Source organism: Anolis sagrei, chromosome 1 (genome assembly GCF_037176765.1).
Source record: "Anolis sagrei isolate rAnoSag1 chromosome 1, rAnoSag1.mat, whole genome shotgun sequence".
NCBI lineage: Eukaryota > Metazoa > Chordata > Lepidosauria > Squamata > Dactyloidae > Anolis > Anolis sagrei.
In genome coordinates, this window is record NC_090021.1 from 189,219,803 (window position 1) to 189,708,231 (window position 488,429).

The 488,429-nt window shown below is 38.6% G+C and overlaps 2 protein-coding genes across 10 annotated transcripts; both read left to right on the forward strand.

The window, feature by feature from the left end:
- Nucleotides 1–408: 408 nt before the first annotated feature.
- On the forward strand, nt 409–143,473 carry CCDC141 (coiled-coil domain containing 141). Of its 9 annotated transcripts, none has more exons than XM_067471245.1 (27): nt 586–713; nt 19,338–19,579; nt 22,292–22,414; nt 52,088–52,279; nt 54,994–55,102; nt 71,355–71,608; nt 84,057–84,176; nt 94,960–95,154; nt 105,723–105,895; nt 108,752–108,893; nt 110,959–111,078; nt 111,502–111,693; nt 113,428–113,595; nt 114,752–114,931; nt 115,565–115,690; nt 117,499–117,687; nt 117,941–118,120; nt 120,190–120,339; nt 127,488–127,628; nt 129,711–129,908; nt 131,759–131,942; nt 133,473–133,585; nt 135,161–135,289; nt 137,713–137,755; nt 138,407–138,602; nt 141,987–142,159; nt 143,333–143,473. In XM_067471245.1, the coding sequence occupies exons 2-27, from the start codon at nt 19,478–19,480 to the stop codon at nt 143,437–143,439; spliced, it is 3,999 nt and encodes a 1,332-aa protein (XP_067327346.1). In that variant the 5' UTR covers nt 586–713; nt 19,338–19,477; the 3' UTR covers nt 143,440–143,473. The 9 variants fall into 9 exon arrangements, with proteins under 9 accessions (XP_060635797.2, XP_060635821.2, XP_067327346.1 ...); XM_060779862.2 differs by having other exon boundaries at nt 587–713; nt 137,713–137,866; XM_060779814.2 differs by lacking the exon at nt 586–713 and adding an exon at nt 409–572 and having other exon boundaries at nt 137,713–138,602.
- A 35,533-nt stretch (nt 143,474–179,006) lies between these two features.
- TTN (titin) lies at nt 179,007–482,387 on the forward strand. The gene is made up of 312 exons (XM_067471246.1): nt 179,007–179,209; nt 181,601–181,704; nt 191,610–191,813; nt 193,336–193,623; nt 195,328–195,419; nt 195,518–195,768; nt 198,254–198,602; nt 198,892–199,035; nt 199,801–199,926; nt 202,656–202,796; nt 204,217–204,366; nt 204,782–204,919; nt 206,520–206,795; nt 206,930–207,055; nt 208,318–208,602; nt 208,913–208,978; nt 210,124–210,382; nt 211,715–211,775; nt 211,868–212,080; nt 212,850–212,992; nt 214,759–214,964; nt 215,101–215,331; nt 215,942–216,186; nt 217,316–217,539; nt 217,646–217,810; nt 217,904–218,072; nt 218,684–220,374; nt 220,486–220,767; nt 221,652–221,918; nt 222,388–222,660; nt 222,967–223,230; nt 223,642–223,902; nt 224,989–225,249; nt 227,659–227,922; nt 228,440–228,700; nt 228,836–229,096; nt 230,221–230,481; nt 231,281–231,422; nt 232,691–232,856; nt 235,858–236,089; nt 236,944–237,228; nt 237,352–237,477; nt 240,046–240,234; nt 241,664–242,035; nt 246,493–246,549; nt 261,217–265,062; nt 265,935–266,213; nt 267,540–268,103; nt 268,587–268,868; nt 268,973–269,251; nt 270,580–270,858; nt 270,955–271,233; nt 271,356–271,643; nt 271,759–272,037; nt 272,153–272,434; nt 272,547–272,825; nt 272,913–273,191; nt 273,299–273,577; nt 273,711–273,998; nt 274,133–274,411; nt 275,792–276,073; nt 276,169–276,447; nt 276,565–276,843; nt 276,939–277,217; nt 277,327–277,614; nt 277,839–278,117; nt 278,325–278,606; nt 279,562–279,840; nt 279,944–280,225; nt 280,882–281,160; nt 281,273–281,560; nt 281,716–281,994; nt 282,084–282,362; nt 282,474–282,752; nt 282,864–283,151; nt 283,297–283,584; nt 285,384–285,665; nt 287,074–287,352; nt 287,473–287,754; nt 287,885–288,163; nt 288,263–288,550; nt 288,686–288,964; nt 289,076–289,354; nt 289,447–289,725; nt 290,167–290,454; nt 290,607–290,894; nt 291,958–292,239; nt 292,474–292,752; nt 292,856–293,137; nt 293,236–293,514; nt 293,996–294,283; nt 294,423–294,701; nt 294,816–295,094; nt 295,192–295,470; nt 296,245–296,532; nt 296,728–297,015; nt 297,819–298,109; nt 300,117–300,404; nt 301,268–301,360; nt 301,479–301,761; nt 302,894–303,077; nt 304,124–304,213; nt 304,325–304,592; nt 304,685–304,945; nt 305,426–305,635; nt 305,735–305,812; nt 305,912–305,938; nt 306,480–306,527; nt 306,632–306,688; nt 306,794–306,868; nt 308,855–309,094; nt 309,706–309,783; nt 311,200–311,277; nt 311,685–311,750; nt 312,271–312,351; nt 313,735–313,785; nt 314,204–314,266; nt 314,493–314,570; nt 314,825–314,902; nt 315,537–315,620; nt 315,948–316,025; nt 316,413–316,490; nt 316,695–316,772; nt 316,960–317,043; nt 317,820–317,924; nt 319,217–319,390; nt 321,132–321,191; nt 321,684–321,767; nt 322,163–322,228; nt 322,517–322,597; nt 322,945–323,019; nt 326,014–326,310; nt 327,669–327,752; nt 327,941–328,018; nt 328,315–328,398; nt 328,659–328,733; nt 328,966–329,049; nt 329,206–329,283; nt 330,365–330,445; nt 330,823–330,897; nt 331,075–331,149; nt 331,354–331,437; nt 331,938–332,276; nt 332,393–332,473; nt 333,994–334,077; nt 334,292–334,366; nt 335,334–335,417; nt 336,191–336,274; nt 336,411–336,491; nt 337,115–337,201; nt 337,396–337,476; nt 337,990–338,082; nt 338,217–340,571; nt 341,624–341,707; nt 342,018–342,092; nt 343,499–343,573; nt 343,815–343,895; nt 344,111–344,185; nt 344,460–344,561; nt 344,730–344,795; nt 345,689–345,760; nt 346,984–347,061; nt 347,576–347,674; nt 348,067–349,587; nt 349,977–350,060; nt 350,327–350,407; nt 350,643–350,729; nt 351,897–351,977; nt 352,347–352,442; nt 354,540–354,614; nt 355,525–355,626; nt 356,094–356,180; nt 356,530–356,577; nt 358,184–358,258; nt 359,052–359,105; nt 360,278–360,673; nt 360,781–361,056; nt 362,148–362,423; nt 363,031–363,170; nt 364,057–364,183; nt 365,409–365,672; nt 365,785–366,051; nt 366,217–366,480; nt 366,583–366,722; nt 366,929–367,055; nt 367,241–367,507; nt 367,614–367,880; nt 369,222–369,488; nt 369,678–369,817; nt 371,544–371,670; nt 372,890–373,032; nt 375,001–375,124; nt 375,370–375,636; nt 375,946–376,043; nt 377,739–377,907; nt 378,004–378,270; nt 378,601–378,867; nt 378,974–379,252; nt 379,357–379,765; nt 379,868–379,992; nt 380,096–380,362; nt 381,209–381,478; nt 381,729–382,031; nt 382,133–382,435; nt 383,144–383,331; nt 383,419–383,533; nt 384,492–384,776; nt 385,457–385,608; nt 385,727–385,874; nt 386,760–386,937; nt 387,036–387,157; nt 387,314–387,601; nt 388,305–388,601; nt 388,981–389,167; nt 390,249–390,364; nt 390,459–390,758; nt 390,936–391,235; nt 391,348–391,453; nt 392,205–392,401; nt 392,490–392,795; nt 393,394–393,672; nt 393,873–394,172; nt 394,299–394,601; nt 394,711–395,085; nt 395,226–395,528; nt 396,992–397,291; nt 397,384–397,680; nt 397,773–398,057; nt 398,138–398,431; nt 399,937–400,236; nt 401,152–401,460; nt 401,547–401,737; nt 402,793–403,222; nt 403,435–403,743; nt 404,107–404,255; nt 404,346–404,375; nt 404,480–404,609; nt 404,704–405,003; nt 405,091–405,408; nt 405,509–405,805; nt 405,894–406,193; nt 406,715–407,029; nt 407,139–407,287; nt 408,181–408,331; nt 408,439–408,720; nt 408,829–409,131; nt 409,247–409,549; nt 409,657–409,938; nt 411,186–411,485; nt 411,608–411,910; nt 412,019–412,327; nt 412,585–412,866; nt 414,004–414,303; nt 414,831–415,124; nt 415,229–418,189; nt 418,278–418,598; nt 418,686–418,970; nt 419,087–419,386; nt 420,632–420,934; nt 422,178–422,453; nt 422,551–422,850; nt 422,944–423,246; nt 424,073–424,372; nt 424,475–424,762; nt 424,860–425,156; nt 425,248–425,550; nt 425,655–425,960; nt 427,043–427,330; nt 427,448–427,738; nt 427,844–428,131; nt 428,354–428,944; nt 429,041–429,145; nt 429,605–429,802; nt 429,888–430,184; nt 430,286–430,873; nt 430,972–431,274; nt 431,392–448,494; nt 450,088–450,384; nt 450,481–451,068; nt 451,164–451,466; nt 452,307–452,603; nt 452,812–453,099; nt 453,199–453,498; nt 453,605–453,907; nt 454,045–454,350; nt 454,453–456,219; nt 456,324–456,620; nt 457,448–457,735; nt 458,903–459,202; nt 459,299–461,365; nt 461,465–461,767; nt 461,858–462,163; nt 462,257–462,547; nt 462,662–462,961; nt 463,081–463,386; nt 465,058–465,363; nt 465,465–465,746; nt 466,153–466,746; nt 466,848–467,135; nt 467,260–467,559; nt 467,780–468,082; nt 468,279–468,581; nt 468,681–469,265; nt 469,858–470,163; nt 470,265–470,564; nt 470,926–471,501; nt 471,593–471,898; nt 471,989–472,582; nt 473,270–479,202; nt 479,291–479,444; nt 480,679–480,966; nt 481,106–482,387. The coding sequence occupies exons 2-312, from the start codon at nt 181,614–181,616 to the stop codon at nt 481,396–481,398; spliced, it is 107,130 nt and encodes a 35,709-aa protein (XP_067327347.1). The 5' UTR covers nt 179,007–179,209; nt 181,601–181,613; the 3' UTR covers nt 481,399–482,387.
- Nucleotides 482,388–488,429: the final 6,042 nt, after the last annotated feature.

A 488,429-nucleotide genomic window follows, 5' to 3' on the forward strand; every position in this document is an offset into this window, starting at 1 on the left:
CTTTCCTTCTCTCTTTCCTTTATTCTTCCCTTCCTTCCTTCCATCTTTCTCTTTTTCCTTTCTTCTTCCCTCCCTCCCTTCCCTTTTTTCTTTCCTTCCTTCCCTCTCTCCCTCTTTCTCCTTCTCCCTTTTCTTCCTTCCTTCCCTCACTGAGTAGCCAGTCCTTTTAGCAGGAAGTGCTAGCATGTGGCCCCCAAATCAGAAAGTTTGTCCATGCCTGATCTAAACCATATGAATAAAAGTTAGAAAATTGCAGTCTAAATTCAAGTTACATATGAGGAAATATAATAGCTTACCTGCAATATCTCATCCTTTACATATATATAGAGAGAGAGAGCACTTGTAGTTCTGAAACCAATCCACATTTCCCTGACGGCACAAATACCAAATGTCATGAGCTCAACTGTCTTAGCTCCTTGGAGTAGAGACTACAGTCTATGGAAATGTGTGTAAAAATAAGTAATGCACAAAAATAAAAGCAAGACACTGCTATCCTTTTCTATTCTTGGACATGCTGGTGGTTGAGATCCCATGATACTGACCAGATCTTCTTCGGACAGAATCCCTTGAAGGTAAGAAAGCGTTCATTCTGTCTGCAGTGACCTGTCCCAAGTCCATGAGTAAGAAGAGACTCTGCAACATGGATGGGGCAAGGTGGGCAGCAAAAATCCTATGCATGTTTACTCAGAAGAACATCACTCTGGAAGCAGTAAGTGAGTACAGCATTCTGGTCTTAAATAGATTTCTGTGGTATTAAAAGAAAAAAATGTGTAGTGTAGTGCAAAGATATATATATCTTAATGTGTAGAAGAATATGCTCAGTGTCAGCAAGGAAGAAAGCTGTAAAAAAGTGCTGGCAGAAAACTGATCACACGCAGTGGAAAATTTAAAAGTTTACAGATTAGGCGTTCTGTCTTCCAAAAGTCTTTGTTGAGTGACATCTAAGCAGTCTGAGCAAGACTTGTTGTTTCAGTATTGCTTTAAATATAAGAATAAAAAAAGTAGGAAAGAAACTTTCAGTACACTGGGAGCAAAAACAATTCAGGCTTCTTATGCTTTGAATGTCACAGGGTCCCCCTCCCCCACTTTTATACATATTCCCTGTTTTATGACTGCTTCTGAAACAAAAATAGAATGCATATCAAAAAAGTCCAAGATTTCAAAGTGTTGTTTTCTTGCTACTTGGAGCTTATTTTGCACTGCCACTAACTTAGTTTGTTGATTTCACATTCTCTCTCTCTCTCATTCTCTCTTGGCATGAGTTATAAATACTGGGCGAGTGACAGCATATCCCCTATTTCATTCCTGACTTCCCAAGCATGCCTGGATTGTACTTGATCCCCATTCCTTTCTGGACAGACTTGAAAACCTATGTACTTGAAATGTGTATTTCAGAAACATTTTGGTCGATCGTGTTTTCTGAACAATGCGTGCACAGAGATTGGCATTTTGTCCTAGAATTTGTCCTCTTCCACTGCTACTCTTGGTAGCAAATAGGAAATGTTTTAAAAAATGCAAGGCATCCTTTCTTGGAGTGGAAAAAGAAGGCTGAAGTCGCATTCCTATTAGATTTTGAGGCCTCCTATTTCTCACGGTGCGTTTAAAGTGCTGCCAGGTGAAATAAGGAGCAGAGTTGTGGTCCCTTTGATACAAGGGTGTCAAACTCATTTTCACAGAGGGCTACATCAACTTTATGGTTGCCTTCAAAAGGTCGCTTGTAATTCTAAGCTTGTCTAAATGGATTTTTTTTGTCCTGGCTTTGAAAGCCTTGTGAGCAACATAAAATGATGTAGAAGGCTGGATTTGGCCAAAATATTAATTTTGTATTGAAATTATTAAAATTGAGTACCACTCACTCATGTAAGTGAGTGGGTGAATGGATGGATAGGCACACAAGTGGGTGGGTGGATAGGTGGGTCTTTGGGTGGGTGGGTAAATGTGAAGTTCCTAACACATAATAATAATAATAATAATAATAATAATAATGATACCATCTGCCTGCGACAAAGAACTGGTGGGATCACAAGCCAGAAAACGTTACAGAGAATGAACATGTCAAGCTACTCTGGGACTTCCGAATTCAGACAGACAGAATTTTGGAACACAATAAAAAATAAAATATGGATTGTCGATGTTGCAATCCCAGGTGACAGCAGGATTGAAGAGAAACAACTGAAAAAGCTGACACAATATGAGGATTTAAAGATTGAACTGCAAAGACTGTGGCACAAACCAGTCAAGGTGGTCCCAGTGGTGATCGGCACACTGGGTGCAGTGCCTAAAGACCTTGGCATGCAATTAAACACAATCAGTGCTGACAATATCACCATCTGCCAGCTGCAGAAGACCACCTTACTGGGATCTTCACGTATTATTCGCCGATACATCACACAGCCCTAGACACTTGGGAAGTGTCCAACGTGTGATCCAATACAACAGCCAGCAGAGTAATCTTAACTGCTGTGGACTCATCTTGTTGTGTTTCAAATAATAATAATAATAACTTTATTTTTATACCCCGCCAACCATCTCCCCAAGGGGATTCAGGGTGACTTACAAGGGACAAGCCCAAAAAATTACAGATAAAAACACAAGCAATTAAAAACATCAGATAAAATATAAAAACAATCAGAATCGTAAACATCAAAACACATGTTGCACTAGCATCACTGCACCTGCACCTCACAATGTATATTTTGCACAGTCCAACCACCTGCCAAAAAGCAGGAAAAATGCATTCAAAGCACCCCTGACAGATGGCTACCCAGCCTCTGTTTAAAAGCCTCCAAAGAAGGAACCTCCACCACACTCCAGGACAAAGAGTTCCACTGCTGAACAGCTCTCACAGTTAAGAAGTTCTTTCTAATGTTCATGTGGAATCTCCTTTCCTGTCGTTGGAAGTCATTGTTCTGTTTTAGTCATCAGGGCTGCAGAAAACAAGCTTGCTCCCTCTTCCCTATGACTTCATCTCACATATTTATACATAGTCATCATGGCTCCTCTCAGCCTTCTCTTCTGCAGCTCTTTAAGCCGCTCCTCATAGGGCTTTTTCTTACACAATAGAAACTTCTGCAGCTCTTTAAGCCGCTCCAGACCCTTGATCACTTTAGTTGCCCTCCTCTGGACACATTACAGTTTGTCAACATTTCCCTTAAATTGTGGTGCCCAGAACTGGAGACAGTGTGATTCCAGGTGTGGTCTGACCAAGGCAGAATAGAGGAATAGCAGGACTTCCCCGGATGTAAGCACTATACTCCTATTTATGCAGGCCAAAATCCCATTGGCTTTTTAAGCTGCCACATGACATTGTTGGCTCTTATGTATAATGACTTCTTCCTGTACGTTGCATTGAGGTGTTTTTCTTACACAATAGAAACTTCCAGATATATTAGTATTGTAGTTCAATCCATTAAGTCTGGTGTAATGGAAGGTTTGGGTGCCATTTCATATAAACATTTGGCAAATCATAATTTTTGAGCAATATCAATTTCTGAGAAAAGGTCAGATTACACTATGTAATTTGTTTTTAAAATGTTCCTGGTTTGAAGGTGTTATTTCTTGTATAATTGTGTGGTACTTACTTGAAAAGTAGTTGTTATACTCCAGAAACTTAGTTTTTGTGGTTGCCACAAATTATGTTGAATTGGTTGAGACTCATATCAGATAGCCATTGAAAAACGTAGCAAAATATGCTGCAGGATGTCTAGCAAAAACAAAAAAAAATAGTTTTTTTCCCCCCGATTTGATGTTTATAACCCAGGAATAAAACTCATGTTACATCATGTTATCTATTTAGGAGTGGCACAGAAAAAACAGATATTTTTATCCATCATAAATTTGACCTTTGATATGAAATTTATTTTCTTGTTTGCAGGTACCACAAATGATAAATGAATTGTTTTTAGTCAAACCAAAATTTGAGAAGTTACTTTTCAAAAAGAATCCAAAAGAAATACTGAGTGCATTACTTTAGTTATTTGGGAAATTGCTTCAGAGACTTAACTATCAGACAAAAGCACAAAAACGATTTTTTAGGAAAGTAGTTCTTTATACGCGCATCCTGGTGGCGCAGCAGGTTAAACCGCTGAGATGCTGAACTTGCTGGCAGAAAGGTTAGAGGTTCGAATCCAGGGAACAGGGTGAGCTCCTGCTGTTAGCCCAGCTTTTGCCAACCTTGCGGTTCGAAAACATGCACATGTGAGTAGATCAAGGAAGGTAACGGTGCTCCATGCAGTCATGCTGGCCACATGACCTAGGATGTGTCTACGGACGACTCTGGCTCTTTGGCTTAGAAATGGAGATGAGTACCACCACCCCGGAGACAGACACGACTAGACTTCATATCAAGGGGAAAACTTTACCCTTTTTAGTTCTTTATACACTTGGAAATGGATTGGGAAACATGTACACTCTATTTTGTTGTGTAAGAACAAGACAAAACTTTTATCAGTTACATTATAGATGGCAACTGTCTCTAGGACATTTGAGAAAAATCCATCCATAGGTTACAGGTTGTTGCTGGGTATGCTGAGTAGTATATACTGACATTTATCACATATTTTGGTTGTGTATATTGGTAAGGAAATGTATGCTTTCTCCTTTGGCAGAAACTGAAAATATGACAGGTAATCATTTGTCACTGCATCCATTTACATAATTAATGTAAAAGAAATAATAGAATCAGAAAATGGGGAATTAGCAATACATTTGCTAATAGCGACAAAAAAATATGGGGAGAAATAATACAATGAAATGTAGAGCTGATGGATTTCATTGTCGGTGTTGTGTGACTTAAAGTAGTTTCTGATTTATGGCAATCCTAACACTGGATTTTCTTTCAAGCTTTGTTCAGATGGGATTTGCATTTGCCTTCCTCTGGGGCCGAAAGAGTGTAACCTGCCCAAGCTCCCCAAGTGGGTTTCCATGGCTGAGCAGAGATTCAAACCCTTGTTGTTATCTGAAACTTAAACCACCCCACAACGCCATACTAGCTTTCAGTTGCATTTAATTGAAATCCACAAATATAGGCAAGAAGAATTTTTTGCATAGCAATATTTACCGTATATACTCGAGTATAAGCCAACGCGAATATAAGCCAAGGCACCTAATTTTACCACAAAAAATTGGGAAAACGTATTGACTTGAGTATAAGCCGAGGGTGAGAAATACAGCAGCTACTGGTAAATTTCAAAATAAAAATAGATACCAATAAATTACATTACTTGAAGCATCAGTAGGTTAAAAGTTTTTGAATCTATATAAATAAACATGTAATGTTCGTTCGTGGGATTAACATAACTCAAAAACCACTAGATGAATTGACACCAAATTTGGACACAATACACATATCAGGCCAATGAGTGACCATCGTTCATAAAAACACAGAAAAACACCGTGGAAGAGACTTAAAAAGCCAAAATATTAAAAAATACATTACAAGAAACGCACAAAACCACATATATACACAAACATATCTATACATATACACAAATATAATAATAATAATAATAATAATAATAATAATAATAATCTTTATTTATACCCTGCCACCATCTCCCCAAAGGGGTCTCGGGGCAGCTAACATGAGATCAAGCCCAAAGTACAATACAGCAAAATAAAATACAGAATGCAGACAACAAAAAATTACATCAGGATGAAATACATACAGTAGCAAAATAAAATAAATAAGGCAAGTTAACACATTATAAAACACACATATACACATATATACACACACAAAACAATATACAGAGACTGGGCCACAGCAAAGCATGGCAGGGGGCGGCTAGTATTTACATAAATTTGTAAATGTGCTTATATATCCTTCCAATAATAATAGGGTAAAAGAATAAATGTAATAATAACTGAGTAAAATAATGTAAATGTAATAATAATAATAAGAGTAAAATAATAAATAAATTTGATTCAAGTATAAACTGAGGGGGGGGGGGGGCTTTTTCAGCCTAAAAAAGGGTTGAAAAACTAGGCTTATACTCATGCTATTTTATATGGTTTTTAATTGTTTGCTATTGAAATTTGTTGTTGTTCATTCGTTCAGTCGTCTCCGACTCTTCGTGACCTCATGGACCAGTCCACGCCAGAGCTCCCTGTCGGCCATCACCACCCCCAGCTCCTTCAAGGTCAGTCCAGTCACCTCAGATATGCAGATGACACCACTCTGATGGCCGAAAGCGAGGAGGAGCTGAGGAGCCTTCTAATCAAGGTGAAAGAAGAAAACGCAAAAGCTGGGTTGCAGCTAAACATCAAAAAAACCAAGATTATGGCAACAAGAATGATTGACAACTGGGAAATAGAGGGAGAAAATGTGGAGGCCGTGACAGACTTTGTATTTCTAGGTGCAAAGATTACTGCAGATGCAGACTGTGGCCAGGAAATCAGAAGACGCTTACTTCTTGGGAGGAGAGCAATGTCCAGTCTCGATAAAATAGTAAAGAGTAGAGACATCAGACTGGCAACAAAGATCCGCCTAGTCAAACCCATGGTATTCCCTGTAGTAACCTACGGATGTGAGAGCTGGACCTTAGGGAAGGCTGAGCGAAGGAAGATCGATGCTTTTGAGCTGTGGTGCTGGAGGAAAGTGCTGAGAGTGCCTTGGACTGCGAGAAGAGCCAACCAGTCCATCCTCCAGGAAATAAAGCCCGACTGCTCACTGGAGGGAAGGATACTAGAGACAAAGTTGAAGTACTTTGGCCACATCATGAGGAGACAGCAAAGCCTGGAGAAGACAATTATGCTGGGGAAAGTGGAAGGCAAAAGGAAGAGGGGTCGACCAAGGGCAAGATGGATGGATGGCATCTTGAAGTGACTGGACTGACCTTGCTATTGAAATAAGAAATCAAAATTGATTCAGTCAATTTAAGTTTGGAAATACTGATTGAGGTTGGTTTATTACATTTGTATAGCAATGATATTATCAATTTTTAAGCAAGCAATTTCAAATATTACTGAATGCGACTTTCACCTGTGTGTGAGCATACAATTTCTTCTTTCTGCACACCTCTGTCAAACATGAAAAAGAGTTCTGGAAGCAGATAATCAACAGTCTGGTGAGAATTGCATTGTATTTTATTGCCAAAAGCTGAAGTGAATATGGGTATCAGAACAGTTTTCTATTGCCAGGACATGTGAACTAATTTACTTGCTATTTACACATTTCTCCATCCTGAAGCATCATACATTTATTTCATTCTTCCATCCCATACCATTATCTAACTTCATTGTCACCCCAATTATCCAAGTTGGAGGGATCTCAACTAAGAGTGGCCAGAATCATTAATAGGCTCGAGTAGTTTAAATTTTGAGTAAGTAAACAAAATATTTCTGGCCTGACTCAGAAGTTAATATATAGCCTGTAGTGGAGAGATAAGGAAGCAAGTATTTCAAGGGTATAAACACTCAATATGGAGAGGAGCCATACAAGAAGGTATAAGAAGCATAAATGTGTACAGTCCACTTGTGAAAGAAGAAATGTAAACTATATTTCTTGAAAAAATATGACCATTGAAAGGTGAGTAGAGGGAAGGGATCTGGAAAGTTACTGTAGGAACTGAAGACTATACTATGAACCAGCATGTTGCAATTGTTTGAGAGTTGGACTCGGATTCCGGGAGACCATGATTCAAATCCCAGCACAGGTTCTAAGATCCAGTGGGGAGGCCCTCCTCTCGCTTCAACCACCATCTCAAGCACGGCTGGTGAGGATGAAGGAAAGGGCCTTCTTGGTAGTGGCCCCCAACTCTGCAACACCCTCCCTAGAGAAATTAGGCAAACCCTCACATTGTCCTCCTTCTGCAGGGATCTGAAAACCTGGATGTTCCAGCAAGCATTTGAGAATGACTAGTCCCTAGTTTATAAATGCCCAGTCCCTAAGTCGCCACACATTACTCTGTTCTCTGCACTTCACCCAGTTCCCTGGCCCTATGGTACACTGTTTTGCACATGCCTGGCCCTTTTACAGCCTGGTCACACCCATTTTAGTAATTCTGGTCATTGGTTTTTGTAAAGCATTGTCTGATGGACTTCAATGCCACTCTTGTTTAATTGTTGTATTTTACAATGCTTTTATTTTAATTGTGGGTTTGTTTGTTTTTTTGGTTTAATGGATTGTTTTGTTTTTATGACTTGTGGACATTCTTTCCCACATGTAAGTTTCCCTGAGTCCCTTTGGGGAGATGGTGGCAGGATATAACAATAAAGTTGTTGTTGTTGTTGTTGTTGTTGTTATTATTATTATTCTAAAACAAAACTATAATATGTCATAGCAAATGAGATCTATATGCTGGATTTCATATCACAAAATCACAAGTTGAACACTTCCCAAGCGTCTAGGACTGTGCGATGTATTTTCGAGTGATGTGCGCAGATCCAAGTAAGGTGGCCTTTTGCAATTGACAGATCATGATTTTGTCGATATTTATTGTTTTCAAATGCCGGTTGAGATCTTTTGGCACAGCACCCAGTGTGCCGATGACCACTGGGACCACCTGTACTGGTTTATGCCAGAGCCCTTGCAGTTGGATTTTGAGGTCTTGATAGCGGCTGAGTTTTTCCTGTTGTTTTTCCTCAAGGCGACTGTCACCTGGTATGGCGACATCAATAAGCCAAACTTTTTTCTTTTCCACAATTGTGATGTCTGGTGTATTGTGTTCCAAAACTTTGTCAGTCTGAATTCAAAAGTCCCACAGTATTTTTGCGTGTTCATTTTCTACTACCTTGGCAGGTTTATGATTCCACCAGTTCTTTACTACTGGTAGGGGGTACTTGTGACATAAGTTCCAATGAATCATTTGGGCCACAGAGTTGTGTCTTTGTTTGTAGATTATTATTATTATTATTATTATTATTATTATTATTATTATTACCTGCTTGGTCATGGAAATGCATTGGATGATCTTGGGCAAATCACATTCTCTCAGCCTCAGAAGAAGGCAAGGGCAAACCAACTTTGAACAAATTGTGCCAGGTGAACCCTGAGTCACCAGAACTCAGGAATGACTTGAAAGCACACACAAAAAAGGACTACCCTACAGAAAGCAATGCATTTGACAAAGGTTTGGCAGAATTGAGAAAGGCTTTGAGTACAAAACGCTTTGTGTTAATTGAATCAAATAACGAGGAACCCACATTTTGCTTTCCACACATACACACATTACAAAGTAATATTTTTGTGACAAGCAGCTGCTAAACAGATTCCATACTATTATATCAGTGCCATGAATTTCATGTGCTTAAAACAACCAAAAGTGTCAAAATCTGTACAAATAGTAATGACTGGAGGGGGGTGGGGAGGAGTAAGTCTTAGTTTGAATAACTCATATGCCTTTTTATTGTTGTTGAAAATCTGACTGATTGTAGCAAGGCTGTTTTATTCAGAATCATTAAGGTATCACACACAAGAATAGGCTTCAGTAGAATGTGTGCCGTTTATTGATGCAAATTGTTGAGAAAAGCATGAAGTGGCAAAAATTGAATGTGTGTTTAATGTTCCCTGTTAATATAATCAAAATAATTACACTGGAAATATTTTTTTTTCAAAATCTAGTAAACATTTTAGGAAATATATTTTTTCTTGGTTTCTCTGAGAGACTGCATTGTGTTTGAGAATATAACGCTGATGTGTTAGGATGTTCATAAACATTTCAACCTCTGGGGTAATGAATGTGAAGAGAAATGTCATTATAAAGTACTTCCATGAGACAAAGAAAATTTGCCAATTGGATACCAAGGTTAGCATTGAAAGAATACCCAGAAAATTGAGTAATAAAGGGGAATGAAGGGGAGAAACAGGGTTGAACTAAGCAAACGATGTAGGCGGCATTTGAGATAGAAGTAAGGGAAGAAAAAAGAGAAGGTGGCTGGAAGAAAAAGTGCCTAAGAGGGAACAAAACTGATGTAAAAATGACCCAGGAAATATGATGCAAGCACTTCACATAGTTGAGATGTCTTATGTTGTTCTGGTAAGTGATTTTAATGTTTGTATGTATTTATGGTTTTATGTCCCGGCATTGAATGTTTGCTGTTGTGTATATATGTTGTACTCCGCCCTGAGACCTGATGGTTTCAACAAATCTTTGAGAGTGACCAGTGCTAGCCCAGCCCAGACATTGTCGGATATGGCCTTGCATCTCCTATCTATTACCCTGGTCATTCTGGAAATTAGCAGCCACAGGCCCGTTCCCGCTATTTTTGTTAGCCTATGACAGTATTGTACCCAAATTCCAGGACCATCTTATTTTGATTTTGTACCAGTCATGGCCCGGCCTTTTTAATTGTTCTGACCCATTCCTTCCCATGCCCTAACAAATAAAAGGTATAGAGAACTGGCAGGATTTCTTTTTTATATGTGTGTTATTGGGATAATTTTATGCTTATGTTGTTTTTACTGTTATTTTTGCTTTTGTTGTGACTCTGTATGTGCAAGAAGCACTGCCTGAACATCAAACAAAAAGTGGGTGCTAGAAACAATATCATATGAAAGCTGACTGGCACAACCTGGGGGTCACAACCAGATACAGTGAAGACATCTGCCCTTACGCTATGCTACTCTGCTGCTGAGTACGCATGCCCAGTGTGGAACACATCTCACCACACTAAAACAGTGGATGTGGCTCTTAATGAGACATGCCGCATTATCACAGGGTGTCTGCACCCTACACCACTGGAGAAATTACACTGCTTAGCTGGTATTGCACCACCTGACATCCGCCGGGAAGTTGAAGCCAATAGTGAAAAGACCAAGGCAGAGACATCTCCAGCTCATCCTTTGTTTGGGTATCAGCCAGCACGTCAATGACTTAAATCAAGAAATAGTTTTCTTAGATCTACAGAGACACTCGCTGGAACACCTCAGCAAGCGAGAGTTCAAAAGTGGCAGGCTCAAACCCAGCACCTCAATCCGTGGGTGATACCAGATGAGAGACTCCCCCCTGGGCACACAGAAGACTGGACGACTTGGAAGGCGCTGAACAGACTGCGCTCTGGCACCACGAGATGCAGAGCCAATCTTAAGAAATGGGGCTACAATGTAATACAATGTTCTGGTTGCGGATGACACGATAAATAAATATGTGCTGGTGTTGATACTTGGAAACCTCCCTGAGTCCCTTCGGAGAGATAGAGCGGTATATAAATCAATTATTTATTATTTATTATTATTATATTTTAGCTAAGTGCCACTTCCTGCTGTCTCCCCAATAGGACATAGCCTTAATAAATAAGACTCATGCAAGCAAAATGACTTATGGGTTTCTTCATACCCCCTCTGCACTCTACAGGAACGATGGCACTACAAAGCTGTCTTGAAACAAAATGTATTTATTATTTATTTACAGTATTTTTATTTCGCCCTTCTCACCCCACAGGGGACTCAGGGCGGATTACAACGTACATAACATGGCAAACATTCAATGCCATAGACACACAACATATATAGACGGACACACAGAGGCCATTTAACATTCCAGCTTCATGAGGGTATTCTGGCCACCAGTGGTGCTGTCACTTCACTGTCTATTAGTGACACTGATGGAGTACTTCCTCATTCTTTGCATGCTTTCTGGAGGTTTTTATGGTATCGTAAATTAGTTAAATTAGCCTCCCCATATAAGCGGTACCTACATTTTCTACTTGACAGATGCAACTGTCTTTCGGGCTGCAAAGGTCGACAGCAAGCTACACAATGATCGGAATCTCACTCCAACCTGGGCTGGCTTTGAATTCATAACCTTTTGGTCAGTAGTGATCTAATGCAGCTGACTCCCAGCCAGCTGTGCCACAAGTATTGTGCATGCAGAAGAAATTCTAAACAATATTCTAAGAAAATTGCCTTTTTCTCCCTAAGATGGAAGCTTCAAAAACAGGGTGTACCTTAAATTACATGGCACCTTAGTTTTGGTGAAATACAGTATATGCAAATATTCCAAAATCCCCACGTCTCAAAATCCAAAATACTGAATACTTCTAGTCCCAAACATTTTGCAAAGGTATACTCAAACAATAGTTGCTTTCTGGAAAGGGTGAACTAGTCTCTCCTAGATATTGGCAAACTTGCTGAATGGGCAAAAGTGCAGAACTTCATGTTCAATATTCACAGAGGTATTTCTCTATGGCATGAACTTTGAATAAGCTGTGCTTAAATACCTCTCTCCAGTCTCCAGCTATAAACAATAAGTATAAACCAAGCCATCTTCTGCACAACCTTGCTTCATACCCAGATTTGCCTATTTCCCCTTCCTCCCCTATTTGACCGCAACTGCACAGTCTGAGTGCTCTCGTGAGACCTTCCTCAGTTTAGCCATAGCTTGACTGCAGAGAAAGGACATTATTGCAAGAAGAAGAGTGATGGAATAACAATGTTATTTAATTCATTGATCGGTTTTTCCTGTCAATGAAAAGGGATGATCTTTGCAAGTACAATGCGACTACACTGTGCAGTAAGCTCCATCCAAAGACACTTTTATCCTGCCATAATTAGTTGTGTGATAAAGTCCTATACAGTGTGAATTTCCTTCTCCTCCTAGTTCACTGATTACTTGAGTCAAAGTGAAATGGAGATCATATTTAATTATAGAAGCATTTCAGGGATCAGATTAGAGGAACAGCACTGGAGCTACAAATAGGCCGTGGGACTTAACCCTTTGCATCAAGCTTCTGAGTCAGAGAAATGAGCATGTTGTTTTGTCTGCCTTGTCATGTAGACTCCGTTTTTGACATCTAGTTGCCTATGATCAATTTTTTTCCCCTCACAGAGGATGTGATAAGCACTACCAAACAGCACCTCAGTGCCCTCCCCAGGAGTTTAGGATTCCTTCTCTAATCGGCTTTTCGACATGGCTTTTTCTACATAGTTCATTTTGGCACAGGCTCATGAGTTCATTTGTTGTGAGTGCGGGGCTTTCACGGGGCAGCAACCACATCAATAATTGGAAAAATGCAAACTGTTGAAGCCAATTCAGTCCACAGTGAGACTCAGCATTGGCACAACTACTAAAATCCCCTTTAGCTCTTTTTTGTTGTTGTAAAAAATTGCATAAATAGCTGTCAAATGCCTCATGTTCCCTTCAGTAATTTTGCTATCACATTTTCCAGCAGCCTGAGCAATTCCTACAAAGGCTGCTTCTTTCAAAGCAGATGTATTTAATTCTGCCATGTTTTTAGCAATTCCACCATCCATTATGCAGCAAACTGTTTATGATTAAAAAGTAGTAGTATTACTTTAACTTTTGTGTACTCTGTGTTCCCCTTTATATCTCAGTTCAAAATATTTCACCAAGCTCCATGGTGATAGATGGAATCATTTTAAACAGAGTTTTCAGTGTTATAAATGTGCGTTTGTTTAAGCCACCTTGGGGCTTGATCCATGAAACAGAGGTGCAGATTTACTTAGTAGTAAATCCCATGAACTCAGTCGAATTTACTTCTAAGTAAATATCCCCAATACGATGTAAGTAAAATAGATAATTATTTTGGGTTGCTGTGAGTTTTTTGGCCCGTATGGCCATGTTCCAGTGGCATTCTCTAACAATTTGCCTGTATCTGTGGCTGGCATCTTCAGAGGTTCTGTTGGCAGTGAGGCGAGTGGAGTGTGGAGTGGATTTTATATACCTGTGGAATGTCCAGGGTGGGAGAAAGAACTCTTGCCTGTTTAATGCAAGTGTGAGTGTTGCAATGGCAAGCTTAAATGAACAACTGAGTAGTCATGAAGCTGCAAAGTCAATCAGTGAGGTGTGATCTGGCACCACGAGATGCAGAGCCAATCTTAAGAAATGGGGCTACAAAGTGGAATCCACGACATGCGAGTGTGGAGAAAAGCAAACCACAGACCACCTGCTGCAATGAACCTGAGCCCCACCACATGCACAATGGAGGACCTTCTTGCAGTAACACCAGAGGCACTCCAAGTGGCCAGATACTGGTCAAAGGACATTTAATCAACTACCAAGCTTGCAAAATTTGTGTTTTGTCTGTCTATTTGTTTGTTTTTTTGTCTGGTTGCTGCTGACACGATAAATAAAATAAATAAGTGGTTTCCTTGATGTAAGAACATGTTTCCCCTAGGCAGATCTTTGTCTTTACTCTCATGGCTTGGTTTTGGTGGTTTAGTTCACCTTGGAGGAGGTGGGGTTCACAGATCCTGTTTACATAGTCTACCGGGGCTTTAATTGAGCTTTTCCTTCATTTTCTTTTTCCATGGTAAATTGGATATTTGGGTGGGTGTTGTTGGTGTGATCCAGGAACTTGTGAAGTTCTTCTTCTCCATGGCTGCAAATGGTGAAAGTGTCATCTACATATTGGAACCATATACTGGGCCTTTTTCGGTGTTGTTTCCAGGGTATGTTTCTCAAAGTGTTCCATGTAAACATTTGCTATGACAGGGCTAAGAGGGCTCCCCATTGTTACTTCATATTTCTGTTCACAGAATTTATTATCTCACTGGAAGTAGCATGTAGTGAGGCAATATTGAAATAGGGCTATGGTGTCTTCTGGGAAAATCCAGTTAATAACAGTGCGATGCTGTCTGCTATGGGGGCCTTGGTGAATTCCTGTGTTGTGCTGTCTCCATGTGAAAATGGGGTAAGCGTTGAGAGAGGGGGCAACAGATTTGCCCTCATTCCTTGCCAGAAGCCAGGCAATACAGGACGCCTTGCCTGGCTTTTCTGATAAAATCGTGATTGTGAACATTGAATGAAAGGTGAACACATCTATCGGTTTCACTTTTCCCCCAAACATAGGCCAAACATATTAGGAATATAAACTACACAAAATCAACCAATCCTCAAAGCGGACAAGAGCACACCAGACAGTGATATCCCAAAGCGAATAAGAGCAGGAGGCATGAAGGCTGTTCCCTTGAAGCCCTAAAGCCCTGCACTCTCACACTAGTGCTCCCTCCTGTGCTCTTAACTCAAAATGCTGCTCTTATGTCAAAGTGAATTCTGGGCTGACCTCAGCTCTTATCTCAAAACATTTTTAAGTTGGGAGGCTCTTAAGTAGAGGTTCCACTGTATATCTAAAGGAAAATCCTGTTTTTTTTAATGCCGTCTTTGTATTACTATGGACATTGACTCAAGGTTATATTATCAGTTGAGGCCTTGGCCTGTGTAAACCGCATCGAGTCCTTCAGGAGATGTTAGTGGGGTACAAATAAAGTTAATAATAATAATAATAATAATCATCATCATCATCATCATCATCATCATCATCTTTGGTCTATAGGCCACATTTACCCATGTCAATGCTGTTTGCACCCCTTGTACCTCTTGCTGCCTCCAATCAATTGTCATCATTAACCTATCTCCTGTCCTGCTATTTCTACTTTGGACCAAAGTATTTGTCTCTTCCATGTGCACGTGTCCTCAACCCCATCTCTAACTGTTGGTCAGTGATGTCGAGCAATGAATTTTGGGTCAATGCTCAGTTGCCTGGCTTGTAACAGCTTTTCTTTCATCCTGTATATCTTGATCCTAAATATAATAGGAAGAACTTCATTATCAAAACTTGCAGAGGTATAAGCAGAATCCCAAAGGGCAAAGCATAATTATTTTAACTCACTCCATATTTCCTTTCCATTGGATGGCTATTCTTGTCTCTTTATGAATCATTTCTCATACTACAGAGAGCCTTCTTAAGAGGATTTGGTCTCCTAATTCATTCTTTGAGTCAGGCCATTTAATTGCGGGACCTTATTTTTGTTTTGTAGTTTGCATATTGCTTTGACACAATAATTAACTATACTTTCCTGAGTCAGTTCATGGTCATTTACTGAGTGGCCAAAATGTTTAGTCAAAAGATTTGACCTGTTCACCTCTTGCTTTCACATGCATTTTAGTCATAGTTTCCCCCTCTCTAAGACTTTTTCTTTTTACTACATCAGAAAACTTGGGCTCGAATCAATTTGGTTTCTATTTCAGGATTTTAATGTTTGCTTGCTTCAAAAAATGCCACCTTCCAAAAGCAGATGGTTTCTCAAGGTAACTTACAGCTGCAGGGATGACATAAAAATATTTAACTTCAGTAGCTAACAATATTTAACTAAAAGACACAGCGTGAAACATTTTCTAATCAGACCACTATCCATGCCACTCATAACAAAGTGAAATTACATCTTAAACACTTCAGTTTCAATTATATCAATTTAAAAATGATTGAATCAGAAAGGACATTTGAGCCTGCTGGAAAGCAAAGAGGGAAGGAGCCAACTGTATGTTTTTTAGTATAGAGTTTCACAAAGGCATAATTAGAATACACTTTTAATATGAGCTCATTTTTTAGTTTTGTGTTTGCGTGAACACATGTATTTCCTCAAATCAGGTCCTATTTTCAGAATAAAGTTACCATAAATCAAAGCCAATATAAAGGTACAAAACATAATAATATGAATCTTAGTTTGGCTTCCTGTACTTTAGGATAGGGAGTTATTTCCCTAGCCCAGAGGAAGGGTCCTAACCCTAATCTTATAGGCTTCTAGTCCAACACTGAAAACATGACATATACAGTTTGAGTGGCTCTTGGGAGTTACAGTATTTCCATTTTCCCCTCCCCCAAATAATTATGAGAGATGCAGGTGTGAAGGCTGAAAAAAAATAGCCTTTGGGGTTGTATGAAACAAGTTGGCCATGAGAGTCCCATTCCTTTTACTTTGTAAGAATGAGAGCTATATCTACCACAAAACCCCTGTATCCACAGGACCGGTGTTGGTGTTTTTCTTTACTCATGCCCAATAAATATATTGGGCATGAGTAAATTTGCAAGGAATTTTCTAGGACTTCCAACATGATTCCAAAGTATTTGTGGGACAGAATTCCTACATTTCAATGGGGTTTGCTGTTATCCATGATTTCATATATGTATGCCAAATCCAAAAACGTATCCCCTGCCAATACAGGAGTCTTACTGTAGATATGAACATTTCTACTAGCTGAAACAGTGGTTCATAGTAGGGCAATGCTATCAAACCAATATTTATGCTGATATCAAAGATGTGAGTGTGTTTAATATCTTAAATAAATAAAAATGCTAGCAACATTGAGCCATACAAAATCTGCTCAGTCTGATTGACAAAACTCTGTTGCCAGGATGACTTAGTGAAATAGCTGCCTCAGGCAGCAAATGCGAGGGCAGTACATTTTCATGAAAGGGCAGTACATTTTTGAGAAACGAAAGACCTTATCGCATAAAGGGAGGGATTCGCCATGCATCGTGGTGAATCCATAGGGTCCCGGTGGGGGGCATGGAGAACCCGTCACTCCACATCACCCAACTTACTGCCGGTCCCATGCCACAGGGGGAAGCATCTGCCACCCCAGCTTCCCCCCATTGTAGCAAAGGCAATACGAGAAGCCTCCCATGTTGCCGCTGTGGTGGCAACATGGCACTTTCTTGCTCCATTTCACCATGGAGCCCAGGCAGAAGTAGATGTGCAAGGAAGTGGCGTACGACGGGCAAATCAGATAATAATAATAATAATAAGAAGAATAAGAATAAGAATAATAATAAGAATACTTTATTTATATACCACTCTATCTCCCCAACAGGACTCAGGGCAGTTTCCAAGCAACAACAATAAAACATACAGAGTCATAGCATGAACAAAAAATAACAGTAACAGCAACATAAGCATGGAATTACCCAACAACACATAAATATTAAAAGGAAAAAAGACAAGAAAAATCCTGCCTACTCTTCATGTCTATTTGTTAGGGCATGGAAAAGGAATGGGTCAGGACAATTAAAAAGGCTGGGTCAAGACTGATACAAATTAAAATAAAATGGGACCGGCATTTGGGTACAGTACTGTAATAGGTAAACGACAAAAGTGGGGACGGGCTATTTCCAGGGGCCTGTTAGGAGAATGACCAGGGTAATATATAGGGGGCTAGGTTGTGTCCGGACAGTGTCTGGGCTGAGATGGTATGATGAGGTCGTAAATAGTGCTGCTACAGCATGGTTTAGTGGTTTGAGTATTCAAGTAGGATGCTAGGAGACATGGAGTTTAATCTTTGCTTATCTATAAAAACCCACTTGGTGACCATGGGCAAGTCACATTCCCTTAGCTTCAGAGGAAGACAACAAGCCTCTTCTGAAAAATTCTGCTGTGTAAATGATTGGTTTGCCTTAGATTTGCTGTGAGTCAGAAATGACTTTACAATAATGTAAAGAAGTTTGTGGGATTTTTTAAAACTTCATGTGACTAAATAATTTGGCTGCTCCTGGGTATCACTACTAGGACCCCAACATGAGTAATGGAGTGCCACTCCTTGCTCTGCCTCAGACAGCACTATGTTTGGGCACAGCCTTGAACATCTCCTCATTCATCATATCAAAATCCAGGTTTTCAAATATAGTTTGTATCTTGATGTGGCAATGAAACCCCCCTGCCTACTTTTCTTTCCCCTTGTCTTCTGATAACTCATTCAAATGCATGACATATTTGAAAGGAACAATGTACTGGGAGAGTCCCTTTGGTTTCTGTGATGAACATGCTGTCATCTGACAAGCGGCCTGCAGCCGAAACGCCAGTCTCGCTTTCTCAGCTGTCCTGTTGCAGGGAATCAGACAGCTGTTGCCTAATACCGCAGGCTGCTTCTGGCACGCTCTGTATTTCTAGCAATAGCCTGAATGCCCTATGGCAGGGTTAAAAACTGTCAGTGAGTTCTCCAACACTGAATTAATGTTCTCCCTTGTACCGCCCTTCAGTCTAAATGAGCCGGACACCATATCATTTTGAAGCGTCGTGATAAAGAGGCATCTCATAAACTCAGTGTCTTCTGGCTTACTCACTACGAGGTTCAAATATTAAAACAATATGCAGAGTTTCAAATGCTAAAACAAAATTCATTGTTGGGAACAGAACTTTAACTGGACGAGGATTTTTTCCCCCATCAAACACCCACCACGTGTGTTTTAGAATATATCCACAATTAAACAACAACAAAAATAAAAAAACCCAGTAATTTAAAAGTTTTTTTAATGATTTAATGCCAGCTGGAGTGCGTTACTTTTCCAGGCTTGAGATCTGGAGATGATGCTTCAGATTTCCTTGAGCTTATGCCTCTAAGACAGTTTGGTTAATGTAAACAACGCTTCACAGATAGCAAGCATGCTCTTGGGGGAAACTACTGTTTTTCTTCCTTTGCTCTCAAGAATGTAACACTTGATTCCTGGCAAACGGAAAGTGCCTAACTTCTCCAGGGCGTTTTGTAAAGAGCAGTTTAACCTAGGGGGTCGAACTACCAAACTCGGGATATGTCATGCTTCTCCTTCATGATAAGCTCAATGGGGTTGTCTATTTTTAACCTCCTGTTCTTTCCTTTTGGCAGAGCGATCAGTGCTAGCTGAGCTCTTTCACGGAATGGAGCCAAGCCACCCCGCTTGTTGCCTTTTGCAATGACCAGCCCATCCACAGAGCTGCAGAGAGGAAGCCTTTTCACACGACGCTTGGTCCTGTGGCTGCAACACCATGTCAAGCAATGACGGACCTGATGGCCCAGCTTCCACAACAACAATCAGCTCTGTTCTTGTTCAGGCTGGAGACTGCAGAGTCATCATAGCTATACTTAAGGTAAGCCAAATGGTTCTTAACACTTGGACATATAGAACGGAGCCATTCAGCGGCTTCGTGTTTTCATCGGTTCTTCTCCCATTTCTCTATCTGATTGATACAGAGCACTGAATTAAATGAGATAACAAACTTAAAGATGGGAGTGAGGAAGTTTGCTAATGATTCCATGCTAAGTAAAATATTTAACAAACTATTACCCAAAAATAATGTATTCCATCTAGAACAGAAAAGAAGTTCAACTTTCCTGGAGGAAATATCCCTTGACATAAAAATAAACAGCAAAATGATGTCTATGGAAACAGATATATTTATTTATTTGTCTCTGATCGTAAGTGTAGTGCTTTAAAATACGTAACTCTCTTTTTCTGTAATTGTTTGAAGTTGCTTCCAGTATGCACAAAGGCCGATCCAGTGTGAGCAAATTATTTGAAGGAATTCTTCTGACATTTCTGCACAGACGAATAATTAATGCAGACATCAATCTTCATTTTAGAAAGGCGAAAGGCCTTACTTGAGCATTTACTGGAATGATTTACCTTTACTTCACAACACCACCTCATTGTCAGCATAAATAATTTACCAATATCAAGGGGAAAGAGAATACTTGGCATGTTTCTTTGCTCAAAACTTAAGCTCAATGTATTGTTGTGCCTAAGAGAGTGCTCTGGACTAATTGGAAATTGTCCGCCAAACACAATAGCATCACTAGGGTTGGTGTCAGCCCAGTGCATTAAGTCATGGCATAATCCCCAGGTATGCAGCCAACCTGCAGCTTTGGTAAGTGGAAGCCAATGGTGGAAGGAAGGACCCTATCTTGGTTGTGTCCCCCTCCCCCCAGCCCCTGGACCAAAGGCAGTGGCAGTAAAGGCCCTGGACTGGGCCTCCAGAGTTCCCCAATAATGTTGCAGAAAGGGAGGAGGATGCTGTCTAACTCCCACCCAGACAGGCAGTGCCAGGTGCTGACTCCTCCCTTCCCATCACATTTGGGTTGTGCAAGTTTTTGGAGCATTTGATCTTCACCACCACCACCACCACCCCGCCCTTCTACCCAACTATTCACACCCTGTGTCTCATCCTAGCTGTCCAACACACACCACTTGCCTTCTTTTCATTATGCTACCCTGCCCTGCCCTTCCCCTCATTGCCACAGTCCTACTTCCCTGGTCTGGCCAGCAGCTGGAAGGGTCACTTGCGAGATGACTGTACCTCACCATCAGCCTCAGTGGACAGGTGGCAGAGGCAACTGGGCCAGAAAAAGAAGTGACTCCTCCACCAGGTGTTCCCCTGCTCTCATGGTACCACCTGGGGCAGTCCACTTCCATACAGTCAAACATAGAGAAGGAGCTCTGAATATGGAGAGGGAGATCCAATTTCAGATTACCCTTTCTGCTCCAATGAATCTCACTTCATCTATCTTCCTCTGACCCAGGATGAAGGGAGATAAAAGTAGATGCATTTGAGGCAGAGCAGGTAGTTTGGTTATTGTAGGTTTTTCGGGCTGTATGGCCATGTTTTAGAAGCATTCTTTCCTGACATTTCGCCTGCATCTGTGGCATGTATCCTCAGAGACCTCACAACCTCTGAGGATGCCTGCCACAGATGCAGGTGAAATTTCAGGAGAGAATGCTTCTAGAACATGGCCATATAGCCCGAAAAACCTACAACAACTCAGTGATTCAGGCCATGAAAGCCTTCGACAATACACAGAACAGGTAGTGCTGTGGATGTTCTGAAAACCATCTATATTATTTTGATTATCATAATCACCACCTGCACTATCTTAATTCTGCTTTTTTCCTAGTTTGTGAGTCAAATACAAAACTTTAAAAAATTAAACCACCTCAAAAATTAACATTAATGAAAGCATAAACTATTAAATGCACAGGAACACAAGCGCACACACAACATACATTTTGGTGCCTCAAATGTCTCTGAGTATATTTGACCTGCTGATTCCAAAAATAGCACCAGTTTTCCCTATCAGCTCTAGTTTTTTGAGATATAGAACATATGCCATGTATCATTCTTCATCTGCTTGCTCATAGAAAATCACGATAACTATATCTAAAACAGTAGAGCAGATGCAGTTTATTCAATGTAATGTTTTGAATCAGTACCCCAAATGACCCCAGGAACCGGCCTAAAATCCCACAATATTAATAATTTCTTTTGGTTGGGCTGTGAAATCAATTGTTTAGGTGAGAAGAGTCTTCGAAAAAGAAGTTTCACTTATTTATGGGGGGGGGGGGGGCAAGAGAAGGGAGAGTACCTGTCTAACTTCTCTGGGAAGGGAATTCTAGAACCTGGGAGCAGCCACTGAGAAGGCCCCCTCCCATATTACCACAAGATACACCTGTGAAAGTGTTAAAGTAGGGGGAAGAGCCTGCCTATCAGATTTTAAAACATGGGCAGGTTCATTAGGAAGAATGCTGTCCTTCAAATAACACAAACCGTTAACGTCCAAATTCCAACAAATCCTTTGCTATGGCACCAAAATGAGGGAGAATTTCAGCTAATGCATGTGACTTTCTTGTTATAGGAGTAAAATAATTTTCTGTATTTCTGTGGGAAGAGACCCAGAGAAACCAGTGAAAACTAATTAGGTAGTTTTCAGCTGATTTACTGTGAAAACTAATGTATGCATACAAAACCAGTGTAGAAAGATGTGAAGAACTGTGCCTAGAACAATATGTACTTATAATTTTATTTCAGTGTGGACAATGGGTGCAGCTCCAGCTAGCAGAATCAGTACCAAATGTATTAGAGATTGGCAGCAACCAAGAAGAGACCAAAAAGTTGTTACAAGATCACGAACTTCTCCTGGCTAAGATTAAGGTAAGACAGACACTACAAATACACTGAAATAGTACAAGTTATATTATGGTGCTGATCTGAATGTTGGATTTCCTCACAGAATACTTTGTGTTTCCATTGGCAAATTACATCATACGACCACTCTTTGTAGGATTGGTTAGAGCATCTAAACATTATTGAAATGAACTTCAAAATAGAGAAATAAGTAATTTGAGCTTAATAAAAAGTAATAAAATCTCTCTTCCAACAGCTATTTTGGCAGTTTTTGTTAGTGCTTTACATATTTGTATTCTGCTTTTATGTGTATTGAGTATGTCGCAATCTCCTAAATTACTATGGATTGTCCATGGCTAGTTGTTGCTTTTAAATAAAGCGTGAAAAATGCAGTTCATTCAATTCAAAGAAAGTGGTAGAGCTAATATCTTCTCCTGATCCATCAAACTCTGTAAGCAATAGAAGAAAAACAATGGGTACATACAACAGTGGCCAAAATAATGCTTTTGCTTCCACTTTGTTTCCTGATGTACAAGTTTTGCTATTTGGTATCCTATTTGCTATCCCAAACAGATGTGGCAACTTCAATGTGAATAAATGAGGAGGCCGTAGTATCTGATTTTGGGAACTGAACTGGTCAGAATGCCTCCCTTTTGTATCTTTTGAGTTTTCTGAACTTTTATAGAGGAAGGTGAATCAGGCCTTTTCAGGAGATGGGAATTGTCACGGAATTGTAGGGTTGCAAGAGACCACAAGGGCCATCCAGTCCAACCATCTGCCATGCACATATAATCAAACACTTCCAACAAATTCGGAGATAGCATTAAGATCTAGTGTGGTGCTCCTGAAGGCTTCCATGATATACAAATCTGCTTATTTTGTCACTGAGTAGTATGATTCTTTCACTGGAAAATTTGGGATAGAGGAGGCTTTGGAGCAGTTGTCAGGGCTTTGGAAACTAGCAAAAGGGTTCTAGATTACATTCAGCCCACAACTCCCCCGTGTATGTCCCAAAGGTCCTGAACTCATTCAACATGGGAACCTCCAAAGACAGAAAAAATTTCAGAATACACTTTGTGTCCCTTATTTTGTGGAAGTTAATCAAGTGAGAAAAGGAAAGAAGGACTTACCACAGAGAAGATCATGTGCTTTATCTAGCTTCAGTATAGTATCTTCTGAAGATCTTTGTGTTGGCCGTGTTTCACTTTTCAGGGAAATGGCAGCGTATGGGTTGGCATGGTTAAATAACCTATCTGTATTACAGCGAAGTGGATTTTGAATTGAATACAAAACTACTTAGATGCAAATTGAGGAATTATGCCTGTAAAGGGATTTTTCTCACCATAGCAGGGAAGACTATGAAGAGGTGGATTTTGTACGTGTTTGCTCAGACCGTTGTCTAGCTCTCTTGCTAAGGTTTTTTATCTTCAAACCAGAATATAAGTTGGTTTATATAAGAGAAATAAATATAAGAGAAATAAAGGAAAGGGTGCAGGCGTGTAGCCAAATCACTCAGCCGTACCCCCTTTCCCTTCCTTTTCCAAGGAGTGGGCTGCTAGCTGATTGAAACCTCCTTTCTAGTTATGGGCAGCTGGCTGAGTGGAGTGCCATAGCTCCAGGGGGTTGTGCAAGCGTGCAAGTATATGAAGGGTGTGACTATTACGTGATGAAAGCAAAAATATCAATGGGGGGAGGGAGGTGGTGTGACTTTTACGTAGCTGCAACTATTATGCAATGAAATACAGTATGCATATGACCAACCATAAAAGCAATCCAATCAAAATGTAAAGTATTTTGCAAAGTAATCCTGTGCCTGTTTTCTCAGAACTAAATTTCACTGTCTAAAAGAGACTGCAAGTACATCTACACTGCTTAATTAATGCAGTTTGACACCACCATAACTGCCATGGCTCAATGCTATGGAATTCTGGGAACTGTAGTTTGGTGAGGCACTAGCACACTTTGGCTGCGAAGGCTGAAGACCCTGTAAAAGTAGAACTCACATAATTCCATAATATTGAGTTAAAGTGATGTCAAATGGCATTTAATTCCACAGTGTAGATGCACCCTTACTCCACAACAAGACTGCAGGAGTCCATGGTATCCATAGAACTCTTTTCCAGGATCAAATGTGTTGATTTCTTTCCAGTTCAGAAACAGGTATGGCATGTGGAGAAACCACAAAGCAGATTTTTGTTCTAGATCTTATTTTATGGAAAAATGATATATTTTTATGCAGTGTTATATTTTATATTTAAAAATGAAATCCAGCTTTGTATTTTCCTAACATATGATTCGTATTCCAGACTTATAATTCCTATTATAGTTAGAAATTAGAATTAACAGTGCTACATCAATCTTTTTACCTGTATGGACACTTGGTGTGTGCATTGATGCAAAGTCTGTGCATTTTGGTATTTAAGGTGTGCCAGCTGTCACAGAGGTGTTCTGCACCTCCTGGTCTGTGATTAATCTGGATCAACCTTTGAATGTGAGTGGGTAGGGGTTATGAGACTCATGTGAAAAGTGTCCATATGTTCTTGATGGCTTACCAAAGCACTGTACTTTGTCATCATAAAGGTCACATTGAGCTACAGTAGAGAACTTGGGACATGGTTCATCCAACCCACTCCACAGAGCAAACCTCCTGTCTTCAGAAGACACACATCATCAATAATTTGGTCCATTTTCTTTGAGATACATTTTGATTGCTCTTAATTACTTTATTTACTCCATTTGCAGAATCCAAATTGCAAAAGAGTAATTTATATGCAAATATTCAGGGGAATAAATTAGGGAGAGAAAGTATTCTTGAAAGCAAAAATTATTAAATTTCTCTTTGGCATTTCTAATCTTTTGCTGCCTTTTAGAAATGTTTAGGTTCTCTCAATACATCAGATGTGTATTGCATTATCTGTTAATCTTGGTGCTTGGTTACTTCCATTTATTAATTACAGAGATGATTCACAGCGTCAGTAGAGCTAAAGCCTTCTGCTTTTCCCATTATAAAACAGTTTTGTTTTGGTTTTTTATGAAGAGCTTTCACAGTTAGAAAAAAAAAACTTATATTATGAGATTAGGTACGTATGTCTCATTCCTCAAACCTTGATACAAAGACAGTCCTAACTAGGTTGGTTCAGGAAGTACAGACTGTACCAGGTGACACCATCGGAGAAGACAGCACTCAAATGATTCTGTATACATTTTGGTGCCATGTTTCAGCAGAAATGCAGTCTTTTTAAAGGAAAAATAATATTTTTATAGTCAGAACAACAACTAAAAACTCCAATATTTTTCTTAAGCTTAGATTACATGTACTTACAAGGACAAAACTTTGTTGACTTTCTGAACCTTTGTGCATGTGCATTAAAAGGTAATCTGCATTTCATGCATGTATGTGCTATTGTTTTTGTTGTTGCTGCTGGTTTTTTAATAGTCACTGATTTTGTCAACCACTTTAGCTGTAATATTGTGGTGTGGTCTTGTATGGGGGAAGGTCCGTAGGGCTAACACTACGAATTACCCCTCTGGGTGACACCCACTTGAGTGAATTTAATTTGTTTTGTGGAAATACCCCCTTCCCCCTATATAATTTTCCTTCCCTTTGTAATTGGGGCTGGCTCTGCCACTTGGCAGATTGAGTTGGCTGCCGATTAGCTGGTCATTGACCGTAATAAAGTGAACTTGAACTTGAGTTGGCTGCCTATGGCAGTAGAGCAACAAAATACGGAGCAGTCCCCAAGTTACGAACAAGATAGGTTCTGTAGGTTTGTTCTGAAGTAGAATTTGTATGTAAATTGGAACAGGCACATTTTAAGTGTAACTCCGTGCATACATATATACATATATATATATATATACACATACACACACACACACACACACACACAGAGAAGCTTTGGATAGCACAGAGAAGGGTTAACACCCCTGTAATGTTTGGCTTGCTGCCTGTGCCCCTGTTCAGAAGATTTCCTCTCACTTTCTGTATTAACTGGTTTTGGAAAAAAAATGGTTTGTTGTGGAAACAAGGATTGGTGAGAAAGCTTCAATTGAGACACTTTTGCCCCATGATAACTCTTCCAGGGGTGAATTTCCCTTCCTGGAAGTAGATTTCTCTCACTTTCCTCTTTTATCACCCATGTTCTTAACTATGATTCATTTGTAAGTTGGATGTAAGCATTTTCTACACATATTTTTTTGCATAGAAAATAATACTTCTACACAAAAGTTGTTTTATGTGCAACAATATCACATGTAAATTTTGAGTAGAATACAAATCCTGTTTATAGTTTGGTGAAGCACCAGCATTCTTGGTAAAGCTACTACTTCCATTATTTATTTATTTATTTATTTACTATATATACCGCCCCCCTCAGCCCAAACTGAGTGGCTCGGAGCGGTTTACAAATGGCAACAATTTGATGCCTTAACAATCATAACAATTAAAAATATAACAATCGTAAAATACCATTAAAAACATCAACATACAATATAAAAATATAAAACTGTACAAGCCTTAAAACATTGTTCTAAGTGTCTCATATCAAGTCATTGTTCAATTGCGTCATCAAGTAATTTGATTATTTCGTATGACTATGCCGTGTTTGGGAAGGCCTGCTCAAAAAGCCAGGTTTTTACCTTTCTTCGAAAAGTCAAGAGGGAGGAAGCCAATCTTATATCTTTAGGCAGGGCTCAATGCTATTCCATAGCATTGAGCCCTGAATGGGAGTGAAAGTGGTATCAAACTACATTAATTCTATCATGTAGAGATACCCTCACTCTGCATTGCCTCTGTAAGTAATAATGCTGCCCTATTTACTATAGACAGAATATTTTTAATCACTCTTAGGAACTTATCAAATGCAGTCTTCTCTGCATCTTCTCTCCATTTTCAAGCGTTGGCAAAATAGAGTCCCACAAAGGCCATCCCATGACACACAGCCACTTCTGGTGGCTGCCCGTGGAAATCCATGTTGCCAGCGCCTGAAAACAGAGAGAATACTCTGGGTGTTACGCAACTCCTAACTGCAGACAACAGGGAACGGGAAAACCACAAGAAAGGATGGAAAACGATTTGGGATGGCCAGAAGACAGGGAAGATGGTAAGCAATGAGATAAGATGGTTACCTCCACTTTCCCCTCATGAGGTCCTTTTTTGGTCATGTCAGGAGTGACTTGAGAAACTGCAAGTTGCTTCTGGTGTAAGAGAATTGGCCGTCTGCAAGGACGTTGCCCAGGGGACACCCAGATGTTTTGATGTTTTATCATCCTTGTGGGGGGCTTCTCTCACATGTCCCCGCATGAGGAGCTGGAGCTGACAGAGGGAGCTCATCCGTGCTCTCCCCGGATTTGAACCTGCAACCTGTTGGTCTTCAGTCCTGCCGGCACAGGGGTTTAACCCACTGCACCTCCGGGGGCTCCATATGAGGTCCCTGATGAGCATTTATTCCATTTTTGCTAAGATGCTTTCAGATAGCATTTCTAGAAAATTATTTCTGAAACCAGTATTTGATTGCTTACAATTACCAGTCGAGAACATCTTTAGGAGCAGCCTATGAATGGCTCTCATTTCAATCTGTCTTTCATGAAGGTTGTGCTCAATGTCATGTGTTACTTTCAGTCATAGAAAATCATCGTGCTTGCGCTCGAAAAGCAGGCAAGGCATTCAGATGTCCACCAGAATATACGCAATGCCTACTCAGTAATAAATCCCATTGATGGGAATAAGCGTGCTTCCAGGTACAGGATCACAGTGTTAATTTCAACTGGGAAGTCATCAGGAGAGACATTTGATACAGGGATGGTATGGGGGGGGGGGGGGGAGGTTGAGTATGTGTGCACTCAGATAGCATGAATGATGCAACAAGCTTGATGTGTCTGGCACATCCTGGACCCACAGCACTCACTGCTACTACTTACCTTTACCCTTTATTGAAACAGATGGATCAGCATGTGATGTTATAGACTCAGAATCAGAAGTGTAAAAAAATGGCAAATTTTATTTCTAATGCTTGAATAGGAAAACTATGTCCCATCCTTAATTGTAGAATGCTATCAGATCTCTATATAGGCAACACAGTGATACTTTGGTACATTATGACACCACCACCCCTTTTCACGGATATTGAATATCCACAGTTTCTGGTGGGAAGTAATTTCCAAAAATGGAAAAAGCATTCAAAATGAAGAATTCAAAAATGATAAAGCAGTAGCTTTCCGTCCCGCCATTGTCACAGGCACGATTGGTGTGGATGAGAGACAGGGCCTTCTTGGTGATTGCTCCCCGGCTATGGAACTCCCTTCCTAGTGAGATCAGGTCGGCCCCCTCTCTCCTGTCCTTTAGAAGGATGGTAAAAACTTAGCTGTGGGACCAAGCTTTTGGGACAGGGCGATAAAGCAGCAATAGGAAAGATTACCAAATTAGATTTGGCGTGGATGACTAGGACAGTTTTAAACGGTGTATTTTAATATTTTGATAAATGTTTTTAATGTTTATGTATGTATATAAGAATTTGTGTCCCGGCACTGAATGTTTGCCGTATATATGTTGTGCTCCGCCCTGAGTCCCCTTTGGGATGAGAAGGGCGGAATATAAATGTTTTAAATAAATAAATCAGACCACAAGATATTAGTACTAGGGTCTGGAGAACAAGCCCTATGAGGAGCGGCTTAAGGAGCTGGGCATGTTTAGCCTGAAGAAGAGAAGTCTGAGAGGAGATATGATAGCCATGTATAAATATGTGAGAGGAAGCCACAGGGAGGAGGGAGCAAGCTTGTTTTCTGCTTCCCTGGAGACTAGGACGCGGAGCAATGGCTTCAAACTACAAGAGAGAAGATTCCATCTGAACATGAGGCAGAACTTCCTGACTGTGAGAGCCGTTCAGCAGTGGAACTCTCTGCCCCGGAGTGTGGTGGAGGCTCCTTCTTTGGAAGCTTTTAAACAGAGGCTGGATGGCCATCTGTCAGGGGTGATTTGAATGCAATATTCCTGCTTCTTGGCAGGGGGTTGGACTGGATGGCCCATGAGGTCTCTTCCAACTCATTGATTCTATGATTCTACTAGCAGTAGAGAGACTGGGCTTAAGCAATACAGTAGCAGAGTCAAGCTTAGAGAGTTATGAAAGGCTTTCCTATATTACCAAACAGGAAAGTAAAACAGGGTTTAGCTAGCTAACAAACTCACAGCAGATATCCTGTCTCTTTCCAGGCTTCCAGGAGAAGAAAATGGAGCACTCAGAACCCCTTACCATGTGCTCAGATACTTTGCATAGAAAGGGGTGTGTCCCTAAAAAGCAAATCTAACAAGCAAGGGATAGGAGGAGAGAAAGGAAGACAGGCATCCAGAGAGGCCAATAGGGAAAGGGCTTTTCCCTGCTAGTTAACTTATCCATGATGAGAACTACAAACTTGTGCCAGGCTGTGGTTGAGTTCCAACACAACTTCTGAGGGTGCCTGCCATAGATGCAGGCAAAACGTCAGAAGGGAATGCTTCTAGAACATGGCCATACATCTCGAAAAACCTACAACAAACCCGAGTTCCAACAGTTTCATCTACCTACACTCAAAAATCCTCCCTGTAACTATTTCTGGACCTCTCTCGATCCACCAGTTGCTTTTCTGGTATGAGTCAAGCCAAGTATAGCCCAAGTATGTATGCCTCTGGCCTGAACATATTCAAAATATAGGGTTCACTATTATGCATGGTTCCAGGTATCCATGGGATGTATCCCAGGTGGATATTGGGGGGTGGGTTGTACTGCATGTAATCTCATTATGTAAAAATGTTTTTGTAGTGTTTTTCAGAAATCACTTTTGAGCTCAACATGTCCTTCTGTACTAAACCCATTTGAAAGGATCAACACATTCATCCACTATGATAATTTTTGGGGGGAAAAACCTGTGTAGTGTTTGTATTAGACTCAATCTGTATTACTGGTAGAAGCCATTTGGGAAATATTCATAATAACAAAATGCTGCTCCACTGAAAAACAATCTCAGAAGGAAAAGAATATGAAATGCTAATGGGATTCAGCTGTTTTAAAATTTGCTTTAAAGAAAAAGCAACACAATTAATATGCAAGGGTTCTTGTGTCTAATTCATACGAATTATAAATCCTTGTTAGCTAATGAATTTGAAATATTGCATAAAGAATAAATAGTGTTGCTAATCACCCCCCATAGCCTGGCCACTATTTAAGATCCATAGTTAAATATTTAACATGCAGACACATAGGCTGGATCTACACTGCTAAATAATCCATATTATCAAAGAAAATAATACAGATTTTCTGCTTTGAACTGGATTATATGTGTCTGTAATCCAGTTCAAAGCAGATAATCTGGATTTTATATGGCAGTGTAGAAGGGGCCTTGGTTTCATTCACATATGCATATGCCCCCCTCTACACTGGCATATAAAATTCCCTATTGCCCTGTATCCCAGAATATCAAGGCAGAAAATCCCCCAAGATCTGCTTTGAACTGGGTTATCTGAGTCCACACGCAGGCAATGTGGGGTTTTCTGCTTTGATATTCTGGGATATAGGGCTGTGTGGAAGAGCCCCCAGATAACCCAGTTCAGAGCAGATATTCTGTCTTGACATTCTGGGTTATATGGCTATGAGGAAGGGGTTTCCATTGTTTTACTTATATAGTAAATGTAACTGCATTATTATTTGTTCCAGTTCTTCTGGCATCCACTGGCTAGTGCCTTGTTTTTTCTATACTTTTTTCCCCTTTGCATTTTCCAAAATTAACCTTTTCTCTTGAGATCAAAAACATCTGATGGTTGCTTGTTTGGGTTCAAAACTTGCACCTTTGGGAGGCTGAGGTGACCACTGGAGCTTACTTGAAACTCTAGAATATCTGTTACTTTAGGAGAGTGTGAAGAGCAGGATTTGGTCCTATTTGGATCAGTCCATTGTGGACACTGTTAGAGAATGCAAGCAATCAGTGAGTGAGTGTGTGTCAACTGCAAAATAAAATGCATGAATGTATTGTTGAAGGCTTTCATTGCTGGAATCACTGGGTTGTTGTAGGTTTTTCGGGCTATATATATGGCCATGTTCTAGAAGCATTCTCTCCTGAGGTTTTGCCTGCATCTATGGCAAGCATCCTCAGAGGTTGGGCAATGCATCGGGTGATGGCTGAGCTTAGAACTTTTGGATACTGTTGCAATTTTGTTCAGACTCAAGCAATGCAGGTGTTCAGAGAGACAGTCGGAAGGGAGAAGCAGAGAGAGACACAGAGTGATTTGCTTTTTGGCTGCTGAAAAGAAGGTCTCTCATATGGACAAAGAAATACCATTTTAAATCTCTGAAAGGACATTTAGTGAATTGATACAACTGATCATATTTTACATATGTTGTTCTGAATTTAGAAGAGTAAGTGACCTGTTCTTTATTGTTCATCTGCCTGTCATATTTTTTTTTATCTGTCAAGAAAGTGTGGGGACTGCTCAAGCGTGAACTACATGTGGTTTATTTTACACTAGCCACGTGTTGCTGTGGCCCAGTGTGTATATGTGCTTTGTGTGTGCATATATTTGTGTATATGTATATATATATGTGTGTGTGTGTGTGTGTGTATATATATATATATATATATATGGTTTTGGGCATGCGTTGTAATGTATTTTTTATTTTTTATTTGGCTTTTCAAGTTTCTTCTGCTGTGTTTTTCAGCATTTTTATGAGTGATGGTCACTCGTTGGCCTGATAGGTGTATTGTGTCCAAATTTGGTGTCAATTCGTCCAGTGGTTTTTGAGTTATGTTAATTTCACAAACAAAAATTACATTTTTATTTATATAGATACTGCCACCATTGCTTTTCCCCCTGTACTCATCAGCACAGGTAAAGAGGGGATGGATTGTACCCATTGCTGTAGCTGGTCCCAGCCACTGCAAAGCTCCATATGAGCTCTTGACCATTGTGGTCACCCCACTGTGACATCAACAGAGGAGCCCACATATTCAGAAAGAAGACCCGTTCCCTCCTTCTTCCTGTTCATGCAGGCCCCTCTGTGGTTGTCAGATCAGGGTGTCCACAATGGCCAGGATTTCACACCGCAAGGTCTAGTGGGGCTGATGTCATCTCAGCCTGGCTGGACCATGTAGATTCCAACATGCCACCACTGTGGTTCAAGAGAGTGCATGTGGCCACCTTTCTGCTCTGAAAGGGCCCTTGTTTACTGGCCAGTGGCCAGTGTAGAAATGGCTCTAGAGATTCCCAGAGATAAGATATCAGTTAAATCCAAGAATGCAGTAATCAAATCCACAAAACGTAGACCTGCAAATGTCTAAGTCCAACAGTATAACCAATATATCCAGTGTTTTGAAGAAGTTGAGGAAGTTAAAAGTCACTAGACTGCTTCTGACATACATTATTAGATTTGGTTAAAAGGCACAAATAATTGTTTTCATAGTTACTGTGATCTTATATCCATGAGTACAGGTTCCAAAGTTACTCTGCTTACAAAAACAGACCACTTGCTCTAGTTTGTATTTGTTGTGGAAATATGCAACGAGACTGAAATTCTGCAATTGCAAGCATGCATAACTTGCCAAACTATTGACTCTTTAGTACCAGCTCTAAATGATGTCCTCTTAGGCCCCTTCCACACTGCCCCAATAGGCCAGGAACTGATCACAGATTATCTTCTTTTCCCATATTATCTGGCAGTGGAGACTCATATTTTAATTTAAATCAGATAATCTGAGATCAAATTCATACTGTAATATGGGCCTTAGACGCATGGGTCAATGCCATGGGTTAAAACTTGGCACAAAAAATGGCCAAATCATTTCATAAGTTCAGCAAAACTATTTCATAAACTTCCGTCATTTAACCAAAATTGTTTTGTAGGATTTAAGTAAGAAACAGTGAGTCCACTTTGTTATTAAGAGCTTTTTCAACTTTTCTATTTTATATAACCAAGTTTTTAAAAAAACAGATGCTAGTTTTTAGAAGAAGGTATACAACATTTATGTGCCTCATATTTTTCCAGAGATTTTATTTTTAACCAACAATTAATAATGCTCAAGACATAGCTCTAAGAAGCAAGAGACACTGAGGATATATGTTTTTATTGCTTTTATTGACTTTATATGAATTTATATTTTATATGCTAAAGTTTTAATTGTTTTTATGTTGTTGGGGGCATCGAATTGTGCCGAATGTAAACCGCCCTGAGTCATCTTCAGGCTAAGAAAGGTGGTATATAAATATGGCAAATAAATAAATAAATCTATTCTGAAATTTTTAATTATTTCTCGCTCCTTCCTATTACAAAGGCAGCATTTTTGCTCACTGAGGATGGCTTTTGTTTCAGTGTTGCTAGAAGTGACAAATTGCCATTAGTTGTGGTTATTTAGGTCAAATTGATTTGACATAACTATACCCTGTGAATGGGAGCCCTCCAAGAGCCCCAGTTATCAACCGTCCTGCTAATATCTTGTGAGCTCTGCCAATGGCTTTCTTTACTGAATCAATTCCCCTGTAAAGCTGTCTTCTCTTTTCCTGCTGCCTTTCAAAGTGTCATTTCCAATGAGTCATGTCAAAGTCTTAAAGAGCTGGGTATGTTTAGCCTGCAGAAGTGAAGGTTGAGAGGAGACATGATAGCCATGTATAAATGTGTGAAAGGATGTCATAAGGAGGAGGGAGCAGACTTGTTTTCGGATGCCTTGGAGACTAGAGACTTCATCATACAGGGCTAAAATCGGCGGCATTCACCAATCTAACCCTGGTCACCCATGGCTCCCATCAGGCAACGTTGTGTCAGTTCTGTGGGTAGAGGAGGGCAGAACCAGCATGCCGGTGGCAACACACGTGCATATAAATTGAACAGCTTGTGCGCCAGCTGTGCCCGTACCTTGGGAAGTCTGATCTTGCTACGGTGGTCCACGCTCCTGAATAGATTACTGCAATGCACTCTAAGTGGGGCTGCCTTGGAAGACTGTTTGGAAATTACCACTAGTCCAATGGGCAGCAGCCAGATTGCTAACTGGAGCAACATACAGGGAGCATACCACCCCCTTGTTGTGCCAGCTCCACTGGCTGTCGGTCCACTTCCGAGCTCAATTCAAAGTGCTGGTTTTGACCTATAAAGCCCTATACGGTTCTGGGCCAGCTTACTTGTCCGAACGCATCTCCCTCTATGTCCCACCTTGCAGTTTAAAATCATTCGGGGAGACCCTGCTCTCGCTCGCACCAGCATCGCATATACGTCTGGCGGGGTCAAGAGACAGGGCCTTCTCGGCTGTGGCCCCCGCCTGTGGAACTCGCTTCCCACTGAGGTAAGATCGGCTTCAATCCTCCTGTTGTCTAGGAAGAAATTGAAGTCATGGTTCTGGGACCAGGCTTTTGAACAAAAGGCATAGATAGCACTTTGGATATGAAATTGACTGGAATGGTGATACGGCTGTTAATACTGTTTTTACTGTTTTAATTAATGTTTTACTTATTGTTTTAATTGTTATTATATTGCTGTGTTATATATAGTGGCATCGAATTGCTGCCAAATGTAAGCCGTCCTGAGTCCCCCTTTGGAGGTTGAGAAGGAACGGGATAGAAATACTGGAAATAAATAAATAAACACAGGAGACTTCCCGTGTTGCCATTGACTTTAATGGGAGAAGCTGTGCACTCCACACATGCACCAGGCTTCCCCCATAGGATCAGCTGCTGGAGAAGGACTCGGAGCAATGGGTTCAAATTACAGGAAAGGAGATTCCAATTGAACATTAGGAAGAACTTCCTGGCTCTAACAGCTGTTCAGCAGTGGAACTGTCTGCCTCGGAGTGTGGTTGAAGCTCTTTCCTTGGAGGCTTTTAAACAGAGACTGGATGGATCTGTCAGGGGTGCTTTGATTGTGCTTTTCCTGCATGGCAGGGTGTTGGACTAGATGGCCCGCGTGGTATCTTCCATTCTAATATTCTATGATTCATGATGTATCCAAAGTACAGCTGTCATTTTGGATTCAAGTTATTGTTCAGCCTCGAATTATTTAGTAATGTGTTTTCTCAGCCAGATTTACCCTCTTCTCTTGTTCTCCCCTTTCTCCCCTCTCCTTTCCCCGATTGTCCCTACTATCAGTGCACACAATGGCCAACCAGTACGACCAAATGTTGCAGCTAGAAACTGCCATGGGAAGGGATGGTAAAGGTTTGGCGCCACTGGGCAGTTGGGATTCTGCCTCTGCAGCAGTTGGAGGGGGGTGCTTGTGTACCCCGTCCTGGGGTTGTTCTGGTGTGTGCCATACCAGATCAGCCCAGGAATAGAGGATCAGTGTTGATCTGACCTTTGTATCTCCTGTTATTAAAGTGCTGTCAGCTACCTCTTTTAATTTGTAGGTGTTTGTTCTTCCAATTTTCACCTGTCTCTCCTCCAAGTCTAATCCTGCTTTCCTTGCATATAAATTAAACAGGGTGATAAAATCTCATCCTATCCTCACCAAAAAACAAATGACAAGAATGACAAATTGTTTACTAAGGAAGTAGCCTAGCTCACTGCTATAATAATTCAGTTGGGATTAGTTATTGAAAGGATTGCTTGTCATAGGACCCACCCAAGACCTTGTGCTGCTTGAGGGAAAACTTGGAACGTCCATCTTTCTTAAACACTGACAATGAGGGAGTAACTTCCATAATACTATGTAAGGAGTCCCCGGTGACGCAGTGGGTTAAACCGCTGAGCTGCTGAACTTTCTGATTGAAAGGTCATAGGTACGAATCCGGGGAGCGGCATGAGCTCCTGCTGTTAGCCCCAGTTTCTGCTAGCCTAGCAGTTTGAAAACATGCAAATGTGAGTAAATCAATAGGTACCGCTCCAGCAGGAAGGTAACAGTGCTCCATGCAGTCTTGCTGGCCACATGACCTTGGAGGAGTCTACGGACAATGCTGACTCTTTGGCTTTGAAATGGAGATGAGCACCAGCCCCTAGAGTCGCACATGATTAGATTTAATGTCAGGGGAAAACCTTTACCTTTACCCAGTATTTCTAAAAATTAGAGTATGACCCCCATATCCATGAGTGGATATGGTCTTGATATTACAGGCAGTCCCCAAGTTATGAATAAGATTCTGTATGTTTGTTCTTAGTCAGAACAGCTCCCCTTCCTCAATCTGTGTGTGTGTGTGTGTGAGCTTTGGATAGCATAGGGAAGGGTTAACACTAGGGCTGGGCGGTTTCGTTTCGTTAATTCGTAATTCGTTAATAATTCGTTAATTTTGTTGATTACGAAGCGATAACGAACCATTCTGGAGCAATTTTTAAAAAAAATGAATTTTTAAAGACGTTTTGTAAATGCTTCGTATTTCGTTATTGTATTCGTTTAGTTATTGTTCTGAGGTCGTTTCGTTATTATTTCCGCATGTCTGGGCCAGTTTTATGGTTTAATTAGTGAAAAAAAAATTATAGTATCACACCAACAGTCAACAACAGAGGGAGAGGGAAGCTTCAGAAGTTTTTGGAGGTTTTTTAGCGTATTTCGCGGTCGCGTCCGCCATTAACGAATCGATTCGTTATTGTTTCGGAAATCGATTCGTTATTTTTTTACCATTTACGAAATTTCGTAAATATCGAACTTTTTAAAAGGAAAATTTTGTAATTATTTTAAATATCGAAACGCAAAAACCCCCAAAAAACGAATCGATTTTAGAAACAAATTTTTCCGTTGTTACCCAGGCCTAGTTAACACCCCTATGGTGTTTCTTTTTCTTTCTGTGCCCCTGTTTAGAAGATTGCCCCTCCCTTTCTGTCCCTGCAAGAATTGGATTTTGAAAAATTGACTTTTTTGTGGAAACAAGGTTTGGTGATAAAGCTTCAGTTGCCTCACCCCGTTTGTAACTATGAGTTGTTTGTATGTCGGATGTTTGTAACCTGGGGCTGCCTGTATAGTAGAAACAGGAACTGTGAATAATAATGAATTTGCTAGGTCCTCTGGGGTAACTCAATAGCTGGATCTACATTGCCATATAGTGCAGTTTTAGAATGCAGATTAACTGCCTTGGGTTATATGAGTCTACAATGCCATATCACACTGGCAACGAAGATCTGCATAGTTAAACCAATGGTATTCTCCATAGTCACCTACAGATGTGAGAGCTGGACCATAGGGAAGGCTGAGCGAAGGAAGATAGATGCTTTTGAACTGTGGTGTTGGAGGAAAGTGTCCATACTTCAAGAAATAAAGTCCATACTTCAAGAAATAAAGCCTGACTGCTCATTGGAGGGAAGTAGAGGCCAAGATGAAGTTCTTTGGCCACATCATGAGAAGAAAGGAAAGCCCAGAGAAGATAATGATGCTGGGGAAAATGGAAGGATAAAGGAAGAGGGGCCAGCCAAGGGCAAGATGGACTGGCTTGAAGTGACTGGCTTGACCTTGAAGGAGCTGGGGGTGGCCACGGCCGACCGGGAGCTCTGGAGTGGGCTGGTCCATGAGGTCACAAAGAGTTGGAAGCAACTGAATGAATAAACAACAAACAATGCCATATACTTCTGCTCAATTAAATTAATCTGTATTCTACACTGAATATACAATACAGTTCCAAGTTGCATTATATGGCCATATAAATGGGACCCTAGCTTTCCAACCCATAAAGGGCATAACTCAGGCCTTCTTGCTTTCTGTCTGTCTCATCCCCTTCCCAACACCTTCCCCATTGCTTTTCCACACACATGCCAGAAAGCCTTGCTGTAGTTGAGTCTACAAGTATCAGTCATCACAGATAGTGTCCGAACTGCAGTTGCTTAAAATATCTTTACAGTACAGAAGGGCATCAGGGGTCACATTATACAAGGATAACATAAGGTCTGTCACAAGGTCACTTGGAAATTATACAGAGAGATTCCTTTCCTAGTTCACGCTTCCAAGTTACAGGCTGTTTTGCGATGGTTCGCACTACAAGAATGCAAATTACAAGCCATTTGAAAACCCCTGAGCAAAGGGGTGGTTTTATGTAAGAATACACTATAAGCATAGACCAGTGTAGACATAAGAGATCTCAAGCCTATTCATTTCAATAAATTTTAAGATTACAGAGAGTACATAGGTAATTCAGAATTCAGTTTGGAGCATTGGGTTGCTCCTACCATTTCTACCAAATTGAATTCAGAAGTACCACTCAGTTTGGTAGAAGTGGTAAGAGCAATCCACTGCTTCCAAACTTTCATTTACCATTTTTGCTCTGTTAAGATAGGGGAAAGGGTTTGGAAAAGTTACTTTTTTGGAGACTACAGTTTCCCAGAATCCCCTAGTCACTGTGAACAGTAATCACAGTGCCCTATAAAAATGTTGGTATTAATTGCTGTCAAATTGTCTTTGACCTACAGCAACCCTATGAATGATGTTGTCCCCGGGCCCAATCCACATAGGGCCCTCACCTGGTAAGACCTGGATCTTATCTAAGATCCAGGTCTTACAAGGTGTTAAATTAATTTGGTTTAACCAGAGGTGTCATTTGGACACATCTGGTAAAACCACAACAGGTCCCAAGATATGAGTCTGTCTGGATGGGCCCTGAGTTTTGCTTTGGGAAAGGACCACTGCCAATGCCCAAGTTGGATCCAACATTTAAAATTTAAAATGCTTTTAAAAATCTCTCTCTTTTTTGCTTTTGTTGAGCTGAGTGGCTTCTGACCATCATTTAGTATTGGTTTCAGTATCTTGGGAGTTGCATAATTTCAGATCAATGTGAATATTGAAGAAATTGAGGCCCTATCTACAGCGCCATATAATGCAATTTCATAATGTAGTTATCAATCTTCAGTCGTAAGTCTAAGGCCCCATCTATTCTGTCATACTGATTGATTTACTCTGTAGCCCTTCTATTCTCTACACAAGGATTTTGTTCTAGTTGAGGCTTCAAGTCTACTTAAAAATGCTACTCGCACAATTGTTATTTGTGTGAATGGTCTTTATCTAATTTGGCCTTTAGAAGATATCCTCACACATGATTTTAAAAAGTATATTTAAGAACATATATTATACAGCTCATCCACCCACATACTAAACTATATTCTTGTTAAGTCTAAAAATATTGAGTTTAAAATTTTTAATTGGCATTTATACAAAATGTGGCGTGTTGGGAAATATGTGGACTAGAAGTGGATCTCAGCAGCAGAGTAATTAAATTGGCAAGGAAGAACCTGAATAAGAAACAGTCTCATTCCCACTCATAAGGTCTAGCAGAGAAATAAATCCAGCCTTCTTTGTAAAAACAAATATAAGTAGCTGTACCTACACATTACTTATATACAGTCGAAACCAGAAAGTTTTGGAGGTGAGAAAGGGAAGAAAGAATACAGAAGAAACATGGTTAATGAGTTTGGAGTTGTGCTTTCACAAGGTTTTTGCTTTCTTTGCCAAAAAGAAGTGCTGCCTCACTGAACTACAACTTCCATAATTCCATAACACTGAGCCATGGCAATTAAAGTGTTGTCAAACTGCATTAATTATACCATGTAGATGCACTTATAGTCAGCATGACATTGAAAGTAATGATCAGTTCCTTTCTATTCTAAACCTTTCCTGTGGGAATTCCTTTTGTTATATGTGCTGGTGTGAGAATTCGTGTGTTAATATATGTAGTGTGCTGCAAAGCCATCATCTTTGTTGATACAGTTACTAATGAAAGTTTCCTTTGAAAGTTCCTCTACAGCTGGTTTTTGAATATAGCCATTTCTAGTTATTGATTTATACCCAGGCTCGTAGCCAGGATTTCGATTTGGGGGGGGGGGGGGGCTGAGTTTGTTTCGGGGGGGGGGCTGAGTCTGAGTGAAAGAGGGTCTACCCTAGCAAACCTTTTGTATCGTTACCCCAATACCCCCATGCATATGGGATATATTGAGTATGGTAATCAGATCATGATATGAATAAACATAACAGTTTAAATAATGCACCAGTAAGGCCTTTTCGCGAACCACCATGAGAATTTGGGGAGGGGGGGGCTGAAGCCCCTCAAGCCCCCCCCCCCCCGGCTACATGCCTGTTTATACCCATTTATCCTTTGGCATGGAGTATTTGTCTGATGAAGTGCAAAGCGGGGCATTCCTGACATGTTGTTGTTGTTGTTGTTGTTGTTGTTGTTGTATACCTTCAAGTTGTTGTGTGATTCTTAGTGATTCTAAGGTGGCCCTAACAAAGGGTTTTCTTCGCAAGATTTGTTCAGAAAGGCTTGTCTTTACCTTCCTCTAAGGCCCTTTCCACACAGCTGAATAAAACCTCACATTTTCTGCTTTGAACTAGAATCTATGGCAGTGTGGACTCAGATAACCCAGCTCAAAGCAGATAGTGTGGGATTTTCTGCCTTGATATTCTGTAGTCGTGCAAAAAAAATCAGATGTTTCGGAAATTGTAAGCAAATTGGAAGTTTTGTAAGTCGGAAGCCATATCTGAAGTATTTGCGTACTCTTTACCAAATATTTTAGAATCAAAATTTACCACATACTTTCTTGTTTTAGTTTTGTAAATATTGTAAGGCTCCCAAAATTAGTTTTATATTCAATGCAAGGCAAGGAAGCAAAGCCAAAGGCTGCCTCAGTGCCCTTCCACACAGCCCTATATCCCAGAATATCAAGGCAGAAAATCCCACATTATCTGAGTGTGGACCCAAATAACCCAGTTCAAGGCAGATATTGTGGGATTTTCTGTCTTGATATTCCAGGATATAGGGCTGTGTGGAAGGGCCCTGAGTGCCTTGTCATTCCTCTGTGAAATTAATGCAGTTAATTTCCAGTATTAGCAGCTGTAAAAAGAGGGAGCAGTGCATTTAGGAACAGCACAGAACTCTGGGAAATGTAGTTTGGGAAGAGAGGAGCCCTAAGCCAGAGAATTCAAAAGGCCCCGCCCTAAACTACATTTCCAGACTGCACCAGCAGCAGAAAATTCCAATCAGTTCTTTATTTGAACTACTACTTTAAAAGTGTTATTTCCTATTTAATTGTGTGGTCTTTACTTTGAAAGTAGTAGTTCAAAGTAAAGACCACACAATTAAATGGGAGATAACTCTCACCCAACCTTTTAAACTTGTATGCAGAACACATCATGCGATGTGCGGGGCTTGATGAATGCAAAGCTGGGGTGAAAATTGCTGGAAGAAACATTAACAACCTCAGATATGCAGATGACACCACTCTGATGGCCGAAAGCGAGGAGGAGCCGAGGAGCCTTCTAATCAAGGTGAAAGAAGAAAGCGCAAAAGCCGGGTTGCAGCTAAACATCAAAAAAACTAAGATTATGGCAACAAGAATGATTGACAACTGGAAAATAGGGGGAGAAAATGTGGAGGTTGTGACAGACATTGTATTTCTAGGTGCAAAGATTACTGCAGATGCAGACTGTGGCCAGGAAATCAGAAGACGCTTACTTCTTGGGAGGAGAGCAATGTCCAGTCTCGATAAAATCGTAAAGAGTAGAGACATCAGACTGGCAACAAAGATCCGCCTAGTCAAAGCCATGGTATTCCCTGTAATCACCTACGGATGTGAGAGCTAGACCTTAGGGAAGGCTGAGCGAAGGAAGATAGATGCTTTTGAGCTGTGGTGCTGGAGGAAACTGCTGAGAGTGCCTTGGACTGCGAGAAGATCCAACCAGTCCATCCTCCAGGAAATAAAGCCCGACTGCTCATTGGAGGGAAGGATACTGGAGACAAAGTTGAAGTACTTTGGCCACATCATGAGGAGACAGCAAAGCCTGGAGAAGACAACTATGCTGGGGAAAGTGGAAGGCAAAAGGAAGAGGGGCCGACCAAGGGCAAGATGGATGGACAGCATCCTTGAAGTGACTGGACTGACCTTGAAGGAGCTGGAGGTGGTGACGGCCGACAGGGAGCTCTGGCGTGGGCTGGTCCATGAGGTCACGAAGAGTCGGAGACGACTGAACGAATGAACAACAACAAACACTTTCAAAATAGGAACATATTTTCTTTATTATTAAAAGTTTTTATAAAAACTGAAAATTCACCAAAAATCAGTGGATAAGTGAAATGTTCTGAATTTGGTGGGCTAACAGTGGTAAATGTGTTCTGCGACTGTATCCAGTTTTGCCTCAATAGCTTTAAAAATGAGGGAGATAGAAGCCCCTGAAATTTCCCCGATTATAGTAATTTTATTATGCACAATTGCTATAACGAATAGCAAGTAAAAATTTTATTACTTTCATTATAGTAATGAAAATTTCCACTAAATATACTTTAGATACACTTTAGAAACAAAGCACTGGCACTCTTCAGTTTTGTAATGACTTTTGAACCATTTTTAATAGATTGCACATTTCTAATATTCTGGATTATATGGCTGTGTGGAAGGGCCCTCAGGCTGAGAGAATGTGACTTACCCAAGTGGGGTTTTGAATCCTTGTGTCCAAAGTTGCAGTCTGACACTCAAACAACTATACTTCGGCTGGCTCTCTATTCCCAATACAGATTTATGTATATCACATTGGAGCATGAGCAAGTAAATTGAATTCACCTCTGATATTTGGGCAATGTTGCTAAATCATTCAGGGCACTTCTATACAGCCATATAATCAGGATTATCAAATCAAATAATCCAGATTATCTGCTTTGAACTGGATTATATGAGTCTACACTGCCATATAATCCAGTTCAAAGCAGATAATCTGGATTTTATATGGCAGTGCAGACAGACAAGATATTGTCAGATTCCTCAACTCATCCTGCTCCTCAATAACAGCTGATAAAATAGCTATGGATGCTTGCATCTGTCATTAGTTCCGGGTGCTTGCAGTTCTGGACAACAATGCTTGTTATTCTGGAGAGAAAATTGTAAAGACACGGGCATTCAAGCAATCACATGTAACAGTATTTACAACACCACTCCATTTCTACTAGTCTGAAATATGTCTCAAGTCTGCCCTTGAGCGTGTATTCATGGTAACAAATGCTTCAGTCTCCTAATGTTATGTTTTCACTGAGATGGCCTTTAAAATTCTCTCGTGAACAAGGTAGCTGTGGTTCCCAGGTACTTTTTTGTGAATCAATACCTAGGTCTATTTTGAAAGTGCATAAATGTCAAGTTCCTGAGTTTTCTCTGTATGCGAAATGTAATGAATAGTAAGGGGAACAGCTGGCATTGGAAACAAATTGGCTGACTTGAAATATATTTATTGAATTCATAGACTGTTCCGCCTAACAAGAGAAGCGCATAATGGCCAAACATGCCCATTTACCTATTGGCAAATAGCTTCCAATTAAAAAATAAATTGCTCATTGAGATTCAGGATGCCAGAAGCTTAGAAACAAATTTATTAGCATAATTAGCAGCATCAGAATGAAATGGCACATTGCAAGTTTAAACACTGATTTTACCAGCAGAATATAACCAATAGCGCAATGTGCAATTAATAGTGCAAACTTGTCTCTAGTGTGGTTAATCAGAATTTTTAATTGTATTATAGGAGATGCCTAAAAAATGAAATAATCATAGGCCATTTTGTTTACTTGGCTGGAGCCTGGTGGAATTGCTGGAGAAGATGGCATCTGCCCACTTCTCACTGTAGTTTCCAAAGTATTTTTAAAGAGACCCATGGTATAGTCCTAAATAGACATGTAAGAGATATGAAAGTCTTGAATCTTCTGTACAAAACCTGAAAACCTGCATGAAAGTGCTGTTATTATTATCTTGGATAGTTTTGGCTCAGGACTTAGAAACAAAGGAGCTGGAGTGGTGGTTTGAGCATCGAAATACCACTATACTGGATTTGATTCCCCACTCGGCTGTGGAAACCCACTCAGTCACTTTGGGTGAATTACACACTCCCAGGCCCAGAAAACCCCGTGACAGGCACAACAACAACTATAGCTACACCTACACCTACAACAGAGTTTTGTCCAAGTACTGAGAAACATACCTCTTGGGAAATCCATAAATCTGATGGTGACCACCATCTTTGATAGCTTTAAAAAGAAATTGGACAAGACCTCAAAGGAGATCCCTATCCATTCATTACTAATTAAATTTTCCAAATTCAAAGCCATCATACCTTTAAATATCACATATGGAAGGCGGCCTATATAGGGAGACAACTGACATGATGCCCTGGTTATAAGCGATTATAAAACCTCTCTCAAGCTGGAACTACACTGCCATATAATCAAGTTTTGGAATGCAGATTAACTACATTGAACTGGAATATATGAGTCTACACTTCCAGGTTCATTGGGATGTTGAGAGGGATAGGGAGGCAGGATATATCTTAAATCAGTGATACTTAAAAGTGGTTAGCTAGGAACTAGTGCCAATCCACACACCGTCAGTTGTCAATCTCTGATGAATGTCCAAGGACTTCATCAGATGGGTGAGGGAAAGTGGAGGGAACTTCCTATCCAGTTCCCTACTGTCTTTTCCCATCTTCTAGAATGGCCATCCATCCCAGGTTCTTTCCCCATCTTTTATCTGCTTTCTCCCACTTTCTCAGGTTTGGAGTTGGGTAACATTTGACTCCTGAAGATGACTTCTAATTCAATTTTCATGTGCTGCAGAAAACGGAACCCATGGAATCCCACCAGAATTGTACTTATGTCATCTGATGGCCTCCATGGGTTTCCCGTGGAGTGCATGGAAAATGGAACCAGAAGTCTATCTGATGAAGTCCCAAGAAAGAAATCAACAATGGTCCTGGTCCTGTTTGAACACACATGATGTTTCTCCAGTTTCGAAGTGAAAACAATACCTTTTTACTTCACATTTTCAAGAAAAAAATGTTCTTTTTACGTGTGTTCTGTGTGCAAATTGGGATTAGGCTGAAGACATGGGGTAAGTTGAGGAGGGGGTTATATGTTGTTACCGGCATTGAATGTTTGCCACTGTGCTTAATTTTGCTGTAAGCAGCCCTGAGTCCTCCTGGGGAGATAGGGCGGGCTATAAATAAAGCCATTATTATTATTATTATTATTATTATTATTATTATTATTATTATTTGAAGGAGGGCAGGTTAGTGGGTGGTTCCTGGAGCATGCTAGCCTAGACTACAACTCCCAGCAATCCTCCAGGTAGGTAGGTAGATTGATCAGGAGGACTGCTGGGAGTTGCAGTCAAAGAATAGATAGAGAAGGAAGAACGGGGAGAAAGGGGAAGGGGAAAAAAAGGGAGGAAAGGAAGGAAGAAAAGAGGGAAGGAAGGAAGGAAGGAGAGAAAAAAAAGAGGAGAGAAAGTGGGAGGGAAGGTTGGCCACAGCAAGACGTGGTGGGTCCATCTAGTAATCAAATAAACAAATAAATAAATGACATCATTAGATATTGCAAAGGAAGCATGTTACAAAGGAACTATGTTAGAAACCGAAAACCTGCTTCTCTTTCTCATGTTTTTGTTAAGCTTCGTGTTAGATAAATTCAAGAACCCCAATAGATAGGCAATTACTAGGAAAATACATCTATGCAAAAGATTTTTTATACCATTGCTTTGCAAGAGTAATTTTAATTTTTTGTAATTTGCAGTGGTGCTTTGTAAACCTAGACAGGTTTTGTGAAGATAGGCTGCTAACCTCATTCAGAGTCCCACCCCCTTGGAATCAGTGAGATTTATCACTGAGTGTATAGGATCACACTGTACATTTTATTTAATCTTATAACCTCATAATAATAAGCAGTAAAAAGTTGTAATGAGCCAATAATTTTCTGTGTTGCCCTTAATATCTGCTGTGCTCAGCATGTAATATGCAATATATCATTTAGAAACATTAGACTATCCCTCTTTCAACAAGACCAAAATGAGGCCATTAAGTACGAGTTTCCAGCATAAAGGTTTTTACTGTAAGAACCTTTGACTCAGGGAAGTGAATGCAGAGGGCCAACTGTGTATTGTGACTTCCTTGGTGCCGTTTGCACAGTTCTGCTCTCTTTCATGTCTTTGCCAGTTCCTATTTTAGGAGGGAGACGATAATAATAATAATAATAATAATAATAATAATAATAACAACAACAACAACAACAGCAACAACAACTTTATTTTTATACCCTGCTACCATCTCCCCAAAGGGTCTCGGGACGGCTTACAGATGTGTGACAAATGTCCTTAAATACATAAAAACAAAACAATCCATAAACTAAAACACATTAAAATAGGAGCATCATAAAATACAACCAAGATAAAAATACACTAAACATAACAAAATAAATCTGATTGCATTGGAGCTCCCATCAGATCACATTCAACATAAACCAATAACCAGATTTCTAAGATGGACCTGGCCAAGCTATATAAGGGCTGAGCAGAGATAATGCAAAGAGCAAAATATAGGGCTGAGGCAGTGAGTGAAGTGCAAAACAGAGTACTATGTGATCTAGGGACTGGGAATATATGGCTAGGGACCACTTGTTCTCAAAAGCTAGGTGGAACCTCCAGATTTTCAAATCTCTCTGGAAGGAGGACAGTGTGGGGGCTTGCCTAATTTCCCTAGGAAGGGCGTTCCAAAGACAAGGGGCCACCACCAAGCAGGTCCTTTCCCTCGAGAGGAAAAAACGAGAGAGAGGCTATAATCTTTGGTTCAAGTATAACAATAAGCCATTATCTAAATAGGTCAGAAATAGTGACTTTTAACTGAGGTTTGCAGCTGGCCTACAAACCATGGTTTGTTTATGGAGCAGGTTCAACATTAGAAAAAAACCAGAATTCAACGAATCATAAAGACACCATTTAATGTAAACTTGGCTTCCATGTCAAGGGAAACGTTTTCGTAGTGGAATTCCAACCCCTCTTTCTTTTTTCTTACTTCACATACCAGGGATGTGTTCCTTTCTCCATATTTTTTCTTTAGCTGACAACAATTAATCTGTTTTTTCAACTAAGGGATAATAGTTGAATTATTTCTGAGAAGTGCTTCTCAGAGTATTCTTTGAAAAAAAAAGATAACAGATTAACAGTCTATTCAGATGCAAACTATCATCAGCATCAATGTGGATGGTGACTTGGGAGGACCTAAGATTGTGATTCTGAGTTTAGCGCAATGATGTATTTGTACTCTATTCTTTTCTCTTCTCAACTCAGCCACTATCAGGAGGATTTCAGATCTTCGTATCGTCAGTTCTTATTACAGCCTGTATCAGGAGAATGAATTATCCTAGACTTTAATTTGCCTATTACAGGTTTCTCTTTTCATTATACATTCTTACTGATAGCACCAAACGGAACAGCAGAAATTGGCACTTCATTCATCCATTGTCATGATAAAGACTCAAGATGAAAACAGCCAAACATAAATCAAGTCTCTGGAAGCCACTCTGAAGATTTCAAAATGAACAGAAAATGCAGCACTTGTTACTCTTTAGAGTGAAGATAGTAAAAGAACAGAAAGTTAAAGGACTTTTCGAAGGCTTCTGTACTACTTTGACTTGAACCATGAATAAATTAGAATTTGTTCTGTAAAACCTTTCTTGTTTTCTGACCTCAAGTTCTGCATGGGCTGGAATAATGAAATGCAAAGGAGAATGGTGCTCCTGTATCTTTAGCAACTGAATGCCCGCATGATGTAGTGACTTGAGCACTGGACAATGGAGATTATTAAGAGAGTTGAGGCACACTTTAATGGTTTGTTAAGAATGAATGGAAATGCTGCTTTCTACACGAGATCATCTCAAACTAGTTTCATACTAATTTCTCCTTCTTTGGCCATACCTTGCAATGCATGGGGGAATCCTGTCAATAGCCTCCTGAAGGTTTACACACTTTGTTACAGTGTGTAAAGTGGTGCAAAAAGTCACTACAGCTGCTGCAGCGAGATTGGGAGAATCCACGTGTTGTGTGTGGCATGGGAATCACCTTTCTCAGTTTCACTTCTCTGTTCCCAAGTTGCAACCTTGAAATTTTGGTGAGCAGTCAGAGGACATCCAGCTGAATAGCTATTATTTCTCATTTTCTTATCCTGTTGGTTTTTTTTAAATCAAGGTAATTGCTCCATTTTCCAGTTTGCCCCGGCAACTGTTATGGATTTTCTTTGTTATATAAGCATTTCCTTATTGCTGGAAGAACTTCCAAGATATTTTTTTGCAAAATTACCTCTTTATGTTCCTAGCCTACATTCATGGACATACTAACATTGATTAGTTAACTTGGGTTGTCCTTTTGTAAGGGAACACGGGTTTAGGGTGCGGGGCCCCTTTTCGAAGAATTCCATGGAGGCCAATAGGTTCAGATAAGACACTGTTTATTCAAGCTGATCAGCATGAGGCAAACAGAAAGCACTTCTGCAAGTGCTTCCACAGTGCTCTCTCTGTTTTTGCAAACTTTTATATATCCTCGGGTAAACAAGAATATTTTTGTCATGGAAAGTACTTTGACCTTTACTCTTCCTGTCCCATCAACCTCTTGATGGAAAGTACCTTCTCACACCTGCAGACTTTGCGCTTAACCACAAACCAACTTCATATGTAAACTCGCTAATATAGCAACTTTTCAAAAAGCCAAAACATTGAACTTTGTATGACCTCTACATGTCACCTCTTGTTTTAAAAACAGTTTCCTCCTTGTTGACGTGCTGGTCCTTTTTTACAGGGAGGGGTAAATTTCTCCTTTATTTCATTGCTAAAGGCTTTAGCTATTGCTAATTTCACTCAAAGCCCTTGCTTAGCTATTGCTAATTTCACTCAAAGCCCTTTTCACTTTGAATGAGGATTCACACCTTTAATTGTCATGTTGCATTCAAATGGACAAAAATTGGCATTTATAGCAATTTCCGCTGACTCCTGTATCCTAAAGCAAGATTTGTTATTGATAACTGCACCACCCTCTGATAGCATAAACTAATGAGAAAAAGAGGTGTGCAAAATGACTGGAATCCAATTAGTAATTTGTTTTGTAGATTTGGCTGACCCCCACTTCAATTTCTAAAGATTTGCAAGTATCCTATTCTGATTTGTAATCCGAATTTCTGAAGCTTAATAATTGGTTCGTTATTTGTTTCATTAGTGGTAATGGTGAAAATTTAGAGGCTTGTTTCTCCATCATTTTATGGTTATCAGGATGAAACCTGACAAACTTGTAGGCAACATTAACGACTTAAAGCTTACCACGTTTCAGTCATCTCCTGAATTTTAGGAATTTTAAATGTTTTTACAATTTTTTTTTAAATCCAAGAGGTATCCCCTTGAATTTCTGCACAATGAGACAACACAATTAGGGCATCAACCCCTCAAAGTTTCAGAAAAATTTGTTCTACTGATTTGTGAGATTTTTAAAATGTTTTTAAATTGATTTTTTTAAAAAAAATAAAACAAAAGAGGTACCCCCTCACACTATGGCACAGTGAGACAACATGAACAGGGCAGCAAGTCTTCCAAGTTTCAGAACAATCAGCCTATCCACTGATTTATAAGATTTTTTTGATTCAAGCACATGGAACTGGAAATCACTTTCATATCAATGAAACTTAAAGCCCCATTCTTCTGGAGCAAGTAGAATTCGGAAAAATATAGTTTAAGACAGGGCCTTTTGAATACTCTGCTACAGAGGTCTTTGTCTTCCCAAACTACATTTCTCAGAATTCTGTTTGCACCAGAAGAACGGGGCTGCCTGTAATTTAAGTTCTGGATCTTTCCAGGTATGTAATTAATCTGGACAAACTGGGAAATCCCAGTTTTCTACAGATTAATTTGGTTTTACCTGAGACATCATATGGATTTAAATACATGGATATCCAGCTGTGCCTGGACAGGAGACCCCAGTTGGGACCCAAAAATCTTGTCCTCAAGCACTTTACAATTGTTATACCCAAATCCTTAATGGTAAATTGCTCTTTACTATATGATATTGCACTTTACCCATTAGCTCTATCCTTTAATGTTGTGGCACCAGTCCGCCCACCCTTGACGAGACATTGAACTTTGCTTCTGGTTGATTGATTTTGATGTTGTTTTATATATGTTTTAATGTTGTTGTTTATTCATTATATTGTTTTTGTTATCATTTTGTTGATATGCATTTTAAGGTATTATGTTTTAACTGTTCTGTTGGGTTGGCCCCATGTAAGCCGCCCCAAGTCCCTTCGGGGAGATGGAGGTGGGGTATAAAAATAAAGTTATTATTATATATTATTCTCAGGTAAAACCGAGACAGGTCCCAGGATATGGGCCTGTCTGGAAGGGCCCTAAATGACGTTTTCCAGGGACTGAATGAGGTGCATTCCATATGTACAGCGTATGCTGTACATAACACGAAACTAGTCTATCAGAAGTTACTTCAAGCAGCACGTTTGGGGTATTATGAAAGGAGAGTAGACCTTGTTATTGTACTTCTTACTGTCAGGTATGTGGAGAGGCACTTGTGTGATATTTTCTGCTTTGTGCCAAGACACCTTGGCTGCGTTAGAGTGACATGAAGAGGGGAACATTTGCTGCTCCCTCCCAGAGGGCAAGGTGGCTGAGTAGCAACCTCTCCACAGATTCAGGTATGTTAGACTAGTCACTTTGGTGAGAAATATGTCATCTTCTGCAATTCCCTCACCTATAGGCTGCTAAAGGGACAGAGAAACTTTCCTCCTTTAAATCTGAACATGATAATGGAATGATTTACATGCACATTGCCTATGTCATATGTATCAGATAATGTGTCAGAAGAGCACAGAAGGGAGATGGTTAATATTGAGTGGCCCTGAAGAAGAAGAATCAACATAAATTCTTCTGACTTCTGCAAAAATCAAATACTTGTTTTCTTATGTAACTACAAATATCAGTGTTTTCTATCTTGAAAACATGAACCACCACCCAGAAAAACATAACCACAGGTAAGTCCTACTGAAAGACATCAAGTAGAACGTAGTGGTAACAAGTCCTGTTTAATTCAACCAGAGCTTACTCATGATTGAGGTTTGTGTAATTGAGGTTTGTGTACGACCATGAGATTGATTATGACCCCAAAACAAGACGAAGCGGATTTTTAGTTTAATGAGTTGTTGTGTTAGTAAGATGTTGTGTAATGGTCTTGATCTATTGTAAATTGTTGTTTTTTCTATGTTTTGTACACCGCCACGAGTCGCCCTTGGGCTGAGAGTGGCGGTTAATAAGTGCAAATAATAAATAAATAAATAATAATAAATAATTGTACCCCAAACGTGGAAATGTTACAATAGAGCAGAGCATGGTATATTCTGTTCCCATGAGCTAAATGTTTCTGTGATGTGATCTGGAGAGCACTTTTTGGAAGAGGTTAACCTATTGCATACTTCAAACGTGAAAATGGGACCTATGTAGCCAAGCCCACCACTTTCCTAATCTCAGTAGACTTACTTCTGTTTGTGGAAACCGATTTCAAACCACAGAAGTATTTTGCACTCATTTATCTCAGGAGATAGAAAGAAGAGTAAAAGAAGTAGAAACATGGCTCTCCTAGTAGATTACACGGTCCCTGTGTGTCTCGTAAACTAGAGAATATAGAGGCACTATGAATACCAAGTTGTTGACAAATGTTTTGATATTCCTCACTGCTGCTTATTGGCTGCTTTTACATTTGTATTGTTCTGTAGTAATGTTTTGCATTTAATTCATAAACTGCCTTGGAAATAATATTACATAAATGAAATAAAATTGATTTGAATAAAAATAGCTTCCAAGGCTTACAGATAATAAATGTCTTTGCTTTTAAAGTCTGAAATGAGAGCTTTTCTCCACTGAAGAAATGGATAAAATGATTTCAGAAATACAAGCACTGAAAATAATTTAATTTTGATGGATTTCTGTTTGTTTTCTTTCCAGCCTTTGGAGGGCCAGATCTGGGACCTGTTACATGAGGCAGACAAAACTGCAGCAGAAAACAAAGGTCAAGAACAGGTGTATGATGCCATGGCGGAGACATTGGGAGATGCTTGGGATTCACTTATTATTGTTCTGGAGAAGCGTAGGTCGCTTTTGAAGCTTGCTGCAGATTTTTTTGAAAATGCTCTAGAGGTTTGTATAAAACTTCTAAACATTCCTTATTCCTTAAGAAAAAAGATGTAAATATATTCCTTCAGGGTCAACCTTATTGTTAGGCAGACTTAAAGCAGTTGCTTCAGCTGGCTGACGCTGAAAGCCATGAAATGGTGGAATATTCTGCCTCGAGGGCCAAAATACTTTCAGCATAATGCATCATGAGACTTGGCATCATGGCCTGGAAAATGAGATAAATTTGGAGGAAATTTGATGGACCAACTCAGGGCCCTTCCACACAGCTATATAACCCAGAATATCAAGACAGAAAAACCCACAATATCTGCTTTGAATTGAGTTATCTGACTCCACACTGCCATATATTCCAGTTCAAAGCAAATAATGTGGGATGTTATTCAACTATGTGGAAGAGGCCTCAGGGAGATGTAAAGTGACCTCAAAATCTGTTGCTTTAATTTCTATGGCATTCTTAGAATTCCACAAACTTTCCTACGCTGTCCCAGCTCTGTATTGCCTTCAAAGACATTATTTATTTATCAGAAGTCATCACAAGCTGAGAAATGTATAGATACTCATCATTCAATTGCCACTTTTGGAATGTGTGGTAAAGATTAGATGTTGAGCATTCCTTTTCCAAAATGCTTGGAACTAGAAGTCTTTTGGGTTTTTTGGGATTTTGGAAAACCTGTATACCTACATAATGAGATTTCTTGGAGGCGGAACCCATGTCTAAATACAACATTCATTTATGTTTCATATACAGTACATCTTACACATAGCCTGAAAGTAATATTCCTAATAATGTTGTACATGAAACAAATGTTATGTATTACGAACTATCAGAAAACAATGGCGCCACTATTTCAGCTATGTATATAGACGGTTTTGGATTTCAGAGTATTTTGGATTTCGGAGTTCTGGATAAGGGCTGCTCCAATTGTGTTTTCTTAGGCAAATAGGCATTTCTTCTCCACTTCTGCCAACCATTAGCATTATTCCACTGTCTGGGGTGATACACAAATTGCAGTTTTATGGACTATATGGACAATGACAATATTTATATTCCTCAGAAGCTCATAATATTTGCAGTAACTGCAATTCTGGAGGAGCAGAACTCTCTCCAAGAAGGATAATTGTCACACTAAAGGGACTGGAAGACAGTTTATTTGATTGTAAGGCAACAGAAGTGGGACCAAGAATCAGGACTTATGATGTCCTGAAATATCTCAGCAAAGGACAAACGGGAAATGTCATATTGACTTAAAATGGAAATAGCTGGAAATTTCTTATTAAAATGTTTTTCTTTAAATGACAGAAAGTGATTACACATAATCTTTGTTTTATTATGATAAAGTGTGAGCCTCATCTCAAGGATATTCTTTAATGAAAATCAGAGGTCAAAGCCCACATGTTGAAAGATAATGGATTTGTTTTATATTATAAAGATCAGAAAAACAGGATGGAACATGTGAAGAAATGCAGGCAGAGCAAAAGACTTATTTTTTATCAGCCTTCTTAATTTAATCTGAACTTTCAACATCTTGAACTTTCTTTCTTCCTTTCTTTCTTCTTTTCTTTCTTCATTGTCATTAATTAGAGAAAGGGCAAAGCAACACAGGTTGACATAAAATGTTACAGTTAATAAAGGAAGAACATTGTTGTAATTTTGGATCTTGGAGACAACAGAAAACGTGTGTGTGTGTATTGAAGTCACTTGGTGATCCCATGAATTTTCCTGGGCAAGGATTTTCTTGGGCAAGGAATACTCAGAGATTTGCCAGTTTCTTCCTCTGAAACTTAGCTAACAAAATCTGTTGTTTATTGGTGGTCTCCCATCCAAACACTAACCATTAGTGACTCTGCTTAGTTTCAAAGATCGGAAAAGATCTGGTGCCTTTAAGGCATTAAGTCCTTGTAAATATTACTAGTTAAACAAATTCAAAAAGACAGCTCCTGGTGGCGCAGTGGGTTAAACCCCTGTTCCGGCAGGACTGAAGGCTGACAGGTCGCCAGGTTCGAATCTGGGGAGAGTGCAGATGAGCTCCCTCTATCAGCTCCAGCTCCTCATGCGGGGACATGTGAGAAGCCTCCCACAAGGATGGTAAAATATCAAAACATCCGGGCATCCCCTGGGCAACGTCCTTGCAGATGGCCAATTCTCTCACAACAGAAGCGACTTAGAGTTTCTCAAGTCGCTCCTGACCCAACCCCCCCCCCCCAAAAAGTTTGGTTTAGTATACCTTCATTACATCAAATATTTTATAAGGGAGGAGAAACCTGTCTGTTAAGGAAAAACACAAAATGAACCCAACAGGCCCGTAGCCAGGATTTTGTTTCCCGGGGGGGGGGGGGGGGGGGCTGAGTCTGAGTGAAAGAGGGTATGCCCTAGCAAACCTTTTGTATCGTTAACCCAATACCCCCATGCATATTGCTGGCTATGGTTTTTATTGTGTTACTGATGTTAATTGTAATGAATTTTTACCTGTGTTAAATGTTTTTAATGTTTAAATTACTTTTGTACTGTTGTGGGCATCGAATTGTGCCGTTTTGTAAAGCACCATGAGTCACCCTCGGGCTGAGAATGGCGGTATAGAAGCATAGTAAATAAATATTGTATTGAATTACACATCAGACACTTCCCAAGTGTCTAGGACTGTATTATTATTATTATTATTATTATTATTATTATTATTCTGTGGTTTTCCTTTCACTGACCCTTTGTTTTTCAATAGTTTGCTATCAAGATCGACCAAGTTGAAGATTTCCTGCAGAATTCCCAAGAGTTTGAGAACCCCGAGTCCCTGAGAGCTCTTCTGAAACAGCATGAACACCATACAAAAGGTACAGAGAGGGTTTTCTTCATTTACCATATTTTCCAGCATATAAGACGACTGGGTGTATAAGATGACCCCCAACTTTTCCAGTTAAAATATAGAGTTTGGGATATACTTGCCGTATAAGATTACCCCCCCTTCCAATGTGCACCAAAATAAAAAAAAATTAAAACATCAGATTTGATTTCAATATGGTAAGTTTCCAATTAACATGCTTCCATCTCTGCCTCTCAAATCTTGCACATGCACACCTGCGCTGCTTCACTGCAGTCCTCAGGAGTGTGATCTGAGAGGCAGTGAAGGAGGTATGGTAATAGGATACAAGGACAGGCTAGACAGGTGAAATAGCATGTTTTTCTGGGCACCGTGCTGCTCTCTTTTTTCCATAACCTGGGCGTCCTGGAGACCCGCAGCTTGCTCCACCCTTCACTTACACCTTCCCGGTGAGGTTCCCCCTCACCTCGTCACCAGGACCATGTCAAGTCATTTCTTTCCACAAATCCTGGTGAGTGGATTTTCTTCTACCGTACTTGTACAGTGCCGTCCTTGCTGCTTTCATACAGTCATCACATACGGTGGGGATGTGGCTGCAGATGCTTTTGAGCTGCCCCCACCATATGCGGTGACCCGGATGCTCCAGTCCAGCTTGAAAGTTTCAGCACCTGCCCTATAAGATGACATCCAGCATATAAGACGACCCCCAACTTTTGAGAAGATTTTCCTGGGTTAAAAAGTAGTCTTATGTGCCAGAAAAAAACAGTATTTTAACACATTTAGCATGCGGTACTTAGATGTAAATATTGTTTTAAAATCTTTTCAAGAATGAAGAACTATTACATCATTTTCTTGTTCACTGTTTTGAACTTTTAAGAACTGAAATTAACATGTAGCTATCCCTGTCTTTCTTTATATTTTCCATTCCTCCCCTACAAAAATGCTTTGTTTTTCTTTTTTAGCACCCCCTTTTCTCCTGGTGTGGCATCCTTACCCTATTCTTCCAAATTGTAGGAATGTTTAAAGAAAGTTTCACTGTAAGAATGATAGAAAACAAGGTACAGATCCTAACTCAAAGCTCATCGTTTTATAGGTCTGTGAACTATAGGCATCACAAGGAAAAGAGATAGCAGTGTCAAAGGTGTATTCTTCTGCTACCTCTACTGTTTCAACTAACTCATTGTTGCAGGACTTAGTGCAACTCCTGAGTGGTTGGTAGACCTCCATGAGTATATCTGAAACACATTGTAGACTGAATGCAGTGTGACCCTGCTTTAACTGTCTGAAATTGTGGGAATTATCGTTTTACCTGGCCTTTTCTGCCAGACAGTCGTGGTGCCTCAGCAAACTGCAAATCCTTGGATCCCACAGCATTGAACCATGGCAGTCAAAGTGGTGTCAAATTGCATTAATTCTAATGTATAGATCTAGCGTCTTTGATAGACGATTTATTTATTTATTTATTTATTTACTATATTTATACCCTGCCCTTCTCACCCCAAAAGGGACTCAAAGCGGCTTGCAAGTAGGTAACAATCCAATCCAATTGAAATACTCTATCTGGTATTTCTATCTGTTACAAAGGCTATTACAAGTGAAAAGTGAGGGTAGTAATAAAATATTCAATTTCCTTCTAATTTCTCCATTTTCTTTTCATGTTGCTTTCTGAAATAAAAGATGAACCGCATATATAAATCTGCAAGGGTACTGAACAATGCATGCAAAGCAGCTACACCACAGAGTCAGCAGGGCTAGAGGTGCAGTGCATTGTGCAAGACCCAGAAATGTGTATACTGCGTCTCTTGTTCTGGTTTGTTCTTCACTCCCCCCCCCCCCCACCTTTTATATTTTTAGTTTTACCCTGTACTTCTGCTTCCCTTTTCCTGCGCACTTCCCCTATTCATTTGCTTGAATAATTTGGGGCATTTGTTCTATAGATAGGAAAACCTCTTCTGGCTGAGGAATACTGGAATGAACATTCCTGCAAAATAATTTTTCTTAACTCTGGTCTGTATTTGTATTATGTGAGGGGCTGGTTTATAGGGAATGCAGGTGTAGGAAGAAGGGTGTACTGGTCTCACACTTTCTCTGTGACTATATTGTCATGACTACAATAGTAAAAAGAATAGGAAATGTAGCATGCTTTCAGGCTTTTTTTCTTTTCCCTTCAAATAAAATACCCCACCCCTACCCCCAACCTCTGTGGCAGCCTTAATAGAACAAATCATATTTCTTTAAGGTTTGATTTCACTTTGCTCCAGTAATATGTTAAATAACTATTTCCACCATGACAGGCCTATAGCCAGGATTTTGATTCGGGGGGGGGGGGGGGGGCTGAGTTTGGTTCGGCGGGGCTGAGTCTGAGTGAAAGAGGGTCTACCCTAGCAAACCTTTTGTATCGTTACCCCAATACCCCCATGCATATGGGATATATTGAGCATGGTGATCAGATCATGATATGAATAAACATAACAGTTTAAATAATGCACCAGTAAGGCCTTCTCGCGGACCACGATGAGAATTTTTTTTGGGGGGGGGGACTGAAGCCCTTCAATTCCCCCCCCCCCCCCCCAGCTACATGCCTGCACCATGACATCAAGAATCCTGATTAATGAACTCACATTTAGAACACCTGTAATGCCTGGAGGGAACATGATAAGTATTGAAATGACCATGATTACCGATCTCCTAGGTACATCGGGAGAAACAAATTTACAACTTTTCATGGATGTTACAGTGGGCCACTGTCCATGAAAGTTTATGCCAATAGTTTTGTCTAGTTCTAAACATAGCATAAAGTGCTTGGTTGTTTTTACCTCACTATATTAACATGGCTACTGCTGAGGGATGAGGACTCAAGCGTTAAATGCTAATTATTTATATCCGAGCTGGCATGAATGCAAGGAAGTCCTGTATTTGGGAACTCTCCGCTCTCATTGCTTTTGTAGACTCAAGCAGCACTTCTCCTGAAACACATTGGTAATAATGTGATGTGGTGGACTTGATTTGCTAGAGCAGTGGTGTCCAATCTTTGGTCACTTACTATTCATGTGGGGTTATTGGCATAGGAAATATCATGTTCTGTGCAGGAAACAGCATTTTCCCCATGGAAAATTTCAATTCAGAAACATTCATGCACAGAAAATGTTGTTTTCTGCATACAAAAATTGTATTTGTGGAAGATTCACACATGATTATTTGCATAGAAAACCAAATTTTCTATATCGAAAATAGTATTTCAGTGCAGACATATTAATTTTTGGGATTTGTTCTATGTAAACTTACACCTGGTTGATTTGCATAGAAAACAGCAGTTTCTGTGCAGGAATTCGTATTTTTGCATGGAAATATTGTTTTGCACAAACAATGCTGCTTTCTGCATAAAAAACCTCATGTGAATTTTGTGTGGAATAAGTTAGGATTTGCAAATAGCCTTTGAAACTGCATGTTTTTCAAAGAATTTCTCACAGTAGGAAGAAAATTGCTGAAATTATTCAAAACTAGCTTTGAGAAGGAACACCAAGATTTCCTTCCCTAGAAGAAATGCATACTGTATTCATGCTATAAAGGTTTCCCCACAACATTAAGTCTAGTCGAGTCCAACTCTATGGGATGGTGCTCATCTCCATTTCTAGGCTGAAGAGCCATCATTGCCTCCAAGGTCATGTGGCCGGCATGACTGCATGGAGGGTCATTATCTTCCTGCTGAAGTGGTACCTATTAATCTACTCACATTTGCATGTTTTTGAACTGTTGGCTGAAGCTGGGACTAACAATGGGAGCTAACCTGTCCTGCTGACCTTCTGGTCAGCAAGTTCTGCAGTTTAGTGATTTAACCCGCTACATCACTGTGGCCCATTTGGATTCATGCCATATGTATATTTAAAAGTATGTACATGAGCAAAAATTCATATGAAAATGTATACAGATTTCAATGCAGGAGGTTATCTCCCCCCCCCCCCACCACCACCACCACTTCAAATAGTCCAATATAAAAAATATGAGATGTTCTAGCCTCTATAGCCTCAGATATCAAACAGGAAGGAAAGTAACTGGAAGAAGCAAAATAACAAGTGGAAACTGGAAAAAAATAATATCTGAAAGCAAAATAACAACAGCGACAGAATGATTGGCATTACAGATTTTTTCAGGTTCACCTACTGCATATATGAGACTGAGCATAGGTTCAAAGGAAATTCCTGTTCAGATTTGCTTTATGAAGCTGATAAAACAACAAAGCTTCATATGCTAAAATATGTTAAATAAAAATTCCAAATGTAGCTTCATTGTGCTAGTCTGAATATTTATGATGACTTTCACATTTGAAAACAAATATGTCCAAATGTCAACCTGTTCTTCATCCAAGGTAAAGGACATAAAACCTGCACATTTTTGAAGGCAGCAGTTGGCAAGAACTCTAGCCAAGCCACCTGTCTCAGGGAAACAATTCAGTGAGACCTATCTGGGCATACTTACTCGGAAAGTCAGCTACCCTGGATTTAGGGTCTTGAAGCCAAGCAGGGTTCAGCAGAAGAACTTAGAAAGAAAGACTAGAAAGGGCGAATGGCCATCAAAGCTGCTCGAAACAAGAGCTATCTCAGGAATAACCACAAAAGTCTTCATTTGATGATAGCACGAAGGTACTTGTGGAATATTGGAAAGGAACTGCATCTTACAGAACTCTACAGCATTAAACCCAGCTACTAGACAGATCAGAAGGGCTGGGTGTGTTCCAGACTGGATATGGACATTTCAGGAGGAAATGTGGATAGGTTCTCTTCCACAAACCTAGCTTTGAAGGCGCATGGAAAGGCAGGACACATTTCCTTGTTTCCCATCACGGGGACTTATCATTTAACTGCTTAGGACATAAATGTTCTTCTTCACCCAGGTAATGCTATCATGTTGTAGAAAGGCTTGATCATTTTTGGCACCATGCAATTCTGTGATGTATCACTTGCCTTCTGAGTGCTCTTCTCCATCTGTGCTGGGAAACTGGATTAGCAGGGCTAAAAAAGAGCTGCAGGCAGCCACTTGGCAACTGGAACCAAAATGTGCAGCACTCACGGGTCTGTTTATGTGGCATCAAGGCATTTGTGATGACTCCATTTTTCCAAATGAATTGTTTGATATGCTCTGCACACTATTTGAAATTGTCTGTTTTGTAAAAGCTGCAGAATAGTGCTTCTGTGCCCTTGGCTTTAAAAAAATATACACAGAAACTGATGGTTATTTCAAAACCTTTTTGAAAACAATGCCAGTTTTATTGTAACGGTGTAAATAAAAAGTTGAAATGAACAAAGTTCAGAGAGAAGAAGCTTAAGAGATAAACTGAACTCAAATCCTTTCCCTCCTTTACTGGCAACTTGGGCAGATAAGGCAATATCTAACCAAACAGGTTAGACCTAAAGTACATGTAGTTTCTGTAAAATAAAAAGACCTTTTCTATACAGCACATTTCTGATGTCCTTTGCACAAACCTCTCAGGTTAAGGGAACAGGAGACACAGAGGCAAGAGGCATACTAATCAAAAACCATCAAAAAGCAACAATTACATTACTGCCAGACATATCTTTCAATCATACTGAATTAAAATACATTTAATTAATATAAAATAATAATAATAGTAATGATACCATCTATCAGCTACAAAAGGCCACCTTACTGGGATCTGCATGCATTATTCGCCGATACATCACACAGTCCTAGACACGTGGGAAGTGTCCGATGTGTGATGCAATACAACAGATAGCAGAGTGATCTTGTTTGCTGTGGACTCATCTTGTTGTGTTCCTAATAATAATAATAATAAATTGCAGCACAGGCAAGATTGCTAACATAGGAAGGTGGTGATACAAAACGCTAGACTGTTTTTGCAGCGACTCTCCCTGTTACCAAATTTTGCCACCACCATTTCTCCTTAAAGCAAGGTGCAAAACAACGGACACATGCCATCTTGTTTACAAAGTGGTTAGTGTTCTATATGTCTTCATTTGTAGTACAGTCCTGGTTTAAAAAGCAAGTGTTGAGGTGGCTTTTCTTCATTTTTGCTTGTATTTGTTTGTATTTGTTTGGTTTTTGTTCTTGGTAATACCATGCTACTCAGGACCATAGCCATATATATATATATATATATATATATATATATATATATATGGGGGGGTGATTTTTTAGGTGAATCATGAAAAGAAGTTCTATAACACAAAATGATGACCATTAGCAGCCGGGCTTTGGAAATTTTTCAAAAAAGAAAACCGTTGCTGCCAATGGGCTTAAATATTAATCCTGTCCTTGGCCTCTTCCACACAGCTGAATAAAATCCCACTATAGAGGGAGAAATCGTGGAGGCCGTGACAGACTTTGTATTTCTAGGTGCAAAGATTACTGCAGATGCAGACTGTAGCCAGGAAATCAGAAGACGCTTACTTCTTGGGAGGAGAGCAATGTCCAGTCTCGATAAAATAGTGAAGAGTAGAGACATCAGACTGGCAACAAAGATCCGCCTAGTCAAAGCCATGGTATTCCCTGTAGTAACCTACGGATGTGAGAGCTGGACCTTAGGGAAGGCTGAGCGAAGGAAGATTGATGCTTTTGAGCTGTGGTGTTGGAGGAAAGTGCTGAGAGTGCCTTGGACTGCGAGAAGATCCAACCAGTCCATCCTCCAGGAAATAAAGCCCGACTGCTCACTGGAGGGAAAGATACTAGAGACAAAGTTGAAGTACTTTGGCCACATCATGAGGAGACAGCAAAGCCTAGAGAAGACAATTATGCTGGGGAAAGTGGAAGGCAAAAGGAAGAGGGGCCGACCAAGGGCAAGATGGATGGATGGCATCCTTGAAGTGACTGGACTGACCTTGAGGGAGCTGGGGGTGGTAACGGCCGACAGGAAGCTCTGGCGTGGGCTGGTCCATGAGGTCACGAAGAGTCGGAGACGACTGAACGAATGAACAACAAAACCAGAATATATGGCAGTGTGGACTCAGATAACCCAGTTCCAAGCAGATATTGAGGGATTTTCTGCCTTGATATTCTGGGTTATATGACTGTGTGGAAGGGCCCTGAATAACACACTGGGGGAAATTGCTGAATCCTCACATTAAATAACTTAAAAAGCACTGCCATAGTTACCTGCTTGCTGTAGGGAAAGCATTGTCCATGCAAGTGCAATTGCACTTACGACAATATGGTCACTACACTGAAAAGCTTGTGGGCATGTTATTTATCCACACGCCTACAACAGCTAGCTTTTCTTACTCAGAGTTTCTTCTACCCACTTTATCTCTCATTCAGAAACCACTTCAGTTTATCTTAAGGGGGGAAAGGTGATTCTAAATAGGGATGCGTATCTGAATCTTCAGGTCTCTGGTGGTTGTCACTGACAAATTCATGGGCAAAACAGGTTAAAGAAAGAACTCAACTGCAAAAGTTTTATTTTCAGAGGTTTTCTTTTATACATTAACAATGCCAGGATAGATTACTGGGCTCATTTCACTCTGCTACGGTTGTATGCTTCCTTGTGTTTCCTTGAACTCTATCACAGTCCCCTTCTATGGTAGTTCTTCTAGCTTGCCAGAACTCAAGCCCTACGTCTCTTTAATTGTGAAATTGTTTCTCAATGCCACTCCTCTCTTGCCCCACTTTGAGCATTCGGAAAGTAGTTGTAGGTTGAATCCAGGGGTCCACTGTGAAATTATACCACTATTTTAGCTGCAGTGGATCAACCAGAGACTTTTCTTATGGTGCTTATAACAAATCTACACACTCCAGGATTCCATAGGATGTAGCCATGATAGTTAAAGTGCTAATAATAGTACAGACAGTCCCCATGTTTTGAACACAAGAAGTTCTGTATGTTGGTTCTTAAGCTGAATTCGTAAGTCAGAAGAGGTACATTTTTAAGTGTAACGCCAGCCTATCAATCAATCTATTTATCTATCTACATATGTATCCTGTGGTGTTTGCTTTGCTGTCTGTGTCCCTGTTCAGAAGATTTCACCTCTCTTTCTGTCCCTGTGATAATTGGATTTTGAAAAAAATGGCTTGTTGTGGAAACAAGGATTGGTGTAAAACTTTAGTGGAGTCCCCTTTCCCCCATGATAACTCTTCCAGGAGTGGATTTCCCCTCCAAGGGGTAGATTTCTCTCACTTCCTATTGTCTCAGCCCCATTCTTAACTAGGAGTTGTTTGTAAGTCAGATGTTTGTAACGTGGAGACTCCCTGTACTATAATTTTGTAACATGAATGGGCTTTTGGAGAGGATAGCTAGTACTCTGTCACAAAGTCCAACATTTAAAAAATGTGAAATCATGTGATCACCTGTCAATTGCAACACAAGAGTTTTTCACATGAAATTGCGGCACAATTTATCTTCATCAACAACCTGATGTGTGTATTTGTTTTAATATGAAAGGCCCCAGTTCCTACAATAGAGGTTGCCCAATTATCTTCAATTTTAAAAAGGTGTACTAAAGCAACCCAAAGTTTTCTGTAAGAGAGAAAATAAGTCTTAATATCTAATTCTTTATGAATCTTTAAAATAAAGTATTCCCACAATCAGTTTCTGTTATTGAAAAGCTTCCCCACAAACAGGGCATTAGAACAATCCATTTTTCGCAGTGTCTTGTGAAGAGAAGCAACTGAAGCCCATTTAAAATGGCAGCCCTGGCTCCTGCCAACCTAGCAATTAAAATATGCAAATGTGAGTAGATAAATCGGTACCACTTCAGCAGGAAAGGCAAAAGACGCTCCAAGCAGTCATGCTGGCCAGGAAGTAACAATGCAGGCTCCTCGGCTTGAAATTGGAGAAGAACACCTCCCCGGAGCCAGAGATGTGCACTGCCTTCAAAGCCAGAAATGAAAGGAGAAGCCTTTCCTTGTCTGTGTTGTGTGTCTCACTGAATGTGATTATAAGCAAGGCATTGAATGTTTGCCTCTGTCTGCTCTGTATATACTGTAATCTGCTCTGAGTCCCTTTGATGAGAAGGGCGGACTATAAACAAAATGTATTATTATTATTATTATTATTATTATTATTATCAGAAACACAACAAGATGAGTCCACAGCAAACAAGATCACTCTGCTGGCTGTTGTATTGGATCACACGTCGGACACTTCCCAAGTGTCAAAGACTGTGTGATGAATTGGCGAATAATGCGTGCAGATCCCAGTAAGGTGGCCTTTCATAGCTGGCAGATGATAATTTTGTCAGCGCTTATTGTGTTTAAGTGCAGGCCAAGGTCTTTAGGCACTGCACCCAGTGTGCCTATCACCACTGGGACCACCTTGACTGGCTTGTGCCAGTCTTTGCAATTCAATCTTTAAATCTTTAAATTTATTATAAATTTATAATTTATTTATTATACATGTATAAATTAATTATAAATTTATAATTTATTTATTATACATTTATAAATTAATTATAAATTTATAATTTATTTATTATAAATTTATTTAAATCTTTAAATTTATTATTATTATTATTATTATTATTATTATTATTATCTGTAATGGATTTATTATATCTCTTTCCTTCCTTTAGTTTTGTGGTGTAGCCATGTGGTTTTCATCAATATATAGGGAAGAAAGGAGAAAAAATCTACTGTTGACTGCTCGGTACACTATTTTATCATATTTTATCCAACTCTAAAAAAAATAATGATTCATACTTATTGGCTTGTTCAAGAAGTTAGACTAGCAAATGGAAGTTTAATAACCGTCTGTCTGGTCTCATTTCAGTCTCCATTGATACTAAAGACTCATCACAAAACAATTTGATTTAGCATACCTGATAGCAATTAATTGCTATTGCAAAAAAGAAGCCCATCACTGAAAACAATAAAATGAAACTGTTTGCCACTGGGAAAATTGTCTAAAAATTTGGCTATTTCCCAGAGAAAAAAGGGTTGACATCCAATATATTTCATTCTTTGTTTTTATGTCTTTTCGGAGAGATAAGGATTCAGGAAGTGGGAAGTCATGTATGTAATTAAAATTGTCTTTTGCATTGTTCATTGTGTGCAGCCAAATCAGATTTTATCAGTAGGTATGTTGAGAAGGAGAAATAGAAATGCCTGGATGGTATTTTTTTTTACCCCAATTTTAATCACAGTCCTGAAATTAGACATGCAAATTAGGCATATTGATTGTTCGTTAGGCCCAAACTCCCAGCAGTCTTTGCAAAAAGTAACAGGAAAAACACAGGTAACAATTCCATCTTGTACAAACACAGATGCATTAACTTTATATTCCTGCACTATTGTTTGCACTGCAAGACAATTCTTGGACCACGTCCTCTTTGCTCTGTTTTCTCCCTCTGACTCTCTATTCCCCAAAGCTACTTCTTAGCTTTAACATTTTTGTTTGTTTTCAACGCTGAGTCCGTCATCTGTACTGTGGTCTTCCTCATTTATCCTGGCTTCTACCTTTGGTAGTGAATTATGTCTTCTCAAGATATGGCCAAGGATCTCATCCTCTTCACTGTCCAGCTTTCCCAATCCTACACAAAAATTGGAAATATGGTGGCACAGTCCATCCCAATTTTATTATTCAAATGATATAACTTTAAGATCCTTTAAATTCCTTCATAGCTGCCCTTCCAAGTTGTAGTTTTCTTCTGATTTCTTGACTACAGTCTCCAGGCATGCAGCCGGGGGGGGGGGGGGGCTTGAGGGGCTTCAGCCCCCCCCCCCCAAATTCTCAGGGTGGTCCGCGAGAAGGCCTTACTGGTACATTATTTAAACTATTATGTTTATTCATATCATTATCTGATCACCATGCTCAATATATCCCATATGCATGGGGGTATTGGGATAATGATACAAAAGGTTTGCTAGCGTAGATCCCCAGCCCCCCCCTGAATCAAACTCCCCCCCCCCAATCAAATTCAGCACCCCCTGAATCAAAATCCTGGCTACGAGCCTTACAGTCTCCATTTTGATTAATGGCTGAGCCAAGGTATGGAAAAACTTAAACTAATTCAATATTTTCATTAACTACTTCAAAGTCATGTAAATCATTTATAGTCATTCTGTTTGCTTTCTTCCTGTTCAACTGTAAATCTTCCTTTGCACTTTTCTCATTGAGTTTCTTTAGTAATCATCCAAATCTTTGTCTTTTCTTCTAGTAGTATGATGTTATTTGCACAACTTAACATTGTTGATATTCCTTCCTCCAATTTTCACACCTCCTTCTTTTGAGTCTAAGTCCGCTTTACATGTTTTTTTTTTTGTGCCAGGAGCAACTTGAGAAACTGCAAGTCGCTTCTGGTGTGAGAGAACTGGCTGTCTGCAAGGACATTGCTCAGGGGACGGCCAAATGTGTTTCCATCCTATGGGAGACTTCTCTCATGTCCCCACATGAGAAGCTGGAGCTGACAGTCAGGAGCTCACCCCGCTCCCTGGATTGGAAACACCGACCTTTTGGTCAGCAGTCATGCCGGCACTAGAGTTTAACCCATTGTGTCATCAGGGGCCTTTACTCTGACTAATACAGATGTGTGATGCCCTTATCAAAGGCCTCCGTTAAGTGCCACCCACACTAACATCCACTCAAGCTACAAGATATATACTCTCCCTTGCACACAGCTGTGTTCCCTATCTATTCCAAATTGTGTGCTGCAAGCACAATACAAGTTAAACAGAAAAAGTGATAAAATGTAGCATTTACTGGTCCCCTTGTGTATTGACAACATCCAATTTCTCTGCATAGCAGTACCTCATGTCCTGAATACAGGTTAAGTATCAGAATGATCAAATGTCTTGGTATCCCCCATTTCTTTAAGGGCTATCCATAGTTTTCCATGTTCTATACAATCAAAGGCTTTAAATAATTTGGCGTGCTCCATCACTCAACTAATGTTGATTCTGTCTCTGTAGCCCGAAGCAGCTCTATAAGCATGCCATCTGCTCCTGATGATTTTTTTACTCCGAAGTGTTTCTACTTCACTTTGTAGAAGTGTAGGTTTACCTTCATGTAGGTCTTCCTTGAATGAACCTGCCATCATATAATCTCTTACATAGTGTGCCTTCGACTAGATAGTTCCCCAAATAATGTCAATTCCCAATTTGATCCATAACTGTTCCCTTTTAGAGACATAGTGCTCTCCTTACACTAACCCCAGGTCATAATTTCATCATCTGCCTTTAGCACAGTGGTTCTCAACCTGGGGTCCCCAGATGTTTTTGGCCTTCAGCTCCCAGAAATCCTAACAGCTGGTAAACTGGCTAGGATTTCTGGGAATTGTAGGCTAAAAACATTTGGGGACCCCAGATTGAGAACAACTGCTTAGTACTTTATCCATCAACCCCATCCTTTGGCAAGTGATTTGTACCAGTCTCTCACACAAACTCAGAATTGGATGGCCATCTGTCAGGGGTGATTTGAATGCAATATTCCTGCTTCTTGGCAGGGGGTTGGACTGGATGGGTCATGAGGTCTCTTCCAACTCTTTTATTCTATGATTCTATGTGTACTACTCAAACCATTGAAGATGTTCACTATGTATTGCATTCTGTGGTCGTTTTATATTATTGAAATGCTTTAATAATTTTGTTGTTATATATTGTTGTGAGCTACCCTGAGTCCCTTCGGGGAGATGGAGGTGGGTAAAAAAATAAAGTTGTTGTTGTTGTTGTTGTTGTTGTTGTTGTTGTTGTTGTTGTTGTTGTTAGAAACACAACAAGATGAGTCCACAGCAAACAAGATCACTCTGCTGGCTATTGTATTGAATCACAGGTTGGACCCTTTCCAAGTGTCTAGGACTGTGTGGTGTATCAGCGAATAATGCGTGCAGATCCCTGTAGGGTGGCCTTCTGTAGCTGGCAGATGGTCATTTGTCAGCGCCGATTGTGTTTAAGTGCAGGCCAAGGTCTTTAGGCACTGCACCCAGTATGCCGATCACCACTGGGACCACTGGTTTGTGCCAGAGTCTTTGTAGTTCGATCTTTAAATCCTCATTGTTGTTGTTGTTGGTGTTATTATTGTTTAGTGTAATGTTTCCATTGTCTTTTTATGTTTACATTTATCATATAATGTGTTCCCCTGCATTTAGCATCCCCACTCCTGGAGGTACTAAATTTTTCTTTTGACTTTTTAATTTTTTTATCTTGTGAAATAGTTCTCTTTTTTCTGTTTATTTTTAACATTGTTTATTAAATAGTCCTCCATGTTGCTGCATGCAAGTTGCCGAACAGATGCATCCAGGTTTCTTTTCTACCTGGTGACTTTTCCCATCACCCACCTGGTGCTACTTCCCATCCCTATCACCTTTTACTTGTGTTTGTCATCTGCTTAAAGAGATTCATTTCTCATCCATTAAGGCTTGTCTTTCTTTTTGGCTGCAGATACTGTCTTTTCGCCTTCCTCCTTGGCAATGTCCCTGGCTTCAGTTTCCAGAACTCTTTGGCTTCCGATCAATTAAACTTAATAGTTAAAATCTATTTTCACATAATCTTTAAATTCTATGAGAATGTTCTTTAGGTTGTATTTTGGCACAATGGTTGGTTTAGTGGTCTTCTTTAGGCATTTCTCTCTCAAGAAGGCAGAGCTCTGGGAATAAGGACAGAAAAGGTAGAAGGGTGTTTTTTTTACCTCCTGCTAGTTATATTATGAAATATTTTGATCATTTACATGATGTCTGATGCCTGTTGAAGAGATGAGATGTTTTTACTGGTGGCAGTAATCACTGTTAGTCAATACTCCGGGAAATGTCAGTTGGTCAGAGCATAGACGTGGTAATGAAGCGATGAACTACTTGAGCAAATTGTGGTGCCAATAAAGAGATAAAGCATTGGCACTTGGATTTTGAACTCTGCCCTTTCATCTCTTTTCCAAAGAAGACAATTTAAACGATGGCACTCAAAGCCTCTATTACCATATTGTGATATTATGTATTATCAGGTAGGAGGTTTTTAAAAAATGAGAAGGTGTTTTGAACGACTCTCACACAGATGATGTGCAAATGTATGTAAATAGCATTGACACAGTATGCAAATTACTTGCTGTATATTCAGGGCTTCAGAAGCGATTGCTTCTACTCAGCAACATGCAGAAGCCTGGATCGCTTGCATCGGAAGTCACCTGGCAGTAAATAGCTGCTATTTTCTGAATGTCACTACTGCCCTCTGATGGTTTCAGTATTCAAGCATCTTTGAATCCTTCTGTTTGTATGCTTCCCTCTCTTTCCCATTGGGAACTGCAGTGTTTCTGGCTTTTAGCAATTACACCCTGAGGCAGGGATTGGAAACAAGCCCGGATCAAGGATAGTAATGATGCTAAACACTGGTGTTCACTGAAACTCAGTGTTGAAGAACAGAAGCTGTTTCACTCTTTTATGTCCTGTTACAATATAAACCAGAATAGGGCTGGGCAGAGACATTTTGATGCCAGAGGCCAATATGGTGCCTCTCTCCTGTTGCACTGAGAAAAGCTGAACAAGTTGATAGTTAATTTGACTTGGATACCTGGCATGGGATGGTGCAGGGCATTCTTCGCCACATCTGTAAGTAGAAAAGAAGTTTAGGGGAGTAAGACGGGTTTTGGAGTACTCATAGTTCTATCTGCCAGTTTAAGGAAATATCCATAGGGCTGAAGTGGAACATCTAGGACAATACTATTGGTATTTTGCTTCTGCCAGCTAAGGCAGTTGCCTCATCCTATTTAATGGTAGTGCCAAGTCTGTGGTCAAACAAACTTCTGTGAAGATTTTTTTCACATATTCAAATAGATTTTATTTATTATTTATTCATTTACTACATTTATGTACTGGTTTTCTCTCCCCCCCCCCTTTTTTTTTGTCGTGTCAGGAGCGACTGCTCCTGTTGTGAAATAATTGGCCGTCTGCAAGGACGTTGCCCAGGGGACGCCTGGATGATTTGATGTCTTATCATCTTTGTGGGAGCTTCTCTCATGTTCTCACATGAGGAGCTGGAGCTGATAGAGGGAGCTCATCCGCCTCTCCCCGGATTTGAACCTGCGACCTGTCGGTCTTCAGTCCTGTTGGCACAGGGCTTTAACCCACTGTGCCACCAGGATTCTCCCCCTAAGGCAGTGTTTCTCAACCTTCCTAATGCTGTGACCCCTTAATAAAGTTTCTCATGTTGTGGTGACCCCCAACCATAACATTATTTTTGTTTCTACTTCATAACTAATTTTGCTATTGATATGAATTGCAATGTAAATATCTGACATGCAGGATGTATTTTCATTCATTGGACCAAATTTGGCACAAATACCTGATACGCTCAAATACTGGTGGGTTTGGGGGGATTGATTTTGTCATTTGGGAGTTGTAGTTGCTGGAATCTATAGTTCACCTACAATCAAAGAGCATTCTGAATTCCACTAACGATGGAATTGAGCCAAACTTGGTACACAGAACTCCCATGACTGTGTTTTCTGATGGTCTTTGGTGACCCCTCTGACACCCCCTCACGACCCCTCCAGGGGTCCTGACCTCCAGGTTGAGAAATGCTGCCCTAAGGGAACTAATACAGTTGTATCCACATAGCAGAATTATAGTTTGATACCACATTCACTGCCAGGCTTAATGATATGGAATTCTGAGATTTGTAGTTTTATGTGATATTTACCCTTTCCTTTTGGCAAAGTAGAATTCACTGAGATAAACATATGACAGTTAAAATGATATCAAACTGTTATAATTCTGCAATTATTTTTATTTATTTATTTACAGCATTTTTACCACGCCCTTCTCAACCTGGGGGGGGGGGGGGGGGGCGAGACTCAGAGCAGCTAACAAAGGCAGCAATTCGATGCCACAAATCAATAACACAATATAAAACCATAAATACACACAGAGTTATAACAATAGCAATTAATTATAGCCAAATTATCATAATAGTCATTAAATTAAAAAGCAATGCAGATCATCTCTCGGTTGCACTTTTGCTGTTGTTAACTGCCATCAAGGCAATTTCATCTTATACTGTTCCCCATAAACTCTATCTATATGCATATATATATATATATATATATATATATATATATATAAAGGTAACGTTTCCCCCTGACATTAAGTCTAGTTGTGTCTGACTCTGGGGGTTGGTGCTCATCTCCATTTCTAGGCCAAAGAGCTGGCATTGTCCATAGACACCTCCAAAGTCATGTGGCCAGCATGACTGCATAGAGCGCAATCATGTGTGTGTGTGTGTGTCCATATCCATGTTCATGTCCATATCTGTGCACTAAATACATTATATTCACTGGCAATGTTTAAATATGCATCCTCCCAATTCTTCTTTTACAGAGCTTTTAGAAAAATCTCTGGTTCTCTTAAACAAAAGCCACGACCTTACGGAATTTATAGAAGAATTTAAGTCTGATGGTCCGAACATAAATCCAGCATTCATTCAAGGAGCCCACAATAGCTGCGTGAAAATTGCTAGTCTCCTTGAAGCTCTCCAAGACAGGAGAAGGCAACTGGACAAATACCTGAAGCTGCAGCGCCAAGGACTGGAGCAGGTTTTGCAAATTTGTCAGTGGCACCATCAGGAAAATCAGGTACAGTCCTGGAAGGAAAAAGACACCCATATAATGTGTATATGAGTGCATTTGTAACAGCACATAGAAATGTATGCAGACAAGTCCTGAGGTTCAATTGCTATATATTGATGGAACCCAATATTTGTTCAAACATTCAGTGTAAATATTAAATCTGATGATACTTTGGATTGCACTGTATTTCTGCTGGTACAGGCATACTGTGAGCATAAAGCAGTTTAACCACTGTAAATGTGCCCCAGAGCAGCTCCAAATTTGGCACATTTGTGCCGAATCCAGGGCTGTTGTTTTCATAGATGATGTCCCATTCTGTGGCCAGCAGAGGTGCTCTCATGGAGCTCCATGGCTGGCTAGGAGTGACAGTGACATGGTGAAAGAATGGAGCACACAGCTTCTAAGAAGTGGCTGTGCTCCCTGGCTATGTAAACAACAATCCGGGATTTGGAAACATTCTGGATTGGGGTCTGCTCTGGAGCCCATTATATTGGGATGAACAGCCTAGTGTAGATGAGCCGTAAGTAACCTGAATGACAGAAACTGTTTCAGATGAGAAAAGTATTTATTTATTTACCGTATTTATATACTGCCTTACTATACTATAGGATGCATAGGTAGTCTGACCTTTTCACAGTTTTGTGATGGACACCTTTGTCTCTAAACTGAGTATCTGATTAGAAAGAGAACTGGAACATTAACACTGGGTAAACACACATTTTGGTGCCTCAAATATTAGACCTATTTATGGGCATATTCGACCTGCTGATTCCAAAAATGGCACCAGTTTTACCCTCCCCCCCCCCCCCCCCCGTCTTCATCTACTTGCCCATAGAAAGTAATGAGAACCATATCTAAGAAACTAGAGCTGATGCAGTCAATCCAATTCAATTTTCTGAATCAGTGCCCCAAATAACCCTAGGAACAGGCCTAAAGACCAAGACACCAAGGACATCTTTTGGTTGGGCTGTTATCTTCAAAAGGTAATGTTCGAAGGTCAGTGCATGGGTTTCTGGATTTATGGATTGTCAATAAATACGGGAACACGTCATGATAGTGTGAGGGACTGTTGTACATTCGTGTATGAAAGAAACATAATGGAAAACCATGTAGAGAAAACAACTATCAAAAATACTTCAACAGGATAAGGGAAAGACAACTGAAGCTTCCATCTAGATAGTACTTGACCCCAATGAAGCTGTACTATAAAAAATGAAAATCTTTCTCAGGCCTGTTGAAGGAGCTGTTCTGTCACAGGAATACTGATTTCTCTGTGTTAGAAATGGTCAAATATTTTGGATGGCCACATAAAAAACTCTTTCAAATATGACTCACCAATCTAAACTGCTGATGCCTTTAATAGCACTTCTGTCTATATAAACATTCTATTCATAGGAATCTCCTATAAATTTGTATTAGTAGACCAGGTAGGAAAAAGATTGCCTGATTCTGGAAAACAACTGCAGGATAATCTATAGGTGGGTGGTTACTAAGAATATGGAGTATGAATACAGTATTGAGGGTGACATATCACAATTGTTTGAACAGAGAGGTAGAACAGCGATTTAATTATGAAAATTTGGTTTCTTTTAATTCTCTAAGGCCCCTTCTACACTGACATATAAAATCCAGATTATTTGATTTGATAATCTAGATTATATGGCAGTTTAAGTGGGCAAGAGACCTTTGTGCATGTCTCCACTAGCAATCCATATTTCTTGCCTGTGACAAATAAAAATGGGGGGGGGGGGGGAGAAGCAAACAATAACATTAGTTACTTTTGACAACGATAATTTACCAGCAACTAAATAAGGATGAACTGTATACTAATGTATACCAAGACAGTCTAACATTCCAATGTATTTGACCTGATAAGACAGGTTTCTTTTTGTTACAATTTCTTTAAAATAATAATAAAATGAAAAGTAAAGCAGTTCTTAATGGTAGATAATTGTTGCTGCTGCTGTGTGCATTCAAGCTATTTTCAACTAAAGTCTAACTTTTCACAACGTTTTCTGCGGTTGAGAATGAGGGCGCTTCCAGATTGCACTTCGAAGTGGGTTAAGTCCCCACACCCCAAAAGAAAACTGGGTTTTGCTCGTTGGCTGTCCCCATGCCATTCTGAAAACTTTTGAGATGGCATTGCCCCTCCCAAAAAGGCCTTAAAAATAAATGAAAACTTACCTGATCTCCATTTGACCTCTCTGCAGGCCTCCTGGGACATATCAATAATGTGCTAGGAGGCTGGGGGGAGGGGGGGTCATGAGCGAACTGGCCCTGTCTCCTGGCACATTATTGGTACATTCCAGGAAGCCTGCAGAGAGGCTTAATATTGACCCAATAAGTTTTCCTTTATTTCTAAGGCTTTGGGAGGGGTGCCTTCCTCAGTTCTCCAGGCTTTTGGGTAGTCCCAGGACTATATGGGAACGAGTCCCCACAGGGCCTATTCCCCATTAGAACCAGACCTTACAGGAAGGCCCGAATCAAATAATTTGGGACAAAGCAGGGTTTACCTACTTTGTCTTGAATTACTTTGCTTTTATCTGAAGCGTCATTTGGATGCCTCAAGTAAAAATTCAACAGGGCCTGGGATATAGGCCCTGTCTGGAAGGGTCCTGAGTGATTTGCACAAGGTCACACAGTGGCTTTCCATGGCTTAGTGGGGATTCAGCTCCGGTCTCTAGTGCACACTAATGGTGCACACTAATGGTCTAATGGTGACCAGGTAAGTTTTCATTTATTTTCAGTGACCAGAGTGCACAAATTGCTGTGCTACACTGGCTGCTAGGTAATTAATTAGCACAACCTAAATTATGTGAAAGATTTCCTTTGGCACATTTCTTCCTTATCTTTACCCAATGTAACTAATACCAGTGCAAAACCTTGCAACAATGCTTCAGCATTTAATTAACTTTGCCAAGGACCTGTAAAGGAACAGAGTGCAAAGCTTGACATTTTGGAGATTGAATGATAGAAATTGGAAATGTTTCTAATATATCTGTATCCTTATGTGGAGTGTGCCAGCACTGTTACATTCTGACTAAAGGCTCTCAAACCGATATTGGTAAAAGAAGGCAGAGCCAGTATGGCATAGTGGTTTGACTGTTAGATATTACAAGATTAAAGTTCGAATCCCCAATCACCCGTAGTAATCCACTGAGTGTTTCTAGGCAAGTCACACTCTCTCAATCTCAGAGGAAAACAAAAGCAAACCACCCTCTGAACAAGTCATTCAAGTAAATCCTCATGGTAGGTTTGTCACAACTCAGAGATGACTTGAAGGCAGATAGCAACAACAGCAAGATTAAGAGAATACACACACACACACACATCTGTAAAAAAATTCCACTAAAATGATGAACTCAGTCTAGGTTGAAGGTTATTCTGTGTCTCTGTATTGCTTTGCACACATGTGAATCTACTCAATGAACTCTGGTATTTTTGATAAAGCCATAGTAACATTTTATGTGATCATATTTTTATAATGATTGGCCACTGTGTGGATTATATAGATCTTTGTTTTGATCCAACATGGTTCTTCTTACATTCTTATACTCACTAGGAAAAGGACATCAAGGTTTTGTTTTTTTTAAAAAAGCCAACCCTCACCCGGTTATATAATTAAATAAAGATTGACAGAGTATCCAGTTACCATGAGATATGTTGAACATTTTGTCTCAGGCAGAAAATTGGAGAGAATGGTACATCATGTGTGGACACACCCATGGCTGCTACTGCTGATCCCACCAACCACCAGTTTCCTACCTACCAAGAGAAATGTATATTTTCTGGCTAAGCCCAGCTATAGTGTAGCCACTGCTTCATTGCAACTTGAAATAGCATTTGCTGGTGCAGCAAACCAGACAATGGCACCTTTATAGCTTTCCAGGGCCATCTCACCCAACATGTTTCCCCAAAAATAAGACATACCCATAAAATAAGCTGTAGCTGGATTTCTAAGCGATTACACAGTATAAGCCATATCCTGAAAAGAAGACATAGTGACAGAAGTGGCTATGCAGTGTACTGGCATGGAGCAGGAAAGAAGATTGAAGAGGTGCAGGCAGCCCTATCAACAAGGTCAGCTCCCCCTGTCAGGTCCTGGTTGTTCTGTGCATGTTGCAAGCTGAGGCATAGAGGGAGATATAGAAAGTCAAAGTAAAACTCTCAGTGAAGTGAGGAGCAGGGATTGTGTTTAGGTATTTGTGTTTAGGTATTGTTTGTCCTCAGGGGGAAGAAGTAAAGCTGTGGCTGCCATTTTGCTCATCACTGTGGGTCTCTCTCACCCAGCACCAACCAGCAACAGTCTGTGGGTCTTTCTCACCCCACACAAACACCAGTAAAGCTGCTGTAGATTGTTGCATCATCTATATAAATAAAAATGTAATGTTCATTTGTGGGATTAACATAACTCAAAAACCACTGGATGAATTGACACCAAATTTGGACACAATACACCTATCAGGCCAACGAGTGACCATCAGTCATAAAAACACTGAAAAACACAACAGAAGAGACTTAAAAAGCCAAAAAACAAAAATTACATTGCATGCGCAAAACCATACACACACACACACACACACACACAAAACACATATACACAGACTGGGCCACAGCAACGCATGGCAGGGGACAGCTAGTTCTTAATAAAAATTAGATATCCCCTGAAAATAAGCTATAATGTGTCTTCTTGAGGAAAAATTAATATAAAACAGTGTCTTATTTTGGGGGAAGCAAAGTAGTGGTTGAGAAAAAAGGGTTCTACGTAGGCAGTAGATAGCAGGGGAGCAGTGAATTGTAGGCATTGTGAATCGCACCATGTTGAAGAAGAAGAAAGACTAGACCGTGAAGGATGTAAAACTGGACTCAGAGCAGGATGTAGTGGGCTGCATTTCTTGGTCAGGTAACACAATATTTTAGGCTGTTCTTATAGTATCCCCACAGGTTAAATAGAATCAACCTGTTAAAGACAGGTTGTAATTCATAGTAAGGGAAGCATATTTAGTTTAAACTGAAAAGTCATATAATATTATATAGAAATCATCTTAATAAACACATAAGAAAGTAGTGTTTTATGCCCTGCCTGAAATGGATGGCAGACAGGGCATATAAATTTAATATGCAAATAGCATGGTATTGTGAATTCATCTCAAAGCTCCTGAAATAGTCCCCTGGAGAGTGGCATATTACCTGTTTTGTAATGCACTATGGGTACATTATAAATCACAAATTGTCCTCTGCATTTTTATATAAAATCCCACAAGTCAAGTGTTATGCCTTTGCCTAGGCTTGCTAGGGATTCTGAAGCATCCATCAGATGGTAAGAATTGCCCACGGGAGGAGTAGATTTACCAGTTTCTTGACTAGATTGATCTCTATCCAGAATGACAAATCCTGCTTTCCTTCAGAAGTGTCATCTTCACAGCCTTTGGCTATAGACTAGTAGCTGAGAACAATCTCAATTTTAAGATACAAGTAATATAATGGGGAAAATACAAAACATGAGGCTACTGCCATTACTATGCAAGTCAGGAAGACATCAGAAATCATAGCTTGTGAGATTCAGTGTGACACCAACTTGGTCATTGTTCTGTTCTCTTTCTTGAGAAATGGCCAGTCAAGGATCTATCTTGGAACTTAATGCTTCCATGTCATTATGCATACTCTCATATGCACTGTTGCAACTAGTTGAAAATAATTTCTTAATCTATTTCCTTTGGTAACATCTGGTATAAGGTTGCCAGCAACAGGAATTTAATTATCTTGTTTGCTATGTCAATTTCAAATAAGAAAGATAGAACAAATCTCTGTTGGCCACATGAAACCATTACTTGATATTTGTGACAGTGTTGCATAGTACATACACATCCTTACTTGTCCCCCAAAGCTCTGCGTCTTGGAAATGAATGGCCCCGGATCTGTGTGTGTATTGGGAGGGGATTACCTAAGCCATTGTGATACTAGACCCATGAAGGTAATTTCCAAAGAAGTAGCCATGTTAGTCTGTTTTAGCATAAAAAGGAAAAAGGAAGTAGATGGAAAAAAGAAATGTAGTACCATCTTTAAGATGAACTGGTTTTTAATTTTAGCGTGAGATGGACTGGATCTACAATGTTTTATAATACAGATTATGAAAGCAGATAATCCACATTATCTGCTTTGAACTGGATTACATGAGATGTTTATATAGCAGTTTAGACACAACTGTAGAGTTACACTGGAGGGACCTAGAGAGGATACTGCAGAATGTACAAGGGGACCACAAACCTAGATGCCATGTATGCCTTATAGCAGTGTTTCTCAACCTGGGGGTCGGGACCCCTTGGGGGTCGTGTTGGGGTGTCGGAGGGGTCACTAAAGACCATCAGGATGCACAGTATTTTCTGCTCGTAATGGGAGTTCTGTGTGGGAAGTCTGGCCCAATTCTATCGTTGGTGGGGTTCAGAATGCTCTCTGATTGTAGGTGAACTATAAATCCCAGCAACTACAACTCCCAAATGTCAAGGTCTGTTTTCCCCAAACTCCCAACAGTGTTCACATTTGGGCATATTGAGTATTCATGCCAAGTTTAGTCCAGATCTATCATTGTTTGAGTCCACAGTGCTTTCTGGAGATAGGTGAACTACAACTCCCAAACTCAAGGCCAATGCTCACCTAACCCTTTCATTATTTTTTGCTGGTCATGGGCGTTCTGTGTGCCAATTTGGGTCAATTCAATCTCTGGTGGAGTTCAGAATGCTCTTTGATTGTAGGTGAACTATAAATCCCAGAAACTACAACTCCCAAGATCCAGAGAATGAAAATACATCCTGCCTATCAGATATACATGACGATTCGTAACAGTAGCAAAATTCCAGTTATGAAGTAGGAAATAATTTTAGGGTTGGGGGTCACCACAACATGAGGAATTGTATTAAGGGGTCGCGGCGTTAGGAAGGTTGAGAACCACTGCCTTATAGGCTATAGGAGCCCACTATGGGGCGTGTGAAGATGAAAAGGCAGAGAAGAGGGAGGAGGCAGAAGAGAATTCACAGTTTAATAAATGTGAATTAGTTATGTGTTTTGAATTATGTAATAGTTTTTCAAGAGTTTTGAAGGTCAGGGCAGAGTTTGAGAATTGCTGATTCAGATTATGGTATTGCATAACTCTAAACAGGTAGATTCATAATTCACAAATAACCTCTATACAGAAGCAAGCTTCTGAATGCAGTAGTGCCCTGTGGCAACCAACAACCCTCGGCTCCCCTTTCCTCCCTCCCTCCCTCCCTCCCTTCCTTCCTACTAGAAAGGGAGAATTGCCATTCCTGAATCCATTCCATAAGAAGCCCTTGTGCCTTGCTTTGACCTCAGTTCTCCTTCCGAAGATTTTTTGTAACTGAACATGAGCTTGTTATTTGCCTGTGATTCTTCTCATTTTTCCAAAGCTAGCTCAATATTTCAACTTTATGGTGAGCTTAAACAGAGAGTCATGTACAAACAAACTGCATTTCCTCCATCTTCCTGCCACAGCCAGTTAGTCCAAATATTTCCTAGAGTGGATAACACATGGCCCTCCAGATATTGTTGAACTGCAAGCCCTATTACCCCTCTAAATTGGCTATACATTGTAGAGGGGCTGGTAAGAACTGCCATCCAATAGCCTTTGAAAGGTCAAAAGTTGCCCACTCTTGCAATAGAGAATTCTTCTGAGTCATATAGAGGAAAGCTGCTGAGCACAACAATAGAGCTGACAATACCAGGAAGTAGGCTTGGGCCCTAATCAGTTTGAATGAAAATGATTTCTAATATTTGGTGGTCCGTTTAATACAATCTCCTAAAATATAACAGGGAGGAGGGAGACAAAAAGCTTAGCAAAATGGATTAAGAGATCCAGTTTTTATTGGCTACAGGAGAAGAAAGAGTTATGTCTGCAATATACCTGAGGCAGGGGCTGCTGCGGGACTTCTGGACAAGATGGGATTATTGCAGCATCTTTTTCTTCATCTCAATGTCCTTTTCTTTTTGGAAAGTTTCCTAGGCTTCGTCTCCAGAGAGGGCTCTGCTGATAACTCGCTTTCCCATCAGCACTTGCATGGAGAAGGCATTGAAAAGTCTGAGTTCCTCATGGAGCATGATGGGAGTTGAAGTTTCTCTCTCTCTTTGTTTCTTAGTCAATAAAAAGTCTGGTAGTGTCCACGCACTGATTGGCTGAGAATGTACACACCCGGCAACTACAATCCCCAGAACCCTATATTGTGGTTTGTCTTATTTTTAAAATGTTATGGTAAAAACTTAAAATAATTCTTAAAAATCAGTAAATTGCTGAATGGTTCTGAAACTTCGCAGGTCTGCATGTGTAAATGGGGTCTAAAACCAAGGTAGATTTCATGTAGATAGGCCTTAAAATGGCTGAGGATTGAGCCTTTAAAGCTTTGTGTTGTAGCCAATGGGCTGAATCTTTGCCAAATGAAAATGGCAACACCCCTCCAGATTCGAGTAACTTCCTAGTAAACAGAATGAGGGGCTAGCCGACAATGGATTCCAAAATGACATGTCTATTGGCCAAATTGCACACCTCTACCAGGAAGCACATTGTTGATACCATATTAATCTATTTCAACTGACAATCATAGACTGCCATGCCTTTCAAAGTGAATCTGATAGCTGGATGACAGACAGATGACAGGCAAGCATAGGCACCTCAGACAGCAAGCTAGAAAGTTGAAAATGTGATGTTTTCACTCACTATAATGAACGAGTTAGAAGAAAAGATAGCATCATTTTGCTGCGTAAAACCATTCACATTATCCTTCAGTTTGGCACCAACACTCATTACTTTCGGATTACGCTCCATTGAAGGTGATATGTGAGAAATTTGCACCACAGAGGGTTTTTTCTTTAAAAAATCATATAAGTCATACAGGCTGGAACCAATAATGACTCTTGCAACAAGTTGTGATCAGAAATACATACATTTATAGGCTTCCATGTAAGAAGGAAATCCCAGTATGTGCACATTTTTTCAAAGAGCGCATTTGAAAAATATGCTCATAATTCATTCATCTGAAGTAGTTCACCATACATCAAAACTACACACATGCAGAACAAGTGACAGATAATGTCATTATTAGGGTATACTACAAAAAAGATAAAAGAAATTGAGCTCTTAAAAACTGTTCACCTTTCTCTCCTTATTGCACCCCATCAACCATGGCTCATTATTAAGTATTGTTATATGTCCTTCCTTCCCAAGTTTCCTTGTACATACCCCTATGACTTCCCTAAAAATGTTTTTATTGGTCTGCTGGAAGCAGACAGAAATAATCATATCCACCTTGTATTGCTCACTATCCTGCCACACAATATGGCAATTCACATCATAACCTATTCTTGACCCTTAAACCGCTTTTTAAAAAATTGCATTTTACCCAAAGTTTTTACATGTGGCCGTCTCAAATGGGTAGATTCACACTGGAGATGGGAAAGAATTAGGGACGGCTAGAACTGGTTGGTTGGAGGTAACAAGGGCCAACAGGTCATGCAACGGTTTCTGCCAGAAAAAGAGCTTGGTTATGGCTCAATTTTTAATTTGCCGCCTATTTATTTGTTTATGTTTTAAAGGAATGTGTGTGTGTGTGGATAGTCACAAATCAGGATGACTAAAGACAGGCTTGTATAAAACCACAGTTTGCTACATTTGAACCAAGTGGCAAATTGGTTTGCTGAAAATTAAAAGATGATTAATCTAATCTCCTTCCTCCTGCCTAAATTCACTTCCAAAGAAGGAAGGTAGAATTTAAAGACATAGCCATGTTAGTATGGATCAGTATGCAAATAGGATCTTGTAGCACCTTTGAAACTAAGGCTGCAGCTACACTGACCACTGGGCAGCGGGTATTCCCTTAGGGAACTCCTTGCATAAACCATATTTGGGGCAGATCCAGCATATGCCATGCCAAATCAGCTTTGGAGAATCAGTCCTTCTAGATCCACCCTAACTGAGACAAGGAAGCTGGTAGCATAGCCATCCATCATCTTAAGTCTACTTTATCAGAAGTTTGGAGTGAAGTGCCTAGGTACAAAACTGTATGGATGTGAATGTTGTTACTTGCATTCATTGAGGAAAATTGTGTTCTGTCTGTATCTGGGCAAGTGTTGTAAAGGGGGTGATAAATTTCTACCCCAGCTGACTGAATTTGGAAACACCATCTTTTAATTTGGTGGTTTTCATGTTTGAAGCATAAGAAGGAAGGTGAGAGGGCATCATTTCAAGAACAATCAAGTGAGCCGCTTGATCACTCTTGTAATGATGAAACATGAGTTTCTCACTATATATGAACTGAACCATTAACCTCTTTGCTGTGAAAGTCTGTGTTGTTACTGAGCATCTTTATCATTCTGGATAAACCCATATATGTATTCAGTTCTCCAGTACCAGGAGTTAAAAATAAAGTTGGTCCTTGAATGTGGAACAACATCAAAATGAATAAATTGGAAGCACTTACAAAACAGCTTTGTGATGTGACATCGAATTAAAATTTAATTACATTAATTATCTCTTTTATATCCCTAGCTATGTTGAACTCCTTGGGTAATTTGCCAAGTGTGTTGTTGCAGAGTTTGTTGGAAGTATTCTTGTTTACTGTCAGAATATTCTTAGAGGAATACTTTGTAGTTTAGTCGGGAACAGAGAAAGCAAGAGTACGACCTCAGTTCAGTGCAGTTATGCATGCTTAAGCTTCTCTGAAATTAATGGGGGTTAAGCATGAATACTCTTTGTTCGACGGTGGCCTAGCTGTGGGTAATTATTTAATACGTGATTAAAATAGGTGACCTGCATTTTAACTTGTATGATAACAAATTCTGTGTATATAAGTGTATTACTCAGACTTTATGTGATTGCTCAGGCATGATATGAGGCTCAGGAAAGAAAAATCACACATGGTCAACCTTTACACATGCATTATCTGGTATAAGCAATAGGAACTGCAGATGGGCCCAATTTACTGATTATCCGGAGAAAGGCTGCCTGTACACTTTATGGCCAAGATCCAATGGTATACTTCTCTATCCAATACCAATGAAGTCAGGACTTTTTTCTCTTCCTCTTCCCATTCTCAATGACTTTCTGTGTTACCAAAACATGCTCAGCAGGTTTATATACTTTCTGGGGAGCAGCAATGGAAGAAGAATGGGATTTCTCATATTGGCAGAAGTAGTCAAATCTGGCATAAGAAGACTCTTGGATCCTGGGTCATGAGTTAGAGCTTTCAGAACTTTAATGAATTTGTGAATATTAGGCATATGAGAGCTTGCTTTCCCTTCTTTCCCATATAGCACAAACGTCCTGCAAAATGCTCTTTAAATCCCCACTCAGGTCCTTATCACATTATACCTACCTTCCAGACTGCCTCTCCTTCTATGAACCAGTGCAGGATCTGAGATCTGCCGAGGAGGCCCTTCTCTCGGTCCTGCCACCGTCTCAGGTGCGGTTGGTGGGGACAAGAGATAGGGCCTTCTCAGTGGTGGCCGTCTGGCTCAGGAATGCCCTTCCTAGAGAGATTACGTTAGCCCCCACTCTCCAAACCTTTTGGTCTAGCCTAAAAACTTGGCTATTTTAATGGACCTTTGACCCTGAGTAGTCCACTATGGCTACATGTGAGGACTAATTGTTACTCTGGCCCTTTAGTTGTTTTGAAGATGCCCAGTTTATTTGCAGGTATTACTGCATTTAAATCTAAAATTTTATCAGTTGATGGCGTTGTCCATTCACTTGTACTTGGTTAAATGTATGCTGTACTGTTTTTATTCTTATGTATTTCTATTTTATGTGTGGCACCCTAGAGTGCCTTTGTGAGCAGACCTGGGTCCCTCCAGGGAGATGGTGGTGGGATATAAATAAAGATGTTGATGATGATTACACAGTTATAGCACTACTATTCTACAATAACTGCTAGGAAATCTCCTATGGAATCTTGGGATTGGCAGTTTCGGGAGGAGCATTTAGGCTTCTCAACCAGAGAGTGATCGGACCTACAAATGCCATAATTTCACGGGATGCAGCTATAACAATTAAATTAGGATAATAGTACTATAAGATAATACTTTGTTATATACACACACAAACACACACAAACAAAGAATAATGAAAACACTAAAATTCATCAAATTAACGTAAAACCCGTTTCAGCCTTGATAGGCTGAAAACTGACTTTATCAATATCACCACTTAAAAGTCTGTAGAAAGGTGGAGTGCTCCATTGTTCTACGAATGAAAAAAAAGTGTATCTGTAAATGAAAATAATGAAAAATTTCATTTTATTCATCTGAAGTCTCTCCAAAGCAAATTCGGGGGGTATGTAATATACTACAGGGGGGAGAGAAAACAAAACAATTCTGCATCACCATCAGAAGTCACTCAGACCATGACTGACATTGTTCATTGCTTATAACTATTAAATGTTTTTGTTTTCAGGTAACTTCTTGGTACAAGAAGAATATAAAAGATTATTTCCATAAACAAGACCGTGGTTCATCTTTAAAAGAAAATGAAGACTTTCTTGAGGAGCACAAGGAAATGGAAAATAAGGTTAAAGTAAGAATTTATTTGAAAATCCACATTCCCATATAACAATCATTTAAGAAAGTGTTCTGCTATTTCAGAATACACTATTTTCCCAGAAATATTTGCCTTGGTCATTAATCAAAATCAAAATCCTTTTCCACGTTGATTTAAATATATTTTACTCGTACCATCTTTCCAACTCCATGCTTTTTCCTTATGGATAAGCCATCTCCTTCCAACTTGATTTCCTTGTAAACAAGCATTTCAATTATACGTGCCACTAAATTCTCAGCTAAATCTATTCCGGACTAAAATCCTTTGGTCTTATTAGGCAGTTGGACTCAGTAACCTAAAGCTGCTTAACTTTCACTGAATTATGGCCATGGTTTTACTGTGACTGGACTTGTGTAGGATTATGACTTTCTTTCTTTTTTCTTAGCCACTTTGTTTTTGAAATACCCTTAATCTCTTTTGAACAAATGGTCCACATTTTGAAAAGAATAATACCAATAGTGTATAATTTCTTCATGCTTTCCCCTCTTAACTGCATTAATTTTTTTCAAAAGCTTCCAGGTCAATCAACAGACCCGTAAGGGGCTCAATTTCCTTGCCACATAGATAATTGAAAGTTGCCGTTTGAAAGGTTACTTACTGTGGAGACAAAAAGTAAAATAGCATGACCTTTCTGTTGAAATCCACTGGAGCACAGTGCTGTATTTCTTTAGAGGTATTCATAAGATTGCAGGGAAAAGCGTGGCCACAGCAGGGCTTTTGTTTGTTCTTGATGGAAATGAATGACAGCAACCCCTCACTGCCAAACAACACACAGTCTGACAAAAATAATACTTACAGCCACTTTCAATAACTCCCAATGTCAGTTAATTGTAGATATGGTAAGCTTGGAGGTTTTTTTAAAAAGGAATATTAATAGTTGTTCTGCTTCCACCATTACTCATTAGAATTGCTTGTCGTATGCCTTTTCGTGTTGTGTTACTCATTCCTTTCTGATTCCTCTTTTTTTTTGGGGGGGGGGGGGTGAACCATATATAGAAAAATGTAAGAAAATGGCCTCCAGAACAAAAAGGAAAGCTGATGACACCTTGCATTTCTTCACAAAAGGTTTTGGAAAAATAATGACATAACCTTTTAGAAAATGGCATTCATTACCATTTGGAAAAACTAGGAATCTCCCTGAGAAGAGTTAAAGACTCACTTTATTCAGCCTTCTCCCTAATGGTAAATATTCACCAGCATTCATGCAAGGTAATTAGGTTTCTCAGCTGTTAAACTGATATACCTAGAACTGTTAGGAACAATGATATGCCATTGCACAGAAGACAGAGAAAGAGAGAGCTCTCAAGAGAACAAAAAAAAAGTAGTCTTCGTTAAAATAACACACTTGGTTTACCCACAAACTTCATGTAGTCAGCATATAGGTACTTCGCATATCAATCCAGTTACACATAGGAAGTGATTTCTCTGAGTTGATAACACAGGGAATCTCTTTGGTCTGCGAGTCTAATGGAGTCTCTGTTTCTAAAGTATTCTGTTTCTACAGTCTTCTAAAAGCATACTGTTTCTACTGGTGTCTAAACTGTACTGTTTCTAAAATGGAGTCCTGAAAATCCCAGATTTGTACACATGGCCTGCAGCCCTTCCCACAACAGTGAGTTAAGGAAAACTGCATACCAATATACATATATACACACATCGTAAGCAATCTAAATTATATACATAACAAATCACTAATATTGGAGACTTGTAGAAGGTTGCTATTTCCAACAAAAGGAACATAGACATACCTTCATTATCCCTAAATGTTATCTGATTGTTACAGGTAATGTTGCTACCCGTAGCCCTTTACTTCTAGGTTCTGAGTAGATCATGACACCTTTTCAATATCCCAGCAGATATCAAAGAAAAAGGAATGTGTAACGTAGGAAATGATCATGCAGCCAAACTGCCCACTATTCAGAAACTAGATAATAAATGCACAGAGACCGCAGCATGCATGAAGGCTGAGAAAATACTATCATTAGTCAGAAGTTGGTAGTATTCATGCACATTTCTTTCTCTTCCTAGATGGAAATTAATGAACATTCCCAGCTGCTTACTGCCTTGACTAGTGTGTATTAACACCTAGGAAGCAGGTGGGATTGCGTAGACCTTAAGATCTTGTTGAATTGCACCATATGTCATCATTGACCCCATCAGCCAGACCTACTGGGAAACGCAGTTCTGGAGCACTGCACAGTTCCCACTCAAGCGCTAGGATAGTGGCCAGCTACTGGTCAAAGGGCATTTAACAGAATGCCAGGTTTTTAAACTTTGTGTTTTCTCAAATACATCACAATTTTACCCTTGGTTCGCTCCTGACACAATAAATAAAATAGTGTATTGGTTTCAGTGTGTAGCTACTGGTCAAAGGGCATTTAACAGAATGCCAGGTTTTTAAACTTTGCAAACGTAATGAGAAGGCTTTCATGGCCAGAATCACTGGGTTGTTGTAGGTTTTTTTGGGCTGTATGATCATGTTCTAGAAGCATTCTCTCTTCTCAACCTCTGAGGATACTTGCCATAGATGTAGGCGAAACATCAGGAGAAAATGCTTCTAGAACATGGCCATACAGCCCGAAAAACCTACACAACCCAATAATGAGATACCTCTCAATCTATACGAAATAAATAATAAATAATATATTTTAAAATATATAAATTAATGATTTTCATGAAATACGTTGAGTTCCCATGGATTTTGTTATCACTACTTATTTATGTGTTTGTATCTCTTATAAGGGGTTGGTTTAACCTCCAGTTGGCTAGTAAAGCTGAATTACTGTGTCACGAATATGAAATGTTTGGAAAGCTCTGCTCTAAAGACACCAAATCTTGTCTAATTTTGGAATCTAAAGGGGTTCAGCCCTGGTTAGTATTTGTATGGAATGCAGCAATAAATTTTAGTTGGGTGTATTTCAGAGTAAAAATTGACAAAACCAATTAATTTTCTAAGGGTGCATCTCGAATGGATAGAAATGGTGATGCTGATTCAGAGTGGAATACTCCAGATTAACATCACCAGAGGCCTTTACTCCATGCCCTTAAGCTAGTTTGAGATCTAGATGGAGGCTAAACTGCATGGTCACAAGCTACATGACAGCTACATGGCTAAGTGGTGCTGGAACCAGTTCTGTACTATTCAACCATGACCGTTACCTTTCCTTCTTCAATCAGGCATTTGCTGTTCCCAGCAGGCATGAAAATTATGCTATTTCTTGCTCAGCACCTTGAGTGACAACATCTAGAGTGATGATGTGACAGAGGAGAGGGGGAAAGAAAGATTCTCTTTCTACTTTTTCCCCTTCCTACTCTGATCAGCTTGTCACCTCATCAATCGTGTGCTGAGTGACAAACAGGTCATTTTTGTGCTTGGCTACGCAAATAATTGAGGGGCAAGATTAAAGTGTCATTTCCTGTTCCCAGGCTGCCTGAGCACGATGGCACAGTTGGTTACACATCAGCTGTGGCTACTTCTCAAATAAGATGTAGCACAATTGATTACAAAGTTGCCCAAAGTCATAGTTTACTCTGTAATTTTTGGAAAAGCTCCAGAGTATCCTGCATCTTTTGTTAATGTGGTTCAAGGCTACGTTAATCTCAGTCAGATCCTTCATTATGCAACCGCCACAGGGCTGATTTGGCCCCCTTTCAGCATAAAGTACCAGTGAAGATGCACCCTTAGAAACCCTTTGAGATTCACGGGGTAGCCATAAGTTGACTAGTTACTTAAAGAGACATGCACATAACCAAGAGTCAGAATGCTGCAGTGGTTTGAGTGTTGGACCAGGACGCCAGTAGATCGGAATTCAAATCCCGATTTGGCCACAAAAGCGAAGTAGATTACCTTGGGCAAATCACTCTTTGAGCTTCAAAGGAAGGCAATTTATCCTCCTGAATAAATACTGCTAAGAAAATACTAGGATAGAATTACCACTAGTCAATGTTTACTGGAAGGCAAGTAACAAAACAAATTAAACTGTTTTTTTCTTGCTAAACGGAGTTCTGTCCAGTGAAAAGGTCTCACTTGAAACTGAGAGTAGTTTGCATATGGTGTCACAAATCAGGAAGAACGGGAGCTGACTGCAAAATTCACATCATGGTAGAAAATGATAACTTATGTGTGCATTTTTGGACTTATTTTTCTTCTTATAATGGAAATTCAGATTTTAGGTAAAAACCCATAAATTACTTCCTTGTTTAAAAGAGGCGATATAACCAAAAATAAATGTGGCTTGTAAGTGAACAGAATGCTGTCTGCAGATAGTCTAAAGAATAATGAGCCCATTTTTGCAAGATTAGGTGAAGGCTATTAAACAAGTTTAAAATATATTCAATATCCTGAAAAAGTGTGCAGTGTTATAATATAAGAATTTTCCCCAAAACTTTAAATCATGGTAATGTGATCTAATTCAAACTCAACTTAAAAGAGTAAATAGTCAACCTTGTTGGATATAAAATAGCCATAATTCTAAAGGCAAATTTTAGTTGTAATTTATCTAAACAGTTGGTTCTGAGGAAATAATAACTGTGACAGATTGATGACAGAGTTATTTCCACAAAAGTCATTTATTTCACTATGAACTTTGTATCTTTTCTTCTAAGCAAACATTTGCCATGAATGAACATTTTACTTAGCATGATGATGCACAATGCAAAAGAATGAGACTAGGCATTTAGTTCACTCCTGGAGATTCCTATAGCTCAGTCCATCAGATGAATATTTGATTTCATTAGTGCCTTATTCCTACTATGTAATCTAAGTAGCTTTGGGACCTTGGTTGGCAACAGGTGTTTAGCACTGACCATGTTTTAAATTGTGCAAGAACTGAAGGATAGAGGATAATAGATGAAAATGAAGATGAAATTTGGCAACCCTTAAGATTTCCAATAAATAATCATATGTGTTTGTGACACCAGATTTTTGTGGCAGATAAAAACAGCCATAGTATATTGTCTTCCTAATACGTTGACTTTCTAGTATGTTTTCTAGTGTGCCTTTTATGTTTGGAATCTGCCCTGAGTCCCTCCGGGGAGATAGGGCGGAATATAAATAAAGTATTATTATTATTATTATTCCTAGCAAATATTAGAAATGAGAATGAAATTTGATTTTTACGACAAGGTCTCAGTTATATATTAGTAAATAAACATGCTCTTTTCAGACTATTTTATTTATTTATTTTATTTGCTCTATTTTTATACCGCATTTTTCAGCCTAAATCGGCGACTCAATGCGGACTTAAGTAGCCGTTTTATCAGGGGTGTAACTATGGGGCAGGATGAAGGTATTGCCCCTCGTAAAATATTTGTTCTGTCCCTAAATTTATAGCAATGATTAAAGTTAATCATTTTAAAATGGAGTTTAGGTATCCAAAGGAAAAGAGCAGACAAAATTAGAAATGGAATGAGAACAACAAATACGAGAATTCTAGGTATGAACAATTTTCAGTGTCCACTGAATGAGAGAAATTTGGAGACTGAATAAAAATGTCACTTGGGAGGAGCATAATTTTTTACTTGAGGGCACTTTTATTGACATGGCTGAGGAATCCCGGACAATATCTTGAATCACCCTTGTCAGGACATTTTACGAACTTTGATTCATAAGAGTGCATTTGACCTCTCTAGTGGAAAATTCTAAGTACCTACTGTGGTGAAGTGTTAATTTTAACCTACAGTCATGTATAATTATAGGTATGTGTTTAAAGGGGTAAGTATTTAAAATAGCATAACTGGGGGGATGGTAGCCGGCTCAGCTCACCCTGAGCTAGGTTGCCATGGTGAAAAAGGGAGGAGCCAACTGCCACTTGGCAGAGGCAGGCATTTTAAATAGGCAGTCTGTGGTCTAAGAACCGCAGAGAAAGCTGGTTCTACTGTGTTGAGAATCAGGAAGGTTTAGGCTTTTAGCCTGTGTGGTTTAGATAGGTCAAGTTGACTTATTTAGATTTGTAGTTAGTGTATGAGTAAAAAGGGGGGAGAGAACCCCAGTAAGAATCTTTACTGCAACAGAGATAACAGAGGGAAACACATTTTGAAGGAAATAAGTTTAAAACCTGTCTAGTGGAAAGGACAGCCCTCTTAAGAGTTGGTTTATGAAAGGTTATAAATTTAACCTTTAAATTTAACTAAAGGAATATACCTCTAAGAGTTAAGAAACATTGAAACCATTAAGCTTCTTCTAGACTTCAATAAACTTATTACAGTTTCTCTTAAATCCAAGCCTCTGTTTCGTATACTTTCAAGTCAAGCTTCACTACACATTGAAAGAAGACAAATAAAATATTACCGGCTAGTGGCAGTGTTATCGATTTTGTAAATCCATTACAAATTGTAGGAGACCCTGAGATATCAGTGACATCCCTACAACTGGTGGCGTCGTTACACCTACTAAATTACAAGATTCTGCAGGATGAAGCTACAGGAGTGAAAGGAGTATCAGTGTGATATAACTGCATCTCAGATATAAAGTGAAGCACAAGGGAGTCAGTAGATAAGTTTAGATTTTTCTACCATAAACAAGTTATTTTTGTTCCTCAAGCCAATGGGCATGTCAGTCTGGAAGATCTTCTAAGGGTTATGGCACTTTACAGATTTATTTCTACTTTCATCTATGTCCCCAAGGGTACTCGCATTTGCAGTGGCAATCTTAGCAATCTGTTATCTGAAGAAGAAGTCCTATGTACCTCTCTCCCCCCATCACATCATTTGATCTATCTCTATGACAGCCATTCTCTGCCTCATTTTGGAGAGCAACACTGACTACGTATAACATCAGGTCTTGCTCTCCATGGAGCTGGCTAGGATGTGTCCTTAGAAGTAAGCACTGCTGGCTAGGTGATGGTCCCCTTTGGAAGCTACATGCCAACTGCTTTGACTGGCGCTTTTCTCTGGAGATGTACAATTCTTTCTACATCTCCAGAGAAATGGGGGAGGGCACAAGAATTACTGGACTGGCTGCTTTATCATCATCATCATCATTGTTGTGATCTGCACAAGTCCTTTAAGAATGAAACAGAGCCCTAGTTGAGCCCAAATTTTGGCTTTGATTCAACAGATTAAATGCCTATGTAAAATCCTCTGTGGTTACCACACTTCTTTGTATACAATGAAGCCCCTTGGAATGCATGCAGATGAATAACTTTCCTTCATAGAAAAGGGCAGACAGTTTTTGTGCTTCTCGGGTTTTTGGCTGCTGCCCATTTTTCAGGCGATAAGAATGACATTATTTAGCTCAGTGGGGTGTTTTAATGCACCGTCTAGCACTTAATTCAATTCATTTTAATAGTTCATAGGTCCATCCTAAAATATGGCAATTCACATAACAAAATGCATGGCACTCTATATTTTTGTTCCTAGGCCGTATAATTGAATGTATATAGCACTGAAGTGTATTAATATTTTATATCAATGTTACCTTGCATTTGTCATTGTCAATCTCTGTTTAGCAGAGTGGACTTTATGCTACTCAGCAAGGCAGAGAAAGCTGTTTCAAACTCAGCACCAGGGACATAGTAAGGAAACATGATGTTTTCAGCCATTTGAAATGTACTACTATGCTCAGAAGAATATTATAGGTTGAGTCTCTCTTCACTGAAATGCTTGGGACCAGAAGAATTCTGAATTTCTATGGTTTTCCTGAGACGTTGGAATTCTTGCATATACATAATCTTGGAGATAAAACTTAAACACAAAACTCATTTCTTTCATATACACCTTATACACATAGCCTGACAGTACTATTATACACAATATTTTTAATAATTTTGTGCATGAAACAAAATTTGTGGACATTGAATCATCAGAAAGCAAAGATGTCACAGTCTCAGCCACCCAAGTGGATGATTTTGTAGTGTTCTGGATTTCAGATTTCCATATAAGAGATACTCAACCTGTATAGGTATTATTATTATTATCTATACCCTGAAGCTCAAGGTGGCTTACAAAGTTATAACAAGTACAGATAAAATTCTACATCATAAAGACATAAAAAAGATAAAATATAATTAAACCATAAATTGTGTGAAAGGCAATTTAGAAACATTATAATTAAAAGTAGCAACAACAAATATGGTCAGTACAGTACTTTACAGAAAGCCCTTTCCCCACCAGCAGTTTGTTCTCAATGACCTGTCATACCTCTGTACTGCATCCAAAGAAATGGCTTTATGTCTGTGAAAGGTCATGCAAAAATTAAAAAAACTAGTTTGTCTTAGTGCTACTACATTTTTTCTTCCTATTCCACTTCCTACTTTTTATACTGGTAGAAAAAAAAGTCTTCATTGGTCTCCGGAACAACAACTTGAAACAAGCTGTCTAACTTCTTTAGGAAGGAAGCTCCAGAACCTGGAGTAGACACCAGGAAGGTCTTCCCAATGACTTCACCAAATGTAACTGAAGGTGGTAGAACAGCCTCTCCTGAAAATCTTAGAGCCTGAAAGACAAATGGACCATAAAATAATCTAGACCCAAAGTTGTATTGGGCTTTGTATACCATACTGACTTTAATTGTGAAGAGAACTGTGAAGCCAACTAAAGATGGAAAGACTTTCTGAAATGTTCAAAAATGGTTGAAAAAATTGTATTTTCTGTCAGAAGAATGCTGGTTTTTTTTTTTTCACACTATGGCAAATTTTGAATAAAAGTGCACAGCACAACATTTCAGTGCAAAAATTGCTTTCCCACCCCCAGCTCTGATAATGCTACTTCTTGCATTAAAAATACTAATGCACATTTCAAACATAATAAATCCCAGACTGCAAATAGTATTTGAAAAGTGTACAATTTGCTCAGACCATCTTCCCTTGAGGGTGAAATCAGTGAATACAGGCAATTAACATCCTTAGTTGCAACACGGGAATTGTATACTCACTGTAGCTGGCCCCAGTTATCAATGTAGTTCTATTTGGATCAAATGATGTTTCTGACTACTTTTTCAAAGGCCATATGGTGTATGTTATGCAGTCCAAAGAGAATGTAACTAAGGTGTGTGTCATTATAGACAGATACGATGTTTCTAGGATTGGGCACAACTGCTTCACAAGGCTTAAATGTGCAAATGCACAACTAGCCACCATATAAACATCAGCTTCCAAGATCAGAGCCAGATCTAGAAGTCTAAGTGGTGAACCTATGTCTTTATCCTTTTACCCAAAGCTGCCTTTTGCCTGACCAGCAGTGGAACTCTAATGGTCACAGCTTTATTATAGCTGAAACTGCTTGAGGCCTTCTGCATGACCCTAGCGTGGGGTAAGGTAAGGATCCAGATGTCACAGGACCAATGGCAACCCTACCTCGCCAACCCTAGTACTGGAGAAAACATAGAGTGACAAATGTGCGATCCAATATGGACAGAAATCAATATGTGGTTCCATTGTTACCTGGGAATGGCCTCAAAAGTCTGGACCTAAGGCTCCCTAAGAGATGATAGACACATTGGCCCATTTTCCCCAAACTGGATTGACCCTTATGCAAAAGCTACCAAAGATGTGAGAAGGAAAGCCAGTGTAAAATAATTTTTATAAAGGCTAAGCTACCAAAAATGTGAGAAAGAAAGCCAAGGTAATACAATTTTTATAAAACAGTGTTTCTTGCAAGCTTGATGCACTAACACTGAAAGTATGACAGAAGGAAGAGTCAGAACAGAATGAAGCTGTGTGAAATAATATTTTTATGCTCCTCAGGCATACTTCCCTGCTGACTTCTGTACAGAAAAGTTTATCCTTTGAGCTGGCCAATTGCCTGCCTGATGGACCAACAATCCCTCGAGGGGCGGCTTGCTCCTGGAAAGAAGGCAGCAATGCAATGCCTTTAGGAGAGGCACATATTGGATCTTTATGTCTCCTCAAGCAGGGCCTAGGTGCCATCTCATAGGTCCCGTCTACACTGCCGTATAAAAATCCAAATAACTTGCTTTGAACTGAATTATATGACAGTGTAGACCCATATAATCCAGTTCAAAGCAGACAATGTGGATTATCTACTTTGATAATCCAGATTATATAGCAGTGTAGAAGGGGCCAAAGAGGAGGAAAAAAATCATGTTACCTATCTTTAAGCAAGAAAACAAGTGAAATCAAGATTTAAATTCCTTTTTGTTGTCATTGTTGTTTTGTGCCTTGAATTCATTTTTTATTTATAGCAGTCCTAAACCAAACCAATCACAGGGTTTTCTGTGGCTAAGAGTATATAACTCATCCAAGTTCACCCAGTGGGTTTCCATAGCTGAGATGATTATTGAACCTTAATAATCAGACTAATAGTTCAATGCTTAAATCACGCCAGCACACTGGCTGGCTATCATATATATATATATATATATATATATATATATATATATATCCCCAGTTACGACTAACAGCAGTTCCACTTATTTCAATGTGCATAAACAAGGCTGAATTAATATATTTATCCAGAGTTTCCTCACTTGAAGAATTAATTCGACTCTGGAATTCTACCCGTATTTTCCTTTTTCAGCTCCTTCTCAATCAGTCTTTAGAAAAAACAGGAAAAATCCTACAATGATTTTTCTCTCTCTCACTCTCTCGGATTTAAGATGGCTAAAATAATTCAGCAAGAAATTGGCATCCTATAGTGTAGGGTTTTACTGTGGGTTTTATTTATATTTTTAATTATCCTGTTGTTTGCCACCTTGAGAGGATTTTCCTTCTGAAAACCTGGTGATAAGATAAATGAACAGTTGTTGCATTTGGATGGCAAATGGCAGCCCGCAATAATGAAGTTGATCTTCTCTTTTTAGGAATGGAACTCTGTTGTGGAAGAATTGAAATCTGATGCACTAAAAATTCTGTTTTCTGAAGAATATGCTGAAAAAGAGCACTTAAAGCTTTCAAATCAGAAAATTAACCTGTTGCAGACCGAAGTGAAGCGTTGCATGGATGACCGGAAGGCTTCATTGCAAGAAACCAATGACTTCTTCACTGCAGCAAGGAAGGTTAGTCAAAGGTTAGATCCATAGTAGTAAATGACTCTTGGGGGTATATTTTACTTACTTAGGCGATCCCTCGTTGGACGAGTATGATAGTCTTCCAGGATCAGTATTCTGGTGGGTCCGTAGGTGACTGCGGAGCCCTATTCTTGACCTGCATCTTGGCTTGATGCGCCTTCCTCTTGGCACGTTTCTCTCTTTCGCCCTCCATTCGTGCCTCTTCAAATTCTGCAGCACTGCTGGTCACAGCTGACCTCCAACTGGAGTGCTCAAGGGCCAGGGCTTCCCAGTTCTCAGTGTCTATGCCAGAGTTTTTGAGGTTGGCTTTGAGCCCATCTTTAAATCTCTTTTCCTGCCCACTAACATTCCGTTTTCCGTTCTTGAGTTCGGAGTAGAGCAACTGCTTTGGGAGACGGTGGTCGGGCATCCGGACAACGTGGCCGGTCCAGCGGAGTTGATGGCGGAGGAACTACCATGATTCCATAGCATTGAGTCATAGTTTTAAAGTGATGTCAAACTGGATTCATTCTATTGTGCAGATAGACTCACTAGAGAATGAATCCACTTTAAATCTGGTTTCCTCCTCCTGCAGAATTCTGGGGTTTGTAGTTTAGTGAGGCTGTTAAAGGCTCCTCCCTAAACTCTAAACCCCAGAATTCTGCAGGAGGCAGAAACCAGATTTAAAGTGGATTCATTCTCTAGTGTGATCAGGCCATTAGACTGAACAAAAATGCTCCGTGCCCCAAATATGGCTTATATTCCAAACACCAGGTGGTGCTGTGTGCATAGACATTCTTGGAAAGGCAATAAAATTACTAAAAATATATCAGAACTGCTTGATGTTTTTTCAAGTCACAGAGACTAAGTTTAGAAATTGGTCTCTTCTTTGTTTGTGCCTTGTTCTTGTGTTAGGATTGGTTCTCAGAATGGATCACTACTACTCTAGCAAAATATCCAGGAGGTGCTTATGGTGTTCCCTTATGGTCCTGGCAGCAGATGATATTGTAGTAATTTCAAACTCTTCTCTCCAGATGGCAAAGGCATGAGTTGTTGGGAGGCATATTCTCCCGCAAGATCATTGGGCAAAGCATAAAGTTATATCAGTTGCACACAAAAGCTGCCCGGCTCAGCTTCTGAAGGCATGCATCTACTTCATCTCTCAGCCCAGCTCCCCTTTCCAATAGGTTTAGTTGGTCTTAAAAATATAAAGCATTACAGATAGCCCTGCGGCTATTCAGCTACAGTTTATGCACCTCTCTCACAATTACTCTTTGTGTATTATTGAGCCTTTTTTGCCAGCATTTTTTTGCTTTCTAAATAATATTACATTTTATGTAGCTTAGAAATATTTAAAAGGCATTTCCTCTCAGATGTTGAGCTTTTATACCATTTACTTCTGTAGGAATATTTTTGCATACAAAATAGAATGTTATTTTTTAAATGTTGCATAAATGTTATTTTCTTAACCACTTGAGTACTTTGAATGGAAATAGAAGGGAGATATAAGTAAGCAAAAGCTGCAAGTCCACATTTTCCCTATTTTGTTTGCCAAAGGAAAAACTGTTTGTATATGTGTGATGGGGGTTATGTGAGACTCTTTCTGCACTGCCAAATAAAATCCAAATTATCTTATTTGAATTGGATTATATAGTAGTGTAGAAGGGGCCTGAGTCACTTGTACTTGAATTATTCCCAATTCCATTTTTTCTGCCCAATCAAACAATTTCTGCTTCACTCATTAAATTTGACTTTCCCCCCACAGTGTATGTCATATCATAAATAGGTACATAGTCAATATAATGCTGATGCTATGTCTGTTATATGCCTACAGGTTGTGGTGACCCCTTCTACACTGCCATATAATCCAGTTCAATAATTCAGACATATGAGTGTACACTGCCATATAATCCAGTTCAAAGCATATAATCTGGATTTTATATGGCAGTGTAAAAGGGGCCTGTGATGAACCAGTTGCAGAGTTTGCTTGGCAAGCTCTGTTCAGAGGAAGTATGCCATTGCCATCATTTCAGGTTGACAGCATGAGACTTGCCAAAGGTCATCCAATGAGTTTCCATGGCCGAGTGGAGATTCACACTCCTGTCTCCCACAATCCTAGCTCAATGCTTAAAACACTAAATCATGCAGGATCTACTTAGCTTATATTTATTTCTGTGACAGTATTGCAGTAATGGACTGAGACCATTGCTTCTGAAAAATTACTGGCAAAACAATGTGAGTCAATAATACTGAAGGTTTTTACAAATTCCCCTCAATTTCCATCATCCTTATTTTGGGATCAAATCTTGGTTAGGCTTTGTATTTTCCCTCTTGTATCGTAACTAAGAACATCTTAGATTTCATACCATTAAACACATATGCATTATAAGAACAACCTTTGCTGTGTTCTGCCCCCTGAAGGCCTTACTACTGTAGCTGTATATGACAGCAGACCCTTCCATCACTTTTTCACTAAGGGCACTTCTAGACAGGATTTAAACCAGCTTAGGAATGGGTTAAAGAAACCCACTCTGAAGCGGTTTAAGTCCCCATGCCCTTCTGAAAGACCTGGGCTTTCCTGGGGGCTGTCCCCATTCCAGCGCAGTAACTACTGTGCTGGAATGTACCCTCCAAAAAGTTTTAAATTTTTAAAAAAACCCTCACTAGGTCACCTTGAGGCTACTCTAGCAGCTCTCCTGGCACGTTAAAATGACGTATGAGGAGCAATCCCCCTCCCCACGCCTCTTCACACATAATTTTTTGTGCCAGAAATGCTGCCAGAGCAACCCAGTAAAAAAAATTAAGGCTTCGGGGGGGGGGGGGGGAGTGCCCTCTTTGCTTCTCTGGTGTATGTATTTCATTCAGGATAAAGCAGGGTTTTCCTGCTTTGTCCTGAATTAATCCTCATTCAGACACCTCAGGAAAAAAATCAGACAAGGCCCGCATTTTGACATTTCACACAGTTCAAACCAAGGGGAAGAAGCAAGTAACCAGGAATATGCAGGTACTGATAATAATGGTCTTTCTGAGTTTGAGGAGCCGGAGATTGAAGCAGAGTGAGTCTTACTCCCCAACGGAAGGCCATAAACATCAAGACACATTGCCATCATTCATCACGCAGCAAAGGGACAAGGAGGGAATGTGCTGCTACCAGCAGTTATTAAGAAAGAGGCACTGACCTAATTCTGCACCTGTGTCTGGAGACAGCTGTCTATAAATACCCCTGGCAGCTTTGTTACATTCAACTAGCAATACTTTTCAGTGATTGTGATTTCTTGACCTTGGACTATCTAAGGTGTACAAGTAGTACTGGTTTTATTTACCTGTACTACTTACTTGCTAAATGAATTCTTACTAACTAATGACCATTCTGTTGTTCCTTCTTTCATTCGGCTGGATACTCTGTGGCCCCATCCACATAGCTGTAAAATCCAAAATTATGTATATTATTGGTGGGGATGGGCAGCAGCAGCTAGAAAACACACACCCCTAAAGCACACTTCAGTGCACATCCACGTGGAAACTATGTGTTTAAAAAAGGAGGAACTGTGAAATTGGTTAAAAAAATACACTGCAGATGATCAGGGTATAGATGCTGCACGGTGAAAATTTAGCAGGAACATGCACAGCACCCATGTAAACAGTGTCACCATTAGAATATCCCAATGGATATTCTGGATATGGAGCTCTCATGAAGGTAAGCACACACACTGCCCCAAGAGGAAAGTGTTTCCCCCTTTTTTGAGGTCGAAGATAAGTCCCATTCTCATCCAACAGGCTGCTGTAGTCCAGCATGGTTCTGTTGGATCTATTCAGCATGAGGAGAGCTTTGTGGACTCCACAGGAGCTTTTTTTTTTTTTTTTTTTTTTTTTTTTTGCAGTTTCCAGGGTGGGTGTGGAAACTCTCCAGGATGGAACTGGATTCCTTTAATCCACATCCAGATTTGGATTATGTAGAAGCAACCTGTTGACTGTCTAGGACTGACTTTTAACTCATTAGAGATTATCACACTATAATATTAAAAAGTTGGTATACCACTTTAACTTCTATGGTTGATTCCCATAGAATCCTGGGATTTGCAGTTTAGGTTTGGCCCTTTAAAATTCTCAGCCAGAGAAGTGCTGTATCTCACTAAACTGCAAATCTCTGAACCCCATGGGAGGCAGCTATAGGATTAAAGATGGGATAACATTGCTTTAAAGTGTAGTGTGATGACATCTTAACAGCACTCCAACCATCTGGCTCCTGTGTCTCTTACTGGCAGGAACATGGCAGGACACTAGAAGACCTGATTGATTCTCTGTTAAACAAAAGCATGTACTCCCCATGTGCCTTATTTTATGTAGAAATGATTTTCTTGGAAGATGAAAGTGGGTTTTCTCATGTACATTTGCTCCTGCTCCACTGAATTTGGCAGCACATACCAGCAGGTTGTAGTGCATACCAGTACTGAGAAGGGCATTTTAATGTTTTAACATCTGGTGAGTTTTGCATGAGAGATTTCTTTTTTAAAAAATTGAAGAGAAGATAACTGGAGAAGATACCACAAGATGTACATTGCAGAAACAGATTTTAAAGTTTTCAGACTACATAATTATTTCTGACTGGTGCGCATCTACACTCTAAGCAGTTGTTTATTTTTATTTAAAGATTTTTATCTCTGTTCTTCAGGCAAAAAGGATCCCAGTGTGGCTTAAACAACACACAAAATCAATAAAAATAACACAAGCCCTACCTGCAGGATTTCAGTTTAAAAGACAATGCAAAAAGAGGTAAAAAGGCTGTGAAGGGAAGAGAAGAAAAGCATACTCATGCACCAGTTCATAAAGTTACACTAAATTAAGTTAGTTATATAAATACCATTTTCTGCCTCATATGTCCTGAAACATATAGATAAAGATTATACATTGGTATCAAGCTAATGTTACTTAATTATAAATAATCTTATTCTTCAAAAAATTCCATGCTTGCTTACAATAGCGTGGCAGCGGCAATGAGCGAATAGTTCCTTTGAAAATTTAATTAGTTTAACTTTAGAGAGATACTAGTTTTGTTTAGTCCTATCTCAGAAGAATGGCTAGATATCACTGTATAGTTATTTTTCCATGGATCTTATACATCAGAAGAGATCTAATGATTCGTTTTGGCTCTTGACAATAACTTATATTAAGAATGGATGCCTGAAAAGTAATTAATCTTAAAATATGCCACTCGAAAAAACCAAAACCAATTAAATTGGGTTTTAAGCACACCTTTTTAACATGTGCTTTTTAGCTGTTAACCCGATTCTGCCGGCACTTTGGCTAAATGTTGTTTAGCTGCCACCCAACCACTCTCCCTTTAACCCAGTTACTTTCAGGTTTTTGGCCAGGTGTAGAAGGGCCCTTGGCATTCTTCTTTGTCAGAGATCAACATTATGAGAGCATGAAACCTCAATATAACTACTTAAGCACCAATAATGCAATGTCCTTTTCAACACATGGAGTCCTTTCAAACTGTACAGTTCAAGCAATTTGATTCCAGTCTAACAGCTGTGGTTTTATCCCATGGAATCTGGGGATTTGTAGTTTAATGAGGGACTACAGCTCTCTAGGTAGGAATTTTAAGCATCCTGAAAAACTGCAAAGCCCAAAATAGTATTATTTGAAGGTCTCTTCGACAGGCAAATACTTCACAGGCCAACTAAACAATTGACAATTTTAATTAATGCATCAAACTGTTCCAAAGTCCATCTGTGAATAGGAACTCCTCTTATATAATATCCTTGAGAACTGCCTCTGTTTCAAACCCCTATAGTAGAAGCAAAACACAAACATTTTATTTATTTGCTTGTTCATTTTACAAACGCACCTATTGCCCTACAGTCGATAATACTTTCCAGGGTGGCTTACAGAATAACACTAACAAAATTGTAAAAATACAATAAAAGTACAAAACCCAATGGCCCTAATTTAAAATTAGTGTCAGCAATGTCTCCACTCCTTGAAACACAATATATCGTTGCAGTGTTTCTGTCAAGTTGTTTACTGACACATTTTGACTGGCTGGAACATTACTGTGGCTTGTTGCTCATGTAGGAATAAATGGGCTGCAAATGTTTTTTAAATGAGCTGTAAATGCGATCAAATCTTAACTGAAGCTGGTATTTTTTAAAAAATAAAAATCTTTACAATGTGTTTTCCAATGTACAGGTTTCATCAACCAACTGTTGCATTAAGACCCGTAAAGGTCTTACCAAAGCAGGATGAAAAGTCCATGTTACCAAGTATCATGTTATGTTGACTTGGCACCATTTGTGAAACTGTAGCATTATAGGAAGAGCTAATCCTGTCAGCCAGAATGGCAGAACAGCTGTCATGGAAAAAACGAGCTCAGTGGACTTCAAACTTCCTTCTCTTTCTTAGTTTCATTGAAATTAATGAGAGTGACTTTGGAACCAAGTCATTTGAGGTTTGTCATAATAAGCTTTCTGGTAGGAAGTCATCTCAAAATCAGTGTGAAATATAATGCTGCCATCTCTTTAAAGAGAAAAAAAAATTAAATGTAAAAAAATAGATAAATAAAATAGCACTAAAAGATGCCCCCTCCATATATCTCCGAAATTAATATATGCCGACGTCTTAAATTAAGAAACAGCTTCCCAAGATCTACTTAGACACTCACAGGAATACCTCTGCAAGTGAAAGTCCAAAAGTGGCAGCCTAAAACCCGGAATCTCAATCAGTGGCTGAGACTGGATGAGAAACTCCCTCCTGGGCACACAGAAGGTGGGCAACATGGAAGGTACTGAACAGTCTGGCACCATGAGATGCAGAGCTAATCTTAAGAAATGGGGCTGCAAAGTGGAGCCTGTGACATGCGAGTGCAGAGAAGAGAAAACTATAGACCACGTACTACAATGCAACCTGAGCCCTGCTACATGCACAATGGAGGACCTACTTATATTGACACCAGAGGCACTCCAAGTGACCAGCTTCTGGTCAAAGGAAATTTAGCATAATGCCAAGTTTTTAAACTTTGTTTTTGGTTTTTAAAAATACATTATAACTGTATTTTCAATTCGCTTCTGACACATTAAATAAATTAATAAATGTACCCTCAGCTTCATGTACGATCTCTTCAAACATGCTACTGGAATTGCTATGGATTGTGGTGATTCCGGCAGTGCCCTTCCAGGGGCCTGAGGAACCTGTCATCCCACGCCCCGCATCACCTGACTCACTGAAGTCCCCATCCCACTTAGCTTTCCCTGTTCATCCAAAGTATGCACCTGTAAGCCTTCTCCTTTATGACGAAGCTGGAAGTTGTAGTGTGTTATAGCATGGGAGCCGGTGGGCTCCATCGTAAAAGGATAGACCAAGCGGTGCATGCAGCTGAATTCACACTAATGTGATGAGGTTATTATTCTATATACTCATGAAGTCTAGAAATTTTAGTTAAAAAATCAACCCAAAAACCTGGGGATCAATATACATCATGTCACCTTCACTCTTATCACAAAAAGAACCCCCTCTTTTCCTGAGTAGAGCGGCAATAGCCTAGACTGTCTTTGGAGAATTTTAAGCACCACTCCTCTCTACTCTCTCTGCCACTTCTAGGCATTTTGAATTCTTGGGCAAAGAAATGGCAGTGGCTTTCACAGGCAGCAGAACCCCCGAGGTGGGAATTGGGGCTCTTTCTGCTCCACAGAACAATCCTCACTTTATCAACAAGTCATATGAACAGCCAACATGTTGGCCCCGAAACCTCCTCTCAACTTCAGAAGACCAGCTTTATGAGTACATACAATTCTAAGTTATTCCCTTAGGGCTTCTTGTACATGTAACAATTGTTTATCCCATTGAAAATAATAAGATTTCACTATTATTCCCAATTTCACATATCCACGCAACGTCCGGGAACCTACTCTCTGTGGATATAGTATTTAAAATAACATTAGAGAATCAAGATTTCAAGGCAACCAAACAATTACAACTATTTTTAATAGTCTCTGTTAGAGTTAGAAACTTGGCAACTGTCAAAGTAATTCAGGGATTATTTTTACTTAAAAATTAATTGTTCTACCAGCAGGAACTTAATTGTATTTCCATGGGTAAGAAGGTAGACATTAGAAGACAGGCATGCTTTTCCATTTCCATCTTGATGATTCCATTGATAAATCATAGAGACCACTCAAATGTTCTATCTAGACAGGACAACAGGGAAATAAGTCCTATAGGCCTTTCAGTATTGTCTTATATAAAATGGTTTAGATTGCCAGATGTCTAAAAATAGTACTCATACATAACATGAAAAGAAAGAAATGAAGCTTATCCTGATAGCACAGGTCAAACGTTCGTCATGTCCAGAGTATTTTTTCAGTTGATACATTTATTTTAATGGCACATTCAGAAGAAAAGCCGGAGAGAATTCCATTCTACAGATTTTCTGGGTAGTTGTTTTTTGACTGAATACTCCAATAGCTGTCCCTTGGAAGCAGAGGTAATGGATCAAATTATAAAGGCATGAATTTGAAGCTATGCTTTTAATGTGGTCAGCCATGCATTAACATCTTATAGGCACTGGCAGGTTTTCAATCAAATCACACACATGCTAGTCTTGCACAGTGAATAAAATTTGATTTGTACTTCCAAAGTATTTCTGCTAAGGATTGATAGGTGTTGAAAAGGCCTTTGGTTCTATTATAACTCCCAATTGGAATAGATGTATTGAACAAATGGGATTTACTTGTGTGTTGATTTATCATTGAAACATTAATTCAACAAGTCGATTCCAATTGGGAATAACCAATAGGATTGCAGCTAATGCCTGATTCCCTTGATTAAAAATAACAAATACCCGCGCCCCCCCCCCCCCCCGCCCCAATCATTTTCTGGACAATTTTAAATTTGTCAGTAGATCAAGGCACAATATAATGAAATGTAGCTTCCAAGTATTTGGTGATAAATATAGTAATACAAACCTTTTATTTCAGACATGCCTTTTCCTTGGAATTTGCCCCCTTTTTGTTATTGAAGTCCAACACTCACAGATATACTTTTACAAATCTATGCAATAATAGCAATATGATCTGGATCCCGATATTTACTGAAGGGGCATTTTTCTGCTTTTATCTGTTATCCTTTTTACCACACATGACATTTTACTTCCTTCTTGGTGGCATTTGGGAGAAAACTGCATAAGAAGAAAATCAGATTATTTATTTATTTATTTATTTATTTATTTATTTATTATTTACTATATTTATATTCTATCCCTCTCAACCCAAAGGTGACTGATAATAAAAGGTGCTGGAATAAAAGGGAGGAGATGATCTTTGTGGCCCTTCTGCTATATTGAGATGTGGCTTTGGAGACTACCTGAGGAGTTTAAAAAACAAAAACAAAAACAAAAACACACACACACATAAAAACCAGTAGAAATCAGAATGTAGAAACTTGCTTTTCCATGTATACCTCTCTTTCTGAATAAGGAGCCGGGCTTTAGCACAGCAGGTTAATCGCCAGCTGCAGTAAATCTTGCCAACTGAAAGGTTGACAGTTGGAAGCCTGGGTCGGGATGAGCTCCCGGCCTTTAGCCCAGCTTCCGCCTACCTACCAGTTTGAAAGCAAAATATGAGTAGGCAAATAGGTACTGCTTAAAGTCAGGAGGTATTTAAGGCATCCATAAGGAAATGCCAGAAAATGCTTGTGATTCGATCAAGGAGGAAATTTATGAACTAAAAACTCTTCGACAGGGAAGGTGGGGTAACAGCACCCCCCCCCCCCGCCAGCCGGAACCGAGCACAAGCCTCCAAGGTGCCAAAGATGGGAAAAGTCTATATATACCTCTATCTATGTACAGTGTTCTGTCTTGTCAGTGTGTAACGGCATTGAATGTTTGCCATATATGTGTTCTATGATGCGCCTGAGTCCCCTTCGGGGTGAGAAGGGTGGAATGTAAATACTCTAAATAAATAAATAAATAAATATGGGTTGTCCGATGTCTATTGAAACATGTGGCTTATTGATTTGTACATTGAAATTGAGAAGAAGTGCTATTCAGAAATTAATAAAAGTAGGTGTGATAGTCATGTAAGAAGTAGTAACCCCTCCACTACTGCATGCATCATTTTGAGTGATGATGTTGTGAGAAGGAAAACTTGCAGCTCTGGAGGTTTTTGATGAGAATCGTCGGGATTCCAAACTGTATGGAGCACATCCATATGAACAGAATAAATATTTGTCTTCAAAATTTTATCCCACATGTTCTCCTTCCTTGTGTGTTTCATCAATCCAAATCTGTAACATCTGAAAAGGACTTTGTTTTTATGTGTCTTCATGTTTCCAACTTATGACAATCCTATAATGGGAATTGTTGTGGCTGAGAGTATATGACTTGCTCAAGGTAGGTTTCCATGGCTGAGCAAGGAATGACACCCTGGTCTCCAGAGTCATAGTCCAATGCTCAAATCACCACACCATATTGGCTGTCTTGAGTTGGAATAATTACTGCTTATTGCATGCTTTCCCCCCCTAAATTGTATTTAAACTGCCTCTTATATTTTAATTTCCAAAACCTGTATTTCTTTTTATAGGCATATGATGTTCTTGAAAAAGTAGAGACTTCTCTTCAAGTGCTTGACTCTGAAGATATAACCTTGTCTGCCTTGGCAATAAAACACCAGGAACTGGAGAAAGAACTACAAGATGGAACAGCTGATGCCTTGCAAAAGGGGCACACATTGCTTAGTAAAGGAAATACCCAAAGGTATGCTAAGGATTTAAATTAACCCCAGAGGCATTTTAAGGGTTCCATAGACAGGAATTACTGTTGGAAGATATTTATCTTGGCACAGTTGTACTACGTCAGATGTCACTTTCTCTATATGGTTATGGCCATAGGGAAGGTCAATCTAGGGAAGTATAGACAGTGATGAACTCTCACTCTGGAAATGCCTACATTGGAATTTAGGGTTCAATTTCTACTAGCTCCTTTGGTGATAGAGTCAGGTCTAGAACGACCTTCAGTGAATCAGTGTTGCATTTTTTCAAAGCAATTTGTTATTTCTCTTTCCAAGATTACTGATGAATGGACTGTTATGGTGATGATTCTAAGCCTTATTAATAGCATTTCATGCATAGTAGTATCATTTCACACTATATCATTATTAGACTATGAACCTCATCACATTTGCTGCTGGAATTGCCCTGTAAGGGATGAGATGAACCCACATCCCACATTGCTTGGCTTCCCCTTATCCCATCCCATGGGGGGAAGCATTCTCCACCCGTCTTCCCACTGTTGATACTAATGCAACACAGGCAGCCTCCCATGTTGCAGGAGCAGAGGCATACATTGGTTTCTCTTCAGTTTTGCCACAGAGCTCCCATTGTGGGATGGGAGCCAACAGGGTCTGTGGCAAAACAGAAGAGGAACTGGCATACACTGTCAAATTTGATCCGTCTGATGAGGTTGTATGATTCCATGGTTTTGTCCTGGATTGGTAGCTTTAAGGAGAGACATTTTGAGTTATCAGTCAGGAAACATCCTATGTTGCCATGACAAAGTGAGACAATAGTTCTATAATTATCGAGTATGAAATGGCCCTTAGGATTAGGCAGTGGATGTCACTATGACCACATGAATCTGTATTTACACCCATTAGGAATCATGCAAAAAGAAATTGCTATGCTACCCTGCATAACTTATGTGCAGCTGCAAAGAAACACAGTATTATTTAGGATACTAAGAAACATGAAAAGGCATGGAAAAAAAATGCAAGACGGTAAGATCCAGCTTTGAGGCCTGAATGCTAATAAGAACATTTGGATTTCTCCCAACTGCCTTCTTTCTCCAGTATGTCCCTTGTTGTCTTCCTGATGCAAGGGAATGTAATGGGATTGACAAAGAATAAGGCTAATTTTAAGTGATCCAAAAGAGCACTGGGGCAGATCTAGAACAGGTTGGGTTGCTGTAAGCTTTTCGGGCTGTATGGCTATGTTCCAGAAGCATTCTCTCTTGACGTTTCACTTGCATCTATGGCAGGCATCCTCAGAAGTTGTGAGGTCTTCGACAACATCTAGAATAGGTTGATTTTCAACCCAATGAAAATAAAAGTATCCAGTGGACACTCCTCTCTACATTTACAGGTTCTAAATGGACCTGTTATGAAATTTAGGGAAGTTCTTCCTATTACACCAATAATTCAGAGCATGTGAACCCCAAAGACCTGTGCTGCTCCCTGTTTGAGTTTTCAGCATAGCTTCCCACATTGCAGAAGAGACAATTTATTTTTTAATTAAATTGTGGATTGCAAAAGTACAATTGTTCCAATTTTGAGTGTAATCCTTTTCCATACACTGAAATAGTTTTCATGGACAATAGTAATATTTTAATGAAATCTGGATTACTATATAATTGTGCAATATTTTGTAGCAGAAAATGCCCAATGTAAATTAACTGAATGTAAGAATGTAATCTCCTCTTTATGTGCACTTTTTGCTATTATTAATTCTGTGTGGTAAACAACTGCAATGAACTGCCTCTAGTCTTTGCATTATTATAAATTGACACCCTGGAGCATAGAATGATTGTCACTTGTTATATTTTTTTGCAAATTGACTTACTGCTTCTTTCAGTTTAAAACAATACCTTTAAACAATGTGACACTGGGGGAATACAAATTATGTTGTTTTTAAGAAAGTAAGAAATTCTTTATGGAAAAAAAATTCCAATAAGAAATATGAAATGCTTTATGATCTACATTTTTATTTTAGATTTATTTTAATTGAATACCAGATTTTGATACATTTATTGAAATGAAGCATGGGCTGAGCATCCCTAATCCAAAAACCCATAATCTGAAATTCTCTAAAATTTGAAAGTGGTTGAGACAGTGAGGCATTTGCTGTCTGATTCTTAGTGTACATGAACTTTATTTCAAACAGAAAGTTATTTAAAATATTGTATAAAAGTAACTTCAGGCTACGTGTGAAATAAATTAATGTCATGGTTTAGACTTGGGTGCAATCTTGAAGATATCTCATTAAGTATATGCAAATATGCACACATACACACCCCAAATCCAAAACCCCAATCCAAGTAGTTTGCGTAAGGGATACTCAACTTGTAGATTATTTGGACATATATAACTCAAATTATTCATGCATACCATTTCAAAGCAGGGGTGGGGAATCTCAAAGGTATCCAGGGCAAATCCTTCCTTTTCAAAAATATCACACATCCTCAGAGAATGAAAACACTTAGATTTGTGGTTGTGTCATTTTTTTTTCACTGTAACATGATGGATTTCGATGAAAACAGAGCAGTTTAGTGTTTTAGGTTTGTGAGGGTTGAGAATGGGTAGATGTTTGTACATTTGGAGTGTTTTCTGACATACAATCAACCAAAAAAGGACCATTTTTTAAATGGGGAGAGCTTGAGGAGATTGCTGAGGCCTTTGAGGGTAAGAAGCTATGTTCCGCTTCAGTTTTAAAGGCTAATAATTGTAAATTCTTCCTTAAATTTTATTTTGTTAGAAAGCATCAAGTATTTTAAAAAATCTGCTTACTAGAATTTCATTAAGCACAAAAAGATTACTGTTGTATTTGTTGACATTTTTAGTTCTTCAGTGACTGGTGTCCAGGAAATGGTAGGTTCCATTCAGAAAAGAAGAGATCAGTTGATGAAAAAGTGTCTTGGTCACAAAGAACATGAGTCAAAAAAGCAACCCGTCACCACCTCTTTAGATGATTACGTCATCAAGGTATGTGGAAACAAGGTTCTTCATTAACAAACTCTTTTGCAACCCATTTTATAGTTCTTAAATTTCACCAGGTAACAAATTACATCCAGTAGTGATGGGGGAGAATTTCATTTCACATTGTGATACAAACATAGCAAATTTATACTGTCTAAAGCAGTGGTTCTCAACCTGTGGGTCCCTAGATGTGTTGGCCTTCAATTCCCAGAAATCCTAACAGCTGGTAAACTGGCTGGGATTTATGGGAATTGTAGGCTGAAATACATGGGGACCCACAGGTTGAGAAGCACTGGTCTAAAGACATAGGTGAAGCACAATGAGTATACACTGACCAGGAATATATGGGGCCAGTCTAGAACAGAGATGTTCTGAATTGGCCCCAGAGGCAGCCAAACATATACCTGAATCTGTGGCAACAGTGGGTCGGAGTCATACAATTCAACCATGTCAAAGCCACATTGGTCTCATTGCGCTGTCACCTTATATTCTGTGTTACTGTTGCTGCTCCCAAACTGCCACAGAGCTCCGTGGACATCTCCCTGTATTGATATTGGCAGAGGCATGACTGCATGGAGCTCCATTACTTTCCCGCTGGAGTGATACCTATTGATCTACTCACATTTGCATGTTTTCGAACTGCTAGGTTGGCAGAAGCTGGGGCTGTCAGCGGAAGCTCATGCCGCTCCCCGGAATCAAACTTGCGACCTTTCGATCAATAAGCTCAGCAGCTCAGCGCTTTAACCAATCATGTAGATTGTATTTCTCTAGGATTTTTCTAAAAACATTTCTGTATGCTAATTGAAACAGTTCACAGAAGGACAAAAATTACATTGATTGCTTTTAAAAAAAGTTTTTGGGAGCCCCTTTGGAAATCTCAATGGCCTTTAAATCAGATGAATCATCTTGCTAACCTGCCACCACTATAAAAGATTGGTTGCTGCTAAAATAAACTCTACCACTTGATAGATATAGCTTAAACATCATTTAGAAACTTCTCAAATTGTCCAGCAGGAATCCATTCTCTCTCCCCCCTCTCTCTCTCTCTATATATAGTGTGTGTGTATATATATATATACAGTATATAGTCACATTCCTTACAGTGACTATACACACACTCACACAAACACACACATACACACATCATGCTGCTGACACTGTAACAACTGCAAATAGAAATCAGTAGCATAGCCTTTTTAGTCTCTTGATCAGTGATTCCAAACCTTTTTTTGACCAGGGACCACTCTCCAACATTAGTACCAAAAGGGTTATGAATCAGTTTTGCTCAACTTTAGATTCAGTTTGGTTATTTGGGGTGCTGATTCAGAAAATTGCATTGGATCAGCTGAAGTTTCTGATAGAGAATATATGCCATCCAGTAGTCACCACCCGCTCGTCCACAGAAAACCATATTTAATCAGCCTCGATACTATAAGAGAGTTTTGCGAGACCAGTCATTCTCGTTGTAGTGGTGAGGTCCCTGGACCATATTTTAGTTCTTTCGGACCACTGGTGGTCCATGGACCACAGGTTGGGAACCACTGCTCCAGATCAATGTGGAAGGGGATGTTGTAGCACCTTTGAGACTATGACATTGGCCAAATATATCTGTTTGTACTACAGTTTTGCTCATAGTAAAAGATATGTCAGAACAGCAAATGGAAGTCTGAGTTTAAACATTCCAGTGTATGTTTTTGTGGTTCTGATGATCCACTTATTATGATTTACAAAATCTCATTCATACAGAATTAAAAGAAAATAGATTTCTATTTTTATTTCAGAATGTTTCCCCTTAGAGCTCAGAATTTAACCTTTCAGATGTTGCTATCTTGTATCCTTTGTGCTCAAAGTCACATCAAACATTTAAGGAAATAAATGGCACACTGTTTTTCACAAGGTTCAATAAACTGGGGGCTGGGAATCTCATAAAAGTATATCCCCACTAAATCTTTATTGTAAAGGCTTCTTACCCAGAAACAGGCCAATATATCCAAAACAGAGCTTTCCCTTCCTTTGCATACAGAGCTGTTGTTACTTTCAAATAATATTAGATGTTTATTTAAACCCAAAGGCCTCTGCAAAGATAAAGAACATTGGTCCAGTTGTCTCCGTCGCAATGAATCCTGGATCGTCTGTGTCTGAATCTGAGAAAGTCTTGAACAAGTATATAGACATGGCAAACCAAACCAAGGTAAAAAAAAGTCTGTTTATCAAGTGCACATTAAGCTGTGCTAAACCATTTTTGTATACAAATAAGCCACATCTCTATATAAAATAAGTTTGCATTATGCTTTGAAATATTTAAAAGATTTCCTTGATGTATATATTGTTTATTATAGTTCCATGTAACTGTGATATTTAGAAAGAAAAATTAACAAGTATATGAAAGATTAAATTTATAATTTGTATGAGAGTATCCTTTATGTACAGTTACAGCAAAACTGTAACATAATACAATCTGATTTGCTGATTTTCAAACAAATGGTGTTTTGCTAGCATAGTGAATGTTTTTAAAAAAATGCAAATCAGGAAATTCTGAAATATGTATCCAAATTTTGGGTGATTGCTGTGAATGTTCACATTATGTATCATATTCTGTGTTTATTCAATGTAGGAGATTTCCAACGAACTGGAATTAGCCGTCAGAATTTTTAAGGAAATGGAAGAATTTGAAACCACAGAAATTGCAGCTTTTTCTAACAAAACTGACCTTCTAAATGAGGAACTGGCAGCACTTAACAGAAATATTAGCTTAAAACTGGACATTTTGAAGCCATATGTAGCATTTTTAAAGTCATCAAGTGAGGTACTTTTACAAAATTTTCTTTCAAAAAATGTCACAAATAAAAAAAAGCCCTGTTTTGATTTCTGTCTTTCCTTTTTCATATGGATCTGTCTCCAGTTAAAGCAGGAAGACTAAATTAGGCTACAGTAACACACTTCCTTACTGCCCTAGTTCTTCATATTCCCCAACTACCCTGATTTGAAGTGTGTGTTACTCCATTTTCTTAATTGCTTTTACAATGTCCCAGGTTCTCTCTTTCTCCTGTATTCCCCATTAGACCTCAGTGTACTTAGGTTTCTACAAAATGAGTTCAAATATAAAAGTAGTTTGCACTCATTTATCTCAACAAGGTGGAAAGGAGAGGAGGGGGTGGAGTCTACCCTTTCCAGTGGGATCCAGCAAAAGTAAACTATTGAAGCCTTTTCTAGCTTTTTTTCTTGTTAATAACTTTTGCCATATTGATGTTGAAATGTTGGATAGCACAGTCCTAGCTTGGAGGATTGGTTCAACCCCATAATAAATCCTTCATGTGCTAAAACACGATGCCTCTGAAGGATAACATTCCCAAGAGCCTACCTCAGTTTGAAGATCCTCAGGAGAGGGATTTCCCTCTATCCTACTACCACCATAGACACATCCAGTGAGGGGCCTATGGTCACTCTCAGATAATGGAACACCCCCCCCCCCCCCAAATAGGGGGCTTGCAACCTCATCAGACGGAGCTGATTTTGGTGGCATACACCAGTTCTTCTCTAGTTTAGTCACAAAGCCCGCTGGCTCCCATCTCATGATGTACATCTACTTCTGGTAGGACTCTGTGGCAAAACTGAAGAGGAAATGCCATACATCATTGTGGTGGCAATATGGGAGGCTTCCTGTGTTGCATTAGGATCAATGGGGGACGCCAGGCAGTAGATGTTCCATCCCTGTGGGATGGGGTTTGGGGTAAGACAGGTGATGTGGGGCAACAGGTTCCCCACACCCCACACTGAACACCTCTGGATTCACCAATGTGATAAGGTTGTAGTTGGACCCCCCTCTGCAGGCAAAGGACTTTAGGTCTAGAGAGTCCTTCACTTGCTAAATGTCTGTTGCAAAAAGATGTTGATGCTTTATCATCATTATGTTTCACTTGTTTTAAATTCTTAAAACATTTCACATAAAATCATGTTAAATGATTAATACATCTTAAATTAGTGTTACAAATGAGATTGCTGATTCAATAGTCATACCACAGATTGGTGTGGTTGTTTTTTTTTTTGCTTGTGTTGTAGGTCTCTTGGGTCCCATTTTGGGAGAAAAGATGGATATAAATTTAGTAAAACAATGAATCTATGCTATTTTATCGTATCTTCGCTTGCAGCATCTGTTTAGGGAAATACCAAATTGTGCTTTGTATAATAGTCTCTCTCGATCAGAGGTAGGGAACATATGTGGGTCTCTGATTCCCATCAGCCCTAACCAGTACTCTCCTGGCTAATGGGCATTGCAATCCAACAGTTAAAGGCATCAGTATCCAAGCTTTGTTTCAGATGGAAACCATTCCCTCATAGGAGATTGAAGGAACTAAGTTCTCAGATGTCTCTTACAAAAAATATATCAAAAATGGAGGAACGTGGCAAGGCAATTTTATTGTAGTGTTCAAACAATATTGGTATTAATGATATGATTCAAGGGCAAAATAAATTATTCTTCCTCCCCCACCCCCTATGCCGAGGTAATATTAATTGTACTCATTCATTTCTTTCCCTTTAGGTCAGTGATGATGCCCAGAGGCTGAAAAATTTCTATACCACTGTTCAAGAAAATGAAGCTAAAATGGAGACCTTGATACAGTCAGCTGACACTCAGTGGCAGATGGTTTTAAAGAAAATTCTTTCCACTCAGGATATGGGGCATGGCTTTTTAAATCTAGTCAACATGGTGAGACTGTTTCTGATGCTTTATTGATTCCAGAACGGACCGTCTTGCACATTAAAAAACTCCTGTGCCCATTTAATAAAGTTTTGAGAGATGGCAGATGAGCTGGCAGATGGACCTGCTGGCACCACTGCTATTCTAGCTGAACCAAACAAACAAACAAAACTGGGGACAGGATGGAGAGAATGTGAAGTTGAGCTATGTCATATCCAAACCACCTTGAGCCCATGGACACAGCCACAATCACAGCACAAATGTAGGCTTAAGGTTAGAATAGTCCTAAGTAATTTTCATAACTCCTATGCTGAAAGGGGTTTGGATTCAACACAGCTTTAGTTAGCCTAATGTTGCTCATCTTGGCAAGCTCAGATTGCACTTTTACAGTATGTCCCCTATATCCACAGGGGATTCAATCCAAGGAAACAATGGATAGTAGCAGATACTATAGATGGCTATACTTAGGCTAGAAGCACACCTTAGAATCACTCTGGAGGATCTAGAGTGGCCCACAAACACTTCAGGGAGGGAGGATGTTTTTTGCACTGTGCCCAAATGAAACTGATATCAAATCCATGGATAAAGGGCTAATAGACATGATAGCCATGTATAAATATGTGAGAGGAAGTCATAGGGAGGAGGGAGCAAACTTGTTTTCTGCTGCCGTGGAGACTAGGATGCGGAACAATGGCTTCAAGCTACAAGAAAGGAGATGAGGAACATGAGGAAGAACTTCCTGATTGTGAGAGCTGTTCAGCAGTGGAACTCTCTGCCCTGGAGTGTGGTGGAGGCGCCTTCTTTGGAGGCTTTTAAAGAGATGCTGGATGGCCATCTGTCAGGGATGCTTTAAATGTGATTTTCCTGCTACTTGGCAGGGGTTTGGACTAGATGGCCCATGAGGTCTCTTCCAACTCTATGATTCTATTAGTCTAGTGTACTTTGAAATATGCCTTATTGAACACAGTAAGGTTTACATGTACACAGTTGTACTGAAACCCATAATGCAATTAATATCAAAATGAGATAGCTGAATGTGAAATCTATGTGTTTATTTTTACTTGGCTCTTAGTCATCATGTAGATATAAAACTCCCAGAACCATTTAGAAATCTCACTTTCAGGAAAATAAGGCTTACTCAATTTTGTTCATTCTAATTGAATAGGTTAATGAAAATCTAATATTGAATGTGGAAAACGTTGTTCGAGTAACTGAAGATACTATGGAGATTCTGAACAAAGAAAAAGAAGAATTGACAAGACTGTGGACAACATGGAAACTTAATATGACTCAAGTGCAATCCATCAAACAACAATGTGGGAAATTTAATGAGCAATTTCAAAATGTACGTGAAATAGACAAGATGATTATTTCTCACTTTATCCTTGTAGTTTTAATGTTGTGTAGTAAAGGTGCCAGTTATCTTTATCTTTGTCAGGGCATATCAGCAAATCAATTTTCAGACTAGGAAATGTCCTTAATTTTTAAATTATATTCATGAAGGCCAAAAAAAGCTGGTCTTTTCAGGAACACTATGGTTGGCATCTTTTTAGTTAGCTACAATAACATGCCATCCACAAGTCTACCTGTTTTTGTAGCATTCCTCTAGTTGAGATTTAATATTCATTTTTGTAAAAAGCCAGTGCTTTCTTGTAACATTAGCAAGGTATAGGAGCTGCAGTGGCACAATGGGCTAAACCTTTGTGCTGGTTGAACAGCTGATCTGAAGGTCAGTGGTTCGAATTGGCGAGACAGGGTGAGCCCCAACTGTCAGCCCCAGCTTCCCATGCAGGGACATGAGAGAAGCCTCCCACAGGATGGTAACACATCCAGGAGCCCCCTGGGCAACGTCCCTGCATACAGCTGATTATTTCATACCAGAAGCAACTTGCAGTTTCCCAAATCACTTTCGACATGATAAAAAAGCAAGGTGTATTTTAGAATATATATTAGCATATTTTTGTATTATTTCTTGTAGACTATCCAAACCTTGAACACTCTTCAGGAGGCACTAAGGTCTACTGCTGAAGTTGATCTTGGAAGCAACATTTCAATACTTGTAGAAATGCAAAATAAATTTAACAAAATGAAACCACAATTTCAGGTGAGGACAGAATGCAAGTGTGTGATATCCTATGCAGAAGAATGAATTTTACTTCAGTTCTATGGAAAGGCTGAATCATTTCAACTGAAGAGAAAACTTTAGAGGGAGCAATACAAATACCTACCGTATGCCTATTAAAACCATTACCTTTTGTATGAAAGAAAGGGTGAATATTTTAAATGTGCATTGTCCACATTGATAGTTCTAGAAGCTGTTTATATAAGTTGTGTTGATCAGTATGTGTGGACCACAAGACAAATGGAAGAACATTGACCTCACTAAGAAAGGTGTCAGGAAACACAACCCTCTGTTATATTTTGTGTCTTTGCAATCCTACCCTCTCCACAAAACAAACTGGTTATGTACCATATATTGTACTAAAGTTCAGGAGAGATTTAAACCTTGTCAGGAACCTTCCTTGTTGTTTTTCCTTCTGCCTAAGTCTAAAATATACAGCAAATTGTCCATCACAGTCTTCCATAAAGGGAATGTGAGGGAAATAGGAAACTAAAGAAATGAAGCGTTTTTCACAAAACCACTTCATCTATGCCTGCAAGTTTTAACTTGAACTTAGTACAGTGAAACCTCTACTTAAGAGCACCCCAACTTAAGAGCATTTGAGTTAAGAGTAATCATTCAGCCCAAGTTTCACTTTGTCATAAGAGCAGTATTTTGAGCTAAGAGCTGGTGCAAAAGGGAGCACTGGTGTGGGAGGGAGTACTAGTGCGAGAGTACAGGGCTTTAGGACTTCAAGGAGCAGCCTCCATGCCTCATACTCGGGTTCACTTTGGGAGCTTGCTGTCCACTTTGTTCTTGTCCGCTTTGAGGAAATTTGGGTTCGGTGATTTTGTGTTGTTTTTATTCCTAGTATGAAGAGAGAGGGGGAGAGAGAGCAAGTGAGGGAGGAAGGCTGGAATGAGTACATTATGAAGAAAATTATGCTTCTGCCTCTTCACTTTGTGCTTTGGGCTCCCTTGCCACAACTTTGTGCTTCTACCATTTTAAAGTTGATCTTTTTAATTGCTCCATGTGAATGTGCATGTATTTGTTATTTATATATTTTTTTAAAATTTAAAAACATGTAACAAAAATGGGTATGGGTGTTTTGGGGAGATGGAATAGATTAATAAGATTTCAATAGGAAATTTGCTTTGAGTTAAGAGCCCGGTCACAGAACAAATTAAACTCTTAAGTCAAGGTATCACAGTATCTGCTTTTGCACTTCTCAAATGCTTTGATGTAATTCTTGCCTTTAAAAACACATTTAAATTTAGTATTTGGAGAGAAGATGAGTCTTGAAATGCATAATTTGAGAAGGAAAAATACCCCTGTAAAATCTGTTTAAATGTGATTTTCATACAGGTTGAAGCTTCACATATATTTAGGAGAGAACAGACTTAAACATAAAGACTTGCACCATAAAAACACTGGTTTCTACTCCTTGCATTTTTGCATGTGTTCATTCATAGTACTGCAGTGAGAGGGAGAAATCTCTCCCTTTGGCTCTGCCTGTCTATTTGATGAATGGGATAAAAATGCAAGTGAGTAAGCAACTCCCTGTTTAACATGAAAGCAATAGGTGGGATTGAATGAAGAAGACACCTTGGCCTTTCTGAGCACCATTATGGCCACCGGGAATAAATAAATGGAATTAGGTGAATTGCTGATAGTTCGACTTCATCATGACATGACTTCACATTCAGAGAAGACTAAATGGCTCATATAAAGTGGAGAGCAGTTTGCTTGGGTGAACTGTAAACATAATTCTGTTTATAATCTGAATATTTTTATTGTATCTGATTTGTTAGCAACTCGGGGCTGAGGTGGAATACACATTAAAGTTATCAGAGCAGCTGAGCTTGAAGGGAGTACCTGACACAGAAAAGTCTGAGAAAGTAAGTGAGCTCATTCATCTCCATAAGGAGATAAAGGACAGAATGGCTGAGTATGATGCAATTTTCAACAAGACAGTCAAGTTCCACCATGTCAAAGAGGAAGTAAGTAGAGTCATCGTTAGCATCATGAAAACTTGGTGTCTCAATTCAATTATATGTCTGTTTGCGTATTCATCATTCTTATTCTGCCATAAATGAATGTGAACTACTATTAATCAATAAGAACCATGGTAAAATGTTATCAGGTCATAACTCTTGATACAAATGTAAATGCCTGTGACCTGAACCTTCTATGATGTATATATCAGAGGAATGGAAGGTTCCTTTTAATGAAAACATTCTTGAATTTTCTCAGCTCGAAAATCTCATAAAATCACAAGGATTGGAGATCTCAGAAATGAAAGATGTGCCCAGTGACTCTCCACATGCTAAGATCCACCTGAATAATGTCCAGGAGAAGCACACACGTATCAGGAACCTGTACAAATTGGCCCTCACACTTGGAATGGATTTAATTTCAACAGTGAAACATCCTGTAAGTCAAAACCAAAGTAGATTGTATACCAGCACAAAGCATAGATAAAACAGAAATTGCATTTTCCCTCCCTGGTTTATTGCTAGATTGATGAATCTCCAATAAATGTATGAACACATAGAGCTGATGAAGATACTTTGCAGTTTCTTTCTTTTTAAAAACACGATTCACTCATGAGAATATTGCTTGTGACTAAGAATAGGGATTTGAATGTGAGTACAAAATAACATCCCATTTTATTCAGGTTGAATCCAGAATTAAATTACCAATTTCAGCCTTGAACTTGCTAAGAAGGCATTGTTAGAGGTACACATGACTTTCTCCAGGTGTAATGATGACAATATTGTGCCAAAGTTGTGTAAGAGCTGTTAACTATTTCTTTTGCCTTTGTTTTCATTTTTATTTTGTTATTGTTATAGATTGTTTGTATTTATTGTTGCTTCCACATTTTACATCTTCGTTGACTTGTATGATATGTTGGCTGACCTCTATGACCCATTAAACAAGGAAACCCCACAAGAGGGACTTTGCACCTTTTTCTGGGTTCTATGGAGCCAATTATAAATGGTTACTACAACCACAATTTCAGTTAAAAAAAGCAAACCACAATACAACATACTGTATGCTAAATCACACAGAAATAAACTGTCCCAAAAATTCCTTCCATTCCTATGGAGGGCTTGATTGTGCGGCTCTTGTACATATACTGCTCACCAGCATTACAGCCTTGGATGTAAATAAAAGAAACAAAATAAGTTCATAGGCATAATAAAAACTTATATTCCCATCTCCTTCTAAATACATAATTAAAAATCCTAGTATTTGATTCAAAGTTAAAAGAGCCTAATACTTATCCCTGACAACTATACTTCCTTTCCTCTCCTTTTCCTTCTGAACTCAGCTATTAAAAACGACCCTCACACATGTGACCAAACCAATTACTCATAGGAGTGGCATTAGATGCGATTTAATCTTGAATAGCTAAAAGACATTATTAAAATAATTTTAATAACGAATAAAAAAGAAAGTTCACATCTTGTTTGTATATAAACAGTATATAAACAGTTTATATACAAACAGTACTGAATCCCTTATCTTTTTATCTTACATAAAATAGTGCATCAAACTAATCTTAATGTAAAATAATTCTGAAAGTTTTCCTACCTTCAAAAATTACTCATTTTGATATATTCCCTATCTAACTAACCCCACAGTTCCAACCTTTGCATCCCTAACACTCACCTTGCTCTTAACACTTACAATCCCTCTCTGGATCTGGTACGCAAGTCTTTAAGTGAGTGTTACACTGGCAAACCGACTGTATGGATCAGTGGTTTCAATGTGAGAAAGCATGATTAGTGATGTTGGTTAGTTCTTATATTTAAATAATCAGAAACAATTAGAGAAAATGATTTTCAGCGCTGAGTCACCTTTGGGCTGAAAAAAGTGGGATAAAAATGCTGTAAATAAATAAATAAACCAGTAAAGGATTATTCTATAATAATTAGGTTAAACATGACCTGTCTTTCTGTATTCCCAAGCCTCCATTCAGATTTTATCAAATTTCTCTCCGAATTGGCCTCCACTCTATGGACCTCATCATACAGATGCCTCCCCCCCTTCCCCGTTTAGTTCCAGCTAAACAGAAGGCATGCATGGCTCCTTGCAGAAACCTTTCCCCCCACCAGACAGGGGGAAAGGGCAATGGAGCTACCCAAAAGACACTTTAACTCCTGTTGTTGGTGATGCTTCCTTGCTACTTTGCTGGGGAACAGCACTCAGCAGGCCTCACCCTTGAAGAGGAACAAAAAGCCCAAAACTCCCAGTGTGATGAAGTGGTATTTCTGAGTGGCCCTTACTAGTTCATCCTGTCTCTAACTCTTTTGTCAGTCTTGCGAGGCTCTAGTTATATCCTTTCTCCTACAGGTCCTCCTTCACTGCATTCCATGATCGGTAACGGGCTGGTTCTACCCAAACTTGACCCACTTTACACTGGCAAATTATGCCACCACTTAGTTTCAAGGTGCAAATGTTCATTGTTTCAGCTTGATTTCTGCATCTCATTCTAGAATTCCTTTAATGTTTCTGTAAAGAACCTCCAGCAGCAGCTAGATGCCCTTGAGTCTGACAGCATTCACTGGGATTCCAAAGCTGAGAAGTATGAGGAAGAGCTGTCACACACCATACGCTTCTGCGCCACAAGAGAGGAGATACACGAGGTCTGGTGAAAAGAACTCATTAAATAATCAAAAGCTATTGTGTCTTTTGACTTCTTGCTGTTCAGTACTCTTCGTGGTTCTCTTTCTGCATTTTTTGATTAAGTTGGATCCTCACCTTTTAAAGATGACCCATGCCCACAAATGTTGCTTATGTTTGTGTTATTTCAGGTTCTTAAAAAAGTCCACTGGAAATTTATCACAGTTTTATTTATCTTAAAACCCACCCACTCATTATATAATATAAAGTAATACACTAAATTAGTAGTGTTCTGGATTGTACTAGATCAGGCAGCTTGCAATGAATTGTATTTTTAAAATATAGTAGATCCTCCACTTTTGCAGAAGTTAGGGATAGGAGACCCACACAAAAATTGAAAAAATATAAATTAAAAATTAAATTAAAAATGGCATAGGTCAGCAATGGAGATGGCAGCAAACAATTCACAAAAGTCCATGAAAGTGAAACCCATGAAAGTGAAGGCCTACTGTGTCACCTTTCCTTTATCAAATCATATTTCCATGTATTAAACTAGTAATAGCAAAACTATTCTAAGCCTTTATTTCTGACCTTTGGTGTACCACATGGAGGAACTTTGAGTCTTGCAATCTTTTGGTCACATACACTTCCTGGGGAGTTGTGGAAGGAAGAATTCAGTACCTCCTTGTAAAACAAAGCTTCCAGGTGCAGCTCCATTCTACCACTCCCATGGCCACTGATCAGTTTCAGGAGTGCACCCAAATGTATCCTACCTGCCCCTGATCAACTGGGAAAGAAGGAGGAGCTATATGCTGAAGGGCAGCCAGACAGCCAGACAGCACCTGATCACATCCCTACAGTCAATCAATTGGTTGAGCTTCATCTAGGGTCCCTCTTCCCAGCAGCTGCACAGCTGGGGAGAAAGTTGGGAAGCTTCTCTGGGATGACTGTTTGTATGCTGATAGACATTTATGCTCTAATTGTGGGCTTGATGGATTTTGGCCTTTATGTGCAAAGAAAAGTTCAGAAATATGAGACATGTACCTCCTGTGGCCTAACAACAATTTGGTATAATAATATAGCTGTTGGATTCTGAGAAACAGTTTGAAAAACAGAAGTCCTCTGGAGCATACAAAATAGGTTATTAGCGTTTAAATATTTTATGACATATAAATAATGGCAAATGACTATTTTAGCTATGTTCATAGGTCAAGATTTTTAACATGGGGGTAAGGAAATAGGTGACCCAAGCACCATGCTGTAAATTGTTTCTCAAAATCTCATCAGTGTCAAAAATTGTTTCCTATGAATCAGACCAGGCTACTGTGAAAGATACACAAATTGAAATTGTCTTTGGGGTTGAGAAATTAATGCAATTCTGATGTAATTTGAATTCCCAAAAATATTTTAGAGTAAGGTAGTTATGTTTAGAGAAAAGCAGATATAAGTATAAATGCATCTGCTCACCTCTATTTTGTATAGCTCTGAATCAAGTCTCATCTTCTCTGTGTGATACCATGAAATGAGTTTCATAATAGAATCCAAAGGATGTGTGACAATAATTAGGTGACCAAATCTTTTCTCAACTAGCACTGATCTTAAATAGCTTATCTTCTTTATGAGGACTTCCAATGGTAATTTCTGCTCATCGGCATATTTTGCACCAATTTTCTATAATCAACAGGAGACCAATAACTTTCTTCCACCTTCTTAGGACATGAAGCGTCTACAAGAGGAAATACATTTATGGGTTGCAGTTCACATTCTGGGGACTATGCAGCTTTAAAAAAATGACATCTGGATATGGATAGTAATCGGGATAAAACTTTCTTATTACAGATCCAACAAGCACATCATGAGGGACAAATCATGCTTCTGTGACATATTACACTATAAACCTTTAAGGGCTAGAGAGCCTTTAAATTGAAGTTACTTTAAATTGGGTTACAATCATTTTGGAGCATGTACTATGACTTTTAATACATGCTCCAAAATGCTGGTAACCTAATTTAAAATATCAGTGTTTGCAATATACTAAATAGAGGTCTGTATTCTGTAGAGCATACTTAACTAAGTAAATAATAATAATAATAATAATAATAATAATAATAATAATAACAACAACAACAACTTTATTTTTATACCCTGCCTCCATCTCAGGGCAGCTTACAGAGGGCCAAGCCCAAGGATTACAAATAAAACAGACACAGTAAAAACAATAACAACAAATAATAAAAACTTCGGGTGGCCCAAACCCTCCCCTGCAAACCTGAAAAGAAATATCATCCACTCATGCTCTGATCACCAACAGAATTGACTTCTTTCTCCCTGATGCTTGGCAAAATAGGTTGGATGTGCAGTTATGTTCATGGCAATGGTCTCAAAATTCACTGCAGGTCTTTATTCTGAACTGGCTGGGGTAGATTGTGAAATGTCTCCTTTGTTCTATTTTGGAGAACCACAGCAACATTAAAACAGTGTCCCTTCTCTCTCTCTCTCTCTCTTTTACTTGCTTTTTTCTTTCTTGTGTGAAAAATCACAGCAGTTGCCATCAAACATCCTTTCCATTATTTCTTACCTATTTTCAAAAAGCTGCACAGAGCAGATGCACAAATTGTATCTGAAAGGCTCTCCTGAGCCAAAACCTAGAAAATCAGTATGAGGTGTGCCGCTTTCTGTTAAAAATTGCAATGGTATTATTTTTTTTTTAATAACTCCACCACGCAATGAGCTACTGTAGCTATCATGCTTGCTGCAAATTTTATTATTCCTGCTTTCTGAACGCATGAAAGCAGGGGTGGCCTTATCTTAACACTAAACACTTGGGAGTCGATTCAAAGCTTGCTTCTTTCCAAGTAACCACTTCTACAATTGAAGTGTTATAAGGTAGGCATTTCTTCTGCCATGTTTCTTAGGAACATGATAGACATTTCAGCCTTCCTTTTCCATGCTTCATCCGCAGTATCCCTTTCCTTACACTGTTAATGTACTTTCTCCTTCTTTGATGAATGAAATGAATGGGAGGGAAAAGAAATGGCCACAGCAGGTCAAGGAATGGCCCTGTATTAGGGCTTGTCTACATGGATATTGGACTCCAACCTTCCACCATAACAGATCTGGGAGGGTCTAAAGCATTTCTGTTCTCAGCTGGCCATTATGGGTCCTTATGGACATGGCTCTGATCTCTTGAATTGAACATTACTGTTTCTACTTGCAAATGGATTTGGTACTGTTTCATTATCCGGGCACACTCCAAAAGGGGGTCTAGACAGAGAAGGATAGTCCATTTTATGTGAGGGGGAAGCTGAAAGAGGAAAACCATTTCCTCATTTTCACTGATTATTCCCTTCCCCCTTTCCCATGTCATAAACAACTGTTGTTTCAATGACGACATAGGTGGGAGGGAAAACAAGGAAATTATTTAACTTTTTAACCCCCCCTCCCCCCATAAAATGGAGTATCCTTCTCTGTCTAGGCTCCCTTTTGTCCTCCACCCAGACAATGAAACAGTACCATGGATTCTCCCTATCAAAAGAACCAGAACTACTCCTTCCTTTGACTGGAAAATATAGTCAAAGCTGTAGGCATAATGTAGAGAGGAATGCATACGGGTCTAAATCTGTGTTGATTTTCCACTGAGAACAAGAAAAGTGACAGCAGCTGCAGATCTTTTTACATACGAAGGATCTCTTATGGAAGAAGGCGATCCTATTTCAACCATTCCCTCAATCAGAAGGGGAGCTTTAAAATCTTTTTACATGAACATGGATAAATTGACATGAGGTAGTAAAGGGAACTCAATTTCTGGCTTATTACTCTTTCCAGGGACCACATCCCTTAGAAAGAATAATGATTTCATATTTTAAAGAGGCATTTAATGTATCTTTATTCTTTTAGGAGGAATAAAGAACTTCAGCTAAGCCAAAATTAGTTTCTTGGATGATCTGATATTCCATTAGGGAAGTTGCAACCACTGCAGGTGGGGTTAAGCTAATAATGGTTATTAGAAAGCCTTTCATGTAAACTGAGCAGCATATTTTGAAGTGGGAAGCTTCAAAGGTATTTATAACGCCTATTAAAGACAGCACTCAAACAGAATGAGCATACAAGCTCCTTTTAGAGTGTATTTATTTTGGGATGGTGTGAGTGTAGATCATGTGTCCAACATTTATTTAGGATGCTTTCTAGTCCAATCAAAGTGCTGATTAGAAGCATGTACTTAATTTGTATCTTCGCAGCAATTCTGTACTAGGCTAGAATGAGCAGCAAATGCTCTGATGGACTCAGATGAATGGGGAAACCTGATTGTAAAGTGCTTCCAAAGGATGTCTTAGAGCTCTGGATTCATTGGCTTCCTACAGCTTGCTAGTGAGATTGAAGTCTCAGCCAGGATATGTGTCTTGGATTCTCACATCCAAATCTAGTCTTCTTCTTGGAATCAGTCGATAGACAATTTTCTTGCTAATAGAAGGTAAAACATCTCATAACAGATACATGTTTCTGGCTAAAGAACAGACCTTTCACAATAGAAGGAAGTTTTAAAAATGGCTCCAAAGGCATCTGTAATAGTATGGATGCTTTTTCAGGTCTTCATAAATTATCTCGTTTTGAGCAGTGAAAGGGCCAGGCATGCTGGCAACTGCATATTATGATGGTTAGAATGAAAATAGATTAATAGAGTGTAAGGAGCTCCAAAGCAATCCCGCCTAGTTGGGGGAGAAAGTAAGTGGTGTTTGTTCCACATTATATGACCGACAGTGTTTAAAAAATCATGATTATATGCATCCCATAATAGGTGCATGAGCTAGGAAGAGCTCTTGGGGCTTCAGATAGTTCAATGAGTCTAAGTATTTTTTAAGCAGCTTTATTTTATGGGCATAATGAAAAAACAGATTAAAAATAAGATTGCCAATATTGTATTAAAATGATTCAAATATTAACATCTGCTGCAAACCTAAAAAAGGAATGTTATACAGCTGGAAAAGAATACAAAAAAGGGCAATCACGATGAACCAAGGTGTAAACAACAGTAACAAACCTCAGGGGTTGCATGGGAGGTTAGTATTTTAAGAAAGATGAAGATAGAAGTGTATAAAATCGTACATAATATAAAGGAAGTAGATAGGTAGACACACACGCAACCCTTTCTATGATCATGTAACACAAGATCATCCATGGAATTGCTATAGTGGAAGATTTGGAATAATAAAAGGGAGTTTTTTTTTTAAATGGCACGTAGTTAAACTGTGCCAAAAGATGCAACAACAACAAGGAAAGACAATGCTTTCAAATGGGGTTGGATAACTACATGGAAATAATGCTATCAATGACTCCCCCAGAACCAGAATGCCTTATTTGTAGTCTAGTTGCTGCTGAACATGAGCAAAAGGATGCTGTTGCACTCATGTCCTGTTGGTGACCTTTCGATAGGCAACTGTCCAAACAGAAAGCTGGACTAGATCAACCTTTGGTCTGATCCCATTGTGACTCTCCTTACATTCTTATTATCTGGAGGGATTTTCAACAGTTACAAAAATGATCATCTTGTATGTTGTGAGGGTGGAACTGACAGCTATTGTTTCGCTCTCAAGTTCCCATAATTCCTTGTGGCCTTGGAAAGAAGAGGATTGACAAGCACCTGTTGTTGTTTGTTGTTCTCTTTCTGGCTTTCACTTCAGAGCACAGCTATAGCGGGTTCAATTTACAATTCCATTCTCCCTTCTTCAATCCTTTATGACACTCATTTATTGTTTTTTCCCCTTTTGTTTTCCAACATATTCCCTTTTCGTTTACCATGAGTAGCTGTAACTTCCTAGGAAAGTTCAGACAGCATTGGCTTTGCTGTGCCCCTTGACTTGGGCATTCTAGTGAAATAGATCTGTATAGCTCCTGGCGCTTTCCAATCCTCCAGAAGGGTTGCGTCTGCCCCCAGAATAGAACTCAGTGTCAGCCCAGAAATGTTCAATAGTCACAACATTTCAAATTGGGAAACAAAAATATTTTTTGGAAATGGGACTCAAATCCACCATGATGATGATAAGAAGCTGTCTATCTTCATGTTTTAAAACCTGGAGAAACATGGAGCTGCTTCTAACAAACCAAGTGCATATAACTTCACAATGTTGTTGCTTTGAGATGGCATTTAGTGCCATGACTTTGTAGCACAATGCTTACTCTGCCAGGGATATCCAAGAAGCTATTAATTCCTTTCTAAATACACTCTTATGAAAGCTCATGTGGATATCAAATTCAATGAGCTAGAGCTTAATCACATTAGTTGTTTCGATTTAAGAAACTAGAGCTCAAATGGCAAGACCAACGAGAAAGCAGCATGTTTAAATCACAAAATCACCCAACACATGGAGAGGAAGATAACCCGGAAAGAATAAATACCAGAAATAAATATGATCTGTAGTCCTGATCACAGATGGAATAGGAAGGTTCCAGTGGGACATTTAGGGCGGATCGACATATTGTTTTTTTCTTAAAATAATGAAGGGGCAGGCTTACAACTCTCTTCTGTGTACATGTTTACTTTTGGATCATAACTTATGGGCTTGATTAATGAGTTTTGCACAAATATGTGTTCTTTATGGCATTGATTATCTGCATTAATTCTTTGTAGTAGTAGTAATTTTTATTGATTAGCCCTTAGGCCATATCACAATAAGAAACAGAATTGCATTAATTCTTTGTGATGTTTTTAAGTAATGGAACTGACTTGCTTTCACAACCCTTATTTATTTAGTTACAACATTTATAGCCCACCTTTCACAACCATACAGAGGGTTACAGAGTGGCACGATTCGATGCCATGCATTCATAAAAGTATGATTAAAAACAATCAACATAACAATATAAAACATATATAAAAACCATTAAAACATGTAGTCACCGGTGTCATCTTGGTTTTTAGCAAATTATGTTTTACATATTTTTCCCATGCAAAGATTATCCCCATCCTTGAAAAAAAAAGTGTGGGTCCATTGAATCAGTTGCTGAATGGTGATTCAGCACCTATGAACCTATAATTTTCAATGGTTTCACTCTGATTGGAACTACCAATGGGATCCAAATCTTACTTTACTCAAATACTTAGATACCTAAGTAGTATAGTTCTTAATTCATGTTATACTGTTGTCATAGTTCTCCACCTTTAATTTTTTTTCAGCTCAGAGAATCATTTAAAGATCTCAAAAAGAAATTCAACAACATGAAATTCAACTATAGCAAGAGAAGCGAAAGAGCAAGAAACCTGAAGACCCTAAGAATTCAGATACAGCAAGTTGAGGCATATTCTGAGAAAATGCAGGTAACCATTATTAGCAGTTGAAGTACTGTATTTGATGCATAAGATTTATCCAAAATATGTAGACATGACAGGCATCATTCATCAAGTATTTTTCCTACAGCAGCTGATGTAACAGAACACCAAAGGTCATGTGCTCTTTTTCTTTTAGTAATTGGCTTAGGGATTTCTGAGTTTTCAAACTGGACCAGTTTTTAAATCTCTGTTTGTCTATCAGCATTATCATAGAATCAAAGAATAATAGAGTTGGAAGAGACCACATGGGCCATCTACTCCAACCCCCTGCCATGCAGGAAAAACCACTGTTGTTATATATATTACAATCATTATATTACAGTCCTGTTGTTTTGATATAAACAAAACTTGTATCCATTTTATTTTGTAAAATATCTGGAGTCCCAATTTAGGGGGGAAATGGGGGCCTTAAGTGGACCAGCAACAATAGCTAAGTTATTTAGATTGACAAAGCCGAACACACTAAACAGATTGCAAAAGCTCAATGTATGAACTACCATGATAATCTGACTGCAATTGTACATTGGCAACTTTGCATACATATGTGAATGTATGGCAGTTACCATCTTTTAAAAATAACCCTGAACATGGACTTTAAAATTTTCTCAAAAACATTGAATGGAAAATCTTGTGGGGCTTTAAAAGTCAAGGGTTACAGATATAGCAGTTCCTGGGGATAATAATAATAATAATAATAATAATAATAATAATAATAATAATACTTTATTTCTAGACCACTCTCTCTCCCTGGAAGGACTCAGGGTGTTTTTTTTTTACTTTTAAAAGGCATAAAATGGGTACAAACATATCAAAATAATACAAAATAATGTTGTAAAAAAACTTAAACAAAGGAATTAAGCATCAAAATAAAATAAAACAAAAACAGGAACAACCCATTAAGACTAAAAACTAAAACATAAATAAACATTATAATGTACCCCCTAAAAGCAAATTATGAGACAGCAAAATTTATACCAAACAACAGGAAAAAATGAGAAATACTGAAACTTAGGCACAGAGATTTAAAACCTCTGGGAAAAGAATACATAGTAGTTCTAGTATACATTTTCCCTCTATTAGACAGTACAGAATGCAGACAAAGTAAGGCAAAAGGGCAATTGGGCCAGTGGTTTCCAGACCAGCAAATGCTCAAGCAGGGCATCAAGTAATGGATGTCTGGTAAGTATCTGGCAAAATCAGCCAATCTATGCAATTTGCCATGTGGTCTATCAGAGGTGAGGCCACCTGCATCTGTCCAATCTTCAGGGTGCCGGCTCTAATGGGGTTGGCACAACACCTTGATTATATGGAAGCCATTTATGAGCTTCACGTGTAAAAGCAACAAGAAAATTAAACCACCAAATGGCCAAGAAAGATTGTGGATGGATAATTAGAAAACATATGATAATAATTATATGTAATAGGTGAAATTAGAAGAAATAGAATTGGCATAGCTGTGTTTTTATAACACTGTGTGAATTAAAGGAGGGGTGAGGAGAATATAGATTTGGGAAAAATTATGTGACAATACAATTGTATTATGTTTTTAATTCATTGCAAGTCTGTGATGCCAAAAGGCATTTCCACATGTTTTCCCAGTCCTTTGGAGTGGGTTATAGCACAGATTAGGGATGTGCAAAATGACAGAAATCCATTCTGTTTTCATTTTGAATTCTGGGTGCCCCCCGTTCTGTTTTCGGGAAGATTCTGAGAGATTGGGGGGGGGGGGCTGTTTGGGTTTGTAATTCAGGATCTGGAGTTCTGTTTCTGTTTCAGAAAGAATATTCTCAAAAAACATAATTGGGGAGGGGGGGGGCAAAATTCAAAATGAAAACAGAACAGATTTCTGCCGTTTCACACCTCTAGCACAGATGCATGGATGGTACAATTACCACTTCAGGAGGGAAGCATTGAAATGCAGAGACAAGTACACCACTGGTTCCCGGTCCAAGTTTTAGATAGTTGTTGAAAGCTGTAAATGTATCTTATTTCTTGGCTGACATTACATATAATACCTGTTGAACATGCTAATAATATTGCTAACATTTATCATTGTTATTTTCTTTGGAGCAGGTACTGAGAAAGAAAGCAGAGAATTTAAAGAAGAAAATTGTAGATTCCCTGCCAGCATTACCTAGTGATAAAGCTGGCATACTCTCTGAATCAATCAATGAACTAGAGAAGCAACTGAGTGAATTTGGCAAAAATATGGAGGATTACAAGCAGAATTTAGACCTCATGGAACACCTGCAGCAGCTGATGGAAGAGGTATAAAAACATACAAATGCATTTTGCGTTTGGAATAAAAGATCAGTTCTGAGATGGGAGAAATGTCTGACAATGTGCAGTTATCATTTTGGATTTTGAAATGGTAACAGAGATGTTACTGAACGAGCCTGGAGTTAGATGAATATAGGTCTTTCCCATTTATCCAACTCTTTATTCAACTGTTTACACCCTGAAGTTTAGGTCTAGTTGCGTTATTTAAATCTCTAAACCATTGTTTCTATTTTATGGAGTTTTGCAAGCTAATTTATTACAAATCAACTTCAAAGTATTGACATTCAAATACTAATTCCCCAGCTATGATTTAATAAAAGGAAGTATTTAAATGTGTATCTAATTGAAAAGCAACACAATGAGAACAAACAACATACATCTTTGGGTATGCAGTTACACATGTATCAGATTTACAATCACAAACAATGCATGATTCAACAAGTGTTAGAGAGGGATATATATATATCTGTCTTGAAACTGAGAAGGCCTGTTTATGTACCCAGGGTGAGGAGGTTAAATGGCATACATGAAACAGCAGCTGTATTATAATATTATTACTCAAAGTAATATCAAGAAGAACTACATAAAATCCACCAACATTTTATAACCATTTTTCAAATCTGCTATGGGATAAGCAAGCCCAGGTGATAATTTGAATGAACAGGTAATTCTTACAGAAAAAAGCATGCTGTAAGACATGCCGTAAAAACTTGATGCATAATCCTGTGGCTAAAGTGGGGAAAGAAATTTAGTAATGCCTTCAAGACTAACATTCATTTCAGCATGTGTTTTTGTGGACTTCATTCCACCTATCCATTATATATATTTATACTAATTTAAACTATGTTTAGTAATTGAACCAAATGTGGAGACTGTGATAAATGCCAAGCCAAATTTGATATCTATTTGGTGTAGGACGCACAATAGTGAGCTAATTTTGGACAAATCTGATATTTCAGTAGTTTGACATACTGAATTTTCTTGTGTAATTAGAAATCAGTTAACAAACATTTATGCCCCCTGCCCAGAATTGATGGATTTGCTTTATAATGCATAGCACCTGATATAAAACAAATCTAGAATACTATAGGTAGGTACTATTACTTAAACTTACATTTGATTCATATCATTAATGGAACAACCTTGCATAAATTCCCAACATATATCTCACCATAAAACAGATTGTTAATATTGGTTTTGTGTTTTCTTTCCTGTCTTAAAGAAATATTGTACAAAATAACACTTTGTCTTTCCCTCAAATCCAGCAGGTATGTCTGAGAACATGCATTTTTCTGATTCATTACTTTCCTATTTAACAATAAAGCCATTCAACTCCCAGTTGTGATTAACTGCATGACCAATATGAATATTGTAAAATACATCAAAAAGCTATATCTCATTTAAAAAAACAAACAAAAACAAAACGGTAATCCTCCCAACCACATTTCAGGGATGATTAGAAGGAATATTTGACACATTTTATATGGTAAAATGAATATACTCTACAGAACATCAATGAATGCTGACAGTCATGTTAAATCAACATCAATCATACAAGTCTGTGTGTATTAATTCACACACATATACATGCAAAAACACATATATGAATTCTGATTTAAGATGACAATAAAATAACACACACACACACACATATCCTAACAATTTGGTGGCATAATACATCTGAGATAGTCAAAATTCATCTTTGAACACTGATATCCACTATATTTTAGGATGGTACTCTCTGTCACATAAGAAAATAATGAGACACGTAATTATGTATTTGCTTGAGCTATATTGTTTTGTACAATGGGATTTCTGTTTCCCTTTTTCCAATGTAGTGCCAGTTTTGGTGTGAAGAAGCTAGTGCTACAGTAGTTAGAGTTGAAAAATATTCAACAGAGTGCAAGACGAAGGAAGCAGTAGAAATACTCCGCAAACAATTCAACAAGTTTGTTGAGCCTATGGTCCCTCAACAGGAGGAAAGAATTCAAACAATCACTAAACTTGCTAAAGACTTATATGGTAAGTGTTAGATGGTTCATTACTTTGAAAACTGCAAGTGTGTTATTGGGTAGGCGGGGGGGGGGGGGGGAGAAGAATTGAGCTTTATTCATTCCAAGATACCCTTTTTTTCAAAATAAATAATGGTTAACCACATTCTTTCAATATTAAATATGCATTCTGTCAACAGAAGATGAGTGAAATAGGGATGAAAAATATAGTTGAAAATTTATGAAAATGGTGAAACAATGTGTTTCTCAAGAGTCAGAAAACCTAATAAGAACCCATAACTGATGAGAATATTCATAGCTTGAACTTACCCTGTGTAAAATTCATACTTTTTCCATAAAAAACCAAAACAAAACCCAGCATTTTCTGCAGAACAAAAAAAAAAAAAGAGATACTGTTCTCTGCAAAGAAAATGTGCTTAATGATACCATACGGAATTTTTGTGCAAAATTAATTCCCCAGCTACAGCATTTTCTGCACTGAAAACAATTTTTGTGCATTTTGACATATTTGTAGTCAATGTCAGATTTTTCAAGACTGCCTGTTCTTGCGTTCTGCTTTTTAAATAATTTAATTCTAATTTGTACAATGAGAGGAGGGATTGTCATTGAAACTTTATGTAAACCTCACACAAGTCATAACAAAGGAAGTACAGAATGATAGCAATCAGGAATCACAGTATGCTGAGCGACAGCAACAGCCCTATTCAAACTACATGTTGGAAATAATTTGCTTAAAAACGCTTTGTGAAAATGGTCTACAATTAGAAGTTTATTATTTGAGTTCTTTAACATCACTGACATTCTTTTTGAATAGTTTAAATGATTGTTATCAATTTTTACTGTACATTTCTAGTTTAGTTTTAACTATCTGAGAGAAAATTGCATCAAAAACTAGGAACTCTTAGTAAATCATATAGAATTGTATTGTAATATGGAAAAGCACTATAATTGTTATAATTGTTATATATTATAATTGTATTGTAATATGGAAAAGGAAAGAAGTCAGAGCCACCAAAGATCCCTAACCAGAGATTCAGGATTTCACTACACAGAGCCTTTCTCTATATGTAAACAAATAAACAAACACATCTGGCCCTAAAGCAGGAGTGCAATTCTCAAGGTGTGTGTGATTCATTCAGAGGCATTTTTATGGGCCCCCCAGGACAATTTTATGGTTTTGCTAAAAAACCATACTATAGGTAGGTTTTAATATACTCAACATGAAGTCTAGGGGGTGTGGATGGCATTATGGAGCCTTATTGGACCATTTGTTTCCTCAAGATACCCCCAAATGACCTCCAAGAGTTCAGCAAGGCCCCAAAGGATGCTCCTGTGATCCTACAGAGCTTTGAGGGGTCTTCAGGAGCATTTTTTGTGGGAGCAAGTACAGTGGGGGATATGTCCGATGTCTTCTGGATGGTTAATGTTCACAATTGCTCATTCCTGCCCTAAACTTAGGCATGTCCTTATACTTCTTCTGGCTAATGCAAAAAAAAAAAAAAGCTTGTTTACAACCTTATTTTCCTCCTCCAAATTGTAGGTATTGAAGAAGGAAAGCGGTATGTTGAGAAGTTAGGAGCAAAGTACAAAGAAGTACTTAATTCTGTCAATGAACTATGCAGTTCCTTAACAGAACTGGAAGACAAGCTGGAGGTAATTCTTCTCTTCCTGTTACAGAAAAAGGTCTTGAATATTTACATCCTATGAATGTTTGTACCAGAAATGAGTGTTTAGAATCCTTGGGAAGTCTGGTTTGGCCACGGTAGTACATGCTCTGGTTACATCCTGTATAGACTACTGCAACGCACTCTATGTGGGGTTGCCTTTGAAGACTGTCTGGAAGCTTCAAGTGGTCCAACAGACAGCAGCCAGATTGCTAACAGGAGTGGTGCTCAGGAAACATACAACTCCTCTGCTGCACCAGCTCCACTGGCTGCCAGTTTGCTACTGGGCACAATTAGAAGTACTGGCTTTAGCCTATAAAGCACTAAACGATTCTGGCCCAATGTACCTGTCCTAATGCATCTCTCCTTATGAACCTTCCAGGACTTTAAGATTGTCTGCGGAGGCCTTGCTCTCGATCCTGCCTTCATCACAAATACATCTGGCGGGGATGAGAAACAGGGCCTTCTCAGTGGTGGCCCCTCAGCTATGGGACGCCCTCTCTAGGGATATCAGATTGGCCCCTTCACTTTTAACATTCTGAAAAAAAGTCAAGACTTGGCTTTTTGAACAAGTGTTTGCAAATGCAGTGTAACAGACATAGGAAAATGGAATGACTGGATGATGTGACGACAATGTTTTTAACAAGGAGATGCCAATGTTATATATTTTTATTGATCTTACTATGGTTTTATATTTATGTTAATGTTTATAATTGTATTTTATGGTTTTGGGGGCATTGAATTGTTGCCGACTGTAAACCGCCCTGAGTCACCTGCTTGCTGAGAAAGGCGGTATATAAATATAGTAAATAAATAAATAAATCTTACTGCTGAGCTACTACTGGCTTATGACCTTTCAGTAGAGATTAATATTATTATAGAACAAATGTGTTGGCCTTAAAGCATCATGAAAAGCCATCACTGATAGATGTAACAGGACAGCATTACACAAAAGCTTTTTGTTGTAACCAGCTAGTAATATGTCAGATATAGACAGGACTTCAGAAGACATGGCAATTTACCTACCATATTAAGGAGAGATGGAGAATGGTTAGGTTCCATCTCCCTGACATAGCCATGGAGATCAAGTAGAGCAATTCAGATAATGGCCGTTCTGCTTCTCACTGGGTTCTGTGCACAACATGACTAAAGAGCAGTGAAGGAGCCACAATTTGGGATTCAGTGGAGTCTAATTATGTTTATGTATTTATTTTTATTTATATGGTGGATCCTGACTATTATAGAAAAGGCAAAATGCTGGGTTTCATCGTCTTTGAGGAGAAGTGCCAATTGTATGATCACGGACAGGATCATACAATTTTTCATCTTGCTTTGGTTTTGATTTATATTCCATTGTATTTTGTAGTTTTGTAAGCAGCTTTGGTTGGAGGGCCTTTTTGGCTGAAAAGTGGCTTATAAATCTTGGTATAAATAGAAGTGTGAAGCGTGGATATTAACAGAGGGCAATTGTGCGCATGTTTAAATATGTATACAACTATTTGACAAGTCAGATACTATTTTTATTGCCTGGCTCAGTGCTGCAGCTCTTCATTTCATTTAACAGGAGGACTCACAAGAGGGAAAACTAGCTAATTCTGATCATTTTGATGGTGATCACAAAGCAGAACATGAAAAACAGAAAGAGATGACTGATAAAGCGTATATGAAAGACAAGTCAAATGAGCTGGAGCAGGTTTGTGAACATGTTTTCTATCTTCACTTTGTGTTGATGAAATCAGAAATTCACACACATATCCATATAGTTTGTTTGCATAGCAAAAAGTGTGGAGATTATTTGAAGAAATAATCCTGTCTACTTAGGTACATAGTTTGCTACACATACTTGACTCTTTAGCTTTCTTAGTTTTAGATGGGGCCAGACACATTACCTGAAAGCCCCTTTATGCTTTGAGTCAGAAAATAACAGTTATTTCTACCATTGCTCTAAAGGTTAAGTTAAGGAATGTTTTTTATTTTAAAGAGATGATTAATCACATTCTAATTTTGCCTGAAAAAAAAGTGTATGGCCCACAGGAAGAATCAGAAAAAGGTTGAACTATGGAATAACATTCAGATTTTGACATTTCAAAACCCAATATATTTCCCGTGATATTAACTCTCTCCTAGAGAAAATTATAATACTAAATAGTAATTACATTGATAACAAATCTATATTAAATTAGATAACAGAAGTATGGTGGTACTTATTGCTAATATACTTTTGTAATCCAATACTGGCTTTCCAGACACTTGAAAAATGAACCCGTAGTCTTTTAAAAGCATCTATAACTCATCTATACTCTACAGAAATGATAAGAGAGCTTGGAGGAACATGCCCGGAGGGCACCAGGTTTGAGAAGGGTGACCTCAAATGATGCTGTAGAAGCCCTTCATGAGATTTGAAGGAATACACTCTGCAAATGCTCCTTGTCACAGTACAAACCATGATTAAAGGCGAATCTACACTGATCCCTTTCCTGGGATCGATCTGGTGTGGCCTCTGACCTCTGACCTCTGAGGAGGCAGAAGGGATTTCTAACTGTCTTGCAGTGCCAAACCCAGTTTGATGCTGTCAGTTCAGGCACCCTTACTATCTCCTCCTGTTCTTCTTGGTATGGCAGTCTCCAGGAGCAATATGGGTCCTGCTGTTCAGTCTTATCTTGGAGTGATGTTGGAGTGGTGCCAAGGATGGGGAAAGGAGGAGAGGAAGAATCGCTTGCCTAATTGCCTGTTTTCCCTGGCCAGCATCACTCCAGGTGACGACTAACCAGCAAGATCCAGATCATACCCAGACACTGTTGTGACAAGGAAGAATGAGATAGAGAATGCCATCCCATGTCTCCAGTCTTTCCGAACTCAGCAAACACTAGATGATGGTATAAACTGTTGTAGCCAGTTCCATCTTGGAAGTGACCTAACTGTTTGCATGGGTCCAAAGTCACATATTGCTTTGAAGTCTATGGGAGAATTCAAAATAATCTGTGACTTTGGTTAATGTGGTCAAGACCACATTAAGCAGCTTTATCCCATCTTAAATAGGATCAGCAGTGCTGATCTGGGCATCCATTTGTGCTGAGTGGTCAGTGTAGATGTGCCCTAAAATGTCATGAGACAGTACAATGATTTTGAATCAGGTAAAATAAGCATGTTTCAGCCTTTACCTGCCCCATTTCCTAGGGTATTTTTCTCTCTCTCTCCTGCCTTCCTTCCTTCTTTCCTTCCTTCCTTCCTAGGTCTAAGAGTACTTACTTATGAGAAATTTGCTCTGTTTTCATGCTATTTCCTGTGCTATTATACGTTTCTATCCACCTTTTGACCACCCTATCCTTTAACCCAGTGGTTCTCAGCCTGGGGTCCCCAGATGTTTTTGGCCTTCAACTCACAGAAATCCTAACAGCTGGTCGACTGGCTGGGATTTCTGGGAGTTGTAGGCCAAAAACATCTGGGGACCCCAGGTTGTGAACCACTGCTTTAACCAGTTTTGCATAGTGTCCCATTCCTCCCTTCCAAAAACGAGTCTGTTGTTGCTTTTGATGCTTGTTTATTATTACTTATGCTGTTTTATGCTATTTTAATTTGTTATTGTTCTGCTTTTCATTGTATTCTGCCTTGGGCTTGGGCCCCATGTAAGCCGCCCCAAGTCCCTTCGGGAAGATGGAGACGGGGTAGAAAAATAAAATTCTTCTTCTCTTCTTCCCTGACTGCTGCCTGCCCTTTGAAAAACACAGCCTGTTTTTCATGGGAAAAGGGCAATCAGGAGAGAAGATACAAAATCATCATTGGAATGGCCTTTATTTGTCCCTCCCTACAGTAAATTGTAACCTACCCACTCCCCAAACCCTTATATGTAACCTACCCACTCCCCAAACCCATATACATTGTATATGCTCAAACTACTAGTATTGTTTATATTTATTGGGCAAAATGAAATGCCTAGAAACAACAAGCTTGGTTTTACAGTGGAGAAACTGTAAACTAATGGTTTCTGCTTGCAACAGATACATCTTGTTATTTGTGCTTTTATTGTTCTTTCAGGAATTAAATTATCATAAGCATACCAAAAATCTGTAAACTGTGCTCAAAGTCTCCCTCCCTTCCTCTTGTTCTGTTTTAAAGGAAGAGAAGGTTTTGGCTGATACTTCAATTATCTGTCCGGCCGGTGAGGATTCTGTTTCAAAGGACATCGAACTCTTGCCTTCTGCCAAAGAGGATAGCTTTCAGGCTGAGTTCCTGGCAGAAGAAATGCCCTCTGGAGACGATGAATATGAGTGTATATCCCCCGATGATATCTCTTTGCCTCCGCTTTCTGAGACACCAGAATCCAATCTTCTGCATTCTGAAACAGATCTAGAAGAGCCACCTTGCTGTAGCTCGCGGGGACTGCATGTCAGCTCTTATACTGTGCAAATGCCGATAAATGCTGGCAGCAAAAGAATGGCTGGTGAATCTGATCCCTTAACCTCCGCTGCTTATGGTGACATGCCTGGTCACAGAAAGGAATGTATGTCAGATGAGCTAGATAGATTTTCCTCCTCGACCATAAGTTACCATTCAGAATGCAAAGTGGAATCCCCCATTGCGCATAGTTCGCCAGAAATGCCTGAAGCCAGCCCTGTTCCCTGCACGCTCAAGACCAAGTCATCCTATTGCATGACGAGTGAAGTGTGCCAGACCCATTTGCAACGCCATGGGGTTCACAAAGGCATGACGGAAGCACAGAGGCAATTGCATGGCATAAATAACTTTACTAAAAACCAGGATAGGCTGCATGCTTCACCCAATACATTCTCAGATCTCCTGTTTCAATCAGACGCCACCAGAAGCTGTCAGAGGCAGATGGTCACCCGAGAAGAGATTAAAAGTGTATCTGAAAAGAACCGCATGGTCAGCCTATCTGGACAGGCGCCTAACTTCTCCAAGCTTCTGTCTAATGTAACTGTCATGGAAGGTTCTCCGGTGACTTTGGAAGTAGAAGTAACAGGATTCCCAGAGCCTACACTGACCTGGTGGGTAGCTTACAATGAGAAAACTTAAATATACATAGAGAAATCCCTACTGAGTCAAATATATCTAGGCACCAGTGTGAAAATCAGAGTGACATCTGCATATCACTTCACATTTCCACAGTTTTTACATTTCCAGCTGAAATCCAAATTGATCAATGTCATGTCTGTACTGTAATGTAAGGCCCATACACTACCATGGTTCTCTGATAAGTTATTCAAACACACCCAACTCAAAATAATATTTTATGAATGCTATAAAATGGGAATTGATTCTTTGACGACAAGACATTCCAGTCACTTAAACTTACTTGTGCAGGAAAATTCATATTCTAACTGCTTATCCATGTGACTAAATTTCCCTACATTTGCAGACCAATGTCTGCCTTGGCCACAAACTGGAGAAGAAAGTGAAGTATTTATTTTTTACTTTGTCCTGGACTTGATGTTTACCCAAGTGTGTCCACTTAGGATTTGCCATGGCTAAAACCCTTTAGCTCACTCCTGGCAAGGCCTAAGTATGAGAAAAGCAGACCTTTTTTGGACCCAGACTTTCTGGGGTGTGTGTGTGTGTGATTTAACATAAAGCAGTTTTCAATTTAAAAAATTGAAACTTAAATTGTTGATAATGCCTATTTCGAAGTGATGCCTTAAAGGCATTTGCTGGTGATAGCAAATGCCTTTAAGGGATTTCCCACTTATAGAAACCCTAAGGCAAGGCTATCATGACAAGATTTCTTCAAAGGAGGTCTGCTTCTCTTAGGTTGAGAGTATGTGACTTTCCTAAGGTCACCTTCTGAGTTTCTTTGGCCAATCAGGGATTGGAAACCTGGCCTTCTGGCTTCCTAATCCTACACTCACACTACTCCACCACACTGACTTTGCAGAAGTAAATTTCCCTGTATTTATGGGGAATATTCTTGTGAGATCCACTAGCAGCCATGTACACACACACACACACACGTTTACAAACAAACATTTGGAACTCTGATATTTGGTAAAAGTCATAGAAAAGGCAATAGTTTACTTCCAATCAAGTGACCAGGGAAGGGGGGAGTAAACTAGGGTCACTAATAATTTTTTTTCCTAAAATAGATGCTTTGGAGTTTGTGGTTGATTTTTTGGGTAGGGTTTAGAGAAGTTTATAAAAGTCTCAAGGGATTATAATCTCATGTCATGGTTCCCTTTCTTCCTTTCATGTCTCGAATAGTTGCCCACTTTTTTACAGCAGTGCATACTATGGATATTTTAGTTTGTTTCTGTAATTTCTAACATTGTACACAGGAAGAAAATTGAACTAGACAGACAGAGAGAATGGAAATAACTTTTTTAAGTCTGCAAAACAGCTCTGAAATCCAAACTAACTCATGCTGAATAAAATCTGATAATTAGAATTTAACTGACAGGCAAATTAAACAATTAAAACCTATCACTGTGTTGGGTTTTGGTCACTAACCCATTCTTAAAATTTCATGGTTTTCCCCCTTCTAAAATGCTGTCATCTTCCCTTTGGAATAATGATTCTACGAGCTTTAGGCAAAGTTTAATACTTAAACAATTTTACTTAATACAAAAAAGTTCTTGTAGGTTTGTCAAAGTATAAATGAAATAAACTTTTTATGACTGAATGATCTTCCTGAAGTCACAGTGTTATGAATGCAGTTTAAAAAGGGATTTTCACAATAAAAACCGAGTCTGGAACCTATTGTGCTATAATGTTGGTGGCAATAAAACCTGCTTTTCGTAGTAAAACTCATCACAAGAATTCTGTATTTAAATGACACTAATAGACCTAAGATAACATTCAAGCAGGCAAATAGTAGCTGAAAGTAATGAGCTTGAATGCTCTTTATTTTCTTACCATAAAAGTGGTTTTAAATAGCAGGTGGTGGGTAGGAGTGAGCGAGAGATCGATACATCTTCCTTCTATCCTGACTTTTATCACTAGCATTTGTTAATCAGCATTTGTTGTGGGTTATCTGCAGACAATTAAAAAAAGAGGTCATTCATGGATGAAATTGCACAGATGTACTATGCACTGTTTAGCAAGACTTTACATTCCTCACTCTATCAGTTGTTTTCATATTGCCCAGCCATTACTGAATGCTGATGATCATTGGCATTCATTTCCCTTTCTCAAAGGCAGAGAATAATTGGGAGAAGGATGCTGACCTTTTGCCTGAGCATAAGAGGCATAGTACCTTTTTATTAATAGGCACAACACTTTGTAAATCTTCATTATGAGAGCAAAGGTCAACCATCAATACAGTACGACCTTCACATCTGCGTGAGAATGGAAACTGGCAGATAATAGTGAACCTTAGTGAAATGAAGGACATTTGGCTCAAGAATACCAGAGGTGGACTGGAGGATGTATAAAATGCCTAGAGGGGATATATTTTGTCAGATACGAATAAATGAAACCACAGATACCGGTTCTGAAGGTTGATTTTCCTCTCTATTTAGCAAGTATAAATCAGAAATAAATGTAATCAATTCAGTATGCAGGAGAAAATTGAATTTCAGCTCCTGGTTTCCTTGTTGTTTTGGGTGGAACTAGATGTAAAATTGAAGTTTTCATATAAATGAAAATTTAGTTCTGCTTTGATCTTTATGGACCCAAGTAAAAATCACTGCAGAAGAGCTTCAAGGGCACATATTTATATTTATGGACATATTTATCTCTTCTTTCATCTGTTTTCACCTCTCTTTAAATATCGCTTATAATAATAATAATAATAATAATAATAATAATAATAATAATACATCACACAGTCCTAGACGCTTGGGAAGTGTTTGACTTGTGATTTTGTTATACGAAATCCAGCATATTTATTTATTTCAAATATTTTTACCCCACTCTTCTCAACTCCCGGGGGGGGGGGGGGGGGGCTGAGGGTGGCTGTATATATCTCATTTGCTGTGGCATATTGTGTTTTTGTGTCAGTAAAATAATGATGATGATGATGATGATGATGATGATGATGATGATAGTAATCCCCATGGTGATTGGCACACTGGGTGCCGTACCAAAAGATCTCAGCTGGCATTTGGATCTGTGTGCATCATTCGAAAATACATCACACAGTCCTAGACGCTTAGGAAGTGTTCGCTTGTGATTTTGTGATACGAAATCCAGCATATATATCTCATTTGCTGTGACGTACTGTGTTTTTGTGTCAGAATAATAATAATAATACTATATTTATATTCTGCCCTATCTTCCCAAGGAGACTTTGATATTGCTACAAAATATCAAAATATAGGGATCCACTGTTAGTGACTGCTGTTTTTTCTGATGTGTAAGCATTTGTTTGACACCTCAAATTGTTTTGTTTCCACCAACATTCATGTTAACCTGATCTGAAAACTGACTCTCTGCTTCAGGTTCCAGAAGGGACAGAAACTGACTGGAGATGAGCACATAGAGCTCTTACACAAGGATACAAAGCATTCTTTGTTCATTCAGAAGGTGTGTGACACAGATGATGGCCTCTATGTGGTTCGGGCAAAAAATTCTAGTGGCACAGTCTCCTCAAGTGCCATCCTCCATGTGAAAGGTAACGGGCCACCAATACAAAGAATAAACTGGATAGTCCTCTGTGCCCTCTTCTTGGTTGTATCACTTGCACACTGGCTGTTCACTTAGTACATCGCACACTGACTTCACTGGACTTTAATTCTCACAACCGGAGACAACAGCAACGGGCCATCTTTCACCACACTTCACATCACCTTTGTCACTTTTGCTTATGCATCACTCTGGATATAGCGGGCTTTTAAAAAAGTAGTAATATCTCAACTATACTAGATGATGTTATTATGTTATATGTTATAGTAACATGACGTGGGAAAAGAGGTTTTGTAAAAATAATCTAATTGGTTTTTGTGCCATAAAGAAAATATGCTTTAGAATCAAAACCAACCAAGAAAAATGTCTTAATGGATTATGATTTGAGCACAAAGCACAACATGATCACTTAAATAAATGTACTACTGAAAATACTAGGGCTGCTTTAATACCACTTAATGAAGATGGCACAAATGGTTAATATAGCTGCTCTTTGTATGTCACTATTCTTTTTATGTGCACTCTCAAGTTATGGTGACTCCATCTCAGGGTTTTCCTAGCAAGATGGGCAGCCATTGCCTTCTCTTTAGTTCAAAAAGTGGAACTTGCTCAAGTTCACTCAGTGGGTTTCCATAGCTAAGCAAGGATTTAAACTCTGGTCTCCCAGGGTCCTAGTCCAATTCCTAAACCATGCTGTCTCACAACTGATATAGCATATAAGAAGTCTTAAAGAAGCTCATTTACATTATCTCAGACACCTGAGCCACTGTGCTACAATTGTTTTCACTGGTTTTATATATTGTCAAGGTATAAATATGCAAAACTGCTTTATGGAGATGTTTTCTTAACATTTTAATTTGCTCTTAAATATTTCCAAAGACAACAAAAACATTTGAGATGATAGCAATCATGATGAGACATGTCTGTTGCAATACAAATAAAATAAGGGCATGATGTATTCTCATATTATGCATATTAATGAGCATGTTCTACTTTTGTTAAAATAAGAAGGAATGGACAGTTATTTCACAACGGGCAATACTCAGAAAGAAATAATTTGCTTGAGAATTGCACAGGTTTTTATTTTCTAAATGTGGATATGGAGCGACACCATATTATTAGAATTTCTTGCTTCACAAAATGTATTATCTTTGATTCACAGAACAGTATAATGCCAATTTTCACAAAGGTCAGAGAAGAGATGCTTTGAGAATGAATCCAAAAACTGCCCTGAGACCCTTTATTGAGGGGAAAGCAAGATATAAATGAAGCAAATAAACAAATAAAAAATATTTGAAGAGACTGTTTTTGCTTAGAATTTTTCACCATATTCAGATAAGAGGTGAATCATCATTAATACCTCCTGTTTTGAAAGGGTACAAGGCATATATTATATCTATCAAGATTTTAAAAAATATTTGATAAATATTTGTGTATTTCTTGAGGAATAACTTTATTTTTCCTATAATGACTGCTTTGTGGGAAAATATATAAGGAGGAAGATTTCTAGCCTCATGAAAGAAATTTACAATGTGGAAATAAATCTTCATGCACACAGCATTATGTGGAAAGAATATCTATTGCGAATGATGAGGGTTAGCCAGTATAAGATAGAAAGTGTTTTTAGCTGCTAAGTGCAAATTTATAATAGGAATGTAAAACTGAAGGAAGATCTGTCTTCCAAGCACCAACATCCATCCTTGCTGTAAGGAAAGTCAATTGATTCAAGAAGACAACCCATCCCCATCCTGTGATCAGAATATATTTTGCATTTGATGGGTAGCATTTCCCTTTTATAAAGGTTCTGCATTGAAAAAAATCACCACAACTCTATAAAGAGTTCTGTTGAGCAAAATGCATCTTTAGAAAGAAAATTAGGAAAATCCCTTTTCTTGATGGATTGTAAGGAAAAAGAAACTCAAATTCCAAATAGTGGTTCTGGTATCAGCGTCATGCTTTCCCCCCAAGGCACTATAGCTGTGTTCGTGTGTAATTGCACACATACAAACTCATCGGTTGGCAATAGCCGTGCTCTTGCATACGTGAATGCACCATTCCAGAAATATCTCAACAGATATATTGTCAATACAGCACCTTCTCAGATTCCAGAGTCCATTTATATATCTAGCTTGGCATATAAAGTTTTAATTAACAATCAAGATGTACAGTGACATGTGTTAATTCATGTAAACTAGAAAATGAAAAAAGAAAGAAGCATTTCCTTTCCTAATAATTACCTATTCAATGCCTCAGTTGGAGGATGGAATTTTTTTAACTGATTGCTCCCAAAGTAATTATTGCTATTGATACCAATAATAATATTATCTTTATTTATACCCTGCCTTTCTCACAAGCACAGAATCTCGACAGATTAAACTAGAGCAAATAAAAACCCAATTAAATATTAGTCTATGTGTATAAAGTTAAAATACGAGTAAAATACAATAATTACAATTAAAATTACATTTAAAACTCACCATCTCCCCTAAATCCCACTCACAACCTCCCCGGCAGTGTGCCCCTCATCCTCCTACAAATGCCTGCTGGAAAGATCTTGACTTGCCTGTGGAAGGCCAGCAGGGAAGGGGCCCTCCTGGTCTCTCTAGAGAGAGAGTTCCAAAGTCTGGGAGCAGCCATCGAAAAGGCCCTCTCCCTTGTTCCCATCAAATGTGCTTGAGCATTTGGTGGGAACCCTCCCCAGATGATCACACCGTTCATAAAGAAAGATATGGTACTTCAGACAACCTGGGCCAAGCCATATATATTGGTCACTACATCACTAACTAGTTTTCTATTTCCTTCTAGTTCTTTTTTCCAACAAAAAAAAACTTTAAAATGCAGGTGCAATGCTTACAAAATGCTTCCATAGCATTTCAATTTCTCCCCTGCCCCAAAGTAGCAAGTACACATTATTTCTTACACTAAAGTTGTTACGATGTTACCATATTTTCTTGAGTCTAATGCTCACCTTATTTGACTAAATTACATCGCCAAAATTGAGGTTAGATTTGATGGTGTGTTAAAATTATGCACATAAACCCACCTGTGTGGAAAGAGATCCAGAGACCAGGCAGGGTTTCAAAGAGGATATTCTCATCAATGGCTTCAGAGCTCTGTGGTGCCCAGAGAAAAACAAGGAGCACCTGCTACTTAGCCGAGGAGGGGCTGCTGATCTTCAGGCCTCTCTGGCCAAAGGAGCAGGAAGCATAATCCTCTCTGCCTCCCTCTAGACCAGAGCTCGTCTGCACTTCCTGCCTCCCAGGCAGCCCACAATGTCTCTTGCTCACCAACCCCTAAGACTCAGTCCTACGCCGTTCCTAGCTGGCTTCATTCATGAGGCCTTCAAAATTGAGGGGGATGTGTTGAAGGCCTCATGAAGGAAACTAGTTGGGAATCACACAAGACTGGCCTGACAAAAGGATGGGGCTTCCCAAATGCCTAATTCATGCTGCCTGCTTCCCTGACACACTATGTCTGCGCCATTGGGCACATTACACTTGATGGCAAATCATTTTTCTTTTACAATGTGCACCTTCAAAAATGAGGTGTGCATTACATTCAATGGCACGTTATACTGGAGTAAATATGGATAGTTCTTTTTTCATTGATACTCCAACAAATAACAGGTCATATGTGATGCCATAATGTTTAATTCTAAAGCATGGCCTCAATCTTGCTAAAATCAATGAGACACAATTGCTTTTGACTGGACAGCTGTGAATGTATTGATTTCTTCCAAAACGTGCTGATGTTGGAACAAAACTACACACTCAACTGCCTTGGTCAAAAAAAGGAAGTCTTGTACTTGATATTTTTAGTCCTGTTGGAATCACACTTGGCCTAAAGGAAACAAGTGGAATAACCCTTGTGTCTGTGGGATATATATTCCATCCTTGCTGAAACCATGCATAATAGTGAAGCTTAGATTTTGCCTATAATTGGGTAGGAAGCATAATATATAATCACACTGGAGACCATAAAGGGCCCCACAAACACTTTGCGGGTGGGGATGTTTTTTGGGGTATATGTGAAATCATGGATATCAAATCTGTAGATAAAGGGGTCATATTGTATTCACCACTCTCTTCACTCTACTCCGCTTGTGTCCAACCCTTTTAATAAGAAAGGAAGAGCATGGATATGTCCATATGTTGACTGTCGCTTGTCTAAATATGTTGTCAACATCTTCAGGCTCTATCAATTGAAAATACCTATTTTTGTTGAATACACATGTGCTAGACTTATATCCACTGGAACGTTATCAACTAAAGCATCCAAGTCAGAACAACATGAGCAATGTGCAAATTGCCATGCAAAGTTTTCACAGCAGGCTCTCAAGTGATCTGTGTTCTCTTCTTACAGGCCACTGATCACTTGAAACAACTCATTGAATGGTTCTCTGAATATGCAATGGTTGCAGAAAGCAATAATGGATTTGCTGACTATACTGCCACTGATTTGGCCTTTGAATGGGCTTTAGCTCATGGTTAGGGACTGTGTTGGCTGGAGGGATTGTAGGTCCACTATAGGCTTTGTGAACTGAACTGACCAATGATTCTCACATCTCTTCAACTTTGGACCAATGTTTTCTTGTCAGAAAGCACACCTGTAGTGAAACAAGCCCTTTCTGAGAATATTTTATTTATTATTATTTATTTATTTCCTATATTTATACACCACTCTTCTCCCCCCAAAGGGGGACTCATTATGGGTTTTTGGAGGTTCTTCACTTCAAGCCAGTCAAGAATTCCAGAGGCCATCCAGAGCTTTTGCAGAATCACATCTGAAACAACAGGAAAAACTCCAAGAACAGTCAGAAAGCCATCTAGATCTATCAGCCTCTTGGGTGGACATTTTTTTATGTATACTGCCCATCTGGTGCCACTGCACCATTCTTTCATTGAATAAGTTTTGGAAGGATTTGCTCTACTACCCAGTTAATTGCTTTCTACATGCAGAGAATTAAGAGTTTATCCATCCATTTTTCTTTTTTCCTTTTTTTAGACATAGAAAACTACCAAAACTATACAACTACATTCACTACTATTGAAGTAAGCAACTATTTAAAAAACAGAATGAATACATATGTACACAAAACTACTGACTTCTCACACTCTCTCTCTTATGGTTGTTCCCGCTTATTAATCTACTCCTTTTAAATGATACCAACTTTAGGCAGCACTCTACAAATTCATCAGTCCCACACTTGATAAATACTCCATCGTTGTGAGAAAAAAATTATGAATAGGAGCCAATCTTTCTTAAAGTGACTCAAAGATTTCTCCTTAATCAGCACAGCTAACTGGTCTATCCCGTTTCACATATTTTCATCAGCCATTCTTTTTCTGTTAGGTAACTGGTTCCTTCCATCCCTGAGCATATATAATTATTGTGGCATTTATTTATCCATTTATTCTGACCGGCATTGCTAGAAATCCAAGCTGGATGTTTTCTTTTTCTGGAAGGGAAGGGACTCTAGTTCCATTCTTCCCTCCCTTATAAGAGTCTGATCGGTGCAATATGAAATGTGCTTCTGTCTGTCTTTTGACATATGCTCTTGCAAGCTTGCATATGGCCATGTGGATCTATTATTAGATTATTTGATGGTGGCAGGTTCATTTCATGGTATATAACAGAAGAACTTTTCCCTGGCTAAGGGACAGAATAGTATTCGCCTATGAGAAAACTTCTTTACCTAAAAGATTAGACTTATTTAATATTTTAAATTCATATACAATATCTGGGAAGGTTAAAACACAAACTTGTAAAGCAAGGCAAAACAACACTGAACAATATAAAAGCAATTTTAAAATAATAAGGAATTGAAGACATTTATGCAGTGAATTTTATACACTATTTGTCTCTTATTGGTTCCTATGTCATGGGAATGTTCATGAAATTAAAAGAAGAACAGGAAAATTGTGACACTAATCTTTGCACTCAAACTTAGGGGGAACTGACTGGTATTTTTAAAAAATAATTTCCCTATATTTAATTTATATCTTTCTTTGAAAGTTTATGACATTTTACTTGGCAACATTCATGGGCAATTACAAGAAAGAAAGAATACAATACGTTATTTCTCAAGTCACTGGAAAGCTGTATCCAATATTTGTCCATCACACTGCAATGAAACCAAGAACTATCTATATAGAAGAAAAGAAACTTAATCCAGACAAGACAGAGGTACTCCTGGTTAGTGGGAAGGCAGACGGGGAATAGGGATTCAGTCTGTGCTGGATGGGGTCACACTTCCCCTGACGACATGAGTCCACAGTTTGGGGGTTCTCCTGGACTCAGCATTAAACTGAATGCCCAGATTTTGGCAGTGGCCAGGAGGGCCTTTGCACAATTAAAACTTGTGCGCCAACTGTGTCTGTTCCTTGAGAAGCCAAATCTTGCCATAGTGGTACACATGCCTTTGTTACATCCTGTCTGGATTACTGTAATGCTCTCTATGTGTACTGTCTCTGAAGGGTGCTCAGAAACTTCAGCTGGTCCAAAGAGCTGCAGTCAAGTTGCTAACTGAGACTGGCTACAGGGAGTGAACCAACACCTATTGCAGCAGCTCCATTGGCTGCCAGTCTATTTCCGGGCACAATTCAAAGTGCTGGTTATGACCTCTAAAGTCCTAGACAGTTCAGGTCCAGGCTATTTGAGATACTGCATCACCTTGTACAAACCTGCTTGGGCCTGAGATCTTCAGGAGAGGCCCTTCTCTCGGTCCCACCTCCATCTCAAGCATGATTGGTGGGAACGAGAGAGCGAGCCTTCCTTCTTGGTGGCTGCCCAGGGAAGCCCCCTTGCAGTCCCTCCGGCAGTAGGCTAAAACCTTTTTATTTAGGCTTTAAACTATGAAGATTCTTAAGATCAGTTCAGGGGGCGCTGTGTTGTTTAACTTTGAGTTGGTTCTAATGATTTTTAACAGGGAATTTTTAAATACTGTTTATATTTAATCCTGTTTTAATGTTTGTATATTTGTATATTTTAAATGGTTATGCTAATGCTTTTATGTTATGCCGCTTTGAGTCCCCTTCGGGGGAGATAAAGCGGGTTATAAATAATAAATATAAATATAAATAATAAATATAAATATAAATATAATACAAAACCAATTTTATTAAATAGAAGTTCAGCACCTAATGCCAGACCGATGCTGACTCTGAGTCGCAGCTCTCACTTATATTCATACATTTGAGATTCCTATCTCTCCCTCTCTTAGGATGCATATACACTATAGAATTAATGTAGTATGAGACCACTTTAATTGCCATGGCTCAATGCTATGGCTCTTGGGATATGTGCTTTTTGAGGTACCACGACTCCTTGGCAGAGAATGCTAAAGACCTTGTAAAATGGCAACTCCCATGATTACATAGTGTTGAAGTATGGCAGTGGATACATCCTCAGACTGTGCCATTCACTTTACCTTCTAGAAATCTTTTCAAACATTCATCCATTTACCAATCATATTCATTTTTTTCCTGACAGATTACTTGCATTATCCATTATAAATTACATACATAACTATCACTGTTGTTGTGTGCTTTCAAGTAATTTCGAATTTATGGCAACCCTAATGCAAATCCATCACAGAATTTTCTGACGCTAAGAATGTGTGACTTCCCTAAGGTTACTTGAGTTTTCATAGAATCATAGAATTATAGAGTTGGAAGAGACCTCATGGGCCATCCAGTCCAACCCCCTGCCAAGAAGCAGGAATATTGCATTCAAATCACCCCTGACAGATGGCCATCCAGCCTCTGTTTAAAAGCTTCCAAAGAAGGCGCCTCCACCACACTCCGGGGCAGATGGAATCTCCTTTCAGATGGAATCTCCTTTCTTGTAGTTTGAAGCCATTGTTCTGTGTCCTAGTCTCCAAGGAAGTAGAAAACAAGCTTGCTCCCGCCTCCCTGTGGCTTCCTCTCACATATTTATACATGGCTATCATATCTCCTTTCATCCTTCTCTTCTTCAGGCTAAACATGCCCAGCTCCTTAAGCCGCTCCTCATAGGGCTTGTTCTCCAGACACTTGATCATTTTAGTCGCCCTCCTCTGGACACATTCATGGCCAAATGGGGATTCAAACCCTGGTCTCAGAGTCCTATGCTCAAACTTCTAGACTATGCTGACCTTTCCTTAATTTCTGCATCATTTTTATGAAAGTCCAGAACATCCAGGAGCTTCCAATATTTTGCTGCAAATATTTTGAGAAATGAGGTTTGATTAGTTAATATTTGGTCTGAAACTCCCAGAATCTTCCAGGCCACTGAAGTTGCAGGATTCTAGAAGTTGTAATCCAAAAAGGAAACTTTCTAAACTCTGTCTGGGAATACTTCTCTTCTAGGACTTTTAAAATTCCTTCCATTCTCCCAAAGAACAGAAGAGCTGCTCCTTCCTTACATGACAGAAGCAAATGCCAGGATTTTCTGGTATGAAGGAATATAAATAACTGGGAGCCCGTGAGGGAGTATAAGAAGCAAACCTGCAACAGATACCAGAGTGAGTCAGAGCAAGTTGGTGAAGTCTTGGGAAATAATTCCGTTTTAGTACATAAAACCCACGCTTTATTAATACTGAAACAATACTATCCCAATAAAACAGAAATCATGGCCCCAGATAAGGACAGCTGACAATGTATTTTTTCCATTTATGCTATTTTCTTCTTCTTCTTCTTACACGTTTCCACTTAGGACTTCTTCACACGGCAATTGCTAACTAAAGGGAAGGCATGTGGGGTGGTCCGTGGTGCCCTGCACCCCCTCCTTCCCCATCATATAGTGGGGATGGGACAGGGTGCGTTGGCACCCTGACCCATCAGATGGGAAAAGGAGTGGCAACTCGCATTGCCCTGCTTCCCTTTCCCCCATCATATGGGGGGAAGGAGAGGAAAGTGTGGAGCTACCCAAAACAGATTTTCCTCCCTGTGGTGGTGGAGGGAGCACTTTTCGGTGCTTCCCCTCCACATTGGGAGGAATGTAGGCATGACCTGCCAAGCATGTCTGATAATGCTCGGCAGTCCACATCCAGGCCCGGAGAAAAGTGGCAAAATTGGCCTGTTTTAGCCTTGTGTGAAGAGGTCCTTAGTGAAGCTATAAATTAATGCAAAAGCACCCAAGTGAAAGAAATGCACACACATTTTCTAACTACTTTTTTGGGGGGTGGGGGGAAATGGTAAGTTATACAGAAGATAAAGGTTTATCAAGTAGTTGTTGTGTACCTTCAAGTCATTTCTGACTCATGATGAACCTAAGACAACTGTATTATAGGATTCTCTTAGCAGAATTTGTTCAGACCCAGACCTCCCAGGCCCCTTCTACTATGCTATATAATCCAGATTATCAAAGCAGATAATCTAGATTATCTGTTTTGAACTAGATTATATAAGTCTTCACTGCCGTATTATCCAGTTCAACGTAGATAATCTGGATTTTATATGGCAGTATAGAAGGGGCCCCAGTGTTTTAGACCTGATATTCCTGTGTCCTAGTACAACATTCACTAACCTGGCTCTCTAGCAGCTTGTCTGAAATGCTGTCTTCTGCAAAAAATATATATATATGGTTCAAGGAGTGCCAAATTATTTTTTCAACTGTCCACACAAATTATGTTGCTCAAATTTATATAGAATTTGATCTCTGTAGTGCTTATACAGGTCGAACATACCTGATTCAGAATTCTGAAATATTTCAAAATTGTCCATACGAGTGGGTGAGATTGTGACACCTTTGTTCTCTGGTAGCTCAACTGACATACGCCACGTTCATGTTTATATCTTGTAGATGAAACATAGATGGATATCATGTTTAGACTTGAGTCCCATCTCCAAGATATCCCATGATATATATACATGCAAATAAAGGTATTCCAAAATCCAAAGAAAAAAAATCTCCCAAACACTTCCTGTCCAAAGCATTTCTGATAAGGGATACTTAACCTGTAGTGGTTTCTCAGTTGGCTATTTACTGGTTACTTCAATTGCAATGGCTTATGCAAGATTTTTACGTAAGCTGCTCTGGGAGCCTTGCGTTGAAAGTGTCATAAACATACCGGTAACTAAAATAAACTAGGGTGAGGCACAAATCCCTTTGGAAAGGGTGAGTCACAAGTGAGGGGCTATAACTTAAATGGGATTGGTAGCATTGGGAGTTTAAAACCCCAGGTTACCACCCCAATGACTCATCTGCGTTTCTGTATCTACACTGACGATTTAATGCAGTGTAGTTTTGTGCAACGAACTCCCACAAAAACGAGCATCAGTGCTCTGTGGTTTGTGTAATCACCATCTGAACTTCAAACTGGTTCCAAGATTTCCTATGCAATTATCTGCACAGTAAACCACGTTCTTCAATACCAGTTTCAAGCTGCATTAAATGGTCAGTGAAGATGTGCAAGCTTTGCCTCAAAATCACAACATCCAGCCCAGGCTATTTTTCCCCCTATCTTCCCAGGGCACCCTAAATTTGCCAGGTCAAAGTCATACATAACGTTCTGTTCATGCGTCCTGGAAAAATATTTTTGCCTTCAGGGAATATGCACATTTTGTTCTCCAACACTGAGCAGATGAAAACCGATACACATTTGGTCAACAGAAATAATTGCAGCGAAGAAGGGTTGTTAATGAATTAAAACACACATTTTAGTAGAGACTGCAGCAATTGGCTTTTGCCTGAGCCTATGGGGAAGGGCAGGATTCTTCTCCTCCCCACGTTTGGGTGCAAACCACTTTTGCATTTTGAACACAATTCGCATCAATTGAGAGTGGATAAAAAGGGAGAGTGGAAGGAGGTGGGGAAGTGGGAAATTCACATGGATAACCACAATGGTTCTCAATCTGTGGGTCCCCAGATGTTTTGGCCTTTAACTCCCTGAAATCCTAACTCCCTGAAATCCTAACAGCTGGTAAACTGGCTGGGATTTCTGGGAGTTGTAGGCCAAAACACCTGGAGACCCACAGGTTGAGAACCACTGGAATACCAGAAAATGGATAAATGGATAAAACTACTATACAATAATACAGCATGTATGGTCTGTTGCCCTGCATGGATTTCTCCACCCTTCAACATCACTGTTGCTGTACATCAGGGATTAGCACTCTCACTAGTACTATTCATACTCTGCATGGACATTGCTACAGAAGATTTGCAGACTATAGATCCCTAGACACTCCTATATGCAGATAACATAGCACTTGGCCACCATAAACGTGCAGCCCTCCAAAAACAGTTGCAGACATGGAGTGATAGATTCAATGAAAATTGACTTCAACTGAAGATACCCAAAACAGAGTATCTGGAATGTGGCCTTCAAACTGGAAAGAACAATTTAAATTAATGGACAACTACCCAATTTAAATACCTAGGGTCACTGGTCTTCATAGATGGTGATGCAATGCCAGACGTACGATCATGAATAAATGCAGCCTGATTGAAATGGCAGCAAACTACTGGCAATCTGTGTGACTAGAAAATGCCTTAGCACTACAGTTGTATGCCCAGTAGCCCTCTGTGGGCCAGAGTGCTGGCCAGCAACAAAGAAACATGAATAAGGCCTTAACACAATGGTGGACGCTCCTTCTATGGAGGCTTTTGAACAGAGGCTGGATGGCCATCTGTTGGGGGTGCTTTGAACGTGATTTTCTTGATTCTTGCCCGGGGTTTGGACTGGACGGACCACGAGGTCTCTTCCAACTCTATGATTCTATGAAATGAAAATGATGAGATAGACTCTTGGTTTGACATTTCTTGACCATGTGCTAAATGATGGCATCCATCAAAGACTAGGAATAAAAGTGATCAGCAAGAAAATACAGGAAGCAAGATTATGGTCATGAGAAGAAAACCAACATTAGTAGCACTACTTTTAGAGATTTCAGGATGACGACAACATGGATGCCCAAAGAAAGGATGGATGGACACCATATACTAAGACGTGTGCTTCCAACCTGAGATGTAAGGATTCCCAAAACTAAGCCCTATGGAAACAACAGTCACAATGCTAACCCCTCCATTGGGAAAATAGCTTAGAAATAAGAAAGTAGGGGAACAAGACGAGAAAGGATTATTTGAGGCTGTCCCTACCTAATCAGGACTGTTGGAGGATATGGAATAGTGAGTAACAAAAAGCTTCCATAACTCCTGCAGAGCCAGGATGGGTAGCCAATAATAGTATCTGTTAAGCAAAATTTGGAAAAGTTACTTTTTGAACCACAACTCCCAGAATGCTTTTTGAAGGGATCCTGGAAGTTGTAGTTCAAAAAGTAACATTCCCAAATTACTAAGCAAAAGACTTCTATCTAGCTGGTTCATGTTTGTTCAGATTCATTGGAGGAACAAAGTTGGAAGAAAGGATTGGTAAAATCCCCAACTTCCTTGTTTCTTTAAAACAACTCTCCAATCTTGAAACAGGAAGATGACTCAATTTTCTTCAAGATGGATTAAAGTATATCACTGCAGTCTCACCATGGAGTACTTAAGGCCTTTTGTTTGTTCTGAGTCATCCATGAAGGTATAGAATGTTTTAGATTTTGTACCTTACACGTTTTGCAAATATTTAGATTGTTTGATTCACCTTTTATAAGTGATTACATAAATATTATTACAGTTACCAAATGCTTGACCGCGTAAACGCATAAAATTGTGAAGGATACGGAAACAACTACTAATTTAAATAAGATTTTGCAGCATTGCGGTCTGGAAGCAGCAGAAATATTGAAAATAAGCCACATCCTGTAACGTCATTTCTTCTTAAAGAAAACAAGTTTTGCACATTTGATTTAACTTTGCATTTTCATACTGGTAAAGGTTGAGTCTCCCTTATCAAATATGCTTGGGATCATAATGTTTATCATTTCCCAACAAAAGAAGTGTAAATCTAGCTGAAAGGATGCCTCATTGGAGAGTGAAAGCTTGTTTTTTCCGCTGCACTAGACTATGGCCCATCTCACTAACCATTTGGAGCCCCCGGTGGCGCAGTGGGTTAAAGCCCTGTGCCGGCAGGACTGAAGACCGACAGGTCACAGGTTCGAATCCAGGGAGAGGCAGATGAGCTCCCTCTATCAGCTCCAACTCCTCATGTGGAGACATGAGAGAAGCCTCCCACAAGGATGATAAAACATCAAAATCATCCGGGCTTCCCCTGGGCAATGTCCTTGCAGACGGCCAATTCTCTCACAACAGGATGCTCCTGACATGACAAAAAAAAAAACAAAACAAAAAACAAAAAAACTAACCATTTAATGCAGCTTCAAAATGGTCCTGAAGAAACTGGTTTCACTGTGCAGGTGATTCCATCAGCGAGTTCACACTCGATGTACTCTTATGACCCATTTATTGGTCTTTTTTAAGCAGCTGTTTTGTTTCTTAATTTTTTATTGTAAATGGGTACGTTTTTGAGGGGAAAATAGGGGCTGGAAGGCACCCCCCCCCCCGAGGAAAATCCCAGGGTTTGGGGTAGGGACAAAATTCTGGAAACAACAATATTTGGAGGATTCTCATCCTTGATTTACTTACTAACTTAGGTGATCCCTCGTACTCCGAGTGGGATTTTCATCCAAGATCAGGGTACTGGTGGTTGGTCCGTAGCTGACTGTGGAGCCCTTTTTTTGATCTGCATGTTCTTCTGCAGTGAGGGCATTAGTTTCCAGGTGGAAGGCGGTCCTGGTCAGGGTTGGCTTGATGCACCTTCCTCTTTCTCTCTTTCGCCCTCCATTTGTGCCTCTTCAAATTCTACAGCACTGCTGGTCACAGCTGACCTCCAGCTGGAACGCTCACAGGCCAGGGCTTCCCAGTTCTCAGTGTCTATGCCAGAGTTTTTAAGGTTGCCTTTGAGCCCATCTTTAAATCTCTTTTCCTGTCCTCCAACATTTCATTTTCCATTCTTGAGTTTGGAGTAGAGCAGCTGCTTTGGGAGACGGTGGTCGGGCATCCAGACAACGTGTCCAGCAGAGTTGATGGCGGAGGACCATCGCTTCAATGCTGGTGGTCTTTGCTTCTTCCAGCATGCTGACATTTGTCCGCCTGTCTTCCCAAGAGATTTGCAGGATTTTTCAGAGGCAGCACTGATGGAATTGTTCCAGGAGTTGCATGTGACGTCTGTAGATATTCCACGTTTTGCAGGCATATAGCAGGGTTGGGAGGACAATAGCTTTATAAAGAAGCACCTTGGTATCCCTATAAATGTTCCAGTCCTCAAACACTCTCTGCTTCATTCGGAAAAATGCTGCACTCGCAGTGATGTATTTCTGTGTCAATGTTGACTTTTCTGGAGAGGTGATCCTTGATTTACTCACTAGGTGCAATCTGATGGCAGGTCCGTTTCAAGATTCTCTCTTCATGTTTCATATAGATCTTCATGTTTATTTGGATTGAACAAATTATTATCCTGGCTTCAAAAAGCAATCTGGTTTCTACTGCAGGATAGATGGTTAACTCAGTTGTAACTAGGTGATTCTTTTACTATTCACTCAAATGTGCAAATCTATTGAGGGGAATACAAACAGCTACTTTACGTACATCAAGGGACTTGCATGCATCCCGTGAGTTTCCTTTTTTTGACCAACAACACAGCACATCACAAATTCCTTTTGAAATTCTAAACACTGTTTACCACACAGCGCAGGGGTGTTGCTGTTTGAGACTACAAAGTGCAAAGCCCTCATAAGGCAACCAAATTAGTTGCCTTCTTCTTTGGATCTCGCCCATAGTCTGAATGAGTAAGCATCAACAAGTGCATCTAGTTCCAGAGAGATAAAGAAACTATGAAGGCACTTCAGTAGACTATGACCCCATGGGGAGCTGCCACCTGTTTTGAAACCAACAGGCTAGAATTTCTCTTTCTGTGAAGGCTCCATACTGGGCAGTTTTACAAACTGGGTACATACTGAAGCAACATCAATGACTGAGTGAAGATCAATGACTATTTCGCACGTAAACCCTTCCTCTTTCACACCCCCATTGCATTTAGAGAAGAAACAGCTACTGGGCAAATACATTTAGAAAATACTTATTCAAAGTTCAGTCAAAATGTTTGTACACTTAGTAAACAGACATAGAAATTCCAGGCAGCAGGAATTTCACAATTTGAATGATAAACTTTCTCTTTGTATGGTTTGTTTGAAAAAAAAAAACAACATATTTTTTTCCATTTTCTAGAAAAGCTTTCCTGATTATTTTTTTGAGCCTATACTCTCTGCCTTCAATGCTTCTCCCTTGCCAAGTTTTTCAAACTCATCACAGTTGAAGTAACAAAACTTTATCACACCAAGCTGCTAAAGCGGAATTACGGCAGGATAAAAGTGTCTGTTGATGAGGCTTACTACATAATGTTCTGACTTTCTGTAGTCATGTTACACTTGAATCATGATTGGATCATTTATTTTCATTGATGGGAAAACCCTGTCAATAAATCCAATGTCACTGTCCTCCAACAAGCAAAGCAGAGAACCCAAAACTGCAGTAACTTACAGTAAAATGAGGGGGGGGGGGGGGTTAAAATAAAATGGGGGAGGGGAAACACGGGTAAGAATTGAGTCTTTGCAGAAGACTGGGAATTTGTGTTGTTGCATAACTGCACCAAGTAGTAAAAGAGATTGTTCCAATGATTGTATGTTCTCATTTGATTAAATAATGCAGTTGCTTTGATACAGCAGACAGGTGTGATAACATCATACATGAGACATGAGAATCTTTTCATTGATGGGATGGGTTGAGTTTCAAAGGCCATTTTAGTATATTTAGTATATTTTAATTCTATTTTACCACACCATTATTATTTGTTTTTAACTTTTGTATTCTTCTTTTTAAACTTGTCTAGTGTGGAGTGTTAGCTGTCTTAAGTCCCCACGGGGAGAAAGGCTACGGATAAATAAAGATGATGATGATATGAGACAGAAATCTTTAACACAAATTCAAGCAGAGCTTATAAACAAACAAACAGAAATAACAGGATGAGTGGATTTTCAATGTTTCATCAGTGATCACCAAATTGCACAATGTCAGAAATTTAAATTGCATTCATTTTACACAAAACTCTTGCTTGAAAGTTCATACAGAAGCGAATAGAACAGGGGCCATGAGAAATAATAATAATAATAATAATAATAATAATAATAATAATAATAAATTGGAGATCGGCACACTGTGTGCAGTGCCTAAAGACCTTGGCCTGCACTTAAACACAATCGGCGCTGACAAAATTACCATCTGTCAGCTGCAAAAGGCCACCTGACTAGGATCTGCATGAATTATTCGCCGATACATCACATCGTCCTAGACACTTGGGAAGTGTCCAATGTGTGATCCAATAAAACAACGAGCATAGCGATCTTGTTTGCTATGTAGTAATCTTGTTGTGTTTCAATAATAATAATAATAATAATAATATACAAGGATTTGTGTTCAAACTGCTAAGACTATAGCACAAGCCAGTAAAGCTGATCAGAACACTGGGTACAGTGCCGAAAGACCTTGGCCTGAACTTAAACACAATGGGCACTGACAAAATTACCATCTGTCAGCTGCAAAAGGCCACCCTACTGGGACCTGCATGCATTATTTGCTGATACATCACACAGTCCTAGACACTTGGGAAGTGTCTGCTGTGTGAGCCAATACAACAGCCAGCATAGTGATCTTGTTTGGTGTGTACAAATCATGTTGTATTTCTAATAATAATAATAATAATAATAATAATAATAATAATAATAATAATAATAATAATAATGGGCCTGATTCTGGCAGCCCAAAAACAAGCCATTAGAACAAATGTCATCAAAGCCAGAATTGAAAAGTCGACAACAGATCACAAGTGTAGACTCTGCAAGGAAGCAGATAAAAAGATAGATCTCATCCTCAGCTGCTGCAAGAAGATGCGCAGACAGACTATAAGCAGAGGCATAGCACTGTTGCTCAGATGATTCATTGGAACTTGTGTACAAATACCTTCTGCCTGCAACAAAGGACTGGTGGGATCACAAGCTGGAAAAAGTTACAGAGAATGAACACGTCAAGCTACTCTGGGACTCCTGAATTCAGACTGACAGAATTTTGGTCTACAATACTCCTGACCTCACGATTATGTTAAAAAACAAAGTATGGATTGTCGATGTTGCAATCCCAGGCAACAGCAGGATTGAAGAGAAACAACTGGAAAAGCTGACACGATATGAGGATTTAAAGATCGAACGGCAAAGACTCTGGCACAAACCAGTAAAGGTGGTCCCAGTGCTGATCAGCACACTGGGTGCAGTGCCTAAAGACCTTGGCCTGCACTTAAGCACAATCGGCACCGACAAAATTACCATCTGCCAGCTGCAGAAGGCCACCTTACTGGGATCTGCATGCATTATTCGCCAATATATCACACAGTCCTAGACACTTGGGAAGTGTCCGACGTGTTATCCAATTCAACAGCCAGCAGAGTGTCTGCTGTGAACTCATCTTGTTGTGTATCAAATAATAAGAAGAATGGAGCAATCCTTAGATTTTACAAAACTGCAGGGGGTCAACTGGTTGTTCATTGCCCAAATTTTCCCCCTTAAAGAAACATGAGGAAAGTACAACCACCAGCATAACTTGTTAGCATATTGCTCCAAGAAGGACCCTGCTGAAATTTGATAGTTGGACAATTGCAGAGGGGGAAAAAATCTCTTTCTAGAAGGCATTCACTTCTAGCCTTACTGGACAGGTTTCAGTTCGGTTTGTAGGTAAAATGTTTTATGGAAAAATAGGAAAGTAATGCGTTCACATATGTTGAGTTTCTGTCAGAAGATGACAATACTTCCTCAAAAATACTGCCCAAAGTTATGGACTTCCTTTGTCACATATAGTAGTGCTACAGACAGCATAATAAGGAACTGGATGTTGCTAATGGTGTGTACTGTACCATTCGCTCATACATTATTTAAAACGAGCCACTGTGTGAATATTTTTTGACCGTATAAACATTCTCATGAGCAACACCATTCTTTGAATATTATATCCAACTACCGGTACTCCTAATGGGAGATGACATTGTGATCTGCATGCCTAACCAATAACTCCAGCAAAACTTCATGCCACCATTTCATTATCACGAAACAATGACACATAACTGAGAAGAAAATGCTTCTGCATTGCAACACTTGCTCAGATTCCTTCCTCTAAAAGGACCCCTTGGAAGCTATGAGAAAATAAAGTCTTTGGATTGCCTCCCAGCTTCAGATGCAGACATTTCCTCGCTAAGCTGCCTAACAAAGTAATCCAAATAGCACAGACTGGATCAAGACCTTTCTCATAATGGAATTCCTTCTTTGTAATATAAGACCTTGCCTTCATAATCACAAAGTCTCTCACAATGTAAGGTTTCAGTAAGTCAGCCAACCTTCCATCTCTCAGCCTTAGGCAGTCATCACTGCTCTCACATTGTGGACATGATTCTGCTGCAGATTTGTGGAGAGAAGTAAAGGGTTGCACTTGCCACGATCATACTGTCAATCAGGCATTGTCAAAGGTCCTGCGTTTGTGAGGCACCTGTGGTAGCTAGTAGTTTCAATAATGATAATAATAATAATAATAATAATACCTTTATTTATGTTGTTGTTCATTTGTTTAGTCGTTTCCAGCTCTTCGTGACTTCATGGACCAGTCCACACCAGAGCTCCCTGTCGGCCGTCACCACCCCCAGCACCTTCAAGGTCAATCCAGTCACTTCAAAGATACCATCCATCCATCTCGCCCTTGGTCGGCCCCTCTTCCTTTTCCATTCCATTTTCCCCAGCACCATACTCTTCTTGAAGCTTTCCTTTCTTCTCATGATGTGGCCAAAGTACTTCATCTTGGCCTCTAATATCCTTTCCTCCAATGAGCAGTCAGGCTTTATTTCTTGAAGTATGGACTGGTTGGATCTTTATTTATCTTTATTTATATACCGCTCTATTTCCCCTAGGGGACTCAGGGCAGTTTCCAAATAGCAAAACACCAACATACAGAGTACGAAAAACATAAGCATAGAATTATCAAAACACAAAGACATTAAATACCAATCCCACCCAATTATTTGTGCAAAATTATTGTTACGGCAAGAATTTAAAAAAATGGGCCTAGGTAAATTAAAAGGGCCAGATCGAGACTAGTACAAAAACAGGGCATGGGGGAATGGGTAAGGTGCAATAACCAGTTCCAACCATAGTAATAGTGGGACCTGTGGCTGCTCAATTCCAGGGCCTATTGAGGAACTGTCCGGGATAGAAGATGGGGATGCGAGGCCAGATTCTAATAGTGTCCAGGGCTGGGCTGGCACTAGTCGTTCTCAAAGGCCTGGTGAAACCACCATGTCTTCAACCTCTTACAAAAAGAGGAGAGGGATGGGGCCTGTCTTATTTCCTTTGGAAGGGCATTCCAGAGGTGGGGTCCACCACCGAGAAGGCCCTCTCTCTCATCCCCACCAACCATACTTGTGATGGTGATGGGAGTAAGAGAAGGGCCTCCCTGGAAGATCTTACAGTTCGCGCTGGTTCATAGAAGGAGATGGAGTCGCGAAGAGAGGCGAGACCCGAACCATTTAGGACTTTATAGGTTATAACCTGCACCTTGAATTTGACTTGGCAACTTATCAGCAGCCAATGGAGCTGTTTTAATAGGAGCATTGTATGCTCCCTATAATTTGCTCCAAGTAGGAGCATGGTTGCTGCCCATTGTACCAGTTGAAATTTCTAGGCTGTCTTCAAGGGCAGCCCCACCGAGAGCATGTTGCAGTAGTCCAATGTGGATGTAACCAAGGCATGGACCACCCCGGCCAAGTCAGACTTCATGAGGTATGGTTGCAGCTGGCGCACAAGTTTGAGCTGTGCAAAGGCCCTCCCAACCACCTTCCATGTCAACTCTGAATTTTGGTCTTAACTTTAAAGTAGATCTCCAAGGTGTTTAACTCTATCCCCCTTCCAATTGGCTTGGTACCCTATAGACAGGCATGTAGCCAGCCCCCCCCCCCCCCCCGAAATTCTCATGGTGGCTCGCGAAAAGGCCTTACTGGTGCATTATTTAAACTGTTATGTTTATTCCTATCATGATCTGATCACCATACTCAATATATCCCATATGCATGGGGGTATTGGGGTAATGATACAAAAGATTTGCTAGGCTAGACCCTCTTTCACTCAGACTCAGCCCCCCCCCCCGAAACTCAGCCCCCCTGAAAAAAATTCACACACACACGAAATCCTGGCTATGGGCCTGGCTATAGATTTCCTTGAAAGACCTGGCTAAACACAGAGAATTCACCACCCCATTCATAGAGGAGCTGCTACCCACAGAAACCCTACATATATGTTGCATATTTACTTTCATAGGAATTTCAGAAATGTTAATCAAATAGAAATTATTTACATTCTATCAATGTAAGTAACCTAATGGTTCACATGGTTATAGTGAAAGCCTTGTGCTGCCATTTTACCAAAGTAATTTTTTTACTAATTAATATAAAATTGCTAATTATGAAAGAGTTGGAGTCAAAGTCGAAGGTTTGGTATATCAACTCCACAGCAAACTGACAATACTTGGTCATTAGTAATACCTCCTGCTGTATAGATTAAAGAATAGCTTCACATTTAACACAACAATCACTTTCTCTAAAAATGAACATAGTAAGAACAAAGTCACTTTCTTTAGAGGTTTTTAAACAAAGGCTGGATAGCCATCTGCCAGGAGTGCTTTGATTGTGTACTTCTCCATGACAGGGACTGAATGGCCCTTTGCATCTCTTCCAGCTTTATTATTTTGTGATTCTAGATGAAGGCAGTGCCAGCGTGAGCATACTTGGTGAGCCTTGGAGATTTCCATTTGAAAAACCAAATCATAAAAGGGCAAACTCACTGACGTACAGTGGATGCAGTATTTTGTGTTATTCGGCAAAGATGATCAGGGAAGGGTGGGATTCAACATGAGTGGGGGGAATAGCACAGGAGTGTTCACATGAGAAGATGAGGACACACTTTTGTGGCATGTCCCTCTTGTTTAGAGATAGGCATTCCAGAAGTTATTGGACTGCAGTTCCCTTTAGCCTTCATCAAGATAAACTGGAATACTGGAAGTTAAAAGTCTAGCAATATTTGGAGAACTGAAATTTGCCAACCTCTGCACTTGGCTATATTAATGCTAAACTCTTTCTTGAAGGAGAGTATATATTAGGAGACCTTTTGCATTGCACAATTATCCACAGCATCATACTTACTAATATAAGTATCCTAGGACACTTTGGGCCTTCTTTAGGGATGGAGTCCTACGCCACCCATCACAAAATGACATGTGACTTCTGGCTGTGGTCCCACCACCAATGGTGTGGAAGTGTCCAATGACACTTCCACCCAAACATGGGAGCCTTCCCATATTGCGATGGCTCCAATGGAGTGCTTGGGCCACACTCCCCCGCCCTTGTATTAGGGGAAGCAGCAAAAATGGCATGGGGGGCTCCCCGTGTAATATAGTCGAAAGTCACTATGATTCCAGGTTAGCTGCCATCATAGTGACAGGCTAGGACTGGGAGAGGAATCCTCAGCCAGGGAGACCTTTTGGGCCTTTGACCAAACAACAAATCCTGGGATTCTATAGGAGGAACTATTGGTTCAAGTGGGAACATAGTGCTGTAAAGTGTGTATTGTGGAGGGGCCATGAGAGGAGAAAATAGTAAAAATAAATAAATGAACTGAAGAGGTGTATCTCTCATATGTGTGAGAGAGTCAAAATCTGGTCCTGGTTTGTCTTCTATTGCCTTTTTTGGATCCAAGGTTCTTTTTTTCTTTGTTTGTTTTACCATGTAGGACAGTAGAATCACCTAATTCAATTTCAGCAGCAGAATTTTCTCTTCTTTCTTCCCATCTCCGCACCCCCAGTTCAAGGAAAACAGCCAAGTTTCATTAAAAAATTTGGCCATGCCACTGTGGAAGAAGGAGATGATTTAAACCTGCAATGTACAATAACTGGAAGACCAAGGCCGAATGTTACTTGGACAAAAGATGGCATCAGAGTGGCAGCAAGAGGAATTACTGTACGTCCCAACGTTTTGTAAATGTTCCTTTGGAAGAACACCATACATCTTGTTTCGCACAACTAATCTCCCTTTGTCTATATTTCATTGCTCTACAGACTGAGAAATTAGGGGACACCTATTACCTTTTGAAAAGAAATGCAGTCCTTGCTGACACTGGGAAATATGTCTGCCTTGCAACTAATGACGTCGGGGAGGCTCACTGCTCCGCTTTCATAACAATAATAGGTAACTAGGCACGCATTATGAGACCACGTTAGTATAATAAATGAAGACCTTGCTCCTACTCTGGCTGACATCCTCATTTTGTTTCAGAGAAGAATACAAATGTGCATGTTCCCAGCATAACTGAGAATAAATCAAAGCGAGAGAGAGGTTATCTATCAGAAGAAGGAAAGGCTGCCACACCGGAAGCATTACAAGGTCAAAATTTGCTTTGCTTGAGAGGTCAAAGGCAAACTAAAAAGCGTTCTGTGAGGTAACTTCAGCTTATGGGTTTTTGCCTTGGGAAAAATGCAGTAACAACTGTAGAAATGTTGATATCTTGAAAAACTTCCATGCTACCCTTGCCATGTGCTCTTTCACCACATAACTAAAGCTAATAGCATGCAAAACTTTAGCCGGAAGCCCAAAGACCAAATGCAGTGACTGTGTGCAATGTTGTATGTATGTGCCGTCAAATTACCTGTTGGCTTATTTATTTATTTATTTATTTATTTATTTATTTCACAGTTTTGTATACCGAGCTTCTCAACCTCGTCGAGGGACTCAGCCCGGTTTACAGCCATAAAAACATATACATTCATTAAAATATCATATATCACAAATTACAAAACAACTTTAAAAACACTAAATATAAAACTACAGTGGTCAGTCGTCCTAATAAGATGGATCTATATCCACTTCCATCCAGAGTCCTATGGTGTTGTCTCATTCCTCGAAGGCCTGACTCCACAGCCACGTCTTCACCCGTTTCCTAAATATTAGGATGGATGGGGCGCTTACAGTGATTCTATGAATTTCGTAGGGTTTTTTTTTTTGCAAGAAATATCCAGAGGTGGCTTTGCCAGTTTCTTTTTCTGAAAAATGACCTAATACACCTGATATCTGTTAACAATCTCCCATCCAAGTACTAACCAGCAATAACTATGGCTTTTAAGGTATTCAGACCTATATTCAATGAATATGTAAGGTTTTTTTTAAAAAAAATTGCAGTTCTGCCACATTTCCTTCACTCCCCAAAGTCACATCTTGAAAAGAGAGGAGCCTTCTCAAGACATATTCAAGGCCTTATCCACATAAGCACTATACTCTGTTTTGAAGCTGGATTAAGGTGGGGATATCCTGATGACATTTCCCCCACCCCCACCCCAATGCGAGTTCCAACTTGCTTCCACCCTGACACTCCATGATAAAAAGACTCACCAGAAACTCTGATTCCAGTTAGGAGATCTGATGAATCCCTCCAAGAATGATCCGAATTCTAAAAACAAAGGACAAACATAAACAGATCTGGAAGCAGGAGCATGAAGTAAAAAAGCAAGCTCCCTACCCAACCCCACATGGAAGAACAGTAGAGTCTTGCTTATCCAACCTTCACTCATCCAACGTTCTGTATTATCCAATGCAGTCTGCTTCCCGCCCGGATTCACAACTGTTTTAATACATTGCAATGATTTGGCTCTAAATTTGTAAATATAGTAATTACTACATAATGTTACCGTGTTTTTTCCATCGATTTGTTGTAAAACATGATGTTTTGGTGCTTAATTTGTAAAAACATAACGTAATAGACTTTTCCTTAATCCCTCCTTATTATCCAACATTTTCACTTATCCAATGTTCTGCCAGCCCATTTGTGTTGGATAAGCAAGGCTCTACTGTTTTACAGCAGGGTTTGCTATTATCCTCAATTTCCTGTTTCCATGGTAAGTTCAGGAACATAACCATTGCAGATATGGAGGACCATACAATATACTTCGGTTTGTGCTCACTGCTTCATGTTTATATGGCTAGGAGTTTTTAAAAAAAATGCAAGAGGCAATGGATCTTCTACTTTGGCTAAAAACTGGAAAGGAAAGCCATTTCTCTTTTTAATCAGATATGTTATATCTGTGTATCCTGCACCAGGGCAATGCTTAGAGAGTCTATCGTTTTAATCTTTAATTAGTCTGCACATCACAAAATAGAAAAAAAGCAGACAGGCTTAGTTTTTGGAACTTGAACAAACTCTTCCTATGAATTGGACATTTTATTTCATACACTTGTTCTCTTGCCGATTTCCCTATAACCCAATTCTATATATGTTTAACTGGAAAAAGAAACCTTATTTTGCACCAAGGGGCTTATTCATTTCCTTGATATTTTATTTTACATGTGCATATCTGAAGGTCTGAAATTATGTGAACATAACAGAAATGGCAATATATGCATGAATTTGAAGATTGTTTTAAAAATTAATCAAGTGTAGTATGTGTGGACGCTTATAATAAGCACCTAACATTTGTGGTAGGCTGCTTTGCTAAAATCTAATATATGATCCCACTAATGGATTTTATTTGCATTTTGCAAGGAATGGTTTGCATTAATACAGCTAAAGGGATGCCCTAAACTTGATTTATTGTTGACCTTAAAACAAAGGGATATAATAGAGAAAAGCAAAGCAGCTTCATGTCATCTGACTTCATGTCATCTGTACAAGAAGTTCATCATATGCTAGGATTTTTGTTATTACTTTAAATTGGTTTGAAAATATTCTGATGAGGCAAGGATGCACAGATTTTAAACAAATAATTGAGCCAGCGTGATGCAGTAGTTGGAGCTTTGGACGATGACTCTGGAGACCATAAAACTCACTGGATGATCTTGACCATGACACCCATTTTCAGCTGCAGAAAACCCCCTTGATAGATTTGCCTAAGGGTTGCCAAAGTATGCTTTTTCCCTCTAGGTTGGAACTCACAGCTTCCTTTATCCTTGCTGTACAAGATTTTTTGTGTGCATGAATTGGCTGAAATAATTACCCCTATATTCCTTATTTCCACCTTGAGCCAATCCAGGAAAATAACATCTTTAAGGTGTACTGGGGAATCCTTCTCACAGGAATGTAGGAGAAGCAGCAGTGTTCAGTAACATGAGACTTCCCATGCAATTGCTTGTAAGACACTGAGTGTAAGAACCAGTAAGAGTTCCAACTCTTCCTAATGAGAGGGAGTTTTGGAAAAATGTTCTTAAGAACCCTCCCCTCCTCTCCCATTGTCACTACCTGTCTGTTTCCTTTCTGGGACCCATTGGCATTACCTTTCTTAGAGAGAGAGGAGGCAAATGATGGAAGACTTTCCTGGAAGCAAGCGGAGGTAAACCAACAGGCACCAGGGCATGAGAAGTGTTTCGTCTCTAGCAATGCTAACCTCACATGTCAATCCTGATAAGGACCAGGCTACTTTCACAGTACTTAGGAGATGAGGCATTGTGGGGAGGGGGGTATAGATGGGTACTTAATATTCACACAGCACCGGCAAGTGTGCTAGTTGCTAAACTCTCATGGAAGGGAGTGTTGTACAGAGCACGTCTTGAATTCCCCACGTACAGGAAATGATAATCAGTGCTTGGTTTCTAAAAATATAAATGTCAGCTTAAATCTGCTGGTGAACTATACCATCTGCTCTGGAAACCCACCTCTTAACCAAGGAATCTGGGGGCAGGCGGAGTTTGCCCAGCAGTGGCACTTCTAAATATGACTCCATGCATTCCTCAGCCCTGTCATTCAAAGCAGATCCTGGGGCTGACCTCTGGTGAATCTGTGGGAACAAATTAAGCTCCAGTGATAATGATTGTTGGTGATCTCCAGCTCCCCTATTGTAGTAGAAAACTGGGCTTCTTTCTTTTGACTACAGAAAACTATACAGCTGCCTGTTAAGCACCCCTGGGACCCAACAAGACCATCAGCAAAGGAGATGGAAGATGTAGTGGGAATGGACTAAGCAATTAACAGACTAGAATCAAACTCATGAAGATTTGAATACAAATCCTCCAAAAACAGCTCTTCATCATATTGCCAAAAAGGATTTTGAAATATCATATAGATGGTTCATGTTCAATTGATGTCTTTTATGTTTATCATGCACGAAGTTTTCATATCTGTACTGAGTATTCCTTTGGTTCCAATGAAGGACAATGCATGTTTGCTCAATTAATTTGTTTCCGTATCCCACCCTAGGGAGCCCCCACTGGCTCAGTGGGTTAAACCACTGAGCTGCTAAACTTGTTGACTCGAAAGATCGCAGGTTCGAATCCAGGGAGCAGCATGAGCTTCTGCTGTCAGCCCAGCTTCTGCCAACCTAGCAGTTCGAAAAAATGCAAATGGGAGTAGATCAATAGGTACACTCTGGCGGGAAGGTAACGGTGCTCCATGCAGTCATGCTGGCCACATGACCTTGGAGGTGTCTACAGACAATGCGGGCTCTTTGGCTTAGAAATGGAAATGAGCACCAACCGCCAGAGTCAGACATGAAAACATTTACCTTATCCTGCCCACTTAATTTAGCTCTCACCAGTGTCCCTTTTACAGTTCACAACAATAGCACTATGGTTCCACTTGAACTGCCAGGTGACATTATATAGAATTCTAGGGCTTATTGTTTAGTCAGGGGCACTGGAGAAGCTCCCATCTATTACCCTCCAAGAACACAATCCCTACTCAGTTAAAGATGGTTTCTGCCTGTCATTTTATGAATATTATTTGGAAAAGAAACTTTTCAAAGTTGCTTCTAGTTGTATCGTCCCATACCATAGGGCTTGTTGTCCAGGGCCAATGATATTTACAGTTCAAACAACATTTGAAACACTGGCCCTTCACACATGATCATCTCTGTATAATCTTATCAGACACCACAGAGCGAAAAAACCAGTAACATGCTCAAAGTCGGCCTAAACACTTCACATAGTTGAGACTATTGACCTTCAGGACTGGCTGATGAGCCTGCACAGGCTATCCAGGTGATCTTTGAGGCAGAAATATTTTAACATGCACAGTTCTGAGCGCATGTAAAGAACTCTGTTGTGCATTTCTCATTAGAGTTGCTGGGAAAATGTTTTGGGCCATCCCTGTTAAAACCAAGTCTGGTTTTAAGCTGGGCAAAATAATTTATTTTATTTTGGATCACCAACTGCAGATTTTCATGTCAGCATGCCCCCCCCCCCCCCATTTTTGTATTCCTAACAGTAACCTTCCTAAGGTGTGGTTCCCTGTCTGAAACTGAGAGACTGGGCAGTGTAACACACCAGAGGTCTGCCTAAATATATTTTTTCATTTCATGAAAAATATAATTTCTTCTTCTTAAAGAAATTCATAAATTGAAGTTACAGTAAAATAAAAGCTAGGTTATTCCAAGTATGCGGTCTGTTCCAGTGAAACTAGTGCTGCATCTACACTTTGCGAAATAAGTACTGTGCTCTAGAGCTGTTCCAGATAAACAATGAGAGCATTCCCCAGAACCCTTTTTGTGTCTAGAAAACTAGCCAGACCCACAGCACTTTGGGGCTACTGCTGCCACTGTGTCACTAGCCAAAAGCAGCTCTCTAGCACAGCCTTGCTTGCAATGTCACTTCTGATGAGGTCACAACAGGGTGCCCAACCATATGACCAGTAGATGTGATGTTGCCAGTAAAGCTTTGTTGGGGAGCAGCTTTTGGTTGGCAGCACAGTGAGAAGTCAGTTTGACATGTGAACACTGGATTGGACCTGATCCCCAGCCATCCATACCTCAAAAACACCAGTCTCAACTCTTGTGGTTCTCCTTGTGATTGGTTAATGGCTTAGTCAATTTTATATGACCATGTGGATATAGCCAAGGAGAACAAAATAATGGTATGTATGTGTATATAAAGATCTTTAAAATAGAACACAACTGAAACTTAAATTCACATCATAGAATCCACTGGGTGCTTTGCATATTGGAGTTTCTCCTATAATATGTAGGAAAATATAATTCTGTGACATCACTATGTGAGTAGACTCTCCGCCTTTATTCTACATCACTGGAAAGGCAATGAAACTTAAACTAATGACTTCTAACAATGAGGTATTTGTAATCACTATTTGTTGTGAGTAGACTGAATCTTGTAAAAACTTTTTTTCCTATACTCTCACCATTAAACGGTATGGCATCGGCCACTGTTTTGTAATCCAAAAAGCAACATTTTCAAGAATCTTACCAGATGTATCAATAGTTGATTTTTCAAAAGTGTGGTGAGAAACTATTGTTGAGTTTATTTGCATATCTTCTATGTAAGTTCATTAAAAGATGGTTGGCTGATCTCTCACAAAAGTTGTCAAATACTTTGCATTATGTATGGCTGCTTTACCTTCTCACTTTTTCCGCCTGATTGAAAAGCATACATAGAAATCTGTTAATAGTCACATTATATCTAACTATGTAATATAAAATATAACAGATGTAGCTCAACTGTGAGCATACAAATAAATATATACTTTGAAATGCCACTGTAAAATTGAATTATTCCCTATTGCACATTGTGAAGACAAAAATAAGAGAATGCATACACAGAACTGATGGAAACTTTTATTATCCTCATGCATGGTGGCTTTAGTTTTACTTTTTTGATAAAAATAGAAAACACAACTTTGACATTCAAGACATATTTATGTATATTCATTCATGCAACTGGGAGTCTTCATGGTCCCAACCTTTATTGGTAATTTCCAAGCTCATGCCAATGATGAGCACCAGTTCACGAATGACAGAACATTAAAAGTAGAACAAAGGCATATCTGAAGAGCCCAGATACAGTATTTTGACACTTCTATGACATGAAACTTGATTGACTAATAATATCTCCTTGGTCTTACACAAATCTAATCCTAAAGTAGTTAAATTAATCCTTTGTTAACTGGATGCAATTTGAGTCACAATCACTGCATAAGAACATATAAAGTGGCATTATAATGGTATTGAAAAATTAATGGAAAAGTAATACTGATTCAGAAGAAATTAAATGTTCTCAGACCATATCAGAACAGCTAAAAGAGAAATGATTTCTCTCCCCTTCTGCAAAGATTTATCAATGGTACATTGTAAACTCTTAAATGTTCAGATTGACTCAAGTACGAGTTCGTTGTTAAATCCTAAATGATATAGACATGTTTCTCAATATGCTCCAAATTTTAATGTTTATTATAAATATTATTTCATATTGGTGCAATTTCCGCAATGGAAAGCACATTTTAAAAGTCATAATAATATCTATAGAGTTATACAGATTTTCTTGCCTCCTACCCCACCCTGTTCTAATGATTGTGGAATCAAAATTTAAGGACCTCATCACACGGGCTTTCTTACCCATCGTAGAATGCTTCAAGCATAGTTCCTGGACTGAGCCTGCCGGATTTCATCAGAGTCCTTCCGGTGGGACTCCATCCATGCTCCTTCCGGCTACTTCCGGTGGGACTCCATCCATGAACTGTGCTGGAAGCACGCTGTGATGGAGCCCTGAGAACATGGGAGGCTTCCCATATTCTCATTTGATAGAACGGGGGAAGACAGGCGGCAGTGCTTCCACCCTTGGGATGGGAAAGGGGGTATGTGGGTGATGAGGGGCGTGGGGTGATGTGTTCTCAAGCTGCCCGCCAGATTTGCCCTGCTTCCCCATAGATGTCCCCGCTTTCCCCCAGATTCAGCACCTCAATGTGATGAGGTCCTAAGTTTACTCCATAACCAATCTACCCCCCCTCCCCCGGTCATCATTTTATGAGTAACTTTGATGAAATTCTCCATACAGCTGAGACCATGTAAAGCCCAAGGAGGATGAACCATATGCATTGCACTATTCCTGCTGCAATGTTCTTCATTCCCTCACACCACTCCTGTGGTACTTGAACTGAAGAAAATGTCTGTGAAGAAAGACTTGCTCTGTTCTATGTGTGGGTTCTGCCTATCATGGGAACAACCTTAAGTGCAGGGTTCCGGATCATTGGAAGTACTCAGTATGAATGCAAGGCTTCCCTTATGAAGTTGTTCCCAATGTGTGGTTGCTGTGAGTCACAGGTGTGACTCCACTGTTCCCCTTCTCAGAATTCAGGTTGCATCTAGAAGCCCCCCAAAGAGTGATCCTTATAAGACAGAAGATGACCCTATAAACCTCTCTTAAAAGGTTTTTTTTCCCCATTTACTTGTGCACTGTCATGGCCAGTTGGTATCAGTGCTCCATGCTCTGGTCATCAACTAATTTTAGTAGCAGCTTTATTTTAAACTGAACATGGCCTGTAGGCCTGGCACTGTTGGCTCAGCCACCTGCTGCGGACATAAACCAGCACTCAACAGGCCCATAGCCAGGATTTCGATTCGGGGGGGGGGGGGGGGGCTGAGTCTGAGTGAAAGAGGGTCTACCCTAGCAAACCTTTTGTATCGTTACCCCAATACCCCCATGCACATGGGATATATTGAGTATGGTGATCAGATCATGATATGAATAAACATAACAGTTTAAATAATGCACCAGTAAGGCCTTTTCGCGAACCACCATGAGAATTTCGGGGGGGGGGGGGGCTGAAGCCCCCCCCCCCGGCTACATGCCTGCCACTCAAGCAAAGGAGAATAATCTCTATATAGAAATGGCAACGGAAATTCTGTCACATTTTTAATGTTAAGTATAGTCAAATCATTACTCAAAGTAAATGTCAAACTCCTTTTCCACATCCTCTCCTATTGTTCCAGCTGAATATGTGTCCCTGTATTATGAGCCCATTTAACTATGCAGTCTTTCCCTTGTTCCTCCTCCTTTTCCACACCCTCTCCCATTGTTCCAGCTGAATATGTGTACCTGTAGTGCGAGCCCATTTAACCATGCAGTTTTCCCCTTGTTCTTTCTCCATTTCGTATATTAACAACAGTTTATTCATTTTTACAATCTATCTACACAAATGTTGATTTGTGTGGTCAAAACTTAACTGTCATACAAACATGTACAACATAGAGTTTATGGGCCACGTGTGCTTCTTTCGAAGGATTTCAGGTGGCCTACAACAGTTGCTAGGCAGAGTACATGGATTCTCTGTGTGTCTGCTCTGAGGTGCTGGGCCACATGTGACTCAAGCGAGAAAGGGACAGGGAAGGAGGGGGGCTTGGTGGCATCTTCCCTGATGACCACAGGGAGCACAGAGGAAGGCCCAAGCTCAGGGCTGCTGGAAAGACACCAAGGGCTTTTTGGCAGGTTCCCCAAGACCAAGGTGTCCCACCCCCAGCCCTGATCCTGGGCATGTAACCTATAGAAGTTTAGACTATTTTAATTTTGGATTGTGCTATTGCGATATTGTGCAGTTCTGTCCTAGTGACTCAGTTGGTTATTTCTATATAGCTCCACCACAGTCATCCAGTTCAAAAGATAGGATGTGTTGCATTTAGGTTCACATTGGGACAGTCAGATTTTAATAAGATATTTAGAGTAGCTACAACACAGATTCCTAAAGATATATTTGGCCACATTAAATCCACCCTTTTTATTTTAAAAAATGGACACAAATCTTTAAGAAACAGTTCATTCTTCTTTGAAAATTATTTTTTATGATTTGCAAGAAATATTCTTTGTAAAGTTAAGACATATAATCCTGGTTGTTATTTCTCAATAATTAAAATATATTTTGCAAAATTCATAGTAAGAGAGAGACCATTGTGTTTCAGGGCTATAGTTATTAAGCATTTACATCTTAAAGATGTCAGTACAATTCTGATATGCTGTATTTATTCTATTCCAAAACACCATTGTTTGTAAGGCACACACTAATTTCATGACCTCTTCACAATGGCTGCCAGAATCGACAAGCATTGTGGCTAATCCAGCGACCACCATCGGGGGTGGGGTGGGTAACCTGTCTCCCCACGTCCCACATTGCCTGGTTTACCAGAAGGGTGATCCCACAGGGGGAAGTGTCAACCATCCTGCTTCTCCCCACTGCTCCAAAGCAATACGGGAAGCCCCCCCCCCATGTTGCCGCCATGGTGACATGCTCCACTTAACCTCCCCTTTAGGCATGGAGTCCTGCCAGAAGTAGTGCTACATCGTGTAACGGGAGCCAGCAGGCTCCTTGCTTGAAGGGGCAGTGAAGTGGAGCATGCACTGATTCTTCCTCCATATGATGAGGTTGTTCGTGCGACCAACAGAAAAAAGACACACCCTGTTTTGAGAGATGCTTATATGGGAAAAAGTTACTTTCTGTCCTAGTGACTCAGTATTGCCAACTCTGTTAATCTCTTGCGGCAGAAACAGCAATTTTGTGGTCCCTTTAAAACTATTGCATTTCTTATAACCTGAGCTCTCACGGACTATAGCCCATTTCCTTTCGACTCTAACAATCTTGCATTCAAGGCATGTTTCTGACAGAGTTCCATTGAATGAATAAATAAAAATCAAAAGTCAGAAGACATTTTTTCTGAGTTGTTTTCTTTCTCTCACTCCTTTAGAAAAAGGCCACTTTTCAGAACTTTCTTTAAAAAATATTCCACCATTAATATTTTAAAACTGTTTGTTGGCTTTCCCACAATAGATCTGTGCTTTGTGGAGAATGCAAAATAGTTGTGAAACCAGTATCCACAAATAATGAAGACTCGGAAAAATAGAATAGCCTATTGCCACTACAAACAGTAAGCTTCACTCTCCTGCCAATTGTAGGCCATGTTTTCCTCCTACTGGAGAAATTTAATGACCATTTTTTATTCTCCAGAAATAATACAGAGAATCCCCGAAGGATCTTTGCACACTGCTTTGGTTTCTGGCTCTTTATCTGAATCAAATAGCAGGAACTTTGTATTTGCAATACCATTAAATAGATATAATAGCAGTTGATCTGTCTCTTTACATGCGTGTTTTTCAAGGCACATGCAAACAAATTGTATGGGGGGGGGGGTAATTTCAGAAGTAAAGGGGCCCACAGATTATGATGGATCTATCTATCCTTTTTGGGGGGTTTTCTTTCAGTCTGAGAAGAAATTATTTTGCAAGACAGAAATTAGATAGGAAGGCATTGAATAGAAATTCAGCTCAATCATTCTACTCTTTAAACTTGGCCCTCTACCTTACACTTTACACATGAATATACTTATATTTAAAAAAAGCTATGGCATGTAGCCTGTAACCATGCCTTCTACTTTACAGAGGTGTGGAAGTGTGTGTATGCCTTCAAATTGCCTGTTAACTTATGGCAACCCTTTTAATTTTATAGGAATTTTTTTTGCAAGGAATACTCTGAATGGGTTTTGTCAATCCCTTCTTCTGAAATATAGCCATCTGGAACTGGTATTAACTGACAGTCTCCCATCCAAATTCTAATCATGCTGACACTGCTTGGTTTCAAAGTTTGGATGGGATCTGGTGCCCTTACAGTATTTTGCCCTGTCCACTTTACAGAGGTCACTCCTCTATTTGATGGCATTGTTTTTGAAGAACCCATATTCCCCAATACTGTCTTCCCCCTAACACTCTTTTAAAGGGTGCAGCTCCCTACCTTAACATGGTTATTTCTTGTCCTTGGGAGGGCCACAAATATGATGTCTTTGCATCACCTTTCACGTGGTAAATATAGCTGGATGAATCTCCATTGATCTCCCTGCACTCCAACATCATGGAAATGGCTTTGTTGCAGGAGTTGGTTGAAAAGTTGGCTTTGGGTGAATTTTGGTAGTTGCACAATCAGTAAAGACTTCAAACTGCTGGGACGGGCACAATGAGCTACTTATATCACTGTACACTCACAAACAGAATTCTGGTGATTTAAAATTGGCCTATAAACTTTTATACAAATCTGTGTCCAATTTTGACCACATCCTTCACTGCAACCCACACTGGTGATATATTTGTGACCACTAGTTATTTCAAACTCAATACTTAAACCACCCAAAACTGGGTCTGTGTTACTCACTTAGGCCATCCCTTGTTCTCCAAGTATTATGGCCTTCCAAGTATAGTGTTTTGGTGGTGGGTACGTAGGTGACTGTGAAGCCCTATTCATGATCCGCATGTTCTTCCACAGTGAGGACATCGGTTTCCAGGTGGAAGGCGGTCCTGGTCAGGCCTGTGTGCACCATGCATGCTGAGAGAGGCGTTTAATGTTGTGGTAAATGCATCTCCCCAAGCTGAGAAGCATTGGTGGTTGAGTCTTACTTTCAACTGGTTGTTTCAAAAGAAGAAACTACACTTTTCCTTGTTCACTAATTTAAGAAATCTGAAGGCCCTCTTGGATAACTGCTAACATAAGTCCCTTAGCCTATTGCTCAGGTATCTGCTAATAAGCTCCTTTGACAGCAAATGAAATGGAAGGTGTCTACATTGAACTGTATAGGTCAAATACAATGTTTCAGTCTCTGCTATGATCATATAATCTGGCTTTTTGTACCATCTTAATCAATTTTACTCTATAAATAGCATCTGGATGACAGCAAATATTAAAAATACCCAAGGAGTTGGAGCCAGTTGTGTCTTTCTCCAAACTGGTGTACCAGAGTGTCTTCTAACCCTCCAGAGCACAATTTAAGCGGATTTAAAGGAGTACATGTGAATGGAGGAATTGATAAAAATCACCTCTATGACACCTTATTATTAACCCCAGCATTCAAGAATTCAAGTTGGCTCACAAAAATGATAAAACAAGCAACAGAAAAAGAAGATAAAACCCAATAAGTAAGTTGAAACACAAGTAAGCAGTTTCTCGTATTAAAATGTCATTACATTTTTAAAAGAGTGAAAGTATTTTAAAATATAATAATAAAGTTAAAAAATACAGTGCACATACTCCATAAAAAGGACTCCCGGCATCCAAATAGTCTTTATATGCCAGGTTGAACAGAAGGTCTTTCTGTGCCAGTAAAATGCAAAGGGTGCTAAGGGGGAAGAGGGTTCAACCGAGCCTCTGATGGAAGGGAATTTCAAAGTCTGGCAGCAGCTACCAAGAAGGATCTCTTACCATAGTGATAGGACCGAGAGAAAACCTTCTCCCAAGGATCTTAAGACTCTGCCAGGTTCTTGTACTGTGGTGCTGGAGGAAAATTCTGGGAGTGCATAGGACTGCAAGAAGATCAAACCAGTCCATACCCCAAAAAATAATGTCCGGCTGCTCACTGGAGGGAAGCATATTAGAGGCAAAGATGAAGTACTTTGGTCACATAATTAGAAGACAGAAAAGCTTGGAGAAGATAATGGTGCTGGGGAAAATGGAAGAAAAAAGGAAGAGGGGCCAACCAAGGGCAAGATGGATGGTTGTTATCCTGGAAGTGAATGACTTGACCTAGAAGGAGCTGGGGGTGGCGACGGCCAACAGGGAGCTCTGGCGTGGGCTGGTCCATGAGGTCACAAAGAGTCGAAAATGACTGAATGAATAAACAGCAACATGGTCTTTCAGATAATCTGAACTTAAGCTATATAGGTCATAACCAGTATGCTGAATTATTCCCAAGAATGATTATGTGGGAAGCCACTGAGACTGTTTTACCAGGTGAGTTATATGCTTTCTTTCACTGGCCCTCAACACATTCTGGCCATCACAGCTTTGGACTCTTTGAAATTTCTGAAGACTTTCCAAGGACAGCCCCATACATGGTGAAGCCTATGCCCAAGCCACACTTTTCTTTCACAAACAGAAAGATATTGATGATTCATCTTCTCCAAAGGAGGGCACACACTTCAATCTTACATCACTCTTTAGTATTATACTCTTCACAGTATGAGTTAGTGTATCGTACTAAAGCCCAAACAATGGCTGGCAAACATCAAGATGATTCGTGACACCTCGTATTATCTGAACAAATGAATCTCAATGAAGGATTTTTTCCAGAGTTATATTAGTAGCCGTAGGTGAACTATTTTCAGCAAAGAAATGTCAAACATTCTGAGATCAAACATAACATTGAACAATAACCATGATGAGAGACAAGGCCTTCTCTGTGGTGTCCCCTCAGCTGTGGATCTCCCTCCTTTATGAGATTAGATCTGCCCCATCCCTCCTGATCTTCTGGAAGAAACTCAAATCCTGGCTGTGGGATCAAGTGTTTGCAGAACAGACTGATTTACTGATGAAGATAAGGTTTTAGTGGACCGCAATGGACTGATTTGGAAGATGATTTAAACTGGCAATCTGTTTTAATGTATATTTATAATTGCTTTTAATGTATGCTAATTGTATTTTATGTTATGCTATTATACTGTGTCGGCATTGAATAGTTGCCTGTTGGAAGCCATCCCGAGTCCCTCTCTGGAGGTTGAGAAGGATGGGATATAAATATTTTAAATAAATAAATAATGCCATACAATACATGATCAATTCTTTTTTGGGCTTGTGGATTGACAGTTGGACAGTTGCATTTTGTAGCAACGGGTTTGTTCATAGGGAGGCCAAATAACTGTTTGTCTTGATGGATCCTAGCAGGGTCCGTTATTGAGTGGATGGTTCTTGTTCACCTAAGTCTCTATTAGCATCCCATATTTTTTTTTCTTTTTCCTTCCCCAATTTTCTTATATCGTAAGCCATGAACTGTCTAGCAACCTCAGATACAATGACTGCTTCCCACACAACCATATTTTCTGAACCCACTGGTCTCTTTTGCCTCGGCATAGTCTTTTCCCGTTCCAAAATTGGCATTGTCAATCAGGCAAACAGGTGGCCAATGCCATAAAGAGGCTCCCTATCTCCCTGGCCCTTGGGTTTGGGAAGCCAATCAGCAATGACCCTGCGAGTGACGGAGACAAACCTGTCAGCAGATCTGGGGTATAAAAAGTAAAACAACCCTGTTAGCACTTCTGAGCAGTCGTGCATTCCCAGCCTCGCCTCGGGTGTAGGGATTGCAAGAAAAGCAAAACTACACCGTCCCAGCTGTGTAGTTTTGTTTTTTATGGTTAGAGGCTCAACCATTCTCATGGTGGGATTGTTTAAAATCATACTCTGGATAAGGACGTCGTTTAAGGAACATCCGCTTGGGCTAAGCCCACTCCTGTTAGGCACTCTTGTGAAATCAGGTTAGTAAGATGTCTGCAATGATTGCGTTGTATTTCTTTGTGGAGCAAACCATGGGGAGTTGGGGACCTTTTGCATGCAACTAAGGGATATCTAGTAGATGTTATGAGGAAGCAGTGGTAAAAACTTGAGTCTCTTCATTGCTCTTTTAAACTGAGGTGTAGTTTGTCCATTACACAAATGCTGCCTTGTTGACTGTGAATGTTGAGGTGCTTGAAATACTGGGCTAATAATTCTTTAAATGGGCTTGTGGGTGAGAAGTTATTTCAAACTGCAGATCTTTTAAAAATCTGTTTGAATGTCTGTTTAACTTTCCACGTTTCCAGAGGGAGCTCAAGGTTATATTACTTACAGATAAACGAGACGGTCCCAGAATAGCTCTGACAAAAAGGCACATGGTATTGGCTAGGCGCTGATGACTTTTTAAGGGAATCAGCTGCCGGGGTATCCATTACTCTGCAGCTCTGGACCACTTGCCTACTGTCAATCAAACCTGGGATGGTTGGTTATTTTTGGAATGTGACATTTCAGAAGCATACCTCTTAAATACTAATAATACAAAAGCCTTATAAGATCACAATTTGGATAACAGGAAACTGTATTTGTATCTATGTAAAGCACACACAATATATAATTAAAATCCATTCTGGATGTTGGTTTTGATGGTGTTCGCTTTGATTTTATTTTTGTTGGCAACTAATGTTGCAGATAATGCAAGGTTTTTCCAATTTACATTTTAAATGTGATACAATATCTTCAGTTTAATATGAAGTGCTGAAATGAATTCATGTAAAACCATTCACTTGCTACACCTGGAACTGGATAATAATTTGAGAAGCAATTCATATTGGTTCTTTTTCAAAGCTAACACCATAGCTTGTGCTTTCAGCTAAAATATTATTATTAATTAATTATTATTATTATTATTATTATTATTATTAAACTTTATTTGTACCCCGCTAGCATCTCCCGAAGGATTCGATGCGGCTTACACATCTCAGCCATATTATTTTGATGCTGTTTACAATTGTGATTGTTTTTATATTTTATCTGATGTTTTTAATTATTGTGTTCTATTTGCAATTGTTGGGCTTGTCCTTTGTAAGCCACCCCAAGTCCCCTTGGGGAGATGGTTGGTGGGGTATAAAAATAAGGTTATTACTATATTATTATAAATCATTTTTCTTATTTTGTCATGGCTTGATTCGACTTGCTGGACTTTCTGGACTTACAACCAAATAAAAATATTTAAGATCACCATCAAAACCAAAAGATTAAAAAAAAAGATTTCAATAAAATATTATTATTATTATTAGTAGTAGTAGTAGTAGTAGTAGTAATAGTAGTAGTAGCAGTAGTATTTCTGGTATTTATATACCATCTCTTCTCTACCCCAAAGAGGGGACTCAGGATGGCTTACATCGGCAGCAATTCGATGCCATTACATGAACAATTAATACAATAACCATTAAACAAACCATTAAAATACATAAAATACATAAGCCATTAATTAAACAATATAAAAACATTTGTTACCAATATAAAAGTGGCCCTTCCATGCAGCCCTATATCCCAGGATATCAAGGCAGAAAATCCCACATTATCTGAGTGTGGACTCAGATAACCCAGTGCAAAGCAGTTATTGTGGGATTTTCTGCCTTGATATTCTGGGACATAGGGCTGTGTGGAAGGGCCCAAAGAGACTGGAATCCTTTCTGTCGGTCTCTCCAACTATCCTCCTGTGGCAAATGTCAAGGATATCTGTACACTGGCATGTTTGTTTGATAGCTTCAATTAGTCAAGTCAACATAATGGGATGTTACAACTAAGGTGATAGGTATCTCCATATTAAGAAATATGTCCCTGCAGTGATTTTATGAATATGAACTTTTGCCACATATTTTGGCAAAGACTAGGCGCATTGTGTTATGCTAACAAACATTTCAACAAGTTGGCAGGAGGGGGTTCTTCCCAGATTTTGCATCTCCCTGCAGTTGTTTAAACCATCAGTGTCAGTTGTTATCTTATAGCCTGTCTCACATTTCAATGCTGACTCCCTCTACCCACCCCCTGCCCCAACCTAGGTTCAACTGCTTCACTTCTTTGCCTTTACATTTTGTCCCCCTGCCTTGCATATTAAGAGAAAACTACTTATGCTACATTACTATATTAGAGACAATGGGTGTCACAGGAATGATAATTTCACTGCATAGCACTCCCTAAAATGCTGCTTTTAGAAAAATTAAGCCAAGCAAGAGACAGGTCCAATGCAATTACAGTAAATCACTCCATTTGAAGTACTCTGCATGGAGAGTCACTTGGCTTCATTACATTAATGGGTTTAAACAGACTGGCATCTCACATAAAGTTTTTGTTTCCGTCTTTCTTTCCAGAGTGCCCGTAAAGATGACGACAAAAGCACCAACGTTTACGCAGCCGTTACAAAGTGTTGTGGCACTGGAGGGTAGTGCCGCAACCTTTGAGGCTCACATTAGTGGTAAGACTTCCATCTGATTCTACCTTCCTTATTCATTTTGCCAATATTTCCAGATGTTTTCAGTGCTATAGGCAATTTAGGGGCGTATCAACAACAATAACTTGGGGAGATGAAAGTCTTCTTCTGTTCTTCTTTTGGTCTCTCACCCAGAAAGGTGGTGGTTTTCTGAGCATTTTAGGAAAGCCCTAAGGGGCAGCAGCAATACTGTTTCCTAGCCTCTTATCTCCAGTCATTGATCAGAGATAAGAACAAATCAAGGCCCCTTCCACACAGCTAAATAAAATCCCCCATTTTCTGCTTTGAACTGGAATATATAGCAGTGCGGACTCAGATAACCCAGTTCAAAGCAGATATTGTGGGATTTTCTGCCTTGATATTCTGATATATGTGGAAGAGTCACAAATCTGCTTCATCTGCATTCTAAAGACACCGCACAATCCCTCCATAAAGCTGTCAATCTATAACAAGAGTATAAACAATTCAAGACTTCTGAGGCCCTTTCTACACTGTCCTTATGTCCCAGGATGTGATCTCAGGTTATCTGCTTTGAACTGGATTATATGAGTCTCCACTTCCTTATAATCTGGGATAAGCAGATAATCTGGGATAATCAGATCATCTGGGATCAGTTCCTGGGATATAGGACAGTGAAGAAAAGGCCAATATGTCAAGTCTGAAAGTATCTTTAAAATGATGGCAATGTTAAAAGGTTCTCAGTTGTCAAAGTGGGCTGAAGCGACCAGGCTCAGAATGAGTTGTCTCCACAATACAAAAAATTCATACCCATTTCCACCCGGTGGCGCATTGGGTTAAACCCTTGTGCCAGCAGAACTGCTGACCGAAAGGTCGGCAGTTCGAATCTGGAGAGTGGGGTGAGCTTTAGTCTGTCAGCTCCAGCTACCCATGCGGGGACATGACAGAAGCTTCACACAGGATGGTGAAACATCCGGGCGTCCCCTGGGCAACGTCCATGCAGACGACCAATTCTCTCACACCAGAAGCCACTTGCAGTTTCTCAAGTTGCTCCTGACATGGAAAAAAAACCCTCTGGTGCTGTAAAAATACACAACGTAGGACCATATTAACAATGAAAGAGCTTATTGTAGGCTTTAATGCTCACTTCTTTAAAAAGTCAAATCTTGCTTTACAATTAACAGGGAAAATTATGATTTTCTAGTGTGTCCATCTGGATCAGAGTGGCAGAACTGATTAATGGGATATGTGTTGACTTTTTGACCAAAAATGTGTAGATTAGGACACTCACCCCTGAAAAGGAAATATAAACTTTGGGCCCTTCCACACAGCCCTATATCCCAGGATATCAAAGCAGAAATCCCCAAATATCTGCTTTGAACTGGGTTATCTGAGTCCACACTCAGATAATATGGGATTTTCTGCCTTGATATCCCTGGATATAGGGCTGAGTGGAAGGGCGCTAGGTCTTTCTCCTTGGGGCCACTGCAGCACCTCTGCTGCCTTCGTTGCCAAGCAGAGCCCAGCTGATGAAGTCACTTGCTCTAATGTCAGAACAGGGCCACAAACCATGAGATCAATGGGGAAGAGGACAGCCTGATCTAGCCTATAACCTTGATACCACTGGACTTGGCCGGGGAGCAGGTAGTGACCCCAAGAAAATGGAGGAAAAAAGCAGCCAAAATCAGAAATTAGGTAGTCTAAATATGTGACAATGTCAGTGCAGTATATTACAAATAGCACTCCTTCTACACTGCCCTGTATCCCAGGATCTGATCCCAGCTTATCTGCTTTAAACTGGATTATCTGAGTTTTCACCGCCAGATAAACTGGGATAAGAAAATAATCTGGGATCAGATCCTGGGATATAGGGGCGGTGTGGTGCTAAGTGGAAGGAATCGGAGCAGCTCTCGGGCAGAATATTCTAATGTATTGTCGAAGGCTTTCATGGCCGGAATCATTGGGTTGTTTTAGGTTTTTCGGGCTGTATGGCCATTCTCTCCTGATGTTTCACCTGCATCTGTGGCAGACATCCTCAGACGTTGTGAGGTCTCTTGGAAACTAGGAAAATTGGTTTTATATGTCTGTGGAAAGTCTAAGGTGGGAGAAAGACAAGGGCACCTCTGAGGATGCTTGCCACAGATGCAGGCTAAATGTCAGGAGAGAATGCTTCTAGAACATGGCCATACTGCCCAAAAAACCTACAATAACCCAGAATATTCTAAATTGCAGCTGGATTTTTTTGCTGGTGTAGATGACCCTTAAATCACATGGGGAGATAGTATATTTACACAGTACCCACTGCACAAGCAGACAAAGGCAAAATCGCATTTCTCATACATAATTGCTTGCCATACTATATATATGTGTGCAGTGTATGCATATGTTCCCCTGAGAAGTCTTGTTAAACACTTGGAAATGTTTGCACAGTTATACATTTTTTAAAATTTGTCTCATTGGTAACATTTGCGTTGAAGCTTGTGATAATGTACATTATTACGGTCTATTTCACTTAGGATAACCTGCTTATTCTGATAACCCATGGGTGCTCTTAATATTATGCTGTACAACATCATATAGTGTGCTTGAATGAAATATATATTAATATAAGCTATTGCCAAAGGATTTCACAAGTCCTCTCCTTTTCTGTGAGTAAAGCATAGCAGATAGTAAGTCATTATCTACAAGCCCTTTTAAAAATCCACTTAAAATCCGGTGTCTGCCTCCTGCAGAATCTGGGGGTTTGTAGTTTAGGGAGGAACCTTTAACAGCCCCTCTAAACTACAAACCCCAGAATTCTGCAGGAGGCAGAAACTGGATTTAAAGTGGATTCATTTTCTAGTGTGAACAGATTTACATGGGGGTAAATCCCAGTGAAAGGAGCCCAGAGTGGCGAAGTGGGTTAAAGCGCTGAGCTGCTGAGCTTGTTGACTGAAAGGTCGCAGGTTCAAATCCGGGAAGCGGCATGAGCTTCTGCAGTCAGCCCCAGCTTCTGCCAACTCCCTCTGTTAGGCCGAGCTTCTGCCAACCTAGCAGTTCAAAAACATGCAAATGTGAGTATATCAATAGGTACCGCTCCCGCGGGAAGGTAACGGCGCTCCATGCAGTCATGCTGGCCACATGACCTTGGAGGTGTCTACAGACAATGCTGGCTCTTTGGCTTAGAAATGGAGATGAGCACCACACCCCAGAGTCAGACACAACTGGACTTAATGTCAGGGGAAAACCTTTAACTTAAGTCCCAGTGAAATCTTAGAGATGTCCTTCTGAGTATTTAGTGCTGTGAGAGTTTAGCCTCATCCGAACAGACACAAAAGAAACCAGGCCCTTGTTGACATGCATCAATTTCATGCCGAATTAGTCTGGGTCAGTAGCCTAATGGTTACACTTCAATTAGTAAGAGAGATCCTTAGTTTCAAATGATCACTTACACCCCTGCTACACTGCCAAATAAAATCCAGATTATCTGCTTTGAACTGGATTATCGGGCAGTGTAGACTCATATAATCCAGTTCAAAGCAGATAATCTGGATTATATGGCAGTGTAGAAGGGGGCTCAGACAAGAATGAATTATTTTCCAGCTGTTGTTCTTTCTTTTCCTAACTCACTTAGGGGGATTGTTGCAGGAATAGAAGTCACTAGATGCTAGATTAAGAGTCAGCTGTTGTAATTCCTCTGCTTGATCCCCAATGGCAAGCCATTTCCATCAGTCTCCCATTAGATGAACAATGGATAAAAGAAATACTCACTTCATTACACTAGAGAATGAATCCATTTTAAATATGGTTCCTGCATCTTGCAGAATTCTGGGGTTTGTAGTTTAGGGAGGAGGCTTTAATAGCCCCTCTAAACTACAAACCCCAGAATTCTGCAGGAGGCACAAAACCAGATTTAAAGTGGATTCATTCTCTAGTGTGATGAGGTCTAGGAGAGAAATTGAGGTTGTGATGCTCTACTTCTGTATTTTTTCTCAGGACCCTTCCAGACAGGCCCTGTATCCCAGAGTTTGATCCCAGGTTTTCTGTTTATCCCAGTTTATCTGGCACTGCAAACTCATATAGTCCAGTTTAAAGCAGAAAACCTGGTTAATGGTTCCTGGGATATAGGGCCTGTCTGGAAAGGCCCTTGGAGCAATTGTACAGGAAACTACACACAGTCCTATATCCCAGAATATCAAGGCAGGAAATCAGACATTATCTGAGTGTGGACTCAGATCACCCAGTTCAAAGCAGATATTGTGGGATTTTCTGCCTTGATATTCTGGGATAGAAGGCCATGTGGAAGGGCCCTGGGTTATCTGTGTCCACACTGCCATGTATTCCAGTTCAACGCAGATACTGTGGGATTTTATTCAGCTGTGTGGAAAGGGCCCAAGTTAGCCTGTTCCTGCAGGTGCCATGTATTAAAGGAGTACAAATCAGCACTAAATTGACTTAAATGAAGGCAGCTGAACTAATTTATAGACCAGGATTATAAAGTGCAATCCTAAAAGATATAAACCATTAGGAATTCAATCACTGAATCCCATAAATATGAATATTAAAGGATATTAACCAACTTAATGTGAATATATTAAGAGATATTCAGAAGCAGCCATAATTTGAAGACTCTCTACTTCATCCCATTAGATAAAAATATCCACTTTAAATCCAGTTTCTGCCTCCTGAAGAATTCTGGGATTTGTAGTTTAGCGAGGCTGTTAAAGGCCCCTCCCTAAACTACAAACCTCCGAATTCTGCAGGAGGAAGATACTGGATTTTAAGTGGATTTTTTTCTCTAGTGTGATGAAGTTATCTGTCCTTTTAGGCAGAGCTAGGAACAGGTTTTGTTTTTTGGACAACTCACAGAACCCTATGCTCACACTGGCTAGGCAATTCGGTGGGATAGGGTCCCAAAATGTAACTTTTATAAGCTCGACATGTCAAGCCTTATTTTAATGTGGTGCCTCAGGGTAGTTACAGCAGGGCCTATTTTAAGTGTGATTCAACTTCTGCTGGGCAAAATGATATCATACTGCAGTTTATGGCCACATGTTTTGAAGATGATGTCCTGGATACAGAGGACACTATGGAAATATGCCATAGCTCCGAGTATGGAACAGTAGTGGTTATTACGCATATAGACCGTAAATGCATGGACATGCACACGCATTCCAGAACGAAGCCAGGATACATGGGCAATGAGCACATTTTAAAATTAATGTCAGTTACCCTATATGTAAGCTCAACAAAAATAGAAATAGAATTCAGCATATAATTGTATAAACTTGTTATATTGTTCAAATTCACAGTAATCACAAACAATATTATATGGTTTTTTATACAATCACTCTGAAATGGTATCAACTTATGCCGAGTTGAATATGAATCAGCCGTCCACATATATGCACATGTCTATTTTATTTATTTATTTAAAACTTCTATATATTCTTTACCTCCATGGAGGGACTCAGATTGGCCAACAGCAGAAATTCAATGCACAAATATATCTAAAAAATCATAAAATCATAATAAGTTAAAATACAGACAGAATAAATACATATAAGCCAAATCGCCAAGATAGAATCAAGTTCAACTCAGTCCGCAAATGTGGTCAATAACTATTAGGTTATTGCTGGACTCAACCAATTATTCTGGGAATGCTTTGTCCCGGAGCCAGGATTTCACTAACTTTCTAAAGATCAGGAGGGAAGGGGCAGATCTGATCTCCTACGGGAGAGAGTTCCACAGCCAAGGGGCCACCACTGAGAAGGCTGTCTCTCGTCCCCACCAGACACGATTGCGAATGTGGCGGGACCGAGAGCAGGGCCCTTCCAGAAGATCTTAACAACCTTGATGGTTCATAGGGGAGAATACATTTGGACAGGTAAACTGGGCCGGAACCGTTCAGGGTTTTGTAGGTTAACACCAGCACTTTGAATTGTGCTCAGAAGCTTATTGGCAGCCAGTGGAGCTGACACAACAGAGGAGTTGTGCGCTCCCTGTACCCTGCTCTGTATGTCTAGAAATGTTAGTCAAAAAAAAAATCAACTAAAAAATCTGGGTCAACATATCCAAGGTCAATATGAGTAGGTAAAGATAAAGGTTTCCCCTAACATTAAGTCTAGTCCTGTCCGACTCCAGTGGGTGGTGCTCATCTCCATTTCTAAGCAGAAGAGTCGGCATTGTCCATAGACATCTCCAAGGTCATGTGGCCAGCATGACTGCATGGAGCACCGTTGCCTTCCCACCAAAGTGGTACCTATTGATCTACTCACATTGCATGTTTTCAAAATGCTAGGTTGGCAGAAGCTGGGCCTAACAGCGGGAGCTCACCCTGCTCCTCGGATTTCTACCGCCAACCTTTCGGTTAGGAAGTTCAGCAGCTCAGCGGTTTAACCCGCTAGGCACCTGTCAATATGAGTAGTTATCAAAAAAGGAACCACATCCTTCTTTGAGTACAGGGGCAAAGATTAAGAGCTTAGTCTGTCCTGGGAGAACCTAGAAGAGGCATTGAATCCCTGTGGCCTCTTCATTTCTGGCTTTTTTGAATGCCTAAGACATGGAAAGGGCAGTGCCAGGGACAGCTGGCCCCCTGGCGTAGCATTGCTGTTTTCCCCTCGACTTCTCCACGGGTCATCAGTTTTGGCCCCAGACCTGACCTTGAATTCTACGTTAGGTCAACTTATACATGAGTAAGTATACATGGTGCTTCAAAAACTATTTTACACATCTATCATTAATTTTATGTATTTTAACCAAAAAGAAATCACCAAAAAAGATGGAAAACATGTGCAAAAGAAAATGTGGCAATTGACTGAGCTTGAAAAATGGCCTCTGGCAGTTGTCCACTCCAGAATTAGAACATGACTGAGCAGGCAAGTCCTGGAATGTTCCACCCAGGACTTTGTGGCCAAGCAATATCAGAGTGTGGTCAAAATGCAGAAGTTATGACTGAGAAAGGACTGCGGGCCCTTCCACACAGCCCTATATCCCTGAATATCGTGGTAGGAAATCCCTCATTATCTGAGTGTGGACTCAGATAATCCACTTCAAAGCAGATATTATGGGATTTCCTTCCTTGGTATTCTGGGATATAGGGCTCTCCCATACAAACGAGGGGAGTTTACAGCAGCTTGCTTTTGCCTGATCCTACTGGGAAGGGAAGATCCCACCCCTCTCCAATGCTGAGTTTGTTGAGTGCAAACTATTTTGCCATTTTAAACTTGGTTTATAGCAATTGAAATAAGCTGAGTAAAAAGAGTGAAAATGGGAGGAAGAAAGAGAAACTGGGGTACTTTGAAAGCAGCAAAAATGGGCTGGAAATGATTAATTGGGAGTGCCCCTGCCAAACTTTGACTATTGGAGGGAATAGTTGTATGGTCAGTTACTCCCAGGCGCCAGGTCCCCAAATGGTTTTGTGAAAGGCACTCTTTGGCTCCTTTCACACAGCTGAATAAAATCCCACATTATCTGCTTTGTACTGGAATATATAGCAGAATATACCACAAACCAGATATTTGTGGGATTTTCTGCCTTGATATTCTGGGTTATATGCCTGTCTGGAAGGGCCCTGCCTCAAACAGCTTCTCTCTTGACGCCCTTCCACACAGTCATATAACCCAGAATATCAAGGCAGAAAATCCCACAATATCTGCTTTGAACTGGAATATCTGAGTCCACACTGCCATATCTGCTTTGAACTGGGTTATCTGAATCCGCACTACCATATAACCCAATTAAAAGCAGATAATGTGGGATTTTAATACAGCTGTGTGGAAGGGACCTTGGTTTCATTGTCTTTCAACATAATAATCTTATAATACTGACTCATTATGCTATAAATCCTTCTTTCTTCGAAACTGCTCAGCAATACATATAGCTGTGACAATGATTCAGCATTTGGCTTCCTAAAAATGCGCTTAAATCTATGAACACTTTTTATCTCTTGTCGTCTGACCTTCTAAATAACAAGAAGTGTGATTTTTTGCTTGCAGTCCAAAAAAATCAGTCATTGGCCAATAAAAACCCAGTTTTTCTCTATTTCCAATTATGCAAACATAGACGCACAATCAAATATTTCAGTTGCAACTGTATGTTAAAGAAATGCTTTAAAATACTTTTGTCCATGATAAGTGAGTCCCTTGACATATCAAACCTCTTGATTTTCCTTCACTCAAAACCTTTGCAAAAATTCTATAATTTATTATAATAGCTGGAATTGAGAGTTTTTCCCCGTGAAGATCACCTTATCTGTTGCTGCTTAGGCTAAGATTTGAAACAGGGACGATATTGCAAAGTTGATCAATGTGGTACAAAATATGGATCTGGCAAATAATACAGTGACTTTGTATGATATGGCTTGAACTCATGTTAATGTTCTCATTTTGGGTTGCTGAGAGTTTTTCAGGTTGTATGGCCATGTTCCAGTAGCATTCTCTCCTAACGTCTCGCCTGCCTCTGTAGCTGGCATCTTCAGAAGTCTGTTGGAGGCAACTGGGGTGTGTGTGTGTCTATCTATCTATCTATCTATCTATCTATCTATCTATCTATCTATCTATCTTTGTGGAATATCCAGTGTGGGAGAAAGAACCCTTGTCTGTCTCAAGTAAGTGTGAATATTGCAAATACTGGTTATCGATATTAAAAAACATCAGAATCAAGACAGTAAATAAGAAACAGAGGAATTCCAGCCAGCAAACAATCAAGTGCCAGTTAACACCTCTCAAACAAAGGATGCCTCCAGGCAACAAAGCCCAGTCTACCTCTATGCAGATACCCTCACTGATTGACTTTGCAGCTTGATGGCTACTCAATGTTATTCAAACTTACTAACTGCAACATTCACACTTGCTTTAAACAGACAAGGGCTCTTTTTCCTACCTGGGACATTGCACAGATATATATATATATATATATATATATATATATATATATATACACACACACACACACACACACACACCACTTTCCTCACCTCCATCTCTGAGGATACGGCGAAATGTCAGGAGAGAATGCTACTGGAACATGATCATACAAGCTGAAGAACTCACAGCAACCCAGTGATTCCAGCCATGAAAGCCTTCTACAACACATGTTCTCATCTTATTCAAATGATTATTTTCTAAAAAATAAAGCTAGCTATGTTTTTCTTTTTATGTGCCTTCACGTTGTTGGCAACCCTTGTCATGGGGCTTTCTTGACAAGATTTATTCAGAAAAGGTTTGCCATTGACTTCTGCTGAGAGTGAGACTTGCCCAAGATCCTTGTATATACCAAATACAGAAGTTATTGTCTCCTTCCAACACTTCTTTCTACTTTAAACTGAAATGGAAACAACTCTTTTTTGAAAGATTAGAAAATGAAAAGAGATTACTGTGTAGGTTTTATTTTCACGACAGCAGCGACTTGAGAAACTGCAAATCGCTTCTGGTGTGAGAGAATTGGCCGCTTGCAAGGACATTGGCCAGGGGACGCCCAGATGTTTTACCAGCCTGTGGGAGGCATCTCTCATGTCCCCACATGGGAAGCTGGAGCTGACAGATGGGAGCTCACCCCACTCCCCAGATTCGAACTGCCAACCTTTCGGTCAGCAGTTCCGCCAGCATATGGGTTTTACCCACTGAACAACTGGGGGCTTCAACTGCATAGGCAGCTGAGATATATCTCATCATATGCTTGCAATCAGACTTATTGAGCAGGTAGGGGGAGTTTAGGTAAGAAAATAAGAATAGTCATGTTGGGTCAGACCAAAGACCCATTTAATCCACCATTCTTTTCCCATCATTAAAGGATTCCTCAGACCTGTATTTGCTCAGGAGCTTAGCAAGCCTTGATTGTGATGATATTATTTGAAAACAGCTTTCTTATTTATGTTGGCAACAAGTAGGATTATTTGCAGCCATCACTGTGACTGATTTTCTCATACCGTCTAATATTCACTACTGTTAAAGGTTTCCCAGTTCCTGAGGTGAGCTGGTATCGGGATGGCCAGGTTCTTTCTGCTGCAACTCTGCCCGGTGTGCAGATCTCGTTTAGTGATGGCCGCGCTAAACTCGTGATCTCTGCCGTGACAGCCGCAAACAGTGGAAGATACACCGTACAAGCCACCAATGGATCTGGACAAGCAACTAGTACTGCCGAACTACTCGTCACAGGTATGTTGAGTCCAGAGAACTTGTAACGGCTAGCATAGTCTTCTCTTTCTGCTTGGTGAAAATGACCAAGAGATAACTGTTGTTGAAAATAATAAACCCAGAAATTGATTTTAAAAAGATTATATACTGAATCTCAGTCTCAATTTTTTAAAAAAAACATTGAATCAGATCCGTTTTTAGCCATTTCATTCTGCCAATATGCAGGGCCGGCTCAACCCATTACGCAAAGTAAGCATTTGCAGTATAGTTGATTTTGCCCAGGGGCGCTCTTGAGGCTCTCTTGGGGGAAAATAGACCTTGACATATGCGAGTTGTAGTTACTGGGATGTATAGTTCACCTACAATCAAAGAGCATTCTGAACTCCACCAATGATGGACTTGAACCAAATATGGCACACAGAACTCCCACGACAAACAGAAAATATGTATCGGTGATTGGTTGGGGAGAGGGGCGCCGAAATACTGTTTGCTTACCATTGAAAATTACCTAGGGCCACCTCTGCCAATATGGCTCCTTTAGTTTGTTCAGGTGCACGAAATAGCAAGGGCCCAGCCATTACAAATTCCCCTCCATAACGGGATCACCTGGCAGCCAATTTCAGCTCTTCTTCCCCTATTCAGCATCACATTTTAATCTTTTTTATTCATCCCCCAACAAACAAACAAAAAACCCTAATTCCCTGAAAACTACTGCCCGTCATTTAGAGTAGAAAGTAGAAACAACAATAAGGAAGCATTAAACCCAAAGCAGAAAGGAGATGGAAGCATGCTAGGAAAAAATAAGAGGTTTTTAAAGGAAACCTAGAGAGGAAAGCTCCAGGAGATCATCACTTTTCCTTACTTGGAAGTGGGAAGCCTCCTTATAATGCCTTGGAAAGAGTGCCTGGCATGGTGCCGGGAGAGAAAATGTGCACACCTGCCTGCGGCACCTCTCCTCTAGAGTAGAAACAGGTAAGAAGCTTCCTTAAAGCACATCTTAAGATGGAAAAAGGCTTCAGGGCTGTTGTTACTATGATTTCAAGATGAAATTTAAAATTCAAGATTCCCATACTGCATCATCTGCTAAGGATATTAATCTATATTTCTATGGATTTTAATGTTAGGAATTATGTTTAGAAAAAATTCCTGCATTGCTTTGTGCCATCTGAAAAACTGTTTTGGCATATGTTAAATCCAGGACAGATTTTCAGTGAATAGAGGACACTAAGGCCCCTTCTACTCTGCCATATAATCCAGATTATCAAAGTAGATAACTCACATTATCAGCTTTGAATTGGATTATATGAGTCTTCGCTGCCATTTATTCCAGTTCAAAGCAAATAATCTGGATTTTATATGGCAGTGTACAAGGGGCCTGAGAGTGTTAGAGGAATTATCTTCTCATTTCTGCTGTTGGACAGAACTACTTCTTTCAGCTGAGGAACATAACTGGGTGTGGGACACAGGGTTGTTGCATTCGTTTTTTGGTTCTTCTGTGGCTCATCTACTTGAGCATGCCTGTTCTTCTCAAATTATTCTGCAGCTGAAACAGCACCACCGAACTTTTCACAACGACTACAGAGCATGACCGCAAGACAAGCGAGCCAAGTCCGACTTGACGTGAGAGTGACTGGAATCCCTACACCTGTGGTGAAGTTTTATCGGGATGGAGTAGAAATTCAAAGCTCCCCCGATTTTCAAATTTTACATGAAGGAGACCTCTATAGTTTAATCATCGCAGAAGCTTACCCCGAAGACTCCGGAACCTATTCAGTAAACGCCACCAATAGCGTGGGACGAGCTACTTCTACAGCCGAACTACTAGTTCAAGGTAATCATACATTAGAAGTCGGTGAGCATGGAAATAAAATATAAAATACATCCAAATTGTGCCACCACAGCAGCCAACTTTACTGCGATTACTGTTCTTTCAACAAATCCATCAATGTCACATCTCACAGGCATTTATACTTGACTGTAAAATTTCAGAGACTAAAACTCATCATAAATACTTCAATGTGTGTTTTTAGTGTGTAGGGCGGGTTTACGACAAAAAAATGTTAGCATTTCTTTCCCTGTTAATATAAGATGGATGCTTAGGTATTGGTCATGCCTTTATGAATAAAAAACTATATGTTATTAGTTCCCCTTTTACTATCTAAATATATATATGAAAGCCACCAAAATAGTGGCTAAATTCTGAACTATGGGCTTTATTCTTGTGCTATTGTTGATTTCTAATGATTCACTTAAGCATGTTCTCCAGAAGCTTCACTAATACGTAAACAATAACCCCACAGAATTGCTCTGAGGTCAACAGTCCTTTCAATCAACCTTTGATGTAGAAGGTCCATGTTTAGGTATCTGCCTTCCACTGAAGGTGCATCTACATCATAGAATGGATATGGTTTAACACCTCTTTAACTGCCATGACTCAATTCTATGGAATCATGAAAACTGCAGTTTTAGAAGATCTTTATCCTTCTCTGCCAAAGAGCGCTAGTGCCTTACCAAACTACAATTCCTGTGATTCTATAACATAGATCATTAAATGTCAGACTGCATTATCTCGTTTGTGTAGATGCACCCTGAATCAGATCATTGGCTCACCTACCTCAATGCTGTGTACAGCCTTGACTGACAATGGCTATGTAAGAGGATTATCAGTTTCCCAGAGTTATATAGAAAGGCTGAGAAGTGGTCCTGTAACCCTCTGTATGTAAAGCAGCTGCTCTGCTACTGAGTCTCTGGCCCCTTCTACAGTGCCATATAAAATCCAGATTATCTGATTTGATCTGGATTATATGGCAGTGTAGACTAAAATAATCCAGTTCAAAGCAAATTATTCACTTTGTAATTCTGGATTATATGGCAGAGTAGAAGGGGTCTCAGCCTTACCTCCAACAGGCAGGATTACAGGAGTTTTCCCCCCCTTGGCACCCTGCTTCTTGGATATGTTTTGGCAATTACATATACACCATATATTTCCCTAATGCATAAAATTATAGATAAATGTGGAAACATGCTTCAACATTCATATACCCCCTAGGGATTATCTTTCTGAGTATCTATCTATCCATCTATCCATCCATCCATCCATCCAGACCTCGAGTACAAAGTTTATGTTTAAAGAAGGAAATTAAACTTTAAAAAACTGTCAAATACTCATGAAGGTCATCAGATAAATGCATGCAATACATTGATCTGTTTCGGTAGTTTTGTCTTTCTATACTTTTTAATATTTAATAATATGTAGGAGCAATTCTGATTTGTGGTACCGTTCTGTATTCACTGACAAGGCAGTATGTCTCAGTGGTGCTTACTTCTTAGTAGACCTGTATAGGCTTGTCAAAAGTCTTTATTTATTGTTAATTTACACTTTTGGCCTATAGAAAAAGACTAATTTTATATAATTTATTCCATATCCTCATTATTTTTCTACAGAAACAGCAATTTTTCCTGAAATGTTTATATGTGTACATAAATAATGGGAACAGCAAATTTTATTCCCTCCCTCACTATTTCTTTCCATTAGGTGAAGATGAAGCTGTTCCCGCTAAAAAGACTAAGACAATTGTATCGACTGCTCAGATTACACAAACCACAAGACAAGCCCGCGTGGAAAAGGTTTGTATTTTGACCAATCAGCTAATCAGAAAGGCTTAGCTGCTGTTGATTAACTGAGAACAGGTAACTCACAGCCATTCTTGGTATTTACATTGCAGAAGATAGAAGCCCACTTCGATGCCAGATCACTTGCGACTGCTGAGATGGTTATTGAAAGTGCCACCGGGCAACAGCTGCCCCACAAAGCACCTCCAAGAATGCCTCCTCGCCCTACCTCCCATTCGCCAACACCACCAGCGCCAATAAGTGCTGCCAAGGCACAGATGGCACGCCAACAGTCGCCATCTCCAGTTCGACAGTCACCATCTCCCGTAAGACATGTTAGAGCTCCAACTCCATCGCCAGTCAGGTAAGCCACTCACATGGCTATGATACATTTTATTTCTCTCCCCACTTTCCATATAGGAAAGGACACAAAATGGCATGGCCTTGAGGTAGATTATTGTGAGAGATTAGTTTAGTTTCTTGCTTCTGTACACTGTTTATAATGTGTTATTTATATAGCATGTCTAGGTAATTTTTTCTCGTTGTTGTATGCCTTCAAATGATTTTCAACTTATGGTGACCCTAAGGCAACTCTCACACAGGGTTTTCTCAGCAAGATTTGTTCAGAATGGTTTACCTTTGCCTCCATAAGTCTAAGGGCCCTTCCAGACAGACCCTACATCCCAGGACCTGATCCCAGGTATTCTGCATTAATCTGGATTATGTGAGTCCCCACTGACTCATAATTTGGGATAAACAGAAAACTTGGGATCAGATCCTGGGATATAGGACCTGTCTGAAAGGGTCCTAAGAGACTATGGCTTGCTCAAGTTAATCCAGTGAGTAATTTGGACTCTGATCTTCAGAGGCATAGTCTAGTGTTCATGCAACTACATCATACTGGTTTTTAGATAAATTATTATTGCTTTTCCTCTATTTCACCTGGCCATATTTCTCACAAGTTAGTTTCTGTAACTTTGTGGGAGGTTGAAACTATTAATTGGAGTACTATTGACTTATCTTCATTTTGTAAAATTGGTTATTTCAGTCATTCATAACATGGAGCATATCTCAAGACATTGCTTAAAAATGACAACTACTGGCAGCTAAAAATCCACATAAACAGCTTCCAATCATACATGCTGTTTGGAAACAAGGATCATTGGGATCATGCTCCGTTCACTGAATGAGAAGATGTTTTCTGTTTTCTGCTTGTTTGTCAGCAAGCAATACATCTATATTGCTTTACAGCTCTGAACTCTGCAATTTTAGAGGGAAAAAGAAATCAACATCTACTTTAGCGAGTATATCACTACATTCAAAATCAGACAAATAATAATAGCAACAATAACAATAATTTTATTTCTCACCCCCCCCCCCCCGGTCGCCCCATGGCTCGAGATATTTAAATAATTTTGTACGCAAGACAAAGTTTATGTACATTGAACCATTAGAAAGCAAAGATGTCACTGTCTCAGTCACCCATGCAGACAATTTTTGGATTTTAGAATATTTTGGATTTCACAATTCCAGATAAGTGCATTTTCAGTCTAATATGACCAGTGGCAAGGTATGAACATAACAGTAGTGATCTATCAGTAACCACTGCTAATTTCAGAGAGAAACTACATCCAAGTAGTAATGAAAATGCAACTGCTTTACAATGGTGACACCTAGAGGATATAGTCCTGCAAGTGATAATCCTACAAATAAAATTAAGATAAAATTTTGTTCACTAGATTTACAAGTTGTGTTAAATGATTAAATACACTTTTAATAATTTAAACTTACTGTTTTAAATGTTCTCAACTGATTTTTTTATATATCCTACCTGAGATCCTTGGATATAGAGTGGCAATAATACAGGAATAATAGTAACAACAACAAGAACAACTGTGGACATTTAGTCACCTAAACGGTGATGATATGTGTATATTTAAGAGTCATCACAATGTGAAAAAAATCATCAAAGAAGCCAACAAAATTTTTCATAATCTCCTCTCCAAGAAGAAAATATTCAGCATTGTTTTTTCTTGCTTCCAAGAATAAGCAAAAATTTGCTTTTCATGTTGTTAGAAACCAGAAATAAAGGTCTCCAACAAAATTCACCTTGCATCCACAGTCATTTCTCAGTAGATTCATTTAAGGTCTCATTAAGAATGCGATCTTTCCAAATTCCCATATGAAACAACCAGACTCACATGTTTCAGACTCATACAGAAATCAAGGCCTTAGAAACTTACCTTTTTCCCACTAACCTAAGCACCCTCCAAAACCAGTGGCCACGCTTACTGGGGGATTCTGGAGGGTATACTTCACAATAATAATTTCAGAATTCTGAAGCAAGTAGGAACCTCGCTACTTACTGGACTATAGACATCTCTCAATGTCCCAATGTGTTTTTATGGGTCCTGCCACACAGCCCTATATCCCAGAATATAAAGACAGAAAATCCCACAATATCTACTTTGAAATGGGTTATCTGAGTCCACACTCAGATAATGTAGGATTTTCTGCCTTGATATCCTGGGATATAGGGCTGTGTGGAAGGGTCCTATAAGTGTGGACATATCAAGCCATATAGTTATGAATTTCATAGGGTTTTCTTAGGAAAGGAATACTTAAAGGCAGTTTTGTTAGTTCCTTCATTTGAAATATAGCTTGCAGCCTCTGGTATTCATTGGCAGTCTCCCATTCAAGTACTAACCAGGGCTGACCTTGCTTAGCATACAAGATCATGTGTGCTGCTTACTCAAAATGAATTCCTGCAGCCAAATGTCATTACTGCATGGCCTTCTTGTTATTTTTCATGGAAATATTTTTAAAAACCTGTTATGTTTATTCAACAGATCTGTCTCTCCTGCTGGAGCCGCGAGACTCTCAGTCTCCACTTCACCGATCAGGCCTGTGAAATCCCCAATCTTGGTCCGGAAAACACAGGTGTCGGGAGCTGTGGGCACTGAAGTTCTTCCTCCTTGGAAGCAGGAAGGCTATGTTGCTACCTCTGAAGCAATGATGAGAGACACTCGAGTAATGACAAGTACTACCCAGATGAGGACTGAAGAAAGATGGGAAGGGAGATACGGCCTCCAAGAACAGATCACTATTAGTGGCGCTGCCGCAGCGGAGGCTGCTATTGGAGTTAGTGCTGCTGCCGCTGCCGTTTCTGCTGCCGCCTCTGCCACTGCAGCCGCAGAGGTAAGACCCTCCTTTCTTTACAGAAAGGATTTTTGAAGGTCATCCCTCGTTGACTGTGTTTTGTGAGGCTTTCTCTCTAAATAAGTCTGTTTAAGTGGAACGGCAAACATTCTGTGTTGGAATCTGCTTGCACAGCTATTTAGATAGCAATATTTTATTGTCTAAATAGGAAGACATGGTCAACCACCTGCGTGTCTTGTGTTTACCGCTTACGTGATTGTACTTCTGGTTGTTGTATCTCTATGGGGAAATGGGTCTTCTTTTCATGCAACTCATTTGGGTCCTGCAGGACACTGATCGGTCAGCAGCTGTTGCTACAGTAGTTGCTGCTGTTGACCTGGCCAGAGTGAGAGAACCTCTTCCAAGTGCTGTAGAACAGACCGCTAAAAGGACAGCCATGACCGCAATGCACATTCAGCCTGTCCAGGAGCAGGTAGAAGTAAAAACCAAGTTGCAATAAATAACCTCCTCCCTTCCCATTCCTCACACAGAGCTAGTGCTTGACAATTAACACAATACTAGCAAGTATTCTAGATAAGCATGCCTTAATGAAAATGATGAAAACAAGCATCCGTCTATATAAACCGTTGCTAGAGAAGCCAACTAATACACCAATCCTTTTTTATTAATGCCGGGAATCAGCTAACAGTTTTAAACCCGTTTTTATGCAGAACTGAATTTAATAACCTCAATACAGTCAGCCTTCTACATTTGTTTGACTAAGGACACCAGAAAGTAGGGAATTTTCCACCTGATGTTGAACATAGAAACCCACTGGAGGACCTACAAATGCCTAGAGAAGTATCTCTCTTGAAATCTGTATGCCCTCCAATATGACTTCTGCTGGAACAGGACCAAAGAGTCACACTGGAGGACCTAGAGATCCCTTGACAGAAGATTGTATTCCACTCTGTGAATAATCAAATCCTCAAAAGTCAAACCAACAAATGTGGAGGGCCGACAGTCAGATATTAAATAAAATACCAAAATAGTTTATTGAGCTAACATTTTAATTCTACTGTCCTAGATGTTCCTAATATTTAACTTATAACCACCCTTGCTAATCTTTAAATAACTTTTACCCAATAATATTTTTCTTCATTTTGAGATTATGTTTGTGATTTTATAAAAATTTTATTTCTGTTGTTTAAAGGAAATGTTAAGGCTTGATTCTCTTTCTTTCCACCATCACAATCAGATTAAAAAGGAAGCTACAATAGTAGTTACTAGCACTGCTCGTAAAGCCCAAGAACAAGAGGTAATATCACGAACTAGAGAAGGAATTGCTACTAAACAAGAACAAATGCACATCGTACAGGAAAAGGTGAATAGTGCCAGCTTACCCATGGGAAAGTCACTTCTTCTGTCTCATTTGCAGACTACATGCTTCACTGCCATGCATCCATTCCCCTTTGGTCTTATTTGTTATGACTTTAAAGAGCTCTGTAATAAAATGTATGTGCCGATTGTGACATCACCCTTTTCACCAATTACATGCATGTGTCATGTCCAGCATTCATATAAATCATGCTAGATTGGGGTGTATCTATGTATCCAGATTAGACAGAGAGGAATGTAAGCCAAACTGATAAGGACATTGGTTTGATCAATCAGATTTTGTTTCTATGAAGCATGTATTGCCCAAAACGTAAAAGGCTAGGACATGGTTGACCTGAAGTGACGGTTGTGAAGTTGCTTTTCATGAACGGTAGTCTTTCTCTGTGCGTTCTGAATGATCAGACACTTTTGAAATTGATGTGGGTTTCAAAAGCAATGTCTGACAGGTGGATAAAAGAGAAATCTCTTGAGTGGTGAATCTACAATGTAGAATTAATGCAATTTGACACCAATAACTGCCATGATGCAATGTGATGAGGTCACAGGAACTGTAGTTTTACAAGGTCTTTAGACTTCTCTGACAAAGGCTCTATCTACACTACCATTATAATGTAAATTGAACTGGATTACATGACAGTGTAGACTCATATAATCCAGTTCAATGCAGTTCAATGTGCATTATCATTTCAGTACAGATGGGCCTAGAGAGTGCTGGTGCCCCTAGCTCTTGTTGTTGTGCTCATTCCTGTATATCCACCATACTGCTCAATATACTAGTTTTTGAAATATTTCACCATGCAAGCACGTTTCTTATAGAGTGCGCATAGGGATACCTGCCTCCCACTTGTCATGTCTTGCAATGTCATGTATCATTGCTTCATTGTGAAGTCATAGAGCTTTCTCCAAAATGATAATATGTGAACATGTGACAATGTCATGCTCATTTCCATTGCACTGTTTATTAGCATTTACTTTGCATACCTGAAATGCTCCAAAAATCTAATCCTATGTCCTTTCCGGAACATATTTCAGGTTTTTAAAAAATCAATATTGACTGTGAAGTGTACACAGGTGGGAATGAAGTTGGGAATAATGACTTTAAAACTGAATTACCAGAGCAAACGTCTGGGCTCTCTATGTCCACCTTTGAAGGCTGTGGACATTACATTTGTTCATTATTATTTTGATTAGAAATATTCTGAATAGAATCATTCAGTTATTACTGTGAAAGGATTTGCTTTGTAGATCAATTTCTTTGTTTTATGAGGTAAAGACATTATTACAAACACGTTTCTGATAGAACTGGGGTCTTTGGCTACATCCACACTGCAGAATTATAGTAATTTGACACCGCATTTGTAGTTTTATGTAGTTGGTGCCATAATAAACTACAAATCTGGGGATTCCATAGGGGAGACCAATAGCAGTTAAAGTGGTGTCAAACTGACATAATTCTGCAGTCTGGATAGCCTGTTGGGTGCTGTCATACCTACGTTTGCCTAACAGCTATTTCAACCAAAGTTCATTCACTTCAAGCACTGTGACTTCTTTTCTTCGGGCCTTTGGTCACATATTAGTTTCAGAGTCAGATACCAGGAGGAAAGTGACCATCAAACTTTAATACATCTTCACTCTGAGTTTCGCATACCCCAGAATGGTTAGCTGCAGTTTAAAAATAAAGTTTTATCTGGCAGAATGCTAGATTTCTTTGCACACAGGATCTCTGAACTCCTCTGAATCAACCCACCCATAGATTTACAACCTCATCACAAAGACCACTGGAATTGCCACACATCCAGCAGTGCCTGTTGGGTGGCATGGGGAACCCGTCGCCCCAAGTTCCATATCACCCGAATCACCAAAGTGCCCATCTCATGGGGGAGAGCGTTAACCACCTGGCTTCTCCCCATTGTTCCTGGTGCAGTATGCTCCGCTTTGCCTTCACTTTAAGCATGGAGCCCCACTGGAAGTAGCTATGTATCATGGAATGGGAGCTGGCGGGCTCCATGTTTAAAGGGAAGGCAAAGTAGAGCATGCCGCTGAATTCACCCTCATTTGAGAAGTACCAATAATCCTAGTAGTGCAATACATTAGCTCAGTGGTTACTAACTTCTCTCAGTGGCAGGAATATGCAACTTAGGTCTTGTGGGCCCATCTTCTGGTCCAGGACCTTTTGGGAATTCACTACAATGATTGGCTACAATTGTTAATTAAAATCTGCCTTGGAGCATAACTCTGGATAAATTAGTATAAATTAGATAGATAGATAGATAGATAGATAGATAGATAGACAGACAGACAGATTTCCTATTCAACCTTATTCATAATCATTTTTTAAAAAAATCACTGTATGGGCAATTCCCTCAAAGATACTATTTTATGGAGATTAAACAGATTATGGAGATTAAACAGATTTATGGAGATTAAACAGATTTCAGTGTGTTTGGGACTACAGCTCAGGTTCATTAAGTGTTTGTTTAAAATAATATCCCCCTTAATTGTTTAGGCATAGATTGTAGATCTTCAGAGTTAACATGCATTAACTGTTTTATTTCAGTAGAGAGCACTTTCGTATTGACTTACGGCCTTTGATGCCATCTCTGTTTCACTAGAAAAAGCCAATTCATTTCTTACTGATTGTTAGGCTTTGTTTTGTTTAAAAAGAACTGATGTAACAAAAAACTTTTCTATTTTTTAAAAAATTCGAAACACCAGGTTAAAAAAGAACCAGTAAAAGTTCCTGTACCAAAGGTAATAATCGCTGCTGGCGTCGTTAAGGAACAAGAACAAATTTCAAAAGCTAGAGAAGACATTTCTACCAGACGGGAAGAAATTCACATCGCTCATCATGAAAAGGTGAATACGACTTTTAAAGATGTTTATTTACTTAACCCACCAGCTTTCTCCTCAGTTGGAAACGCCATTCTTTATCTGTTAATTTTTATTTCCCTTTGCTCTGCTACGAGATACATCATAAGGATAGATGTTTCTGTAACTTTTTAAAACTTGGAAGCAAATCAGCCAATTTTAACCAAAATTCAAACTGCTTCAAGAGGCATCCTGCATATTTAGGGATCTAAAGACAGATACTCAGATATTCATGATTTCTCTTGCCAGTTAGTTACCTTCTCTCAGAGTAATTTTGCTGCAGACCATAAGGACAAAAAACCTCAAAGCATCAATAATGTATCTAAAAAATAACGTATTTTGTTCAGCTCAAAAGGAACAATGATCTCAATAATTTTGCTGAGTTCAGCATTACAACTAAAAAAAAGAGTCTGTTGTATTGAGCCAACAAGCCAAAAATAGTTCTGCAGATGCCACTTTTTTTTTGGTAAGTTGGTAAACCACCTCTTTCAGTTTCTACAAATATTGGGATCTTTTTACCACAATTTCCCCATGGATCTTAATAATGATGTGATTACTGGAAGAAGACCTGTGCTGAAGATGGACAAAACCTATTTCCAGTCTTGTGTCCTTTTGTATGTATTTAATCCCAGATCCATGTTCTCCAATTTCTACATTTGTCTCCAATCTTTGGTTTGTTTTTTTTTTTCAGTATACAAAAATGCATACAGATTTTTGTATGTATTTTTTCTGGCGTGAATTTTGTATGGATTTTTGCAAATGCTGTGTGCATTTCTTTCTATACAGATTTCTCTAATATTTGCATTTTTATGCATCATAAAAGAGCAGAGAAATGCCTTACAAAATTTAGAGAGCTGTACACGTCAAAAGATAATTATTTTCCAATCTGCTTATTGATTTGGAAAGTATAAAATAGTCCAGTTTCCTTTGAAATGTAGCCTAGAGAAAACTCTTTTTTCTACTTAATTCTAATTTTCTACTTAAATTCACCTGAATTCCCAAAAGAAAACTTATTAATCTCATTAATTTATGGAATTGAATATAAAGCAGATTTTAAATAATCACTGAAAGGAGCCCATGACTCTTTTTGACTTAATAAATTGCCAGATTGCTTATAGTGTAGCATAACTTTGAAAATGAAGAAGTTACTTTTTGTATCAACTTTTCCAACTTCTGATATATCTGCTGAATGCAATAAACTTTCATAGAATTGTGATGGGGATGTCTGATGCCCAGATCTAATGCTAATTCAAGAATCTCCATAGGCAGTTTTGTTGCTTTTGTCTCATTATAATCGTTGGTGCTTTGCTAAACCTTTCCCGCTTTCCTCTGAGATTTCTCAGCAAACATCTTTGCAATACTATATACATATTTAAAATTGCACTTTTCTTTTTACTACAAAAATCAGATGAGGAAAGAAGTTGTGAAGCCTGTGAAACCTTCTGTACCTAAGGTAGCAATAACCACTGATAAACCCAAAGCGCCCACCACAGTAATAAAAACTTCAAAGCAAATTGTTGCCGAACAAGAACAACAGGCCTACCTTATTCAAGAAAAGGTGACTCGAACTGTTGGTTGTGTGGCAGTCATTCTCACATCCCATCTCATACTGACCTTTCCATCTTTCTTCCATAAATGCACTAACTTTTTGATATCCCTTTCTTACCGCATTTCTTAAGAGGAATCTGAAGTCCTCTTCATTCCACCTGGTGTCCTTAAAATGGCTTTTAAAAATAACGCACTAAATTGCATTTTAACCGTCTTATAATTAACTAGCCAATGAAATAATAACCATGCATTTGTATATATGCAGTGCAGGAGCTGAGCCATTCATCAGGGGCAAAGCCTTAAAATCCTTTAATTTTGTTAACCTGCTCTGCAGCCATATATTCCCATGCCATCTTTCATTTTTGCCCCTTTTGGTCAGCGATATTATTGTAATTTAAAGCTTCTGTTCTTGCCATAATAATCAGATAAGAAAAGAAGCTGAGAAAACGACTGTAGTTCCAAAAGTCATTGCCGTTGAGAAACACAGGGAACAAGATAGAATATCAAGAACTAGAGAAGAAATTGCTGTCAAACGAGAACAAATCCATCTAGCTCATGAACAGGTGAAGAGCATTCTCAAGATATGTAACATTTTCCAATAAACCGTGTTTTAATTTCTGCGGCATTTGCATCAGCCAGCTATTTGCCAGTGCAGTTGTTTGTAATGGTGTTTAGTCCCTTTCAAAGTGATTTTTAGAATTATTATTTAAAATGCATATTTTCTCTACTTATATGTCCAGATAGGAATTGTAAATCATTAATCTAAAGTTTAAACAATATAATTTTCTATTCTTTCTATTATCTTGATGTTCTTTTTGTTGCCCAATGCCCATTTCCATGTCTTCTGATGGAAAAAGATACATCAGTGAAACTCCTCTATTAAATTTAGACCTTACACAAATAAGAATCACTGGAGGATACTAGAGATCTCTTCACACAACCCTTTCAGGCTGTGTTGTTGTGCCAGTAATCACTGGTGAAAGGGATGGCGCATGGGGTGGCTTGTGGCATCCCGCATGCCCTCCCTGCTTTACCCATCATATGGTGGGGATGGGGCAGGGTGTGTTGGCACCTTGTCCTCATCGCATGGGAGAAAGGGTGGCAATGTGCAGCAACACTTGTTGTCCCCTCCACGTTTTCCCCATCATACTGGGAAAAGGTGAGGAAAGTGTGGGTAGCTCTGTTGGAGCTTCCACCCCACTTTGGGAGAAATGTAGATGGGGCTTGTCATACATCATTTGATGCCACATGGGAGGGCCCATCTTGCCGTGCAACAAAGTAGCAAAACAGGGCAAAAATACCCCGTGTGAAGAGGTGGTAGGTTACGTCCTGGCAGTCACATTTTGTATTCGACTTTTGAGATCAGTAGGACAAATCTGACTAATTTGTCCAAATAATTTTCAGTGGGTTATTTTAAACTTAAATCTGGATCATAGTCATGAAATCAGTGCAAGAAATTAAGATGGGTAGACATGATGCTTTTGTTTTCCTTTTATAAGAAGATTTAGTGAGGCCCATGCAGACCTTTAATAATTTGATTAGAAGCTTAGAGTGAAGACCAAATGATTCTGGAAGTTAAATCTATAAGGCAAGAAGTCCTTTTATTACATGGTCAACAAGACAGGAGAATTTAACTAAAGACGGATGTGTACAGTAAAATGCTTGTTTGAAGCTATACTGTCTTTTTGAAAGATGTGTTGCAAAATTATCTGTGTAACTCTGAAAAGCTAGTGCGTGAATATATAAATATATGTTTCTGTTTGCTAATCTTCATACACACTGAATAAGTTATGTATGAATATCTGAAAATGCTGCTTTTTTCTGTATATGTATAAAATATGTGTTTAATAGAAGTAAACATGCTTGCACCTATCTTTAAATACCGTATTTCAACATTTTATATTTGATATACTGTATTTATGTGGTTCCGTCCTCATTGTGCACAGTGGAATCTTCCTTCCTCCATATCTGAATATTTCAAAGTTAAATCTGTTTGAAAAGATTTAAACTGTGTACTCAAAATGTGTGAAATATGATCCAATATGGGGGAAAGGAAGGAACTTGGTGAAAAAGGGCTAGACGTTTGCACATGTGTCCTCTCTGCTACCCATTCTGTGTCGTTAATGTAGATGTGTGTCCATGTTCTGCAAATGTTGTCTTTAGGTTGCTGTTGGCAAAAAGGCTGGAGCTGTAGCCACAGTTGTTCATGCAGTTGATCAAGCACGGGTTAGAGAACCAAGGGAGCCAGAGCATGCTGAAGAAGCTTATTCCGAACAGGCAGCTTTGGAATATGGATACAAAGAGCATGCTTTAGCAAGACGTGTTGTTGAGTTACCACCGGAGCACCATGTGGTCACCAAAGCCGTGAAAAAGGAGGAAGTTCATGTTCCTCCTGAGACACACATTGCAGCGGCTGAAAAAGTGGCCATATCAACACAGGTCAGGCTCAAGTTTAAACAGGCAGCCATTTTCCATGGCTGCTGAACATCTTTGGTTGGGGTTTTACTTTTCTCTGTTTCCCTACTTGGCCAGTGGTGTCACATTCTCAACAAACATTTTATTGGTTAATGTAGATTAAAAGGACTGCAGAAACTTCAGTCGAAAAATCAATCCATGTGGAACACACACGTCCCCGCACAGCAAGCCCTCATTTTACAGTTTCAAAAATTACTGTTCCCAAAGCAGATCATACGTATGAGGTAAGAAGAGGAGGAAGGGTATACCAGGCAAATGGCTATGGCACCTGAAACAACCAAATCATTCTTTTCTCTATATATTTGGGTTTTTTAAAAATAATATGATATTGGAGGAGGGTAAAATCTGAAGATCTGGCATAACATCCAACTTGCTCCATCCACTGGAAAAAAACAGTGACTTTACAATGATATGGATTCCTTCTCCCAAGCAACTTCCTGTACCTCCCAAAATCTGTCCAGATCATTGGGAGATGTTCTGGATCAGGTTTAAGGGAGGTAGGAGAGGAATGTAAACTCACAATACACCTGGCATACTCCTTTGCTCTCTTGGAAGGCAGAAAAGTTTCTCTAAATATTCACCCATGTATTAATCAAATAATTCATACAATGATAACATTTATTTTTCTACTTCACTTCTTTTGCTGCATACTAAATCAGTTTAGGAATTAATAAAATATACATGCGTAATAATCTGAACTATATTAAATGCCTCCATTAGACCTACATGCTTTTGCATTGTTTTAATCTTTCTTTCCAGCCATTTTTCTACATAGTTGACTTTTCAATTGTCTCCTTCACAGGTTGTCATGTAGTGATCACATCTAATCTGTTTTTTAGAATGCCAGATATGTGTTATCGCTCCATCTTCATATTAAGAATATATTTTTAAACCCTCATTTACCTAAAAATAAGTTTAAAATGTCATGCTAATCATCTAAATATTACTTGAAAAAAATATTTCTTCTGTAAAACAAAATAAAAATGCTACAAAATACAAATAAGCACATGTATGTTGCCTAATAGAATAATTTAAGCTTTTCAACTTAAAGTACAGTAGTAATCCTGCTTTTTTACATATGAATACTTACCATAATACTTCAGACAGTATAATTTAATATTCTGTCTAGAAAACCTAGTGATCTTATGCAAGTTGTTTCAGAACAGCAGATAGTTCACAAAAGATCATACCATCGTTTGAAAAAACCAACACTATTATTTGTTATTTTTACAGAATTTCAGATTTTATCTGAATTATGTCAAATGATTGAAATTTTCATTCCATGAATTAGGGTTGACTGTAAAAAAGTCTTGTCAACTGTTGCTTTGAAAGATAATAATAATTGACTCGTGCTAGTCTTGCAAAAACTAACAATTGTTATAAATGCAGTGTTGCACTTTACATGTATTTGCTTGGCTAATGTGTAGTTCACCTTTGAAGAAAGTGCATCGCAAAGTGGTAACTCTTCTTCTCTTGGGTTGGTCAGGTTTCAATAGCAGGATCTGCTATAGCTACTCTGCAAAAGGAGTTGTCCGCAACTTCTGTTCCAAAGATCACCAAGCCAGTGAGGCCTCCTCTTGCAAAGTCACCCGAGCCAAGGATGATGCCAGAAAAAGTAGTCTCCCCACAGTTTCCTTTCGTAGAGACAGCTGCCGACACCTATCAGAAGCGTTATGATACTGAAATCAAACGAGAAATAGGTGTGAGAATGGCAGGTGGTCTGGTGCGGGAGCAAGAACGCATTGAATTAATGCAAGAAGGCGAACCAGAGGTTTGTCATTAAGCACCTTCCAATCATCCCGACTTGCATCCAGAGTAACTCGGTGTGCTTCCACCTTACCTTCATTACCTGCCTTTTCTTTCCCACTTTAAAATACCCCTCTCTTCCCTACTGACCGCTCTGTACCATCTGTTGTGACTTTTACTCATGCACTTCTAAGATCCTAACATCATTTTGTCATAGCAAGAGACAGAGGAGAACGGCTCTGAACCATTGTCTTAATCTCATTCTTACGCATGCTGGCATTTCCCTTCTTGACCTTGTTTGATACATTCTAACTTTGTTTGTTTACCATCCCTAGGTGATTGAAGTTGCTAGAGTTCCTGAACCAGCAGAAGTTCCTGCTACACCCCCATCCATAGTAACAGTAAGTCATTAGATATTTTGCTGCTTCAGGAAATACCCTGACTATGCCACCCTCCTCCTTTTCCTCCACATTCATCTTCTCCCTTTTGTAATAAAAATATGATGCAGCTCTGATGCCATCTAGTGTATGAAATTATGAAATGACCAAGGTGCAATGAGAATTTCCCAGTTTTCCAAATGGTGTCAAAACTGGAGTTCCAACTCCTTCAGAAATTAATGCAGGAAGGAGAGATGAAAAGCAAGTTCCTGAAGCATTGCTAAGACTTTTCTTTGCTTCCCAGCCCAAAGCTGAAAAATGCTCAGCTCTTCCAGGTGTACAGAAATCATCAGCCGTGAAAATATGTTGCAGCTGCCAAACCATTTGGGGATGAGGAGGGAAGCTGCCAAAAAGCTGACAACTCTAATTTTCATGCTGCAGCCTCTAACCAGGATTTCTGTAAAATGTGGAAGGAAGGGGAAGTGTTGTGGAAGAAGTTGAGGGAAGGCACTTGCTAATATGTGGCAGTTAATGGTCTAGATTCTTTTCCACCACCAAGTTGCAATTTTTCCCAGAAATCCTGACTAGAGACTGTGAAACTTCTAGTTAAACCCCCAGTTGGTTTTACTGCTAGAACCTCTTTTCAAAATCTCTCATTGGGATTGGGGCTTGGAAGGTGGGAAATTGCAGCGAAAACAAAAACTAGATCATCATTTACCAAACATCCACAACTTCATCCAATAATATTTCACAGAAACCCTGACTACAGACTGTGAAAAGAAATTTCCGTTTCCTTACCCAGCCATTCCCACCTGGTTTGACAGCTGAAAATCTCTTTTCAAAGTCTCTAGTTAGGATTTCTGTGAAATATTTCTTTGAGACTGAAGTGTGGGAAGGAGGGAAGTTTGCAGAGAAACAGTATCCAGTATATATCAGATGGAAAAAGCTATGCTCTTGTGAATGAAAGCTGCACAGTCTCCACAGAAAGCTAGCTAACTTCCTGCCATCCCAACAGCACTGGAAGAAAAATAGATGAATATTTCCCAACACCTATTGAGATGAGGAAAACTGAAAATTGCTACCATTGAACTAGAACTATGTCTAAATTGTAGGGAAATCATTATGCTCATTTAGAATACTCTAAATGTGTCTCTGTGTGTTCTCTCCAGGCCCTGAAAGATAAGACTGTGATGGAGGGGGAGAGCATCACACTGGAATGTCGCATCTCGGCATATCCACCTCCAACGGTGGCCTGGTTCCGGGAAGAGTACCGCATTGAGAGTTCCATAGATTTCCAGATCACCTTTGAAGCAGGTGTTGCTCGCCTTTTGATTCGGGAAGCCTTTGCAGAAGACAGTGGGAAATTTACTTGCACTGCTACCAATGAGGCAGGAAGCGTCAGCACTTCATGCCACCTTGTTGTACAAGGCAAGTACAGAAAAATGAAAACAATGGTGAGACTCAATCATAACAGTTATCAGGAGAAGCTCAAATTTAATGAGCACATTATCACAAAGTATTGTAGGACCCAATCAAATGGGCAATTTTCCCCATCTCTAAACGCTGCCGGGATGGAGTCTGCTGGAGCCTATCAAATGACGCAGGGCTACTTTCTCTGTTAGGGCTCCTTACTGGCAACATGCAGAGATAGAGCCCTGAGGAGTTGGGGGCAGCATGGAAGAAAGCCCGGACAGTGGGAAAATGTCATAGGATGGCATCCCATGACCCACGATGCTAAGGGGATGAAGGGGAACGCTGCCCGATGGTTTCCCCCACTGTTTCTTGACCTCCATGTAATGAGGCCGTTAGATGGCTGAGAGAACAGGTGCAATTGGGGTATTTTTCCCATTGACGATTGAGGATCCTGTCGACAAAAACCTAAACTTGGGAAGCCTAGGCCAATAATGTTTATACTGATTGTCTCCTACTGCACAAATGGCAACTGTTGCAATGTCTTATTCTCAAAGCATTTTATAGTATTAACTAGCTAGAAGAAAACATCACTCAAATTTTATTCAGCTCATTGTCCATGAGTAGCAGGAGACCAGGAATAGGGTTAATGAAAACACCATTCTTGTCATCATTTGGTTAGTCTGATAGAAAGCATACTGTGATATCATGTAGAAAATTGCATGTTCCCTTCACCCGGGTCAATAAACAGAACTCTTTCCCCCTGAAAATCACTTATCTCTATGATGATACTGATGCCTAGTTAGAAAAAAATTGTAACTTGAACATTTGTTCTGTTATTACACTCAATAACCTATATATAATTATGTTAGAATGCACCATGTGTCATTTGTTGGCCATTGGTTCACAAAAATAATTGAAAAGGATTATCATCAAGATCTTCATTAGTTCTCTCAAACTAGACCTTGCTCAAGGTAGCTCTCCATTTTTTTTAATAGAAAGTAATAAGATCATATGCCAACGGCAAAACTGTTCACACAGTTTGAGTCTGCCAGGAAACACCATACAAAAGGTGCCATTGCATGTTCTAAAAGCTGATTTAAAAATAAGAACAATTATAATGGGTAGGCTTTCAAAGAAGTAGCTATGGCAGATGCTTACAGCATGAAAAGAAGGAAAAGAGAGGAAGAAAGGAAGCAAGTGTGAGAAACAAAATCTTATTTAAAACACATAGCTTTGCTAGTATGGAGGCTGAGTCTAAAGCTTTGCCCTCCACTAATCTAGATAGAAAAGTTATACATCCATTTATAATACATTTTTGTTCTTATTGTGGTTCTCTTTGTTTAATAGTTTCAGAGGAGTTTGAAAGCAAAGAAGCTGTTTCAACAAAAGTGGTCACAGAAGAAAAACGGTACTTTTTAACTACTGGGATTGTATTTCTTGTTTTCATGGGGAGGGTGTTTGCCAAATTGATCACTATATTTCTTGTAATTGTGCTTCTAGCTTTGTGGAATCCAAAGATGTTGTGATGGCTGAGATCTCTGCGGCTGTAGAAGACGCATCTGCAGAGCCAGCAGCTCCATTCTTCATAAGAAAACCTATTATACAGAAATTAATTGAAGGCGGAAGTGTCATTTTTGAGTGCCAAGTTGGGGGCAACCCAAAGCCACATGTTTACTGGAAGAAAGCTGGGCTTCCTCTTACTACAGGCTATAGGTACAATATGCTCTTTTTAAAAGCAGCATGTAACCTCTGAGTAATATGAGAATTTGACATGCAAAACATTTCATTTGCTATATAAGAGCTACTCAAGATATGACAGTTCATATGTAAAAATGGCAAATAAAATTTACTACATATTTCTTCTCAAGTGGGGAAATATATGAAAGACCATATCCAGTAGAAAGAATGTGGAGAATAAAAGTAACTCTTATGCAATACAACTCATTAACTCATGCCTATTCAAATGTTTAAAAATGCATGCCTTGGCCACTTCAGCACACAGAGTGAGAGAGCATATACTACATTTGAATACTTTCATAAATGGATCCCATCATTATCATTATTGATATCTCATTTTTCCCAAGATGAGGACTCAAGGTGACTTACATATTAAGAATATCTCATTTAAAACATGTCAAAAGTCAACTTTAAAACAAAATTAAATTATCAATCACATTAAAAATGCACATTTTTTAAAAAAGTAAACAATACATTTTTAAACAAGACAGCTCCTACATCCCTTTTCTTAAAACCTTCCATGCAGTTTTCAGAGATTAATTTCTACCTATCTGTTATTCTAAATTTATTCTCCTGGAGTAGCCAGGTGCACCTCAACAGCAAGACTTGTCAGTCTTGCTGTTGAGCACCACACGCTTTTCCTGGACTGTTGAATGGTGATGCTTTAAAGGCATGTCTTTCTGATTCATTCAGTAATTTATGGCATTCTGATTCTTATAAGACTTCTTTTTTCATTTTCCTAAAGGTACAAAATACTTCATAAAAAAGAAACTGGGGAATGCAGACTTGAAATTTCAATGACTTTTGCTGACGATGCCGGAGAATACACTGTTGTTGCACGTAACAAACATGGGGAAGTTTCTGCATCAGCTTCCTTACTAGAAGAAGGTATGTGTACAAGTGAACAAAGATTTGTTTTTAAAAAATCAGTAAGCACATTTAGATACCGTCCTTGTTTAAGAGTTCACAAAAGGCAGTTTTAATGTCTGGGTTAACATGGAAAGGAAAGAGCAAGATGTTCTTAGTGAGTGCACAAAACAAAAAAATTGTGGTCTTAATATGCTGCACCTTTAATTTACCAGTAATTATGATAAACATAGATTGAACAATAACCATGGCCCCCTGAATGGAAGGGCAGGACAAGACAAAGTAAGTGCAGTGGAGTCCCCATGAGGTGATATGAGAAAATTGGACCATCAAGACATCTACATAGTAGAACCTCCTTAGGTATTATCAATCAGAAGTGTACTAAATTATCAGAAGTATACAAAGATAGATTGATACAGCAATTATGGTTGAAACACACTCCCCTTCAAGAATAATAAAGGCTGCCTGCAATCTGTTGTCTGCCACTTACTTGGGAGTGAGCTACACTGAACACATAGAGGCACTTCTATGTAGGCACTGTGTTTGCAAAAGTCGTCACATTAAAAGATGTTTTGATTATAGTAGATGGGAGAAGTAATTTGCCTAATTCCTATCTTCAGAAAGTACTGCAAGTAGCTAAACTAATAACAGTCTACTTGCCAATGTTAACCCTCCCATCTTATAAATAGTTCTTGGGAAAGTGTTGATTAATTCTAGATGCTAACCTAATGCAATTAGTTTCCCTCAAATATTCTTTTTCTCTCTCCTGTAGTACCGGAGGATACACTAGAAATTTGTCATCCTGCTTAGTTATGATATAGCTGATCCAAATTTATTTTTAACATCAGATTTTATTATGGCCCATCATAATACACATCCCACAAATTGCTTAGCAATGGCTGTTTTATAGTATCATATCCATAAATATACTTCTTAATTATAAGGCAATTATAAGGGATGAAGGTTGAGCTGGTTTGGATACTTTCTCCTATCATTTTAAAATCAGCTTAATTAGAGGACTTTCTTTCATTTTCTCTCCCAGTTTTCTCCCAAACGTATCTTATGCTGTACGTTAAAATAAAATAGCTAAAACAATGTGTAGTACAAAATTAGTTGTTGTATGGCTTCTAGTCATGTCCAAGTTAAGATAAAGCTATCACAGGATTTTCTTGTCAAGATTTGCCTTCCTTTGAGGCTGAGAAAGTGACCCAACGTGAACTGTTGAGTTTCCGTGGCTGAGCAGGGATTTGAACCCTGATCTCCAGAGTTATGTTCTAGTGCTCCAACCTCTACACCAAACCAGCTGTCTGTATACAAATTATAAAAGCATTAAATAACAATCCCACTAAGGAACATTAGAAAGGCCAGGCAAGCATCTCACTTTTACCAATAAAAGAGAGGGGCAGTGGGGCAAACCCGTCACCTGATGTGCAGCTCCCTCTTGGCAACACTTTCCCCATCACATGGGGGAAGCATCACCCACCCAGAGAGACCCCATGCTGGATCCATTGGAAAGCTCTTGTGTTGTGGGGGAAACGTCCAACAATGCTTCCATTCTAGTTTGGGGCGGGGCCTCCTCTGGAAGTCTCATGATGTTGTGTGATGGTCAGCATGGGGCTCCATCCTCAAGACAGGTTGGAAGCGTCCTAGGACACTAAATTCCCCCTGTCTGATGAGGTCCTAAAACATTAATTTAAAAACCATTACAAATACATTGAAACATATTACATATTAAACATGCACCAGTAGAGCAGTTTGCAGTATGATTTGTTTATTTATTTCCCCAGCTGAGTATGAGGTCTACCTAAAATCGCAACAAGAAACAATATATCAAACCCAAGTAACTGCATTCGTACAAGAGCCTAAAGTGGCTGCGGTAGCCCCACCGACACTGTATGCTGACTACGAAAAAGAATATGAAAGAGAACAAGCATTAATCAGGAAGAAAATGGCAAAAGATACTGTGCTGGTCAGGTCTTTTGTAGAAGAACAGGTAACCATTTTAAATGTCAAACAAGACACTTTGGTTTCATTTTTATTATCATCTATTTATTTTTGCCACTTGCCTTGGAAATGGAACACAACTTAATCTTTTAAACTTAAAAAAATCTTCTATTTTTTAAAAATAGGAATTCCACATTTCTTCCTTTGAAGAAAGGCTTATAAAAGAAATAGAATACAGAATCATTAAAACAACCCTTGAGGAACTCCTTGAGGAAGACGGAGAAGAGATGGTAGTTGATGTATCTGAATCAGAAACAGTTGAAGCAGGATTTGAAATGAGACTAAAGAATTACCGAATCCTGGAGGGAAGTGGGGTGACATTCCACTGCAAGATGACTGGCTATCCCTTGCCCAAAGTAAGAAAATGTTTCAAATTCAATTTTATCTTTATTATAAATTAGATTTAAAAGCTGTATGTTATATGTTTGATATTTTACATATTTTAAATGATATTCTAAATTATATTTATGTTCAGAGTCACTTAATTCAACTTCCTCTTTGATTGTAATGTACAAAACCTATATGCAAAAGTCATACATCTGAACTTTGTCCTAAAATGTTGATTTCTTTCCACAACATCAGTAGCAAACAGATAAACAGGACTGTGATTTTTCGTTCATCTATTACATTTTTAGTGTTTTGATGCATATGCTTTATTTTGTGTTTTTTTAAAGTATTGTAAATAAAGAAAGGGATTCACAAACTAAGGTTACTATGTCCTGCGTTTCCCGAATATTTCTGTATTTAAAGTGAAATTTCTGTATTTAAAGTGAGAGTTGTCATAGCAATTGGTGGTTTAATATGATCTGTTTGTTAATGTGTAATGGTGACCTTATTATACACATTTCCATGTCAACAATCAGACATACCAGTGTGAGCAACACCAACAAACTTTTTAGTAGAAATTAGTGATGTGACACCTTTGAATTTTCTCATTCTCACCACTCTGTTTTCCTACTTTTGTAGATTGCATGGTACAAAGATGGCAAGCGCATCAAGCAGGGAGACCATTTCCACATGGAGGTTCTAGAAGATGGCAGAGCCAGTCTGCGTTTACCTGTGGTCTTCCCTGAAGATGAAGGCATTTATACTGTCTTTGCCAGCAATGTAAAAGGGAACGCCATATGCTCTGCAAAATTATATGTTGAGCCTGTTGGACCAACTGGGTCTCCGGGTTATATCCCATCACCTGAAATGATCAGACGATATCGGTAAGAACAAAGGACAAGTAAATAACTCTTGGTATTTGCAAGGTTTTACAAAGTCTTTAGCCTTCTCTGCCAAAAAGTGCCAGTGCATCGCCCACGATTCCATAGCATTGATTCATGGCATTTAAAGTCGTGTCAAACTGCATTCATTCTACATTACACCCTAAATCAAGGTGCATTGCCTATTTCAGTTGGCCCGGCATCCTTAAACCTCTCTGCTAAGATGAGAAAGGCGAGATGGAGGATTAAAGAAACCTTAAAGCAACTGATCAGCTTGTTAAGACAAATGTTCTGGAGTACATTTCTATGGCCATATCTTGTCAAAAGTACAATATAGTGGTTTGTAGTTTTCCTACTTTTGTAGATTGCATGGTGCTGGTGAATCTGTAGTTAAAAAAAATGCCAAGATTTTCACAATTCCATTTAAGTTTATTCAGTGCTTCTCTTCTGTACATTTCTGCAAGCAGCCACTTACTCCTTCCCCAGAAATAGCATCCACCCAGCCCCACACAATACAAATAACCCTTAATGAATGTATTGTCGAAGGGTTTCATGGCCGGAATCACTGGGTTGTTGTAGATTTTTCGGGCTGTATAGCCATGTTCTAGAAGCATTCTCTCCTGACGTTTTGCCTGCATCTGTGGCAGACATCCTCAGAGGTTGTGAGGTCACAACCTCTGAGGGCACAGACCTCACAACCTCTGAGGATACCTGCCATAAATGTAGGTGAAACATCAGGAGAGAATGCTTCCAAACCATGGACATACAGACAGAAAAACCTACAACAACCCAACCCTTATTTATTTAGCAGGCATGGGAAGGAGCCTGCAAAAGGTTGTATGAAACATCTTACCTCTATATACTTTTAACATGAATGAATACATTTCTAGGTGGTGAAGTTTTTGTAAACAAGCTCTGAATGTGTCAATGTTTCAGCATTGTCTTTAAGTATGCAAAGATCCTTTATCTAGAATAGATTAGTTAAGTGACATACACTTATAAATGCATAGCTCATCCCCCTTTTGGGACCATCTCTGTGGTTATAGTGGCTCTTCAAGTGAATTGAGGTTCACTGTACATTACCAGATGTTATGTGCCATTGTTAATATCAGGTTGTATTTTATCTTTCCAGGTCTATTTCTCCCCGATCACCAAGCCGGTCCCCTGCTCGCAGTTCACCTTCACGCTCTCCAGCACGCAGGCTGGAGGAGACAGATGAAGGACAGCTGGAGAGGCTGTACAAGCCGGTGTTTGTCTTGAAACCAACATCATTCAAATGTGCAGAAGGGCAGACCGCAAGATTTGACCTCAAGGTTGTGGGTCGACCAATGCCAGAAACATATTGGTTTCACAATGGTGAGAACACTCTCTACTCATGACATAACTTCTCTAGAGAACCAAAGATTCACATGAAAGGAAATTGTGTTTTGCTTAAAATAACATTGAATATTTCTTCCCATAGGTCAACAGGTTCTCAATGATTATACCCATAAAATAGTGATTAAAGAAGACGGCACACAGTCTCTGATTATTGTTCCAGCTACACCTGCAGATTCTGGGGAATGGGTTGTGATTGCTCAAAACAGAGCAGGCAAATCCTCCATCACAATGAACCTGACAGTGGAAGGTATTTATTCTTTCTCCATTAAAGATAGGCCTTTGATTGCAATGATCTGCCTCAATGCATTTTGCTGATAACTTGCTAAATTCCTTTTCCTAGCACGGGAACATTTAGTGAGACCAGCATTTGTGGAAAAACTGAAGAATATGAGTGTCAAGGAAGGCGACAAACTGCAAATGAATGTAAAAGCCAGAGGAAACCCTAATCCTGACATTGTGTGGCTGAAGAACAGTGACATTATTGTACCACATAAATACCCAAATATAAAGTAAGCCTTATTTATTTGTTTATTGAATTGGCAAATGTATACATACTGTATATACTTGTGTATAAGACAAAGGCAGCTGCCTTCCTGAGACAATGCTGGGGCCTTTCCCTCTCAGCAAAATGATGTTTGGTTTATCCATGATTTATATTAAAATCCATAATTTTGCCCCCCCCCCAACCTGAATTTGACTTAAAGATGAGGCCAAACTATACATGAGTACATGCTGTAATTGGTTTTATTTGTCATGAAAGAAAATAAATAAATATATATTTAAAATAAATAAATAAATTGTACATGGATACTCATTAAACACACATGACACAGACATAAATGATATACATAAAAACTGTGGTGTTAGCATCACACAAAAAACTTGATAGATTTGTAAGTGGGTGCCATCAACATTTCCACCAACATTAGTCAATATGGTTTTAAGTATGGGGGTTGTTTTCCCTGCAGAGAGTCATGTGAAAACTGAGTTAAGTTGTCCAATAGCATTTGTGAAGTTTCTTCCAATCTTTTGGGCTTTATTTTAGTCTTAAAAGCTTTATTTTGTTGATCAACAACCCTCATGAAGAATGAATGTTTACTCTCCACATTCTGCATTTCAGCATTGAGGGAACAAAAGGAGAAGCTGCCCTGAAAATTGAATCCACTGTCAGACATGATGCTGCGTGGTATACTGCAACTGCTATTAACAAAGCAGGGCGTGATACTACACGGTGCAAAGTGAATGTTGAAGTTGAATTCACTGAACCTGAACCAGAAAGGAGATTAATAATTCCAAAAGGGACATACAAAGCAAAAGAAATTGCAGCACCTGAACTAGAACCTCTCCACTTACGTTATGGTCAAGAGCAATGGGAGGAAGGTGACCTTTATGACAAAGAAAAACAACAAAAGCCATTTTTCAAGAAGAAGCTCACTTCCTTGAGACTCAAGCGCTTTGGGCCAGCCCATTTTGAGTGCAGACTTACGCCGATTGGGGACCCAACCATGGTTGTGGAGTGGCTACATGATGGCAAACCTTTGCAAGCAGCCAACAGACTTAGAATGATTAATGAATTTGGTTATTGCAGTCTTGATTATGATGTATCCTATCCTAGAGACAGTGGAGTGATTACATGCAGGGCGACAAACAAATATGGCACTGACCATACATCAGCAACACTGATAGTTAAGGATGAGAAAAGCCTGGTTGAAGAATCTCAGCTGCCAGAAGGCAGGAAGGGCCTGCAGCGCATTGAAGAGCTGGAAAGAATGGCCCATGAAGGTGCTCTTGCTGGAGTTACAGAAGATCAAAAAGTGAAACAAAAGCCTGAAATAGTTTTGTTTCCTGAACCTGCAAGAGTCCTTGAGGGTGAAATAGCTCGGTTCCGCACCCGAGTGACTGGCTATCCCCTGCCTAAAGTCAACTGGTATCTCAATGGCCAACTCATTCGTAAAAGCAAAAGATTCAGACTTCGCTATGATGGAATCTACTATCTGGATATTGTGGACTGCAAATCATATGATACGGGTGAAGTAAAAGTAACAGCAGAAAACCCTGAGGGTATAACAGAACACACAGTGAAAATTGAGATTCAGCAGAGGGAAGATTTCCGATCAGTACTTCGTCGGGCACCTGAGCCTAAGCACGAAGCTCCCACAGCAGAGCCAGGCAAACTTTTGTTTGAAGTCCAGAAGGTTGACAAGCCTGTTGAGAAAACCACCAAAGAGGTGGTGAAGCTCAAGAAGGCAGAAAAAATAAGCCACGAGAAAGTGTCAGAAGAATCTGAAGAACTTCGTAGTAAATTCAAACGCAGAACTGAAGAGGGCTATTATGAAGCCATCACTGCTGTAGAGCTTAAATCTCGTAAGAAGGATGAGTCATATGAAGAGCTGCTCAGGAAGACCAAAGAAGAACTTCTTCATTGGACCAAAGACTTGACAGAAGAAGAAAAGAAAGCTCTTCTAGAAGAAGGCGCACTCACTATCCCAGCCATCAAGCCAGACAAAATTCAACTTAGTCCAAGCATGGAGGCTCCCAAGATATTGGAACGCATACAAAGTCAGACGGTTGGCCTAGGAAGTGATGCCAATTTCCGTGTTCGTGTAGTCGGAAAACCAGACCCAGAATGCCAGTGGTTTAAAAATGGTGTGCAGATTGAGAGATCAGATCGCATCTATTGGTTCTGGCCAGAAGATAATGTCTGTGAATTGGTCATCAGAGATGTAACAGCAGAGGACTCTGCCAGCGTCATGGTCAAAGCTGCCAATATAGCTGGAGAAACCTCAAGCCATGCTTTCCTTTTAGTACAAGGTAATGTGTACACTTCCTATCCCTTTTAAGTGACATTTAGTGTTTAGGGTTTAGTTTTCAAAGCACAGAAAGCTCCTCCTCCATTTTTCAATCTTTTTTTTTCCTCCACAGCCAAACAGCATATAACATTTACACAGCAATTGCAAGATGTCACTGCTAAGGAGAAAGATTCAATGGCAACCTTTGAATGTGAAACCTCTGAACCCTTTGTCAAAGTAAAATGGTATAAGAACGGAGTGGAGATTTCTCCTGGAGACAAATTCAGAACACATTCTGATAGGAAGGCTCACTTCCTTTCGGTGCTAACAATTGACAAAAGCGACGAAGAGGACTATAGCTGCATTCTTGTAGAAGATGAATCTGTGAAAACAACAGCTAAACTAATTGTAGAAGGTGAGGACAAATGTTGCTTAAACATACCATCTTTCTTTATTTCTTTCTTTCTTTTGCCCTTTATATTAATTTAGAAATGAGAGGTTCATAAACCATGTTATATTTTTCTGTAGACATGGTGAACTCTAAAACTAGTGGTCTAGTAGTGGCAATCTTGGACATTTTGCAACAGGGCAGTGGGCAATGAGTAAATGGATGATCACTCTGACTCTATGCATTCAGACCTTATTGATAGTACAGTAATCAAGCTCATACAATACCTATTAGTTTACTTTTATGTATTTCTGACAGCCTTTAAAGACCTTTATGTCTCATATAGTTAAACCTAGCTGTGCGCATTCCCTAGGCAACTAAGTTGTATGAAAAAACTTCCACCCACATGTTCCTATTAAAGTAAGATAGACATATGCTGCAAATGATTCAGTCATTTTACACAATTCACTGATTTTTGTAGGATCCTAACCATATGGGTGGAGAATTCATGGGGACATGGGCATGCCCTTGAATCAGACTAGCAGCAATTATGATGACAGCAGTAGCAAGCTGCCTTGAGTTGTCTCCAGGCTGAGAAAGGCGGCATATAAATAAATAAATAGCAGTTATTTCAGTTGTAGCAAGTGTCAAATGGGTTACAGAAAAAACTGTTTGCTGAGCAGTGGTGTTATCTGGAGTTTAGTGAGAGGGAAGGAAATCCTCGTAAGCTTCAATATATTGATGCTTATTTCTTACTATTGTAAACATGAAATCTGAAGTGCACCTTTCTACATTTAGAAAGTTGAAGATGTTTAGTTTATACTTTGTATTCACTTTCCAAGAACCACTTTGGATTTTTTTTCCTTGTAATTAATGAAATGGCCTACTGAGATGTTTGTCTCTGAATGCAGGTGCTGTTATTGAGTTTCTTAAAGAACTCGAGGACCTTGAAGTCCCAGAATCCTTCTCAGGGGAACTGGAATGTGAGGTTTCACCTGAAGACGTGGAAGGAAAATGGTATCATGATGGTGTTGAGCTCACATCCAATAGTAAATATGTCATAACCTCACGCAGAGGTAGACAGATCCTCACTGTTAAGGATGTTGCTAAAGAAGACCAAGGAGAATATAGCTTTGTGGCAGATGGGAAGAAGACCACTTGTAAACTGAAGATGAAGCGTAAGTTGTTCTAACAAAGCAGTTTCCACTAGGGATGTAAGGATTGCTCACATATTTTCTTATCAAGACACCTCATGACAAAAATTGTTAATTACTATAAGATATTTCACATTTGAAGAGTTTTTGTGGAAAAAATCTTTCCATAAGAGAATTTGGTTTTGTAGTCAGACAACTATTCTTTCCCACAAAAAATACTACTTTTCTTTAAAAAGTGTATTTTGTACAAAATACAATGGTTTGTATGCAAATGTTGTCTATTTGCACAAAAACTACGGTTCTTATTTTGCGCCAAAATGTTTTGAAATACAAAAAACCAATGAAAAATGCAGGGAAACCCAGTAGAAAGAAAATGTATAAGAGAATGAAATGAGTGTAGAGTTCCATTCGTAATCACCACCTTCTGAAGTTTTCATATCTAGTGCTCATGATCATGATCCTTAATGTCCTATTTTCCATTCATATTTTATAGCACGCCCAGTCAATATCCTCCAGGGACTTACTGATCAGAAGGTCTGTGAAGGTGACATTGTGCAGCTTGAAGTGAAACTCTCTCAGGAAAATGTTGAAGGTGTCTGGATGAAGGATGGTGTTGAAATTCAACCTAGTGACCGTGTTCACATTGTAATCGACAAGCAGTCGCATATGCTGTTAGTTGAAGATGTGACAAAAGAAGACAGTGGAGCATATTCCTTCAACATCCCTAGCCTGGTTCTTTCAACTACTGGTGGTGTTACTGTCTATAGTAAGTGTCACTTATTAAAATACATAATTAAAGGTGATAGATATGTAGCAAAAATGCATATTTAAATTTGTAATAAATATGGTATTGGCAATTAGCTTATGTCAATATTATAAAAGGATAACAAATTGAATTGAGTCAATCAATAGATATTTCTGGTATTCTATCAGAAAACAGCAAGGACCTCACACTTCTTTATCTAATCCATTTCCTTCCCTACAAGGTATTGTTGTTGCTTTCAATGAGTATTTTTTATGCACAGAAGATCTTAATGTGATCTTAACAGAAGTTATTTGCTCTGATTTGCAGGTGTAGATATAATAATGCCTTTGAAAGATGTCCATGCTATTGAGGGCACAAAAGCCATCCTTGAGAGTAAGATTTCAGTTCCAGATGTATCCTCAGCCAAGTGGTACCTAAATGACGAGCAAATAAAGCCTGATGACCGTGTCCAAGCAGTTTCCAAAGGTGCAAAGCAACGACTTGTCTTTACCAGGACCTATGCATCAGATGAAGGACACTGTAAGCTGGCTGTTGGCAAAGTTGAAACCAGCTGTAATATCACAATTGAGAGTAAGTATTATTATTATTATTATTATTATTATTATTATTATTAATTATTATTATTATTATTATTATTATTATTATTATTATTATTTACATGTACATAACAAGACAGCACACATGCACATTAGGCCCAAGTGTCTGGGATTCATTTCTTAATATATTGTTTTTGTTGCTGTTGTTGTTGTTGTTGTTGTTGTTGTTATAAATATTTATACCCCGCTTTTTCTCTCTAAAACAGAAACTCAAATCAGTTTTCAGTAAAACCAGTTTAAAAACTAAAAAATATAAACATTAAAACAGAATGAAATATTAGGGGTATTTTAAAAATGTGCAGGTACTGCTAAAACACATTCTTCTCATTCAACAAGGCTATTAAAAATCATTCAGTACTACTAACACAGTCTTTTATTTCAACAGAAATCAAGATTATTAAAGGTCTTCATGACATCACCTGCACTGAAACTCAGAATGTCACCTTTGAAGTTGAGCTGTCTCATGCCGGAATTGATGTTGTGTGGCATTTTAAGGACCAAGAACTCAAAGCTAGCCCTAAGTATAAAGTGGAAGCTCATGGCACAATATATAAACTGACAGTAGTGAACATGATGAAAGACGACGAAGGAGAGTACACATTTTATGCTGGAGAAAAGAAAACATCTGGGAAGCTCGTTGTCGCAGGTGAGATGTTTCGAATGTGCTAGTGTGTTTGATTTGTCATAAAGGTGAAATGCCAAGTTCACACAGTCATCAATGCACTTGTAGGCAAGAAGAAACATTTTAGTTTTAATTTTGTTTTTTAATTATTATTATATTTAAAATGTATTGATCATTTCGAACTTTGTAGTTTTCCACTGTACTCTATGAGAATAACTATACATTCAGAGTTGCATAATCTTTCATTTAGTTTTTATAGAAACTGGGAAAGAAGAACATCTTCCATTCATTGTAATACGTGAATCCATTGTACAAGACAGTTGGATCAATTTACTCCACAAAGACCTTTCATTGTAGCCCATGCTGATGCCCATAATAGGAGCATATGAATAGCCAATGCTTACAGAGCTTTTAAAACACATTACTGCTACAGAACCATCTTCTAGTCAGAGTCCACACTGAACATTTGGCTGTCAGAAACAGAGCAGCAAATGACAACTTATGCTGCAGGGCTATTTTGGAATCTGTAGCTAAAAATCCCACAAAACAGTATTTATTTATTTACGACATTTATATTTATATTTACGACATATATATTTATATTTATATATATGACATTCATCCCAAAGGGGACTCAGAGCAGCTTAGAAGATATATATACATACAATATATTATATTATTAGCATAGTACAATATCAGTAGTAATATTACTATATTGTATTATACCATTATATTGTAATATTATTAGTAATATTACATGTAATATAAATATATAATTATAATATCATATTATTAGTAGTATTATATTGCATTACATTATAATATTATAAATATTATATGTATATACAATATATTATATTATATTATTAACATAGCACAGGAGACAAGGTAGAACTATCTTCTGCCCCCTATCCCTATCCCTTCCTGTTAAAATGCAGTATTAAATTAAATAATAAACCATTTGCTCTTTTTTCATGACACCAGAAAAAAGTTGTCTGAGGACTGAGACAGGAGTTCACAACAGTGTAGAGAAAATGAGATTTCAGTGAAGGCAGTTAGGCATTGAATCTGTCCCCATATATGCAAGCTTTGACTTTGTTTTCCTTTCAGGTGGCGCCATTTCAAAGCCCTTGACTGATCTAACTGTGGCTGAATCCCAGCAAGCCATTCTTGAATGTGAAGTAGCTAATCCAGATTCTAAGGGCCAATGGCTGAAGGATGGTAAACCACTTACTATGTCAGATCGCTGTAGAGGTGAATCTGATGGTCAGAAGAGGAGACTTAATATTCCAATCAGCAAAGTGGATGATGTTGGTGAATATACCTTCCAAGTGGCATCCTCAAAAACATCTGCCAAACTGAAAGTTGAAAGTAAGTAATCAGTGAAAAACTGCATGAATTCCACATTGGCCTGATTAAAAATATACTGTAATAATATGTCCCTCTGTGGATGGTCTGTTTAATTATTTTGCAAAATATGTTCAGAAAATTAATAAATAGAAAATGGAATACAGATTAAAATAAATAACTTGATTAGATGCAGTTGGCATGATTTTATATCAGGTTCGAGCAATACAATTGGAGTGATGCTCCACAAACTGTATTATTTATTTATTGTGTCAAAAGCTAGTTGAGAGTACAGTGAACATGTATTTAAAAACACAGAGTTTAAAAACTTGGCATTATGCTAAATGTTCTTTGACCAGAAGCTGGCCACTTGGAGTGCCTCTGGTGTTGCTGTGAGAAGGTCCTCCATTGTGCATGTGGCAGGGCTCAGGCTGCATTGTAGCAGGTGGTCTGTGGTTTGCTCTTCTCCACACTTGCATGATGTGGATTCCACTTTGTGCCCCTGTATTACAAAACTGTGTTACAAAAACCGCTTGATCAGAAGACTACAAAATTTGTGCTTCAAGTTTCTTGAATTTCTCTGGAAGATGAGATTAATATAGTGTGAGCAAGTCTCACTGCATAAAATTGGACCTCCTTTTGAGTAGAAATACACAATAGAATAATTTTAATATCAAAATCAAACACAACTATTTATGAATTTCTAAATGAGTGGGGTGGGAAATATTTGCATGGACAGGGCAAGTTCAGCTTCATTCAATAACCAGATGCACACAACTATACCATATTTACTTAAACCTAATTCTCACCTTTTTTAAGTTAAATTGCCTTCCCAAAATTAAGGTGCACATTAGAGTCACGTAATATGGTAATCTTAGTGCTGAGTCAAAGCAAAAGGGGAAGCTGTTTCTGGAACACCTGGAGCGCCTATTAGAGGCATGTTATCTCTCATTTAATGGCCATGGCTCAATGCTATGGAATGCTGGGATTTGTAGTTTGGTGAAACATCAGCATTCTTTGGCAGCCCCCATGATCACAAACAACAGCCCCTATGACCCCATAGCATTGAGCCAGGGCAGTTACAGTGGTTCTACAGCAAAAATACACCCCAAGGTTTTCTTTTCCATTGCTGAAAGTTTTGGTGTTTTAACACTTTTGTTTATAAAGCAGGCAGCCATTGTAATGCACATTTTTCTTCCCAAATTACAAAGACTGCACTTTTTGCCACTGTGCATTACATTTGCCAGCAAATACTTTCTTTGGTTTCAGGGTTTTGAAAATTGAGGTGCACTCTTAAACTTGGTGAATTAGATTCAAGTAAATACAGGTACATGGGGTTAAAAAAGCCCCAACTTTATTGGTTACAGATGGCAATAGGATTGGTGACCACACATATGAGACCTGGATCTCAGCACCAACAAGCCTCCAGTTGATCAATGAACCCATTGCTCTAGACAGGAGATGCCATGTAGCAAACCCTGCTGTTGGCCACTCTCCCACACCTGTCTGGCCACCATTCCGGACCCACCTGCTGCACACCCCTGAATAGGTGACCCCTGTTAGGTGCCATGTCAAGAGGCTGTTCTGAACAATTACAGATCCAGAGCTCATGTCAACCTGCCCCCAAGTTGTGACAAATATGGTGTCAAGGAACACAAACAGAGCAGGGCACCAAAGGTAGGTGGGTGGGTGGGCGGGCTGAAAAGTTGAAAGATAACTGCTGGATGAAACTCTGACAGACACCTTCTATCCCCCTTGCCTGGCTTGAATGACAGCAGGGTTTTTACTATGGTCGACTTCTGGCAGCCAATGAGTTTTAACCTTGAGTTCACTCTAATTGGCTGCCATCACCATCACCTCCCCTTCCCATGCTCCCAAGCTCCGGAGCATGCCAGGGAGGAGCAAGCTGGCTGCCCAAGAAAACAATAGCCCTGAGAACAGTGCTCCTGCCTGTTCTGCAAATGCTTCACTCGGTGAGGGTGAATTAGATGGGTTATTTATCATAACCATCTATTGTGAATGTCTTCAACAGGCAATATAAGCAAAGATATAGAATATGTGTCCATGAGGAAAATAATAATCTCAGCTACTCTGCCAGGTGACTGTCTTACACTGGAAAGCAATGTGACATGAACTCTGAGAAGTGGTAGTGGAAGTCGGCTGGCTAATGGTGATTCTTATGCCCCTTCATTCCCATAGTTCACAAGATTTCTTTTTCAGAGACCCACATGAAAAGTGTGATTTGTGCTATAGGGAAAGAAGGAGATAGGAGTGATCCTCCCAGATTGAGTGGAGGTAGTTTCCATGAGTAGGAGTAAAATTGCCTGTGGCCAATTCCTTTCCACCTTCTAGAAAGCCTATTTCTGTAACGTAAGATCTCTTTTTTTATGACTTTTCCGTAATTTGTTTCTATGATGTGTTCTTTTGAAATAGCTGTGAAGATCAAGAAGACATTGAAAAACCTGACTGTGACAGAAACACAAGATGCAGTATTTTCAGTGGAACTTACTCATCCTGATGTGAAAGGAGCTCAGTGGATCAAAAATGGCGTTGAGCTACATTCCAATGACAAATATGAAATCAAAGTGGATGGGCACGTCCACACATTGAAAGTCAAGAATTGTGCTGTAACTGATGAGTCCGTTTACAGCTTTAAACTGGGAAGGATAGGAGCCAATGCCAGACTCCATGTTGAAAGTAAGTCAACACATATGTGTAATATGTAGATTGGATTGAATTAAAGGAAATTAAACATAGTATGAGATGCCCCATTATCCATAATGTAACCCCTCCCCCTCTTTATATATAATTTATGTCACACTTTCCCCCTAATATAGAACCCAAAGCAAATAACAATTTGAGTTGCCGCAATATTGATTCTTGGTGACATTACCAATCAAAATTTATGGATCGTAGTGTACATACTTATTTGTTGTGACTTACTGTCATTTCTACTTGTGTACATTTGTGGCATCTTATTTCCATTTGTGGTGGTCTGTAAGCACTATTTCCAATCCTCAGAAAAATAAGGAATGAATGAGATAGTGAAAGGAAATGTGTGCCTCATGGATATTGTTGTGGCTCTCATTCACATCCCTTTCAGCTGTTCAAACCCCCAAACTATTATCTGTATCTTTAATCCTGATAGCAGTAGTCCAAAGTAGTTGAAATTACAGTCAAATGACTATTTCTTTTTTTAATTTCTTCCCTGAAGCTGTTAAGATCATTAAAAAGCCAAAGGATGTGACTGCTCTGGAGAATGCCGTAGTTTCCTTTGAAGTGAGTGTGTCCCATGACACTGTCCCAGTCAAATGGTTGCACAAAAACGTCGAACTCAAGCCAAGCGATAAGTACAGAATTAGCTCCCAAAGGAAAGTTCACAAGCTCACCTTGCAGAATATATCCCCTGCTGATGCTGGAGAATACACAGCAGTAGTAGGACAACTTGAATGCAAAGCAAAACTATTTGTGGAAAGTAAGTTTGGAACAAAAAATTACCTATTTGACTGTCTCTATATGTCCATTAATTCAAATACTGTTATCAAATGTTATATCGGAAAACCACTATCTATCGTATTTATGCAAGGGCTCTCTCAATTATTTCCCACAGCTGTACATATTACAAAGACTATGAAAAATATTGAGGTTGCTGAGACCAAAACTGCCTCTTTTGAGTGTGAGGTGTCTCATTTCAATGTACCATCCGTGTGGCTGAAAAATGGAGTGGAAATTGAAATGAGCGAGAAGTTCAAAATCGTTGTTCAAGGGAAACTCCATCAGCTCAACATCTTGAACACCAGCAGTGAGGATTCTGCCGAATACACCTTTGTCTGTGGAAATGACAAAGTCAGCGCAACCCTTACAGTGAAACGTAAGTATTTTCTTTATAGGACTAAAAAATAAACTTGAAGCATGAAATAATCTTGAAGTACCGTTTCAGACTCACAAAATGAGATAAAACCCATAAATGTGGGGGCTAAAAATTAATCCCACCTACTTTCCCTGGATTTGGCACCGTTTCAGTTTAAATCTCTGTGATATTAATATTTTATTTAATGTAATTATCTGGTAATTCATTTTTTCTTCTTCAAAATGGACAAATGTTTGTGGGCCTTGTAAAATTTTGATTAATCATTTGTAACACCAACATGATGGTGTGTGACAGGAAGATAATGTTCAGACGCAGACAAAATGAGGCAACTGTTCACTGAAGTGAGGCCACCAGTGACTTCCAAAATTTTCAAGACACTACATTCTTTTGTATCAACTACCCTGACTTTTAGACTTTGAAAGAAAAACCTACTTGTCATATATCAGCTTGAGATTCACTTGACTGAAACATAGGGAATCATAGTTGGAAGAAATCATAAGGGCCATCCAGTCCAACTTCATTCTGACATGCAGGAACACACAATCAAAGCACTCCCAACAGATGGCCATCCAGCCTTAAAAACCAGAGAAGGAGACTCCACCACCCTCTGAGGCAGCATAGTCCAATGCCAAACAGTTCCAATAATAAGAGAGTTCTTCCTAATACTTAGTTGGAATCTGTTTTCCTATAGTTTGGATCCAGTTCCACAACATCCTTCAAAATATTTAAACATCGCTATCACGTCCCTTCTTAGCCTTCTCTTCTCCAAGCTAAACAGATCTTTAACCATTTTGGTCAACCTTTTCTGGACATGTTCCAGCTTGTCAGTGTCCTTCTGTTATGATCTTTCTCTTGAGATTTCAGTACGATCTACCACCTGTTCTTCACTAGAAATTTTAATAGAATATTTTATTTTAAGATTTTATTCATTGATTTTACTGTATTTTTAGGTATTGTACTTCACTATCTTTAACTATTTTATAATTTGGATTTACTTTTTATATATTGTTTACAATAATGAAAACAAGTATTATGGTACTATTTTCTTTAAAAATGCGAGACATTATTTAAATAAGGGGCTTCTAAAACAAGGTCTTATTCTTTTTCCCCCATTTGTTCAACAGCTGTCTTAATTACATCCATGCTGAAAGACATCAATGCAGAAGAGAAAGATACAATCACTTTTGAAGTGACTGTGAATTATGAAGGCATTACATACAAATGGTTGAAGAATGGGGTGGAAATAAAATCAACTGACCGATGCCAGATCAGAACAAAGAAGTTAACACATTCACTTTCGATAAGGAATGTTCATTTTGGAGATGCAGCTGAATACAGTTTTGTTGCTGGCAAAGCGGCTTCTTCAGCGACTTTATACGTAGAAGGTATGAGTCTTCTTCATGCATTTTAAACTAGAACATTCTTATATAGTGGCCCAGCTATAGCTGGATGACTCTATCAGTCTTGGAACCTCATGGCTGTCAGAATTGCCACAGATCATGGCACATCTAGTGGTGCCCATCGCGGGGTGTGGGGAACCCGTTGCCCCACGGCACACATCACCTGACTTACCAGAAAGCCCATCACATGGGAGAAGTGTCCACCACCCGGCACCCCAACTCTACACAGCCCTACCTCATCTGATCTACAGCAGTGCTTCTGAAAGTGTTGATCCCAATCCCAAATAGGGTCCCCTAAGCTTAGCTCAATGTAGGAATCATGAAAAAATTGGCAAAAGCAAAAGATTTCTGAATAACACAAATTTACGCAAACCTATTAGCAACAATGTGCAGGCGTTATAGTGGACTCTGCAGAAAATGCTTCAAATGTGCTCCACAAAAAATTATTTATTTATTTACTATACTTGTATACCGCCTTTCTCAGCCTCTTTAGCAAGCTTTGCAAATGCTGATTTCAAAAAATTCAGTAAATGTTTGATTTTTCTGCCCATTCTATTTACATATATACAAGGAATCACATAAACATTTTTCAGGCAGAAAAGGGTTGCAAGAAGCCATGATCCTAGAGGATTTAGAGACCTTTGAGAGCAGGTCCTGGGAAGGATATATGTGCTGAACAAGGGAGAAGAGGGGAGGAGCTTGAGCTCCATTGAATGTAAATAGTAATCCTTTTGATACAGTATGTTACCCATGATGATTGCCAATATATATATTTTTCTTCCAGCTCGCCATATTGAATTCAGAAAACACATCAAAGACATTAAAGTTGTGGAGAAGAAACGAGCTGTTTTTGAATGTGAAATTTCTGAACCTGATGTTTCTGTCCAATGGATGAAAGATGGGCAGGAGCTTCAGCTTGAAGACAGGTAATTTGTTTGTTTTCTTCTGAACTTTTTGAAGGGTTTCAAAGTTTGGCATGAGAGTGTAATAGTTACATGAATGTAGGATGTGAGCGACTGGTAAATTCAGATGCGTGTGGTCAATGTGGCTCATTTGTGGTTTAGTCACCTTCTCTATAATATTTAAAACAAAATATCTAAAATAATATGTGGTACAAAAGGTTTTTTTTAGCAAAAAGATTAAACATCAATCCAATTAAAACAGTCAGAAGAAGGCATGAGGATATTGGATTGATTCAGTCAAGGAAATAGTGATGCTAATTTTGCAAGACCGGAACAGGACAATTGTTGACAAGAGCTCTTAGATGTCCCACATTTATAAGATTGCCTTACATTAAAGCTGACTTGACAACAGGTAACAACAAAAATCTGTAAGGGCATATGTGATTGCTCCAGTCTCTTTCCACTCTGAACTTCCACCTCCATGAGATCCAGGCTCAATGTGTGTCTGAGTTTCATGGATGGACCAGCCTCACCATTAGACAGACTGAAACTGGATTTGATACCTGATTTTGGGTGTCACAAAAGTATTTGTTATTTAAAATATTGCCACTATATGTTTATTTCCAGAGGGAAGGACAAATGCTTGGCAATCCCTTGACAGGTCTTTGGTTACAATATATTTTGTTTTTGAAAATGAAATAAACACATTGATTTGCATGAAGGAAGAGCTCGGTTGCTGCTCCACCTCAGGAAATAAAATACCTTGGGCCAGTCATGATTGCTAAGTAGTATAAATGTCCATAGCTTTTGCTATGGAATGAGTCAGATGACTGTTTACTCTTAATTGAACTCCATGAGTACATTGGTCTTGGATGTCAGCCTCCAAACCATTTGAAAATGAAAATATTTTACTATCCTGGACAGAAACTTGTCGTTTTTGTACCTGTTTCTCTACCTTTGATAGGGTTTCATCTTCATATAATTACAAAGCCTAAACAGATTATCTAGCTTGTTTTATCCATTGTTTTCTCAAATGCAAACAAAGTAATCCACTAGAAGGAGATAATGAAACCTACAATTTTTGTAATTAATTGAAAGTGATATGGAACCACCTTAAAAAAAGTTTGGTACTGAGAACTTGACTTACTAGGCAAAGGTAATAAACTGGTTGGAAAACATGATCTCCTGAATCCAAACCATGTTTTGTTTTGCCTCATTAAAAAAGATTGTTTATTTTTGGAGATTATACCATCTATTGTGATTAAAATGTTCTTTGTTTTGATTCGTTTCAGGATGAAAGTTCAGAGAGAAAGATTTGTTCATCGCCTTCTGATTACTTCAACCAAGATGTCTGACTCTGGGAAGTACACCGTGGTGGCAGGAGGAAACATGTCCAGTGCTAATTTGGTAGTGGAAGGGCGTGATGTGCGCATCAGAAGCCTCCAAAAAGAAGTTCAGGTATAGCACTTCCTGATGATCTGATAAGCTGTACAATACGTATTTGTCCCTTATAGCAGAAATTTCAGGGTCCTCCTCCCATGAAAAAAAATGGTCATCAATTGTTCAAACATTTTTTCTCTCTCTGAGATGTCATTGTTGATAAATTCTGAATGTGCTGTAGTGACATTTTTTTTCAATTGCAAATTTATCAATTTATACAGAAAGAATATTCAGGATCGAATGAAGGATACTTGTTCAGATGATTATATATTGATGCCTTTAAAATTGTCACTTCAGTAGGAGGAATTACTATACTGAAGTCAGACAGCGAAACCCCAGCAGTGTGCAGTATTCCCTATAACATATTTGCTGTCTCTTTAGATAAAGTTCTTAATATTTTAAAATGCTGCACATATTGCTAAATTCCCCTTCTGGTTCAGTTCAAATCATTTAATGCCATTGCACACAAGGAAGCTTTGCCTTTTCTATGAAGAATCTGGAAACTCTAAGAAAATTATAATGGGAAAGAAATCCTTATTCCCAGAGTATTCCTCCTAAAATGTTCTCAGAATATTACCGCAATGTGTACAAAGGTTTTAAAGATAAATGCAGTTCAGGAGTAGTATATCCTTTTAGTGAACTGGGTTGCTGTGAGTTTTCCAGGCTGTATGGCCATTTTCCATAAGCATTTTCTCCTAACATTTCGCGTGCATCTATGGCAGGCATACTCAGGGGTTGTAAGGTATGTTGGAAACTAAGCAAGTGAGGTTAATATATCTGTGGAATGTCCGGGATGTGAGAAAGAACTCTTGACTGTTTGAGGCAGGTGTGAATGTTGCAATTGCACCTTGATTAGCATTGATTAGGCTTTCAGTTTCAAGGTCTGACTGTTTACTGCCTGAGGGAATCCTTTGTTGGGAGCTGTTAATTGGCCCTGATTGATTCATATCTGGATTTCCTATGTTTCTTTGATGTTTTCTTTATTGAATGTCTTGATTTTAGAGCTTTTTAATACTTGTAGCCATATTTTGTTCATTTTCATGGTTTCCTCCTTTCTGTTGCAATTGTCCACATGCTTGTGGATTTCAGTGGCTTCTCTGTGTAGTCTGACATAGCAGTTGTTAGAGTCATCCAGCATTTCTGTGTTCTCAAATAATATGCTGTGTCCAGGTTGCTTCATCAAGTGAGCGAATTTGGAGAAAATGCTTATGGAACATGACCATACAGTCCCGAAAACTCAGCAACCCAGTGATTCCTGCCATGAAAGCCTCTGACATTACTTTTAGAGTGTTAATCTGCCACTTTGATCTAGAGTTTTACAATATGCTTCCCTCTATTTTTTGATATGATATAAACATTTTAAACAAGAAGAAAAAGATATACAACAAAAGGGCAAGAACTTATAATCTTTCAGAAACTTTTAATGTCAGTACAAAAAAGAAGAAAAAAGGGAAGGAAGGAAAAGAGAGAGAACAGAGGAAGGGAAAGAGGGACAGAAGGGAAAGAAGGGAAGGTGGAAGATGGGAAAAACTAGTCTGCTTGAATCCTGAATACCTTATAGTAGGTTGGTGGGGATTAGATGTGTACCACAAGATTATATTCTCTGACAAGATGCACAACATAAGGTCCCCCCTTCATGTACCCTAGAGTTAAGCTCAACAAGGAAGGAAGGGAAAAATAACATTTATTTCATGCCAAGTAGCACGATGAAGTGGGGTCATTTCTACTCAACACATGTACAAATCATGTAAGCATATAGACGTTCCTGTGCTGCATTTCCTAGACCTTTTCACCATTGGCTATACTGGTTAAGGTTTCAGGGACTTTCAGTCAAACCACATCTGGAAGGCTACATGATTTCTATCACTGGGCAAGAGGCTCAAAGAGATGCAGACACAGTCATTGTTTGTAATAGCAAACCTGGAACTAAAACTGAAAGCATTCTGTACCCCTATGAAGGAAAGATCTGAAGTGAATCCATATGCTTTGGGTGTGTGTGTGTGATATGGATGTATTAAGATATATATGTGCATGCACACACATATATATATTGTATGTACAAGCACATTTAAATGTAGAAAACAAAAATAGATTCTTGATGTTGTAGCTAGAAGGCCCAGGAGTGTTCAGGAGGTTTGTTCAATGTAAAGGCAAGAGACTGAGCTGTTATCTGTAAATTCTTGATACCGGTCATGGGCTGACACCAGCCTAATGGAAGGAGAGTAGTAATGGGCCTCTTGATTGATGGGCTGAAAAAATGTAATGTTTATCTATGACTGTGCTTTTAGAAGAACTGATGTATGTACCATATGTTGAGACAGTCAAGTGATGTAGAACTGAATATGCATGTAACTTTGCCTGCTGGTAACAGAGGAATGTATAAAAGAGGAGAATCCGTTTTGTTCTGGGCTCTGCCCTTTGGAATGGATTCCAGCAAAGTCTTCCACCTGGAGCAATAAACTGTCTTTACTTTTCAAGTCTCAGAAATTGTCTTGTTTGGTTTCTCTCGTCATCCCACTTCATTAGAATCCAGCATAGCCAGAACCCAATACTCTGCATGATGCTACTACAAACAGAGACAACTGATAGGTCCACTGCTAGTGGAGTTAATCCACTTCAGGTTGTTGTTGTTGTTTGTTTAAAAATAAACTATCCAAGGTACTGAACCTATTGAGAGATAGGGGTTGCCACTCTGCATGCATAGTCCAAGCATGTCACACTTTCCCCCTCAAGCACATAGAAGGCAGTTAGTAAGTAACAGGCACATGTAGAGGAGGGAGCAGATTCCTACTTTTATTGATCCAAATGATTATAGTCACAAAAAGGATTATGCCCTTTCTACATGCTAGTCTAGAACAAGCCCCAGGGAACCTCTTTTACAGGCTGGGGACCTGAACAAGAGCAGTGCTATTACTATTAGGAAATACTGACTTTTCTTCTTCAGCCTTTTAAAAAAGGATTCCATTCAAGAGAAAAAAAGTTTTAAAAGTAATATATGATAAATCACTTTTACTGGTAGGTTATTGAGAAACAACGAGCTGTGGTCGAGTTTGAAGTAAATGAGGATGACATTGACACACGCTGGTACAAAGATGGAATTGAGATCAACTTCCATACTGAAGAAAGATATCATTATGTGGTGGAACGAAGAATTCATAAGATGACTATCACTGAAACCAGATATACAGATGCTGGAGAATATACATTTATAGCTGGAAGAAATAGAAGTTCTATTACTCTGCATGTGAATGGTAGGTATTGTTAGACTTTTATTGGATTTTTAATTGTTGCTCTTTCTGTGAATTGCCCATTACTATTTTGGTATATAAGAGACTTGGGCTTATGAAAGTACCTAAATAATCAAGGTATTAGCTTGACATTTGAGAGTTGGACTACAATTATTGATACCAGGGTTTGAACCCCACTTAGCTATGGAAACCTACAGGGTGACTTTCAGCAATTCACACTCTCTTAGACTAAAAGGAAGGTAGTAGTAAAGCCCCTTTGAATAAATCTTGCCAAGAAAAGTTAAGATAATATCACCATAAGTCAGGAACACAATGTATATGTGTGAGCTGACATAGAAATCAGAACAGTAAAATAAGAGAATCTGTCATTCCAACACAAAACCAGCCAATTGGTCCATGTCAGATGGAATACTTTTTTCTTTTATCATTGCTTTCTATTTCCTACTTCATTGACTGACAATTAGGGCTAAATCACATGCCCAGAAAAAGGCTGATTGGTTTCCTAGGGCCATCTTGGAAAATCCCACTAGAAACCATACTAGGAAAGGATTCTAGCCAAGTCTTTTTTCTTCTTTCAATATTTGAGATGTTTCTAGTATGGGGGAGAGTTCAAACATGCAAACTCTTCTTACAACCCATGTAATTAATAGCATGCCTTTAAACCGATTCTTCATCACTACGCTAATCAGCCTATTGAGTTACAATTAGCAATTGGTTCTCTTAAATCCAGATCCAGTTCCATTGGTCTTCTGCCACATTGGGTAGATGTACTTAAAAGTCTGGCTTTGTTCAAGGAATAGAAAGATTGATTGAATAATTGTAAAATAAATTATTATGTTATTGTTTTTAATGTACAGCTCCTGAGCCACCTGAGATTGTAAAGGAGCTTCAGCCAGCCACTGTAGAGTCCGGGAAGCCAGCTCGTTTCTGTGCTGTAGTGTCCGGGAAGCCTGCACCCAAGATCTCATGGTACAAGGATGAACAGCCACTTTCTCCAGGCTTTAAGGTCAAGTTCCTGCATGATGCCCAAGAATATACTCTGTTGCTGATTGAGACGTTCCCTGAAGATGCTGCTGTTTACACCATTGAAGCAAAGAACGACTATGGCATTGCCACGTCTTCAGCATCCCTGTCGGTGGAAGGCAAGCTCTCCCAGCTCTCTCAAGCATTTTTTTTTTCTTTAAAAAATGACATTGTCAATATTTTGTGATGTGTGCTCTTCCATGGAGGCTAATAATCACTTTTTGGTCTTTTTTCCCCCTTAGTCCCAGAAGTTGTTTCTCCTGATGTAGAAGTGCCAATTTACCCACCTACCATTATCACCCCACTCCGTGATGCTATTACTTCTGAGGGACAGCCCACTCACTTTCAGTGCAGAGTTACAGGGACAGGTTAGTTTAACAACATCATACAAAACTTTTGTGCTCCTTGGTCAACTGGTCCATGTCAGAAGCCGGGTTTCTCGTACCCAGGCACAGGCCATTACATGTATTACTGTATATAGATTTATATAGTGCTAGTCAAATGTGAGAATATTAGATAGTGATGAAAGCACTAGAACTATACTACTGATGGTTCCAAAAGCACCACAGGCTCCTTTGTACAATTTCAAAAGGCAATCATAGGTTCGATTGTTTCAACTTTTTAAAATTCAAAACGCCGTTTTGTCATGTTTCCTAGTATTTTTACAAAATATGTCAGTGCAGTGATGTTCCCGAATTTTATAGAATCTAATATAATGAGAGTTTGTTTAGATAAGCATGAAAAATGAACAATACACTTAGTCTCCACTACTGGCCTTGAAAACCATGGCATTTAATCGATCAATTGGCATGACTGTCAATTCTCACTTTATCTTTTGTATTTGGGTACCTACACTCAGCTAAAAAGTACATGCGTGCCAACATGAGAAATCCTACCATACTTTAGCTATTATATTCCATTATAAAAAAAGTATTTATATTGCTCTATTAGTCCCAGAAGTACAGCTTTTAAAACCTCTTTGTAGAGTTAATTTTGCACCAGGAATCTAACAGTAATTCATTATGGATTATGATAGGGCTCAGTATAGCTTTGTTATTCCCCTTGCCCTAGATTGTGCATTTAATAACAGTGTACAACTCATGCTTCAAACACATAGTTGAGAGAGAGAGGCAGGCAGGCAAGCAGCTAGCAATATGGGGAGGTCTCTCTGCACAGGCCTCCCATTCCCCAATGTTCTTTTTTCAACAACTACAAGGAAAACAAAATCTCTTTTTTGTTGTTTAAAAAATTAAAAAAGAAAGCATGTAGGAGTTTACACTGAAAATATTGGCATAATATTGATTACAACTATGCAAGGCATGTCAAAGAAATGTTTGTATATATGCCCTCATGAGTATATATACAATTTGATGTGCATGGTAATGGCTGAGATGATAGATATATCTGCAGAATAGAGCATAAGGAGTTGTTCTTTAGCATTCCCACTCTTTTTGCATTGTTCATGAATGTATTTGCATATCCTACATGTACAGCATGAAATTATTATTTTTTTCAGAAGAGAAATGCACTGTTTTACAAGAATGGCAAGGTCTGTTTTATGTGTTCATCTTCCATTGTTCTGTATTGGGTGCATTTAGCTTTCTACGTGTTTATTACACATTTCCAACATCTGTTTTACACTTATCTAAATGTCATTATACCATACACATTTTACAAAATCTAGTTATATTTTGAAAACTAGAAAAATGCCAATCATTTCAAATCTTAGGGATCTAGCTGCCTAAAAAATAAACTCCTACATCAAAATTATTTTCCAGTATAACGTTTTGTAATAGTACAAAGCTAACTTCTAGTACAATTTTTTTCTTCATAAATGATCCACTGTTAAGGGATCAATGAAAGCTGCTAAATATTATTATACACTTCCAAATTTCAAGTATTTCTCTCATATCCTTCTGGCATGCCAGCTACTTAAGCTCATCACAACAAAGATCTATGCTAACACTGATATTAAACATACAGGTACCCCCTACTTATTCAACAAATTTAAGGACCAGTGCACTTTCTGAAACCAGAAATGGTCAAAATGCAAAATCCTAGGTCATAAACACACCTTTCTGTAAGAGAGCAGGGGAGCCTTTTTTAATGTGGAGTTCTCCTTTATACTTGGATCAAGGATGTTGTCATGCATGCCACTGAAATCGCAAATTGTAGTGATTGCGATGTTCACCCAGGAAGCATTGAGACCTGTCACCCCACACCCTGCACCGTTCCAGCTTCCCACCTACCTCATCACACGGGGGGAAGTATCAGGCAGCTGGCTCAATCCATTTGTCACCGGCTATTTTTGAGCTGCAGCAATGGGTTTTTAGCAGTTTTGCCATGGAGCCACCACGGACAGATTTCTCTAAAACTGCTAAAAACCTGTTGCTGCCACCAAAAATAAGCCTGTGTGAAGAGGTCACTAGCTGTCTATGAGCCCCTTTTCTCTTCCTCTGATCCCAAAATGACTAGAGCAGAAGACAGTGCATACATTCTTCATAAAAAAAAACCCATAGCCTTTAGAATTGTTCATTTTTCATGCTACTAACATTCCAGATGTAATGGATGGAAGCTAGGTAAAAGAAAAACATGTTTAGATTCATTTTTCTACATAAAGAGATTTAAACAACACATGCCACCCCTGTAATATTTTAACTTGAATGTATGATATAGTTTTTCCTCTACCTGGTCAACATCATTGACCAATAGTGGAAAGAGTAAGAAAACAGCAACACAAGGAATAGTCAGGTTCAAGGTTAGAGAAAAGAAAGGAAAACCCAATACGGACTTGGCATGTGAAATGTGGCATTCGTTCAGTGAAATGCAAGCAAACGCCCAAGTTTTTCATGGATTTGCTCATGAAGAACATCATAACAAAAACAAAAATGCATTGTGCTTTTTATAAAGATGTGTGTATTTTTTTCACTTGGCAGACCTCAAAACAGCCTGGTATTGCAAAGACAAAGAGATCAAGCCTTCCCGCTTCTTTAGGATGACTCAATTTGAAGACACTTTCCAACTGGAAATTGCGGAAGCTTACCCAGAAGATGAAGGGATTTACACCTTTGTGGCCAGCAATTCTGTAGGCCAGGTGTCAAGTACAGCTACGCTGAAGCTGGAAGGTACAGTGTGCTGTCTAACCAAAAGAGAGAAAATCTGCATGTGGTTTAATATTAATACTGTCTCCTAAGCCTCTATGGAGTCGTCCATCATGTCAGTGTGTTTTTAACACAATTAATAAATCCCCTCGTCTGATGTTCCAAATGTCCATTTGTCTCCGCCATGCAAAGTATGCACCAGGTAACTGTAAATTGTCCCTGTGTTCCATACCTTCCACCCTTTTGTTTTGTCTCCATCAAGCATTTAGCACACACCAAAGAAAAGTTCAAGGGAAACATAAAATAATTCCCATAACCTATTTCTTTTAATTTAAAAGAGATAAAAGAACTGTCTAGGATTTGAGGCTTATGCTTAACATATATATGCAACTCTTTATGCTAAGGTTGTGGTTCATTATTTTGACAATGAATCCAGAAATATATGGTATAGTATACCAGTGGCTGTCATCACCGAAACCCAGGAGCCCAGGGATGCCTCCTTCTTCATTACATTTAGTAATACATAGCAGATTGGGACTTTTTCTCACATTGACGTGAGAACGTTATATGAGATTAGGAGTATTGGGCCCCTTCAACACTGCCATATATCCCAGGATCTGATGAGTATCTACTTAAAACTGGATTATATGAATCTCCACTACCAGATAATCTAAGATAAGCAGATAATCTGGGATCAGATCTTGGGGTATAGGATAGTGTACAAGGGGCCTTGCATTCATCTGTTCTAGAGAACTCTGTTCGCACACTTTTTGATATATATATATATATCAACATGTCATCTACATAGTTTTATATTTGGATAAATTTAAAATGCCAAAAACGCCAAATGATAAAATAGGAAGGTGAAAAAAGAGAAGACAATCAGGCTGTTTCATGTGAGAAATCAAATTCCTGAAGTATGCCATGAAATTCTACATTTCAGAGCACCATTTGAGGGCATCACATGGCATACCTTAAAGCAATTATTTGAATCTAGCCAAGATGAGAAACATATTACTTAAATAGGCATTGCTAAAGTTCATCAGGTTGATTTCTGTACGAGACAGGACTGCATTTCCCACTGTAATTATAAAGGATCGTCCTTTCTACACAAATGCACAACTCAATGCACTATAAAAGAAAGAGTCCTTCCCTAGCTGTAGACTTCTTTTTCCCCCTTCTGTTTTTCCCTTGTTTCTCTAGTTAATGTTTCTAGGTTGATTTGAAATATCTAAAGCATTTCTCAAAACTTAAGATTTTTAAACTTAATATTCAGATTTGAAGCATAAGTGGAAAATAGGCATTATTCTTTTCATCTTAAGGTGTTTTCTGTTTCACACCACAGCTAAAACAGTAACACTGGGGAAAAGAAAAACATAAAAATGTAGTGGAGTGAGAGAATGGTGACTGATGTGCGGACTAAGAAATTAAAGTTGAGCATGCTTCTTTTCAGGGCTTAAGGTTGAAGAAGTTACCTCATATTCCCAAAGGCATGTTTCTTCATCTGTTTCCATTAAGAAGGAACCCGTTGGCCAAAGGCCCATCTTTATCCAGCCTATTTCCAGCTATAGCGTATGCAGCGGGGAAACAGTCAGATTCCAAGCCAGGGTTTCTGCCATGCCGAAACCAGAAATCCTCTGGTTTCATAACCAACAGCTAATGTTGCCAGCAAAAGACATAGTTTTCCACTTTGATGAGTCTACAGGCACAGCCATATTGATTATAGTAGATGCTTTCTCAGAACATGCTGGGCAATACTCTTGCAAAGCTAGAAACAGTGCTGGAGATGCAACTTGCACAGCTACACTTACAGTGACTGATGAAGGTAAAGCCCCCCTTTTTTGTTCCTAGGGATTCAGTTTGTTGCATAAAACCACACTTTTCTACACTATGACTAATGTCCTCCTCCTTTTTCCTCATTTCACATTTCTTTAGATTTAGCTGTACCATCACTAATGATGATCGTTCTAGCAGTAACCAAATAAACCACTCTTTCTCTCCTGCCCTTTCCAAGTATCACTTCATATTTTAGATTTTGCATCCTAGTTGTATGACTCAGGTGTTACAATTCTCCAGTTAGACTAAACAAATGCACATTTCAAGGCAGCAAGTTGTCAGAAGTTGGTAGCATTCTCTGAAGTTTGCTCTACTCGGTTTTAAAGAGGATAAATGAGGACTCCTGACAGGATATGGTAAATGTTTTGTTAGGGCATCACCAATATTTTTTAAACTGCTGCAGAAAACCACAAGAAAAAGAGGAGGCAAATATATACCATACATTACCACATGAGTTTGCTCCATCTTTCATCTATTAGTGTGGCTGGATTTTCTTTATGCATTCATTATGTTGCCTACCAAGGATGCATTTAATGAATGCACCTGGCATGCTAGGCTTTCAGGAGAAGGTGATGCATTGTGTTGTCTTCATCTGTAATGTTGTTCTTAAGTAGGCCCACTGAAGTGCATTAGGTATTAATCATCTGTTTTGTTACTTGATTACACAGTGCAAGCCTTAGATAGGCAAAGTTCTGGGAAAGATGTAAGAGAGTCTGTCCAGGCAAAATCAGAAGTACATATTGCTTCCCCTTTTGCAAAGAAGGAAACCAAAGTTTATGTAAAAGAAACCAAATCCATACAACAGCCATCAAAAGAAACAGTCACGAAGTCCTTTGAACACATTTCTGGAATTTCAACTGTGAAAGAAACTGAGACTCTTCATGCCGTTACCCAGAAGTCGGAAACTACCAAGATATCTGTAACCTCAATCCAAATGCCACAGGAAACTCCCCCAAAGATTCTTCTCAAACTTCATGATCTTACCGTGAGATGTGGAGATACTGCTCAGTTTATGTGCGCTTTGGAAAGCGAGAACTTTTCTGAAATCCTCTGGTCCCATGAAGGAGGAGCAATTGAAGAGTCTGAACGAATGAGGCTATCACAAAATGGAAGCGTTCTTTTCCTCACCATTGTTAATGTCCAGCTTTTAGATCAAGGATTGTACAGCTGTACTGTTCGTAACGACTATGGAGAAGTAACAACATCTGCTATACTAACGGTGGAAGGTGATTTTTAACATTGTGTGACTTATCTCATTTCATTCTCATCATCATTGCCTATGGCTTCAGTGCTAGCATTTAGTTTGGAATCATAATTTTCAGTCTCAGCTTCCCTCCCTCTACATTTAGGGCTCTATTCATACATTAATATTTTTCCATGGTAATCTATGTAATTTGCTTCCAAATTAGATAGATCATCTGCCACTTCCCAGCAAGTTACATCACTAATTTTTGTAGCAGTAGAAAAATTATTGTATTCATCCTTGAAGTATAGCTAGCTAAAACCAATAACTGGATTTGCCTATATTTCACCATGTAATAGTCACACACCCTCTTTTCAGGTCCCAAAATTGGGTTCTTGTCTATCCTTGCATAATAGTCACATGCTTTGAAGCATCATACCATGTCAATTGTGCCAATGTGTTGCTGGAAGACCAACTGTACAGACTAGCTTACACAGGAAGAATCTAGGCTTTCCTCCTCACGTGACCTACTGTACCCATGACAACTTCGCCTGCTCACCTGTTTCTCTTACAGGTACAGTTCTTTATTGAGTTGAGTCCAAATACAGGTATTCTCTCTCTCTTCAACCCTTTCAGACTCAACCTAATGAAGAGTGTGACAATATTCGCTTTCAGACTCAACCCAGTGAAGAGCCATAGCTCCAAGGGGAGTGGGTGGGCAGGTAGGCAAAGCTGTCATTGGTACAGAAAGTCATGTGATGCAGAAATCCTGGATTCCTCCTGTGCTAGTTAGCTAGTGTATACTAGCTAACATAATGGCACCACTTTTTTCTGAAAAAATACATTAAAATGTCTATATTACTCAGTGAAATAAGGTATAACAGTTAATAACATGAAACCTACTCTTATAAAACATAAAATGTTGCTGACAGAAACATTAGTTGATTTTCAAAAGTGATAATTAGTTTGTAGAAGACTTCTGAAGTAATTGGAAAATGCACAATTAGTCAAAGAGAAGTAGGACAGCATGTGCATATGTGTTGAATTTTCTCAACATCTCACTGGCAATTCTTGCACTGGCAATTCAATATTGGATTTTGGGGAAAAAATATTTCTGTATACATAGCCCCCAATCCCAAATGTACACATTTTTGTATGCCTTCTTGCTGAGTAATACCACTTTTTTTGGTATGTGCCATCCTGATAAAGGCCAATTTTATTATGTTTTTCAGGCATTATAGTCTTATACATTTTTCAAATGTACACATGGTTGTGTATACATTTTTTTAAATCAAAATAAACCCCCAACATTGACAGTGAATAGATTTTGGAAGCAATGTATATGTTGTTCTATTCCCAGTCTTGAAATATGTGAAATAAATATTTTCATGAAATAGCATGAGCCCAAAATTTCCCCCCATCCTTGAATTGTTAGCCAAGGGCTTTCCAGTTTGCATAGATGCTTAAAGAGACCCAATGTCAGTCATCCACTAAAATATAATGCACAGCTTGCTTAAAAAAACAAAACAACCCTCCCCCCCAAAAAAAAAAAACAAAGAAAGAAGGAAGAAAGATTTTTCATGTTAATGCCATGTACATTTTCTCCAAATCAGAACTTTATATTGTGAAGCATTTTTATTGACCATACCATTCTGTAAACCTGAGCACAAATGTGCTAACATTCCCTTCCATTCTATTGCAAATCAGATACTAATGGCACAAATTATGCAATGCCTAATATTACCCAATCTCTATTGTCTCTACGCTGCACTATCGCTCAAATCTATCAAAAATGTCTCCACCTGTGAGGGTCACTTGTGTTTGAACATGAATGTATTTTTCTTCTGTAAAATGATAATGCTTTTCAGTTTGCTTGTGGCACTTGTATAAGTGCACAAGGAGAAGAATGGAAATATCAACCTAAAGCCAAAACAGTGTCCGCAAATTTTGTTACATTGACCTTGCTTTTAACCAAAGAGATGAACTTCTTTACTTTTTGTACACAAGAGAAAAGTATTGCACCTGCACCCGGCTTTTTGTTCATGAGGAAGAAATCTTGATTCAGACTGAAGATGCTTTTGTAGAAAACTATTATGGACTCTTTCAATTCCTCTAAAGTCAATGGCACATATCCTATGGACCACATTGCAACCAACAGCTAGGCTAACATGAATAGAGCCCTCAAATGTGGAAGAGAATAGCAAAAGACGTAATAGTCTACTGGTTTTGCACTAACCTGCTGAACATCCTTTTTACCATACTAATAGCTTTATTTATTTATTTTTCTAAGTATAGATTTTTGATTGCTGCAAAACATCTAATCGTATCCTAACTTTATTCTTACCTAGCTAAAGAAGCACAAGCCAGGACAGTAACAAAAATTACCCTTGAATCAGATACTAAAAGCATAAAAACAGTCAAAGAATCTCAGATTAAAACAGCTTATGAATACAAACAAGAGTCATCTTCCACGGAAACCACCAGCATGACAGTATCTTCAAGTGAAGGAATGCAAGACAACAAGAAACTAAGAATCAGAGACTATTACCCTGACGTTGTGCCATGTGAAGACATCGTGGACACTGTCGCCACAGTCCCAGTCTTCCTTGAAACTCTTCCCCCAGAAACCTTTGTAAAAGAAGGAGAGGATGTCTCACTGTTCTGTGTAATCAAAGGTGTACCTACACCTTGTGTCATCTGGCTGTATAACCAGCTAATAGTTGAGGAATCTGCATTAAGCTCTTTAAGGCATGATGGCCCACTGTGCAGTTTAAAGTTACTCAAAGTTCAGGAGAATCAGAGGGGTGTATACAAATGCAGAATAGTTAATTCTGCGGGACAAGCCGAGTGCAGCACACATCTGAGAGTGACAGGTTGGCAACTGCATGTTCCTTCCATGTACAACTTCCTCCTGCATACTTCAATTGCATTGAAACCTATTCAGTCCCTGGTACATGATAAATGGAATGACTGTGGATTGCTGGATATATCTATGTATATATTTCTCATGGCAGTTATGGCATGTTAAAGGCATGTTGAATTACAAACAATAAAAAATAGGTGATGTCCTTTTAAAAATGAAGTCAAAAAGTAGACAATATCTAATCATTCTCCCACTTAGCATTTTAGACTTATCAGGCATTTCCTGGCATGTACATGTATGTATGTTCGTGTGAATTTTCTATCAATGCACCATACAGTAATGCCTTGTTGTCCCTATATTCAGTTTTCAGTCTATTAATCAAACCTCTTTTTTATTGCAGCCTTAGAAAAAGTCCTTCAGGAGAAGATAGAGCAGCAGATTGAGATGGAAGTTAAAGGTACAGTCAAAAATGAATGTGACACTGAAGCAAAGATTTAGCATAAAAAACAGTAACTATTTGAGAAGCTTTTCCGTATGATGAAAAAAGCAAAACATATTCTGAAGCATATCTGAATATGCTGCATGTTTTGTTTTCTTTTTCAAACATGCTGAGGATAGCCTGCATTATAAAAGAGTACAAGTTTTAAAGTTCTTTTAAAACTTTCATATTTTCCAGATTTGCTGTCTTTACTTTCACTACATGCTGTGCAGCTGGTTGCAAAAGCTATTCTTTCATATACATTCTCTAATGCATGGGCATTTAAAATTAGAACAAATCTCTGAAAATGGTTTTAAAATTCTGGAGTGCTGTAACATTTATTAGTTGGCCAAGACAAACCCGGTGTGGCATATGTTTAAGAAGTGGTTTTATGCAGAGTTGGAAAGTGACCTGTTCCACTGTGCCCTCCCATTTCATGAATATGAGATTAATTCTCCATAATACATTTCTTACACTGGCTTGCAGATAGCATAGTTGGTCCATGTTGCTTGCTTTCTTTTTCTTATTTTGCATAACACCATGAAGTTAGCAGCTGTATTAGTTCGAATAAACGCCTTCTCATTTCATTTTAGCAAATTACTTACACTTTACATTTTTTCCATACCTTTGAAAAACCATCTTTTCAATTGTTTGATCATTTTAACCCACAATCAAAGGGATCAGAAAGGGCGTTTATTCTACTGTCTGCAAGTCAGGTAAGAATCCCCTACCCCTCTTGGAATTAGAAAAAAATTGCACCAAAATAAAAATAGAAAGCTTTTCAGGCAGTAAAAAACATGCACTCACAAGAACATGTAATTTCGAGATTCATTTTTGCTTGTTGATGAAGAAATTTCCACAGTTGGACGAACGAACCGACAACGAACGATTTTCGTGTCAGAATCTTTAAAACAGAGCAAGGCGTTGCGTTTATTCGAACAAATATGGTGAGTGAATTTTTTTTATGGATTTGTGATGAATCTGTAGCATGCTTATTATTTAATTTCATTTATAGTTATATCATTTCTTTTCAATTTTTTTCTTTAATGTGTGGTGGAACCTGCAGAGTGTGCTGTAATATAATGGTATTCTCTTGCAGAACTGTTCTTCGGTGAAGAGTCAGCGTATACAGAAAAACCAGCAACTCAACAAGATACTGAAGATCTTCTGAGTCAAGGATCTCTATCCAATCAGAAGCATGCAAGTAGAATCTCAGCCACACGTTCCTGTTCTGAGAAAGTGAACCCTTCTTTTGTAGAAAAGTTAAAGTATAGGTCTGTTTTGGTGGGAGACCCAGTTGTTTTCCAGTGCAAATTAATGGCCTATCCTTCACCTCAAATTTCATGGTTTCATAACAATAGGCAAATTCCCAAAAGTCTCCGAAGAGTAATAAAGACTGAGAGCTGCTTGGATATGCACAGTTCCAGCCTAGAGGTGAAAGAAGTTCAGGAAAGGGACTCTGGAAGTTATAGAGTTTTTGCTCTGAACAGTGAGGGCTCAGCTGAGTCCACAGCATCATTGTTGGTAGCACGTGGTAAGGAGGAAAATTCTAAATACCTAGAATTTCTAAGAAAGTCAGAGCATACGCGTCAGCACATAGAACACATGGTTCAGAAAAGAAGAGATGAAAGGCTTAAGGTTGACTTGAGGTGCATTGGTTCTCCATTTGATAAAAGGCAGGAGACTGAGAGAGCTTTGATGGCTTTGTCTCCTACCAAAGGAATGGTTAGGACTATAAGCTTTGAAAATATCCCTTCTTTGAGACAAGAATTTGTGTATGACAAGGATTTGGTAAGAAACCAGCATTTTATTAAGGGAGAAAGGGAAAAAGAGGCTTTGCTTGATGAAGAAATAAAACTAAAGTTGCAGCGTCTTCGAGAAGCAAGGAAAACTATACAAGAAAAGAAAAAAATGTGTCTATCACAAGGAACAGCTGAGGTGAAAGTTCAATCTGTGAGAACTGTAGGGTTTCGGGGAAAGAGTGACCAGTTTGCTAATAAAGTCTCTATGGCATCTCAAGTAAAGACAAAGGGGTCGGTCTTCCAGACTATAGAGCAAATCAATGAAAAGGCAGCATTACCTATAATGTCAGACACTGAAGCAACAACCGTGGGAAATTCTGATAGGAGGCTTGAGAGAACATCAGAAGAATTTAATACTAGAATGGAACGGATTTTGGGTCTTTCTGAGACTTCTCAAAATCAAGAGTTAGCTGAGAGCAGTTATGGGAAAGAAGCATTCCAGAGACAAAAGATAATGCCATTCAAAGGAGCACATAAGCAACAGGTTCCAGAACAAATTCCAAATACAACTGGGAACATGAAATGGATGAACACAACATATACTAAAAGCAAATCAGTAGAAGTGAGCATGGACAAAAAGGAGCACACTGAAGACTTCAAGACAGTAAAGACTGTAAAGAAAAACCCCTCACCTTTGGTCTATGTACTTTTCACTGATGATGTCAGTGAGACAGTAAAACCTGAGACGATGATGTCCGATACAATCACATTTAATGTCAATGAACCTACACCTGTTTCTGAGCACAAAGGAATGAGCAAAAGTGTAGAAACTCAGTCTTCAGTAAATGAATACTCCCTTGAAACCAATGAGGATGTATTGCCTATAGTCGCTGAAATTAAAACTGAGATTATGGAACACACAGCCAAATTGGAAAGCCCTCTTTCGAAATATCAGGAGCCGTGCCCTCCTTTCTTCATTAAAGAAATTGAATCTCAGGAAGTAAATGAAGGGGAAAGCTGTGTTTTTAGTTGTGATTTCCAAGGTGCTCCGCATGTCACTGTTGCTTGGTATAACAATGACAAACCATTGCCACGTAGCCATGAATGTATCATTAACACAACAGAAAATCATTCCACATTGACTTTCTCCACCACTGGCCATGATCAAGAAGGGCCCATTACATGTGTGATATTTAACCAACATGGAACTGCTACAACATCAGGCATGTTAAAGATAAAAGTAAAAGAAATGGCTGAACCTGAACCAATCAATACTTGTAAAATTGAAGTATTACCAGACTATACTGAAGAGGAAGAAGAACTAACTTTGGCATTTGACAGTGTTAAAAGAGTTGACCCGATGGTAAGCAGCACTGACAATAAAGCCACCCTCTCGCTTCCACAAGTTAATTTCCCTAGGCCTTGCATTTCAGATCCAGATCTCCTTTCACTTCCTGTGGAAATCAAAATAACTGCTCCAACTCCAACTCCAGAACAAGATGAAGAAATTAAAGAAGCAATTCAGCGTATTGAAGTTGTGCCTGCAGAACCCACTGAAGAACAAACATCTGCAGGAGTAAAGCACAAATTTAAATTCTCATTTGATGTGATTCATGAACCACCGCAAATCATAAAAGAACTTCAACAACATATAAGGTGTAAAGAAGGGGATTCCATTGTTCTAGAATGCATAATATCTGCAGAGCCCCTGCCAATTGTTACGTGGTTTAAGAACACTAGAGCTCTGATTTCCACTGACTCTGTTTGCATGGAGGATGAAAATAGTATTTATAGGTTGTGCATTTGCAATATTTCCATATCTGATGCAGGCACATACAAATGTATTGCTGTAAACAAGGGTGGAACAGTGGAAACTGCTTGTGATGTCTCAGTCTATTCTGCCGTAGAAAATCTTTCTGATGTCATCAAACAAATTAGTCTCAAAACTGTCCAAAGCCAGATTAAAGAAGACCAGGAACTGACTGAAAAAGAGCATCGAGAAGATTTTGAAACTTCAGTAAAACAAATGGAAAGCAGTTTCACTGAGACAATACACACTGTAAGCCAGCAATTCCATAGTGGTAGTACACCAAGTTTCTCGGAAGAAGCTACAAGTATACCTACCAAGGAAAGTGAATCCTACTTACCCAGTTATCTAAAAGATATAATGCAGTCCTTACTTGCAGATGAAAGTGAAAGCTCAGATTTCCAGATCTGGGATCAAACAGAAATGAGTACAGGCACAATGACAAAGACAGAAGCATTAAATGTAGCTGATTTATCAGATCTAGACACTCCCCTTCTAAATAAGTTATCAGATACATCTTTTGAGCAAGAGCAAATGAAAGCGGAAAGCATACATAAAAGTGCTACTGCAGAAAAGTCATCAATGTGTGAATCTGGAAATGTTGTGGAGAGTCATACAGAAAGAAAAGTGTCTGTTACTGTAGAAGGCACTTCAATAAGTCATAATGTAGACTTTGATATAAAGTGTACCGAGTTAGAGAAAATGCAGAAGATTGCTGAAGATCTTAGTTTTACTGAGCTTGATTCTGTAGTCAGCCAGCATGAATCCAGTATATATTCTGAAAAGGAAGCCAAGGAATCTATAGATGTTAAGGACCAGGAATTCACAGAAGATGATAAAGATCTAGTGAGTTGTCAATATGGACCAACTCAAAGTACATCAGATGAAGAAATATCTGCAGTTGACATCATATCTAAGGAAGTAAAAGAACAAATTCCCAGCTCTGAACAGGAACTAAGTCCAAAAGAATGTGCTGATCCTAACTTTTCCAGTTCTGTACTAAAAACAATGCAGGAAGATGATGAGCACCATCAGAAAGATGAATGTTTTGTTAGCACAGTAAGCAAGAATTCTCAAGATATAGTAACTAAAGAAGAGGCTAGCATGTCATGCCTACAAAGTTTGGATTATGAATTCCTAAGTTCGACAGAAAAGTTTGATATTTTGTACCAGAAGGAGGACATTTCTAGCTTTGGTGAGGAAAAAGGGGAAGAATTCTTAGAAAAAGCAAAGTCAGACACATCTGAACTTGTAAGCGATTTAAGACAAATTATTTCCATTGGAGAAAATTTAGAGACAGAAATTCAAAAACAAATGGAAGCTCAGGAATCCACAAATCAATATTCAATTGCTGATGCATTTAATTTCTCACTTGATAAAAATCCTGTCCAGACATATACAGAAAACATTGAAAAAGAACAAAACAAAACAGAATCAAAGGTAGCATACGTCAAAGACAAAGATGTTCCTGAAATAACAGAAGCTAATAGCAACAAGATTACAGAGTCAGCACAAATAAGCATATCAGCTCTACAACAAGACAAGTATTCTAGCCAATGGATTTCTAATGAGAGTGAACTTGAAAAGGAAGTGATTCATGCCCAAGAAGTTACATTATGCCATGAGATTAAAGAATTTGATTTACATCTCACTTCACTTGCTACAGAAATGGCTGTTGAAAACCAGGAGGAAATTGTTGCCAAAGACATTTCCCATATTGAAAAAACAGAAGCCAGCATAGACGGAATAATGGGAAGTAATGAGACAACCACAGCAGAGGTGTTTAATAATAGGGACATCTACAAAGAGGGAGAAACAATAGAAGTGAATTTTGATTTAAGGGAACTTTGCCAACAGATAGAAAATGTTAACCAAAACCAGGAAGATTCACTTACTAAATCACTACAATCTGAAGGAACACAGTTAGATGTAGCCTCGAGCCTGGAAATTGCACAAAAGTATCCAACACTTTTAGAGCAAGAAATAGTTCATAGTCAAGAGGATTTCCAAGTCAGTGAAAATGTGAAGATGAGTGGGATTGAGGAAGGCATGATATCCCCAAAACATACCATAGAAAATGTTGTTCAGGATCAAATCAGTCTTCAGGAAGAACAACAGCATACAAATCATGGATCTTCTGTCTCCATTTCTTCAAAAGTAGAACTTGTTTGTGAAAAACATGTTAAAACTGAGTATTCCTATGCTGAAAGTATAGGAGCTGACACTACTACAAACGAACAAAAAATTGAGGAAATTGTACACCAACGTTTTGCTGAAGAAAAGGAACCTACCATGGAAGAAGATAATGCACAGCAACATTTGCTTCTCCCCAACAGTGATATATTTAATTTAAAACAAACTTATTCAGATCTAGAATCAAAAACTCAACTTCAGGAGGCAGTGCAACCAGAAGAAATATATTTCAAAAACCTCTATTCTGTATCTGAAGAAATGCAAGTTGATACAGATAAAAGCAGACCTATAATAGAAAAAGAAAATATTCGCGAATGTGGTCCCCCAGAAAATCAAGACATTCATTTAAAATTAGCCTTTCTGAATGTAGAAAATGCTGCTTCTACAGCAAAAGAGATTTCATTGAAAGAGGCTGGAACATTACAAAAAGAAGAAGGCACTTTTAACCTGAAATCTGCTTTTGAGATGGTGAGTACAAAAACAGAAGAAAGTTTCATAAAACAGTTGCAGAGTACAAATGTATTGGAAAAGGGTATTTCTTTGAGTGAAGAGCTTCGTCAGACCTATAAGAAACATGTGGAGGAGAAATCCCCAGAACATGAACTTCAAACAGAAGCAAATCTTTCTGTTGCACAGCTGCTAAAGGAGGCTCTGGAAAGCCCTAGTGAAGCAGAGCTTTCTTCCAAACAACATAGTGAATATCAGAGGACAGTTTCTGAAGAGGAGGTCCTTAAGATGCCAGATGAAGCCTTTATATGGGGACAGTCAGAACCCACCCCTCTCAGTCTGTATTTTCAAAATGTAGTGAAGGAAACTGGCATGCCAGAAGATAGTAACTCTTTAGGGATTATAGTCTCAGAAGCTGATAGTTTTATATCTGATCTGAAGGAAGCCGTTCGTGAGAAGGCATCTTCAAGTATTGATAAAGCAGTGGAAGAAAAGTCGCATCTCAGTGAATGTTCCTTTATCAAACAATTGAGAAGCTCTTCACGTGATGGAAGCAATAATGAGAGGTTTTCCCATACCGAAATAATGCTCGAGGAACAACAGAGACCATCAGATACTTCAGACAAAGAACCTTCATTGGCCCAGTTCCTTTTATCCTTAAAAAATGACTCCCTTGTAAGCCAGGGAGGAGAAACAGGTTTAAACCATCTTGAAAAGCAAGATGACAGTGCGCAACATCAAGTTGAAAAACAATGTGAGACTAGTGAAATTATCGGTTCTCCTTTAGCAAACCTAAAGGATGAGAAAACTGAAGTATTTACCTTTGAAAATCAAGAATTAAATGTTCCTCCTTATGATGGCACAGATTTTACTCTTACAAAGTATTTACTGGTTGCTGGCGAACAAGAAATTCCAGATGTCAGAGAGAGCTCATCAAAAACTCTGGCCCGGGAGAGTTCTGTCACATCTATGGAGCTTGAAGATGTTACATTTAGCACTGTTTATGATTATTACAACCAACAACAAGAGCTGACCCGGCCTTTTTCACCTGAGTCAGAAATGTCTATTGATATTGATAGCATGAGTGGAGATGAAATGGTAGAATTGGAAAGATTCTACACACCACCATCATCAGTGGATAATTTTGAACCCCCCATGGCTTCTTATCATACACCAGTTGGTACCCCAGAACGGTATTCCACACCTTCAGAGGAACGATATTCTACACCTTCAGAGGAACGGTATTCCACACCTTCAGAGGAACGGTACTCTACGCCTTCAGAAGAACGGTACTCTACTCCTTCCCCTGGAAGCCCCATAAGGGTAATCACACCACCAGAGGGTTATAGAACACCCACTAGCTCTCTTTTGCAACAAAGAAGCTTTTCCCTGGAGGAGCTACGTGCTGAAATGTTTGGTACACCTTGTGAAGCATTAGAACCAAAAGGAAATGAAATGCCTCCTGCTTTTGTTAAACCTCTGACTAAAAGAAAGCTCTATGAGAACAGCACACTGCGCTTTATTGCAGAAGTCATTGGGTCTCCCTTACCTGATGTGAAGTGGTACAGAAATAAGTCACTACTTGAAGAGGATCCAAGGGTGAGGGTACAAAAAGAAGGTGACATATGCATCCTGGAAATCCATAACATTAAAAAAACAGAGGGTGGAGAATATATGTGCCATGCAATAAATATCATAGGGGAAGCCAAAAGTCTTGCAAAAGTTGAAGTGTTACCCCACGATGAGAGAGGTTTAGCTCTTCCTCCTCCAGTAACACATCAACATATCATACAGTTTGATATAGAAAAAGGTTCAGCATCACGGACACCTTCTCCTCAGGAAATACTCTTAGAAGTAGAGCTGGATGAAGCTGATATTAAGGAGTGTGAGAAACAAGTGAAAATAGCCACTGTTCCTGAGCTTACTTCCGATAGTCAGAGTATGATTGTATCTCTTGATGTTCTCCCATTGTCTCTGGTGGAACACACAATGGATTTACCTGGGAAAGAAAATGAAGATGTCAAAATTAACTTTGAAGTTACAGAAATGCCCCCACGCTTCATCACTCCAGTGTCTGACATAGAGGTTCCAGAGAAATATGATGCATTGTTTCATTGCAGAGTCTTGGGCTCCCCTACCCCTGTAGTACAGTGGTTTAAGGAGAGTAAGTGCATTGTTCCAAATAATGGGAAATATATTGTTATTAGTGAGAATGGAAGTCATAGTCTTAACATTCAGAATGTGGTGCATTCTGACAGAGGCATGTATTTGTGTAAGGCAATTAATACTGTCGGAGAAGCTATGTGCCGATGCTTCTTAGCTGTAACGGAGTGTCAGACATCTCTTGGAGATGGTGCAGATGAAACAAATGTAGGTTTGGATAGTGCCACGGATAAGCCCCAAAAGATTGATTTGCTTGTTGATAATACTATTCAAAATGGTAGCCAGACAGAAATAGAACTGGAATTTGAATTTGAACGTGAGACTGATGATTCCCAAAAAGCTGTTAGGCTGATAGCTGTGACAGAGAAGGAGCAAGAAGAGGAAGGAGAGTCATGTGTAAATATTAATTTTGATGTATTTGCCGAGCCATCCAAAGAAGAGCAGATAGAATTTAAAGCAGAGAGCACAGAGAGCTGTAGCTTTGAGTTTCAAGTCACAGAAGCACCTCCAAAGTTTATGAGAAATATATCTGATTGTGTTTCTTTTGTTGGGACCTCTGCATGTTTCCAATGCCTAGTTGTTGGTTCTCCAAAACCAGAAATCAGTTGGTTCAAAAATGGGGATCTGCTTCATGGAGAAAGATACTGTATGGAGGAGAGTGAGGAAGGCTGTCATAGCCTAATTATAAGAAATGTAGTCCAAGATGATGAAGGAGAGTACAAATGTGTAGCAACAAACAAAACAGGAATGGCCCATAGCAACGCATTGTTAACAATCTTCTAAGTACTCCGATGTCAAAATATACTGGATTTTTTTAAGATGGTAATTTGCATTGTAGTTGGAGGGCTGTGCAACAGTACAATGTAGCAGTAATTTCAGAAGCTGTCTGTAATTAAAATTATTCTTATTGATGGAATTGACTGGTTCCACCTAATTGATTCCTATTGTAAGATTTTGTAGAGATTCGGTGATGATTTCCTTATTCTGGGATCCAGTGAAGGCTGTCTCTCATTTCAAAGAATTTAATTAAATCAGAAGCCCTATGCATCCTTGTAACAATTTTGTTGTAATTGTCAATCACATTTGTACACCATCCTTGTCTAATACGTGTAAATATTATTGTGTTCATTTAAAGGTAAAATTGCATTTTTGTTAAGAAGGTCTTGAAATATTTGATACCTAATTTTCTTGTAACTGACTCATTTGGAATTAAACTTTTTAATACACTCTGTATACGATTAAATGCATTTCTGGAAAAGAACTCAGATGAGACTTTCTCCCGCACAATGTTGTATCAGAAAGTCACATTCTCTCTTTGACTGGAATGTTGTTTCTCTTCTGATAAAACTCTCTCAAAAGTGACAGACTTATATTGACTTCATTCCAATATAACTCACCGGTGAAGTAATGCCAGTCAAAATACTCTGATTCAAAGAGAGTCAGAGACCAAATTGGTCATGTGAGAGTTTTGTCACACTATGGATTATATAAACCTCCAGGATGTATTTCTTTTTTACCAGACCAGAAATATCAAAAGTGAGAGGAAAAACAACATAAATCAGACAAATATGCTAATGAAGCTAATGTAAATAAAATATTATCACCCTAAACTTCTTAAAGATTGTGTAAACCTATACAAATACGTTGTATAGGAGAAAAGAGAAGAAACTGAAATTAATGCATGTTGTTTTTAAATATACAGACAGATGTAGGATTTTCTTTTGCATAATTCTTATTCAACCAAACAATAATAGCCTTCAATTCACTATCACTTACCTGGGATTAAACCCAATTAAAAGCAATAGGAGTTTCTTCCAGAAAAAAACGTGCCTAAGATTGAGCTATTATTCTTTAAACCTATGTATGCCCCCTCAGAAGTTTTTTCAATTAAATTCAATTAAATATATTACTAGACAAGTATGTATAAATAGCAGATTTATAGTGCATTAAAATTACCCAAATAGAATACTTAATAAAGTGTGCATCACAAGAAATATGATATTTCATTAAAACATAAGAATTTACATTGTTAAATGAGTATGTAAGGTGCAAAGAAATAATTCCACAGTTGGAAAGTGATTTTGAATGTCTACATATTTACCACAGGACAAGTCCCATAAATATGAAAATAACTGTACTCCTAAAAAATAACGGTTTGTTATTATTAATTTCTGCATTGATATTTTTTTTAAAGCATGATAATCTATACTTACATTAATGACATATATATTTAGATATGTATCTGCATGTCTTCCTTTCTTTACTCAGGCTATCATTTGATAACCTGTGGCTTTGTGCATCACCTAATCCCCAAACTTACTATATATTAAATAGGAATGAATTAGTGAATTAGAGAGAAATGTGATTTAAAAAATAAAAAGAGAAGGAGAAAGAGAAAAAGGAAAGTTGTGCCAAAAAGTGAAAATCTTACAAATATTTTATTCTGTTTTTAACAAATCATTTTAATCCCAGTTGCTTGTATTTGTTCAAAGCAACATTTGAATTATGTTAGGTTTATATGGTAAAATATCAGGCATTTTAATGTAAATTTAAGATGAGAGGGAGAGAGATGTACTTTCTATTTTAGCTGTGTTGTTATAGGTCAAGGGTAGACAATTCTTGGTCCTCCAAATATTGATTGCAGCTACCATCAGACTTAAAGAGCATAGCCAAAGGTGACAATCTTTACTTATTCTTGCTTCCTCAACTCTTGAAATCCCTTCTTTCAATTATAGGAGAGCAGCTGCACAATTCTTTTGTATTTCAGGACTTTTTAGGCCAAACATGATTCTGTTTTTCTGTGCATAAAATATTTTTGTGTGCGAAGAAATCTTATAATTGCACAGGAGAACAGTTTGTATTTTTGTGAAAGGAAAAAAAAATCATCCTTTACTCTCCTATGTGATTTTTCTGCAAAATCAAGGTTTCTGTAACAGAAAAAAATGTTTTCTGGTCAAAAAAAATTCTAATCAGAAAAAAAAATCTGATAGGAAAAAATGTAAATGAAAGTTTCTGTTAAAAGCCCTTTAATGTTAAAAGGGTTTTAAAACTGTGCAGAAAACTTCCTGTTCCTGCGTGTTAGGGAGATGATTAAAATAATCAATTCTTGAACGTAGAAACAAAATCAGTAAAGAATTAAGAAGGATGATGGGAGTGAAAGTTCATTAACAGGGAGGGACACAACTGGCCTACCTCTGTACTAACCAACAGCATGGATATACAGGGTATTTCAGCACGCTTAATGACCACAATGACAATAACAGTAGGCATTAAAATAACCTATGTAATTGTAGTAGTTTAAATAATTTAAAATAATTTGCATTGCTATAGCTGAATAGTTAAATGTTTCGTGAAATGACAAGAACTCAGAAAGTTAAATGCTGAGGCATGGGAGAAATGAGAGCATCTGATCCAACATTGAGCTGGGCAGAAATTTCGTATAAGGCTGTGTCCATTGTCATTCCCCCTACAGCTGACTGGCATTAGTCAAGCACAGCTATCATTATGTATTAGAGATATGCATTGAATGTATGTATTGTACTGTCTAAAATCCAATACACATACAGGTTCACTGTGGAGGAGTTCAGCTCCATCTAACCTATAGTTCAATTTCTTTGCACACATGTGGTCTAGTCCTGCGGAAATATGAATGCAAAACATCAGTTCTTTCAGAGTACCTCTGTTGGGCGAACATCATGATTCTCAATTAGTAAAATGTGTTGTTATCAGCTATTAGGAAATGTGGTTTCATTTATGGCATCTTTTCCTCATCTCCAACTGAATTTTCACTTGAGATCTCCCTTAAGGGAAGAGGACAATATCCTCAAACCCCCTCCTCAAACCCCATCTACACTGTCGTATAAAATTCAACTTATCTGCTTTAAACTCATATAATCCAGTAGACTCATATAATCCAGTTCAAAGCAGATAATCTGGATTATCTGCTTTGATAATCGATATTATATGGCAGTGTAGAAGGGGCCTAAGACAGTTACTGAAAACATAGACTAGCTTCTGCTCTCCAATCTCTGTTGTTTGTTGGAGGGGGTCAGACTTGGTGACCCTCAAGGTCTCTCCCAAATCTGATTCTATGAAAACATAGCACAGCAGAGTGTCTTTTACTTTCTGCATTTCACCCAGTGTGTGTCACCAGATATGGTGGAAGCAAAGATGGGTAGCTGGACATATATCCTCCAAAGCATTTAAGCTATACAATTTTCCATGTCAATTCATGTGTCTTTTTCATAGTTAAGGAGTCCTTTTCAAAGAGAGGGTCTACAAATCTTTACTTGTTCATATTCAATGTCACATTTAAAATGTTTGTGTATATATTGTTTTAATAAAAGTATAAAATAGAATACTATGTCTTTCTTTTTCATTTCTAAGTGTTTCTTGTGCATATATGGTTCTCATTTCAAAATGACTTCACATCCCCATCCAATCTTTATCTGACTCCTGGAGTTTCCTGAGATCTGAATCTGAGAGAGTACTTTCAGCTTCTGAATGTATACAGTTAGCCTTCCACGTTGGAAGATTTGACTTTTGCAGATTTGATTCCTGTTGATTTGATTGAAATATTCTTCTAGGAATTTCTAGATTCTCCAGGATAATTCTGTAGTTAACGTCCATCAGAGGTTGACCATTAACCTGTTCTGGAGACCTAGAGATTCCTAGATTCATGGAGGGGCATTCTCCCAAGGAAACAAAATGGAATTTAAGTTAATTAAGGGCACAGCTTAAGGACACAAACTCCCACAAAAGTATACAATATACATTAGTGATGCATAGTTTGTGTGATCACCACCTGGGTCTCAAGCTGTTTCTAGGATTTTCTATGTGATCATCTGTACCACTTTTTTCAATCTTGCTTTGAAATATTAAATGCTCAGTGTAGATGGGCCCAAAGACTAACTTGATTAATTGATGTCAAAATGACTTGACTCTTTTTAAAACTGGATCAGGGCCCTGTCATTAATGGAGAACTTATTAGAAATACATATTTCATCACATGTCACTCTAAAACTATCTCAGTGTATGTTCCTTTTCAAAATTAAAGTAGCTCCATTCATCCACTTTTGAAATAAATAGTAATAAAATCTCTTCACATTTCAAATATCAGGAAGGGTGTATTGTACACAAAATTAATTTTGTCATACAAAACATTTACATAAGAGTAACAATATAAAACAACTTGACATATATTGTTCAAATAGCATATCATTATGATATGTTGTTGCATAATCTTCACCTCAGATTTTTTTGTTGAATCCAAACCTGCTTTTCCACAAATGAATGGATTCTTTCCATTCATAGAATATTTTTAATTAGGTGGAGTCATGATGGTATTGTATGATGTGCTTTTTATTGATGCCCTCCTTTCCCTGGCTCTTCCCATGCCATTTCCTACAACAACCCATTTCCTACATTGCTTTGGAGGGACCCCCATTTTTCTGTAGCACATTTCTAGGGAATATTTATTTATTTATTTATTTAAAACATTTATATTCTGCCCTTCTCACCCTGCAGGGGACTCAGGGCGGAGCACAACATATATACGGCCAAACATTCAATGCCGGGACATAAAACCATAAATATAAACAAACATTAAAATCACTTATACGTATATGGAAGGCTAGCGGGAGAATGGTGAATGAACTGAAATTACTTTACCAGTACCTGCTAGTAAGAACATCCCATAAGTAAAACTTTGCTCATGATTACTCTGTATGAAGCCTTTGCATGTGTGTTTCATGTGTGTATTGAAATCACCAACAAATGACCAGAGACCCCTTTCTTTTTTAAACCTAACAAAAACTCAGGCAACCAGATCGAGTATGAAATCAAATAAATCAATTCACTTATGCTCTGCCTTCATATTTTTTTTAATTTATCAAGGAAAATATCACATATGTGTGGCAAGTTCTGTTATTTTTCATTTCTGGTATTCATGAAAAAATTGAAAAACTGGCTCTGTCGATACATAAATGATCGCATACACATATAAAAATCCCATAGACAAATGTAGAAAAGACTTGTCCACATGTTGCTATCATTTTTTTTACAGAAATATAATCTAATGTATATGTATTGCCTTAAATTAGAATGGTTTAGTATAAATGAGATTGTATTCTAAACTCATGAATAGTTTCATTGCTTTGAAGAATAGTCCCTATTAGTGATATTATAAAGCATTGCTGTAACATGTTCATTGATTAATGTTGTCTGGTAGTGACTAAATACAATTTTTCAAGGAAGCATTTTAGTAAAATATAAATAATTTTTTTTCCCATACAGAGATGTCTAGCTCTATTATTGTGTCTGAAGAAAGAACTGAGAGTTACAGCAGTGGCCTACAATTATCTCCTAGAGATAAAACACTTGAACTCATGCCTGAAAATTCAGTTTATTCCAGCAGTTTAGAGGTTCCAAAGGAGAAGAGTAATGTTCCAACCTTCCTCAAGCACGTGTCAAATGTTGAAATACGTTTGGGAGATATAGCTACTCTCTCTGTGAGTGTAACTGGGAATCCAAAACCTCAGATAGAGTGGTTTTTCAATAGCGTTAAACTTATTTCCTCTCCAGACTATAAGTTTGTATATGATGATGAAAATTATAGCCTTATTATTCTGTCTACAAAATTTCATCATGAGGGGGAATATACTTGTATTGCCAGTAATATCCATGGTGAGACTACATGTAGTGCTTATCTGAAAGTAAATCCAGAAGGAGAGAACAGGGAACTGGAGACAGAATTAGTCACCCAAATTCCCCAACCTCCATATTTTGTTAGGAAGTTGAGTCCTGCACAGTGTGTGGAAGGTGCTTCAGCTGTGTTTGAGTACCAAGTAACTGGAGAGCCAGCTGCTGAGATTCACTGGTTTAAAGAAAATAGACAGATTTTTTCAAGTGTACATTATACCATCATTCATAATCCAGATGGTTCTGGTTTACTGATGGTGAATAATTGTCAGAGAGATGATGGTGGTTTATATTTATGTAGAGGAATAAATAACTTAGGTGAAGCAACTAGTAGTGCAGAACTTGTTATTCTCCTAGATATCTCTTCTACCTTTCCATCTAAAGAACAGAAATCATCACACAAAAAGCTCAGCAAGTTGTATAAAGAGACTACAAGTGAGCAGGCAACTGAATCACGATTATATGCAGTTAAACTACCTGGTGATGACAGACAAACTGGGCTGCAAGGGATGTATACAATTGGAACAGAAGACAAACATTTGTTCCATCGTGAAGAGGTAGATGATCTACATATGGCTTCTTACTCAACAGCCACTATACAGCAGGAAGCCCTTCTCACTCAACAAGCAGCTTTGCTTGAGTCTCATGAAGTTGAGGAAGTTGTAGACATCTCTTCTCAGGCCACTAAAAAGGTGACCCTTGCAGCATTTACAGCAAGTGAGGTGAAGGAACAGTCTGGTTTCTTAGAGCAACACTCTGAGCCAATTCAAAGCCCACCTATAACTGAATTACCTGGCTCTCAATTCCACCAAGTTTCTGATATCTGTTTACCTGTTGTGGAAGAAATAAGCCAAGGAGACAAAGAAAATGGGCTGCAGATCAAGCAGGCAGAAATGATTGAATTAAAGTCTGCTAAAGAAGAAAAGGCACAATTTGCTTCTGTTACCACTGAGGAGAAACATGTGGTAAACACAGGTGAATCTCAAATGTTTAAAATTCCACAAACTGAGGAAGTGACAGTGACCAGTGAGCCCAAGCAAGCAGTGTGCATTCCTACGTCTGAGGGCACCCAAAAATTGTCCAAGGAAGACTTTTTGGCAGTCCAAGTGCATAACTGGGAGAAGGGCCTACTAGTGCAAGAAGAGGGCAGTTTTTTACAGTCTGTGGTTGCAGCAGAACAGCAGAAGATAAGTGAAGCTCATACTACGGAACTTGGTTATGCTGATACACCTGAAGAAGTTAGCCTAATCCAAGAATCATCAAGGCTACTGTATGTGCCCATGATTGCCTCCAAACAAACATTCCCCAAAGAATCTGTCCTTGACACATCCATTGCAGAGCAAGAAATTGGATCCTTGAAACAAGACAGGCTTATCAAAACAGCCCTGGTTGCAGAAGAAAAGCAGCAGCTCTCCAATGAACATATAGAGGAGATTCATGGATTAGAAAGCACAGTAATAGCAGATGTCCACAGAGAGGTTGGGAAGCCACTACATTTGCCCATTGTAATTGGACAAGCCACTTTTCCTAGAGAAGAGCCTTTCTGTCCTGGAGTACCAGTAGAAGATGAAGCAGAGTCTAGGAAAAGCCCAGATTTGTTACACTGCTTATTAATAGAAGAACAGCTTTCCACTTTTTGTGAAGATGCTAAGGAGTTTCATTCTCTACAGAACTCAGTTAACATTCAGTCTGTTAAAGAGCCCACCTCTGTCCTGCACCTCCAGGTGAGCCAAACTGAACAAGTATTGCCCAAGGAGGGTGTTTTAGATATGCGAAAGCCTGAATGCCAAATTGCTCTGCAGAAAGCTGAATACATGTTTAAACGTGTAGTGACTTCAGAGGAAAAAACCCAGATAGCTGCAGAATCACTGGGAAATGTACAGAGTGGTATTTCATGGGAAGAGCCCTTGGCTACCACTGAGGCTCAGCTCCATAAGTGCTTGATGACTGTTGCTGAGGAAATGCTGTTGCCCAAAGAGCACATCCTTCCTGAAGTAGGCAAAGAGCAGAAAGTAATCTTGAGGAAGGAAGATTTTCAAACGGTTATGCAGGTATCAACTGTGATGGAAAAGAGGGCCTTGGTTGCTGGGCACATTGAACCATTTAAGGGCATTCTGTCCATGAACTGTGAGGTGATGTCTGAACCCAGACTGCCTTCAGAATCTACTAGCATTGAAGAAAGTTGTGTTCCTATAGAAACTGCAAGTCTGTTAGAAGACACAGAGCAAGACTTTGCAGCACGAATCCAAGAAGGACAGTCAGTCAGGCTTCCACTGATACTGGAAGAAAAACAGCCATTTGAGGAAGAACACCTCAACCAACTCACAAGACCAGAAACAGAAAGTGTAAAGGCACAGACCCAAGCATGCCCAGTTAAGGATGTGGCAGAAACAGAGGAAAACAAAACCTTTTCCAAAGAAAACTATCTCATAGCTGAAGCTCCAGTATGCTGTAGTTCAGATAAGATGGCTCAGATAAAAAATGTCTTAAAAGTAGCTCTGATGAGTGAACAACACGTATTTTCTTCCGATTTACTGGATAATATACAAAGTGTTCAGTTAAAAAATGCCACAGTGATCAAAGAACCTAAACATGTAACTGGCTCCTGCCTTATTACCATGGAAAGTTACAATACGGCAGAAATAACTTTTCCCCTTGAAGGGGTATACTCTCATTCTATAGACTTCAAAAGTGAGTTGCAGGCTGTGCTTCATCCTATTGTTCATGAAGAAAAACACATTCTGATGTCGGAGGAACCCAGTGCTATATTGGAGCCAAAATATCATCAATTGTCTATTATTTGTTCACCTTTCAGAGAAATGCATTCCATTACAGTCACAGAGGCACCTTTTAAGCAGCAATCAGTTAGCAATATTGATTCACAGGAATTACAGCATGGCAAACTTAGTACTGAATCAGAAATACAGATGGGGCAGCTTGTCTCTGTTCAAGAAGTCAAAACTATGACACTAAAGGAGGAAATTAAAGATGTGGGTACAACCTCACTCACCTTAGATCTTCCTTCAGCTGCTGTGCCGGTTGAGAAACCAATAGATGTTCTGACAGTAAGAGAGAGAAAAGAAGAACTTTTTGAGGAAGATAAGGAATATACACATATGGTTGAGGCAGAGGGACATGAAGACAATGTAGTAAGTGAGGAGCGCCCTGTTGTGCACCAAAGATTTGTAGACACCACTGTTGAGGAAGGTGACAGTGTAAGTCTTACAGTTGTTATAGCCAATGTTAAAACTGTGAACTGGTATTTTGAGGATAAACTTGTATCTTCAGGAAATGAGTTCAAGTGTTTGCAAGATCATGACACATACACACTAATAATCAACCAAGCAATCAAAGAAGTACATCAAGGAGAATACATCTGTGAGGCTCTGAATGAAGGTGGAAAAACAACAACAACAGCGAAACTCACAGTTGTAAAAAGAGGTTGGATTATGGGGATCAGATCTTGCTTCCTTATTTTCACTAGTTTTCTAACTAAACAGAACACATATACATATTTGTATCTCTGTTATAATTTTAGATACAGATATAAGAAGTATATAGACTTCCGTAGTGCACCACCCAACTAATAACACATATTTTCCTTATTCAAACTTGATATATATTTCTCAAATTACTCATTATCCCCTTCCTCTTAGTGATCTGCACTTTCCACTCTTCTGTACAATATCATGGTTAGTTTCCATGATTTATTTCATGAATGATGATTATAAAACATCATTTGTAATGACAATTTAAGAAATATGCATGTTTGAGCACTTTCATCCCCATATCCACAGAGCAACATGGTTCATTCTTCCTTTTCATTGTTATGATATGGATGCAATCCAAAGAACATTTACTAGAAAGTAATCCTCACTGAGTACAGTGGGGCTTGCTTCCAAGTAAATATGCACAGATTGCACTGCACGTCTGAAAAACCACTGCACCATATTAGCAGAATGGCACACAATCTGTTTTTCAATCTTTCACCACAACCTGGTATAATTCTATATATCATGTTGTCTGCATGTCTTTGGTAGTAAATATATCAGAATCTGACTAGATTTCTGTTGTGGCACCATGATGTAGGAGGTTGGGCACTGCTTATAGGTTGCTTTCCTTTTTGATCACGGATTTCCTTTACAGCCACTTTCCTTGGATTGTTCATGAAATCACCCATCTCATTTCTGTTCGTCACTTTATTAACAAGGATTTGGAATGTACTCTGATATATGCACCACTTTTGTTATTATTATTATTAATGTCCACATAGAGCATTAATTATAAGCTATTCTTCTTGCTTTTTAATTTAGTTGGACCTATACTGAGGAGAAGACTGGAATCCCAGGAAGTTGCTGTGAACCACCTCGCCAAATTTACCTGTGAGATCGAGATGGCACCAAATGTACGGTTTCAGTGGTATAGAGCTGGGAGGGAAATTTACGATGGTGACAAGTACACTATATATACAGCTAATTATACATCTGCGCTTCAAATCCCGAGACCACAAGTAGCCGATTGTGGTGAATACAGTTGCAAAGCGTCAAATCAGTATGGCAGTGTAAGCAGCACAGCAAACCTAACAGTAACTGGTAAGTACAGTACATTCTTTCATTCTTCTTTGTTTTTCTTTTTTAAATTTTTTATTGTATCATACATAGAAACAATCTTCAAAATTAGCAGTCAAAAGACCAGTATTTTCCCCAGTCCCACCACCACCACATCCCCATCTCCCCCATCTCCTCCCCCCATCACACCCCCATCCCCCCCCCCCCCCTCACCCAGTAAGTACTGGTAAGTACAGTACATTCTTTCATTCTTCTTAAATACTCTGTTTGCCTTATTTATTGCCACAGTTTTGTATATTATAAAATATTTCAGGACTTGTTACATGCATGGTTTTTAACCTATAACCTACAACCCAGGGACTGCTCTTTCTGGTTTAGTTTATAATAGGAACAGAAGAAAATGCAAGGGATTTTTCTCTAACATTTATATCTAGAGGAGAAGAGTTGCTAAAAGAGCAGTAGAAAGAATCCGGCCAAATTAACTACTTACTATTATTACTGAAAATTTTTCCCCTGACTCTTTTTGGCTCAAAAGAAACTATACACATGATAAGACTGATCTACACCACTGCTGATGTTCACCATTTGATGAAAATACAAACACAAACTTTCATTCATGTTCTACAAATCCTCCTAAAGGGCTGGGAAAATGTCAGCAGGAAATGGGGATATGGGGAGGATACAAATATATGACTTTTGCCAAGAATGATTTCCTTTCCATCATATTCTCTTGAAAGTATTCTTAAATATTTCTTATCTCTTGATGAAATTATAATTTTTAGTCATTTATACGACCATTTATTTGCTTGGAGATGCTTGATTTGATTTACCTACACAAATACTGCAAGATTAATGAGCATTGTTGGCTGGCAGAGCCATCTTGAATGAAATATTTAATGGAACCTCTTGAAATAAATTTAGAATATATTATACTTTCTAGGTATTTCTCTTTTAAAAAGATTTATCTTAATATTTTAGAACAATATGTTTGAAGGGTTACTTTATTTTGTAATTGAAATTGCATTCATCTCTTTGAATCTGTGTTGCTAGTTAATTCATGAAATGCTCTGAAGTCATGACTTGACAACCAAATTTTGCAGTGCAATCACTCTTGTTAGATGAAATTTTGGTTCTTAAATCTCCGTCTTTTATAGTTTTTACATTATGTCAAGTAACATTAATACTGATAGTTCTAATGAGTATATTGACTCTTGGGAATCTTTATGTCACAGTATGTTTAGTCAATTTAATGGGTAACTTGAGAGGCAACATCTGTTTCCTTCCTTTGGGGCTGATTGCAAAGTAACTGTTAATTGGGTCAATGTCAACTTTACCCCCTTTTTTTTGCAGAAGCGTTTCCTCCAACCTTTCTAACCAGACCTGAGTCTATTACTACCTTTGTGGGTAAGAATGCCAGGTTCCTCTGTTCAGTGTCAGGCACTCCAGTGATAGACACAGTGTGGCAGAAGGACGGCGCTGCCATTTCCTCCACTGAGCACCAGAAAATTACCGCTTCTGATAATAAGCACAGTTTAGAAATTGTGCGTCTTACAATAAATGATAGGGGGACATATACTTGCAAAGCCTCAAACAAGTTTGGAGCCGACATCTGCCAGGCAGAACTCGCCATTATTGATAAACCCCATTTCATTAAGGAATTGCAGTCTCTGCAGTCGGCTGTCAATAAAAAGATCCATCTTGAATGCCAAGTGGATGAAGACCGGAAAGTAACAGTGTCCTGGAGTAAAGATGGAAACAGAATACCTCCTGGCAAAGATTACAAGATTTACTTTGAAGACAAAATAGCATCTCTTGAGATCCCGCTAGGCAAACTTAAAGATTCCGGAACATACACATGCACAGCAGCAAATGAGGCAGGAAGTAGTTCTTCTTCCACGACCGTAACAATCAGAGGTAAGAAAATAGATGGCCGACGTAGTACTATTTGCGCTTTCTTATATGCAGTAATTACTGTAGTTACTAATTCCAAATAAGCAAGTGGTAAAAAGGGAAATAAGTTTATTTTTATAAATTTCTCCAAGTTTAGCATGTCATTTCTGGGTCAAAAAATACACTGTTGGTTTTTTTTTTGTGTGTGTTTTTTTTTTTTTGCAGTTGTCTCCATGTCTTTACCAAAGCCTACTGTCTGTCTTATGTGTCCATGCTCTCTTCTTACTGATTAGAACCTGCCATTAATTCTTTTCTTACTTACTTATTTTCCTCTTAGGCAATTCTTTAGTGAAATTCTGGTTACGGTTTGTAAAAGTAGAGTTCAGAGTAATAGCAGAAGTTGGAGTTTAGGGCAACAAATGGCTACGTATTTCTACATATTTTGTCTTGAAATCCATCTTCTAAGGTGTTATTTCAGGATTCTTTCTTTCTGAACCCTTCTTCTAGAACCACCATCATTCCTGAAGAAAGTGGATCCCTCTTATTTGTTGACTCCAGGAGAGTCGGCACATCTTCAATGCAAAGTCAAAGGGTCTCCTGAGATTCAGGTGACATGGTTCAAAAACAATAAAGAAATTAGAGAGAGTGATACACACAGGATGTCTTTTGCCAACAATGTGGCTGTGTTAGATGTTTCCAATGTGAAAGTGGAAGATAGTGGAAGTTACTCTTGTGAAGTGGTCAATGATGCTGGCAGCGACAGTTGCAGCACTGAGATTGTTGTCAAAGGTTTGTTCTTAAACTCACAAACAATTTCTTTTAGAGCCACTGTGTTCTGCTACATGCCTCTTATCAGTCACTAATTCTTCATTAATGCTTTGGTAATTTTATAGAGCCTCCTACTTTTATCAAAACTCTTGAGCCAGCTGAAATAGTGAGAGGAACAAATGCCACGCTTCAGTGTGAAGTTTCTGGTACCGGGCCTTTTGATGTCACTTGGTTTAAAGACAAGAAGCAAATTCGCAGTAGTAAAAAATACAGGTTGACTGCCCAAAAGTCTATTATCTCTTTGGAAATTTCTTCATTCAATAGTGCAGACGCTGGTGAATATGAATGTTCCATAGCGAATGAAGTTGGGAAGTGCATTTGCAGTGCAACATACATACTGAAAGGTTAGTGAACAGACAAATGAACACAAGCACTTTTTAGCATAGTGCAAACACAAAAGAGTCCTTTTTTTAGTAAACAAGTAGTAAATGGCTCATTACCTGAATACTGTTGGGTGTTTTGTAGCCATTGTCACCTGCCATTGTTTTTCTGGAATAAAGGCAAAGACTGCCTTTTGTTCAAGTTAACCTGCAGATATGGAGTTTTGCATAATTGAGACTGATGCTTTTGCAACTTATGTCATGGTTTGTGATACAAATGGCAAAATGCATCACAAATTTATCTTTTCATCACAAATCTATCTTTTCTTCTTTCAGTTCCCAATGATCAATACTTAAGCTTACATCTAGGGAGAGATGCAAATTCCAAAATATTTTTATGTATTTTTTTGCATTTCAAGACTTCTTTGTGTAAAGTTAGTTTCTATTTAAAATGTTGCTTTTTTTACAGAAGCGCTGTTTTTATAGAAGCACTGTATAAATTTATATTTTAACATTTTTGTGTGACTTTTTTTAAAAAAAAAAGTCTTAAAATGTGAAAAATCTTATAGCGCTTAGTCGTTTTCTCAACAGGGTGTTTCAACATGCTGAGATGCCCATTCTCATGGAAACATAATATTTTTGAATATTTTAATATTCTTTACATGCAAATCATGCAAGAAGAGCTTTAAATTCAGGCATGATAATACATTCCTTGATATGCACAGTATTGGGCAAATTAGTCCAGCCTTCAGAAGCAAACACATATTTATGTACAATTAAAGTGGGCAACTGGTTACCTTACAGCTGCCACAAGCCACAGCAGGCTTGGCCAAGGTTTTAGATACTACAAAGCTTAAATTTAGAGAGCACCGGGTCTCCTACACTGGTTTACAGTGCTGTTTGCTAAAAGCAAGACATATTCAGATTAGGTCAAACAATTTATGTTAACAGCCTAAACATAAAACACCAATTTACTGCTACTTCCTGCAATCCATTATATGGATTGTCAGCCCAGCCACACTCAGAGGAATCCCAGCAGGAAAATAATCCAAAAGCTACAGATTTCACCTGACTTCCTGTTCCCATATCCTGCTCTCTATTGTATTCAGTGACTCTTTAACACCATCATTTATATGGATTAATCTGCCATCATACACAACAAACAATATTCCCTATGTCACCAGGTTGAAGCTATATTCTTTTTTACAAATTTCTTCTGGAGCAATTTATCCATAAAACATGCCAATTGATGCTGAATCTATTTTTTGTTTAAAATCTTTGAAATGAGGCACCTAGCATAAAATGAAGGTATTCTGATACATAAGATTTTGTCTTATTTTGTTTTAAAACAGAACCTCCATCTTTTATTAAGAAAATTGAAGGTGTTACTACACTTGCTGGAGACACTGTTACTTTGCAAACAGTTGTGAAAGGTTCAGCTCCTCTTTCTGTCACTTGGATGAAGGGGAAAGACATTATTAAAGAAGATAACAAAGTCAAAGTGACCTTTGAAAATGGCATTGCAACTCTGCAAATCTCAGATGTCCAAATTAGTTCTTGTGGTAAATATACATGTCTGGCTGAGAATGACGCAGGAAGCCAAACATGTTTTGGAGAATTAGCAGTTAAAGGTCAGTGTAGGAACACTTTAGCATCACTCAGTTCTTAAAATATCAGCAGGCTGTTTGCATTTGCTCTGTAATGACCACTATTTAATTTTATTATAGAGCCCGCTACAATTGTTGAGAGAGCAGAGTTCATTGAGGTGACTGCCGGAGACCCGGCTACTTTGGAATATACTGTTGCAGGCACCCCAGAGTTAAAAACGAAATGGTTCAAAGGCGGAAAACCCTTGGTGTCTAACAAAAAGTACAGGATCAGTTTTAAGAACAACGTTGCTCAGTTAAAATTCTATGCTGCCGAATTACAAGATAGCGGCGAAATCACCTTTGAGGTTGAGAATGACGTTGGGCGCAGCGCATGCACCACCATGCTTACTGTGTTAGGTTGGTAATCTTCTTTTAGTAGAATGCCACTCCAGCTTGGAGCCTAAAACCATTCAAACAAAAGACCTCAAATGCTCTTTTTTAATATACTGGTTTTCTTTCTTTGCTCTACCTTGGAATAGATCGAACCATTCCTCCCTTCTTTACTAAGCCTCTGCGGAACGTTGACAGTGCAGTTGGTGGTTCCACCCATCTTGATTGCAAAGTGTCAGGTTCTCATCCAATCAAGGTGTCTTGGTTCAAGCATGACAAAGAGATCACTCCCAGCGCCAAATACACCTTAAGATATGAAGAAGGCTCAGCATCTTTGGAAATCAAACACCTGGACACCAATGATATAGGGGTGTATTCCTGTAGAGCCACAAACTCTGCAGGGAGCAAAGAAAGCAGAAGTACTTTGACTGTAAAAGGTTTGATGTCTTATTGCATTATCTTCTTGGTGCATCTTCTTAACTTATTTTTGATCCCACTGTGTGCATGTACAATGCTTACTCTTTCCAATTCTTTCTTTCGACCAATGTTTAGAACCACCTAGCTTTGTAACAGAGCCTGAGTCTCAAGAAACGGTACCTGGATCAACAGTGCGCCTGAAGAGTACTTTTAAAGGAACACCACCTCTCTCTGTGGAGTGGTTTAAGGGTGATACTAAGCTAACAACTGGTGGAGCTTGCTATATCATGACAGAAGCTTTGTCAAGTTACCTGGAACTCTATGCAGTAAAGCCAACGGATTCAGGCGTCTATTCTTGCAAAGTCAGCAATGTCGCTGGTTCAGTTGCATGCAGTGCGAATTTATTTGTGAAAGGTTTGCATTTTCCTCCTCCTCTTACAAAAACTTTAAATAGAGATCTGACATTACCTCTTAGTTTTTTGAAACCTCTTTCGACCACTCTTCTAAATAACATCTCTTAATTCCACAGAACCGGCTACTTTCCTGGAAAGGCTTGAGCCATCTCAGTTAATTAAGAAAGGAGAATATGCCCAGTTAGAATGTAAAGTGGCGGGCACACCTGAAATTAAAATCTCTTGGTTTAAGAATGACAGGGAAATCACAGAAAGTGACAAGTACAAGATGTCTTTGGTGGGATCCGCAGCAATACTCAGGCTGTTAGAAGTCACAGTCGAAGACAGCGGTGAATATATGTGTGAAGCCAAAAATGATGCTGGGAAAGATACCTGCCACAGTGTCGTAACAGTAAAAGGTGTGTGGATGACATCCGCTGGCTCAATTTTCTTGGCAACTCTGTTGTGCCTTTAAAAAGTCCCCAAAATAATTATTTACCCCCCACTCTTTTTTCTTATCTTGTGCTCTAGAATCACCTTATTTTGTCAAGGAGTTTGAACCGAGGGAAGTATTAAAAGATTCAGATGTTATACTGGAATGTGGGGTGTTGGGCACTCCTCCATTTGAAGTATATTGGTTAAAAGACAACAAACCTGTGAGGAGCAGTAAAAAACACAGAATAAGCATTGAGGATACCTTGATTAGCCTCCAAGTTTTCAAGTTTGATTCTTCCGATGCGGGCGAATACCAGTGCAGGGTGACAAATGATGTAGGAAGCTGTGTCTGTAGTTCTGAGGTGGCTCTGAAAGGTTAGTATTCCTTAGGAAATCTTACTTGTCTTTTGTTTGAACATTCAGTTCACCCCAATGCTGACAAGAGATCTGTTCTCTCTATAGAGCCCCCACAATTTGTGAAGAGGATTGAGAACATTAGCTCTCTTAGAGGAGGTACCATTGTGTTTCAAGCAACCATTAAAGGCTCTATGCCAATAATGATTTCTTGGCTGAAAGATAATGATGATATTGTTGAAGATGATAATACCAAAATGACTTTTGTGAACAACGTGGCCACTCTCATGATTAGGGCCATTGAAGTCAAACATGATGGGAAATACTTTTGCCAGGCTAAAAATGATGCCGGCATCCAAAGATGTTCTGCTTTGCTAACTGTAAAAGGTTTGTTTTGCCTCCTTTTATCTCAGTTACGTAGAAAGATTATTTTAGCCAAGTCAGTATTGCAGTGTTGGTCATACAACTCATGCATATTCCTGTATTTATCACAGAGCCAGCCACAATAACTGACAAAGCTGTTTCAATTGATGTCACGGAAGGTGACCCGGCCACCTTGCAATGTAGATTTTCAGGAACAAAAGATATCACTGCCAAATGGTTCCGAGATGGAAAGGAGTTGTCGCTGGGACACAAATATAAAATCAGTATTACTGATACAGTTTCTGTGTTAAAGATTGTGTCTACAGAAAAGAAAGATAGCGGCGAATACACATTTGAGGTTTCCAATGATGTTGGAAGCAGCAGCTGTAAAGCTAGCATTAATGTATTAGGTTTGTATTGCATGACTCTCTTGGAGGGATGGGGCAGTCTTGACTGAATTATAGTTCTTATTCTTCTCATAGCAAAGATAAACATAGTGGCAGCTTGATATATAATCTTTCCTTCCTGGTCTGTCTTTGATAGATCTCATCATACCACCTAAATTCACCAAAAAACTGAAGAAAATGGATAGCATTAAAGGCTCTTTTGTTCATCTTGAGTGTATAGTTTCTGGTTCACATCCTATAAGTATCCAGTGGTACAAAGATGGCAAAGAGATAACTGCTAGTGACAAACACAAGTATTCTTTCCATGATAATACGGCCTTCTTGGAGATCAACAAGCTCGAAGGTGTAGACAGCGGATCTTATACCTGTGAAGCAACAAATAAAGCAGGAAGAAACCAATGCAGTGCATATTTAACAGTCAAAGGTTTGACCATGTTGTTTCCCCCCTACTTCTAAGCAACCTGTTTGGCATTTACTTTTAATTCTGAATTCCCCCTCCTCTTATGCTTATGTAAATGATTTGCCTTCTTCCCTCGTCTTTCTTCTCACTCTTTGTAGAACCTCCATGCTTTGTTGAAAAACCACAATCACACGATGTTGTCCCTGCTGCAAGAGTCCAGTTCAAAGCTCTTGTGAGCGGCACTCCTCCCATACAAATAAAGTGGTTCAAAGATAGCAAAGAACTCCTTTCATCAGCATCTCGTTCAGTTTACAAGGATGATACTTCAAGTCTCTTAGAACTCTTTTCAGCCAAGACATCTGATTCAGGGAACTATATCTGCCAAATAAGCAATGACGTTGGATCCACAACTTGCAAAACAACTCTTTTTGTAAAAGGTCTGCAGCTTTACATCCTGCGTAGTTACTTGGCTTTCATTTAAAACAATCCTATGCATGTCTACTTACAAGCAGGGTCATTAAATTGTGTTGGACAGATCCTAAATTCTGAACCAAATTGAGATGATTTTGATCTAATTTGGATTAAATCATTCAGATTATCTTGATACATATCCAGAATGAATTGCTGTGGTCCAAGCCACTTGGATTACATTAGAAGGGCCCGGATTAATAATTTTGCTGTGTTTTTTTTTTAGAGCTAGTCAGTATATCTCCAACATTATTGTAGCGGGAAAACATCGTAATAGAGTGACAATAGGATGGAAGGGAGGAGCAGGAGATTGGGCATTGAGAGCTTTAACTATCATTCTCCAATTACGGTGGTTCCAGGACAAGGAAGAGATGTAATGTCAAGCCACTAAGCTTATAGATTCAATTTTCTAACTCAAGTTCATGCTATTTTGTTTGAGTTGGTTAGTAATAGCAAATCTGAGTCTGGTTTTCCACCTGGCTGTAGTTGCTGCCTTGTCCACTCCTTCTCACACAAGATGCCTTTTGGTAGGGTATTTTAACACTTTCACTTTACATCTATTATATAGCTGTGCTTCGAAGCTCAAGAGAAGCACAAGAAAGGAGTTCCCAGGCATTCAATAGCCTCTGTCTCCACCCCCACTCTGTGTAGAATTCTGGTGCTAAGCCCCACTGCATTGAATCTGCTGGCCTCTAATCATGGAGGGCCATCAAAAGCATACTTCTCCTGTTTCCAGGCAAATATTGTATAGTCATGTTTTCCAACTCTAAAATTTGGGAGCACTTCTAGAGATTCATAGCACAATGCCTCCAGTACTAAGTGGAGGGGGATATGACTTTAAAAAATTAAAACCGATTTAAAAGTGAGTAGAAGGATTAATTATGTACCTTTAAAAACAAATATATATATTTAAAAATAAAATTTAGATGTTGGCTATCCCCAAAACCCTGGAATGATCTGTTTACAGTTTGACTGTGGCCATCAGCTCTGGAGAGACTCCTGTGTTCCCAATTTTCATGAAGTTGTATGAAAAATCAGAAAGCTTACAGCCCTTTTCGTTCCTCAATTTATCCATTGGAAGATTAAATTTAAATCTCAGTTTTGGTTCAGAATTTGGATCAAATTGGATTGGATCATTTTAATCTGATTTGAGGACCAATGCAAATCAAATAGTGTGGACCTTCACAGCCCTACTTGAAAGTAACTTTCGCTAGGCTTGGGGATTGCCCCCAAGTTGGTGTGTTCATAAGATTGAATTTTTCCTCTCAGTTTTTAAAAAATACCAATTCCTTTTTTTTAAAAAAAATTAATATTGTTGTGTGATTCCCTCCCCCTCATTCCACTTTCAGAACCTCCCAGGTTTGTTCAGAAGCCTAGCCCAGTGATAGTACTGAGGAAAGGACAGGCTACCACTTTTGAATGCCAGGTAGCTGGAACACCTGAAATCCGCGTTACTTGGTACCTGGATGGGAATGAAGTGTTGGATCATGCCAAGTACGGAGTCTCATTTGTAGACAACGTTGCCACTTTTAAAGTCTCCAATGCCAAAATTGAGGATAGTGGAACATATGTCTGTGAAGCTCACAATGACGCAGGTAGTGAGAGCTGCAGCATTGAACTGAAAGTGAAAGGTTAGTTGTAATTGTTCCTTTTGCTGATAGCTCGGCCACATAGCTGCCTTTCTCCTCTTTGGTCCTTAAGGTGGCTTTGCTTTCTTCTAATCTAGAACCTCCCACATTTGTAAGAGAGCTGAAACCTGTGGAAGTAGTTAAAACGTTCGATGCTGTGCTGGAATGCGAAGTTACAGGGACTCCTCCGTTTGAAGTAACCTGGCTGAAAAACAACAGCGAGATTCGAAGCAGCAAAAAATATACCATGACGACTAGGGAATCTGTATTTGCTCTTCAAATAATGAACTGCGATTTTCAAGATGCTGGTGAATACCAGTGTGTGATATCAAATGAGGGAGGCAGTTGTTCATGTAGCACAAGAGTTAGTTTGAAAGGTTAGTTCAGCCATCCCAGTAAAGGGTGGGGGGTGGGGGGAATCTTTTCTCCGCTATCAAACCTTACTATCAAACCTCATTCTGGTTTTTATTTTTTTAACAAACAAACGAATACAGAGCCCCCATCTTTCCTCAAGAAGATTGAAAACATCCATGCAGTTTTGAAAGGTTCAGCGGTCTTTCAGTGTACCGTGACTGGTTCTCAGCCCTTAACCGTGTCTTGGATAAAAGACGAGAGAATCATTGAGGATGATGAGAATTTTCACCTTTCCTTTGAGAATAATGTAGCAAGACTGAAGATCGATCGTGTGGACCTTAGTCACAGTGGGAGATATACATGTCAGGCAAAGAATGAGTCAGGAGTTGAAAAGTGTTTTGCTTTACTCTTAGTACAAGGTTTGTGAGTTTTCATTTCTGACTTTTAGATTCTTGGTCTTCTGTTTATGGGGCAGGGAAAGACTTCAAAACATGTCTTTTAATTCTTACTGCAGAACCTGCTCAGATCATAGAAAAGGCCAAATCAGTTAAAGTGACTGAAAGAGACCCCGTGACTCTTGAATGCACTGTGGCTGGAACGCCAGAGCTTCAAGTCAAATGGTTCAAGGATGGCAAACAATTCATGCCCAGTAGATATTACACCATGAGTTTTGATAATAATGTGGCCCGTTTCAGATTTGAATCAGTCATGAAAGAAGACAGCGGTGCTTACACTTTTAAGGTGGAGAATGAATTTGGAAGCAGCACCTGTGAGGCTGTTTTGACAGTATTAGGTTTGTATTTAATTTCTTTCTAGACATGGTAGTTATCTGTGTAGCTCCATGAAGGCAATTGAAAGCAAGGAATCTGATACTATTTGCCTTTTTCCTCCCCTCTGGGCAGATCAATCAATCCCGCCTTCATTTACCAAAAAATTACCCAAAATGGATAAAATTTTGGGATCATCTATTCATATGGAGTGCAAAGTTTCTGGCTCACTCCCGATTACTGCAAAATGGTTCAAAGATGGAAAAGAGATACCCGACAGTGCTAAATACAGGAGCTTGTGTCATGAAAACACAGTATTGCTAGAAGTCAGCAACTTAGAATTGACAGATTCTGCCAATTATACTTGCAGCGTGACTAATGTTGCAGGAAGTGACTCATGTAGCGCCGTCTTAACAGTGAAAGGTTTGCATTTCCATCTTCTTACTCTTTACTGTGTAAAATATGCATCTTATTAACTTCAGCATACTGAGCACTATTTTAATATCTTGGAAAAGAACTATCTGGGTGCAACTATAATTTTCTTAAAGTCTTTCCAACATGTTTACTTCTCTTTAATGCATATTATGCTCTGCCAGACACTACTTTCTTCTCTAACACTTAATCATTTTCTTTCCTAAATTCTTTAGAACCACCAAGCTTCCTGGTCAAACCAGAAAGCCAACAAGCTGTACCTGATTCATCAGTGGAATTTAAGGCTGTGTTAAAGGGAACGCCACCTTTTAAAATAAAGTGGTTTAAAGAAGATTTAGAGCTTGTGCCTGGACCTAACTGTTTATTTGGGATAGAAGGGTCGACGGGCTTCTTAAATCTTTATTCAGTGGATCTATTAAAAAGTGGTCACTATACTTGTCATGTTTCCAATGACGTTGGCAGCGATTCTTGTTCAACAACGCTGAACATAACAGGTGTGCTAATTCGTTTCGTGTTGCTCTTCTCTTCTTTGTATTCCGCTTTCTCTTTTGCAAATGTATCTTCATTTTGTATGTTGCTGACTTTAGACAATCTTGACAGTGTTTAATCGCCTTTTAGGCTTCTCTTGTTCTTTATAAAATTGGACAATGATCTCTTTTCATTTTATTTATTGTGCATTCATGCTTTCTTTCATTTTGTAGAACCTCCAAAGTTTGTCAAGAAGCTGGAAGCATCCAAAACTGTGAAACAGGGTGACTCCACCCGGCTTGAATGTAAAATCAGTGGTTCTCCTGAAATCAGAGTGGTATGGTACAGAAATGATACAGAACTCCATGCTAGTGAAAAATTCCAGATGTCATTCACAGACTCTTTGGCAGTAATTGAAATGAAACATCTTGGTGCTGAAGATAGTGGAGATTATATATGTGAAGCACAAAATCCTGCTGGGAGGGCAAGCTGCAGTACCAAACTTCTAGTAAAAGGTTAGGAAACACTCTTTCACAGTGTTCCTCCTTCTCTTTGTAGTCATTAATGACTGTCTTTAAAACGACAGTAATTAATTCATTCTAGTTCTTATATTTAAGCTAACTGGGTTATATCGGACACAGTCTTCTGTGTACACAGCACAAATATCTGTTCAAAACATTTGGAGTAGACAGGGAACACAGTTGTGTGCAGGGGAGAGTATACATCTTGTAGCTTGAGTGGATGTCAGTTTGGGTGGCAGTTAATGGAGGCCCATGATAAGGGCATCACAAGTCTGTATTAGTCAGAATCTAGGTCTCTCAAGATTTTCTAGTTTCTGACTTCTGCCCTCTGCTGAGAAGGCAAAAATAGGTTTATTGGTTGTAGTGTTCGTTGTTGCAGTGGTGTTGGTGAAGAAAATGTAGTGATTATAAAAGCTAATGGCGTTCCATGCAGTCATGCTGGTCACATAATCTTGAAGTCATGACCTCTTCAGAACCACCCAAATTTGTGACCAAAATAAACAATCTTACTGTTATGATGGGTGAACCAGTAGAGTTACAAGAAGTTGGCTCTTTGGCTTAGAAATGGAGATGAGCACCACCCCTAGAGTCAGACTCAACTAGACTTAATGTCAAGGGGAAACCTATACCTTTATCAAAGCTTTTTACCTGTCAGACCAAGGCTTGGTAGATAATACAAAGGCTGTATTTTATTGGATAGGAAGATAAAAATGTTCTTGAAAACTATCCTAGCCCCACCACTGACCCATTTTGGCTAATAATCAAAAGACATTGGTCAGGTTTTCTACTGAGACATTCATTGGGGGAGGGGCTTTGGCTTAATGCCTATTTTGGAACAGTCAAAGATACATATATAAAATTTCTTACATTTTGCTTTCATGACTCTAACAGCATGCGCTTTACATCGATATCTTTTTGAAATGGCACCTGCCTCCTCTTTTCTTCCTAGAACCACCTGTATTTAGCAGGAAGCCATCTCCAGTAGATACCCTCAAAGGAACTGAAGTTAGTCTTGAGTGTGAAATCGCTGGGACACCACCATTTGATGTTACATGGTATAAGGATAAGAGACAAATTCGTAGCAGTAAAAAATACAAGGTCACATCCAAAAATTACCATGCGAGTGTTCACATTCTTAATATTGAAGCTTCTGACATTGGTGAATACCAGTGCAAAGCTCAGAATGATGTTGGAACGGACACTTGCATTTGCACTGTAAAACTAAAAGGTAAGGATTGCTTTGAATAAATGATATCAAAACCTCTTTATACATCTTGCAGAATGCATCTTATTGGAAATCTTGACCCCCGTATTGCCTATTTCCTCTTCAGAACCACCCAAATTTGTGACCAAAATAAACAATCTTACTGTTGTGGTGGGTGAACCAGTAGAGTTACAAGCAGTCGTGGAAGGCTCTCAGCCAATTTCAGTTCTGTGGCTCAAGGATAAGGAAGAGGTTATTCGAGAAAGTGAAAACAGAACAATAACCTTCACGGAAAACACGGCTACTCTTCAGCTTGCAAAAGCATTGCCAGCAAGTGCTGGGAAGTATATTTGTCGAATCAGTAATGATGCTGGAACCCGGGAGTGTATAGCCACTTTAACAGTCCTAGGTTAGTAATGGAGGAAAAAAATCCTTTAAAACTGAGATTTCTTAAAAGTAAAGAAGGCTAGTAATATGTAGAATGTTGAGAATATTAGAAATATGATATTTATTACGTTGTAAATACATTTTACAGAATGCCTTTAGTTTTGGCAAAAGGGAATCAACACAGGAAGAGCAATGAATATAGGCAGATATTTCCGTTTTACACTCTTAGATCTAATTACATGGAAATAAGAAGTTAGGCCAAAATCTTAACAGAATGTCAGAAACTAAAAGCTAAAGAACTTTGAAACTATTCCTCAACTTTGTTGTCAGGAAAAAAAAGTAGATTTCATGTCTTGATAAAACACAATATGGATTCTGTTCCACTGATAAATATAATTCTTATTATATCCAGAGCATCTTAGCTCAGTATACACACTTTCAATGTTCTCATTACTACAGAAGTGAACATTATAATACTATAAATTACACACACTTGATGATATTTTATTTCTAAATATCATGGGTGTGCTCTTTGTACTACAGTGGTTAATAGCTTTGTATAGGTTTCACTAAGGTGACAACAAATCCATATTACACATTTAGGCTGATAGTTTCTGTATTTGTATAAGTCTGAGACCAATTTATTTACAGATATATATTGTTCATATTTCTCTCCAGAGCCAGCTGTCATTGTAGAGAAAGCTGAGCCAATGAAAGTCACGGTAGGAGATATTTGTACCTTAGAGTGCAAAGTGGGCGGAACACCTGAACTTTCAATAGGCTGGTTTAAGGATGGAAAAGAACTAACTAGTAACCAGAAGTACAAAATTACCTTCTACAATAAAGTCTCCACACTTAAAATTCTTGATTCAGAAAGGGAAGACAGTGGTTTATATACCTTTGAGGTGCAGAACAACGTTGGCAAAAGCAGCTGCACAGCTTCAGTTGATGTTCTAGGTTAGTTCTATTGCTTCTTTTCATAATAATTTCATTTGAAATGGTTTCCCTTCTCCCTTGTCACCTTTTCTTGGGAATTCTTACGTTCTTTTGTTTACTTCCTCTTAAACAGATCGGACTATTCCACCTTCTTTCACAAGGAAACTTAAAGAAACTCATGGTGTACTGGCTTCATCTGTGGTTCTTGAGTGCAAAGTAGCTGGCTCACTACCAATTACGGTTGCATGGTTTCATAATGGTCATAAACTCACAAGTGGAGAAAAACACCAAATTACCTTTACTGACAATATATGCAGCTTACAAATCCAATCTCTGAATTCTTCTGAAACAGGAACTTACACATGCAAAGCTGCTAATGTAGCAGGCTCTGATGAGACCAAAGCTGTCTTAACTGTACAAGGTCAGTATCTGATGACCAACTTGGCAGAAGTCTCTTGGGTTTATATTAATCTTTAATCCTTGTAAATACTCTTATAATATAATTTGAGGGGCACTTCACTTTCGTTTCATACTTAATTATCTACTGACCTATTGCTATTTTCAATACTTGTTTAGAACCACCCTCTTTTGTGAAGGAACCCGAATCCGTGGACATTTTACCAGGCAGAAGTGTTACATTTTCAGCGACAGTTAGAGGAACAACACCATTTAAGGTGAAATGGTTTAGAGGTGTCAATGAATTGGTACCAGGGGAAAAATGTAACATCTATTTCGAAGATTCCATCACCAAGCTGGAGCTATTTGATGTAGAGCCAGTCCAGAGTGGAGAATATACTTGTGTTGTGACTAATGATGCTGGCAAAGTGTCATGTACAACACATCTTTCTGTAAAAGGTTGGTAGCTTCAGTAGTTTGTCACCATGAAATTTATAAATATATGAGCAACAACGATACTCAATATTTGATTTCTTATTGCTCACTAGAACCAGCAGTTTTTGTGAAGAAACTAAGTGATCACTGCGTGGAACCAGGCAAATCCATAATTTTAGAAAGCAGGTACACTGGTAGCCTTCCAATTTCAGTCACATGGAAGAGGAATGGTGTACCTTTAAGTGCATCTGAAAAATGCAGTATTACCACAACCGAGAAGTCTTGCATTCTTGAAATTCTTAATAGCACCAAGGATGATCAAGGAGAATACACATGCGTCGTAGAAAATGAGGCTGGAGAAGATATTTGTGACGCATTGGTAACCACTTTAGGTCTGTTTGATAGTTTTATCCCCTATATCAGTTCATTTTATATTTCCAAAGCTCAGCTATATTTCTAAAGTGCAATTCTCTTAATATTATCTTGACTCTTTGTATTCTCAGAACCCCCTTCTTTCATCACACACTTGGGAGCCCTTGAGGTATCAGTCGGAGACTATACTACTTTGCAATGCCAAGTTTCTGGAACACCTGAAATCACAATATCTTGGTACAAAGGAGATACCAAATTAAGATCCACTCCTGAATATAAGATGTACTTTAAAGACAATGTTGCAACTCTGATATTTAACAAAGTGGATGTCAGTGACAGTGGGGAATATATTTGCAAAGCAGAAAACAGTATTGGGACTGACTCTTCAAAAGCTGTCTTGTCGGTTCAAGGTGATTGCTTTATTTTAAATAGGCCAAAACTAAATATTTGCAGAATGGTCACTCTTCAAGAAGCAATTAAAACATGAAGCATATATTTATTGCATGCATGTTTTCTTGCAGAGAGAAAACGTCCACCTTCTTTTGCACGGAAACTGAAGGATACAGAACAAACGGTTGGCTTTCCAATCAAATTTGTTTGTCGCCTAAATGGGTCAGAACCTATCAGTGTTACTTGGTATAAGGATGGTGTACCCTTAAGAGATGACTTTAACGTGCAAGCCTCTTACATAGATAATGTGGCAACTCTTCATCTGTTGCAAACAGAAATGAGCCATACTGGGCAGTACTCTTGCACGGCTACCAATCCAGTTGGCACTGCAACTTCTAGTGCTAGGCTCACTGTCACAGGTGTGTTTCATATTGACTCTTTTGTTTCCATCTATTCTGTTGAATCTTTCCTCTTAGCCTCTATAGCAATGTTGCAATATTTAGCTACATGTGTATTAGAAAGAGAACAAATCACCCGGCAAATCCTGTTCCTTTTAATCCTCAGAACCCAAACAAGCTCCCTTGTTTGACATCACACCTGAATCCAAAGATGTTCCTGTTGGAGAAAGTGTTGACTTTGAGTGTCATGTTACTGGAGCCCAACCAATCCATGTTGCCTGGGCAAAAGATGGCCGAGAGATTCGTACAGGAGGCAATTATGCAATCACATTTGTAGCCAATACAGCCCATTTAAGGATTCTCAGAGTAGGCAAAGGAGACTCTGGACAGTATACCTGCCAAGCGGTCAATGATGTTGGAAAAGATTTTTGCTCAGCTCAACTCAATGTGAAAGGTATTGGAATTTAAGCAAGTCTTGTTGAAACATGGTTTTTCCATACAGAAGAGGAGTTTCTTGAGGTTTCTTTTCTATTCTCTTCTTAATTGTGGACAATGTGGAGTCCAAACTGAACAGATCTCTTTTTAACGAAACTAAATAGGAATGATTAAAGCAAGCTCTTGGTCTTAAACTCTTGAAATATTCCTTCCATTTTCTTAAAACATGAATAGAATAAAATATTTTTATATCTGATTATATCTTTTGGGAGGGCTTTACAATAATTTATATGTATGGAATATAATTTTATGGCGTGCTTTAATTTTACATGTTGTAAAGGTCAAGTGCATCTTGTTTGTTTATATTTGGTATATAATTGGGTATATGCTGGTTTTATGTTTGTGTGTTTTAATTAGGTGCATGAAAAAATAAGTATAGTACCCTGATCTATTTATATATATGTGCTACAATTTGCACAACTACCAATTAGAGCATTAATATGCTGCTAAATATTGAGGATGAAAAATCTCCCTTCTGGATTTGGCAAATCTGCTAAGTATCAGCAGCCAATAATCCAAGAATGAATCCATGCCTCATTACAAAACAAACCACCCCCTCTGCTAAAACCACACCAGAGAGGTAGTTAACTATTCCACCCTATCAACAGATTAAATCTCTTAGGGGACATTGGGTAAGTCAACCATGTTACAGAATTGTGAGTTCATCTGGTAAGGTGAATTCTTAGCCATGGAGGGGCCCCTTTCTCCCCTCCACTCTCCCACCCTACTCTTATCTAAGAGAATCTTGCTACTATTATAATCTTGCCAATATTATTCTCAAATTATTAAGAAGAGGTCTTCTCATATACTGGATATGAGCTTTCCCCTGACTCATCCTCTCCTCACATGGTGATACTTTAAAGTGGCTGGCTTGGGAATGCTTTCTGCTCTGTTGGATATCATAGGGGCAGCAGAAGGGCAATGGATCAGAATCACTGCTTTTTACTGTAGGAATGTTAGGATGTTACAAAATAATTAATTGTTTTAACAAATTGTTATATGAAACAACATATTTTTCATGCATTTAAAGAATAAATGATAAAGTTTATTTTATCTAAAAATTAGATGATTGGTAATTGTACTAGATTCTTTCTAGTATACAGCCAGTTCCCAAGTTATGGACAACATAAGTTCTGTGGATTTGTTCCTAAGTTGAATTTGTTTGTAAGTCGGAACAGGTACATTTTGTAACTCCAGCCATCCATATATATATATATCTTTGGGTAGCGTAATGAAAGGTTAATACCCCTGTGGTGTTTGTTTTGCTGTCTGTGACCCTGTTCAGAAGATTTCACTTCACTTCCTGTCCCTGTGATAATTGAATTTTGAAAAATTGGCTTGTTGTGGAAACAAGGATCGGTGATAGAGTTTCAGTGGAGACACCTTTCCCCCATGAACTTCCCTTCCTAGGGGTAGATTTGTCTCACTTCCTGTATTCTCACCCACATTTGTAACTATGAGTCATTTGTACCTTGGGGACTGCCTGTATTCAGGATTTTGAAATGAAAAAATTCATGAATGAGCAGTGAAGAAATGTTCAATGCATGTACTATCGACAGATGTCTGTGCATAAATTGTCTGACCCAATATGGTCATTCTTTTGCAGCCATTTCTTTCTGCCTTGTTCTCTTTTTCTCAATACTATTCTTGTTCTTATGGATGATATCCACTAGAAAATGAATTGTTCTCAGGAATATGTTCTCTCCTAATAATCACAGTAGCACAATACTGAATATTACTTTCCTTCTGGTTTCCCAGAACCACCCAAGTTTACAAAGAAACTAGAATCATCAAGAATGGTGAAACAGGGTGAATCATGCCAGCTTGAATGTAAGATCACTGGTTCTCCAGAAATCAAAATTGTGTGGTACAAGAATGACCACGAAATCCATGCCAGTGACAAATACCATGTGACATTCAGTGACTCTACAGCAGTGCTGGTCATCGTTGATGCCACCATTGAAGATAGTGGAGATTACATTTGTGAAGCCCTCAATTCTGCTGGCACTGCGAGCTGCAGTACAGTTCTCATAGTCAAAGGTTAGAAGTCAATGTTTCAGCAGCCTTGCTCCCTGTGTGCTTCTCTGCCCTGCTTTTTCTCTCTGCTCTTAAGGATTAGAGGATTAAACTAAACTATACTGTTTCAAATGAATGATCAAAAGTAATGAAGGATTTACAGTTATGTCATCAGGAGGATTGGTAATGGAGACAGCAATCCTAACTGGTCAAGATGCCCAAGTGAAGTGGAACTAGGTTAGCTAGAATTGTACTGAATCCAAACTTATTAGGGCCTAAATAATATTAGCATTGCCCTTGCTCTGGTTTATAATTATGGCAGTAATTCTTGCTGGAAGAGGCTTGGACCTGATATATTTTGTCTCCTCCTTCACCCAGTTTCACCCCATCCCTTTTCCAATCTTCTGTCAGCTGTCAGTAGAGCAATTTTGTTGACAGCTTGCTCTGTCACCAGGTCTCTTCTGCAAGTAAAGAGGCTTGTATTTATGATGGCACCACTATTGCTGCCACATTACTGAATTTGGATTGCACCATAAATAGTAGAGTACTGATGGATCGAGCCAATGAAATTATCTTTAAGGATTTAATGTCAAAAGAAACAATTTTAAAACATCAGGCCCAATGGTCCTTCCAAATCATACCTATCAGAGGCTGGTATCAGACTTTACAGGACCATACTGACACAAAAGATAGTAAGAGGAATAATTTAAATACAGCTTACGCATTAGCCAGGAGATACTTCCTGATCAACTAACTAATACTGAGGAAGTTGACAAGAAGAAGCAACAGGTGAATAGATAAAAGTGGGTGATAATGCAGGATATGAAATTACAGGAGTAGGTGGAACAGCGTTTTGTTATTTGTATGAGCTACAAAATCTTCTTGCTGCTTTGTTGTTACCGCCTAGCAACACTCTATAGTTGGAGAAGGCATTTGATATGAATAAGAGGGGAGAGAGTAGGAGAAGTGTTTTTTTTTAAAAAAAAATGCAACATAGATAAGGGTAGGAAGGAAGTTTGAAAGAATATACCCTTGGACATGGAAGATGGACACTGAGTATGGGATTGGGAGCATCAGCCCAAGAAAAACTAATCTGGCTGTGGATATGGCAAAAACTGTGGCAATTATTAAAGGTCATGTGTAGGCACACCCATCCATCTTTATTAAGTGCTTTATCTGGAAAATTCAGTGTCAGATGTAAAAGGAATTTGTTGGGGGATGTCAGCATTTCCAATCAGGTTTTAGAGCTTTGGATATAGAAATGATTTCAGAATGAGCTTCTACTCATGGATGACATTTGAGAACTAGAACATGCCCAGGACAACTAATTAAGGATTTACAAGCATGTCTTCTAAATATCTTAACCCTATTAGCAACAAAGCTATCCCAGGAGTCCAGTTACATGTTCTCGTATTCTTTTTTTTTAAAATAGAGCCTCCTGTTTTTAGCAAGAAACCTTCTCCTGTAGACACACTTAAGGGCTCTGATGTCATCCTTCAGTGTGAAATTGCAGGAACACCTCCATTTGAGGTTGCTTGGTTCAAGGATAGAAAGCAAGTCAGAAGCAGCAAGAAGTTCAAAGTGACAACTAAGAACTTCAATGCCAGTGTCCACATTCTTAATCTCGAAGCTGCCGACACTGGGGAATATCAGTGCAAAGCTACCAATGAGGTGGGAAGTGACACGTGCTCTTGCGCCGTAAAGTTCAAAGGTTAGTATTTGTGCCAATGGCTTTTTCTTTGGCATGATTTTCTTACCTTTCTTTCCAGTTTACTTGCAGTTTCCTTTTCCTTCTTTGTTTATTACCATAAGTACTTCTCTCCTCTACCAGAACCACCTCGGTTTGTTAAAAAGCTGAGCGACACCTCCACTTATGCTGGGGAACCCACGGCACTCCGGGCTGTTGTAGAAGGATCCCAGCCTATTTCAGTTGTGTGGCTGAAAGACAAGGGTGAAATTATACGAGAAAGTGAAAACATCCAGATTTCCTTTTCGGATAACATTGCGACTCTTCAGATTGCAACTGCTGAAGCCACAAATGGTGGGAAGTATATCTGCCAGATTAAAAACGACGCTGGAATGCGAGAATGTGCAGGATTTTTACAAGTTTTAGGTTGGTAGCGACTTCTGCCGTTCTTTAAGGAATCAAGCCTTTGCAGTGGGAATGCTGCCAGCATCTTTTTAGTCATGTTGATTTTTTTCTTTTAAAACTCAGCTTTGTGCATTTATTTTCTTCCTTCCAGAACCAGCTGTGATTTTAGAGAAGCCAGAGCCCATGACAGTTACAGCTGGCAATGCCTTTACTTTGGAGTGCACTGTGGGTGGGACTCCCGAATTAATTGCCAAGTGGTTTAAAGATGGAAGAGAACTTACCAACAGCCGTAAACATCAAATAACCTTTTCAAACAAAGTAGCAACGCTGAAGGTTTTCTCTGCAGACATGGATGACAGGGGGCTGTACACGTTTGAAGTACACAATGAAGTGGGGAAGAGCACCTGTACTTCTTCTGTGGATATCTCAGGTTAGCTAGGGATCTTGCTTTGTAGTTCCCATATTCTTTCCTTCAAGTCTACCTCTCTTTTCTCAAAATATGACTTTGTTGTTCTCTTTTCTTACACAGACCACATTGTCCCACCTTCATTTGTAAGAAGGTTAAAGGAAACCTTTGGTGTGCTGGGCTCCTCTATTGTTTTGGAGTGCAAAATTGCTGGCTCGCCACCTATTTCAGTGACTTGGTTTTATGGAGGAAATGAGATTTTCAGTGGGGATAAATACGAAATCGCCTTTTCAGATGATGTTTGTGCTTTGAAGGTGAATGCTCTGGATTCATCTGATACAGGGCCGTACACTTGCATGGCCACAAATGTCGCTGGCTCTGATGAATGCAGTGCCTTTTTGACAGTACAAGGTCAGTAAAAGCTTGTCCAGACCATCCAAATATTTCTCCTTTCTGTTAATCTTGTGATCTTGCCAACTTCTTTCATAATCTTTCAACTACCTGCCACATCCTCTAACCTTTTAAACCTTGTGTGTGCCAATCTAGAACCTCCCTCTTTTGCGAAGACACCTGATCCATTAGAGGTTTTACCTGGAAAGAGTGTCACATTCAAAAGTTTGATAAGAGGAACCCCTCCATTCAAAGTGAGCTGGTTTAAGGGAAGTAGAGAACTTGTGCCTGGGAAAACATGCAACATCATCCTAGCAGATTCAACTGCAGAGCTGGAATTATTTGAAGTTGGACCACTGCAGACAGGCGATTATACCTGCCTTGCCAGTAACGATGCTGGCAGTGCTTCTTGCACCACCCATCTTTTTGTGAAAGGTTGGTCTATGTGGTATCCCAAATCTTTATGGTGGCATGTACACATGGGTACCCATGTACACACAAAGACAGTGTTTTATCTGACCCTCTCTTTTTATGACTTTACTTTAGAACCAGCTGTATTTGTAAAGAAGCTCAGTGATTTCAGCGTCGAGCAAGGCAAATCTATTATCCTAGAAAGTACATTCAGTGGAACTCCCCCACTTAATGTGATGTGGAAGAAGAATGGCTTAAACATTACAGCATCTTCCAAGTGTAATATAACAACAACAGATAAATCAGGCATACTGGAAGTTCTTAGTAGTACCAGAGAAGATGAAGGAGAATACGTATGCGAAGTTGCTAATGATGCTGGGGAGGATGTATGCCATGCTTTAGTATCAGTCTTAGGTTTGTTCCTCTCTTATGTTGTCTGGCTATTATTGCACTGATTACCATTGTAACATTTGCTTAGGTATTGATTATGGACATTTCTTCTTCAGAACCACCTTATTTTGTTAAACATTTGGGGCGTGTGGAGGTGACTGTTGGAGAGCCAACATCTTTGCAATGCCAAGTGGCTGGAACACCAGAAATTAAAGTGTCATGGTACAAAGAAGATACCAAGCTAAGGTCTACACAAGCTTATAAAATGCATTTCAAGAACAACGTGGCTTCACTTGCTTTCAGCCAAGTGGATAATGCTGATATTGGGGAATACGTCTGCAAAGCAGAAAACAGCGTTGGTTTTGCTACTTCCACAGCAGTGTTGACTGTCAAAGGTGATGACTCCATTTTAAATCGATGACTCTTATTAAATTACAATCACATATTTGTATGCAATATCATAAAAGCCTGACTGACTTGCACTGCAGGGACAGCAATAGGGTGTTCCTATTCCACAGCCCTGACATGTACACAGGCAGCATGATTTAATATTATGGAAACTCGAGATCTGTGAGCTGTTCCCTTATCCCCATACATGCAACCTTCCATCCCTCTCCACACTTAGCAAATGACTTGTATTCTGAACATGAATAATTAGAATCAGAGGAGGCTGGGATAGGATTTTGGAAGCATGCATAGGGGGAGAAACAGGATGGTATCTCTATTTTTTGGAATCTGGTGTATGAAGCTATTATAGCCATACTGCAAGAGTTGTGATCAAATTATTCCTGTGAACCTGACAGGAAACTGTTATATTCTGTAATTTGTCTTTGCAGACCGCAAACTTCCTCCTTCATTTACGAAAAAGCTAAAAGATATTCAGGAGACTCTTGGCTCTCCAGTTGCTTTTGATTGTCGTATCATTGGTTCTGAACCACTTCAGGTGTCATGGTATAAAGATAAGGTGTTGTTGCACGATGATGATAACATTCAATCAACCTTCTTAAACAATGTAGCAACTCTTCAGATCTTGCAAACTGACATGGCTCACTGTGGCCAATACACCTGCACAGCACAAAATGCACTTGGAACTGCTTCCGCCAGTGCCAAGCTCCAACTCACAGGTTTGTAAGCTACTTGTGAACTCCAAATCTTCTCTGATATTCTTTCAGTTTTAAAAAATGGAGAACAACTTACAGAGATGTGACAGCAGGGAGCAGGTGCCGTTTTGAAGTTGTAGCCTGAAGTATCTTGTCATTTTTCCTTCATTTTGTAGAACACCTGAAACCTCCATTTTTCGATGTGAAGCCTTTGCCTCTAGATGTTGCTCTTGGGGAAAGTGGTTCTTTCAAGTGCCATATCACAGGATCAATGCCTATGAAAGTTACCTGGGCAAAGGATAACAGAGAGATTCGACCTGGCGGCAATTACAAGATTACACTGGTAGAAAACACAGCCTCACTGACTGTCCTTAAAGTAGGCAAAGGTGATGCTGGCCTTTACACTTGTTTTGCAAGCAACAGTGCTGGAAAAGATTCTTGTGCTGCTCAGCTGAGTTTCAAAGGTAATGGACGAAAACTGCTGTATTTCTTTCTTCTGCCTCTTTTATGTAAAGTAAATGAAATTAAAAATATATTAATGCTTTGGACTTTGGAGTGGGCACAAGCAGATGGCATCCATGATGGAGACTAGCAGCTGATAAATCTCATCTTGACGTTTTGGCATGAAGCTATTTCCATGAGAAGAGAAACCCAATACTGCACTGGGTTTTATATTTCTTGCTCATAAGACTGTCTAAAATTAGCAATGCTTGGTAATGAGTCCATAACCAGACTGAACATAGACTGCTCTTTTAATATGTGAAGTTTAAGTGGGGCATCATATTTTTATTTGTAAAGGCGTAACTGTTTTTTCACAGAGGGTGATCAAACTTTAGAAATCTGAAATCCAAAGGAAAAAAAGAAACTTGGTGTTTATATTGGGTTTTTTAAAAATAAAATTACAGTCAGTACCTTTCTCTGAGGCCAAGGGAGTGTGATTTCCCCAAAGTTATCCAATGGGTCTCCATAGCTGAATAGAATCCAAATCAGAATCCTAACCCGTTACCCAACCAGTACCACACTCTGTTTCTATACAGCCATATTATCTATATGGTTATAGATCAGTATCTGTTGTTTACATCTATACCTATCTTCATATATATCAGTAAATGATAACAAGCTTTACCAGCTGAATTTCTTAGTAAGAATTTGTTAAAGTCACTAAAACTCTACCAGAATCCCAACATAGCTTAAAAGCAAGGAAATGAAGCATATTTACAAAGAAGACGATAAAGTAAGACATGTTCCCGCAGCTCTGTTGTCTTCACTCAGCATGGTACCAGCAAAATGAAAATCCTGGGTGCTTATTTTCACTTTTTTTGTTCCTAATGACAGTTGCTGTATATTTTTGACTTTTTCTCTCTTGGGCATAAAATTCTGTAGTTATACATCTGGGGAAAAACTTCTTGTTAATAGTGCTGCAGTGTGGGGAAACTCTACATTCTGAGCTCTTGCATATCTGACACAAGAAGCCTTCTTGAAACATTATCTTATGAATGCATTTTTCTTCTCATTTCTCTTCAATAGAGCCACCACGGTTTACCAAGAAGTTAGATTCTTCCAGAGTTGTAAAAGAACACGATTCAACTCGATATGATTGCAAGATAGGTGGTTCTCCAGAAATCAATGTAGTGTGGTACAAGGGTGAAACTCAAATTCATCCCAGTAGCAAGTACAGCATGTCCTTCACCGATTCCGTGGCAGTCATTGAAATGCACAACCTGAGTGTTGAAGACAGTGGAGACTATACGTGTGAGGCTCAAAATTCAGCGGGTAGTGCCAGCAGCAGTACTTCATTGAAAGTGAAAGGTCAGAATCTGCTCCTCCTTTCATTCCTCCATTCTTCCTGGTTCCAGATTTTTGCTAAAGCAAAAATATCTTGGCTAAATAAGCCCACCTAGTTTTTCTTAAAGGCCAATGTCACACCAGTTTATTTTGCCTGGGGGAATTTCTCTCCAGTATCTTTGGAATCTCATCCCATTGTAATTTACATTCCTACTCCTTTGCATTTACAAGAAATTCAATCTGTTTTGTTTTGAACAGCTGCTCCTGTTTTCCACAAGAAGCCCAGGCCAGTAGAAACTCTAAGAGGTTTTGATGTTCACCTGGAATGTGAACTCCAAGGCACTCCTCCCTTCCAAGTATCTTGGTATAAAGACAAAAGGGAAATTAGGAGTAGCAAGAAGTACAAGATATTGTCTGAGAATTATCTCACTAGTATTCACATCCTGAATGTCGATGCTGCAGATATTGGTGAATATCATTGCAAGGCAGTCAATGATGTTGGAAGCGATACTTGCATTTGCTCTGTGCTGCTGAAAGGTTTGTAAAATGCTTTTTTCATCAACATCTGCTTTCCACAGCAGTTCTGTCTTTATCTTTACTCTTTTGTCCATCACTTACACATTTTCCATCTCTTTGTCAGTACCCCCTAAATTTGTGAAGAAACTCCATGATATCACTGCTGTAGTTGGGGAACCAGCTGAACTACAAGCCACAGTAGAAGGATCTGAGCCCATTTCTGTCCTTTGGCTGAAAGACAAAGGAGAAATCATAAGAGAAAGTGACAACCTTTGGATGTCCTATTCAGATAAAGTTGCTGTCCTTCAAGTTGTAAATGCAGAGCCATCCAACACTGGAAAATATACTTGCCAGATTAAAAACGATGCTGGAAGTCAAGAATGTTTTGCTACTTTATCAGTTCTAGGTTGGTATATATTTCTCAAAAATGTAATGCAGAGTTATATTATTGCAAATTGCACCATTCTGTTTACAAATGTGGCTGTAATTTGCATCTCTTTCCAGAGCCAGCAACTATTGTAGAGAAACCAGGACCAATGACAGTGACATCTGGAGATTCTTGTACCTTAGAATGCACTGTAGCTGGGACACCAGAGCTCACTGCTCGGTGGTTCAAGGATGGACACGAGCTCTCTGCTGATCATAAGTACAAAATCACTTTCTTCAACAAAGTGTCTGGGCTTAAGATTTTGAATGCAGGACCACAAGACAGTGGAGAATATACATTTGAGGTGAAAAACAATGTTGGCCAAAGCAGTTGCACAGCATCGGTGCACGTTTCAGGTTAGTTGGTTAACATGGAGTTATTAACTCTTGTTGTTGCATCCCTTCGGGTCATTTCTGACCTATGGCAACTGTAAGGTGAACCTGTCACAGGGTTTTCTTGGAAAGATTGGATCATTTGATTTTGCTTGCCTCCAGAGTGGGACTTGGCCAAAGTTACCCAGTAAGTTTCCACAACTGAGCAGGAGATGTTTGAACCCTCATCTCCAGAGTCCTGTTCCAACACTTAGTACACCATGCTGTTCTCTACCTACTCTTTCTATCGGACATAAATTGGATTGTAAAATCTCCAATACCTGCAGCTTGGGAAATATTTGCATGGCATGATAGTAGGGAAGGTCAATACATTGCACAGGAGATGTTCTAACAAGGAATATATATATTAAAAGAATGAAGAACTCTGAAAAACTGCTTCCAAAGAAACTTCCCCTGAGGATGACTGTATGTTATAATGGTTTTATCTTTCCTTTACTCTTCGCAGACCGCATTATCCCACCTTCTTTCACAAAAAGACTAAAAGAAACACATGGTCTCTTGGGTTCAACTGGTGTCCTTGAGTGCAAAGTCATTGGGTCACCACCTATCTCTGTGTCTTGGTTCCGTGATGGTTATGAGATCTCAAGTGGCGATAAATATCAGGCGACCCTTACAGACAACACTTGTTCTTTGACTGTGAATTCTCTTGAAGAGTCAGATGCTGGAAACTATTCTTGCACAGCAACTAATGTAGCAGGATCTGATGAATGTGAAGCATATTTCATAGTAAGAGGTAAATATTGAACTTGACATAGAAAATATGAACATGAGGTGATAAAAGAACCCTCTAAGCTCTTTTTGATCTTTCTTTCTCTTGTAAACGTATTCATGCTGAACTGTGTTCAATTAACACTCTTTTTGTGTGTGTTTAGAACCCCCGTCTTTTGTGAAGAAACCTGAGCCTTTGCAAGTTCTATCTGGAGCAAATATAACTTTCACGAGCATCATTAAAGGAACCCTGCCGCTTGATGTGAAATGGTTTAGGGGGAGTGTTGAACTAGTCCCAGGACACAGATGTAACATCTCTCTAGAAGAATCGGTCGCTGAACTGGAATTGTTTGATGTTCACCCTGTCCAAAGCGGAGACTATACTTGCATTGTTACTAATGAAGCAGGCAAAATATCTTGCACTACTCACCTCTTTGTAAAAGGTTTGTCTTTTTTTTATTTATTTATATTTTTTGCTAGTGTCTCTTCCTATGCTTAAATGGAACTATAATTCTTTAGCCTTTGCCTAAAATCTGCATGCCTGTTCTTTTTGTTAGAACCAGCCAAATTTGTGAAGAAATTGAATGACTTCAATGTTGAGAAAGGAAAACAGATAATCTTGGAGTGTACATACACTGGCACACCACCCATTTTAGTCTCTTGGAAGAAAAATGGAGTAAAAATATCTCAGTCAGAAAAATGGCATTTTACCACTACAGAGACATCTGGCATATTGGAGATATCTAACAGCAAAATGGATGATGCTGGACTTTATTCTTGTCATATAGAAAATGATTCGGGGCAAGATAATTCTCAGGCTACAGTGTCAATATTAGGTTGGTAGCTTATTTCAAATAACAACTACTATTTCTCATGAGATCTTTCTAGAGAACTGATTGGTTTTGTAACTAAGCATCTGTGTGTATTCTTTAGAACCTCCTTACTTTGTAAAAAACCTGGAGCCGGTTCAGGTGACCACTGGAGATTCTGCTTCGCTACAATGCCAGATTGCCGGAACACCCGAAATCATTGTATCCTGGTACAAAGGAGACACAAAACTAAGAGCAACTGCTACCTCTAAAATGCACTTTAAAAACCAAGTTGCTACTCTAGTATTCAACCAAGTGGATAGCAACGACAGTGGAGAGTATATCTGCAAAGCAGAAAATAGCGTGGGCGAGGCTGTTACTTCAGCACTGCTGTCTGTTCAAGGTGAATAGTGCAATATGGTTTCAAAAAGTGTCAGCAATAGTTATTTATGATAGTTTCAAAAGGTTATGAAAAAGAAATCAAGTTTTACTTAGGTAACACCCATGCTTATAATTCTTCCTCAATGTGCAAAATTTCCATAGCCTCTGAACAATCTGAATGTGTACTTATGGCATACAACTGGATAGACCTCCTCTGATAAATAATGAAACTTTAAACTTTAAAATTTACTGTCCCCTCCCCTAATATAGCATTAATGATTATCTATCTGATGGATTGTGAGAAAAGGCAATAGTCCCTGTTCTCATAAATCTGGAATAGGTTGATATCTTATTTGAATCCAATTCATTTGCATGAGACTTAGTCACAACTATAATTAGTACGATTAGCAACATATGTTGTAGCATATCTTCATATTTTTATTATTTATTTATTTATTTATTTATTTGCTACATTTATATACCACTTTTCTCCCCTAAGGGAACTCAAAGTGGTTTCCAACATTATAAAGGCAAAATTCAATGCCGTGCATACACGTGAAAACCAAGAGATAATAGCAAGACAATAACATATAACTATAAATTAACCTAACCAAATTAAAACATAAACATAAATTAACATTTAGATATGAAGCATAAAATGTTTTAAAAAATAATTTCTATTGAGAGCTTTATGTAGCTTTGATAACTGAATTATTCTGTCGGTAGACATTCAAATAATCTCAAAGGTGCAACTATAACCCTTTGTATTTATTATACAATATTTGTATTCTTTCAGAGCAAAAACTTCCTCCTTCATTTTCACGGAAGTTAAGAGACATTCATGAAACAGTTGGTCTACCAATTACATTTGATTGTGGAATTACTGGTTCTGAGCCTATTGAAGTAACTTGGTATAAAGATGGTGCACAAATCAGAGATGGTTATAATGTGCAAACATCATATTTAAATAATGTTGCAACTCTACAAATTTCACAAACTGACATGAGCCTTGCCGGTCAATATACTTGCACTGCTTCCAACGCTATTGGAACTGCTTCTTCAAGTGGCAAACTCATCCTTACAGGTTTGTCATCTACTAAATCTCTTTCTTCTTTAATATGTTTTTATGACACATCTTATATATGTCCTGGTCCCAAACCCATTTAATACTATGCTTTAACTTGAGCCTCATCTTTTCAGTTTTGCTTTGCTTACCTTGTAGCTTTATTCATTTAGATGCAAAAAGTGATATATTACTTTTATTTCTTCCAAACTTTAGAAGGGAAGACTCCCCCATTTTTTGACATTCCCATTGCACCTGTTGACGCAGTTGCCGGTGATGGTGCTGACTTTGAATGCCACATTTCTGGAACGCGGCCTATTAAAGTTACATGGTCAAAGAATAACCAAGAATTAAAAACTGGAGGGAACTACCAGATCAGTTTTGTGGAAAATATAGCCCATTTGACAATTCTGAAAGTCAGCCAAGGTGACTCTGGAAAATATTCATGTCATGCTAGCAATGAAGTTGGAAAGGAGTCTTGCACAGCTCAACTTAATATCAAAGGTAATACATGTTTCATATATGGGTGGATTCCAGGATAACAAAATCACTACATCTTAGCTTCTTTTTTAAAAACTACGAGCAATCTTTCACTTCGACAAAGGGACATTTTTGCTCATTCCTCTTATGTATGTGTTTGCGTATATGTTCACCTTCAAGTCAACTGTCAATTTATGATAAAACCTGAATTTCACATGGTTTTCTTAGATGACAAAGACTCAGAGATGATTTTGACGGTTCCTTCCCCTGAAATGTAGCTTACAACAGCAGGGAAATTTTAGGGTATTTAGGCTTTTTCACTAGTCCCATTTGTGTTCACTCAGAAGCCATTCTTGTCCTGACTATTGGATAATTTTGAAGTGGCATAGGAAGAACTATCATTATGGTTGGCATCAACAAAAATCAGATATATCATTTGCCTAAGTGACTTTCTGCTTGTCTAGATCCTCTCTGAAATCCAACAATTAGTATTATATATGTTCCATGTGAAAGCATTAGAATATCTGCAATTGGGAATATATCCACATGGAGGAATCCAAGAATCCATGATTGCACATATGAGAAATAAAAGAAAATAGAAAAAAATGTTTCTCAAAGGATTCAAACAGTGAACCAAGTTGCCTCAATTTTTTTCTCAAGATTGTGGCAAGCTAGTAAAGCACTACATTGTGCTGAAGAAAGCCCAGGGATAGGGCTTGGTTACAACTCTTGTTTTGAGCATATTTCTTTCTTGATTTCAAAATCATTCTGGGTGTTCCGTTTTAAGACTCTTTTCAGAACTTGAACTATATCTTCATTTCCTACAGAACGTCAGAATCCACCAACATTTACCAAAAAGCTATCTGAAATGGTAGAAGAAACAGAAGGGAATGCCTTTAAACTTGAGGGTCGTGTTTCTGGTTCTCAGCCTCTCACTGTTTCTTGGTACAAGAATAACCAGGAGATTTATGAAAGCCAAAATTGCGAACTATCTTTCAAAAACAACGTAATTCTCCTTCACATTAAAAATGCAGGACAACCTGATGCAGGCTTATACACCTGCAAAGTGTCCAACGAAGCTGGGAGCACACTATGTACTTCTTCTGTGGTCATTAAAGGTTAGTTCATTTCACAGCTCGCTGCTTCATCAGCTGGTAAAATGTCATTATTTTCCAACTATGCTTAACTGAGTTAGAAGGTTCATTAATTTCAGTTGTCATTCTGTGTTTGATAATGAAATTTGATCACGTCATAAGTGCAGGCATCAGATGGCAGTACTAATCAAATGACAGATAATTCTACATACACATTTCATGGCTTGAAATTTCTGTCATTAAAATCTGCTGTTGACTAATATTTTCAGTAATGCAATTGTGTGTGTGTGCCTGAATAGGGCACAGTGTGGATTACGGCTGCAAAGGAACATCTCCCGGATATTTTATGGTTTTTAAGTTTGTAGGTAGAAATTATAATGCCTTCCTCTTTCATAAAATGTTCTTTATTGCTTAAGATTATACCAAAAGTTTGCTTGTGTAGATCTTGGGAAACTATGGATTGCTCTTAAAGAAATGGAAGTGCCACAATATTTGACTGTCCTAATGGACAAGTTGCCACCATCAGGACAGAATTTGGAAAAATGGAAAGGTTTCCAATTGGCAAGGCTGTCAGGCATTTTATCACCCTGTCTGTTTAAGGTGAACTTACCTTTTGTGAAACAGGCTTAGTCCCAGATGAAGAAGGCATGAAAATTAGAGAAGGTTCGTTAAAAATTTAAGATATGCAAATGATACTGTACTGCTAGAAGATAATAGCAAAGCCTTGGATCAATTAATGAAAAAAGTCACGGATGAAAGTACTAAAGCAGATTTACAGTAGAACATTAAGAAAACTAAAAAAAAAATGACCACAGATGATTTGCATAACTTTAAAGCAGATGATAAAAATACTGAAATATTCAAGATTTTCCATTCTTCTGGCTCAATCATAAATCAGAATAGAGAGACTTCAATCAAGAAACCAGAAGAAGAATAGGACTTAGTAGGGCAGCTGTGAAGTGTCAAGATACATCACTGAATACTAAAGTTAGGATTCTCCATGCCATTGTACTTTCAGCTTCTAAGTATGATTGTGAAAGCTGGATAGTGAAGAAAGCTGGTAAAAAGAAAATTAACTGATTTGAAATGTAGTTCTAGAGGTCTACAGATGCAGTGGACTGCTAAAGTGAGAAATAAACAGGTTCTAGAGAGAATCAGAAGCCAAGATGACTAAACTGAGATAGTTGTACTTTGAGCATATAATGAGAAACTGTCTCCCAAGAAAAGAGAATAATGCTTGGGAAGGTAGAAGACAGTAGGAAAAAAGGGATACCAAATTCCAGTCTGATAGACTCAATCAGGGAAGCCACAGCTCTGAGTTTGCAGACTTGCGCAGGGCTGCTGAGAATAGGGTGGCTTCTAGGAGGTCTCTCATCCATAGAATCACCATACATTGAAGTCAACTTGATGGCAATTAATAACAACCAATTGCTCAAGTGGAATGTAGTGCTTATTTTTAACTGGTGGCAATTGTTTTAATTTCTGCCAAGAACAGAAAATACTTGGAAAATATTTTGCAACTAACCATGGGCTATCATTTCAGATTTTGGGAGTGTCTGTTGTTTCCGCAAGGTGTATGCATAATTGTGAGATGTAATGATCAATAGATTGCATGTTTATTCTTACATAAAACAGCTGTTCACATAGAAATTACTAAAATGCTTAAAATGTCTTCTCTCTTAACAATAGCATTTTTAGTTTGTAGTATTTGTTATAAACTATTGATAGGGCATTACTGCACAGCTGATAGTTTTGAAAACTCATTTCTCTCTTTTTCTTTTCCTGCAAAAATTAGCTTTGAACATTATTTTAAAAGATGCATTTTACTTCTCCATTCTTATGAGATGTAATAATAGACATATCCTTTGTATACAAAATGGCTTCTCAGATATACAGTAAATTTTGTATCAAGGGAAATGGAATGCATTCTTCAGGATGAATTCTATAACACTCTTCTACAAATTGTATCTTGTTGCTGAAGATAATTGATATCTAACTTTTCCTTTTTTATTATTTTGGATGTCATTTTAGAACCCAAAAAGCCACCAGTATTTGATCAGCCGCTTAAACCAGTAACAGTAGATGAAGGCAAAATCATGCAGCTCAGTTGCCACGTCCGGGGATCACAGCCAATTAGAATCCAGTGGCTAAAAGCTGGGAAGGAAATGAGATCATCTGATAAATGCAGCCTGAGCTTTGCTAACGGAACTGCACTTTTAGAACTCCAAGCAGTTACTAAATCCGATTCTGGAGAGTATGTGTGCAAAGCTACAAATGCAGCTGGAAGTGATTCTTCCAAGTCAAAAGTGACAATCAAAGGTAAGGTGAAACTGAATGTTTAGGTAACTTAGTGGTGCAGTATCAGTTCACATAACATCTCCTTTTATGATAATGTTGCAGACCACTTTCACATATATTTGTGGTCATTTTTTCTCCTTTCATTGCTACATGATGTGCTGGGATTTGTATACCCATATGTAGTATGGCATCACTAGGTATTGACTACAACACCAGCAAGAACCACACCAGCAAGAACCGATTCTTACTGGGGTTCTCTGTTAACACAGTCATCCCTCCACATTTGCAGGTTTTATTTTTTATGTAATTGGTTATTCATTTATTGTATTACTATGTTCTCTCTAGGAATTGCTAGGTCCTCCAGCTTGACTCTGTGGTCAGTCTATGATGGAAGTTGCACTGGAGAACCTAGAGATTTCTAGAGAGAACATTTTTCTAGGCATTTTTGATCCCTCAGCATGATTCTAGTTCACAGTAGTAGTGTTGTGTGGAGGATATAGAAATTTCTGGAGAAGTGTCCTCTCAGGTAAAAAGAAGAATATTTTATTTGCATTTTTCCAATTTTAGGATGGGTCTTGCACCCCGTAATTCCACTGAATGAGGAAGGTTGACTATAGTAGTATAACACAAAAAGAGAGAATAAAATCATGCAAAGGGAATCCAGTATATAAACTGGACAGAATTTGCTACAGTTTGGTTCAATGATATTATATTTTTAGCTATATATTCATTTACTATGTAACTTATGTACATACAGAGAGATTATCTAGGTGTTGTAAACATTAAACTTCAAAGCATAATGTCCATTGTATGGTTGCTAATTACTTAGTTTGAGTTTGATTACCTTGTGTTTCACAACTTCATTCCTTCAATTTGCTTTCCAGAAAAACCAGCAGCTGCTCCAGCGGCCAAGAAAGCACCAACTGATGGAAAGCTTTACTTTGTGTCAGAGCCTCAAAGCATTACTATCCTAGAAAGTAAGTTCATTATTTAGAATTACATTGCATTTGATTTCTATAGCAATTGGCAAGTTAGGCTGACTAATGTTTCCTTCAGCCTTTGAGAGATATTTTCTTCATTGTTTTTCCCCACCAGAAAGCCCAGCAACATTTATTGCTAAAGTTGGTGGTGATCCCATCCCAAATGTGAAATGGATGAAAGGAAAATGGAGGCAACTAAACCAAGGCGGTCGCATTACTATTCAACAGAAAGGAGATGAAGCCAAGTTGGAAATTAAAGATGCAACAAAAACGGATTCTGGGCAATATAGATGTGTGGCTTTCAATAAACATGGTGAAGTTGAAAGTTATGCCACTCTCCAGGTTGAGGAAAGGAAGCAAGAAGTAATTGAGGGTGATCTTAGAGCAAAACTTAAAAAGTAAGCAGTAGAGTATTTTTAAGAATGCAATTTCAATCTTTGATTGAAACAGCTCATTTGAAAAGCTACAAATAATAACCAAGGTTGCCTCCTAAACATGCTTAATAAAATATTTCACTCACTGGGACTTCTGTTTGACTACTTAGGGTTGTGATGCCTGTTTCTTTTTACAGTCTGTAGTTGATCACAATATTTAGATAGTGGTAATCCTATTGCATGATGTGATCTGTAGCCTTTTCAGTACTAAAGGCAAATACTGTTGTGTAAATTCATAAACAGATCCTCACTCTTAACAGTATGCATGACATTTTTAAAAGGTAAATTGCAATATACATCCTATTGGTTAGTTCTTGTAAATTAAGACCCCATCTACACTGCCATATAATTTAGTTTCTGAATCCAGATTATCAGCTTTGCACTGGATTATATGGCAGTGTAGACTCATATAATCAAGTTCAAAGCAGATAATCTGGACTCAGAAACTGGAATATATGGCAGTGTAGACCCATTCTAATTGTTGAAGGGTAATTCAACACCTAGGTAAAAATTGGTTCATAAAAATAGTTTACTTTAGTTAGGACTAGATTCAAACACTTATTTATGTGAGTTTTTTCACAATGTAGGAGAAACCCAACATGATGCCTCTAAACGTGTTCTTCTTTTAACTATGGATAAGGCTCATTTGACATGATGATTATGATATTATACAGAAGCATGGTGTGGGGAGATAATCTTTCAATATTCTTAATATGTCCTCTTTCTTCCTACAATCTCCTAAAATCTGGAGGTCTGGTTGGCTTTTCAGAGCAGTGTGAAGGTTTCAGGAGATTAACATCAACAAAAATGTCCTCCTGACCCTTTCCACCAATTGAAAGCACATTCTAGATCTCAGTGCCTTTCAGAGGCAGACAGGGCTCTGTCATTCAATGAATCAAGTTCAGTGGGACGTATTTTTCAATTAACACGTGCATGCTTACACTCTAACAGCCATTTTGTCATTAATTAGTTTCTCAGGATGCCAATTTCTAGAACCATATGTACAGTCAACAACATCAAACTATTTAATACAGACTGTAAGAAAAGGAGTGTTGATATCCATTTGCTTAACAAACAACTTGTATATATTTTATAGAACTCCAACTAAAAAGAAAGAAGATGAGGAAGAAAAGGCCATTGATATCATGGAACTTCTAAAAAATGTAGATCCCAAAGAATATGAGAAATATGCACGTATGTATGGGATTACAGATTTCCGAGGTCTTCTCCAAGCTTTTGAATTGCTAAAGCAAAGTCAAGAAGAAGAAACCCATAGATTGGTAAATATCATTTTTAAGTAGTTTTTTTTAAAGGTGTTGCCCTGTTATTGCTTTTAAAGGCATACTCTCAGTGTTTGAGAAGCCCAAATACTCAGTTTGGTTGTTGACCCTGACTTTCTGTGAAATTTTGAGATTAACATTTAATAATGATCTTGGAGGCCTCTCAAAAATATGAAGAGACCTTCAAAGAACTTCACTTTCTTCCCCAGTCTTCAGGGACATCTTTTAAAAAATCCTTCTCCATTAACAATCCCAATAAAACTGGACTGAAATTTTGGCCCAGCTGTATCTGGCATATGAAACTGCAAATAACCTGCTCCTATTTTTATCTCATTAGAATCTTTTAATTGTTTTATCCTGGACATATGGTCCGCCCACTGTTATCGTGACTGTGTTTATTGGATTTTTAAAATTCTTTTATTTTTCCTATGTAATTTTGATGTTGTTTGTTGTTTATGTTTTTGATTTTATTCTGCTGTGATATGTTGTTCGGGCTAGGCCCCATGTAAGCTGCTCCGAGTCCCCACTGGGGAGATGGTGGTGGGGTATAAATAAAGATTATTATTATTATTATTATTATTATTATTATTATTGTTATTGTTATTGTTATTGTTATTATGAAACAGATCTTGTAGTGGGTTGTTGTAGGTTTTTCAGGCTATATGGCCGTGTTCTAGAAGCATTCTCTTCTGACATTTCACCTGCATCTATGGCAAGCATCCTCAGAGGTTGTGAGATCTTGTATTTTCATCTTCAGTGTTCTTCCAAAGGACATGAATCACCAATCCTTACATTAAATGTGCATAGTCTACATTGTTTGGGAATAGGGGGACAGGAAAATAAATCAGTAGTTTTTAAAAATTTAGAAAGTGTTTTTGAGAGTCACCTTTGGTTCACTTTTGCATTTCAGAGGGATTACAGTTGAACTATCTTGTGTGTAGCAATGTTACATCTCTGGTGGGTGCGCATAATCCCATTAGGACAAAAAGGTTTTGCAAAAGTGAATAGATGAAAGGATAAAAGGGTTTTTATGTTTATTTCAACAGGAGATTGAAGTAACAGAGAGATCGAAAAGGGAAGAACAAGAATTTGATGAACTTGTATCATTTATTCAGCAAAGGCTTACACAGACAGAGGTAATTGATGCCTTATATTCCTAACACTTAAGCTAGATATTCACATCATTATAACACAGTCTGGTCTGTGCTTTGAAACAGCTACTCAGTTATGTGAAACTTGTCTTTCAGCCTGTTACTCTGATCAGAGATATTGAAAGCAAGACTGTATTAGTAGACGAAGATGTGGTATTTGAATGTGAGATTAAAATAAACTATCCAGAAATCCAACTGTCCTGGTACAGAGGTACAGAAAAACTGGAATCTAACGACCATTATGAAATCAGAGCTGAAGGTGACCGACACACACTGAGAATCAAGAACTGTCAGCTTAAAGATCAAGGAAATTATAGGGTGGTCTGTGGGCCACACATTGCCGGTGCTAAGCTTACTGTGATTGGTAAGTGCAACATTTCTATTTGAAAATGATTTACAGCTTGAAATAGACATTATGTGATATTTTCTAAAATATGCCCTTTAATCTGCTAACAGAACCTGTAATTGAGCGGCCTCTGCGTGATACTTCACTCAAGGAAGGCTTCACATGCTCTTTCGTCTGTCAGTTCTCTGTTCCTAATGCAAAACCCCAATGGCTTAGAAATGGAAAGGCCATTAAAATAGGAGGTAGATATTCAACTGAAGTCTCAGAGAAGGTGCACAGACTCATTATCAAGGATGTCAGAACTGAAGACCAGGGGCGCTACACCTGCAGGTTTGACCATCTAGAAACAAATGCTGACCTCACAATTGAAGGTGCGTAAAGCGATATTTATCTTATTACAAAAGAAATCTTAACTAAGACAAAGAGAAAAACAAAGGAGTATGATGAGGAATAATCTCAAGCATCTTTTTAATTAATGTCCAATGTTTAATTTAATTTAGCTTCATTTTCCTTCCAACGTCCTTGTGCTTCTTTGTACGATAGTAGAGATTTTAACTTCATATATTTATTTCTTCATTTAATATTCTTGCAAGTTAACCTTTCTAGAATCAAAACACTTTCGTTTATTGTGTTGTCTTTCTGGCTTCCCTTGAATCACAAAAAAAGCTCCATGTCAACTATAAAATCAATTCCCAGTGCTGAGTATAATTTCTCTGTATTTCTTTATGATTGATTTGCTTGTTATGATTTAGGCAGAGACATACCCATTTGCAAAACTTTTCGTAAGCCACAAATCAATAGGAGAAAAAAATAATTGTAATGGTTTTTTCCCCTTTTTTTTTCAAAAACAGCTGAACCCATTCAGTTTACAAAGACCATTCAGAATATTGTGGTGAGTGAATACCAGTCAGCAACCTTTGAATGTGAGGTGTCTTTTGATGATGCCGTTGTCACATGGTATAAAGGGAAAATGGAACTCAGGGAAAGCCAGAAGTACAGCTTTAGAAATGAAGGCCGTTGCCATTACATGACGATTCACAATGTTACAGCAGATGACGAAGGTAAGCTTACAGACTTTCATTCTGTCTCTTTCTTGTGACATTTGTTATAATTACCAGAAATGACATCACACTAAATTACCTTTTTTAAACAAAAATCAGGTGTGTATTCTGTAATTGCTCGCCTTGAGCCAAGAGGTGAAGCAAGAAGCACTGCTGAACTCTACCTGACGACGAAAGGTCAGTACATGTTCTCTTCCTCAAAATATAGCATGACCAAAACAATGTGTTTGAAGTCAATGTAATGCAAACTAATTTTTTTTATTTCATCTCTTGCAGAGATTAAATTGGAAGTTAAGCCTCCAGGTAAATAATAATGTGACTGTCATTTGTGTCTGTTGTATTTGATGTACCAATGACGATCTGTGGATATTCCTAAAGAGACTGCAGCTTTAGTGCCAGATAACATACAGAACCGTTAATATTTCTATACTAGAGCAATTTGATGTTCTAGCTTCTGCAAGATGTTTCATGGCTAGTGGTACCTTTCCATTATGAGAGTTATCACATTACTCTAGACTTTTTTTTATTTATGTGAAGATGAAGGGTCCCGTGTTGCTCTAGGTAACAGCTCTCATATATTTAAGCACTCCCTGCTTAACAGATAATGACAAATATTACCAAACTGCAGTTTGGAACTGTTCTCCCTTGTATTAAACTGGACATAGGACAATATTGCTCTTATCTAAGCAGAGGTTGTAATGAGGGCAAGCTGCTACCTTATTTGTAATGCATTACTTCCAAACTTAGAGATTTGGATGTGAGAAGGTTCATACTTGGAGAGTTAATATTATGTCAGTATATAAGACAAAAACAAATTAATAATTCTTTTCTTTCGACTTCCCAGATGTTCCAGATGCAAGAGTGGCAGTTCCAGTTGAAGTGCCAGCTGAAAGTAAGATTAATGTCAAACATTCTGCTGTTAACTATGGCAGCAAAGTAGTTTAGAATGATGTGCCTTGTTTATGTATTTTAACAAATGTACTCTCTGTTTCTAAGAAATCCCTGCTCTTCCTATCATCATTCCAATGCCAGAAGAGAAGAAAAAGGAAAAAGGTATTACAAAGTTACTTATTCAGAACATATACACAACAGATCCTTTCACATATTCCACATGCTTGATTCTTACAGTTGATTTTTCTTCTTTTTTAAAAAAAATAGTGAAAAAACCAGCTTTGCAGAAAGTCCCCAAAAAGCCCGTTCCAAAACCTGCAGAAGAACCTGCACCTCCTAAAGGTAATATCAGAATATTTGTTTTAATACAAGAAATCTGTTATATAAATAATCACAAATACTATTTCAGTATAGACGTGGGCAAAATAGTACCATGATTTTTACATATCAGGCATGCTCCTGTTGTATTTCAGAGCGAGAAGCAACTCTGTACTTAACCAACACAACCCCATCCAATGTAAAGCAGCAAAGCAGTTTATTGAAAAATATATAAAAAGCAATTCAGCAAAAATAGTAAAAACATCTAAGTTTAAATGTAAGAAATAATCCACAAAATCCAAGGTACAAGGCTTGTATCAAAAACAAGGAATGCAATAGAATCAGGATACACAAGGAAGCATAAAATCCAATACACAGAATTCAGGAACAATCCTTTAAACTTGGAAACGTGAAACATGAACCACTGGAGACATGAAACTAGAATTCCCTTAGCAGGCTTGACTAAGACTTGACAAGAGATGTTGCTTCAAACTCCAACATTGACCAGACCACTGAAAAATCCCTTTGGTCTCTCTAATAAACTCATGAAATCATGCCATTTGCCTTGGCAAACTGATAACGGCTTTTTCTCTAACAAGTGCTGACCTTCGCTGAGTCTGTGAAGCAGCTCGGAATTTGTGAAAACTAAATCTCCTATCTAACAGCTCATTAACCTCTCCACTTGGCAGTTCATCCGCTGAACTCACTTCCCTAGAGAAAGACTTCTCTGGCCCCCTATCTAGAATGTGACCTTTGACTTCACTAACTGCAGGAGACACAGAATGCTTAGTTTCAGGACTTAAAATCTCATGCTGGCTCACAGGCTTAGCAGCCCCAGAAATCCTGTGACCCCCTTCCTCATTGACATTAGGCACAATCATTAGCTGAAAGCTCCTGTCTTTCTTAAGGCTTAAGAAATTTCAGGGCCGTATAAAGAATAGGGCAAGAACCATCTCAAGCCTTTTTTGACCCTCCAAAACTTGCAATAGGCTGCAAATGTGCCCATTCGACTGATGTCAGTTGTACAATCAAGTGTTGATAAGACAAAACCCCTGGATTTTTCTTTAAATATAACTTTTATCCTTGGTAAGGACACTTTTGCCTTTTAACAAAGTACTTCCAGAACATCCTGCTTACAAGTCATGTTTCTGGGAGGCTTTTGTGAACATGGACCTACTTGTAAACAAGGAAGGCAAAGAATAGCTTTAGAACAGTGGTTCTCAACCTGTGGGTCCCCAGATGTCTTGGCTCTCAACTTCCAGAAGTCCTAACAACTGGTAAACTGGCTGGGATTTGTAGATCAAAACACCTTGGGACACATAGGTTGAGAACCACTGCTTTAGAAGCAAGTAGTATTTTTATTCAAATAAAACTCCTTGGTTCTTGCACACCACACCACCAAATTTGAGAGACATTTAAACACATAAAGGGATTGATGGATGGTACAATTAAGGGCAGCAGATACACAGAAACCTTGGGGATTCATGAAGGAGAGCACACAGGTTGATGTCTGCATTCATTATGTAATCACACGATGGCCAACCATGTCATTTAACTTTGAGGAAAAGCAATGAGTGCATACAAAATAAACTTGTGTAGGCTTTATATATGCAGTTTCCTTTGTATTTTGTCATGCCTGATTTCATCTTTAATTGTTCAACATTTGTCCACCATAACAACTACAACTACAATAATGGGTAGTTATTGAGTAAATGAATTGTCCACAAAAATAGATTTATTAAAATTATTTACAAAATACAGAGTGCCATTTCTTCAACTGAACAAGTTAAAAATATGCCGTTCAGCAATAAGCTATAATAAATAACTCTCCTTTAGGCCGATGAAGTTGATTGGATAAAACACAGAAACTGTTCCATATCCCAAATCAGAATCATAGATCAAAAGCTACTCTGCACATACTGTTTCAAAACTCATGCCTTTATTGTAATGAATAGTCTGTAAAAATTTAATGCAGACAGTATTAATAATTAAAGTTATTTTCTGTTCAAGTTCCTGCAAAGAAACCTCAAGAAATGAGAGTAACCACTGTGGCTAAGAAGAAGGAAGAAGCTTATGAGGAAAGGAAAGAAATCCATGAATTTCGCAAAGAGATTCATGAGGAATGGGAAGAGGATTATGGAGAAGAACATCAATATTATGAAAGAGAAGAAGGTTATGATGAAGGGGAAGAGGAATGGGCATATGCAGAAAAAGAAGTAACTTATGAGAAAAAAGTCTATCATGAAGAAGGTATATTTCTTTCACAAGATCAACAACATGCTTCATGCTGTCTTTGTTTCATTCTGTTGTTACACTCAATCTTTTGTTTTTGTGGGGTCGGTGATAAAGATGAGAAAAACTGACAATGCACTTTCTACAGTTTATCTTGTTTGTGTATATCTGGGCTTTGGTTTTTGCAGCAACCAGCTGTCAAAATGCAGCATAATTGTATTTACTGTGTATGTTTTCTTTTTAAGGAGAGAGTAGATAACAGAAAAAACTAAATAACTGTCACTGAAAGGTGGCTTCATATAATGATACTACAGTATTTAATCATGGCCGCTTTAAGTGAATCACATTTAAACCGAGAACATATTGGTGTTAATACCACTCATGATCAATCATTTTGCTACAGTTATGCAACTCTTTATTTATTATGTAAACTAAGTCTAAAATAGTTTAGTATAGATGCTGGACTTGATATAATCTTGTAATTAAATTAATGCTTTTCTCAACTGCCCTTAAACATCTTGAGCCAGGACAAAAAGGAAGTGAAGCAAAATAAGTAAGATCATGTCTACTTAAACATGGTTAATTGTCACTTTTGCATAGCCCTAATAGCAACATTGTCTCTGTCACAGTGGTTCAGGTTCCAAGAAAACCAGAACGGAAACCACCAGAAATCTCAGCCAAGAAGGAAGAAGTCATTGTAAAGAAAGGTACCAAAACATTTCCTAGGCTAGCATAGTTTATTTCAAGTTCTCCCAATATTTTTTCAAGTACAAATCTAGAGACAGAACAATGCTCTGTATCACTTGTTTCCTGCTTGAAAAATTGTGTTCTCAACCATCTCAACCATAACATAGCAGCTAGACTTATATCGTTTTCTGTCAGCATTGAATGCACTAAAGTGTTCTGGATAATTTTTCTTTGCAGAGGAACACACAGTTTTTGTGCAAAGTGCACAAGAAACATGGAGATGTTTTGTTTGTGAAAAGCCATGTGAAAAATTCTCCAGAACGCTTCAGGATCCTTGAATACAGAGAAACTAGTATGAAACTACTACTATGTTTCACTAGGATGGAAACTACAGTAATTTGTCATTGTATGTGAGAAATATATAGTTTAGTATTTACATCCCGAGTATTCACTAAGTTTACTTTTCCAATTATCAGGGCTCCCAATTGCTACATGCATATGGCATCTTTTAAACTGCCTGTTCTTCCTCTTTCCATGAAGTCAGGGAGCCTTAATTCTAATCCTAGGAAAGTTTTCTATTGATTTCAATAAACTCAACCATTTATCCCAACCCATTAGCTTAATTTTTTAAAATTTCCATGGAGATTTTTACCTGATGGATGGGGGAAAAAAGCATAAGCCCCAACATGGAAAACTAAATTTTATAAATTTGTAAAATAAAAAAGATGTTATTGGACATGGCATAGAAGTTCCACAAAGGAATGACTACATTCTAGCAGTAACCATTTCCTTGTCTCTTCCTCAGAATGATATGTTATTATTCCAGGGTATTTATGGTAGGGAAATCGTGGTTGCTATGAGTATTCGCAGTATGGGCATACACACACATACACATCATGTTGGGGTAGACTGAAGTGATACCATCACATAACAAAATCATAAATGTGCCGACACTTTAAACTTTATTATGATAAACTACTAGAATGCATATCCTGATGTTTACAACCTGCCCAAGGGGGTTGTTATGTAAGGGTAGGGTGGCATTTGACCTTTTGCTCTCATGGAGAATGAAGAAAAATACAGAATAGACCAATGAAATGAGAGATATAATTATCTAAGGGTGGTTCTACAGAGACACTATAATCCAGTTCAAACCCAGCTTGAGGGCAGCATGTCCACAAAATGTACACCCCCAATATGCACTATAGCGCACATTAATCCCTAAACAGCAAGTATAAAAAAACCTCCAGAATAAGTCAGAATAACATGTTGCAGCCAATCATAGTATATATCATTCAGGGCTCAAAAAAGGAGGGAAATGAAAAGTGAACTCAATAAGACATAAGATCATTTACATTCCCTGCTAAAAGAATGATAATTTGTATGTTCAAATTACTGATTTTGGGCTAATGTGAAATATCTTAAAACCCCAATAGTCACTCGAAAACCTGTAACTGAAGAGGTTGACAGAAGAGCTCAGAAGATGGAGGAAGAACAACTTAAACGGGCCAGAGGTATTACTGAACAAACATGACTATGTTTTCATATGAGTATATATTTGCACATGTACCTTTTAATTGATAAGTTGGACATATTCCCATCAAACAGCAGAAAAATATTAGCAATATATTTAGCCCTTTGCATGATGCTAGTTCTAAATAAGGATGAAAAGGAAATTAATTTGATTTGAATTTTCACATGAATATATACATTTTGCATCCTCTGTGAATAGCAATGGAACAGAGCGCAACTTCCTTTAGAATTTTGTAAGTGTGCAAAGTTTCTAATGAGGAATAAAGAAAAAAAATAGATATAGCCATGTGTACATTTTTTGTATACAATTGAAGAATTCACTACAGTTAAGAGGGTAGCATTATGGTGTCTGTCACGTTCTTGGGACTAACTATATGTATCTTTAAAGCTCCTGAAGCTCCACCACAAAAACCTGCACGGAAGCTGGTCCATGAGGAAGTTATAGAAAGAAAAGGTATATGCCATAGTTTCTTTTTTGAAAAATATTTATGCTTACTATCATTACATACTTATTGGGCACTGAGTTCGCAAAATTAAGAATTGTGCCCACAGAATTCTTCCTGAGTTATCTTTACAACATTTTCTGTATTTATCTAAACACTATTTTCTGTGGTATACTTCTGGCCAAAGTATAATCAAATATTCACTGTTATTCACAGTTTCATGTCTCCATATAGGGTCATACCTTATAATGTCTTGTGTATGTTCACAACTCTATATGTATTGTCCATCAGTCATATTTTCTTATGGGATCTTTGCGGGGGGGGGGGGGGGGAGGTCTTCTGTTTCTTCTTGGAAGATTACCATGTTTCTAGCCATTTATAGGTTCTCAATGAGAGTTTTTATTTCATTCCCTGGTACTAGGCTTGGTACACTGCATATAATATGTACTTGTCCATGTTTCAGAACAGTAAATTCATTGTTTACCTTTTTAAAAAAATTAAAAGTACTGAAATAAATTCTTGCCTTTAAAGTTCCAACAGAACAAAAATGGACTGTTTCAGAAGAAAAGGTATCTGTTTCATACCACAGAGAAGAAGAATATACATATTCAGGTAGCTACTAATATCTTGCTATTTGTTTTTCAACTTGACATCTAGTCCTATGTGAAAATTGTGCCTATTAAAATTTGTCTTGATTCAGTGGCATCTTATAGGTATTATTACTATTATTTACCATTCCTCTTCCCTCTCACAAACAAGACTCAAAATGCCTCACAACACTGAAAACAATTGTAGTTTAGAACTTACAGCCTATAAACATTAAAATGAAATTAAACATAGAATTGTTAAAACATATGATTAAAATTACATAAAACCATTGAAACTTTAAAAATATTAAAACACAACACAGCACACACACCCCCAGATCATTCTTAAAAACTTTCTTTATGAAAAGCCTGTCAAAATACAAAGGTTTTACCTGCCAGTTGTATGACAACAGAGAAGAGGCCATTCTGGCTTCCCTAGACATCCCCACTAACTGTCCTCGTGATTGTGTTGGGACCAAGAGAAGAGCCCCTCCTGAGAATTTCAGGGACTGGGCAGATTCATACAAAGAGATACAATTTGCCAAATAGCCTGGACCTGAGATGTATAGGGCTTTATAGGTCATAACCAGCACTTTGAAATGTGCCCAGCCCATGGCACTATTGCAGCAAAGGGCTGTGCACTCCCATTTTACAATCTGGCCATATCTTTTTAAAGCAGCTGAAGTTTCTGAACACTCTTCAAAGGCAGCCCCATGTAAAGTGAGATGAGTGAGATATCAATCCAAACAGAATGTAACTAAGGCATGTATCAACATGGCCAGATCCGGCATTTCAATGAATGGGCTAAGCAGCAGACAAGTTTTAAATGTACAAAGTTCAGGGGTACCTCCAAACTGTGAAACTGTGTAACCCTATCCATCACAGACTGAATCCCAATAACTCTGCATTGCAAGGAGTTTTCTCATGTGGAACAGTTACCTCATTTTTTTACTATACTCATAAATCAAATACTCATGAGCAATTTTCAGTATGTTGGAGTATTCATAGTTGAATTTGTGCACAGAACCTAATGGGAGCAAAAGTGGAGCTCTAGCTTGAAGCAATAGTGGAAGTTCATGTGCCGTTATTTTTTCTGTCATTGTTTTATATGTGTTGTGTTGTGTGCCTTCCAAGTTGTTTATGACAACTCTAAGGTGACCTTATTATGGAGATTTCTTGACAAGATTTGTTTAGGGGAGGATTTGTGTTTTCTTCTGTCTGAGTCTGAGAAAGTATGACCTGCCCACTGTCACCCAGTAGGCTTTCATGACCAAATTCGGTTTCAAATGCTGGTCTCCAGTCATAGTCCAAGACCCAAACCACTACATCACTCTTCTTTAAGTAATGCTTCAATATTATCTGAAATGGAGTGCAAGTTCAAGTTTAAATCTTTTAATTCTCTTTATAGAACCTGAAGAGTATGAAGAAGATAGTGTTTATGTTGAATATCCAACTGAAGGTAAATTCAATCTTATTTCACATCACCATGTTTGTAGTATACAGTTTTATTTAAAATGTAAAAGCAAAAAGCTTGATTTGTATCATTTTTATTGCATGCATTTGTTGATCCTTCCCCAAATTTCTGAAACACTTGTACAGTTTAGATGATCAATAAATGTGTGGAATGGTGAGAGTTAGGATTGCACCTGCTATTCTGGCTGCACTTTATATAAAGTATCAAATTGTATACAGAAAACATAAAAAATACATAAATTATGCACACAAAGCCTCTTTGTGGATGATGGACACTTGGTGACTGAAAATGAGGACAGCAGAAAGGAGCCTGACTCCTATGCTTTTATAGCTAAACATTTTTGTGTGCTATAATTCGGTGTTATTTAAATACAAATTTTCAGTCTCACGATTCTCTTTTAAAGAACCTGAAGAATATGAAGAAGAAAGGTTCTATGTGGAGGTTCCTGAAGTTAAACCACCTAAAGGTAACTTTTCCGATCAGTGTGTTTGTTTGTTTTTAGTTCGTGAATTTCCCTAAACTTCTAATTCACAAAACTTGTAGTCTCTGTAGTCATTTTACACCCTTGTTCCTTAGAACTGGGTTGCATCTCTTAGCAAACTCCCTATGATTTTTAACATGTAGCTTTGGTGTAGTATAAGAAATAATTTAATGACTACTGTCATCTGAACACAAACTTAATATCTTTAAAGTTCCTGAGGTCCGTAAGAGAGCCGAAGAAAAAGTTACAATCCCTGTTCATAAGAAAGAAGAGGCTCCTCCAGCTAAAGGTAAGTTATGCAACAACAACAAAAGGTTATGTCAGACTTGTTTCTGGTTTTGGTATCATATTTTTCCATATAATGACAAGGTTGCCCTAAATGGCTTTATTGCTAACTTCTTTCTTTTTAATAAGATAGTGGGCACACCATAGTCTTGTTAAATAAGGAGAGGGTTATAATACAGTCAATGTGTTGTTTTCTGTTGTGGATTATGTTGGGTCATTAGCACATTCCTAAACTTTCATATCTGTGTGTCTTTAAAGTACCCGAAGTACCAAAGAAACCTGTCCCAGAAAAGAAACCCACTCCTCCTTCAAAAGTGGAGGCTCCACCAGCTAAAGGTATATCCGTTGTTAGGGGGAAAGCATCTTGCTTATTCTAATTCTTGTGCATTCTACAACAATCTTTCCGTCCATGAATTACTTAAATAACTTCATTGTCCTCTGTAAACGATGGTTGCTATGTCTTCTGTTGATTAGTCCTGACTAAAGTAGATCCATTCAATCAATTATTGATTGGTGGGTCAAAATATAAGCCAATCCTGTTGATTCATTGGATTTTTCTAATTAAGACTAACAACAGCATTTAGGTCAAAATGTGTGTGCAGAAAACACCCCACTGAACAACAGAGCAAATAATAATTGGTTACATTTTGCCTTGTAATACAACTAATAATATCTTCTGTGTATATGATGTTATGATTTTTATGTCTGCATACTGTATAAAACCTTTACTAATCAAGGAACTTTTACAGAGATGCATATATCTGTAGAATGCCTGTACATGGAGCCATTTCTTGACCGCAGCATAAATCTTTACCCTGGCCTTTTCTGCTAACACATACATCTTAATGAGATGCTTTCATCTGTCAGTTATCTTACATCTTAACTTGTCTGTACTTTTGGTGGAATCTTTGGATACTGGACCTTGAAAAAGAGTTCCAATACTAAAATACTTTTTTTAACAATAATTAAGTACCAGAAGTACCGAAGAAACCTGTTCCAGAAGAAAGAAAACCAGTGCCTGTTCCGAAAAAAGAAAAAGCACCACCAGCTAAAGGTACTTATTTATCCAAACATGAGAGTCTGTATTTTGTCTTAAAATGTCATCATATTTATGAGTTATCCAAATGAGTGTATATGACTGTTTTATTTATCTGGCTACCAAAGCTAGCATGGAAATTTCTGTTTTTATGTGGATGTTAGAACTGGAGAGTGCTAGGAATGTTATCCTTAATGTCTTCTGGGTTCTTGGTTGGGCCATTTCTTTACAAACCATACTAACATCTTCATGTGTCTATGTAATCACTAATCTTTAGGAGTTTTTGATCATTGTCAGATATCAATCTGATGTAATTCTGAAAATCTGATTTTAATATCTTTCAAGTACCTGAAGTACCAAAACCAGTCCCTGAGGAAAAAGTACATGTTCCTGTTCCTAAAAAAGTAGAACCACCACCCAAAGGTATGGTAACATAGCTGACAAGTAGATCTTCTTGTTTTATTTTTGTTTGTTTGTTTCAAATGTCATTTATCTGACATTTCTTGCTAATGAATCTGAAACACCTCAACAACCGTTTTCATGTTGTAATTGTTGTTTCCCTAGAGTGCTGTTGCTAAATTATATCTTCATAAATCTTCGACTAAAAATAGTGGTCTTATACTTTTAAGAGGTGCATTAGTAATGCCACTCTTTCAGGGGTTTTCTGCGAGTGTGTGTGTATGTGTATGTTCAACAGTTCAGCTGTGTTTAAAGTATCTTGTTCCATCTAGTGATCTCACTTATTAAGAAACGTAGTTCCTACTTCACTTTGATTAAAATGTAATATTCTTAAACCCAATCTTTTCAAAGTTCCAGAGGCACCAAAGAGACCAGTTCCAGAAGAGAAAGTTCCTGTTCCAAAGAAAAAAGAGGTCCCTCCAGCCAAAGGTACACGATTAACATCTGGAAATTATGGGGTCTAAATCTTAGCATTCTTTCTTTGTACTTTCTTTGCATTTGTATGTGTGTCTAGTCACACCACATTGATTTTCAATCTTACACAATACATGTTTGTGGATGTCAGTAACATTTATTATAATTATAACAACTTCTACATAGTCTTATGTATTCTTCTTTCAACATTATTAAAAGTACCTGAGGTGCCCAAGAAAGTCCCTGAAGAAAAAGTACCCCGGCTACGAAAACGAGAAGAGGCTCCTCCAGCAAAAGGTATGCTATCCTTTAAAACAAAACATAATGAGACGGAAGGCAAATCAAGCATGTGGTTCTATTGCCCTACCATGTTTGTGATGCCCTGCATATTTTTAAAATAACATTTTCATCATAAATTAAGTTTTCTTTAAGTACGTCTGTCCTGACACTTCAGAAATTCTAAAACTTAATGATCTCTTTAAAGTGCCTGAAGTACCAAAGAAAGTTATCTCAGAAGAAAAAGTAGCCATTGCCATTCCCAAAAAAGTAGAAGCTCCTCCTGCCAGAGGTATGTTTTATTCCTTCCTTCCTTCCTTCCTTCTTTCTTTCTTTTTGGACAAAGCTACAATTGTTTTATGATGCAAAAGAGCTTCTGCTTTTCTCTTTTATGCTAAACATGATTTTTATAGTTTACACTATCATATTGTTCGTAATAATTCATTGTGCTATCATTGTGTTGATTGTTGCCAGGAAGAGGGCAGAATTTGCTTATGTGTCTGTTTTGTGGTTCTATATTAGCTTCTATTTTTATGTTGTGTTCCTTTTTATTTTCTTTTTATGTTGCCTTTTAAAGAGCAAGGTACAGTGAATTTGTCCCCTTTCGTCCATTTTTGTTAGGTAAATTCTTAAATAAATATCTTCAAATAACCATCATCAATCAATAGGGATGGGGAAAAAACTGAAAATATTTGTAAATGGTGAGGAACTATGTTTTCTGCGTGTAGAGACATTCCAATGAGAAGAAAATCTTGAATGAAAAGAATCTTAGCACTTTGTGGCATGTTTTACACAAAATGTGCATGTGGGCATTTCACACAGAAAAATAGGATTTTCTGCCTAGAAAATTCTGTTTTCTATGCAAACAACCACACACAATTCCTGCACAGAATAAATCCTGAATTATGAATAGCCTTTGGCTTTTGAAAACGTTTTTGCAGCAGCAAGAAAGTTTTAAAAAATTACTCGTTGCTTCTTCAGGAAGAATTTTTGTTAAGAATTACATCCCTGTTCATTGGTAATGTAAATATTTTAATTAAAACTCCACATATTTAATGTTTTTCAAAGTGCCTGAAGTGCCTAAGAGAGCTGTTTTAGAAGAGAAAGTCTTTGTTAAAGAAGAAAAAGTATCTATTGCCATTTCTAAAAGAGTGGAATCTCCTTCTCCTGAAGGTATCTTGCAAATGATAGCAATTACAAGAGACTTAACCATTTAAAGGATCTCTTTGTTGTCATTAAATAAGTGTCTGCTTGTTTTGCTGATCCCATCTTCCCACTAACACAGATAAACTGTTGTGATTGTACTGGTGTCTAGTAGAATAATTACATGTGTTTGAGCATTTTCACCCAGGGAAAGGTCTCAGATAAAGTATATTTTCCCAAGTCTTGTGGTTTAACCAAGGTGATATAAGCCCGTGTGCCAGCTGGCCAAGTTTAAGGGTTGCACCTGACGAAAAGTGAGGGGAAAATGTAGACATCTTGCAGAACTGCTGATCAGAGCTAACATTACAGTGTAATGAACAGTGGAGACTAGGCAAATGAAATCTGGCTGGGTTTGTGCTAATGGAGAAAATTCTTTGCACCACACTGTTCCATGTGATCAAAAATAGCTCTTCTAGGGGGAAAATAGGCTTTTTTATCTTTTCTAATCTTATCTTAATACTTAATTCTTACCTTAATTTTAATCTTTTGGAGTTTCTACATTAGAATGAATGCAGTTTGACACACTTTATCTGCCATGGCTCAATGCTATGGAATCATGAGAATGCTAGTTTTACAAGGTCTTTAGCCATCTCTGCCAAAGAGTTCTGGTCTCTCACCAAACAACAGCTCCCAGGATCCCATAGTGTTGAGCCATAGAAGTTAAAGTGGGATTCATTTTACAATGTAAATACACCCTTTTCCTATATAATGTGTAAATAAATCAAGATAATTTAAACCAGTGGTACTTAACCTGTGGGTCCTCAGGTGTTTTGACCTTCAAATCCTCACAGCTAGTAAATTGGCCTGGGAGTTGTAGGCCAAAACACCTGGGGACCCACAGGTTGAGAACCACTGATTTAAACCTACAGGGCATTTGTAGTACAAAAAAGCCTTGTTTGCATGAATGTTCCACCCAAATTTCTCAAAGGAGAACTGTCCATCCTCAAGAACATGATAATAATGGAATCCCAAAGGTTAGGAAAAAGTCTTAGTAGAACATATATATCTTTGTAGTGATTAGCTCTAATTCCCCGGCTGTTGGTTCTTACTTGCAGCGGGAATGTTCTGACATTCTTACAACTGAAACTGATACCATGTATTCGACTGTGTCTGTATTTTTGTTTTTGTGACCCCATTAATGTCCATTGTGTGCATGTCTGTAACAACTAAATTGATGAGAATTGCTACGTGACTCAATCCCCACCCAAACCCCACCCCAGACCAGTGTAAGGAAAATAACCTCCTCTTTCAAATGTCAACAGTGGAAACATGGCCTGAAGAAGTGGAAGAAGAAGAAAGAGAGGAGATTTCTTATGAAGGAGAGGAGGAGATTTCCTATGAAAGAGAAGAGGAAGTCTCTTATGAGAGAGAGGAAATATCTTATGAAAGAGAGGAAATATCTTATGAGAGGGAGGAAGAAATTTCAGAAGTGTCAGGTATGCTACAATTGGAAAGATACCTAATATGAGAACTACAGTTTATGCACTTTTGAAATGAAATCCTTTTACGGTGCTTATAATATGATTAGCGTCACTTAGAAATGTGTAGGTTAATCTGAATTAAAGATTAATTAGTAAATTTAAGAATACTATCACTATTTCAACTTTTAATGTCAAGAGCTCATAAGTTAACCCCTGTTTAACAAAGTGCTGAACAACACTGTTTCAACAAAATCAACAATAAACTGCAGACTGTCCATTCCCACTGCTTGCCCTTTAAAATGCATCTGCAGAGAAGAAAACTTTATGTGAACATGGAGCTACTCACATGATCTGGATGTCTTCCATATCGAGGAACTGTTTTTAGATATAATAATAATAATAATAATAATAATAATAATAATAACCCATGTTTATGTATTCTGTTTGTGTTTACAGCATAAACAGAACACATAAACATTATAAAAATTCCACAGATATTCATATTAAAATGTATTTCTATAAAAAATACATATTGAAATGTAGTTCTATAAAATACATATTAAAATGCACAGAACAGAAGAGAAAACACAAATTTAAAATTCATACTTAAAACTCCAAGTACTTTCTCACTGTCCATACACACCTCAGATTATAGGGCATGCCAATATGGACATCTACATATTGATTTAAAATTCTACCACTTATTCTGAACAGAGTTTACTTCTGTGGTAGCTTTGTTACTCTTAATTTCTTTTTTTACTACTGTATATGGTTTAAATGGAAAAGTCAAAAAGCCCCCTAAAACATTAGTATAAACAACATTAATATCAAAACAAAGACACATCCACATCCACATATAAATATATTGTAGTCACCCAAATATGAAAGCCAGCATGATGGTGTAGTAATTTAAGTAATGGACTCTGTTTTGTGTTATATGGTCAAAAGGAAGGAAAAATACATAAAAAACTTGAAGACCTAGTTATTTATTTGAGGCAAGCATATACATGCTTAAGTTGGGGGGGGGGGGAGTTCAGAAGTTGTGGACATGTCTATCTATTTTTATGGTCAATACAGATTTGCCCCTACATGTAGTGCACAGAATGCAAGTTTATTTATTTATTTACATTTATATACCGCTTTTCTCAGCCCTCAGGCAATTCAAAGCGGTTAACAGCAGCAAAATTCAATGCAAAACATCATAAAACGATTATGGACAGTTAAAACAATAGCATCATCAACAATTAAACATCAATATAACAATCATTAGCGTCACATCAGTAAAATCAGAATCCAATCTCAATCTCATCATCCGTTAATCCATGTTCCTATATTCATTACACTGCTTAATCAAATGCTTGTTCAAACAGCCAAGTCTTCACTTTCCTCCGAAACGCCAATAGGGAGGGGGCCAATCTAATATCTGTAGGAAGGTTGTTCCACAGCCGAGGGGCCACCACTGAGAAGGCCCTGTCTCTCGTTCCCACCAAGCGCACCTGTGATGCAGGCGGGACTGAGAGCAGGGCCTCCCCAGATGATCTTAATGTCCTAGTTAGTTCTCAGTAAGGACTACATCTGCCAGTACAGATTGCACATAGTAGGAAACTTAAGGAAAGAATGTGATTCTCCTAATGGATTCTTGTAGGAATTGGCAGCGGTTATGATGTAGTGTGTGTCTCTCTGTGTGTAAACTTTATCTATATTCTTATGCCAGCATTTCAACTGGAAAATCTTAATCCTATCTTTACATTGACAGAAGAGGCCTATTATACTGAGGAGATCGAACATGTTACTGTTGCTGAGGAAGTACCACCAGGTAATCTTAGCATAAAAGTATAAATTCTTCAGTATGAAACTTTGATAACTGTTTGTCTCATAGTTTTTTTGTTGTAGTAGTAGTGTTTGGAGTGTTGTGGGCTTCTTCTTTTTTTTCTTTATTCATGGCCAACCGATACCCAGTAGCCAATATCTATATCTCTCTTGTTTGGTTGATTTTCAAAGATTCACTTTTGAACTGAGCCCAATTAATGGTGTAATATCTTTTCCAGGAGACAGGGGAGGTCAGGAAAGATCATCTTCTTTCGTGTTCTACTAATGTAAATGTTTCACTAAGAAGTTCTCTGTAGAATAGTAATCCTGGATCCAACTCAATGGCTCATCTTGATTTTCTTTCTTTCTTTTTTAAGAATATATATATATTGTTCTGTATGTCTTCATTTTTCAATATATTTTCTATTGTACATTTGTGGCATGGGATACAAAGTCACACATACACAAAAATACTGATCTTGGAATGTTATTTCTGAAGTGCCAGCGGTCAGGAAGAGACCCGAACCAGAAAAGAAAGTACCAGTTCCTGTTCCCAAGAAAGTGGAAGCTCCCCCTGCTCGAGGTATACATTTAAAAAGCTTGCTTTGTTTTATTTTACATCATCTTATCTTGGGGGTGGGGGGCAGAAATGGTGACAAGGTGGATCATAATCTCTTTTGCATTAAACATTAACCATTGTTGTGTGTTTGTTCAATTAAATGTATGTGTCTCTGGTTATAAGTATGTTCTTTCTTAATGGTATGAAAACATTCCCCACATTTCAAAAATTATTTTAAGTCCCCCCCCCAAAAAAAATATACTAATACTTGAACTGACATTAATCTCTTTTTTAAATTACACGTGCCTTTCTCTAAGCAATCTAGTTGTTTGTTTATTCAGTGAGTGAGTGTGTGCGCATATGCGTGTGTACTTATTAGTGGTATTAAAATAAGACCAAAATTCTATAATATTTTTAAGTGCCCAAGAAACCGCCTCCTGAAGAACGGGTACCACCTAAAGTAAAAGAACCTGAACCAACCAAAGGTAAATTAAATAAAACAAAAATCTTCTCAGAAATGTATTTTGCTTACTTATTGTTTGTGTATGGATCAATTACACTTGGGATCCATTTGTGTTTCATGATCAATAGTATTTTGTGGGAGCATCACCATGTTTTGGGCTCCCTTTTAATTTTCTGTCAATGTTGTCAATTCTTCAAACTCTTGCTGTCCCCTATGTATTTTATGTATATTTTTTAAAAAGACAAATCCTCTTCCAAAAACATTTCTACCCTTTTGAACTATATATTATGTCTTTACTTTTTATTAAAAGTGACTGAAGTCCACAAGAAGAAAGTAATCACTGAAGAAAAAGTATCTATTACTAAAAAGGAGGAAGCTCCACCAAAAAGAGGTACATCATTATTAATTCTCTAGAATAAATATTCTGGGAATCAAAAATTGTACAGAAAGCTCAAAAATGTGTCCCTTTCCTTGTCAAGGCGAACCAATTTTGCCCTTGAGAATACTTATAAAAAGCAATTTCTAGCATGGGGTGGGGACAAATAAACAAAAAAAGGAAAATATTTTGTGAAATTTGTTTGTAGTAGCTCCCATGTCCTCTTGGTCTTATTATGTTGCATATTCTTTGCTTTCTTTGTGGTTCTCAATGTCTTCTTAACATTAATCTTTTATTGTAACTGAATTATGTTTGTCACAAGTCGAGTAATTCCAATTCCCCGATAAATAATATCTTTAAAGTGCCAAAGAAACCTGTACCAGAGGAGAAGGTCCATGTTCCAGTTCCAAAGAAAGAGGTGGCACCACCAGCTAAAGGTACATTAGCTTTATCTTAACACATGAAAAAACATTTGCTTAAAGCAGGAACAGGCACCTACTGAAGTTGTGAAAAGACATCTTCTGGGGATTGAAAAAAATCAAACTTTTACAGAGATGTTCTTAACCCCCCCCCCTCCTTTTAAAAGGAGAGAATCTTCGTTTCCTTTCTACGTCAAGTAGTTTAAACCTTGAAGTGCTTTGCACTATGTACTTCTTATTTTATGGTGCAAACTTTAATTGACAACTTAATCAAATGAAGCTGTGTTTGATGCAGTCTAATTAATTATAAATGCTAAAAGGCATTTTTAATGTTTTCAAAGTTAGGGTCAAACTTGTTTATTTTTGGTTGTTTTGTAATTTTTCTGTCTCCAAACAATGTAATGCTTAGTTTCAAGAATTTGAATTTCAGTAGACACTTTGGTCTCACAACTACAGCAGCTGCTCAAAATTGATCTGCAACAACTCATTGCAATGCTCAGGCATATTGGTTCCTTAATCTGTAATGTCTTTTGCAAAAGTATTTCTTATTATTTTTTGTCAGTTTGTCATTTTCTTTAGATCTCCTCTTTTGGGTTGTGTGTTTTGTGTTTGTTACATTTTTCTGTTGTTGAAAATGGTGGATGTGAATGCAACAAGCTTCTCTTAATTTTCTGCTGTTTACGTAGTTATAATCTTTTGTTTGTTTTGGTTTCTGGCGTGCTTTATCATGATTTTATAGATACTATCTCTTTAGAAATCTATATCATATTTATTATATAAGTTGCATAAATGCTATGCACTGAGTATATAACATAACCACTTATTGGAAATAACTCATGAATTATTTAAATGTTACATGGTGTCTGTAATATATGCTGTATGTGCATCTGTTTAATATTCCGTTGCTATGTTGGACTCCTTTATCAGAATAATTGTTTTGATGGTGTCTTAACTTTTGTCCATCATCATCTTGCTTCACTATCAGTACCAACACTTCACAGAGAATGGTTTAAAATCACAATGATATTCTTATAATTACTCTCTTTCAAGTGCCAGAAGCACCAAAGACAGTTATCTCAGAAGAAAAAGTATCTATTTCTGTCCCCAAAAGAAAACCAGCTCCTCCAGAAAAAGGTACTTAACACTTTGGATGAAACTTCCCTATAGATAATTAAATGTGCCAAAACTCTATTAGTTCTCATATTCAAGATTGGAACCCCTCTTTCCTTCTAAACATAATTGAGGAGATAGTGCTACAAATGTTTCTCTTAATCCTTGTATTTTAGCCTTCAAACTAGGACCTCATCACATGGATGAGGTCCAGCATTGTGATTCGCCAGCCTCCATGGCAAATCATAGCCGCAACAGGGCAGTCCTGTCACCTTGACCAGCAGCTGATGCTTCCCCATCACATGTGAGGAAGCGTCACCTTAAGCCTGCAGTAGCCCTGTTGTTCCTAATGGAACACGGGGAGGCTACCATGTTGATGGTGCAGCATCTTACCATGCTGCCACCCCAGTTCACCCATAGAGATAGCCAACATTGTCTGATGGAGAGCATAGGGCTCCGTGAATGAACTGGGGCTTGTTTTTTCACGTGTGATGAGGTCAAAAGTTATATTTGGTTTGATAAAACTTCTTACTTTGTATCACAGTCAGTGTTTTCTAGACTTTATATTAAAGATAAATACTCTATTTTTAATAACAGCAGTGGAAGAGCACTGGGGATATGCAGAGGAAGTCTCTGTTACTCTTCATACGGAAGAGGATGTTTCATATACAGGTATGATGTCAACCAGGAAAAAACACATATTCTGGACCTGAAGTTTTAAAATAGATAATCACTTCAATTTGAGGGTTTTTATGAAGGCATTGAATATTGCTCTTGTATTAGCAAAATTATTACGTTTCTCAAGAAAACTAAGGCTTTATTATTATTTGTTTAATACTAAATCAAATAATAGAACTGGCCTCATTTATGGATTCACAGACATGAAAAATATCTTTTCTTTCATAAAAAATGCTGAAGATGTTGAATCTCAGTTAACAACTAGGAAAAATGTTATTTATTTTGATATAAAGCACAACTCCTGAATGTTTGATTTTTGTTTAAGAAGCAAAATAGATTAGCAGTATGAAGTGCATAATATGCCAAAATTCTTCCTTCTTTTTTCTGATTAGTACGACTCCTGTTGTTGCAGTCTGTAAAGTTGATAATTCCTCCCTCATTCAAGATAGTAGATTAATTTATTTGCATTATAAGTTTTGAAGGGTCAGCATTTAGAAAGAATATAGAAAAGTCTTAGAGAAATTAAACAGCCCCAACATAGATTTGCTATAGTAAATTCTAAATGGAATCCAGAATTCCATTACTTCTATCTATCTGATTTGTGATAGCAATTTATTGTGTGAGCACATATGTCTTACATTGGAAAAATAAGGATCAGTCTTTTTATTAAATTATCAATCCTCTTGAAATATAGAAACTTTCTGTCTGAGGTATTTTTGATTTTCGTAAATTATTTACCTGCATCCATCTTCCACAAATCTTATCAATCATACAAATATTATTAAACACACACATACACTTGAAGAGTATACCTGCATAAAAGCTTTAATCTTTCTCTTCCAAATCTTTTTTTCATTTTGACTGGCAACACATGTATTTCTGTTGTCTTTCTTGCTGTTTTGTGTGTCCTTCTGTATGTGGCATTACAAAAACTCTTAAATATAAATATAATATGTCTTTAAAGTTCCTGAAGAGCCCGAGAGAATTACCAAAAAAGAAAGAATGCCAATATCTGTTACCACAAAAGTGAAGAAACCCCCAGCTAAAGGTACATTTGTTATTTTATCAGTATGTCTTCTTTATGTGCTATACGTGTATGCTGTGTGTTACTTCTGTGCTTCTGAGTATTTCTGTTTTAGCCTAATTCTTGCATTACACTGAATTTTGGTTCTTAGTATTTGTGGATATCTTAGCTAAGGGTCTTGAAAATTCTTATTTTTAAAGTGCCAGAGGTTCGTAAGACTGTCATCAAAAAAGAAGTGGTTCACGTAAAAGTTCCCCAATATGAAGAAGAGGAGGAGGAAGAGGAGGTGGCTCCTCAGTACGAAGAGGAAGAAATTGCACAATACGAAGAGGAAGTCACCCGATATGAGGAGGAGATCAGCCACTACGAACAGGAAGTAACTCACAATGAAGAAGAAGTACCTCAATATGAGGAAGTGGAAGAGGCTCCTTATTATGAAGAAGTTCCTGAATATGAAGAAGAGGAAGAACTCCCTCCTCCACCTCCCCCAGCTAAAGGTAAATGGAGCTTTCAAGTGCACTGACATATATGGCTCTTTACTCTTACATTAGACACTTGTTTTCTTTTGGATTTAGTTTCTTTGGCTTTGATTTGTCATTAACGTTTTGATGATACTTCAAGTGATGTATGTTTTGGCATTCATACAGTATTTATGTATAGCTCTAGTGGACATTGTGAATATTTTACTACATTAGGAATGTTCTAAAAATTAACTTTATAATAAAACTTTATTTATATCCCGCTCTGTCTCCCCAAAGGGACTCAGGGTGGATTCCAAACATAAAAGGCAAACATTCAATGCCCGAATACAACAACAATATATCCATATTAACAAAATTTATACAACTCAACATATAAATACGAATTATAACTTTAAAAACTAAAATTAAACAAAACACGTCATCCTTAAGGAGAAACTCAAATCCCTACTCTTTGTCTTCATGTTTAATGAACTATTTAATTAGTAAATCAGCTCCTTTTGGAAAACTTGGAATATGATAGTGCAATCTGATAGATATTAATTCCATTGAATCAAAGAGGATGTTTCTCCTAGATATACATATGTATGTTGACAAGGCAGGTAAAAATTAAAAGATTGTGTATATCTTAGCTCTGCGCTCAACAGTAGCAAAAGGGAATGGAATTAGGAATTAGATGACTAGCATAAGAGGATGACAGCTTCATCCATATTTGTCAGCCAGACCTCTCTATAGAGCTGGGTAGCAGTATCCATGCACTGTATCTTAAGGACTGAAAATGGCACCCTTCTGCTTCAGTTGCCATCAAATGTTGTGATGACTGAAGCAGAAACAAATTCAGTGGCTGAAACCAAATTTTGGTGGTAATACCAAAATATCCGTCTGGTGGTAGTGTGGTTCCTAAGTGCTGCAACGCTGGGACACTGCCCTTATCTCAATTTTCCTTTCAACCCTTTGAGCAAAATCCACTGTCATGCAAGCTGACTTTTGCTCCCACTGTGAGAGTTCCTTTTTCTTTCTTATCCAACCCCCACAGCCATCCATGCTCCTCCATCACATAAGAGTAGCCAAATTCATAAAAAAAATATTGGAACCCCAATTCTCTATCAGCCCAATGGGTCATTCAGTGCACCATTCTGTTACCATGGTTTCAGGATGTGAATGCAACCACATTTTCCATTCAAGTCAACCACTAAATGGCACATAGAGTATACCTGCCCCCTTGTTATAATTGAGTTTTACAACTATCACTCCTTCAAGTTCACTCATTGTAGGAACTAAACCTTAATGTTGCAATACAGCTGTCTGTCTGCTTACAGTTTTGAAACACTTTTGTGTGTCGACATTTCTTTCAATACAATTTACTATCTTTAAAGTCCCTGAGGTACCCAAGAAGAAACCTGTTGTTGAAGAAAAGGTTCCTGCTGTGCCTGTTCCCAAGAAAAAGGAAGCAGTGAAAGGTACATCATGTCTTCATTGATGTTCTTGACTCCTTTCCCATCCCCTGTTTATTAAGGTTCTTGATCTAAGTCCATTGGTTGGGGGGTGTCAAAAAAACTTAACCCTATTTGTAGTAGAGTCCTTCTGTTTTAATGTGGTGTGGATGGTGTGGTGTCCTCATCAACAATCTCAAACTATATCTTTAAAGTGCCGGAAGTGCCAAAGAAACCTGTTCCTGAAGAAAAAGTGCCAGTGCCTAAAAAGAAAGAAGTCCCACCAGCTAAAGGTAATCAGTTGGACATTTGCCATGTGCAGCTAAGCTTAACTGCCCCGATTCCTTTCTGCATTGTTAAATCTAACTTGATGAGAAAGATTGTTCCTCTTCTTTCAATCTGTTTCTTGTTGAGAAATATTGTCCCTCTTCTTTCAAATGTCTCCTTTTATATCTGTTTCTTGTTAAGAAAGATTGTTCCTCTTCTTTCAACTGTCTCTTTTATATCTGTTACTTGTGTCTGGAGAGACTCTTCTGTCTCTTGTGTCAAAACAAATTGTCTTGTATTGATTGATATCTTTCCATCTAAGTGCCCGAAGTGCCTAAGAAAGTGGTCCCTGAAGAGAAAGTACCTGTTCCAGTACCTAAAAAAGTCGAAGCTCCTCCGGCTAAAGGTACATTAAATTTGTGACACATCCAGATTGTACTTAGTATTAATTGAGCAAGATTATGAAAAATCACTCTTGTTATATTCAATCAATAAAAACCAAAACTCTTGTGCTTTGAGAAACAGCTAGTCTGTAAGTCTCCCTGACCCAATGTGATTCAGATGCAATAGCTAGCTTAGGCAGATTTTGACTCTTTTGCTCTGTTACATTTCAAACCGGGAAAAGGTAAAAAGACTAAAAAAAAATGCTCATTAATGTCTTTAAAGTGCCGAAAAAACCTGTGCCAGAAGAAAAAGTACCTGTTGCAGTTCCTAAAAAACCAGAACCCCCTCCACCCAAAGGTAACTCATATATTACATTCCAAATATAAGATTATATGTATGTGTGTAACTTACAAATATGTGCCTAATAGTATAAAGTCCAAGATTAATTGTGCTACAACATCCAGTGCAAACTGCTTGGCAATCATGTCTCCCTAGACATTGATGTTATTCATGTTTTGTCTTCTGCTTTGAGTTCTTTCTGTTTGTGATATCATGTATCTACAAAGTCAATTTTTTAATATCTTTAAAGTGCCTGAGATACCCAAGAAAGAAGTGTCAGAAGCAAAAGTGCCTCTCACTGTGCCTAAAAAGCCAGAGCCTCCACCAGCTAAAGGTATATCCACCCTTCGAAGCAATCTTCTCATGTATTTGTTCAAATATTTTTAAATGTGGTCCTTGTGTATGATTGTCAACTCTTTCTATTGTGGTCTGTTTGATTGTTTGTGACAATACACGGATAAATCACTTTCTTCAAATTACATCTTTAAAGTGCCACCAAAGGAGCGTGTTCCAGAGGAAAAGGTACCTGTTTTTGTACCTGAAGAAGAAGAACCAATACCAGCAAAAGGTACAGCAACTCATAATTAAGCTTCTTGTGAAGCAAACTCTTGACTATTTCATTTTTGTTTCTGAAGCAGAGAAATGGTTTACTTCTTCTAAAACCATGGAAATTCCTCTCTCTTTATTTGTTGATTCGTATTTCCTTATGTTTTATTCAGTACTAAAGCCCACTAAATGGAGCTTATTCCATTTGTATGATCATTGACAGTCCAAACCTTACTTATTTCAAATTTTCTTGATCTTGCTTATTTCTTGGCGTTTTTGTATATATGTTTAAAAGTAATTTGCAAAACAAAAAATATATGCAAGTCTAATAATTTCTTATCAAAGATGTCTGCAGCTATTCCTAAAACAAGGGCTGGAAAGAAGTATAGAGTTAGTTCTGTAAATATGAAGGATCTTTAGACTGCAATCTTTAGGAGTAAATACCTGGGATCAAAGTGTTTTCAGGGGGGATTAATTACAACTAAATGATTTGCTGATAGATCCAAGCAGGACTGGGAAGGGACCTTGGAGAACCACCACAAAGCAGTGTAGATCATGTGGAGGTAGAAGGACTATTGACCTAAGTATAATGACCTCATCAGATGGGGGGGGGGGGAATTGGTGGCATGCTCCACTTTGCTAAGCACAGGAGCCCGCTGGCTCCCATTCCATGATGTACTAGTACTTCCGGTGGGGCTCCATGCTTAAAGGGGCGGAGAATGCTACCACTGCCACAACACAAGATACTTCCTGTGTTATCTTGGAGCAATGGGGTAAAGCCATATAGTTGCTTCCCCCTGTGGGGTCACCCTGCGTGGGTAAGCCAGGTGAAGCAGGGCATGGGGCAACAGGTTCACACACATCCCCTGATAGTGGCCACCAGATTTGTCACAATGTGTGACAATTCCAGGAGCCAATATGAAGAGGTCTTATGTCTGTGGAAGTTACTACCAAGTTAATATTGCACTGAATTCCACTAGTAATGCATGAGCCTGATGAACCCCTAGCCTATATTCTCTTGAAAATGTTTGCCCACTCCCTGTTGAACTATGTTGAAATTAGTTTAAAGACAAAATCCTTAATCTGAAAATATATGTTTAAAGTCCCAGAAGTTCCAAAGAAAGTCCCAGAAAAGAAAATACCTGTGACTGTTGCCAAAAAAGTGGAGCCTCCTCCTAAAAAAGGTACATTAATTTATATGTACAAAGAATTAGTTCTTCGCCATCTTTCCCTAAAATCTACTAACAATATGATTATCCAGGTAAAACAAAATCTTGCTGCCACTGCTTTCAGTGGAATTAGAATGACCATGTATGTGAAATATTTCATAACTGTGTGTCGTGAAATAACTTTGTGTCAGTTTTGTGCTTTGCAATTTTTGATGTGGTGTTTTGTTCATTGAGTTCTTTAATGGCTGCTTCATCTTCCTTATTATGTTCAGCTAATTTCTTGCCTTTGGCACACAACTTATTGTTGTTTATGTTTTTTCTTGTTTTTCAACTTTATGTGAGAATTCTGATTTGAAAAATAGATTCTTAAACCACTAATATATCTTTTAAAGTGCCTGAAGTTCCTAAACCTGTCCCAGAAGAGAAAGTACCTATTCCCAAAAAGGTGCCAGCTCCTCCCAAAAAAGGTACTGCCAATCTTTACAACAAATCATAAAAACATTCTTTCGTGTTTTAGTAATTGTTTGTATTGTTCAGTTAAGTGTTAAAGCATCCTCATAAATCATTCAAACAGTGTGATGTCTAGTAAAATGATCCACAATGGCTTGTGATCAGATTCCTAAAATAATATACTATCTTTAAAGTGGCTGAAGTTCCAAAACCCGTCCCAGAAGAGAAAATGCCTGTACTCAAAAAAGTGCCAGCTCCACCACCAAAAGGTATATATTCATCTATATAATATATGGAAGCATCCATCTTATGATTAACAAACAATATCTGTTACTCCATTAACTAAGAACTCAAATTAAGTTTAACTAAGCGGTTTGTGTATTTGTGTCATGTTGTATGTCTGTACATTAGTTATAGTCTTGTCATTTGACCAATGCTGTGCCAAAAGTTAAAGTGGTGTTATGTTTTTCAAGAACCAGAGGAGCGCAAGAAAATTGTCATTGAAAAGAAGGTTCCTGCTGTTCCTCCTAAAAAAGTGGAGGCACCGCCCGTAAAAGGTACAGCTCTTCTTACCTGTATTAATCCATTCTTCTTCCAAGTCTCTAAATTCTGTGTTTTGTTTTGTTTTGCTTTTAGTCTGTCAAATATATGTGAAGCAATTTATCTCATGAAGTTGGCAATGTTTCCATTGTATATTGTATATGTTTCTTTCTTATTCATATCTTGCAAATCATTTTAAAATGTCTGCCTAGATTCTTTCTATTTATATTCTAAAAGAGTTATACATTTGTAAAATCATTATAGTACTTAAGATGAAAGAACGAACTCTAAACAATGCTCTCTCTAAATGTCTTTAAAATATAATTTTCTCATAATATCTTCCAACCTATTGCAGCTGACAGTTTTATTTTAGTTTAAAGATCCTCTTTTTTTAATTTTGAATAACATCTTGAAACTATTTTGTATTTAAAGTGTCTTTATTTACATTTTGTGTGCCTTTTTTTTTGTAAAAACCTGTATTTGAAATAATAATAAAAAGTTAATAATATCTTCAAAGTGCCTGTGGTGCGTAAGAAGCCAGTTCCTGAAGAAAGAATTCCTGCTCCCACTCTTGAAAAATACGTTTATGAAGAATATGAGAAGTATGAGGCCTATGAAAAGATTGAGGAGTTCCTGCAGGTAGAAGAAGGTGAAGAACCCGAAGAATATGAGGAAGCTCCAGAACCTGAAGTATATGAAGAAGCTCCAGAACCCGAGGTCTACGAGGAAGCTCCAGAAGAACCAGAAGTTGAGCAATACGAGGAAGCTCCAGAGGAATATGAGTATTATGAAGAGGTTCGGGAGACAAAGGAGATCGAAGAATATGAAGAGATTTATGAGGTTCCACCTGCAATAGGTATATCAAGTCTTCTTTTATTTGTTCTCTGTTGTAACCAAACTCTGACTGTGATGCACTTGCTAATTTGGTTTATTTGCAAATAACTAAGAAGTCATTCATAAATGTTTTTCAAGTGCCTGAACTACCCAAGAGGGCCATTCCCGAAGAAAAAGTTCCAATTTCTGTACCTAAAAAAGAAGTTCCACCAACTAAAGGTACATAAGCTGATAAACCTATTCCTGTATGTACACTGTAAACTTAGTTACCCTTTTATAGGTGGCAACAATAATTACATTTCAGTTTTCACTTGCCATCAAAGTCACAGATGGGGCAATAAATAAATAAAACAAAATTGATTTTAATAACACGTTAATTGGTCTAACAGCAAATAGCTATTTTTTCATAGGGCTTGAATTCAAATATTAAAACTTTAAATAATGCTAGACAGTAAGGCAAAAATAAAAAAGAGAGGACAGATGGAAAGCCCATGACTTCAAATAAGTAATATTTAACGTATTAAATTAGTTGGTATTTATCTCCCATAGCTCATACTAGAGTCAACCTAATCCAAGTTTAGTTCATCTGAAGGTACTGGATTCAAATTGCCGGGTTGAGAATACACCCTAATTGAACCTTTTAATTTGGGGGAGGAGGAATCAAGACTAGGGCCCCTTCCTCACAGCTGAATAAAATCTCACATCTGCTTTAAACTGGAAAACATGGCAGTGTGGACTCAGATAACCCAGTTCAAAGCAGATATTGCAGGATTTTCTGCCTTGATAGTCTGATTTATATGGTTGTGTGCAATAGCTCTAAGTTAAATATTCATAAACATTGAGGCTTGAATTTAAAGACCTTCCCTACAAGCATGAAAACTGAGGCCTCATCTACACTGCCATATAAAATCCAGATTGTCTCATTTGAACTGGATTATATGGCAGTGTGGTCTCATACAATCCAGTTCAAAGTAGATAATGTGGAGTGTAAATCCAGCCTGACTCCTGAGGTTTGAATTTTTTTCTAAATGTCTTTCCAGGAGATAGAGCTGCAGAATTGAGACCCAAGCCACATGTATGTTAGTATGCATGTTTGATGGCATATCTAGCAGTGCACATGCACACAACCTTAATCTGGAAACAGAGTACCCTTCTACAATGCCATATAATCCAGAATACTAAATCAGATAATCCACATGATCTGCTTTGAACTTGATTATATGAGTCTACGCAGCGATATAATCCAGTTCAAAGCAGAGAATCTGGATTTTATATGGCAGTGGAGATGGGGCCAGGGACAGATTATTTTTGTTGAGAGATTCTCAACCTTTGTCCCTTCAAATATTACCCAGCAGTCCCAGACTGCATTACCAATATTCAGAGATTCTGGGCAATTCATCCTAAAATATGTGGAGGACAAAAGTTGAGAACCATTAGCATATCATGGAAGGAGGTAGAACTTCATATCATAGTTCTATGATATCATAGAACTTCGAAAACACAGGATAGATAGATAGATAGATAGATAGATAGATAGATAGATGATAGAGATATGGAAACTGGACATGAGCTTTTGTCTATATTTGTCTATATTGCCTGGTTTTAAGTTTGTTTGTCTTTTTTTCTTTTTTTCTTGAGTTTGTGTGTAACATCTTCAGACTATTTTGCTCATTGTTGCACTTAATTCTTAATGCAAAGGATGAAACACTCTTTTTAAAAAAAAATCAATGTTTTTAAAGTGCCTGCAGTGAAGAAGAAGCCAGTCCCAGAAGAAAAAATACCTATTGCTGTTCCTAAAAAAGAAGTGGCTCCCCCACCTAGAGGTACATTTGTTCTTCACTATCATTTTGATGCAAGCTGCTTTGACTTGAATCTTTTCGTCTTGTCTCACTGTATTTTGTGTGTATGTGCCATGAACCTTCATTTGTATGTGTTGATTATATGTGTCAGTGTGTCCACTGTATGTGACCCTACATTTGATGTTCCCCTCTAAGATTCTAAAATCAATAACTAAAAACAAGTACTCTGTCTTTAAAGTGCCCGAAGTGCCTAAGAAAGTGGTTCCTGAAGATAAGGCTGTGCCAAAAAGAAAAGAGCCTCCACCACCTAAAGGTAGATTCAATACTGAAGGGGAAATGGTTAACTTTCCTATATTGTCAGAATTTCAGCACTAAAGTTATCACCTAGAAGCATAGCCAAGCATTGTAAATAATGATCCAAAACACAGAGGCCCGACGGTTTCTCACACATGTATGGACAAAATGTGTGATTTTTAAAGATCAATCTTTTTTTCAACATAAGTCTATATACATTCAGTTTTTAAAATGTCTTGCCAAAAGAAGATAGATAGATAATAAATAGATAGAAAAATATTCTGTTTCACTATCCATGAAACAGAATATTCTTCACAGTGAAAGAAAATGATTATTTCTAGAACAGCAACAATGAAAAGACAATCACAATTGATATAACTATATGTAGGTAGATCATATCTAAGACTTGCATTTTTATGGCACAGGCACATCATAAACTCAGCAAAGCTGTGGAAACCTGGAAATGAGATTGGCTCACACACTTTCCTTACTTATTCAAGGACTGTGTAAACACAGTAGGAACCAATACACATGGGCAATCCATGGTTCTAAAGTACTTACAAAACTAGTTGGCGCTGGTGCTTTGCTTCTAAAGTGTATCTAAAGTTCTGGTGGTGAAAATTTCAGAACTCTAACAAAACCATTTAGAACCATGGATTGCTCATGCCTGGTACCAATAACAAGTAGTAATAGAAGATGTTCTCGGTTGTATGAAGGGAAAAAGGCATATATATTAAAAGTGTGTTGACCCTATTTCATTCCATCTTACTTCACTAACTGTAAACTGGCTTTCCCATTTTGTTACATTGAAATATCTCATTATCACTACCACAACTTCCATTTCTGGACAAGAAGTCCTTGAAATGTCGTTCAGTCTTTGAAAACATAAAAAAATGTTGAAAATAGTTCATAATTACTCCACATTGGTTTTTGATGTTTACTTTTTAATAATCAAACATTCTAAGAGAAAATCACTATTTTTAAAGCTCCTGCTGTTCATGAGGAAGTTTTCATGGAAGAAAAGATTACTTATATTATTCCCAGGGAAAAGGAACCCTCTCCATTTGAAGGTACATTGGTATTTTATTTCAATTCATAAAATAAAATCAGTTTAGAAAAATAGTACGCATAGATCTAATTTTCGCTGATTATAACAAAAAAAAAGGAGACACTCGAAGTGTTTAATTTGTAGATTGGATGCCAACAAGCAATCCCATCCAGTTTTGTGCATATTTGTCCATGTGGTTGAACTTAAAGAAAGAAAAATTCACTGCAGCAATCAGTAGTTGGCCTGATCCAACATGGAAGCCTTATTATTATTATTATTATTATTATTATTATTATTATTAGGAATTTATCTTACAATTTTTTACAGAAACAGGCAGAGACATTCTAGGAAAGATTCTAAGCTATATATACACAGAGGAAAATGGTTGTCATTCTGTAGGGAAGAAGAGAACAGTTCAGCTAAAGCAGTGGTTCTCAACCTGTGGGTCTCCAGGTGTTTCAGAGTTCAACTCCCAGAAATCTCAGCCAGTTTACCAGCTGTCAGGATTTCTGGGAGTTGAAGGCCAAAACATCTAGGGACCCACAGGTTGAGAACCACCGAGCTAAAGGAACAAAAGGAACTGCTTGATCCAATAGCCAATTCATGTTTTGTGGAAGCAAAAATAGTACGGACATGTAAATATATGTTATAAATGAGCAATATTTCTTCAGTGTTTGATAGTTTCCATGTTGTTAATGTGTAGCTTCATATCTTATTTTGGTCTGTTCATATTCATTGTGTTCTGTCTTCCTGTCATTTACTTGACATTTCTAAAACATACTAATATCTTCAAAGTGATTGAACTGGAGGAGGAGGCTCCCATAGAAGAAAAAGTTCCTGTTGGCATTCCAAAAAAACAGAAGGCTCCCCCAACTAAAGGTACATAACTTCTTGCCCCAAAATCCATACCAATCAATTCCTTTAAACACTTTTTTGGTCTTGTCCCCATTTCCCTTTGTCTCTTCCATTTCACTTTGTGGTCTGGACACTCAAAATTACACTAATATCTTTAAAGAGCCTCCAATTCCAAAGAAGTCTGTGCCAGAAAAGAAGAAACCTATTCCTGTACCTAAAGAAGAACCACCTCTTGTTACAGGTAATGCACCTTTAGCTGGCAATTGGAATCAAACCAGTTGTGTCTTCATGTTGTTTCTGCTTTTCCCCATCTCTTTTAGAAATTAATGTTTAGTAGAATATAGACTGTCAGATTAACTGAAAAAAATATCATGCAATTTTGGAGAACAATAACATGCAATAAAAATCTTTTCGGCATTGACAATCTTCTAGTTGGATGCATATATAAACCAGAAATGTTTCCTACATCTAAGTGTTTCCTGACAATGAAGGAACTCTCCTTTAGTGGTTTCTAGAGGAGAGAGCTTTCTCAGAAGAATCTTAAGAATATTTACTCTAAAGTAAACAATGCAGTGAGCAGGATTTACTCTCTAGAAGGTGTTTTTCGAACTACAGGCTTAAAATATTATTTTAATACATAATTTGAGCTCATCCAAAACACAAATGAATACTGAAAGAAAAGCTGTACAGGAGGAAATAGTGCTGGTTTTCACTCTAGTTCTGTCTGGTAAGAAATTATGTGTAAAATTGTATACAAAATCTTTGCCGTGTATGTCTTCTAGTACTATTTTGTTTTGTCTTTAATTTGCACTAATCTCTTCTTTGAAATGACTATGTTTTTAAATAATACTAATATCTTCAAAGCACCCGAAATTGAAAAGAAGACTGTCCTGCAAGAAAAAATCCCTGCTGCCCCTATCACTAAAGAACTGGAAACTCCAGCAGCCAAAGGTATACCAACTCTTCTGTGAACGAAATTGTGTATACATTTGAAAGCATTTGAGCAAGACATGATCACAACACATTATCATGGATGTCTTAAATTTGATATACTAATGTCATAAATTGTTTCTCTTTGTCTCTCTGTCTGTTTCTTTGTGTTCTATATTTTTAACAAATCTTGCAACACACTAATATCTTTAAAGTGCCTGTGACACCAAAGAAAAGAATCTCTGAGGAACAAGTACCAGTTCCAATCTCTAGGAAAGAGGTTACATCCAGAGAAGGTATATGCAGCTTTAATTGGGCTTTAATAAACCTATCTGTCCAGTGTTCTGTGTCGCCCAACCAACTCCAGGTTTCAAGGCATATTAGGCATTGTTCTCTCAACTTCAGGTATTGTAGCCCACCTTAGGCTAAAAGAAATTAGAGGTCCAGATTTTAGAGCCATAAACAAAGGAGGGGACATAATTCAGTACCTCTAATATATATCTTGCATTTTCCCTTAAGCACAGATATCCTACCTCCCATTTTATATGTAACTGAAAGAAACCTTGTTTTGTGGAATTACTAATGTAAACACTTCAATTTTAGTTTCAATTTCTGCATCTTTTTTGAAGAAAAAATAATGGTAAATCCTTAATCCTGAAATTGGCCTGGTTCTGAAGTTACATGACAACTAGAAGCATATTACAGAGGTTGGGTTCCCTGTTTGTTCAAAGTCTTTGTATGTGTCCTTTTTGTCCTAAAATCTTCTGAGTATGATCTTGCATGTCTTAAAGAAAACTAATATCTTTAAGTGGCAGAGCCATATGAGGAAATTCTTCCAGAAGAAATAGAGGAAAGAGTTCCTGCCATCCTTCCACGGAAACAAGAGGTTCCACCTACCAAAGGTACATTGTTTCTTCAAGGTTAAAGCAACAAAAACACCAGAATTATTTTCAGTTACTTCATTCTTGTTCAGTTTGATATTACTGTTGCATTTTGTGGTTGACACATTCTTATAATGAATTAATTTTGTTTGAAGTGCCAGAGATGCCCAGTAAAAGAATGACAAAAGAGAAGATAGCTGCTACTAAAGTTGAAAAAGCAGAGACAGTTTCTACACATAAAAAAGCAGAACCTGATGCTCTACCCAAAATAATGCAAGTGTCAGAAGAAAAGAGAGTTGTTTCTAAACCCTCTGAACCAGAACCTATTGCTATGCCAAAACCAGGAGAACCCCAAGCACCCAAAGGAAAGAAAGTTGTTGCCAAACTCAGAAAAACAGAACCTAGCACAGAACTTGAAACAGCAGAGCTGCAAGTGACAGAAAAGAAACTAGCTATTGCTAAACCTAAAGAAATGAAGCCTGATGTGATACCTAAAGCTAAAGAGCCTGAAGTACCAGCAGACAAAATTGCCAAAAAACTGGAACATATTGAGATGCTAGAAACCACAGAAACTCAAGTGTCAGTAAAGAAGATAGCTGTTGCTAAAACTAAAAAAACAGAACCTATTATGGTGCCTAAAGAAGAGCCTCAAGTGCCAAAACAGAAGATAATTGGCACTAAAGCCAGAAAGCCAGAACCTGTTGTGGTGCCTGAATCATTACAGCCTGAAGTGGAAGAAGAGCCAATAAATGCTGTACCTTCTGAACCAGAACATATTGTGGTGCTCGAAACAGCAGAGCCTCAAATGCCAGAAAAGAAAGCTGTGGCTAAACATAAACCACCTGTGCCTATCATGGTGCCTAACATCACGGAGCCTCAGGTGCCCAAACAAAGGATAACTACTGCAGAACCAAAAAAGCTAGAACCAGTTGTGACGCCCGAACCAATCGAGCCTGAAGTGGAGGAAGAAGAAATAGTAATTGCCAAACCTAGGAAACCAGTACCTTTTCTGGTGCCTGAATCAATTGGGCCTGAAATGGAAGAAGTAGAGACGGCAACTCTAGAACCCTTTGAAGCAGGACAAATCATAATGCTTGAAACACCAGAACCCAAAGCTCCAAAACAGAAAGGAGCCACCATGAAACCTAAAAAAACAGAGGCGGTTGCAGTGCCCAAAGAAGAGCCTCAGGTGCCAAAACAGAAAAAGGTTGTGGCCAAACCCAAGAAAGAAGAACCCATTGTGGTTCCTCCAGCAACATTGCCCAAAGAGGAGGAAGAAATAGTAATTGCCAAACCTAGGAAACCAGTAGCTTTTCTGGTGCCTGAATCAATTGTGGCTGAGGTGGAAAAAGAGGAGATGGCAACTCTAGAACCTTTTGAAGCAGGACAAATCATAATGCTTGAAACACCAGAACCCAAAGTTCCAAAACAGAAAGAAGCTACCATGAAAACTAAAAAAGCAGAGACAGTTTCAGTGCCCAAAGAAGAGCCTCAGATACCAAAGCAGAAAATAATTGTAGCAAAACCCAAGAAAGCAGAGCCTGTTATGGTGCCTCCAACAACAGAGTCCAAAGAGGAGGAGGAAATAGTGATTACCAAACCTAGGCAACCTGTACCTTTTGTGACTCCTGAATCCGTTGGGGCTGAATTGGAAGAAGAAGAGATAACAACTGCAGAATCCTATGAAGCAGGGCAAATTGTTATGCTTGAAACACCAGAACCTAAAGTTCCAAAAAAGAAAGGAACCATCATGAAAACTAAAAAAGTAGAGGTGGTTGCAGTGTCCAAAAAAGAAGAGCCTCAGGTGCCAAAACCCAAAGTGGATGTAACCAAACCAAAGAAACTTGAACTCATCATGGTGCCTCCAACAACAGAGCCTAAGGAGGAAGACAAAAAAGTAATTGCCAAACCCAGGAAACCAATACCTTTTGTGGTGCCTGAATCGATTGGGGCTGAAGTCGAGGAAGAAGAGATAGCAACTGCAGAACCTTTTGAAATAGAAGAAATTGTTAGCCATGAAATACTTGAATACCAAATTCTAGAAAAGAAAGTAGCTATTGCAAAGTCTAAAAAAGAAAAGATGGTTGCAGTGCCCAAAATGGAAGAGCCTCAGCCACTAAAACGGCAAATAGTTGTGGCCAAACCAAAAAAACCAGAACCCATCGAGGTGGAGGAGGAGGAGGAGGAGGAGGTAGAAGTAGTAGTAGTAGAAGAAGAAATAGAAATCATCAAACCCAGAAAACCAGTACCACAACCCATTGAGTTTGAAATAGAGGAAGAAGAGGTAGAAATTTCAGCACCTCCAGAAGTCAAACAAACTGCTATTCTGGAAACCCTAGAGACTCAGGTGTCAAAAAAGAAAGTAGCAATTGCAAAACCCAAGAAACCAGAAACCTTGGTACCTAGAAAAGGAAAGCCTCGAGTGGAGCCTCAGGTACCTGAAGCGGAGGTGGTTGTTGGTAAACCTGAAAAAGCAGAACCTGAAACTATAGAATTCACTCCAACGAAAGGTAGATGTCATCTCAAACAGGGGAGGGTGGATCTTAATCTCTTAATACATGTTTGTATTGTTTCGTGTCAAAGATTTTTAAATTTGTATATATTATCTGTGTCTTATAATATTTAAATGGTAACACGTCAAATTCATGTCATGGTTTAATATCTTGATCCAAGTGTCTTGTCAATTTTCTGTTGTTTGTCTTTGTCGAATCTTCTTCTGTTGATACAAACTAATAACATTTAATTATCTGGTGGATACAAGAAACCTCTCCTACAAAAGTCAGTCATCATTTATTTGCCAACAAAATCAGTACCATTCCTGGGTATTAGGATGAGAAAACAAGATGTTTCTATCTCCTTGATTATGAATATAGCATGCCCTAAAATGTCATTTACTACTTAATGCAAAAATATATCATCTACAGATTATTTCACTTTCAAATACAGTGTGTAGGCATACTTCTTTTTATTAACCTATGACATAATGAATTATAAAGCATGGGATCAAAAACAGGGATGAAAAATATTTTTTAAAAGATATTAACAAGAAAACCTAAGCAAAATATCATGGGAGGTGTTCGGTGGGTCTTAGAAAATGCCTATATTGTTAGATGGTTTTCAAAGGTTCAATAGAGTCTAACCAGTTCCATCAATCACTAACAGAAGAGCACAAAGAATTAATTAAAGTATGACTAGTCATAATATATATAGAATTTTGTATGAATGATATTAGGCTGGAAATTTGTACCCCACAGTCTTCAGTCACTTAAAAAAGGTTGTGTTTATCATTTGGACAGCAGGTATTCAGTAGTAATGGGCACCATGTTGTTCATTTAGAGCTCAACTACAAATGTGTGATAGAAAGGTGTAGGTATTGTTACAGGAAACCAATTGATTTGTATCCAACAGCCATCTATGTGCTTTTCCTGCCAAATTGTCATTACATGTCCTTCTGTCATTTTCTGTTTGTCTGGAATTGCATTTCGTTATCTTTTGTACATCTTCATACTGTGTTATAAACTATTTGGAATTCTTCAAGTAAAGTATACTAATATCTTTAAAGTTCCTGAGGTGCCCAAGAAGGTTGTGCTGGAAAAGAAAGTAACCACTGCAGTGCCTAAGAAACCAGAGCCACCACCTACTAAAGGTATGCCTCATACCTAAGTCTTGATCCAATTCTGGTGAAAAAATGTTGTGGTTACTGCCTCCTAGGAAAACTGCATTCTTTTTTCTTTGAAAATGGACTTCATTTCTTAACTGGAAATCTTATAATGGGAATTGGCCACAATTCATAAAATTGTGGATACTTACTCTCCATTGTTTTCAGTGTAAGTGCACACTGAATTATAGCCGCTAACCTCCTGATACATCTCTAGAGGTGCCTCTTGATTCTGAACACTTCAACCTAGATTTAAATTTTCTGAAATGTAACAGAAAACATTGCTATTTCTTTAAAGTGCCTGAGGTACCCAAGCCAGCTGTCCCAGAAAAGAAGGTGCCAACTGCTGTGGCGGAAGAACCTCCAGCGAAAGGTATGTATCATTAACGATAAAGCAATAACTGGATGTGGGATAGTTCAGGGGCAAATGATGTCTGACTTCTTCTAAATGTTTGTTACCAATTATTGTGTTATAAACTTTTTTCTTCAAGTATTCATCAAATAATATTCATCTTCTCTTGAAACACTTTTTTGGTAAAGAAAGATAGCCATGTTACTTTGTTGATTTGTAGATTATAATATTAATAGAAATATTAATTCCAGAATAGTTTATCATAAAGGTGTTGTTGATGATGTTGATTATCCAAAATGAAGCATAAGATGAGAATCTTTAGAACCATTTCCTCAGCAGTGAATCATTTGAGAAATAAATGGGCTTTTTTACCTCGCACCAAAAGGAGCAGACAAAATTACAACACAGATGAGTCTCATTGTGAAAGACCAGGCACCTTAGCATTTAAAGACGTAAAGACTACACCTGCCTCTACAAAAAAAAGAATACAATTTAATTCCAGATAATCTCTTTGGGGCTTTTCTGGGACCCTAGAGGACACTGTTGGGGTGATTGAGGGGGGAAATGTAAAACTCTTTTCATTTTTTGTTCTGTGAGGGGATCACTAATAAAGCCCTGGGGAAACACATGTGGCTCACAGACTGTGGTCCTCCCACTCTTATGCTAGTGGCTTGCCGGCATTGGGAATCCCATTTTGCAGCTACTGCCATTCTTCCGCTTAGAAAAGATTAAAGCATATTCAAAAATATTTGCAAAATGTTTAAAAAGTTGTAGAATCTTGATGAGAAGAATTGTGGACTAATGAGACTCTTTGCTGGTCAGGATTTATTCTGCGCAAAATTAACACTTGGTTATTTTGCAAAGCATCATCTGTTCAAGGAACCACGTTTTCTGTATGGAAATAACATTTCCATACATAAATATCCATTATTGTGCAGAAAATCATATTTTCTTCCCAGAAAATGCTGTTATTCAGGATGTGCTCTGTATAAAACTCACATAGTTGCTCTGCATGGAAAACAGATTGTTTTTTTTACACTGGAATTTGTATTTCTGGATTTAAATGTTATTTTCTTCCATTTCAGAAGGTACTGTTTTCTGTACCAAACAACCACATGCTAATTTTGCACAGAAGAAGTACTATATTGCAAATAGCCTTCAAAAAATATGTGGGAAGAAAAATGCTGTAATTAATCATTGCTACTTTTTGAGAAGAAAATGAATGAATTAGAAAATTGTTTTCTGTTATGGCAAGGAGAAAGCTACTGTAATATCTCTCCATATGCAAAGACAAAATAATCAAGCATTACATCCCCACTTCATTAGGCCATACTATTGGTTGTATACTTACCATTGTTTCTTAAACACTGTGTCTGTCAATATTTTGTGCCAAAGCATAACCAAAGCTGACATGTTTCCTTACACAGTGCCTGAAGTACCAAAGAAACGTGTCCCAGAAGAAAAAGTTGTACCTAAAAAACCAGAGGCACCACCAGCTAAAGGTACATACAGTTAGTCAAACTACCAAATAAGATACAATCCTTTTATTTACTTATTGTGCCTCTTGTATCTATATTTCATTTCATGTATACTTCTAGTCACGCTATGTGTGCGGTGTTTTCTGCAATTCCACTTTATTCAAGCTTGGCATAACTGATGGGCTGGACTATGTCCATTTGCTACTTTACTTTGATATTGTAAATACTTGGACTACAGAATATTAACATAAACTATTGTTTTAAGTGCCTGAGGTACCAAAGAAACCTGTCCCAGAAGAAAAGGCTCCAGTTGCTGTTCCAAAGAAGCCGGAACCACCTGCTAAAGGTATATTTCTGATTTAAGTAAGGAATGACAAGTAAACAACACAATTTCAGGGAGGGTGGAATACCACTGTTACTGTAGCTGTATGCCTACAGTACTTGAATAGGAATTACAGACTTGAATGATGGACTCTGGCAATGTTTCACACTGGTATTTAGCAATGAAGAATTTGCTTATTCTTTGCATCAGCTTCTTAAAGTACTATTATTTTGTTTAAGTGCCAGAAGAACCAAAGAAAGTTGTTCCAGAAAAGAAAATACCTGCTGAAGTGCCTAAGAAACCAGAACCCAAAGGTATGTGTTACTTGTTATATCATGAAACCAGGTCAATATTTAACTCATATTTTCTTAAGGAGAGAAGATTATAGGTCTCTGTCTCCATTTTCTTGCTGTATGGTCTGTAAATATATAGAGAATTCCCTTCTGTGAATTGTGTCATGCTTCTACTAGTTTTGTCCATATCCATGAAGTTTGGTGTTGTTGTTGTCTTAGCTCCATGTGTTTTTATTACTGTATTTCACACACATCTTTGAAATTCCACAAATAAAATAAATAATTTTCTTTCAAGTTCCTGAAGTACCCAAGAAAGTTCCTGAAGAGAAGGTAGAGCTCAAAAAGCCAGAGCTCAAAAAGCCAGAACTTAAAAAGCCAGAGCCTCCTCCTGCAAAAGGTAGATATCACTTCATCATCTTCAAGTACTTTTGGCCTTGCTGTGGTCACAAAATATATTTGTCTGCTTGTACTTGGGTTTCTTGTATAAAGTTGTGATTGTTTTTAAAAACGGTTCATCTGATCTATCCTAAATATTAAAATTTAAACTCACCAATATATTTTCAAGTGCCAGAAGTTCCCAAGAAAGTTCCAGAGAAGAAACTTCCTGAACCAGAAGCTCCACCTGCTAAAGGTAGCTATAGTTTTTACTTTAAACATATAGAAGCATCTTAATTTTGGTGAACATGGTATATGTTGTCCTACATGTTTTCTTCTAGTGTGTCCAGGATTTCCATATGTGAGAAACTGTGAATACTTGGAATGTTCTTGTTGTCTTTTTTAAAAAAAACTCTTAAAAACTATTATTAAAATCATTAATTAAAATTCTTAACTATTTTCAAATAAGCTTCCCAATGGTCTTCCATCCAGTGTGTTGACTGTGCATATCTGTTTATTTTCTGCCAACCAGCATATGAAATACTTCCAGACCATAACTTTGAATCTTTTATTCTGTCATTATACACAGTTATATGCACAGAGTTGACTCTTGCATACAGTCGGCATATAGAGGTTAGAAGCAGAATGAGAGCAGTAAGGCCAACCACATTGGTCATATAGAAAAAGCCTATAAGTATATACGCTCTACAAAAAAGAGCTGCCTTTTTATAATCTGGAGGGTTTCACATTATGTTACATGAGCACCAGTGTTACCTTTTTTCTATCACAAGCATTGCATTATTGAAAAAAAAATCAGAAAGTATGCAACAGGGAACAATCTCCAATGCTCAATTTTCCAAACATCGTGCATTTATTGTGATCACTGAGTGGAAGTATTATAAAATTGGATGACAAACTACAAATCATTTGTGATCTAGGCCTTTCCCAAGAATTACAATCTGAAGGGGAATAAACCAATCCAAAAGCGTTGTAATGTGCATCGAAGCCAAATAAAAGGCAGTGTTAGTAGACAGCAAGATAAAATTATATTTTAATGTTATAAGTTGTTGTTCTTGTGTTTTGTGTTGATTGTTTTCAAACTTTGGGCATATTTGATATTACACATTCAAAACCATACTATCTTTTAAGTGCCAGAAGTGCCCAAGAAAATTGTCCCAGAAGAAAAAGTGCCTAAGAAACCAGAACCTCCCCCGGCCAAAGGTATTTGTCCATACAAAAATAATCACAGATTCAAAATGTTTGGATTCAGTTCTGCTTTTATAGGCTCCAGTGGTAAAACTTCCATGGATTTTAACAGAGCAGGATTCCAGTTTTTATTTTCTTTCCATAAACTTAATATTTGTCACTTTATTCAGAATTATCAGCATTATCCTACTGAACCCAAACACTGTTGATGTTGAAGTTCTAGGCCTAATGATACTATGAAATTTACTTCTGAGTAAATATTATAGGATTGCCCAACATCTTCCCATGTTTAAAAATGTCAACTGAATTTCCACTGAAATCAGTGAGAATAAGGTAAAGCTTAACTTGAGCTAGATTATACATGGCCCAGGACTTATGCCTTTTGAGACACAGTAATGGTGCAGCATGTAACTAGAACAATTTTAACCCACCACACAACTCAGTGACCACGTTTTCTGCACATCATCAGGTGCAACATATACTCTTAACATAAGAGCTACCTGGGGAACTTCACACAAAAAAAATCACTACACAGCATGAGAATATACATAAAGAAAGACAATAAGCACTATAAAGCAGAAAATTATAGTATTTCACAAAAATGGTAGTACATTCTTTCATGGGTCGCATTCATTGTAACCAAAGGATGCTAAGAATCCAATATATTGTTATATTCAATATATAATTGCAAACCATATTAAAATAAGAAGATCTGCAACCTTTTTGCCAAGTTGACCTTTGGGTGTTGTTGCTGTGAACTATGGCTTACAGCAGTTTTGGCCTAACATTTTTTTGGCAAGGTTTATTCGAAGTAAGTTTGATATTGCTTTCCTCAATGTCTAAGGCAGTGAGACTTGTCTCAAGCCACATACTAGGTTTTCATGATTTAGCAGGTTTTTCAACTTCGCCACATCAAAGTCATACACTCAAACCACTATGACACACTGTCTCTATCTTCTGGTGCTTTACTATTTGTAACATGTTGTTTCATTGTCACAGAGAAATCATATATAGAATATTCTTGCAATGTGTGTGATATCTCTGTTTTTATCTATATGTTTGTTTTAAAAAACAGCAACAGCAACTGAAACACATATGTAGTGTTGTGCAATCAAGCATTCTATCTTCATGTGTTATATCTGTATGCACAGCTTACATCTTCATGTATGTTTTCATGTTACTCATATTTTACATACTCAGTTTTACTTAATAATAATAATAAACAAATATCTTTAAAGTGCCTGAAGTGCCCAAGAAACCTGTGCCTGAAGAGAAAGTCCCTGCACTCAAAAAGAAGGAACCACCACCAGCTAAAGGTATCCGTTATATATGATACAAGTGTGAAGAAAAGCCCATCTTCTTTCTTATTCTCTTATTTCTTTTTGATAAACTGTCAAGACTACGTCTTGTATTCTCTTAACTACACTCTGTTATATGTATATGGCACCTCCATCATTACAGTCCATCTGGAGGCACACGTGTTACATGTAAATGGCACCCCATCATTAAAGTCCATCTGATGGTACACATATGTTATATGTTTATGGCACCCCCATCATTACCGTCCATCTGGTGATTCACGTATGTTATATGTATGTGACATTCCCATCATTACAGTCCATATGATGGTACACATATGTTATATGTATATAGCACCTCCATCTTTACAGTCAATCTGATGGTACACATGGTTTATAGTTAATGTACTGGTACACCCTTTTGAGGATGGGAATGTGACAGGCACTTACTGAAGTTTTGTTAGTTTCTTGTCTTTTATGTTTCATTGCTCTTTCAAAATGATATAGTAATTACTAATTAATATTTTTAAAGTGCCTGAAATTCCCAAAAAGCCTGTGGTGGAAGAAAAAGAGCCAACCCCTGTACTTAAAAAGCCAGTACTTAAAAAACCGGAACCTGCTCCTGTCAAAGGTACATTTCATTGATGCATTTGTACAGAGCATTGTTTAAATGTCTTTATGACTCATGTCTATACATTTCTTGTCCTGACTGTGCTTTCTTGCTTAGTATTTCACTTATAGACAACACTCTTGGCACAGACCCGTGAAACTGAATGCTTAGGTGTGCATAATTTCACAAATGTTGTTCTCCATGTGCCCTAATATGGGGCCAAACAAGTGAAGCTTTTGTTATATTTGTCCACTGTGCTTCATTCTTCTTCTTCTTTTTCTTCTTCCTTGGTTGCTTCTTTGTGTTAACTAAATATCTTTAGACATTCTTAAAATAAAAACTAACATCTTTTAAACATTCAGAGTATATTAGAAAACTATACCAGTAAAAAGTAACTGTTGTTTTACCTAAAGAGCCAGAATATGAAGAACCGGAACCTGTTATGACTTTTGAGGAAACAGAAGTCACTCTAGTATATGAAGAACCTGAACCTGTTTATGAAGAACCTGAAGTCATTGTTGTTCCTGAGGAACCTAAACCCGCTCTTGTGCCTAAAAAACCCAAACCTACCATTGTGACTAAAAAACCTGAGCCTCCAACTATGCCTAAGAAACCAGAGCCTCCAACTGTGCCTAAGAAACCAGAGCCTCCAACTATGCCTAAGAAACCAGAGCCTCCAACTATGCCTAAGAAACCAGAATTTGCATTAAAGAAACCAAAGCCTCCATCAGTTGAAGAGCGGGAAGAAGAACGAGAAGTAGAGACATTTATTGGGTACAGAGAACGAAAGCATATGTCTGTTCATCAAGAGATAGAGGCCATCACTGCATTTGAAGAACCTGAGAGTGCTTCAACTTTTGAATTAACGGAGTCTGAAGAATACATTGCAGAGGAACGAGAGGCTCTTATTTCATATGAAGAACCAGAACCTGTTGCTGTTCCTGAAGAAGAAGAAATTATTGTTGCCCCTGAAGTACCTGAACCTGCACCTGCTATTGTGCCTAAAAAGCCCAAGCCTAAAATTGTACCCAAGAAACCAGAACCTGCAGCTGTACCCAAAAAACCAGAACCAGCTGCAGAGCCTAAAAAGCCTAAACTTGCTCCTGTACCTAAAAAACCAGAACCTGCAACAGTGGCTAAGAAACCAGAACCCATGTTCAAAAAACCAGAGGCTCCACCTGCTGAAGAGTATGAAGAAGAACGAGAAGTGCAGACCTTTATTGGATACAGAGAACGACAACATGTGTCTGTTCACCAAGAGATAGAGACCATCACTGCATTTGAAGAAGCGGAGAGTGCTGCAACTTTTGAATTAACAGAGCCCGAAGAATACTTTGCCGAGGAACGAGAGGCTCTTATTTCATACGAGGAACCAGAACCTGTTGTTATTCCTAAAGAACCAGAAGTCATTGCTGCTCCTGAAGAACCTGCACCTGTTATTCTACCTAAAAAGCCCAAACCTGTAGCTGTACCTAAGAAACCAGAACCTGCAGCCGTACCTAAAAAACCAGAACCTGTTGCAGTGCCTAAAAAACCAGAACCTCCAGTAGAGCCTAAAAAACCAGAACCTGTTGCAGTGCCTAAAAAACCTAAACTTGCAGCTGTGCCTAAAAAACCAGAGCCACCTGCACCAAAGAAACCAGAACCTGTGTTCAAAAAACCAGAGCCCGCACCTACTGAAGAGCTTGAAGAAGAACGAGAAGTGAAGACCTTTATTGGATACAGAGAACGGCAACATGTGTCTGTTCACCAAGAGCTAGAAGCCATAGATGCATTTGAAGAACCCGAGCAAGTTTCTGCTTATGAAGAGCCCGAAGAATACATTGCTGAGGAACGAGAGGCTCTTATTTCACCCGAAGAGCCAGAACCTGCTCCGAGAGAACCAGAAGTCATTGCTGCCCCAGAAGAACCTAAAAAGCCTCTTCCAGCGAAAGGTACATGGCATATTGTTTTCTTCAAGAATGAATCTGACTTCTTAAGTATTCTGTGAGTTAGTGTTGAGCAATTTTAGAAAAATAGTCTTGTACATAATGTTGTAATGTATGTATATGTTTGTTGTATGTGCAAGCAAGTGTGTGCGAGAGTTTGTGTGTATGTGAGAGCGACAGAGAGAGAGAAATAGAGCCATAATGTTCTTACTGATTCTGCAAAATAATTTGTTGAGCATATAGTATTTTATTAATCATCCTATTGAGGAATCAAAATGATAAATGTATATATGAAAGCAGAATCAGGAAGAAGTTGTGTGATTTCATGTGCAATAGACCTGCTGCTTTATGGTTTTTTTTCTTGCCTTTTAATAAATGAACTAATATCTTTAAAGTGCCTGAGGTACCCAAGAAAGCCGTTCCGGAAAAGAAAGTTCCAGCTCCTGTGGTTAAAAAAGTCAAACCACCACCACCTAAAGGTATATGTCAGTTCCAATACGGACACCTAAAGAAGATAATTTCTTTTTTAAAGTCTTTTAAAAGCTCTCTTCTAAATTATATTTTCTACAGTTCTATCTTGAGTTCATTTTATGATATACTGTAGAGTGTGTTTACATAATGTACATGTGTGTAATGACTATGTCTTTGTCTGTGGCATGTCTTTTGTGACCACTTTCTTTTCTTGACATTTGGTATAATTTACACCAATAATTCTTAAATTAAAACTGGAATATTATCTTTAAAGCGCCTGAAGAACCCAAGAAAATTCCAGAAAAGAAAATCCCTGCCGTCACACTTAAAAAAACAGAACCACCACCCACCGAAGGTACTTATCCTCTGTTTGTGTATTTTAATTTTTTTTTGATCCTCTTGTAGAATTTGTCATTTGTATTGATGTGTGTAAAATGTGTGCTATCCATAACTTGGTGGGGAATTGGAGAAAAGGATTCAAGTTCAAACACTAAAGACAGTACTATCTTTGACATCATAGTCTTAATCTTTGATGTTTTATGGACACCATTATGAATAACCAATGAATTAAATCAAATTAAAATTTCTAGAAGAGCCAGAAGTGCCCAAGAAACCTGTCCCAAAAGAAAAAGTGCCTCGCGCTATGCCAAAAGAGCCAGAAGCTTTGCCACCTAAAGGTACATGTTCTTATTCATGTCATCATCTTTGTTCTATTTTGTTTTGTCTGACTTTTGTGTGGTCTTATATGTAAAACTGTCTGAAGTATGTAGTATGTCTGTTTGCAGAATTGGCTAATGGTTGAAACTTTCATAATAAAGCACATTTGAAGCTTTATCCTTTAATGGTTGCAGATGATTTTACATCTGGAGAATAACAGTTTCTGAATAATAATACATTCTATTTATATTCTGCTTTATCTCCCCAAAGAGACTCAGAGCAGATTACAGTTTTTCATATATAAGGCAAACATTAAGTGGCTTTTTACAAGAGTGAACAACATACAATACACAGGCAGACAGAGGAAAAGGTCTTCCCTTTTCCATCCCCGGCGTCTGGAGGTGATGCTCAACTCCAGCCATGAGGAGGTGCTCTTTTTCCATGCCAAGGAGCCTGATGTCAGTAGACTTTCTTTGATCTTGTCTGCATAAGGTGCCATTTTACCTCCCCGCAGAGGAGGTACCTATTGATCTACTCCTATTATATGCTTTCGAACTGTTAGGTTGTCAGAAGCTAGGGCTGACAGCTCAGAAGTTAGGGCTGACAGCCAGTTCAAAGCCACCGACTTGTGGCTTTGAACTGCTAGTAGTTTTAGCTGCGCTATTGCAGCCCCAATCCTGAGAAGATTAAACTTCGGCTAACATTACCTTTGAAAAATGAACATTTTTACTATAAAATATGCCCTGCCTTCTTTAAAGGAAAATCTCACACCTGTACATCACAAATTGTTGCCTATGTGGTTTCATTTTTAAAGTAAGTTTGTGTGGGTGATCCAGAAATAACTAAACAGGAGAGAATACTTCCAGAACATGGACGTACAGCCTCGAAAACCTACAACAACCCAATAACTAAACAGTTTTAAGTCACAGAGCATCCAACAGAAGTAAGATTTTCCATATATGCAAAATGCAATAGAAAGGCATTCTTACAAACAATTCTTGTCCACACTTGCATTCAGCCCCAGGACCTGTACAGATGAAATACCCACACTGTAACATTGACTTGTTTCTCTGTGAATTTGTGTGTTGATAAAATGTCCCAGTGTTATGTGTGACCCGTCTGCAGTTCTTCTTGCCATCTAGTCTTTTGAATGGCAATCTTATGCTAGTTGTCAATATTCTTTAAAGAACCCGAAGTTACAGAGGAAATTGAACCTGAAGAGCCAATTCCTGCTCCAGAAAAAGAAGAGATAATTCCAACAGAAGAAGGTATCTATATCAGAGTGAGGTTAAAACATCCTGTTTTCTTTTGCCTCATCCTTCTCCATCTTGCCATGTAGGGATTCTTTGTGTTTGTTGAAAGTACGTACATGTGTTTGTGTACATGTATTGTCTCCTTGTTTTTGTATCATTTCATTTTGTGCTGTACATTCACATTATCTTCATGTATCTAATCATTCCCATTTGCTAAGAACTCATTCTTCCATTTCACACATTTTCATTTGAATTATTTATTGCTGCATTTGCATTACTGGGAGTTTTACTAATGGAGTCTATTGAAGCAGGGGTTTACGTTGGTACAATTAGATGTTTTCATTTATTTCATTTGCACTGAATCTACCACCATATCATTTAAAGAGCCAGAACCAGAAAAGAAGATACCCGAAAAGCCCAAACCCCGTGTGCCTTTCCCACCAAAAGAGGAAGTTAAGGAGGAAAAGGCCCCGTTTAAAGGTATCAGCAGCAACCCTAAACAGCATTTAACAGCAATACTAAGCCCCCATTATATAACTAAGACACATTCACTCATAAAAGCATTTTTGAAAGTGTGATCTTTCAGCTGCCATCCTATGCCCATTTATTTAAATTTAATAAGTCCTAGTGAACTCAATGGGACTTACTTCTCAGTAAGTGGATATAGGATTGCGCTGTTAATATATTAATGTTAATCTAACTGAATGTTTGAATGGTTTCGGTTTAATGTTTCAACTTACTGATAATTAATCCACAGAAAATATTCAATAATGCTCCTCTTCTGTTTGAAGACTATAGTGCAAAGTGGAGAGAGAGAGAAGCAATAAAACTGCCTTAATATTTTCCATTTTTTGTTATTGTTTGTTTGTTTGTTTGTTTGTTTGTTTGTTTGTTGTATTTATCTCAAATCACATTTTAGGTTCACAATCCAGAGAGTTGCATTATGTGCATTCTGGGGCATATGCTTGCTCAAAAATACTTCATGTGGCATAGTAACCATAATATCCCAAGTTTGAGAAACCATTTGTTACATAGTGTATTGGATACTAATCCTTTGAGATTCACAAAGCCATAGCCCACTGGGTGCAGGAAAGTATTTTGATAGTTCTCTGAAATGTTCCCAAAGTTCCTTTGAAAGAATATATATAAAACCAGGGGGTTAAATACAACTGGCTTTTAACATTTTTGAGAAAGAAAATGGAGCTCAAGGACTTAGATTATATGAGTCTAAACACTGTCATATAAAATCCAAATTATCTGCTTTGAACGGTATTATATGGCAGTGTAGACTCATATAATCCATATAATGCGGATTATTTGCTTTGATAATCTGGATAATCTATCAATTGCTAATGAAAATCAATAGCAGATAATTAAAATAAGCCTATACATGTAGCATTGCTTTCCTTTTTATCAAATATTCTAAAAATCATAATATAGCAAGTTTTGAGATACAATCTTTTTATCTCGTGAAGAAGATAGACTTCAGTTCAATCCTTGAGAATATGACTTTGAAGGCCTGGCCCAGTAAAAATACTGTTTAACTTTTAAAATAGGTAATACTTCCTTTTTTTCCCCATACATAAAACACATCATACTGAGGAAAGCTTCTATTTGCTATAATACACGCTACAGTTTCTGGACCCTTCTCCTGCCATTTCCTGATTGTTGTCTTCTGGAAGCTATATATAATTTATTTATTTGACTAGTGATCTGACCATTTCAAAATACAACATGAGTAAAAGACAAGGCAAAAAGGAGAGGACAGCTTCTGGGAGCTGTAAATTCAAATGTATCACAATTTCCTATAGATACCAAGAGAGGTTCCCTTTGAAGCATCTTGCCAGTTTTGAGCCTACAAATGATACCAAAGTTTTAACGAAAGTTAAACGCTGTTATCCCATCTATACCAGTAGCCTCCAATGGAAACAAATTATTATATGCTTGGGTAATTTAATGGCTTCAGGGGTTTTACACAACCCCAAACCCTCCTTTCCTTCTTATGTTGTCGCAACATGGCATTTCAACTCCAGGTCTATATGTCTTGTTTTTGTCTGTATGAAGCATGATACTCTACTTTTAGGTGTTTTGTGCTATGTATTCAATTTCACTTGATTGTGGATGTTCTCTGTTAGAGCCCTTTAACGTTCTTTTTTTATTAAAGGATGGTTCATTTAAGACTCTTAAGCATTTTCAGACTCTTAAGCATGATACTAAAGGTATGGTGATGAATATATATATGTGTGATGTACAATGCAGAAATTACTTTTCTTACAAAAAATGTTGTTAATAATAAAAGAGGAAATCTTTTTGTGGAGGGGAAAAAGGCTTGAGAAACAAAAGACCTAAAACCAGAAAAACAGTGGATGTATCTATGTTTGTCTGCAGTTTAAATGGAAATGTAAGTTATACGTCTCTCACGAGAAATTTGTTCAGAAGCAACATTTGTCTTTATCTTTTGACAATCAATCTTTGATGCATATCAAAAGTGCTCAGTGCCAGTTGTGCATGATATAAATAACTTGAGGATGGCTCTGATTGCTGGTGGGCTTATTGTTAAATTAATATCATTTAAAGTACCTTCACTGAAAACACGAAGACAGATTCCTGAAGCTCCTGCACCACCTAAGGAAGAAATTGTTTTGAAAAAAGGTATTGTTATTTCGCAATCTTTTTTTTTTCAAATAGCGAATAGTCCATAATAACAGCTATCCCAGCATGATTATTGACTCATATAGCAGCCAATCAAAGTGCTTTATTTGAACGTTTCCTTGCAAAACCGCTCTTGGGAAGTACAGTAATAATATTATTAAGCTGATTACTTATTTGTTTTGCTTGAAAGAAAAACTAACTCCAATTCTAAATACAAAGATATATATTAAAATAATGGAAGATAATGGAAACTCCTGGCCATCTGGAAGCTCTGATCACCATATTTTTACCAACATTAAAAACCCAGTGTTGTTCTTGCCCTTAAAAGGATGTAACTTCATCCTTTTTCAAAAGGAATTTCTTCACAAAAGCTGGTTGGATGATACATAGTGGTCAGGAGAAAGAGTAGAGAACTGCTCTCCATAAGCAGAGTCTGGGAGTTACTGCAACTATATCGACTACAGCAGACAGGGCTTACTTTGGCGGCATACACCGGTTCAGCCCTAGTTTACCCACGTAACTCGCCGGCTCCCATCTCATGAAACAGAGGAACTTCCGGTGGAGCTCCATGGGCAAACTAGCATGGAACCATCATATGCTGCCATGGCAGCATCATGGGAGGCTTCCCATGTTGTACCAGAAGCAGTGGGAGAGAAGGCACATGGCAATCGCTTCCCCTCATGGGATCGCCTTACTGGTAAGCTGGACAATGCTGGGCATGGGGAAGTGGTGGGTTTCCTACGTCCCCCAACTATGGTTGCTGGACTCTCCATGATGCGTGACGATTCTGGCAACCCGTGTGAGGAGATTGGTATGAATCTGTCGTTCATCTGCATGTTTTAAATAGAGGATTCTTTCAAATAAAGCTCCTTATAGCTTCGTTGAAAGAAAATTATTTCTCTTTTTAAAGTCCCAAGAACAGCTAAGAAACCAGAGGAGGAGGAAGCAAAACCAGAGAAAGAACCTAAAGTTGAACCCAAGCCTGTTGTTGAAAAGATAAAGAAGCCTGAAGGTACAAGTGCAAATCAGACAGCTATGATGTTGGCCTACAAGAAACTCCATTTAAGTCCCTGTTTCCCTAAATATTTCTGGGTGCCAGCACCTCAACCATGATTTTTTAATGATTCAATCGATCTGTGGAAGATAAGAGAGAGACACATAAAGGGGATATTTTAAATTGTGGGGTGGCACCATCCGTAGTGTCACAATTTTGGCTCTAACCCTCCATATTCTTTGTTTATCCGTCTCTACTTTGTATGAAATAAACCGTTCAGAATGCCATATTTAATGTATGACTCTGTAAGTGCTTATCGTTTTGTCTGTCTCTTTTATCTTGTGCTGCAAAGGTGTCTGTTCATCTTTGCTGCATTCGGCAATCTTCACAATTTAACAAAAACATGCTAGTTAAAGTCTTTTAATGTACAAGGGAAGCAAAAGTATTTAAATCCTGCTTACAAATACATTGAATGTGTTTTAAAGAGCCAGAGATTGCAAGAAAGAAAATTGAGATCACACCTTTAAAGAAAAGGGAGGAAAAAGAGAAACCTGTGCCTGAACCAGCCAAAGGTACACAAATGTAGTGCTCTTTTCATGCGACTACAACTAAAACTGCTTTTGACCATGAACCTGAAAGCTACACTAATCTTTCATATTGCCAGCCAAAAAGCTACCATCTTCTCTTCTCGCTCTTCATTTTTCTTTTCACGCTTAGTGATTTCTTCTTCTTTTTCCAGCTCTTCTTATTTGGCAACTCAGACGTGCTCTTCTGTTTTAATTTATGAAAACCTATAAAAATTACAATGCATCTTCTCTTAATTGTGTGTCTGTCTTGCTGACAATTTTGCATATCCCGATGCATTTGAAATATTCTGTCTTAATATTTTTTTAATCTTATACATCATTTTTGCCTTTAAAGTTCCAGAACCTAAACCAGCAACGATTCCTGAACCAAAGCCTGCAGTAGGTAAGACATTTTAAAACTGTGATCACACAGTGTATCTTCAGAACCCAATTGTGATATAAGTATCAATATTAGTATGAATCTCACAGTATCTTCAGGTAAAATCCCTTTAATAAAAAATAGCCTTTGATATCTGTGTAGAAGTTAACGGAATATATAGTTTAACATTGGTTCATTTTTAAAAGCCCAATATCAATTGTATTTTATCATGTTTTTATGTTTTAATGGTATCTGATCTTTCTCAGGCCACATCTACACAGCCATATAAAATCAAAATTATCTGCCTTGAACTGGATTGTATGGCAGTGTAGACTCAGAGCACTTCCAGACAGCAATTTATTGCGGGTGAAAACAGGCTAAAGTTACCCGTTTCCACATACGTTGCTGTCCGGATGGGTGCCCAAAAGAAGTAGGCTTTCCTGTCGCTTGTCCCCATTGCAGCACAGTAGCTACCGCACTGGAATGGGGACAACCCAAATCAAACCCCTAAAACCTTTAAAATAAAATAAAAACTTACCAGACCACCATTATGCCTCTCTGCATGCTTTCTGGCATGTACCAATGTTTCTCCAGGAAGTGGTGGGGGGAGGGAGAAACAATTCCCTCCCCCCCCCCCCCATCTCCTAGCACTATATTTCTATGTTCCAGGAAGCATGGTGACCCTGTAAGCTTTTATTTTATTTTAAAGGTTTTAGGGGGGATTTGGGGAGGGAGTGGGTTTTCTCTTCACTTCTCTGGGCCCACAGGGTCTGAAGAAGCAAATTAGGCTGTGCAGACTGACCTGTTGGTAGTCCCAATAAAAGTATTTTGGGCCCTGTCTGGATGGGCCCACAGGCTGTATGTACACTGCCACATCTTGGGAATTCACATCTTGAACAGCAATATTCAAAGTGGTGGTCCGTGGAACTGTGCCAATTCACAAACTACTGAGACCCCTTCTATCCTGCTATATAATCCAGATTATCAAAGCAGATAATCCACATTATCTGCTTTGAACTGGATTATATGACTCTACATTGCCATATAATCCAGTTCAAAGATGATAATCTGGATTTTATATGGCAGTGTATATAGATGGGACCTTATTATAATCCAGTTCAAAGCAGATAATTAGTATTTTCTGCTTTAATAACCTGGATTATATGGCAGTATAGACCCAGCCTTTGTTTCTTGTTATCAGTTGCCATACATGCTAATTTTTTTTGTCAGGAAGACACAATATAAATTCAATAAATAGGTAAAAACCATTGTCACATTTACTTGTGTACGAATGTATAGGATGCTGTAATGCCTCATTAATCAAGATGGAAGTTGCTTAGTTAAACCAATATTCCTGTCACTATCATATCCTAATGCAATGAAAACTCAAAACCAGTTAATACTTCATGGTTCAAAGGGATCCTAAAAGGGTATGACATGGCATTTACAATGCAATCTGAAATATGCTTTCAGGGGTAAACTGACATTTACTTACATTAGTGCTTATTCCTTTGTGCTAAGAATTAAAAATAGTCTTTTATCAGTTTATAAATAAAAAATATATTAAAATACTTTTTATCAGTTTATAAATTTAAAAAGTATATTAAAAATACTTTAATTCTTTCCACAGCCTTAAAATCTCCTGCTGCAAAACCAACACCTGAAACTGCTCCTGTAACAGCTCCAGTAGTAGGGAAGAAAGCAGGTAAGTAAATAACTATTCTTGTAATATGTTCACTTTGGAACAAGTAATCATCCAAAAATATCCAAAAATAACCAGACCTAAATTATTTAGAATGCCAACATTTTTTTTTTTTTTTGCTGTTACGGAAATTGAAAACACAACTCATTAAAGTAGCACAGCTCATTAGGCTATACTGAAGTTTAAAGATTTATTATTGAATAAAAAAGTCAGGATGATCCATGCCTTGTATCATATAGGCCCCTTCTACACTGCCAAATAAAATCCAGATCATCTGATTGGAAGTGAATTATATGGCAGTGTAGACTCATATAATCCAGTCCAGCTGGTAAACTGACTGGGATTTCTGGGAGTTGTGGGCCAAAACACCTGGGGACCCACAGGCTGAGAACCACTGGTCTAGGAGGAGTAGAAAGATAAAGTACCATATACCCATGTAAAAGTAGATTTCATATACGTTGAGGGCAGATTTGCAGCCGATATTGTGGATTTTGATATGACCTGTAGATAAGTCAAGAGTAATTCAGTGAAAAGGAATGACATCAGGGGGCAGCCACCTTTTGCCATTCTACTCAGAGAAGGGGATGATTACTTTTTAGTATAAGAGATAAGTTACGGTACTTACATTGACTCATGGGTAAGTCTACTCAGGATACTGTTTACTAAAATTCCTAGTCTTATATATGAGAATATACAGTAGTCCTCCTCTGCTTTAAGGGCATAAACCTTTTTTTAAGAATAAGCACATTATAAATGTGATTTCAAATCTAACAATATTATTTTTATATTATTCCAGAACCCAAGACAACACCAGAGAAGGATGCTGCCAAGGGCAGAAGTCCCATTAAAGGTAAGAAAATATAACTATACTAGTAAAACTTACTCCCTACATAGATTTATATTTATTAATCCCAGTTTTTATGCTTTGAACTATGCAAAATCTTAATAGCCCAAAATGAATGCACTTTCAACCTCATCCCACATCTGCTGAAAGTGTCCCACATCACTCCACTTCACCGCAGGGCCCCATTCCATTTATCCACTGAAACTGAACTCTTTCAGTTCCTTCAGTGCTTGTAGTGAAACTGTTGAGCAGTTTACAAAGCAAATAAATGGTAAAATGCCATTCCTGTATGAGTAAGCCAACATGGAATGCATTGTTGGAAGAATTGGCCACATTGTTGGGAATTCACATCTTGAACAGCAATATTAAAAGTGATGGTCCTTGGAACTGTGCCAGTTCACAAACTACTGAGGCCCCTTCTATCCTGCTATATAATCCAGATGATCAAAGCAGATAATCCACATTATCTGTGTTGAACTGGATTACATGAGTCTACATTGCCATATAATCCAGTTTAAAGCAAATAATCTGGATTTTATATGGCAGTTGGAAAAGAACCTGACTGGTAGTTGAGAGTTCTTTCCAGAGGAGAGAGAAACGGTTTTATTAATTGGGCACAAAGATAAGATTGGTCCCTAGCCTATCAGAAAAAGATAGAGCAGGTCCATAGCACCCTTCCCAGGACTGCATATCTCATAGCACTGATCTAGGATCTTTCTAGGATATGTACATCAAAGGCCCCTTCTACACCGCCACATAATCCAGGTTATCAAATCAGATAATCTACATTATTTATTTATTTACTATATTTATATACCGCCCCTCTCAGCCCAGAGGCGACTTGGAGCAGTTCATTATCTGCTCCAACTGGATTATATGTGTCTTCACTGCCATATAATCCAGTTCAAATCAGATAATCTGGATTTTATATGCCAGTATAGAAGGGACCCACATGTGTGTGAAAGGAGAGGGAAAGAGGATAAATAGATTCCCTGAAAATTGAACTAGTGAACAGAAAAACTTGCTTGACTTTTGTGTCTCATCTACACTTCTAACTCCATTCACAAATTAATCTGTCAAATTGGAAACTGCTTTCTATCAAACTGCTTTTAACTGTGTTCGTGAAAATAGAATCCATGCAGAGATCAGTTTTATATATTTCTATGTCTGATTTGTAGCTAAAAAGACACCTTCACCAGCAGATGCGGAGAGGAGAAAGTTACGACCGGGAAGTGGTGGTGACAAACCTCCTGATGAGGCACCTTTCCAATACCAACTTAAAGCTGTGCCACTCAAGTTCGTGAAGGAAATCAAAGACATAGTGCTGACCGAAGCTGAATCCGTAGGCTCGTCTGCCATCTTTGAGTGTCTCATTTCTCCCTCTACTGCCATTACTACATGGATGAAAGATGGCAGCAATATCCGTGAGAGCCCTAAGTACAAGTTTCTGTCTGATGGGAAAGACAGGAAGCTCCATATTATTGATGTCCAGCTTTCAGATGCTGGGGAGTATACTTGCGTGCTGAAACTGGGAAACAAAGAAAAGACCTCTACAGCGAAGCTTGTTGTTGAAGGTATTCCCTAGAACTATCACCATGCTGGTGTTAGGTGATCATTACAATGAATCACCACATATGTGATTGATATAACATGTAAATCATGTTTTTATTCTCTTTCCCAGAACTACCAGTACGTTTTGTGAAGACTCTAGAGGAGGAACTTACAGTCATAAAAGGGCAGCCATTTTATCTAAGCTGTGAACTGAACAAGGAGAGAGATGTGGTCTGGAGAAAAGATGGGAAAATTATCAAGGATAAACCTGGGAAACTTGCCTTGGGCATTATTGGTTTGCAGCATGCCATCACTATCATGGATTCTGATGATACTGATGGTGGAGAGTACTCTGTGACCGTTGATGGTGCTAATATCAGCTGTAAATCGAGTGTTAAAGTTATTGGTGAGTTACATTCCTCTCAAGATTATAAGTTACATTCCTCTCTAAACTGTGTATCCTTGGTGTACACAAAATTTTGGTATGTTATAAAGAAAGGTGTGTGCAAGGTATATCATGCTTAATAACATCAACAGAACTTGGACCCATGACATTATAGTCATTCTTAGGCCTCAGGTTTTAGTACCGCAAGATCATCCTAATCTTGCAACCCAGAAGTAATTGAACCGAAGCTCCATCTGCATTGCCATATAATGAAGTCTGAAACTCCATTAGATTGATATAATGCAGTTCAATGCAGTTAAACTGCATTATATAGCAGTGTAGATGTGGCTTGAGTTTCGGAAATGATGCATCCTGGCTAATTTATTTGATTTACCACTGGAAAAGATCTACTGATTTGTACTGATTTCCAAGTTTGACAACCAATGGAAAATGAATTAGAACTCTAATAAATGAATCCTTGCCAATAGGTCCATATGTGAGAGTTTCCTAGTTTCTTGCTTTATACATTGTAGTAAATGTTTTTGATTTTATTTTTTCATATAATATTATATTGACTTTATTGATTACCAAGTAGATGTATCAATTTAGCTGATTGCCAACTAGGAAACAAATAACAAAGACCCAGCCTAAATCCATATCTTCTTAACTGAGAAAGAGCAGTTGCCCTTCTATGTCCAGAGTTGTATAACAATGAAAAAATATATAGATAAATATCTTATAAAAATAAGATATTTATTCGGCATGCATAACTGTATGCATGTATAAATGTGCATAGTGACCTTTAAGGCTGGATTTCTTTATGCATTTATTTAGGTATAAGTGCTATTGAAGTCCATGACACTTTCTTCTAATTAGACATGTAAAGTATTTCAAGTCAATATATACCCACATAGGATTAAGTTGAACTCAACGCCATGAGGTTTATTTCTGAGTAGACATGCCCAAGATTGCAGTATAAACTATGGGGAGAGTTGATAAGGAGAGAAAATGTAGACAAAATCATGAAAATAACATCGTCTTCTGAGTTGCTACAAAAATGTAAGAAGCAAAAGAGCATTTGTTATTTATCTTTATTGTGTTTTGTCCTACAGAAATGATAAAAGACTGGCTAGTGAAACCAATCAGAGACCAGCATGTGAAACCAAAGGGTACTGCCATCTTCTCTTGTGATGTTGTGAAGGATACCCCGAATATTAAATGGTACAGAGGGGATGAAGAGATTCCTTTTGAACCAACTGACAAAACAGAAATTATAAAAGAAGGACCTCATCTCTTCCTCAAAATTAAGAATGCCTTACCAGAAGATATTGGGGAGTATGCAGTGGAAGTTGAAGGTCGTCGATATCCAGCAAAACTGACCCTTGGTGGTAAGAAAGCTATTGCATTCATACAATAGGCTTGCTAGTAGTTTTACCTATTAAAATGAGACATACATTACCAGAGACAGTGGGAATATTTCACAGATTATTTATTTATTTATTTATTTACCATATTTATGCCCCGCCCATCTCAATCCATAGGGGACTCAAAGCGGCACACATATATAGGCAGCGATTCAATGCCATACATCAGTAAAATAACCATATACACTAAAACAGTCAATTAAAAACATATCAAACATTAAAAGCCACGTCTTTAAAATCACACTATCCAATATCATAATTTGAGGCCATGTCAGATTGTCATTGCACTATTCATGTTCTCTTATTGCACTGGTAAATTACTAACTGAGCGCTTGGTCCCACATCCATGTTTATAACTTTTTCCTGAAGGTCAGGAGGGAGGGGACTGATATAATTTCACTAGGGAGGGAGTGCCATAGCCAAGGGGTCCACCACTGGGAAGGCCCTGTCTCTCGTCCCCACCTACCGCACCTGTGAATGAGACAGGAACAAGAGCAGGGCCTCCCCAGAAGATCTTAACCTCCTAGCTTATTACATACTTATTATTAATTCATTCATGTTTCATTTCCAGAACGTGAAGTTGACCTGCTTAAACCTCTTGAAGATGTTACTGTTTATGAGAAAGAAACAGCCAGCTTTGATTGTGAGATTTCTGAAGCGGATATCGCTGGGGAATGGAAACTGAAAGGAGAAATTCTCAGGCCTTCACCTGTAAGAATCTGTGCTTCAGAATTTATTACTTGAAACATATTATGCAGCAGTTGGAGTTATATTAGACAATACCAATTCAGACAGTGTCTTCTTATAGGATATACAACTGTTGGGGTTTTATTATTATTAGTTTTCATTTTCAGCAAGACACATCAGCTAGAATGCTAAATGATCCACTTTTTCCAGGGATGCATAGTGATGGGGGGGGGGGGGGGGCAGACAAAAATCTACGAGATCCAATCAGCCTAATTACCTCCATGGTTGCTACACTTGCAGCCTTTTCCCTTCTTTTGCTGCCAGCATTGCTGCTGTCTTATTTAGTCCAGCATAGTGCCTAAAACAAGGTTCCAGTCACTGTTTTTATGAAGTCTGCAAATTCAAAGATGGAACATCATTACACAACATGAAATAATTGATTGTGTGTGTACACGTACCTTCAGGTCACCTGTTAGCTTATGATGATGCCACAAATTTAATAAGGTCTTCATAGGCCTCTTCTACACTGCCATATAATCCAGATTATCAAACCAGATAATCCAGATTATCAAACCAGATAATCCAGATTATCTGCTTTGAACTGGATTTTATGAGTCTATACTGCCAGGTAATCTGGTTCAAAGCTGATATGTGGCAATGTGTAGAAGGAACCTTAATATTTTCTGTCACATAACCTTTTAATGCAAGACTTTTTGTGCTACCATATGCTAGGATCTTTAGGAAGCTAGGTTTAGCTCAGAGGGAAGGTAGAAATATTTTTATCCAGAGCAAAGAGTATGGCTACACTCTGAAACAATGAAATTATATCGTTATGAAGATTTTTTTTAAATGCTACATTTTGTCAGAGCAATTCCACTTTTTGTATCATTAAATATTTGATTTATTTCAGACTTGTGATATTAAAGCTGAAGAAGGAAAACGTTTCTTAACATTGCACAAAGTCAAAGTAGACCAAGCTGGAGAAGTTCTCTATCAGGCACTGAATGCAGTTACTGCAGCTATCCTGACAGTGAAAGGTAATGTATTGTCGAAGGCTTTCATGGCCGGAATTACTCAGTTCTTGTGGGGTTTTTCGGGCTATATGGCCATGTTCTAGAGGCATTTCTCCTGACGTTTCGCCTGCAACTATGGCAAACTTCCTCAGAGGTGAGGTCCTCAGAAGTGAAAGGTAATGTATTGCAAATTTTTTCCCCACTGAATCAAAAGAGAACCACAGGGATACAAGTATATGGATAAACAAAGACTTAAATAGTTTTAAACTATTTAATCAAGGTTGCATAGTGTAGTCTGTGATAAAGTAGATATATATTTACTTCTTCTTCAGTATGTCAAGAGTGAGCAATCGCATACATCAGAAACAAGCCACTAAATCTAGACTAGGCAAGGAAGTCTGAACATACTGATCCAAATACTAATTAAATTCTATGAAATTCAAAACTAAAATTAAATAACATATAATGGCAGAACTTTTAAATGAATTTAAGAAATGCATCTAAAATCTCTTACAGTACTACCTATAGCTAGTTGCCCCACTATACCCTGGAGAATCAATTACAAAGCAGGGAAAACAGTTTTTCCAAATCCAAGACAAAGGGGAATGAAAATTCCTACCCAACCATCAAAGGCTAATGCTTGTATTAACCACCAAGGAGGGTGGGCAAGCCAATGACAGATGGGCAGAGCCGGGTTTTATTTGCTCTCCCACCAGTGAAATCCCGAGACAACACAATATTGTGGGTTAACGATGGGAAACTTTTATTATATGTTACTGTGTGATCTGCCAACCAAATTTAAGGACATGAACATAAACTTGTACATGAACTTGAACTTGAACTTGTTATGTAATAAAACAAGGTAGTGACCATCAGAGGCCAACTCATCCTCAAACAATGGGAGAGACGAGGAATGAGATGTGTGGGGAATGTGCTTCTGCCGACCCTGCCCACCAACAAGTCCAGGCTGGGACAAGTTTATTTGTCTCTCCCTTCATTGTAAGGGAGCAAAGCGCTTTCCCACCCTCATGCTGAGGGCGGGAAATGAAATCTCTTTAACTGTCCCTTTTCTCCCATTCTTCATCATGTCTTGTAGTATCACGATGATCCTAGTCTTCTCTCCTTCCTTCTGGAAGGGCAAATAGTAGTCCCCTCTCTGCACCCACTACTACAAGTGATACAAAAGTAAGGGGATCTTATATTATTACCATTGTGTGCTTAAACAAAATGTTGTCACTTTCATTTGCAGAAATCGAGCTTGACTTTGCTGTGCCTCTGAAAGATGTGACTGTACCAGAGAAGCGGCAGGCCAGGTTTGAATGTGTGCTCACCAGGGAAGCCAATGTCATGTGGTCTAAAGGCACTGACATAATCAAAGTTGGGGAAAAGTTTGACATCATTGCAGATGGAAAGAAACATATTCTCGTCATCAACGATTCCCAGTTTGACGATGAAGGAGAGTACACTGCCGAAGTTGAAGGAAAGAAAACCACAGCAAAACTAATTGTAGAAGGCAAGTTCATTACTAGATAAAGGATCGAGCAAAATTTATAAGAATGGACAATTATTTGTAAATTTCAGTGGCCATGACTGTGGGACATTAATTGTCATTTCCTGATTTCCAGGGGTTAGGCTGAAATTCATCACTCCTCTCAAAGATCAAACAGTGAAGGAAGGAGAAACAGCTCACTTTGAATTTGAACTTTCCCACGATGATATGCCAGTGACCTGGTTCAAAAATGATAAGAAACTCCACACTAGCAGAACAGTTCGCTTTTCTGCGGAAGGGAAGAAACACAAATTAGAAATACAAGAAGTGACCCTTGATGACATCTCTGAGATCAAAGCTCAAGTTAAGGCATTGCACACTGAGGCACACCTGAAGGTTTTAGGTAATATGTCGTCATGTGCTGTGATTATTCCACACTGTATGTATTTCTCTTATTTATCCAGATCTTTTTTTGTGTATTGACTGTAATTTGTGCTTTTTATGTATGTGTTGACATTACTAACCTCTTCAAATTGTAACCACTTCATACCCAACTGATATCTTATAGAAGCTGACCCATATTTCACTGTGAAACTGCAAGACTATACCGCCGTTGAGAAAGATGATGTCATTCTGGAGTGTGAACTTAGCAAAGATGTGCCAGTGAAGTGGTATAAAGATGGTGAGGAACTTGTGGCTTCCAAGAGAATCTCCATAAAGACTGATGGCAAGCGCCGCATATTAAAAATTAAAAAGGTGTCAGATGCTGATAAGGGAAACTATGAATGTAGCTGTGGGACTGACAAGACCAATTCTGAAGTTAAGATTGAGGGTAAGTGATAGTCTGCCTTCAAAAGGATCTGATCAGAACCTTTTACACCCCCCTTAATCAAGGCAGGAAGTCTGAGATGTCTTCCTATACCTTTACTTTCAGCTCGAATGATAAAAATAGAGCGCCCCCTATATGGACAAGAAGTATTTGTTGGAGAAACCGCTCGATTTGAGGTTGAAATCTCAGAGCCTGATGTTCATGCAATTTGGAAGTTAAAAGGAGAAACTTTAACAGCTTCACCTGTAAGTCTCCCCCCCCCCCTTTTTTAACAAAATTTGTTATTATTTTTTACTTTTTAAAATAATTAATAAATAAATCCCCTTTCTAACAAAAAAGCCATAGTACCAATTTAAAAAGCAAAATAAAACTTTCTTATGATATTATAAAAAATCAGTGAGTCATCAAAACAAAATTATTACTTTCTTCCCCCTGTAAAAAAATAAATCAGGATTGTGAAATTATTGAAGATGGCAAGAAACACATTCTGGTCCTTTACAACTGCAAATTGGATATGACCGGAGAAGTGTCTTTCCAGGCCGCAAATGCTAAAAGTGCTGCTAACCTGAAAGTGAAAGGTAGGCTTCAGAAGATGTCCCCATTATATCTATATTGCAAAATTTATTAGTATCTACCAGCAATGAGGATTATAATGATGACAATAATAATAATAGTTGTTGTTGTTGTTGTTGTTACAATCCATAGCTGGTATCACTAACAGAAATCAATTCCTGACACTCTTCATTCCCTGATTTGATTTCAGAACTGCCTCTCATCTTTATAACTCCACTCAGTGATGTCAAAGTCTTTGAGAAGGATGAAGCTAAATTTGAGTGTGAGGTATCAAGGGAACCAAAGAGTTTCCGTTGGTTGAAAGGAACCCAAGAGATCATAGGAGATGAGAAATTTGAAATCAGGCCAGAAGGCACAAAGCATGCCCTGGTCATTAAGTCTGTGGCTTTTGAGGATGAAGTCAAATATATATTTGAGGCTGAAGATAAACACACAAGTGCCAAGCTGATCATTGAAGGTTTGTTTTGTCCCACTTTCATCTTCTGACAGTGTGTTCAGTTTTCAAATTTGTATCATTTCTTTTAACCACAATCAAAATTTAATGGGATACTTTTATGGTTTAGGCATTCGTCTTCAATTTATAACGCCTCTCAAGGATGTAACAGCAAAGGAGCGTGAAACCGCAGAGTTTACTGTTGAGTTGTCCCATGACAACATTCCTGTCATATGGTACAAGAATGACCAACGGCTCCATATAACCAAAGTTGTGACAATGAAGGATGATGGCAAATTCCATACATTGCTGTTTAAAGATCTCAATATTGATGATACTTCTCAGATCAAAGTGGAGGCTATGGGCAAAACATGCGAAGCAAAACTTACTGTTCTTGGTATGTGTGACCTGAGTGATTTACATAACAGATCATACTATATAAAGTCTTTTCCAGGAGTGCAGGCACAACACTGTACAAAATCTGTCCATAAGAACCTCCCTCTCTTCTTTGGGAAGATCTTGATATCTTCTCAGGAGATCCTATTCCAGATACCACTTTTTGGAGGAGGATTAGGGCTTTCTTGCTCATTAAATCTCCTCTCTGCAATCTTTTTGAGCGACAACAAAGATCTTTCCTAATTTGGAAAGCTTCTGCGGATTGACTATTACTGGTTGTTGTGTTTTGTTATATCATTGCCACTCGATCTCTGACTCTTCTGTTATTCCTTCGTTTTGATTTTGGCCTTACTGTTTTACTGTAGATGTCTCTGATCTGTACATTGTTATGACATTTTATGTGACTCGTTCACTGTATGGCCACAATGGCCTACTAATAGGAAAGTAAGCCTTACTGAGTTCAGTAGTGCTTCTTCCTAGGGAAGTGTGCATAGAATTGCACCCTTCAACTTTTTTGTGTTTTAGATACATTTATTAGCCTGAAAATGACCTGCATGAATTAGTTTCCAGTAGATGTATTGGGTTTTCTGTTATGCTGTAAAGAAGTACTTCACATTAATTACTAGATCACAACCCTCCTCTAATAACACAATTGAAGTTTAATTAATTCATCTCCTGTATTTAGCTAGTTATAACTACTTTTAGACTGAAAATAGTATTAAAACTTATTGTCCTTATACTAAAATATACCTAAAATTGAAAAGGAGAAAGCATGGCAGCTTAATATCGGTTGTCCTTTTCTTTCCTGCCACAATTCAATTCCTTACTTACTCTAATAATTAAAGCATCAGACTAAGACTGTCCTTTTCCCCTTTAAAACATCAGAGTGGTTTTTATGTTTTTGTATAGTTCTGGTGTATTTTATTTTGTGCTGCTCTTTGATCCTTGTTCTAGTCTCGTTCCAATTGCAGCAGTATGGTCTTTATGAATTTTGGGTGTCGTATTGTCTCCGTTTGTTTCCGTTGTTGTAAGCCACCACCTTAAAAAATAAACACAAAAGCAGGGTATAAATCTCTTAAATGAGCAGGAAACAAATACATAGCTCATAGCCTGCCATGCTGCTTTCAGTTCTAGAGTTGGAAATTTTTCTAAAAGCAAAGCATCAACTATTTTGGAGAATGACAAGTTGTTAGCCTTGCTTTCAGAAAGCTTTCACTCCTTCAGAAATCAGCCCCTTTATAGGAAGAGGAAGGATAATCCATTAGACTGGCTTGGGTAAGTTGCTACACCTTTTGAGCATATTATAACCCTTGGAATGTCCCATATTCACCTTAACTTGCAGAGGGGGATCCTTATTTTACTGGGAAGCTTCAAGATTACACTGCTGTGGAAAAAGATGAAGTCATTTTACAATGTGAAATTAGCAAAGCAAATGCTCCAGTAAAATGGTTCAAGGACGGACAAGAGCTAACTCCGTCTAAGAATGTTATTATCAAAGCAGATGGCAAAAAGAGAATTCTCATCCTCAAAAAAGCCTTGAAGAAAGACATTGGTCAATATACCTGTGATTGTGGTACTGACCAGACTTCTGCCAAGCTCAACATTGAAGGCAAGTTTATCTTACGGATGTATTCTTGCATGTTAAGTCATCTGGAGGATCTTGCAACTGGAAGGCACGCTATCTATCTATCTATCTATCTATCTATCTATCTCAACAAATATCTTCTTTATCTTAAAATAAATCTTTTCCTGCCAGTCTAGTAATAATAGCTAAAAACTGCTATTATTTTCTTTGCAGATCGTGATATTAAGATCGTGCGTCCTCTATATAGTGTGGAAATATTTGAAACTGAGACTGCCCGTTTTGAGACTGAAATCTCTGAGGAAGATGTTCATGCTAACTGGAAACTGAAAGGGGAGCCCCTTACTCAGACACCTGTAAGCAATAATTCTATACATGAATGAGATTGCTTGTTAAATAAAATGTTCAAAATTTTTTTGGCTTAGATTCAAAGAATCTTGTGTTTGGCACCTTTCTCCTTTTCTCCCCAATTTTCTTCTCATCCGAACCCCATGAGGTTTCAAACGGTTGGTGAAACATACGAAGAAAAGGGGATGCAAATGGGTGTCCAGCAAACTCTTTTGATCCAAACTTCTGGATCTGTGTGTCAAACCCATTTATTTCTTTTCTGTAATAGTTCCTTTAAATTTTAGTGTTAGATGACAGAGTATTTGGAGGTCGGTACTAAAACTATAACTATGCATCACTTTAAAAGAAAACTGCTCATAATAGATTCAAGATAGTACTTCCTGCTTCGCAAATTTAGATTTATAGCTGTTGTTTTGCGTTAAAGAAACAAGAAACTTACCCGGAAATGCAGCAGCTTAAAAATCCATTGGGATTTTGGCCTGCATAAATAGGAGTCTAGTGTCTAGATCCAGGGAAGCCATGCTCCCCTGACTATTTTGCCTTGGTCAGACCACACCTGGAATCACACTGTGTCCAATTCTGGGCACCACAATATTGTTTATTTATCTATTTGCCATATTTGTACTCTGCCCTTCTCTACCCCAGGGGGACTCAAGGTGGCATACAGTGGCACAAACATCGTACCTCAACAACAAATTGAAGGGAGATGTTGACTCTAAGCTGGAATGTGTTCAGAGGAGGGCGACTAAAATGATCAAGGGTCTGGAGAACAAGCCCTATGATGTGTGGCTTAAAGAGCTGGGCATGTTTAGCCTTCAGAAGAGAAGGCTGAGAGGAGACATGATAGCCATGTATAATGTGAAGGGGAGTCATATATGTGAAGGGGAGTCATAGGGAGGAGGGAGCAAGCTTGTTTTCTGCTGCCCTGGAGACTAGGACGCGGAACAATGGCTCCAAACTACAGAAAGGGAGATTCCACCTGAACATTAGGAAGATCTTCCTGACTGTGAGAGCTGTTCAGCAGTGGAATTCTCTGTCCCAGAGTGTGGTGGAAGCTCCTTCTTTGGAGGCTTTTGAACAGAGGCTGGGTGGCCATCTGTTGGGGGTGCTTTGAATGCGATGCTCCTTCTTCTTGGCAGGGGGTTGGACTGGATGGCCCATGAGGTTTCTTCCAACTCTAGGATTCTATGATTCTAAAATAATTTTGGACTGAGATTGCTGATGTATTATTTTGAATTACAGTAAACTCATTTCTACTTGGATATGAAAAAAAAGAGATTAGAGAGAGAGAACATAAGATTAGAGTAATTAGGTGTATTCTATTCAAGGAGATTAAAGGTAGTGCAATAAAACTGTCACCCAATATCTAGCTAATGTATTAAAAGATCAGTTTTGTGTTAAAGATTATTTGGAAAGGAACTAGAGCTTTTTTGGTCTATTTCAAAGAATGTGACATATAGGCCCCTTCTCCACTGCCATATAATTTAAATCATCAAAGCAAATAATCCATATAATCTGCTTTGAACTGGATTATAAGAGTCTACACTGTCATATAATCCAGTTAAAGCAGATAATCTGGATTTTATCTGACAGTGTAGAAGGGGCCATAGTTGCAGAACCCCTGTATGTCAGCATCATCTCTTGAATGGCCAGAGTAATATTTTCATCCAAAATCAGTTCTGAATTGTCACTGTTGTATCTAGATGTTATACATTATTTGGTTTCTTTTGGAAGGATTGTGAGATTAAAGAAGAAGGCAAACGGCACTGTCTTACACTGTACAATGTGCACTTGAACCAAGCTGGAGGTATCGACTTCCAAGCAGCCAATGCCAAATCAGGTGCCCATCTTCGAGTGAAACGTAAGTATCTTTAAAACTTACCTGTGATACGTATTTACATCAAATAAGCATGCCAAAATGAATAATATTAGTGTTACAGTATATCAAATTGTCTGCTGTTTATCTGGAATGTGAATAGGTTGTGGATAAGAAGAAAAATCCATCAGATAAGGTTGAGAGGGCAGAGGTTATGTTTTTCTCCCATAGCATATTATAATAGATTGCTGTGAGTTTTCTGGGCTGTATGGCCATGCTCCAGAAGCATTCTCTCCTGATGTTTTGCCCACATCTATGGCAGGCATCCTCAGAGGTTGTGAGATCTGTAGAGACACAGATACTGCCTCTGCAGTCCTCACAACCTCTGAGGATGCCTGCCACAGATGTGGGCGAAATGTCAGGAAATAACATGGCCATACAGCCCAGAAAACTCACAACAACCCAGTGACTCCAGCCATGACAACCTTTGTCAACACGTATTATAATAGTTGGCCACTTTTAGTATTTATGTATTTATTATGTTTATTTATACCACACTTTTTCTCTCCACAAAGGAGACTCATAGTGTCTTGCAATAAAAACATTTTCCTATTGCTAAAGATTTATGCTTAATTTAATCTGATACTTTTAATTCAATTCGCTTTTCTTTTGTGTTATATCACAGAATACAATAACTAAATTCGAGAAGGAGATTTAATTAGTTCATTAATTCTAATCACTCTAATATGGGGATGGGACACCCAGGATGATTGACATATGACTTTGCATAATCAGGGGGTTATGAAATGTAGATTATTACAAATGAAACTATTTGCTGCTCTTGGCATTTTAGGTTTTGCGAAAGAGCACCCTGCTGACATTTGTGGAAAGTGCGAGTGCCCTGATAGACATGGATACTGTAGAGACAGTTGGCAACCACTTGTCTCAGTATCCAATCGTTGCCCTTGCTATTTTGGAAGGCACATGCCTTATCTAGCAAGCGGCATGCAGGCCTTGGCAACTGGAGAGATGCAGAGCAACTTTCTTGCTGATCTTTTCGTTTCGGAGGATCAAGCTCTGCGAATAGGGAATCTCCAGTGACCAGACCTCCCCTTGAGGTCTGTGGGTCCAAGGGCCCTGGTTTAACCAGGGAATTTAAATAGCCTCAAGGAGAAGCATAATCCCTCTCTTGAGGAAAGGCACTATGGAAATACATAAGAGGTAGAAGTATCTAATCTGAAGATGATTTCTTCTTTTCGCCAAGCTCGCGTCATTGGCCTGCTGAGGCCCCTCAAGGATGTAACTGTGACGGCAGGAGAAACGGCAACCTTTGAATGTGAGCTCTCCTATGAAGGAATTGTAGTGGAGTGGTTCTTGAAAGGACAGAAGTTGGAGCCCAGTGAGAAGGTACAGAAAGCATTCTTTACTCCTCTGTGTTCTGCACCCAATCTTGATGTGTTATTATTTGTTTATTTTGTGTTATATATATATATATATATATATATATATATATATTCATGTTGTGAGCCACCTCAAATCCCTCACGGAGATGGCACAGGGTACAAATAAAATTATTATTATTATTATTATTATTATTATTATTATTATTATTATATGTCTGCCTTTCTCCCCACCCCTTTCCCTCCCCCCCCCAACCTATCTCTAATTTTCCACTTTCCTGCTGAAAGCAGTAAACATATAAGACTAGAAGTAATCTAATAATGGAAATAGTAGACTGAAGCTATAGTCTTCTGTTTATTTCTTATTTTATTTATTTATTTCGAACCCTTTTACCCCGTCCTTCTCAACCCCTGGGGGGGATTCAGGGCGGCTTCCAATTGGCAACAATTCGATGCCGCATAATAAAATACAAAAAACCAATAATTATAATAGTTAAAACATTAAAACAATATACTTACAATCTACTGAATTATTACCAGTCTGGTGACTGGTACACGCATAATAGCTGGGAGGGAGCTTTGAGAACAACGTGAGGCTATTTTTGAGTAGACCTGCTTAGAGTTGCATTGTTTGAGTCTATTCTAACATAGATATTGAAAAGTTTTGTTTTATGTATGAGGCATTAATAGTAGTTGTTAGAAGGTAAAGATCCCAAGATGAGGTTGTAGGGCTTTTGTATGACTGCTCATACAAGTACAGGAAATATCTGGTATTTCTGGCAAAATTTAGGATCGTTTCTTTTTCCTGATTCTTTCTCTCCATTGAATGTAGAGCTAGCACCCAATTCTGCATATAAGGGGATTAAAGGGATTGAAATTCCATTTCAGGCATTTGAGAGAGGACTTCCAGATAACTTTCTGGACAGAAGTGCTCGCTGAGCATTTCTCACTTGCTATTTTTAACCCTTCATCAAGTGTGGTGTTAGCAGTTGTGAACAGCTTGGTATGCAGTTCATTGAACATTTAAAGCCTTTTAACCTTAAGGCATGGATTGCAAGTAAAGCATGGACAGACCTATATTCATTCAAAATATTGTTTGTGCTGGTCTGATCCTATGTTTAGGTAGTTACAATACTGAATTTTTACAAGACTGATACAGAGGAAAAATTGCAAAGGAAAATGCAGATTATTTATTTAAATGAAGGCCTAGTTTCTAAAAGCTTGGTATTTACTACAGTATTTGCAGAGTGATCAAAACATATATTTATTATGGCATATCAAATTTAAAAGGCCAAAGTGTGTTTAATTAAAAAGGTAGTTGAGTGTTACTGTTACTGTGACAAACATTTTTGTGATATTAAAATGAGTCACCTAGGATACACACACACACACACACACATACAGAGACATGGCAGACTTCAGCACACATCTTTCAACCTGCATGTCACGCTATGGTACAAATAAGTCCATTACATGTTGCTCTGCTTTTTCACTGAGATATAATTGACCACACACGTTTTTAATTCCATCAGCCATTAGTTTGGCCATGGGTTGTAGAGTGGGGTCCATTCTCAGGGTGACATGGGGGAACCAATCCACTCATTAATGGGCTAATCCCCACATGTTAACTAACCAGGTAGAAATCTGGTTCTTTTTCTGTTTACATCATTAAGACATCTTCCCTTCCCCAACAGTTTTTTATTTCCTCTCTGCCATCTGTCATGATCTACCTACTCTAACAAGTTATGTGCTAAACTTTGGGAAACTTTTTGGATTGGATGTTTGTGGAGAAGATAGAGCAGCAATTAGAAAGCAGGAAGACTCCAGCATGTACTCAAAATTTCAGGAATCTATACTTGGGAATGAACTATAATTTATATAGGCACACATATGCCAATACAAATACGATAAGGATAAAATAGAGTTGCAGTTTGCTTAATGATCACACCTGTTTTTCTCAATACATTTTTTAAAGATTGTGCCCCGCGCTGAAGGAAGAGTTCATACCATTGTGCTCAGGGATGTGAAATTAACTGATGCTGGAGAAGTCACATTAACAGCAAAGGATTTCAAGACTAAAGCAAATCTCTTTGTTAAAGGTAATAATTTTGGAATATCATCTTGTTCTGGAGTGCAGGGTGTTGATTTGGACCAGGTATAGTGCCTGGGTGAAACAGTATTTTTCAGGCTTATAACACTGAAGGAAAGCATTTCATTCATATTTAATTCCTTAAACAAATATAAGTCATAGCTAGCTCATAAGCCTCCTAATTAAGGGGGGGGGGAGAGAAAGGGTCCTGTAGAGTCTTTACAATTTATATGATTTACTCCTCTCTCCTATCAGAACCACCTGTAGAGTTTACTAAACCTCTTGAGGACCAGACAGTAGAAGAGGAAGCCACTGCAGTACTTGAATGTGAACTTTCCAGAGAAAATGCTCCTGTGAAATGGTTCAAGAATGGTCAGGAAATTCACAAAACAAAGAAATACGACATCATTGCTGAAGGCAGAGTCAGAAAACTTATTATTTATGGTTGCACACTTGACGATGCCAAGACGTATACTTGTGATGCTAAAGATTTCAAGACCTCTTGCTTCTTGAATGTTGAGCGTAAGTATAATCCTAAATTCTTTATTTAAAAAACTAGATGTATGATTGCATTATTCCCTGTAAGGGAGGCAACGCACTAATGCCATATGGGTGAGTCAGTCTGATATAATGTAGTAAATCGAAATCTGACTTATTTTGTGGAACGTTTTATTTCTTTCATCCCCCAAAACAAACTGCAATTTATTTTTATTTAGTTTTGCTGATTGGTGCTTGTCAATAAATAGGAAAGGCTTTCATGATAACCGTTAATTTTAATGCAGTTGTGGACAGTATTTAAGCTTGAAACATATTTATATCATTTCTTTGTAGCACCCCATGTTGAGTTTACCAAGCCTCTTACTGATCTTGAAGTTAAAGAAAAGGAAGTTGCTCGGTTTGAATGTGAAATTTCTCGTCCATCAGTTAAGGTATGTGTAGTTTTTGTTTGTAATGTCTTTCTAATATTTGAACTTCTCATTAGATTTTGTATAGAATCACAGCAATTTAATCAAAGATCACATCCCCTCTCTTCTTTAAGGAGTAAAGTTCTAGCCACTGTTTGTGCAGATCAGTTTAAAGATCAAAAGTTGGGTCTGATCAATGTCAAATCAAACCACACCAAGGCCGCTTTCTGTCATTCTAGCAACTAATTTAAAAACATTTTACACAATGCATGACTACCAGTTAAAATAAAATACTAAAAAAAATATTAGTATTCATGGTTATTATATTTCACTTTGGTTATATATTACAGAACCTTATATAACAGTGGTTCTCAACCTGTGAGTCCCCAGATGTTTCGGCTTTCAACTCCCAGAAATCGTAACAGCTGGTAACTGAGAGTTGTAGGCCAAAACACCTGGGGACCCACAGGTTGAGAATCACTGCTATATGATATATATCAATGTTTATGCAACCATAATATATATCAATGTTTATGCAACCATCATCTATGCAACATTTCTTCTGATGTATTTCTTTGGATTCAATGAATTTGGGAGCATTTGAATGCACAACACAAATAGTTCAAAGCATCCCAGCAACCCAAGAACTCAATGTGTGTGTAATCTTATTGAAATGGCAATAATACTCCCACCAAAGGCGACTTATCATATTTCTTTTCCTTCTCGCAAATTACTCATCTTTGCTATTGGCAGTTAGTTAAAGGTTACATACTCCCAGCAAGTATCTGGCCCCACTCATAGTACAGGACATAGATTGGACTTGGTTTTCTGCCAGGAATGGGAGGAAGGTGGTGGGGTCGAGAATGATGATGAGAAGATTGGGTACGGTTGTTTTTTGTAATAATTGTGCATTGTAATTGCTTATTGGTAATTTATGGATAATGTGTTAAGTCAATTGTTATATGTTGTATGGAACCACTGCTGTTTCTACTGTTTTTACTGTTTGTGAACCGCTGTGAGTCGCCTTCGGGCTTGAGATACAGCGGTATATAAGCAAAGTAAATAAATAAATAAATACTCCATCAGCTGCACAATCGGAGGAACCCTGCTCAAAACGTACTTTTATGTGAGCAGGTCCTAAGTCTGATAGAAATAGATGTAGCAATGCCTGTTTACAAACACATGTTGCCCTTAGCTACATAATACAAAATTGACTGAATTTACATAAAAATAATTTCAAAGTACACATACTGTAAAACTTTTATAATTTGTTGCATGTTCACATGAATTTAGCTACACCCTTTGCAGAATGTAGGTTTATATTTAGCTTAAAGTGTTATTAACTTACGCTATTTTAATGTAGCAAGTACATTAAGATTCAATTCCTCAGATTTTGGTGTGAAATCCTAATGATACTTTGTGTGTGTGCGCACCCTCACATTGTCTGTTGACTTGTGGTGACCCTATAAATGTCATAGGACTAAAAAGACTCAATGGCTATTTTGCCAGTTTCTTCTTATTAAATATAGCCTATAGGATCTGATATTCACCTTCAGTTTCCCATCCAAGCACCAACTGTTGTGCCCCATGAAGACCCTTACTGTTTACCCCCAGTTAAGACCTTTTTAGTTAGAAGGATTAATATTTTATGTACAGTTTCTGAGGGGTAATTAATCATCAAACCAATTTGCTATTTTATCTATGTATTTAAATCATTAGGCATTGTGGTTCAGAGATGGTGTTGAAATACGAAAAGGCAAAAAATATGACATCATTGCTAAAGGTGCCCAAAGAATACTTGTCATCAATAAATGTCTACTTGATGATGAAGCAGAATATGCATGTGAAGCAAAAGGGGCCAGAACCTCGGGCATGCTCACAGTCATAGGTAAAATGAGCTCAAGTTTTCCATTTACTTTATATAAAGTAGCAATAGCTTAATTACAGTTGTACTGAAATGCCGCTATGCTTTTTTGTTTTATAGAGGAGGAAGCTACCTTCACCAAAAATCTTCCTAACGTTGAGGCCAATGAAACAGATACTGTCAAATTGATTTGTGAAGTTTCAAAGCCTGACGCAGAAGTAACTTGGTTCAAAGGAGATGAGGAGTTGCCTGATGGGGGTAGATATGAACAGATTGCCGATGGCCGGAAGAGAATTTTGGTCATCCACAATGCTCGTCTCGATGATGCAGGTGCATACAGCTGCAAGCTTCCAAGCACAAAGACAACTGGGAAACTCAAGGTCCATGGTAAGAAATTTATTTGGTATCTTTCATAAGGAGATGCTGCCATGTGGTATGCATACAATTGAGTAGATATTGATGCTGTCCACTTGATGTTCAGTCAGTTTCTCTGATTAAATAGGAATGGGGCTAACTCAAATCCAAGTTGTCCTCATTTAATTTGGGAGATATTGTGAGGCCACCTGAGTCCCCCCCCTCCCCCGGAGGGGAGCAGTGTATGAGAAGGATAACATACAAATGTACAAAATAAATAAATAATACATATTTGGGTTTTCTGTTAGATAGAGCAATCTGCAGCCTATAAATAACTTTTTTATATGCACATCTTTGTTTCAGAACTTGCCGCAGAATTTATAACCAGACCTCAGAATGCCGAGGTTCTTGAAGGAGAAAAGGCAGAGTTTTCCTGCTCAGTATCCAAAGATGCCTTTGAGGTTCAGTGGCTAAAGGGTGATACCATTCTTGAAGCTGGTGATAAATATGACATCATTTCTGATGGTAAAAAGAGAACCTTGGTTGTTAAAGAATCTGTCCTGGATGATGAAGGGACCTATGCTGCGATGGTTGGTGATGCCAAAGCTAAGGCTCGCTTAAGAGTGATTGGTAAGTTTTCTGAGTTTTTCTCAGTAGATCTGCGGGCATGTAGTTTTTCTTTTCTGCTAAGGCACGCACAAAAAAATTGCCAATAATATGTATCTTCCAATTACAGAAAAACTCAGGATTGTTATTCCACTGAAGGACCAAGAAGTTAGAGAGGGCCAAGAGCTTGTCTTTAACTGCGAAGTTAATACAGAAGGTGCCAAAGCTAAGTGGTACAAAGATGAAGAACCAATCTTTGATAGTGCAAAATATATCATAGTCCATAAGGATCTCATTTACACTCTAAGGGTCAGAGATGCTAATTTGAATGACCAAGCAACCTACACTGCAGCACTAGCAAACCAAAGAGGTGAACATGTGAAGACTTCTGCTACTTTAACTGTACTTGGTAAGTGTTTTGCATTTTTTAAAATAAATGATGCACTCTTTCAGTCACCTACAAATTTCGATTAAGATATAAATCAACCTGTTTGCTAAACTATCTCCTTGCAGAGGAAGACCTTAGAATTGTTGAGCCTCTTGAAGACATTGAAACCATGGAAAAGAAGACTGTCACATTCTGGTGCAAAGTCAACCGCCTTAATGTAACCCTCCAATGGACAAAGAATGGCGAAGAAGTCACCTTTGACCGCCGTGTTTTGTACAAAGTGGACAAATACAAACATTCACTTATCATCAAAAACTGTGGATTTGTAGATGAAGGAGAGTACACTGTCACTGCTGGCCAAGACAAATCTGTGGCAGAGCTTATCATCACTGAGGCACCTACAGATTTCATTGAGCACTTGCAGGACCAGACTGTCACTGAGTTTGACGATGCTGTCTTCAGTTGCCAGCTTTCCAAAGAGAAAGCAAGTGTGAAATGGTACAGAAATGGACGAGAAATCAAAGAGGGCAAAAAGTAAGTGCATTTTTTTTATACTGAGTATATAGGGAACTTAGAACACTGAAATTTGTTTCTAGATTTAATATGTAATCTTCTCCACTCCCATCTATTATAAAGGTACCAGTTTGAAAAGGATGGAAATTTGCACAGGTTAATTATAAAAGACTGCAGGCCGGAGGATGAATGTGAATACTCCTGTGGAGTGGATGACAGGCGATCCAGAGCAAGGCTTTTCGTTGAGGGTAGGTTAACCATTTAGATTTATTTCTCTTTCCAGTTTTCATTGTTCTTGTTTAAATCAAAGAACTCAATCACATAATATTTATTTCTTTATATTTCTACTAGAAATCCCTGTGGAGATCATCAGACCACCACAAGACATGTATGAAGCTCCCAGCTCCGATGTTATCTTCTATGCAGAATTGAATAAAGACAAAGTGGAGGTCAAATGGCTGAGAAACAACATGATTATAGTGCAAGGAGATAAACACCAAATGATGAGTGAAGGAAAGGTTCATAGGCTGCAAGTTTGTGAGATAAAGCCACGTGACCAAGGCGAATATAGATTTATTGCCAAAGACAAAGAAGCTCGAGCTAAGCTAGAACTGGCTGGTAAGCTTTTGAAATGTACTTTAAAATAATAATAAGAGGAAGAGGATATTTATAGGAATATTGGGAAGTTTTCCAATCTTTTTCTCTATGCAAATTCCAGACCTTAAAAGTGGTAATGAAAAATGGTCACAAACAAGGGTATCTAAATTGTGATACATTAATAGTGTCACATACCATTTTTATGGTGTCTAACTCCATTTATATATGTGCAATACGGTATAATGATTTGAGCATTGCCATTCCCACTGTGATGCCTAATCTTAAACATTCCAAAAACCTATTTTGGAAGCCTGCTAATTTCCCAAAGCCAGGTTGGGAGTATCTTCTAATATATATATTTTTCTTGTGTCAGGAGCAACTTGAGAAACTGCAAGGCACTTTTGGTGTGAGAGAATTGGCCATCTGCAAAGATGTTACCCAGAGGATGATGATGATGATGATGATGATAATAATAATAATGGAATAATAATGCAGGAAGGAAGGGAGGGAGGGAAGAAGGTTATGTAACATGTTGCAGCTTCATGTTAAAGTAGTCCTTAGAAGACCTATACTCTACTTCATACTGTAACTTCTGCCTTTTGGAAAATCAGTAACATGTTTGTCCAATGAAGATGAATTATCTAGACATGATGGTTGCAACTACAAGGTCACATAGGTCTCTGTAGTTCAGTGAGGGGTTCATGATACAACCCAGTTGCTAATTGTAATTTTACCCTTTTGAGACATTGCAAAAAATGTTAAATTTCACTGTGGGTTTTTTTTTTTTTTGGTCAAAATATATACTTAATGTACAGTTTGTGAAACACATTTTGAAAATTCCCCTTTTTTCATTGCCATCTTCTCTAGCTCCTCCAAGAATAAAGGCAGCTGATCAGAACCTTGTGGTGGATGTTGGGCAGCCATTGACCATGGTTGTTCCATATGATGCCTATCCACGTGCAGAAGCAGAGTGGTTTAAGGAAGATGAAGCCTTGCCCACTCAGACTGTTGACACAACTCCTGAGAGTACTACATTCAGAATTTATGAAGCAAAGCCATCCCACAGAGGAAGTTACAAAATTGTACTTAAAAATAAACATGGCCAAGCTGAAGCACACATCAATGTTCAAGTTATTGGTAAGCTCATCACTGCCTGTAATTTTGTCTTTCATGAATGTTTCTTTGATTTCATGTTATTGATGACAACAGGTAGTAACCAAGATGCCTGTATGTTAACATAGAAAGAAAGGGAAAGCTCTAGTACAAAGGTAGAATAGAACTAGGAACTAATAAGAGCTAAACCATTTATCTAATTAAAAGATTACTGTCTGTATCAGATCCAAAGCATATTTTCATGTAAGTAAATGTTTTTTCCTTTTAATTCCAGATGTTCCTGGCCCAGTAAGAAACTTGGAAGTCACTGAGACCTTTGACGGTGAAGTTAGCCTTGCCTGGGAGGAACCAGAAAGTGATGGTGGTAGTAAAATCACTGGGTATGTTGTTGAAAGGCGTGACATCAAGCGTAAGACCTGGATTTTAGCAACTGATCGTGCCGATAGTTGTGAATACACAGTGTCTGGCCTTCAAAGGGGAGGAGTTGAGTACCTCTTCCGTGTGAGTGCGAAAAACAGAGTTGGCACTGGTGAACCAGTTGAAACCGACAAACCTGTTGAAGCAAAGAGCCGATTTGGTAAGAGTCCATTCAAATTCCTTGGGAAAAGTAGACTTAGGTTCTTTGGAAAAAGAGCAACATAATCCTTAATTCTCTCTCTCTCTTTCTCTACTTTGCAGAGGTTCCAGGTCCTCCTCTCAATGTACAAGTTGTCGATGTGAACAGATCAGGTGCAACTCTTACTTGGGAACCACCTGATTACGATGGAGGCTCTCCAATTACAGGCTATGTTGTTGAACTGCGTGACAGAGCTTCAATCAAGTGGGAGCCAGCCATGACCACAGGAGCACATGAATTATCTGCGACATTGACCGATGTGGTGGAAAACAAAGAATACTTTTTCAGAATCAGAGCCCAAAACCAGGTTGGCGTTGGCAAACCTAGTGCTTCTACACATGCAGTGAAGATAATGGATCCAATTGGTTAGTATGCAAGTAGTAATATGTGCAACTTTCCCTGTAACCTTTTGAAAATAGTATTTATTTACAAAATAGGAGCCCAGAAAAGACATAACTAATGAGAAAAAGAAAGACTGGAGTATCTGAGCAAGACTTAGCTGGCCCTTTCTACAGTGCCATATAATCCAGATGGTCAAAGCAGATAATCCACATTATCTGCTTTGAACTGGATTATATGAATCTACAATGCCATATAATCCCATTCAAAGCAGATAATTTGAATTTTGCATGGTAGTGTAGATTATACATGGCAAGGGCCAGTGTTTTTTATTTAATGTCTCAAAAATTCTGAAAAATGTAATGTCAGAAAGTGAGAATGTTGCCATATGTTCTATAAAAAGGGGGCAATGTTTTAGATTATCTCCGTGCTCAGTAATATCATATTATTATCCACTATTAGAAAATTACAGTCAGAAATTAGGAACACTTAAGAGTTTACAGACCCACAAAGATTGGACTTTTCATGAATAGTCAAACTTTTCATGAGTAGTCAAACCATCTCCTCTTTGTCATTCTACACAGTTTCAAAATTGTAGTTGGCTTTGAATTTAAACTGAACGCCATCGCCATCCAGCTTTATGGAAATTCCTGTGTAATTCCTTGAATTCTAGGCATTGATATCTCCCTGATGTGAGAAATATTGAAATTGTGGAAATGATTTTTATTTTACAGAGAGGCCAAGTCCTCCTATTAACCTTGATCATTCTGACCAAACAAAGTCTTCTGTGAAACTTATGTGGGAGCCTCCTTTGAAAGATGGAGGCAGTCCAGTTATGGGCTACATTATTGAAAGACGTGAAGAGGGAAAAGACAACTGGATTCGCTGCAATCCAAAGCTTGTACCCAATCTTACTTTTAAGGTAAGGGGTTCCTTTCCAAAGTTAATGGATTACGAAAAACATTTTAATGCTGACAGTTTATTACAAGAATTACCGCTCTCTTTGTAGGTAACTGAACTTAAACCTCTAGCCAAGTATTATTATCGAGTATCTGCAGAGAATGCTGCGGGCGTATCAGATCCAGCTGAAGCCATTGGACCCCTGACAGCTGATGATACCCATGGTAAGTAGAAATCATTTAACAAACAGCTGCTTAAAGTAAACTCTGTGTGCCTTATAGCACCTGAGACTGTTAGTACTAATTCTCCAAATCAATGCTAGTGCTATCATAAGGCAGTTTAGATATCCATGCCATTTTCCCATTCTCAGTGGTGCCAGCAGGACTGCTGACCAAAGGTTTGGCAGTTCAAATCGAGGAGGGGGGTGAGCTCCCATCTGCCAGCTCCAGCTTCTCATGCAGGGACATGAGAGAAGCCCTCCACAGGATGGTAAAAGATCCTGGCATCCCTTGGGCAATGTCCTTGCAGACAGCCAGTTCTCTCACACCAGAAGCAACTTGCAGTTTCTCAAGTCGCTTCGCTCCTCACACACACACAAAAAGCAGTGCTATGCTGAATTAAAACTTTTTAAAAATAGCTGTATTCAAATGGAAGAAAGCCATTGACAATCTTTACTGGCTTTCTCCATTGCAGTGTAATCTTATTGTGAAAACTATTCTTATGTGTTTTCAACAGACAGAACAGAATGCTTACAACTATAGTATAATCCTCATATTCATAGGACCAGCATCTGTGGTTTCATCTGTTTACAAAATATGTTTTCTCTAGATGTTTTCTAGATTCTTCAGGATGACTCTGTGGTATTCTTGGGTCAGGGGTCCTTCCTTTCAATAGGATTTGCTATTACCTTTCATTTCACATACCCACATGAAGTTCAGGAATGTATCCCCTATTAAAATATGGCCATACTATACAGTGATGCTTACAGTAGAGATTGTACCAAAAGCAGTTCAGACATTTAACTTTTCTGAAAATTATGAGGCCCTGGAGGAGAAGGGCATTTGAGGGAAAATTGAAGATTTCAGGATTATTTACATCTGTGCAGTATCTGTAATTGTGTTGTTGTTATACATACAAACAAGTTTGAAATACTAATTGACACAATTTCTGCTTCTGTTTCAGTTGGACCTACAATGGACTTAAGTGGATTTAAAGATGGACTTGAAGTTATTGTTCCAGAGCCACTCAAAATACGTGTTCCTATCACTGGCTATCCAATACCAACAGCCACTTGGTCTGTGGGAGACAAAGTTTTAGAGCCAGGCGACCGAGTGAAAATTGAGACTAGTGCTGCTTTTGCACAACTTATCATAGCCCCAAGTGAACGGCCAGATAAAGGCATCTATACTTTGACATTAGAAAACCCTGTGTCATCTATATCAGGAGAAATTGATGTCAATGTCATTGGTAAGCAACCAAATCTATCTTTTTGAATGTTAATGTACAGTAATAATATAAAATAACTCAAAAATAATTATCAGTGACCAAGTTTACAAATATGTGTGTTTCATGATCTATATAAATAAAAAAAATGTAATGTACGTTTGTGGGATTAACATAACTCAAAAATTTGGACACAATACACATACCAGACCAACAAGTGACCATCATTCATAAAAACACTGAAAAACACAGCAGAAAAGACTTTAAAAGCCAAAATAAATTAAAAATACATTACCACACATGTGCAAAACCATATATATATATATATATATATATATATATATATGCGCACGCAAACACATATATATACACACATATACACAAATATGTGTATATGGACCACAACAACGCATGGCAGGGGATGGCTAGTAAATAATAATGAGCCAAAGCATAGCAAATCATGTTAATACTAAAGAACGGCAACTTCTGTTTTGCCACTCCATTGTGAATTTTCATAATTTAAGAAAGATTATCTTTTTTAATAATTAAGATTGTTCATATAAGCATTAAATCCAAAGCATGCAATTTAATAGCATATTAAATCAAAAGAGTTATGTTATAAACTACTGGTTTTTAAATAAATGGCTATAAGTTGACTTTAGGTCTATAATATAATCATTGGGTTATAATATATACATTTTTAGCTCGCCCAAGTGCACCAAGAGAATTGAAAGTTGGAGATATAGGTCGGAGCACTGTACATCTAACATGGGAGCCACCTGAAAATGATGGAGGAAGTCCATTGACTGGCTACGTTATTGAAAAACGTGAAGTGAGCCGCAAAACATGGATCAAGGTATGATGTCCTGCCTAAACATAATGCATGTTGTTTATGTTTTGATGATGTAATGTTAAAGACACATTAAGTTTTTTTTTCCTTCTGGTATTAAAAATGTAGTCCCTTTTCTTTTCAGGTTATAGACAATGTCCTTGACCAAGAGTTCACTGTGCCAGATCTCGCCCAAGGAAAAGAATATTTGTTTAAGGTTGCAGCATGCAACAAATGTGGACCAGGAGAACCTGCTTATATTGATGAACCAGTTAATATGTCAGCACCTGCAAGTGAGTGTACTTTATTAGTTAATGCTTTCTGGTTTTGTATCTCAGCATCCTGCATAATAACTCAAGCAGAATTTCACAAGATGATAGGCCTGCTGGAGAGTAACAAGCTTTAGGTTTTAAATTAAGCAGAGTTCCCTTGAAGCACAAGAGAAACTTAAGCCTGGATCCAAAAACATGCAAATTGAGTTCATATGGAGCTTCACTCCATTGCCATCTTCTTTATTGCCTCAAAAAGCTCCTCAATGTTCAAATATTTTAGAGAATACCTCAGGATATGACTAATCTGACTGCAAAAGGAAATGGGATCAGAGGGAGCCGGGATGCAATTTTGTATAAAGGTGCCTTTACAATAATACATGGCAATACAGGCAGTCCCCAAGTTACAGAAAAACAGGTTCTGTAGGTTTGTTCTTAAGTTGAATTTTTTTGTAAGTCAGAACAGGTACATTTTGATGTGTAATTCCAACCAAATATATATATATCATTTATATATCATTGGATAGCATAGGAAGGGTTGACACCCCTGTGGTGTTTGTTTTGCTATCTGTGTCCCTGTTCAGAAAATTTCATCAGACTTTCTGTCCCTATAATAATTGGATTTTGAAAAATCTAACTTGTTACGGAAACAAGGATTGTTGAGAAAGCTTCAGTAGAGACACCTTTTCCCCATGATAACTCCTTCAAAAATGAATTTTCCTTCTCTCACTTCCTGCTGTCTCACCCCCGTTCTTAACTATGAGTCGTTTGCAAGTCAGATGTTTGTAACTTGGGGACTGCCTGCATTCCAACATGGAGGATCAAAAGGAAAGAAAGTATATATAAGTCATACTATTATAAGATCTTTAAAGATTTTTCTTCTCTCATCCTTCCCTCTTCACCTTACAGCGGTACCCGATCCACCAGAGAATGTTAAATGGAGAGATCCAACATCTAAGTCCATTTTCCTTACATGGGATCCACCTAAATATGATGGTGGCTCACGTATTAAGGGCTATCTTGTTGAAAAATGCCAGCGCGGCACTGACAAATGGGAGCCCTGTGGTGAACCTGTTATTGAGACAAAGTAAGAATTTATAGTATAGGTGCAGGGGAAAGAACACTTAGCAAACTAAAAATTACATTGAACTATGGTATTAACTTAAATTCTTTTCTAATTAACAGAATGGAAGTGACAAAACTTCAGGAAGGGGAATGGTATGCTTATCGTGTTAAGGCACTAAACAGGCAAGGAGCAAGCAAACCAAGCAAGCCAACGGATGACATTCAAGCTGTCGATGCCAAAGGTATTTATTGTTTTCAGTTACAAGTTTTAATTTGCAATCTTGAAAATTCCAGAACTGTTTATCTGTTATAGGCATTTGCATATTTATGTAATGTGATACTAAAGTTATACAGTGTGTGTAGCTTTTTAACACAGTCTTAATTCTCTCTAAAATCAGAGGCCCCAGAAATTTTCTTAGATGTGAAACTGCTTGCTGGACTCACTGTCAAAGCAGGAACTAAAATTGAGCTGCCAGCAAAAATCACTGGAAAGCCAGAGCCCCGGATTACCTGGACAAAGGCTGAACAGATCCTGAGACCTGATAAAAGAATATCTATTGAAGGCAAGCCTGGCCAATCCATTGTCACAATAACTGAGAGCAAGAGAAGTGACAGTGGCACCTATATTATTGAAGCTGTTAACACCAGTGGTCGGGCGACAGCAGTTGTTGAAGTTAACGTTCTAGGTATGTGTATAATTTTAATACAAATTGTAGCACTGTGTTTTCCCAATTTACCATGCCTACTTGAATCTAATGCTCACTTTTTTGAGCTAAATGACATTGCCAAAATTGAGGTGTGCATTACATTTCATGCCATGCTAGAATTGCGTACATAAACCTATCTGTGTGAAAAGGCCTGGGGGAACCCAGAACCCTGGGAACCAGACAGGGAGTTGGGGGGCAAAAAGAGGCTGTTCCCAGTGGTGGTGGCAGCCACAGGAATCTGTCATGCCCAGAGGAAGAGGAGGAGTGCCTAGCTGGTGGCCCAGGCATTCCTGCCACGTAGCCATGGATCCTGCCTCACAAGTGGCCCTCAGAGTATCTCATCTGTACCCTAGGCTCAGTCCTATATGGTTCCCAATTGGCCTCATTCATGAGGCCTTCAGAACCTCTTCTTCAGTTTTGAAGGCCTCAGTAATGAGGTTGGTTGGAAGTCATAAGGCGGGCGAGTTTGCCAGCTTTGGCCTCAGAGAAGGGTATGGCCTCAGTCATGCTGCCTGCCTCCCAGGTGTGCTATGCCTGCACTGTTGGGTGCATTACAGTTGAGAGCAAATCCATTTTTTGTAATGTGCACCTTCAAAATTAATGTGCATGTTACATTCGATGACACATTGTGCTTGAGTATATAGTAATATTTGAAATTCTTATTCTTGTTATGTTTCTTCAGATAAGCCTGGCCCGCCAGCTGCATTTGATGTATCTGAGATTACAAATGTGTCTTGTCTTTTGACCTGGAATCCTCCTCGAGACGATGGTGGCTCCAGAATCACAAATTACGTCCTGGAACAGAGAGCTGCAGATAGTGAAATATGGCACAAAGTATCATCCACGATCAAAGATACAAATTTCAAAGTTACAAACCTAACGCCACTTAAGGAATATATCTTCAGAGTTAGTGCAGAAAACATGTATGGAGTTGGAGAACCAGCCCAAGCTGATCCAATGATTGCAAAATATCCATTTGGTAAGTTTATTCACTCAACCAGCGAGAGCATTTATAGTTACCAGACAATCAGCTACTGCAAGCCAATTTTGTGTGGCAGTCCCTCCAAATGATTAGTGATTTTGAAGACATCACCACACCATAGCAGATCATTATGTTGTCTGTCTCCATGCTGTTGTTGGAGGCTTGGAGATATGACTTTGGTGAGTGCTAATACTCATAGTGAGCTGATTTACATAAAAATATTTCCAAAGAGAGCAGCCATAAAGAGTAATTTTCAAGCAGCCTCCATAGGTTAGTAGCTTCAATAGATAGCAGATACCTACAGATCAGTTATATTAAAGTAGCACACACATTGCTAATATATGAACAATAATTACTATTTTTTTTATTTCTTCAGATACACCAGGCCCGCCAACAAGAGTTCAGCCTGTTGAGATCACTAAAGATTCTGTGACATTAACTTGGGCTGAACCAGATGATGATGGTGGAAGTCCTATCACTGGTTACTGGGTGGAGAAGTTTGACCCTGATCAAGATAAATGGATACGATGCCATAAAATACCTGTTAAAGATACAACATTCAAGTAAGATAAACTGTATACAGAGCTTGTACCGTTAGATAAAATGGCTCAGATGAAAATGAAGTCATATTTATACAAATAGATCATTTTATATGACCTTGATTCAGGATCATGTATTAGAATAAATAACTGGTGCCCTAGAATAGCTCTGCATAATTGTCTCACTGGCAGTCTTTTCAGGTCTACTTTAGCTTGGAGAATTCCCTTCTCCAAAAACCTATTTATAACAGTCTATCCATGCTACATAAAAGCTGCTGAAAAGGACAATGGCTATTAAATGCCAAGGATGACTATGAGTACAGTAGCATAAATTATTATAGTGAATGAGTAGTGTGGTTTAGGCCCGCAAGGGTGATTCTCTGTCATAGCAACAGTTCATTGGACTGGTATTGATGTAAGGCCAATGCAGTATTCTGCCTTATGTAGAAATATGAATTCCTAATACAGGTTGAGTTTTAAAAAATGCTTGGGACCCAAATGTGTCACTATTTCAGCCACCCACCTGGAGATTTTGGGAGTATTTTAGATTTTAGAATTCTGAATAAGAGAAGCTCATTCTGTAGAATGTGTGTTTCTCATACCCAAGGATTATACCAGCCTGTCTATGAAACAACACTTTTACTTTTCTGCATGCAGGTTTTGATAGCCAACGCATGTAGCAAACTGTGTACTTCATTCATCTTTGCTGCTATCCTACCATAAACAAAGCGATTAAAACATTAGTGGTCTTACATGCATAGATCGTCCACAATATTCCAACCTTTGTTTAACATGTAATTTACATTAATTAATACTTAAAATTAGAAATAAGGTTTACTTACTAGTATAGATTTTAATACGATCTATTCAGTGACATAATCTATCATGCAGTGCAGTGAAGGCAGACAAATAATATTTAAACCATCATGATAATTGATAATATATTTATGGCAAATGCAATTTTTGTTTTACCATGGATAGGGAATATAGATTAATTTTGTATCATACACACTTGTGGCTAATAGTAATGTTTAATTTTTGCTCTGAGCGCTGTACAGTATTAAAGATACATCGAATGTATCTTCATTTTCCTCTTTATTTTTAGGGTGAAGGGTCTTACAAACCATAAGAAGTACAAGTTCCGTGTCTTGGCAGAAAATCTTGCTGGGCCAGGAAAACCAAGCAAAGCAACAGAACCAATCTTAGTAAAGGATCCAATTGGTATGAATATAAATATATACTCCATATGAATATTATAATTTGATACAAATGATTATATTGGGTTTTCTAATCTTAAATGTCAATGTATGTCCAGATCCTCCATGGCCTCCTGGAAAACCAACGGTAAAAGATGTTGGCAAGACATCATGTTTCCTGCAGTGGACAAAGCCAGAACATGACGGCGGAGCCAAAATTGAGTCATATGTAGTTGAGTTGTTAAAAACTGGTACAGATGAGTGGGTGAGAGTGGCTGAAGGCATTCCCACACCAGAACACTTCCTCAAAGGGCTGATGGAGAAACAAGAATACTCCTTCCGAGTCAGAGCTGTGAACAAAGCCGGAGAGAGCGAACCTAGTGAACCAAGTGATCCTGTCTTGTGCAAGGAGAGACTGAGTAAGTGGCTCTTTGTCTGATCTTTGGCATTATGTCCCAGATATAATGGTACCATTAAATCATAGATTAGATTTAATTTTGCATTTTGAGTTATCGTTTTATGAATATAGTAATTTTTCTCCAAAAAGAAGCGGAGCTCAAATCAATAATTTGTGCTTTTCTTTAATATTTTTATAGATCCACCTTCACCACCACGTTGGCTTGAGGTCATTAATATTACTAAAAACACCGCAGACCTTAAATGGACAGTACCAGAACGAGATGGCGGCTCTCCTATTACAAATTACATTGTTGAAAAGAGGGATGTGCGGCGTAAAGGCTGGCAGACTGTTGACACAACAGTGAAGGACACCAAATATACAGTGACACCTCTGACAGAAGGCTCTCTGTATGTGTTCCGCGTGGCTGCAGAAAACATAGCAGGACAGAGTGACTATTGTGAAATTGAGGACTCAGTTCTTGCTAAAGACACCTTCAGTAAGTTCTCAATGCCCATGTGTAGAAATCAATATAACAAGTTAGGTCACTACTTTTAATGCTCCCTCCCCCCCGCCGCCACACACACTAATTACAATATTATTTATCTCAGCTACGCCTGGAGCACCCTATGCACTTACACCAGTTGAAGTGACAAAGAGGCATGTCGACCTCAAATGGGAACCACCTAAGAATGATGGTGGCAGGCCAATTCTAAGGTAAGACTTTGTTAGAAATAGCACAAAATCTGAGGGGTTAAGAATGAGTGGAAATAATGATTCCTAAAGTTCTCATATTCACAGACTTGTGTTCCAGAAATAAATAGAAAATGAAGATCAGGCATGAAAAACCCGAGGGCCAGCATGTAGTGATTTGAGTGTTGGCCTATGATACTGGAGATCAGGATTCAAATCCTCTTTCAGACATACAAGTGTGACCTTCAGCAAGAAAAGGCAAAGACAACCCTCTCTGAATAAATCTTGTCAAAAAAAGCCCAGTGATAGATTTGCTTTAAGGTCACTATAAGCTTCCTCTCCATCTGACAGCAGGCTGATTGATCTGTCAGCAGACAGGGATTTTATATACAATGAGTCCTTGGTATATGCTTCAGTTCAGTTTCAGCACCCACCACCAACACTGTTGATATCAAAATCTGTGAATGCTCAAGTTCCAAAATATACAGTAGTGTTGTAAAATGGTTCTGGATATATAAAATAGCAAAATTAAGGTTTAGCTTTGGGGGGCCAGGGAATTAAATGTCTTTTCAAGCCATGGATGTTAGTATCCATGGATTCAGAATCCATGGATGTGGAGGGCCAATTGTACAAATAAGTTCACAGAGAGGGAAGGATGCAGTGGAGAACTAGAGCATTCCTGAAATATTTGTTAATTTTTTAAAAAAAAAACAGCCTCTCTAATTGAGAGTATGAGTTTTGTGCAGATTTTAAGTATCCCCTCTTCTTCATACAGATATGTTATTGAAAAGAAGGAGAAGCTGGGCACACGTTGGGTGAAAGCTGGCAAGACAGCTGGCCCTGACTGTAATTACAGAGTAACAGATGTCATTGAAGGCACAGAAGTACAATTTCAGGTTCGTGCTGAAAATGAAGCTGGCTGCGGTCATCCCAGTGAACCAACGGACATCTTGGCAATAGAAGATCCAACAAGTGAGTGACCATGAAAATTATAATGAGGCTCATCTGTGTTATGCCAAATGGCAGTATAGAAAATAACATTTATCTTGCTTTCTGGCAGGCCCTCCTTCACCTCCGCTGGAGTTACATGTGACAGATGCAAGCAGAAAACACATTTCAATTGCATGGAAACCACCAGATAAAAATGGTGGAAGTCCTATAATTGGATATAATATTGAACTCTGTGAAGCTGGTACTGAAAAATGGATGAGAATAAACTCTCGGCCAATCAAAGACTTGAAATACAAGGCAGAAGAAGGAATTGTACCTGACAAGGAATATGTGCTCAGAGTCCGAGCTGTCAATGCTATTGGAGCAAGTGAACCATCAGATATATCAGAGAATGTTGTTGCCAAAGATCCAGATTGTAAGTATATTTCTTTCTCAAGAAATCATAATCTAGATGACAGTGATAACATTACAGTGAGCCCGTAGTTTTCTGCTGGGGTTTGGTTCCAGGACCGTATGGATGCCAAAATCCATGGATGCTCAAACCCCATTGTATAAAATAAAATCGTGAAATGGTGCCTAGTAAAATATAAAAATTTAAAATAAAGGTTTGCTTTTGGGATTTTGAAAAAATATTTTCAAACCATGGGTGATTGACTCAATGGAAACAGAATCTGTGAATACACAGAGCGAACTGTATTGGTTTGATTTGGTTGGATTGGCTTTGCTGAGCATTGTTTTAAGTTTCAACATTGCTGATTTATATTCTTATGTTTTATGTAATTGTGTTTTTATCTGGATTACATATTTTACTATGCTCTTATTTTAATTGTGTTTTTGTTTTAATGAATTGTTTTGCTTTAATATTTTGTGGGCATTTTGACCAATATGTAAGCCTCCCCGAGTCCCTCCATGGAGATTGTGGTGGGGTATATGAGTATAGTTATTATTGTTATTACTTTAGATGCATTAAATGAAAATATTTGGGTTATTTTTCTTTTATTTTTAAAAAACAGGCAATCCAACTGTTGATATAAAGACTACAGACATTGTTGTTGTTGAAGGAGAGAAGTTATCCATCCCAGTTCCCTTCCGAGCTGTCCCATCTCCAACCATTTCATGGCATAAAAATGGGAAGGAGCTGAAAATAGGGGACCGAACAACAACGAAGAGTGATTACACCTCTGCCTTGCTTGAAGTAACAAATGCTGTCCACGCGGATGCTGGTGTTTACACTATTACCTTGGAGAATACACTGGGGTCAACAACTGGCACAGTCAATGTCAAAGTCATAGGTAATTTATTTTTCATGTGTTAGCAGACATGTTTGTCAAGCTCTTAATAGCCAAGTGTCTCACAACTAGTTATTTGATGAGGTATTTGTAAATTTAAGGAACTATACATTTGAATACATGTGTGAAATTTCTATTCGATATATTTTTCAAATCTCTTCTTAATGGGTTAATATTATATGTGTGCACAATGTTTTTATTAGGTCTGCCTGGACAATGCCAGGATATTAAGGCAAGTGAAGTGACTAAAAGCTCATGCAAAGTGACCTGGGAACCTCCAGAATTTGATGGCAATACTCCCATATTGCATTATGTTCTGGAACGAAGAGAAGCTGGCCGGAGAACATACATACCTGTCATGTCTGGTGAGAACAAACTGGCATGGAATGTAAAGGATCTTATCCCAAATGGTGAATACTACTTCCGTGTTAAAGCCGTCAATAAAATAGGAGGAGGCGAATACCTTGAACTGAGAAATCCAGTGATTGCAGAAGATCCAAAGCGTAAGTTCTTATTTTATTGATTCATCCCATCATAGAATGGTGTAGATAGTAATTACAATATACATTGTGCTTATCTGATTTTCTTTAAGATTTTGCCCTATATTTATCTGTACTTTTTATATACAGAACGTCCAGATCCACCTATTGATCTTGAGACTCACAATCCAACTGCAAAAACAGTAACTCTGACATGGAAGCCACCAATGTATGATGGAGGAACAAAGATATTGGGCTACGTTTTGGAAAAGATGGCTAAAGGAGGAGAAAAGTGGGAAAGATGCAATGAATTCTTGGTGCCTGTTTTGACATACACTGTAAAAGATCTTGAAGAAGGCAAAGAATATCAGTTCCGCGCCCGTGCAGAGAATGCTGCCGGTGTCAGTGGACCTTCCAATACCACTCCTTTTATAAAAGCTGTGGATCCCATTGGTATGCTTCACATACTTTGCCCTCTTTCCTTTCCTTTGTAATAGTTGGGTATACCGTTGTCTGCACAAATATTAAAATATTAACCCAAACTATGCTTTTATTGTTGCAGAGGCTCCAAAGGTCTTCCTTGCTGCAAATGTGAAGGATGGCCTTGAAGTAAGGCAAGGGTCTGAGATTCCGCTTGAAGCACAAGTTTCAGGGTCACCTTACCCAGAGATCTGTTGGTTATGGAATGATGAAATCATTAAACCAACAGAAATTAAGAAGAGGGTCACCAAGATTACTCGGAAAAAGAAAGGGGAAGCTGAAGAAGACGAACCTTTCCACTTGTCCCTGCCAGAGCGTTTGAATATTGATAACAGCAAAAAAGGAGTGTCCTTCCTGGCAGTCCGAGATTCGCTCAGAGCAGACCATGGCACATATACTATACGTGTTGAGAATGATCACGGAGTTGCAAAGGCTACCTGTGAAGTCAATGTATTAGGTACATCCTCCATGATGTGCTTATTTATTTATTTATTTATTTGCTACATTTGTATACCGCTCTTCTCAGCCCTCGGGCGACTCAGAGTGGTTGAAATGTGATGTGCAAAGTTGTACTTACTATTTTTGTTTGGTAAACAGATACACCCGGACCACCTGTCAACTTTGTCTTTGAAGAAGTTCGAAAGAATTCCATCATATGCAAGTGGGATCCTCCCCTTGATGATGGCGGAAGTGATATATTGAATTATGTCTTGGAAAAGAAAGACAGCACAAAATCCGATGTTGGCTGGGTTACTGTAACTTCAACACTTAGGCATTGTAAATTCAATGTGCCCAAACTAATTGAAGGAAAAGAATACGTCTTCCGTGTGAAAGCTGAAAACAGAGTAGGGCCCGGCCCTCCATGTCTTTCACAGCCAGTTGAAGCTAAAGATCCATTTGGTAAGTCTTGTATTATATCTAAACTCTATTCTGTTTTTGTCTGACACTTCAGTGATAATCATCACATCACTTTCATGATACTTTCATTTGTGAAGAATCTACAATATCGGTCTCAGATTGGTATGATTGATACTCTTGCTTTGAAATAGCCTCTGAAAAGCTATCTGTGTGAAGTTGATGGGTATTAGATAGGAAATAATGGTACTTTGATCTGGAAAAAGCATTACTGACAAAAAGCATTTTGAAATTCTCCTAACAGGGTAGATTAAATGAAGGACAATTCATATATTCCTACTGTAAAAGAATCACACCTTTTCACTTTCCCTGTCTGTTACAGTTCTACAAATCCACTGGCATGGTTGCATTCTATAAGGTTATTGTTTGAAGAAACACTTCCTGATAATTTTAAGTACCCCTTCCAAACTGCAAATTACAGGATTTCATCAAATGTCAGCATGACAGTTAAAGTGAAATCATAGTGCTATAATTATCTAGATTGAAAGGGCTAGCATGTCCATTCACTCCATTTTTTGTTCTGCATCACTTTCAGGCACTCAGATCTGTACAGTTCAGCTGTTTTATAGATAAATACATATATGTGGACTGCAGTAAAGTTAATTTAGAAATGGTAGTCTGTGTGCTTTCCAAAGGCCAAATTATATTCTACTACATAAGAGGGGGCTAGGTTGGATTGCAGCAGTGGTAGTTAGGTAGCCAGTAATTCTCAGTCTTTCTTATTCCCAATCTCAAATTTTACCAATCCATTTCCAATTTATCGATTCTATAGTATGAATTCTATATTTAGTTTTTTTTTATTTTTATATTTACTTATAAGTCTACCCCTAAAGCTTTGGGGACTTAAGTGATTTTACACAAACTCACATGTAAATGGTTTTGAACCATTTTAAAGCATTTCAACCAGTTTTATACTATCTGTTTAAACTTATTACATTGAATGATGTGTTTTTAGCCTTTTAAAATCATGTTTATTGTTGATATTGTTTTAAGTTAGACAGGTTGGTGTTGTTGTACACCACTCTGAGAATTTTATATAATGAATAGGATATAAATATTTCAACTAACAAACAAGCAAATAAATATTAATAATTAAATGGGCGAAAGTATTACAGGAACTGATGGTCCTGGCTTTCAGTCAATCTTGAAAAAAGATTGTGTTGAAATTTCACTTGAAGTCTCAAAGTAAAGATGTGGTAGGGGAGGAAATTTGAATCACTTTAAATGTAGTCCTGAATAATGCAAGTGATCTTTCTCTGTATTGAATTACATTTTATATTTATATCATTTGGCATAATTTACTAAAAAAAAAAGCCAACGTGATATAGTGGTTAGAATGTGGGATTAGAACATAACTTTCTTAGATTCCGCCTCGGGATCACTCTCAATCCAAAATTGTTTGACAGCACACAACAACAACTGAATTTTGTATATTTCTGTCTTGATAGGTCCTCCTGATGCACCTGATAAGCCTCTAGTGGAAGAACCTTCCAGCACTAGTATGCTAGTTAAATGGAATGAACCTAAAGACAACGGTAGCCCAATTTTGGGATACTTTATCGAGAAACGTGAAATTAAAGGAACTCACTGGGCTCGTGTGAATAAAGATCGTGTGAATACCCTGGAGACAAGAGTTGAAGGACTACTGGAAGGACTAACTTATGTTTTCAGAGTCTGTGCTGAAAATGCAGCTGGTCCTGGCAAATTCAGTCCCCCATCAGATCCTAAAATTGCACAAGATCCAATATGTAAGTTATAGAATATAAGAGATAAGCTTTTTGTGTGAAAAAGACAGTGTTCAATGTCTATTCATGATACATTTTATGCTTGCTTTCTGTAGTGCCACCTGGTCCACCTGTTCCAAGAATTACTGATACAACCTCCACAAGTATTGACCTAGAATGGGATCCTCCGCTCTACAATGGAGGTGGAGAAATCACTGGTTACTTTATATACAAGAATTTTGTTGGCTCAAATGAGTGGTCACGTTGCAATGACAGACCTATTAAAGTTCGAAGCTTTATAGTTAAAGGAATTAGAGAGGGTGCTGATTACAAGCTTCGTGTTACTGCTGTTAATATTGCTGGAGAAGGACCTCCAGGAGAAACAGAGCCCGTGACAGTTGCAGAACCTCAAGGTACTGCGATTATTTCATTTTAAACAATATTAACAGTGAAATTGTTTCTGAAATGATTAATTAATTAATGTCTTCTATTTATCTCTATACAGAACCTCCCACTGTTGAGTTTGATGTCTCTGTCAGAGCTGGTGTTCAGATATTGGCAGGTCAAACCCTTACACTTCCTGCTGTTGTTACTGGACGCCCTAAACCTACAATTGAATGGACGTTAGAGGATGGAGAAATTGACAAAGAACGAGTTGTAATTGAAAATGTTGGGACTTCATCTGTGCTGACAATAAAAAATGCACTCAGAAAAGATCATGGAAGATACGTAATTACTGCAACCAATGACAGTGGCTCTAAATTTGCTGCAACCAGAGCTGAAATCTTTGGTATGAAATACTTTATACAGTGAAATTAATGAGAAAATATGCCTATGTTCTTGAACTAAATTTTATGTCTCCTTTTCTAGATGTTCCTGGACCAGTTACCGACCTACATCCTGTAGTGGTGAATAGAAAGATGTGTCTACTTAATTGGGATGATCCCAAAGATGATGGAGGCAGTGAGCTCATTGGATTCCTGGTTGAAAGGAAGGATGCCAAAATGCATACGTGGAGGTTGGCCGTAGACACAGACAGATCTAAATGTGATATTACAGGTCTTGTTGAAGGTCAAGAATACAAATTCCGTGTATTTGCCAAGAACAAGTTTGGATGTGGCCCACCTGTTGAACTGGGACCACTCCTTGCTGTTGATCCCAAAGGTAAATTTTTGTTGGTAGTAATCATCAGAGCACTTCTAAACACATTGTTACTCTTTCAATGTCAAATGTAAGCCTAATACAAAAATGTGTCTTCATATGGTTTTCTTTTGTAATTTTAACCACTGTTAAAAAGGTAAAGGTTTCCCCTTGACATTAAGTCTAGTTGAATCCAACTCTAGGGGGTGGTGTTCATCTCCAAAGAGCTGGCGTTATCCTACGTCATGTGACTGGCATGACTGCATGGAGCGCCGTTACCTCCCTGCCAAAGTGGTACCTATTGATCTACTCACATTTGCATGCTTTAGATTTTATCTCATAAGCTAGACCTGGGGCAAATCCATTCTGGTATTAGGAAAATTAATTTACCATGCCTTGGCATCTAAAGTCTAGCCTTCAGACTAGATTAACTGTTCTCAGTCTGAATGAGAGATTGAACTCTAGCTGGTTCAACACAGGTACCTCAAGACAAAAGAGTAGCTATTTCAGAAAAATATCCATACTACAATGCATATTTTCTTTCAGATATCTGCTCAATGACAAATTTAAAATGTGCAATATAAAAAGTCTTGTGTCACACAAAATCAAAAGACTGGCCATATGATTAGTCTAGACAAACAGGAATGCCTCTCAAAAGTTAAAAAAAATCAGAAATTACTCATTGTTGGAAAACTTTTACAAAATGATCTATCAATATTACATTATTTATTTATTTATTTATTTATTTACTGCATTTCTATGCTGTCCCTCTCAGCCCGAAGGCAACTCGAGGCGGCATGTAAAAATAGCCAAAATGCAGACACAATTTTAAAATACCTGTTGGAAATGTAAACAAGCAACAGGATCGTTGTTTAATATGTGGTGGTCCTGCAAGAAGGAAAAAAATTGGATTGAGATCAATAATACTATAGAAAAGTATTAAAATTAAAAACTACCAATGCATCCAGAGATGTTCTTACTAGGCATAACAGATAGCTCTTTTGAAGAGGTATGACAGACTTTTCATTCTGATGACAACTGCAGCAAGAATTGTGTATGTGTGGGCATGGAAACTAGAATAAACACCAAAAATGGAAGGATGGATAGTAAAAGTAGCTGAAGTAGCAGAACATGACATTTAGACAAGATATCTTCAGATAAAAGACCCTTCAATATTCAAGGAATACTGGGAACCCTTCAAAATTTTCTTGGAAGAAAAGAAAATTCCAACATGAGGATTTCATATTTAAAATATTAATCTATTACATTATTTTTACACAATGAATCATATTACATGGAAAAAACAAAAATTCTTACATATATGAAAGAAGGATATGTAAAAATTTAACTATTGTAATAAAAAAGAAAAGAAAAAAGGGGTGGCAAACCAGATAAATACATATTATGCCCTGATCACAATAAGACTGCTGTATAACTGCTGTAAAGGTATCATAAGAAAACAAATTTTCCAGTAACGTTTGTATGTGTTAAACAACATTAAACATTACTCTATAACTTTTTCATAACAGGTCCTCCAACTTCACCCGAGAGGTTTATGTACACAGAGAGAACAAAATCATCAGTCACTCTTGATTGGAAACCCCCTCGTAATGATGGTGGCAGCCCCATCATTGGCTATATTGTTGACAAGAGAAGGCATGATTCCAATGAATTTGAAAGGGTTAATAAGAGGCTCTGCCCAAAGACATCACTCCTTGTTGAAGATCTTGCTGAACTGCATATGTATGAATTCCGAGTCAGGGCAGTCAATGAGATTGGAGAAAGTGAGCCATCACTGCCTCTTAATGTAGTTATACAGGATGATGAAGGTGAGTGCTTTTAAGAACTTCCTTCTATACTATAATTTAAATGTCTGCTGGTTTTTCTTTTGTGTTATGCTATACAAATCTACATGTAGTGGGACCAGTTAAGGATAATAGCAGGGTTTGGGATCCAATCTGTCAGCTGATTACTCTCTAAACTTTTTGAATTTCTGTATTTTGTGTTCCACAGCACTGCTTCTTAAACTGTAGGTCCCAGCCCCAAATGGGGGTTGCAATGAAAATGGGGGTCATAAAAAATTGGCAACAGTGAATGATTTCCGAATGCCACCGAGTTGCTGTTTTAGATATTTACACGTATTTGTTGTGCAGTGTATACAGTGGATTCTGCAGGAAATGGTTTAGTTGTACTTCATAAAAAGGAAAATCAGCCTACCTTGCAAATTCTGATTTATTTCCAGATTTTTTAAATATTTAAATTTATTTTACATACTTATATACCTGGGGCTGTGTAAAATTATTGGACGGAAAAAAGGGTCGTGTGTGGAAAAGTTGAAGAAGCCCTACCCTATGCACATTTATGAACCAAATTTGATCAGAATTGATATTTAGACTTAGGGTGACATTCTAAACACTTTTCCTGCACATTTGAAGGCTGATCAGAAAACCTTAATGTGAACTTAATGTGAAATAATGTTTACAAAGTGTATTTACTGCCAATCATAACAATTGTATTATTTGACTCTGCCCCAAGAGTGGTGAAGTAATACAATACAGTAATACAGAACAATAGTTAAGTTAGTTAATTATCGAATTATTCAAAATATAAGCAAAATAGTCAATATCAGATCAGGCAATGCTGGGTAAAAATCGTAGTTTTCTCTACAAAGATATAAAATATATTTGGTTATATAGGCTATACTGTATTTTAACCACCTATCTTTGTACCCTTTTTCTCCCCAGAACCTCCCACAGTGACATTGCGTCTGACTGTTAGAGGAGATACTATCAAAGTAATGGCAGGGCAACCAGTAAACATTCCTGCAGATATCACAGGGCTTCCATTGCCAAAGATTGAATGGTCCAAAGATGATGTTCTTATTGACAAATCGACAGATGCCCGTAAAATCACCAAAAAGGAAGTATCTAGAACAGAGGCCAAAACCGAACTCAGCATGCCTGCGGCACTTAGGGGAGATAAAGGCACATATACAGTTACAGCTTCCAATCGTCTTGGCACAGCATACCGCAATGTTCATGTTGAAGTGTTTGGTGAGTACATGACTTGCTGCTTAAATTATAAAAGTTTGCTTTATTTCTCTCATGGCAATATTAATTTTGTAACTGGTTTTATTCAGATCGTCCTTCACCACCAAGAAACCTTACCGTTTCTGATATTAAAGCTGAATCTTGTTGTTTAACTTGGGATGCTCCACTTGACAATGGTGGCAGTGAGATTACTCACTACATTCTTGAGAAACGTGATGCTAGCAGGAAGAAAACTGAATGGGAGGAAGTATCAAACACCGTGGTGGACAGACGATATGGGGTAAAATTTCCATCTTGACTTCATAGATAAAATGTACAATATGTAAACCTTTCCAGATTGATGTTCATCAACCAGGTTTTTCCAGTATTTTCTCAAAGTAGTTGTTTTTCATGCTCTGAACATCACCGCTGCCCTCATCTTAACCTATTCTCATTAGTCTACAGTTATACACATGTGCTGATTTGATTATTTGCAGATTTTATTTTGAATGTTCTCTCTAGGAATCTCTAGGTTCTCCAAAGCAATTCTTTGGTTACTTCCAATAGATGTTGACCATAGACCCAGGCTGGAAGGAAGACTTAGAAATTCCTAGAGAAATGCTCTTAGATTTTTAAAAAATCACAGTTTCTTTGTTTGCAATTTTTCACTCTTACGGGAGTCCTGTTTCCTTAACTCCAGCAAACATGGAGGGCTGACTGTATATAATCACCCACACTGGGGTGCCAGATGACTATGTGTCATAGTCTTGTTAAAGACTAAGATAATTTTTAATAGCAACAGAAGCAGTACTTTTATTTGGAATAATGTAAAGTTGTTTCTGAAACAATCTTAAGGAATATAAGGCCCTCCATATGCTATTCAATTCCAATTCCAACAGCCCTAGTCACCATTACAAATGACGAGGGATCACAGGAGAATTAACGAGGAACTCAATTTGGTTAACATACCCCAGGTCTCTAAGTCAATATCAAAATGAAACAGACATGTGGAATTTCTTATCATTTGCTAGAACAGATGTTATAATTTAATGATTGCAATTCTAACTAATGATTTGCAGCATTTATACTGAACCTGAAGAGGGTTTCTTGCTCTTGGGTATACCAGTAGTTGATGATTTTGACCACATCCATTTACCTTTTTCAGAGAACCAATGGAAAAATAATGTATTGAAATTATGGAAACACCTCCTTCTTTAATGTTTTTAAAATATTAATCTTTTTTAGTGTGGGTATATTGATTCTTAACACTTAGCCTTGGGCTTGATATCTTGAAAATCTTTGAAATAATACATAAGCTCAGTTTCCAGTTCTTTAAACAATTGTTTTACTTTTCAGGTTTATAAACTTACAACAAATGGTCAGTATCAGTTTAGAGTTAGAGCCGTGAACAGATATGGAACAAGTGATGAATGCCTTTCAGAGAAAGTGGTTATCAAGGATCCTTATGGCCTTCCTGGGCCACCTGGAAAACCAAAGGTTACAGAGCACACTAGGTCATCAATGCTTGTAACATGGACCCCTCCTCTAGACAATGGTGGAGCTGCAATTTCAGGCTATTGGCTAGAAAAGAAAGAAGAAGGAGGTGTTTACTGGTCTCGTGTCAACAGAGCTCCAGTAACAAAACCAGCAGTAAAAGGACTGGAATTCAGTGTATTGCGTTTGATTGAAGGTGTAAAATATCAGTTCAGAGCTATGGCTGAAAATATTGCTGGAATCGGTCCACCCAGTGAACCATCAGATCTTTATGAAGCTGCGGATCCAATCTGTGAGTAAAATCTATTTGAGAAAATTTTAGTAGTAAATGAGACAATCCCTAGACTTTCTGTACATCTCTTAAACATATATTTGGCATTGGAACCCTACTATTTAATATATAATTGGGCTTTTCTTTTTAACTTCATTGAAGATTGTGATGTAGTATGCATGCATTGAAATACACATTGACATAATTCTAATTCAGAATATTTTGCTCAATAGTTCCTCCCGGTGCACCATCATGCCCAGATGTCAAAGACAGAACTAAGTCAAGCATATCTCTTGCATGGAAACCTCCACAAAAAGATGGTGGCAGTCCTATTAAAGGATATATTGTTGAAATGCAAGAAGAAGGTAGTTTGGATTGGAAGAGTGTGAATGAGCCAGACAAGCTGTTCCCTACCTGCGAATGTGTTGTACCCAACCTGAAAGAGCTGAGAAAGTACAGATTTAGAGTAAAGGCTGTAAATGCTGCAGGAGAATCTGAACCAAGTCTTGCTACTGGAGAAATACCATGCAAGGAAATTCAAGGTAAGGAATTTTGGAAATAAGTTTTCTACGTGAATAGAGGTGCGCAGACTTTCTACTTCCAAGACCTCTGTGGGAGAACTGAACATACTTGACTACCAAGATAGATAGCAAATGTGAGATTAGTTTCACAGGCTTTAGATAGTTATTGTAATGTCCTGTGATGTATTATAATTTATATTGATGAAGTATTGTATCCTAGTCCAATAAACCATTCTAGAAAAATGAATGAAATACCATATTAAACTTGTAAATCAATCAATCACTATTCAGACATCTGCATTTACGTCACTAGAATAATGTACAGTGTAGATGAATTATCTGAATAGCTAAATGAATTTTCATGATATTATTTGTATCTTGCAGAAGAGCCTGAAATATTTATTGATGTCGGAGCACAAGACTTCCTCTCATGTAGAAATGGCACAACAATCAGAATTCCTGCAGTTATTAAAGGACGCCCAATTCCTAAAACAACTTGGGAATTTGAAGGAGAAGCAAAGAAAGCTGCAAAGGTAAGTAACGAAAAGATAAAGAGTGTTTACAATCTATAACAAAAAATCTATTTAAATCTCTAATGCTTACCCTTTCCTCTCTATTTAAAGGATGGACATAATGTACCTGAAGATGCTGTGGTAAGAAATAGTTTGTATTTGAATGTATTTATTTTTTTTACTACTGACCACTTAAGATTAAAATATTGGAATCTTTATTTATATATTTTTATTGTTTTGTGTAGGTGGAATCCACCGATACCACTTCAGTTATTACTATCCCTGAATGTAACAGAGGCCATTCTGGAAAATATAGCATTACAGCAAAGAATAAAGCAGGGCAGAAAACTGTCAATATCAGAGTGAATGTCCTCGGTAAGACTAATAAATATTTTTTCGTACTTGTTCAGTTAATATAATTTAAAGACAGCTATATAATAATTCTTCCATCATTTTTGCCAATTAATAGATGTTCCAGGCCCACCAAAAGACTTGAAAGTAAGTGATATAACAAGATGCAACTGTAAACTTTCATGGAAAATGCCAGACAATGATGGTGGAGACAGAATCAGAAACTATATTATTGAAAAAAGAACCGTTGAAGGGAAAGCCTGGACGAAAGTTAATGCAAATTGTGCTGGCACATCATTAGTTATTCCTGATCTCATAGCTGGGCAACAGTATTTCTTCCGTGTACGCGCAGAAAATCGTTTCGGTATTGGACCCCCAGCAGATACCATTCAAAGGACCACAGCAAGAGATCCAATCCGTGAGTTAAATCAAAGTGGAACTATTGCTTTTACTAAATATGCTAGAATTTAGAAGCACACTTATTCCCCTTTGTTTGTTTTTAAAGATCCTCCTGACCCACCGACCAAACTCAAGATTGGCCTTGTAACTAAGAACACAGTGAGCCTGACATGGAAACCTCCAAAGAATGATGGTGGGGCTCCTGTGACACATTATAATATTGAGTGCCTCCGCTGGGATCGTACAGGCGAAGGAAAAGAAGCCTGGAAACAGTGCAATAGACGTGATGTAGAAGAAACAAAGTTTACAGTGGAAGACCTTAAAGAAGGCGATGAATATGAATTCAGAGTGAAAGCAGTAAACGAAGCTGGCCCAAGCAGACCGTCAGCTACTGTTGGACCAATTGTTGTAAAAGACCAGACGTGTAAGTGCAGAAAAGTCATTTCACTTTTAAATATATTTGAATACATTTTGAGAACCTTGCTGTTTGTATTGACAATATTTTCCTTTGTTTTTGTTTGCAGGTCCTCCAGCTATTGAACTGAAAGAGTTTATGGAAGTAGAAGAAGGAACAGATATTAAAATAATAGCCAAAATAAAGGGTGTGCCATTCCCTACTCTTACTTGGGTTAAAGCTCCACCAAAGAAGCCTGAGGACAAATTGCCGGTGCTGTACGATCAACATGTCAATAAGATTGTAGCTGAAGACTCTTGTACTTTACTGATACAACAGTCTCGCAGAAAGGATACAGGCCTCTACACTATAACTGCAGTGAATAATTTTGGAACAGATTCAAAGGAGATGAGGCTAAACGTTTTGGGTAAATATTAGCAGCTTTTGGCTTTGGCAACCTACCTTACAATTTGTTATGTGACACCAACTAATGTTTTATAAAATGCATTTTTCAGGTCGCCCAGGACCACCAGAAGGACCCATTAAATTTGAATCAATTTCAGGAGATCATATGACATTGTCTTGGCTTCCTCCAAAAGATGATGGTGGCTCTAAAATCACTAACTATGTTATTGAAAAACGGGAAGCAAACAGAAGGACCTGGGTCCCCGTTACCAATGAACCCAAGGAGTGCCTGTTCACAGTACCCAAACTGCTAGAAGGCCATGAATACATCTTCCGCATAATGGCACAGAACAAATACGGCGTTGGGGAACCTCTTGATAGTGAACCTGAAATAGCAAGAAATCTTTTCAGTAAGCATATAATTGTCTAAAATATCACCGGCTCAGGCAATGAAAAATGTAGGGAATGATATTAATTATGATTATAGCTATAAATTATAAATTATTGGGTTCAAATATCTACAAGATATCAATAGATATTCATAAATAGATCTTCTGTAGTCAATTCTTATTCACATTTATCTTAAAATAAGTGATTTTAGATAACGTAGGAAGATACTGATTGTATCTGCTTTGTATACCATTTTGGGTGGCAGTTAATATACTATTCAATTCAGTGACAATGAAGAAGGAAGCAAGGAAGACAAAGGTGTACAGGAGTGACAGAACAATATTTTTCTTCTGTAGCTTCAGTGTAATACAACATTCAAAGGAAATGATCAGTTTGGGCTGCCTATTAAAGCTGTAATGCAAGACTAGGAGAACAACAGGTCTAAAAGAAAACTACAACATAGTATGCCATACATAAATAAGCAACATTAAATAAAGCTTTTGGTGTTTTGCCTAATATTTCTGTCAATATTCTTTCCTAGCTGTTCCTGGAATTTGTGATAAACCAACCGTTAGCAGCGTCACACATGACTCCATGACTGTCAACTGGGAGGAACCAGAATACGATGGAGGTTCTCCTGTGACGGGTTATTGGCTGGAGCGCAAAGAGACCACTGCAAAGAGATGGACAAGGGTTAACCGTGATCCAATTAGACCTATGACACTGGGAGTTTCCCACAAAGTAACTGGCCTCATTGAAGGCTCAGATTATCAGTTCCGTGTGTATGCTATTAATGCTGCCGGTGTGGGTGGTCCAAGCTTGCCATCTGATCCAACAATAGCAAGAGATCCTATTGGTAAATATTTGGATTTATTTACTTTTTGGGTGTTCATAATATTCAAAAGGCAGTACAAAAATGTTCTATTTAAACAGAAATTCTAATAACAATACCTGATATTTTTCAGCACCACCTGGTCCTCCAATTCCAAAAGTTACTGACTGGACAAAATCATCCGTTGACCTTGAATGGGTTCCACCACTAAAAGATGGTGGCTCTAAAGTCACTGGTTATTTAGTTGAATTTAAAGAAGAAGGGAAAGAAGAATGGGAAAAGGTTGGTAAATCTGTGCCTATCTATCTATCTATCTATCTATCTATCTATCTATCTATCTATGTCCCATAGGCAGTGGCAGTGAATATGGAAGTCCCCCAGGGAAGCTCAGAGGGTGCCCTGGGTAGGCAAGTTTAGACCAGTCTAGGGAACTGATAGATAGATAGATTTGTTTATTGATTAGTTCTCTGACCATATCAACAATAAAAGACAAATGACAGATATACGAAGACACAATAAACACAAATCCCTATCCCAACACTCCTGTAATAGTTAGTTAAAATACATTTATGCACTTAAAACTTGATTAAATAATGCATTTGGGGACAGGTGCCTATTTGCACTGCTTGGTAGCAGGGGAATCTGGGCCATGGAGCAGCTTACTCCCATGAGCACTTCCCCTTGTCATCTGATGGGTTTCCGACAGTGGGCCGGATATTTTAGTGCATTGATCAACAGGCAGGTTGGTACATGCCTGGATCCAGATTCATGCATTTTGGGCCAATGTCATTTACAGCTGTAACCAGTGAAGTTGTGGCCTTTACTGTTCAAAATTGATAACTTTGTATCATATTCCTTTTGGAGCAGTGTCACCCTCTCCACGCAAATTCTGATAGGCAGCCTGATGAGGTACCAAGACAAAGTTAACATGGAAAAAAGAGAAATGGAGAAAAGGAAAAATAGCATTGTATTCCATATTTCCCCAGCTGAATAAATTTTCTTGTTTCACAACTCCACAGTGTCTCACTGTACTAGGCAATTATGTTGGAATAAAAACTGTTCTGTTGTTTAATTTGTCTATTTTAGAGCATTGCTCATGAATTCATGGGTGTATATATACACACACACATATACACATATATATTAGAAGACTCACTATTTCTTTGCACTTTCAGGCAAAAGATAAAGAAATAAGAGGAACCAAGTTCGTTCTCGCAGGATTAAAAGAAGGTGGATTCTATAGATTTAGAGTCAGAGCCATAAATGCTGCTGGTATTGGAGAGCCTGGAGAAGTTACTGAAGTCATTGAAATAAAGGACAGAATAGGTATTTTGCTATCATAAATTCTCTTTTATTTCTTGGTTGGTTAAAAGAACAAAGTTAAATTAGAAAAACAGAATCCAACCTATAAAATGCACTGTTTCTTTCTACAGTTGCTCCTGATCTTCACCTGGATGCTCATGTGAAAGACAGAATTGTGGTTCATGCTGGTGGGGTGATCCGTATTATAGCTTATATCTCAGGAAAGCCACCTCCAGCAATTTCCTGGACCAAGGATGAAAGAAGTCTTCCAGAAGAAGCTAAAATTGAAGAAACCGTTATAAGTTCTTCCATGGTCATAAAGAACTGCAAGAGAAGTCACCAGGGTGTCTACACTCTCCTTGCTAAAAATGCAGGTGGAGAAAGAAAGAAGGCTATCATCGTTGATGTGCTTGGTAAGCAGTAAAAGTTGAGGATTTTCGATATATTTTATTTACGTCTGGAGTAGGCCAATGTAAATTTTCATCTTGAATGCTGCATTTGAATGTTATTTCTTTTCACAGATGTACCTGGTCCAGTTGGTATTCCATTCCTTACTGAAAACCTGACCAGTGACTCTTGCAAGCTTACCTGGTTTTCTCCTGAAGATGATGGTGGCTCGGCTATCACCAACTACATAATTGAAAAGCGTGAAGCAGATCACAGGGCTTGGACACCAGTAACATACACTGTCACCAGACAGAATGCTACGGTTCAAGGCCTGATTGAGGGCAAAGCATATTTCTTCCGGATTGCTGCTGAGAACATCATTGGCATGGGACCATTTGTGGAGACAACCCAGGAGCTTTTGATCAGAGATCCAATAAGTATGCTTTTGTTGTTGTTTACTTTATCATTAATAATTAAGGCAAAACATGCCTAGTCTTACTTGAGACAACGATGATGCAAAATGTCTTTATTATGCTATATTTGTGTTTCCAGCTGTGCCTGAGAGGCCCGAGGATCTTGAAGTAAAAGCCGTAACAAAGGATTCCGTGGCACTGGCCTGGAACCCACCAAAGTACAATGGAGGATCTGACATCACTATGTATGTTTTGGAAAGTCGTCTTATTGGGAAAGAGAAATTCTCAAGAGTTACAAAAGAAAAAATGCTTGACAGGAAATACACGATAGAAGGACTCAAAGAAGGTGACACATATGAATACCGTGTCAGTGCTTGTAACATTGTGGGTCAAGGCAAGCCTTCATTCTGTACAAAGCCCATTACGTGCAAAGATGAAATCGGTATGTTTCAGTTTTGGAATAACAAAGACACTGAAGTAATTTTGTTCTCTGGTTTTTTATTGCTATGACTGACTTCTTTTTTCCCAATTTTCCAATCATCCTTTTAGCTCCTCCACAACTTGAACTTGATATCAGGGAGAAGCTCACTGTCCGCGTAGGAGAAGCTTTCAGTCTAACTGGCCGTTACTCAGGCAAACCAGCACCAAAGATTACTTGGCTTAAAGATGACATTACAGTGAAAGAAGACAAACGGACAAAGATCCAGACAACACCAACAACTATTTGTCTAGGGATATTAAAATCTACTCGTGAAGATTCAGGCAAATACTGTGTTGTTGTAGAAAACAGTTCAGGATCAAGAAAAGGCCTCTGTCAAGTGACTGTAGTTGGTAAGTAATGTTTCAGTATGATAGTATATTAGTAATATTGAATAAGAGCCCCAGTGACGCAGTGGGTAAAACCGCAGAGCTGCTGAACTTGCTGATCAAAAGGTCGCAGGTTCGAATCCAGGGAGCGGTATGAGCTCCCGCTGTTAGTCCCAGCTTCTGCCAACCAAGCAGTTCGAAAACATGCAAATGTGAATAGATGAATAGGTAATGCTCCAATGGGAAGGGAACAGCGCTCCATGCAGTCACGACAGCCACATGACCTTGAAGGCTCTTTAGCTTAGAAATAGAAATGACCACCAACCCCCAGAGTCAGACACGACTGGATTTAATGTCAGGGGAAAACCTTTACCTTTAAGGGACAATACCTCATAAATAAGTTATTATTAACATTATAATATTAAGTCTGTAAACTGCCTTGAGTTCCCTGCAGGGTGAGAAAGGTGGGGTATAAATGAAGTAAATAAATAAATAAAGACCCAATGGGTCCTGTAGGGATCTGTGTACAGGGGGAGGGGGGGATTACATAGGATTCATCTACACTATAGAACTGATGCAGTTTGAAACTGCCATGGTTCAATGCTATGGAAATATGGGAATGATAGTTTTAACCTTCTCTGCCAAAAAGAGTTGATTCATCACCAAGCTAGAACTCATCCAAAACTGTCAGGCAAAGCTAATGGGTTAGTTCCAGGATGGCTTGTGGGGGGGGGGGGGGGGTTGCAGTGAGTAAGAATGAGTAGGGATCATGAGTAGGAATGAGTAAGGAATTAATGCAGTTTGTCACCATTTAAACTACCCTGGCTAGATGCTATGGAATCATAGGAGTTGCAGCCTTTTCTATTCATCAAACTACAACTCCCAAATATATGAAGTTGGGATGTAAGCATTTACTATGCCCCATCTGAGCCATCTAACAGCAAGTTATTCTATATGTGTAGCTCCCAAATTATGAACACTGTTGAATATACTTTCATGACAACAACACAACTACTCTATATTTGTGAAACAATAAATCATGATAATTTCATGAAAGAAAAAAATGACGATACATTCCCTTTGCTAAGAATAGGCAAAGTGGAATTTTTGGTAAGGACAATTTGTGCAGTGTTATCAACTTCAGTCTGTATTGTGCATCACAACCACTATGCTGTATGTAATGGTCTGAATCTGCTGTGTTTGCTAGGACTCTTAATCTGTTAATGATTATTTTCAAAAACAGCATAAATCTTTGTTTTATTTTTAAACAGACCGTCCTAAACCTCCAGTTGGTCCAGTTATCTTTGATGAAGTCCATAAAGATCATTTTGTTATCACCTGGAAACCTCCCTTGGATGATGGTGGCAGTCCAATTACAAATTACATTATTGAGAAGAGAGATGTAAACAGAGACGTCTGGATGCCGGTCACATCAGCCAGTGTTAAAACAACCTGCAAAGTCCCTAAATTACTTGAGGGAAGAGAATATGTTGTTAGAATTTATGCTGAAAATATGTACGGCATGAGTGATCCTCTAGAATCCGATGAAATGAAGGCCAAGGATCGTTTCAGTATGTTGTTTATTCACCCATTCATTTCAATTATCCGTCTGCCATATTTCTACTTTTCTTGTATTTCATATACCCATTTTAAAATGAAACTAATATGAATCTTCAAACTGCTATTTCTTAAGGTGTTCCTGATGCACCAGATGCACCAATCATTAAGGCTGTGACTAAAGATTCTGCATTAGTTACCTGGAACAGACCACGTGATGGAGGAAAACCAATAACCAATTATATACTTGAGAAGAAGGAGACAATGTCTAATAGATGGGGAAGAGTCACCAGAGACCCTATTTACCCAGATACACAATTCAGGGTAACAGATCTTCTTGAAGGCTGTGAATATGAATTCCGAGTTGCAGCAGAAAATGAAATTGGTGTCGGGGATCCAAGCCCACCATCAAAACCAGTCTTTGCTAAAGATCCCATTGGTACATATTGCTCAATATTTAATCCTATGCCATTATATTCATAATGTTTTCTTAGAGCAATTGTTATCATTTCCAGATTTGTTATACATATTTAACTTTCTTTAACAGCGAAACCAAGCCCACCAATAAATCCTGAAGCAGTGGATAAAACCAAAAACTCAGTTCATTTGTCCTGGCAACCACCACGTCATGATGGAGGAGGCAAAATTATAGGCTATATTATTGAATACCAAAAGGTTGGAGATGAGGAATGGAAAAAAGCCAATCATACAGCTGATTCCTGCCCTAATACAAATTTCAATGTCATTGGCCTCACTGAAGGAACCCAATATAAATTCAGAGTCATGGCAGTCAATGCAGCAGGAGAATCAGAGGCAGCTTATGTCCGCGATCCAGTGGAAGCGAAGGACAGACTTGGTAAGCAGTTATTGATATTATTATTATTATTATTATTATTATTATTATTCCTCGCTTTATCTCTCCTGAAGGAGACTCAAAGCAGCTTAACATGTAAGCATTAGTATACAATTTAAAATATACAAACCTGTAAGCACTAAAATGGAATTAAACATACAGTCTTAAAAAATTCACAGTTAAAATCCACTAAAAACATATGCAAAGTTTTCTTTGTCCTTTAAGAACATGCTTTCTGAAAATGCAATTTGACTTTCTAGAGCCTCCTGATTTAATCCTGGATGCTAATATGGCACGGGAACAACATGTTAAAGTCGGAGATACACTGAGACTCAGTGCAGTCATTAAAGGAATCCCATTCCCAAAAGTGACTTGGAAGAAGGAAGATAAGGCCGTTTCCAACAAAGCAGACATTGAAGTTACAAAGGTTGGCAGTAAGCTGGAAATTCGTAATGCTGCCCATGAAGATGGAGGAACTTACTCCCTAACTGTGGAGAATCCAGCTGGATCAAAGACTGTCTCCGTCAAAGTTCTTGTGCTAGGTAATTAGTTTTATTGTTTTAACAATTTTATTTAGAAACAAAACATGCCAAGTGTAGATGATAGAAATACATTTATCTATAGCACTAAAGCAGGAAGACACATGTATATTCTATAGATATACAATAATATAAGAATAAAACAAAACTTTAAAATTCAAAAATATATAAAAAAACCCAGGAATACATAAAGTATATTTCAATCGGCACAGAAAGCATTTCTAGTGCCATGGCTATAAAACCTTGCTAAAATTTGGCATTGATGAGAGATTAAAAACAATTCAAAAGAGATAGGTTTTTTAAGCTTTTTTAAATGATGAAGGAAGTAGTTGTGGAATTATGGGGATGGAGTTCCATAAAAGCCCAGATTTATTAAGAACATCCGGTCCCTTGTGTCTATCAATCTATTTATTTTACATAAATGTATTTTCAATCTGAGTAATTTTGCTCCTCACCTTGGGGCAAAAAAAGTTTTGTAAATATCTTAGAACTATTTCAGAATATTTGAAGAGGAAAAAATAACAGTTGTAAAAAAATTTGTTAGTGTAAACAACTACATGTGGACTGGACATACCTCCATTGCAGCATTTTTCTGCACATGCATAATAGCAGCACATGAAAATGCACATGGACATATGCTTGAGTTGCACAGTGGACAGATTACAATGCACAATGGCCACGGCAGTGGCACAGGGCAGGGGGAAAAATGACAAGACACAGGCTGCAAGATGAACAAAATGAAATGCGTAATAGGGCACAGTCAAAAGGAGTAATGCAAGACAGGCAGAGACAGCGAACTCTATAACCCACCCCAGAACCCCATACACCATAATGCATTGGGCTGGTTATGATCATTGAAGGCAGTGACATTGTGAGTTGTAAAATGCTTTCAGCATAGGGCCCTGAATATGCAATTTTGCTAGTTGGATTACAGTGTTCTGCCACAGTCTCCTGAATGTCATGTCCTCTCATTCACTTCCACAATTACCTGCACAATGGCAAGCTCTTCATGCCACATGCACAGCCTACTCTGTGTGAATGTCACTTCCTGAATTTAAACACAACCTTATTTAGCTTGCATTTATTCATCAAATGTGTTTTACCAATTATTCCTCATTATTTTATCTTATTTTTTTCCAGACAAGCCTGGGCCTCCTAGGGACTTAGTGGTCAGTGAAGTTAGAAAAGACTCATGTTACCTGACCTGGAAGGAGCCTGAGGATGATGGTGGTTCTGTCATTACCAACTATATTGTGGAAAGGAAAGATGTCGCTTCTCCTCAGTGGTTACCAATATCCTCCTCCTCTAAGAAACGCAGTATGTTAGCAAAATACCTCATGGAAGGCACTCAGTATCTCTTCCGTGTTGCTGCTGAAAACCAGTATGGACGAAGTCCCTTCGTTGAAACCCTCAAGCCAATTAAGGCTATAGATCCACTTCGTAAGCATATTTTATTTATTTATTTATTTATTTAGGGCTTTTATATCCAGTCCTTTCTCAACCTCCACAGAGGGACTCAGGATGGCTAACAAAGTGGCACCCCATGGCGCCCACATCAAAACATAAATATGCAATTAACAGCAATGTAATAATAACAACAATATAAAACAGTGTTCTAGATGCTATTCTGTTTTTAAAAGAAGCTTTATAAACTCTAGTCTATTGTTAATCTGTAAACTATTCATTGGTATATGGACACATTTCAAGGGATAGATTCTGGGTGCATCCTTCCATTAGATTCCACTGGTTCTGCCAGAATTAGTGGTTCTTTTTCTTTTCGACATGTATCCTAACAAAAGATTACAAGGGTTGAGATGCTCTCTGGAATAGGTTTGCTGGTACAGTCGAGGATAGCAACAGGAGAGCAAGGAGGAAAAAGTCCCAGTTACACTAGTCTTAGATTCCAAAATTCTGGACTATGTGTTTAAAAATATAAGTGCTAACCCTATTTTCATCTTGTTTTAAAGATCCTCCTGGTCCTCCAAAGAACTTGCATCATATAGATGTTGACAAGACAGAAGTCTCTCTGGTTTGGAACTGGCCTGATCGTGATGGCGGTGCTGAAATAACTGGATTTTTGGTGGAATACCAAGAAGAAGGTGCACAGGACTGGACTAAATTCAAAACAGTTCCTGTACCAGAGTGTGTTGTTACTGGTCTACAGCAAGGAAAGATCTACAAATTCCGTGTGAAAGCTCAAAATATTGTGGGTCTTAGCCTGCCAGACACAACCATACCGATAGAATGCCAAGAAAAACTGGGTAAGGTCTTGATTTGTGCTACTGTAATAGTTCTAGAATTAATTTTTTAATTTAACTAATGGGGAAACTTGAGGGTAATATCTATTTATGTTTTTTTTTTTCAGTACCTCCATCTGTTGACCTGGATGTGAAATTAATAGAAGGTCTTGTTGTTAAAGCTGGCAGCACAGTAAGATTCCCTGCCATCATGAGAGGTGTACCTGTTCCAACTGCAAAATGGGTTACTGATGATACTGAAATCAAATCAGAAGGCAATTTCAAGATTGATACTGACAGTTATTCAACAGTTCTGACTATTAAAAGCTGCACAAGAAAGGACACTGGAGAATATCTACTCACAGTATCTAATATAGTTGGAAGCAAAACTGTACCTGTACATCTAACAGTTTTGGATGTTCCTGGTCCACCAACTGGCCCGATTGATATTCTAGAAGTAAATGTAGATAACATGGTCATTGCTTGGCGGCCTCCTAAAGATGATGGTGGAAGTCCTGTAATTAACTATATTGTTGAGAAACGAGAGTCAAAGAAAGAAACCTGGGGAGTTGTCAGCTCAGGACTCAATCAAACTAGACTTAAAATACCACGTCTGCACAAGGGCCTGGAATATATTTTCCGTGTTCGTGCAGAGAATAAGATAGGCATTGGTGCACCTCTTGATTCACAACCAGCAGTTGCTAAGGCTATGTTTGATCCCCCATCACCACCCGGGAAACCAACAGTTCATGATATTTCAGAAAATGCTGCAACAGTCACCTGGTCTATACCAAAATCCGATGGTGGCAGTCCAATAAGTGGATACCTACTTGAACGTCGTGAAATCTCAGGCAAATGGATACGTGTCAACAAATCCCCAGTGCTTGATCTGAAGTTCAGAGCAACAGGACTCTTTGAAGGCTGTACCTATGAATTCCGTGCTTTTGCAGAAAATAGTGTTGGCCTAAGCAAGCCATCACTAGTTTCTGATCCAATAAAAGCATCACGTCCTATAACACCACCTGGACCTCCCATTAATCCAAAGTTGAAAGATAAGACCAGAGAAACTGCTGAACTGGTATGGACAAAGCCACTCAAAGATGGTGGAAGTCCTATTTTGGGATATGTTGTAGAATGCCAGAAAAGTGGAACTACACAATGGAATAGAATCAATAAAGATGACCTAATCCGACAATGTGCCTTTACAGTACCTGGACTAATTGAAGGAAATGAATATAGATTCCGTATAAAAGCTGCTAACATTGTAGGAGAAGGAGAACCCCGAGAATTGCCAGAAACAGTTCTTGCTAAAGACATTCTTTCCCCTCCAGAACTACAACTGGATGTGGCTTGTCGTGATGTAATTACTGTCAGAGTGGGTCAAACAATAAAGATTACTGGCAAAGTGAAAGGCCGACCAGTCCCTGACATAACATGGTCTAGAGATGGCAAAATAATAACAAAAGATCAACGTGTTGATATTATTCAAGAATTCCCGCATATAGAGCTCCAAGTGAAAAAAGCTGTAAGATCAGACCATGGCAAATACCTTATTACAGCTAAAAACAGCAGTGGACATGCGCAAGCATCAGCCGTTGTTAATGTACTAGACAGGCCTGGCCCTTGCCAGCACCTGAAAGTAAGCTATGTCACTAAAGAATCCTGTGTTGTTTCTTGGGAGAATCCTGAAGATAATGGTGGCTCAGAAATTACAAATTATATAGTTGAATATCGTCAGCCAAGCCAAAGAGGCTGGTCAATAGTGTCTTCAGATCTTACTAAACGGTTGGTGAAAGCACATCTTATAGAAAATCATGAATATTTCTTCCGTGTTTGTGCAGAAAACAAAGTAGGTCCAGGCCCAGTTGTTGAGACTAAAACTCCAATCCTTGCCATTAATCCTGTTGATAGGCCAGGTGAGCCTGAAAACCTTCACATTGCAGAAACAGGGAAGACATTTGTGTATCTGAAATGGAGGAGGCCAGATTATGATGGTGGCAGCCCAAACTTAACATACCATGTTGAGAGAAAATTGAAGGATTCAGATGAATGGGAAAGAGTGCACAAAGGTAGCATCAAGGAAACACACTACATGGTTGACAAATGTGTTGAAAATAAAATTTATCAATTTAGAGTTCAGACCAAGAATGAAGGTGGTGAAAGTGATTGGGTGAAGACAAGTGAAGTTGTTGTTAAAGAAGAAGTACAGAAACCAGTACTTGATCTGAAATTAACCGGAGTACTTATTGTCAAAGCTGGTGAACCAATTAAAATTGAAGCAGGACTTAGAGGTAAACCACAACCAGAAGTATCTTGGACAAAAGATTCTGCAGATCTATCCAAATCTCCAAGGGTCAAAATTGAAACAACATCAGACATGTCTAAGATCCTGCTATCAAAAGCAAGGCGTACTGATGGTGGCAAATACACGATTACTGCCACAAATCCTGCTGGTAGTTTTGTAGCTTATGCTACTGTCAATGTTTTGGACAAACCAGGACCTGTACAAAATTTGAAAGTCTCTGATGTTTCAAGTGACAGATGTACTGTCAAGTGGGACCCACCTGAGGATGATGGAGGTTGTGAAATACAGAACTATATTTTGGAGAAATGTGAAAGTAAACGTATGGTTTGGACTACCTATTCTTCCTCAGTGCTAATGACCTATGCACATGTAACACATCTCATTGAAGGCAATGAATATATTTTCAGGGTTCGTGCAGAGAATAAAATGGGAAGTGGTCCACCAACAGAAACTAAACCAATTATAGCCAAAACCAAGTATAATAGACCTGGGCGTCCCGATCCTCCAGAAATTACGAAGGTCAGCAAAGAGGAAATGACTGTGGTTTGGAATCCACCAGAATATGATGGTGGGAAATCAATTACAGGATATATATTAGAGAGGAAAGAGAAAAGATCATTGAGGTGGGTTCCCGTTACCAAATCTGCAATCCCCGAAAGACGCAAAAAGGTTCAAAATCTTATTCCAGGACATGAATATCAATTCCGTGTCAAGGCAGAGAATGAAATTGGAATTGGAGAACCAAGTTTCCCATCAAGACCAGCAATAGCAAAGGACCCAATAGGTACTGACCTTTCAAATTTAATTGTATTAGTATTGTAATTTTAAAGCTCGCTAGAATACTTACTCCTCTACTTTATGTCATTTTACAGAACCACCTGGTCCTCCTACTAATCTTAAAGTTGTTGATAGTACAAAGACTTCACTTACTCTTGGATGGGGAAAGCCAGTCTATGATGGTGGTGCTCCAATTATTGGATACGTGGTGGAAATGAGGCCAAAAACAGAAAAAGCAGGTCCTGATGAAGGATGGAAAAGATGCAATGTCGCTGCACAAGTTATTCATACAGAATTTACTGTGACAAGCCTGGATGAGAAAGAATTATATGAATTCCGGGTTTCAGCACAAAATCAGGTTGGCATTGGCCGGCCGGCTGAATTGAAGGAAGCTGTTTCTCCCAAAGAAATACTTGGTAATTTTGCTAACTAACCATTGAATTATTATGTATTTGTAATCTTTACAATACTTTCAAAGTCTAACCTTCTGTTATTTTTTTCAGAACCTCCTGAGATTGAATTGGATGCAAGCCTGAGAAAGTTAGTTACAGTTAGAGCAGGATGTCCCATAAGACTTTTTGCCATTGTGAGAGGACGACCAGCACCTAAAGTCACCTGGAAGAGAGTAGGAATTGATAATGTGATCAGAAAGGGCCAGGTTGACCTGGTTGACACAATGGCCTTCTGTGTAATTCCTGATTCTACACGAGATGACTCAGGCAAATACTCTTTGACACTTGTTAATCCTGCTGGAGAAAAGGCTGTCTTCGTGAATGTCCGTGTTCTCGGTAAGCAACAGCAGTAATATTATCCTCTGTCCTGTTTTGTAATTTCATTTTGTCTTTGTGAGAATTTGCTCTTTTTTTGAACTGTGGTTTAATTTCATCTCTTAATGTTTTACTAGATACTCCTGGACCAGTAGCAGAATTTAAAGTTTCAGATGTATCAAAAATGGCATGTCAACTTTCATGGACACCACCTGAAAATGATGGTGGTAGTCCTGTTACACATTACATTTTGGAAAAACGTGAGGCTGATAGGAAGACTTGGGCAACACTTATTGCCGATGTGAAGAAGACTAGTTTCAAAGTTGCTAATCTTATGCCTGGTTCAGAGTATTTCTTCAGAGTGACTGCTGTCAATGAATATGGTCCTGGTGTCCCAAGAGACACACCAAAACCCATCCTGGCCACAGATCCACTAAGTAAGTACCAAGTTGTGTCGATTCTTTATTAATTTATCTAACAGATTCCAATTTGTATGGCTGTTCAGGTAGCCCAAATCAACTGTTGAAACGTTGGTTTGAATGTTGATCTATGTCCTGGTATATCTAATATACAATGCATTATGAGACAATAAAATCTCTTTAGCTTGTCCAATAGCCTGTCATTGATCCATGTACATCTGGTTTAGTGTCAAATCTTCAGCCCAAATGTTGCAAACAGCATAAACCACGTCCATATGTGCTGAAACATCAGAGGTACCGCATGTAATTTAATGCTTGATTTCTCTAGCAACAACTGACATGTATGAATGAGCCATCCTAAATCAAATACCACAGTACAAGCAAAAACATTAGTATATACCACAATGTATAAATTAAGAGTTAATAATTGATGTAAGTAATGAGGAGGCGCAGTGGGTTAAACCACTGAGCTGCTGAACTTGCTGACCAAAAGGTAGGCGGTTCGAATCCAGGGAGCGGGATGAGCTCCCGCTGTTAGCCCCAGCTTCTGCCAACCTAGTATTTTGAAGACATGCAAATGTGAGTAGCTCAGTAGGTACTGCTCCGGTGGGAAGGTAACAGCACTCCAGCAGTCATGCCAGCCACATGACCTAGGAGGTGTCTACGGACAACGCAGGCTTAATGTCAAGAGGAAACCTTTACCTTTTCCTTTTACACAAATTTACTTATTGGGGTTGCATTACTACACTCACGTATTTGGGACCAACTACCAATGGATCCAATAGTATTTGCTTCTGAGCAGATATGCATAAGATTTTACTGTCTATGGTAGCAAATCTGGAAATGTGAATGATACAGAATCTTACACAAAAATCAAAAGAATGCAGTAGGATTTACATTTTGTAAAACCATTTAATTTTTATATATTTTGCATATAGTTTGCTTTGATGTATTGAACCAACAAGAGTCATAATCAAAGTATTTTGATTCAGTAGACTTTTATTTATTCTTTGTACTTTGTGGTGTCTATTTAGTTTTTTAAAAAGTGAGTGTAGAATAAGTAGGCCAGAAGTAATAGCATTTAAGAATCACTGTTCTTATAACTTGTTGATTCAAAATAACATTTAAGTCAAGAAACTGTTAGCGGTAGTTGCTTAAGGAACACACGAAAAATCACAGGATGATCTCAAGATTTTAGAAATAATTTCATCTAAGCAGTTGGATGTGTAAAAGTTAATATGCTTGCCTGTTTTTTTTCTAAAGGTGAACCTGACCCTCCAAGGAAAGTTGAAGTGACTGAAATTACCAAGCACAGTGCCACTTTAGGCTGGCTGCCACCACTGCGGGATGGTGGGTCTAAAATCGATGGGTACATTATTTCATATCAGGAAGAGGGTCATTCTGAGGATCACTGGACACAGTATTCTATTGTAAAAGATCTTAGCATTGTTGTTGCTGGCCTAAAGGAAGGAAAGAAATACAAATTCAGAGTTGCTGCTAGGAATGCTGTTGGAGTAAGTTTACCAAGAGAAACTGAAGGCATTTTTGAAATTAAAGAACAACTGAGTAAGTAATTATTTTTTATAATTTAAAATGTAAAGAAATGAAATTCCGGAAGCACCTTCTTTATTTGCATAGCTAGAATTTGATAAAGAGTTTTAGATGTCATATTAAGAACTACGTGTATTACAAGTTGTTGATGTTGTCTTTGTCAGCTTTTGAGATGATCTAAACAGAGTTTACATTGATTTGTCCAAACACAATGTTAGATTTTTTTTTTTGTGAGAACAGCATTGAATATAACCTGGAAAAATCAAATTTTAGCAATGTTTTGTTTCAATTTCATGAAGCAAAGTTTCACAGATAGGTATTTTAATGTATGTCATCATTTTAATATGCTGTAAAATTTCAACATCTGAAAAAATTAGGCAAATATACATTTATTTCAATTAAATACATTAAGCTTTAGAATATAAAATATATAGGAGAAGCCAGGAGAGGACATATTTTTGTCAGAAGGATGTCATGTTTGAAAAATATTGAAGGAAGAGCAATGGATTATTTCAGACTCAAAAACAATCACTCTATGATTCCATTTTAATGTACATGGAAACATCAGTTTTGGGATTTGGGAGGGGTACTTTGAATGCTCTGATGAACAGCTCTAGTGAGCCACCCCAACCCCCTTCGGGGAGATGGTGGTGGGGTATAAATAAAGTTTATTATTTATTATTATTAGTGCCTCCCCATACAATAAGCTCCAAGATTTCATAGGGTGCAGCCATGGCAGTTAAAGTGGAATCAAAGTGATATAGTTCTGCAGTGTAAAATGCTAATTCAGTGATAATTATGTTACTTGGAAGCAGGACAAAAATAAATTTTCTCTTTTGGGTTGTAATACCAGAGTTTTTTTCACATTACTTCTGAACCATGAAGACTGGAAGGACATTGTTTCAAGAAATCTATAACTATTGAAAAATGAAAGTTATTGATTGTACTACAGTAATAGTGATACAGGTTGAGTTTCCCCTATTGGGAACTCTGATATCCCAAATTGTCCACATGGGTGTCTGATATCTTCAAGATATCCTATGATGTACATATAAGCAGATACTAGTATTCCAAAATCGGGGGGGGGGGGGGGATCCAAAACATCTCTGGTTCCAAATATTTTGGATAAGAGATAACCAACCTGTATCAGAAAAAGATTACATGGGACAAAATAATACAAATTACATAATGCAAAAGTACAAGGCTTTTGATTTTGTATGCTCTAAACGTATGTTTCCATTGTTTGGTTTTATTTCAGTGCCCCCTAAGATCCTGATGCCAGACCATGTCAACATAAAAGCTGGGCAGAAACTCAGGATTGAAGCCCATGTTTATGGGAAACCTCACCCAACCTGCAAATGGATGAAAGGAGACCATGACGTGGCTATATCTAGCCGGTTGGCTGTGCATAAAGCAGACAGCACCTCTGTCCTCATCATTAAGGATGTAACCAGGAAAGACAGTGATTATTACAGTCTAATTGCTGAAAACAGTTCTGGAGTGGCTACTCAGAAAATCAAAGTGGTTGTCATGGGTACATTACATTTTCTTTTCCAGTCTTAACCCTTTACAACTTACCTTTAACACATTATCTACTAGCATTACAAATTCACTTTCATATCTTTCTATAGACATCCCTGGACCACCACAGCCACCATTCGAAATTTCCGATATAGATGCTGATGCCTGCAGTCTGTCATGGCACACTCCACTTGAAGATGGTGGTAGTAACATCACCAACTATGTAGTTGAGAAATGTGACGTCAGCAGGGGAGATTGGATAACAGCTGTCGCTTCTGTCACAAAGACAAATTGCAGACTTGGAAAGCTAACCCCTGGACTAGAATATATGTTCCGTGTCCGTGCAGAAAATCGCTTTGGAATTTCCGAGCCACTTCCATCTGATAAGATGATTGCAAGGTTCCCCTTTGGTATGTCTGGCTCAAAACAATGACATGGTTGTTATGAGGACATTCCAAATGCTTAAAGGATGAAATATTCTCTTCTTATGGCTTTCTTTACAGATGTTCCTAGTGAACCAAAGAATGCTCGTGTTACCAAGGTGAACAAGGACTGCATTTTTGTGGCTTGGGACAGGCCAGACAGTGATGGAGGCAGTCCAATCACAGGATATCTCATTGAACGTAAAGAAAGGAACAGTTTGTTGTGGGTGAAAGCCAATGATACACTGGTGCGATCTACAGAATACCCGTGTGCCAATTTAATTGAAGGACTTGAGTACACTTTTAGGATATATGCTCTGAACAAAGCTGGTGCAAGCAAGCCTAGCAAGCCAACAGATTTTGTTACAGCAAGAACACCAGTTGGTAAGCAAAATGCTTGTATGCACGGATGACTTACAATTAATGTTATTAGTAATACAGCCTAAGTTCTATATCAGCACAATGCAATACATGTTTAAGTTATAAAGGCATTCCATCCAGGTAAATGTGCATAGGTTTACAGTCTAAACATTTGCAATTTTATTTATTTTATTTATTTATGACATTTATATGCCACCTTTCTCACCCCGAAGGGGACTCCGAGCTGCTTACAGTATATATATGTATACAATATATTATTTTATTAGCATAGTACAATCTCAGTATTAAATATTACTATATTGTACTATACCATTATATTGTAATATTATTAGTAATATTACAAGTAATATGAATATATAATTATAATATCATATTATTATTAGTATTATATTGCATTACATTATAATATAATTTTAATGTAATTTTAGACATAATCCTGACAAACAAACACTTTTTATTAAAGTTGATTTTTTCCAAAAAAGGAAATTTTGTTACTTACTTAGCCTTTACTGTTTTTGAGTGCCTTCAGGTCATTTCTACAGCAACCATAACATAGGGATTTCTTGTCAAGATTTGTTTGGAAGGGGTGGGAGGGCTTTGGGGCTGAGAGACTGTGACTTCCCCAAGGTCACCCAGTGAATTTCCATGGCCAAGCAGGGATTTGAACCATGGCCTCCAGAGTTGTAGTCCAGTACTCAAACCACTAAACCACCCATTCTCTACACCACTGAAATGAATGGCAGATGCAGCCTATATATTGTAAACCATTTGAAATTACTTGCATTAAATGCCCAACCTGGTGTACTAATCTTGACCGCCATGTTTTTAGATCCTCCTGGTAAACCTGAAGTTATTGATGTCACTAAGAGTACAGTGTCCCTTGTCTGGACAAGGCCAAAGCATGATGGTGGAAGCAAAATAATTGGATACTTTGTTGAAGCCTGTAAGTTGCCCGGAGATAAATGGCTACGATGCAATACCACTCCTCATCAAATCCCTCAAGAAGAGTATACTGCAACAGGCTTGGAGGAAGGCGCACAGTACCAATTTAGAGCAATAGCAAAAACATCTGTGAATATCAGCTGGCCTTCTGAACCTTCTGATCCAATAACAGTACAAGCAGAAAATGGTAAGAAATGCTATTAATACTAAGAAAGTATGTATTCTTCTTCTTTGCAATTCCTTAGTTTTCTTTGCCGTTTCCTACTTTTTTTTCTCTTTTACTTTTCAGTACCACCAAAAATAGAACTTGGAATAGGTATGAAATCCTTACTTACAGTAAAAGCTGGAACCAATGTTTGTCTTGAGGCTAATGTGTTTGGCAAGCCCATGCCATCTATTTCTTGGAAGAAAGATGGAGAGATTCTAAAACCCTCCGAAGGAACCAAGATAGTCACCAAAAGACACTTATGTACTGTGGACCTCTTCAGTGTAAATAGAAAGCAATCTGGAGACTATACCATTACAGCTGAAAATGCAGCTGGTTCTAAGTCAGCCACAATCAAGCTTAAAGTACTAGGTAAGTTAAAGTTTGGTATCAATTAAACTTTAAACCTGAGCTTTAGAAAACATGGCATTTACAAAAAATCATTCTGTGTTTAATGTTTCATTTTCAGACAAGCCTGGCCCCCCAGCCTCAGTTAAGATTACTAACATGTACACTGATCGGGCAATGCTTTCTTGGGAACCCCCTCTAGAAGATGGTGGATCAGATATTACTAATTATATTGTTGACAAACGGGAAACAAGTCGGCCTAACTGGGCTCAAGTTACAGCCAATGTTCCAATCACTAGCTGTAGTGTTGAGAAGCTGATTGAAGGACACGAGTACCAATTCCGCATTGCTGCTGAAAACAAATACGGAGTCGGCGACCCAATACTAACTGAATCCAAAGTGGCTAAAAATCCATATGGTAAGCATCTCATAGTAGCTTATATTATCCAATTTGTGGTGATTTATATTTTAACAGCTGTTAAATAAATTTCAAATAATTATTTAAATAGATGTACCTGGACCTTGTGAGCCACCAATAATTAGTAATATAACGAAAGACTTCATGACTGTAAGCTGGAAAGCACCTGCTAATGATGGAGGCTCTCCTATAACTGGATATACTGTTGAAAAACGTGAAACAAAGGCTGTCAACTGGACAAAAGTGAATAGAAAGCCCGTCATTGAGAGGACCATAAAGGCGACTGGACTCCAGGAAGGAGCAGAATATGAGTACAGAGTAACCGCAATGAATAAAGCTGGACTAGGCAAACCTAGTGGACCATCAAAGGCAGCCTATGCTCGGGATCCTCAGTGTAAGTTGAACACATATGAATTCTTCTTATATAAATCAGTGGGTGGATAGCTGGATCCATCCCTGATCATGCTATATGTAACTTTCTACTACTTTCCTTCCCAGATCCTCCTGGCCCACCATCGTTCCCCAAAGTGGTTGATACCACCCGCAGTTCTATCAGCCTATCTTGGTCTAAGCCAGCATATGATGGCGGAAGCCCCATTATTGGCTACCTTGTTGAAGTAAAACGAGTAGATACAGATAACTGGGTCCGGTGCAATTTGCCAAAGAATTTGCCAGATACCAATTATGTCGCAACTGGACTCACAGAAAACACAGAATACCAGTTCCGTATTTATGCTGTCAATAAGATTGGATATAGTGATCCAAGTGATGTGCCAGACAAACATCTTGCCAAAGACATTTTAAGTGAGTAATTGAAAAGATACGGGTTATTAGTCTTACTGTAGATTGCAGATGTCATGTAGTGCCTAAAGAAAATGAAAACTGCTATAAGAAGGCTGCGGGAAATGCAGCTTTGTAGGCCATGTGCAAACACTCCTATAGTTGCTCCAGTATGTCAAGGTCCCTTATGAATGCATGGATTTGATCCAGATTTAGGGATATATAATAGGCAGGCAAAGGGGGCTCCACACAGTGTTTTCACTCTAGCAGGAACTCCAACTGCTACAGTGAAAGTACAGTTCTGGTACAAAGGCTCGTGGGACTTTGGTGAATGAGATTATCTGTAGGATTAAACCACCAGAATGAATTTCCCCAACATCAAATTGATATATTTCTCACCAGTAGAAAGCATATCTTGAGTGTCTGGTCCATGAACACTTGTCTCTCAGTTGTCAGCACTGGTACCGGCTCACAATGTGCACATCTGTCCCTTGTTTCTTCCTTCCTAAAATCTTTGTCAGTATAAAACAACCCAGAGTATCAAAATATTCCTCAGGAAAATATGGCTATATTTTCTATAAAAAAAACAGCATCTTCTTCTTAACAATCATGTTCTTAGTGCAAGATGAGTTATCCTAATGGGAAATCCCTAGACCATCATCAGTATGGCCAATGATGATGGATTCTGGGAGCTAAAATCCAAAATATCTGGAAGACCACAGGATAGAAACCATTGTCCACCTAGACAATGGCACCACAGCAGGACCCACTCCCCATTTTGATAGAGCCCTAGTATGCTGAACATTGAGATTAAATGATTCTCAAGTTAGAAAACTGAGAGAAGAAATGTACGAAACCATTGTAGTTGTTGATTAGTGACATGAAGATTGGTGACTGGGAAGGAAGTATGGTTTTAAAGATGGCTTCTTTTTTATTCTTTTTTCTTTTAAAAATACTGAATTTGAATTTTATTTCCATAGTCTTACATGTTTATAGTTTTCTCGGCTTCCTTTCTATCCCTCTCCATCCTGCCTTGAAACTTGAGAATATTATCATTGGTTCTGTTAATCACTTTATCTTTCACATATCTAATCTTTAAAATGCAGTTCCACCTGAAGGAGAGCTTGATGCTGAACTGAGGAAGGTCCTCATATTACGTGCTGGAGTCACAATGAGAATTTATGTGCCAGTCAGAGGGCGTCCAGCTCCAAAGATTACTTGGTCTAAAGTGGGTGCTAACATAAGAGACAGACAAGGACTAGACATCAAATCAACAGATTTTGATACCTTCTTGCGCTGTGAAAATGTAAATAAATATGATGCTGGAAAATATGTTCTGAATCTGGAGAACAGCTGTGGACAAAAGTCATACACCATTGTGGTCAAAGTACTTGGTAAGCAAAACGTGATATCAGGTCAAAAAAATTACTAATGATGCCCTGCATGAATGACTAGAATTTATTTTCCGCATTTTGGTAAATAACTGAAAATTTTACTTTGTTTTAACACAGACACCCCTGGACCACCCATTAATCTGATTGTAAAAGAAGCATCTAAAGATTCAGCCTTTATTTCATGGGAACCTCCCATAATTGATGGTGGGAGTCCAGTGAAGAACTATGTGGTTGAAAAACGAGATGCAGAAAGAAAATCGTGGTCCACAGTTGCCACAGAATGTCCAAAGACAAGTTTTAGGATTTCTAACTTAGAAGAAGGGAAATCTTTCTTCTTCAGAGTTTTTGCTGAAAACGAATATGGCATTGGCGATCCCTGTGAAACCCGTGATGCTGTTAAAGCTTCTGGTGAGAAAATTAGCATTCTTATCCCATTGAATCCTTAAAAAGTCCTTGTATTTTTAAAAAAATTATCTTGCACCATATCAATATATTTTCCACTCTTCAAACTAGAAACACCTGGGCCTGTTGTCGACTTAAAAGCTCCAGTTGTCACAAAGTCATCTTGCAATTTATCATGGAAAAAGCCTATTAGTGATGGTGGAAGCCGCATTAATGCATACATCGTTGAGCTTATGGTTGGTGAACATCAATGGCAAGAAGTTATGCGGTCAAAGAATCTCCAGTATTCAACAAGGGACTTAAATGAAGGGAAAGAATATCTTTTCAGAGTAAGAGCACAAAATGAAGCTGGATATGGCACACCGAGTGAAATTACAGTGCTGGCAAGGGATGATATTGGTGAGTAGATGTCTACATTTTATCACTGATTCATCTTGCTTCTGAGTCAGTTTAATGACAAATAAAACTCTCAATGGGTAATCATGTTAGTATGTTGCAGTGAACAAAACAAGGACTCCAGAACATCTGCCCCCAAAGCTTTCTTTAAAATCTAAGTTACTGAAGTCATTGTAAATTATTTTGTTTGCTGTATATGACTGTTCAATATATTTTTATTTACAGTGGCACCTGATCTTGATCTAAGAGACCTGCCAGGATTGCTATATTTGGCTAGAGAAGGAAGCTGTTTCCGTTTGAAAATCCCAATTAAAGGCAAGCCAGTACCAACTGTGACATGGAAGAAAGGAGAAGATCTGGCACTTACTGAAACAGGAAGAGTTGCATTTGAAGCGACAGCAGTTAACACTACGCTTCTAGTACGTGACTGCCAAAAAGATGATGCTGGAAAATACACAGTCACACTGAAGAATGTAGCTGGAAGTAAAGAAGGCACTATCACTGTCAAAGTTGTTGGCAAACCTGGAATCCCAACAGGGCCTGTGAAATTTGATGAAGTTACAGCTGATGCTATGACATTAAAATGGGGGCCTCCAAAAGATGATGGTGGTTCAGAAATCACTAACTACATCCTTGAGAAAAGAGACAATGTGAATAATAAATGGGTGACATGTGCTTCTGCTGTCCAGAAAACTACATTTAGAGTTACAAGGCTTCATGAAGGCAGTGAATACACATTCAGAATCAGTGCTGAAAATAAATATGGAGTAGGTGAAGGTCTTAAATCTGACCCGATAATTGCAAGGCATCCATTTGGTAAGTTGGATACTGTGTCGTGCTTGTTGTAAGATTGTTGTCATAAATTACTGTTTTGAGTCATTCCAGCTAATTCTTTTTAATTATATTTTCTAGATGTTCCTGATGCTCCACCACCACCTAAAATTGTTGAGGTCAGGCATGATGCTGTTTCTTTAGTATGGAAAGATCCTAAGAAAACAGGTGGCTCTCCAATCACAGGTAATTTTTGGGAGGTTTCATTTTATTCACATTTATCTATTGCATAATAAAATACAATTTTAGCATAGCCCTATTTTATTTCTCCATTTTCAGCAACTCTCTTTAAAATACAGTGAATCGGTTTTTTAAAGCTATAACCCATAACAAATTTAGCAGTTATATTTTGGACTACTGTGTAATTAAATTGGACCTATTGTTTAATTTATAAGATTGCAAAGCTCACAAACAGGCATTTCATTGATAGCCTATGTTCATGATACACATGGTCCCCTGGAGATTAGACAAGGGAATAGTATATTGGAATGTTGGTTAATATAGTTTCATAGACAACCTATAAACCATGTTTGGGTAGGAACGTCAAGGTTATTATAACAAAAATATTTTATTTGATCAATTGTATTTTTGCATTTGCATTTTATAATAATAAATAAATACGTTTGACTTTGTTTGCTTCTATAGGTTATCATATTGAATATAAAGAAAGAAACAGTATCTTGTGGAAGCGAGGGAACAAGACTCCATTAAGGATGAAAGATTTCAGGGTAGCAGGGTTAACTGAAGGCTTGGAATATGAATTCAGAGTTATGGCAATCAATCTAGCCGGAGTTGGAAAACCAAGTCTTCCATCTGAACCAGTTGTAGCCTTAGATCCAATTGGTAAGTTACTCAAAATAAACATTGTTTTCCTAAGTTAGAAAACTCTGGTATCAATGCTGTTACTTATGTATTATGTTGTTTTCAGATCCTCCTGGGAAACCTGAAGTCATCAGTGTAACCAGAAACTCTGTGACACTGATCTGGACTGAGCCAAAGTATGATGGTGGACACAAATTAATTGGATACATAGTAGAGAAGCGTGATCTACCAGGAAAGACATGGATGAAAGCAAACCATGTAAATGTTCAGGAATGTGCCTATACCGTGACTGACCTATATGAAGGTTCAAAGTATGAATTCAGAATCAGAGCCAAGAATACTGCTGGAGCCATTAGTCCTCCATCAGAATCTACTGGTGCCATTATATGCAAGGATGAGTATGGTGTGTACTCCTCTGTAACAAGATATGTTTTCTTTATGTATTTAATGCCAAAGTATTTTATTTGCCACATGATTTTCTGACAAATACATTTTATTTTGCAGAGGCACCCACCATTACACTTGATCCTACCATCAAAGATGGCTTGACTGTTAAAGCAGGAGACACCATTACAATGTCTGCTATTAGCATAGTTGGCAAACCACTTCCAACGGCAGTGTGGTCCAAAGGAGGAAAAGATTTTAAACTTTCAGAAACCGTTCTTATTGAATCAACTCCAACCTCTTCTACATTATCTGTCAAATATGCAGCTAGAAAAGATTCTGGTGAATACACAATCACTGCCACCAATCCTTTTGGTACTAAAGAAGAACATGTGCATGTAAAGGTTTTAGATGTACCAGGTCCCCCAGGACCAGTTGAAGTCGGCAGTGTCTCAGCTGAAAAAGCTACCTTGACATGGACCCCTCCTACAGAAGATGGTGGATCGCCAATCAAATCTTATGTACTTGAAAAGAGAGAAACTAGCCGACTGCTGTGGACTCAGGTTGCTGAAGACATTCAGTCTTGTAGGCATGTTGTTACAAAACTTATTCAAGGAAATGAGTATATCTTCCGGGTCTCAGCTGTGAACCAGTATGGAAGGGGAGAGCCGTCTCATTCAGAACCAGTTAAAATGGTGGATAGATTTGGTAAGCAAAATCACTGAATGTAGTTTAGTATATATTTATTGCTTTAGATATAAAAATATCAACATTTTTCAAAAATTGTTTTTTCCCTCCCCAATCAGGTCCTCCTGGTCCTCCTGGAAAACCCGAAGTATCAAATATTACAAAGAACGCTGTTACAGTGAACTGGAAGAGACCAACTGATGATGGTGGCAGTGAAATCACAGGCTACCATGTGGAAAGAAGAGAAAAGAAAGGTGTGAGATGGGTCAGAGTTTCAAAGAAACCAGTGTCAGACCTGAGGTGCAAAGTGACTGGACTCCTAGAAGGAAATGAATATGAATTCCGTGTTAGTGCAGAAAACAGAGCAGGAATTGGACCACCAAGTGATGTTTCTCAGCCGGTATTGACGAAGGATGCTACATGTTAGTAGAATTTCTGAACTTTGGCAAATACCTTCATAGGCCGTTAATAGTATAATTTGTCTATACAATGACTGTGATCAAATGTCTCATGTTCTTTTCTTTTTCTCATTACTGTAGATCCTCCAGGACCGCCTTCAAATGCACGAGTAACTGATACAACAAAGACAACTGCTAGCCTTTCATGGGGAAAGCCTCATTATGATGGTGGACTAGAAATCATTGGTTACATTGTGGAGCACCAAAAGGAAGGAGAAGAAACGTGGGTGAAAGACACCACAGGAACTGCCCTAAGAATTACAGAATTTGTTGTTGCTAACCTTCAACCAGGAGCAAAATACAATTTTAGAATTATTGCCATCAATGCTGCTGGTGCTGGAGAACCAGCCAAAATTCCAAATGTTGAAATCAAGGAACGTGAAACAGCTCCAGATTTTGAATTAGATGCTGAGCTGAGAAAAACTCTAGTCGTTAGAGCTGGATTGAGCATCCGGATATTTGTTCCAATTAGAGGACGTCCACCTCCTGAAGTTACATGGACCAAGGATGATATCCCGCTCAAAGCACGTGCCAGTATTGAAAATACAGATTCGTTCTCTCTTCTCATTATCACAGAATGTAACAGATATGATGCAGGAAAATACCTAATGACCCTTGAAAATGCTGCTGGCAAGAAGACTGGTTTTGTTAATGTAAAAGTTCTGGATACACCCGGGCCACCAATAAATCTGAAGCCCAGGGACATCTGTAAAGACAGTATCACCCTCCAGTGGGATATGCCTCTAATTGATGGTGGTTCGCGCATAACAAATTATATAGTTGAAAAACGTGAGTCTACAAGAAAGGCATATTCTACCATCACAACCAAATGCTCAAAATGTTCCCTTAGGATTCCTAATTTGGCCGAAGGATGTGAATATTACTTCAGAGTATTGGCTGAAAATGAATTTGGAATTGGTGAACCTGCTGAAACTGCAGAACCTATAAGAGCTTCTGAAGCACCATCCCCTCCAGAGAGCCTTAATATTATGGATATCACAAGGAACTCAGTCAGCCTTGCTTGGCCAAAGCCAGTACATGATGGTGGTAGCAAGATTACCGGCTATGTAATTGAAGCACAGAAAAAGGGTTCAACTCAGTGGACACATGTCACAACTGTGAAAACATTAGAGTGTGTAGTGAAGAATCTAACTGAAAATGAAGAATATTCTTTCCAGGTTATGGCAGTTAATAGTGCTGGCAGAAGTGATCCAAGGGAAAGCAGACCAGTTGTTGTAAAAGAACAAATGATGCTTCCAGAATTTGATTTACGGGGCATTTATCAGAAAACAGTAATTGCTAGAGCTGGTGACAATATCAAAGTAGAGATTCCTGTGCTTGGTCGCCCAAGGCCAACTATTACTTGGAAAAAAGAAGACCAATTGCTCAAACAAACCCAAAGAGTAAACTTTGAAAATACTGCTACTGCAACTATCTTAACTATTAATGACTGCACAAGAAACGACAGTGGCAGATATCCCCTCTCAGCTAAAAACATTATTGGCGAAGTGAGTGATGTGATATCTGTGCAGGTGCATGATGTTCCTGGACCTCCCACAGGACCAATCAAATTTGAGGAAATTTCATCTGACTTTGTCACCTTTTCATGGCAGCCTCCACTGAATGACGGAGGGGTTCCAATTAGTAACTATGTTGTAGAAATGCGTAAAACTGACAGCACTTCATGGGCTGAGTTAGCAACTACTGTCATACGTACCACATATAAAGCTGCTCGTCTCACTACTGGAACTGAATACCAGTTCCGTGTTAAAGCTCAGAACAGATATGGTTCAGGTCCAGCTATCAGCTCCGAGAATGTAATTGCTACCTTTCCTTTTAAAGTTCCTGGACCTCCAGGCACTCCTCAAGTAATTGCAGTCTCAAAAGATTCAATTAGCATTAGCTGGCATGAACCTCTTACAGATGGAGGAAGTCCAATTTTGGGATATCATATTGAAAGAAAAGAGCGGAATAGCATTCTTTGGCAGACTATAAGTAAGGCCTTGATATCAGGCAACATTTTCAAGTCAAGTGGTCTTACAGATGGCATCGCATATGAATTCCGAGTCATAGCAGAAAATATGGCAGGCAAAAGTAAACCAAGCAAGCCATCTGAGCCAACATTTGCTCTAGATCCTATTGATCCACCTGGTAAGCCAGTTCCTCTCAATATTACAAGACATGCAGTAGCACTCAAGTGGACCAAGCCTGAATATAATGGTGGCTTTAAGATAACTGGTTACACTGTTGAAAAGAGAGATCTTCCCAATGGCCGATGGCTGAAAGCTAACTTCAGCAATATACTAGAAACTGAGTTCACTGTTAGTGGTCTCACAGAAGATGCTGCTTATGAATTCCGTGTAATTGCAAGAAATGCTGCTGGTGCTGTTAGCCATCCATCTGAACCATCAGATGCAATAACATGCAGAGACGAGATTGAAGCTCCAAGGATAATGGTTGATGCTAAATATAAAGACACTTTAGTATTAAAAGCAGGTGAAGTTTTCAAACTTGAAGCTGATGTTGCAGGTCGTCCTCCACCTACTCTTGTATGGACAAAAGAAGGAAAGGAGCTTGAAGATACAGCAAAATTAGAAATTAAAATAGCGGATTTCTCAACAGCCCTTACCAATAAGGATTCTACAAGAAGGGATGGAGGCGCATATACGCTAACAGCTTCAAATCCTGGTGGCTTTGCCAAACATATTTTCAATGTCAAAGTTTTAGACAGACCTGGTCCTCCAGAAGGTCCTTTGGCTGTTTCTGATGTTACAACAGAGAAATGTGTCTTGTCATGGTTGCCCCCTCTAGATGATGGAGGTGCAAATATTGACCATTATGTTGTTGAAAAACGTGAAACTAGTAGGCTGGCATGGACATCGGTAGCCACAGAGGTTCCCGTAACAAAATTAAAGGTCACAAAGCTACTGAAAGGCAATGAATATGTGTTCCGTGTTATGGCTGTTAACAAATACGGAGTTGGTGAATCTCTAGAATCAGAGCCTGTTCTTGCAGTAAATCCTTATGTTGTACCTGATCCACCCAAGACCCCAGAAGTTACAGCTGCAAACAAAGATTCTATGATTGTGTGCTGGGGACATCCTGATTCTGATGGTGGAAGCCCTATAACCAATTATATTGTAGAACGTCGTGACAGAGCTGGATTGCGCTGGGTGAAATGCAACAAGCGAAATGTCACTGATTTACGCTATAAAGTGTCTGGACTCACAGAAGGTCATGAATATGAATATCGAGTAAAGGCTGAAAATGCTGCTGGTGTAAGTGAACCAAGTCCAAACAGCCAGTTCTACAAAGCTGTCGATACTGTTTTTAAGCCTGGTCCACCTGGTAATCCTCGGGTTTTGGATACGAGCAAGTCTTCCATTACAATTGCTTGGAATAAGCCAATATATGATGGTGGCTCTGAAATCACAGGCTACATGGTGGAAATAGCATTACCTGAAGAAGATGAATGGAAAATTGTGACTCCATCAGCAGGACTGAAGGCTACTTCCTTTACGATCACTGGCTTAAAAGAAAATCAGGAGTACAAAATCAGAATATATGCTATGAACGCTGAAGGCATGGGAGAACCTGCTCTTGTTCCTGGAACACCAAAGGCTGAAGAAAGAATTCTGCCTCCAGAGATTGAACTGGATGCCGAATTGCGTAAAGTTGTGACTATTAGAGCTTGCTGTACTTTAAGACTTTTTGTTCCAATCAAAGGAAGACCAGTACCTGAAGTAAAATGGTCACGAGAACATGGAGAGTCTTTAGACAAAGCCACTATTGAATCTACAAGCTCTTATACATCACTTACAGTAGGAAATGTGAACAGATTTGACAGTGGCAAGTATATATTAACTATAGAAAACAGTTCGGGCAGCAAATCAGCATTTGTAATTGTAAGGGTTCTTGATACACCCGGAGCCCCACAGAATCTCAAAATAAAAGAGGTCAGTAAGTCATCTGTCACTCTCACATGGGACCCTCCTCTCATAGATGGTGGCTCTAAAATAAAGAACTATATAGTTGAAAAGCGTGAAGCAACAAGAAAAGCATATTCAACTGTTATGGCTAATTGCCACAAGACTAGCTGGAAAGTAGACCCATTACAGGAAGGTTGCAACTATTATTTCAGAGTCCTTGCAGAAAATGAATATGGAATAGGTCTTCCTGTTGAAACACCAGAATCTGTAAAGGTATCAGAGAGACCTCTTCCTCCTGGAAAAATAACTTTATTGGATGTAACAAGAAACAGTGTATCATTGACTTGGGAAAAACCTGAGCATGATGGAGGAAGCAGAATTTTGGGTTATATTGTTGAAATGCAAAGCAAAGGCAGTGACAAATGGGCCACATGTGCCACTGTAAAGGTTACTGAAGCTATTATAACTGGACTAATCCAAGGTGAAGAATATTCCTTCCGTGTTTCAGCTCAAAATGAAAAAGGAATCAGCGATCCTCGACAACTGAGTGTTCCAGTTATAGCAAAAGATCTTGTGATACCACCAGCCTTCAAACTGTTGTTTACCACTTTCAGTGTACTCGCAGGTGAAGATTTGAAAGTAGATGTTCCATTTATTGGTCGACCCAAGCCATCTATACAATGGCTTAAAGATAATGTGCCACTGAGACAGACTACTAGAGTAAATGAAGAAAACACAGACAATAACACTTTACTAACAATAAAAGAAGCTTGTAAAGAAGATGTTGGGCAATATTTAGTCAAGCTTTCTAATTCAGCAGGTGAAGCTACTGAAATTCTAAATATTGTTGTCCTTGATAAACCAGGACCTCCAACAGGACCTGTAAAGATTGATGAAGTCACTGCAGACAGTATTACCATTTCTTGGGAACCACCCAAATATGATGGTGGTAGTTCTATCAATAATTATATTGTAGAAAAACGAGACACCTCTACTACTGCTTGGCAGATAGTTTCAGCTACTGTTGCCCGAACAACTCTGAAAGCATCTAGGTTGAAGACAGGAAGTGAATATCAGTTCAGAATTGCTGCTGAAAATAGATATGGGAAGAGTACTTATCTCACATCAGATTCTGTGGTTGCCCAGTTTCCATACAAACTACCTGGCCCACCTGGAACTCCTTATGTACCAGAAGTTTCCAGAGATACTATGGTTGTGTATTGGAATGAACCTGTCAATGATGGTGGCAGCAAGATCATTGGCTACCATTTGGAACGTAAAGAAAGAAATAGCATCCTCTGGGTGAAATTAAACAAAACACCAATTCCTGACACTAAATTTAAAACAACTGGACTCGAAGAAGGTCTTGAATATGAATTCAGAGTTTATGCAGAAAATATTGTTGGTATTGGAAAGGCAAGTAAAGGTTCAGAATGCTACACAGCTCATGATCCTTGTGATCCTCCAGGCCGTCCAGAACCTATAATTGTCACACGAAACTCTGTTACTCTTCAGTGGAAGAAGCCAACATATGATGGTGGAAGCAAGATCACAGGCTATATTGTTGAAAAGAAGGAGTTACCAGATGGCCGCTGGATGAAAGCCAGCTTTACAAATGTGATTGAGACTGAATTTGCAGTAACCGGCCTAGTTGAAAATCAAAGATATGAGTTCCGTGTCATTGCACGAAATGCTGCAGGTGTCTTCAGTGAGCCATCTGAAAGTTCAGGTGCAGTCACAGCAAGAGATGAGGTTGATCCACCTCGTATAAGTATGGATCCCAAATTTAAAGAAACACTTGTACTGCATGCTGGTGAATCATTCAAGATTGATGCTGATGTTTATGGAAAGCCACTTCCTTCCATTCAGTGGTTGAAAGGTGATAAGGAACTAACAAACACAGCACGCCTGGATATAAAAAGTACTGACTTTGCCACAAGCCTAAGTGTCAAAGAAGCCATACGTGTTGATAGTGGACATTATGTATTGCTCGTAAAGAATGTTGCAGGTGAAAAAACAGCTTCTATTCATGTCAAGGTTCTTGACAGACCTGGCCCACCTGAAGGACCTGTTGTCATAACAGGAGTTACTGCAGAAAAATGTATGCTATCGTGGAAGCCCCCACTGCAAGATGGTGGCAGTGATATCTCACACTACATTGTTGAAAGAAGAGAAACAAGTCGCTTAGTCTGGACTTTAGTTGATGCCAATGTACAAACCCTTAGTTGCAAAGTTACTAAACTTTTGGAAGGTAATGAATATATTTTCCGTATTATGGCTGTAAACAAATATGGTGATGGTGAGCCTCTTGAATCTGATCCTGTACTTGCAAAGAATCCTTTTGTGGTGCCACTTCCACCAAAGGCCCCAGAAGTCTCTGCGGTTACCAAAGACTCTATGATTGTCGTATGGGACAGACCGGCCTCTGATGGTGGCAGTGAAATTTTGGGTTATGTACTAGAAAAACGTGACAAAGAAGGCATTCGGTGGACGAGATGTAACAAGCGCTTGATAAGTGAACTTCGATATCGAGTCACTGGACTTATTGAAAATCATGATTATGAATACAGAGTTTCAGCTGAAAATGCAGCTGGCCTCAGTGAACCCAGTCCACCTTCTATTTATTATAAAGCCTGTGATCCTATATACAAGCCAGGTCCTCCTAATAATCCTAAAGCAACAGATGTTACAAAATCTTCAGTCTTCCTGTCTTGGGGTAAACCAATCTATGATGGTGGCTCTGAAATTCAAGGATACATTGTTGAAAAGTGTGATGTAAGTGTTGGAGACTGGGAGATTTGTACACCACCAACTGGAATTAAGAAAACAAACATGGAAGTGGAAAAACTATTGGAAAAGCATGAATACAAGTTCCGCATTTGTGCTGTTAATAAAGCAGGAGTAGGAGAGCATGCTGACGTTCCTGGAACAATTATTGTTGAAGAAAAGCTTGAAGCTCCAGACCTTGATCTTGATATGGAATTGAGGAAAGTTATAAATGTAAGAGCTGGTGGCTCATTAAGATTATTTGTTCCTATCAGAGGGCGCCCAACTCCTGAAGTAAAATGGGGTAAAGTGGATGGTGACATCAGAGAGGCAGCTATGATTGATATCACTAGCAGCTTTACATCACTGGTTCTTGACAACGTCAACAGATTTGACTCTGGAAAGTACACTCTCACTTTAGAAAACAGCAGTGGGACAAAGTCTGCCTTTGTCATTGTAAGAGTCCTGGATACTCCAGGTCCTCCAATTAACCTGAAAATTAAGGATATCACCAAAGATTCTGTTTCACTTGCTTGGGAACCGCCTTTGATAGATGGTGGAGCTAAGATTAAAAATTACATTATTGAAAAACGTGAGGCCACAAGAAAAGCCTATGCAGCTGTTGTTACAAATTGCCATAAAACATCATGGAAAATAGATAAACTTCAAGAGGGCTGCTATTATTCCTTCAGAGTTTGTGCAGAAAATGAATTTGGAATTGGTCTGCCTGAAGAAACAAGTGATCCAGTTAAAGTTGCTGAAGTTCCTCAACCTCCAGGAAAGATAACAGTGGATGATGTTACACGAAACAGTGTTTCATTGAGCTGGGCAAAGCCTGAACATGATGGTGGAAGTAAAATCTTGCAATATATTGTGGAAATGCAAGTTAAAGGTAGTGAAAAATGGTCAGAGTGTACACGTGTCAAGAGTCTTGAGGCAGTTGTTACTAATCTAGCTCAAGGAGAAGAGTATCTGTTTAGAGTGATGGCTGTAAATGAAAAGGGAAGGAGTGATCCACGATCACTTGCAGTCCCAATAATTGCCAAAGATCTCGTTATTGAGCCAGATGTAAGACCTGCATTCCACAGTTACAGCATACAAGTGGGACAAGATTTAAAGATTGAAGTACCAATATCTGGTCGACCTAAGCCTACAATTACTTGGACCAAAGATGGAATACCATTAAAACAAACTACTCGAGTCAATGTCATCGATTCACCTAATCTTACCATCCTAAATATTAAAGAAACAACTAAAGAAGATAGTGGAATGTATGAAATTGCAGTTGCTAACATTGTTGGGCAGAAATCTGTACCTATTGAAATTATAACCCTAGACAAACCTGATCCTCCCAGAGGGCCTGTTAAATTTGATGATATAAGTGCTGAAAGTATTACATTATCATGGAACCCTCCATCATATACTGGTGGCTGCCAAATTACTAACTACATTGTTCATAAACGAGATACAACCAGCACAGTATGGGAGACAGTTTCAGCTACGGTTGCAAGAACTACCCTCAAAGTGAGCAAACTAAAAACTGGTTCAGAATATCAGTTTAGAATATTTGCTGAAAATAGGTATGGACAGAGCTTCGCCCTGGAGTCAGAAGCAGTTGTTGCTCAGTATCCCTATAAAGAACCAGGACCTCCTGGTACACCATTTGTGACGGCAGTTACAAAAGACTCTATGGTTGTGCAATGGCATGAGCCAATCAATGATGGTGGAAGTAAAATTTTAGGTTACCACCTTGAGAGAAAGGAAAAGAATAGTATTCTATGGACTAAAGTAAACAAGACAATTATTCAAGACACTCACTATAAGACCACAAACCTTGAAGAAGGTATTGAATATGAATTTAGAGTTTCTGCAGAAAATATTGTTGGTGTAGGTAAAACAAGCAAAGCCTCAGAGTGCTATTTTGCCCGTGATCCATGTGATCCCCCAGGATGCCCTGAAGCTATTGTTGTAAAAAGAAGCTCAATTACACTGCAGTGGACTAAACCAGAATATGATGGTGGCAGCAAGATTACAGGCTATATAGTAGAGAAACGTGATTTGCCTGAAGGACGCTGGATGAAAGCAAGCTTTACCAATATAACTGAAACGCAGTTTACTGTAACAGGTCTTGTTGAAGACCAAAGGTATGAATTCAGAGTCATTGCAAGGAATGCTGCTGGAGCAGTAAGTAAACCTTCTGATAGCACAGGACCAATAACAGCCAAAGATGAAGTTGAACTTCCAAGAATTTCCATGGACCCAAAATACAGAGATGTCATTGTTGTAAATGCTGGAGATACATTCCGACTTGAGGCAGATGTCCATGGGAAACCAATTCCTACTATTATGTGGTTGAAAGGTGATAAAGTTCTTGAAGATACTGCTCGATGTGAAATAAGGAATACTGATTTTAAGGCCTTAATTACTGTAAAAGATGCAATACGTATTGATGGTGGACAATATATTTTACAGGCCTCCAATGTTGCAGGAACAAAATCAGTACCGATAACAGTAAAAGTACTTGATAGGCCAGGACCACCAGAGAGTATTCAAGTTTCTGGAGTAACTTGTGACAAATGTTCCATAGCATGGGCTCCACCAATTCACGATGGTGGCAGTGACATTTCTCATTACATCATTGAGAAGAGAGAAACAAGTCGGCTTGCTTGGACAGTTGTTGCTTCAGATGCTGTAGCTACAATGCTGAAAGTAACAAAACTCCTTGAAGGAAATGAGTATATATTCCGCATAATGGCAGTTAATAAATATGGAGTTGGTGAACCACTTGAATCTGCACCAGTCCTGATGAAAAATCCATTTGTTGTTCCTGGTCCACCAAAGTCCCTTGAAGTCACCAACATTACGAGGGATTCTATGACTGTCTGCTGGAATCGTCCAGATAGTGATGGTGGCAGTGAAATTATTAGCTACATTGTAGAAAAAAGAGACAGAGCTGGTATCAGATGGGTGAAATGTAATAAACGCCGAATTACAGATTTGCGATTAAGAGTCACGGGATTAACAGAAGATCATGAATATGAATTTAGAGTATCAGCTGAAAATGCAGCCGGAGTGGGTGAACCAAGTCAGGTTACTCCCTACTGGAAAGCATGTGATCCTATGTTCAAGCCTGGCCCGCCCACAAATGTCCATGCTGTGGATACTACCAAGAATTCAATTACAGTTGCATGGAGTAAACCTATTTATGATGGTGGCAGTGAAATCCTGGGATATATTGTAGAAATTTGCAAAGCTGATGAAGAAGAATGGGCAATAGCTACTCCACAGACAGGTTTGAGAGTCAATCGTTTTGAGGTCAAAAAGCTCATTGAACATCAGGAATACAAACTAAGAGTGTGTGCCCTCAACAAAATTGGAGTGGGTGAAGCTGCAGCAGTTCCTGGCACAGTAAAACCAGAAGATAAGCTTGAGGCTCCAGAACTTGATATTGACTCAGAGCTAAGGAAAGGGATTGTGGTTAGAGCAGGCGGATCTGTCAGGATAAATATACCATTCAAAGGACGCCCTATTCCTGATATCACATGGTCTCGAGAAGAAGGAGAATTTACCGATAGGGTTCAAATTGAAAAGGGCTTGAATTACACACAGCTATCAATTGATTACTGTGACAGAAATGATGCTGGAAAGTATACACTTAAACTGGAAAACAGTAGTGGATCAAAGTCTGCATTTGTTACAGTTAAGGTACTTGACACACCAGGACCACCACAAAATCTAGTAGTCAAAGAAATAAGGAAGGATTATGCTGTACTGACATGGGAACCTCCAGCTAATGATGGTGGTGCAAAGATAAAGAACTATGTGATCGACAAACGTGAGTCAACCAGAAAAGCATATGCCAATGTGAGCGCAAAGTGCAGCAAAACAAGCTTTAAAGTTGGAAACCTTACAGAAGGATCAATTTACTATTTCAGAGTTATGGCTGAGAATGAATTTGGAATTGGTGCTCCAGTTGAAACTACAGATGCCTCCAAAGCATCTGAACCACCTTTGCCTCCTGGGAAAGTAACGCTCACCGATGTGACCCAGAGAAGTGCATCCTTCATGTGGGAAAAGCCTGAACATGATGGAGGAAGCAGAATTTTGGGATACATTGTTGAAATGCAGCCAAAGGGATCTGACAAATGGAGTGTTGTAACTGAAAGCAAAGTCTGCAATGCTGTTGTGTCTGGTTTAAGTTCTGGACATGAATATCTATTCCGTGTCATGGCATATAATGAAAAGGGCAAAAGTGATCCTAGGCCATTAGCAGTTCCTGTGATTGCTAGTGACCTGACAATTCAGCCAAGTTTCAAACTTATGTTCAATACATTTACTGTACAAGCTGGAGAAGACCTTAAAGTAGAAATACCCTTTATAGCTCGACCAAAGCCTACTATTACTTGGGAAAAAGATGGTCAACCTATAAAGCAAACAACTAGAATACATGTTGAAGATACATCATCAACTACTACTTTGTTCATTAAAGAAAGTAGCAAAGAGGACTTTGGGAAATATACTGTAACAGCAACCAACACTGCAGGCAAAGCAACAGAGGAGCTTAATATAATTGTGTTTGAAAAGCCTGGCCCACCGCAAGGACCTATCCGCTTTGATGAAGTTAGTTCAGATTTTGTTGTCTTATCATGGGAACCACCAGCATACACAGGCGGCTGCCAAATATCCAATTATATTGTAGAGAAACGTGACACCACTACTACCACCTGGCAAATGGTATCAGCAACTGTTGCAAGAACAACTATTAAAGTAACAAAACTTAAAACAGGTTCTGAATACCAGTTTAGAATCAGTGCTGAAAACCGTTATGGAAAGAGCAGTGCACTAGATTCTAAACCTGTTCTTGTGCAATATCCATACAAGGAGCCAGGACCACCAGGAACACCATTTGTTAGTACAGCTTCCAAAGATTACATGATTGTACAATGGCATGAACCCGTTAATGATGGAGGAAGCAAAGTTCTTGGCTATCACCTAGAACGCAAAGATAAAAACAGCATTCTTTGGACAAAACTGAACAAGACCCTCATCCAGGATACAAGATATAAAACAGAAGGCCTTGAAGAAGGTCTAGAATATGAATTCAGAGTTGCTGCAGAAAATATTGTTGGCATTGGTAAGGTTAGCAAGACATCTGAATTGTATGTTGCCAGAGATGCTTGTGATCCTCCAGGTCGTCCAGATGCCATTGTTATCACAAGAAACTATATAACATTAAAATGGAAGAAACCTGAATATGATGGTGGCAGCAAGATTACCGGATATATTGTGGAAAAGAGAGAACTGCCTGATGGTCGTTGGATGAAAGCCAGTTTTACCAATGTAATAGAAACCGAGTTTACAGTAACTGGTCTTGTGGAAGAGCAAAGATATGAATTCAGAGTAATTGCAAGAAATGCAGCCGGTAGTATAAGCGAACCATCTGAAAGCACTGGACCAATTATTGCTAGAGATGAAATTGAAGCACCAAGAGCTTCACTGGATCCAAAATACAAAGATGTTATTGTTGTTCATGCTGGAGAAACATTTGTTCTTGAGGCTGACATTCACGGAAAACCTATTCCTGAAATCACATGGGCAAAAGATGGAAGAGAATTTGAAGGTGCAACTGCAAGGATGGAAATAAAATCTACCATTCAAAGAACAACACTTACAGTCAAAGATTGCATCAGAGTAGATGGAGGCCTTTACACACTTAAACTGAGCAATGTTGGTGGCACCAAGTCTATACCAATCACGGTAAAAGTGCTTGACAGACCTGGACCTCCAGAAGGTCCTTTGAAAGTTACAGGTGTGACTGCAGAGAAATGTTACCTGGCATGGGGACCACCCTTACAAGATGGGGGTGCTAACATTTCACATTATATCATAGAAAAGAGAGAGACAAGCCGGCTTTCATGGACACAAGTGGCCTCTGATGTGCAAGCTCTGAACCACAAAGTAACCAGACTTCTCCCAGGCAATGAGTACATTTTCCGTGTAATGGCAGTTAACAAATATGGAATTGGTGAACCACTAGAATCTGAGCCTGTGCTGGCATGCAATCCATACAAGCCTCCAGGTCCTCCTTCAACACCTGAAGTTTCTGCAATCACAAAAGATTCTATGGTTGTAACCTGGGGTCGTCCTGAAGACAACGGTGGAGCTGAGATTGAAGGTTATATATTAGAAAAGCGAGACAAAGATGGCATCCGATGGACCAAGTGCAATAAAAAGAGATTGACAGATTTAAGACTCAGAGTAACTGGACTTACAGATGGCCATTTCTATGAATTCAGGGTTTCTGCTGAAAATGCTGCTGGTGTTGGAGAACCCAGTGAACCATCAGTTTTCTATCGTGCCTGTGATGCAATATATCCCCCTGGGCCTCCCAGCAATCCAAAAGTGACAGATACTTCCAGATCATCTGTATCACTTGCATGGAACAAGCCTATTTATGATGGAGGGGCTCCTGTTAAAGGATACATTGTGGAATTTAAAGAAGTTAGTGCTGATGAATGGACAACCTGTACACCACCATCTGGATTACAAGGAAAGCAATTTACAGTAACAAAACTCAAAGAGAATAGTGAATACAACTTCCGCATCTGTGCCATGAACTCAGAAGGGGTTGGAGAACCAGCTACAATACCTGGTAGTGTTGTTGCTGCTGAAAAAATTGAACCACCTGAAATTGAACTTGATGCAGATCTTCGAAAAGTAGTCACAGTACCTGCCAGCGGTACCTTGCGTTTATTTGTCACCATCAAAGGCAGGCCAGAACCAGAGGTAAAATGGGAAAAAGCAGAAGGCTTTTTGAGTGACAGAGCCCAGATTGAGGTTACTAGTTCATATACAATGCTGGTCATTGATAATGTCAACAGATTTGACAGTGGCAAATACAACTTGACTCTAGAAAACAATAGTGGTAAAAAATCTGCTTTTGTTAATGTAAGAGTGCTTGACACACCAAGTGCACCTATAAACCTGACCGTCAGAGAAGTGAAGAAAGATTTAGTAACATTAGCTTGGGAGCCCCCACTTATTGACGGTGGAGCCAAAATTACAAACTATATAATTGAGAAACGAGAAACTACAAGAAAAGCCTATGCCACTATTACAAACAACTGCACCAAGAATGTCTTCAGAATTGAACAGCTGCAGGAGGGATGTAGTTACTACTTCCGCGTCATGGCTGCAAATGAATATGGAGTTGGTTTGCCAGCAGAAACATCTGAACCAGTTAAGGTTTCTGAACCACCATATCCACCTGGAAAAATAACTCTTGTTGATGTTACACGCCACACTGCAACTATTAAATGGGAGAAACCTGAGAGTGATGGCGGTAGTAAAATAACTGGCTATGTAGTAGAAATGCAAACGAAAGGAAGTGAAAAATGGAGCACATGTACACAGGTTAAGACACTGGAAGCAACAATATCAGGTTTGTCTATGGGAGAAGAATATACTTTCCGTGTCTGCGCTGTTAATGAAAAGGGCAAGAGTGATCCAAAGCAGCTTGGGGTTCCAGTAGTTGCAAAGGATATTGAAATCCAGCCTTCTGTTGAGCTTCTTTTTAATACTTTCAATGTTAAAGCTGGTGAAGATCTTAAGATTGATATTCCCATCAGAGGAAGACCAATTCCAACTGTTAGCTGGAAGAAGGATGGAATACCTTTAAGAGAGACAACTAGAGTAAATGTTCAGACATCAAAAACATCAACATCATTAGCAATCAAGGAAGCTTCAAGAGAAGATCTAGGAAGCTATGAATTAAATGTTTCAAATAGTGCTGGCTCTACAAATGTTTTTATCACTGTAGTTGTACTTGACAAGCCAGGACCCCCAACTGCATTACATGTTGATAATGTCAGTAACGACAACATAACCATATCCTGGAAACCTCCTGAGTATGATGGTGGCTGCCAGATTAGTAATTATATTGTTGAGAAGAGAGAAACAACTACTACAACATGGAGCATAGTGTCGGCAGCAGTTGCACGAACTTCAATTAAAATATCTCGCTTAACCACCGGATCAGAATATCAATTCCGTGTTTGTGCAGAAAATCGCTATGGCAAGAGTTCCTATGTTGAAACTTCCCCTGTTGTTGCAGAATATCCATTTAATCCTCCTGGGCCACCTGGTACTCCCAAAGTTGTACATGCAACTAAAGTCTTCATGCTTGTCAGTTGGCAGGAACCAGTTAACGATGGAGGAACCAAAATACTTGGTTATCACCTTGAGCGTAAAGAAAGAAGCAGCATCCTTTGGACTAAAGTAAATAAAACACTTATAACCGACACCCAGATGAAGGTCACAGGCCTTGATGAAGGACTAATGTATGAATACCGAGTGTATGCTGAAAATATTGTAGGAATAGGTAAATGTAGCAAAGCCTGTGAACCTATTGCTGCAAGAGACCCATGTGATCCTCCTGGCCAGCCAGAAGTGACTAATATTACAAGAACGTGTGTCTCCCTCTCATGGACCAAACCAGAATATGATGGTGGTGCTAAGATAACAGGATACCTTATTGAACGGAAAGAGCTACCAGATGGTCGTTGGCTGAAGTGCAACTTCACTAATGTACAGGAAACCTTCTTCGATGTAACAGGGCTTACTGAAGACCAGCGCTATGAATTCCGTGTCATAGCAAGAAATGCCGCTGGGCTATTCAGCGAACCATCTGAATCAACTGGGCCAGTTACTGTAAAAGATGATGTTGATGCTCCAAGAATTATGATGGATGTCAAATTCAGGGATGTTGTTGTTGTTAAAGCTGGAGAGATTTTAAAAATTAATGCTGACATTGCAGGACGGCCCTTGCCAGTAATTTCTTGGGCAAAGGATGGCAAAGAGATTGAAGAACAAGCAAGAGTTGAAATTATCTCAACAGATCGCACTACTGCAATAACTGTTAAAGACTGCATTCGACGTGATTCAGGACAATATGTGCTAACACTGCAAAATGTTGCTGGAACAAGATCATTAGCTGTCAATTGCAAAGTACTTGATAGACCAGGTCCCCCAGCAGCTCCACTAGAAATCAAAGGACTTACTGCTGAGAAGTGTCACCTTTCATGGGGGCCACCTCAAGAAAATGGGGGTGCAGAAATTGATTATTACATTGTGGAAAAACGTGAGACCAGTAGAATTGCATGGACTCTTTGTGAAACAGAAATTCCAACAACATCATGCAAAGTGACAAAACTACTCAGAGGAAATGAGTATATTTTCAGAGTGATGGCTGTGAACAAATATGGCGTTGGAGAACCATTGGAAAGTGATGCCGTTAAAGCTCTTGACCCTTTTACTGTTCCAACTCCACCTACATCTTTAGAGATTACTAGTGTGACGAAGGAATCCATGACCATCTGTTGGGCTAGACCTGATAGTGATGGAGGTAGTGAAATTTCTGGATATGTAATTGAACGGCGTGAGAAAAACAGTCTCCGGTGGATACGTGTGAACAAAAAACCAGTTTATGATCTAAGAGTAAAATCTTCAGGTCTTCGTGAAGGATGTGAATATGAATATCGAGTATATGCAGAAAATGCAGGAGGTCTTAGTCTTCCTAGTGATTGTTCACCTCTAATTAAAGCAGAAGATCCTGTTTTCCTGCCATCACCTCCAAATAGACCCAAGATTGTGGACTCTACCAGGTCACATATTACAATTGGATGGATAAAGCCATTATTTGATGGTGGTGCTCCTATTACTGGATATACCGTTGAATATAAGATGACTAGTGAAACTAATTGGTCAACTGCTATTCAGAACTTGAGAGGCACAGAATATACTGTAATTGGTCTTACACCAGGAGCTGAATATGTTTTCAGAGTGAAGTCTCTCAACAAAGTGGGTGCTAGTGATCCAAGTGAAATCTCAGAACCCCAGGTAGCAAAAGAAAGGGAAGAAGAACCTGCTTTTGATATTGACAATGAAATGAGAAAGACTTTAATTGTGAAAGCTGGTGGATCATTTACAATGACTGTGCCTTTCAGAGGAAAGCCTGTCCCAAATGTGCTGTGGAGTAAGCCAGATACTGATCTCCGAACTCATGCAAACATTGATTCTTCAGACAATTGTACCTCACTTACCATTGAAAAAGCAACCAGGAATGATTCTGGAAAGTATACACTGACATTACAAAATGTTATAAACACAGCTACTTTGACATTAGTTGTGAAAGTTCTTGACACACCGGGACCTCCATCTAACATTATTGTAAAAGATGTGACAAAAGAATCTGCTGTCTTATCTTGGGAAGCTCCTGAGAATGATGGAGGCGCTGCAGTAAAGAACTACTACATTGAAAAGCGAGAAGCAAGTAAGAAAGCTTGGGTCACTGTTACCAACAACTGTCATCGCCTTTCCTACAAAGTCACCCATCTCCAGGAAGGTGGAATTTATTACTTCAGAGTATCCGGAGAAAATGAATTTGGTGTTGGAGTTCCCGTTGAAACTAAGGACGGAACTAAAATAACAGGTTGGTTCCTTAAAACATATTTAGTTAAATGGTTTACTTATTATTTATTTGTAGTAGTTTCATGTTAACGGCCCAAAATCATAACATAAATGAATAAAAATATATATTTGATATATCAGCAAATAAATTATTATTATTATTATTATTATTATTATTATTATTATTATTTGAAACATAACAAGATTAATACACACAGCAAACAAGATCACTATGCTGGCTGTTGTATTATTATTATTATTATTATTATTATTATTTGTTTTTAGCTTTTGCTTTTTGTTATGATTATATTTTAAGATGATGTCCACGTGGAGAAAGGCAGCATAGAAATCTTCTAAAAAATAAATAAACATGCAATATGATGAAAAACAAATAAAATCCATTGTTAGATTATATTAAAACTGGGGATTCCAATCACAGCCTGGCCAAAGGTGCAACCCTCTTTCCAATTTTAAGAGATTAAAAAAATGAAGATAGTCACTTGATAAGTAATATAAAACAGCACATCTACTAAAGAAATAATTGTAACCTGAGAAACTTACAATAATCTGGCTCAGGATTCTCCCTGTATTTCTGTAAAAATAAAAGGAACAATATAAACTTAAAGTTGAATATTTACCACTTGATTCAGCCCATAAGGTCAAATATATGCTGTTCAGTGGATTTGAGGGCTGCAACATTGGTCACCACATTCCCTGTCTGACTTTATGTATTCGATGTAATCTTTTTCTGAATAAATTATTTATAGAGTTCTGGCCTTAATTTCTTATTTATGATCATACTGTAATTGATTAATATTAATTTATTGTAATTTTCTAGTCATACATTTTTTCTTGAAAGCACTTAGAAACAAATGATATTGTAAAGTAGAGTCCCCTGGTGGTGCAGCGGGTTAAACCACTGAGCTGCTGAACTTGCTGACTGAAGGGTTGGTGGTTCGAATCCGGGGAGCGGGGTGAACTCCCACTGTTAGGCCCAGTTTCTGCCAACCAAGCAGTTCAAAAAACATGCAAATGTGAGTAGATCAATAGGTACCGCTTCTGCAGGAAGGTAATGGCACTCCATGTAATCATGCAGGCCTTGGAGGTGTCTACAGACAACATCAGCTTAGAAATGGAGATGAGAATTACCCCCCAGAGTCAGATACAAACTAGACTTAATGTCAGAGGAAACCTTTACTTAGGAAAATTAAAATACAGTCAGCACTCCCCCTTCACTGGGTTTAGGGTCACAGGACTACGGTGAAAGTGAGAAACCATTATCGAAAAATGGTTTATTGTGTTTCTTGTCTATTGTTATTATATAAGTCTCAATAAATATATTTTGATTGCTTTTTACCTGAGAGAGCATCTCTCTAGGAATTTCTAAGTCCTCCAGCACAACTCTATATGCATAGAATTGCACTGGAGGACCTAGACATTCCAAGAGAGAACACTTTATTCAAATTTGCTAACCATCAAATCCCCAAAAGTCAAACCTGCAGATGTGGAGGGCCAACTGTATACAACTTTCCCATATAAAATATACACCTGCTACGTATAATTTTTAAAAAAACAAACGCATATTTTCTTCTCATGTTGTTTTCTTATTCTTCAGAAAAACCAAGTCCACCAGAAAAACTGGGAGTATCAAGTGTCACTAAGGACAGTGTCTCTCTTGTGTGGCTCAAGCCAGAGCATGACGGTGGAAGCAGAATTGTAGGTTATCTGGTTGAAGCTCTGGAGAAAGGACAACAAAAATGGGTCAAATGTGCCGTTGTGAAGGCGACACATTACATTGTTCAAGGTCTCAAGGAGAATACAGAGTACTTCTTCAGAGTATTTGCTGAAAACCAAGCTGGCCTCAGTGATCCTAAAGAGCTTCCTATTGCTGTTACAGTGAAAGAGCAACTAGGTATGTCTTCTATTATTAATGAAGTTGCTCATATGAATCTAATTATCAAGACCTTCCTAAGCCTTATTCTTAATATGTTATAAATGTATTTTTCAGAATCTCCTGAGGTTGACATGAAAGGCTTCCCCAACCATACAGTTTATGTAAGAGCTGGTTCAAACCTAAAGGTCGAGATTCCAGTTTTTGGGAAGCCATTGCCAAAGGTGACCCTATCCAAAGATGGTGTCCCTCTCAGACCAACCATGAGGTTCAACACAGAAACAACAGCAGAAAGTGTGATAATCAACCTTAAAGAAAGTGTGGCTGCTGATGCTGGGAAATATGACATTACAGCTGCCAACTCCAGTGGAACTACTAAGTCCTACGTTAAGATTGTTGTCCTAGACAGACCTGGCCCTCCAGTTGGCCCAGTAGTTATCAGTGATGTCACTGAAGAAAGTGTTACCCTCAAGTGGGAGCCACCACGTTATGATGGTGGAAGTCAAGTGACTAACTACATTGTGCTGAAAAGAGAAACAAGCACTGCTGTGTGGTCCGAAGTGTCTGCAACTGTTGCTAGAAATATGATTAAAATTATGAAGCTGACAACAGGAGAGGAATATCAATTCCGTATCAAAGCAGAAAATCGCTTTGGCATAAGTGACCATATTGATTCAGCGTGTGTAACTGTTAAATTATCTTACAGTAAGTAGCAATATGTTTGTTTGTATTTGTTTTCAGTATTTTTAGATATTAAAATGTATTCATATAATGCTTACATCATATTAATATTCATTTAGCAACCCCTGGACCACCTTCCACACCATGGATCACCAATGTAACACGAGAAAGCATCACTGTTGGATGGCATGAACCTGTTTCCAATGGAGGCAGTGCAGTCATTGGCTACCATCTGGAGATGAAGGACAGAAACAGTATTTTATGGAAGAAAGCAAATAAAATGATTATTCGCACAACACATTTCAAGGTCTCCAATATTAGTGCTGGACTTATTTATGAATTCAGGGTGTGTGCAGAAAACGCAGCTGGGGTTGGAAAACCAAGTCATCCATCTGATGCAGTTCTTGCTATTGATGCGTGTGGTATGTATTCAGAAGGAAAGCACCATGTATGACATAGAGAATTTAGAGCAGTGTTTCTCAACCTTCCTAATGCCATGATCCCTTAATACAGTTCCTCTTGTTGTGGTGACCCCCAGCCATAACATTATTTTCATTGCTACTTCATAACTGTAATTTTGCTACTGCTATGAATCGTAATGTAAACATCTGAATTGCAGGATGTATTTTCATTCACTGGACCAAATTTGGTACAAATACCTGATACGTGCAAATTTGAATACTGGTGGGATTGGATGGGGATTGATTTTGCCATCTGGGAGTTGTAGTTGTTGGGATTTATAGTTCACCTACAATCAATGCGCATTCTGAGCCTCACCAATGATAGAATTGGGTCAAACTTCCCACACAGAACCCCTATCCCTTGAAGGGACTTGCTGGAGTATGCCTCCCTCCAGTCTCGCACACTCTCCCTCACTCGCACATGTGCATGATGCTGCCATGAGACAAGTAAGCCTGCTCTCCCCTCCTCGCTTGGAGTCTCAGAAACAGCCTTTCCCTTGGCTGAGAGGCTGGCCAATCACAGTGGTGGAGGGCTTTTGGTGGGAGGATTTGCCATCTTTTTCCAAAAAGGAAGAGAAGGACAAGTGGAAAGATCTTCAGCCTCCTCTGCCAAAGGGATTCCTAAGACCATCAGAAACATATGTTTTCTGATGATCTTTGGCGACCCCTCTGAAACCCCTTTGTGACCACCCAGGGGTCCCGACCCCCAGGTTGAGAAACACTCATTTAGAAGATGATACGTCTTTTGGTAAAGTGGAGATGAATTCCTAACTAAAAATGTAACTTTTTTTCATCCTGCAGAGCCACCAAGAAATCTTCGTGTCACAGATATTTCCAAGACATTTGTCAGCCTTTCTTGGATTCAACCAGCTTTTGATGGTGGTAGCAAAATTACTGGCTATATTGTTGAGAAACGTGATCTTCCAAATGGAAGGTGGACGAAGGCAAGCTTCACCAATGTCATTGAGACTCAGTTTACCGTATCTGGATTAACTCAGAACTCCCAATATGAATTCCGCGTTTTTGCTAAGAATGCTGCAGGCTCAATCAGTAACCCATCAGATGTTTCAGGCCCTATAACCTGTGTGGATACATATGGTAAGCACTGTATGCTTGCACAACAATTAATATCCAGTTTTATTTTTGTTGCAAAAATCATTTTTCAAGATCCTAATCTGACAGTATTGCATTGATTCCAATCCCATTTGCCTTTTCCTGTTAGAGGATATAGAAATATATTAATTTATACTGAGCTTAATTCACTACTTTTTACTTACAATTTTTCCCTTTTCTTTGTTTTATTAAGGTGCACCTGAAATAGATGTACCACCAGAATATACAGAGGTAGTCAAATACAAAGCTGGCACTGCAGTTAAACTGAAACTTGGCATTTCTGGAAAGCCTATACCTACAATTGAATGGTTTAGAAATGGTAAAGAAGTACAAACCAGTGCCCAAGTATCCTTTGAAAACACCACAGAATTTTCATCTATATTGATTAAAGATGCAACTCGTCTTAACAGTGGAAACTATGAACTGAAACTAAAGAATGCCATGGGTTCTGCATCTGCCACCGTTAGAGTTCTGATACTTGGTATGTTGTTTTGGGGAAAACCATGCGCAATTTTGTAAAACTCTCCTAACTGTATCCATTGTATATATAAAAATATCTAACTTTCTCTCATATCAACAGATAAACCAGGGCCTCCAGGTGGACCTGTACAGTTCAGAACAGTGACTGCCGAAAAAATTACCCTTATGTGGGAACCACCAACAGATGATGGAGGTGCTAATGTGACACACTATATTGTTGAAAAACGTGAGACAAGCCGTGTGGTTTGGTCCGTAATTTCAGAAAAACAAGAAGAATGCATTGTTACTACCACAAAAATCATAAAAGGAAATGAATATATTTTCCGTATACGAGCTGTAAACAAATTTGGTGTTGGTGATCCACTGGAATCTGATAGTGTCATAGCTAAGAATGCTTTTGGTAAGTGAATCACTATTCTTTCATACATTATTAAGCATTTCTATGAAATAACATTCCTATTTGATTGCACTGACCCAATTTAATTTTTTTTAAATACAAAAAACAGTGACACCTGGACAACCTGGTATGCCAGAAGTTACAATGATAACTAAACAATCGATGACAGTAATGTGGAGCAGACCTACTGTAGATGGTGGGAGTGAAATAAATGGATATTACCTTGAGAAACGTGATAAGAAAAGTCTAAGCTGGTTCAAAGTCACTAAAGAAACCATCCGGGATACCAGACAGAAAGTGACAGGACTAACAGAAAACAGTGAATACCAGTTCAGAGTTTCTGCTGTGAATGCAGCTGGACAAGGTCCCTTCTCTGATGCATCTGAGTTCTTCAAAGCAGCAGATCCTATAGGTGAGAAACCATGCATGCAGATATCTACTAATATAACCAAGGAATAGGCATTTTTTAGCTTAAGGAAGGTATATTCTACATATTTCTATTAGCAGTTATTGTTATGTAGTCTTACTTTTATTATTTAAATTTCACAGATAAACCAGGACCACCTGTTAAGCTGAAGGTTGTTGATACTACAAAGACATCTATCACACTTAGCTGGACTAAACCTGCCTATGATGGAGGAAGTGCAATTACCAGCTATGCTATTGAAAAGAGAGAAGGGGATGAAGAAGAATGGGCTGTGGTCAGTGCAAGAGGAGAAGTGAGAACCACAGAGTATGTTGTTTCTCATCTTCAACCAGGAATCAACTACTACTTCCGTGTAGCTGCTATAAATTATGCCGGACAAGGTGAACCTATTGAAATGACAGAACCTGTACAAGCTAAAGATATACTTGGTATGTAAATATTTCTCTTAATTTTCAGTGTTTTGTATTACTAGCTTTCCGTAAATACCATATTAATAATTTCTCATGCTTATTTTAATGTCTATTTTGCAGAGGAGCCAGAGATTGATTTGGATGTGGCTCTCAGAACCTCAATCGTAGCTAAAGCAGGTGAAGATGTACAAATAATGATTCCATTTAAAGGAAGACCTCCTCCAACTGTCACATGGAGAAAGGGTGAAAAGAACCTTGGCACTGATGAAAGATACAACATTCACAACACAGAATCATCCACACTACTTAGTATTCCTCAAGTCACTCGCAATGATACAGGAAAATATATCCTCACAATTGAGAATGGAGTTGGAAAACCAAAAACTTCATTTGTCAATGTTAAAGTACTTGACACTCCATCTGCATGCCAGAGACTAACACTTAAAAATGTTTCTCGAGGAACCGTAACATTAGTATGGGAACCCCCGCTCATCAATGGTGGTGCTGAAGTAACCAATTACGTGGTTGAAAAAAGAGATGCTACAAAGAGAGCCTGGTCATCTGTTACGACAAAGTGCTCCAATACAACATTTAAGATAACCGATCTGTCAGAGAAAACTCCATACTTCTTCCGTGTTTTTGCAGAAAATGAAAATGGATTGGGTGAACCTTGTGAAACCTCAGAACCAGTAAAAGCGGCTGAAGTTCCTGGACCAGTTCGGGATCTGACCATGAAAGATTCAACAAAGACTTCTGTCACTTTGCAATGGAACAAACCTGAATTTGATGGTGGTAGTCTCATATCAGACTATGTAATTGAAAAGAGACTAAAGGATGAAACAGAATGGTCCTTTGCCGGGACATGTAAAGGATGTGAATTTGTAGCTGATAAGCTGAAGGAGCTTTCTGTTCAGGAATTCAGAGTGTTTGCTAAGAATGAAAAAGGAAAAAGTGATGGTGTAACATCTGGGCCAATCACAGTGAAAGACTATGTCATAACACCTGAAGCAGACCTTTCTGATATACCTGGGGGACAGGTCACGGTGAGAATAGGCTATAATGTACATGTTGAACTGCCCTATAAGGGAAAGCCCAAGCCCACTATGAGCTGGCTGAAAGACAACATGCCTCTTAAAGAAAGTGAACAAGTTCGCTTCAAGAAAACAGAAAATAAAATAACTTTAAGCATTAAGAACGTGAAAAAAGAAAATGGCGGCAAATATACTTTAATTCTTGACAATGGTGTTCATCGAAAGTCATTCCCAATTACAGTTATAACACTGGGCCCTCCATCGAAGCCAAAGGGGCCTATCAAACTGGATGAAATTAAAGCAGACAGCATGGTTCTTTCATGGGGGGCTCCTGATGATGATGGAGGAGCTGAAATTACTGGTTACAGTGTTGAGAAGCGAGAAACTTCACAAACCAATTGGAAAATGGTATGTTCCAGTGCAGAAAAGACCACTTTCAAAGTTCCCAACCTAGTCAAAGATATAGAGTATCAATTCAGAATCCGTGCAGAAAACAGATACGGCGTGAGTCCACCACTTAACTCCATAGAGGTCATTGCAAGACACCAGTTTAAACCACCAGGTTCACCAGGGAAGCCTGTTGTTTACAATATAACAGCTGACGGAATGACCATCTCTTGGGATGCTCCAGTTTATGATGGAGGTGCAGAAATTATTGGATACCATGTAGAAAAGAAAGAAAGAAACAGCATCTTGTGGCAGAAAGTAAATGTTTCACACATTTCAAATAGAGAATACAGAATTACCGGTTTAATGGAAGGCTTGGACTATCAGTTCCGTGTCTATGCAGAAAACTCAGCAGGATTGAGCTCTGCCAGTGATCCCAGCAAATTTACCTTGGCTGTCTCTCCAGTTGGTAAGTGACTTAGCACTCAAATGTTGAACACATATCTTCGTATTACTGTATGCACTTACGTTGATACATATTACTATGCACCCCTCTCTCCACCTTCCCTTTAGATCCACCTGGTACACCTGATTACATTGATGTGACTAGAGAAACTATCACTCTGAAGTGGACTGCACCTCTTCGTGATGGAGGCAGCAAGATTGTAGGCTACAGTATTGAGAAACGGCAAGGAAGTGGCGATCGCTGGGTCCGATGCAATTTTACTGATGTCAGTGAGTGCCAATATACAGTGACAGGACTTAGCCCTGGTGATCGATATGAATTCAGAATACTGGCAAGAAATGCTGTTGGGACTATTAGCCCTCCTTCTCAGTCTTCAGGCTATATCATGACCAGAGATGAAGCTGGTAAGTGTCCTTTACTACTAGTGCAGCATGGTCCAGAACAACCACGCTCCGTCAGTTTCTGGGCTGCACTAGATTATTTATGGTTTAAGTGGGTTAGTATGGAATTCTAGTGACCAGTGGCATTCCTAGGGGGTTGAGGGGAGTGTGGGCTGCACCAGACACCAAAATGACTGTCTCATTCAGAAGGAGCACCTCCCCATGCCTTCCACAGTTTTAGGTGGCAAGACCAGGCAGTGGGTGCAATCTTCCCATCTTTCCCTCTTCCCAGCAGGCCAACCCCAGGGTGGTAAGCTGGGTTGATTCTCCAAAACCTGGGGTTGCCTCCTTTCCCCATTCTGGGTGACACCAACCTTAGTGATGCCACTGTTAGTGATCGTTAGCTTACTATTTTCCCAACAATTCATTATTCCTTCTTAATATTTTGACAAACATAAAAAATTGTTCATTTATTCATTAAGAAAGCATGGTTAATGGTGAAGCTATTGTTTCAAATGTCCTTCAATGTTTTGATGCATTTCATAATTCTATTTTTAAATGTTTATTTTAATTGTACATTATTTTAAGGCATCAAATAGTTGTCTATGTCTAAAGCCTCCTTGTGTCCCCTCCGGGGTTGAGAAAGGTGGGATAGAAATGTCATAAATAAATAAATAAGAAACGCAAAAGGGTGGCTCCAAACACAAATACTTCTTTTGCACTGAATACTGAAAGGAATTCTAAAATAAAATAACTAGCATGCCTCTTTGTATTATTTGTTGGAAAACTATGTTAGTGAGCACTAATAAGAATTATTTCTGAACATCATATTCCTTTTTTTTATTCTCTAGTTCCACCAAATATAGAATTTGGTGCTGAACATTTCGAAGGTCTTACAGTTAAAGCTGGAGAAAGCATAAGACTTAAAGCTCTCATCACAGGCCGCCCAGTTCCTCAGGTGACATGGTTTAAAGATGGACAAGAAATTGATAAGAGATTGAATGTAGAAATAAACACTGCCCTTGGCTTTAGCACCATCTTTGTAAGGGATGCTTCTCGGGACCACCGTGGAATATATAGAGTAGAAGCCAAGAATTCATCAGGAGCCAAACATGAAGATCTAACCATAAGAGTACAAGGTAACTTTGCATTCTTTTTTTTAAAAAAAAAACTTGCATCAAATTAGAGTTGGCTGACTTAATACAAGACAATTTAAATCACTAAGGATTTAAGTTATTTACTTAATTACTGTATTTATTTACTAATTATAAGTTAAATAATTTCCACCAATACTTTTTCACACTTTTGATTTGGTACAAATTTGATAATTAAATAAGCTAATTTACAAGTCTACTTACAACATTTGGAAAATATTTTGTATAAAGTAATAACTTAGAGTCTATGCTAAGATATGGATGCTGGATCATTACATTGGGAGTAATAAGAAATCAGTCCTGTAAGTGGACGAGCTTGTTCATTGTTGTTATGTACCTTCAAGTCATTTCTGACTTAGGGTGACCCTGGGGTGAACCTGTCATAGGGTTTTCTTGAAAAAAAAATGTTCAGGAGAGATGCCATTGCCTTCCTCTGAAGCCGAATGTGATTTGCACACACAGTCACCCAGTGGATTTCTATGGTCCAAGGGGCCTGATCTCTAGAATTGCAGTCCAGTGTTCAAACCACTGCATCACACTGGTTCTTCCAACTAAATCTAAATGTTTGTCCCAGCTAGAGGAGACATATTGAATCAGCAGTTATGAATGCCGCGATGAAGATGAATGTAGACTAGACACTCACAAACACAGAAACCTTTTGCCAAGGAACAAACTCAGTCATTGGGTTTTTTTGTAGTTTATGTAAAAGAACATATATACTTACAGAGTCCAAATGTTACCTTTAAGACACAAGCCTTGTGTAACTTCAAACTCCTTCCAGCAAACTCCTCCAACTGCACCTCTTTAACAATCCAGCTCCAACAACTCACACTAAGGAGTAGTGCTTTAGTTCCTTTATTCCCCTTGTACCTGCCCCACCCTGGCTGTAACCACCCAATATTGGCCAGGTGGTTTGGCTCATTCCCTGCTGCATTGATCCTTGCATCACTTACATCATTTACTACTAGTTTTGTCTATGATTTTTTTCAACTATATTCTATCAGAAAATGTCAGTTTGGGGGCGGGGGATATATTTTTATCCTATAAATATATATATATATTTATATATATCCTGTAAATATATTTTTATACTATGGTATCATTCTATATTTTATCAGCACAATACAAATAATCCATAATTTAATGTTACAGATACTCCAGGAAAAGTTGGTGGACCAATACGGTTTACCAATATTACAGAAGAGAAGGCCACGATGTGGTGGGAACCTCCAGCTAATGATGGCTGTGCCGCCATTACTCATTACGTGATTGAAAAGCGTGAAACCAGCAGGGTGTCCTGGGCACTCATTGAGGACCATTGTGAAGCCTGCAGTTACAGTGCTGTCAAATTAATAAAAGGCAATGAATACCAATTCCGAGTTTCTGCAGCCAACAAGTTTGGTGTTGGCAGGCCCCTGGAATCTGATCCATTTGTAGCACAACCACATTATAGTAAGTTAACTTTAAACTGAAGCAGTTGTTTCAATATACGTTTGCCAGTCTAATTGAGAATGTTCTCTGACGTCTGTTTTTATTATTATTCCATAGCTGTTCCTGATGCTCCTGGAACCCCAGAACCCAGCAATGTAACAGGAAACAGCATTACGCTCACATGGGAAAGACCCAAATCAGATGGTGGAAGTGATATTAATCAATACATCTTGGAGAGAAGAGAAAAGAAGAGCATTCTTTGGGTCAAAGTATCCAGCAAGAGGCCTATTACAGAAACAAGATTCAGAGTCACTGGCCTAACTGAAGGCAACGAATACGAGTTCCAGGTTTTGGCAGAAAATAAGGCTGGAGTGGGGCCACCAAGTGGTGTCTCAAGACTGATTAAATGCAGGGAGCCAGTCCACCCACCAAGTGCTCCTACAGTTGTTAAAGTGACAGATACTTCAAAGACAAGTGTCAGCTTAGAATGGACCAGGCCAGTTTTTGATGGAGGTTTAGAAATAATGGGCTACATCATTGAAATGTGCAAAGCCAATCTGGAAGAATGGCATAAGGTCAATGCTGAGACTTGCCTTGCTACCAAGTATACCGTGACTGACCTAGAACCCAATGAGCACTACAAATTCCGAGTCAGTGCCGTAAATGGTGCAGGCAAAGGAGAAAGCTGTGTAGTTTCTGCTTCCGTGCAAACCGTAGACAGGCTGTCTTCACCTGAACTTGATATTGACGCCAACTTCAAGCAGACTCATATTGTCAGAGCAGGTGCAACTATCCGTTTATTTATTGCCTATAAGGGCAGACCTGTGCCTACTGCTATATGGTCCAAAGCAGATTCTAATCTGACCTTGCGAGCTGACATTCATACAACAGATTCATTCAGTACATTAACTGTGGAGAACTGCAACAGAACAGATGCTGGCAAGTATGTCTTTACTGTAGAAAACAACAGTGGTAAGAAGGCCATTGCTTTCACTGTTAAAGTGCTAGATACTCCTGGGCCACCAGGACCTATTACATTTAAGGATGTGACTAGAGACTCTATCACTTTAATGTGGGATGCTCCAATCTTGGATGGAGGTGCCCGTATTCACCATTATATTGTGGAGAAACGGGAAGCAAGTCGCCGCAGTTGGCAGATTGTCAATGAAAAATGTACCCGACAGATTGCTAAGGTCTCTGATCTTGCAGAAGGCTTGCCCTACTTTTACCGTGTGTCAGCAGAAAATGAATATGGAGTAGGTGAACCCTGTGAATTAACAGAGCCAGTTGTAGCTACTGAAGAGCCTGCTCCACCTAAGAGATTAGACATTGTGGATACCACTAGGTCATCTGTGGAACTCGCTTGGCTTAAGCCAGATCATGATGGTGGTAGTCGTATTACTGGATACCTCTTGGAGATGAAACAGAAAGGGTCTGATGTCTGGGTTGAAGCTGGTCAAACAAAACAGTTGACTTTTACAGTTGAAGGTCTCACAGAAAACACTGAATATGAGTTCCGGGTTAAAGCAAAGAATAATGCTGGCTATAGTCAACCAAGAGATGCCTTTGCTTCTGTCATTATTAAAGAACCACAAATTGAGCCAACTGCAGATCTCAGTGGAATAACTAACCAAACTGTAACCTGCAAAGCTGGAAGCACCTTCACTATTGATATACCAATTAGTGGGCGTCCTATTCCCAAGGTAACATGGAAGCTTGAAGAAATGAGACTCAAAGAAACAGACAGAGTGACTATTAAGACAACAAAGGATAGAACTACTTTGACTGCAAAGGACAGCATGAGAGGTGACTCTGGTAAATACTATTTAACACTTGAGAACACTGCTGGCGTGAAAACGTTCACTGTGACTGTCATTGTTATTGGAAGACCAGGTCCAGTTACACGACCCATAGAAATATCATCTATAACAGCGGAATCATGTGTGTTGTCATGGAAAGAACCTGAAGATGATGGAGGCAGTGACATTACAAACTACATTGTTGAAAAGCGTGAATCTGGAACAACGGCATGGCAATTGGTAAATTCCAGTGTCAAACGTACACAGATCAAAGTCACACATCTCACTAAATATATGGAATACAGTTTCCGTGTCAGTTCAGAAAACAGATTTGGTGTCAGCAAGCCAGTGGAATCAGTACCCATAGTGGCTGAGCATCCATTTGGTAAGACTCTTCTTTTTCCTTAGAATGTGCAAAATGGTTTTCCAGTTTTGTTTTGTTTCAAAGTATCTAATGCTTCATGTATTTTTTTTTCTTAATTAGTCCCACCAAGCCCACCCACCAGACCCGAGGTCTATTTTGTTTCTGCTAACGCTATGTCCATTCGATGGGAGGAACCATATCACGATGGTGGTAGCAAAATTGTTGGATACTGGATTGAAAGGAAAGAACGCAACACAATCCTTTGGGTGAAGGAAAATAAATCTCCATGTTATGAGTGCAACTACAAAGTAACTGGACTTGTGGAAGGCCTGGAGTATCAGTTCAGAACATACGCATTAAATGCTGCTGGCATTAGCAAACCTAGTGAAGCTTCCAGGCCAGTACTGGCCCAAAACCCAGTTGGTAAGTATGACCAGTAGAGAAAATGTCTTTTTGGCCTTACTAAAAAGGTGACAATAAAATAATGTTTTCCAATATGTTATTCCTTTCTAGATCCACCAGGCAGACCAGAGGTAACAGATGTCACAAGATCTTCAGTGTCTTTAAGCTGGTCTGCTCCACTTTACGATGGTGGAAGCAAAGTTGTTGGCTATATTGTAGAACGCAAGCCATTCAGTGCGACTGGAGATGGACGTTGGCTGAAATGCAACTACACCATTGTCTCAGAAAATTTCTTTACTGTAACAGCTCTCAGTGAAGGAGAGGAATATGAATTCCGTGTGCTGGCAAAGAATGCTGCTGGTGTCATTAGCAAAGGATCTGAATCCACTGGCGCTGTTGCCTGTAGAGATGAATATTGTAAGAGACATTCGGATAGTTTTCCACATTATATAAATCCTGCTAGTGTTTTAAAATATCAGAATTTAAATTTATTTTGTTTGCTTTCCATAGCACCGCCTAAAGCTGAACTGGATGCCAAATTGCAAGGAGATATTGTAACAGTTAGAGCTGGGTCTGATCTTGTTCTTGAAGCATCCATTGGTGGAAAACCAGAACCAAAGGTCTTTTGGTCCAAGGGTGACAAGGAGCTGGACCCAAGTGAAAAGATCTCTTTACAATACACAAGCAAGCATGCCGTTGTCATCGTTAAGTTCTGTGACAGAAGCGATTCTGGAAAATACACCTTAACGGTCAAAAATGCTAGTGGAACGAAACAAGTTGCTGTCCTCGTCAAAGTGCTTGGTAAATGTTTTACGGTTGTTCATTTTCTGTGATGCAACTTTTCCCATCAAAACCTTTCTTAAGATAAAAGCATTTTGTTCATGGCTCTATTTGCCCATTGCTCCTTATTTGTAGATTCTCCTGGTCCCTGTGCTGGCAAAATCACCATCAGCAGAGTAACAGAAGAGAAGTGTACCTTGGCCTGGAATATTCCTCAAGAAGATGGAGGAGCAGAAATTACCCATTACATTGTAGAGAGACGTGAGACCAGTAGGCTGAACTGGGTTATTGTTGAAGCTGAATGCCAAACAGTATCATGTGTGGTAACCAGACTTATTAAGAACAACGAATACATATTCCGTATAAGAGCTGTCAACAAGTATGGGCCAGGTGTTCCACTGGAATCAGAACCCATTATTGCTAGAAATTCATTCAGTAAGTATCTTCCTAGTTCATATAAGAATTTATGATTGGATGAGAGCAAAGGAGGGCACATATGTAATAAACTATTCTCTCTTTTTCTTCTTCTCTCTCTCTCTTAAAAATATTTACAGCTATTCCATCTCCTCCTGGTGTACCGGAACCTGCGGGAGCTGGAAAAGAACACATCATTATTCAGTGGCAGAAACCAGAATCAGATGGGGGAAGCGAAATCGACACCTATCTGGTAGACAAACGGGAAAAGAAAAGCCTACGCTGGACACGGGTTAACAAAAACTACACCATTTATGATACAAGACTGAAAGTTACTAATCTAATGGAAGGCAGTGAATATCAATTCCGTGTCACTGCTGTAAATGCTGCTGGAAACAGTGAGCCTAGTGATGCCTCCCACTACATTTTGTGCAAAGAACCATCATGTAAGTCTATGAAATTAATAATTTATTACACAGTAATTGGTAGGGTGGTCTTGTAAGGTTTAGAACAATTAAAAATGATTGTTTAGACCAAGGATGTCAAACTCCTTTTCATCAAGGGCCACATCAGTCTTAAGATTGCTTTCAAAGGGCCATTGAATCTATAGACAGAGAATCAATGGATACAGAGGGCCAACTATATTTTTAACATAGTGGTCAGTACACTTTAGTTTTTACCCCTTTTGAGTCCCCCAATGTCACTGAATCTCAGCTCCCATCAGTTTTTATTATCTACCATGTGAGCTGGAGATGAGAATTGCAAACCAACATCATCTGTGGCTCTGAGATTTGGGAGATGAAAAAGAACATTTTAAAGTCAAATCAGACATCATATGCACAAGTCTTGTATCTGAATTCAACCTCCCTGTCCTGATTAAACAAAACAAGTGCAGTCTTCCATGTTACTGTGTCACAACTCTCATAAGCTCTAGTCATCATGTCTAATGATGAGGAATACAGGAGTTGTAGTCCAGCATCCGGGGGGCCACATAAAGTGATATGGCGGGCTGAACTCGCCCTGCGGGCTTTGAGTCTGACACATGTGCTTTAGAGCATTCACCAGAGCTATAAATAGTGTATTTTAAAATATATATGTTTCAGAGATTTGTGTGCCATCCTGCACCAAGTTCTCAGTGTGACTTCAGCATTTGCATTTCACTTTTTTGCAGATTTTATGATTTCTGGCTCATAGAAATTGATGCCTGTATCAGATTCAGAAATTCTTAAGTATTGTGCTAGTGATATGAACATATGAAAGAGCACTTTCTTTTATTCCTGTGCTCCAGCTGGTAGCTACTTAATCAGAATTTTGTCTTCTTTTCAAAATACTCTGCTAAAAGGTTAACTTTGCTTTAGGATAGCCTTTCTCAATCTGAATCCCTCCAGATGTTTTGGACTACAGCTATCATTATGCCCAGATGGCTTTGGGCAATGGAAATAGTAAGCGCAATGCATTACTATTTCCCATTAAGGGAAAGTCCTTTTCTATCAGAGACTACTACAACACAGATATAATGCAATAAGGAATAACATGCATCCTAGTCATATTTCCTGCATGGGAAAAGGGAAATCCACAAAATGTTTCCGCTTCAGACTCATCGCTGGCATTCCAAACGATTTCTCACTGAATTAAATAAAATAGTGACCCTGGTGTTCTGTTATGTAGAGGGCACTTTTTGTATGTAGCACAATGTCTTGTGTCATGTGATCTACATGTTTTTCCCTGATTTTTTCAGATCAACAATAGACAAGATTATATAGGTTAAATGATAAAAGAGGAAAAGCAGGCAGAAAAAATGTAATGCTTTTCTTTTGGGACAGAGAAATCCATATTATGACTTTCTGACTCTCTCAGGCCCAATAATACTAATATTATGTTTCTTTTGTACCAGTGGTCAAAGAAACCATAACTTATTTTCCAATTATTTTGCATCAGAATAATTATGCTGAAGCATTCTATCATTAATAGAACAGGTTTAGCTAAAGTGTATTTCAACTCTAGGACTAAAACCATGTAATTATACTTATTGTGGGAAGCTGAAAGTGATTGTTTTTTAAATGTTAAGTTGTAATTTGTCCATTGTAATAATATGAAACATGTTTTTTTCCCCAAAGACACTCCAGCAGCACCTTCACCACCAAGAATTGTGGACACTACTAAGACCAGCATAAGCTTGGCATGGACAAAACCCACATATGACGGTGGAGTTGACATATTAGGCTATGTTCTTGAAATGAAAGAAGAAGGTACTGAACAATGGTATAGGGCCCATACTACTGCCACCTTAAGGAACCCTGAATTCACTGTGACTGGTCTTAAAGTAAGCCAGAAATACCGCTTTAGAGTGGCTGCCACCAACATCAATGGCATGAGTGAATACAGTGAGTCATCTGCAGAAATAGAACCTGTGGAAAGACTAGGTAAGGTCAAAATCCATTATTTATAATCATTGACAATTTATAATTTAGAAATCTATCTAGATGCATTCAAACACTATTTTTTATTTCTCCCTCCATCACAGAAATACCAGATCTTGAACTTGCTGAGGATCTAAAGAAGACCGTTGTTGTTAGAGCAGGTGGTTCTTTACGTCTAATGGTATCAGTATCTGGCAGACCTCCACCAATAATTACATGGAGTAAGAAGGGTGTTGATTTGGCAAGCCGGGGAATTATTGACACCACAGATAGCTATACACTTTTGGTAGTGGATAAAGTCAACCGGTACGATGCTGGAAAATATGTCATTGAAGGTGAAAATCAATCAGGAAAGAAATCTGCAACAATTCTTGTAAAAGTCTATGGTAGGTACACATTTGAGGCTTTATTGTTACAGAAAGAGGGTTGTCTATTGCTTTTGCCTGTATTTCTAAGTAGCACTTCATCAGATATAAGAAATGTTACAGAAACTTATTTAGATAGTAGTAGTTGTCATTGTTGTCACAGTAGTTATGAATGAAATTAAAAGATCTTTGCAAAACAGATTTATAATGTGAACAGATCAGGCAATAATTAAGCAATATGAGAGCTAAGTGAACAGTAGAAAAAGGGAAGGAGGGAGAGAGAAGATAAGAGGAAAGCAGATTAAGAGCATAGCAACTGGTTCCGGGAATAATACATGGTCTGTGAGATTTATTTGAGTAGTACAGGAAAAGACATGCATTTACAAAAAAAAAATAGCAACATCTGTTTTGCCTTTCTCCACTGCAGATACACCTGGCCCACCAGCAGCCGTGAGAGTCAAAGAGGTCTCAAAAGATTCTGTGACAATTACTTGGGATATTCCTACTATTGATGGTGGTGCTCCTGTCAACAACTACATCATTGAGAAACGTGAAGCTGCTATGAGAGCTTACAAGACAGTCACTACTAAATGCAGCAAAACCTTTTATCGAATTTCTGGACTCATTGAAGGTGCCAGATACTATTTCCGAGTGCTTCCAGAAAACATCTATGGTATTGGTGAACCCTGTGAGACCTCAGATGCAGTACTGGTGTCAGAGGTTCCAAGTGTACCCCAGAAACTGGAGGTGGTTGATACTACGAAATCTACTGTATCACTTGCATGGGAAAAACCACAGCACGACGGTGGCAGCAGATTAACTGGCTATGTAATTGAGGCTAGCAAAGCTGGAACTGAAAGATGGATGAAGGTTGTAACACTCAAACCCACGGTCTTAGAACACACAATAATTTCATTAAATGAAGGCGAACAATACTTGTTTAGAGTGAGAGCACAAAATCAGAAGGGCGTGTCTGAACCAAGAGAAGTAGTCACAGCAGTGACAGTACAAGAACAAAAAGGTAAGAATCATAATGATAAAGAAAATCAAAACATTATTGACATTGTTGATAAGTAGCTCACAAGGATTGGCATCATATTGAGTTTCCTTTCTTCTTCCTAGTTATGCCTGCAATTGATCTTGCTGGAATTCCTCAAAAGACTGTTCATGTACCAGCTGGCAGGCCTATAGAACTAAGTATCCCAATTTCTGGAAGACCACCTCCAGCAGTGTCTTGGTTCTTTGCTGGCTCTAAACTAAGAGAATCCGAACGTGTCAAGGTTGAGACAGTTGCTAAGACAGCTAAACTAACCATACGTGAGACCACAATACATGATACTGGGGACTACACACTTGAACTGAAGAATACAACTGGAACTGCTCTTGAAAAAATAAAAGTCATTATTCTTGGTAAGAATGTGTTTTGAAGATATAACTATCCACTATTTTTCTTGCGTATTTCCCCCCTAAATTCAGATATGCTGACTATGACCTTATTATTATTTACTTACATATCTTCTTTTCTTTTTAATAGACAAACCTGGACCGCCCACTGGGCCTATTAAAGTTGTTGATATTGACTCAACTTTTGTAACCATTTCCTGGGAACCACCAGAGATGGATGGTGGTGCCGCATTAAGTGGCTACGTAGTGGAACAGCGTGATGCTCACCGCCCAGGATGGCTACCAGTGTCTGAATCTGTAACCCGAACAACATTTAAGTTTAGTAAACTCACTGAGGGTACTGAATATGTGTTCCGTGTGGCTGCTACCAACCGCTTTGGAATTGGTTCATACTTACAGTCCGAAATCATAGAATGCAAAAGCAGAATCAGTAAGTAAATATATTCCTACTCCTCTACACTAGTTTATATTGACACATATAGACATTTCTTGCAAAATAAACACTATATTAATTCTGATTTTCTTTTGTTTAAAAAGATTGAATCCAGACAATCAAGAATGTATTTGTAAAACAATGCAGCACCATGTACCTGAATATTAATAATGAAGTATGATTGTATACTCCCTCTCCCACACTTTTTGAAATGTAGGTATTCCTGGTCTTCCTGGTACCCCAGAAGTATTTGATATCTCCCGTGATGGAATGACACTTACTTGGTATCCACCAGAAGAAGATGGTGGTTCACAGATCACTGGTTATATCGTGGAACGCAAAGAAGTTAGATCAGATAGATGGGTCCGTGTCAATAAAATAGCGGTCACTATGACACGCTACCGATCAACCGGATTGATTGAAGGACTGGAGTATGAACACCGTGTAACAGCTATCAATGCTAGGGGCACTGGCAAGCCAAGCAGAGCTTCCAAACCTGCAGTTGCTATGGATCCAATTGGTAAGTAATGTTTTGTATTCATACTGCACGCTAGATGTAGCAGTTTATTTCTTATTTAATCCTATTATCAAGAAAATACTTGAGAAATGGTTGATAGTATTAGTATTAATAGTATTATTTTATTAATTTCAGACAGCAAAACTATTCAAAAATATTTAATTAGTGTATTTGAATATGCTCTGATCCCATATTCCAGCTCCCCCAGGCAAACCTCAGAATCCAAGAGTTACAGATACAACAAGAACATCTATTTCCCTGGCTTGGAGTCCACCAGAAGATGAAGGCGGGTCCAAAGTGACTGGCTATTTGATTGAAATGCAAAAGGTTGATCAGTTTGAATGGACCAAATGCAACACGACTCCAACCAAGATCCGTGAATACACACTGACACATCTTCCACAAGGGGCAGAATATAGGTTCCGTGTCCTGGCTTGTAATGCTGGTGGCCCTGGTGAACCTGCCGATGTGCCAGGAGTAGCCAAAGTGACTGAAATGCTTGGTAAGATACTGTAATTATGACTTCTTCATGAAGAAAATGAATGAAAAATGCTACTTAAGCTTTCATGCATTCAACATGTAATATTTTTCTCCTTTACAGAATTTCCTGATTATGAACTTAGTGAAAAATATCTGGAAGGTGTCTTTGTAAGACAAGGTGGGGTAATTAAGCTTACAGTGCCAATTAAAGGTAAACCACTCCCAATTTGCAAATGGACTAAAGAAGGGCATGATGTCATCAAGAGAGCCATGATTGCCACTTCTGAATCACATACTGAACTCGTAATAAAAGATGCTGAAAGAGAAGATTCCGGTACCTATGATTTGACACTTGAAAACAAATGTGGCAAGAAGGTTGTTTACATCAAGGTCAGAGTGATTGGCACTCCAAATCCACCAGAAGGGCCACTAGAGTATGATGACATCCAAGCACGCTCTGTAAGAGTCAGCTGGAAATCGCCAACTGATGATGGTGGCGCCGATTTACTGGGTTACATTGTTGAAAGGCGAGAAGTACCAAAGACTGCCTGGTACACTGTTGATTCCAGAGTAAAGGGTACATCATTAGTAGTGAAAGGACTAAAAGAAAATGTGGAATATCACTTCCGTGTTTGCGCTGAAAACCAGTTTGGTGTAAGCAGATCTCTCAAATCTGAAGAACCAGTTGTGCCGAAGACACCTTTGCGTACGTAAACGTTTCAACTTTCTTCATTTGCATACAGAAGGGGGAAAGGATTACTAAGATCCATTATGGGACACGTACTCCGATGATGTAGCCTTAGTTTGTGTTCTGATTCAATCTATCTTAGAAACTAGTTAGTTGCACCACTTGAAGGAGTTCTAAGCTACAGGCAAATAGGGCACTGGAGAATCACATATGCAGTCCTCCCTCTTACAAGTTGTAAGTTTAGTTTACATCATCATAAATACTGAACTGGATACCAACTCATATCTTTATTTTGGTCATCCTTCAAAAATGTCGGAGTTATTCACCTTTTGCTCACAATAAACCCATGCCACAAGTAAGGCAAACACATAATCACATAACTTATTGATCTTTATAGCTAAAGGGATAGTTAAGCCTATGTTTTTTGCTCTGGTTTGATTAATATCTACACAATATTGTATTGTAATTTTTTATATTTGCTTTGTTTTAAATTGTCATAAGATTGTGTGGTTGTTAGCCACCATGAGTCCCCATAGGGATAGAGGCAAGGTACAAATAAAGTTAATAATAATAATAATAATAATAATAATAATAATATTTTTTTCAACAGATCCTCCAGAGCCTCCAAGTTACCCACCAGAAATACTAGATGTCACAAAGAGCTCCATTAGCTTGTCTTGGTCCAGACCTAGAGATGATGGTGGTTCTCGTGTCACTGGCTACTATATAGAACGTAGAGAAACATCTACTGAGAAATGGGTCAGGCACAACAAAACTCACATCACAACCACCATGTATACTGTCACAGGACTGGTTCCAGATGCTGAATACCAGTTCCGGATTGTAGCCCAAAATGATATTGGTGAGGGTGAGCCTAGCCCTGCTTCTGAGCCTGTTGTGTGCAAGGATCCATTTGGTAAGTAAATGTAATTCTGTATTAGAGCACATCAAAATGGAATTGTATGAAAAGACAAACTACAATTTCTTACTAAAATAACGTATTTTGAAATTTTGCAGACAAACCAAGCCAGCCTGGAGAGATTGAGATCACATCAATATCTAAGGATAGCATTACTTTAGAATGGGAGCGCCCTGAATGTGATGGTGGCAAAGATATCATTGGATACTGGATTGAATATCGCCAGTCTGGAGAGACTGCCTGGAAAAAGTGCAATAAAGAACGCAACAAAGACCGGCAGTTCATAATGGGAGGCTTACTGGAAGCAACAGAATACGAATTTAGAGTATTTGCAGAAAATGAAACAGGAATTGGCAGACCTCGTAGAACAGCAATGACTGTTAAGACAAAATTAACATGTAAGTTGAAATAATACTCCAAATGTTATCTTTTGCGTCCCTAACAAAAATGTGTTTCTTCTTCCACGAAGTTAAAAAAATTACTGTTCTGAATTTTCCAAGGCTTTTAAATTTTATGTTGCAATCCTTAGCATCTTTTATTGTGCAAACTAACTTGAGCATGTTTTGTTAAAGGTGGCACAACATGTGAAGAGATAAATATGATGATTTACTTCAGTATATTTACTCTGGTCAATAAGATACAATGAAAAAATATGTTATTTCATCATTCAGTGCTAACGAAACTAAATATGGCATTTTTATTTGTAACAATGTAGGGAGATTTTACTCATTTTCCACCCCCTTTTTTTTATAAATACAGCTGGTGAAGCACCTGGAGTAAGACAAGAAATGAAGGATGTCACTACCAATCTGGGTGAACCAGCTCAGTTATCATGCCAGATTGTTGGGAGACCTCTTCCTGATATAAAATGGTACCGTTTTGGCAAGGAGCTGATACAGAGCAGAAAATACAAAATGTCATCAGATGGACGCACCCATACACTTACTGTTGTTACAGAGGAGCAAGAGGATGAAGGACTTTACACTTGCAAGGCTGTCAATGATGTTGGAGAGATTGAAACGAGCGGCAAGCTCTTATTGCAAGCTCCCCCACAATTCCATCCAGGTTTCCCATTGAAAGAGAAATACTGTGCAGGTGTGGGTTCCACTCTCCGCATTCATATTGTCTACATTGGTCGTCCAGTACCTGCCATCACTTGGTTCCATGGCAAGAAACCTCTGAAGAGCGGAGAAAATGTTACTATTGAGAACACAGAGCATTATACCCACCTTGTCATTAAAAATGTACAACATAAGGCCAACTCAGGAAAGTACAAAGTCCAACTTAGTAACATATTTGGAACGGTTGATAGCACACTCAATGTGGAAATACAAGGTAAGTATTGTTTTTCCATTATTCAGAAATCATAGGCTTCAATCTATATTTTTGGCACATAAGTTAATGTCCAGCCTTTCCTATTTCACAGATAAGCCAGATAAACCAGGAGAGCCCATTGTTATTGAAGCATTGTTGAAGAACTCTGCAGTCATCAGCTGGAAGCCACCTGGAGATGATGGAGGTGCCTTAGTTACAAACTATATTGTAGAGAAAAGAGAAGCAAAAGAAGGCACAGAGTGGCAACTCGTATCTTCAAGCATTTCTGGCACAACCTGTAGAATTGTTAACCTAATTGAAAATGCAGGATACTATTTCCGTGTCTTTGCTCAGAACACTTTTGGTATCAGTGAGGCATTAGAGGTTTCATCGGTTGTGGTTATCAAGACTCCATTTGGTAAGTACACTACACAATCCATGTTTCTGTTTAACTTCAGTTCAAAAAAGCAGAGAAGTTTCATATCCTTGTACATATTCTCCTTTACAGAGAAACCAGGCCAGCCAACTCGGCCAGTTGCATCTGCAGTGACTGCAGATTCTTGTGTTGTATCTTGGAAGCCACCTGCTAGTGATGGAGGCTCAAAGATTAGAAATTACTACCTCGAGAAACGGGAGAAGAAGCAAAACAAATGGATTGCCGTAACAACAGAAGAAATCCGTGAAACTGTCTATTCCGTCACAGGTCTTATTGAAGGCCTTGAATATGAGTTCCGTGTAAAATGTGAAAACCTAGGTGGTGAAAGCGAATGGAGCGACATTTCAGAACCAATCACTCCTAAATCCGATGTACCAATTCAGGCACCACATTTCAAGGAAGAAATCAGAAACCTGAATGTGAGATTCAGGGGTCATGCTACTTTTGTTTGCAAAGTCACTGGTCATCCTAAGCCTATTGTAAAATGGTTCAGGCAAGGCAAAGAGATTTTGGCAGATGGGGAGAAAGTGAAGGTACAAGAATTTAAGGGTGGATATCACCAACTGGTCATTACAGATGTAACAGATGAGGATGCCACTGTATATCAAGTGAGAGCAACCAACCAAGGCGGATCAGTCTCTGGCACTGCCTCCTTGGATGTTGAAGGTAAGCACAGTGCTTTGCTACTAACACTAATACTTATTTAACTTTCCATGCAGCGTAGGCATAAAGACTACACAAACCTTCCTGTACTTAGAATTTTTCTTAAATGTTTCAAAATATCTGATGATGACAAGCCTTGAAGCCTTGACCAAAGCAATTATACTAAAATATATAGATTATCAATATGCAAAAAACATATTAAATGCAAAAAGTGTATGTATTCGTGTAGGCATTTTAGGCTACATTTTAACATCAAGACTCACAAGATAGCTTCCAACATGTAATAATAGAATCATACAAAAATCCAGAAATCCTAGGATACATAAGCATGTCCGTGTGCTTGCCGCACTGGTACGGTGGAAGATTTTGTTGCAGCTTTTGACAGAAAAGTGATAGTAAAAGCCATACTCATGAATAATTATACTATTACTGCAAAAAGAAGTATGATTTTTATTATTCCAAAAATTTGTCATATAAATATTGATTTCTGCTCAATTTATTGTACAGCTGTAGACAGAACTTATGCCAAGAAATCAGTCTCAAACATTAGTCTAGTGCATGAGAAATGCTCAAATCAGTCCAAATCATGTTTTTTCCTATTTAAAACAATGTTATGATGCTTTTGAAGAAGTTGTTTTGCTCATTTTAATTCTTCCTTTATGTCATTTTGTGTGTGTTTTTGTCCTGCAGTTCCTGCTAAGATCCACCTGCCTAAAAATCTTGAAGGAATGGGAGCTGTTCATGCTCTCCGTGGCGAAGTTGTCAGCATCAAAATACCATTCAGTGGCAAGCCCGATCCAGTGATCACATGGCAGAAGGGCCAAGATCTCATTGACACCAACGGGCACTATCAAGTTATTGTCACACGATCATTCACATCTCTTGTCTTCCCTAATGGTGTAGACAGAAACGATGCAGGCTTCTACATTGTCTGTGCCAAAAACAGATTTGGAATTGACCAGAAAACAGTGGAGCTGGATGTAGCTGATGTACCTGACGCACCAAGGGGACTGAAAGCAAGTGAGATTTCAAGAGACTCTGTCAACCTAACATGGAACGCTCCAGCTAGCGATGGCGGAAGCAGAGTCACTCACTACACAGTTGAGAAACGTGCTACCACAGCTGAGAGATGGCTCCGTGTGGGTCAAGCTCGTGACACACGGTACACTGTGGTAAACCTATTCGGCAAGACAAGCTATGTATTCCGAGTTATAGCAGAAAACAAATTTGGCCAGAGCCAGCCTTCTGAACCTACAGATCCTGTCATAACAAAGGAAGATAAGACCAGAACAGTCAATTATGATGAAGAAGTTGATGAATCCAGAGAAATCACCACAACAAAAGCAGCTCACTCTTCTACAAAGGAACTCTATGACAGATATATGATTGCTGAAGAACTTGGACGTGGGCAGTTTGGAATTGCCCACCGGTGTGTAGAGACAGCTACAAAGAAGACTTACTTGGCCAAGTTTGTCAAAGTAAAGGGTGCTGACCAGGTGCTAGTAAAGAAAGAAATCTCCATCTTAAATATTGCTAGGCATAGAAATGTCCTATACCTTCATGAATCATTTGAAAGCCTGGAAGAATTGATCATGATCTCTGAATTCATTTCTGGAGTTGACATCTTTGAAAGACTTAATACCCCTGCCTTTGAACTTAATGAAAGGGAAATTGTCAGCTATGTACGTCAAGTCTGTGAAGCAGTTGAATTCCTACACAGTCACAGCATTGGACACTTTGACATCAGGCCAGAGAACATTATTTACTTCACAAGAAGAAGCTCTATAATAAAAATAATTGAATTTGGTCAGGCAAGGCAATTAAAACCTGGTGATAATTTCAGACTCCAGTTCACTTCTCCTGAATATTACGGACCTGAAGTCCATCAGCATGATCTGGTCAGCACAGCCACTGATATGTGGTCAATTGGAACTCTAGTTTATGTACTTTTGAGTGGCCTTAATCCATTCATTGCAGAAACAAACCAACAAACAATTGAAAATATCGTCAATGCTGAATACAACTTTGATGATGAAGCCTTCAAAGATATAAGTATTGAGGCCTTAGACTTTATTGACCGTTTGCTAGTAAAAGAAAGGAAAACCCGTATGACTGCTACAGAAGCCCTTGAACACACTTGGTTGAAGCAGAGGACAGAGAAGACCAGCACTAAAGTAATCAAAACACTGAGGCACAGGCGTTATTACCAAACATTGGTGAAGAAGGAATGGAATACTGTTGTGTCAGTAGCCCGTGTTTCATGGGGTGGTGCAATCAGATCTCAGAAAGGTGTTACTGTGGCCAAAGTTAAAGTAGCATCCATTGAAATTGGACCCATTACTGGGCAGGTAATGCACGCTGTTGCTGAAGAAGGTGGACATGCCAAATATGTCTGCAAAATTGAAAATTATGACTCATCCACAGAAGTAACCTGGTATTTTGGAGTTCGGCAGTTGGAAAGCAGTGAAAAATATGAAATCACCTACCATGAAGGAGTAGCCACCATGTATGTTAAAGACATTGCTAAATCTGATGATGGGACTTACAGGTGCAAAGTTGTAAATGACTATGGAGAGGATAGCTCCTATGCAGAACTATTTGTCAAAGGTGTGAGAGAAGTATCTGACTACTACAGATGCAGAACTGTCAAAAAAGTCAAGCGCCGAGTGGATGCTATGAGACTTTTGGAAAGGCCACCAGAATTTACTCTTCCTCTTTACAACAGGACTGCCTACACTGGTGAAAATGTCAGGTTTGGAGTAACTATAACAGTTCACCCAGAACCTCGTGTAACATGGTTGAAATCGGGTCAGAAGATCAAGCCCGGAGATGATGACAGAAAGTACACCTTTGAATCTGATAAAGGTCTTTATCAGCTTCTCATCCATAATGTCACTGAAGATGATGATGCGGAATATACTGTGCTGGCACGCAACAAGTATGGTGAGGACAGCTGCAAAGCTAGGCTAACTGTTGTTCAGCATGCTCCTCCAGAGGCAACCACCCTGAGACCGATGTTCAAGAGACTTCTGGCAAACGCAGAATGCCAAGAAGGCCAAAGCATCTGCTTTGAGATAAGAGTATCTGGTACCCCCAAACCAACACTAAAATGGGAAAAAGATGGTCAGCCTCTATCAGCTAGCCCCAACATTGAAATTGTGCATGAAGGATTGGATTACTATGCTTTGCACATCAGGGACACTTTACCAGAAGACAGTGGTTATTACAGAGTTACTGCTACAAATAGTGCTGGATCCACAAGCTGCCAGGCCTATTTGAAAGTAGAACGCGTGAAATATGTCAAACGTGCATATGAGACAGAAGAGGAGAGGCAAATACATGTGCAGAAGAGAATTGACAAGACCGTGAGGATGGCAGAAATCCTTTCTAGGACAGAATCTGTTCCCCTGACACAAGTTGCCCAAGAAGCTCTAAGGCAAGCGGCCATCATGTATAAACCAGCTGTAAGCACAAAGACTGTCAAAGGTGAATATGAAATCAAAAAGGAAGAAGCTAAAGAAGAAAAGAGACTCCGAATGCCTTATGAGATCCCAGAGCCTCGCAGACATGCAACTCTTGAAGAAGATCAGAGCATCAAATTATTTGTGCCTATGTCAGACATGAAGTGGTACAAGAAACTGAGAGATCAATATGAAATGCCAGGTAAAATTGACAGAATTGTCCAAAAGAGACCAAAGCGCATTCGCCTTTCCAGATGGGAACAATTTTATGTGACACCACTGCCGCGCTTTACTGATCAATATAAACCTAAATGGCGCATACCTAAATTGTCCCAAGATGATCTTGAGATAGTGAGACCAGCACGTCGGCGTACACCATCTCCTGACTATGAGTTTTACTACAGACCAAGAAGGCGATCACTTAGTGACCTGTCAGAAGAAGAATTACTTCTCCCTGTTGATGATTACTTAGCTATGAAAAGAACTGAGGAAGAAAGATTGAGATTGGAAGAAGAACTAGAGTTAGGCTTTTCTGCTTCCCCTCCAAGCAGAAGCCCTCCACGCTTTGAATTATCTTCTCTCCATTACTCTACAGCAGATGCACAAGTCGCTGCTGAAGAATCTACAAGAAGAGATCTGAGATATGCAACCTATCATATACCATCTAAAGAAGAAACTAGTGCAACTTATGCACAGCTCCGAGAACGCCATGACAGAGCGGTTTATAGACCACCAAAACAAAAACTGAGAATAATGTCAGAGAAAGAAGATGAAGAGTTGCTGCGACCAGTGACCACAAGCCAGAGGCTCTCAGAGTACAAAAGTGAGCTGGAGTATATGTCACAAGAAGAAAAGAGCCGAAGGAGAAGAAGGAGAGAACTTGAAATAACTGAAGTAGCCTCAAAAGAAGAAGAGGAGGAAATAGAAATGGTTAGACATGTTCACAGGGAATTTTCACCTCCCTCAAGGTTACTAGGAAGGAGACGCTCTCTTTCTCCAACTTACATTGAGCTAATGCGCCCTGTGTCTGAATTAATTCAACCCCGTTCACGCCCTGTAGAAGAACATGAGAGAAGATCTCCTACTCCAGAGAGAACTCGTCCACGCTCACCAAGTCCCGTGTCCAGTGACAGATCTCTCTCTCGATTTGAAAGAACAGCAAGATTTGATATATTTTCCAGGTATGAATCCATGAAAGCTGCTCTGAAAACTCAAAAAACAATGGAAAGGAAATATGAAGTTCTGACTCAAGAACCTTTCACTTTGGACCATGCCCCACGCATCACTTTGAGAATGCGCTCGCATCGTGTACCATGTGGCACCAACACCAGATTCATTTTGAACGTGCAGTCCAAACCTACTGCTGAAGTTAAATGGTACCATAACGGAATTGAACTCCAAGAAAGCCATAAAATACATTTCACTAATACCAGTGGAGTGTTAACATTGGAGATCCTTGACTGCCACATTGATGACAGTGGTACATATCGTGTTATGTGCACAAACTATAAAGGGGAATGTTCTGACTATGCAACATTAGATGTTACAGGAGGAGATTATACTACTTATACCTCCCAACGCTGGGATGATGAAGTCCCAAGATCAGTTATTCCTGATTTGAGAAGGACTGAAGCATATGCGATTTCCTCGTTTAAGAAAGTATCTGCGACAGAAGCAAGTTCTTCAGTAAGAGAAGTCAAGTCAGAGCTGACAGAAACAAGAGCATCATTATCATCATATGAACATCATGCTTCTGCTGAAACAAAAATCAGCGCCTCCGCAGAAAAATCACTAGAAGAAAGAGCTGTGCACCGAAAGTTTAAAACCACTCTGCCTGCTACAATATTAACAAAACCAAGGTCAATCACTGTTTCTGAGGGAGAAACTGCAAGGTTCTCTTGTGACATCGATGGTGAGCCAACACCAACGGTGACTTGGATACGTGCAGGTCAAGCTATTATTTCTTCTGGGCGCTACCAAGTCACACGTACACAATATAAATCTACCTTTGAAATTTCAATGGTCCAGAGCTCAGATGAAGGAAGCTACACTGTTCTGGTCGAAAATTCAGAAGGCAGGCAAGAAGCTCACTTTACTTTGACTGTACAAAAGAAAAGAGGTCCAGAAAAAGCAATTACATCACCTACAAGGGTCAAATCGCCTGAGCGTCATGTAAAGTCTCCAGACAAAGTAAAATCTCCCAAGAGAGTCAAGTCCCCTGAACCTTCATCTGCCCCCTCCAAGGCCAAATCAACAACTACAGGAAAAACACCACCAGGAGACAAAGCAGACTTGCCAGTTTCAGTTCCTCCTAAAATAAAACAGCAGCTAAAGTTGGAATCGACTGCTGAGAAAGTAAAACTGTTCTGTTCGGTTGAAAGCAGTCTTTTAAGTGTCCAAGAAGTAGCCTGGTACAAAGATGGCAAGAAATTGAAAGAAGATGGTCATTACAAGTTTCATTACGCAGCTGATGGAACATATGAACTTAAGATCCATAACCTCAAAGAATCTGACCAAGGAGAATATACGTGTGAGATTATAGCAGAAGGTGGTACCTCCAAAACCAGCTTCCAATTTGTAGGCCAAGTTTTTAAAACTGCCTTCTCTCAGGTATCGAGCTTAGCCAAAGCTCAAAAAAGCGAAATAGCGGAAGTATCTACCCAGAAGACATCTACAGTAACTTCCCAAGAAAAGGCAGTGGTCCAAGAAGAGTTTGTTAAGAAGTCTCTGGTGTCTGAAGATGCTAAAACATCTTACGCAGAAGTGAAATCTACTACCACTAAAATGACTGTGTCTGAAGGCCAAAAAACTGTGATTAAAGCCAATATTGCTGGTGCTTCTGATGTGAAATGGTTTCTGAATGGAATACAGCTAAGTAACTCTGAAGATTATAGATATGGTGTGTCAGGAAGTGATCATACTCTCACCATCAAAAAAGCTAGCCAGAAAGATGAAGGAATGCTTACCTGTGAAGGAAAAACCGACCAGGGCATTGTCAAATGTCACTTTGAAATGAGTTTTTCAAAAGATACCTCAAATGTTCCAGTCTTCATTGTACAACCTAAATCTCAAAATGTCAATGAAGGACAAGATGTGTTACTTACCTGTGAAGTCTCTGGAGATCCTTCTCCTGAAATCAGCTGGTTTAAAGATAACCAGCCAGTAAGTAAATATTTGTTAACCTTCAATATCTCATTTGCAAATCTTTGGTATACTTGTGCTAATGAAGCCCTTTTTTCCCTGTTACCAGATTGTTCTCTCATCCAATGTGCGAGTAAATCGTACCAAGAATGTTTATTCACTTGCAATCCAAAATGCTGCCGTGAGCGATAGTGGAAAATACACGGTCAAAGCAAAAAACTTCCATGGGCAATGCTCTGCCACAGCATCCTTAACTGTCCTTTGTGAGTTTATTTTTCTTTAAGTCTTTTTTAAAAAAATGGGTGGATTTATAGAGTGTGATAAAAACAATTCAGTTGTACTAATTCTTTGTCAACATCAAATACACTGTAATTATCAGTGCAAATATTGGATTCAGATTCAAATATGAATGTAAGAAAATATTTCTTGCTATTGCTACAAGATGGTTGCGAATATCCTGACTGAACATCTTGCTATTAACCCATTGGTTGTAGTAATTATTGATTCATAAGCTCTCCGAATAATTAACTTCCTAAGGGAATATTATGGATTTGTTAAAATCTTGTGTCAAACATCTGAGACAAAACTAGTACCATATGGATTCCTGGAATCAATGGGTTGCTCTGTGTTTTGCCATTTATGTACTGTATGTATGAGCTTGTGTTTAAGGAAAGCTGTGGTGATTCTTGATGGTGGTGCAAAGCTGACCACCTATAATCTATAGATAGCAAAGAACAATTCAAAGGCATGCACTTTAATTCTTTTCAGAAAATTTCTGTAACTGGGTTTTTGTAAGTTTTTCAGGCTGTATGGCCATATTCCAGAAGTATTCAACAAAGGATTCCCCCATGCAATAAGAAGCCACACCTTGAAAACTGCTAGGCCATTAAATGCTAATCAAGGTGGCCAATTGAAACATTCACACCTACCTCCAACAGACAAGAGTTCTTTCTCCCACCCTGGACATTCCCCATTTTCCTAGTTTCCAACAGACCCCTCAACCTCTGAGGATGCCTGCCATAGATGCAGGCAAAACGTCAGGAGAGAATGCTTCTGGAACACAGCCATACAGCCCGAAAAACTTACAACAACCCCGTGATTCTGGCCATGAAAGCCTTCGTCAGTACTTCTTTAACTGTCAGCTTAGTAATGTTAGCTCACATTTTTCTTCTTGTTTGACTAAAAATGCAAATTGAAAATGCACCCATTTCGGGAAATGAGAGAGAATGACTGGGGGCCCTTCCACACAGCCCTATAACCCAGAATATCAAAGGAGGAAAATCCCACAATATCTGCTTTGAACTGGGTTACGCTGCCATATATTCCAGTTCAAAGCAAATAATGTGGGATTTTATTCAGCTGTGTGGAAGGGGCCTGGGAAAATATTTTAACCACATCCAGTTTTCCTTAAACAGCAAAGTTGTTTTCTCTTTCCATCAAGTCACTGTGATGTCCTTGTTTTGTTTTTCTTTCATCTATGTTTGCGATGCTCCACAGCTCTAATTGAAGAACCTCCAAAAGAGGTAGTGTTGAGGAGAAGTGGAGATACAAGCATGCAGGAAAGTTTCTCTTCGCAAGCATTTCAAATGTCCGCTTCTAAGCAAGAAGCTTCGTTCAGCAGTAGCAGCAGCATGAGCGAAATGAAATTTGCAAGCATGTCTGCCCAAAGCATGTCCTCCATGAAAGAATCCTTTGTAGAGATGAGCTCCAGCAGTATAATGGGGGAATCTAGTCTGACCCAACTGGAGAGTTCAACTAGTAGAATGAGTAAATCTGGTCTGAGAGGTGAGCAATACAATTATACGTAGAGGTAGAGAACCCTCCCCCCTCCACTATGTCGTAGATATGTAGATAACTTGTGTCACAGCGGAATTGAAATTTCCATTGACAACTAACTTTCAATGTCCTTTCCTATTTTGCAAAGGTATACCACCCAAAATTGAAGCTCTTCCTAATGACATCTCAATTGAGGAAGGAAAGGTTCTTACCATATCCTGTGCCTTCTCTGGTGAACCTGCTCCTGACATCTCATGGTCCTGCAGAGGAAAAAACATTTCGAGTCAGGGCGGTCGATTCCACGTGGAAACCAGTGAAGATTTGACCACGCTTATCATCATGGATGTTCAAAAGAATGATGGAGGACTTTATACACTGAATTTAGACAATGACTTTGGTACTGACTCCGCCACTGTGAATATTAACATTAGATCGATTTAAAAGGCCTGGCCTGTTTTATTTACACTTGACTTTTGGCAAGTGATTCATATGGACTGAAATGTAACGGATTTGTAAATATATATTTTGAAAACTATTTTTATACCTACCTGAACCAGACAAAGTCCAAGGATATACGCTATGACTTATAGTCATTATTGTCAGAGTTTAAGATCACTTTTTCCACTCGACATGTACATACTGTATATAGCCGAAGATAACGGTTATGACGTTTTGTACCATTTATTTTATGACGTTTTAAAAATAATGTAACTTGCGGAACAGTTGGTAGGAGAAAATTTCTTCGGGAATGAATACCCTGCTCAACAATGAACTAATCTTTGTGCCTCAACAAAATGTTGATGTCTAAGAATGCCTCAACAGGTAGAGAGGCTCCCTGTTGAAGACTTATTTACTTACCGACACCTAAGAGAGAATGCTGTGCACGGTTTTCCTCGAACCTGCACGAATTTATTTTGAATCAGCAACATAAGGCATTGGTGAGATTTGCATTTACCCTCCTGTAAGCCTCACTTATGTCTTATGTTTAGCCTGATCAATGGCAAACTATCTTTTGATCATGACTCACGATACTTAGAACAAAGTGCAAGCGGCCAGCATTTTGTTCACCACCTGTTAATGTCCTGTTTCTGGCACATTGACTGCCTAAATGGCTTTTTAATAAAGTAACATCACCTGGCCATCCCTTTGATTGACAAAGCTTATTTGGGCACTCAAGTGCAGAAACAGCACCAACTTGGGGAGGTTCTTAGGATGCAGTGAGTGTGTGATAGCATTAGTTCAATTCCGGGCAACTAAAGTTTGAGCCACAGTTTCAGAAAAACATTAAAACTGTTGTTGTAACATCACATGGTGCCCTGAACTTCCATTTTAATTAGTATAGTTTATGTAGTAGGATTGTTAGTTGTTTTGTTGAACCTCCTTGAGATAGTATTGTTCATTCTAAATAAAGCATGTTACCTGCAACTTCACCATGTCTGTTGTTAGACTCTTTCTTTTTGATACTTGCACCTCCTGCATTTGAGTTCTATCCTTCTGCAGTTCATTTTTCCCCGTCTACAATTTTACAATTATTATTATTATTATTATTATTTAATAAAACTTTATTTATATCCCACCACCATCTCTCTGAAAGGACTCGGGGCGGCTCACAAAAGCACTCTAAAGTGCAGCACACGGAAAATACACAATACATAAGCACATAAAACAATGACAATATAAATGCACACAACCATTTTACATAAAACATCCCCCAGCACCAAATGACGCTGTGGAGCCAAAGTGAAGAAGGAGAGCCAGGAAGACTGAGTTCCACCATGTCTCCTGGGTCATCAATTGGGAGTCCCTCCCCCCCCCCCCCCACAGCAACAATATCTATCTATCTAAAAATGCTCTGTGCATAATGAGTACCTTAAAAACAAAAGAACCAATGAACGAAATCACACCAAATTTGGCAACAAATGTCTCGCAACACAAGGAGTGACCATCACTCAAAAATTATGATTTTGTCATTTGGGAGATGTAGTTGCTGTGATTTAAAGTTCACCTACAATCAAATAGCATTCTGAACTTCTTCGACGATGGAATTGAACCAAACTTGGCACACAGAAATCCCATGACCAACAGAAAATACTGGAAAGGTTTGGTGGGCATTGACCTTGAGTTTTGGAGCTGTAGTTCACCTACATCTAGAGAGCACTGTGGACTCAAACAATGATAGATCTGGACCAAACTTGGCACGAATACTCAATATGCCCAAATATAAACACAGATGGAGTTTGGGGAAAATAGACCTTGACATTTGGGAGTTGTAGTTACTGGGATTTATAGTTCACCTACAATCAAGGAGCATTCTGAATCCCACCAATGACAGAATTGGGGCAAACTTCCCACACAGAAAACATAATCAAAGCCCTCCTGACAAAGAGCCAACCAACCATAGATATAGATAGATATATATGATTCACACACAGAGAGAGATATAGTATCCTAGATTTGAAAGGGACCCCTAAAGAAGGACAATGATATATTGCATGTTCCATGGTGGGCAAACCAGATACTCTCCACATCAACACTGACAAAAAAACCAGCAAGAAATACTGTTTACCCACAAGCATCAAGAAATTACATATATTAGAAACCAACACTTTCTCATTACTTTATTTTCCAGATCAACAGAATGGGCCACAGCAACGCGTGGCAGGGGACAGCTAGTAGTAATATATAATACTAATATTGCACTGTGCTAATATTATAATATATTGTATACACATATAATATTGATAATAATATAATGTAATACAATATAATACTAATAATAATACAATATAATAAATATATATTATATTACATGTAACATTACTAATATTACAGTACAGTGGTATAGCACAATATTGTAATATATAATACTAATATTGTGCTATGCTAATAATACAATATATTGTATCTACATATAACATAAGGCACTCTGAGTTTCCTTCGGGGTGAGAAGAGCGGCATATAAATGTCATAAATAAATAAATACATAAACCCTTATAAATAAGATTTAAAATTCCATAAAACACAGCAGTGCCTTCAGATATAAAATAAGCTGTATTCATGTATCAGACCAAAGAACCGGAATGAAGCAAATGACTTAAGTCCTCGAGTGACCATTAAACTCTAATCAAGGTCAAAGGCTTGTTTAAAAAAAATTGTATTGTCTGTTTTGACCTGGATGATATGGCAATGTCGACTCATTAAATCCAGTTTAAAATAGATAATCTGGGCTCAGATCCTGCACATCCATATAAAATCTTGATTATTTGCTTTGAACTAGATGATATGGCATTGTAGACTCATATAATCCAGTTCAAAGCAGATAATGTGTATTATATGATTTGATAATCTGGATTATATAGCAGTGTAGTAGGGGCCTTAATCTGAAGGACTGAATCCCTCAAGCAATCTCTTTAGGCATACTAGAAATCCCCATTTCTCATCCGCAGTTTCACCAAAAAAAACTTGACTGTACTCCTCTCTTTCCATAGGGCTCATTCCTATAAAGCATTGATTCCCAGTTCCAGTATCATTTACCCAGCGTATCTGGAATGAATACCCATGGTTGAGACGTACCTACTTATCCATCATCTTTTAGAGGCCATTCTCAGCCAGTGGAGAAGGCACCTTCATTGAATGGGATTCTCCCAGTTGCTGCACAGACAAAACAAAGAATCATGTTTAAGAAAGGAATTCAGATCTGACTTACCTGGGAAAATTAGTATGTGACCTACCTTGAAGGGTTGGTGTTTGAGAAGTTGTTTTGTAGAACCAGGAAGTTGGGCAGCCCTTTTGTGGCTCTCATAGTGCAGCAAAGCTGGGGGAGGAGCTACTCGCATAGGAGCGGCCTGATTGGTCAGATGCAAATAAGCAGGTGCTAAAGCATGAGGGGAAGAAAAGGAAGAGGGCCCACCAAGGGCACAATGGATGGATGGCATCCTTGAAGTGACTGGATTGACCTTGAAGGAGCTGGGGGTGGTGACGGCCGACAGGGAGCTCTGGCGTGGGGTCATGAAGAGTCGGAAGCGATTGAACGAATGAACAACAACAAACTTCTTAAATTGTTAATATATATTTATATTTATATTATTAGCATAATATAAATATTATTAGCATAGTACAATATCAGTATTATATATTATTTGATTGTACTGTTTATTTATTTATTTAAAACATTTATATTCCACCCTTCTCACCCCACAGGGGACTCAGGGCGGAGCACAACATATATAAGGCAAACATTCAATGCCGGGACATAAAACCATAAATATATACAAACATTAAAATCACTTATATCCATATTAAAATCAGTTGCTTAAAAACCATCTCAGGACAGCATTTTGCCTCACTGCACTGCCCCAAATGCTTGGTCCCACAGCCAGGTCTTCACCATGCTTCTGAAGGACAGGAGGGTGGGGGCTGATCTAATATTGCCAGGAAGGGAGTTCCATAGCTGGGGGGCCATCACTGAGAAGGCCCTGTCTCTCGTCCCTGCCAAACACGCCTGTGATGGTGGAGGGACTAAGAGCAGGGCCTCCCCTGAAGATCATAGTTTCCACAGCAGTTCATAAAGGGAGATGCATTCAGACAGGTAAACTGGGCCAGGGCCATTTAGGGCTTTATAGGCCAAAGCCAGCACTTTGAATTGTGCCCAGTAGCAAACAGGCAGCCAGTGGAGCTGGCGCAACAGGGGAGTTGTACGCTCCCAATTCAACCAACCACAACTTGAATATCTATATTTCTTAAACCTTCACTTCGCTTTTATATAAGATACATTTTACTAAATCCTTGAATATCATGGGATTTGAGCATCCATGGGTTTTGGTATCCACTGTGGGTCCTGGAATCAAACCCCAGCAGATACTTAGGGCCACTGTTGGTAATAGGCAACCTTCTCAAGCCTCCGCTGTTTAGTAATTTGTCTATATATAATAAGCTGTTTGATTACTGAAGTGTATATGTGTTCTTTGGTAAGCAGACTTTCCTAACTCTATGTTCTTGAGGTTGTGGGAGGGGCTGCAGACCATGTGCCCAGATCAGGGACTGCTTAGAATACAGTTAAAGATGACAGATGAGGCATGGCTATTGATGATGACACCTGGAAATCAGTCAAACAGCTGGAAACCAATTGCCAAGCATAAATACATGTGGAAACTATTTCTTTTCTTAAAAGATATAAAGTTTATGGTTTTCATAATTGCTCACAATCCAATAGGTTATTTATTTATTTATTTACAACATGTATATGCCGCCTCTCTCACCCTGAAGGGCACTCAGAGCAGGTTACAAGTTATATGTACATACAATATAACATATTATTAGCATAGCACAATATTAGTATTATATATTACCATATTGTACTGCACCACTATACTGTAATATTATTAGTAATATTACGTTTAATATGAAATATAAAATTATATTGTATTATTGTATTGTATCAATATTATATGTGTATACAATATATTATCAGCACAGCACAATATTAGTATTGTATATTACTATATTGTATTATACCACTATACAGTAACACTATTAATAATATTACATGTAATATAAAATAGCTAATTATTATATTGTATTATTATTAGTAGTATATTGTATAATAGTATTATTATCATCCTGATGTTATGATCCTAACAGGTCATAATCCTCCATTTGGTTACGTGACCAGTGATTATCCCATAGCCACTGTATTTTGCCTAAGGGGCATCTTTGATTTGTATGTACTTGGAAGTTAGGCATGCCCTAATAGGTCAGCGGTTCAAATTTGGAGAGAGCAGGTTGAGCTCCCTCTGTCAGCTCCAGCTCCCCATGCAGGAACATGAGAGAAGACTTCCACAAGGATGGTAAAACATCAAACATCCATGTGTCTCCTAGGTGCAGGCATGTAGCCGGGGGGGGGGGGGGGGGTTGAAGGGCTTCAGCCCCCCCCCCCTGAAAGTCTCATGGTGGTTCGCGAAAAGGCCTTACTGGTGCATTATTTAAACTGCTATGTTTATTCATGTCATGATCTGATCATTTTACTCAATATATCCCATATGCATGGGGGTATTGGGGTAACGATACAAAAGGTTTGCTAGGGTAGACCCTCTTTCACTCAGACTCAGCCCCCCCCCCCAAAAAAACAAACTCAGCCCCCCCCCCCCCCCCCCCGAATCAAAATCCTGGCTATGGGCCTGCCTAGGGGGCAGCGTTCTTACAGGCGGCCAATTCTCTCACACCAGAAGCGACTTGCAGTTTTTCAAGTGCTCCTGACACAGAAAATAAAAAGCATGTGATAGCCTGAAAAAAATTGATTTGGATACCTATATACACCATGGTTACAGAAAACTTTCTTGGGCAAAAAGTGATCACAAAGTGAAAAAGTTTTAGAAGCCTTGTCCTAATGGAAACTTGAGGTCCATCAGCATTCTTACTGGTTCTTTGCCCAGACATTTAGCTGCTTTGAGTCTCTTTACAGAGAGGAAAGCGGTATATAAATACATATGAAAATAATACAGTCATGTTTTCCCCTTCACTTTGCATCAATACCACCCAATATGGTTTAATGGCAGTGGACCCTAAACCATATGGAGGGTCAAGCATGATCTGTTCCTCTGTTATGTTTTGTAAACTAAAATTAGTATGTCTATGTATATATACCCTGAATTAAAAGATGTGTCCAGAAACAAAGAGTTCGGGATGCTTCAGTGTAAAAACTGGATTTATTTACCAAACACTTAGATAACCTCTTTTTTAAAAGAAAAGGTTGTTTATTTTATTTTATTTTCTAAAAAGTGCTTCATGGTCAAGACATATACCAAATGTATCCCAAAGTTTATACAAAAACAAACAAACAAAAATACATTTCAAAACACTAAGAACTTTGGGCACAATCTGTCAGGAAAACATCTGTGCAAGCCTTGCTCATAGCTGAGCGGCCTATTGTATCTTTGCTCTTGCAAAAAAAAAAAGCCTTCACAAATAAAGAAACCCCACAAAATAAATACAGCCTGCATGGGAAAAGGTTTCTGCTGAACGAGGAATATAAAGAACAAGAAGAGTTGGCAAGATTGAACGGTTCATTCTCTAGTCACAGCTCAGTTCTCCGCTCTATTAGAGAGACATTCCGATTTGACACTGGATTTGCAAGAAGAATCTTGCTGTATATAAAGGGTATTTCCAAGTTACAGGATTCACAACGATAAAAACCACTGCCCTCCTTTGGTATAAATATATCATAAATAAATGTACAGCAGCAAATATGGATACATTACAATGGCAGTTTAAGAGCAGATCTTGGATACCAGTGTTAAAATAACATTGGTTAAAAAAACAAAACAAGCATAAGGTTGCTGTGAATTTTCCTAGCTATATGGCCATGTACCAGAAGCATTCTCTCCTGATGTTTTGCCCACATCTATGGAAGGCATCCTCAGAGGTTGAGGGGTCTGTTGGGAACAAGTGGGTTTTATATATCTGTGGAACACCCA

What these genes read in the sequence shown, in the direction of transcription:
- CCDC141 (XM_060779814.2), top strand. Translation starts at nt 19,478, where the DNA reads ATGTCAAGCAATGACGGACCTGATGGCCCAGCTTCCACAACAACAATC. An exon ending in TTTCAACAGTGAAACATCCT is followed by an intron (nt 118,121 to 120,189) that starts GTAAGTCAAAAC and finishes ATCTCATTCTAG; the next exon opens with AATTCCTTTAATGTTTCTGT. An exon ending in TGCAGCAGCTGATGGAAGAG is followed by an intron (nt 129,909 to 131,758) that starts GTATAAAAACAT and finishes TTTCCAATGTAG; the next exon opens with TGCCAGTTTTGGTGTGAAGA.
- TTN (XM_067471246.1), top strand. Translation starts at nt 181,614, where the DNA reads ATGACGACAAAAGCACCAACGTTTACGCAGCCGTTACAAAGTGTTGTG. An exon ending in TGCTAGGCTCACTGTCACAG is followed by an intron (nt 283,152 to 283,296) that starts GTGTGTTTCATA and finishes TTTAATCCTCAG; the next exon opens with AACCCAAACAAGCTCCCTTG. An exon ending in TGAGGTTCCACCTGCAATAG is followed by an intron (nt 332,277 to 332,392) that starts GTATATCAAGTC and finishes ATGTTTTTCAAG; the next exon opens with TGCCTGAACTACCCAAGAGG.